Genomic DNA, 519,100 nt, shown 5'->3' on the forward strand with positions numbered 1-519,100 from the left:
TAAGCTTATAGGTTTACTGATCATATAAGCTAGTATTATTTCTACTTAAGGTATAATATTACAAAAAATTACTTTGGGTTTAACAAAATTGAGTAATTATTCTAACAAACTGTATTTCAACAGTAATTATATTTTCTGGTAAGTAAGTTTGAAGAGAATTTCCAAGATCTTTAGATAATTTGAAACCTTCGACTGTTACTAAATTGAGATAATTAATGGGCGTTCATTAAGTATCCAGATAGAAGATTCAGTAGGTATCTAGGTAGAATTTCAAAGACAGAAATACTAAAACATTAGTCATAAAGAATAATTGTAAGTTCATATTTTTTTGCCTCATATTAATATGGTGCCAAGAGACTATACATATTTGTGTTAATAAATGTGTTCATTTTTGCCATTTTGAGAAATTATACTACAAGAAAGTATTTTTGTTAAAGAAAAAAGAGAGTATAGCTTTGTCTTAAAGTAAAATGACTGTTACAGAATGAGGAGGAGGGAAGTTTAAGAAAAAAAATTTTAATGTATAAACTTGTAAAAAGGTCAAGAAAAGGGAATTTGTATTCGTCAATGCATATTTTCAAAAAAAGTTTGTGTTTTCTTTTTTTCTTTTTAATATACTGGTCTTTTTAAGAGGTTCTAAAAGTTTTATTTTTTTTTTCTGAATAATCTGCCTGAAAAATGAAAACTGTTTCTTCTCAGAATAAGTTTTTATGTTTTAATCTTGATTTTATCATGTCCTTGACTTTTTAAGATAACCAATACTCTCACTTTTGAAATAACTAATATATTTAACAATTATATTACCACCTATATTTACTTTTAAAATATTACCTTGTCACTTTAAATAAAAGTCAAGTATTGTTTCTCACTGAACTGTGATCCTACATTAATCAAATCTCCTGACAATTTTGATATTTCCCCTTTTCTTTCTTTCTTTTTATCTTTTTTTTTTTTTTTTTTTTTTTTTTGCAGTTGCAAGATTTAATAGAGTGAAAACAGAGCTCCCATACAAAGGGAGGGGACCCAAAGTGGGTTGCCATTGCCAGCTCGAATGCCTGGGTTTATACCCCGATCATTGTCCCTCCCGCTGTGCTCAGGCATTAGATGATTGGCTATTTCTTTACCTCCTGTTTTTGCCTATTCCCTTTTCAGAACTAAATCTTAAATGATAGATTTTGCCCCTCAAACTGCCATTGAGACAAAGAAGATAGAGGGTGATATGATAGTATGTGGAGGACATTTTTTTTTGAGACGGAGTCTGGCTCTGTTGCCTGGGCTGGAGTGCAGTGGCACAATCTCAGCTCACTGCAAGCTCCGCCTCCTGGGTTCACTGCATTCTCCCGCCTCAGCCTCCCAAGTAGCTGGGACTACAGGTGCCCGCCACCATGCCAGGCTAATTTTTTTGTATTTTTAGTAGAGACGAGGTTTCACCGTGTTAGCCAGGATGGTCTCAATCTCCTGACCTCGTGACCCGCCCACCTCGGCCTCCCAAAGTGCTGAGATTACAGGCGTGAGCCACCAAACCCGGCCTGTGGAGGACATATTTTTAAGGACAGAGTTTAGAAGAGTCATTCAGCCTTGCTACCTGCACCCTACACTGTAATACATGGCAGCCTGCTTGGTTTTAACAACAGGTAAAAGAAACATTGCCTTGTGCTCTCAAGCAGTTCTCCACCCTAAATTATAAGATCCCATTAAAGTATAGGTTTTACTCATGAAAAAGATGCTCTGTTGTATTTGAAAGATTTAAAATATTTATCTCCATCTGCATGAACATGCCCCCTCTTTTTTTCCCCTTTGTGAACTTTTAAGGTGCTCATCCAGGAATAAGTGGGATGCTAGAGTGATTTTTCTCTCCATAACTCTGCCCGACTCAGTCCTTATCTTTCTTCAGTCTCTATTTAATCTTTATTTTATTAGATCTTGCCCAATCACTCTACACAAAATGGCAATCCCTCCTTCTATGTGACTTTCCTCCCACCACCACATATGTACCCAATGCTTATCTCCTAATCCTTTCTTATTTCCCTGGTACTTACTGCCAGCTTACATGTTATGTATTTATTTGTTTTATGTTTATTCTGAAACTTTTCTCACTGGAACATAAGCTCTTTGAGAGGAGGGACATTTGTATATTTGAGTCCCTGCTATGTACCCAGCTTGTAGAACAGAAACTGGCAAATTATAGGCACTTAGTAAATACTGGTTGAATCAATTAAAGATTAACTCCCCATTAGAGGATACTACACTTAGGACTATATGAGAATATATGAAACACACCTCTTGCCTTCAGAAAAGAAGTGGAACAACGAAACCATTAAAGTTCAGAATTTAGAGGGCTGAAATCTGGAGAGGTAAGGAAATGGGTCATAGATGTACCCGTGCATGGATGGAAGGACTTTGAGGATATGACAAAATAAGAGGGGAATGGTAGGAAATAATGTAGCAGATTTAAGAAATGATGTAATCATAGTGCAATAGAAGGTCTGGCTATTTATTTATTTATTTATTGAATATTCACTGCATAATCACCACTGTGCTAAGCTTAGAAATGATGAAGTCTACCCTTGATTTCACAGACTAGTGGGAGAAACAGACAAGAAAATAGATGTTAACGCTTTAGCGATAAGTGCTATAATAGATTATAAAAATGCATAAATATTGCTATTATAACACCTTATAACTGAATTCCCTCTGGGGAAGAACTTGACCTAGGGGAGTTGTGTTGATATGCTGCTTAGGATAATGCATGATGCGTTTGAGTTGCATTCATATTGTTTTATGTATCAACAGTTAATTCCTTTTTACTGCTGAGTAGTATTCCATTGTGTGGATGTACCATAGTTTCCTTATCCACTAACCACTAGATTTGGGTTGCTTCTACTTTTTAACAATTATTAATAAAGCCACCATCAGTATCTGAATGTGAGTTGTTATGTGAACATAAATTTGGATTTCTCTTGAGTAAATATTAATATGTTAACATAAGTTTATGTTTAACTATGTGAAATGCTGCCAAACTGTTTCCCATCTTCAGAGAATAAATTTCTGGTTTTTGGTTTTATTTCTCAGCCACCCTTATATGGTTTGGCTGTGTCTCCACCCAAATCTCATCTTGATTTGTAGCTCCCATAATTGCCACATGTTGTGGGAGGAACCCAGTAGGAGATAATTGAATCATGGAGGCGGTTCCCCCATACTGTTCTCGTGGTAGTGAATAAGTCTCATGAAATCTGACGTTTTATAAGGTGTTTTCCCTTTTGCTTGGCTCTCATTCTCTCTTGCCTGCTACGAGGTATGACATGCCTTTTGCCTTCTGCCACGATTGTGAGGCCTCCCCAGTCACGTGGAACTGTGAGTCCATTAAACCTCGTTTTCTTTATAAATTTCACAGTCTCAAGTATGTCTTTATCAGCAGCATGAAAACGAACTAATACACACCCAGTTTGTGGCAATTTGTGATGGCAGTCTTAGGAAACTAATCCACCTAATAATGATATTAAACACTTTTACATATGCTTGCAATCTGAGTATCTTCTTTGGTGAAATGTCTCTATAGTTCTGCTTTTTTGTGTTTTCAAATAACTTGGATTGCTTGTTATTATTGGATTTTAAAATTCTGTATAGTTTCAGACACAAATTCTTTATCAGCTATATAATTTTAAAACCTTGTCTTCCAGTCTGTGACTTGTCTTTTTACTTTTTCAATGGTATTTTTCACCGATTATGTTTAAATTTGAATATAATTTAATTATCTTATTTTTTTCTTTTTTGAACAGCGATTTTGGTGACTTATCTAAGAATATGTTGGGCAATCTAAAAATCATACAGATTTTCTCTTTTGTTTTCTTACAGAAGTTTTGTGGTTTTAGGTTTTACAGTGAAAGGTGTTATACGTGTTGAGTTAGTATTTTGAAAGGTCTGAAGTATGAGTTGAGGTTAATTTTTTTTTCTTGCTTAGAGTCATCCAGTTTTTCTAGCATCATTTGTTGAAAAGATTATCTTTTTTCTTTGAATTATTTTAGCACCTTTGTCAAAAATCAGTTGTGTATATATATATGAATATACTCCATTTTTCTACATATCAATCCTTCCACAAAAAACACAATTATGATTACTGTAGCTTTATATATAATAAGTTTGAAGTCACTTAAAGCGAGTCTTATAGCATTATTCCTCATTTTCAGAATGGTTTGACTATTCTATTTCCTTTGACATCTAAGTATATTTTATAATTAGCTTGTTGATTTCTATTTAAAAATCCTGCTAGAATTTTGTTCAAAATTGCATTAAATCTATAAATCAACAAAGGGAGAACTGATATCTTAGTAATGAACATAGTATATCTTTCTAATTATTTCAGTCTTAGCCCTTTCGTTAGTGCTTTGTCATTTTCAGTATAACTTCCTAACTGCGATTTTAAGCAAAATGATGTATAACAACTCTTTTTTTTCTCATCAACATCATAATGAAACATTGAAGAAAACAATGTTATTTCAGAACCTGCTGTACATTGTTTTATTTAAAGTCACTTTCACCAAGAACCTATTGACAATGTTAAGTGAGGACTTACTGTAAACAAGTTTTGCACTTAATTTTAAAGCTTTATACCTATTTCATGTTGTTTATACATTTTTAATGTTGTTTGGTGCTATGATAAAAAAACACTACTTTTAAATATTGATTTCTATTTATTTAATGCTAGTATATAGGAAGACAATTGATTTTGGTATAATTTTGTTCCACAATCACAAAAGCTTACTTACTAGTTCTAAGATAAGTTTTTTAGGGTCTTTGAGATTTTCTACACAGATAATCATATCATCTACAAAAGAAGTATTTTTATTCCTTCATTTTTTCACCCGTATGCCTTTGATTTATTTTCCTTGTTTTATTGCAATCACTAGTATTCCAGTATTATGTTGAATAGGAGTGACAGGAGCTGCCACCCTTGCCCTGTTCCTGATCTTTGTAGAATGAATTCAGTTCTCACTATGTGTATAGTTTTATAGATAACCTTTATTACATTAAAGATGTTATTTTCTTTTGCTAATTTTCTGAGAATTATCATTTCTTATATATTTTTAATATAATTTTTCTGCACTTAGTATTTACTCATCTATTGTCTTTTTGCTTATATTTTATGGTATTACTTTTTTTTCTTAGTGGTTGCACCAGAGACTACAATGTATACAGCTCCCCCTTTTACTGTATGTATGTAGAGGTAACATTTTACTACACCAATAAAATTTAGAAATCTTACTACAAGTATTTAGGTTCCTCCTTTATCTTGTAGTTGCCATACATACACATACAAACTTGACTTCACTGGACGCTGCAATAATTTTTGCTTTCAATAGTCATATGTATTTTATAGAATTCAGGGGAGAAATTTGTCTTTTATATTAACCCAGATAGTCACTATTTTTCATGCTCTTTCTTCATTTCCAAACTTTGAAGTTTCTGTTTAGTGTAATTTCCCATCAGCCTGGAAAACTTCCTTCAGCATTTCTTTTAGAGCAGATTTGCTGGTGACAAATTCTCTGTTTCCTTTCATCTGTGAATGTTTCTATTTCATCTTCTTTCATGAAGGACATTTTCAATGTATATAGAAGTTTTTGTTGATAGCTTTTTTCTCTTAGCATTTTAAATTTGTTGTTTCACTGTCTTATGGCCTACATGGTTTCTGACAAGAAATAGAAAGTGATTTACATTTTGTTCCCCCTATGTAATATGTTAGTTTTCTCCATTTGCTTTCAAGATGTTTTCTTTATCTTTGGTTTTCATCAGTTACATTGATATGTGTCTGGATGGTCTTTTAGTTTTTAATTTATTTGGGGATGGGGAGTTCAGGGTTGTTGAATCTGTAAGTGTATAATTTTTCAGATTTAAACATTTATTTTAGTCTATCTTTAAGTCCACTGACGTTTTCCTCTGTCATCTTCATTCTGCTATTGAGCTCTTTTAGTGAAAAATTTATTTCAGATATTTCATTTTTTCGTTCTAATTTTTTTTTTTTTTTTTTTGAGACGGAGTCTCACTCTGTTGCCAGGCTGGAGTGCAGTGACACGATCTCGGCTCACTGCAACCTCTACCTCCCAGGTTCAAGGGATTCTTCTGCCTCAACCTCTTAAGTAGCTGGGATTAAAGGTACATGCCACCACATCCAGCTAATTTTTTGTATTTTTAGTAGAGACGGGGTTTCACCATGTTGGTCTGGCTGGTCGTTAACTCCTGACCTCAGGTGGTCCACCTGCCTGGACCTCCCAAACTGCTGGGATTACAGGCATGAGCCACTGCTCCCGGCCCTACCTGGTTATTTTTTTATAGTTTCTATTTCTTTGCTGAAAACTGTTATCTTTCCATTTATTTCAATTGTGTTTATCTTTATATTACAGAGTATAGCTATAGTAGCTGGTTAAAGTTTTGGTCTAATAATTTCTATTTCTCTACTGAAAATGGTTATCTTTCCATTTATTTCAATTGTGTTTATCTTTATATTATAGAGTATAGCTATAGTAGCTGCCATAAGTTTTTGTCTAATAATTTCAACATCTGGGTCATCTCACAGGTGTCATCTGTTAGTCTTTTCTCTAGATAACCTATAAAATTTTTTCTGGTTCTTTGTATATTGAATCACTGTTAATTGAAAATATGTTATGCTGCATGGATACTAGGTCCTGTTAAAATCCTCTGGAGAATGTAGATTTCTGTTGTTGTTTTGGCTGGCAATCAACACAGTTTGGTTCAAATTTTAACTTCTATATTCCTTCTCTACATGATATTTCTAATGTCAGATTAGTTTTCAAAATCGTTTCTATGCTAGTCTGTGTCTGTCTTACACAAAAAGCTTAGTGTTAAGGCCAGGACTTTTGCAGGTCCATATACAGCCTTATGGGTTCCCATTATACAGATGTCTTCTCTCTGATATTTATCCTCATCCTTCAGGTTTTAGGGATTTCTTGGGGGGAGGGGGTCTCTGTAGCCAAAAACAAGGGATTCTTTCCGTTTTAATGCTCTTTCCACTATTGCCAAAATTCAACTGTGGCCTCTCAAGGGAAAATGAATAAATAAATAAAGCAATGGGGCCTCATGCCTTTTCAGGGCATGTCTTCAGTTTTTGACTCCCCTCCCTAGTCTGCCTGTTTTTGTTGAATGTTTAATAAGTTGCTCTTGAAAAAATTTTGTCTAGGATTATGGGCTGTAATCACCAGGAGAGAATATCTGTAGGGGCTTGCACTATCTTAGCCAGAAAGTTTATATTCCATTTTTTTTAACATATTTGTTTTTATTTCTGTTTAGGGAATAACTAAGTCCACTTTGGAAAAAAGAATACTAAGTGCTCACGAAGGGACCTTGTGAATGATCATGTGCAAAGGTAAGTTGGCACGGCTGACAGGCCCACCTGAGATCCCTGGATTTCTGTTTAGTAGGTTACAGAAAGCTATAGAAGTATTTTCATTGAAATGCCTCAGTGTGGTGGCAGCCCTCAAAATGGTCTTGCTCCTGCCTTTTTTTTTCTTTTTTTAAAAACCATTCTGAAATAGAAGTGAAATAATTTCAAGCTTGCTTCCATATTCTTGTCCTGGCACCAGTCTTATTTCCCCAGAAGGCGTTTCTATTACTGAAAGTGGCATTCAGGCACTGACGACCACACATTTCCTTATTATGCATTGCATAACACAAGAAAAAAGACCAATAAAATTACTGGTCCTACTTATTGTAAGCCAACAGCATTTGGGGCAGCGCTGACTTTATGCTACATGGTTATATCTCTCAGGTAATATGGCCAGAGATTAATTGATGAAGCATTACGTAATGATATCTATGTGTAACAATAAATGTAGTAAGTATTTGGATAAAATGCAAAGCCTTTACACTTTCTCTATTACTTAACTGACTTTTTAGAACAATCTATTGTTAATATAGGTACTTCTGATAAATAACTGTAATATCAGACATTTAATTGGCACCTATTCTAGATGCCTGCCTTAGGCTGTGGTTGCCAGAAATAGACTATGAGACAAAATTTGTATGAAGAAGGTTCACTGAGGAGTGCTCTTAATCAACACCCATGAGGAGTGATAGTAATAGGATTGGCCAGAGGGAGAAGCTGAACAGCAATGTGATTGCTACCAAAGCCCCAGCAATCCCTCAGGGAATTCTGGAGCTAAGATGGCCTTTCAGAGATGTCCCAGATTGAGGCAAGGAGTGGGCTTTTGTACTCTCTTCCAAACTAGTGAGTGGAAGGAGATTGTCCAAAGGGACTAAGTGTAACCTAGAACAAGGGGGTTTTCTTTGGCAGAGGAATTCCCCAAGAGGAATTCAGCTGTGCACTTTTGAAGCCAACATTTCAGACATCTAGGGAAATAGGCATCTGTGTATTAGTCAGTTTTCTGTTTCTTATAGCAGGATACCTGAAATTGGGTAATTTATTTAAAAAAAAGTAATTTGTTTCTTATAGTTACGGATGCTGAAAAGCCAAAGGTCAAAAGGCTGCATCTGTTAAGAGCCTTCTTGCTGGTGGAAACTTTGAAGAGTCCCAAGATGGCACAGGTAATCACATAGAGAGGAGGCTGAGTATGCTAGCTCAGGTCTCCTCCTATTTTAATAAAACCACCAACTCCACTCCAATGATAACCCATTAGCCCATTAATTCATTAATGTATTAATCAATGAATGGAATAATCTATCCATGAAAGTAGAGCCTTCATGATCTAATCACATCTTAGTGGCCCCATGCTCGGTCAGTACTGCCACATTGGGGTTTAAATTTCAATATAAGCCAGGCACAGGGGCTCATGCCTGTAATCCCAGCACTTAGGGAGGCCAAGGTGGGTGGATCGCTTGAGTCCAGGAGTTTGAGACCAACCTGGGCGACATGGAAAAACCCTGTCTCTACAAAAAAATACAAAAATTAGCTGAGCGTAGTTGTGCGTGCCTGTGGTCCCAGCTACTCGAGAGGCTGAGGTGGAAGGATCACTTGAGCCCGGGAGGTGGAGGTTACAATGAGCCAAGATCGCACCACTGCACTCCAACCTGGGCAACAGAGTGAGACCTGTCTCAAAAGCAAACAAATAAAAACAACAACAACAACAAAATTCAGCATGAGTTTTAAAGGGGACAAACATTCAAACCACAGCAATACCTTATCCTGAATAAGGATCTGAAGGGTATACCACAGCATTTATGATAGTGCCTTAAATCAACGTGTCTTCTCACCTGTAAAAAGGAGATAATTATCCAAGTCAGCCTCATAAAGGGTAATTTTTTTTTATTTTGGGATATGTATATATTTAGATATATATTATATATATTATATATGTTATATATATACATATTATATATGTTGTATATATTCTAAACATATTATCTCACATAAAAATGAACTCTCAATAAGTGTGAGATATTTTTCTTATTTTTTTCATATAGTAAGCCTATGTATGGATATTTATAATTGAGAAGTTTCGTTTTAATGTCTTCTGGGAAACTGAGGTAAGGCAAAGTTAATGCCTTGCCTATTAAGATCCAGGCAAGAAGACTGTCCGTATTTCTCCCTATGTCCTTGCTGTTATTCTTTCGTACTGCAGTTCTTTATATCAAATGCTGTGGGATTTCAACTCAAATCAAATCACCCAGACCTTCAAATGTTGTTTCTTTATTTATATTTGTTTGTGTGCTTAATTATTATTTGTTTGTTTCCCCTACAAGTTGGCTTTTTGCCTCCACCAAGATCGGTTTGTATATTTCCTATTTTCTAGGAGGGTGAAAAGAAAAGAGACTGCATGTTCTGACATGTCCTGTTAAATTAAAAAGAGAGTGAGCTTAAAATAGAAGAAATTTTAACACATGCAGATATCCACGTGGTGAAGAGACAATTCTATTGTATTTTTCAAACATTAAAAACAGAGAGAGAGAGAGAGACAGAGAAAGAGAGAGGGGGAAAGGAAAATAAAATTAGTCCATATTGGAATGAGCACAACTGGGGCCTTGGCAAAGCTAACACAGACATCCCTGCCAGTGTACGACAGAGCACAAAGGGTTTGTTTTTGCTGATCATCACGAATCACTGAGACCTCTAAATATGTTCTTTGAAATAAGAATGAGTAATACTGCAATTTTTCTTTCACAAGTGAGTCAATACAATCTGACACATACCATTAAGTTGAAATTCTGGAGGTATTTTTATTTCTATTAGATGAAAGTTGGCATGTATATATTTTTGTTTCATCATTTTTGGGTTAGATGATGATTTGGCCTGTTTTTGTGTGTTTGTATATGTGGGTTTCTGTATATGTGTGTCTGTATATTTCTGTGTGATTCTAGGGGAAAGTCGAACAGAAAAATTTACAGCTGCTTGTACCATTTCATCTGACAGAGGAGACTGGGGTTTCTTCTATTTCCCAACTCACTTCCAACAGGCCTCTACTACCACAATTGTCACAGCAACAATATTTTCTGTATAACAAAAAGATTTCCCAGTTCACCTATTTCAAGAAAGTGATTTCTAGGCTAACAAAAAATGAGTACGATCTCTTGGCTAGCTGCAACAGAATCATGGAGAAGTAAAATTTAACAATAAGCATAATCTAGAAAAGACACTTTTACCTAGACTCGGCTTCACTGATACACAAAATCTGTTCTACCTTGCTTTATCATTCCTTTCACCTAAGGAACAGTGAATATGTGGACATCCATTGTTTCTGCATGTTCCAAATAGATCCTCTTTCTTCTGAAACAACACTCTGCTATCCCTTTGGTGAGCCACCCCTCCCTCATCTCAGTCCTTCAGCTACTAACTTTAACCATAGTTCTAGTGGGGACACAGAATCAGGCTTAGCAAAAAAAAGTATATTCTTTTACTTCAAAGCCTAAGTCATCCAATGATAACCTCAGGCCTTTTGCTAGAATTTTGGGGAACATGAAGCCCTCTTTCTACCTGGTGAGCAGCATTTATGGGATAGTTGCCAGTTGCTGATAGTAATCTTACTGTCTTAGTAACAAAAGAGCCTGCCTGGAATTGGAATTGGGATAGAGGGAAGCAGAGATGAAGACAGACCAAATCTTATGACATTGCTTGGGTACCTGGACTCATTCAACCACACCTAAAGAAAATTCTGTCCCCATACATTTTGGTTTTGTGAGCTAATCGACTTCATTTAAGGCAAAGTAAAGGTTTTTTGTTCTGTTTTGTTTTAATGCAAAATAGAAAAGTTCCTGATAAAATCAGGTTATATTTGTATATTTGATCCATATATTCATTACTCATCCAAAAATACTTACAGTTTGAGGGAATTTTACTTTCATAGTACTTCTGGGCGTTCTCTGTTCTCTCACTAACTTAATCTGACTGGTGATTTTGAAAGGAGAACAGGGCTGTGTATTCTCTCTCTCTCTTCTTTTTCTTTAATGACTGTTTCATAATTTATTTAATTAACTTTGAATTGTGAGACATTAATGGTAAACAATTTTCTTACAACTAGAGATAATATTAGGATGTCAACCTTGTGCATTAATCTTTGTGCATCAAACCCAATTTCCCTAGTATATCTAGGAGAATTCTTCTAGGTATTCTAGAAGAATTGGCGGGTCAAAGGGTGAAAATACTTTTAAGCCTACTTTCCAGCTTTATTAAGGTATAGCCGGAAAATACAAATAGAATTTATTAAAGTCATACAACAATGGGATGTTTTGATATAAGTATATGTGGTGAAATGATTACACAATCAAGCCAACTAACACATCCATCATCTCACTTAGTTGCTATTGTTTTGTGTGTGTGAGAACACTTGAGATCTACTGTTTTAGCAAATGGAAAATGCACAATATATTATTACTAACTATAGTTTCCATTCTGAACATTAGGTCTCCAGAACTTATTTATCTTGTAACTGCAACTTTGAATCCTTTGACTAACATCTTCCCTAGTTCCCCACCCACAACCCTTGGTAAACACTATTCCACTAACTATTACTATGACTTCAACTATTTTATATAAATGAGATCATGCTATATTTGTCTTTCTGTGTCTAGTTTATTTTACTTAACATGATGCCCTTCAGTTTCTTCCACATTGTCACAACTGGCAGGATTTCCTTCTTTTTTAAAGATTTAATAATATTCATATATATATTATATATGAATGATATATAATATATAATATTATGAATGATAGTAATATTCATATATATATCATATATATCATATATATGATATATATATATCATATATATGATATATATATATCATATATATATATCATATATATATATCTAACACACACACACCCCTCATTTCCTTTATTCACTCACCTGTCAACAGACACTTGGGTTGTTTCCATATCTTGGCTACTGTGAATAGCTCTCCTTCTCTCAGAGAGTCAATAATCTTTCTCTGGGCCATACAGAAAGCTTATCACGAAAGTCCTTCTTCTCCCATGGTGAAGCTGCAATTTTTCAGTGTTGTTTTTGACTGAAAGACAGCATAAGGCTGTCTATTCTGAGATTTAGGGACACCCACTTGCCTAACCATATAAACTTCATACTCTAATATACACATTATCAGGGTGAAGGTCGCATTTTGCATTATACCTATCTGGCTTCATGTATAATTCTAAGTGAACTCAGAACCCAAGCAGGCACGGGAAGTGTTATCTATTGCTCCCCCCAAAAAATTCCTACCAAATTCCAACAAGATGATATGTATAGAAAACACTTAGATGAGCAAAGCCATTGCATTATTCAGGAATACTAAAGAACCTACTCCATTTGGAATACAATATACAAGTGGGCATGTGGAGGATTGAGGGTATATAGTCAGAGATCAAATTATAAAGGGCCTTCTATGAAATGTCAAGAAGGATGAAACTCCATTGTATGTGTAATGTTGAGCCACTGAAGAATTTTAAATGAGTGTTAGACATTTTCCAAAGAATAGTCTGGCATGAGTTTGAAAAATGAAATGAAGGGTGAAGAAGAGAGGACAGAGAATACAGTATAGTGAGCTGGTGTCCTTACCTACATAACTGTCACAAAGACAAGAAGTTCACCACCACAGACACAGCACTTAGCTCATGCCCGAAACCCAATTAGCCTCAATGTGAGTATGTGTGTATGTGTTATCAGGAAAGAATGAATCATCAGATTAAAAAAAATGAGATGAAAAAAAGTGTAGGAAGGGAAAAGCATGGCATTAGATCTGGACCTAAACCTCCTAAGCCTGAGTTCTGGATTTCATATTTGCTAGTTCATGAGGTATAGTCTAAGTAATAGGCATTGGCTAGATTTCATAAGGACAAACTATTCAGATAATATTTATTGAGATCATTCAATATGCCAGATTCATTTCTGGGTGCTAGATCTAGTTTTAGGATCTAGGCCACTGACTTAAATCATTTAATGAACAAAGAAAAGAGGGAACATAGTCATGATGATGCTGGAATGATCAGAAAGGGGCTATGGAAAATGGCATCATAAAAGTTTAGGGATAAAAAGTTTCAAGAAGGAGAAGTGGTTAAGAGTATCAAATATTACAAAAAGATGAATAATTTAATAAGTAAAAATTGATCTTTGGATAGGTCAAGAAGTCAATGAGGCTCTAAGTTAGAACAGCAGAATAATTTTTTGAAAGGTCAGGGCATAAACAAATAGAAAAACATCTCATGCTCATGGATTGGAAGAATCAATATCATTAAAATGACCATTTTTTTCTTTCTTTTTTTTTTTTTTCGAGATGAGGTCTCGCTCTATCGCCCAGGCTGGAGTGCAGTGGTGCGATCTTGGCTCACTGCAAACTCCGCCTTCCAGGTTCATGCCATTCTAAAATGACCATATTGCCCAAAGAAATCTACAGATTCAATGCAATTTCTGTCAAATTACCAATGTCATTTTTCAAAGAATTAAAAAAAAATCCTAAAGCTCATTTTGTGGACCCAAACCAAAACCAAAAATGTCCATTCAGCCAAAGCACTCCTAAGTAAAAAAACAAATCCTGAAACATCATGTTTCCTGACTTCAAATTATATTGTAAGGCTGTGGAAATTAAAACAGCATGGTAGTAGTACAAAAGTAGACACATAGATCAATGGGGAACAGTATAGAGAACCCAGAAATAAAGCCACATACCCACAACCAACTGATCTTTGATAAAGTTGACAAAAATAAACAATGGGGGGAAGGTCACCCTATTCAATAACTGGTGCTAGGAAAACTGGCTAATCATATGCAGAAGAATAAAGCTGGACCCCTACTTCTCACCATATAAAAAAATTAACTCGATGAATTAAAGATCTATACTTAAAACATGACACTATAAAAACCCTAGAAGAAAAGCTAGGAAAAACTCCTCTGACATAGCTTAGGTAAAGAATTTATGGCAAAGACCCCAGAAGCAAATGCAACAATAACAAAAATAGAAAAATGGAATTTAATTAAACTAAAAATCCTATCATGGCAAAAGAAATAATCAACAGAATAATCAGGCAACCCATAGAATGGAAAAAAGTATTTGCAAATTATGCCACCAACAAAGAATAATATCCATAATCTACAAGGAACTCAACAAGAAAATAAAAATGAAGAAGCCCATGACAAACTGGGGAAAAGGCATGAACAAATATTTCTTAAAAGGAGGAAAAAAAAGCAGCCAACAAACATGAAAAAATGCTCAGCATCACTAATCATCAGATAACAGCAAATTAACACTACATGGGGATGTCATCTTTCACTAGTCAGAACGGCTATTATTAAAAAGTCAAAAAAAAAGATGTCAGTGCGTATTCAAAAAGAACACTTATACATTATTGATGGGAATGTAGATAAGTACAACCTCTATGTAAAACAGTATGGAGATTTCTCAAAGAGCTAAAAATAAAACTACCATTCGACCCACCAATCCTACTGCTCGGTATCTACAGCAAAGAAAAATAAATCATTATATTAAAAAAGACATATGTGCTCATATTTTTATTGCAGCACTATTCAGCAAAGTTATGGAACCAATCTAAAAGTCCACCAATAGTTCATTGGTATATATACACCGTGGAATACTATTTAGCCATAAAAGGAAAGAAACATGTCAGTTGCAATAATATGAATGAGGCTGAAGGCCATTATCCTAAATGAACTAACTCAGAAGCAGAAAATCAAAGATGGCATGTTCTCACTTATAAATGGGAGCTAAATAATGGGTACATACGTACATAAAGATGGAGATAATAGGCTCTGGCGACTCCAAAAGGGGAGAGGTTTGGAAAGGGCCAAGGTTTGAAAAATTACCTATTGGATACACGGTTCAATATTTGAGTGATGGATACATGTTAGAAGCCCAATCCCCACCATTATGCAATATACCCATGTAAGAAACATGAACGTGTACCCCCCAAATCTAAAATAAAAATAAAAGTGAAATCTGGGGCCGAGCGCGGTGGCTTACACCTGTAATGCCAGCACTTTGGGACTCCGAGGCAGGCGGATCATGAGGTCAGGGGATCGAGACCATCCTGGCTAACACGGTGAAACCCCGTCTCTACTAAAAATACAGAAAAAAATCATCCGGGTGTGGTGGCGGGCGCCTGTAGTCCCAGCTACTCAGGAGGCTGAGGCAGAAGAATGGCTTGAACCTGGGAGGCGGAGCTTGCAGTTAGCCGAGATCTCGCCACTGCACTCCAGCCTGGGCGACAGAGCGAGACTCCATCTCACAAAAAAAAAAAAAAAAAAAGTGAAATCTGTCAGCAGAACATGGATGATGGTACAATGAAAGCTTATTAGGAAAAAAGACTAAAAAGAAAGCGTATTTCTTACAAGCCTTAAAAAGGCAAAAGAAGAAAAGGATCCAAGCCAAGCACAGGTGTAGCCAGGTCAGGTAAAACTGCATAACCATTTAAGTGTTAGAAAGTTGTCCACAAACATGTACAAGCAACATACACATGGGCTGCATTAAAAAAAAAAAAAAAGGGACAGAATTATCTTTGGTGCAGTGGCTCATGCTTATAATTCCAGCACTTTGGGAGGCCAAGGCAGGTGGATTACTTGAGGTCAGGAGTTTGAGGTCTGCCTGGCCAACATGGTCAAAGACGTGTCTACTAAAAATACAAAAATTAGCTGGGTGTGGTGGTGTGCACCTGTAGTCCCACCTACTCAGGAGGCTGAGGTGGGTGAATCACTTGAGCCCAGGAGGTGGAGGTTGCAGTGAGCTGAGATTGCGCTACTGCACTCCAGCCTGAGCCGCCGAGTGAGACCCTGTCTCACAAAATAGAAAATTTAGAAAGTGGTTAAGAAATTCTGAGACCAGATGGAGTGATAATCTCTGTGCCTAATTTTCCTCATCTGTAAAACAGGATACAAATACCTCACAGGTGATTGTGAAGGCTGAGGTGATGAATATGAAGCACTCACAACAGTGCCTGGATAAATATTCTATAAGTGTTAGCTGTTATTATCTTTGAGATAATTTGAAATAATGCCCATGCACTCTCCTGAGCATTCACAAGCCTGAATAATTTTCATCTTCAGAGTAATCTGCCATATTATTTACATTTTATTTGCCCATTTTGTATGTTACAAAAGATAGCAAGCATAAATCTTATATAAATGAAGGTGCTATGACATACCACTCATTTAGTTTTTGAGAATATAATTACATCTAAAAATGAAAGTGATTATGTATTTTTTTAATTCTCCACATTTAAGGCAATTTCAAATTCTAAAGCAAAAGGGCAGAATTATATAATAAGCCAAAATGTACGTAATTAATATAGTAGCTTTTATGCTGTACCCCACGCACTATAGATGCTAACTATAAAACCTATAATTTTCCCATTCTACATTTCATAAATTCAAGGAAAGACAGATTGTAGGGATAGAATGCAAAGTGAGTTCTGATATCAGTCTAATTAACGTGTGTTGTTATTTGAAGAAATAAAAAATACATAAACTAAATTATCTTAAATGATTTTTGTTGGCTGTATATTCTAGCTAGCAAACCTCATCTCTGCAACTAAGTAGCTCAGTGACTTTGAACAAATTACATGACCTTTCCGGGTTTAAAAAGAAATTTGAGACATTATTGGGCCATCGACCCATCATATATTCTTCAAGATGCTGTATAAAAGTGTGCCTGGGTATGGTCTCAAACATATCTCATTGTATAGCATATGAAATGAAAACAAAACAAAACAAAAAGAAAACCTCTAAAATGAGGTGCTTATAGCAGTCCACAGACAACTCCAGCCACATTCCATCTGAAGATCAGAGACAAATCATACCAGGTGGCATCTGCTTCCGTTAAACTACACATGTAGCTTGGTAAGTGCTTATTATTGGCAGATTTTACTAATATTAATCCCAGATTTGCAATATGAAAAGCCTCTGACACCTCCTGTGTCTTTTGAAAGCTGGTTTCTTCTTAATGTTATGTTTACTGACAGCATAGTTTATACATAATGAGTCTCAAGAGATTTTTTTCTTAACATTTAACTGAGTCTCCCATCTTTGGCAGTACTTGTAGACACCTATGGATGCAGCACCATGTAAATGTATACAACTACTCAGTAACCCTGGTAAAACCATAGAAATGCAGTGCCTGTCCTTAGGAGGATCTCTATAAATTCATGCTAAAAAATGAGTAAATCTTAATGTGGCATGATATACGGACTAGGAAGCTCACGGATTTGAAGCTATTCTAACCTCAGATTAAATAACAGTTCTAAATAACTCTAAGTAGGTTGTTTTGAGAAAATTGCTCCCACTCTCTGAGTTGTTTCCTCACCTATAACATGGGGATGTTAACATACACTTTTGAATTTGTTTTGTGGATAAGGGATAATATGTTTCTATGGATGCAGATATGAATGTACATGTTTTACTCATACCCTGTGTTAGCCAAGATTCTTGATTCTAACTTTCAAAAAACAATTCTAGTTAGTTTAAACAAAGAGAGGATAGACTTAGAATTCAGGGGTTTGAAGCTAGGTTTTATATAAAGACAGATACCAGGAATAAATGTCAAGACTACCTGTGATCTCTTCCTCTTTCTCTGCACCTGCTTCATAATCCACTTTCTTTTTCTAGAGATTCAGAGTTCTGGGGTTTGCATATGACTCTTCCGATCACTTCCAAAGAATTACTAGCAGTCTCTGAGTCTTACATTCATTTCCAAATTTATGGGAGAGGAAACCCTCAAAGTCCCAGGTTTAGTAAGATATCCATCCTGGTCTAACTTGCAGTGACCAGAGGACAGGCTCACTATCACAAAAGTAAATATTGGGGGAATTATAAATCAGGCAGGAATGAACTTTCCAGATGGGAAATCACTGTGAACCGGGAAGACACTCTGTAAATTGTTAATCAATCTCTAAGTTTTTCTCCACAGAGCATTCAAGACAGAAGTAAGATATGTAAAGATATGACATAATGCCTAGCAAATGGCAAGCATTAGATAAGAGGCCACAACTATTATACAAGTAAAATCTAAAGATAACTTTCATCTATGTCATCATTGAACCAGCTTTTATTGAGGGCCATATTACAATGTAGACATTGGGCTTTTCCTGGAAATAGTGAAGTTACTCTGGTCTCAGCCACTAGGAAGTTTTCTGTTACATGGAAGAGAGTGACTATATCTTTTTCATCTCTCCTGAACTCCCCCAAACACTGTCCTTTATGAAAGGATTTCTCTCTTCAAGATATGATAATTTTTCTATGTTTTGGAACTCAAAAGAGACAGTCTTCCTATGCAATTTTCACAGTAAATTAACTCCATCATTCCAGACAGGTAAGCATACCAATTGGTAGCAGTTCTCATGCTCATGAATCTTTTGGTAAAAAATATCTCAAATGGCTTTCAATGTGAGCATTAGTGTTGAGGGTCCACATCACACAACTGGGAAAATAAATCAAAAAGAGAATCAAATGTAGTTCTTACTGACAAGACAAGTGACTGGGCTGGATGGTATCACATTCCCTTCTCTACATAATAGGAATTCCCTATGATAAATCACAAAGTACTTGAAAATTATCGTATAATAAGGATGATACATCCATTAACCATAAAGCATAAAACAAACTGCCAGGCTGGGTGTGGTGGCTCATGTCTGTAATTCTGGCACTTTGAAAGGCTGAGACAGGTGGATTGCTTGAACCCAGGAGTTTGAGACCAGGCTGGGCAGCATGACAAAAACCTCATCTCTTAAAAAAAAAAAAAAAAAAAATTAGCCAGACATGGTGCTGCATGCCTATAGTTTCAGCTACATGGGAGGCTGAGGCAGGAGGATCACCTGAGCCTTGGAGGATGAGGCTGGGGTGAGCCATGACCATGCTAGTGCACTCCAGCCTGGGCAATAGAATGAGACCCTGTCTCAAAAACAAAACACAACAAAAACTGCCTGCGTCATGTTGTCCAATTGTCATCGATAAAATACAAATACTCGAGATGAAGGAAACTTTACTGGTTTTAAAACACAGTAAGTATGGTTTCCTGGCCTGGTTTTAGTATCTTCTACATATATGACCTGTGTGAGCCTCTTTGTAGGCTTGTAGGTGGTAGCTTATACTCAAGTTTTCTTATGACAAGAGAAAATTTTGAATTTTAAATTTTCAATTACACCTTTCAATTCTAAGTCAGATATTGTACTACACTGGCTATAGAATCAGTTTGAGGGTGTCAAGCTCTATTTATTACTTTTTTTAAAAAGTTATATATTAATATATATGGCAGATAATTTAGAAAACACAGAGCTATAAATGTAATGTAAAAAAAAAATAAATTCTACCTGCTAGCTTCTCCCAAATCTAATATTATCATTTTGTGTTTTAGTCTTTAGAGTTTTTGTTTAAAAAAAAAGAAAATCTGTATGCATTTATAATTTCCTTTGAACAATTAGGGCTCATATGGTGTATGAAACTTTTATATCCATTATTTATAACCTGAGCATGTAGAGTATGCATGTCATATTTATTGTCACACATCGTCTTTTATATGCCTTAACTATAGTTGAGAAAATTATTGTACCATGAGCCCTGCCATCTCAAGGTAAAAGCAGTCTCAATTTTCCAGCCTCTTTAACAGTTAGGACATGGCCTAGGTGATGCAGACTTCATCAATAATATATGCCAGCTGCTTCAGTGTTCAATTTGGAAATGGATGACATAAAGAAAGAAACCTCATGTGGAATCTTTTTCTTGGTATAGCCTAGCCAAGAAGCATAGAGCTTTCAGGAATATCAGTGGTATTAGCTTCATGGTAGGGTCCACTCTCAAAATCTAAGGAAGAACCTTCTGGTCTCGTGCTTGGGAATGTTGCGATTGTGCCTGCACTAATGATAAAGTATGGATTGGGCATTTTTCTGCATGATGTTAAATCATAATTATCTGACTGTTTTAGGGATTATCTGAGCAGATAACCTTTAGTGAATTTCCTTTCTACATACAATACCTGGAAAGATTTCTGTGTTTTGTAACTAAAACTTAGGATGACACAACTATATTCCTTTGCCAATAAATTTTCATTAAAAATGTCACTTGAGAGGCAGAAAAAAAAATGCCATCATACACATATTGCAATATACATTTAACTGCCCTTTCATTATTTTATTTTTAAAATACATTTAACTCTGTGATCTTCCCGTAGTGTATTTTGGTTAGTGATGTCAATTAAAATATACTCAGCAGCCTCTGGTTATCTGCAGTTTCACTTTTCATGGTTTTAGTTACCCATGGCCAATCATGGTGTGAAAACAATAAATGAAAAAAACAGGCAGAAATAAACAATTCATAAGTTTTAAATTGCATACCTTTCTGAGTAGTGTGATGAAACCTGGCACCATCCTGCTCCATCCCTCCTGGGGTGGGAATCATCCTTTTGTTCAGCTGTATCCACATTGTATCTGCTACATTAGTCACTTAGTAGCCACCTAGGTTATCAGAAAAAACAGTGTCTACCAATTTCAGTGCTATCTGCGGTTTCACTGGGGACCTTGGAACCTATCCCCAAGGATAAAAGGAGACTACTATGTTTCCTCCCAAATATTTAAATAATTATGCCAATCACAGTCATTAAATAGTGCTTCTTCCTCCTGAATTTATATCATATTCATTAGAGGCTAGCATTTGTTTATCAGCCTAATATCTGATTTTATTATTCTGCCTATAGCTTTTGGAATCAGTACAAAACTTTTAAGCATTGTGCCCTTTTAATACATTTTAATATTTGGTGAAGGAAATGCTCCATAATTCTCCCTTGTCCAAACCTCATAGGCTATTTGCACAGCCTTATTCTTATGCCTAGTAATGTGTTTTAATGACTAAGCAGGTTTCTTTCTGTAAAAGCATTTAATCTTTTGTGAGTGGGGTAATCTAGGAACCATATAAATTCTAGACATTAATAACTCAGGATTAGTCGGAAAATGATCATTTGAATTATGACCCTTCAACACTGAAGACATCTGCATTACACAATCTAAGATGTAAATGGAAAACCTGCAACTGATATCACAAATGCTTTTTTCCTTTCATCTTAAGTTATTTGTTCCTCTTTTTTCTTCCTGCCAACTGGGCTTCCCCTCCAAAGTCCCTTTCATTCCAATTTGGCTAATCCTTTCCAACTGCAGGAAGCGCAGAGATGTGTAAGACCTCCCCCAGCAAGTTGATCTCTGCTGACTGCAGCCTGCCAGGTCCCAGCAAGCTGTCTTCTGGCTCCTTTGTATTTGCCAACGCAAACTTCTGTGGGTTTTTTTGTTGTTGTTGTTGCATTCTAACAGGAATGCTTTTGCTATGCCATGGAATCTCTGGCAGATAACTTCAAATATTGTCTCTTTGAAAGCTTAGCAAACTGATGCTCAATTCAACTGTATCTGAAAACCAAAATGAGCGCCATTATTTTGAATTGTTTATCTTGAAAAATTATGCTTTTATTTATTTTTTGAAGGTTAGAGAAAAAGAGCAAAAATCCAATACAATCTCTAAAATAAATAGGACCTTTATCTCTAGGCTTTTTCTGTAATCAAATGTTCTCACATGCCGGTTCTATTTTAAACTTCTAATTAATTAGCTCAGGAATTATAATAACCTCAGATTTTAGTCTCTGCAATAATATGTGGCCCTGTTTAATTATTTACTTAGTATTTAAAATATTAAGAGTTGTTACTGGAAGAAGACTATTGAATAAACTAGTAGAATGAAATCTCTATTTCAAAAGCAAATTGTTTAAAGAAAATCTTAAAAACTTCTGACAATTCCCATCTCATACAAAATATTACAATTGTTTCTTTCTCATTGGGAATTAGAAAAACGGTAAACTGTGATGTCCACTGAAAAATAAAATAAAAACAATATATGATTTAGTTTATACATCCACTTGAATTTCTTACAGAAGCCAGAAGAGGGCAGAAGATGCTGCATATAGGACCATATTTGCATTAAAAAAAGTTTCTTTGAATTAAGATCCAAAATTCCATTTCAGAAAAAAAGGAAAACATGTTAGATATGGCTAGTTTTAAGAGATCATGGCTGAATCAGAATGGGGCACATTACACAATGTGGCAAGTGTGTTTTATACCCACTTCAGCCAACTCACCTCAACTCTTTTTTTCTGAACCCAACTGTTTAATAAAAACAGTAAGAATCAACATGTATTCAGTCATTATATCTGCTACTTTATATTACTATTCTTTGTTTAAATCTACACAGTTGAGGTTCTATTATTGCTCCCATTTTGCAGATGGAGAAACTTAAGTCAGGAGACATTAAGTCACGGACAGTGTTAACACAGCTGTAAATCACAGCACTTGGTTTTAAATTTAAGCATATGGACTCCAAAGACTACATTCTTATCTATTGCAATACTTCTTGCAGAATAATGATCATATGATCTTTGCAATGCTATCAGGTAAAATGACCTACTTTTTAGGGCTTCAGTCTTAAATCCTAGAAACAAATTGATCCTTTTTGTCTTTACTGTCTGGCATGAATATTTTAAGAACTGTATTTAAAAGCAAGGACAAACCCAATTTAAAGTTAACCCTGAACACAGAGCCTGCTATGAGTAACTGTGAAGTTTGTGGTTTCACTCCTTTTTCTATCTCGTCTGCAGTGCTGTGCTCCCCCCTTGCAGCTCCTATTCTTAGCAGCAGCGTGGAGTGTCCTCCTGCTGGCTCCCCATTTCCTTGTATTAGAATGACGTTCAGTTAACTGCCAGCCTGCCTGGACCTGATAAATTAATTTTCAGCTTTTAATGTCATTCTTGTCTGGCATATTTGCATTTGAAGAAAGACCAATCCCTTGACATTTACAGGCAAACTATTTTATCAGATGGCAGGATTTTAGTTGGAGTGGTGAGGATGGAAGAGGGTGACAGGCATTATACAATGATGTGTTGGGTGATGGCAATATAAGGCAATGAGGATACTCCCAAAGACAAAGACAGAGGTAGAGAGAGAGAATAAGAGAGAAAAGAAGAGACAGAGAGAGACAGGAACTTGTGTGGTCTCATCAACAATATATACACGGAAAGTCGAAAGCAATAAAATGGGTTATTGAATTCCTTTCATTTTTAATTATGTCTTTTAGTTATTTTACCGTAACTGTTCTATGCCATTGCATATTGTTTTTGTTTATCTTAATTATGAAGTGAAGGTGGGGTGGAGGAAAAAATGAAAGGCTGAAAGGGAAGATGAGGAGATGAGAGAGAGAATGGGGGTGAGTGGGAAGAGAAGAAATGAATAAGAGAAGGAGGAGAAGAAGAGGAAGAGGAGAAGGGGAAGCACAAAAGAGAAAACAGTCCTTTGGAATCATAGAATAGAACAACTTAGATTGAAATGTGAGCTCAAATGTTTGGGTTTTCTCATCTCTCTCCCTTTTTTTTTTTTTTTTTTGAGACAGAGTCTCTCTCTGTTGCTCAGGCTAGAGTGCAGTGGCGTGATCTCGGCTCACTGTAACCTCTGCCTCCTGGGTTCGAGAAATTCTCTTGCCTCAGCCTCCCAAGTAGCTGGGATTACAAGCAACCTCCACCATAGCCAGCTAATTTTTTTGTATTTTTAGTAGAGACACAGTTTCACCATGTTGGCCAGGCTGGTTTCAAACTCCTGACCTCAAATGATCCTCCTGCCTCAACCTCCCAAAGTGGAGGATTACAGGTGTGAGTCACTACTCCCAGCCTGGGTTTTCTAATCTCTAAACTGGGACTTGTAATCTACTTACCCTCCAGAGTGACTGAAAGTATTATACGAGAAAAAACTATACAAGAATATCACACACACACGCACGCACACACACACTTAGAATAACTCCTGGCACACAGTAAGCACTTGATGAATGCTAGTGATTATTATTATTATTATATTATAGCTCCTATAACCCTTAATAATAGTCAAAACTCTATATAAATCTATTTCCCCTTGCACCACAAAAGAAAAACCAAGTCATTTTGCAGAACTGTAAATGTACCAAATTAAATGCCCAGGCATAGGAATTAGGGTAAGCAATATCTCGCTACAAAATTGGCACTCAATATCTCTCAGCACATAATCCTTACCATCAAAGGAATGAGCTACCTAAAATAAGCACATTAGTCAGCTACCAGAGACAAGCAATGTTAATATCTACAGCAAGCTACAAATTATCTAACAACCACAACACATGTTTTAGAGGAAAATATCAGAGTAAAGAAAATCAGACTTTAATGGTGCAAGGCTCAAGCTCCAGTTAGTTTTCACTGACTACTCAGGAGAAGGCTGAACTCAGATAGCTCTGGGAAAGGAACTGGGAAGTGGGGAGAAGTATTTTCTCTTTCCTGTTAGCGGCAGAACATATCTAAGAACCGGCCCCAAAGTATTTTACCAGCGAGGAATCCATACAGTGCTGAGGCAACCTCAATTCTTGCCTCCTCAGAAGAAAGAATTTGGCTGAGGGGCAGAAGGAGAGACTAAGGCAAGTTTTAGAACAGGAGTGAAAGTTTAATGAAAAGCTTTAAAGCAGGAACAAAAAAAGAGGCAAGTACACTTGGAAAAGGGCCAAGTAGGCGACTTGAAAGAGAAGTGTGCATTTGGACCTTTTGACTTGGGATCTTACACGTTGGCTTACTTCTGGGGTCTTGACATTCCTTCTGCCTTGATTCTTGCGTTGGGGTGGCTGTCTGCATGCATAGTGGCCTGCTGGCACATGGGAGGTGACCATGTGCAATGTGTTACTGGAGTTGTCCGCATGCTCGCTTTAGGCGTTCTTCCCTTTCCGGTCAAACGTCCCTAGGAGGTGACATACCTGTTGAACTCCACCATTTTGCCTCTCAGTGTGCATGCGTGAGCCCGCTCACCCAGTTCCTGAGGTCTTATCGGGAAGCTGCTGATTGCCAGTTTCAGGTGTTTCCATCTGTTGGGAGACTGCCTTTCCCTGGCACCAGCTGCAACCAATTATTATTTTAGAGAGACAGTTTGACAACTGCCTGACCATCACTTGATAGCCGCCTGACTTTCCTGGTGGGGGGTTGCGGGGAGCTCTCTCCTGCCCTGCTCATGCCTGACTACTTACTATAACAGTCCTATTTATATTTGTATATAAAGTGACATATCGAAATGTATTTAATAAATTAATAAGTTTAATACATTTTGAGTATGGTAGTTTTTCGGGTTTCACACCCATCTTAATAAAAATTTAAAATATAAGCCAATATTTTTCAGAAACAAACAACCAACAATACTGTCCTGATCATCACTACCGACTCATCTCCTTAACCAGTGTAAAGGATTTATTAGAAAAATTTATGGTTTTAGAGATTTGAATCAGGGAGAAAACACTTTGAAATTATATTTTCTAATATTTTCATTTTGAGCACAAAGAAACCTGGTTAAATGACTAACCAAACTTATTCCTACCATTAGTTAATTTTTCCCATTAATCATAGTTTTATTGCACTGCTTGCCAGCTCTGTTCACAGTGCCCATGGCCTGGTGTATGTCTTAGTCTCCTCTTGCTTGAATACTGTAGAACAGTTCTATCTTAACTCCCTGTAACCCATTTTTTCTTTTTAACTCCCTGTAACCCACTTTTCTTTCTGGTGTCCACCCATGAGTTCAAATGGTTTTCCTTAAGTACATATCTAATCTTGAACCTCTGACTGGTAGAAACACTTGAATGACTCCCCCAAAATACTCAACATATAGTCAATATTATTTAACATGACACTTAAGGCCATATGCATTGCATATTCTGTTAACGTCTTCCTCACAACCACTCTTCTATCCCCTGTCCTTCAGCCTCCCTGAGCTACAGGCAGTTCCCCAACAAGCCAGACCTCTTTCTCCTGAGCCTGGCATTACCTGTCATTACCTGGCATTTTGCTCTTTCTGCCTAGGTATCTCCTATGCTCTTAGCATGAGTTTATATTTCCAAAGTTAAGAAGTCAGCTCCTATTCACTCTTTTGACTGGCTTAGGGTTCTTCTGTTGTGTTCCCATGTATTTTTGTTAATATGTAGTATTGATTACATCTGAGTGTAAAAGCCTCTGATTTTTCTTTTTTCCTCTGGATTTTCAGCTCACTGAAGGTAGAAACTGCATCTTATTCAGCAATATAGTCCCAATTCCTAGAACAAAGCCTGGCACAGAGTGAAAGTTCATTAACATTTTTAATCAGATGCCAATCTTCTAACTCCTAGGCCTGAGATATTCTGGTATTTCGTCATATCACCCTAGTACTTCATTACCTACTATTTGCTTCATGTGAATTAGTCATAGCTCATCAATTGCACGGTAAGCAACTTGAGGGAAGAGATAGTGTTTTACTTATCTTTTTTTTTATCTCCTTCAGGGCCAAGTCTATAATAGACAGCTTGCAATTGTTAAAGAAATTTATTTATTGATGTACTTATCTTTTACCCAAGAAAAACTCTCTTTATACATAGATTCTTAGGAAGAATGGAATATGAGAGAGAGACAAAGTGCACACCCTGCTCCTGCTCTGGTTTAAATGAGATATGCGAATTTCCATCCATCTCCCCCACCATCCCCCAACCCCCTTACCCACACACGTACACAATTGAGCTTGGGGAAGCTCAAAAGAGCTTGTGAAGAACACAATTCTAAAGTTGTGTTCTTCAAACTGTGGGTCACAGTCCCATTAGAGAAGAGTAGTATTAATTTATTGAGTCACAACTTGCACTTAGAAAATTCAAAAGAGTATTGAGTTTTATATATGTAGTAAAGACAGTATTGCTGAGGCAAATCATTCTTCAATTGTTATCCAACAATACATGAGCATTTACTTATTGTGCTTCCCAGTCATAAAAATGTTTGAAATCCACTAATTTAAAGTGCTCCTTAAAGTCTAGGTTAAAATGTCTGGTGTAGTACAGTTGTTCCAAACATTGGCTCATATCAGGAAGAACTGACTGATGAAAATACAGAGTCCCAGATCCTATTGCAGCAGATTCTCATTCATTAGGCTGAGGTTAGGCCCAGGCATGTCTATTTTCATTGAGCTTCCTAGGTCATCGTGAAGCACATGCACATTTAAAAACCACTGGGATAGAGGAAAGGGCACATATAGAACTGGAGTGCTAGAGCCGGAAGGAGTTTGAAATTGTCACCCTCCCCGATGTTTGAATATAAACCCTCTGTTTGGAAATCCTCCTAAGACAAGGCAAAAAATCCATTCTTTTTGTTGTTGTTTCCTTTGCTGTGCAGAAGCTCAAAATATTTACATTTTTTAAGGTATCGTTCTAAATGGAATGGTTATTACCCACTGACTAGTTCCCTCTTATTCTGGGATATCAAATCCTTGTTTGCTTTTTTTGTTGTTGTTGTTGGTCATTTTATTTTATTTTAGATTTGAGAGTGTACATGTGCAGGTTTGTTAACATGGATCTACTGTGTAATGGTGAGATCAAACATGTATTTTCATGTTTTAAATTGCTGTGCTGTGTAACCTTTTGGAAGACCCTTGAATTTTTTACCACAAGTCTTATCCTAGGTCCCCTTCTCCTCTCACATTTTTTTCCGCTTTATTAACATATAATTGACTAATAAAATTGTGTATATTTAAGTGTACAATGCAATGATTTGATATACATATACATTGTAAAATGATTACCACAATCAAACTAATTAGCATATCCATCATTCCATGTGACTACTTTTTTTAAACGAGAAAACGTAAGATCGACTCTGTTAACAAATTGCAAGTATACGATACAGTTTTAATATTATAGTCACCATGCTATACATTAGACCCTCAGAATTTATTCATCTTGTAATTGAAAGCTTGTATGTTTTGACCAATATCTCTCAACTTCCCCACCCCCAACCCTTTCTGACCCCATTCTACTCTACGTTTCAATAAGTATTACTCTTTAAAAGTTTTTTTTAAAGTTAAGTTTTCACATATAAGAGACACCATACAGTATTTGTCTTTCTATTTCTGGCTTATTTTGCTTAGATGAGGGCCTCCACATTCATCAATGTTACTGCAAGTGCCAGGATTTCCTTCTTCTTTCTTCCTTCTTCCTTCTTCCTTCTTTCTTCTTCTTCCTTTTTTTTTTTTTTTCCTGATGGAGTTTCACTCTTGTTGCCCAGGCTGGAGTGCAATGGCACGATCTCGGCTCACCACACCTCTGCCTCCTGGGTTCAAGCAATTCTCCTGCCTCGTCCTCCCGAGTAGCTGGGATTACAGGCGCCCGCCACCACACCCGGCTAATTTTGTGTTTTTAGTAGAGATGGAGTTTCACCATGTTAGCCAGGCTGGTCTCAAACTCCTGACCTCAGGTGATCTACCCACCTTGGCCTCCTAAAGTGCTGGGATTATAGGCGTGAGCCACCGTGCCTGGCCTTCTTTTTTTAAAAAATAGCTGAATAATATTCATCTCTTTCTGTGTGTGTGTGTGTGTGTGTGTTGTGTGTATGTATCTCACATTTTCTTTACACAGTCATCTGCTCACAGGCACTCGGGTTGTTTCCATATCTTAGTTATTTTGAATATGACAATGCATTTATTCTAAGGCAGTCCTTCCTGTTTCTGTGTAGCTTCCACCCTTTCTCTTGATTCCTGTTACCTAAGAGGGAAAATTTAATTTTCCTTCCAGTAACAGCTTTTTATTTATTGCATAACCAGCCTTGATTTTCTCATCTCTCAAGGCAATTGAAAGAGATTCACAGAAGATCATGTTCAAATATATATGCTTATACATTGTAAAATGTAAACTATAATGTTGCGAACAGTTTATTTATAGTAGGAGCTGAGTAAATGTTTTTTCCACTAGCTGAGAGCTGATAACCACTTTTCTTTCTCTCATTCCAGGCTAAGTATTCCCCTCCTTTTCCTTTCAAAATCAACTACTGGATTAAGCTCCATAAAGCAGGGACCTAGTTTTGTTTACCACATAGCAGTGGGGCTTAACATAGTGCCTGCCATTAAGTAACTATCTGTAGAATGAATGAATCCAAAAGTCAGAAACAGATTCCTCTAAATGTGTTATATGTAAATGAACTATGTGTATCTCTGAAGACCCTTTTCTTAGTCTCTTAGCTCAGTACTCAATCCTTTAGTGTAGAACTTCAATTATTTTGCTCAATTGGTGCTCATATCTCAGAGGAGATAATTGTATGATGGATAGAGCTCTAAACAAGATTTTCACCAGCCCCCAACTTTCCAGCAATCTTTAATGGCACTTGCAGCAAAAAGGGCATAAAAAGCCTCTCTCATTCACAGTGATCTCAGCAGCTCTTAAATAAACTAAGTGGCCCAGCCGAATACTGAGAAAAGCAAAAGGCATTTTTGTGCACACACTTTTCCCAATCACTGGCAAAACTGGATGTAACAACCTGAATTTATTGCTTACTTCCCTAAAAGATGTTTTTGTGTGTTTTGTTTTATTTTGTAAACATGCTCCTTAGACAGTGGATTGGGAGAATTTTCAATTATATGTATTTTTATAGATTATCTTCTAAACCTATTAAAATGTTACAGGAGTAATTCTGCTGAAAAGTTTTAAGTGATTTCTAGTCCATTATTTTGACTGCAATGCAATAGTGAGTAAACACCAAGACAAAACATCATGCTTTTGATTTTAGCTGCTTTTCAAGCAATTGATCTCTTTGATTATATTGGTCAAAGACCTGGCTTTTAGGCTGAATCTTGGGCATTTTTCTCTGAGTTACTCTAACACAAAGTTCTCTTTATCTATGGAGTGTGATAATTCAAACCTCACTCCTGGCACAAATAGACACACAAAAATATAGAAACAACAGCAAAAATAGTCAACGTCCTGATGACTAAGAGGGTTACTCCCTCAAAGAAAATTAGAAAGTTATTTTGCATTAAAAAGTTGGGAAGATTTAGAAAAAAACAAAACAAAAAGTTGGGGAGTCATGTCACATCATGTCTCCCCAATTTGTTCACATTTAAACAGCAGAAGCTAATGCATTTCTGTTCTCCAACTGTTATTTTACCCCACTTTGCCAACTTTGCTTTTAATTTGTTGATTCATTCGTGTTTATCTGATAATGGCTTTCAAGGGCTTTCTTTCAATTAAAACATTGGATAAAGGGAATAGGACAAGAAAATTAACTGATCACCTAACATAATGCAAAGTGGTAGATGCTTTATTGTTGATAAATAAATCATTTAGCTCTCATAACATCTCTACCACATATTATTATGCAAACTATTTAATAACTTTAGCTAAGAGAATATAAGCAACATTTTCAAGATTCAACAGCTACTAATTCACATAGTTTGAGAATCATGCCAGCAAACAAAGCCAGTGTTAAATGTGCATGTGTGTATATGCACTCATGCATGTACATGCTACATAATAGAGCATACATCTGAGTTATTGTGCTGCTAGCTGAAGACTGCTCTTTGCTTTCTACCAAATTTTCTTTGAAATATCTAAATTAGGTAGAGGACTGCCTATGAAATTTAATAGGATCCTGTAAAAAATTAAAATACAGGGCCATTTATTTTAAAAAATTATTAAGACAGTGAGATCAGAGAATTAAACGAAGTGCCAAGCCATGTGTGACTGAACAGGTCACAAATCCAAAGACAAACCTCCTTGCATAACCAGTTTGGTGTAAGGCACTGAAATAATAGAAGAGTATAGAGATTCGACTTGATGTATTAATTTGCTCTATTATGCTAGAAAACTATACCCAAATTTCAGGAGCATAAAACAACAGTCACTCCTTACTCCTTGGTCAATGTCAGCAGTGACTTGCCTAAGCTTGCATTCAAGCCTGTTCTTTGGTCTTCCATTTTGAAACCAAGCCTGAAAGAGCAGCAGGTACCTGGTGCATAGTGTTCTCATGGCCATGACAAAGTAGAACTCAAACAACACGAGTGCATTTAAAACACTATTAAATCACATCTGTACACATTTAATGGCTGATATGGTTTGTCTGTGTCCCCACCCAAATCTCACCTTGAATTATGGCTCCTATAATTCCCACATGTCATGGGAGGGACCTGGTGAGAGTTAATTGAATCATGGGGGCGGGTCCTTCCCATACTGTTCTCCTGATGGTGAACAAGTCTCATCAGATCTGATGGTTTTATAAAGGGGAATTTTCCTGCACAAGTTTTCTTACCTGCTGCCACATAAGATGTGACTTTGCTCCTCCTTCGCCTTCTGCCATGACTGTGAGGCCTCCCCAGACATGTGGAACTGTGAGTCAATTAAACCTCTTTCCTTTCCTTAATTACCCTGTCTTGGGTATGTCTCATTAGCAGTGTGAGAACAGACTAATACAATGGCCAAGCAAAATAACATGTCCAAGCTCAAGGTTGTTGGGGTGAGGATGAGAATCCCAATTCTATGGAAGAGGAAAAGGGAAATATTTGCTGAATCATAATATGGTCTACCACAAGTGAGATGTTGCTCTATTGAAAAACTGATTATTAAACAATCAAATCAGTGTTTGGAAAAAGTTTGATTCTTTGCTTGAAATTCCTGGCTTGCCACATGCTAAAAACATCAAACTGGATTTCTGGCCTATTCTAAGGATAGTAAAGAGACAGGGACCAGGAGAGAGAAAAAAATAGCTTTCAAAGGGGAAGTGCAACCCAAGAAAGATAATCTGTTTCCCCTCTCCAAAGCTAAGAAATGGAGGAGACCTTTAGGAGACAAATAAGTAAAGTGAGATAAATCTTACGGAAAGAAAGACTAATATTTTATTGACCAATATAATGTCCATGTTTGTGAACATACCCAGACATGTCTGCAACAGGGAGAAGAGCACGAGAAAGGCATAGTAAAGATGAGAGTTTTAAAGAAGGAAACTACTTTTTCACCACTTGGCATGACAAGTTACCTAGATCTCCAGCTAGCTAGAGTTTGCACTGCACTACTCCTACCCACAACGAAGGGGCATCTTTTGGATTAGAAGACTGAAACAAGAGGTTTGAAGAATCACCAATTGGATTCAAGGATGAGGAGAATTAGAGAAGAAGAAGCTGATCAGTCAGATATTTTATGCCAAGGGACTGAGTAGGGAGACATCACCAGGGAGTTATGCAAAAGAGCCAACAAATAAACCCTCATGTAGGAGTGAGTAGTTGCGTATTGCCTGTGCAAAGGCAAAGCTAGCCAGTTAGTGAGTGTGGTATCAACAGACCTCAAAGTACAAACAATAGCCACAGAAGTGAACATCAATTACTACTGAGAAAGGAGGAGACAGTTTACCTTCCATTAGGTAATTCTATTTTTCTCCTCACCTTCCCTCTTATTTTTTACACTACATGGGTAACACAAAAAGGAGGATGAACTTATAGAAGGTAGGAAAATAAATGAGATTTACATAGCCTTTCTCCATCCCAAACCCTTGGCTAGAACCACAGGTCCAATCTACAGCTGGGTAAATAGAGGAGCTTCAGGTAACATTGGAGAAAAAAATGTTACATTGGACTTCACAGTCTCCTAAACAGTGACCCAAATAAACTGTTCTTTGTAAGTTACCCATCCGCAGCCAGGTGCGATGGCTCACGCCTGTAATCTCAGCACTTTGGAAGGCCGAGGCAGGTGGATGACCTTTTGGATTCATTCAATCAGCAGTCATGGTAGTTGAAATGAGTCAGTTTTAATAACCATATGTGCCTGTAATGTTATGATATTGGGAAAAGATTTGTCATTAAGAGGCACACCGTGCAACAAGAAAAAGAATTTGACAGAGCCGTTAGTGGCAGCTCTGCATTTTTTCCTTTACAAAATCTAACAAGTTATGAGATCAAATAAAACAAAAGCAGTTTCAGAGGTCAAAATCAGTGTTTTGCATATCAAATATAGATGACTGAAAATTACAAGGTCTTTTTCCTTAGAAGAGCACTGAAGAGAAGAATAAGAGGAGAAGGAGGAGGAAGGAATTGGAAATTATTGAGTGTGTAGTATTCCCGCTGTAATAGTATGCAATTTATCATGGAATACAATGATTTCAATTCTTGAAGTAGAAGGTAACAAGCTTGTATAGGATAAGAGGAATAAGAGAGGATTAAGAGAGGGATGAGGTTTGGAGTAGACAGTTCTCTACTATAATCTGAGATAGTTCAAGACATGATTGGCTATTAGGTAGATCAATATTAAAATATTCACAAATATTAAAATGTTCACAAACAGTTGTTTTATATACATTTGAAGTGGATTCAATCGTATCTCTGAAAAAGTGTCACTCTCACTTTTACATCTATTACAATATGTTATCTCTAGAGTTAAAGAGAAAGGACTGGTAGTGTTACACCTTGCTTGCCAAGGAGTCCTAGGGACCCTCGCGGGAGTGGGCCACTCAGGTAAACACCATCCATCATGGATTTCTCCACAGGAGAGAGTTGAGAACTGCTGCCATAGGTAACCAGCCTCTCACTCTACCACACCCCACACCAGGGCTTGGTCAGTCTGCAATACATAACATTTAGGAACGTTAGACCGCAGAGTGGGAATGGATTAGTGTAGGCTTCCTACAGAAGGCATTTTCCTCCAGTTACTTAGATAGTTCTAGTCAATGGCTTCTCAAACAAGATTGCGACTAATTTGTAAAAGTCAGATATGCAATAATACTATATAACAAATCACCCCAAATCTCAGTGACTCATGATAACAAGCATTTTATTCACTCTTTCAAAAAACTGCAAGTTGATTGAGATGTTTTTGCTTCAGTCTGCAGGTGAGTTTGTGCAGAGTGAGACTCTATCATAAAGTACAGTGGTTTGATAAGTAATAGGGAGTCTGCCCTGTGGTACGTGATTGAGAGGAAAACTTAGGATAACTTGGCATAGAAGAACTAATGAATTGGAAGCTGCATGGGTAAAATGAGGCTTGTACAATGCTTATTTATAGAGTTGAGATAAACTATATTCATTTAAAATCATAAATAGATTTCGTTTGTCAGCAGAATAAGAAAACAGCCATCCATGAAATATCAAGCACTTAGTTTCTCATTCAATTATTGATTCTGTCATGAAATATTGTACATGTATGTAGCCCAACACATATTGACTATAGAGAGGCCATGTAATATAGGGAAAAAATTGATATTGATGCTGAATGTAAAATTATTATGTGATACTGTATATGAATGTTATAGTAATTACATAAGTATTATATGATTGCATTCCTAATTATGGTCACAGAGATGCAAAAAAATATGAACAGTGAAGTAGGGTAGACCATGCATTGAAGTTGGGTTTAAGCCTTTTTATTTCTGTAACTTGGGGAAAGATATTTAACCGAACTGAATCTCCCATCCTATATAATCATTGTTAAAATATTTGGGAGGCAAAGGAAAAAGAAAACCTTGTTTTATTCCCTATCCCAAGCTTAAGACTGAAAGATAAAAAATGTAATTTGGAAGGTAAAGATGAACATTTTGTAGTGACAAAGTGGACTGGAGGAGGCAGCTTAAATAAGATGCTATAATTGACTTGTTAACATTTCACCCTGAATGAGACAAATTTGTCTGCCCAGTCATGTACAACAACTTTAGGACTCCCCTAATATCAGTCACTGCTCCTCTGGCGATTCTCCTGAGACCATTAATAGACAGCAATTTTCACCCCACCTGCCATTAGAAAGCTCAGAAATATTTCAGAACAGCATATTACTTAACTCTAAGTCTCTGCTTGCACCCTAGGCTGAAAATTAACACTTGGTTCTATTTCCCATCTCAAAACATGCAGTTAGGTTGTCCAATACATCTCTGATCAGAGGTTAGGTGATGACTTTAAGTGATAGCATAAATGAATTCAAGTAATACAATTTCAGCAAACTAAAAATTTCCGTTAAATTGAATATAACCTTCTTCCCCTTATCAAACTTCTAGGGAAGATTTCTTAAAAATACAAAAAGCTATGTGGTAAGATCCAAGTAAATTCAACCCCACATGTCACATTATCCTTCCCAGTTTCTATTTTTTATTTCTATCTTTCACACTCACTCAAATTTCTTGATAGAAGGATGGTTCTTCCAGGGTGGTAACCTAGGCTTTTTTACTGCGTGGGTTCAAATCCCTTAAAACCTCTAAAATGAAGTGAATTAGATTCCAAGTCTCTTATGCAATTTAAATTTTTTAACTTGCCAATAAAAAAATTAAAGATATTAGAAGGTGGCAAATGTAGTACATAGTATTATAAGAAGATATTATATAAGGTTGCCAGAGAAACACTAGACATCCAGTTAAATTTGAATTTGAAGTACAGGACACCGAGATAAATATCAATGTTTAATATAAATATATCTTATGCAATATTTGATACAGATATATAATAAAAATATTCATTATTTATCTGAAATTCAAATTTAACTGAGTGTTGCATATTTTTGTTTGCAAAATCTGGCAACTCTACCTGTGTCCCTTCACTCATATTCCCCAAATGTCAGTATTTTACCATACTTGATTTATCATTATTTTCCCTTTACTATGGTTTGAATAAGTCCCCTAAAAGTTCATATGTTGGAAACTTATATCCCCAGTGCAACAGTATTGGGAGGTGGGACCTAAAAGAGGTGATTGAGTCACAAGGGCTCTGCCCTCATGAATGGATTAATGTCATTATCAAGGGAGAGAGTTAGTTATCTAGAGAGTGGGTTATTATAAAGCAAAGCTAGCTCCTAGTGCTTCTGTCTGTCACAAACACATGCTTCTTCTTTTTGTCTTCCACCATGGGATGGCACCAGCCAGATTCAAGAACTATGCACTTGGACTCCACAGTCTCCTAAACAGTGAGCCAAATAAACTGTTCTTTGTAAATTACCCATTCCCAGCCAGGTGCGGTGGCTCACACCTGTAATCTCAGCACTTTGGAAGGCCAAGGCAGGTGGATGACCTGAGGTCAGGAGGAGACCAGACTGGCCAACATGGCGAAATGCTGTCTCTACTGAAAGTACAAACAATTAGCTGGGCATGGTGGCGGGCACCTGTAATCCCAGCTACTCGGAAAGCTGAGGCAGGAGAATTGCTTGAACCCAGAAGGCAGAGGTTGCAGTGAGCTGAGACTGTGCCATTGCACTCCAGCCTGGGCAACAAGAGCAAAACTCTGCCTCAAAAAAAAAAAAAAAAATACCCATTTTGTGGTATTCTGTAATAGCAACAAAAAGGGTATGAAGATACTGTCTCAGAAAAATAAAAAATGAGTATAAGTAAATGTAATGTAAACATTAAGTAAACACAATGTCTCTTTACCTTGTATAAAAAAGACATTCTCTTACATAACCATAGTATAATTTTCACAATCAGGAAATTCATATTGATACAATCATATTATTTAATCTATGGCCCCTTTTTAGGCTTCCTCACCAAAATACTTTTTCCCAGATTAGATTCAGGGTCACATATTTTGTTGAGATGCCAAGTTTCTTTTTGTCCCCTTCAGCCTGGCAGTGTCTCACATTTCCTTTGGCTTTCATGACCTTAGCAGTTTTAAAGATTATGGGCTGAATGGTATTCCATTGTGTATATGTACCACATTTTCTTTATCTAGTCTATCATTGATAGGCATTTAGGTGAATGTCATGTCTTTGCTATTGTGATTAGAGCTGCAGTGGATGTAAGTGGCATGTATCCTTATGGTAGAATGATTTACATTTGTTTGGGTATATACCCAATAATGAGATTGCTGGGTCAAATGGTAATTCTGTTTTACATTCAGATATGGCCACACTGCTTTCCACAGTCACGGAACTAATTTACATTCTTGCCAGCAGCATGTCAGTGTTCCTTTTTCTCCACAATCTCACCAGCATCTGTTATTTTTTGACTTTTTAATAGTAGCCATTCTGATTGGTGTTTGATGGTATCTCATTGTGGTTTTGATTTGCATTTCTCTACTGATCAGTGATGTTGAGCTTTTTTTCATGATTGTTGGCTACATATATGTGTTCTTTTGAAAAGTGTCTGTTTGTCCACTTTCTTATGGGGTTGTTTGTTTTTTCTTGTAAACTTGTATAAATTCCATATAGATGCTTCATATTAGACCCATATACACAATGGAATACTGTGCAATCATAAAAAAGAATGAGACCATGTCCTTTGCAGGGACATAGATGGAGCTGGAGGCCACCATCCTTAACAAACTAATACAGGAACAGATAACCTATACTGCATGTTTTCACTTATAAGTAGGAGCCGAAGGATGGGAACACATGGACATATAGAGGGGAACAATGCACACTGGGGCCTTTAAGAGGGCAGAGGTTGGGAGGAGGGAGAGAATCAGGAAATATAATTAATGGGTACTAGGCTCACTACCTGGGTGATGAAATAATCTGTACAAAAGCCTTCATGACACAAGTTTACCTATGTAACAAACCTGCACTTGCATCGCTGAACTTAAAAAAAAAAAAAGATTATGGGCCAGTGATTTAGTAAACTCCTCCCCGATTTAGGTTTGCCTGATGTTTCCACATGGTTATATTAAAATTACACATTTTTGGCAAGAATCCTACAAAAATGATGTTCTATCTTTCTCAGTGCATCATATCGGGATACCTCACTTTTTAATAATAATGGGAATGATAATAGAAAACACAAGTTTATCACAGCACCAGAATGATCTCTATCATATTTAGAAACATAAACAAATACTCATCCCCTAGTAAAGCTCTCCAAGGACAATGATATTGTCATGACCCAAACATTTATATAATCTAAACTCACTTGCCAAAGATCAAGCAGAGATTCCATTCCACCTGAGGCAAGTTGGGTAGATGAAGTGAACCTTGGTTTCTCTAGGGTGCTGGTCAGCCTATGGCATTTATTCCTGACATGTGAATTTAAACTTAGTTTGTAGAAACTTCTATTCAAGAGATTAATTGGGCCAGGCATGGTGGGTCATACTTGTAATTGCAGCATTTGGGGAGGCAGAGGTGGGAAGATCACTGGAGCCCAGGAGTTTGAGGCTGCAAAGAGCCATGATTGGGCCACTGCACTCCAGTCCGGGTGACAGAGAATAGATCTTATCTCAAAAAATAAATAAACAAAAATTTTTAAAAATTGAATACAGCATGAGCAAGTAAAATGATTAATTACAGTTTTACATGAGCTCTATAACAAAACACACACACACAAAATAGCCGTCTACCTATACACAGTGTTCACTATTTCCTTACTCATTTAAAGACATTCACAATTGCCTGATCTTCTTTGAGTTGCCTTTCTTTCTTGTCCAGGACATTCCAGATTCTGTATTTCCTTTTTTCTGGAAGCCTGAGTTTTTGACACCAAATTAGAACAGAGTATGGGCTATACCTGCTGACATAGTCTCCACTATTGCTTGTAAGCAGGCATTTTTAGTCTGGTGCTAAAGTGTTACTGCCACTATCTCCTGCTAAGGCATTGCCTCAGCTTATAAAGCCTCCCTCCCAGGAAAGTTTCCACTTTATTCTCACATTAGAGCTTCCTAAAGGATCACCCTCAACAGATTCTGTTGATGCTTCTAATATTTATACCCCTGGTGACATCATGAAAGTGAATACCTTTGTCATGTTTTATTTTTTAGTACCTTGACCTTCTTCAACTTTTAAATGTCCTGGCCCTGAATAACTTATGCTGCATCAATGGTTGCTGGGACATGTCCAATATTTGTCCACAGTAGTGGGATATGGGTATGTTCTAGTGGTTTTTTTTTTCCCTCTGGTAGTCTTCTGTCATTTTCTATAACTTCAGTGAAGATTCTCACATTCTATCCTTCCTTCTTCTTTCTCTCCCACATACAGAGCTGGTAGTGATGGCTGGATTTGAGGGTCTTTCTTCCTTCTTGATTTTGTTTTGCTTTCTGGCCCTCATTTTAAAATTATTTGTATTTGTTAGTAACTGATTTCTTTAGCTTTAACTTGTGTCCTGTTTTATCCTCTTTTTTTTTTTTGAGGGTAGGGGAGAGAGTTTCACTCTGTTGCCCGGGCTAGAGTGCAGTGGCACAATCTCAGCTCACTGCAACTTCTGCCTCCCAGGTTCAAGCAATTCTCATGCCTCAGCCTCCTGAGTAGCTGGGATTACAGGCATGCACAACTACTCCCAGCTAATTTTTGTATTTTAGTAGAGATGGGGTTTCACCATGTTGGCCAGGCTGGTTTTGAACTCCTGGCCTCAATCCACCCACCTCAGACTCACAAAGTGCTGGGATTACAGTCGTGAGCCACCATGCCCTGCTATCTTATCCTCTATTTTGAAGAGATGAGATATTGATAATTTGAGGTCTGCCAAAAGAATTTACTGTTTTTAAAAAAATGACTCCAAATTCAAATTTCTGAGTAGGAAAAACTCAGATAGGAAATCATTCTCCTTGGATGAAAACAACGTCAAATAACCTAGATTTAACATGGCCAGTTCCTGTCCAGTCTGGCTCTCATTTAGTATATCTCATTCTTCGGCATTTCTATAGAGTTCCAACTCCATAAATTTCTTAAACTTATTTCTTCAGTATGCAAAAATATCTTCATTTTTTCTTCTGATAACTATATCAACTTGGTTGTCACCTATAGAACCTGAAATCACCTATAATGATCATCTTGTTATTTCACTCTCAAATCCCACCATTTTCTTCCTTTTTTTTTTTTTTTTTTCTGAGACAGAGTCTCGCTGTGTCACCCATGCTGGAGTGGTGGCACAGTCTCGGCTCACTGCAACCTCTGCCTCCCAGGTTCAAGTGATTCTCCTGACTCAGCCTCCTGAGTAGCTGGAATTACAGGTGCGTGCCATCACACCTGGCTAATTTTTGTGTTTTTAATAGAGATGGGGTTTTGCCATTTTGGCCATGCTGGTTTTGAACTCCTGACCTCAGGTAATCCGCCTGCCTCGGCCTCCCAAAATGGTGGGATTACAGGCATGAGCCACCATGCCCGGCCCCTTTTTCTCAATTCCTTTTAACTATTCTTCAAAGAATGGTTACAATGGCTGCTATTGTAGCTTCTATCTACAACTTTGAGAGGATCCCTCTGAATGTTTTATCTAGAACTTCTTGGGGAGCCATTTCTGTCTCTCATTGAGATATTGTCCCTCTTGAGCTGTTAGATTTAGTTTGATCATATCCATCCTTTCTTATCTAATGACAACTATGGCCACACTTTTTCTAGTCTTCCTTTTAAAAGCAATTCAATCTAGGTGCATCTCTTTGCCCTTTCAAATGTGTCTAGTCTGGCCTCCAAGATCTAATATGCTGTGTATATCTCTATTTAGTCTACTTGTTAATATTTCTCCTAATGAAATAAGTCTTTATTTCAGCTTAATTACATCACATGTTTTTGTTTTTGTCTTATTATCCAATTGTTTTGATTTTGGTGCTTAGAGTGACATTTAGATGTCTTTCCTTGGTGATCTAGTTTCTTCTTAATTTCCTGAGCAAAACCAAGTTTTCAAGAGACCTTTCCAATGACAGGCCTTTCCAACCTTTATTAGTTGATTAGACATTGGATTTGGAATAAAAATATAGCTGCTTTTTAGGTTCAAACCGAAAACTCCAGTAGCCTGTCTAGGACTCTGATATTTTAGCTCATATTCAAAGACCATTCAATTAAACTCTTTGGAGCCAATTTGAAACTATTTGGTGAGGACTTAATCCTTGATTTATGACAAACCTCAGGAATCAAAGAGCTTAGCCCCGCTCCAGTTCTTTTCATTGGCTCTAAGTGCTATACAAAATAGAAAGAAACAGCACTTGTGACATGGGATCTAGATTTGCCTACCATGCCTGGCAGGAACAACACACTGGTGCTTTGTGGAAGCCAGCTCCCTTTTTTAGTATCTTATTCCAGCCTGCAGACACAGCCACCACAACAAATATTGTTCAGTCTTTCTTCATACTAAGAGGCCAAACCAGGAGATCTATACATTAAAATTCTGCCAGTCTGAAATTGTTTTGACAAATAGTGAAAGTCTTGCTCATCTCCTCATTCCAATCTTGAACTTCAGTTGCTAAGATAAAACCTGTTCCTGTGCAAGTCCATTAGTGTAACCTACAGCAGCTTGTTCTTCAATGCTTTGCTGCTTCTCACTAAGGACCGGGAAGCCTAGTTTCCCAATAAAACTATCTCTGCATCTGTAAAAACTGGACACAATTAGCAGCTGTTAGTTCTCACAGTGGGTGGTCTTGTACCATCTATGCCTAAGGCCTAAAACTAAAACCACCAATGTAGGTCATATCTGTCATCTTGAAAAATCTGTGCTGTGTTGCTACCAAAATGCCAGTTTCTCGAGGCTGCAGACTAAGGTCCAAGTTGGTGAGTTTTCATTTCTTTCCTCCTGAATTGGGATTGATTGAGAGTTAGGACAGCTAGAACGATGCTAAAATGTGAAAAATGCCAGCTGTATGACTGTTAAAGCTGAATAGAGGTATGCTTAGATATGTAGACACAGTGAACTTTCTCATGCTTCACCCTAAAGTTTTGAGCCTAACCTACTTGTCCTTAGCACCAGAGGATAGCCTCCTGCTTTTCTAAAAGGCAGATCCCACGGAAGTGCGTTGACTTCCAAGATGAACACCTTCTCAGAAGAAAAGCAGATACAAAGGGAAGAGCCAGAGGAGGCTAAACGAAGCTTGCTTAGTTCTTGCTCCAAATTCACCGATCAGATAAGTTGCATCTTCTTTAGGGAAGAACTGGGGAGTAGGAGGAAGTAAAGAGGGGCCAGGAATATTCTCACAATGTTCTCTCCTATGGCATGTATCTCTCACATGTATAGAAACCAGTCTTTAGGAAATACAACTTTTTTCCTCCAACAAACATCTCTTAATATTGTGACAGTAAAATGAAAAATATTAGCAGGGAATAATTTTTCCCCTTGTAACTCCCCTTCCCAATTTTGGGCCTGTTTTCAAGGTAAGTAAAGTAAAACCACCAGTTTCTGCACTTATTCTTCCCCTCCTGAAGATTAGTCAGACTCCTGGTTGCTGAGTGTTTAGGAACAAACTGGATTTAAAGCTAAGCTTCAAGAATTGGCTGGGATTCTTCCTTTCTCTACCTTTGTCTGACTGTTCTACATTCTCATTCTCCTCTCCTCCATGGAATGGGCTCTTAGTTTGAAGTGAGTTCCATTTTGTTGGAGTGTAATTGTAGGTACCGTTGGCTGCATCTAAATCACATTCTTCAACACTTGACTGGCCATGAAGGTGGTATTTTCATCTTCATCTGTGATTTCCATGCATCAGTCTCTCAATTGCTGCTGAAGGTGAGGAAAAGAGGGGTTATAGTTTATCGGAACCCTTAAGCCTCAACAATAATAGAAAGAAAATATGTAGCATTGCTTGGCACAGGGCAGGCAATTAATACATCTGAGTTATCTCACATTTTAAGGTGAAACATCTACTATACAGATTCACAGGCCACTTTTTCTTCTAGAGCCCCCTAACATATGATTTAAAGATTACTCAATTCTATGAAAATCAAGGAATTTTCTACTTCTGTTGTATTTAATTTCTTCAGGCTAAAATAACACATAAATTATCTTCTGACAAACTCCTTGAGTGTTCTTTTTCATAGCTCTCTGTACATCTACATAATCTGGGCCTGACTGATGATAAGCTTGGTGTCAATTCTCACCTCTCCAAACAGGCCTTGATGAAAGAGAATGAAGAATAACTGGACAGTATGGGTGCACTTAATTTCTGTGAGTCCAAAGGCAATTAATGGAACCATGGACACACCAAACAAGGGGGATGTTTGTTATAAAATGGGTCAAATTTGTTTTCTATTATGAGTCTGCATTGTGTAAGCTGGGGCTGTTGTTACTTCTGTATTCTTTTTAGAAAGCTCCTCTTGTTCCTGCTGTGATGAAACAGGAATGTCTGTTTTTTTTTTCCTGAAAACAGATGGCCTTTCAGCCAAGAGATATAACACAATGTACATCTCAATTGCTGTTTTCCCAATATGCAGCCTCCATCCTTCCCTGGACAATCCCAGACCATTCTTTAATAACACCCTTCATGTATAAGATGAGTCATTGTATGGAAACTCTGCTTCTGAATACGGCTGAACAAGAGGAAATAGCTCTAAATTATGCCAAATCTATGCAGGTTAGACATTAATAAGAACTCTCAAATAATAAAATGCTTATGGAACATGGATAAATGTTATAACAGTATAGGACTATCCGGGTTACTTTCAGAAGTGAATTGGAGAAAATTTTAGAAGTGAATTGAAGAAAATTTTAGAAATGAATTGAAGAAAATACAGAAGAAAATAACTGTATAGAAGAGTGTTAGTCCTGAACGGGGCAACTATCTGGCCTACGTGTCTCCATCCCCCAGTTCCCTAATCATGATAGACTTCACTAATTGATCTTGGAACTTCCGCTTTGCTCAGGCATGGCGACAGGATTACTCTCAATGTGTACTTCAATCAGACATTACCAATACATCAGAGTAGGCACATGAGATGAAAACTTTGTGCCTGCAGAGAGGTCTCTGAAGACTCAGATATGGACACTGGCATTTAGTATTTTATTAACAAATATGCTTTCCTTTGATATAATAAAGCACAGTTACAAAACTCCATTGTCCTTTTAGTATAATGCATTTTAAGAAAGCTGAACTATTAATAATAAAGTTTTTAAAGATGTTAAACCCTAGGATCTCTGGACTAATGTAGTTACACATTATACCCTGGTTGGGGAAAGGGAAGAAGAAGAAAAGAAACAGGAGCAAAAATTAAAAATAAAAATAAAAACCTTCAGCAGATGGAAAAAGAATTTCTATATAATGCATAAAATATTCTCACCTGCTGCCCTTTTAAATATTTAGTAGAAAGGAGGTGCAACCCCTTTTGAAAGGGATTTTAGAGAAAAATGCAAAGAAACAGATGAGAGGTGATTTCAATTAGACATATACTAATCATTGATTATCATGACTAAGAATAAGTATAAACTTAATAAAACTTAACAGAGAGAATGCAAAATTCACTGACATAATTTTAGGAGATATCCCAGTTTAAATTGGCACTACTCTAGAGAGAATACTGGAATGGGTACATTGACTTTCTAGTTTTATTCTCTTCCAAAGTAATCACAAACTAAACAGGATTCATGGCATCATATAGCCAAACAATAGTTGCTTGCAAGTTAGCTCACTTCTTTCATCCCTGACAAGTTCTAAGATTATAAGCCACTGGAATACAGAGATCCTAGTTAAAGTAATCAGAAAACATAAATCTAAAGATTTTCATACATGGAACACACGGGTCAAGGAGGCATGAAACAAAGTGGCCAGCCTTCGTGTTATTATTGTCCCATAGCTTCAAAGCTGAAACACCTGTGAAAAAAATGGTGAATGAAGAAAAATATTGATGTGCAATTTTTTGCATAGATTAGTGAAACAGACCTAAAGACTGACCACATTTAAGGTACATAAACCATTGTATTACATTCCCACACATTTTGTCCTATGTTTTAGTTTCTATTACAAAAACCTGTATTCATGCTTACACATGCATGTAGCTCTCCGTAGTTTTCTAATAGTATCACATATTGTAAGTCCCATGAGTTTTGAGTCACGAAAACATGGTTTGGAGGCCAATTTTGTCATGTTTTTGGTGTGTGATTTTTGGAAAATTAACTAAGTTTTATGTATCTTACTCAGAAGTTTTTTATGACAATTATATTCCACACTCTTATGAAAATGCTTAGTGGATAATTAAGTAGTGATTTAAGAAAATTATTTCCACTGCTGTATAGTAAAAAAAAAAATTAAAAATCCAGATCAAGTAAATTGACTCAATTTCATTGGTAGTTTTTATTTAATTTTTTTAATACAGTTACCAAATCAGTGAGTGGCTGTCCATAACTCAAAGTTTCAGCTGGTGACAGCCACTGGCAGTTAAGAGCATCTCTACAAAAAGAAAAAAAAAAAAAAAAAGACACTGTGATGACTTTCAGATTGACCTTGGGTAAGGCAATAAGGAATTTATTTGCCAGTACCTGTTAATGGTATTAGCAGTACATCACAGTGAATGAGAGCAGAGATTAGGAAGCTAGAGAGCCTGAGTTCAAATCTGAGCTCTCCCACTTACTAGATATGCAACTTTGAACGATTTACTTAACTGCTCTGTGAAATAAATTTCTTATATGCAAAATGGAAGAAATTATAAATTTCTGCCTTTTAGGGATGTTCTGAGGAATAAATAATTTAATGAATGAAAGTCCTCAGGGCTTGTCTGACATGAAGTTAACACCATGTTAGCTTCTAATATTATGTCTACCTAGTTGGTTTATCTGAGCATATAAAATTCATTCAGGGTAAATACAGTCCCTTCCTTACCATAAAATGTGCTGTACAATTCCCTGGCAATGGATGTACTCAGTAGATTATGACAAGTAGAAGGTTAAGTTCCCTGTTATTTATTTTCATATAAATAGGAATATCTGTATTCGAGGCAGACATAACACTTTTTCTTCTCCAAAGAAAAGGCCAAATTTCTGTGTTTTGATAGAAAAAGAAGAGAAAGAGATTGAAATTCTGGCAAATGAACCTGGAATGTAAATCCTTATCTCTCACTTAATTACATTATTCATAGGTATGTAGATGTGATCTTGCTTTCCTATTGCCTGACCACACAGTCTCAGCCTCTCAGTCTCTTTCTGACTCTTCCCACAGTCATGAATAGCATATTTTGTTGCAGCTGCACCCATATAAAAGGAATTTCATCCTGATTAGATATTGAACAATAAGGTGGTCAGACCTACATGCCAGTGACAGAGGACTGAGTCAGTAGAAAATCTCAGCAACAAGGAATTGTCCCCAGAAGCCTCTCCATTCCAAAAACTGACAGAGACATTTGTAAACCTGCCCAAAGATTATAAGTTGAGAACCCAAAGAAATTACTGTAATTTGAATATATAAATATCATTAATATATAACAATGATTTATATCATTAAGAAATTCAGGAAGCTAAGTTTGTTATAAATAATACTGGGTTTCTGAGACCTGCTTTTGCCATGAGACAGAAAAAATTGAGCTCACTGCTCATTGGTCAAACAAGCATAAAATAAATTACTGAAACCTGAGGATTTCAGGTGTTAGGTTATGCAAAATGAGGACTTGTGACTAAGCACAATTGTGTTTTCCCTCCCCAAAGTGCTTGGCAATCCTGACCTATAAATCTCTCTAATAGCCCCTGGAGGGAGATTGTGGCATTATCCCATTTTATGGGTCAGGACTCTATAAAATGCAGGCCTGTGAATCTGCCCAAGGCTAGAGAAAAATTTGTTTTAGAGTTTTTCATAAGGCTTAAGCGGTTGTGCTGAAGTAGAAAGAAAGGTGGACTTGGAGCCTGTTTATGTTACAAACTTGGTTAAATCTCTTAATTCAGTTTTAGCCCCAGTTTCTTCAACTGATACATAGTTTGTGTATTTTAATCCTGTCTCCAAGGGAATGCTTCACCATTGAGAACAGAGGAGCCATAAGATTGATTGACCATGTCTAAAATTGCAGCTAGTTTTGCTCCTGATAATTTAAATTATTCCACATTCTCGACTTCATAGTCATACCTTTCATCTCCCTTACCAACTACTCTTGTTCATGCCTGGGCTATCAGTCTATTAACTCATTGCTGTCCTGCCTGCAAACTTTCAGTGGCTCACAAAACCAATTTTTACATTCATTGAACCAGGACTTTTATGTTCTCTACTGTGTGGCATAAAAAGATTATAACAGCAACATGCACATTGATTGATTGATTCATTCATTTTTTCAAGCAATAATTATTTCTTCATGTTCCAGCCACTTTCTGGGCACTGGAGATTCAACAGCGAACAAAGCAGACAAAATTCCCTGCCCTCGTGGAGCTATGTCCTGGTTGGGGCAGACAAATGGTATATAAAATGAATAAAATATATAGCAGGGTAGACAGTAAAATGATTAAGGAGAAATGTAAAAACAAATAGAAAAGAGATATATGAGGTCATGTAAAGATTGTTAATATTTTAGACAAGTTAGCCACAGGTGACCTCAAGAAGCAGGTAGCATTTTAGCAAAGACCTAAGGTAAGGTAAATAGGTTGCTATTTTGTATCATGAACTTAAAATACCAAACAACCCTGTGAAGTCAGTATTATTTTCCTATTTTACAGTTAAGGAAACTGAGTCTAGTAAAGTCTAAGGTTGCCAGACTTATCACATAATAGTATAGGATTCCTAGGTAAATTTGAATTTATAGATTATATCCCATTCAACATTTGGGACATTTATACTAAGTTTTAAAAAAAAGTGTTTATCTGAAATTCAAATTCAACTGGGAGTCACTTCTTTTACCTGGCAAGCTTAGTTAAGTCTAGTGTTAACTTAGTCTAGCTCAACTAATACAAGTTAAGCCTAATTTATATAGCTCATCACTTATGAGGCTACTAAATTAACTTGGTGTTAACTCTAAAGCCTACACACACGTCCATGCTCTCACAAAGCTGATGATTAATCAAGGAAACACATTTATCATGAAAAGACAAATTGTCCTATAAGGAGATGTTCATTGCAGATTTGGAAGCTATATGACCACAGTGCACTGTGTGTGTTTTGAGGAGTGGGGTAGAAGGGAAAGATCTTGAGGATGCTATTGAGAATACACATGGCAAAGACCAAATGCACAGAGGTGTAGATGACAAGTGTTTCCATGTATTCAGACATAGGGAGCATAGAGAGGTGCAGTTTGAGCAGACACTTAAAAGGCAGAATAGGCTCAATTTGTAGTCTTCAAATACCCTGATAAAAGCATGGAATTGCACCCTGAGGACAAGTTATAATCACTTAGGTCTTTGAGCAGATAAATTTTCTATTTTTAAGAAATCTTTGAAATAGTATGATAACTGAATCACCTTTATTAAAAATAGATTGAGCAGCTACTACCAAACATTTTTTTTAGTGTCAGATTCCTTTCTGTAAGATAATGAAATCACTCTACCTTTCTCTTGGGGATTTTATTATTATTATGATTTTAATAAAGTGCCATGACCTTCTTTTAAATACCCAGTATTCTCCATTGCATTTACAAAAACAAAGTTTCATATAATGAAGTCCTCAAATGGCTTCATTTCTAAAAAATCACAGAAATGAAGCAATGGTCTTGGATTATTAAACACATGTGTCACCAGAGGTGTTACTCCATGTCTTTCCTTAATGCCATGAAAAATAAAATGGAAAATGAACTGGAAGATTTTACAGGGTCTTTCTATCTTTCCCAATCAAGAAAAAGTAACAAATATTCAAAATAGACTTAAGCAAAACAAGGAACATTCTTTTTTTCAGTAGGAACATTTTGAAATTCATATTAAATTTGTAAGACTCTCACTAAAGTACTAAATTGAAAAGAAGCTCTAACTTCCCAGGTGCTTCATTTGTGGGGATACCTCCATTTATGAGAATTGTACTCATGTTCTGTTGGAAGTGAATAGAGATTGATTCATGTTATCACTTTCAGAAATGCCAAGTTGAATATTCCAGAAAATAAGAGTTTAAGAACTCCCAAGTAGATAGACTCACATTTTGAGTTGGTGTCTGACATAGCTATGAAATCAAAGGATCTAGATTCCAGTTCATGTGAGGATTTGATGTGCAAATATATGCATTTTCTATTTTAAACAAACAGTCTAATTTAAAAATGGGCAAAAGACCATGAAGAGACATTTCATGAGGAGAATGTACAGATGCCAAATAAGCACACAAGAAGACATTCAACAGCATTAACCATGAGAAGAATGTAAATAAAAACCACAATGAGATATCAATTCATACCTTTAAGAATGGCTGAAAAACAAAACAAAATAAACCTGACAATACAAAATTCTGGCAAGGATGTGGATAAACTATATCAGTCATACATTGTTGGCAGAAACGTAAAATGGTACCGCCTCTCTGGAACACTGATGAACGGTTTCCTTAAAAACAAATCAAACAACTACCTTAAAACTCAACAATTGCACTCCTGGGCATTATCCCAGAGATACAAACAATTATGTTCACACAATAATTATGCTGGGTGCTCACAGCAGTTTTTTCTTCTTTATTTTAAGTTGAGGGGTACAAGTGCAGGTTTCTTATATAGGTAAATTGTATGTCGTGAGGGTTTAGCGTGCAGATTATTTCATCACTCATGTAAAAAGCATAGTACCTGATAGGCAGATTTTCAATCCTCATCATCTTCCCAACCTCCACCCTCTAGTAGGCCCCAGTCTGTTTCTCCCTTCTTTGTGTCCCTATGCAGTTGATGTTTAGCTCCCACTTACAAATAAGAAGATGCACTATTTGGTTTTCTGTTCTGGTGTTAGTTTGCTTAGGGTAATGGCCTTCAGCTCCATCCATGTTGCTGCAAAGAACGTGATCATGTTCATTTTAATGAACTGCATAGTGTTCCATGGTGTCTACGTACCACACATTTTTTTAATACCATGGCTGCATAGTATTCCATGGTGTCTATGTAGCACATTTTTAAAAAATCCAGTCTACTATTGGTAGAAATGTAGGTTGATTCCATATCTTTGCTATTGCAGATAGTGCTGCGATGAACATATGTGTGCGCATGTCTTTATGGGAGAATGATTTATATTCCTTTGGGTATATAGCCAATAATGAGATTGCTGGATCGATTGGTAATTCTGTTTTGAGTTATTTCAGAAATTGCCAAACTGCTTTCCACATGGCTGAACTAATTTGCACTCCCACCAGCAGTGTATAAGTATTCCCTTTTCTCTGTAATCTTGTCAGCATCTGTTTTTTTTTTTTTTTTTTTTTTTTTTGAGACGGAGTCTCACTGTCGCCCAGGCTGGAGTGCAGTGGCGAGATCTCCACTCACTGCAGGCTCCGCCCCCCGGGTTCATGCCATTCTCCACCTCAGCCTCCCCAGCAGCTGGGACTACAAGCACCTGCCACCACCCCCGGCTAATTTTTTGTATTTTTAGTAGAGATGGGGTTTCACCGTGTTAGCCAGGATGGTCTCGATCTCCTGACCTCATGATCCACCCACCTCGGCCTCCCAAAATGCTGGGATTACAGGCGTGAGCCACCACACCCAGCCAGCATCTGTTATTTTTAACTTTTTAATAATAACCATTCTGACTGGTGTGAGTTGGTACTCCATTGTGCTTTTAATTTGCATTTCTCTAATGGTTACTGATATTGAGCGTTTTTTCATATGCTTGTTGGCAAATATTTTCTTCCATTCTGCAGGTTGTCTGATCACTCTGTTGATAGTTTCTTTTTTTACAGCAGTTTTATACATAAATAGCCAAAAACTAGAAAAAGCTCAGATGTTTTTCAATGGTTAAAACATGGAGTGGCTGAACAAACTGTGAATGGTCATGGTTAAACAAATTGTAGTATATGCATACCATGGAATACTACTCTGAAAGAAAAAGGAACAAACTATTGACATACCCAACAATTTAGATGAATCTCCAGATAATTATTGAATGAAAAAAGTCAATCCCAAAAGTTTATCTGCTGCAAAATTCCATTTAAATATTGTTCTTTTAAGTGACAAAATTACAAAAATTGAGAACAGATTGGTTCTAACATTAGCGTTTCATGACTAATGCTTAAGAAGTTCATCTAATTCAAAAGAACTTCTCCCTTTTAATCATTTTTTGCTTATTTTAAAAGTCAATAAGTTAGCGTCACCATCTCTTCTGTGGTAAGACAGAAGAGGTAGCGTGAGTGGAGTACAAATGTATGGGACTCAATGTCCAGGGGTATTGCTGCTTAGTTCACCTCCCATGTGACACTGGGCAAGACATTTAAAATTGCTGACTATCAGTATTCTCACTAAAAATGCTGAAAAATAATATGATTCAAAAGATCCGTTCTCATCCCAATATTTTATGACTCCATGAAAAAACAGATTTCTTAATAATCTTTTTCTTATATTCTCTGCAGTCAATCATTTTTCAACAAGATGTCTTTGCCAAACTCAGAGGTATAAATGTATATGAGTCTCTGTCAAATCCTCATTTCATTTACAATTTATCTTCATATATTAGCATGATCAAAAGCTTGCATGAGATTTTGTTCATTTAATTTTCTTTAAAAAAATTTCTACCATCTTTTTTACTCTTTTTTAAACTAATCTCTAAATTAGAATTTAAAGAGAGAGAGACTGTAGAAGAGATGCTGTTTCCATTGTTAGAAATTATATTAGGGTTCCCTCAATTTGGCTCACTTTTCACTTTGAAAGTCTTGCACAAGCAACCTGGAACATTTTTCTTCACTTCCATCCACACCATGCCAATCTAAAAAACAAAAACAAAAAAAACCAAATGCTCTTTATTTATTGCAGCTGCATTATGCTATTTGCAACATGACAACCTATTTAAAAGAAATAGAACTCGCGCCCTGTGTAGGAGTATTTTGTTTTTACCTTTAAAAGGCTTGTAGTCAGGCTGTCAGTAAAAGAAAATCCAATCTCATTTTCATCTAGTATGCACTGCAGAAACATTACTCCGATATGAACCAGAGCTTGAAAATGGAGAAGCAATTGTTGTTGCTAATCAGAAACAAATATCACACAGAGACAATTGCTTTTTTTCCTGCACAAACAATATGCTTGCCGATTAAATTCATTAAATTCAGGCACACTATTGACACAATCTGATCAGAAGCTCTAAGCCACAGATGCTCAGAAATGCTGACTTGTGTCACAAAAGAAAATAGTTACTATCTACTTCCCTCTGAAGCAAGAGGAAGATGTAAAATGAAAGCAGCAGCTATTTACAAAGCACACTGTAATTGCCAGCATTTATTGAACACTTATTATGTGCCAAGCACTGTGATAAGTGTTTGACTTATTTTATTTCCTTTTTCCCCCTCAAAACAAAGATGTGTATCTGTTATGTCAATTTCTTTGATGGCATTCAATAACATATACAAGCTCATACTATGACTAAATAACATACTATAAATAAATAACTGCGTTGGATGTCAAAGACTATATCACCTCTCTAAGTACATGTGGCTTAGGACAAAACTGAGAATAGCCAGCTCATCTATTCTTTCAATCATCTATTTTTTCCTATAGATATTTGTTGAGCACCTATTATGTTCGATACATCATTTCAGAATATTGGGATAGATTACTGAAAAAAAGAAATAATAATAATTTCTGCCATTTTGGTGCCTGCATTATAGAGAAGGGAGATAAAGATGAAGTAATCCATATGCATATTTAAGTTTTAATAGTAAGATATATACCATGTTAGAAAATTACAAGCGATATGGGAGGAAAAAGCAGAGCAAGAGAATTGGTATATGAGGGTACATGTGTGTGGTGGGTGGAGGCTGAACATAATTCTACATTGAGTAAACAGAAGAAGCCCCACAGTAATGAAAACATTTAAGCAAATATTGGAAGAAGGCAAGGGAATTTGATAAGTGGAAAATTGGAGGAAGAGTGCTTAAAAGAAGGAGAGCAGCTCATACGAAGACAATAAGCCAGGGGGATGTTTTGTATGTCTGAACAATGGTGAAGAGCCAGATATATTTGGAGGAAAATGGATGGAGGGAATAAATAGTTGAGCTTGGAAAAGTAACAACTTTGTAGGCTAATGGAAGGCATTTGTGTTGTCCTTTGCATGAGATAGAAGGCACTGGAAGGATTGGAGCAAAGAAATACTATACTATTTACTAACTTATTTTTAGACAGACCCCCTCTGGCTGCTATACTGAGAATACAGTGTAAAGGACCAAAGTGGAAATATTATTTTCAGAGACCTGTTGGAAGGCTCACATGGAGTAACAAGAAGTGTTAAAAATTCTGGATATATTGTAAAGGTAGATAATCTCCAATGAGACCAGATGTAGAGTTTGAGAGCAGATAAGTAAAATCCAAGAGCATCCAAGATTTTTGGTATCAGAAACTAGAAGGAAAGAACATTTATAACTGAGTTGGTGGGGTCTGCAGATAGAGTTTAATTTGGGAGGAAGATCAGAAGTTGGACATGTTAACTTTGAGATGTTCTCTATGCATCCACTTGGTGATGTTGAACAGGCCGTCGTATCTACCAGCCTGTAGTTGAGAATCTCAGTGTGTTTTGGAGGTGTAACTCTGGTAGACTGGCAAATAGCGTGGAGATCAGATGAGATTATCAAGGGAATGAGTATAGACTGAGAACACAACAGGATTAAAGACTGATCTCTGGGGTAGATAACTGTAAGAGTCCAGGAAAAGCAGGAAGAACCAACAAAGGAAGATTAGGAAGGAGTGACAAGTGAGACAAGAAAAGCCAAGAACATAAGGTTCTGAAAGACAAATGAGTAGAGTGTTTCAAGAAGGAAGTAGGGACTACGATTTTTCAAATGCTACTGTACTTAAACAGGATGAAGATTGAGAAGGGCCCATTGCCTTTACCGCATAGCAACTTTCCAACACTTTCATTGAAAGTGATGGAAACCTGAGTTAGTAGGTTTAAAAGAAAATGAGAAGAGAGGTATCAGCAGCAGACAAAATGGACTTTTCTTTAAGGATATGAGCTGCAAAGAGAAGAGAGGAAATGGTACATAAGCTGAGGGGTGGGGGGAAATGGCATAATATTTTTCTTTCTTCAAAAGGGAAAAAATAGTGTGTTTGATTATGGATGGGAATGGTGCCAGTAGAAAGGAAAACAATGCCTTACACATGAGAGAGGGAAGATAATTGTTTGATTTTTTTTCTTTTCTTTCTTTTTTTTTCTTTTTTTTTTTTTTTTTAGTAGGCAAGAAGAGATAGAATTCAGTGCACAAATAGAGAGATTGGTTTTTTGTTGTTGTTGTTTTGAAACAGAGTCTCGCTCTGTCACCCAAGCTGGAGTGCGGTGGCGCAATCTCGGCTCACTGCAACCTCCACCTCCCAGATTCAAGCAATTCTCCTGCCTCAGCCTTCTGAGTAGCTGGGATTACAGGCACGCACCACCATGCCCAGCTAATTTTTGTATTTTTAGTAGAGACAGGGTTTCATCATATTGGCCAGGCTAGTCTCAAACTCCTGACCTCGTGATCCACCCGCCTCAGCTTTCCAAAGTGCTGGGATTACAGGTGTGAGCCACCGCGCCCGGCCGAGAGATTGGTTTTTACTTAGCAGTGTAGATAGCTCGACTAGAGTAACAAAATTTTTATTTTGGTTGACTCCATAGGTGTGGCTGATGTGAGTGGAAACCATTCTCTGACTGCATCATTTTTCTCAGTGAAGTGAGAAACAAGGTCATCAGCAGAGTGTTGAGGTAGAAGAATGAAAGAGTGAATTGGTTAACAATTTATAGCATGATTTGGGCCTGCATTTTTGTTTGTCATCATCAATTTATATGGAACCTGCCAGTAAGATCAAGAGTTTTTGTTGCAGGTAGTAAACTGCATGGCCAGAGACACTGGGTAGGTGGGGAGTTGAATTTAACCAAGGTATGTTTTGTGAAAGAATATTAATAAATGAGAGAGAGGCAAGGGAATTGAAGAGGAATGCAAGAAGAAGGTAATTATAATGATTGACTGTTGAATTTAAGCTGGATAAGACAGTGAGAGCAAACCAGAGATTTAAGGGCCATGAAAAACTGTCACGATAGAAGAATGGATGTCCAGTAGGGTCTACTGTTTATTGAAATCACAGTAATAAAGTGATTGATCTGGAAAAAGAAAGGTAATCACTGTAATGTGAGCATGGTTCATATACAGTTGAAATTAATGAAGGATTGAATTTAAATTAGGTTGTGAATTAAAATGGCATAGACACCCAGATCATTAGAGGAGAGGAGCTCGAGGAATTGAGGCCAAGAAGGACTGGAAAGATTATTTTCATATACATCAAAATTGCCAAGAATTAAGAGTAGAGTTGTGATAGAGAAAGAAACATTGAATCAATAACCAATATCATTTATATATCAAGAGAAGTAACTCAAAGATTGATAAGCAAGAATACTAGTGAGGAGTGGTAAGTGGATGACATAAAATGGTGATATGAGATTTCAAGCTAGGGCTTTTACAGGAAAGCTCTGGAAGCTTATGTGGAAAGAAGGAAGATAGCTGCTCTTCCTCCAGGACTGGTGGTTGAGGAGTTGTGGGGTAAAAAAATAGCCACACTGAAGAGGATGACAGGGGAAAGATGAAGAAAATGCTCAGATAACAATCTGAGAATATAGGCAATTCTGCTGCTGATAGAGTGTTAATTCCGGAGGACACACTGAAAAAGTTTCAAAAACTGGATATCCAAGGATGATAGGGAATGTGTGAAGTTTATGGAGATTTAAATGTGGGAGAAAAAGGGCAATGTAAGAAATTGGTACTTCTTACTAGTTATTCTGAGAGCCCAGAACTCCCTTTGCCTCATCACACAGTGGGGTCATGTGTTTATGATGAGTTAACTGGGTTAGGTATTCTAATTTTAATGTGCATCTACCTTTTACACATTCTTCCCAGTTCTAACAAGTCTAAGATTTGGGGGGTATTGAAGTCCCTGTTTTTTTCTCATCTTGAATCAAGGTGAGAGGTAAGAGAGTCTAGAGATTGAAAGTTCTCCCTCCAGAAATAGGAGGGTATCTACAGATGTCTATGTGCGCAAAAAGAACGTTTGTGTGTGTGGTGTGTGGTGTTTGATGTGTGTGTGTGTGGTACGTGGTGTACGTGTGGGGTGTGTGTGTGTGTGTGTGTGGTATGTGACATGTGGTCTGTGTGTGGTGCGTATGTGGTGCATGTGTGGTGTATGTGGTGCGTGTGATATGTGTAGTGTGTGCGTGTGATATGTGTAGTGTGTGCATGTGGTGTGTGTAGTGTGTGTGGCATGTGTGTGCAGTATATGGTGTGTATGTGTAAATATATGTGTGATGTGTGTGGTATGTATGCATTTTGTGTGTGTGGTGTGTGTATTTGTAATCTGTATATGTTGTGGGTGTGTGTGTGTGTGTGTGTGTGTGTGTGTGTGTGTGTGTGTATGTGAATTCATGGAGAATAGAAAGCTAGAAAATGTATTCTCGCAAAACTATATTCTATTTCCGAAGTGATGAAGAGTTGAGTGAATGGAAAGACTCTCTTAATGAGACTACAAGCTTATGGTTTTTAGCCTGTAGCCAAATATAGCTGATAACGATGAATCTCCTCTCCACCCCTACTCCTGCCTTCTCTACTTCACAGATTCTCTTGTGAGACATAGACTGCAGACAGCAGTGGTTTATGTTCCTGTAAATCCCTGTCTTACTCTTTCTCTTCACTCAGAAAGTGTGTGAGAATGGCCTTCCAGCATGGCTAGTATTTCTTTTCTCTCTGCAAGAACTCTGCCACTTACTAAATCATTAGTCATTCTGGATATTGAAATACTGAAATTTCTAATTCCATATTTTTATATGTTATAAACTATAATCCCAGACATTTGCTCCCTTTGTATGCCCCTTATTAATAAATAGATTTAATTAAACCCACTGTCGAGCTTTCTGACAAGAACACCAAAGGATTTTCTCCAATATTCCCATTCACTTTCCAATTAAACTACACTTTCACTCTTTCATACTCCTTTTGGGCTCTTCGTTCCTTTCCATCCCTCAGCTATTACTACAATAACTTACAATATCTTTTCATCCTCTCCTGTAACTTGAATTTGCCATATTGCAACCTCAATGAGTGGAGCTGAAGTCTCTGAATTCTCTTGGCTTAGGAAACAAATCCTCTTCTGGAAGCATATGATAATGCATAAGGCAATACTAATGCTTCTAAAAAGTTGGCCTTTTGAAGGACTGCAGCCAATGGTTGGTACTTAAAATTAACAGTATCAGTGCAATAAAGAAAGTGTTCTTCTTGAAGGCCCAACATATGGATACAAAACCCACTTCTTTGAGTTAAAAACAGATAGCAGGATGTAAGAAGCATTGCAAAAACTATAACATGTCACATAAAAGTTAACTTATCTTTGCTTTCCGAGTCAGAAACTGTATATAGGGAATCAACCCACTTGCCTCCCACAATTTCTTCCCAGCTGCCACTACTGAAGCTATTCTTGTCCTCTCTGCATTGTACCCCCTGCTACTTCCTGTGTTACTCACCCAGGTAAGCAGGAGACCTGGAGCTCTTCCCAGGCTGGTTGTCAAGGAACCTTGCTTGACATACAAGTGTGTATGTTGGCATGTCTGTAGATGTCTGAAGGTCATGGAACAAAATAGAACTCCCAGTTTTGAATGAAAGAAGGCCCAGCACATAAGGCTCAGTTTGAAGTATAAATGTGTCCAAGACAAACAATTGGATTCAAAGTGCAGGGCTGACCCTACAGAATAGCCCTGATGACACAAACAGGTTCAGCAGGCAGACAATGAAATGATTCCCAGATGCAGTTGGATACAGGATTATAAATACACTCAAATTGAAGGCAGGAGGGATGCTAAGTTTGTTCAGTCAGGAAGGAGAAACCCACACCATTTTAAGTCCAGTTATACAAGAACTGCTGATCTAACCAGATGTGTCCCAGACACTGCACATCTTAAAGGATACTTGTCACAGGCGTGGAATACCAGATCTTTTGGATGGCTGGGAAGAAAATTAAAAAAAAAAACTGCCTTCCTATCCCTAAGAGAGAAACAAAATGATCTTTTCCCATCATTTGGAATAATGTGAAAACTGACTTAAAAGGTTTTTCTTTTAAACATTGCCACTCGTGTGATATAAATACATATGGTGTTTCATGGCACAGTGAAAATGAGGAATGGTGTTGGAGAGGATGCTCGTTTTCTGAAATGCATTCTGCACAAAGCTTTCAATCATGTGGCAAAGGAGAATTGCTGGTGGCTTCCTAAGCAGGACTCGTGGTGGGGCTCTTTGTGCCACTGATCTCCTTGTGCCATCTCTTCTCCTGTGGTTGAGTGAAACCCAGAGAAACTGACAGGGGCAGGAGCAGCTAATAGGGTTGAGTTAATGGGTTATCCTCCTCTAGCCCAGGTGTATGACATGTAAGTGTACCAAGATCAAAGATATTTTTAGATGCTTTATTTCCTCAGTCCAGGCAAGGCTTAGGGCAGCCAGATGCTGGGGACAACCCCATCTAGTTTTCTCAACGTGCCTGACAAATATTGCCATCTTTTGTGTGTGCTATGGCATGAAGAAAGGTGTGTCACATAGAGCTAATCACCAAGAGGGATTCAGGAATGCCTCCTAGTGATTCATTCAGAAGAATGAATCATTCATTCATTCTGCATTCATTCAGAAAGAATAAATTTCAGCATCTATTAGCAGGCAGCATGACAGGGTAGAAAGAATGTAGAATCTATAACAATGTTAATCTGGGTTTACAGCCAGATTCTACTAGCTAAGGGAAGTTTAATTTACCTATCACCCCTCCCCCCGAGTTCTGTTTTCTCATCTGTAAAATGGAGACAGGAACTTCCTTTCTGGGAAGCTTAGGATAGGGTGAAAAGTTAATTGCTTTGCTCCTGGTGCATAATAATGGCTCCCTGACGCCTAGCTCATTGACCTTGGCCAATGTGAATACTATTTCCTCACTTAAAAGCTGAAAGACATGTGATAAAAGGACTCTGAACTCAAAGTTTCTCACATTAAGATAAATAGTTTTAATCATGCCTGTGCCTTTCCTTAGTGTCAAACATTGCTTACTTCTATTTAAATAGTATTCAGTTTCTAGATCACAAGTAAATCAGCTCCTTCCTTCCTATACATGCCTCACTTCCATCCTCAGCCTCCAGTGAATTCTTCCTTCCCCTGTAACCCACTTGCTTAAGTACATTTTGTTTCTGTTTCCATGTTGCTCTGTATTAGAGTCACATGCCTGTCTTTATTAGGGGATTCAACCAGGTTTATTAAGTGGCCGTTTCTGATTAATCTTTGTACTACTGCTCCTCTTCCACCTTATTGTATGCATAATGATAATCATCTGTACTTAATATTAAAACTTATAACTTTCCAGAAAATGTTCTAAGTGATTTACTTAAAAGATATTATTTAATTCTCACAATGACTCAAAAAGATGAGTACTATTATGGATCATCCCAATATTACAAATGGGGAAATTGAGGCTGTTGGATTGCCCAGGCCATATAGCTAAGGAGTTGTGAAGTCAGCATTTGAGTGTAGGCAGTCTGCGTCCAGAAGTCAACCTCTTAACCATTATGCTGACGATACGACGTGTTGATTCAGAACACAGGCCACCTCTTCCCCTCTCTGTTAGACTGCAGCTGAGACTGAATAGACAAAATGACAGCACAGAAACACAGTGCGCTGCAGAGAATGTGTCTTTCAGAACTTAGTTCATCTGCAGAGGTATTTAAACGGAACCGCCATGTTCCCTCCCACACACACAGCTAGAGGATTTGAGTCGTCCTTTAGCAGTAGCAGCATGAGGCTCTGGGTAAACTGCCTCATGCAGCACTAATTTAGATGGCAGTTTTCAACCTGAATGTACATTGCACCACAAATCAAGGTACTGTCTGTGCTGGAAGACAAATGATGTCAAACATCTGTCGAAAAACACGTCTACAGGTTATAACAAGCCAAGCTTACAAACAAGCACAGGCACAGACACCCCAATTATCTTAGTTGTGGGAGCCTTATGGGTCTCAACTGAGTCCTTTCTGATAGCAAGGAAGTCCTTCAAGACACCAGCCAAGACATCATCCAGGCAAGGCGAGTGGGAGGCTTAGAGAAGGAAGGGCCAAACAGGAAGGGTCAGAAAGTGACCTTTATTGAGTTCCGGGGAACATATACTGTGCCAGGTAATTTATATGTGTCATTCTCTCTCTATCTCTCTCACATATATATGTTATCCATATATGTTATTCTGTGTGTTATCCATATAGGAGTTAACCAACTTGCCAAAATTAAGGTGGGCAGAACCAGAAAAAGATTCAGACTCAAGTTCTCCCTGATTCTATAACTTGTTCTCACCCTACTTTACTCCAATTTCAAACCAATTTCAAGCCAGAAAGGCTTGCTATGTTTTCATTCCTTCACTGGAAGAAAATAGCTTGTGTACCTAACATGTGCCAAGCACTATTCCAGGAACTGGGAAGCCAACAGAACATAAAATGTACCTCGTTCTTACCTTCGTGGGGGAGATGGAAAACAAAACAAACGAATATCAATGGGCAATAGATCTCGTGGTGGTGACTGCCATGAAAAAAAAAAAAAAAGCAATGTCTAGTGCATAGAGGGTGATAAGGCTTATTATTTTCAGTAAGGTAGTCACGGAAGGTCCCTGGTTGATGGAGTAGCCTCAGCAGACTGTGAGAGGATTCATGGCTATATATGAGCCATACTCATATGGGCATAAGAACATTTTATGAGACAGGCGCAGTGGCTCACGCCTGTAATCCCAGCACTTTGGGAGGCCAAGGCGTGCAGATCACCTGAGGTCAGGAGTTCCAGAGCAGCCTGGCCAACGTGGTAAAACTCTGTCTCTACTAAAAATGCAAAAATTATCCAGGTGTGGCAGCGGGCACCTGTAATCCCAGCTACCCAGGAGGCTTAGGCAGAACTGCTGGAACCCAGGAGGCAGAGGCTGCAGCGAGCTGAGATCGCACCACAACACACCAGCCTGGGTGACAGAGCAAGAATCCATGTCAAAAAAAAAAAAAAAAAAAAAAAAGAACATTTTAAAGCGGCAGCACATGCAAAGACCCTAAGATGCAGTGTATCTCAAATGTTTGAGTTTCTCGAAAGAGCAAAGTGGCTGTGGAATCTGAAGTATAGTGAAAGAGGGAGAAATAGTAAAAATGAGAACAATGAACCATCTGAAGATCAAATAAACTAAGGCCTTATACACCATGTTAAGGGATTTGGAAATTACTTTGCGTGTAATGGGAGGCTGCTGGTTTTAAGCATAGACATGATATAGTATGACTTCCGTGTACTGTTGCTATGTAGACAATAAATTGTGGAAGATCAATGATGGAAACAGAGATACCAATTAAGAGACATCTGCAATAATCTAGGTAAGATTGTGGTAGAAGGGACCAGGGTTGTTGCAGTGAAGGCAATAAGAAGTGCTTAAATCCAGGATATAGTTAAAGATAGAGTATGAAGAATTTATGAACAGATTGTATATGTGGTGTAAGAAGAAGAGAAGAGTTAAGATGACTTCAATTTTTCTGTTTGGGCAACTAGAAGAAAAATATCCCCATCACTAGAAGGAGAACACTGAAAGAGTAACAGTCCTGTCATGGGGGCATGGGGACTAATCAAGAGCTCAGTTACGTTTGAGATGACTGTTATACTTCTGAATCATGTTGGACATAATAGACTAGAGTTTGGACTGGGGATACAACAGATCTGAACACAGACAAATTCAGTTACATGCCCTTTTCATCTGTCTCTAGCCTTCTTTTTCTTCTCAATACGTCTTATATCAGGACTACTGACTTTTATACATCTCTAATTATATTAGGTTCCTTTGAGGGCTGTGAAAGAAATGTGACACTTGTTTTTTTTTTTTGTTTAAGAAAGAACCTTTCTTAAAAATCAAGTGAAGTAGCTCCTTGCTGCATCTACTGCGAGAATAAAGACATTCTCAGCAGACTGTCGACATTCCAGAAAATGTCAACATCACTCTGAAGGGACAAACAAATATTGTGAAGCGCCCCAGAGAGACCCTGCAGAGGAACTTCAACCACATCAGTGTAGATCTCAGTCTCCTTGGAAAGACAAAGAAGAGGCTCTGGGTTGGCAAACAGTGGGGAAATACAAAGGAACTGACTATTGTTTGAACTCTTTGTAGTCATTAATAGAACATGAGCAAGGGGGTTGCACTGGGCTTCCACTGCAACATGAGGTCCATGTGTGCTCACTTCTCCATCAATGTCATTACCCATTACAAAGGGGATCTGGTTGAATTAGAAATTTATTGGGTGAAAAATACATCTGCAGAGGCCAGGTGCTGCTTGTTCAGTATCTCAATCCCAGAAAGATGAGTTAATCCTTGAAGTAAATGACATTGGACTTGTTTCAAATTCAGCTACTTTGATTGAGAAAGCTGTAACAGTTAAAAACAAGAATATCAGAAACTTTTTGGATACTATCTATGTCTCTGAAAAAGGAATAGTTCAGCAGTCTGATGAATAAGACCTAAGAGTTGTCCAGCTTCAGAAACAAGATGCCAGGTGATTTCTAAGACCTATTTGCAATATTTTAATGATGGAAAAAAAAAAAAACACTCTATTGATTTAAGATGTTTTCTTAAAAAAAAAAACTCAAGCAAAGTGAAGATTATTTTTCAATCATACAAAAAGATATAGAAATACCAAACACACTAATTTCATCAAAGAGATTAGAATGACATTGTGTTAATTAGAGGAGATATAAAAAGTGCTATGAAGAAAAAAGAGTGGGGTTTCTGTAAGAAAAGAGAAATACTGCTACAGAAGATGGATAACAGTTCACATTGAACACTGCCTCAAAATTCACTCAGCCTGAAAGATGTCCAGTAGTTTGACATGCTTTGCAGTGCTATTATGATATTACACTTCTGCTAAAAGAGTCGAACATTCTATCAATGGCTTTAAGTGGCACAAAAAGTAATGGTAACCAAATTTGATACCTCTCTAAAGGGAAGAAAAGTGGCTTTTCCAAGCCCTGAAGAAATGATAGATACACAAGGAAATCTGGGGGTATGATTTGGTTACGTGCTCAGACATATCTGAGGCATCAGAGTTAGGGACAAGCAAGGCCTTATTTGAGCAAGGGAGGAGGGAAGAAAGAGGGGTGGGAAAAGTGAGAGAGAGAGGTTGAGAATGATAATTTGTGTTATGGGTAATTTTTAAAAAATAGGAAAGAAGGAAGAAAAGAAGGAGATAGAAAACATATTCCAAGATGAAGAGTTTCTAGGAATTGTTGTTTAACCTGGAGAAGGAAAAGCATGGGAATATATTTAAGAGATGGACTTCCATACAGAAGAAAGTTGAGACTTCTTTATAGCTTCAGAGGGTAGAAATCACAATTTGGCTAAGTCCGGACTAAAGGCAACTTTGTGCCTTAGGTATGTCATCTGTAAAATGGAAATAATAAAAGCATTTCCTTCAAAACAGTATGAGGATTAGCTAAAATAAATTTGATGAAATAAGTGAATGGATAAGGCTGGGAAAATTAGCCCTAGGCTGGATCCTAGCATGGAGAAAGCATAGAAGGCTGTCCTACTTGTTCCAGGGTCACGCTGGTACTGAAGGTGGTCAATCTGCTAGTTAAAACATGTAGCATAGCAAAAGTGGATACTTCCAACGGATTTGTCCATTCAGAACAGGATCCAAGTCAACAGCTAAGAAGTATATGGGAGGGTAGATATGGGAAACAACATTCAATCTGGAGAAGATTAAAGAACAAACTCAGAGAGGTGTCAGGATCTTATCTCAGTAAACTAGAGTTGAGATTGGGCTCTAGTCCCAGCTACAGAAACCAAACTGGAAACCTAGCCACTTTAGTCCAACAGAGAGTAGTAGTCAGGGCAAACTTACTTGCCATATTGGCTTCCAGAAACTTTTCAGATTTTATCTTCATATGATACTTAGTCTCCTTGGGTTCTTGCAGCCCTGACTAAATTGACAACTGGATCCAGGTAACAGTAGATACATAGCAAAGGCTACATGTGATTAGGACTGAACTGGGAGGGAGACATTGGGGAGATCTGCCTCATTGCTGGGAATTTATTTATTTTTTAACAATAAGAATGAACAGAGAAAATTGCTGGGGAGGTACTGAGCACCCTTTACCTGGAAATTTGAAACAGATATTGAAAGGCCACCTACTGGCAAGGCAATTGTGAACATTCATCTATCGTGAAGGGATCTAGTAGACTTATAACAACATTCCTCCTAACTGTATACAGTGGTTTGAATGACAGACACAAAAAATGTCAGTTCTTCTTCCCTGGAACATGTGGCTGTTGTGTTACCTTATCTAGTAATTTTTTTTTTGTAGCTGTAAATAATTAAGCTAAAAGATCATGAGATGAGGAGATTATCCTGGATTTTCTGAGTTGGTCTTAAATTTTATCATGTGTATTCCTTTAAAAAGAAGGTAGAGAGCTGGGAACAGTGGCTCACACTTGTAATTCCAGGACTTTGGGAGGCTGAGGTGGGCAGATCACCTGAGGTCAGGAGTTCGAAACCAGCCTGGCCAACATGGGGAAACCACATCTCTAGTAAAAATACAAAAATTAGCAAGGTGTGGTGGTAGGCACCTATAATCCCAGCTACTCAGGAGGCTGAGGCAGGAGAAGCCCTTGAACCCGGGAGGCAGAAGTTGCAGTGAACCGAGATCATACCACTGCACTCCAGCCTGGGCGACAAAGTGAGACTCTGTCTCTAAATAAATAAATAAAAGGCAGAGGAATCTTACAGACAGAAGAAGAGAGAAAGAGAGAGAGAAGTGTAATGTAAAGATGAAGTACAGAGATGCAGCCACAAGTCAGAAAATGCCAATAGTCATCAGAACCTGGAAGAAGCAAAAACTATATTCTCTTCTAGAGCCTCCAAAGGGAGTGCATCCCTGACTATCCCATGATTTTGGATTTCTGGCCTCAAGAACAGTGAGGAAATACATTTCTGTTGTTTTAAGCTACCTAGTTTGTGGTTATTTGTCACAGCAACCACAGGAAACTAATAAACTCAGAGTCCAGAATTCCAAAGGACACTATAGGTATGGATTATCTAACTGAAGATGGAGTTACAGCAATCAAATCCCACTCACTCTTTCCTATTTTCTGCATTTCCTTATATATATTATCTTAATTAAAATTGTCCTTTAGTCTAATTGCCAGTAGATGTTACAAAAGGAAATAAATTTAACAGAATGGAAAACCCAAGGAGTTGGTAATTATGTAATCAGGGAGATTGCAGGAGGTAGTTAAACCACATTGCTGTCTCAATTTCCTCTCCAAATATATGGTGCCTATGGAAAGAAAGTTATCCTTAGGCAACTATTCATCAGACTCCTACAATTATTTAAGTAAGTCAGTCAAGGCTCTAAAACATTGCAGAATTATAAATTAAATATCCCAAAAAGAAACTGGAAGGACAGGACAGGTTCAGGTACCTCAAACATGTATTAATGTATTCACTCTTGCAATAAATATTATTGAGCTCCCTATTATCTGAGAGACAAATTTTGGTATAAAGAATATAACTATAAAAACATAGAAAGTTTCTTGCTTCATGAAACATTATACTATGCTGTGGGGGAAAGGTAAAATATGTGTAAATTTAGAAGTAAATAAGATAATATAAGACAGTATAAAGTGATACAGAAAATACAACAGGCTATGGGACAGAGAATGTCTGCTATAGGGTACAGTGGGTGGTTGGGTGGTGGGAGAAATATTTGAGTTGAGACCTAAACAATTAGAAAAATTTAGCCACATGTTGATCAAATGATAAAAGTTATAGGTAGTAAGAGTAGTAGATCCGTAATTGGAAAAACAACAGGAACCTCTAAATGGTTTTTACCAAGATGAGGCATGGTCACATGTGAATATTTAAATAATGACTCTAGCTACAGGGACATAATAAGGGGAAGGAGGAAGAATAATGACTAGAGAGCCAAATGAAGCATCATGGGGACTTGGACTCTGGAGGTGATGGGAGAAGAGAACTTCATTGCTCAATTCTCCCCGCATCTATTTTCTCAGTTATTCCTCACCCATCCCTGGGAGGGTATAGACAACATTTAGATACAGACCCATCACCAATTCCACTATTACTTTATGAAGAAGAAAAGACGCTGGGTAAATGGATTCAAGTGGCAATGGAATTAACTGCTGCCATTAAGTACCATTGTGCTGACTGTCTTGGAATTTTAAATTCTGTGTTTTATACTCTGCTAGACTGCACTGGTGGTCTTCTAAATATTGTGTATGTGCTTTCAAATAGACTTGAAATTGTTATTACAATTGTTTTTATTTGTTAGAGACCAGAAAATATTTGGATATGCGATGCCTGTGGTGTCATCTTTGGAGCCAGGTCCCAACAAATATTCACTAAACTTTTCAAAATCCACAAAAAAGTTATCAGAAGCTACTGAGTTTTTACAGCTTGTATTCAAAGTTAACAGATAAGCAGTTGGTAAGAGAAATCTCTGTTGAAAAATGCAAAATAGTACAAGAATCAGAATGTCTGAACTTGGGCTTACCCCTACCTAACTGTATGGACTTTAAAATGGCATTAAAGCTTTCTAATTGTCCATTTCCTCATCTCTAAAAGGAAAATAATGGGCTAACACCTCTAAAGTTATCTCTACCTCTAAAATTTTATGAAAATATTATTCATTTTTAACAAACTCAGAGCTTCTCTTTTCCCTTTTTAATGCACATTCTGTATCTCACCTATTCATGCCGTTTTTCTATTTTCATTATAAGGGACTATTACTTTTTGAACGGCTTCACTGAAATGAACAAATAGAGTCAATTCAAATCACAAAGTTAGCTTCTTTAACATTTTCCTCTCTACAGTAAATCGAATGTATGGTTTCTATGTACTAGTCACATTTCCCTCTTCATACTTAGAAACACTTTTCTGTTTTGTGGCTTTTCAAGCATTTTAAAAACCACTGATTCAAAATGGGACTGTCTGGCTTGTCTTATATTTCCAAGAATATACAGTTATTCTAGAAGGCTTTGATTTCTGGAGAATATTTACAGTAAAGATATAAAGACTGATGTCTCTTATAAAGATTTATTTCAGATTACTTTCCACTTGGGAATAATAGTATAATTCTCTTAGAAAAATATTCCATCCTTTAATATAATTTTGCTCTTTTTTTCCCTTGCTCTAAAGATAGTGAATTAATTGCTATGCATATTAAAGAATAATGGTAGAATACTGAAGTCAAAGTAAAAGCACATAATCTTATTTTATTACCTACCCCATTTGTGTATTTGGGCAGGTCTTTCACATTTTGAAGACTTGGTTTATTTGCCTGTCAACTGGAAAGAATGGAAAAAATAGTAATAACAGACTTTTTTTTTTTAGTTCTTATTACAATATAGGTATTGTGCCAAGCACATTACATATACCATTCCATTTACTCTTCATAATACTGCTATATAGATATCGTCTTTTAAAAGTTGAAGCATCTGAAATTTAGAGAAGATAAGCTCAAGGTCATATAGCTAGTAAGGGACAGAGCAGAGATTCTGAAACTTTACATGGCTGTTAGACTGAGAAACCCATATTTTAATGTCTCTATACTATAAAAATACTGATTTCTATCCTCCTGGAGTAGAAACACCATGCTAATGTATAAGAAATTGCTTTATGGTGGGTGTGGTGGCTTACTCCTGTAATCCCAGGACTTTGGGAGGCTGAACGGGAGGATCATTTGAGCTCAAGACTTTGAGATCAACATGAGCAGCATAGTGAAACCCTGCCTCTATAAATAAGAAAAAAAAAATGCCAGGAGCAGTGGTGCATGTCTGTGGTCCCAGCTACATGCGAGGCTGAGCTGGGAGGATCACTTGAGCCTAGAAGGTCAAGGATGCAGTGAGGCATGATTGTGCTGCTGCACTCCAGCCTGGGCAACAAAGCAAGATCGCATCTTGAAAAAAAAAGAAAGAAAAATTGCTTTAAAAACTACTATGCTATATTCAGGTATGAAGGATGGAAATGAAAAAGATAATAAAAATGGTGATACTGTTGAGAATGTCAAGCTCAGAATTAACTTTAGAGGAAAAAATAGTAAATTTACAGAATTTAGGAAGCTCATCAATTTATAGTAATACGTGCTGCCCCCATCTGGTGTGCTATATAGCTGCCCTATCTCTTTGCTCCTCTCCCCTTACCTTAATTAAAATATTCCCATCTTAATACCTGCTTGCTAGTCTGTTCCAAGATGGACAAATAGGAACAGCTCTGGTCTGCAGCTCTCAGTGTGATTAATGCAGAAGACAGCTGATTTCTGCAACTGAGGTACCTGGTTCATCTCATTGTGACTGGTTGGACAGTGGGTGCAGCCCATAGAGGGCAAGCTGAAGCAGGGCAGGGTGTTGCCTCAACCGGGAAGCACACAGGGTCAGGGGATTTCCCTTTCCTAGCCAAGGGAAGCTGTGCCAGGCTGTACCAGGAAAAATGGGATACTCCCACCCAAATACTGCACTTTTCCCATGGTCTTAGCAACCAGCAGACCAGGAGATTCTCTCCCATGCCTGGGTCAGTGGGTCCCACATGCACGGAGCCTACCTCACTGCTAGCGCAGCAGTCTGACATCAACCTGAGAGGTTGCAGCCTGGTGGGGGGAGGGGTATCCACCATTGCTGAGGCTTGAGTAGGTAAACAAAGCAGCCAGGAAGCTTGAACTGGGCAGAGCCAACCACAGCACAGCAAGGCCTACTGCCTCTATAGACTCCACCTCTGTGGTAGGGCATAGCTGAACAAAAGGCAGCAGAAACTCCTGCAAAGTTAAAAGTCTCTGTTTGACAGCTCTGAAGAGAGCAGTAGCTCCATTTGAGCCCTGAGAACTGACAGACTGCCTCCTCAAGTGGGTCCCTGACCCACATGTAGCCTAACTGGGAGACACCTCCCAGTAAGGGCCAACAGACACCTCATACAGGAAAGCGCCCCTCTGGGACAAAGCTTCCCTAGGACGGATCAGGCAGCAATATTTGCTGTTCTGCAATATTTGTTGTTTTGCAGCCTCCACTGGTGATACCCAGGCAAACGAGGTCTGGAGTGGACCTCCAGCAAACTCCAATAGACCTGCAGCTTAGGGACCTGGCTGTTAGAAGCAAAACTAACAAACAGAAAGGAATAGCACCAACATGAAAAAAAGGACACCTACACCAAAACCCCATCTGTAGGTCACCAACCTCAAAGACCAAAGGTAGATAAAACCACAAAGATGGGGAGATACCAGAGCAGAAAAGCTGAAAATTCTAAACACCAGAGTGCCTCTTCTCCTGCAAAGGATCACAGCTCCTCACCAGCAATAGAACAAAGCTGGATGGAGAATAACTTTGACGAGTTGACAGAAGTAGGCTTCAGAAGGTCGGTAATAACAAACTTTTCTGAGGTAAAGGAGCATCTTCTAACCCATCACAAGGAAGGTAAAAACCTTGAAAAAAGGTTAGATCAATGGCTAACTAGAATAAACAGTGTAGAGAAGACGTTAAATGACCTGATGGAGCTGAAAACCATGGCACAAGAATTTCGTGATGCATGCACAAGCTTCAATAAACAATTCGATCAAGTGGAAGAAAGGATATCAGTGATTGAATATAAAATTAATGAAATAAAGTGAGAACACAAGGTTAGAGAAAAAAGAGTGAAAAGAAATGAACAAAGCCTCCAAGAAATATGGGACTATGTGAAAAGACCAAATCTACATTTGATTGGTGTACCTGAAAGTGACAGGGAAAATGGAACCAAGTTGGAAAACACTCTTCAGGATATTATCCAGGAGAACTTCCCCAACCTAGCAAGGCAGGCCAATATTCAAATTCAGGAAATACAGAGAACACCACAAAGATAATGCTCGAGAAGAGTAACCCCAAGACACATAATTGTCAGATTCACCAAGGTTGGAACGAAGGAAAAAAATGTTAAGGGCAGCCAGAGAGAAAGGTTGGGTTACCCACAAAGGGAAACCCATCAGACTAACAGTAGATCTCTCAGCAGAAACCCTACAAGCCAAAAGAGAGTGGGGGCCAATATTCAACATTCTTAAAGGAAAGAATTTTCAACTCAGAATTTCATATCCAGCCAAACTAAGCTTCATAAGTGAAGGAGAAATAAAATCCTTTACAGACAAGCAAATGCTGAGAGATTTTGTCATCACCAGGCCTGCCTTATAAGAGCTCCTGAAGGAAGCACTAAATATGGAAAGGAATAACCGGTACCAGCCACTGCAAAAACATGCCAAATTTTAAAGACCATTGATGCTATGAAGAAACTGCATCAATTAACGAGCAAAATAACCAGCTAACATTGTAATGACAGGATGAAATTCAGACATAACAATATTAACCTTAAAGGTAAAGGGGATAAATGCCCAAATTAAAAGATATAGACTGGCAAATTGGATAGAGGCAAATTGGATAGAGACATTTCAAGCAGTGTGTATAGGGAAAGACCCATCAATGTGCTGTATTCAGGAGACCCATCTCATGTGCAGAGACATATATAGGCTCAAAATAAAAGGATGGAGGAAGATTTACCAAGCAAATGGAAAGCAAACAAACAAACAAACAAAAAAAGCAGGGGCTGCAATCCTAGTCTCTGATAAAACAGACTTTAAACCACCAAAGATCAAAAGAGACAAAGAAGGTCATTACATAATGGTAAAGGGATCAATTCCACAAGAAGATCTAACTATTCTAAATATATATGAACCCAATACAGGAGCACCCAGATTCATAAAGGAAGTCCTGAGAGACCTACAAAGAGACTTAGACTCTCATACAATAAAAATGGGAGACTTTAACACCCCACTGTCAATATTATACAGATTAATGAGACAGAAGGTTAACAAAGATATCCAGGACTTGAACTCAGCTCTGCACCAAGCAGACCTAATAGACATCTACAGAACTCTCCACCCCAAATCAACAGAATATACATTTTTCTCAGCACCATATCACACTTATTCTAAAATTGACCACATAATGGGAAGTAAAGCACTCCTCAGCAAATGGAAAAGGACAGAAATCACAACAAACTGTCTCTCAGACCACAGTGCAATCAAATTAGAACTCAGGGTTAAGAAACTCCCTCAAAACCACACAACTACCTGGAAACAGAACAACCTGCTCCTGAATGACTACTGGGTAAATAACAAAATGAAGGCAGAAATAAAGATGTTCTTTGAAAGCAATGAGAACAAAGACATGATGTACCAGAATCTCTGGGACACATTTAAAGCAGTGTGTAGAGGGAAATTTATAGCACTAAATACCCACAAGAGAAAGCAGAAAAGATCTAAAATTGACATCCTAACATCACAATTAAAAGAACTAGAGAAGCAAGAGCAAACACGTTCAAAAGCTAGCAGAAGGCAAGAAATAACTTGATCAGAGCAGAACTGAAGGAGATACAAACACAAAGATCCCTTCAAAAAATCAATGAATCTAGAAGCTGGTTTTATGGAAAGATTAACAAAATTGATAGACCTCTATCAAGACTAATAATGACAAGAAAGAAGAATAAAATAGACGCAATAAAAAATGATAAAGGGGATATCACCACCGATCCCACAGAAATACAAACTACCATCAGAGAATACTATAAACACCTCTATGCAAATAAACTAGAAAATCTAGAAGAAATGGATAAATACCTCAACACATACACCCTCCCAAGACTAAATCAGGAAGAAGACTGAATCTCTGAATAGACCAATAACAGGCTCCGAAATTGAGGCAATAATTAATAGCCTACCAACAAAAAAAGTCCGGGACCAGGTGGATTCACAGCTGAATTCTACCAGAGGTACAAAGAGGAGCTGGTTGCATTCCTTCCGAAATTATTCCAATCAATAGAAAAAGAGGGAATCCCCCCTAACTCATTTTATGAGGCCAGCATAAAATGAGTTATCATCCTGATACCAAAGCCTGGCAGAGACACAACAAAACAAGAGAATTTTAGACCAATATCCCTGATGAACATTGATGTGAAAATCCTCAATAAAATGCTGGCAAAACAAATCCAGCACCACATCAAAAAGCTTATCTACCACAATCAAGTCAGCTTCACCCCTGGGATGCAAGGCTGGTTCGACATACACAAATTACTAAATGTAACCCATCACATAAACAGAACCATGGACAAAAAACATATGATTATTTCAATAGATGCAGAAAAGGCCTTCAACAAAATTCAACAGCCCTTCATGCTAAAAAGTCTCAATAAACTGAGTATTGTTGGAACGTATCTCAAAATAATAAGAGCTATTTATGACAAACTCACAGCCAAGATCATACTGAATGGGCAAAAACTGGAAGCATTCCCTTGGAAAACTGGCAGAAGACAAGGATGCCCTCTCTCACCACTCCTATTCAAGAAAGTGTTTGAAGTTCTGGCTTGGGCAATCAGGCAAGAGGAAGAAATAAAAGATATTTAATTAGGAAAAGAGGAAGTCAAATTGTCCCTCTTTGCAGATGACATGATTGTATATTTAGGAAACCTCATCATCTCAGCCCAAAATCTCCCTAAGCTGATAAGCAACTTCACCAAAGTCTCAGGATACAAAAACATTGTGCAAAAATCACAAGCATCCCCATACACCAATAACAGACAATCAGAGGGCCAAATCATGAGTGAACTACCATTCACGATTGCTACAAAGAGAATAAAATACCTAGGAATCCAACTTACAAAGGATATGAAGGTCCTTTTCAAGGAGAACTACAAACCACTGCTCAACAAAATAAAAGAGGACACAAACAAATGGAAGAACATTCCATGCTCATAGACAGGAAGAATCAATATTGTGGAAATGGCCATACTGCCCAAGGTAATTTACAGATTCAATGCCATCCCCATCAAGCTACCAATGACTTTCTTCACAGAATTGGAAAAAAACTATTTCAAACTTCATATGGCACCAAAAAAGAGCCTGCATTGTCAAGACAATCCTAAGCAAAAAGAACAAAGCTGGAGGCATCACGTTACATGACTTCAGACTATACTACAAGGCTACAGTAACCAAAACAGCATGGTACTGGTACCAAAACAGATATATAGACCAATGAAACAGAACAGAAGCCTCAGAAGTAACACCACACATCTATAACCATCTGATCTTTAACAAACTGAGAAAAACAAGAAATGGGGAAAGGATTCCTTATTTAATAAATGGTGCTGGGAAAACTGGCTAGGCATATGTAGAAAGCCGAAACTGGATCCCTTCCTTACACCTTATACAAAAATTAACTTAGGATGGATTAAAGACTTAAATGTTAGACCTAAAACCAGAAAAACCCTGGAAGAAAACCTAGGCAGTACCATTCAGGATATAGGTGTGGGCAAGGACTTCATGACTAAAACACAAAAAGCAATGGCAACAAAAGCCAAAATAGACAAATGGGATCTAATTAAACTACAGAGCTTCTGCAGGGCAAAAGAAACTACCATCAGAGTGAACAGGCAGCCTATAGAATGGGAGAAAATCTTTGTAATCTAACCATCTGACAAAGGGCTAATATCCAGAATCTACAAAGAACTTAAACAAATTTACAAGAAAAAACAAACAACCCCATCAAAAAGTGAGCAAAGGATATGAACAGACACTTCTCAAAAAAAGACATTTATGCCATCAACAGACAAATGAAAAAAATGCTCATTATCACTGGTCATCAGAGAAATGCAAATCAAAACCACAATGAGATACCATCTCACACCAGTTAGAATGGCGATAATTAAAAAGTCAGGAAACAACAGATGCTGGAGAGGATGTGGAGAAACAAGAATGCTTTTACACTGTTGGTGGGAGTGTAAATTAGTTCAACAATTGTTGAAGACAGTGTGGTGATTCCTCAAGGATCTAGAACTAGAAGTACCATTTGACCCAGAGATCCCATTACTGGATATATACCCAAAAGATTATAAATCATGCTACTATAAAGATACATGTACATATATGTTTATTGTGGCACTATTCACAATATCAAAGACTTGGAACCAACCCAAATGTCCATCAATGATAGACTGGATAAAGAAAATTTGGCTCATATACACCATGGAATACTATACAGCCATAAAAAGGATGAGTTCTGGTCCTTTGCAGGGACACGGATGAAGATGGTAACTGTCATTCTCAGCAAACTATCACAAGGACAGAAAACCAAACACTGCATGTTCTCACTCATAGGTGGGAATTGAACAATGAGAACATTTGGACACGGCGGGGAACATCACACACTGCGGCCTGTTAGAGGGAGGGATAGCATTAGGAGAACTACCTAGTGTAAATGTCGAGTTGATGGATGCAGCAAACCAACATGGCACATGTATACCTATGTAATAAACCTGCATGTTGTGCACATGTATCCAAGAACTTAAAGTATAATAAAAAAAAAAAGAAGAAAGAAAAAGCAAAGACCTGCTTGCTCCAGAAGTGAACAATAATAAATTATGTTAAGATAGTGCTTAATGCCTGATGATGTGTTAATGTGTTTACTTGGGCATGTTAGTTGACTCTTTAATAAGCAAATAGAAGAAATTATTGTAAAGATAGAGTGAGGACCTTCTAAAAAAGTCATGGAGTAAATTCTACTGGGAAACTCAAAATGTTTCAGTAACAGGAATTGTTCTTCAATCTCTTTCAGGCATTGACAACAGAGTTTACACACTCTAACTATAAATTCTATTCTTGCCTTGTTCAACTTAACATCAGAGTCTTGGAAGAGAAGAGTCAACTGATAAAACTAAGGTTACTGCCCAACCTCTTGAAAGCACTGATTGAAGAAAACACCTATGGGGTAGAAGAAGCCTCCGTGATATCTGTTGACTTTTGTAATGGTACCATGAAGTATCTTGATTCATCAAAAAGTAAAGATAAAATTTTCTTAAAGTTAAACTGGTTTCAGCATATAAAATTAAATGCAGGCCAACCAAAATTCACAAATGCTCATTAAATGTATTGTTACTACTCATTTGGTCTTTAAATTAAAATTATAGTTGTAGAAACATAATGCTTTGTCATAATATAGGACTCAAAGTGTGACAGTAGAAACTAGATAAGTCACTCATTTCCTAATAACTTCCTTGTAGGGGTTTTTGACCAGGGTCTCCAAAGCCTAGACAAAAAATGCACGAGATGTATATGTTATTGAACCCACAATTATATCCAAATATTTCAGTGTGTGTTCACATGTGAAAATTTTGTTCTCATCATAGTTCATGTGATTTACTAGATGTCCAAAAGAATCTGACATAATCCACCTCTGAAAGTATAAAATTGTATGTATTACAAAAAATATTCAATTAATGATGATTTCTTCCCTCAAGATGTTCATGGTTTCAGTCTCTTCAAGGAAATAGCCACATATAGGAAAACTTCCATAAAGTATAAGAAAATAGATTTTAAAACTCAATTATATAGAAGAAAAGCTTTCTACTTGTGAATGGAAAAATGTAACTTATATTAAACCAGTATCCTTATCTATAGCAATAAAATAATTGAACAAAATATGAAAATCATCTGTCTGAATACAGTGAACAGACAACAACATGAACAAGAAGGACTCATTGGAGAAGGGCCATCAGAGATAAACTTATCCCCCTGAAATTGCTTTTACCCAGGAGACATTTAATAATTTCGGCTATAGGAAGAGGGCCAAAAAATATAGGAGTTAGAACTCAAAAGGCCTTTGCTGATAGGGACAGAAATGGTAGAGCTTTGGCAGACATTAGAGACCTGATTTCCATGGTTAATTATCTTCTCAGTATATTTGCTGAAGTCTAGTTTTGTTTGAAGAGCAGGGGACTGATATGATTTGGCTGTATCCCCACCCAAATCTCATTTTGAATTGTACTCCCATGATTCCCCTGTGTTGTGGGAGGGACCCAGTGGGAGATCATTTGAATCATGGAATAGGTTTTCCCCATACTCTTCTCATGGTAGTGAATAAGTCTCATGAGATCTGATGGGTTTATCAGAGGTTTCCGCTTTTGCATCTTCCTCATTTTTCTCTTGCCACTGCCATGTAAGAAGTGCCTTTCATCTCCCACCATGATTCTAAGGCCTCCCCGGCCATGTGGAACTGTAAGTTCAATTAAACCTCCTTTTCTTCCCAGTGTCAGGTATGTCTTTATCAGCAGCATGAAAATGGACTAATACAGTAAATTGGTACTGGGAGTGGGATGTTGCTGAAAAGATACCTGAAAATGTGAAGCAACTTTGGAACTGGGTAACAGGCAGAGGTTGGAATAGTTTGGAGGGCTCAGAAGTAGACAGGAAAATGTGGGAAAGTTTGGAACCTCCTAGAGATTTGTTGAATGGATTTGACAAAAATGCTGATAGTGACACAAACAATAAGGTCCAGGCTGAGATGGTCTCAGATAGAGATGAGGAACTTGTTGGAAACTGGAGCAAAGGCAACTCTTATTATGTTTTAGCAAAGAGACTTGTGGCATTTTGCCCCTGCCATAGAGATTTATGGAACTTTGAACTTGAGGGAGATGATTTAGGGTAAAGAGACTGGTGGCATTTTGCCCCTGTCCTAGAGATTTGTGGAACTTTGAACTTGAGAGAGATGATGTAGGATATCTGGAGGAAGAAATTTCTAAGCAGAAAAGCATTCAAGAGATGACTTGGGTGCTGTTAAAAGCATTCCATTTTAAAAGAGAAACAGAGCATAAAAGTTGGGAAAATTTGCTGCCTGACCATTCAGTAGAAAAGAAAACCCATTTTTTGAGGAGAAATTCAAGCTAGCTGTAGAAATTTGCATAAGTAATGAGGAGTCAAATGTTAATCCCCAAGACAATAGGGAAAATGTCTCTAGGGCATGTCAGAGGTTTTCAGGGCAGCCCCTCCCATCACAGGCCTGGAGGCCCAGGAGAAAATAATTTCATGGGCTGGGCCAAGGGTCCCTGTGGTGTGTGCAGCCTAGGGACTTGGTGCCCTGTATCCCAGTTTCTCCAGCCATGACTAAAAGGGGCCAAGGTACAGATCAACCTGTGACTTCAGAAGGTGAAAGCCCCAAGCCTTGGCAGCTTCCTTGAGGTGTTGAGCCTGAAGTTGCACAGAAGTCAAGAATTGGAGTTTGGGAACCTCCACCTAGATTTCAGAAGATGTATGGAAATGCCTGGATGCCCAGGCAAAAGTTTGCTGCAGGGGTGGGGCCCTCATGAAGAATCTCTGCTAAGGCAGTGCAGAAGAGAAATGTGGGGTAGGAACAGCCACACTGAGTCCCTACTAGGGCATTGCCTCATGGAGCTGTGAGAAGAGGCCCACTGTTCTGCAGACCCCAGAATGATAGATCCAATGACAGCTTGCACTGTGCATCTGGAAAAGCTGCAGACACTCAATGCCAGCCTGTGAAAGCAGCCAGGATTGAGGGGCTATCTATACCCTGCCAAGCCACAGGGGCTGAGCTGATGAAGACCATGGGAACCCACCTCTTGCATCAGCATGACCTGGATGTGAGACCTGGAGTCAAAGGAAATCATTTTGGAGCTTGAAGATTTAACTGCCCCACTGGATTTCAGACTTGCATGGGCCCTATAACCCCTTTGTTTTGGCCAATTTCTCCCATTTGGAATGGCTGTATTTACCAAATACCCGTACCCCCATTGTATCTGGGAAGTAACTAGCTTAGTTTTGATTTTACAGGCTCATAGGCAGAAGGGACTTGACTTGTCTCAGATGAGACTTTGGACTGTGGGCTTTTGGGTTAATGCTGAAATGAGTTAAGACTCTGGGGGAATGTTGGGAAGGCATGATTTGTTTTGAAATGTGAGGACATGAGATTTGCAGGGGCCAGGGGTGAAATAATATGGTTTGGTTGTGTCCCTACCTAAATCTTATCTTGAATTGTACTCCCATAATTCCTACATGTTGTGGGAGGAACCAGTGGGAGATAATTTAATCCTCCACTGGGTTCCTCCCACTGGATAATTTAATCCAGTGGGAGGTTTCCCTCATACTGTTCTTGTGGTATTGAATAAGTCTTACAAGATCTGATGTTTTCATGGGGATTTCCACTTTTGCATCTTTCTCATTTTTCTCCTGCTGCCACCATGTAAGAAGTGGCTTTCACCTCCAGCTATGATTCTGAGTCCTCCCCAACCATGTGAAACTGTAAGTCCACTTAAACCTCTTTTTCTTCCCAGTCTCAGGTATGTCTTTATCAGCAGCATGAAAACAGACTAATACAGGGATCACAACTTAAACAAAACTCAGCTGAAAAGCAGAACAGAAAGATTGGCTTGTTGGCCAGGCGTGGTGGCTCACGCCTGTAATCCCAGCACTTTGGGAGGCTGAGGCGGGTGGATCACAAGGTCAGGAGATTGAGACCATCCTGTGAATAGCGAAATCCTGTCTCTACTAAAAATACAAAAAAAAATTAGCTGGGCGTGGTGGCGGGTGCCTGCATTCCCAGCTGCTTGGGAGGCTGAGGCGGGAGAATGGTGTGAATCCGGGAGGCGGAGCTTGCAATGAGCCGAGATTGCACCACTACACTCCAGCCTGGGTCACAGAGCGAGAATCCATCTCAAAAAAAAAAAAAAAAAAAAAAGAAAGATTGGCTTGTCATGTGGCAAAAGACTGGACCCCACAGTACACAAAAGACTCTTAGTAAAAAATTTAGAAAGAAAAGAGCAAAACTAAAGAGGATTCAGTCTTACCAGGGCTTCAGTCTGGCTTTGACTCAGCACCACCCACAAATTGGTTACTATGATTATTCTTCACCCTGTCTGCCTAGTGCAGAAACGAGTGAATCCACTCTTAAGAAAGGTAAGATCATCAATAACCTTTACGTTTTTAAACTAGCATTTGGGATTCCATTTAAAAAAATATGACACACACCAATAGAAAAAAAAAAAGACTATAAAAGTAGACTTATAGGTGATCAAGATATTGGAGTTAACGGACAATGACTTTGAAATAATATGTTTAAATCAATCAAGAAAAAGATGAAGAAAATAGACAGCAATAAATAATTCCACAAGACAACTGGAATCCTTAAAAGATAATCAAATCAAAAATCTAGAACTGATGAATAATATCTAAAATTTTTAATTCATTGGACGCTTTAATACAAGGTTAGATTAATTAGTTCCAGAATAAGTAAATTGGAAGACATGTTTTATTATATAATCCAAACTGAAACTATACCGTAGAATAAGAATACAGACACATGGAACTCAAAGAATACCCCTACTATCTATGTAATTGGACTCCCGGGAGAAGGGTACAGTAAAATGGGTCAGAAGCACTATTTGAAGAGATAATGGCCAATAGTTTTCCAAAACTATGACATGTATCAATGTACAAGTTTAAGAATCTTTGAAAATTCCAACATGAATAAATACAAAGACAACAAACAAAAAACAAAAATGAAACAATACCAAACCATACGCTCATCATAAGAAGACCACTAAAAATCAAAGGCAAAGAGTAAATCTTAAAATCTTCCAGAAAAGAAAAAAAGTATTACCATCAAAGGAGCAAGTGTGAGACTGTGATTTGACTTTTCAGTAGAGATGATTAAAGCCTAAGAAAATGCATACAAAAAACCACCATTACACTTAATAACATGAATAAATATCAAAGGTATTTTCCTAAGAGGAGAAAAGCCAGAGGACAAAGACTATGTATTTTATGATTCCATTTACGTGAAATGCAAAAAAAAAAAAAGGCAATTAGATTGACAAAAAGCAGATCAGTCGTCACAAAGAATTAGAGGCAGGAAGGGAGGATTTATAACAACAAAAAAATAGGGGACTGATAGGAATCTTTTATAACATGAATGTGATGGTGGTTATATGATGGCTGACACTTGTCAAAATATGTCTCATTGCAAACCTACCACTGGTAAATTTTTATTGTATATAAATTATATCTCAATAAGGCTTATTAAGTATTAACTAGGTAAAATATTCGGTGCAACAATCACACAGAAATGGAGATGGGTTATAGATGAAGTTAAAAGTTACCAAAATTTTAATATTATCAACAGTGTTAAATGTAATCATTTGCATTGGATTATACTAAGTCAAGATAAATCAGGGATTCATGTTATAAGCCATATGGTTAACTACCTAAGTTATAGCAAATAATTTATATGTATTAAGTTGTAATCATTGAATGGAATAATAATTTTTGTATTCTAAAGTATGCAAGTATGATAAAGAACATAAAAACAGGTGGACAAATAAAAGAAAAATAGAATGATAGTAGATAAAACAGTCAGTTCAGGTTCTCTAAGAAGCAGCTGCCAAGAGAGAATTAAATGGCAAGAAATTTACCAGGAGAAACACACCTGAAAAAGAAACTAGGGTGGGGGAGAGCGGTTGGAGAATTTGAGAGCACCATCAGATCATGGGGCAAGTCTGATCTCTAGTGAAGAAGAGAAGAAAGGAAGTAAGAGAATCTGTGAGAAAGCATCTTAGACTGAAAATTTGTCAAAGTCATTGAGGCATGCTCAAGTCAAGTCACATGCCAGAGGAGTCCCACATCTCCCAGGAGTGAGCCTGACTTAACCACACTCTGTTGCTCCCTGGGAAAAGCTCATGGTAGGTTTTCCTCTATGCATATATGTTGACTTCAGAGCGCAAAAGCTTTGCCCCTGGTCAGTTACACTCCTTGTAGCTTACTACAAGGAGTACCTAGAGGCACATTCTCATGGCTACCATATAAATTCAACTAAAACAGGCAATAAATTAAATGTAAATTTATTAAGTGCTCCAATTTAAAGGCTAAGATTGTCAGACTTAATAAAAATTGGTGAGGACTGTGAAATGCAAATAATGAGTCTTTAAATATAAGTACATATAAAGATTGAATGCAACAATAAGGAAAAGTAGATACTATTCATAGTATAAAGCTGGTATAGCACTATTAAGCAAAATAGAAATAAAGCAAGAAACATTTTGAATTCTTAAGTACTTGAATAGAATAAATAAAATTGCCATCATTTCAAGATAACATGACCAAATAAGTAGAAATCCTGAAATAATCAACAGCCGCACAATTAGCATTAATTTTTGATTATAAGATTATTTGAGAACAGGTCTATTTAAAACACCGAATTTATCTTTTGATATGATTTAGCTGTGTCTCCACCCAATTCTCATCTTGAATTATAGTTCCCATAATCCTCACGTGTAGTAGGAGGAACCTGGTGGAAGGTAATTGAATCACGAGGGTGACTACCCTCATGCTGTTCTTGTGATAGTAAATTCTCATGAGATCTGATGGTTTTCTAAGGGGCTTTCCCCACCTTCTCTCATTATTTTCTCTCTTGTCACCTTGTGAACAAGGACATGTTTTCTTCCTTTTCTGTCACGATTGTAAGTTTCCTGAGGCCTCCCTAGCCCTGTGGAACTGTGAGTCAATTAAACCTCTTTCCTTTATAAATTACAAGTCTTTGGTATGTCCTTAGAGCAGCATGTGAATGGACTAATACATATTTTAAATAAGTAATATAACAGTTGAAAATAAGATTTTATTAAAATGTTATGTATAACAGTTTTACATTATTAAGAAAAAACTGGAGAAAACATAGCTGAAGGCTAAATTATATACAGCCTAGAGTATAATACAGATTTGATAAAATATTATGAATGTATTCATAATAGGTAGAAAAAGTATGAAACTATATTTTTATAAATTAGTAATACAAAAATTGAAAATGATATTTTATAAAAATGTCATTTCTATAACATAACAAAATTATCAAAAAGGGATAAAACTAAAGAAGTCTATATAATAGTTTTATACTGAAAACTATGATAACTCCCAAGAGACATTAAAGAATATATAAATTAAGCATAACATGTTTATGCATTGGAAGACTCATATATGGTAACTATATCAACTTTCTTAAAACCATTTGATAAATTTAATGTTAACCCATTTAAAATTCCAGAGGTTGTATGTATATGTTGGGGAGGACATGATTATTGATACAAGGATTCTAAAATTTATATTGAGGATCAAGAATAGCAAAGGCAATATTGATAAAGAGTAAAACTAGAGGACCTACATACTATGTAACAAGACATTCAGATCTATAGTTATGAAGACAATGTGATATTGGTATAAGCATTAAAAATTATAATTTTGGAATAGAGAAGAGAACTCAGAAACAGATTCACAGTCACCTGTTTTTATTTTATTTTTAATATACATAACACTGTAGTGCGCTGGATGAAGGATAGTCTTGCATATTCATGCTGTTGGGTCAATTGACTATCCATATGAAAAAAATAAATACATTTAGACCCTTATTTTATGCCAAACAGTAAATCAGTTCCACTTGGATTTAAGATCTAAATACAAAACATAAAACTACAAAGCTTTTAGAATAAATTATAGGACAATAGTTTCATGAACTTGGGATGGGCAGAATTCCAAAACAGGGCATAAAAAGCAGTAGCAACTGAAGAATAAGGAAGAATAAAATAGACTGCATCAAAATTAAGAACTTCTGCTAATAAAAAGATAAAATGGATAAAATTGTGTTATTGCTTCAAATTCTTTATTCATCATATGACTTTTCACTTCTCATTAATGCCAAAATATATTTTTTGGTCCCACTGATGCTGAGATTGGACTCTGACTTTCTTTGGCTTATTGAGTGTTGTCAGAACTGATAGCATGTGGATTTGGATTCTAGGATTAAGGCATATCACATGTTTCTCTTACTCTATTACATTTCTATTTGTGTCATAAGAACATGACTCAGCTGTCCCACTGGTACAGAAAACTTATAGACACGTACAGTGCACCTGATGCCAATGTGCATCTTGGGAGCAAGCCCAGTAAAACACTGCTTAGACTCTTGAACTTCCAGTTGACTCACAGACATATAAGTAAAAATAAGTCATTATTGTTATAAGTGACTGATATTTGGGGTGGTTCATTATGCAATATAGTTACATCAATATTTAGCTGATACAGAATGATGTACCTAGAAGTATAATATAGCTGTAAAAAAATGACAGTTAACTTTGGGTTCAGGAGAAAGGTTTTAAGGAAACTACTGCATGAGTCTGGGAAAATGGTAAGGAAACTGACAGGAAGTAAGACAAAATGGAAATCCATGTTATATAAAGGAAAAACCATTTGTAGCTCTTGTCTGTGATAACTTAGAAACTTAGTTCACCTAAAGGATGTTTGGCCTTTTGTAAAGAGGAGTCTCCACAGAAAGTAAAAAAAAAAGAAAGAAAAAAAATGAGCTACATTTTGCCAGCTATGACAAAGTGCTCCGAGAAAGAGGTGAGCTCAGAGAACAATTGGTTGCTTATAAATAGAATTGGGAGGATCCATAGAGAGTCAAAACTTTCTGGAAGTTGCTCAGGTGAAAAATAACTTTTTTTGTTTGGTCGTCTTCCGTCTCCACAGACAACAAAACTCTGTGAAATTAACATTTATCCTAGATGGAAAATATAAGGCATGCTTCTTAGGATACAGCATGGAAACATAAACCAGGACAAGGCCATAGCCCTCACATTCTTTATTAAGACCTCTCAGAGAATCAAGGGAGCCACCAGTAGATCGCTTTTGCTAAAAAGATAAAGAGAAGCCTGAAATGCCTAACATACCCATAAACAAGTCTCAACTGAAGACTTGTTTCTTAATTGTGAATGTGTTTTTGTTGTGTAAAGTTGCAAACAAAACCCCCCAACATTGAAAAGAATTATATCAGCAAAAGCATCCCTAGTTTGGACTGTGAAGACTAAAACTATTCAGGTTTAACATCTTTTGACTCCTACATTTCTGTAGCCATGTAACAGCCTGAGAAACCATATCAATCTCCAACAATAAAATATTTTATAATGCTTCTTTGCAAATGAACAACAAAAATAGTGGGGGTGGGTAAAGTATCTCCCAGAGGTTGATCCAAGAGTTATAGAGACAAATGGACTTGGGAGCCACCTCAGTGAGCAGATTCAGAGTCAAGGAACGTTTCATAGCCAAAGAACAGCCAGACTCAATATTTGTTCACTGAGATTCCAGAATTTATAAAAAACAGTGATTGTTATAAATCTCCTATTTATCTATCTTTTTTTTTTTTTGAGATGAAGTGTCACTCTGTTGCCCAAGTGGGAGTGTAGCAGTGTGATCTCGGCTCATTGCAACCTCCACCTCTTGGGTTCAAGTGATTCTCCTGCCTCAGCCTCCCGAGTAGCTGGGACTACAGGCACGCACCACCATGCCTGGCTAATTTTTGTGTTTTTTGTAGAGACAGGGTTTCACTATGTTGGCCAGCTCGTCTTGAACTCCTGATTTCATGATCCACCCACCTCGGCCTCCCAAAGGATAGGGATTATAGGCATGAGCCACCTTGCCCAGCCTCATCTCTCTTTTAAATGTAATTGTTTATTGTGATCATTTTGTCCCTGTGTTAGGTATATAAGAGTAGACTTTTTTTCCCCAAAAGATTCAGGGGGAGAAAAATACTGACCTGTTATAAGGCATAGAATTCTAGCCTTTGCGCTTAATAAAAGGATTAGACAGGAATTTAGAATGTCTTGGGGTGTAAAGGCATTCTGTGTATGGAAGGAATATAAATAAGTGTTATCAAGAGAGGAAACTATGCTATAGTGCATTGTTATTCCCAATGTTTCTCTGTATTCACATTTGTTACATGATTTTGCAGCTCTTTCCACTAAAGATGTGGCACTTACTGATTTTGGGGCTTGACTATGTGATTTGATTTGTACAATGAAATATGAACAAAAGTGATAGTATGACCACTCTCAACCACACCCTGAAGAGACAATGTATGGTTCCACTCATCCCTTTTGCATTTCTTCCAATGCCATAAGAAGTAAAGGCCCTAGATAGCCCACTGATTCCATAAGGATGAGAAATATGTACAACAGACCTGTATTCAACCAACCTTCAGCACGGGAAACTCAAAACAGCTATTGTGAATGTAAATTGATTGAATCACTTTTAAGTGGCAATATCCACTAAAACTCACCTTATGTATACCTAGCATTTCTATTTCCTGGTCTAGACTCCAAAGAAATATGTATGTGTGTATGTATTTATATGTGTATTTACATATACACAAATGCATGCAGGGTCATTGATGAATTTCATAATAATAATGCTGAGCAAAAAAAGGCAGACAAGGCCAGGTGCGGTGGCTCACGCCTGTAATCCCAGCACTTTGGGAGGCCGAGGAGGGTGGATCACGAGGTCAGGAGATCGAGACCATCCTGGCTAACACGGTGAAACCCCGTCTCTACTAAATATACAAAAAATTAGCCGGGCATAGTGGGGGGCGCCCATATTCCCAGCTACTTGGGAGGCTGAGGCAAGAGAATGGCATGAACCCAGGGGGTGGAGCTCGCAGTGAGCCGAGATCACGCTACTGCACTCCAGCCTGGGCAACAGAGCGAGACTCCGCCTAAAAAAAAAAAAAAAAAAAAAAAAAAGAAGGCAGACACAGGGCAATTAGTAGTATTTTATTCCAAAAAACTCAAAAGAGACAAAATTAAGCCAAGCTAATAAGAATCATTGTAGTGGTTACTCCTGAGGAGGAGTAACAATCAGAAGAAATAAGGAACTGTTGGTTTGGTGCTACTGGACTCTTCCTTGATACGATTCCTGATTTCTGTGTGTGCTGAATTTGTGAAACTTTACAAAGCTGTAGGTTCATGATTTATATATTTTATGTATGTATACTATTAATAGGCAAAATGCACATTAAAAGTATTGTGGGAAAATTAATAGTGGAGGACATTTTATTACTCTTTTATATGCTACCTCCCCTTTTTTTGCAACAAGATATATTACCTTATAATTAAAAAAATTAGTAAGACTAATACATTTTTAGTCTTTTAGGTAAAGCAAAGAAACTGATTCAAACACACATAGATTACATTATTTTGAGCTTTGCAAATAATAAGATATATGTCTAATGTGGAAGTGATGAACAATGAAAGCAAAAGATAACTTTTCAGAAAGAGGGGCTATGTCAGGAAAGACAGAAGGATTGCAAAATATGCATTGCATTAAATTTGAAGTGGTTTGTTATGGCTAGTAGCTCTGGTGATGCACAGGCTAGGACATACCAGGCACCTAGAAAAATTTATGAATAAGTTGATTAATAATAGGCAGGAGATACACATTAAAAAATCACTTAACTCAATTTAGACATTTTATTTTCTCAATCAGACGATGGGGTTTCCCTGCAGCTTTTAAACCTGATTACAACTTTGCTTCAGAAATCTACCTATTCCTGCCTGTGGGAAGAACTGTAGAATAGAGAGATCAGAGTCACACAAACCAGTTAGAAATATTGTTGTAAATTTCCCAGGCAAGAAATGATCAAAGACTAAATTTGGATTACAGGAGATAACATTTTATAATAATTCTTTTAGTAATACTCCTAAAACTATGGTATGTAATCATCTGGCTATCTCCACCTCTTTTTCACAGGAGTAAACTTTGCTAATAATTCATTAAAAAATAAAAACAAAAAATAAAGTTCCTCATTACTTATACAAAGTCAATATGGTGTTTTGCAGTGACCAGGTAGACTCAAAGCATTCCTATGGAGACATAAACAATCCTCTTCAATTTCCGCCATTCCGTGTCAGTAGAATTCACTCTATCATGGAATGCATGTCCTACCACTGTGAATGCAGGCCAGAAGAGCCTGTGGATATGATCCACACCAACAAATCCTAGTCCTATTCTGCTTATAGAGTATCCCTTTGAAACACTTCATTCTTATATACTTTCTTTAATACTTTTTGTTTTGTTTTGTTTTTGGAGACAGGGTCTCACTCTGTTGCCCAGATGAGTGCAGTGGTGCAATCATGGTTCACTGTAGCCTGGGCTAAAGAGATCCACCCGCCTCAGCCCCCTAAGTAGCTGAGACTACAGGTGCACGCCACCATGCCTGGCTAATTTTTTTTATTTCTTGTAGAGATGGGGTTTCACCATTTTGCCCAGGCTGGTCTCCAACTCCTGAGCACAGGCAATTTGCCCACCTCAGCCTTCCAAGAGTGCCTGGAGGAAACACTTGATTATTTAAAAAGGAAAGAAGACTATAACATATTCCCTCAGAGAATACAGCTTAAAGTCTTCCCTGTATTTCACTTATATCCTTTCTATAGTACATGAACATTTATGAAAAAATTAATATCACCTCTTTACCTCTCTTATGGTGTAAGGCAGGTTGATAAATTCATTTGAGTGTATAGAAGAGTTAGCTTTTTCTTTTTGTCTACCAGCATAAACATTGTTTTTAACCTCTACTTTCTTGGAATTTGACATGACAATGTTCATAGAAAATAAAAATAAAAGATGTGTTTAAAAATACTCATAAATATATGTAAACAAATATCACTCAGTTATATGGGGCAGGTGAGCTATATATTTAGTTGGTTTAATATTTAGCTAATTAGAAATGCTGTTATTAAAACCTACAGCTGGTGGAATAGACATAATTGCTGGGGATCTGCCAAGGAGTTTTCAGGCCACTGATGAGCTGCATAAGCATTAGAGTTCAAATATGCTTTCTGAAATTTGAAGTACTTTTCCATTGTCCAAAAACAGATCAAAGTAATTGTTAGGATGGTGACATATGTCAGAAATTTTCAAGATATTCAATGCATAATGAATACGTATTGAATGCCCAAAAGCATAGTGAGACCAGGAAAGAGTGTTTTATAGGAAAATACTGAGGGCCGAAATGGAATATGACATGCTTACTTTCTGACTTTGTAGTTGATACTGTGGTTGCAAGGGTATTTCATGGTAATGCATCCTAGAAAAGATGAAAGGCATATACAAGGACTTATCAACCACCAGTTTATTCAAGTAGATACATGAGCTTTTAAAGACTGTGAAAGAAAGAAAGAAATCCAGAAACAAGACACATAACACGAATATTCCAAAGGGTCAGATGAGATAAAACAAATTTTTGTCAGTTATTTGAGTAGTGAAGAGTGTGACAAGTGAATATGAAGATTGTGAAAGAAGAAAGGGATATCTACCTCATTAGATTTGTATGTTAGGTCTACAGCATTTTCCTTCTAGAAGTAAACCACAAAGTTAGGTATAGGAGCCACCGGCAATCATTACTCAGTTGCTTAAAATGCATGTTTCCAGAGTTTGCTCAAAAGTAGATACTCTGGAGTTCCACTGAGAGCTGATGTTATTAACAACGTTCTATATGATTTATTTTACATATTTTATGTTAGCTTGGTAAGAACTACCAATCTCATGTTAAGACATGAGACCTACTCCCTTATATTTTTAATTGTATGATACATTATTATTAACTATAGATGCAATGTTGTACAGCAGATCTCTGGAGCTTATTCATCTTGTTTTACTGAAACTTCATTCCTGCTGATGAACAACTCCTCCTTTCCTGCTCCTCCCAGCCCATGGTAACCACCATTTCACTCTTCGATTCTATGAATTTGACTATTTAGAGATTTCATATAAGTGGAATAACGTAGTGTTTCTCTTTCTGTGACTGGTTTGCTTCATTGAGCATAATGTCCTCAAGGTTCATCTATGGTGTAATGCCTTGTAGAATTTCCTTCTTTTTTAAGGCTAAATACTATTTTATTGGATGTATATACTATATTCATCTTTGAAAGGCCATTTAGAGTATTTCCACATCTTGGCTATTGTAAATAGTGCTACAATTAACATACAAGTGCTAAAATCTGTTTGAGATCTTGATATTATTTTGGATAAAATGCCTAGCAGTTGTATTGCTAGATCATATGATAGCTGTATTTTTTACTTTTTGAGAAACCTCTATACCCTCACTATCTACCTAAGTAATTTCTTCTTAACTCCTATATCAGTACTTCTTATAGGTCTGTTCACATTATATTTCTGCATTATTTAGGCTTAGAAGTTTCTAGAAATGTATACATTTATTCCAGGTTATTCAGTTTTTTGACATATAATTGTTCATGGTACTGTCTTGTAGTCCTTTTTATTTATGTGACATCAGTCATAATGTCTCTTCTTTCATTTTAGATGTTATTTATTTGTGTCTTCTACCGTTTTTTCTTAGTCTAGCTAAGGCTTTGTACGTTTTGTTTATCTTTTCAAAACTCAACTTTTGGTTTCATTGATCTTTTTCTATTATTTTTATATTCTCTATTTTATTTATTTCTGGTCTAATTTTTGTTGTTTACTTCTTTCTGTTAACTATGGGCTACTTTGTTCTTCTTTTTCTATTTCCATGAGATGGAAATTTAGGTTGTCTATTTGAGATATTTTTAACATGAGTATTTTTACAATCTCCCCATTTATTACTCCTTTAAATGCAGCCCATAATTTTTTATGCATGTTTTTATTTTCATTTGTTTCAAAATAATATTTATTTTTTTAAAAAATTGGGTTTTTTGATGCTTGAATGGTTGTTCAAGATTGTTGTTTAATTTCCATTTATGTTTGAATTTTCCAGTTTTTCTTATGGTATTTATTCCTTCTAATTTTATTCCATTGTGGTAAGAAAATATATTTGGTATGATTTCAGTCTTCTTAAAGTTTTAAACCCTTGTTTTGTGACTTAACATGTGATCTATCCTTGAGAAAGGTGCACGTGCACTTGAGAAGAATGTGTCTTTTGCTGCTGTTGGTTAGAATGTTTTGTGTATGTCTGTTAGATCAATTTGATCTATAGTATTATTCAAGTCCTCTGTTTCCTTATTTGTCTTCTGTCTGAATGTTCTGTCCATCATTGAAAGTGGGGGATTGAGTCTTTTACTATTACTGTATTGCTGTCCATTTCTCCATTCAGATCAGTAAATGTTTGCTTTATGTATCTAGGAGATCTGTAAGGGAGTGCACATATACTTATTATACCTTCCTGATAGATTAACCCATTTATCAATGTTTAATGTTCTTCTTTGTCATCCGTGACAAGTCTTGACTTAAAATCTGTTTTGTTGGATATAGGTATAACCACTCATGGTCCCTTTTGGTTACCAAAAGGTAAACAAAATGTTACCCATAGGTAACAATATGTTACCAAAAGGTAACATATTGAAGACATTCAATATGTCTTTTCCCATCCCTTCACATTCAGTCTATGTGTGTCCTTAAATCTAAAGTGAATTTCTTGTAGACAGCATATTGTTAGGTCATAGTTTTTTAATCCATTCACCCCCCTATGTAATTGCATTGGGAAATTCAATTGGTTTATGTTTACAATAATTATTGACAGGGAAGGATTTATTATTTACATATTGTTAGTTGTTTTCTATTAGTGTTATTTTTTTCTTTGAAATTTCTTTCACCTTACTTTTCTCTAACTTCTTTAGCTTTTCTTCTTTCTTACCTTTAGGGCTTACATAAAAATATTTTATAACAGTATGCTCTAAGCATATAACAAGTTACATCACTTGCAAAAACTTTTTACACTTTAACTTTCCCTCTCACATGCATTTTATGTTAATGTCACAACTTACATATATTAATATTGCATATCTTTTAATATTTCTTTAGTTATAATTACTTTTAATGCTGGAATGGAAAGTTATTTACCCACTATTATGGTAATACAGTATTCTGTATTTGTTTATATATTTTCCTTTACCAATGAGTTTCATACTTTCTTAAGCTGTGAGATTGCTGGTCAGCATTCTTTCATTTTAACCTAATCCCTTCAGCACTTCTTGTAAAGCAGGTTCCTTGGTAATGAACTCCCTTAGCATTTGTTTGTCTGAGAAAAAGCTTCTCTCTCCTTTGTTAAATATATATATATATGTGTGTAATCCAGGTATAGTATTTTTAGTTAATAGTTTTTTTTTTCTTTCAGCACTTTAAATATATCACCTCATACCTTTCTTGCCTGAAATAAAAATTTCTGGTGAAAAATCTGCTGATAGCTTTATGGCAAGAAGAAGGGAGCATGGAAGTGTCCCTTATATCTGAACAGTCACTTTTTTCTTGCTGCTTTCAAAATTTTCTGTTTGTCACTGACTTTTGACATTTTGATTATAATGTGTCTCAGTGTAGATTTATTTTATTTGATGTCCTTTGGGTTTTTGGATCTGAACATCTATTTTCTTCCTCAAATTTGGGAAGTCTTCAGCCATTATTTATTTATTTATTTATTTGTTCATTTATTTATTTATTTTTCTTGAGATAGAGTCTTGCTCTGTCACCCAAGCTTCAGTGCAGTGGTGAGATCTGGGCTCACTGCAAACTCTGCCTCCTAGGCTCAGATGATTCTCCTGCTTCAACCTCCCAAGTAGCTGGGATTACAGGCAACCGCCGCCACACCCAGCTAGTTTTCATATTTTTAGTAGAGACAGGGTTTTACCATGTTGGCCAGGCTGGTCTTGAACTTGTGCCCTCAGGTGATCCGCCCACCTCAGTCTCCCAAAGTGCTGGGATTACAGGCGTGAGCCACCACTCCCGGCCTCAACCACTATTTCTCTGAATATGCTTTTGAGTTTTTTCTCTCTTCTCCTTCTGGGCCTTTCATAATACATATAATGGTCTGCTTGATGATGTCTCATAATTTTATTGAGATTTCTTTACTCTTATTCATTCTTTTTTCCTTATTCTCCTCTGGCTAAATTATTTCCAGTGATCTGTTTTTGAGTTCATTAATTCTTTCTTATGTATGATGTAGTCTGCTGAACTCCTCTACTAATTTTTCTTAGTTGAACTATTTTGTTCTTCATCTTCATAGTTTCGTTTTGGTACTTCTTAATATTTTCTGTGTATTTCTTGAAACTGTCACTTTGTCCATTCATTGTTCTCTTGACATCCTTATGACAATTATTTCTGTGAACATTCTTATGATAATTATTTCTGATTTTCTATTAGGTAAACTATACAATTCCATTTTAATAGAGTAAATTTCTGAAAATTTTTTGATTTCTTTATTTGGAAAATATTTGGCTCATTATTCTTCTTTCTTTTTTCTTTCTCTTTTTTGAGTCCCTGTGTTGGTGTCTGTACATTAGACAAAGCAAAACCTCCCCTAATCATGACAGACTGGACTTATACAGCAGAAGATCACCACCCTCAGCCTGAACAGATGTTCTGACATTCTTTACTATCTCTTTTCCTCCTCAGGGAGCTGAAGGCAGCTGTGGTTTTCGTTAATTCGCTCTGTGCTGAGCCAGGGTGGGAGTCATATAGCATCTACGTTCAAGTCATTGTCTTCATTCTCTCCTGGGCAGATGGTGCTAGATCTATGTGACTTTTAAGACTGGTGAGACACATGTTAATTTTGGGAGAAGCCCTAGGGAAAGTGGTGTGCTAGACTCATGGATCAACTTTTTCCATCCCCAGGAGGAAGTTCAGATCTGGGATTTTTTTATCCTTTTGCTCTGTGCTGAGCAAGGTAGAGAAAGCAATGACATTTGCCAGTCCAAACTGCTGCCTCCATTCTACCCTGAATAGCTAGACTGTGCTAGATCATCAGAATTTCAAGGCTGAAAGGACAAAAGCCAGTCCTCTAAGGAACCTCCTCAGAGAGATGGACTTGCAAATCAACCCATTCCCTTTTCTGGGTAAAGGTAGGAGCTAGGGAGTCTCTTTCTGATCATATGGCACTGCACCAGTGTCAAGGTCTCTGGTGAAAAGTTGTCCTCAATCTTCCTATTGGCTTCAATGAGTCTGCTTTTGCACCCCCCAGGAAGCAGGAGACTTTCAATTAGTTGCTGATTACTCCAAAGCTAATCTGTCCATGAATTGTTGTAAAATCATTGTGTTTGTTGAGGAAATGAAGGTCCAGTACTTCCCATTCCACTATGCTGTTGACGTGTCTCTGCTATCTCATGTTTTTGAACAAAAAACTTTAATAACCTCTATCGTAGATAGTCGTCAAAGTCAATCAAAGAAACGTCTTGGCAGGGTGTTCTGGATCACATCTGCAATCCTAGCACTTTGGGAGGCCAAGGAAAGAGTATGCTTGAGGCCAGGAGTCCAATACCAGCCTGGGCAACATAGTGAGACCTCATCTGTACAAAAATAAAAAATAATAAAAAATGAGAAAAGTCCTATGGGACTTTCGTCCTTGACACATTCTGTTTAAAATATTCTGTAATAAATTAAAAACTACATAAACAATATTTCAAATGATACTACCCTTTGATGAAGAAGACCAAATCAAGACTTCAAATTTTTGAACAACCTATCCAAGATAGCAAATGCAGTATAAATGCTTATAAACATCATGCATTTTCACTTTATAACTATTTGAAAACTTCAAAATAAGGAAGAGACTATTGGCTGAGGTAATAGTTATCTATATTAAGACTTCCTTTTTGTAGTGATGGTCCTGCATTCAACATATCTTGTGATGAGGATTATGAAAATCAATAGGTAGAACTTGGGTGAACTTATTGGCCTCATGAAATTAATGTGCCTCTTGATAGCACAGCAATGTGATATCCCCAGCTTGTCACAAAGCAGAAAAGTTTTATCCAGGACTTATTAGAGCCATAGAAATCTCTTTTACGTGCAACATTTAAAAATCACCTCCAAATTTCAGCCCCAATTAAAGTCACCGATTGTGTGTGTGTGTGTGTGTGTGTGTGTGCGTGTGCTGGTGGAGTGGAGGGGTAAGGAAGGGGAACCTGTAAATTATGAGTACAAAACTAGAATTTGCTTGTAATTCTAAGATGTTGGTTCTCAGATTTTTTTTCTATTCTCCTTCAAGCTGCATTATTTTTTAATTTCAACATCTGCTTATATGTCTTGTGGGATTTGGTACAGCTGTTAAGGTTTGGATCCTTGCTCATATCCTACATCGATAGACTAGATGAACAGCAAAATTATGTAGACAGCGACTCTGGGAAAGTCAAAGTCTTTGTAAGGCAAAACTGGAGTTCGAGTCACAGATCTGCTCCTTAGACGAGGAATGACAAAGGGGTGGAACACTACTTTGACTGCGCATTTCTGCTTCTGAGGAAAATCCAAAAGTAAACCATCCAATTTGAATAGATTAGTCTCCTTTTAAAACTTCTTTAAAACTTAAGTTTATCCTGTGAAATGGTTGCAAAATCAAGAAGCCTGATAGTTTTCTCTTTGGAGAAATTGAATCGCAGGAACTCTAGTGATTAGGACACAGGTATGGGGGTGCAGTAGGAAGAATCTATATCAAAAGCAGATATTAAAATTCTATTTATGTAATTGGAAGATCACCAAGCTCCTTCTTCTATTCAACTCATATTTCAGAAGAATGGCACCTAAAGTGATCATTTCTGAGGTCTGAGTGTCAGGATTTTATTTAGAAAAAATAATCATCCCACGAAAAAAGGCTCAAAATTAGATACGCAACAAGTAATCATACCCTGAAGCCAAACCCCTCAACTTCTATTTATTTATATTATTTGTATAAATGTAAAGTGTATAAGTGCAGTTTTGTTACTTAGCTATACCGCATAGTGAAGTTTGGGCTTTTAGGGTAACCTTTACTCGAATAAGGTACATATACCTATGAAGTAATTTATCATCCCTCTCTCCTTTCCCATCCTCCTACTTTTCTAAGTCTCCAGTGTTCATTATTACACACTCTATGTCCATGTGTAAACATTATTTAGCATCCACTTATAAGTTATAACGTGGTATTTGACTTTGTGTTTTTGAGCTGTTTCACTTAAAATAATGGCCTTCAGCTCACTTCATGTTGCTACAAAAGACATCATTTCATTTTTTATGGCCGAATCATATACTACTGTGTGTGTGTACACACACACACACACACACACACACACACACATTATGCCATATGTTTTTCATAGAGATTATACTAATTTACATGCCAACCAGTAGGGTATTCGTATTCCCTTTCCTCTGCATCCTGGCCACCATCTTTTGATTTTTTTTTTACTTTTTAATAACAGCCATTCTTACTTGCGTAAGATGGTATCCCATTGTGGTTTTAATTTACATTTATCTGAATGATTAGTGATGATGAGTATTTTTTCATATGTTTGTTCACTATTTATATGTCTTCTTTTAAAACATGTCTATTCATGTCCTTTGCCCACTTTTTAAAGGGGTTATTTGTTTTTGTTGTTGCTGTTGTTTGAGTTTCTTATAAATTCTGGATATCAGTTCCCTGTCAGATGTATAGTTTGCAAATATTTTTCCCATTCTGTCAGTTATCTGTTCATTCTGATTATTTATTTTGCTGTGCAGAAATTTTTAGTTTAATTAAGTCCCACTTGTTTATTTTTGTTTTTCTTGCTTGTGGTTTTGAAGCCTTAGTCATGAACTATTTGCCTAAACCAATGTCCTGAAAAGTTTTCCCTAGGTTTTCTTCTAGTACTTTTATAGTTTCAGGTCTTATATTTAAGTCTTTGATCCATCTTGAGTTGATTTTTGTATATGGTGAGAGATAGTGGTCCAGTTCCATTCTTTTGTATATGGCAATCCAATTTTCCCAGCACCATCTATTGAAAAAAGTGTCCTTTCCCTTGTGTATGTTTTGTCAACTTTGTCATAGATCAGTTGGTTGTAAATATGTGGCTTTATTTCTTGGCCTTCTATACTGTTCTGTTGATCTATGTGTCTATATTTATACCAGTACCATGCTCTTTGGGTTAGTATAGCATTGTAGTATAATCTGGGGTTAGGTAATGTGATGTCACCCACTTTGTTCTTTTTGCTTAGGATTTTGTTGGCTATTTGGGCTCTTTTTTGTTCCATTTGAAATTTAGAATTGTTTATTATAATTGTATAAAAATAATTTTAATATTTTGATAAAGATTGCATTGAATCTGAAGATTGCTTTGAGCAGTGTGAATATTGTAATAATATTGATTATTCTGACCCATGAGTGTGAAGTGATTTTCCACTTGTTTGTGTCATTTATAATTTGTTTTATACATTTAAAGTATAAATAGCATTTTAAAAACAGTCAGTGACAGATCATCTGACATTTGAGGAGAAACATCTACCATCAAAACAAAGACCTAAACAAACAGAATAAAAACAATTAGAGGAAACAAAAATTATGAAGCTGGAGAGGGGAACAAATTCAGAAAAATTATTTGTACATCTCAGAAATATGAGATGTCATTGCTCCCATATAAACCAGAATAGGACACAATATACCTCTGTACAGCATTCAGAGAATACAAATAAGCCACTGAAAATCTAACATTTTAAAGTTTGCCTTTAAAAAATATTTTGTAGAGGTATTGAAAAGACATATCCCAATAAGTAAACAAAGAATAAGTAGATGAAAATAAAATATTTAAGAATGCGAAATTTAGATGATTAGTCTATTATCTTAATAATAAACTTTTCAGAAGGAAAAAGCAGGTTTTAGCTGTCTCTTGTTTTCTAGGACAGTCATACTTTCCATGTTAAAAGAAAGTATGTTACTTTTTTTTTTTACATGTTTTGTTTGTCCTTGTTGGCTTTTTTCGTGCAACTCAAGGCCTGTTATGTACAGCTTCATCATGAAATATGAGAATGCAGCTGATAAAAAGTATATTCTAAAAGCTTCTAGGAAAAAAATGTGACAAGCAAAATAATTAAAATCAGAATAGCACCGTACTTTTGGAGAGCAACATTGAAAACCATAAAACAATGGTGTTATTGAAATTCTGAAGAAAAATATTTCCAGCCTAGAACTCTATTCAACAATATCCCATTAAAGTATCAAAGTAGAATAAAAATACAGGTCCTTTAAAAATTGCCTCACTTGCTTTCTTTCTCAGGAAGCATCTTGAATTTTGAGAGTAAATCAAGAAAGAAGAAGACACTGATTCAAGAAGAGGCCACCTAACATAACAGGTGAATCCCAGGACCATGAGGAATGGGCCCCAGGAAGACAGTTCAATAGTGCTAGGGAGCACCTATTCCACTTTCAAGCAGGACAGTGGTAGGTTCAAAATGTTAGGACTCCAGGGAAAAATATAAAACTTTTATATTACTGCTGTCAGTGGTGTGCTGAAGCCAGTTGCTATGGACTGAATTTTTGTCCCAACAAAACTCACATGTTGAAACTCTAATCCCCAATGTAACCATATTTGGATATAAGGGATATAAACAGACAATTAACATTAGATTAGGTCATAAGGGTGGGGCCTGATCTGATAGGATTAGTGTCCTTATCAAAGGAGAAATGAGACCGATTGCTCTTTCTTTCCCCACATTCAGAGGAAAAGCCGTGAGAGGATGCAATGAGACGCCAGCCCATCTGAGAGCTAAGAAGAGAGCCCTCACTAGAAATTAAACCCTGCCAGACTTTGACCTGAGACTTTTTAAAACTTCAGAATTGTCAGAAATAAATTTCTGTTGTTTAAGCCACTCAATCTACAGTATTTTGTTATGGAAACCTGAGCAACGTAAGATACTAGTTCATACTGATTCTTGAGAGTCAATGGTTAAATATTTAAGGCTTTTGCCATCCCCTTTTAAAATACTAATAACTTGAAATTTGCCATGGCAAGAGTATCTACACTATGTAAATTAACAAGCATTACAATCACTGCTACTCCCTTGCCCTCAAAGAGCCAGATTATAAGCATATCACTATTTTGTGATTATATTTACTTTTCTGTCTGACAGTTTGTAGATGAATTAGTTATATATGAAATAAAAGCAAGCAAAGTAAAAATAAGGAAGCTCTGAACTCCTAAAAAACCCAAAATATTGCATAAGAAAGATATATATTCCTATAATAATATTCATCCTGCTATGAATAATATTTGCATGATTATAAGAAGTTAAAACTGAAACACTGATTTAAGTAAAATAATGATTTATATGCAGTGGAGACAGAATGAATGTTATCTATGTAAATGTATCTCTGAAGGGTCTATATAAGAAAGTATAATACTGTAGTTATCACTCTCATTTTATGATTAATATGTATACAGAAAGAAACAGGATTATTATTGTGACAACATGGAAAATCACATAAGCTACAAAATTATTACTTTTTTTGAACCTATTAATGAGCTGAGGATGCAGGACAATTAGCTCAAACTTTTTTTTTTTTTCCTTTGAGATGGAGTCTCGTTCTGTCGCTCAGGCTGGAGTGCAGTGGTGAGATCTTGGGTCACTGCAACCTCCAGCTCCCAGGTTCAAGCAATTCTCTGCCTAAGCCTCCTGAATAGCTGGGATTACAGGTGCCCACCACCACGACTGGCTAATTTTTGTATTTTTTAGTAGAGACGGGGTTTCACCACCTTGGCCAGGCTGGTCTTGAACTCCTGACCTCGTGATCCAACTGCCTCAGACTCCCAAAGTGCTGGGATTACAAGTGTGAGCCACCGCACCCAGCCAGCTCAAACTTTAAGAACAGATAGGGACCTCAAAGGTGAGACAAAATATGAGTGCTGGCTTTCTGTGCCAGAGCTCTGTGAATGATACAAGCTGTTTTTTTGTTGTTGTTGTTTTTTGTTTTTTAAATTGGAATAACAGAAGGAGAAGAGACAGATAATTGGAAAGATAAAATATCCAAAAAGCGATCAAGAATTTTCTAAAAATAATGAACTAAGTCAAACTGCAAATCTGAAAAACTCAGAGAACCTAAAGCAATGTAACTATCACATACATACACACACGCACACGCACATGTGCACACATACACAAGCACAGTCCTAAACACTTCATAGGCAAACTGGGTACAGTGAAAGATAAATAGAAAAATCATGAAAGAAGCTAGAAACAAAACACATTCTATGGAGAGAACAAAAATAAGTGTTACAGCAGATTTTGCCAGAAACTTTGTAAGAAAGAAGATAAAAATTGGCATTTTTAAGGTGCTGAAAGATAAAATTTGTCAACCCAAATTTTATATCCACTGAAAATGTACTTGTAAAATGAAAGAAGAGACTTATTCAGACTAACAAATTCTAAAATAATTTATTATCAACACATCTATATTAAAAAATATAAAAGAAGGTTATTCAGTCTGATATCAGGCAGAAACACAATTCTACACACACATGCTTACACAAAAACTATTTATGGAAATGGTTAAAATTTAGATAAATATGTGTGTTTTCTTCTCATTTTAGTTGCCCTAAAAATAATTGGTTTTCTAAAGTAAAAAAAAAAAAAATTAACAATGTATTTGAATTTATAGACTATGCAAAGTTATATACATGAGAAGAGTATCATATTGGATGAGAGGAAGAACTTGGGAATATATTGTTATAAAGCTCTTGTATAACACATGAAGCAGTATAAAATTATTTGAAGGCAGCTATTTTTAACACCAATATAATTTACAGTAACTTCAAAAATGAAATACTTAAATATACATCGAACAGAACATGTACTGAATCTGATGATGAAAACGACAAAACACTCAAAAAGAATTCAAAGATCTAAATAAATTGAAAGCTATACTAAGATTAATTGGAAGACTTACTGTAGCATAGATTTCTATTCCCCACTAATCTGTCTACAGGCTTTTAGGAATTCCAAACAAAATATCCGCAGAAATTTTTTTCATTGAAATCAAGCCGGTTCTAAAATTCATATGGAAAGGAAAGGAAGTTAAATAACCAAACAAAGTGGAAAAGAAAAACAAAGCTTAACAACTAACATTATCTTATTTCAAAATTTGCTATAAAGCTGCAGTAATCAAGACAGTATGGTATTGGTGAAAGATCACTACCATAGGTCAGTGGAACGGAATAGAATGTTCAGAAACAGATCCAAACATACGTAGTCCACTGATTTAAATCAAAATTATAAAAGCAAATCATTGGTGGAAAGAGAATTTTTTCAAAAAATAGTGCTGGAAGAATTGGACATCCATACATACAAAAATAAATCTTAACCAGATCTCAACCCATCTCATGAACCTAAAGATAATACCTAAAAACTGCATACTAATAATATAGACCTATAATCTGAAACTGAAAGCTATAAACCTAAAACCACAACAACAAAAAACTTAAACACAAAAGAAATCTGTGTGATTTTGGAATAAGTAAGGAGTTCTTATATATAACGCCAAGGTCATGATCTATAATAAAAAAGATAGATTTCATAAAAATTTAAAACTTTTCTTCTAAAGGTACATCGAGAAAATAAAAAAGCAGGCCACAGAATTGAACAGAAACTTCACCAACAATAATATATGGATATGAAATAAGCTCAGTGTCACTAGCTATTACTGAAATAAAAGTTAAAACTTCAGGGAGATACCACTACACGCCTATTAGAAGAGAGTGAAGGGAAACTAATAATACTAAGTGCCGGGAAAATTAGAAGCTTTGAGGAGAGTGTAGGGTTAAGGAATCTGCTGTGTTATCTCACCAGGAGGTCCCTCATGTGTGCTTCTGAAATTTCAGTTCTCTGTGTTCCCTGCCTCCCTGTAGGAAGCTCCATTAAATTCCTAGCAGTGCACCTTGCTTATAAGTCTGTTCTTTTTCTTTGCTACCACATGCACGGTTAGTTGACGTTTTGCAGTCATCGAGCCCCTGCTTTCCTTTCCCTCTCCCTTTGCTTCCCGGCCCAGATGTTTGTTTTGCTGATGTCTTCCTCCAGAATTTTTTAGCACATTCCTCCATTATAAAAAATAGGTGCATTCTGCACCTGCCAGAATCAGTCATTGTTCAATTTTGTCTACTTTCACTTCCCTGAGATGAACAATCCTACCCCAGAGACACTCTGTTATTTGACTAATATCTAACCCAAACCTGGACTCAATCTATCATGGTCCTTTCTATGTTCTCTAAAGTATGCCTCATATTGGCTGTGCCTTTCATTAACATCCCAATTCTTTAAATTTCTGGAGCACTTTCCTCAGGGCACAATCAGGCAATTCCACTATCTTCACCTAAAAACAACAACAACAGCAAAAAAAAAAACAAAAAACAAATGGTAGCTGAGTTTCTCAGAAGTTATTTGAGTACTTTATGCCCATCTCAGTAGCCATCTTGCATCCTATTTTTAATACAGTTTTCCGAATCATGTTTTCACATTGCTATCTGAATCTATGAGAGGTGTTTTCCCAGTGATCCTTACTACAGGATCTCTAAATATGACTTTAAAAAGAGAAGTTGCAATAATTTTTTGGCTCTTGTCTGTCTCTGGGAGAATCATCACAGAGTCCTGTGAAGTGAAGTGGTGCTTCTTTTCCCTGTTATTTTGTTTTCACCTGTTTCAGATCTACTATCAGATGAGATCTAGAAGTGCATTTTTCTCATCTCTTTTTGAAAAAGATTTAAAAGTAGAGGTTTCTTTATCTATTTAAATCTGTCCATCTAGAATCTTAAGATAGAATTCTCCTCTCTTTTTATATGTCTAATCTTGCCACTAAATTTCTCACCCATAGCCTAAAGAAAATTATCTCCTCAGCTGTATTTTTTTGCAGTCTTTTGCACTTTTCCAGCTCTGATAATAAAACAAATAATGAAAACTTTTTTTAAACATTATAATGTCTTCCTGACATGGTGAGTGAACTCAGTTTCTAGAGACAGTGATAACTATAGGACACTTTAGGAGCCTTCTTAGCCTTTAAGCTTATAGTATTTTATAGTTTTTGTTTCTTCAGACTCAACCCAAGAAAATGCTGTATCATCTTAATAACAATTTGCAAAAAGTACTCCAAATCTTTTATCAACAAAATTTACCTACCTTCTATGGATGAAACCAAAATTTAAGTATGAGAACTCTAAAGTTGTTATCAGAGCATTTATGTTCAAATCGAGCTTGTGAATGGCTTGAGCCCATGGCAAGCCACATGAATTCAAGGTTAATTATTCCAAAGTTTACTTCCAAGTCAGTGGTGACAACTCAAAATAACAATAACTCTGAACAGAATTTTGGACAGACTATGTCTGAAAGAAACAATTTTCTGCAGAACTTGTTATGGCTGACAAACACCGTAAGAAGAGCCAAAGGTATGTAAATGAGAAGAATCTCCTGTAAATTCATGCCCTAGCAATTCCTGCTCAGAAGAGGCTGTGCGTGTTTAACAAGATGAAGTAGTAGCTTTCCGGTTGCTGCCATGACTGTGAAAGGCCCTTCCGTCCTGTTCATTTGCTGAATCTGTAGAGCTGGTTTGTGTTTATTAAATCTCCTCCTACGACTGCCAAGACCAAAGCACCTCCTCCCTTTTGCTGAGAAGACCAACGGGACTTTTGCCACAGCCTGAGCGACTTCATACAAGGCCTGACCTCCTTTGTTTAAGTTTCTTTCTCTGTAGAAACAGCTAAAGCAGTCTCCCCTATATCTGTGGTTTCACTTTCTGAGGTTTTAGTGACCTGAGTCAAACCACAGTTCAAAAATATTAAATGAAAAATATCTAGAAATAAACAATTCATAAGTTTTAAATCGGGCACTCTTCTGAGTAACATGATGAAATCTCACCCTTTCTCACTTTGTCCCGCCTGAGACATGAATCATCCTTTTGTGCAGTGTATTTACACTGCCTAAGCTACCCGCCCGTTAGTGATTTAGTAGCCATCTGGGTTATTAGATTGACTGTCATGGTATTGAGGTACTTGAGTTCAAGTAACTCTTATTTTACTTAATAATGGCCCCAAAGTACAAGAGTAGCAATGCTGGCATATTGTTATAATTGTTCTATTTTACCATAGTTATTGTTATTAATCCCTCATTATGCCTAATTCATAAACTTTATCACAGGTGTGTAAGTATAGGAAAAATCGTAGTGTACATAGGGTTCAGCACTACCTGTCATTTCAGGCATCTACTGGGTGTCTTGGAATATATCCTCCATGAGTAAGGGGGGACTACTGTATTTACTTTTGGAATAAGCCACTGAATGTTAAATTTATAATGTTCAAACACATAGTGAACTTAATCCTTAAAACCTCTCTGTCATGCCCCAGATAAAAAGCTTGCCTTGAGTACCTTTACCAATCTCAAAAGTTACAACCCTTTCCATGCAGTAAAGGCCATGGAGGGTGTCTAACAAGAGTTAAGCCAACCTTAGTGGAAGTCTGAAAGTCATAGGAAAAAGTTGGATTTGAGATAAAATTTGAACACAGTCAACAAGGTTTGATAATAGATAGACGATAAGATATGATATAAAGAAGAGTTATGAGAATATCTCCAAGTTTTGGGCTTGAACAATTAGGTGAATGCTGCTTATTGAGGGAAGATCAGGTTTGATCAGACTAGGGGTAATGGAGAGTTCAATTTTGGATATATTAAATTTAAATGTCTAGTAAGTAGGAACCTCAAAGTGAATTATGATGTTGTGTATCTATTAGTCATTAGCATCATCAGTGAGATTACTGTGACACGTTAAGACATGTAAATAAACGAGTTCATACAGGTTAGGCAGGGAATGTAGCTACAGACAAGGTCTACTACGCATCCCTAGGTCAGTGTTTTTCAGCTATTGATGTGTACACCAATCAATTGGAGAGCTTGTTAAAATGGAGAGTCTGATTCTGTAGGTCCAGTGGTGAGCCTGAGATTCTGGCATTTCTATCAAGTTTCCTGGTGATACTGGTCCACAAACCATACTTCATATTCAATTATCTTTGGCATTCAAATATTCATAGGTAGGGCAGAAGAGAAACAGCCAATAAAGCAAACTGAGATGGAAAGGGAATGAGATTAGAGGAAAACCTTTAAGTGTCGATATAATGAGTTATCTTAATAGATCTAAATATTGAACCACTCTTGAATTCCTAGGGTAAATCCGGCTTTGTCATAGCATATATAATTATTTTGTTGATTCTATTTGCTAAATTTTAAAGAATAATTTTGGCATTTGAATTCACAAGGTAGAAAAATCAATAATTTCTTTTTGTTTCATCTTTGTCAGTTTTGACATTAACTTTATATTTAATTTTTTAAATTAATTATTTATATTAAATGTATAAAGCATTATTCCTTAATCTTTTTATATGTTCTAGAAGAGTTTAAGCTACCTTAAATTATTCTGTCTTTTAAAATTGGATACAATTTAGCTGAACCCATCTGTTTCCAGGGACTTTTTAATAGTAGAATCTTTTAAAGGTAAATTTTGGTAATTTTTTTTTTTTGAAAAACACAAATTCCTGTAGATGGTTTTCAAGAATATTGCCATAAACTTTCTTATAGTATTATCTTATAATCCTGTTACTATCTCCTCTGTGTGTGTGTGAGAGAGAGAAAGATTCATTTTCTTTATTATTCCTGACCTTATATATTTTGCTCTCAATAATGCCTTGTATTGGCATTTGGGCGTAATAATCAGTTTCTACAAAAAATATATATATATTTTAACTTTAGCTGTATAATTCCTACTTTTCATATCTGTTGGCTCATATTGTTGAATTTTATTATTTATCAAGATTGGTAGTAAGTTTCTTTTCAATTTCTAAAAAATCTTCCATCATGAGTAGGCTTATATACTTTCTACTCAGTACAATTTTTTGGTGAGATCTGTAAGTTTTGCTGTGTAGTATTTATGTTTTGCTTCCATTCTATTGAAATATTTTGAAATTTCTCTTTGTAAATATTCTTTAATTAAAGGAATTTCTAGGGACATAATTTTCAATTACAAACATACAGTTGAGTGAATTTTTAAAAACTCTACACTAATTGTTTTCATTACTTTTTTTTTTTTTTTTTTTTGAGAGGGAGTTTCGCTCTTGTTGCCTAGGCTGGAGTGCAATGGTGCAATCTCAGCTCACTGCAACCTCCGCCTCCCGGGTTCATGCAATTCTCCTGCCTCAGCCTCCCAAGCAGCTGAGATTACAGGCATGCGCCGCCATGCCCAGCTAATTTTGTTTCTGCAGTAGAGACCATGTTGGTCAGGCTGGTTGGTCTTGAACTCCCGACCTCAGGTGATCCACCGGCCTCGGCCTCCCAAAGTGGTGAGACTACTGGCGTGAGCCACTGTGCTCGGCTATTTTCATTTCTGTTGGATCATAATTAGAGAAGGGGGCTATAAAGACTCTACTGCTTTAGTGTTTTAAGCTTTACCCTGTGGCCTATAATGTATACAAGTTTTGTGGACATAAGAGAAAAAATGTTACATATCTGAGGGATGCATATTTAGGTAGACTGATTGAGTTATTCAGTTATCTGACTTGTTTTTTTCTATATGCATTTTCCTAATTCTTAAAGGAATATATTAAAAGCTCCCTTTTTTTCTATCAAGTTCTTCTTGCATTGTAATAGGTTTTGCTTCATATATTTAGCTACAATTTTATACCTCTACTTACCTATAACTGTAATGCAGAGCTGTCTGGTAGGACTTCCTGTGATGGAAGTATTCTATATCTGTGCTGTCCCATATGGTTACCACAATCACATGTGGCTATTGAACACTTGAAATGTGGTTGGTGCAACAAAATTTTAAATTTTATTTTTTTTAAATTTATCTCCATTTAAATTTATATAGCCATACATGACTAGTGGATATCTTATGAGACAGCATAGTTGTAATATCTTCTGTTTAAGCTTTTATTATTAAAAATTATTTCTGTTTGTCTTGTTCAAAGTTTGTGTTAGTTTCCTTTGATTGCTATGGCACATTACCATGAAATGGGTGGCTAAACACAGCAAAGGTTTCTTTCTCACTCTTCTGGAGGCTAGAAGTCTAAAATCAAGGCATTGGCAGGACCATGCTTCCGCTGAAGGCTCTAGAGAAACATTTTTCCCTGAGCCTTCCAGCTTCCGGTGGTTGCCCGCCACCATTGCATCCCTAGGATTGTAGCTGCATCACTCCCGTTTCTGCCTCTGTGTTCACATGGTCCTCTTCCCTGTGTCTCTGTCCAAATCTCCTGCTCCCTTCTCTTATAAGAATACCAATCCTTAGATTTAGAGTCCACCTTAATCTAGTATGACCCCACCCTAATTTGATTACATTTGCAAAAACCCTATTTCCAAATAATGCTACTTTCATAGGTACTGGGATTAGGACTTAAATTCATCTTTTTAAGGGACACGGCACCATCCACTACAGGGTTTTAAAATAAAAAATCCTTCTTCTCCTGAATGTTACCAATCCCAATTTCCTTTAGTTTTCATTTGACTGGTATTTGTTAGCTCATTTTTTTATTTTCAGTCACACTTATTTTTAAATTTGGTTTACCATAAATATAATACAACCTAAAAAATCTGATGGTCTTTGTCTTTTTCAAAGAACTCAGTATGTTCACATTCAATGTTATTAATGAAATATTCATTTATTCATTCTGTCTAATTTTCCATATAATATTATTTTACCTTGCTGTTCACTATTCATTTTTTAGATTTCTTGGTTTAATAAAGTTTCTTTTCATTTCATATTGTCTATATTTTTAAAGAACAGATGTTCTATTTTATTTTTCAATTCATTGTTACCTTCCCTTTTCAAACTTATATTTCTCTATTATTTATTTTAAATGAGTCCAAGTACTTCTTCCATGAAGAAATATTTTTTATATCCTCATATACGCACACATGTTGGCCATGGGAATGCACCTTGCAGATGTCTAACTACAGGTAGTCGAATTGATGTAGGGCTCTACTTGTTGTGTTCTGAAATCTATCAATGTGTTTGGCTAAGACAATGCTCATTGTAGATTGCTCCCAGTCAGTGGCTTAACTTAGCAGAGGTGCTACAGCCTGTTTCTGGAAAACAGGAGACTCCTCTGATGTCTGACTTTGGCTCAAAGACTCCTCGGAGGACTTGCCACACCTTCCTTGGATTGCATGGCTGGTTAGATTGCCCCCACCCCAACTCGTTTCCCTTTCTCCCTCACTTAGGAATCACTTGTGCATGAAGGTCTGATGTCTCTCTCCATCTTCCCTGATTTCTCTTCATTTTCCTTCACAAGTGTTTTTTTTTTTTTTAATAAAATCCTTGCATGTTCAATCTTATCTTGGCATCTCTTTCTTGGAGGACCCTCCCTAACACACTACAACAGTACAGTAACCAGAAAATTTTTAAATTATTTCAACTCTCCCCAATCGCCTCTGAGTTTTATTGAAATAGTTTAATACTTGTATTAGTAGACTGTTACAGATTCTCCCTTGCCGGATAGTCATGAGTTCTGATATGGATTTATATTATACATTCCCAGACAATGTATTAGTATTCCTCGACATTTAACTATTAACTGTGCCCCAAACTTACAACTTACTCTCATTTTTATCTTCCTTCACCTATCTTTTTATTTTTATTTTTATTTTTTTATTTTGAGTCTCACTCTTTAGCCCAGGCTGGAGTGCCGTGGCGCGATCTCAGCTCACTGGTGCAACCTCTGTCTCCCAGGTTCAAGCTATTCTCCTGCCTCAGCCTCCCAAGTAGCTGGGACTATAGGTGTCTGCCCCTCACCTATCTTGAAGTCTCTGTTCTGATTTGTTTCAGGCCTCGTAAGAGTCTCTATAAGTTAGGATCCTTGAATGTAAATAGTAAAACATATTCTTAATTAAAACAAACAAAAAATAAGGATATTAACCCATTTATGGCTGAGGTTGCATTTTTTTTGAATTTTTGCAAAGAGACCTTGGCGATGACCTTGAGCAGTAGGATATAAATAACTCCCACATGCTTAGTGTTCCCATAATGGAACAATAGGCATAACTCAGCCACTGTGCCTGGCTATTTTCATTTCTGTTGGATCATAATTAGAGAACGGGCCTATAAAGACTCTACTGCTTTAATGTTTTAAGCTTTACCCTGTGGCCTATAATGTATGCAAGTTTTGTTGACATAAGAGAAAAAATGTTACATATCGGAGGGATGTCCAGAAAATCAGACTTGAAGGACACATACCAGATTCCGTGCCTACATGAACCCATGAGACTGCTCCAGAAAAGCCTCTCATGTTGCCATAGTGGAGCACAAGAACCATAGATCAGGTACCTGTCACAGCCACATCCGAAAACTGGCTACCTCTTCATCTTCCCTGCTGTGCGAACTCCATGCAACACCTCCTTTTTACAAGTCATTCTCTACAGAACCCAAGTGCTCTAGAACACATGGTTGGTGAAACATAGTTTATTTGCTTTGCCTGGGCCGCAAAAGATCCTGACAAATCAAATGACATTTTCCAAACAGAAATAATGTTCATAAACCGATGGACAACTACAACATATGGACATCAACACTTCAGAGTTCTTTCTCGATATTTTTACCACACAGGGAACATTGATGGTAACTAGGGATTTTTGTGCAACCACAATATGTGTGTTTGTTTTTTCTTCTTGACAGTTGAATTATTCATCAGCAGGGCAAAGTATTATTGGGTAGATGTCCCTTTCTCTCAAAATGACATAGATATTATGTTACAGCTTTTAGCTTCCAGATGAGAAGAATGACATTCACTTGATTGCTTCCACCTTTAGGGATAAGTTATTCTTTGTCCCTAAAAGCTTGCAAGAGTTTTTCTTTATGCCTATAGTTCAGAAATGTATGAAGCTCTGATTAGATGGGTCTTTTTCTTTTTTAATCACCAACTCAAATTGCAATGTGAACTCTTTTATTCTAATGAATCAGATTTAATGTTCTTTTAACTTAGGGTAATTTTAACAATTTGATAGTAATTCAAGCTTAGAGTAATTTTTATGTATTTCAAAACTGCCTCTTTTCATCTCCCTTTCTGGGACCTCTACCCTTTTGGGTGTCCTTGAATTTGCAAGCTTGGTCCGCTGGGTCTCCTAGAGCTCTCCTGTCAGCCTCTTACATTTTCATTCATTATTTGTATGTCTTTATACAATAATTTTGCTTTCTATGTTAAGATATTTCTTTTATTTTATCTTCCAGGCCATGAATGTATTATTAGAAATCATAGTTTTTGCACGGCATATAAACATCACTATACCTTTTGTTGATCTGCTTATCTCTCTTTCTTGTTCAGTGTTCTATTTAACTTTCTATTTATTTAACTCTTCTGCTTTGGCAGAAATATCATCATCGCTCATCAGTAGTAAGTCTGGTTATTGTCATGTCTTGAGGTAGTGGTTTCCCAGTGATTGGATGGCTGGTGTTGTGGGAACAGACTATTAAAACTCCCTTTTTGAGTGGCATAGAAGAAGGCTCCCAAGTTCCCACTCTTTTGGAATCTCATGTATAGGAAAGATGGCTCATCCATGTAACATGAGTCTTGAGGGCCAGGGAAGGCCTCGTAAAATTACCCTAAGGTAGTATCAAAGTTAGCTTTTTCAGTGATTGTCTGCTGATGTCTATGACAATAATTTTCTCAAAATTTCTCACTTTATTATTTTTGTCCTAGGTTTCTCTGATTTTTGCCTCTCATAAGCTAGGAAGCACCCCAGTGGATCATAATAGGGGATTTTCATGGATACCACAGCTTCTATGATTTCGCTGAGTCCCCACCCAAATCTCATCTTGAATTGTAGTTCCCCAAATTCCCACATGTTGTGGGAGGAACCAGGTGGGGATAATTGAATCATGTGAGCACTTTTCCCCATCCTGTTCTAGTGATAGTGAATTCGTTTTCATGAGATCTGATGGTTTTATAAGGGGCTTCCTCCTTCACTGGGCATTCATTCTTCTCTCTCCTGCCACCATGTGAAGACAGACATGTTTGTTTCCCCTTCCACAATGATTGTAAGTTTCCTGAAGCCTCTCCAGCCATGCTGAATTGTGAGTCAATTAAACATCTTTTCTTTGTAAATTATCCAGTCTTGGGTATGTCTTTATTAGCATCGTGAGAACAGACTAATACAGTCACTGATTTCATAAGCCAATAGTTGATGCTATGTTAAAGCAACATTTCTCAAATGGCCCTAAGAGAATTAGGTTGGAAAAAATAGGGTTGTATGGGACTCTACTGTACAGTACAGGACAGTTAGCCTCACGGGACTTTGGGCATTACGTGTCAATAGCACTCACCACTTGTTGTAAAATGTAAAATGCCTCCTCCATTTTCCAAATGCTTTTGGAGGGAGTTGCTGAGTAGCAACTGTGGCTGAGAAACTCCAATTAAAAACAAATAAATAGATAATTTTAAAAATCTTATCATGAGGTGCCAAATGGTAAAATAGCTGACCAAGTTGGTATAAACCACCACAGAGAGGAAACACTGCATAAAATATTACCATTAAAAAAATAATAGGGTGTCTCAAAATAAATAGAAGGGAATCTGCCCCCGATGAAGAAGTAAGCATGCACATCATTGTTATAGCTGCTGCAATTGATACCAGGCAAAAAAGGGCCCCTGGATTTATGATCATAGTTTGCTAAATTCCTTATAGGCAGAGAAACTGTGGCTTGCATAGTGAAATCAAAAAATTATCCTTGAAACACAGGATGATCAGAGGGTTGCCATGTGCATAGCTGTAAAATTTCACACAATTGTCAAGAGAAGTTTTCCAAAAAGATTTTTATTTGCTGAGGTTTCTGAATAAGCAAAATAAAATTATTCAAGAGAGTAAACACCATAATTGTTACATATCTGAAGCTGTGGTGGCTCTGCTCCAGGTTATAAGATAGATTTAGGTATTTTCTCCATACATCTCTCATATGAGGACCCAAGCTGAAAGAGGAATGGTTACTTGAGACATATTCTTCTCATGGCAGAGGGCAGAAGAACAAGAGTTTACATATATTTAAAGTTTTTGCTCAAATGTGCCCTCATGTCTCAGCATATTTAATTGCCTGTGGCAAATCACATGGTCGAGCCCAATGTATTAGGCTGGTTCAAAAGTAATCATGGTTTTTGCCATCGAAAGTAATGGCTATTAAAATAATTTTGCCATTACTTTCAATGGCAAAAATCACAATAGATGAGGCAGGAAATCCATGCTTCTCACAGCTGAGGGTAAGGGGGAGGGAATATTTGTTGGTGAGTAATACATGCTACCATACCCAACAATGCTCACAAACAACTTAAATGCCACAGAAGACAGAGCTTTACAGGCTTCAAGAGATAAAGCTGGCTGGGCGTGGTGGGTGATGCCTGTAATCCCAGCACTTTGGGAGGCTGAGGCGGGCAGATAACCTGAGGTCCATAGTTCGAGACCAGCCTGACCAACATGGCAAAACCCCATCTCTACTAACAATACAAAATTCGCCAGGTGTGGTGATGCACACCTGTAATCCTAGCTACTCGGGAGGCTGAGGCAGGAGAATCGCTTGAACCTTGGAGGCAGAGGTTGCCATGAGCCAAGATGGTGCCATTGCACTCCAGCCTAGGCAACAAGAGCAAAACTCTGTCTGAAAAAAAAAATAAAGCAATTAACCTAGAGCAGCCAGGATTCTCATGTCTTATGATCTGATGATGTGGCTTGACTACTCACCTATAACCCCAGGTTGAACCTTATGCTCCCTGCCCAACAAGCTTCTAGAGACAATTGAGTCCTTCTAATCTGCACTTAGGGTAAAGGGGAACTTCTTGTTCTGGAATTTCCCCTAATCCATATGAGTCTGTTCGTATTCACCGAGTTTTGATGGAGTGGGATGATAAATGATTTGTGGAAGGTTTACATTCTGACCTCAGCTATGGACTAGAAAATACTGATTTCAAACTCAGAGCTCAAGAACAACCCTATTATTTTACCATTACCATAGCTCCTCCTGAAACAATGAACACAATTTATTCAATAGGTGGACTAACAGTGAGAAAACCAAGAGAAAGAAAATATTAAGAGGAAAAATTCATTGACTTAAGAGTTCACAAATAATTTGTGTATATATTTACTATGTATATCTCTTTGTAACAAAGGAGCATCAAACTTTCTTTCAGCCCAGAAATGCACTACTTTCTAACTGCTACTGCAACAAAGTACCACAACCTTAACGAAGGTGGCTTACACAACAGAAATGTGTTCTTTCACAGCTCTGGAGGCTGGAAGTCTAAAACCAAGGTGTTGGTAAAGTTGGTTCTTTCTTGAGGCTATGAGAAAAGTCTGCTTTATACTATTTTCTCCCAGATTCTGCTGGTTTGCTGGCAATCTTTGGTTTTCTGTGACTTATGATGCATTACCCTGAACTCTGCCTCTATCTTCACATGGTCGTCTACCTGTGTGTTTGCTTCTGTTTCCAAAATTCTCATTTTTTAAAAAACATAGTTGTATTGGATTAGAGCCCACTATAATGATTAACTTGATCACCTGCAAGCCTCTATTTCCAAATCATGTCACATTCACAGGCCCTGGGTGTTAGGACCTCAACAACTTTTGTGGGGACAGAAATCAACACATAACAATTTTTTTTTCAAAAGGCATTTTACTCAGAAACTCAGCATATCAAAGAGATAAAATAGAGCAGATCTGGTTAAGTGAAGGTAATGGGGCAAAGCTCAGAGGATCCTGGCTTCGACTCACCTCCTAAAAAACTCACTGAAATGTTCCTGAGATACCTGCATCCTCTTCAGAGCATAGTTTTAAAATGACTATTCATACTTTATTCCATTGCAGGGTAACTATAGCTAATAACAATATATTGTATATTTCAAAATAGCTGGTAGAATTTTGAATGTTATCACAACAACATGATAAATGTTTAAAGTATGCTAATTACCCTGATTTAATTGTTATATAATGTATACATGCATGGAAACATCACACTGTATTCCTTAAATATGTATAATTATTATGTGTGAATTATAAATAAAATACAACTAAAACTTAATCAAATAAAATGACTATTCCACAGCTTCATTTTTAAATACCTATGTAGTATATCCTCATATGGGAAAAACATAATTTATTTAATAATCTGATATTCATAGATATTTCCATTTTTAAACCTTTCCCTATTGCAAACAATATTGTGCTTAACACCCATGTAGCTAAGTTTTTGTGTACATATTTCGTAATTCCTTTAGCAATATTTTCTAAAAATGAAAATGTTTTTAAATACTTACATATTAGCACATTATGCTAAATTGCTTCCCCTCCAAAAACAGTTGTCCCAATTTATTTTCTTTTCAGCTTTATATGATATACTTTTAGGTTTCGCTGAACCTCATCACAGAGCATTGAGTTTCAAGGGAGGGTTGCTACTATAGACTGAATGTGTCATACCAAAATTAACATGCTGAAATTCTAACCTGCAGTATGATGATATTAGAATGTAGGACCTTCTGGATGTTGTGTTATGAGAATGGAGCCCTCAGGAACGGGAATAGTGTCCTTATGAAAAAGAGGCACCAGAAAGGTAACCCCACTCCTGAGAACACAGGGAGAACACACGGAGAAGATGGTCATCTATGAAGCAGGCTTTCCAGGGACAATCAATCTGTCAGCATCTTGACCTTGGACATCCCAGCCTCCAGAACTGTGAGAAATAAATGTTTGTTTTTTCAGTCACGCAGTCTATGATATTTTTGTCACACAGCCTGAATGAACAAAAAGGGTTAGTTTAGCTTAAATGATTTTTAACTGGAAGAAAATTACTGGCTCTGAAAGGAAGCTTAGAATACTCCTTCCCCAAGTCAGAGCTCATGCTCCCTGAAAGAAAGTAGAAATGAGGCACCGAAGTGAGCAAGATTAGTCAAGGAAACTTCTAACTATAGGGCCTATTTTTTCCACCTGAGGCATCATATAAATGTCCTAGTGCTGCCATATCAAATTACCACAAACTAGGTGGCCTTAAGAAAAATTAATTGCCTCACAACTCTGGAGGCCAGATGTCCAAAATCAGGGCATCTACAGACACATGCTCCCTCTGAGGATTGTAGGAAAATATCTTTCCTTGTGCCTTCCTAGCTTTTGCTTGTTGCCAGTAATCCTTGGCATTTTTTGGCTTGCAGTTGAATCACTGCAATCTCCGCCTTGGTCATCAAGTGACCTATTTCCCTCTGTCATCTGGGTTTTCAAATCTCAGTCTGTTTATAAGGACACCATTAATTAGATGTAGGATGACTCATTTTTAGCTTGATTACATCTGCAAATATCCTACTTCCAAATAAGGTCATATTCACAGATACCAGGGTTAGGACTTCAACATATCTTTCTGGGCAGGGGGCACAAATTATTCCACATCAGACACCAGCTGAATTCTGAGACAAAGGCGGGTGCCTAGGATTTAAGGTGTTCCAAAGAGAAGTGCGAGGGAACCCCTACGATGAACTTCACCTTCTTCAGTTTCACACAAGACGTAACTTCTTTGTGGTAACTGATGTCTCTCCAAATGACATCCTGGATTGGAACCATATTCTGGGAAATGGAGCCACCTGCCACTGCCACTCTGTGCATCATGAAGATAAACACATACCTTTTTGTTTAAATTCACCTAATCACAGAGATTAATTGTATCATGGGATATGACAGGACTCTGCAGTTTCCTCTGTGCAATTGCTGGGCTATTTCAGTTGTGTTAAGAGGCTCTGCCTAGAGAGAAAGGTGGCATGTGCTCATTAAGATAAGTGCCACATTTAATAACAGACTCAGAAACACAGATTTAAGTACATTCTGTGCAGGAGCAAATCATATTTCCTGCATCTTTCAATGCAAATATAGATCCTAAATGAGAGTCAAGATAATACTGTTAGAGTAAACCATCCCCAAATTCTTCATTTCATTAATCCTATATCTTTCTTTCCTGCATACAAGTTTGGTGTTGCCTACAGTTGATAAAGAGAAGTCAAATAATTCCAGCATTTTTATTTATCAACAAGCATTTATTGAACAATAGCTATGTGCCAGTCCTCATTCCAGATGCTTGGGATACAGAAGAGAACGGACACAAACAAACAGAAAACAGCAAACAAAGTTTCCAGCCTATGTGATGCTTACACTCTACTTGTCTTTGCTGAGTAGTCTTTTATTTTTCTGTTTCTGCTATCAATTTTGGATATTGCCCACCAGTGGTTAATTGACTTTTTACCTGCAATCAAAATGCATAATGGTTACAATGTTTTATAGTGTGAGAATCATTTAATATCTTTTTGTTTCTGTGTGTGAATCTCAAAAGTTACATGGCTTCTAACAAAAATAAAATGGCTAATGGAAATAAAAAACACCTTTGTCTTTTTCTACTATTCTCCAAGACACAATGAAATGCTCTCTTTCTCAAGTGTAGCTTTAAAAACATCTCTCCCAACTATTTCAGCAACTCCCTATTTAAAGTATCAACAGTAGTGAAAATATTTATAATGTTGGAGTTTCATTTCTACACATTTTTTACTTTTCCAGTCAGAAAGAAAGAAAAAGACTGAGACAGACTACTGTGTATCTATTACAGTGTGACATTTGATTTAATATTTTATTTTACCCTATTTTACCATTATTCTGAACCCCATTTCTCTAGCATCAATTGTAAACTCTGTAAAGTCAAGAAAATATGTCATCAGCTATTTCTGTATCCTCCACTGAAAGAACAGCCTCAAACATTCAGTAGATACTCAATAAATACTGAAACAGGAGAGTTCCCCAGCTTGCCTCTCAGGGTGTGTGACAGAGATACGGCTCTCTGTTCAGCTGCAGTGAGCTCAAACCCCTTATGGGAGGGGGAGCATGCTGACGAGCAGGTGCAGAAGCTGGTGAGTGCTTTGGGCTCTGGCTCCATGGTAGTGCCTAGAGGTGAGTGCCTGTGACCCCAGTGTTACAAAGCCCTTTTAGCTCTGCCATCCTCAGATGGCTGAAGTGTTAACCAGCTCAATGACTCCTCTGCCTTTCTGCAAGGGCAGTGGGCCAATGTGATAGCTTTCTGTGTCCTGAGCTCTTGTCCAGTGTCCTAGAAGAATCAGGTCATATATAGACTTGAAGGATGGATGCAGGGGTTTTATTGAGTGGTGGAGGTGGCTCTCAGTGGGATGGATGAGGAGCTGGAAGGGGGATGGAGTGGGAAGGTGATCTTTCCCTGGAGTTCATCTGTCCAGTGGCCAAACTCCTCTCCAACCTCCCCCCAGCTGAACTCCTCTTGGTGTTCAGATGTTCCTTCTCTTCTTTCTCTGCCATGCTGTTCTGCTGTTTGTCTTGTTGTCTCCTCATCTCCTCATTTCCTCATCTCCTTCTCTGCTCATCTGCCTCTGGATCCTGGGTTTTGAGGTTTATATGGGTACGAACCCCAAATGGGGAGCCAAAAAACAACTTTTGGAGCATGAAAACAGGAATGTCTGTCTTCATTTAGGGCCACAGGTATCCAGGCTTGAAGATGGGGCCTTTGCCAAAGAACATCCATCTTCTACCCAGTATTTCCCTGTCTCCTGTCCATATCAATACTTTTGGGAAATATTTTCTATTTTTATATTCTTACAATTCTATAATTATAATTATGCATATTTTATCAAATGCAATTATGCAGTTTTTGTAATGAACCCAAAACTATGAATTTGAAATATCTACTGCTATAGTTTGAATGTTTGTGTCCTCTTCAAAAATCATGTTGAAACTTAAACCCCAATGTAATAGTATTAAAAGGTGGGACCTTTATGTGATGATTAAGTCACAAAGGTGGAGCCCTCCTGGATAGGATTAGCAATGTTATAAAATGGCTGGAGGAAACTAGCTAGGCCCTTTTTGCTGTTTTACTTTCTGCCATGTGAAGACACAATGTTCATCCCTCCTGCACGAGACAGTGACAAGATTCCATTCTGGAAGCAGAAAACAGCCATCAGCAGACACCAAATCTACTGGCAACTTGATCCTGAATTGCCCAGCCTGAAGAACTGGGAGAAAGAAACTTCTATTCTTTATAAGTTACCCATTCTCAGGTACTTTGTTATAGAAGCACAAATGGACTAAGGCACTTACCAAACATTCTCTTCTCTTTCCATGTAAAACACACAATATTATGACTTTTTATAAGGTAATGAAGTATCACAGAATTTTAGGCCTTTAAGGAAATTTCCAGTAGCCAAATTTTAACCCCACTCCATTACATTAAATGTTTCCATCTCCTGCTACAAACTTCTATATGAACTGTCCCTGCCATCATACTTACATCACAAGTTGCTCTAATTGTTAAATGTATTTTTCTTAAGCAAAATCAAAATTCTCCTCCATATAACTAATACTGATGAGCCTTTGTCAGGCATGGTAAGTAGTTTCACCTCATGTGGTCAATAGACTTTAAGGTGGTTCCTATAATCCCTCCTTTCTGGTATTTACTCCCTTGTAATCCCCTTCCTTTAGGCATGTTGTGACCTATGACTTGCTTCTAACCAATAGAATATGGCAAAAGTGACAAATACATGTTATTATGTGTATGTTATTACATTACATAAGATTGGTACCACATCTTGCATGGAGAGTCTCTTTCCTTTGCTGCCTTTGAGTAAAGAAGCTGCCAATGAAACAGGAAATTTCCCTGATGCTCCTCTCTGGATGTGTGACAGGGATGTGGCTCATCTGTATGGCCCCCATGCCTGCTCAAACTTCTTATGAGAGGGGACACATGAAGACAGGCAGGTGCAGGAGCTGGGGCAAGTGCCCCTGGGCTCTGATCCCATGGCAGCTTCCAGGGCTGGGAAGCTGCAACTCCCAAAGCCCAAGTGGGCATGTTTCACAGTTTGCAATTTTAGCCTTGCTGTCCACAGGTGACTTAAGTGTTAACCAGCCCAGTGCCCTCTTGGTACCCAGGTCCTTCTCTGACATCCAGGAAGAATTAGGTTCCACATGGACTTGAGGATGATGAATGCATGGGTTTTATTTCATGGTAAAGCTGGCTCTCAGCAGGATGGATGGGGAGCTGGGAAGAGGATGGAGTGGGAAGATGATCTTCCCCTGGAGTTCAGCCGTCCAGTGGCCAATCACCTCTCTAACTATCCCCAGCCAAATTCCTCTTGGCGTTCAAATGCTCCTTCTCTTCTCTCCTTCTCTGCCACACTGTTCTGCCTTTCTTCTGCTCTTCTCTTCATCTCCTTGTTTGCTTCTGGAACCTGGGGTCTGGTATTTATATGGGTACAGAATAGAGGGGCAGAGTGCACCAAAAGGCAACTTTCGGGCATGAAAACAGGAATGCCTGTTTCCATTTAGTGCAGCAGGTTTCCAGGCTTGAGGGTGGGGCCTTTGCCAGGGAACCTCGCTCTTCCACCCAGTATTTTCCTGTATCCTGTTCATATCACCACATTGGAGGCCCCACATGGCAGAGAACTGAGAACTGGCCTTCAATCATCATCAAGAAGTTGAGGACCTCAGTCCAACAATCCATAAGAAACAGATTGCTGCCAACAACTACATGACCTTGGAAGCAAATTTTTCACCAGTGGAACCTCTGCTGAGAATCCAGCCCCAGCCAACATCTGGATTGAAGCCTTGTGAGAGCCTGAAGAAGATACAGCTGAGTTGTGTTCAGGCTCCTGAGCCACAGAAGCTGTGTGATAATATATGTGTTGCCATAAGTCACTAAGTTTGTGGTATTAATAATATGGTTACACACCAATAAATAACTAATATACCTCATATGCCAACTCTGAGCATTTACTTAGATGTCCTGGATTACTCAGATTAAGAAAGATTCTGCAGCCACATTTGAACTTTAAGAATAAGTGCCATAAGTAGTGATGTTTGCAGTGAGTCTGGTTATGAGAAGCAGTTGGTTATGAGAAGCAGTACACCTGACATTAATAATTCATCCTACCCTAATATACACTTTGAGACCAGAAAGAACAAGTGAAATTTGTTTCCACACATCAATTCATGTACTCAAGATCAATGCTGTAGGAAAAAAGTTGTAAAGTGCCTGAGGAGGAAAGGTACCTGGGTGACACAGGCTATGTGTAAGTGTTTATCCATATATTGTATGAGGGGTTGTGACTGGAGTAAACTGTTCCAGTCTGAAGGGTACAAATCTTAGTCTAAAGTACTCAGATGTTCCCAGGCTAAAGAAAATAGTGTCTATGTAAGATACACATCCAGTGTTCCCAGGTATAATAATTTTTCAATAGAAGCTGAATATTTCAATTTTATGTGAAATTTTTCACATTTTAAACATTGGCTCATTTGTAAAGGTACAACTACTGTATTTTTTTTTTTTTTTTGAGATAGAGTCTTGCTCTGTTGCCCAGGCTGGAGTGCACTGGTGCCATCTCGGCTCACTACAATTTCTGCCTCCCCAGTTCAAGTGATTCTCATGCCTCAGCCTCCCAAGTAGCTGAGACTACAAGCATGCGCCACCAGGCCTGGCTAATGTTTTTTTTTTTTTCGTATTTTTAGTATAGACGGGGTTTCGCCATGATAGCCAAGCTGGTCACAAACTTCTGGGCTCAAGCAATCTGCCCACCTCAGCCTCCCAAAGTGCTGGGATTACAGACATGAGCCACCGCACCTGGCCTATATTGATTTTTTTTTTTTTTTACTATGTTAGTTGTACTGCTGTGAAGCCACAAGCTTTCAGATATGCCTTTCTCTGCAGAGTTCAGTTTGTCCCATTATGTAATATTGAAGTTATCAATGTCAATTTACTTCTAACTATCTGAAAGGCAATTATGATATAATCACCCATCAATTTAATTTTTCTCCAAGCTTACATAATTAGATGATAGAATGACTATCTAAGGATGAAATGCATGGAATACATAACATTGAGTTAATGACCTTGAAGGCAACACTCTGCCCTCAGTCTTGTGCACACACTTGCAAATCAATGGGAGTTGTTTGTGAGTGTACACAGTTGGTCCAAAGAGTTGCTGAAACAGAAATCATGATATGTACATGGTAGTATATAATCCGTATCAAAGTCCTGCTTTTTCATCAATGGTCGTCAAAATCATTGAGTTTAATGACGTTGTCTGAACAACTCTAAGTAATTGCATCTTCAATCTACCGACAATATTGGTGGATCACAAACTCTGGTATAAACTGTAAGGACCCATAAGCAAAGAACGCATGTTCTTGCACCCAGAAAACTTATAATATAGTGCAGACAATGAATATAAGACATATATCCACTAATATGTTACTGATTTCTCATGCAGGTTAACTCCAAAATAATTTTAGCTGAAAACAACTTCATTCTTTCTCTCATTGTTCCTACGCATTGGTACTGTAGGCTAGTTACTTTTGTCCTCACCATTGAAATATGTGAGCAGTCCCAAATCTTTTCTGGTGTTGAGCTAATAAATAAATTGCACCTTTTCATTGTCATATACACTGGAAATGTATAAATGCCTAATACTGGTAGATCTACTTTTGACCCATCTCCTTTACAAGTTCTTAATGGATGTTATATCACATCACTGTTGAATATGGAAGGACTTGGTACTTACCGTTTTATTGACCTTGTGTCTGCTAAAACCACAGAAAAGGTTGGATTTGGCATCCTATTACTAGTGCAACTGAGGCAAATATAAAGACATACAAAGCTTTGAGGTGAAAATGTATTTTAACTTAGAAGAGGGACTCTATCTCAAATCAACTAGAAAAATAATGAAAGTACACTCTAGAGAGCACTTAGAGTGTACCTTGCATCTATTAATTTTCACAATAATCCTATGAAAATTTAAAACAGAATTTAAAATACCTGAGTAGGATTGGCTATGTTCAAATCCTTGTGTATCACAACTACTGTCTTATCTTAGGAGAGTGTTCATACAGTTTCCTCATCTGTAAAATAGATCCCAACAGTAACAGCACTTGAGTGATTAATCTATGCCAGACACTATCCTGTATTTATGGGAATTGTTTTGTATAAGCTTTTAAGGAAAATACTGCCATTTTTGTTGGTAAGAAAACTTTGCTAAGGAGGAAAATGAAGAGTAAGGTGGATAAGTAAACAGTTGCCAAGATCTCACAGATATTTGAACCTCAGAAGTTTGTTTCTAAAGCCTAAGATGTTAAATATTTTAACATGTTTCTGACCTACTCTGGTTGTGATTAAAATGTAATAATTGTTATAAAGTGACAAGAACATGAAAGGTTCTCCATTAATAGTTGTATTTATAGAAAAATATGGAAAGGATGAAGAATTATTGTAAAGGAGAGGTGACTTCTGATTTATTTCCCATATTATCTTAATCCAAATTGTTTTCTCATTCTAGTACACTGTTGTCTCATCATTAAGATCTCTGTTTTGAGCATTGTATCTTTAGGGACCCCCATGAGTTGGATATTAATAGCCTAAGAAAAAAGCTATTCTTCCAGTTCCATCCACTGTCCCTCTTGGAATTAGAGAATAGCTCTCGGGATTAGAAGAGCCAATACCATGTGGTTGTTCTTAACAGCCATGCTATTTACACTCGATTTCTTTTGGTTTTAATGAGAGGAAACTCCTTTCCAATTTGAACAGCAATTCTCCATGGATCCTGCCTGCAGAGCATGACAGCTACACCTCACTCCAATTACAAATGGAAAGCTAGTTGTCAGTGAAATTTCAGAGAGCTCGCAAGGTTATATTGACATTGAAATTTAAGTTGCTCCTTGGTCTTCCCCCAGACACATGGTCCTTTGGGGAATGCAGAGGTTATGGGTGAGAGGTTATTCTTTTCTGTGTTGTGTCTTATCTGTGATACCAGCACCAATACATGCTGGTCAGACCATAGCCAATGCCTGTGTTCTTTCTTGATAAATTGTAAAATCCTACTTTTCTAAACAAAAAGCTGGTATTTCTCATACAAGCAACATAGCTTGACTAGAAAAGAAAAGTAGAAGGAAAAGTGTAAACATATTATCGTGTGACATGTTCTACAGGTAACAAGAGATTTCTTATGTATACGCTATATGACAAATAAGTTAAAAGTAGAAATTTAAAATGGCAAGATGATTCAAGACGTTCAAACATTGTAACATTACTTGGAATTATGATTGCAAAAAGAGGTATGAAGATATTACCAACGTAAATTCAAAACGTAAAACAATTTTATGGCTGTAGACATTTTAATTGAGGCGATTTAAATACTGGCTGCCTTAAAAATTGGAACAATAGGGATACAATTCCAAAGTATGGTCTCTTTAAGTTACACACATACATCCACACACACTCATGTTTAATGTACAGAAGCTGAGGCAGCTGTGGTGTTGTGGGATAAATCACTGAACTCAGAATTAAAAGACCTTAGTTTGAGAATTATATTTATCCCTTATTATTAGCACTTAGACAAATCATAGAACTATATGTTCCTTGTTTTACAACAAATAGAGACTATAATGTCTACTTTGTTCTCCTTAGAAGTATTTGAGAGGCACTTGGTTAATTGCAATGGCAGTTTCTATATCTTTGCCTCAGAAAATGAGATTATGTCCTTCTGCCCTAAAAGACAGAAGAGGTCAGATATTCATTATAAATTAGGATATTTACTTTTATGAAAAATGTTGAAAAGATAACATTGTATCACATGGGCTTTAAAATGTTATGTAGTCAGAGCAGGTATCCATTAAAATTTCAATAATGGCTGACACTTATGTAGCCCTCATTACCTCACAGTGTTCTCAGATTATTTAATCGGCACCAAAATCCTAGAATGTAGCTTAGCATTATTATTTTCCTTTTTCAGGTTAAGGAAATCAAGTCATGAAAAGATAAAATACTTTGCCCAATATCTTACATAAGACCAGTCATTATATCTTCTTTAGAGTCTCAACTTTTTTTTTTTTTTGCAAACTGTGTATAATAACAGTCCTACATTTTAAGGACTATTTAGTGGCACCTAAATTGTGTGGCACATGTTAAAATTTAATCAGTATTAATTCTTATGCTTATAAAATTAACCTGAGGCTAGATGAGAGGATCTACCAAGGTTTTGAGTTTGGCTGCAACAAACTCATATCTATAATAACAATGGCTTTTAGAAAGATTTTTTTCTCTCATAATAAGGAAACTAGAGACAACCAGTTCAGAATTTATATAAAGTGAGCAACCCAGGATTTTATTATCCTTTCAAAGGGGTCCCTGTCATCTTATGGTCACAAGATGCCTGCTAGGATTCCAGCAATCTAGTTCACATTCCAGGCTGGAGGAAGGGAAAGGGCAAAACTCTAGAGTATCACAGTTTAGATGACCCACTTTTAAGATTTCCCAGAAGTTCAGACCACTGACTATACTTCATTAGTCAAAATTTTGCTGCATGGCCAACATGTATGGTACTATGAATAAAGAGATGTAGAATGATTATTGGAGAAGCATTGAGCAGTTTTTGCCACTGAAGTTTGAAGAAACCAGTTTCAAAGAAAATTGCTAGTCGATACTTTTCTTTAATGTCAGTGGTGTGAATGTTACTCCGAATTTACAAGTTTCCTTAAAAATCAAAAGCAAAATTTATCAAGGACTTAGTTATGCATCTTTATAAGATGAAAACAATATCATTTAAAGTGCACCAATTATAATAAAATTACTAGACATGTTTTCAAAGATCATATATTAAATGAAAAGTCCTGGTCACTTCCAAGATGGCCAAATAGGTACAGCTCCAGTCTGCAGCTTCCAGCGAGATTGACACAGAAGACAGGTGATTTCTGCATTTCCAACTGAGCCTCCACTGGTGATACCCAGGCAAACAGGGTCTGGAGTGAACCTCCAGCAAACTCCAACAGACCTGCAGCTGAGGGATCTGTTAGAGGGAAAACTAACAAACAGAAAGGAATAGCATCAACATCAACAAAAAGGACATCCACACCAAAACCCCATCTGTAGGTCACCAACATCAAAGACCAAAAGTAGATAAAACCACAAAGATGGGGAGAAACCAGAGCAGAAAAGCTGAAAATTCCAAAAACCAGAGCACCTTTTCTCCTCCAAAGGATTGCAGCTCCTCACCAGCAACAGAAAAAAACTGGATGGAGAATGACTTTGACGAGTTGACAGAAGTAGGCTTCAGAGGGTCGGTAATAACAAACTTCTCCAAGCTAAAGGAGCGTGCTCTAACCCATCACGAGGAAGCTAAAAACCTTGAAAAATGGTTAGACGAGTGGCTAACTAGAATAAACAGTGTAGAGAAGACCTTAAATGACCTGATGGAGCTGAAAACCACAGCACGAGAACTTCATGACGCATGCACAAGTTTCAATAGCCAATTTGATTGACTGGAAGAAAGGGTATCAGTGATTGAAGATAAAATTAATGAAATAAAGCAAGAAGACAAGATTAGAGAAAAAAGAATAAAAAGAAATGAACAAAGCCTCCAAGAAATATGGGACTATGTGAAAAGAACAAATCTACATTTGATTGGTGTACCTGAAAGTGATGGGAAGAATGGAACCAAGTTAGAAAACACTCTTCAGGATATTATCCAGGAGAACTTCCCCAACGTAGCAAGGCAGGCCAACATTCAAATTCAGGAAACACAGAGAACGCCACAAAGATACTCCTTGAGAAGAGCAACTCCAAGACATGTAATTGTCAGATTCACCAAGGCTGGAATGAAGAAAAAAAATGTTAAGGGCAGTCAGAGAGAAAGGTTGGGTTACACACAAAGGGAAGCCTACCAGACTAACAGCAGATCTCTCGGCAGAAACCCTACAAGTCAGAAGAGAGTGGAGGCCAATATTCAACATTCCTGAAGAAAAGAATTTTCAACCCAGAATTTCATACCCAGCCAAACTAAGCATCATAAGTGAAGGAGAAATACAATCCTTTACAAACAAGCAAATGCTGAGAAATTTTGTCACCACCAGGCCTGCCTTACAAGAGCTCCTGAAGGAAGCACTAAACATGGAAAGGAACAACCAGTACCAGCTACTGCAAAAACATGCCAAATGGGAAAGACCATTGATGCTATGAAGAAACTGCATCAATTAACAGGAAAAATAACCAGCTAACATCATAATGACAGGATCAAATTCACATATAACAATATTAACCTTAAATATAATGGGCTAAATGCCCCAAGTAAAAGACACAGGCTGGGAAATTTGATAGAGTCAAGACCCATCAGTGTGCTGTATTCAGGAGACCCATCTCATGTGCAGAGACACATATAGCCTTAAAATAAAGAGATGGAGGAAGATCTACCAAGCAAATGGAAAGAAAAAAAAGCAGGGGTTGCAATCCTAGTCTCTGATAAAACAGATTTTAAACCAACAAATATTAAAAGAGATAAAGAAGGCCATTACATAATGGTAAAGGGATCAATTCAACAAGAAGAGCTAACTATCCTAAAGATATATACACCCAATACAGGAGCACCCAGATTCATAAAGCCAGACCTTAGAGACCTACAGAGAGTTAGACTTCTACACAATAAAAATGGGAGACTTTAACACCCCACTGTCAACATTAGACAGATCAATGAGACAGAAGGTTAACAAGGATATCCAGGACTTGAACTCAGCTCTGCACCAAGCTGACCTAATAGACATCTACAGAACTCTCCACCCCAAATCAATGGAATATACATTCTTCTCAGCACCACATCACACTTATTCTAAAATTGACCACATAATTGAAAGTAAAGCACTCCTCAGCAAACGTAAAAAAAAAAAAAAGAAACCACAACAAACTGTCTCTCAGACCACAGTGCAATCAAATTAGAACTCAGGATTAAGAAACTCACTCAAAACTGCATAACTACATGGAAACTGAACAACCTGCTTCTGAATGACTACTCAGCACATAATGAAACGAAGGCAGAAATAAAGATATTCTTTGAAACCAATAAGAACAAAGACACAACATACCAGAATCTCTGGGACACATTTAAAGCAGTGTGTAGAGGGAAATTTATAGCACTAAGTGCCCACAAGAGAAAGCAGAAAAGAACTAAAATTGACACCCTAACATCACAATTAAAATAATTAGAGAAGGAAGAGCAAACAAATTCAAAAGCTAGCAGAAGGCAAGAAATAACTAAGATCAGAGCAGAACTGAAGGAGATAGAGACACAAAAACCTTTCAAAAAATCAAGGAATCCAGAAGCTGGTTTTTTGAATAGATCAACAAAATAGATGGACCACTAGCAAGACTAATAAAGAAGAAAAGAGAGAAGAATCAAATAGATGCAATAAAAAATAATAAATGGGATATCACCGCTGATTCCACAGAAATACAAACCACCATCAGAGAATACTATAAACACCTCTACACATATAAACTAGAAAATCTAGAAGAAATGGATAAATTCTTGGACACATACACCCTCCCAAGACCAAACCAGGAAGAAGTTGAATCTTTGAATAGACAAATAACAGGTTCTGAAATTGAGGCAATAATTAATAGTCTTCCAACCAAAAAAAGTCCAGGACCAAATGGATTCACAGCTGAATTCTACCAGAGGTACAAAGACGAGCTGGTACCATTCCTTCTGAAACTATTCCAATCAATAGAAAAAGAGGGATTCCTCCCTAACTCATTTTATGAGGCCAGCATCATCCTGATACCAAAGCCTGGCAGAGACACAACAACAACAAAAAAAGAATTTTAGACCAGTATCCCTGATGAACATCAATGCAAAAATCCTCAATATAAAACTGACAAACTGAATCCAGCAGCACATCAAAAAGCTTATCTACCATGATCAAGTCAGTTTCATCCCTGGAATGCAAGGCTGGTTCAACATACACAAATCAATAACTGTAATCCATAACATAAACAGAACCAATGACAAAAACCACATGATTATCTCAATAGACGCAGAAAAGGCCTTTCACAAACTCAACAGCCCCTAATTGTAAAAACTCTCAAGAAACTAGGAATTGATGGAATGTATCTCAAAATAATAAGAGCTATTTATGACAAACACACAGTCAAGATCATACTGAATGGGCAAAAACTGGAAGCATTCCCTTTGAAAACTGGCACATGACAAGGATGTCTTCTCTTACCATTCCTATTCAACATAGTGTTTGAAGTTCTGGCCAGGGCAATCAGGCAAGAGAAAGAAATAAAGCATATTCAGTTAGGAAAAGAGGAAGCCAAATTGTCCCCATTTGCAGATAACTTGATTGTATGTTTACAAAACCCCATAGTCTCAGCCCAAAATCTTCTTAAGCTGATAAGCAACTTCACCAAAGTCTCAGGATACAAAATCAATGTGCAAAAATCACAAGCATTCCTATACACCAATAACAGACAAACAGAGAGCCAAATCATGAGTGAACTCCCATTCACAAATGCTACAAAGAGAATAAAATACCTAGGAATCCAACTTAAAAGGGATATGAAGGACCTCTTCAAGGAGAACTACAAACCACTGCTCAACGAAATAAAAGAGGACAGAAACAAATGGAAGAATGTTCCATGCTCATGGATAGGAATAATCAATATTGTGAAAATGGCCATACTGCCCAAAGTAATTTATAGATTCAATGTTATTCCCATCAAGCTACCAAAGACTTTCTTCACAGAATTGGAAAAAACTACTTTAAAGTTCATATGGAACCAAAAAAGAGCCTGCATTGTCAAGACAATCCTAAGCAAAAAGAACAAAGCTGGAGGCATCACACTACATGACTTCAAACTATACTACAAGGCTATAGTAACCAAAACAGCATGGCACTTGTACCAAAACGGATATATATATATATATATATATATATATATATATATATATACCAATGGAACAGAAAAGAGGCCTCAGAAATAACACCACACATCTACAACCATCTGATCTTTGACAAACCTGACAAAAACAAGAAATGGGGAAATGATTCCTTATTTAATAAATGGTGCTGGGAAAACTGGCTAGGCATATGTAGAAAGCCGAAACTGGATCCCTTCCTTACACCTTATACAAAAATTAACTTAGGAAGGATTAAAGACTTAAATGTTAGACCTAAAACCAGAAAAACCCTGAAAGAAAACCTAGGCAATACCTTTCAGGACATAGGCATGGGCAAAGACTTCATGACTAAAACACCAAAAGCAATGGCAACAAAAGCCAAAATAGACAAATGGGATCTATTTAAACTAAACAACTTCTGCACAGCAATAGAAACTATCGAACAGGCAACCTACAGAATGGGAGAAAATTTTTACAGTCTATTCATCTGACAAAGGGCTAATATCCAGAAAATACAAAGAATTTAAACAAATTTACAAGAAAAAAAACAACCCCATCAAAAAGTGGGCAAAGGATATGAACAGACACTTCTCAAAAAAAGACATTTATGCAGCCAACAGACACATGAAAAATTGCTCATCATCACTGGTCATCAGAGAAATGCAAATCAAAACCACAATGAGATACCATCTCATACCAGTTAAAATGGCAATCATTAAAAAGTCAGGAAACAACAGATGCTGGAGAGGATGTGGAGAAATACGAATGCTTTTATACTGTTGGAGGGAGTGTAAATTAGCTCAACCATTGTGGAAGACAGTGTGGCAATTCCTCAAGGATCTAGAACTAGAAATACCATTTGACCCAGAGATCCCATTACTGGGTATATACCCAAAGGATTATAAATCATGCTACTATAAAGACACATGCACACATATGTTTATTGCAGCACTATTCACAATAGCAAAGACTTGGAACCAACCCAAATGTCCATCAATGATAGACTAGATTAAGAAAATGTGGCACATATACACCATGGAATACTATGCAGCCATAAGAAAGGATGAGTTCGGCTGGGCATGGTGGCTCACGCCTGTAATCCCAGCACTATGGGAGGCTGAGGTGGGAGGATCACGAGGTCAGGAGACCAAGACCATCCTGGCTAACATGGTGAAACCCCGTCTCTACTAAAAATACAAAAAGTAGTCAGGCGTGGTCGTGGGCACCTGTAGTCCCAGCTACTCGGGAGGCTGAGGCAGGAGAATGGCATGAACCTGGGAGGTGGAGCTTGCAGTGAGCCCAGATCATGCCACTGCACTCTAGCCTGGGCAACAGAGCGAGACTCTGTCTCAAAAAAAAGGATGAGTTCACGTCCTTTGCATGGACATGGATGAAGCTGGAAACCATCATTCTGAGCAAACTATCAGAAGGACAGAAAACCAAACACGGCATGTTCTCACTCATAGGTGGGAATTGAACAATGAGAACACATGGACACAGGGCAGGGAACATCATACGCTGGGGCCTGTCAGAGGGTGGAGGGATGGGGGTTTGGGGGAGGGATAGCATTGGGAGAAATGCCTAGTGCAAATGACAAGTTGATAGGTCCAGCAAACCAACATGACACATGTATACCTATGTAACAAACCTGCATGTTCTGCACATGCACCCTATAACTTAAAGCATAATAATAGCAAAAAAAAGACAAGTCCAGATTTTTCAAGTACACAACTTTTTGACATGGTTTCAAAGGTAAGCAGCCTAGTGTACCAAGTGTGAAGACAGATATGTAAACAGATTAACATGAGATTGAAAGCCATTAGAATAGGAGTCAGTGTATTTTGCATCTGTCTAGCCTTTGAGTTTAGAAAAGATTTTATGACTGCTTCAGGTTCCTAGGGGTGTTGTAACAAAGTGCTACATAAAACTGTGTGGATTAAATCAATAGAAATTTATTCTCTCATGCTTCTGGAGGCTAGAAATATGAAATCAAGGTATCTTAAGAGAAATGCAGGTTCTGGGTGGCCAGATCTCAATATTTTTCTAAAAGTATCCTGAAATATTGTTGTTTTTAAAATATACATGTATAATTTTGAATTCTAGAACTGTGGCAGGTAATTAGAAATTCCTTCTTTTTTAATAATTATTGGGCAGATTAATCCTGTATAGCCCAAGTAAAGATCATGTGGGCTCGATTCAACTTATAATTTTTAAATATACATTTACATGTACACACAAACATATACTTCTGGAAAAAACATCACAACTCTAAATTATAAACCCAGGCACATGCATGCCAAGGAGACAATGACATTCTGTCTTTAAGGAATCCTGCAGCATTTATATTTTTCTGAGTACTGCATAACAAGGCCATTTCTTGCTGAAGGAATATTTTTATTATCTACCTTGCATGTTGACTTGCTTATAAGTGCCTTGTTGTTAGATGTTTGCTTAAGATTTTTCTTTTATGACTGTAGCTTGACACTAAAGTGTGTTACATGGATCAGCCTGGATGTTGTTAAAGTCACTCTGAGGGGCTTTTTTCAGACTTTCTATATTTCGTTGATAAAACATTGCTATTGCTAAAGCCTCTGGGATTGAGTATAAGACCAAAGTCTTAAACAACTGTTTCGTTCATATTCAACCAAGCTCTGTATTCCGTGCAGGGTCTCATTAATGAAATATGTTTGTTTGAACATTAGTAAACATGAATTTTTGTGGTACAAATTGTCATTAAGTTCTTGGAATAAAATTCTCTAGATTTCTTGGCAAAATATTTGGTCCTGTTTTCATTTCCTTGAGGGAAAAACACATGAAACTTTATAAACTATGGTACCCTCCTTATACTAGTGCCAGGTGTTAAAAAGATAAAACATTCAACTCTGTAATTCACCAACAATTTTTTTTGAATGATTAATCTGTGCTCAGTTTTGTGCTACAATCTGTGACATCATTCATGTTGTCAACTCTGAAGCCTTGAACCCTTAAGAAAGAAAAGGTTGAAAAATTTCCTTAAGTGGATAATATATACCAAAAGGGTCTCTTCCTAACTCCTATCACAAACATCATGATGAACACACTAATACTAATACTATAACTCAAGATATCCATAATTATAAATCCTGGAGTTTCTACCCATACACCAATGAATAGCAATAGTCTCCATTAACCATACTGGCCTAAAGGTGTGTGTGTCAATTCAAACTCCATTGTGTCTAAATATATATATTCAAGTAGATACCATAAAAGCATTTTAAAGAAGAAACAAGTATAATAGGAGTTTATTGTAACACGTTTAAGGAATGAAATAATTGTCCAGATTTCAGAAGCAATGTTGGGATTGGGATACTAGTAGAAGATATTATGGTAAGGAAGCTAGGAAACCTCAGATTCTTGCCTAAGGTTGTCTTGCTTCTCTGCCTCACAACGTCCTCAAAGAACATAAAACACAAGAAATTACAGCAAATAAATGTCAATTCATAAGTTGTCTTTAAGCTTGACAAATCAATGAAAATCTGCAGTGAGCCAGATTAGACCAAATTAATGAGTACAGGAGCTAAGTGCAATTTAGAATCTAGGCACACATCACATGCCAGATCCAGCAGGAAAAGAGACAGAAACAGAAATCCACTGCCATGTGCTGAAACTTTGCAGCCCAGTGATCTCACTCTCTTACAAACGCAGCCCAGCAAATGTTCTGGAATCTCTCCAATCAAAATCATTGTTCTTCCTCTAGAGGACAAGAGAAGATGGGAGCATATAAAGGAGGTCTTGAAGGCACACCTTTCTTTAGATATGAATGCCACTTCATGGACTCTAAAATATAAGGCAAATGTACTACATATATATTTACATATGCATACATATAAATATATATGTAAATATATTTATTTTATAATTATATATCAATGGCCACACATTTTGTGAGACAGTCCTAATATTATGTAAGCATATTTTTTAACAAGAATGAACCATAAAATGTGTAATTTACTGTGATTTTATATTTATAGCCTTTTTAAAAAAATCAAATGTATAAATTGGAAAATTATGTCTCTTATTAGAACACATGAACAGATTTAATAAAATGTGTTCCCCAGGTATATAAATAATAATTTCAACACTATGCTGACATTGTAGGAACAGGAGTATATACAAAAAGCAACAGCCCAGATGAAGGAGGGATTAATTCTATGGGAGACACAAAGAAGCAAATCCCAGAAAGTTCACTCAAAAGACACTAACTATTTGGAAGGATAAATTGTAATTCAGAAGATAGATGGTGAGAGAAAGGCATTCCCGTTAGAGGAAACAAAATGCTCAAAGGCTTAAAAAGGTAAAAGAGTAGGCTATGTTTGTATGAGAGCAAATAGTTGATATCTGTACATTATGTCTCGATAAATGTGGAGAAAGTGATTTATATAGTCCTGTAAGAGAATAAGCATAAAGCTCTCTAGCACCTTCTCAAAAGCCTATTTATTATAGAATCTCTGTTCTGTACTTTGATTTACTTCTCCTAATATTCCAAAATCATTTTTTCAAGTGAAAATCTAATGTTACTGTCTTGATTAGTAACCTGCATTGTCTACGGAGAATATTCTTACAGGAAACTAGTGATGGCTAATAACCATCAGGAGGGTGTCCTGTGGGTGACCAGCACCTGCAGCTTGCCATACTGAAAAGGAAGCATGTTAGGAAATTAATTACTGGAGAGTAGGGAGTGGCCAAGAGACCTTGATGCATGAAATAGACAGAGCCAAGTTTAGATTCTTTGGTACAGTGGGAATCGCTCATCATTCATGCAGTTTATTTCATCAGAATTTGTCTAGCACAGCTTGGTCATGCAAACATTGAACACTGGGAGAACCAAACAAGCAAAATAGATTAAGACAGCTATGTTCATTACAATTCAGAATAAGTGTAAAGTCATCCCAGAACATTTTACAATATGTACCTTCTCCAGGCACAAGATTAAAACAAACACTTGCTTAGTCTCAACATTAAACTTAAGTCAGAGGATTTTTTGGATTGACTTTAGCAGACTTTATAGTAGTAACCAGATTGTTATTCTAAAACCTTCCAATACTCATCCAGTGCCACAGAATTTTACAGTTGATTTTGTTGCTGTTGCACTGGGACATAATCTTTTTTTTTTGGCTTTTATTATTTTTCAATTGAATTTTTACTTGAATGTTCCCAAAGTCAGAAAGCAAATTGGATTATACAGTAAAAATTATCATGTCCATCCATATCTCCTCCTCATATGCTTTTATTTCTTGTGTATAGTTCCAGATACATTTTATGGAAATACGAACAGCTAAAACTATACAATCTTTTCCTCTTTTTATACAAATAGTGGTATATAAAACACACTATATAACACTTTTATGTTTAACCAGTTTTAAGTGATTTAGAATGTCTCAAAATGTTTGCCTTTACAAATAATGTTGCAATAAATAACTTTGTTACATGTAATTTTGAGCTTATGCAAGTATAGCTCTAGAATAAAATTAGGAAGTCTAATTGTAGAATTAAAATACATGAACAATTATAAATCCAGTAAATATTGCCAGAGTACCCCCTTTTTATTTATTTCAAAAATTTACACTCTCACTAGCAGCGAATGAGAGTGTCTTCAATACTTTGGGTCTCCAAATCCCACAGATAAAATTGGTGAGGTTTTCATTCTCTTCCTGAATGTGTTTCTCAACTTGAAGATAAATGAAAACTCTTCCATGTCCCCAATAAAAACAAAAACATACAACTTCAATAACAAAAGGAAGAATGATTCTTCCTTTTGTTAGGAAAAAAGATATAAAAGAAAGACATAAATAAAGTGGATTCCAGCAGAATTTTATTTCAGTTACAAATCCAGAAGATAATATTTGTTAAGTGTTTTGTTTTGTGAAAATTCTGCTGATGACTAATGTTACCAAAGGTGAAAGTGAGGATGACAAAAATCGATTAATATAGCCAGAAATTCCTTATGTTATGTTTTTTGCATGCCACAACCACAAATGGTTTTCTTTGAGTCACATTTGGTTTCATCTATTTATCCAAAATGTTGAAATATCCACATATTAAAGAGCTACAAAATGAATGTATGTGGCAAGACTTCTTGCATCTAGCAATGGTAAAACAAAAGACTCTTTCTGATTTTGAGAATCCACTTATTATGATCCAAGTAACAATTAGGCAGGAAAAAATTCACAGTGAAATAATTAAGAACAATTATCACATTATTGAGTTTCTAGAGGTATTTCAGTTTCAGCTAATTGATTCCAAACCAGCTGTGAATAAAACGGATGTGCTTGTAACCAACTAAACATTTCCAGTGCTTCCAAGAAGCTAACTCTAGTAGTCTAAAATATCACTTTAGGAATGTACAAAAATAAGAAGAAAGGTAAATTATGAGAGGTTGTTTTGTTGTTGTTGTTGTTTGGTGTTTTTGTTGTTGTTGTAGATGAAGAGGGTAATTCTGACCAGTAATATGCACAATTATCACCTAAGGGCTTGGTTAAAATGGAAATTCTGATTCAGTAATTCTGCAGTGAGGCCTGAAATTCTGCCTTTTAAGGAAACTGCAGGGTGATGTCAATGCTACTGGCTCATGAACCACATACAGGTATAGAGACGAGAAATATGAACCAAGTTGGTAACACTTTAATCCCTATATCAGACATTGAGTGTATTATGGTGTTATAACCTCTTGCTGCATGCATGAAGTTCATGGATAATAAGTTCAACTATAATCTATGCTATTTTCATAAGAAGAACAGAAAAATAAAACAACTTTAACACCTCTCCCTATTATTAGAAAAGCATCAGAGAGAAAATTCACAGCATCTTCCTGTGAAAAGAATAATACTTGTTAGTGATTATATTAGTTTGGTGAGGCTGCCATAAGAAAGTATTATGTTGGTGCAAAAGGAATTGTGTTTTTTGCCATTACTTTTAATAGACTGGGTTGTTAAACAACAGAAGTTTTCCTATAGTTCTGGGCTAGAAGTTCAAAATCAAGTTCTCAGCAGCTTTAATTTTTTCTGAGGCCTTTGAAAAAATAATTTTCTAGGCCTCTCTTTATGGTTTATAGATGCTGTTTTCTTTTGTTGTCTCTTCACATCATCTTTTTTCTATGTATATGTCTGTGTCCAAATTTCACCTTTTTATAAGGACATCAGTCATGTTGATTACTTCTGTAAAGGCCCTATCTCCAAATATGGTCACATTTTCAAGTATTGGGGTTTAGGACTTTAACTTATGAATTTTATTTATTTTATTTTATTTTATTTTTTGAGATGGAGTATTGCTCTGTCGCCCAGGCTGGAGTGCAGTGGCACAATCTCGGCTCACTGCAAGCTCTGCCTTCCGGGTTCACGCCATTCTCCTGCCTCAGCCTCCCGAGTTGCTGGGACTACAGGCGACCACCACCATGCCCAGATAATTGTTGTATTTTTAGTAGAGATGGGGTTTCACCATGTTGGGCAGGCTGGTCTTGAACTCCTGACCTCAGGTGATCCACCCACCTCGGCCTCCCAAAGTGCTGGGATTACAGGCGTGAGCCAATGTGCCCAGCCTAACTTTTGAAATTTGAGGTGAACACAGTTTTGCCTGTAACAGAATTTCCCCCAATTCTGTTTCATTCTGCCCAAATCTCTTACCTGTAAAATGGGAAAAGTATGCTATGGAAACAATGAAATAATTACATTCAGCAGGCATAAACGGCAGAAGAAGGCATCACTCACTCTTCCAGCTGATAAATTACAAGGGTATATATTAATTATATAGAGTAAATGTTGAAATTATCTTCCATTTAGTGGCTAGAAAGATAGTCAGGGACAAATTAAGTACATGAAACTACAAACATCTAGACCTACTTTTGCATCAAACTTCTATTACTCACTAGGTCTGTGACTTTTCACTCATTGTATGAATTCCTTAAGACATGTTCTTATCTGTGAAATGGGATTAAGTAGTTTCTGATAGGTATTTATTATCTTGTGTGATAGATTGTATTATTGTGCTCAATTGTATTAGGGTCTAGTCAGGACAAAAAACACATCAGTAATTTGAACATGAAAATTTTGGTATATCTAACCATAAACTGACATAAGGTGGTTAAATTGAAAAAAAAAAAAAAAACGATAAAAGAGGACTGTAAAGGGCACACACATAGCAAATGCAGGGAGCAGCTGCCACCAAAATGAGAGAGAACAAGGAAGTGACAAACTGCTTAGAAGACTGTCCCCTCAAGGGTGAGATTCAAATGCTTTGGAGAAGGTGTATCTACCTTACCACAGGAGTATGCATCCTGTTGGTCTGATTTGAAGCTTGTATGCAGAGAAACTTGCTGGGGGGTAAGACTGCAGCTAGCCAGTGGACCTCTGATGTGACTGCTACCATGCCTCCTATAGAATGAGCTTCTGACTGCTACCTTGTGGGGTGTGGGGAGCGGGGAGGGATAGCATTAGGAGATATACCTAATGTAAACGATGAGTTAATGGGTGCAGCACACCAACATGGCACATGTATGCATATGTAACAAACCTGCACATTGTGCACATGTACCCTATAACTTAAAGTATAATAAATAAATACATAAATAAATAAAATTTAAAACAGAAACATAAATAAAATAAAATTTAAAAATAAAAATAAAAAAACCCTCACTGGAACCATGATATGCTTGCCAGATAAAGCACAAGACATTCAGCTACACATGAATTAACCAATGAATAATTTTTAGTATGTCTCATACAATATTTGGGGTATATAGTATAACAAAATTATTAATTATTTATCCAAAGTTCAAATTTAACTGGGAATCCTTTATTTTGTTTGCTAAATCCTGCAACTTTAATCAGGAAGGAAAACCTTTGCTCCTGCTCTGGCTTTGCAGTGTCCCTCCAGCACCCTCTATTGACTAAAATTGAGCTGACTAAAGAGAAATGTTTACATGGTCCAGCTCCAGTATCACACGCCAAGGCAATAAAAAGAAGATTTGGGGCTGGGTCAATACATCAATGATTCCCCTCCTCCAACCTTTCCTGTTAGAAAAGTATAACTCACTTCCTCCTTAACAGGTGATTTGCTGTATCCACTCCACCACAGAATAATGAACATTCTCACTCCATTGATTTTGAGTTTGGCCATCTGATATGCATTGATTAATGGTATATGAGCAGATGTAATGTGTGCATCATTAAAGCAAAAGCTTTAAGAAGACTTGTGAATTTCCACAAGTTATTATTGTTTCCTTCTGTCAGGAAAATAGTATATCCCAAATAATAGCTATTTCTTCAGTTTAGATTCCAAAATGAGAAAACTCTTGGGGAAGAGATTTCACAGCTCACTCACAACTGCTAGCAAGTTATGCAAAAGAAAAGAAACGTTTGCTCTGGTAAGCAACTGAGATTTTTCCTGTTTTAAAAACTGCAACAAACTAATACACTTAACATATATAAAGCACTGGTTATAGTTCTTAGCATATCACTTAACTTTGAATTAGATAAACAACATGGCATATAAAAAGTAACATGCATTTTGAAAGAAGAAAGATTTGCATTCTAAATAAAGCTTTATTATATATTAATGTTAATGTAATAATACATCATAAAGAGAGCAGATAACGCAGAAAAAAAGAGAGAGAGCAGATAACCATGGAAGGATAGCAGGCTAGATAATAACACAATCAGATTATTGTAGAAAAATTACTCAAGTTCAGCAAACTTTTTCTCTGAATAGTCAAATAGTAAATATTTTAGGCTTTGTAGGACATATGGTGTCTGTTGCAATGACTAAACTTTGTCTCAGCAGTGCTAAAAGAACCACAGACAATATGGAATGAATAAGGGTGGCTGTGTTCCAATAATTATTTTTTTTCAAAAACAGGAGATGGGCTAACCACAGGTCATAGTTTGCCAGCTACTTTTCTGAAAAAACTATTCCACTCTTACCCCTTGACGTGTAGTTCCCTACTGAAATCCAGAGTAATCTATTTAAAATATAAAACAAATCAAATTTTATTCTGCTTAATAACCTCCTGGGTCTTTCCAACATACTTAGAACAAAATCAAGACCTTGTATCATGACCCCTAAGACCGAATAAATTCTGAGACCTGTTTAATTTTCCTAAGCCATTTTGAATGTTGCTCTCTCTGCAATAAATGACTTATGGTTTCTTGTTCTAGTCATCATTGTGGATGCCATTCTTGGTAGGCCCTGACTGTACTCACACAATTGCAACTTGTCAATTTCCTTCATGCTTCCTAGTGTGCCCCATACCTCCTGTCCTGGGCTTCTTTACTGATGCTGCCATGTGGGAAAACAAGACTCTCACTTGCTGCCAAAACATGCACATTCCAGGTGTGCAGGGGAGTAATATGTTGTGGTTTAAACACTTGATCAATGGGCAATGGTAGCTGGTGGGTAAATTTTCTCACTTCTTCTTGAGACAGTTTATATGATTTCTCAGAGAATTCCTAAAGAGCAAGCCAACAGTCACTCTTACCTGATAAGAGTTAGCTTGATAACATATCCTCATATTGGCTCTAGTGCCTATTAGGTTTCACCCTCCTTGTGCCTACTTCTGCTCTCCGGGTTTTTACTTTACAATAGTGGCACACAATCTTCACAGGGCAGGAGCATCACCATCGTGGACAAGCACCTCATTCTAAAGTTCACCTTAATCAAAAACTGCCTAAATCCAAAGGGCATGAGCCTAATGGCTAAGGTCAGCATAACAATAAACCAGAAATAACATCTTCAACCAGAAACATTCCAAACTCCTCCCTGACCAGAGACATGCTAGCCTCAAGATAATGTCCTTTGCTGGAAAGATGTCAGCCCCAAGATACCTTCCCCTCTGCCCAGAGACATTCCAACCCCATCATAAAACTTCTCCTCCACACAGAAACATTCCAAGCTTGTAATAAGCCTCCTTACCCTGAAACCAATATATACTCCTAGTCTGTAAGAGAAAGCACTCCTGACCAAAAAATATCAGCCAGAAGCCCCTCTCAGGTTTTTAATCTAAAATAAACCTGTCTTTGACTGTCAAGCCACGTTTCGTGTTTCTTTCCTTTTTCTTAACTCTTACAAACGTTTGTCTAGGGCCTGGCATTTGGGAGCACAGACTGAGGTACTACATCTCACTCTTGCTTCTCTAGCCACACCACCCTTTTGTTTTTACTGGAACTTGGAAGCTTGTTCTTATCCTAGGGCCTTTGCACTTACTGTTCTGTCTGCACCCAGGTCTTTGCATGGATGGCTATTTTATGTCATTCAGACCTCAGCTCAAATATCCTCACCTCAGAAAAGCATCCCCTGGTTAAATCCAGACAAATGAAATCTAAACAAACACTCTGCTATTCTATATATATTACCAGGTTTAATTATTTTCATAGCTCTTAGTACTATAAAAATTCTGATTGCTGCATTTAGTTGTTTTGTTATTCTCTCTCTTGCCACTGCCTTTGGTGAACCCCCAGGAGATTGTAAGCTCCATATGAAAGGAACTGTTGTCCACTATGCTTCCTGATGCACCCCTACATCTAGAAGAGTATCTAGACCTAAGAGGCACAGGGTACACATTGTTTAATGTTAATGAATAAATGGGAATTCAAACTAGGGAAGAGGCTGTGATTTGAAAACCTAGTTAACTAGAAGCCACTCTTATTAGTCAGCTGTATAACACATCCTCATGTTGGCTCAATCAGCTTCAGGGAATCATAATCAAAGGAAGAATGTAAAACAGGCAGAAAATTAAGTTAATCTTTGGAAAACAGAATGATTGTTTCTGAGATGGGCACAGGTACAGCTAGATCTACACTGAGTTCCCAAAATGGCCAGATAATATTTGGAATCCTAAAAGAGAGAGAGTTTTTTTTAAAAAGCTTTTAAGGAAATTGGGTCATCAATTGGAGTACCTAATTGGTAATCTGCATGATAAGAACCAATTGTGTTAGCCAATTGTGTTAACCCATTTGTACTGCAGTGAAAATGTGAATACAAGGAGAAAAAGTAGCTACATATGTAAAGTATTAAATCTTTCTGAATCAATTAAATGCATCCTGGTTCACATCTGGACATACTGGATAACTGGTTGTGAAATAAATCCAAGCATCTGATCACTTTCAGAGAAACACTTTTAAGAACTTATACTTTGTAAGTTCATATCCCTCTCACTTTGATGAGGGCTGAGTTATGTTCAGGTATCCACCATGACTTTGAGAAATGAAATTCTAGGAAAATGAGGATAATTAATTGCAACCCAAAGTGGCATAAGGGACTTTTCTTCCAAATCTGCTCCTGGGACCCATGTTTTATCTTAGGTTTAAATGATAGAGGATGATATAGAATGCAGATTGCCTATAACTTTTTTAATTTAACAAAATAAAAATCCAACAAAAATCAAAATCTTTTCATGTTGCCTCATTTTAGAATAGTTTACATTCTAACACTGGAAAATTGTCAGAGAGTCTGCCCCATTATCAATGAGATCATGTCTTTATCCTTTGATTCCTTATGTTCATCAAATTATACTGTTTTATCACATAATTGGCTTTAAGTTTAACATTGTGCCTGATACACAGCAGTCACTCAGTCCATGCTTCTAAAATCAAGAAGTCCTTATGCAGCTTTCGATTTGGTGCACCGTTGCTACTGTCTTAGGCTGTGCTTATTGCTACAACAAAGTTTTATAGACTGAGTAGCTTCTAAAGAACAGAAATTTATTTCTCACAGTTCTAGAGGTAGAAAGCCTAAGATTAAGGCACTGACAGATTTAATGTCTGACGAGGGCTCTATTTCTTTTTTTTTTTTTTTGAGATGGAGTCTTGCTCTGTCACCCAGGCTGGAGTGCAGTGGCATGATCTCGGCTCATTGCAACCTCTGCCTCCTTAGTTCAAGGGATTATCCTGCCTGAGCCTCCTGAGTAGTTGGGATTACAGGTGAGCACCACCACGCCTGGCTAATTTTTGTATTTTTAGTAGAGATGGGGTCTCACCATGTTGGTCAGACTGGTCTGGAACACCTGACCTCATGATCCGCCCACCTTGGCATCACAAAGTGCTGGGAATACAGGCATAAACCACTGTGCCTGGCCAGCTCTATTTCTTACAAATGACATCTTCTTGCTTTGTCCTCACATGGCAAAACAACAAACAAGCTCATTAAAATGGAACCCTTATGCTGTAATCACCTCCCAAAGACTCCATCTCTTAACACTATCACCTCAGGTGTTAGGTTTCAGCATATCAATTTTGAAGGAACACAAACATTAAAACCATAGTAGCCACCAAGGGACAGGTTGCGGATTGCCATTTTAATCCCCTCCCATAATATCATCTTTCTGTATCAAGATGCTATTCAAACTTCTTTTCAAAAACACACAATTTCCTATAGCAAGAAAGAAGCATATAATCATTTGTGCACCAAAACATAAGCTTCTTGACTTCAGATGGAACTGTGACTTTTAAATGCCCTGAGATGCTGAGATGCTCTCTTTACTGTATGCTATGGCTTCAAGTCCATTTTTCTCAAAGAAAATACCAACTTGTCCCAAATTAAAACTCAGTTTTCTTAGTTGAGCTACGTACAAGATGTGAATTCACTGGAGAAATCCTGGAAACTTCCTTTTCTTAGAACAAACAATTTTTTCTCCCTTCTCTCCCAACTTTTTCTGACATCATTTTACTAGAAAGAAATGAAAGTCCTTTTAACTTATGTAGGTAGCATCCATAGCCTATAACGGAAAGACCGTTGAGGTCTCAAAAAGAGAAATTACTTCTCAGCTGAGAGTTTCACTTCTAGTGGCACGGAGGGTAGGAAAAACTTAAAACAAGAATTAAAGAGAAGCCTTTTTTTTTTTATATTTGGCCCTAATGTGAGTAAAAGACTCAAAAGGCCTAGAAAGAAAGGAAAATAAATAATTCTTAAAGCTCTCTAAGAACTCAACCAACTCTACCTGAGAAGGGAAAAAAGTGATTCAGATCTAAAGCTCTTGAATGCAATTTGCTTGTGCTAAAAGCAAGAGCCTTTGACATCTTCATACTAGAAATGGAAGAAAATGCTTTTGGAAAATATGGAAATCATTCCTGGGTGTCACACTCTTTCTTCTCTAAGAAACTCACATTAACCCTTGAAGCAGAGCCTTCACTTTAGTTACTGTCTTGATCATCCTACCCTTAGCTAGTTAAATATTGCCGCCAACCTTTTTTTTTTTATTGTTAAAACTCTGTTTAATTGTGGAAATCTGATGGGTTATCCCAGTCATTGAGATCAGTAGAAGAGTTTAATCAATTTCTAAATAATAAATCAACTTTTCATGCCCTTTATAATCTCAATGTAACACATTGCAATTCATAGCCATTACACTACATTTATCTTTAATGTATAATAAATGGTACATTGGTATTGACTGAACAAGCGATTAAATATTCCATCAGTGGCAGAACACAGAAATATTTTTTAATTATTAATAAGCCACCAGCTTTGCTTGTCAGGTACAATCATCTTTTTGTTGGAACAACTTATTTTCATTTTTATTATCATAGACAAGTGCAATCAAACGCCATTTCAAACCACTTCTGGTCAATCTCCAGCATAGGACCGATAACTTCTAGTTTCCCTTCTTAACAGCTATGAAGGGCAATAGATTTGGCAAAAAAAAAAAAAAAAAAAAAAAAAAAAAAAAAAAAAAAAAAAACAACAACCAATAAATATGAAAGAGATGTGGAGTTCATGTAAAAATTCAAGAAAGAGAATTATAAAAAAATTTTATTAGATTTTCTCATACTGATTTCAAAGGATAGGTATAATAAAGTATTTGTGAAATTTTATGAAATATTACATACATAAAATTGTCAAGACTTTATAGACTCATCATATGTACAAAAGAGTTTACCCTTATCAAAAGAAAAAGAGAAAGAGAGAAATTAAAACTGTGTACAGAACATGGTGACAAGATTCTAAATGAACTAAGAGGGGAGTAAATATTTAAAAAATTGGAGTTTGATTAAAGTAACCCATGGACTACAATTTGAATGTGTGTCCCCTCCCAGATGCACATTGAAGCTTCATCCTGATTGTGGTAGTATAAAGAGGTGAGCCTTTTAGATAAATGATTACATGCCTTATGAATGGGCTGGAGGGAGCTAGCTTAAGCCCCTTTTCCACTTCTGATTCTGCCAACCATGTGAGGACACAGTGTTCATTCCCTCAGGAGGACACAGAAACAGGACATCATCTCAAAGGCAAAGAGAGCAGCCTTCACCAGACACCAAACCTGGTGGTCCTTGACTTTAAATTTCCCAGCCTTCAGAGCTGTAAGAAACAAATTTCTATTATGTATAAATTACCCAGTCTGTAGTACTTGTTATACCAGCACAAATGGACTAAGACACAAACCAAAGAGCATGAGGACATTAATTTCCTAAGGTAATTTTCACAGAGTTCAGATACAACCGTGAGGTGGGAAGTTATGAACACATTTATCTGACACATATTTATTAAATTTCATTAGACTTTTAAGGTCTTAGACGTTTGAAACTGCTTGCTAAAACTTTATGATCTATAAGAACAAAGCAGACATAGGCCCTGCCCTCAAAGTTTTACAGTGCTTTGGAAAGAAAAAAAAAGGCACGTAAATATCATCTAAATTATGAAATATATCATTGTGTGAAATTAGCATGTTACATTTATATTTGCTTCTCTGGCATCCAACACAATTCCTGGTACAGTTAGAAAAATGTAAATTAATTTATTCAAGACAAATTTATTGAATATCTATTATATGTTTCATCAAAATACTAGATATGCAAAGATAAATAAAACATTGTCCTTCATCAGCCCACAGTTTAATAGAAGAATGAGATAGTAAACATTTGTTGAGTTGAATTTGACAAATTTATGATCATTGCACTTCAGGAAATCTCAACCTGAAAAATTCTAAAATGAAAAAATATCAAAAGTCATGGGAGACTGTAGAGAAACGGTATAATGACTAGATATCCACACATCATCCATTAATCATCATGGGGTTTGACTCCAAGTAACATAAAACCTGACAGAGCTTTAGAAATACGGATTTCTTTCTTTTTTCTTCATCTTAAAAAAAAAATGGAGGTCAATAGTTTCAGGTGAAGGTTCATTGACTCAACACGATTGGAGCCTCCAGTGGCATGTCTGTAATTTTCTTGGCCTTTCCCTTATGATTGAAAATGATTGAAGCAGCTCTACATCTCATCTTCACACTACACTCAAGGCAGGAAACCAGAGCTGGTTCAAAATACAAAAATTCACTTCCCTCTTCTCACTTTCTTTGAGCAAAAGCCTCTCCCAGTACCCCTCCCCCGCAGACCCCATATCCCATCAGACTGCTATTATGTCTCATTGCTCAGAATTAGGCTACATGACTGCCTTTAAACCAGTAGCCCAGCCCACCTCTTCTGCAAAAAAGAATACCAGGCTACTGTTTTAGGAAAGAAGACAGAAGAGAGATTTTTTAAGGATGTGAAACAAATAGTGCTGGCCACAGATCCTTAGCAAAAGGAAAAGGAACTAGGCATAGAAACAAATGAGATGGTACATATCTGATAAAAAATCAACTTGAAAATGGCAGGTATAAATGACAAGGAAGGCGTACATTAAAATAGATAAGTGGTCCCTACCTGAAGGCATCTGCAATATGACAGGGTCAGTGTTTGAAGGGCATTTTCTACCCTATTAATACGGAAAGAGAGAAAGAAAGAATAGAACAATTTATCACTATGGCAGAAGGTACACTTTAAATCAACTGGCATTTATTGAGCACTTATTACTTGTAAAGCTTTTTGCTAGTCAATGGGGACCATTCAGAAATCTGTCTTTCTCTTGTATTTTGGCCCCTTTGCTGCTCTTGATTTCCAAAAACCCATTCAATATATATAGGAAAGAATGTATCTGAGTTTTGAGACATTATTTAAAAGTGGCTAAATAGTCCCTGAATAAATTTTTTTTTAAAAACTGAGAAGGCAGGTGATATGGTTCAGCTGTGTCCCTGCCCAAATCTCATCTTGAATTGAAGCTCCCATAATCCCCACATGTTGTGGGAGGGACACTCTGGGAGGTAACTGAATCATGGGTGTAGTTTTCCCTATACTGTTCTTGTGGTAGTGAATAGGTCTCACGAGATCTGATGGTTTAATAAGGGAGCGGGTTAAAGAAGGCAGTCCCCTTTCAACTGGCTCTCATTCTCTCCTTTTGCTCGCCGCTATGTAAGAAGTCCCTTTCCTCTTCCTTCATCTTCCGCTATGATTGTGAGGCCTCCCCAGCTGTGTGGAACTGTGAGTTCATTAAACCTCTTTCCTTTATATATTGCCCAGTCTCAGGTATGTCTTTATCAGCAGCATGAAAATGGACTAATACAGCAGGTTTCTGAATTGTCATAGCGTAATCAAAGCTTCCCAGCTGGACGTCCAGCATACCGGTGCAAGGAGGAGGCAAACAGTGTATCTACTTGGGGCAGCCAAGCAGGGTCAAGGGTTAGTTACTGCCTGAAGTCGCTTCTGTTTACCCCCATGTGCCTTATGCATATTATCACTTACAATACTCTGCAATTGGAAAAGAGTTGGATAATCCTGCTATAAATGACAGTTTGATATTGGACCATGGAAAACTTCTAAATGAATTATTAATTCCATAGTTTGCATACAACTGCGAAATAGAGAAATGATTATTTGGGGTCAGCATGCATTCACCAGGACACCTACTCCCAAACAAATATTGTTTTCCTTTTGTTGAAACACTGAAATGGGTGGATACTCAAAATGGATTCTCTAATAATGCCATAGAAGTTAAGAAGAGACAGTGCTCTCTAAATCTTCACATAGCACATTAACATAAATTAACCAAGCCAACTCAAGAAATTGCACTGATTTTTAAAATTAACGAACAGTTTCTGATTACCAAAATATCATGGTCACTCCCAAGATTTCATAATACAAACATTGTGTTCAGGGCTTTTCTATGAAACAAAAAGATTCCACAATGTCCTCTTCCCCAAGCATCTTCACAGAAGAAGTGGCATTTGAGTGGAGTCATAAGGAAGAAATGAAATTTTCTTATGTGTATCTGGGAGAACAATTCAAGTTGTACTACTCTTGTCAATCATTGTGTTTGTCGTCCATAGAAAGGAGGTGCATTCAAACACAGAAAGAACGCACCAAGTGACAATGAGAGAGCACAGTGGTGGGTACAGAGAACAGAAGAGAAGTAGAGGCTTTTCCATTTTACAAAAAGTTGAACTAAATCTGTACAATTAACTTCCTTTTTTCATAAGATAGCCAAAGTCGGCTGTTACTTCTCATAAGAGAAAGAGCCTACCTGAATCATACTGTAGCAGAAGAGTGTAGTAAGGCTAAGAGAGAAGAGGAAGTGTCATGTTTATTGGGAAAAGAGCACAGCTCAGCCTGACCAGTTGATTGGAGTACAGTATTTCTGGTATACATGGGTCACACTCACACACACATATTCATAATACTTTGTTAGGTTTTGTTCCTAATTTAATTAGGCAAGTATACATAATCTTTGGAAGCAAAGAGACTGACATGGTTTGGCTCTGTGTGCCTACTCAAATCTCATGTCAAATTGTAATTACCAATGTAGGGGGAGGGGACTGGTGGGAGGTGATTGCATCATGGGGACAGATTTTTCCCTTGCAGTTCTCATGATAGTGAGTGAGACCTGGTTGTTTAAAAGTGTATAGCTTTCTCTTCTCTCTTACTCTACCATATGAAGTAAACGCTTGCTTCCCCTTCACCCTTCTGCCATGATTGTAAGTTTCCTGAGGGCTCCCCAACCATGCTTTCTGTACAGCCTGTGAAACTGAGTCAATTAAACCTCTTTTCGTCATATATTACGTAGTCTCAGGTATGCCTTTATAGTAGTGCAAGAATGGAGTAATACAAAGACTATAGAGGCAGGGTAAAAGCAGATGAAGCAAGTTATCTCAGAAAAGATTTCCTTATTCCCCAAAGTGAGAGGTGACAGCATGCTGGCGGCCCTCACAGCCCTGGCTCGCTCTCCGTGCCTCCTCGCCCTGGGCGCCCATTCTGGCCGTGCTTGAGGAGCCCTTCACCCTGCCGCTGCACCATGGGAGCCCTTCTCTGGGCTGGCTGAGGCCGGAGCCAGCTGCCTCGGCTTGCGAGGAGGTGTGGAGGGAGAGGCACGGGCAGGAACCGGGGATGCGTGTGGCGCTTGTGGGCCAGCGCCAGTTCCTGGTGGGTGTGGGCTCTGCGGCCCCGCATTCAGAGCGGCTGGCCCGCCTGCAAGCCCCGGGCAGTGAGGGGCTTAGCATCTGGGCCAGCAGCTGTTGTGCTTGATTTCTCGCCAGGCCTTAGCTGCCTCCCCGTGGGGCAGGGCTCGGGACCTGCAGCCCGCCATGCCTGAGCCTCCCCCCAAACCCACCATGGGCTCCCACGCAGCCCAAGCCTCCCGGACCCGAGCGCCACTCCCTGCCCCATGGCTCCCAGTCTCATCCACCGCCCAAGAGCTGAGAAGTGCAGGCCCACGGCGTGGGACTGGCAGGCAGCTGCACCTGCAGCCCCAGTGCGGAATCCACTGGGTGAAGCCAGCTGGGCTCCTGAGTCTAGTGGGGACTTGGAGAACCTTTATGTCTAGCTAAGGGATTGTAAATACACCATTCAGCACTCTGTATCTAGCTCAAGGTTTGTAAACACACCAATCAGCACCCTGTGTCTAGCTCAGGGTTTGTGGATGCACCAATCGGCACTCTGTATCTAGCTAATCTGGTGCGGACTTGGGAGAATCTCTGTGTCTAGCTAAGGGATTATGAATACACCAATGGGCACTCTGTATCTAGCTCAAGGTTTGTAAATGCACCAATCAGCACTCTGTGTCTAGCTCAGGGTTTGTAAATACACCAATCCACACTCTGTATCTAGCTAATCTAGTGGGGACCTGTAAAACTTTTGTGTCTAGGTCAGGGATTGTAAATGTACCAATCAGCACCCTGTCAAAATGGACCAATCAGCTCCGTGTAAAACAGACCACTCGGCTCTCTCTAAATTGGACCAATCAGCAGGATGTGGGTGGGGCCAGATAAGAGAATAAAAGCACGCTGCCCGAGCCAGCAGTGGCAACCGGCTTGGGTCTCCTTCCACACTGTGGAAGATTTGTTCTTTCACTCTTTGCAATAAATCTTGCTGCTGTTCCCTCTTTGAGTCCGCACTGCTTTTATGAGCTGTAGCACTCACCGTGAAGGTCTGCAGCTTCACTCCTGAGACAGCGAGACCATGAACCCACTAGAAGGAAGAAACTCCAAACATATCTGAACATCAGAAGGAACAAACTCTGACATGCCGCCTTTAAGAACTGTAACACTCACCACGAGGGTCCGTGGCTTCATTCTTGAAGTCAGTGAGACCAAGAGCCCACCAATTCTAGACACAAAAGTTTCCCCAAAATACATGTAGCTATGAGTTATACTGTCCAGGAAATGTAAGATCTTCCCTCTCTTAGATTGTTCAGTACTTACTGTGACCCTGTCCTATACTTAGGGATAATATTGTTCTGGAAAAGAAGTAGTGTTTGAGAGCAGTGTCTGTACTAGCTTTTACAACCTGTATGACTAATACATGTGTTTCTTAACCTACACATGCCTTAGTTTCTTCAACCACAAAATAGATAAAACAGGATTATATCTGTCCTGCTCCTTTGAAAAACAGAAACAAACAACTGATTTTGTTTTGTTCTCTATTTTTCATTTCAGTCCTGACTTCCTTGTTTTCATATTTACAAACACCTGAGACTGGGTAATTTATAAAGGGAAGAGGTTTAATGGACTCACAGTTCCACGTGGCTGGGGAGGCCTCAGGAAACTTACAATTATGGTGAAAGGCAAGGGGGAAGCAAGGACCTTCCTCACATGGTGGCAGGAGAGAGAAGTACAAGCAGGGAAATGCCAGGTGCTTATAAAACCATGAGATCTCATGAGACCTCACTAACTATTATGACAACAGCATGAGGGAAACTGCCCCCATGATCCAATCACCTCCAACCGTGTCCCTCCCTCAACATGTTGGGATTATGAGGATTACAATTCAAGATGAGGTTTGGGTGGGAACCCAGCCATACCATATCATTCTACCCCTGGCCCCTCCCAAATCTAATGACCTCACATTTCAAAATGCAGTCACACCTTGCCAACAGTCCTCCTAAGTCTTAACTCATTCCAGCATTAACCCAAAAGCCCACAGTCCAAAGTCTCATCTTAGGCAAGGCAAGTCCTTTCCACCTAGGAGCCTGTAAAATCAAAAGTAAGTTAGTTACTTCCAAGATACAATGAGGGTACAGGCATTGTATAAATGCTCCCATTCCAAAGGGGGAGAAATTGGACAAAACAAAGGGCTACAGGCCCCATACAGGTCTGAAATCCAGCAGGGCTGTCATTACATCTTAAAGTTCCAAAATAATCCCCTTTGACTCCATGTCTCACATGCAGGGCATGCTGATGCAAAGGGTGGTCTCCCACAGCCTTGGGCAGCTCTGCCCCTGTGGCTTTGCAGGGTACTGCCTACCATCCTGGCTGCCTTCATGGCTGGCATTGAGTGTCTGTGGCTTTTCCAGGCACACTCTGTAAGCTGTCAGTGGGTCTATCCTTCTGGGGTCTGAAATATGGTGGCCCTCTTCTCACGGCTCCTCAAGGCACTGCCCCAGTGGGGACTCTGTGTAGGGACTCCAACCCCACATTTCCCTTCTGCACTGCCCTAGCAGAGGTTCTCCATGAGGACTCTGCCCCTGCAGCACACCTGTGCCTGGACATCCAGGCATTTCCATACATTCTCTGAAATCTAGGCAGAGGTTCCCAAACCTCAATTCTTCTGTGCACCTCAGGACCAACACCACATGGCAGCTTCCATGGGTTGGGTTTTGCACCTTCTGGAACAATGGCCTAAGCTGTATCTTTGCCCCTTTTAGCTACACCTGGAGCAACTAGGATGCAGGGCACCAATCTTGAGGCTGTGCACAGCAGGGGGTCCCTGGACCTGGCCTGTAAAACCATTTTTTCCTCCTAGACCGCCAGGCCTCTGATGAGAGTGGCTGCCACCAAGATCTCTGACATGCCTCGGAGATATTTTCCCCATTGTCTTGGTGTTTAACATTTGGCTCCTCACTATTTATGCAAATTTCTACATCAGGCTTGAATTTCTCCCCAGAAAATGGGTTTTTCTTTTCTATTGCATCATTGGGCTGCAAAATTTCCAAACTCTTATGCTCTGCTTCCCTTTTAAACATAAGTTACAATTTCAGATTATCTCTCTCAAGTTCAAAGTTCCACAGATCTCTAGGGCAGGGGCAAAATGCCACCAGTCTCTTTTCTAAAGCATACCAAGAATGGCCTTTGCTCCTGTTCCCAATAAATTCCTCATCTCTGTCTAAGACCACCTCAGCTAGGACTTTATTGTCCACATCACTATCAGCATTTTGGTCAAAACCATTCAACAAGTCTCCAGGAAGTTCGTAGGCTTAGATGCACATCTTTCTATCTTCTTCTGAACCCTCCACACTGTTTCATCTTCTGTTACCCAGTTCCAAAATTGTGTCCACATTTTTGGGTATCTTTGTGGAAATATCCCACTCTCTCTGGTACCAATTTACTGTGTTAGTTCATTTTCACAACTGCTATAAAGAAATACCCAAGACCAAGTAATTTATAAAGAAAAGAGGTTTAATTGGCTTAACAGTTCCACATGGCTAGGGAGACCTCAGGAGACTTATAATTATAACGTAAGGTGAAGGGGAAGCAAGGACCTTCTTCACATGGCTGCAGGGAAGAGAAGTGCAAGCAGGGGACATGCTAGACGCTTATAAACCATCAGATCTCATGAGAACTCACTCACTATCATGAGAACAGCATGGAAGAAACTGCCCACATGATCCTATCACCTCCCACCATCTCTCTCCCTTAACATAGGGATTATGGAGATTACAACTCAAGATGAGATTTGAGTGGGGACGTAGCCAAACCATATAATTCCCCTTCAGTTAAAAAGGCACTTTCACAAATTTTGCCACATTGTCATTTATAATTATTCCACCATAAGGGTATTGTTTCCAATATATGGATCAGGAATACACAAGTCAGATAAATACTTCACCAGTGTACAAACATTACAAATCACCATATCTTATAAATATTCCAATTCACATTCAGTAAGTCTGAGGCCAGATCTGAGAATTTACATTTCTAACATCCTCCCAGATACACTGAGGCTGCTGGCCTAGAGACTACACTTTGGATTTAGTATTAACATTAAAAAGAGGGTCTACAAATTACTCTCAGGTATTCTGATAGTATATTCCATTTTTCCTCACAGCAAATCACTATTCAGTTCACGTGCTTATACCTACCATAACGTTTTATTGAAGTAATAATTTTGTACCACTATCTTCTGAGATGCTATTTTGTACTTATTATAAGTATTATTAGGTATAAAACACAAATAGAACATTTATCTTACATAACAGTGGCATGTGTGATTATAATGCATGAATGTAATATATACAGAGAGTGAGATATAATTCTTAGGTTCCTTTTTTATAGACAAAATGATATTTGATTTAAAGGTCATTGTCAGGTAGGCATGAGATTTAGGGATGCCACTATCTCTTCTCCTAATATTTCCACCTGGTTTTGAGGCTCAGATTTGACCTATGCTTAGAGTGCAGAAAGTTGTGTCATTAAAATGCAGTTATAGTCTCAAAAGTGCCACTCTCCTATTTGTTCCAAACTGTAGTTTAGTGCTACAGTTGCTGACTTTACCTACAAAAATACATTGTTCTCCTGCTAGCACTGCAAATTCTAATGAGCAATGGACTGGTAACACCAAATTCCATTGTGAATTAGAATTGTCAGCACAGTTCTGATGGCTGAATCTCTGCAACTTTGCGAAAGGTACTCATTGCTTCACTGTGAAGTAGAGAACTGTGTAGTTTAGGAAGACTGATTTTTGGATTGCAAATTCAGCTCATTAAGGGTAGATGGATGCTTCTGATTCAGTGTACATAAAGTCAATGTCATCATTTTTATTTGTACTTTTTGAAACCGGAAAATGCATCTTAAAACATATTTTAAAAAGTCATCAGTCACAATCTTTGATTATCACAATTTAGTGTACATAATTTCATGTATCCTTTTTATGTATCATTAATTTAACTGTTGCCAGATAAAAAAATTAGATAATGTTCTCATACTCCATTTCTTGGTTCAAAAATGATACAAAATGATAGCAAAGTGTTGTACACTGTCTCGAGCATGACATAATAGAAATAACTAAATATTGATTTTAACACAGCAGGTTTTACCAATATTCAATTATTCTAAAATTTGATCAATTTCAAGGCAATCAAAACAATGCCACAGTGATTTGCTGATCTTTATTTTAATTTTCAGTTATAAATTTTTAAAAAAATTTAGACCTCAAATTTATTCTATATTTGCAACTTGCTGCCCATTGCTACAGAGTGCATTATAACAATGAAGTGATACTAAATTTTCCTAATTTTAACTTGATATCATGCTCCCACATTGTGTATCACATAGATATCCCACATGGTATATCACCATGCCTTTCAAATCCTTTCAAAAATGTCATGAACTTTTGTTTCACCTCTATCTGGAATGCCCTTTTCTGCCAGCTATATTTTCCTTATTATTTTTTACTAATTTTTTAATCTTGACATAATTGTAGATTCACATGTGGCTGTATGAAATAGTACAGAGAGATCTCATGTACCTTTCACCAAGTTCTCCCAATCTTGCAAAACATCTTTCAAAGCTATAATACAATACCACAACCAAAATCACGACATTGATAGAGCCAAGATATGGAAAATATCCATCGCCAAAAGGATCTTTTATGCTTCTTTTTACAGCCACGACCACTTTCCTCCTCTCTTCCACCTTAAAGCCTAGGAATTATTCATATGTTCTTCATTTTGACAATTTTGTCATTTCAAGAATGTTATGTATAAATTGTATCATGCAGTGTGTAATCTTTGAGAATTTGCTTTATTTTCATTCAAAATAGCTCTGTGGAGACATATAAGTTGTCATATGTATCAATGCCTTGTTCTGTATATTATTGAGTAGTATGCTTGATGTTTATTACTACAGATTGTTTATCTTTTCACCAGTTTAAAGGTGTATGGGCTGTTTTCAGCTTGGAATTATTGTGAATAACACTTCTATGAGGCCAGGCGTGGTGGCTCATGCCTGTAATTCCAGCACTTTGGGAGGCCAAGGTGGGCAGATCACCTGAGGTCAGGGGTTCAAGACTAGCCTGGCCAACAGGTGAAACCCCATCTCTGCAAAAATCCAAAAATTACCCAGGCATGATGGCAGGTGCCTGTAATTCTAGCTACTCAGGAGGGAGGCTGAGGCAGGAGAATGGCTTGAACCTGGGAGGTGGAGGTTGCAGTGAGCCGAGTTCGCGCCATTGAACTCCAGCCTGGGCAACAGAGCAAGACTCCGTAAAAACAAAAAACAAAAAACAAAAAACACTGCTATGAACATTTCCATGTAAGTTTTTATGTGGATGCAAGTTTTTGTGTCTCTGAAATATATGCCCAGGAGTCTAATTGTTGGATGATATAACAGTTGCATGGTTAGTTTTTTCAAAGCAAATGAAAAGTTGCTTTACATAGAACCTGTAACATTCTGTGTTCCTATCAACAACCCAACAGCTTCTCTGCATCCACACTAGCATTTGATGTTGTCACTATGGTTTTTAGTTTTATTTTTGTTTTTTAAGGACAGGTCCTCACTTTGTTGTACAAGCTGGACTTGAACTGAGCTCAAACCATACTCCCTAGTAGCTGGGAATACAGGCATGGGCCATTATGCATGACTACTGCCACTATTTTTTTCATTTTAACCATTCTGATAAACATGCAATAATATCTATTATAACTTTAGTTTAAATTTCCCTAATGGCTAATGATGTTGAACATCTTTTTATTTATTTTATGCCATCTCTATGTCCTTTGTTGAACTACTGAAATATATATCTGTGTCTTTGCTCATTTTCTGATTAAGTTGTTTAAATTTTTCTTTTCTATTTTTGAGATTTGAGAGTTCTTTATATATTGTATATACTAGCCTTTTGGGTTTTTGTTGTTGTTGTTGTTGTTTGTAGAGACAGGTTTTCATCATGTTGCCCAGGCTGATCTCGAACTCCTAGGCTCAAGCAATCTGCCCACCTCAGCCTCCCAAAGTGCGGGGTTACAGGAGTGAGCCACTGTGCCCAGCCTATACACTAGCCTTTTGTTAGATATTCCATTTGCCAATATTTTCTCTGAGGTTATAGTTTTTCTTTTCGTCCTGTTACTGGAGTTTTTCAGAAAGCAGAGGTTATTTATTTATTTCTTTATGAGACAGAGTTTCCGTCTTGTTGCCCAGGCTGGAGTGCAATGGCTCAATCTCAGCTCACCGCAACCTCCTCTTCCCGGGTTCAAATGGTTCTCCTGCCTCAGTCTCCTGAGTAGCTGGGATTACAGGTTCCCACCACCACACCCAGCTAATTTTTGTATTTTTAATAGAGACGGGGGTTTTGCCGTGTTGGCCAGGCTGGTCTCTAACTCGTGACCTCATGATCCACCCGCCTAGGCCTCCCAAAGTGCTGGGATTACAGGCATGAGCCACCGTGCTCTGCCATAAATGCTTTTCTTTTATGGGTCATGCTTTTGGTAGAAAGTCTTTTTGCCTAGACCTAAACACAAAACATTTTCTCAAAATTATTTTTTAAGAACTTCACATTTAAGCTCATATTTCATTTTTACTGTATTTCTCAGGCATGATATTTCAGTCAAGGTTGTGTGTGTGTGTGTGTGTGTGTGTGTGTGTTTTGTCAATTGGCTATGGATATCCAGTTGTTCTCACATAATTAGTTGAAAAGGCTATCATTTCTCCATTGAATTGGATTTGCACCTTTGTAAAAAAATCAGCTGGGCATATTTGTGTGGATTGATTTCTGGGTTTTCTATTCAGTTCTATTGAACTATGTGTATCTCTCCACAGTCTTGATTTCTCTAATTGTACAATAAACACTGAAGTAAGGTAGACTGATTCCCCCTGCTTATTTCTTCATTTTTCAAAATTGTCCTCATTATTCTAGTTCTTTTGTCTTTCCATGTAAATTTTATAACAATATTGTCTATAACTGCAAGATATCTTGTTATAACAATATTGTCTATAAGTGCAAGATATCTTGTTATAACAATATTGTCTATAAGTGCAAGAATTTTGACAGGATTGTGTTAAAACTGAATATCAATTTGGGGAGAATTCACATATTTACTTTGTTGTGTCTACCAACCAATGAACATGGTATGTCTCTCTTTTCATTTAGATCTTGATTTCTTTCATCAACATTTTAGCATAAAAATTCTTTTTAATTCTTTACAGCTAAGAATTCCATTTTTTCACCAACTATAAATAGTATGTTTTCTTTTTTAAATTTGAGTTTCCCCATGTTTATTGCTGGTATATGGAAATACTTTTTTTTTGTAAATTTATGTTGCGTCCTTTGATAATGATGAACTCCTATTTTATCTCATATCTAAAAGTTTTGTTGTAGATTTCTTGGTGTTTTCTACACCAATAGAGAGTCATTTCATCTGTAAATGGAGACAGTTTTATTTTTTCCTTTGTTATTTCTATGCTTTTCACTTCCTTTTCTTACTTTCTTGTACTTAAAGAACTTCCAGCCCAATACTGAATAACAGTGATAAGAGCAGACATCCTTGCCTGGTGACTGACCTTAGGGGGAAATAATTCATTATTATACCATTAAATATAATGTGAACTATGCACTTTTTATAAGTGCTCTTTATCACATAATAAAAGTTTTCCTCTATTACTGTATTCCTAAACTTTTCATTATTAAAAATTATTGAATTTTCTCAAATACACTTCTGTACTAAATGACATGCTTGTGAGATTTTCCCTTTTTTAGCTTGCTATTATGATGGATTATAATAATCAATTTTTGGATATTAAACCAGTCTTGAATTGCTGTAATAAACTTTGCTTGATCATGGTGTATAATTCTTTTTATACATTGATAAATTCATTTACTATTGTTTAGTTAAATATTTTCACATTTTTATTTATAAAAATATTGAGCTACAGTTTTATCTTTTTCTGTGATGTCTTTGTCTGCATCTGGCATCAGGGTAATAATACCTTTATAAAATAAGTTAGAAAGTATTCTCTTCTTTCATATTTTGTGGAAAATATTGCGTACACTTCATTTCAATTCTTTAAATATTTTGAACAATTATTTGGTGAAACATTCAGGGTCTAGATATTTCTTTTGTGACAGTTTTTCAATTACAAACACAATTTTCTCAATAGTTGTAGGGCTATTCCGATGATCTATCTTGTAACATGCAGTTTTAATAGTTTATGCATTTCAAGAAATTGGTCCATTTTGTACAATTCACCTTTTTTGTGTGTAGAGTTGTAGAGTTGTTCATGGAATTTTTTTTAATAATCTTTCTCTTAATAGTTGATTTTATTTATATAAATTATAGAACAGATAAAACTACTATGGTGAGGCCGGGCACGGTGGCTCAGGCCTGTAATCCCAGAACCTTGGGAGGCCAAAGCGGGCAAGGTCAGGAGATCGAGACCACCCTGGCTAACATGGTGAAACCCTGTCTCTACTAAAAATACAAAAAAATTAGCCGGGTGTGGTGGCAGGCGCCTGTAGTCCCAGCTACTCGGGAGGCCGAGGCAGGAGAATGGCGTGAACTTGGGAGGCGGAGCTTGCAGTGAGCTGAGATCGCGCCACTGCACTCCAGTCTGGGTGACAGTGCGAGACTCTGTCTCAAAAAAAAAAAGAAAAAGAAAAAGAAAAAACTGCTATGGTAACAGAAATCATAACAACATTTTCCTGGGAGAAAAGATGATCTATGAAGGGATACAAGGGAAATTCTTGGGGTTTTGTAAATGTTTATATTTTGATTACGGAGTTGTTAGCACAGATATACACATTATGAAAACGCTGAACTGCAGCCTTAAAATGTGTGCATTTTCTTATAAGTAAAAGATTCCTCAATAAATTATTTAGAAAATAAAGCTGTTAGAAATGTATATATGAGTCATCTTTCACATGTACATTTTTACTGTAAATTGACAATTTATGAATGTAGAAATGTATGGGGTACAAAATTATTTATAATTTATATTTTTGATTTATGAATACAATGTGCAATAATTAAATCAAACTCATTAACATAGCTATCACCTCACATACTTAACAGGTTTTGTTGTGAATATTTTTGAAATTTACTTTCCTAGCAATTTTGAAATGTATCATATGCTATTATTAATTACATTCAAGATGCTGTACAATGTGACTCAAAAAATAAAAATATATTCCTACAACCTAATGGACATTTTGTATCCTTTGACCATCGTGTCTGTACTCTCTTCACCTCTGGCCTCCATAACAACCATTCTGCCCTCTGCAACTATGAGACTGATTGTTTTAGATTCCACATGTAAATGAGAACATGCGATAGCTATCCTTCTGTGCCTGATTTATTTCACTTACTATAACTTTCTCTAATTCCATCCATGTTGTCACAAATGGAAGAATGTCCTTCCTTTCTTAAGGCTGAATAGTATTTCATTCTGTGTATGACTGAATTTTCTTTTTTCTTTTATTTTTTACATTAAGTAGTTTTAATTTCAAGTAGCCTACTGAACTATGTTAACTGCTTATATAATTGGGATAAACTGTGTAAGTGTATTTTTTTAACTTTTGTTTTAAGTTCAGGGTATATGTGTAGGTTTGTTATATAGGTAAATTGCATGTCAAAAGGGTTTTATGTACAGATTATTTCATCACCCAGGTAATAAGAATACTAACTAATAAATATTTTTCTGGAATATTTTCCACCTCTCACCCTCCACCTTCCAATAGGCCCCAGCGTATGCTGTGTCCCTGTGTTCTCATCATTTAGCTCTCATTTATAAGTGAGAACATACGATGTTTAGTTTTCTGTTCCTGCATTAGTTTATTAGGATAATGACCTTAAGCTCTATCCATGTTGCTGCAAAGGACATGATCTCATGTCTTTTTATGGCTATGTAATATTTCATGGTGTCTATGTACCACATTTTCTTTATCCAGTCTACCATTGGTGGGCATTTAGGTTGATTCCATGTCTTTGCTATTGTGAAAAATGCTGCAGTGAACATAAGTGGCATGTATCGTTATGGTAGAATGATATAGCCAATAATGAGATTGCTTGGTCAAATGGTAATTCTGTTTTATGTTGAAATATTGCCATGCTGCTTTTCACAATGGTGAAAAAATGTACATTTCTGCCAGCAGTGTATAAGCATTCCCTTTTCTCCACAACTTCACTAGCATGTGTTATTTTTTGACTTTTTAACAATAGCTATTCTGACTGGTGTTAGAGGTATCTAATTATGGTTTTCATTTACATTTCTCTAATGACTACTGATGTTGAGCATCTTTTTTTCATATACTTGTTAGTCACATGCCTGTCTTCTTTTAAAAGGTGTCCATTCATGTATTTTGCCCCCTTTCTATGGGGTTGTTTTCTTTCTTGTAAATTTGTTTAAACTCTTTATAGATTCTGGACATTAGACCTTTGTCAGATGCATAGTTTGCAAATATTTTCTCCCATTTTGTAGGCTGTCTGTTTACTCCATTGTTAGTTTCTTTTGCTGTGCAGAAGCTCTTTAATTAGGTCCCATTTATCAATTTTTGCTTCTGTTGCAATTGTTTTTGGCTTCTTTGTCTTGATATTTTTGCCAGGGTCCATTTCCAGAATGATATTGCCTAGGTTATCTCCCAGAATTTTTACACTTTCAAGTTTTACATTTAAGTCTTTAATCCCTCTTAAGTAGATTTTTGTACATGGTGTAAGAAAGGGGTCCAGTTTTAATAGTGTGAATATGGTTAGCCACTTATCCCAGCACCATTTAGTGAATAGGGAATCCTTTCCCCATTGCTTGTTTTGTTGACTTTGTTGGAGATCAGATAGTTGTAAGTGTGTTACCTTATTCTAGTCTCTATTCTGTGCCATTGGTCAATGTGTTTGTCTTTGTGCCAGTACATTGCTGTTTGAGTCATTGAAGCCTTGTAGTATAGTTTGAAGTTGAATACTCTGGCACCTTCAGCTTTGTTCTGTTTGCCTAGAATTGCCTTGGCTATTCAGACTCTTTTTTGATTCCATAAGAGTTGTAGAATTGTTATTTCTAATTGTGTAAAGAATGTCATTGGTAGATTGACAGGAATAGCACTTAATCTGTAGATTGCTTTGGGAAGTGTGGCCATTTTAACAGTATCATTCTTCTTATCCATGAGCATGGAATGCTTTTCTGTTTGTGTCATCTCTGATTTCCTTGAGTAGTGCCTTGTAATTATGATTGTAGAGGTCTTCCACCTTTCTAGTTAGCTCTATTTATAGGTATTTTATTCTTTTCGTGACTATTGTGAATGGGACTGTGTTCTTCATTTGGTTTTCAGCTTGGACATTGTTGGTGTGTAGAAATGATATTAATTTTTGTACATTGATTTTGTAGCCTGAAACATTAATGTTTTTCAGATCTAGGAGCTCTTGGGCAGAGACTATGGTGTTTTCTAGGTATAGAATCATATCATCTGCAAATAGAGATAGTTTAGCTTCCTCTCTTCCTATTTGGATGACTTTTATTTCTTTCTCTTGACTGATTGCTCTAGCCAGGACTTTCATTACTACGTGAAATATTAGTGCTAAGAGCAGGCATCCTTATATGGTTTCGGTTGTCAAGGGAAATGCTTCCAGCTTTTTCCCATTTAGTATGATACTGGCTGTGAGTCTGTCACAGATGATTCTTATTACTTTGAGGCATACTCCTTCAGTGCCTAGTTTGTTGAGGGTTTTAACCTGAAGGGGTTTTGAATTTTATTTAAAGTCCTTCTTGCATCTATTGAGGTGCTCATGTGTTTTTCGTTTTTAGTTCTGTTTATGTGATAAATCACATTTGTTGATTTGCATATGTTGAACCAAACTTGCATCCCAAGGATAACTTCTACTTGATCATGGTGGATTAGCTTTTTGATGTGCTGCTGGATTCCGTTTGCTAGTATTTTGTTGAGGATTTTCACATCTATGTGCATCAGGGATACTGGCCTGAAATTTTCTTTTTTTGTTATATCTTTGCCAGGTTTTAGTATCAGGATGATGCTGGACTAATAGAATGAGTTAGGGAGGAGTATCTCCATCTCAATGTTTTGGAATAGTTTCAGGAGGAATAATACTAGCTCTTCTTTGCTTGTCTAGTATAATTCAGCTGTGAATCTGTTAGCTCATTGACTTTTTTGGTTAATAGGCTATTTATTACTGATTCAATTTTGATACTCATAATCAGCCTGTTCAGGGATTTAATTTCTTTTGGTTTCAATCTTGACAGGTTGTATGTTTACAGGAATTTATCAATTTCCTCTAGGTTTACTAGGCTGTGTGCATAAAGGTGTTCATAATAGTCACTGAGGGTTGTTTTTTATTTCTATGTGGTTGGCAGGAATGTCCTTGTTGTCATTTCTAATTGTGCTTATTTGGACCTTCTTTACTTTTTTACTTTTTTTATTAGTGTAGCTAATGGTCTGTCAATCTTATTTCTTCTTTCAAAAACTACCAAATGCGTTGATCTTTTCTATGGCTTCTTGCATCTCAATTTCCATCAGTTCAACTCTGGTTTTGGTTATTTCTTGTCTTTTGCTATCATTAGGATGCATTTTCTTTTGTTTCTCTAGTTACTGTATGTATTAGTCCGTTTTCATGCTGCTGATAAAGACATACACAAGACTGGGTAATTTATAAAGAAAAAAGGTTTCATGGACTCAAAGTTCCATGTGACTGGGGAGGTCTCACAATCATGGAAGAAGGAAAAAGGCACGACTTACATGGGGGCAAACAAGAGACAACTTGTGCAGGGAATCTTGCCTTTATAAAACTGTCAGATCTCACGAGACTTATTCACTATCTTGAGAACAGCACATGAAGGACCTGTGCCCATGATTCAATTACCTCCCACCAGGTCCCTCCAATGACACATGGGAATTGTGGGAGCAACAATTCAAAAGATGAGATTTGGGGACACAGCCAGACCATATCATTCTGTCCCTGACCCCTCCCAAATCTCATGTCCTCATATTTAAAAACCAATTATGCCTTCCAAACAGTCCCCCAAAGTCTTAACTCTTTTTAGCATTAACTCAAAAGTCCACAGTCCAATGTCTCATCTGAGACAAGGCAAGTCCCTTTTGCCTGTGAGCCTGTAAAATGAAAAGCAAGTTAGTTAATTCCTAGATACAGTGGGGATACAGGGATTGGATAAATACAGCCATTCTAAATGGGAGAAATTGGCCAAAGCAAAGGGCTACAGGCCCCATGCAAGTCCAAAATCCAGTGGGGCAGTCAAATCTTAAAGCTCCAAAATGATCTTTTTTGACTCCATGTCTCACATCCAAGTCATGCTGATGCATGAGGTGGGTCCACCCCTGTGGCTTTGCCAGGTACAACCTCCTTCCCAGCAGCTTTCACGAGCTGGCATTGAGGGTCTACAGCTTTTCCAGGTGCATGGTGCAGCCTGTCATTGAATCTATAATTCTGGGTCTGGAAGATGGTGGCCTTCTATTCACAGCTCCACTAGGAAGTGCCCCAGTGGGGACTCTGGGTTTGGACTTCAACCCCATATTTTCCGTCATGCACCGCCCTATCAGAGTTTCACCACGACGGCCCTGCCCCTGCAGCAAACTTCTGCCTGAACATCCAGGCATTCTCATACATCTTCTGAAATCTAGGTGGAGGTTCCCAAACCTCAATTCTTATCTTCTATGCAGCCACAGGACCAACACCACATGGGAGCTACCAAGGACTGGGGCTTTCACCCTCCAAAGCCACGGCCCAAGCTGTACCTTGGCCCATTTTAGCTGCAACTGGAGAGGCTGGGATGCAGGTAACCTCGACCGGTCCCAGGGTCCCCCTACTCTATGCACCATGTCCTGAAGCTACATAGAGTAGGGGGGCCCTGGACCTGGCCCAGGATACCAATTTTTTTCTTTTAGGCCTCCAGGCCTGTGATGGGAAGGGCTGTTGTGAAGGCCTTTGACATGCCCTAGAGACATTTTCTGCATTGTTTTGATGCTTTAAAATTTGGCTCGTTACTTAAGCAAATTTCTGCAGCTGGCTTGAATTTGTCCTGAGAAAATGGTTTGTTTTTTTTCTTTCTCATTGTCAGGCTGCAAATTTTCTGAACTTTTATGCTCTGCTTCCCTTATAAACCTGAATGCCTTTAACAGCACCCACGTCACCTCTTAAATGCTTTGTTGCTTAGAAATTTCTTCCACCAGATACACTAAATCATCTCTGTCAAGTTCAAAGTTCCACAAATCTCTAGGGCAGGGACAAAATACTACCAGTCTTTTTGCTGACACATAGCAGGAGTCACCTTTTACTCCAGTTCCCAACAATTTCCTCATCTCCATCTGAGGCCACCTCACCCTGGTTTTCATTGTCCATATCATTATTAGGATTTTGGTCAAAGCCATTCAACAAGTCTCTAGGAAGTTCCAAACTGTCCAACATTTTTCTCTCTTCTTCTGAGCCCTCCAAACTTTTCCAACCTCTGACTGATACCCTGTTCCAAAGTTTCTTCCACATTTTTCAGGTATTTTTTACAGCAGCACCCCACTCTACCAGTACCAATCTTACTGTATTTATTTATTTTCATGCTACCGATAAAGATACACCCAAGACTGGGTAATTTATAAAGAAAAAGAGGTTTAATGGATCATAGATTCACTGAAACCATCTCAGCAAAATTCTGACCAAGACAGTGAAAGAGATCCAACTTAAACAACTCCATCTTGCCACTAACCTCCAAGCTGTCCTTGTTTATTCCTGGGCATAGGCTAAACTAACTTTGGGAGGAACTTAGTTTATAGTTTAAAACAGAGACAGTGAAAGTCCTTTTCCAAAACAAACCTCCTTCTTTCCTGGGGACTAGACTACTAACATTAGCCACAAGATTAGGAATTATGGCTTTGAAGTCACACTGCTGAAGGCTACAAGATTCTGACCCTCCCTAAACTGATCCTAAAATCAGTGCTTGAGATATTTTGCAGACACTGCACTTGATGGATCAACCGGCACCCCTCAGATTGAGAAACTGGCCAATCTGATCTTGTGACCTTCCCACCCAGGAACTGACTCAGTGCAAGAAGACAGTGACATTGGATGATTTCATCTCCAACCCAACCAGTTAGCATTCCCTGACTCACTGCCCCTCATCCTGAATACTTGGGAGACATATTTGAGTAATAATAAAACTTTGGTGTCCTGCACAGCTGGCTCTGGGTGAATTACTCTTCCTCTAATGCAATTCCCCTGTCTAGAGAAATGGGCTCTAAGCAGCAGGTAAAGTGAACCCACTGGGCAGTTAAACCACATGGCTGGGGAGGTCTTGCAATCATGGTGGAAGGAAAAAGGCACATATTACATGGAGGCAGACAAGAAAGAATTTGTGCAGGGAAACTCCCCTTTATAAAACCATCAGATCTTGTGAGACTTATTCACTATTATGAGAATAGCACATTAAAGACCCACCACCATGATTCAATTACCTCCCACCGTGTTGCTCCTGTGACACACTGGAATTGTGGGAGCTACAGTTCAAGATGAGATTTGGGTGGGGACACAGACAAACCATAGCACTCTAGCTGTGATGTTAGGTTGTTAATTTGAGACCTTTCCAATTTTTTGATGTGGGCATTTAGTGCTGTAAACTTTCCTCTTAACACTGCTTTTCTTGTTTTCCTGATATTTTGGTATGTTATATCATTGTTCTCATTAGTGTCAAGGAATTTATTGATTTCTGCCTTAATTTCATTGTTTACCATAAAGTCATGTAGGAGCAGGTTATTTAATTTCCATGTAATTATATGGTTTTGAGTGATTTCTTTTTTTTGTATTGATTTCTATTTTTATTGCACTATGGTTGGTGAGTGTGTTTGGTAGGATTTCAGTTTTTCTGAATTTGCTGAGGGCTATTTTATGGGTGATTGTCTGGATGATTTTAGATTATGTATCATGTGCAGATAAGAAGAATGTATATTCTATTGTTTTGATGTGAAGAGTTATATAGATGTCTATTAGGCCCATTTGGTCATGTGTCAAGTTGAGGTTCCAAATATCTTCAATAGTTGTATGTCTCAATGATCTGCCAGTGGGCTGTTAAAATCTCCCACTATTATTGTGTGTCTATCTTGGCCTTTCTGTAGGTCTCTAAGAACTTGCTTTATGAATCTGGGTGCTCTTATGTTGGGTACATATATATTTAGGTGTTATTTTTTAATTGAAGCCTTGCCATTATGTAATGCTGTTCTTTGTCTTTTTTGATCATTTTTGGTTTAAAGTGTTTTTTGTCTGAAGTTAGAATAGCAACTCTTGCTTTTTTCTATTTTCCATTTGCTTAGTAGATTTTTCTCCTTTGAGCTGATGGGTATCATTGTATACGAGAGGGGTCTCTTAAAGGCAGTATAGCATTGGCTCTTGTTTCTTTATCCATATTGATACTCTGTGCCTTTTAATTGGGACATTGAAGCAATTTACATTCAAGGTTAGTATTGATATGTGTGGATTTGATCCTGTCATTGTGTTGTTAGCTGGTTATTATGCAGATTTAATTGTGTAGTTGCTTTATATTTAATAACATCAATGGTCTATGTACTTAAGTATGTTTTTTCCGTGGCCAGTAAAAGTTGTTTCTTTCCATATTTGGCACTCTTCTAAGGACCTCTTGTAAGGAAGCTCTGGTGCTAATAAATTTCCTTAGCATTTGTTTATCTGAAAGGGATCTTATTTCTCCTTTACTTATGAAGCTTAGTTTGGCTGGATATAAATTTTTAAACTGGAATTTCTTTTCTTTGAGAATGCTGAATATAGGCCCCGATCTCTTGTGGGGTTTCTGCTGAAAATTCCATTGTTAGTCTGATGGTGTTCCCTCTGTAGGTGATCTGCTCCTTCTTTCTCGCTGCCTTTAACATTTTTTCTTTCTTTTTAAACTTGCAGAATCTGATGACTATGTGTCTTGGGGATGGCCATCTTGTATAGTGTCTTGCAGGGGTCCTCTACATTTCCTGAATTTGAATTCAGGCCTCTCTAGTGAGGTCGGGGGGAATTTTCATGGATTATATCTTTAAATATATTTTCCAAGTTGCCTGCTTTTCCTCCTTCTCTTTCAGGGACATCAATAAGTCATATATTTGGTCTCTTTATATAATTCCATATTTCTCACAGGTTTTATTAATTTTCCTTTATTGTTTCTTCTTCACTTTTTCTGCCTGAGTTATTCTGGAGAACCAATCTGCAAGCTCTGAGATTCGTTCTTTAGCTTGGTTGATTCTACTGTTAATATATGGGATTGTATTATGGAATTGTTGAAGTGTGTTTTTTAGCTTTATCATATTAATTTTGTTCTTTATTTGAAAAGCCATTTTGTCTTTTATCTCATTCATCATTTTAATGTGTTCCTTATATTCCTTGTATTGGGTTTTGACCTTCTTCTGGATGCAGATAATCTTTGTTTCTATCCATATTCTGAATTCAATTTCTATTATTTCAGTCAGTTCAGCCCAGTTAAGAACCATTGCTGGGAAACTACTGTAAGTGTCTGAAAGTAGGGAAACACTCTGGCTTGTTGAGTTGCCAGTGTTCTTGTGCTGGGTCTTTCTCATATGTGTGGGCTGAAGTTCCTTCAATCTTTGAAATTGCTGTCCTTTGTTTGTTTTGTTTGTTTGTTTTTGTTGTTGTTGTTTTGTTTTGCTTCTGTTTTGTTTGATGCCCTGAGGGTTTTCATTGTGGTATAACGTGGGTTCAGTTGACTCAGTTTATTTCTGGAAGATTTTAGGGGCCAATGCTCAACTCGGCCCTCCTGGTCTGGGAGGCCCCACTAACTCTGGGAGGCTGGTACCAGACACCCAGCTTTGTTTTCTAGCCCCATTAGGAACCTGCTGTACTGGAAGGGCTGAGTTGTTCCCAGTCTCTTGGCCACCACACTCTGATGGGTGCTTCCAGCCAAAGCACTCTATTGGGACAGTGGCAGCAGGATACATGCTTGCTCACATATTGCCAACAGCCATGACAGCACTGAAGGGTGCATGCACATTGGCCCTAAATGTATATCTGTCCACAAGGAGCAGAAAGACTGTCATAAGCCATGCCACCACTGCCACTGCTGCACCCATTGTATGCCAGGCCCCATCATAGCCATTTGTCCGCTGTTGCCTATTGCAGCTGCTATGTCTGCCAGTCCCTGCCACAGCCACCATGTGGGCCAGTAACCACCTCAGCCATCTGCAGATATTTCCCATCCTGTATTTTATTTATCCAATTATCTGTTGATGCACAAAACTTGGCTACTGTAAATAGTGCTGCAATGAACATGAGCATGTAGACATCTTTTTGAGAAACTGAGTTCAAGCGTTTTGGGTAAATTCCAGGAAGTGAGATTTCTGGGTCATATGGCAATTCTATTTTCAGTTTTTTGAGAAACTTCCTTAATATTTTCCATAATGGCTATACTAATTTTATTCCAACCAACTATATGCAATGTTACCTTTTCTCCATATCCTTGCCAACACTTTTCTTTCTATGTTTTGTCAATAGCCATTCTGGCAAGTATGAGATGATATTTCATTATGGTTTTAATTTGTATTTCCTTAAGGATTGTAAATGTTGAGCATTTTAAAAATATTTGCTGAACATTTGTATGTTTTATTTTGAGAAATATTTATTCAGGTCCCTTGCATATTTTTAAATATTTTTTTCTTTTTCATTCTTGTTTTGTTTTCTTGCTATTGAGTTATCTGAACTCTTTGCTATTGAATTGTTAATAGTTTAAATATTAACTTACTTTATGTATGACTTGCAAATATTTTTTCCCAATCCATAGGTTGTCTCTGCAAACAGTTAATAGTTTCTTTTACTGTGCATAGCTTTTCAGTTTGATGTAATCCTATTTGCCTATCTTTGCTTTTGTTGTGTGTACTTTTGGGGCCAAATTAAAAAAATATATGGACTACACTAATGTCATGTATTTTTTTCCCATATTTTCTTCTATTAGTTCTAGAATTTCTGGTCTTACTTTCAAGCTTTTAATCCCCTTTGAGTTAATATTTGTACATGGTGTTAAATAAAGAGCCAATTTCATTCTTCTGCTTCTGGAAGTTTAGTTTTTCAATCACCATTTATTGAAAAGACTCTCCTTTTCTCCTTGAAATTTGACTACATGTATAAATTTATTTCTGGGCTATTTTGTTCCATAGATTGAAGTGGTTTTTTATTTTTATTTTTCGCCAGTACAATGCTGTTTTAGTTACTATAGCTTTGTATTATAGTTTGAAATCAGGTAGTGTGATTCCTCCAGCTATGTTCTTTTTGTTCATAATTGTCTCAACTATTTGGGAATTTTTGTGGTTCAATATAAATTTTAGGATTTCTTTTTCTATTTCTATGAAAATAATATTAGAATTTTGATAAGGATTGGATTGAATCTGTAGATGCTTTGAGTAGAATAAATGTTTTAACAATATTAATTTTCTGATCCATGAACATGGGATATCTTTCTTTTTATTTATGTCTTCTTCAAATTCTTTTATCAAGATCTTATACTTTTTAGTGTACAGGTCTTTACCTCCTTGGTTAAACTTATTCCTAAGTGTTTAATTTTTTAAGTGTTGTAAACAGAATTGTTCTCTTCTCTTTCATGTATGAAAACATTGTTAATTATTGTGTGTTTATTTTGTACCCTACAAATTTACTGGGTTAGTTTATTAGATCTATCAGTTTTTTGGTGGCAGTTGTAGGATTTTTTGTGTATAAGATTATGTCACCAGCAAAAACTGAAAATTTCACTTTATCATTTTCTATTTGAATGCCTTTTATTTTATTTTCTTGCCTCATTATTCTGGCAAGAACTTCTATACTATGTTGAATAGAAGAAACAAGAGTGAGCATTCTTGTTTTGCTCCAGATCTTAAAGTAAAGGCTTTCGATTCTTCACTATTTAGTACATGTTAACTGTGTGATTATCTTACGTGAACATTACTGTGTTAAGGTAGAGTCTTTCTATATGTAATTTGATACAAACATAGATTTCTTTGATACATAATTTCTTCTGTACATAGATTTTTTTCTATACATAATTTGGTGAGAGTTTATATCCTGAAAATAAGTTAAATATTGTCAAATGCTCTTTCTGCATCTAATGAGATGATCATATTGCCTTTCTCCTTCATTCTGTTAATGTATTATAGTTGTGGGATCTGTGCTTACATATTCTGTTTCATCTTTGATATTGTACATTTATGTCTTTTCTGTATTTTTTGGTAATTCTTATTAGAATTTTTTTAAATTTTTTTATTCCTTTATTTATAGGTTTTTGGGGAACAGGTGGTGTTTGGTTACATGAATAAGTTCTTCAGTGGTGATTTCTAAGACCTTGGTGAACCTATCACCCAAGCAGTGTACACTGTACCCAATGTGTAGTATTTTATCTCTCATCAACTACTAGCCTTTTGCCCAAGTCCCCAAACAAAGTCCAATGTATAATTCTTATGCTTTTGCATCCTCATAGCTTAGCTCCCACATATGAATGAGAATATACAATGTTTGGTTTTCCATTCCTGAGTTACTTCACTTAGAATGATAGTTTCCAATTCCACCCAGGTTGCTGCAAGTGTCATTATTTTCATTATTTTATTTCTTTCTATGGCTGAGTAGTATTTCCATGATAGTAGTAGTAATATTTCACATTATCTTTATCCACTCATTAATTGATGGGCAATGGGACTGGTTCCATATTTTTGCAATTGCAAATTTTGCTGCTATAAACATGGTTGTTTAAGTATCTTTTTCATATAATGACTTCTTTTCCTCTGGGTAGATACCACGTAGTGGGATTGCTGGATCAAATGGGAGATCTACTTTTAGTTCTTCAAGTCTTTTTCATATAAAGACTTCTCTTTCTCTGGGTAGACACCAGGTAGCGGGATTGCTGGATCAAATGGTAGATCTACTATTATTTCTTTAAGGAATCTCCACAATGTTTCTCATAGTGGCTGCACTAGTTTACATTTCCACAAACAATGTAAAAGTGTTCTTTTTTAACTGTATCCATGCCCATATCTACTATATTTTTTTCAAGGTTTAATTGCCTTTTAATTGCCTTATCTCTTAATTCCATTTATATATGTGTGTGTGTGTGTGTATATGTGTGTGTGTGTGTGTGTGTGTATATATTTTATATACTTTAAGTTCTGGGATATATATATACTTTAAGTTCTGGGATACATGTGCAGAACCTGCAGGTTTGTTGCATAGATATACATGTGCCATGGTGGTTTGCTGTACCTATCAACTTGTCATCTACATTAGGTATTTCTCCTAATACTATCCCTCTGCTTGCCCCCCAACCTCCAACAGGCCCCAGTGTGTGATGTTCCCCTCCCTATGCCCATATGTTCCCATTTTTTAGTTCCCACTTATGAGTGACAACATGCGGTGTTTGGTTTTCTGGTCCTGTGTTAGTTTGCTGAGAATGATGGTTTCCAGCTTCATCCATGACCCTGCAAAGAACATGAACTCATTCTTTTTTATGGTTGCATAGTATTCCACTCTGTATATCTGCCACATTTTATTTATCCAGTCTAACATTGATGGGTATTTGGGTTGGTTCCAAGTCTTTGCTATTGTGAACAGTGCTGCAATAAACATATGTTTGCATGTAACATCATAATAGAATGATTTATAATCCTTTGGGTATATACCCAGTGATGGGGGGCTGCTGGGTTAAATGGTATTTTTACTTCTAGATCCTTGAGGAATTGCCACACTGTCTTCCACAATGGTTGAACTAATTTACACTCGCACCAACAGTGTAAAAGCATTCTTATTTCTCCACATCCTCTCCAGCATTTGTTGTTTCCTGACTTTTTAATGATTGCCATTCTAACTGGTGTGAGATGGCATTTCATTGTGGTTTTGATTTGCATTTTTCTAATGACCAGTGATGATTAGTGTTTTTTCATGTTTCTTGGCCACATAAACGTCTTCTTTTGAAGAGTGTCTGTTCATATCCTTCACCCACTTTTTGATGGAGTTGTTTTTTTCTTGTAAATTTGTTTAATTTTCTTGTAGATTCTGGATATTATCCCTTTGTCAGATGGATAGATTGCAAAAATTATCTCCCATTCTGTAGGTGGTCTTTTCATTCTGATGAAAGTTTCTTTTGCTGTGCAGAAGCTCTTTAGTTTAATTAGATCCCATTTGTCAATTATGGATTTTGTTGCAATTGCTTTTTAGTCATGAAGTCTTTGCCCATGCCCATGTCCTGAATGGTATTGCTTAGGTTTGCTTCTAGGGTTTTTATGGTTTTAGGTCTGATTTTAAATCTTTAATCCATCTTGAGTTAATTTTTGTATAAGGTATAAGGAAGGGGTCCAGTTTCAGTTTTCTGCATATGACTATCCAATTTTCCCAACACCATTTATTAAATATGGAATCTTTCACCATTGCTTGTTTTATAGTCAGGTTTGTCAAAGATCAGATGTTTGTAGATGTATGGTGTTATTTCTGAGGCCTCTGTTTTGCTCCATTGTTCTATATATCTGTTTTGGTAACAATACCATGCTGTTTTGGTTACTGTAGCCTTGTAGCATAGTTTGAAGTCAGGTAGTGTGATGTCTCCAGCTTTGTTCTTTTTGCTTAGGATTTTCTTGGTTATGTGGGCTCTTTTTTGGTTCCATATGAAATTTAGAGTAGTTTTTTCTAATTCAGTGAAGAATGTCAGCTGTAGCTTGATGGGAATAGCATTGAATCTATAAATTACTTTGGGCAGTATCAACATTTCCACGATATTGATTCTTCCTATCCATGAGCATTGAATGTTTTTCCTTTTGTTTGTGTCTTCTCATATTTCCTTGAGCAGTGATTTGTAGTTCTCCTTGAAGAGGTCCTTCACATCCCTTGTGAGTTGTATTCCTAAGTATATTATTCTCTTTGTAGCAATTCTGAATGGGAGTTTGCTCATGATTTGGCTCTCTGTTTGTCCGTCATTGGTGTGTATGAATTCTTGTGATTTTACACATTGATTTTGTATCCTGAGACTTTGCTGAAGTTGCTTATCAGCTTAAGGAGATTTGGGGCTTAGACAATAGAGTTTTCTAAATATACAATCATTTCATCTGCAAACAGAGATCATTTGACTTCCTCTCTTCCTATCTGAATACCTTTATTTCTTTTTCTTGCCAGATTGCCCTGGCCAGAACTTCCAACACTATGTTGAATAGGAGTGGTAAGAGAGGGCATCCTTGTCTTGTGCCGGTATTCAAAAGGAATGCTTCCAGCTTTTGCCCATTTGGTATGATATTGCCTGTGGATTTGTCATAAATAGCTCCTATTATTTTGAGATATGTTCCATCAATACCTAGTTTATTGAGTGTTTTTAGCTTGAAGGGGTGTTGAATTTTATTGAAGGCCTTTTCTCCATCTATTGAGATAATTATATGGTTTTGTCATTGGATCTGTTTATGTGATGGATTACATTTACTGATTTGCATATGTTAAACCAGCCTTGCATCCCAGAGATGAAGCCAACTTGATCATTGTGGATAAGCTTTTTAATGTGCTGCTGGATTCGGTTTGCCAGTATTTTATTGAGGATTTTTGCATCGATGTTCATCAGGAATATTGGCCTGAAATTTTCTTGTCTTGTTATGTCTCTGCTAGGTTTTGGTATCAGAATGATGCTGCCCCTATAAAATGAGTTAGGGAGGAGTCCTTTGTTTTCTATTGTTTGGAATAGTTTCAGAAGAAATGGTACCAGCTCCTCTTTGTACCTCCAGTAAAATTTGGCTGTGAATCCATATGGTTCTGGGTTTTTTTTGGTTAATAGGCTATTAATTACTATCTCAATTTCAGAACTTGTTATTGGTCTATTCAGCAATTTGACTTCTTCCTGGTTTAGTCTTGAGAGGGAGTATGTGTCCAGGAATTTATCCATTTCTTCCAGATTTTCTAGTTTATTTGCTTACAGGTGTTTATAGTATTATCTGATGGTAGTTTGTATTTCTGTGGGATCAGTGGTGATCTCCCCTTTACCATTTTTTATTGTGTGTATTTGATTCTTCTCTCTTCTTTATTAGTCTAGCTAGAGGTCTATTTATTTTGTTAATCTTTTTTAAAAACCATCTCCTGGATTCAATGATTTTTTGAAGGATTTTTCATGTCTCTATTTCCTTCAGTGCTTCTCTGATCTTAGTTATTTCTTGTCTTCTGCTAGCTTTTGAATTTGTTTGCTCTTGCTTCTCTAGTTCTTTTAATTATCATGTTAGGGTGTCGATTTTAGATCCTTCCCACTTTCTTCTGTGGGCATTTAGTGCTATAAATTTTTCTCTAAACACTGCTTTAGCTATATCCCTGAGATTCTTGTATGTTGTGTCTTTGTTCTCACTGGTTTCAAAGAACTTATTTATTTCTGCCTTAATTTTGTTGTTTATCCAGTAGTCATTCAGGAGCAGGTTGTTCAGTTCCATGTAGTTGTGCAGTTTTTAGTGCGTTTCTTAATCCTGAGTTCTAATTTGATTGCACTGTGGTCTGATTGTTATGATTTCTATTCTTTTGCATTTGCTGAGGTGTTTTACTTCCAATTATGTGGTCGATTTTAAAATAAGGGCTATGTGGTGCTGAGAAGAATGTATATTCTGTTGATTTTGGGTGGAGAGTTCTGTAGATATCTATTAGGTCTGCTTGGTCCAGAGTTGAGTTCAAGTCTTGAATATCCTTGTTAATTTTCTGTCTTGTTGATCTGTCTAATATTGACAGTTGAGTGTTAAAGCCTCCCACTATTATTGTGTGGGAATCTAAGTCTCTTTGTAGGTCCCTAAGAATTTGCTTTATGAATCTGGGTGCTCCAGTATTGGGTGCATATATATTTAGGTTAGTTAGCTCTTCCTGTTGAATTGATCCCTTTACCTTTACGTAATGCTCTTGTCTTTTTTGATCTTTGTTTGTTTGAAGTCTGTTTTATCAGAGACTAGAATTGCAAACCCTGCTTTTTTTTGCTCTCCATTTGCTTGGTAAATATTCCTCCATCATTTTATTTTGAGCCTTTCTGTGTCTCTGCACATGAGATGGGTCTCCTGAATACAGCACACCAATGGGTCTTGACTCTTTATCAAATTTGCCAGTCTGTGCCTTTTAATTGGGGTATTTAGCCTGTTTATATTTAAGGTTAACATTGTTATGTGTGAATTTGATCCTGTCATTATGATGCTAACTGGTTATTTTGCCCATTAGTTGATGCAGTTTCTTCACCGTGTCAACGGCCTTTACATCTTGGTTTATTTTTGCAGTGGCTGTACCAGTTTTTCCTTTCCATATTTAGTGCTTCCTTCAGGAGTTCTTGTAAGGCAGGCCTGGTGGTGACAAAATCCGTCAACATTTGTTTGTCTATAAAGGATTTTATTTCTCCTTCGCTTATGAAGCTTAGCTTGGATGGACATGAAATTCTGGGTTGAAAATTCTTATCTTTAAGAATGTCGAATATTGGCCCCTATTCTCTTCTAGCTTGTAAGCTTTCTGCAGAGAGATCCACTGTTAGTCTGATGGGCTTCCCTTTGTGGGTAACCCAATCTTTGTGGGTAACTCAATCTTTGTGGGTAACCCAATCTTTCTCTCTGGCTGCCCTTAACATTTTTTCCTTCATTTCTACCTTGGTGAATCTGACGATTATGTGTCTTGGTGTTGCTCTTCTTGAGGAATATCTTTGTGATGTTCTGTGTATTTCCTGAATTTGAATGTTGGCCTGTCTTGCTAGTTTGGGGAAGTTCTCCTGGATAATATCCTAAAGTGTGTTTTCCAACTTGGTTCCATTCTCCCTGTCACTTTCAGGTACACCAATCAAACATAGGTTTGGTCTTTTCACATAGTCCCATATCGCTTGGAGGCTTGTTTTTTCCTTTTCATTCTTTTTTCTCTAATCTTGTCTTCATGCTTTATTTCATTAAGTTAATCTTCAATCTCTGATATCCTTTCTTCTGTTTGATTTATTCAGCTATTGATATTTTTGTATGCTCCATGAAGTTCTCGTGCTGTGTTTCTCAGCTCTGTCAGGTCATTTATTTTCTTCTATAAACTGGTTATTCTAGTTAGCAATTCTTCTAACCTTTTTTCAAGGTTTGTAGTTTTCTTGCATTGGGTTAGAACATGCTTGTTTAGCTTGGAGGAGTCGGTTATTACCCACCTTCTGAAGCCTACTTCTGTCAATTTGTCAAACTCATTCTCTGTCCAGTATTGTTCTCTTGCTGGTGAGGAGTTGTGATCCCTTTAAGGAAAAGAGGCATTCTGGTTTAATTTTTACCCTTTCTCTATTGGTTTTTCCTCATCTTTGTGCATTTATCTACCTTTGATTTTTGCTGTTGGTGACCTTTGGATGGAGTTTTTGCATGGTCATCCTTTTTGTTGATGTTGTTGATGTTGATGCTATTGTTTTCTGTTTGTTAGTTTTCCTTCTAACAGTCAGGCTGCTCTTCTGCAGGTCTGCTGGAGTTTGCTGAGGGTGCACTCCAGACCCTGTTTGTCTGGGTATCACCAGCAGAGGCTCTAGAACAGCAAAGGTTGCTGCCCACTCCTTTCTCTGGAGGCTTCGTCTCAGAGGGGCACCTGCCAGATGCCAGACGGAGCTCTTCTGTATGAGGTATCTGTCGACCCCTGCTGGGAGGTGTCTCCCCATCAGGAGGCATGGGGGTCAGGGACCCACTTGAGGAGGCAGTCTGTCCCTTAGCAGAGCTCAAGCACTGTGCTGGGAGATCTGGTGCTCTCTTCAGAGCAGGCAGGCAGGAATGTTTAAGTCTGCTGAAGCTGCGCCCACAGCCTCCCCTCCCCGCAAGTACTCTGTCTCAGGGAGATGGGAGTTTTATTTATAATCCCCTAAGGATCCTGCCTTTTTTTCAGAAATACCCTGATGAGAGAAGAAATCTAGAGAGGAAGTCTGGCTACATTGGCTTTGCTGCACTGTGGTGGGCTCCACCCAGTCCAAACTTCCCAGTAGCCTTGTTTACACTGTGAGGGGAAAACCACCTACTCAGTAATGGTGGACACCCTTCCCCTCACCAAGCTTAAGCATCCTGGTTCGACTGCAGACCTGCTGTGCTGGCAGTGAGAATTTCAAGCCAGTGAATCTTAGCTTGCTGGGCTCCATGTGGGTAGGATCCGCTGAGCAAGACCACTTGGCTCCCTGGCTTCACCCCCCTTTGCAGGGCAGTGAATGGTTCTGTCTCACTGGTGTTCCAGGCACTTCTGGGATATGAAAAAATAACTCCTGTAGCTAGCTTTGTGTCTGCCCAAATGGCTGCCCAGTTTTGTGCTTGAAATCCAGGGTCCTTGTGGTGTAGGTATCTGAGGGAATCTCCTGGTCTGTGGGTTGCAAACACTGTGGGAAAGACATAGTATCTTGGCCAGATAGCATCGTCCCTCATGACTGGTCCCTCACAGCTTCCCTTGGCTAGAGGAGAGAGTTTCCTGACCCCTTGCACTTCCTGGGTTAGGTAACACCCCACCCTGCTTCTTCTCGCCCTCTGTGGGCTGCACCCATTGTCTAACTAGTCCCAATGAGATAAATTGGATACCTCAGTTGGAAATGAAGAAATCACCTGCCTTCTGTGTTGGTCTTGCAGAGCTGTTCCTATTTGGCCATCTTGCCTGGGCTTTTCATTTTTTGATTATGACCATTCTTGCAGAAGTGAGGTGGTATCACATTTCAGTTTTGATTTGTATTTCCCTGATAATTAGTGATGTTGAGCATTTTTCCATATGCTTGCTGGCCATTTGTACATCTTTTAATAATTGTCTATTCATGTCCTAAGCATACCTTTTGATGGGATTATTTGTTTTTTTCTTGCTTATTTGTTTGAATTTTTTGTAGATGGCATCCAAATCAGTAAAGATGAAGTCAAACTATCACTATTTGTTGAGATATGATCATATACCTAGAAAACCCTAAAGACTCATCTAAAAATCTCTTAGAACTGGTAAATTAATTCAGCACAGTTTCAGGATACAAAATTAATGTATGCAAATTAATAGCTCTGCTAAACACCAACAGCAACCAAGCTGAGTATCAAATCAAGAACTCAACCCCTTTCACAATAGTTGCAAGAAAAAAATAAAATACAAAAATTAGAAATATACCTAACCAAGAATGTGAAAGACCTCTACAAGTAAAACTACAAAACACTGCTGAAAAGAAATCATAGATGATACAAATGGTAACATATCCCTTGTACAGGGATGAGTAGAATCAATATTGTGAAAATAACCATACTGCCAAAAGCAGTCTACAAATTCAATGAAATTCTCATCAAAATACCACTATCATTCTTCGCAGAACTAGGAAAAAACAATCCTAAAATTCATATGGAGCCTAAAAAGTGCCTGAATAGCCAAAGCAAGACAAATCAAAAAAGAACAAATCTGGAGGCATCACATTACTCAACTTCAAACTATACTATAAGGCCATAGTCGCCAAAACAGCATGGTACTAGTATGAAAATAGGCACATAGACCAATGGAACAGAACCACAAACTCAGAAATAAAGCCAAATCATTACAGACAAATGATCTGTGACAAAGCAAACAAAAACACAAAGTGGGGGAAAGGACACCCTATTCAACAAATGGTGCTGGGATAATTGACAAGCCACATGGAGAGGAATGAAACTGGATTCCCATCTCGCACCTTATACAAAAATCAACTCAAGATGGATCAAAGACTTAAATCTAAGACCTGAAACCATAAAGATTCTAGAAGATAACATTGGAAAAACCCTTCCAGACATTGTCTTAGGAAAGACTTCATGACCAAGAATCCTATAGCAAATGTAACAAAAACAAATATAAATAGATGAGACTTAATTAAACTAAAAAGCTTCTGTACAGCAAAAGAAATAATAAGTAGAGTTAACAGACAACCCACAGAATGGGAGAAAATCAGAATCTATACATCTAACTTAGAGGTTTCTCAATTGAACTAAATTAAGAAAAACTAGCTCTTTGTATTACTTATTTTCTGTTTTTTTCAACTTCCTTGTTTTTGTGGCTGTTTTGTTTTTATTGTGGTAAGACATAAATAACCTAAAATTTATCATTTAACCATTTTTAAGTATACAGTTCATGGCACTAAGTGCATCAACATTATTGTGCAACCATCATCACATCCAACTTCAGAACTTTTTCATTTTACCGAAGTGAATCTTCATACCTAATAAAGAATATCATCTCATTCTTTCTCCCCTAGTAATATGGAAACTACCACATTACTTTCATTCTCTATAAATTTGATAACTCAAGGCAATTCATATAAATGGAATCATACAATATTTGTCCTTCTCTGACTGGCTTTTTTCACTTAACATAATGTCATCAAGATTCATCCACGTTGTAATATATGTTCAAATTTTCAACTTCTGAATTTATACTCTTTATTATTTTCTTCTTTCTTTCTGCTTGCCCTGTGTTTTTTCCCTCCTTCTTCTTCATCTAGATTCTCCAGATGGGAGCTTATTGATTTGAGCCATGTTTCCTCATTTTCTAATGTAAGCATTTAGTGCTGTATAATATAAGCACTTAGAGCTCTTAGAACTCAGAAGCTGTGCCTCCAAGTATTGATATGGTGTGTTTTCACTGTTGCTCATTTTAATTATTTTAAACATTTCCTTGGAGACTTTCTGCTTGATTTATAGATTATTTATAAGTGTGTTACTTAGCTTCTGAGTATTGGGAAATTATTCTGCTATTTTTCTGTTATTAATTTCAAGTTTAATTCTATTGCAATCATAGAATACTCCGTGTGATTTCATTTTTATTTTAATTTGTCAAGGGATATTTTATGGCCAAGGAAATTGTCTATATTGGTACACTTTTTATAGGTGCTTGAAGAGATTCTGTATTCCACTAATGCTGGGTGAGTTTTCTATAAGTGTTGATTAGATCCAGTGAGTTGATGAATTTTTTGTATCTTTAGTGTTTTTATTGCCTAGTTTTTCTAACAACTGTTAAGGGAGTAATAATGAAGCCTCCAAACATAATTATGGATTTGCCTATTTGTCTTCCAGGTTCTATCAATTTTGCTTCATATATTTTGCAGCTATGTTGTTTGGCACATATATATTTAAAATATGTCTTTTTTGGTAGATTGATTCCTTTATAATTATGTCATATTCTTATCTGTCTCTGGTAATTTTCTGTGCTTGAATAACTTCTTTATTCAACATTAATATGTCCACTTTTTTCTTTAAATTAATGTTTGCATGACATATCTTTTTCCAATTATTACATTTCAAATTTTCTATATTATATTTGATATGAATTTTTTGTAGACAACATATGATTGGGCTTAATTTTTTTAAATACAATCTACCCATTTTTTTCTTAATTACTATATTTAGACTGTTGGTATTTAATGTAATTATTGAAGTATTAGAGCTTAAGTCAGTCATTTGATTTTTTTATTGTTTCTCTGTTTCATTTATCTTGTCTTCCTGTGAACTACTTAAATATTTCTTAGAGTTCCATACTGGTTTTATATAGTATATTTTAGTATATCTCTTTGTTTAGCTTTATTAGTGGTTGTTTTCTATATGACACCATACCTACATAAATTATCATGAACTTCTGGTATTGCTGTTTTACAATTCAAGTGATGTATGAAAATCTTACCTCATTTTATATAGCTTTACCTTTAACATTTATAATATAATTATCTTAAATATTTTTTGTACAGACATTGAGAACCACAATAAAAAGTGTTTTTGTTTCAAGTGCCAAAAATAATTTTAAAAACTCAAGAGAAGAAAAATGTGCTTACTCATACTTTTATTCTTTCTGTTGTTCTCTTCCTATTTGATGTTCTAAGCTTCCTTTCTCTACCTTTTCCTTTGTTTCAAAAAATTTTTAGTCTTTCTTAAACAAAGGCTTTTGATGAAAATTCCCTTAGTTTTTTCTTCATCTGAGAATGTCTTGATTTCCTTTTTATTCCTGAATAATATTTTTGCTGAATGTGGAATTTGGATTAGTAGTTATTTTCTTTAGGCACTTAAAATATACTGTGTCACTTCTTTTTGGCCTCTATGATTTATAGTGAGAAACCCACTGCCATCCAAATTCTTTCCTTCTTTCTTCCTTCCTTCCTTCCTTCCTTCCTTTCTTTCTTTCTTTCTTTCTTTCTCTTTCTTTCTTTCTTTCTTTCTTTCTTTCTTTCTTTCTTTTCTTTCTTTCTTTCTCTTTCTTTCTTTCTTTCTCTCTTTCTTCTTTCTTTCTTTTTCTCTTTCTTTTCTTTTTCTTTTGTCTCTCTCTCTCTCTTTATTTCTTTCTCCTCTTTCCTTTTTTTCTTTCTGTGTAAGGTATTCCTTTTTTCCTGGTTCAAATTTTTTTCTTTGTTTTAGTGTTCCACATTTTGTCTATGTTGTTTTGGCATGGATTTATTTGTCGTTATCCACTATAAAGTATACTTCGGTTCTTAACTCCAGGTTTCTATTTTTGGTCTAATATTGGAAAGTTTCTAGTCATTATATCTTCAAGTATTTTTTCAGTCAACCCTCTTTCTCATCTTCTTCCAAAACTTCAGTGACATGAAGCTTAGATTATTTGTTATTATGCTACAGGTCCCTGAGGCTCTATTTCTCTTTTTTTCTGTTTATTTTTTGTCTTTTTTAAAAGGTGATTAATTTATATTGTTCTATCTTCAAGTTCATTGTTTATTTCCTTTATCCTTCTATTCTGCCTTTATCCTCATCCATACAGTTATTTACTGTGGTTATAATAATTTTCCACTTTAAAATTTCTATTTGATTCTTCTTTATATCTTGTTTTCTTTGTAGACACTTTCTATTTTCCCATGGTTGCAAACATTTTTTTGCTGCTCATTGTGCATTTTGTCATATTAACACGTTAAAAATACCCCCTTGTAAATTGGCCCTATGTTGTTTATTTTTTTTTACAACAGGCTTGGACCTGTTTGCTCAAAAGCCTACCAGGTCCTAACTTAAATTTTTACACATTCAATTGTTTTAAATGGCCCCCCAAAAATATTTTTAGTCATTTATAGCCTTCCAGCTTTGCATATCTCCTTGAAATTGCACTGGATTTTTTCTGACATTGCTCTGACAGAGGAAGAGTGGGTCATACTCAGGTGGAGACACAAACTAACTTTCCCCACTCAGAATTGGTTGACATCTAAGGAGTATTTCCATCTTATTGTGGGGTGGAGTTCAGAGTTCTGGCTCACCGGCAGATCTTTGCTTAGAGGAAGGGGCTTGGAAAAAGCATGAATGCAGTATTAGTACACTTGTAGCATTCACTGACCTCATGGAAGTGGCTTTATTACTGCTGGGCAGTGGTAAAGGCCCTGGCTGTCTGCCAGGCTTCCTTTGACACCACTACTCTTAGCAGGGTGAGGAGGGATAGAATGTCATGGCTTTCTACTCAACCTTCTCGGATACTATCTTGGTAGATGGGTTGGGACACATGTTACAACATGGTAAGTGTGGAACTCTTGGCTTCACTCTCAAGCTTTGCTTATGTGACTGGAAGGGAGACATATTGTTCTATGTGGCATTTCATTGGAATAGAGCACTTATTGTCTTAAAGACTTTGGTCTTATTAGCATGGTTTTTTGGGGCTTTGTTTTTGTAGGAACCTGTTAGTGTTTCTGGGTGCCAGCTTCTTCACCTTCAAGCTTGGGTTATATGAGAAAAAAAAAAAACAACCACCCGGTAAACTCATCATTGTGCCATTTCTTGAGGCCTGAGGGCTCTAGCTTGCCTTCTTATTTAAACTTTTTAGATTAGTTTAGATTATTATTATTGTTGTTGTTTTATGTATGATCACAATAGTCGGAGAAATATGGAGGAAGGCATTTAGTCCATCTCTTCATCTTCCCAGGTCAAAAGTGTCTATTTTCTTTTAAGATCAAAATATAAATACTTTACCGGTGAATTTTCCTAATTACTTTACTTCCCTTGACGATGATGCTCCTTTCTTTTTAGTTTCCCAGGCACTTTTACTGTAACTTTTTTCTTTCTTTTTATCACTGTCTCTACAAACTAGACATGTTAAATTATGAAACTCCTCAGGGCACATGCTTTGCCTTATTCCTTTCTATGTTCTTTCGTGCCTGGCTAAATAGTTTGAATTTGGTAGCCAATGGTTGTTTTGTTTCAATTAATGAATGTTTAAATTAATGAATGTATGGTATAGGCTCTCAAGATTATTTTAAGACTCAGGTCTCACCTTCTCCAGAGAGGTTTCTATGAAATCTCTAAACTGAGATAATCCCCTACAAAAGACTCTCACACTATCTTTTATGTCTCTCTATCATTGTTTCACTTTATCATCATTGAGTTTTACCCCTCTATCACACAGTAAGAACAATATTTTTGACTCTTCCATTTCTTATGGACACCATTGGTCATAGATTAAAAGTTGTGTGAAATAACCATGTTGGTTTTGACTTATGGTTCACAGGTATTTCTAGAACTTAGCGTAGTCATTGAGTACAGAGTAGATACCAATAAAATTTGTTGACTAAATGAATGAATTTTTAAAAATTAATAAAAAGATAATAGAAAGTCAACATATTGTGAATGATAGCATGTATCTGTTGCATATGCTACATGAACAAAATTTATCCAATTTTCCTTCTCACAAATGTCAAATTTTCCTCTCTAATTTCACAATTTTTGAATTACACATTTTTTCTAATTACATTAACATAAGTTTTGCTGCATAACTTTTTTCATGAACCATTTCAGCAGCTGAATAGTGAACTTGTTTGTGAGTTACCTATATAGATTTTTTCCAAATGCCTTCAATAATTTTATTGTGTATCTGGATTTGTTTATGAGATAGAAAGAAATGAAAAGAGAGAGCTTTTTCATGAGACAAGTGTCAGTAAACCAAATCTGAAGGTCTCTATGGAAGACTAATCTATATATTTCACTTTACTTACTAGTCTTCTAAATGGCCAACCTATTGTTATTCCCTTTATAACTCAATAATGCTTCATAAATGATTTCTTAATATTTTATCTCCAAGTCTGAAATGCATATCGAAAGCTCCAAACCCCACAATAATAAAATATTCTAGAAGAGTGATTTTAAGTGTTATAAGATTCCCATATGAACACACATCTACTAAATTTATAGTTAAATTATTTAACCTCTTTTTTTGCATGTTAGTTTTCTAAGTGTGGCTGAGAGTGAGGCAGGTAAAAATATCTGTGAGGCAAAAATATTTCTTCTTTACACAAAGCCCCATGGAGAGATAGTAAATGACAAAATGTTATAGAAGGAGAGCAAAAAGATTCTTTTGAAATCACAATGTCACAAAAAAAAGAAGCAGATTCTGTTCCCCTAACATAATCCATTGACAGTCATTCTATTATATGAAATTGAGGTTCGGCCTTGGTATTTGACATCTGCTCTGGAGGTTATATTTTAGAAGCTCTATCTTAAACATATGGGACAGGTGAAATATAGATGTTTTGATATTGCCATAGTCTTTATAACATACATATCCTACTAGGTTCCATGAAGTTGGAACATATGAATTGTATGTGAAAAAATAAAGATGGCATTTTCCAAAGAATCATTTATACCGATGTAACATTCTACACAATTTTAAAAAAACACAGTTTAGAAAAGAAGAAAAAATTCATCTGAAATTTGTATCTTATTAGAGCTGATTTGTGAAAGAATTAAAGAAGATTATTATTCAGCATTTAACTACTGGAAACTATGGGCACAGCTTGTATTAAATAATCAGGAAAATGCAATTAAATAGTAGCAATCTTTTCTCAGCCCAAGGTATCTTTGTTTTCAGCATGTCACAACCACATCTACTTATAAGTATTGATTAGTTACTAGCAGACCCTAAAGATTGTAACAAATATTCTTTATATGATTTATATTATAACATTGCCTTATCTATTGATAGGCGTCCATTTAAAGATAGCTATATGTTTCTGCAAATATTGTAATGAATACTGAGGGTTGCTTTAAAACACATGAATTGTATATTTACTACTTGAGAATGTAGTCTATATAAAGTCAGAAACAATTAGGTAAACACATATTTTCTTCAGCCTTTGCTACAGGTTTTGGCACTACACAGGGTATAAGCTCTTATCTAAGTCAAGAGACCTATTTTAATCATTAATGGAATCCCTGGCATTTCACTCAGTTCCAGACAAAAAGTTGGTGCTCAATGAAAGTGATTTGTTTAATTTAACCAAATTGACGAATACGGCTGTTTAAACTTGGCATGGGCCCACATGGCCATCTGTAGAATTAAATAATGTATGTGATGCAATGAAATATGTTTTCATTCAATCCATAGAGAATGCCCAGTTTATACTTTTTCTTTCTTGATTCTGAAGAAAATGATCTACCTTATTTGATAAATCATCACAGTGGTCAACAAACCTATTACTCTTTCATACTTTTGAGAATTTTCTTTAAGATTTGAAAAGGTAGGTATTTGTGTAATAAAGATTGATTTGTTTGAAAACTAGTACAATAACTCAGCCTGTATGATAAAATGTGTAGCTACTGCATAACTGATTCATTCAGGTACCACTCTATTTAATCATCATACTAAGCACACTACTAATTTCACGTCAAACAACTGGCATTTAACTAGAAAAAATATGCTTACATGCATTTAACTAGAAAATTATGCTTACGCATTTTTTTTTTTTTTTTTTTGGATTTTTTTTTTTAGTAGAGATGGGGTTTGACCATGTTGGCCAGGCTGGTCTCAAACTCCTGACCTCAGATGATTCACCCGCCTCAGCCTCTTAAAGTGCTGGGATTACAAGAATGAGCCATAGTGCCTGGCATGTTTTTTTGTTTGTTTGTTTGTTTTTCATTCAACAAATATTTATTGAATGCCCACTGAGGGTTAGTTACCAGAGCTGCAATGGTGAGTAAATAGGCCTATCTTTGTCCCCAAGAATCTTACAACACAGTCTCACCCTCCAGCATCTGGTTTCGTAGACTGGATGTGTCTGCCAGTAGGTGAATGGTGGTCGCAGGAGACAACCTGGGGAACGCGATCCTGCTGAACACGGACCACAAAGGGGTGCGTTCTCCCAGGTCCTGCCTTTCCCATCCTCACTCCCATCTCGGTTTTGTGTCCCCACAGGAACCAAGCTCTTCTCTGCAGCTTTGGAATCTCAGAATGCACAAAAGAAAAGTGATGCAAGTGGCCCCGAACCCATGCTGTGATTGGTTCCTGGCCACAGCCTCCGTAGATCAAACAGTGAAAATCTGGGACCTCTGCCAGGTTAGAGGGAAAGCCAGCTTGCTCTACTCGCTACCGCACAGGCATGCTGTCAACGCAGGTGTAATATGCCAGATCTCATCTCTCCTGCAGTCCCTGCCTATCTGACTACTGCTGCGGTTTTCCCTCAGCGTGGAAGCCACTATGTCAAACCTTTACCCCTGATAGCGCCTGCCAAGCTGATGTCTGGTAACTTTTCTGGCTCTGGCTGTCCCCATCAGCTGCTGAGTTTCCAGAATGTTTTTGTTTTGTTTTGTTTTTGAGACGGAGTCATACTCTGTCGCCTAGGCTGGAGTGCAGTGCACGATCTTGGCTCACTGCAACCTCCCACTCCCGGGTTCAAGCAGTTCTCCTGCCTCAGCCTCCTGTGTAGATGGGATTACATGCCCGCACCACCACGCCCGGCTTTTTATTTTTTATTTTTTTTAAGATGGAGTTTCACTGTGTTGGCCAGGCTGGTCTTGAACTCCTGACCTCAAGTGATCCGCCGGCCTCAGCCTCCCAAAGTGCTGGGATTACACGTGTGAGCCACCGTACCCAGCCCAGAATTTTTTGTTGTTCTCAACTAAGATTCACCTCTTCCCTTCGGCTCCCATCTAGAGAGGAGTGGGAGGGAGGGCACCCCCTGCAGGAGAAGGGCTGCAAGGCCAGGACAATTGCGGGCTTGTGGTTCCTTCGGCTCAGGGGTTTTTCACATGTTCCTCATTCATGATAAAACATTCAAAAAAACATTTTTTTCTCGGTTATTATTTACTCTTCTAAGTTAAATCATATGCTCTTTTAAATTATATGAAAAACCCTATTTTCTGTTTTTTTAATTACCTAGGGTCTATTGTCTAAGTCAGCTTCCTTTTGGCTCCTAAATGATTAGACAATCACGGCTAAGCATGACACATAAATCTCTAATGTAGAAACCATTCTTGTAGTCAAATTACTTCAACATACTTTGACCTGCAAGAAAATGTCACAGAAAGACCACCATCCACACTGTTTCTTCACAGTCATTATTTTAGATTTAGTGTTGTAAATAAAAGATACCCTTAATTTCCTAAGGCATAGTTTATCTGTGACCCAAAAGGAATCACTGAGGGCTTCATATTAAGTCTGGCCGTAATAGAATCTGTCAGGCTCCACCATAAAAATCTATGTAGTAACTAGTTCTTAGCATTGCAAAGGACTCTACTCTGCAAAAGAAAACGGAGAACAGACTGATCTAACAATGTCTGTTCAATGAGATTCTTTCTTACCAAACCTTCCAATATTCATCCTCTTTGTTCAGAAACTGAGCACCTCAATTCGACATGAATAAAAAGAACATGAGCTTCTCTTTCACACAGAAGGACCAGTTCACTTTGACAATCTGAGTTTAACCACCAGTAGAAGACTCCTATTTGGAAATGCAGGTGGCTTCGCATTCAAATCTAGAACTAAGTTTCATCCTCCAAGTTGCACTTATGTCTAATTTAGGCAAGACATCTATTTCTGGAAAATACCTAATAAAGGAGCACAGGTGTCCTTCACTTTAAACTCTTGGGAAGACTCCATCAAAATATAACCACCAAGTATAATTATTCCACCAAAGTATAACCATGTATTTTGCCTAAGTTCTTAAGAAATTACAGGAAATCCAGCTGAGATTTTTGTCCATAGTTGTGTAGCATTAACTTCTCAGCTCCTCCTCTCTAAACTGATCTAGGTTAGGCTCCAGCTAAATGTGGCAGACAAGAGCTTAAGTCTTAGAAACAGTGTGTGATTTATGTTTCTAAAAATATAGAGAATATTTCGTTATGTGAATTTATATGAGAGAAGCATTGGATTCTGCACCGAGTCCTGGCCCTATTACTGGGTACTGAGAGACTCCCCTGTTTAAGTGGGGATGACAATTCATTACTTTGACTTGTATTTTAAAAGAGAACAGGAAAAATAGGGGGGATTAGCTCTGACATGTGTACCTGTAAATTATTTGCAAAATCTGAAATATTTTACATAATTTACTATCAAAACACAGTCTGTTCTTTTTGTGTGGTGACAGGATAACAGTCGGCAATTATCATTTTTATTTCTGCACATTAGAAGCAATGATTTTTGCTTATTTTTTTCCTTGCTGTTGTTGTTTTGGTTGTTTATTAACAATGTAATATATTTTTATTGTAGAAGTTTAGAAAGTATAAAAACACAAAAGGAATATTGGAGGGAAAAATCTCACTCCATTATCACACCACACAAGGTAATCTACTATTTGGTGTATTTCCTTTTAGTCTATTTCACCGTGCCTATGTTCTACAAATTGAGTTCAAATTGCATGCAAATTTTTTGTACTGCTATTTTTAAACTTAATATTATATTTTAGGATTTCCCATGTTATTAAAACTCTTTATAAACATCATTTTGTGCACCTAATTTTTCTAACACCAATGTGTATTAGTGTTCTAATATTCTGAATAAACAGTTTCACATGAATTATTTTAACTAAAATACCAGTAAGTTTTATATTTAAATTACATAATGAAAATACAAATATATCAAATAATATAAAATGTATGGAATATGCATTATTTGTGAGGTTTTTTAATTGATATGAAAGAGCAAAGGTAAAAAGGGCTACAATTCAGAGATTTTCAAACTGAGAGGATTTTTATTTCTCTTCAGCAGTCCTAAACTCATTTGAAACACTGTTAAAATGTATCATATAAAATAATTTATTTTTACTCTTATGAGTTCTCAGTAGAAAGGCTGAAAAGTCAAGGACTCTCTGAAAAGTAATAAAGACACTTTATTTGTGAAATGACTTTCATTCCAGTGTAGTACTTTATTTTGCTCATTTTATCAGGGAATTATTAGACATTCTGCAATTTACTTGACTCTGCCTGGTTCGTTTCTCCAAATGGAATGGTCTATCCATAAAGAAGAAACAGTTATTTCTCAATGATTTCTACTTAGTACCAAGGCATGAGTAGGATCCAGCTTCTCTAGGAGTTCTGTGGTTTTTCATGAATAGGACCTGCTATTCTACTGTAATCATGCTAGGAATCTCTGAAATTGAAACAAGGATCACCAGAAATGAAAAAATATATACTATTAAGAATCTGTTATTACCATCCCAGAAACCCTCATTTGTGGTATTTCATTTGTTCATGTGTCTGTTGCAGAGAAGATAGGAATTGTCGTTTTTTGAGTTTGCAATGAAGCATGGTAGAGACAGCAATGTTGACATGTAGGTGACATGTGTTTACATATCATGTGCAAACTGAATGACTACATTCAAATGAAACAAAATAAACAGAAAGAAGGGGAAAACAGCAGGCTTAGGTGTCAGGGACTCAGAGTAGAGAGTATCTGAAGAGGATCCAGGTAGATAGAAAGACAGTCCAAAGGAATTTCTGGAAATTTAGGGTAAATTAATCATGGTAGGTTTGTTGAATTTCTCAAATTTTTGGTGTGAAACACAAGGAGCTATTAAAGGGGTTAACAAGAACAGACCACAAACAATCCTCACATTATCCCTATCTTTACTCCTAGACTAAATCTTGACTAAGGTCATCAAAAGTCAGTGGAGGCATCTAGAAAGGAAGACATATAATGGTGTTAGAAGAAACAACAACAAAAGAGTAAGGAAGAGACGTGATCCCTAAGTGTGGCAGAAATCTGAACATATCTGTATAAAATAGAATTTGGGGCATGTTAAAGAAATTTGACGTAGTACACATAAGAGAATAACACTTTAATTGGGTTGCTTCCAACAAGATATTTTACAACTCTACTGGTGCATCACACAAGTGCATCATGACTATTTAGCACACAAACTACTATCTATAGAAGACAGAGCAATAATGGATGGGAAGCATTTCACTCCAGTAACGATGAATCAGCGAAGTGATCTTGCAAATTGGAACAGTTTTACCTTTCATAGATCCATTTGTCTTCCCCATGTTGGAAATAATATTGTGAATAGAATTTAAAAGGCAAAGTGGGGATATTACAGTCTCAACTCCCCCCCAACTGTGTCATCACTTTTTTCCATAGCAAAACACATGATGCCTTATTTTTTTTATTTATTTTATTTTATTTTATTTTATTTTATTTTATTTTATTTTATTTTATTTTATTTTATTTATTTTATTGAGACGGAGTCTCGCTCTGCCTCCCAGGCTGGAGTGCAGTGGCGCGATCTCGGCTCACTGAAAGCTCCACCTGCCGAGTTCACGCCATTTTCCTGCCTCAGCCTTCCGAGTAGCTGGGACTATAGGCACCCGCCACCACACCTGGCTAATTTTTTTTTGTATTTTTAGTAGAGACAGGGTTTCACTGTGTTAGCCAGGATGGTCTCGATCTCCTGACCTCGTGATCCTCCTGCCTCGGCCTCCCAAAGTGCTGGGATTACAGGCGTGAGCCGCCACGTCCAGCCACATTATGTCCTTTTAAGCCCTTCTAGTACTGCTTATCATTGTATATGACGGGACAGAAAAGCCTACAGGTCAATTTTATGGTGGCAGAAGATGATACTTAAAATTAAAGCAGACATTGATCCAGACCATTGATCAGCCACTTTGCAACTTTAATGCATGCTCTGTTGCTTAACTATCCTACATCTCAGTTTTAAAATCAGTATTATTCATAAAACATAGAAAGAGTGAAGGTTTGTCTTTAAAGTTGTTATTGAAGTACAATATTCATAAGTAAAAGTGAACATATTCAATTGCATAATTCAGCAAATATTTACAAACTGAAAACATCTATATAACTGGCACCCAGATCAAAAAACAGATCATTACCATCATTCCAGAAGCATCCCTTTCAATCACTCCCTACTCTAAAGGAAACAGGTTTCTCAAAAGAAAAAAATCAGTTTTTACTGTAATCAAACATTATATAAATGGAATTAGGCAATATGTACTACTTTTTATTTGGCTTCTGTTATTCAAAGTTTATCAAATTTTTTCATATTGCAATTGTGAAGGATTTAGTAAACAAATGTTTCTGACAGTGGCCCGGACAGTGCTAAAATAGAATAAACAAATAATTTAATATTTATTGCTGTTGCTTTAGGTATTAAATAATAACAAGTAATAACAATTAATTTTTGTTTAAGTAGTAGTACCAATAGCTCAAGAGTAACCCATGAAAAATATCATTGTACTGAGGACAGTCCTGTCAACATATTATAATTTCTAATCAATGTGCTCTAAAAGTACAAGTCACCCTTTACAAAGTGATTTTGAGCATGATGACTATGTGTCCTCACACAGGTAAATGGAAGTGGTGCAGCTTTCTTTTTTTTTTTTTGAGATGGAATCTTGCTCTGTCACCCAGGCTGGAGTGCAGTGGCATTATCTCAGCTCTCCTCCTGAGTTCAAGCGATTCTCCTGCCTCAGCCTCCCAAGCAGCTGGAATTACAGGCATCCACCATGAGCCACTGCTCCCGGCCTGGTGCAGCTTTTATATCCAAGCGTGGGCTTAATCTACACCACAAGAACCCTGACATTTAAAGATATAGTACACATTTATCACAATTGTCACTTGCCATTAATTTACATTCCCTTTATGCATCTGTTCAAAAAATAATTAGGATTTTATGCTGCAGTAAATATGCTTGTTCATCCATTAGTGCAAAGCAAAAGATTAATTGCATTACAATGGGAATCGGGACTACAACACTCCGAGCCACAATGATAACAGTGACAGCTGGGCTGCCCACACCGTACTTTGCTCTGATAAGCTTCAAAAACAAGTGTAGATGGGAAAATAATTAAATCACTGACAAGGCAGCACCAGCCTTATTTTCCCTCTTCTTGAGTTCAATTTGCAATCATAAAAAAAAAAGGTTCTTATTGCAAATTAGAAAAGGGCCCTTTCCCCCCCATCTTCAAATGCCCTAGTTTAATATTAGTATAAGCTATATTGCTATAGATCTTGTCTTTAACTCCTCCTATTTATCTCAGCAAGCTAAAGAAGAGAACTAGGCTGGATCTGATCTAGTCTCTTTGGTATCTTCTGAGAACCCAGCAGAGCTGGCTCCATGGTCTTGTGACCAGTGCAGTCACACAGGGCTCGGTGCTTGGTTTTAATGCACTGTTGTCACTATCTTGAAATACTTACTAGCTTTTCTTTTTTAAAGCAAGGGGCCTCACATTTTCATTTTACTCTGGGCCTCATAAATTATGTACCCAGTCTTACCAATAAATGTAGAAAGTAGTAATATAATAATCTCTTTCTCAATCTGTCTCACACTCTCTGTCTCTCTCCATAGATATCTATATTTATACCTGTAGATCTCTATATTTCTCTGTGTATGTTTCTATATCTATGAAGATATATAGATGAGAGTGTTGTGAGATATATGTCAGTGAATACATCCATATACTCATTGCTTCTTCTCCGCAAGAGGAAACAAAAACAAACAACAAACACAGCAAACAACCTCTTTTTTTTCTTCTCATTTTCTCTGGTCAAAAAAAGACGGTGTTATTGAGTGGAAATGGAATATCTGTATTTTGAGGAAATTTTTGTGTCTGAGAAGAAAGAGATACGTTATACTTGTACTCCAGTCATCTCCTGACTATGGATACTTCTCTATGGTTCATAATACACCAATCATTGTTTTAGTACCAATGGGAATTGACAATGCTGTTAACCTTGGGCAATAGTTTATATCACTCAAGGAAACATCTGTGCAATAATTTCCATAATGATCTAGCCTTCAATCACCACAATCCCCCCACACCCCCAAGGTAAAAAAAAAAAAATGGTTTCAGAATTGCTCAACTCAAAACCTCATTATTTGAGGCCTAATCAAGATGACAACAGACAGAGAAGTATCCCCAGCTCTGACAGTCCCACAACAAGCAGTAACAAACAGTTGGCAATGATTGTAACCAAAATGTATGGATAATCATCTTTGATGAATCATTTATCATGAAAGCTTCTCTTATGGCAGTGACTTCTTGAGAGCCTCTAAAAACCTGGCCCTTCAGGGAATTGGCTGGTGACATAATGTATCTGTTGCTCAGGTAGAAACTGGTTAGAGCTTGTCCTTCTACATCACTTTTAAATCTTATTTTTTAAGGCCCTTGGATTTCTTAAATGTTATTAATCTTTTTTTTTTTTAAGTTGGAGAACAAGAGAGAGACTTTGTTATTGGTAGTGGTAGAAAGCCTCAAAAATAGGTCAGGCACCGCAACAGAAAAAGACAGCCTGCTTACAGGGAAGGGAATTGCAAATTAACTGTTACAGACATGGGTACGTTTTAGCCCCGGCAGCAGCTGCTGAATAATTAGGGCCGAAAGGCCTTTATAAAGGTTATAAGTCTTGCTACTGTGACTAACTAAATCTGTTTGAGTAATTTTCCTTTTGCTATTGCAATTATGGGGTTTTAACTCACTAGGTAGCTGATTTTGTGGCATGTACATATTCGATGTATTGAGGAAAATGAGCTTCCAGGGCTCCCCTCTGGACAGCATTAGAGCAATGATCATAAATCCTCACTAAAGGGAAACTAGTTCTCAGACAAAGCAGTTTTGGGGGTGGGAGTGAAGTGAACAGTGGGAGGAAGTGGACAAACATTTTATAGGCAATAGTTCTGCAAAACTAGATTCTAATACACAATACTACAATATGATAATGGGACATAATGTAATATAATACCATATAATGGAATGTGTTATATTTTGATATTATGTAATATACGCTTCATATTTTTGTTATTACAGATTAGCTTTCACACTAGACTTTGCTAGATAATGTTGATACTATTTAGACATACTTTTTTAAGTAACACTTTACAACCTGTCTCCTCTCAAAATTGTGAAATCTTGACCCCATGTCTTTCACTTTTTCTTATGGAAACTTGTGCACTGACACTTAGTCTTACTTGCCTTATTGTCCAGTTTGTCTCCTCTTATCCTGATATAATATCTAGTATTAAAATGAGATAGAGGAAGAAGGAAGAGCAAGATGGCTAAATAGAAACCTCCAGTGATCGTTCCCTCACAGGAACACTAAACTCAACAACTATCCATGTAAGCACCAAAAAATTAAATGAGCAAACACAGTTCCTGGCTTTAGCATAATAAAAAGAAATGAAGCATTGCAGAGGGGAGAAAAGTCTGCCACTGCCTGCACTACATCTCTTTCAATCCCAGACAACACAGCATGGGGAGATAATCTGTGTGCTTTGGGGACTGAGACAAGATGAGTGCGGAACTTTGCATTGGAATTCAGTGCTACCTTGTCACAGTGAAGCAAAACACCAGGCAGAACTATGCTGGTGCCCATGGAGGAGGCATTTAGACCACCCCCAGGTCAGAGGAAAATTTCTCATCCCAGTGGGAGAAGTCCAAGTTCCTGCCAGCTTCACCACTGGCTGACTAAAGTGGCCTAAGGCCACAAATAAAGTTGACTATCAGTCAAGCTACAATGACTACAGTCCTTGGGTAAGCCCCAGTGCTTCATTGGTCTTAGAGGTAGTGGACTCAGGGCACAACCCAGAGGGATACAAGCTGCAGCAGCCCCATTGGTGCCTGTATCATCCCTCCTTAAACTCCAGGCAGTGAAGCTCCAGGAGACACCCCTTCTGCTCAGGAGAAGGAGAGAGAAGAGTGCAGAAAATGTTGTCTTGCACCTTGAGTATCAGCTCAGCCACAGTAAAATAAAGCACTGAGCAGATTCCTAAAGCCCCAGTTCCAGGCCTTTGCTCCTGGATAGCATTTCTAGACCCACCCCCAGGGCCAGGAGAGAATTCACTTCCCTGGTGGGACAGACCCAGTCCCAGCAGAATTCACCATCTGCTGACTAAAGTAGCCTAGGGCCTTGAATAAATATCAGCAACAACCTGGCAATAGTGGCTGCAGGCATTTGGCAAGTCCCAGTACTGTGCTGGTCTGAGAGGTTGTGAGCTCCAGGTATGACCTACTGCAGTGCCAGCTGTGATGGCCACAGGAGTCCCCATATTACCTCTCCTCCAGAAGAGAGACTGCTACTCCGGAGAAAGTGAGGGAAGAGAATGAGAGACTTCATTTGGGAATGCAGGGAAATCTCCCTTATCTTCCCGAAATCCACCAAGGCTGTGTATCTAGGAGTCTGCAAGAATCTCGGCATTACTGAGCTTAGGGAACCCATCAGTACTGAAATGCTACAGTGACCACAGGCTTAGGTCACAACCCTCAATCCCCTTTGAATTTTTCAAAAGCTCTCTCTGGAAAGATGGTTACAAACAAGTACAGACTTAGTGAGATCAGCATAAATGCCTCACTCTTCAATGCCCAGACATCAATGAACAGCAATGTCCACGAGCATCAAGAACTTCCAGGAAAACATGACTTCACCAACAGACTAAATAAGACGCTGTGATGAATCCTGGAGTGGTGGATACATGTGACCTCTCAGGAAATTAAAAATAGCTGTCTCAAGGAAGCTCAATGAACTTCAAGATAACAGAAAACAAATTCAGAATTACAGCAGAAAAATTTAACAAACAAGATTAAAATAATTTTAAAAATCAAGCACAAATTCTGGAACTGAGAAGTTGACAAACTAAAATATGCATCAGAGTCTCTCAACAGCAGAATAGGTCAAGCAAAAGAAAAAATCAACAAGCTCAAAATCAACCTACATGAAAATACACAATCTAAGGAGAAAAGAGAAAAAAAGAAAAAAAAATGCCCAAAAGATTTAGAAAATAGCCTCAAAAGGAAAAATCAAAACATTATTGACCTTTAAAAGGATGTAGAGAAAGAGATGGGGATAGAAAGTTTTTTCTAAGAAGTAATAGTAGAGAACGTTCAAACCTTGAGAAAGGTTTGAATGAGAGGTTTGAATGTTCAAACCTTGAGAAAAGATATGAATATAGAGGTATAAGAAAGTCAACAAACACAAAGCAGATTCAATTCAAACAAGACTATTTCAAGGCATACGATTATCAAACTCTCAAAAGTCAAGGACAAAGGAAGGATCTCAAGAGCTTGTTCTTTCCATAAATCTTTCAAAAGAAAGGATCTCAAGAGCTTGTTCCATAAACCTTTCAAACCTTTCTGTGTATATATATACCCATTTACTTTGTCCTGTCCTTAACGGGAAGATACAATGACAGAGCTTAAACAACTCAATTCACATCTATATATAGAAAATAAGATACATTTTACCAGTATATATTTGACATAATTTCAAAATGCATTTGACACTTAGATAACAGGAAAAAATTTGTTATAAAATATGGTTTGAATGTGGCCAAAGAAGGTATTCTATCTACAGCTGAGCATACAATGAGTCCAGGAATTAGTACTGCATTGGCACTTATCTCACCCAAGGGTCATTGGTTAAGTCACTGGTTAATAAAACTGTATTTGCATTTCTGTAGATGTTATAGTCCATCTCAAAAATGGAATAAATTCTTAAAGAAATATAAATTCTTCTTTATTTACTTATTTATATTCTTCTTTATTACAGACATGAAAAAGCACTTTTCATAACTAATATTCTCAGATATAGATACTTAAATAGTAGTGTGGAATTCATAAATGCATTAATAATTTTCCCTAACAAACAAAATACAGTCTTAATAATTGTTGTCAGTGCACAAGGGCTGCTTACACAGTGCTTTTTCAGTTGGAGAGGCTTAAAGTACTTTATGTTGATTAATTAATTGGCTTGTTGGTAAGAGACCTGGCCCAGGATTGTATTAAGTTCTGAAGAATTACAGGCAGGTTGTGATGGAAATGGGAGACTTAAGGAGTCAAAAAATAGAATCAATGTCAGTGACAATTTATCACTGCAAATTTATCAGTCTTCTCCATTGTGAGCTAATATAAAAGGATAATAATAATAATCATTAATGTAGTCCAGTAATATTTATGAAATCTTCTATAAATTGTGCATTTAGTCTAAAATTACTTTAATTCTGAAATAGTGCACATGCTATGCAAATGCAGATTCAAGATAAATTCTCTGGTCCTTGTTCTCTCCAACATACTCTCTGAAAATAAAATCACTCAGTTCTTCCTATATAGAATTTCAGAAGCCAACCATTATGGTGAGTCAAAATAAAAATCCATATGATGAAGATAAGTTCTCCTGACCATTGAGAGCTTACATGAGTATAATCTCTCAGGAGCTCAGAGACAAGGTGAAAACAAGGGATTGGCCTTAGATTATAACATTAAACAAGATCTAGCACAGAAATCTGACTGTCATAAATTGATTTAATATAGTTGCTATCTCGGCATCCATTTTTATGTATAGCATAAGTTATCTGAAACCCAGCGATACCCCATCACCTTTGGCCTAGTTAAAATTTCCCCTTCTTGTGTGGTTGTTTGCAATATAGCCTGTTTATTCTTCATTTTACCGACCCAAAACTCAACACATTTTAGAGCTGCTGAATAAGAATAAAACTTAACTTAATGGTTAATACGAGACTTATGTTTTCTGTAAACTATCCAATCCACAATCCCCGGGGGAAGGCAAAGAGATCACTTCCATAGACCTCTAGGTTTCTCTCTCTCTTTCTCTCTGTCTCCCTCTCTCCCTCTTCACCTACCCACTGGTTGAGCTTCGTTCTACCTCAGGACTTTCTGTGAGCCCTTGTGGGCACCCTTCTTCTCTCACGGATCAGGATCAATGAGTAATAAAATGATTTTGTTATTTTATGTGTTTCATTGTTCTGCCTTCTCTGTGTCTCTCCTGAATGACACAGACACACCCAACCCTGACTCTCCTCCCGGTCAGGTCTCTCCTAGAGAGTAGATATTTTGGTAATAATAAACTGAACACAGGTCAGACAAGAGTCACAAGAGTGTCTTCTAGTATAAACAAATTTCCTGTGAGAGCAACACCTGGTTACAAGTTGGATACTTAGGTGTTAGGCTCCCTGCCAGTATAAAGAAATATAGTATGAAAGGCACATTGTAAACATCCATGGCCCATCCCCTGGAGCCCCATCAGGAGAGGACTAAAATTTATAGCCACTCTCCGAAGAGAGACCTTAAGATCAAGTTAGAGAAAATCACAACACTGACCTTTACAGGTGGAATTGACTGTGATTAAACCAATTTGGCTTAAAGAATTTAGTTCAGGGCAGAGGCAAATAAAATACTTGTATTAGGTAGCTCTTCATCTAATTGCTAGTTGATCAAATGTAGGATTGAGTTCATGCCTTCACTCTTGCAGCAGTTCCAAAAGAATGGAAAGGCAATATGGAATATTAGAGAAGAGTTTAAATGCTAGTGACAAACAAACATGGATGCTGACTACTTATCAGTTGATTGACTTGAACAAGTTATTTTATGTGTTTGAAATGCCAATAAAATTAACTCTAAAAATGAGGATAATAATAATACCTATTTCAAATGGCTCTTGTCAGGATGAAGAAAATATACATAACATTTTTTGCGTAGTATTTAATACAAAATGATATTCCACAATGCCAATTACTATTATTATTATTATTATTCTAAAAAGAAAATATCTGTGGTACATAATCACACTGATTCTAACGCTTTGTTATTTGGGGCAGAATATTTTTAGCATAATATTTGTTTCCTAAAAATGATGATGTGAAATGAGTAAGCCAAAAGTATAAGACCAATTTTTGACATCCATCGTCTATTTTTTCCAGCTAAAACACATGGACACGTATGGATGCATTGTTGTCTAGTTCTTTGTGAAACTTTCCCTGATAACTCTATTCAACTCTGATTTCTCACTTTGCTGACTTCCCATAGTGCTAATTGTAAAGAATATGTTAGCACAATGTATTTATCTCTTCACCATAGTTTCTCCTCCAGTCTCATGAGCATATTGCCTTATTAACACATCTGGTAAATTTCTGGAAGTCAGGGATAATGCCTTATGTTTTCCATAGGTCTTTCATGCCCCATAACTATCATATTCTGGAAACATTCTAAGCTACATTAAATCTGAATTCTTTTACACTTCTCCTGTACTACTGATTTGGGTACTGTCCCCAGTTGCATTTCAACTCTGTTCTTTAAAACTACAGTTTCTATAATAGTATACAGTTCTTTAATAATGTCCTAATCAATACTACTTCAGAGTAATGCTTATTATATGCTTGTTTCTAAATTCCAGAGTCATCAAATGTTTTCTTTTTACATTTTAAAAATTGCTAAGCTCTCATTACTTTTCAATATTCGTGAGTATTCAGTTTATGGTCCATTTTGATATCTGGGTTTTAGTTTATCACAACACAGTCATTCCATAAAGTTTCCTTCTTTTCTCATTTGGCGATGTTATGAGTATTATTCAAGAAATATCCTTCAAATTTTTTTCAAGATTCATCACACTTTAAAAATAATCAATGTTTCAAATCTGTATTTCTTAACCCATAAGCCTCAAATTAACAGATTAGTTAGGTGACCATGCTATTATTTTGAAAACCAGAGGTTCAGTTCACAAGACACATATGTCTGGGCAGCATTTAGGTGTCTTAAATCTTAATTTCTAAATTATTTTTATTTCAAAGAAATAAAATGTTTACTGATTTGGGCAATATATAGAAGTAAATAAACATACATAAATAAAATCATCTGAAATCTTCTATCTAGAAATATTCACTATGTACTCTGTTTTAAATTTTTCTTATTTTAAACAAATTTTTGACTACAGAAAAGTTGCAAGATTAGTTCAGAAGTTTTTACATGTCCCTCAGACAGCTTCCTCTAATTATGGCACTTTGTATAATCACAGTACCAGGGATCAGAGCCAGAGAATTGGTATCTCTAATAGCAATTCAGTAAGCTAAATAATAGCTTCTATAACCAACAGCCCCAAATGTCCAGGACTGGAGTGATAACTAACAGATTTCCTAATTTTTTGTTTCTACTTCTAACTTAAGGCCAATCGAAGAAAGCCAAATATACACCGTTACATAGGATGTCCCACTTCTGGTTAGCCTATGCCAGCTAACCATATGGTATAGCCTATGCCAGCTATACCATAACCAAATTATGGCAGCTTCCCCATGCCAGCAGCCACCAATCAGAGAACACCTAAAGTCTTCTCTTTGTGTTCCACTGTAAAGCTTTCTCACTCTTGCGCCTGCCTTGCAGTTGCTGATTAAATGCAAGTAACAGTGGCTTCCTCTCTTGCTCTCGCAAGGTCCAAATAAATAGCCTTTGCTTTTTTCATTTGACTGATCTTGTTTAATTTCCACATATTTTTTTCTGCAGGAGTAAACATATCTTCAACTTTTGACTTCCATGGTAATAGAGTACCCTTAAGACCATTTATATATATATATATATGCATATGTATACAAACACACATTATATAATGGTATGTGCGTTTGTGTGTGCATGCATGCTTGTGTAAACATTATATATTCAGGCTTTTTCATTAAGATCTCATCATGTTTGGATGATAAATACATATTTTTTGCAAATAGTTAATGGTTTGTATTCCCCGAGGGCTCAGTCCAAAACTCTCTTCTATTTCTTTCTCTATCTTTTTTTTCCTTCATCACTACTCCTCTGAAGATGACTCTTGAGTTTATATTTTTTGCCCAGGTCTTTCAGGAGAGCTTCAGACCTTATATCCTACTACCTCTTGAGTTGCATAAAGGCACCACAACTCAATACGGGTTAGTGATCTTCTTCTACAAACCCGATACCCTTTCAGTGTTTCCAAAGTTGATGAATGGCACCATGATTCACCTAGCTGAGAAAGCTAGATCCCTAGGTATCATCACTGACACCTTCTCCTTTCCTTATTCGCCATATCACATCCGCATCCATTTATCTAGCCCTGTCCATTTTATCTTCTAAATATCTATCAGTATTCTGAGAGTAAGGACCCACTTTTCTGTTTCATTGCCATTTCCATCCAGGTCTGTCATCTTTTACCTAGCATTCTGCAATAGCATCTGTTTTAGTTTCCTAAGGCTACGATAATAAACTGTCAAAAACTGGGTAGCTTAAAACCACAGAAATTGGTCTCAGGTCTGGAGGCTAGAAGTGGGAAATCTGTGTGTTGGCAGGGCAATGCTCTCTCTGATGGCTGTAGGGGAGAACTCTTCCTTGCCTGTCTCCTAGTTCCTCATGTTTGGTGGCAATCTTTGGCATTCCTCAGCTGGTATATGCATCTCTTCAATCACAAGGCTGTCTTCTCCCTGTTTGTCTTCAAGTTATCTTCCTTCTAAACATGTATATATCTGTGTCCAAATTTCCCTCTTTTATATGGAAACTCATGAAATTGATTTAGAGCCCACCCTAAAGACTGACATCATCTTACCTTGATTATCTCCGTAAAGACTTACTCTCCATGTAAGGTCACATTCTAAAGTGCAAATTCTGGAGGTTAAGATTTCAACATATCTTTCTTGGGGGTACAATTCAACCTTTAATAGAGTCTAGGCTGGGTGTGATAGCCCACACCTATAATTCTGGTATTTTGTGAGGCTGAGATAGGCAGATTGCTTGATCCCAGGAGTTTGCAACCATCCTGGACAACATGGCAAAACCCTGTCTTTACTAAAAATACAAAAAATTAGCCAGGCATGGTGGTACATACCTGTGGTCCCAGCTATATTAGAGGCTGAGATGGGAGGATCACTTGAACCCAGGGGGTCAAGGCTGCAGTGAGCTGTGGCTGCACCAGTGCAGTTCAGCCTGGGCAACAGAATGAGACCCTCTCTCAATAAATAAATAAATAATCTAAACCCCTCTTAATTTTCTCTACATGCCCAATAATCTATTTCTGTTCATAAATAAGAGTAGACTTTTCAAAATATAACCTTATCATTTATTTCCTCCTTAAAATTCTTTCATGCTGTTCTACTAGTCTTAGAATAAAAGCAACATTCCTTTAATATGACCCACAAGGGTCTTAGTCTGGTTTAGCATACCTGCCATACCACGCCCCAGTCCTTCACAGGTTTGTGTTTAGACCAAAACATTATATATATATATATATATATATATATATATATATATATATATATATACACACATACACATATATATATGTATATACATATATATGTGTATATATATATATACATACACATATATATATGTATATACATATATATGTATATATATATATACACACACACACACAAGCATTATATAAACAAACATTATATATATAAACAAATATTATATATAAATATATAATTTTTTTTTTTGCTTGTTGTGCTTCCTCTTGCCCAGGGCTGTTTTACAATTTCTCCTGTTTAGAATGTTCCTTCATCCTCCTTTTAACTAGTGTGTGTGTGTGTGTGTGTGTGTGTGTGTGTGCGCGTGTGTATTCTTAGGATTTTTTTAAGAAAATCCTTCTCCAGCCCTATATTACTCTGTATGTCTTCATTCCAGAACTGTAATTCCGTTATCTATGTAAAAATGTAATTAATATCTGTCCCTTCAAGTGGACTCTGAGCTTTACCAAGCGCAAGAAAACACAGTTGGCCTTTTCACCATTCTATCTCCAGTCTCTAGTAAAATGACTGCCACATCATGGGTGCTCAAAATAGTTTTTTGACTTGAAGAATAAATGATTGGATAAATGAATCAGATGTATGTAATTTAGAGCAGTTTTTTTAAACTCTCAATGTTAAAAGGCTAGTTGTTTTCTTAATCATTTGTGAAATTAAAGAAAATTAAACCCAAATTGCTATAGAAGTCTTAAATGCCTTTACCTTCTATGCTTATGTCATCATGAACCAACAGTCAACAGTTTGCTGACTGATGCCAGCCCATAGACCGTGCTTTAAATAGCACCGATCTTCATGTCTTCCCTAATTTAGTGATTCTGTCATCCTAAGAAATATGAAACTAAATTGATCTCTTTGCAGGATAAGGAATTTTTATATTCTATTTAAAAATAAAAATACATGCATAGTAAAGCATTGCCATTTAACTTACTTATTTGCTCAGAACACTGCAACCTGAACACGGCATTTTTCAACCAGAGTTCACTGCTAGATTTTTATCCTCTTTTCATTTTCCACTCCCTCCATGGCCTTCTTAAGGGGGAGTACCTGAACCATAAAGTAAGCCCAGAGTAGCTATCTGCCACTTTGATCAACTCAACCTGTTAATATTTTTCGGGATCAGGTACCATGAGTTACAGTGGTTATGCAGGTGGGCACTTCCCATCTGAAAGTGGTAGTAATGAATTATTCATCTACCAGCTTGTCAAACTGCAGATTGCTAACCTACAAGTAACTGCAAGAGTCTTATTTCTTCCAGGAAAGGTGAAAAATCTAACTGAATACATAGATTAACTTCTTTAGAGGGGGAAAACATTATCAGTCAATACTCCAAATTACTAATAATAACTATAAAATACAACAGTTTGAGTCTTAGAATTCTAGATCTTAAGAATAGTCATATATCTATTCCTAAGATTTAGAAGCAGACATATATATATAGCTATTCTAATGAAAGCAAAACCAGGTTTAAATATATATAATATTTATTTAAATGTATATTATGTTTAAATATATATATTTATTTAAATGTATATTGTTTAAATATATATATTTATTTAAATATATATTATAGTTAAATATATAATATATAAATATATAATATATAACAAATATATAATATTTTATATGTTAATATATAATATATAAATATATAATATATAACAAATATATAATATTTTATATGTTAATATATAATATATAACAAATATATAATATATTTTATATGTTAATATATAATATATAACAAATATATAATAAATTTATATATGTTAATATTACATATAATATATAACAAATATATATTTACATATGTTAATTTTATATATATTTAAACTTGGCTTTTATTAGAAATATATTAATATTTAATATATATTGAATATTATATAATATACAATTATTAATATTATATACTATATAATCATTAATTATTATATATAATATATAATTAATAATTATATAATATATAATATTAATAATTATATATTATATTAATATATAATATTAATATAATATATAATGTATATTTAAATATGTATTATATTTAAATATGTATTATATTTAAATATATAATATAATATATAAATTATATATAATATATATTTATATGTTAATATTATATATATATTTAAATCTGGCTTTGCTTTTATTAGGGTTTTTCTGAAACCAAAGACAGATCATCAGTAGTTGGATAGGTACTTTGTTTGTCACCTAGAGTCCTGGTGAAGTTTCTGGTAGAATTTTTTTTCCTCCTTAGGGAGACTGCTTATTTGGAAATATAAAGAATAAACTGTCTGGCACAAAATTACTTTTGCAGCAAGTGGCAAGTGGTGCATACCCTAAGACATTTATGGTGATAGCTATTAGCTAAACTTCCAAATTCAAAGAAAATAAAAGGAAAAATTCTATGTCTACAGCTATTTTTAAATCTTGAAATAAATCAAGATATCTGCTCAGAAGATGTAGATATCAACCAATCATTGACTTCACCAATAAATATTCCATGATTCTTGAGCTATGAAATCTATTGGATGAGAGGTGATAGATTAGCCAGGGATAGAAAGGACAGAGATTACCTATTCTGTCATAGACTACCAAAGAGGAACTCCATGCTCTGGAGGACTCTTCTCTGGTCCTCTTCTACTCACATCCCACCCCATGAGACAAAGGGTCTGTAGTCCAATGGGTTATGTCTTCCAGGAACCCATGTCCCTTCTTCTTGAGCATTCTTCAGGTACTTGGTACATATGAAATTTTCTGCCCTTGCAGCCTATACTGACTTGGAGGTTCTTCATTGGCCTTTTCAAGAGATTTAACTCATAAAAAGGCAGAACACATCACAAGTATGTAAACTCATAAGCTCAATGGGTGGCCAAGAGATAACTGTGTGTCTGCAGAGCTTAAATATACAGGCTAGGGTACCTACACACATGTACATGAGGCCTCTGAAGGTGCAGGATGGGTGCATATAAAGGAGGAGGGAGAGGCAAGCCAACGTGGCTCCATTTTCTAGCATGCAACTCCAAGAGATACAATAATCATATATTCATATCTGGTCTGCTAGGTCATTTGTAATGATGCATTTGCCCATGTAGGAGAATGGAAAAAATTTAAAATAGTTTATTTAATAGAATGATTTCAGTTTCAAGATATCTAGGCATATGCTATATGTGTCTCCATTTTCTCCTGTCCTGTTGCACCTATGTTAGGGAAGATCTGCAGAAGGCACACTCAAAAGGAATAAGTAAACAGAGTTTAATGCAGGAATATTTACGAAGGTGTTAAAAAGGTTAAGAAAAATCCGGCCAGGTGTGGTGGCTTACGCCTGTAATCCCAGCACTTTAGGAGGCCAAGGCAGGAGGATCACGAGGTCAGGAGATTGAGACCATCCTGGCTAACACAGTGAAACCCCGTCTCTACCAAAAATACAATAAGAAATTAGCCTGGCATGGTGGCGGGCGCCTGTAGTCCCAGCTACTCGGGAGGCCGAGGCAGGAGAATGGCGTGAACCAGGGAGGCGGAGCTTGCAGTAAGCCAAGATCGCGCCACTGCACTCCAGCCTGGGCAACTGTGCGAGACTCTGTCTTATAAATAAATAAATAAATAAATAAATAAATAAATAAATAAATAAATAAAAAAAAAATAAAAAGGTTAAGAAAAATCCATGGCTGGCAACAGCAGGAAGTGACTACCATTACCAGGCCTGAGGACAATGGTAGGGGGAACTTGTGATTAGAACCCAGAAATAAATTAGCTAAGAAGAAGGCTTCTCTACAGAAGTTGGGACCCTTAATAAGAGCCATACAATCACTGTGAACCCACAGCCTGGTGGAGAGACAGCTAAATGAATACCATAAACCTCTAACTTATTTGGCACTCTGTCTTCTGCTGGTATCTTCTATGTGTTCAACCTAATCATAAGCCAGAAGAAAAGAGGAACTGATTGGTACAGTCTATAGAGTTCAGCCTCTCAGCTTAAAATGCAGAATGGTGAAGGGTAGAGAGGAGGAGAGGTAAATGGAGATTATCCAGCATGGAATGGCATCAAACAATGTCCAGATTCAAATTCTTTCTTTTAATAACTGTGGGGCTTGAGGAAACTATTAATTCAAAGTCTCCATGTCCTCATTTGTAAAATGGGTCTCTTATAATGCTTACATTATGGGGATGTAAAAAGGAAATAACATTTGTAAACAATTTACCATGGTATTAGTCAACTGGTAGATGGTTCATAAACATTAGCTTATATTAGGTGGTTATGGAATTTCACAAGGTGAAGTCACTATTCACAGATCTTCCAATCATAAATGCTAACAATTATTTATTCATTAAGATAACATTTGTTTAGTGCCTAGTATGTTTCAGCCACTGTACTGGGCTATAGGGTACAGAAATTTAAAATAAAAATAAAAATAAAAATCCTTGTTTCCTCAGAGTAAATAAGAAAAGGCCCTGCGTTAATGTAGTTTTTAAATTGACTTGGAGTAAAAAACAAATAAATAGGCATTTTCTATACAGAAACTAAGCACAAGTGATATAGTATCTAAAGATTTTGGAATCAGAGTTTTTAGATTTAAATCTCAGATTTTCTGCTTACTATATATATATATATATTTTTTTTTTTACTTTGGGCAATTTTCCAGTTACACCAGAGATCAGCAGCTTAAAGCAGTCATTTTATTACATTCACATATTCCATGGTCATGGATTTAGGAAAAAAACATAATGATAACATATTTCTACTGCTTGTAACTGCAACTAAGAGGATTCAAAACTCTCAAGATGACTATGGCTGAGGGCTGGAATGATCAAATGATCAGGAGGTATTCTTATTCACATATCTAGCAGTAGACACTGCCTGGGGCCCGGGCTGGGGCTGTTGGCCAGACATTAGCTATACCCAGTCTCTGTTATCGGGGCTTCCTAAGAGCATGGCAGCCTCAGACCTTTTAGCTGGCTCAAGAGTCCAAAAATGAGTGCTTAAAGAGAACCAGTGGGGAGCCACTGATACAGTTCCCAGTCTAGCTTTGGAAGTCACAGAGTATCTCTTCTATAGTGACAAATCCATCCAGATTCAGGGATAAGAAACATAGAACCTATCTTTCAGTAGAGGAAGTGTTATAGTCACATTATAAGAGTGCACACGTAAGATAAGAAACATTGTTGCAGCTTTCTTTTGGTAAATACAACCGTACTTGACCTCTCTATAACTGTTTTTCTCATCTATAATATGGAGACTCTATAATATGGAGATTCTCCGTAACTGTTTTCTCATCATTGAGACTCTATAATACGGAGATTCTCCGTAACTGTTTTCTCATCTATACAGAGGTTCATCTAGAATATGGAGATTCTTTTAGCCTATTATTGAATATAATATTCAATAAGAATATTAAATAGGATAACATATATGCTTGAAATTGTGTCTGATATGTAAATATTTAATAAAGGTTCGGTAATATTTTAAAGAACCAGATACCATTAGAAAAACATAAGTAAGATCACTAAGCTTGTGTTAAGGGATCCATCAGGCAATATATCAAAGTTTAGATGTAAAGGATAGGTATGAATTACCCAAGTGAAACACAAAGAAAAAGGAATTTGTTTCTCATTAACCAAAAGCTGAGATGATATAACACAGAGGCTCAACAAAACAATAACTTTAAAAACCATGCTTATTTCTCAATTTTAACTGAATATGAATGCCTAGGTCAGCAACATTTCATTGACAATTATGGCCCTGACCTCCTTTCAAGTCTACTGCTCATCTTCCTAATGCATAGGTGTTGTCTGATGTTACTGCCAAAGTTGGTCACATAATATTTGGGTTCCAAATAGTGCAGGATGTGAGCAAAAGGTGAAAAAACATACTCAATGTATTTAGACCCAGGTCTAGAAGCAACACACATTGCTTCTGCACACCTTCCCCTGGGAAAGAACTAGGCCATGTGACTTTACCTAATTGCAAAGATAGTGGGAAATATAATCTGGCTTGGCAGCCATATACCCAATAAGAAGAGTAAAATCGATATAGATGGAGATGAATTATGGTTTTGTTACAATAGCTGGAAATTTGATTCATCCATATTTCTTAACATGGCACAGGAGAGCACGTCTGGGCAGGATGTGCTTGCAAAACAAGGGAATAAAGGAAGTGTTTATTTATTGTGCATATTTTTTCATACTTTTTATGTACATAGCAAGAAACATTAACTAATATTGATATGTCAGAAATGGTGGCCGTATTTTAAAATCCAGTTGTATTTTTAAAAACTTCTGGACTCTAATTCTAACATTTGGAAATATAGTAACTGATATTATATATAAAATATACAACCATTCTCTAAGAAGTGACTTCCCAGAAAGATGACTTTATTTCAGCAAATAATATCCCAATTTGGTTTCAGTTATTACATATAAATAAGTTAATATACTTCAGTTATCCTGAAATTTTTTTTTACCGGTAACTAACACTTGTGAGCATCTGCAAACTTATGTATGAAGCTGTCAAAATGACTCAATGACAACTATTGAAATGTAATAATAATTTTATAACCAGTAGCTGAAAAAAAGAACTGAGATTAGCTTATAGTTGTATAAGTGATAAGTATTTGGAAAGAGAATAGACTTAATGGATTTGGAAGTTAAGAAAGGCATCTAACGGCCAGGTGCAGTGGCTCACGCCTACGATCCCAGCACTTTGGGAGGTCAAGGCAGGTAGATCATTTGAGGTGAGGAGTTCGAGACTAGCCTGGCCAAGATGGTGAAACTCCATCTCTACTAAAAATGCAAAAATTAGCCAGGCGGCAGTGGCACATGCCTGTAATCCCAGCTACTCGGGAGGCTAAGGCAGGAGGATCGCTTGAACTCAGGAGGCTGGAGGTTGTGGTGAGCTGAGATCGCACCACTGTACTCCAGTCTGGGCAACAGAGTGAGACCCTGTCTCAAAAGGAAAGAACAAAGAAAAAAGAAAAAAGTCATCTAAGTGGAGCACTGAAGCTTTGTGCAAGTTACAGAGGCACAAGTTCTAGGAGCAAATACATCTGAGTTTCTGAACTCCCCCTCTGCCAGTTACTAGCTGTGTCACTCTGAGAAGGTCATCTAACTTCTTTTTTTGTTTGTTTGTTTTTTTTGAGATGGAGTCTCGCTCTGTCGCCCAGGCTGGAGTGCAATGGCACGATCTCGGCTCACTGCAGGCTCTGCCCGCCAGGTTCATGCCATTCTCCTGCCTCAGCCTCATCTAACTTCTATGAACCCATTTTTTCCTTTAAATTTATAGTATCTACCTTACATTAAATAGAAATATTATAACTATAATGTCAATTTATATACACATAAAATGAGTAATCAAGTATCAAGTCACAACATGTGCTTCCTTGTGAAAATCTCTCTCCATCAGAGCAACTTTCTCCATCTGCAACCCAAGAGAAACTCTGCAAAGCACATCACAATACATCAGGAGCCAAAGGCTGAGGATTTCATCCTTGCATTGAGAAAATATGTCAATATAGGAAGAGAATACTGCACAGAAATACAAAATCTAGTGAATATTATTTATGAGAAAGTGATCATCTAAAATAAGATGATGTACCAAAAAAATTGAAAACCAATAATTTTCCATTTTAGGAAATCCAGTATGATACAAACTCAGTAACATCTTGAAGCACATTTATATAAATTCTTTGGAATAATAAATAATAAACCTGCTAAAAGAATAAGTATGTCTTTTATTTCTCCTTTTAGAATGAATTCACCTTTTTAGATATGAAGGTAGGAAAAGAAATAATTCACTTTCAAACAAATACAGAATGGTATTCAAAATCTGTCCTAGAAAACGTGTCAATAATCCTAGAGGATAAGCAGAATGCTCTAATTCGAGACAGCAGGAAAGAAAAGGAATGTGAAATTTAGCAGTAAGGTGTGATGAATCCAAATGTTAGCTTGTGTTGTAAAAAAATACATTCTTCAGTATTTAGTAAGTTTATCACGCTTTGGTGTTAAATTACAGTACATGAAGCTTTATGAGATGAATATTCACCTTTTTTAACATCTCCAATTTTTTCTAGGCCAATGTAGTAGTGAACATAATAAATATTTTGCTCAGGTAATTTCTCTATGTTACAGCAATTACATCAAATTTCATAAACACTTATTATGTGAGTGTTATATGAAAAGCATAAGGCTAAGGCCATGCATGGTGGCTCACGCCTGTAATCCCAACACTTTGGGAGGCTGAGGCAGGTGTTTCACCTGAGGTCATGAGTTCAAGGCTAGCCTGGCCAACCCGGTGAAACCCCATCTCTACTAAAAATACAAAAATTAGCTGGGTGTGGTGGTGAGTGCCTATAATCCCAGCTACTTGGGAGGCTGAGGCCGGAAAATTGCTTGAACCCAGGAAGAGTTTGCAGTGAGCCAAGATCATGGCACTCCAGCCTGGGTGACAGAGTGAGACTCCGTCTCAAAAAAAAAAAAAAAAAAAAAAAAAAAAAGCACAAGGCTAGAGGAAACTGAAGGGATACATAAGCAAATAAATTACGATGCCTTACAGATTAAGGGAGGTGGACCACTGACATATGTTGAGACATTCTTATAATGTTGATGTCACTTTTATTTTAAAACAAAACAAAAATTGAAATCAGACAATATTTTTACACAATGACATTTGTTTTAAAATAAGAATTTTGAGAGAAAATATGTTTGATTACATTAAAGAAGGACATTTTAATTTCATGGTAAGTGGTACTGAAGCAGGGTTCTTTGGCAGAGAGAGTACTTAATCCCAGCCTTGAGAAATGTATAGGAATTCAAGAGGTAGAGTTTGTACAACTAGCGGAGAAGGAACACCACAAATAAAGGCATAAAGAAAGTGGATCTTCATGTAAAAATAAGTGGTCCTTTGTGCTTATAGTAGAGTATATGTACTAGAATAACAAATAAGAAATAATTTTTATGAAAACAATACCTGAAAAGGGAGAGTTTTAAGAATAAGAACTTTAGGCCAGGGGTGGTGGCTCATGCTTATAATCCCAGCACTTTGGGAGGCCGAGGTGTGCAGATCACCTGAGGTTAGGAGTTCGAGACCAGCCTGGCCAACATGGTGAAACCCTGTCTCTACTAAAAGTACAAAAATTAGTCAGGCATCATGGTGGGAACCTGCAATCCCAGGTACTTAGGAGACTGAGGCAGGAGAATTGCTTGAACCCAGGAAGCGGAGGTTTCAGTGAGCCAAGATCTCACCACCATTGCACTCCAGCTTGGGCAACAGAGTGAGACTCCATCTCAAAAAAAAAAAAGAAAAAAAGAAAAAGAACTTTATTGATATATAATTCAATACCACACAATATTCACATCTGAAATGCACAATTCAATGTTTTTAACTATATTCACAAAGTTGTGCAATCATTACCACAGTCAATTTTAGAACACTTTCATGACTCTGAAAAGAAACCTTGGACTGATTAGCAATTGCTACCCATTTATTGACAGTGCAGAAAAGGGAGTTTGGTCTATTCTGTGAAGGACCTTAGATCTTTATTCACTAGGTTATCAGTGCAAAAATGTCAGTGTGTTTTAGTACTAGGGTAACATGATCACCTGTGTGTTTGTGGAAAATTATTCTAGTAGCAGTGTGTAGTACGGAAAAAAAGCATTTGAATAAGAGGAATCTATTTTCACTGTCTTTTCCATGTTCTCCAAATATGCTCTAATTCTATCTAACCAAAACATCTTTACACTGCTCTATGGATTACATTCCACAGAAATTTCTTCCTTTGTAGTATTTTAAGCAAACCAGTAAATATTTACTAAGTACCATTTGCTTACAACTGAGCTACTCTCTTTTCCCTTGGTTCAATTTGATTTTCCTTAGACTTCACTTTAGAGCACAGTAATTATCATTTATATATTTCTCAAAGCTATCTGAAAATTAATATGGTGAGCTATTATCTTTATTTTTAAGTAAGAACACTCACAATCAGAAACATCAGTGCACCAGCCTGGCCAACGTGGTGAAACCGTTTCTACTAAAAATACAAAAATTAGCCAGGCGTGGTGGTGGATGCCTGTAATCCCAGCTACTCGGGAGGCTGGGACAGGAGAATCACTTGAACCTGGGAGGCAGAGGTTGCAGTGAGCCTAGAACGTGCCATTGCACTCCAGCCTGGGTGACAAGAGCAAAACTCCATCTCGAAATAAATAAATAAATTAAAGAAACATCAGTGCTTTCTTATAAGGCACACATCTACCAAATGTCAGAAACATGACTGGGTGACTGGTCTCATGTCTTTAGGGTCAGACCTTTTTCCATCATATAACACAGCTACCTCCTCAGCTGTTGGCCATGATCTGCTGTTAACTTTTAGTCATGAAATTGACAACTTCTTCCTCTACCCAGAAGTATGTAGAATCTAAGCAGTTTGGGAGGGGTTAGGATACAACATGGTTATACTGATCTTCAGATTTGTTTAAAAATGTTTTAGAAATCTAATTGTAGAATTAGAAATGGCTTAGGAAATGGATTTTGTTTTTTAAAATATTTAAGAGTATAGAATTATCCTAGAATGAATTTGACAAGAAAAGTGCATGAGCAATAAACCTAAACATAAGACAATTTAAACCTTTTGTTAATACTAATTAGTGAGTAGATAATACACAGAAGGCACGTTTGTAGACTATAGACAATCCAGTCATGTTTGGTAGATGTGTGTCTTATGAGAAAGCACTGATATTTCTGACTGTGAGTTTTCTTACTTTAAAAATAAAGATAATAATCCCACTAGATTAACTTTCAGATAACTTGGAGCAATATGTAAAATGATCATTGCTATGCTCTAAAGTTCTAAGGAAAATCAAATTGAACCAAGGGAAAAGAGAGTAGACCAGTTGTCTCAAAGCAGAAATTCCTAAACTGACTGTTCTTAATAATAACTTTTAAGTAATAATCAATTCTGTTATGCATACGGCCACTAAGTAATAAAATTTTGCAGGTTATTAAGGCCATATTAATGTACCATTTGAGAGCAATTCCGTGAGGTAGAAAGCTAAGAGAGGTACAAAGATTTGCCTAAGGCATTGGAGTCCAGGTCTTCTGACTGCAAATGACAATGGCATTTGAAAGGGCTAAAACCCAGAATGCACCATTCCTAGTTCTGGCTTTCCAAAGGAAGTCCTCTTCATTGATGAAGGTTTAGACAAAGTTCTATTCCCAATGTAAGTGCTTGACACTGGGTGGGCCCTGACCTATCACAAGCTTAAAAACCCAGGAGAGTATTTTCTAATGAGCCATATCAAGTGTAATTTAAGCGAAATGAAGACAAATTATTCTTCCCTACTCAAGCCCACACCTTAACATCGGCTTCCCAAGTGTACCAATTACATTCATTTTTATTTATTATTCTTATTATTATTTTTTTTTTTTGCTACAGGGTCTTGCTCTGCCACCCAGGCTGCAATGCAGTGGCACATTCACAGCTCACTGCAACCTCTGCTTCCTGGGCTCAAGTGCTCCCCAACTTCATCATCCCAAGTAGCTGGGACTACAAGCATGTGCCACCATGCCCAACTGGGATTTTTCTTTTTTAAAAAAAGTTGTGTGGCTGGGTGCGGTGGCTCACACCTGTAATTCCAGCACTTTGGAGGCTGAGACAGGTAAATCACCTGAGGTCAGGAGTTCACGACCAGCCTGGCCAACACAGTGAAACTCCATCTCTACTAAAAATAAAAATATAAGCCAGGCATGGTGGCGCTCCTCTATAGTCCCAGCTACTCGGGAGGCTGAGACAGAAGAATCGCTTGAACCTGGGAGGCAAAGGCTGCAGTGAGCTGAGATCGCACCACTACACTCCAGCATGGGTGACACAGCGAAACTCTGTCTCAAAAAAAGTTTTGTAGAGATGGGCTTGCTATGTTGCCCAGGATGGTCTCAAACTCCTAGGCTTAAGTGATCCTCCTGCCTTGGCTTCCCAAAGTGTAGAGATTACACGTGTGAGCCACTGCACATTCAATTATATTCTAAGTTTCTAGCACCCACAATGAATCATTGTTTTATCTATAGTAATTGTTTTTCTAACTTGCTGACTTGCATGAGGTGCCTTGGAATGCTGAGGCTTAATTTCTCCTTTTCTTGGGCATTGTTTGAGGAATATGTGGAGACGGGGAGAACTTTGAATTTTGTATGACTTCTTTCACTCCTTGATACTTCTTTATTTTAGTGCCACTCATTAAAAAGTCAGGAAACAACAGGTGCTAGAGAGGATGTGGAGAAATAGGAACACTATTACACTGTTGGTGGGACTGTAAACTAGTTCAACCATTGTGGAAGTCGGTGTGGCAATTCCTCAGGGATCTAGAACTAGAAATACCATTTGACCCAGCCATCCCATTACTGGGTATATACCCAAAGGATTATAAATCATGCTGCTATAAAGACACATGCACACGTATGTTTATTGTGGCACTATTCACAATAGCAAAGACTTGGAACCAACCCAAATATCCAACAATGACAGACTGGATTAAGAAAATGTGGCACATATACACCATGGAATACTATGCAGCCATAAAAAAGGATGAGTTCATGTCCTTTGTAGGGACATGGATGAAGCTGGAAACCATCATTCTCAGCAAACTATCTCAAGGACAAAAAACCAAACACTGCATGTTCTCACTCATAGGTGGGAAATGAACAATGAGAACATGTGGACACAGGAAGGGGAACATCACACACCGGGGACTGTTGTGGGGTGGGGGGAGTGGGGAGGGATAGCATTAGGAGATATACCTAATGCTAAATGACGAGTTAATGGGTGCAGCACACCAACATGGCACATGTATACATATGTAACAAACCTGCACATTGTGCACATGTATCCTAAAACTTAAAGTATAATAATAATAAAAAAAATTATAATAAAAGAAAAAAAAAACTTTAACAGGCATAGACCACGGTGTTTCATCAACCATTTTCCAATCTATTTATTGTCAAACATAAAAGCCTATCTAAAGAAAGAGGCCCAGGGTAGATACATGGGATCAAAACACAGAGGAAGTTCTGGGCTTTGGAGCTCTTGGAACTCTGGAATGAGACAATGCCCTACAAACAGGATATTCAAGTGATTCAGAAATTAGCATCCATGCTGTATAATGCAGCTTCTTTCTTTTGCCATTAAAAGGAGGATGGCGAGGATGAATTTCCCCAGGTACACCCCTAACATCCCTAACATCAGCAAGAGTACAAATGGAGAATAGTTTGACATTTATCTAAATATTTAAAAGATATAAATCAAGCTGCTAAAAAAAAATCTATTCCTGACTTTTGTAATGACATGGAAGGTCAGGTTTGACTTTAGAATTCTAAGACACCTCAGAGTCCCATGCCAGACTTGGCTGTATGAGGAGGGTTGGTCTGGGTCCAGTAACCTTTTTTTTTTTTTTTTTTTCCTGCTATATTTTACTCTGTGGCATTTAGGGGCCTCACTTGCTTTGGGGGCTACCTCAGCCCAGAGTCCCCAACCCCATGTATGTCTCCTCACCTAAACATCCTTACTTGAGGTCTAGAGGTCAGTACATCACCAGAGAAGCCCACAGATCCCTCCTTGAAAGCCCTCTCAGAGTCAACGAAGGCAGGGAATTCTTGCATTCCGAGTCTCTGCAGCACGATCCAGAAGAGGACATGTGTTAAGTGTGGGCATATTTCTGGAGCCTCAGAGAATTCTTGCCTAATGGGAAAGAATATGGCTAAAGAAGAGTCATAGCAGATCCTCTAAAGAACAAGATACAGACCGGGCGTGGTGGCTCAGGCCTGTAATCCCAGCACTTTGGGAGGCTGAGGCGGGCAGATCACGAGGTCAGGAGATCGAGACCATCCTGGCTAACACTGTGAAACCCCATCTCTACTAAAAATACAAAAAAAAAAAAAAATAGCCAGGTGTGGTGGTGGGCACCTGTAGTCCCAGCTACTCAGGAGGCTGAGGCAGGAGAATGGCATGAACACGGGAGGCAGAGGTTGAAGTAAGCCGAGATCACGCCACTGCACTCCAGCCTGGGTGACAGAGACAGACTACATCTCAAAAAAAAAAAAAATGGATATAAGCCTACCTCCTTTTGCAAAGGTCTAAGAGAGGTACCATTCCCCTTCCATGCACCCTCCAAGCAAGCACACAAGAAAAAATTATCAGCTTCTCACCTTGACATGTCATCATGTAATACAGAGATGGAAGATGTCACCATGGCCTTAAATGAGCTCAATCAGCCAGAATTGATGTATGTAGGGACATGGAATTCCTATCAAATTTAATAGCTTTATCAAAGGCATAGAATAGTGTGTGGAGGGAAGTTAACTCCTAAATTATCAAAAAGTGAAGAAATAACAAATAATACCTAACAAAAAAAGGGACAGCGATGCAGAGAAGTTAAGTAACTTGACAAACCTCACACAATTATTAACCTGGAAGAGATTCAGTCCCACAACTTTCCATCTTCAAAACCCCATGTTCTTTCTACTTCCTGGTAACCATCTTCTGAGAAATGAAGTTTCTATCACAGATATTTGCTTGCATCCTTTTCTCCTTTATTTTCCTGTAAAACTATTTTACAGGGCCTCTTTTTAACACAGTCTGGTCCCAGATGCACTCTTCACTCCCTATTATACTACTTCCTTTCACAAATAGCCAGGATGACTTATTTAATTTCGTCCATTTTCATGTTTGTCACAATTTGTTGGTGCCTGTTCTCTACTTGTTATCCTCTAAACCCACTGTCTTTACCAAGTACTAGCTTTCCAGATTTCTGATCCATCTGTGAAGCCCAGCAGGGAATACTGCTTATCTGGGAATTTCCTAAGAACGGAGAATCTTGCACGTGAATACCCAACTGTAACCCCTCTGCACGCCTCCCTTAGCTCATTGCCCTTTCTTTAAAAAAGTTCTTCCTTGCAAGTTTCACACTAGGTGATTATGAAGAGAATTAAGTGATGTGAATTTCTTAATCAATTTCATGCTGAGAAGATCAGCAAGTTACAACAGAAAGAAAATTTTAAGGAAATTAATACCCTGTCTAGTTCGAACCTTTCTCTGTATCCATCAGGCAGGCCTGGATACTCAATGTTGTCAGCAAAAACAAAAAATAATCAATGAATAAATAAAAACATTCATTCTCAGTTAAGACATCTTTTCAAATACTAGTTACCAGAGGTTGTGTGTGGAATTATAGTAGTATTTACAACCACTCTAGAATGCTATGTCTTTAGAAAGGTATAATAAAATAGATCCAGTTTATAATACACTACTACATTCCAAGTGTTTTATACTTATAATTCCTAATCTTTGTGAATTCATTATCTCCTCATCTAAGACATAAAAATAGCAGAGACTGATAGCTAGAGACAATTCCCCAAAATCACACAACTGATGAGAGTTAGAGCTGAGATTTGGAAACATGAATCCAGCTTGGTACTAGGAAATCCTGTTCTTCCAAGGTAAGCTAAGGATAAATATTACCAGGAATTTAGCAGGAACTAATCCTCTTAAAACCTAGAGGCCCACAATTTGCCCCACTCCTGCAATAGTCCCAGCTTATCATTTTTCTATGGACCAGAAGTTTTAGTAGTTTCTGGGGTGATTGCCTGACATGGTAGAAACGCTGGTGTTCTTTAAATGAGATGGACCTAGGTCAGAATTTTAGTACTTTTTAAAATTACTTGTGAGACCTTAGATCATGTCAGTAACATTACCTGAATCTCAGTTTACTTTTTTGGGAAATGTATGTTACAGATTTGCATTCCATTCCACAATGTAAGTGAGGCAAAAAGGCAACTTTTTTTCTTAAATTTAGCTAAATTTCTATTTTTAGCTCTCATTCTGGAAAGGAGGTAGAGATATATTTTTATTCAATTGGATGCCCCACCACCCACTCCTCTTATTATGGTATTTGAGAAAGCTTACAAAGATGTCAGTGGTGAAAAATAAAAGGGAGTAATTCTAAATATCCATCTAGATCAGGTAAGCCCAGTTTTCTTTAGTGTTATCTTTAGACTTTGGTACACAAAAGTTACCGTAGCACAGTCTGTGGGTCTGATGACTCTTTTAGTTCATTATTGCCAACATGGGGCACATGAGACTTCTCCTGATTCCGAAGAGTCCCAGGCCAAGGGAACCCTGGTGACACTATGGTCTCATCTACCTGGTAAAGCAATTGCCATTTCTCCTGTAGGAATTTGCCCTACCACTGGGCTCTAACCAGTGTACAGCCCAGCTATGGACATTCTCAGCATATTTATGTCCCAAAGAGCTCATTTTTAAAAACTCTCCTCTATATTTCAAAATTATATTCAGTAATTATCAATGAAATGGCATAAATAATAATAGTGGTTAAAAAAGAAAAGCAATGAAAATTGTCTTCTATTAAACTTTGTGTATATAATTACGCCCAGTAAAAAATAACTAATAAAAATGGCAATACAAAAAAAGTAGATTTATGCTTTTTGATTACATTAATTTATGGGGGGAAGTGGAAAAATATTTAAACAATTAGTACCCTATTGCTGTGATAACACTATTATAATTTAATCATAATTAAAATAAAAAGATGGAAATTTTAAATATAAAGAATCTTACCCAAATTCAATAAAATATTTATGTTACAAATGAAAACATATACTTACCAAACAAAAATATTGTTAGTTATACTTCAGGCTCCATTTTACTATTTTAAATGTTAAAGCACAAGTAAAAAATGTCATTAATCATACGTTACGGCAGAAGTAAAGTAATTCAAGTCTTGTTTTCAGGATTTTACAATCATTGTGCTATCATTGTTGATTTTGAATATTCTTTTTAAAGGTAGTGTGTGAAATCATCAACTGATGCAAAAAAGAACAAGGATAGCTCTCAATATTTAAAGTTACCCTAGGAATGACTTTTCTTGTAACTGAGTTTGTGGGTTAGGGATTGTATTAGTTTTCTAGGGTGGCTGGATGAAATTAATTGACGGCTTAAGACAGTAGAGATTAATTCGTTTACAGTTCTGAAGGCCAGAAGTTTGAATCGAGGTGTTGGGAGCCCCACATTTCCTCCACCCACTCTAGGGAAGATCCTTTTCTTCACTCTTCCAGCTTCTGGTGGTTGTCAGCATTCCTGGGCTTGTACAGCTGCCTCACTGCAATCTCTGCCTCTGTCTTTATATAATCTCCATTTATCTATGTGTCCCTCTCCAGTGTGTCTCTTCTAAGAACACTTTTCATTGAATGTAGGGTCCTCCGCCCCCAGTAATCCAGGACAGTCTCATCTCAAGATCCTTTATGATTTCTACAGCGATCCATTTAGAAATAACGGTAACATTTACAGGTTTGGGGGATTAGGACATGGACATATCTTTTTGGAAGCTACCATTAACTCACTACAGAGACCAATGGAATAACTAGGAGGTCACTGAAAAACTGCTATGTTGAATACAATATATGTTAAAAGATAAATTTTCAAACGTACGTGCTAATTGTTAGTTTATGTATATATTATTAAAATTCAACATTAACTACAGCAGTTATTTAAAACTTAAGACTAAGAAAATATTCTTATCTGGGAGAATCATTTTATCATCAACATTATTTAGAATAACCTGCAAATGATGATTTAAAAAAGAAGCAGACTTCTAGTTGGTTTTATTGCTGTTGTTCAATTCATGTCAGACATTATACTCCTTTGTTGCCTGTGCCCAGGGTAGATCCAGCCCCTCTTTTCCTTCAATTGCCTTTGCTACCTCACTGCTGGCACAGGACTCTATGTTTCAATTCTATGAATGTATTTGATGGTTCACCGTTTTCTGGGACTTGGCCTAGAGAGTGGGCACAGGGCCCCTTCCTCTAAGGCTTACCCGCATCTCTGCTCTCATGTTTTCTCTGAATCTAATTTTTCTCTACCATTCTAGAGAGTCCTTTCTAATATGAAGGACAGAGAGTAATGAGTAGATAGGAGTACATGACACACAACCTCATACTGTTTTCTCCCCAAGTTTTTCCTACATGCCAACAGTTAGATTCCCTTAAGAGCCTAAATGTTTCAAGCCATATGGTCTAAGAAAAGACTCTTTTTTTTTTTCCTGCTTTATATTACACATCTCTTCCCTAATGCATACCACATTTTGGGAATACTGCTATAGAAACTAAAAATCTTTATCTAAGGCTCTTTTGGGTTAGTTACTATATTTCTCTCCTAGCAAAAGCAGAGACATTCCCTTCTGGCTCACTTATTTCCCAAGTGCATCACTTGAAAAAAGGCTTAAGGATTTGTTGTTGTTGTTGTTCTTAAGTTTCAGAATCTCCTTAGTTCAGTTAACCTGAGCAAACTATGGATAATGTCTAGGTTTCAGTTAGCTTTTCATATCTATTTTTATTACCGTGTAAGAGGCAAGGCGTTATGATATATAGGTAGTGTTGTCTCTTCCCCAAACCAAGAACATTAAATTTCATTGTGTCTCCCAAGTATTACCCCCACCCATCAGCATTCTAGCTGTGTTTTCATAATGTGATTGTTACACCAACATGATGTGTGCCCTACCCTATTCCAAAATTAAAAGATCTCTTTAAGAAGGCAGGTTTTAAAAAAATTCTGATAGATTTCTCAAGAAACATCTGTGAATTCTTAAAAAGTGGGTTATTAAATTTTCTAATTTCCCCATGTTTCATTATTCATTCACCTCAAAGAGAACTAGATAAGGCCTAAATGAAAATTCTGTTTCTACCACTGAGGTTCAGTTCATCTTTCACAGTTTTATTTCTTATATTTTTGACACAGTTGCAATTTCCCTCTCTCTATACTGAAATTTATTATAAAGTTTTTCTATTGTCTTGGATATTGCATTTGCAAAATGTATTCGTGACAACTTTCAAGATTCTTTTATCTTAAGTATGTTTTAAGGCAAGATCTCATTGTGCTTTATAAGAGAATAGAAAAATGAGTTTGCCAAATGGTGACCTTCTGATTAAATTTTTTTTTTTATTTTTTTATTTTTATTTTTATTTTTTTATTATACTTTAAGTTTTAGGGTACATGTGCACATTGTGCAGGTTAGTTACATATGTATACATGTGCCATGCTGGTGCGCTGCACCCACTAACTCGTCATCTAGCATTAGGTATATCTCCCAATGCTATCCCTCCCCCCTCCCCCCACCCCACCATAGTCCCCAGAGTGTGATATTCCCCTTCCTGTGTCCATGTGATCTCATTGTTCAATTCCCACCTATGAGTGAGAATATGCGGTGTTTGGTTTTTTGTTCTTGCGATAGTTTACTGAGAATGATGATTTCCAATTTCATCCATGTCCCTACAAAGGACATGAACTCATCATTTTTTATGGCTGCATAGTATTCCGTGGTGTATATGTGCCACATTTTCTTAATCCAGTCTATCATTGTTGGACATTTGGGTTGGTTCCAAGTCTTTGCTATTGTGAATAATGCCACAATAAACATACGTGTGCATGTGTAAGAAAACCTAGGCATTACCATTCAGGACATAGGCATGGGCAAGGACTTCATGTCCAAAACACCAAAAGCAATGGCAACAAAAGCCAAAATTGACAAATGGGATCTAATTAAACTAAAGAGCTTCTGCACAGCAAAAGAAACTACCATCAGAGTGAACAGGCAACCTACAAAATGGGAGAAAATTTTCGCAACCTACTCATCTGACAAAGGGCTAATATCCAGAATCTACAATGAACTCAAACAAATTTACAAGAAAAAAACAAACAACCCCATCAAAAAGTGGGCGAAGGACATGAACAGACACTTCTCAAAAGAAGACATTTATGCAGCCAAAAAACACATGAAAAAATGCTCAGCATCACTGGCCATCAGAGAAATGCAAATCAAAACCACAATGAGATACCATCTCACACCAGTTAGAATGGCAATCATTAAAAAGTCAGGAAACAACAGGTGCTGGAGAGGATGTGGAGAAACAGGAACACTTTTACACTGTTGGTGGGACTGTAAACTAGTTCAACCATTGTGGAAGTCAGTGTGGCGATTCCTCAGGGATCTAGAACTAGAAATACCATTTGACCCAGCCATCCCATTACTGGGTATATACCCAAATGACTATAAAATTTTTTAAAACACAGTTTTGGGGCCGGACGCAGTGGCTCATGCCTGTAATCCCAGCACCTTGGGAGGTCTAGGCAGGTGGATCACCTGAGGTCGAGAGTTTGAGAACAGCCTGACCAACATGGAGAAACCCCGACTCCTCTAAAAACACAAAATTAGCCAGGTGTAGTGGCACATGCCTGTAATCCCAGCTACTTTGGAGGCTGACACAGAGAATTGCTTGAACCCAGAAGACAGGTTGCGCCAAGGTCACGCCATTGCACTCCAGCCTGGGCAACAAAAGCGAAACTCTGTCTCAAAAAAAAAAAAAAAAAAGGGAAAACATGCCCATTAGCATTTCCTCCTAATAAAGACCATTCATAACACTTCAGAATCCTGCAATAAGCAAGAAAAATTATCTGGAAATTAATGCACTGCATTCACCTGCATTTAGAAGAATAGAGAAAACAGGGAAAATTTGTACAGTTCTTATTTTATGTGAGCTGTTAATATATATTTTTCTCTTAATCTTCACAGTAATCCTAAGATACGTGTATAAATATCACTCAATGTGCAGAAGAGAGTCTGACTAGGTCAATTCCTCCTCTAATATACTGTCCTTGGTAATGTTTTTCACAAATGAGACTGTTCACTTATTTGATGATTCTTTGATTTCTGCCTCCCCTATCTTAGTCTATAAGCTTAGTGAGGGCAGGAGTTATATATGCTTCTTGCTTGTTTGTTTGCTTGGTTCCACCAAGTATGCCCAGTGCCCATTACGAAAACTCCAATACATTATAGGTTCTTAATAAATATATGTTGAATAAACAAAATGGCGTAATGCCTTAGTATTAGAAAATGACAGTGCTGAGGCTGGGACCTCTGTCTCTGATGAGAAAGCTTGCAACAATAATTATTCTATGGTTTTCTTGCCCATATGCTTATAATAATTGCTTTATTTATGCAAGGTGGGTTTCTAGTGTTGTCAAAGGCTGGGAACCGTGGCTCAGCCTATAATCCCAGAGCTTCGGGAGGCAGAGGTGAGAGGATCACTTGAGGCCAGGAGTTTGGGATAGTACTGTCAAAGGACATGATAATACGTGTATAGTCTGATCTCTGGGCCACTAGACAGTCACTTAATGATTACATTTTCTACCAGTCCCATTAATTTTACCATTAATCATGTAGCATGTTTCAAAGCTCACCTGCTTTATCTACAGTTTTTCATTATTATTCATTTGTCTGATTTGGGGTCACAATATTGAAACCTCGGAAACCTTAAAAGAGACCTGTTTTAGCAATAATGCATATGCATATTTTTCCCTGGCATCTACAAATGGAGTAACTGTGGTAACAGAAGCCTTCTAAATTTGACAGCATAAAATATATATATATATAGCTATTTAAATATTTCATCGAGATGACTACAGTGGTTAAAAGGGCACCCCCATTTACTGAGGTCAAATGGCACAGGAGCTTCATAAATTCTTTCTTGTTGATCAATTCATATTAAAGGCCCTTGGATCTAACCACATCTCAGTTTGCACACACACATAATTCTTCCTGCATAAAGTTTTGATGGCACTCTAAACATTTCTGGAATTAAATTTTGTGTATCATTTGTGGTCACATTATCATCTTTCTCCTAGTTGTCTTTCCAGGTTTATACACGAGCTTCTAAGTATAAGGATCCTGCCATCAAAGACCAATGACGAAATGAGTAAAAGAATGGTTATTTGCCAAGTTTATTTTCTGCCACCTTAACTCTTAACTTGTAACAGGTCAAAAGTATAAAAAAATAAGTCAAACACTAGATTAGTTTAAAATATATTTTGAAATTATATTTCAAGGAAATTAGCGTATGTAAAATAAAGTCCACATCTGGTATGGAATACAGGTAGTGGTAGAGCAGAGCTGCTGGAAGAAAGATGGGCAATGCTGCAATCCCATCCACACCCATTCTATGGAAAATGTAAAAATCCAGTAACACTGATATTCACCTTAAATAGCACTCTTTCCCGAATACTTGAAATGTTTCAAATTGATGTATTGATCATATTTCCACATCTTTCAATAGTCATTAGCAATGTACAGAATGATGCAATTTTAGAGCTATCTTTATTTTGGGTCCATTTGAATGAGATGTGATTTACATTTTTCACTATGAACTACAGTGAACACCATTTATTTAGTATTATTGTTATTATTATTTAGGACAGAGTTTCACTCTTTTGCCCAAGCTGGAATGCAGTGGTATGATCTCAGCTCACTGCAACTTCTGCCACTCAAGTTCAAGTGATTCTCATGCCTCAGCCTCCCAAGAGCTGGGATTACAGGCATGTGCCAACACACTCACCTAATTTTTGTATTTTCAGTAGAGATGGTAAAAATGTTGGCCAGGCTGGTCTCAAACTCCTGGCTTCAAGTGATCCAACTGACTTGGCCTCCCAAAATGCTAGGATTACAGGCTTGAGCAACCATGCCCAGACAACACAATTTAATTAACCATTTTCAGAGGTTTAAATCTGTAATGAAGATAGGGTTCAGTTTTAGACTACCATTCTTCAGGGTCAAAGCTTAGGGAAAGAAGATAATTTTATTTATAATCATTGCTAGGCTGACTTTGCTTATCATTTCTCATAGCTGCACGTATAGGTGAGAATGGGCCAGGTTATGCTGTGTTAATATCACCAAATATCATTGACTTAAAACAACAGTGGTTTATACCTCACTTATATTGCGTGTCAATCTCTGACTGGCTGGGCACTCACGCTGCTCATTGTCATTACATTTCATTCTCAGGGAAAAACCACTGTCTGGAAATCAAAAGTTGTCATAAAGAAAAGAGAAAGTTCTGGAGAGTCTTTGCATGAACAATTAAATTATTCTAATGGAAGTGACGCACATTTCTTCTGCTCATTACTCTTTGGCCAGGACTGTCACTTGCCCCAGCCAAACAAGGGATTCTAAGAAATATAATCCTATCTGGTGACTGGGAAGTAATGGGGTATAAAAGATTAATGCACAGCAGTAATTACTACTATATTGCATGAGGCTTTATAGCTTCAAGAGGAAGGAAGTATAAAGAGATGAGAAAACTTCAAATGGGGGCTCCTCCAGTGGAATACAGTTTGGCAATGCAGAGCTTATTTCAGTCAGCCTTATTGTTAGGTTTTTATTATTATACACTCCTTTGTTTTTGTTTGTTTCTCCTTCTTATTATCTATAATTCCTGGTGATAGTCTACTACATTTTATCTTAGAATGTGTTACAGGCTCCATTTGTGATAGGGTAGAGCTGATGTTTTTTTTTCTTCCTTTTATTTGCTATGTAGGTTGTAGGAAACTTCTTTGGTTGCCATCTTTTCTATTGCCTCTAAAATTTGGGGTTTGGGAGACACCTTTGACTCATAGCAAAATATCTTGTGCCTAAAAATTAAAAGAACATGAATTTAAAAGATTATCTCATGCTGAATAACATGAATTTAAAAGATTATCTCCCACTGAATAGTCCTCCCTGTGATTGTGATTGCCTGACAGGTCCTTCTTGCCTGCTGCACAGACAAAACTAACTCATGGAGATGGTGGTATTATAGTAAAGAAACGGTTAAATTAACAGAAAGCTAGTGGAGCAGAAGTACAGGAGTTTACTACTCAAATCAGCCTCACCAAGAATTCACCATGAACTAGAGTTTCTATGAATAATTTGGCAAGAAGGGGCTAGGGAATGGGTGCTTCTGATTGGAGATAAAAATCATAGAGCTGTCGAGAATGGTCCTTGTGCACAAAGTAGCCTATGGGTGGGGGCCACAGGACTAGTTGAGTAATGAGTCACCGGCCTGGGTGGAGACAGTCAGTCACCAGAATGCAAAAGGCTGAAAAACATTTCAAAAGACCAATCGTAGATTCTACAATAGTGATGTTATCTATAGGAGCAATTGAGGAAATCACAAACATTTTGACCTATGGCCACATGACTCCTGAGTTGTAAGGGATTATAGAAAATCAATGGCTAGTTATTCTTTAACTGTGCCTACATCTTAGAAGAATTCAGGCCTGTATTAGTCTGTTTTCACACTGCTAATACATACGTACCCAAGGCTAGGTAATTTATAAAGAAAAAGAGGTTTGATGGACTCATAGTTCCACATGGCTAGGGAGGCCTCACAATCATGGTAGAAAATTAAGAAAGAGCAAAGGGACATCTTACATGTTGGCAGCCAGGAGAAAGTTTATGTAGGGGAACTCCTCTTCATAAGACCATCAGATCTCGTGAGACTTATTCTCTATCATGAGAAGGGCATGGGAAAGACCTGCCCCCATGATTCAATTACCTACCACCAGGTCCGTCCCATGACATGTGGAAATTATGGGAGCTACAATTTGAGATGAGATTTGGGTGGGGACACAGCCAAACCATATCAAGGCCCTTGACATAATCCTAATGTTGTGTTTTTTTATTAGTTTTACAAAGGTGATTTCAGTCCCCAAACTAAAAGGAAGTCAATTTTAGGGAGAGATTATTATTATCCTTGCTTCAAAGTTAAACAATAAACTAAATTACTCCCATGGTTAACTTGGCCCACACCCAGAAATGAGCAAGGATAGCCAGCTTGTGGGGATAGAAGCAATATGGAGTCAGCCATGCTAGATTTCTTTCACTGTTATATTTTTTTGCAAAAGTGGTTTCATAATTGGATAATATTCTTGATAACATACTATAGTAATGGAGAGATAGATTTTACCATCTCTTGAGATGACATAAATCTTTGTAGGAGAGAAACTGCTTTTATTAGAAAAGAAATCCACCAATATAAATTGGAAAACGTATGTATTACAAAGGTCATATTGCCTCTCTCTATAGTATCAGTCAAAAGTACAAGATTACAGCATTTTCTGATATTCTGCAAGAAAGAGGAAGAATAGTATTTGTTCTGCATAAACTACTGGGTCATCACAAACAGTTTAGGTTACTAAGGAAATGTGGCATCAACGATGAGAAAACAGAAAAAAAAGAGGAGGGGTAATAAAAATAGGATAAAAATAGAAGGGAAAAGAAAATCAATAGAAGAAAATGCAGCAGGTTAAATGCATTTCTTTCTTCTCATATCTATATTGGCACTGAATAAAAGGCATTTATTCAATAGATCCCCCAGTGCCTACCAATGTTTGGGCAGAGAGATGTCATTGCATTCAAGGCTCTTCATCATAGATCATTGAAATCAAGATCCTCTGTGTAGTAAAGATTGACTTTGCCCAGAGAATTGTTTGGCCCTTCCTTAAGGCTCCTAAAAGATCATCTCTAAACCCTAGATATGTCCTGCCTGATAAGAGTGTCTTTGTTTACCTAAAAGCCTTGGGTCACACTAGATAGTCTAATGCTACAACATGATTTATGTGGGGAGGCCTTGGGCCATGCTTGTCAGCTCAACATCTGCAGATGCTGGAGGCTAAGGGTAGTCATGTCAGAAGTCAATTTTGTCAATGTGACCAAGCCCCCGTTAAAAATTCTAGATATCAACGCTTGAGTTGGTTGTACTCAGTGCTCCATATGTATCATCACACATTATTGCTGGGCAAAGTAAGCACTATCTGCACAATTCCACAGGGAGAAGACAATTGGAAGCTCCATTCTCAGAACTCTCCAGGACCCTGCCCTATGTTCTTCTATCTTTATCTGATTTTAATCTGTATCCTTTTGCTGTACTGAGCTATAACTGAGTATAACAGCTTTCAATGAGTTGTAAGAGTTCATTTAACAAATTATCAAACTTGAAGGTGATTTTTAGGAACCCTAAACTTGTAATTGGTGTCAGAAGTAAAGGGGTTCTTGGGAACCACAGAACTTTTCATTAGTGTCAGAAGTCATGGTTGTGGGGACTCTTAAACTTGTACCACCATGTCCAATCATAGGCCATTCTACTGAAGTCCTTCCATTGTATGGTTCTGGATTATTTAGGCTCTTTGAGACAGAAGAACAAGTAATGAGGGCCATTTAATCACTGAGGCTTGACAATGAGGATATATTGGAAGTAATATGTGACAGAAAGTGTTGACTTCATGAAAGGGCAGCCTTCATAGACAACCAGAATATGCTTTTGTGAACAATGCAATTGATTATTTTAACAAGACATTTCTTTTCTCTTATTGATAATAAGAAGTTCTTCAATCCTTCATTACAATACCATTTAATCATTTTGGAACTAACTCCTCTCCACATCTATTTCTACTCCATCAACTAAGTTGCCTGTATTCTCTCTACTGCATAAGTTTATGCTTGTTCCTGGATCTGATAAATCACAACTGCTCCTCTCATACCTGCTATCTTCCCTCTGTGTGTCTTTTGACTTTTACCTATGCCCCTGAATTCTGCTATGCTCTGTATGTCAGGCACACAAAACCCTCTGAGATAAAATCTAGTTGAGCAAATTTCTGCCACTTTGGACTATTCACACTGAGAGAGCTCCTTATGCCAAGCCATCTCAAAGGCCAGTGGGTGACCTTTTCAATTACCTAATGCAAATATAATGCAAGCCACATATGTAATTTTTAAAACTTAGTAGACACATTTCTTTAAAAGGGAGAAAAAACAGATATAATATTATATCTAAATTACATCTAAAACATTATCATTTCAACATGTGGCACTAACTACTTTTCCATTACTGAGTAGATACATGTGGCTGGTGGCTACCATATCAGAGAGTTCAGATTTTGACAGTTGAGATCCATGTAGAATAGTGGTGAACCTCATACTTCAAAACCCAGTTATTGAAAAGAAATACAGGATAATAATTATTATAGAAGATTCGGGAGACTACTTACACTTACTTATCATTAAATTTTAGCCATATTACTTATTAGCAGTGTAGCCTTGTAAGAAATACCTTATACTTCTGTTAATTTTCTCATATATAAAATAAGACCTGGGGCCAAATGCAGTGGCTCACGCCTGTAATCCCAGCACTTTGGGAGGCCGAGGTGGGCGGATTACCTGAGGCCAGGAGTTCAAGACTAGCCTGGCCAACATGGTGAAACCCCATCTCTACTAAAAAATACAAAAATTAGCCAGGCGTGGTGGTAGGCACCTGTAATCCCAACTACTCAGGAGGCTGAGGAAAGAGAATCGCTTGACGTGGGGGATGGAGGTTGCAGTGAACTGAGATCACACCATCGTACTCCAGCCTGGGTGACAAGAGTGAGACTCCATCTCAAAATAATAATAATAATAAAATAAAAATAATAAAATAAAATAAGACCTATATGATATCTTTCTTATTGAGTTATGGTATCTCTCATGCTCTTGGCAGGAAGTAAATTTCACACTCAAAAAAAGTTAATAAAGTGCCTATTTACAGAAGATGTATTCAAGGTTAATGGCAGCAATAAAGAATAGTCAAGTACCCAGAGACTAAAGATAGCGACAAGTCTTCATTTACCACTGCATTGTCCATTTTGGCTTTAAAGGGATGTTGCTACCAGAGTTGGGTTGAAAGCTTGAATGTTTGGAAAAGGGGTCACATCACAAGAATTGACTCAGCCACTGCCAGAAATTTTGATAGTGAGGTCAGGAGGGAGCAGGATACACATAGGTAAGCTTACATGTCTGAACCCTTCTTTCATTCTCCCATCTCCTATGAGTGTTTCTCATCAATAAAACCCGACCAAATGTCAGGTAAAGGGATGAAATCTGGAGAAATCAATCATGTGGGCAACAGAACAAGGTAGAGAATGAATCTGGGGTAGAAGGAGGCCAAATGACAATAACCAACACAGGTTATTATGACAGTTAAGTGAAAAGAAAATCTGTGTACAGCATTTAGTATAGCACCTGGCATATAGCATATACTCAATATATGTTAGCTATTATTGTTAATTAAATTACATTAAGTCTACAGTTATCTTTGGATCAATCAGCTCTTATCATGGTGGTGAGGCTGTGAGTGGGTTAGACACTTAGAGGTTGATAGCCTCTTGACTGATATGAGCTCCAATCTCTATAATACAGCAATATTTCCTATCAGATACTACATATTCAGCCAAACCAAACCTAATGTTCTGCAAAGTTCTCTAATTAAATAATTTTTCTTGGAAGCAGTCCGATTTAAGGAAAATCAATTTATTGAAAGCCTATTCCATTTGCCAAAAGATCATTTGTCAATGACAATTTGCCAAATCCACCAAAGATACTGATTTCCCTAAAGGCTTACTTCTTCATTGCTTCTATTTATAATGTTTATGGGAATTTTTATTTAATGGTTTGGCAGATTCTAGGAGGACTGCAGAGAGTCAGAACTCCACATTCAGAAATCTCTGCCCTTCTGCTTCTCTTACCTCCATACTTCAGTTTTCTTTCTGTCCTTTATCTTCTTTTTCTCAGCTCCTTAGTGTCCCCCACCCTCTCTGGGTTTTCAATTCCTTGATATTCCTATAAACCAAGAAGTTTCCCTTCTCCATTCACCTCGCTGCCTCAAGACTGACCCAAAGGGATGGCATTGATGGCCTCTCTTGATTTCTGTCTTTCAGAAGAGTTAGGCCAATGGGAAATACCAACACGAAAATGAAAGAAAGGAGGATCAAAAGGTTGAAATATTTTTTTCCAATGTAGTAGCTATGACTGGCCCCATCCACAAATGAAAAGCCATGGCTCCTGTTGGGTGACTTTCCACACAGCTTTTCATCTACACGTTCCAAACACTTCTTCCTCTCCTTACTCTTGAAAAAATAGGGTTAGCTTTCTGCTCTGGAATAGTCGTTCTGTGGTATTGCACTATTCTGAGTGGTTTTCCTATATTCTATTGACAACATTAAAATAATATCCTTTTACACACCTTTTGAATTATCTTAATTTGAAACTGCTACCTTTTTTTCTCTCTACTTCACTCTGCCCTTCAGTGTCCCAAGGCCTCTGGCTTCTCTGCTCTGTATTTTTCACCCTTTTTAAAGAGCAGTGACTGAGAGATGCCTGTGAGCTTAGCTTCCTCTCTCTGTTCCAGTTTCCTTTTTTTGAAAGAGAAGAAAATGGGGTGGAAAGAAAGGCTGAGGGGTACAAAGGAAGAGACTACATGTAGAGAGATAAAGATAGGGGAGGGACAGAAGAAAGAATAAAGGGCAAATAAATAAAGAGATGGTCAGACTGAGAGGTACAGAGGAATCATGAGAAAAGCAGGAGAGCCTGAGAGCCTTGCACCCGTGGAATTCTAATAGTCACAGTCATCATGCATCCATCCATTGTGAATGACTAGAAACTCAAGACTTAGCTTTAATAATTGGGTGAAAATCACGTTTCAAGTTGATTTTTGACCAGCTGGTAAATTTTACTTCTCATATTTGCTTATTTTTTTCTTGCTTTTCCTTTTGAAAATACTACTCATTAAAATCCAAAGATTTCACTTATGTTTTTCCACTGTTTTGAAACCATCCATGACTTTCCCAACAAGAGGTATATTATTCTGATGTGGAACTTTCCAGAGTATGTATCTTAGTGCTGTGAAAGCAAAAATTGCACTGGAAAAAATTAAACAGGAAGAAAGAATATAATTGAAAACCAGTACAATAGAGGGGGGAAACCTGAATGTAGTCTAAACTCTGCTCAAAGAAAGGGCAGGTGAGTTTTTAAGATCTGAGATATTGTTTGGTGAGGGGGTCCTTAAATCACAGGTAACCTGTGTTTGTTAATTGGCCTTACCCAAAGAAAAAGTAAACTTTCTTCTATCTTCATGACAGGAGGTAATTTTACAACTTGGAGCAAAGTACCCACCTAAGTTAAGCTCCTACCCTTCCACAGACATTGGGAGATTGGGGTTGTATTTTCCTTAATGATTACATTTCAAAAGGTGGCTCCCAGGTCCTTGAGAAAGATAATTTTGGTTTGTAAAACTAGCAAAAACACTTTTTTTTTTGAGACAGTCTCACTCTGTCACCAGGCTGGAGTACAGTGGCGTGGTCTCAGCTCACTGCAATCTCTGTCTCCTGGGCTCAAGCAATTCTCCTGCCTCAGCCTCCTGAGTAGCTGGGACTACAAGCACGCGCCACCAAGCCCAGCTAATTTTTGTATTTTTAGAGACGGGTTTTCACCATGTTGGCCAGGATGGTTCCAGAGGGATTAGTGAAAAGCTTGGCTATGTGTACTATATATATAAAATATTATTCACTGCACCTGGCTGCAAAAACACTTTTTAAAGATTTACATCATAAAGAGGCAGAAAATGAATTTAGAGTTACAAGTTTTCTAAAGTAAATGCTCTAATAAAAGGGAGAGAGGAGATCTCGGTGTTTAGGCCATCTGGATTCTGCAAGGACCAGAATGAGGGCAAGTTCAGAGACCTAGAGTGAAAAAGAAGTCTGGCTAAAGTTTAGTCAAGCTGAGAGAAATGATGAAGACTTCTGGGTCTGTGCCCTATCTCCTTTAAGGACATGTACCTGTCTGTCGTATTTCTTGTATTGCATTGTGAGCTTCATGAGCGCCTGGAATGTGCCTTGCCTCTGTTTGTACCTCTTGAATGGAGTGATGCAATTAAAAGTGAGCAATAGAACATGAATTAAATCAAAGTTAAGTACTAGGCAGTGCTAACTGCGTGTGTGTGCATGTGTGTGTGTTTAGGTTTATGTGTGAATTCATTCAATTACTGTCCCTTTCAAGGGTGCTCATTTGCCCTCCATAGCAGGCAGTATTACAGATGGAATTCTAATAATCCTGGGAAGATCTCACTCTAATCTTCTGACCCCAAGACGTGCTGACAAGCCACATTCATTCCCCACTTTGCAGACACTTCTATGGAAGTAGATGCCATTTGCTCACAGAAAGGGTCTGTTAAAAGAGGCAGTAAAGCAAGGCATTCTGCAAGGAAATACCAAGAGCATATTTCGGTTAGGAGACAGACCTTCCAGAGTCTTTTCCAGTGTCAGCTGTAGAAATAAAGACTGATGCAGAGAAAGGTGTGGCAGAATGGGGACAGCGTGCTGAGCCTACAGAGAGATCTCTTTGAAACTGCTCCATTGCTGTGACCAATTACTTATCTAAAGGAATACTGGGCAAATAGCTCCTGTATTGCTTATTCCCTCAAATTTATACCCCAAAGATATCAAGTGTAAATTATTTGTCCCTAAAATACTAAAGCCAGGATTGGCAGAGCCTTTGAAACCTCTGTATCACAAATTCAGGAACAAACAAAAAATGAACTAAACTCCAAAATAAAGTTCAAGGAGTCTTAAGTCCTCCTAAGACTGAAAGTGCTTCTGCTCCAGCTGTGATTATTAAAGTCTTTTCTTACTACAAATAAGAAAACAGCAAGCGCGCAATAGAAAGTCAATCACTCTAGAGGGTCTTGCAAATATGTTGGTCATTTGAAAGGATAAATAACCTCCAACAGCAACCGAGATTCAATGCAGAGGTAATCTCATTTGAAGCAGTCTCATCTCCAAAATGGTAATATATTGAGTTGCTTTGCTTGGAAATACAGCCAAGAAGCACTTGCTCAACATTTTATTCATATAGTACACATAGCCAAGCTTTTCACTAATCCCTCTGGAACTTTTTGTTTAGAGTGAATGCAAATGCAGGAGACCCTTGCTTCCAACAAGACAATCAAATAACATTTTCAAGAGAAACAAACGCTAACCTTTCTTTCTATTTGATTTCATCCTTTCTCTTCTTTTCTTTGAAATGATCCATTTGGTGAAAGTATGTTTTTATATATTGTATTTCCAGAATAAATCAAGTGATATAAATTATGTATGGGTTGAAATGTGTCCCCCAAGAAGTTGTGTTGAAATCCTAAGCTCCGTACCTGTGAATGTGACCTTATTTGGACACAGGTTCTTTGCTGATGTAATCTGGCTAAAATTAGGTCATATTTAATTAGGGCTGATCCTAATCTAATGTGATTGGTGTCCCTATAAGAAGAGAAAACAGATACACAGGGAAAGAAACACCATGTGAAGACCCAAACAGACACAGACAGAGAGAAGATGTGTAGATAGAGGCAGATATTGAAGTTGTGCTGCCACAAATCAAGGAACTCCTGGGGCTATTGGAAGCTGGAAGAGGCAGGAAAAAATCCTTCCCTGGAGGCTTCAGAGGGAGCATGGCCTTGACACACCTATATTTTGGAAATCTAACCTTTCGAACCGTGAGATGATAATTTACATGATTTTAAGCCATCCCGTTTGGTGTACTTTGTTATGGCAGTCCCAGTGAACTAATATAAATGGTTAGTTGCCTTTCAGAAAAAGAAGCCAGAAAATACCACAATATTTCCCACTCTGAATATAAATTACTGCTTTTCAGGACCTAAAATTTTCTCCTGGCCTTTGTCAGTGGGCACTACCTGATGAAAAGAAGGAATCTGACTAATCTCTGTTCAAATTCCAGCTCTTCTCCTTTTTGGCTGAATTATCTCAGGCTAGCAATTTAACCTCTATAACCTTGACTCCTCTCAGTAAAAATTGACATAATAATAGCTATGGCACAGTGTGGATTTGTTTGTTTGTTTTAGGATTAAAGGAGATAGCATACATAAAACACCTGATGTATTAAACTTTCCTTTAATCTAGGTCCTTTCCTTTTCTCCTTTTTCTTCCTGGGCACATACCTTCACCCAAACCAGCCATCAACTAATCCCTCCTGAGGTTCATCTGATAATAGCTCCACATTTTATATATCCCGGAGACATCTGTAATTTAACAGACAACACTTAAAGGCAAAAAAAGCCCTTGAGGCCAAAGCAATGAATTCTAATAGAAAACTTCAGGGTTTTTGATAGGCAGTGGGGTCGTTACTTTTTGAGCTGGAGAACTTTGCAGAAGGTATTCAGAACACACCTAAGAAGCCTCAGTCTTACTTGTATGACTATCCCTGCTACGTAATCATTTCTGTTAAGAAAGTTCATTATTTTGGGTGTCTAATCTATTGCTTTTTTAATGTATTCATTAATAATCAATTATTTATTCAATCTCTCATTCAATTTATTAAGTACACATTCCATATAACACATTAAGGAAGTTATAAAAGTCAACCTAGCAAAGCTACTGCTTGGTTCCACGGAGCTTGTATTCTAGTAGGGGAGAGGAGACATTCATGTAAATAAATGAATCGTGTAATTTAGGAAGTTCTGATACCCAAAATTGAGATTTTTTTTTTTTTGAGGAGATTTTCCTAAATCATCATTTAATCTCAATCTTTTCCTATCTCTCTTTACTTTTTTTCCTCTCTTTTCCTCTGCCCTCTCTCTCATCTTTTTCCCCTTTGCTTCTCTTTTTACAGTTCCTCCCTCCAGTTCTTCATTTGTTACATGTTTATGAGAGTAAGAGCTGATGTGCCTGTAATAAAGCCTTTTTTTTTTTTTTTTTTTTTTTTTTGAGATGCTGTCTCGCTGTGTTCCCCAGACTGGAGTACAGTGGCACAATCTTGGCTCACTGCAACCTCCACTTCCCGGTTCAAGCGATTCTCTTGCCTCAGCCTCCCTAGGAGCTGGGACTACAGGTGTATGCCACCACACCCAGCTAATTCTTTTTTGTGTTTTTAGTAGAGACGGGGTTTCACCATGTTAGCTAGGATGGTCTTGACCTCCTGACCTCGTGATCCACCTGCCTTGGCCTCCCAAAGTGCTGGGATTATAGGCATGAGCCACCGATTTTTATGTGTGTGTATAAATATGTGTGTGTATAAATATGTGTGCGTATAAATATGTGTGCTCCTCAGCTGGAAATATTTTGGGGGTGACTACAGAACAGTGATTTTTCTCTAACAACTACTGTGTTCTCTCCTGTTTTTTTTTTTGGAAGTAGTGTAGCTGTGGTATTGAGTCTAGCCAAAGACTTCTGAAACAATGGCCCAGAAAGAGGCTTATTTTCAGTTTCCAACAAGATCAATATCAAACATCCTGGGCTAGATGAATAATGATTTATAGAATTATATTTAAATTATGTACATTTAATTAATAAGCCCATTATATAGTTTTTCTTGCAGTATTTCCCAGTCTGATATTTATCTTTATGCCACATTTTTTAAACCAAAACTTTAAAATCCAGCATCTATTATTTAGCTGTGATAATCTGTAATTGAGACCTGCTTTCTGTCATGTGAGTCTAAAATGTTTATACTATTACCTCGTCTATGTTTACTCACTGAACATTATCCTTAGTATTTTTTCTACATTAAGAAACATTTATTTATTCATTCCACACTTACATCTCTTTTTAGGAAACATATGAAGAGTTTTCTTCCATTCTCTATTTCTTCTAGCTCATGAAGCATACTTTTGACAAATTGATCCTTTTTAAAGAGCTTTTTGTTTGTTTGTTTAGATGATTGCTGGATTTAGAACCAATAGGCCTGAGTTTATACTTTGCCCCTATTCTTAAATACTTGTTTGATCCTTCATCAGTTAAAAAAATAACAACTTATAATAAGTGATATTTATTGAGCATTTATGTACTAGATACAGTGATAAAACTCAAGAAGAATTAAATCACTAATTCCTAACGCAATGAGAAATATATTTTTTGATTTCTAATGTGGACTCTCACAGGCCTTGTAAGAAATAATAGCTTTGAAAGTCAATGGAATTGATTTTCATGAGGCAGGTAGTTCTGAAAAAAGAGAAGTCTATTGAAAAACAGAAAAGAAAGCCCATAAGAAATAAGATATAGAGTATATGCCTTCACAATAAGTGAAAAAAGAAAATAAACAATTATACCCTAAGTGACTGAAATGAGAATCAATTATTCTGGAAAGAGATAGGAGACTGAAATACCAATGGGCATGATCTTGGACACCTAGGACATGAGAGTAGATCTTGGGGTTTAAGGGGACTGCACAAATATATATATGCACACACACATACATACATATATACACACACACATACATACATATATATACACACATACATACATATATATACACACACATACACACACATGCATACATATATACACATATATACACATACATACACACATAAATACACACATATACACACATACATGAATATATATACACACATATACACATACAGATATATGCACATACAGATATACACACATACATATATACACACACATATACATGCATATATACACATATATACACAAACATACATATATACACACATGCATACACACATATACACACACATATAAACATATATACATACATATATACATAGTATATACACACATATATAATACATATAATAAAATACACATATATCTGGTTAGTGCAAAAGTAATTGTGGTTTTTGCCATTAAAAGCAACCTATAAGCCCTTGCTTCAAGATATCCCAGCTTTCCGGAGCAAACGGGCATATATTTTCCATGTATTGATTTATGTCTTTGCCTGTTACTTCTGCTTCCCTGAAAGGTATGAAACCAAACTGTAATCTAACCACCTCAGGTGCATTTCCTTAGGACTCTTGGAGACTTTGTCTTTTCTGGCTGTGGTGACTCATATTGGCTCAGAATAAATCCCTTTAAAATATCTGATTGTGTTTTGTTTTTCCATTAACATTGCCATGGTCAGAAATTTGCATGGTTGTTAATCAATGGTTATAATTTTAGCCACACATGTGCCGTACTAGCTTTTTAGCATGCAGCTGTCTTCATTCTGTAGCTGCCTGCAAGACATCCATGAGTTTTTCAGTACAAGTGACACCCATTCTTGCTCTAAGTCTCTGATGATTCCCTTCCAAACTGATCCATAGAAACATGCCCCATTTAACAGCACAGAACACTTATTAACACCTCCAAATAGTCTGGGTGCAGTGGCTCATGCCTATAATTCCAGCATTTTGGGAGGCTGAGGCATGAGGAATACTTGAGTCCAGGAGTTTAAGACCAGCCTGGGCAACACAGCAAACAGAGCAAGGCCCTGTCTCAAAAAAAAAAAAAAAAAAAGTTTTTTTAATTAGCAGGGTATAGTGGCACACACCTGTAGTCCTAGCTGCTCGGAAGGCTGAGGTGGGAAGATGAATTGATCCCAGGAGTTTGAGGCTGCAGTGAGCCATGATTGTGCCAGTGCACTCTAGCCTGAGTGACAGAGACCCCATCATTAAAAAATAAAAATAAAAAAATAAAAAATCTCCAAATATACCTGAAACAGCCAAGATGCCACAGAAGAGAAGACTTTAAAATCTGTAATTGAAACAGACTAAGCCTAAGTGAAAACTTACCACTGAAAACCAACCCTTGGTTTACATAGGGACATCACCTGGAACATGTTCACTTCTAGATGATCTGGGTATAGTTTCAGATGTCTTGTGAGTACAGTAGCATACCTAGAATAAAGAATAAATGGGTCAGGCGTGGTGGCTCATACCTGTAATCCCAGAATGTTGGGAGGCTGAGGTGGGTAGATCACGAGGTCAGGAGTTCAAGACCATCCTGGCCAAGATGGTGAAACCCTGTCTCTTCTAAAAATACAAAAATTAGCCGGGCATGGTGGCAGGCGCCTGTAATCCCAGCTACTCGGAAGGCTGAGGCAGAGAACTGCTTAAACAGGAGGCGGAGGTTGCAGTGAGCCAAGATTGTACCACTGTACCCCATCCTGGGTGACAGAGTGAGACTCTGTCTCAAAATAAAAAATAAAAAATAAATAAGTACATAAATTATAAATAAATCTCCCACACTCTTCATCTTTCAAGATGGGTACTATAGTGCCAAAAATGGTGCTTTGGAATAGAGATTATCCATCCAAAGCAGTTTAGTGATAAAGATAAGACTTAATGCTGAGTAACGTAATTTTCTTGATGGCCTCTAAATTCACTGAGGGTATATTAGAGAGGTTCTCCTATCCCGTTTTGAAGAGGGAATAATATCAATGGGGATTTTATTTTCCAAAGATGACTGCAACAATATATTTCCTCCTACATCTAACATGGTGTGCACAGTGTGATTTTGCAATGCTGTCTCAATCACCCCCTAGGGTTAATCTGGGATTTCTACCTACTGGTTATGGAGATGTCTGAACATACAACACGTAACACTGGACACATGAAATCAATAGCAATTTATTAGACACATGAACTCACAGCCTGGGGAAGGAGGATACCACATGCCATGCGCTGCCAAATGGGGGTTGCCCTTGGGAACAGAGTGAAAAATGAGGGGCTTTGAAAGGCAGTCTTTGTAGTACCAAGAAGATGATGTGATCTCAGTTCCTTCAGGAGGATGTGATTCGCTTGTTTAAATAATTCTGCAGGCTAGTGGGCAACTGAAACACTTTGCTCAGCAGAAACTGCCTAGTCTTCTTGATAAGGAGGGTTGTTTGGTTTGAAGACCTTATGCGTGGAAGCAGAGTACTGAGAGAAACTTGTAATTACTCTATTCAAGGATTTCTGAATTTCACCAGATACCAAGACATTTCAGAAAACAAAGGTTATTTATTTTTTTCTACACTATTTCTGACATCAGATGTATACTGCTTTTTTTCCAACACTGACCAATTCTCCGACACCAGGAGAGTGTCCTATAATTCAATTTAATTTTGATACTCTCTACCTAGAGTTATCATCAGATCCCACAAATTAAGGGCTCAGTCTCGCAAGACTCCTGTAATTTCAGATTCCAATTACAAGTTCACATCTTCGCTATGCTATTTCTGACCGACTGGCATTAAATTGGGGGTTCCAACAACCCTCCCTCAGGTTCGATAATTTACTACAATTGCTCATAGAACTCAGGGAAACACTTTATTCATGTCTACCAGTTTATTAGAAAGAATACAATAAAAAATACACATAAATAGCCAGATGAAGGGATACATAGGGCAAGGTCTGGAGGTGTCCTGAGCCCAGGAACCTCTCTGTTGAGTTAGGGTAGGAGTGACTCTCCTCTCTCCCCTTCACATGAATGTATTCACCAACCTGGAAGCTCATCAAGGCTCATTGTTTACACATTTCTTTATAGAGCTTAATCTTCAACTCCTCTCCCTACATTCTTCTCTAAAGTTATGTGGGTAGAACTTAATGTTCCAACGCTTTGATTTCTTGGTGTTTCTGGTGACCACCCCCATCCTGATGCTATCTGGGGACCCCATCTTAAGGCAATTCACTAGCATAAAATAAAGTGTCATTAAGTAGGCCACCATATGAATAACAAAAGACATTCCTATCATTCAGGAAATTCCTAGAGTTTCAAGAACTCTGTACCACAAACCAGCAACAAAGACCAAATATATTTATTATGCTACAGTTCCACATCAGCTTGGGACTTAATTTTAAGCCTTACCTCACACATGCATCCAAAATCAGGTGATGTGTAATTCCCTCTCCTTGTGACCAAAAGAATGTGGTAAAAGTGATGCCGTGTTGTTTCTAAGAAGACAGGTCATAATGCTTCTTAGAATGCAGCTTCTCTGGACTATCTCGTAACCCATCTGTGAAGCAGGGAGAAGTCCAAGCTTCCTCATGAAGAGGATCACATCAAGGTAGCCAATTGATAGTTTCTGGATTTTCTCCTTGTAAGAACCATCTACTCAAATGGAAGCAAAAGGGGAGGGAATGGGAGAAAAAAAACCATAAAACTAAGCATATAAACAAAGGAGACTCTTTTAGCTCAGAAGAGATGACATTATCTTTTAATTGACAACTTTAAATTCTTGACATTATCTGAGGAGAGAACTCTAATTAGAAGACAGCAGCAAGAGAACATAAGGAGATTTACTTTTATTGAACATCTGATTTATGCTGATGAAAATATACTTGCTGCACATACTCCCTCAGTCTCATTTATCTCCTAATATTCACCTCATCCTTTAATTTATTCATTTACTTAACAAAGAGTTAACACATGCTTATCTTGTGGCTGCAACATAGTAACCTGGAGATTGTCAGTGGGGCCTGGGACAAAGGGACCAGAGGTAGGAAACCCTTAAGGAGTTCACAGTTGACACTGCCAAAAAGACATGAGTACAATGTCTTGTCGTAAGTTCTCTTAGGTATATGGTATCAATGGAAAGAGTCAAACTCTGCAAAATATTTGAAGAGATTTAGGCTGGGCGTGGTGGCTGACACCTGTAATCTCAGCATTTTAGGAGGCCGAGGCGGAAGGATCACGAGGTCAAGAGATCGAGACCATCCTGGCCAACATACTGAAACCCTGTCTCTACTAAAAATACAAAAATTAGCTGGGTTTGGTGGCACAGATCTGTAGTCCCAGCTACTCGGGAGGCTGAGGCAGGAGGATCACTTGAACCCGGGAGGTGGAGCTTGCAGTGAGCTGAGATTGCACCACTGCCTGGGCGACAGAACGAGACTCAGTCTCCATAAAAAGAAAAAAGAAGAGATTTATTATGAGCCAAATATGAGTGACCAGCCTTAAAAGATTCCTAGAATACATGCCCAAGGTGGTCAGACTACAGCTTGGTTTTATAAATTTTAGGGAGACATAAGACATCAATCAATACATGTAAAATGTAAAATGTACACCAGTTCAGTCTGGAAAGGAAGGACAACTCTAAGTGAGGGGTGTTTCCAGTTCACGGAGAGATTCAAAGATTTTGACTGGTAATTGGTTGAAAGAGGTAAGTTATTGTCTAAAGATGTAGAATCAATAGAGGGGAATGTTTGGGTTAAGATAAGGAGTTGCAGAGACCAAGATTCCCATTATGCAGAGGAAGCCTCCAGGTAGCAGGCTTCAGAGAAAATAGATTGTCAATGTTTCGTATCAGAGTTGACTCTCCTGGATCAGGGAAAAGAAAGCAATGAACTAATGGGGATTCTCTATAGAATGTAGATTTTTCTCACAAGAGACAGCTTTGCCAGGCCATTTCAATATATGTCAGAAAAATATAATTTGGGGTAAAATACTTCAATTTCTTTCAGGGCCTGCTATCTGGCATTTGATGCTATGCTAGAGTCAGGCTAGAATTTGGTGTTTTATTGCTTCAAAGAGTCTACTTTATCAGTCTTCACATCTATTTCAGTGTTAATGCTGGTCATCTGTGCCTGAATTCCAAAAGACAGGAGAGTATAATGAGGCATGTCCGACTCCCCTTTTCCATCATGGCCTTGTTACTGGTGATAGGTATCTGAGTTACCCCAAGTTACCAGTGGTGAATCTGCATGGGTCCACAGCAACTTCTTGCCTCCTCAGAAGAAAGACTTTGACGGAGGGGCATAAAGCAGAAAATGAGACCGAGGCAAGTTTCAGAGCAGGAGTGGAAGTTTATTTAAAAAGGATTTAAGGCCGGGCACAGTGGCTCACGCCTGTAATCCCAGCACTTTGGGAGGCCGAGGCGGATGGATCACCTGAGGTCTGGAGTTTGAGACCAGCCTGACCAACATGGAGAAACCCCATCTCTATTGAAAACACAAAATTAGCCGGGCATGGTGGCACATACTTGTAATCCCAGCTACTCAGGAGGCTGAGGCAGGAAAATTGCTTGAACCCGGGAGGCGGAGGTTGTGGTGAGCCGAGATTGCGCCATTGCACTCTAGCCTGGGCAACAAAAGCCAAACTCCATCTCAAAAAAAAAAAAAAAAAAAAAAAAAAGGCTTTAGAACAGGAAAGAAAGGAAAGCTTACTTGGAAGACATCCAAGAGGGCGCCTGAAGGACAAAGAGAACGTTTAACCTTGATCCCAGAGCTTTATAGGTTTGCCTAGTTCCCATGATTCTACCCCTAGGGTGGGTTTCCTGCATGCCCAGTGCCCTTCTTACCCTTGGGAACTGATCACTGCACACTGTATTTAGAAAGTTGCACTCATGCCCATCCGAGGCTTTCTTCTCTTTTTCCAGCGGACTGTACCAGGAAGGTCATATCTCACCATTTTGTCTCTTAGTGCGCATGCCCAGGAAGCTTTTTCTCCCTGGCATCTGCTTTCAATTAACACTTTAATGTTAATAGCTGTGGATCATCAGGAAATGGCCTCTGCCTGGCCCTGGGTGGGCTGCCAAATTTTCATTTTTAGAGAGGCAGTCTGATAATTGTCAAACCATCACCTGACATTTCTAGCAGGTGGAGAAAGAGCCCTCTCCTGCCCCACTCATCCCTATCTAACTACCTGTAACAGCCTGAACTAGTTTTCAGGTTGTGAAAGGAAAACACATCTTGGGACCCCCAAATCACTAAGCCAAAGGGTAAAGTCAAGCTGGGAACTGCAACAGGCAAACCTGCCTTTCATTTTATTCCTAAATAAAAGAGCTACAAAGATTTTTTTTAAAGCCACATGCTTCCCTCAAAATTTGCCCACAAGGAAATTCCTTATGGACAAAGGACAGACAGACCTCAAAGTCATCCCTCTTCCCACCTGAGACAGATATCTGATTGCTTCTTTTGCCCTATTGTTATACTAAACCAGACCAAGGCATAAATGACTATTCCTTTACCTTTCACTCAAATGTAAATTGTGTATTTAGTTAAAGGCTAACCAGAGACTCAAAAATAAAAAATGCAAGTTTGTCTCTTATCTACCTATGGCTTGAAAGCCCCCTCCCGAATTTGAACTTGTCCTGCCCTCTCAAACCAAACCAAGGTATATCATTCACATATTGATTGATGTCTCATGTCTCCCTAAAATGTATAAAATCAAGCTGCACCCCAACCACCTTTGGCATCAGGACGTCCTGAGACTGTGTCTCTGGTGCATCCTTAAACTTGGCAAGATAAACCTTATAAATTGATTGAGTTTCAGATACTTTTAGGTTCACACGGTTAACTTTGGAATGCCGTTGGTTGAAAGCAGGGGTCTATTCAGACGACTGTTGGGGGGAGAGCTTAGAAACTTAAAAGTATAATAAATAAAATAAAATAAATAAAATAATAAAAAAATAAAAATAAATAAAAATAAAGTTTAACTATTGAATACCCCCCCCCCAAAAAAAAAAGAAATGTTATTTTTGATTTACAGTAGCACAGTGGTAGAACCAGAGAGAGGTCCTGAAGTCAGTATTGGAGAGCAAGAAAAGGGAAACATAAGCATTAAAGCAGTTTATTTTTTTCTTCCCAATACTGCCATTAATAAACTAGAAAGCACTACATAAATGTAAAGTGAAATAGCATTATTAAGGGATCATTCCCCTATTCCTTCATGAATCACCACTACCTACGTACTGTCAACTGAAGAATGATGAGGTTCATAAATTTGGAAAAAAGAGCTTTATTTTTCTTTCTTTCTTTATTTTTTCGAGACGAAGTCTCACTCTGTCACCCAGGCTGCAGTGCAGTGGCACGATCTCGGCTCACTACAACCTCCACCTCCCAGGTTTAAGCGATTCTCCTGCCTCACCCTCCTGAGTAGCTGGGATTACAGGTACACACCACCACCCCTGGTTAGTTTTTGTATTTTTAGTAGTAACGGGGTTTCACCATATTGGTCAGGCTGGTCTCGAACTCCTGACCTTGTGATCCACCCGACTCGGCCTCCCAAAGTGCTGGGATTACAGGTGTGAACCACCCACCACACTTGGCAGAGGGCTTTATTTTTCATAAAGGATTTCAGCCTGCATATTGGCCATTCTGACAAGCCTTATCCCCCTGTGATAGTTAATACTGAGTGTCAACTTGATTAGATTGAAGTATGCAAGGTATTATTCCTGTATGTTTCTGTAAGGGTGTTACCAAAAAAGATTAACATTTGAGTCAGGTGTTGTTAGAGAGGCAGACCCACCTTCAATCTGGATGAGCACCATCTAATCAGCTATCAGCACGGCCAGACTAAAAGCAGGCATAAGAAGGTAAAAGTAAGGTAGAAGACTGGCTAAGTCTTCTGACCTCCATCTTTCTCTCATGCTGGATGCTTCCTGCCTTCAAACAAAGGACTCCAAATTCTTCAGTCTTTGGACTTTTGGACTTACACCAGTGGTTTGCTAGGGGCTCTTGGGCCTTCAGCCACAGATTGAAGGCTGCATTGTCAGCATCCCTACTTTTGAGGTTTTGGGACTCTGTCCTCCTTGCTCCTCAGCTTGCGAAAGGTCTATTGTGGGACTTCACCTTGTGATGGTGTGAGTCAATTCCCTGTAATAAACTCCCTTTCATATACACATCTATCCTATTAGTCCTGTTCCTCTAGAGAACCCTGACAAATACAGCCCCCTCACTGGACTCCTGTACAAAATCTGTGGTAGCACCAGCATTATCTGAGGATAAAGGTTTGGGCCCTCGGACATCAAAAGGTGAAACAGAGGACAGGAAAACCCTTACTGTGCATTCTCCAAAGACTGGCCAGGAACAGTGGGTAGTCCCTGGTCTCTTATCAACCATAAAATAGGGGAAGCATCAGGCTGTTGGTTAATATCAGATGAAGTCTTTTGAAAGGGCTGGTTTCTGGTAAGCCCTTAGGGAAGAAAGCCTAGTGGTAATGAGTGAGAAGGGTATAGGGAACTCCTGTTTAGTCATGGCTGAAAACTCAGCTTTCAAGGTTACTCTATGGTCCCCTTGGCCAAGAGATTGTCTTTTCAGTCAGTTGGGGGGCTTAGAATTTTCTTTTTGGCTTACAGTGTTAAAGTCTAAACTTTCCAGATTGCCTTTACTTTACCTCTTTACCTGTTCATCTCTCATTATGCCTGAAGCAGAACTGACTTTTATACAGTCAGAAAAAAAGTACCGTGTCAACCTTTCAATCTATCAAGCTCAACGTCACCATTCCACTCTATCAAGATGTGTTTCCTCACCCTCATATTCAAGAAACAAATTCTGCATTTGAAAGAGCACATAGTTAGGGAAAAAGAGGTTGGTATTTTTTAGAGTTTGCTTTGCCATGCATTTGCTATACTCACCCTGTCTAGTTCAGCACACGCTTACCTCAAAATGGACTTTTTGTACAAGGCGGTTCTTATGGTTCTTTCTGCTTTATAATGCTACGAACTTATGAGATATTTTTAGTGAAAATATGCAATATAATTGGAAGAAGAGAAAGCACCTACATATTTCAGTTGTCAGGCTCTGTCTATAGAAACATTTTTTAAATTTCTCTGAATATAATTTTTATTTCTTTTAATTTAGGGTTTCTAATATCAATCATAATATTTACATAAATCTTGGTTGCCAATAATAATAGAAACCTGCTTAACATAGGGAGAAAGGTAATTTATTGGAGGCATCACAGACAGTTTATTAAGTGAAGAACTGTCAGTAATAAAGGAAAGCTCCCCAGTTGTCAGGGTACTGCAATGATGGTCACACCACCATGGGAAGAAGATTGTCAGTACTGGGAGCTACCACCAGCCAAGACGCCACAGCCACCATGGATGCTGACGCATCTTTGCTGCTATTACTGAATGCTACTCATGTTTCCTTATACTACTGGCTCCACTTCAAAGTGGCAGTAAGAAATAGCCAATTTGCCAAGCCTAGCTCATGCGCCTACAGCGTTACTACAGAGCATGAGGAAAGAAAATATTTGAACTTGCGTATTTTTTAGTGGTAGGCTATGTTGTTATAAAGTCTCTCATATGGAGAGCACGCAAAATATGTCAACTTTGCACTATAATGTTAAAAGAATACACAATTCCAGAAGTCATCTGTGATATGTCATGCCAGGCACATAGTAGGTACACAGTTTTTGGCTTCTATATTTAGGAATGGAGCTCCATGGGCTGGTTACCCCATAACTGGGGTGTTAAAGTACCTGAGTTCACCAAGGATGCTAAAAAGATCGAAAGCATGCAGTGTCTCTTGATTCATAAGAAGCAAAGAAAGCCAACTGCCTGCACTCAGCAAGGACCAGAGAGAGTTGTGGCTCACTATCTGCAAAAGCTGCAGTTTTTGATATTCCAATCCCCAGTGGGGAATCTGCCAGGTAATCCCCTTCTCTCCAAAGCCTCTCAGCAGAATCCATGTCAGAGACACTGAGCAGCTGTGGGTCTGAGCTCGCTGGGAAGTGAGGTGAAAGCTCTGCTTAATTGTTCTTGGTAATTGCCACCTCTAGGGAGCTGGCCTAAAGAAGTTGTTCATTTCCTCCTCTGTTAATACTCTATTTACATCCTTATACAATGCTTAATGTAAAAGAGATTTCACTCTTCTGGTTGATAGTGATAACTATTGTTGCCCCTCTAAAGTAGAATCTACAATTTTTTTTAGTATATTTGTGAAACACTTTGATATACATTATCACCTTTCCACCTCATCACATCAGTTGAGAAAAAGAATGCTTGACTGGAAGAAGTAATTAGCACAAGGCTAATCAAAGTGGCAGATCAAGAATTGAAACACAAGAGTGTGTGGCCCTATAGTTCCAGTCATTTTCATTACTGCACCTCTTTCTAAACCTGCCACAGTGCAGAGCATGTGGCAGTGATGCAGTAGTGTCTCTAGACACACAGAGTAAAAGAGGAATTCAGAGATAGGGCATTTCTTGAATAGATGAGTAAAGGTAGGAGAGAGAAGTCCCTGGAGATTACTGTATATAACTTTTTCATAAAGTTATCTAAGTACAGGGACCATGATATGGTTTGGTTCCATGTCCCCATGCAAATCTCATCTTGAATGGCACTCCCATAATTCCCATATGTTGTGGGAAGGACCCTGTGGGAGATAATTGAATGATGGGGCCGGTATCCCTCATCCCATTCTCATGGTAATGAATAAGTCTCATGAGATCTGATGGTTTTATTTTTTTTAATTTTATTTATTTGTTTATTTATTATACTTTAAGTTCTAGGGTACATGTGCACAACGTGCAGGTTTGATACATAGCTATACATATGCCATGTTGGTTTGCTGCACCCATCAATTCATCATTTACATTAGGTATTTCTCCTGATGCTATCCCTCTCCCAGCCCCCCACTCCCTGACAGACCTCGGTGTGTGATGTTCCCTGCCCGGTGTCCAAATGTTCTCATTGTTCAGCTCCCACCTATGAGTGAGAACATGCAGGGTTTGGTTTTCTGTCTTTATGATTGTTTGCTAAGAATGATGGTTTCCAGCTTCATCCATGTCCCTGCGAAGGACATGAACTCATCCTTTTTTATGGCTGCATAGTATTCCGTGGTGTATATGTGCCACATTTTCTTAATCCAGTCTATCATTGATGGACATTTGGGTTGGGTCCAAGTCTTTGCTATTGTGAATAGTGCCGCAATAAACATACATGAGCATGTGTCTTTAAAGTAGCATGATTTATAATCCTTTGGGTATATACCCAGTAATGGGATGGCTGGGTCAAATGGTATTTCTAGTTCTAGATCCTTGAAAAATCACCACACTGTCTCTACAATGGTTGAACTAATTTACACTCCCACTAACAGTGTAAAAGTGTTCCTATTTCTCCACATGTTCTTTAGCATCTGTTGTTTCCTGACTTTTTAATGATCACCATTCTAACTGGCATGAGATGGTATCTCATTGTGGTTTTGATTTGCCTCTGATGACCAGTGATGATGAGCATTTTTTCATGTGTCTCTTGGCTGTATAAATGTCTTCTTTTGAGAAGTGTCTGTTCATATCCTTTGCCCACTTTTTGATGGGGTGTTTGATTTCTTCTTGTAAATTTGAGTTCTTTGTAGATTCTGGATATTAGCCCTTTGTCAGATGGGTAGGTTGCAAAAATTTTCTCCCATTCTGTAGGTTGCCTGTTAACTCTGATGGTAGTTTCTTTTGCTGTGCAGAAGCTCTTTAGTTTAATTAGATCCCATTTGTCTATTTTGGCTTTTGTTGCCATTGCTTTTGGTGTTTTAGTCATGAAGTCCTTGCCCATGACTATATCATGAATGGTATTGCTTAGGTTTTCTTCTAGGGTTTTTATGGTTTTAGATCTAACATTTAAGTCTTTAATCCATCTTGAATTAATTTTTGTATAAGATGTAAGGAAGGGATCCAGTTTCAGCTTTCTACATATGGCTAGCCAGTTTTCCCAGCACCATTTATTAAATAGGGAATCCTTTACCCATTTCTTGTTTTTGACAGGTTTGTCAAAGATCAGATGGTTGTAGATGTGTGGTGTTATTTCTGAGGCCTGTGTTCTGTTCCATTGGTATATCTATATCTATATCTATATCTCTATATCTATATATAGCTATATAGATATATAGATATAGATATCTGTTTTGGTACCAGTACCCTGCTGTTTTGGGTACCATAGCCTTGTAGTATAGTTTGAAGTCTGGTAGCATGCTGCCTCCAGCTTTGTTCTTTTTGCTTAGGATTGTCTTGGCAATGTGAGTTCTTTTTTGGTTCCATATGAACTTTAAACTAGTTTTTTTTCCAATTCTGTGAAGAAAGTCATTTGTATCTTGATAGGGATGGCATTGAATCTATAAATTACCTTGTGCATTATGGCCATTTTCACCATATTGACTCTTCCTATCCATGAGCATGGAATGTTCTCACATTTGTTTGTGTCCTCATTTAATTCATTGAGCAGCAGTTTGTAGTTCTTGAAGAGGTCCTTCACATCCATTGTAAGTTGGATTCCTAGGTATTTTATTCACTTTGTAGCAATCGTGAATGGGAGGTCACTTATGATTTGGCTCTCTGTATGTCTGTTATTGATGTATAGAAATGCTTGTGATTTTTGCACATTGATTTTGTATCCTGAGACTTTGCTGAAGTTGCTTATCAGCTTAAGGAGATTTTGGGCCGAGACGATGGGGTTTTTTAAATATACAGTCATGTCATCTGCAAACAGGAACAATTTGATCTCCTCTTTTCCTAACTGAATACCCTTTATTTCTTTCTCTTGCCTGATTGCCCTGGCCAGAACTTCCAACACTATGTTGAATAGGAGTCACAGTGAGAGAGGGCATCCTTGTCGTGTGCCAGTTTTCAAAGGAAATGCTTCCAGTTTTTGCCCATTCAGTATGATATTGGCTGTGGGTTTGTCAAAAATAGCTCTTATTATTTTGAGATACGTTTCATGAATACCTGGTTTATTGAGAGTTTTTAGTGTGAAGGGATGTTAAATTTTGTCGAAGGCCTTTTCTGCATCTATTGAGATAATCAAGTGGTTTTTGTCATTGGTTCTGTTTATGTGATGGATTACATTTATTGATTTGCATATGTTGAACCAGCCTTGCATCCTAGGGATGAAGCCGACCTGATCTTGGTGGATAAGCTTTTTGATGTGCTGCTGGATACAGTTTTCCAGTATTTTATTGAGGATTTTCACATCCATGTTCATCAGGAATATTGGTTTAAAATTCTCTTTTTTTGTTGTGTCTCTGCCAGGCTTTGGTATCAGGATAATCCTGGCCTCATAAAATGAGTTACGGAGGATTCCTTCTTTTTCTATTGGTTACAATAGTTTCAGAAGGAATGGTACCAGTTCCTCTTTGTACCTGTGGTAGAATTTGGCTGCGAATCATCTGGTCCTGGTCTTTTTTTGGTTGGTAGATTATTACTTATTGCCTCAATTTCAGAGCCTGTTATTGTTCTATTCAGAGATTCAACTTCTTCCTGGTTTAGTCTTGGGAGGGTGTATGTGTCTAGTAATTTATCCATTTCTTCTAGATTTTCTAGTTTATTTGTATAGAGGTGTTTATAGCATTCTCTGATGGTAGTTCGTATTTCTGTGGGATCAGTGGCGATATCCCCTTTATCATTTTTTATTGTGTCTATTTGATTCTTCTCTCTTTTCTTCTTTATTTGTCTTGCTAGAAGTCTATCAATTTTGTTGATCATCTCAAAAAACAAGCTCCTGGATTCATTAATTTTTTGAAGGGTTTTTTGTGTCTCTAACTCCTTCAGTTCTGCTCTGATCTTTGTTATTTCTTACTTTCTGCTAGCTTTTGAATGTATTTGCTCTTGCTTCATCTAGTTCTTTTAATTGTGATGTTAAGGTGTCAATTTTAGATCTTTCCTGCTTTCTCTTGTGGGCATTTAGTACTATAAATTTCCCTCTACACACTGCTTTAAATGTGTCCCAGAGATTCTGGTACATCATGTCTTTGTTCTCATTGCTTTCAAAGAACATCTTTATTTCTGCCTTCATTTCGTTATTTACCCAGTAGTCATTCAGGAGCAGGTTGTTTAGTTTCCATGTTGTTGTGTGGTTTTGAGTGAGTTTCTTAATCCTGAGTTCTAATTTGATTGTACTGTGGTCTGAGAGACAGTTTATTGTGATTTCTGTTGTTTTACATTTGCTGAGGAGTGCTTTACTTCTAATTATGTGGTCAATTTTAGAATAAGTGTGATGTGGTGCTGAGAAGAATGTATATTCTATTGATTTGGGGTGGAGAGTTCTGTAGATGTCTATTAGGTCTGCTTGGTGCAGAGCTGAGTTCAAGTCCTGGATATCCTTGTTAACCTTCTGTCTCATTGATCTGTCTAATGTTGACAGTGGGGTGTTAAGTCTCCCATTATTACTGTGTGGGAGTCTAAGTCACTTTGTAGGTCTCTGAGGACTTGCTTTATCAATCTGGGTGCTCCTGTTTTGGGTGCATATATATTTAGGATAGTTAGCTCTTCTTGTTGAATTGATCCCTTTACCATTATGTAATGACCTTCTTTGTCTCTTTTGATCTTTGTTGGTTTAAAGTCTGTTTTATCAGAGACTAGGATTGCAACCCCTGCTTTTTTTTTTTTTTCCATTTGCTTGGTAGATCTTCCTCCATCCCTTTATTTTGAGCCTATGTTTGTCTCTGCACATGAGATGGGTCTCCTGTATACAGCACACTGATGGATCTTGACTCCTTATCCAATTTGCTAGTCTACATCTTTTAATTGGGGTCATTTAGCCCATTGACATTTAAGTTTAATACTGTTATGTGTGAATTTGATCCTGTCATTATGATGTTAGCTGGTTATTTTGCCCGTTAATTAATGCAGTTTCTTCATAAGATCAATGGTCTTTACAATTTGGCATGTTTTTGCAGTGGCTGGTACCAGTTGTTTCTTTCCATGTTTAGTGCTTCCTTCAGGAGCTCTTGTAAGGCAGGCCTGGTGGTGACAAAGTCTCTCGGCATTTGCTTGTCTGTAAAGAATTTTCTTTCTCCTTCACTTATGAAGCTTAGTTTGGCTGGATGTGAAATTCTGGGTTGAAAATTATTTTTTTAAGAATGGTGAATATTGGCCCCTACTGTCTTCTGGCCTGTAGAGTTTCTGTGGAGAGATCCACTGTTAGTCTGATGGGCTTCCCCTTGTGGGTAACCCGACCTTTCTCTCTGGCTGCTCTTAATATTTTTTCCTTCATTTCAACCTTGTTGAAGCTGATAATTATGTGTCTTGAAGTTGCTCTTCTCAAGGAGTATCTTTGTGGTGTTCTTTGTATTTCCTAATTTGAGTGTTGGCCTACCTTGCTAGGTTGGGGAAGTTCTCCTGGATAATATCCTGAAGTGTGTTTTCCAACTTTGTTCCATTCTCCCAATCACTTTCAGGTACACCTATCAAACATAGATTTGGTCTTTTCACATAGTCCCATATTTCTTGGAGGCTTTGTTTGTTTCTTTTTACTCTTTTTTCTCTAACCTTGTCTTCTCACTTTATTTCATTAATTTGATCTTCAATCACTGCTACCCTTTCTTATACTTGATCAAATCAGCTATTGAAGCTTGTGCATGTATCATGTACTTCCCATGCCATGGTTTTCACATCCATCAGGTCATTTAAGGTCTTCTCTACACTGTTTATTCTAGTTAGCCATTTGTCTAACCTTTTTCAAAGTTTTTAGCTTCCTTTTGATGGCTTAAAACATGCTCCTTTAGCTCGGAAAAGTCTGTTATTACCTACCTTCTGAAGCCTACTTCCGTCAACTCATCAAAGTCATTCTCCATCCAGCTTTGTTCCATTGTGGGCAAGGGGCTGCAATCCTTTGGAGGAGAAGAGAGCTCTGGTGTTTAGAATTTTCAGCTTTTCTGCTCTGGTTTCTCCCCATCTCTGTGGTTTTATCTACCTTTGGTCTTTGATGTTGGTGACCTACAGATGGAGTTTTGTTGTAGATGTCCTTTTTGTTGAGGTCCACTGCAGACCCTGTTTTCCTGGGTATCACCAGTGGAGGCTGCAGAACAACAAATATTGCTGCGTGATCCTTCTGTGTCCAGAATTGGTGGGTTCTTGGTCTCACTGACTTCAAGAATGAAGCCGCGGACTCTCGCGGTGAGTGTTACAGTTCTTAAAGGTGGCATGTCCAGAGTTTGTTCCTTCTGATGTTTGGATGTGTTTGGAGTTTCTTCTTTATGGTGGGTTTGTGGTCTTGCTGGCTCAGGAGTGAAGCTGCAAACCTTTGCGGTGAGTGTTATAGCTCTTAAGGTGTTGCGTCTGGGGTCATTCATTCCTCCCAGTGGGTTTGTGGTCTCGCTGGCTTCAGGAGTGAAGCTGCAAACCTTCGCAGTCACTGTTACAGCTCATAAAGGCAGTGTGGACCCAAAGAGTGAGCAGTAGTAAGATTTATTGCAAAGAGCGAAAGAACAAAGCTTCCACAGTGTGGAAGGGGACCTGAGCAAGTTGCCACTGCTGGCTCAGGCAGCCTGCTTTTATTCTCTTATCTGTCCCCACCCACATCCTGCTGATTGGTCCATTTTACAGAGAGCCGATTGGTCTGTTTTACAGAGAGCTGATTGGTCCATTTTGACAGGGCGCTGATTGGTGCATTTACAATCCTGAGCTAGACACAAAAGTTCTCCATGTCCCCACTAGATTAGCTAGATACAGAGTGTCAATTGGTGTATTTACAAACCCTGAGCTAGACACAGAATGCTGATCGGTGCATTTACAAACCTTAAGCTAGATACAGAGTGCTGATTGGTGCATTCACAGTCCCTTAACTAGACATAAAGATTCTCCAAGTCCCCACCAGATTAGCTAGATACAGAGTGCTGATTGGTGCATCCACAAACCCTGAGCTAGACACAGGGTGCTGATTAGTGTGTTCACAAACCTTGAGCTAGACACAGAGTGCTGATTGGTGCACACACAATCCCTTAGCTAGGCACAAAGGTTCTCCATGTCCCCACTAGACTCAGGAGCCCAGCTGGACTCACCCATTGGATCTTGCACCAGGGCTGCAGGTGGAGCTGCCTGCCAGTCCCGCGCAGTGTGCCCACATTCCTCAGCCCTTGGGCGGTCGATGGGACTGGGTGCCATGGAGCAGAGGATGGTGCTCATTGGGGAGGCTCAGGCTGCACAGGAGCCCATAGCTTTGGGGATGGGGAGACTCAGGCATGGGGAGCTGCAGGTCCCGAGCCCTGCCCCACAGGGAGGCAGCTAAGGCCCAGCGAGAAATCAAGTGCAGTGCCCTGCTGGGGGACCTGGCGCACCCTCTGCAGCTGCTGGCCTGGGTGCTAAGCCCCTCACTGCCTGGGGCCAGCAGGGCCAGCTGGCCACTCCAAGTGTGGGGCCCGCCAAGCCCACACCCACCCGGAACTCTAGCTGGCCAGCAAGTGCAGTACACAGCCCTGGTTCCCACCCATGCCTCTCCCTCCACACCTCCCTGCAAGCCGAGGGAGCTGGCTCTGACCTTGGCCAGCCCAGAGAAGGGCTCCCACAGTGCAGCAGCAGGCTGAAGGGCTCCTCAAGCACGGCCAGAGTGGACACTGAGGCCGAGGAGGCACCGAGAGTGAGCGAGGGCTGCAAGGGCTGCCAGCACACTGTCACCTCTCACTTCCTCCAGAAGCTTTGTCCCTAAGGGGCACCCACCTATATGAAGTGTCTGTTGGCCACTACTGGGAGGTACCTCCCAGTTAGGCTACATGGGGGTCAGGGACCCACTTGAGGAGGCAGTCTGTCTGTTCTCAGAGCTCAAACGCCATGCTGGGAGAATCACTGCTCTCTCTAGAGCTGTCAGACAGGGCCGTTTAAGTCTGCAGAAGTTTTCTGCTGCCTTTTGTTCAGCTATGCCCTGCCCACAGAGGTGGAGTCTATCGAGGCAGTAAGCCTTGCTAAGCTGCAGTGGGCTCTGCCAGTTTGAGCTTCGTGGCAGCTTTATTTATGTACTCGAGCCTCAGCAATGGTGGGCACCCCTCCCCAAGCTGGGCTGCCACCTCACAGTTCCATCTCAGACTGCTGCGCTAGCAGTGAGCAAGGCTCCATGGGCATGGGACCTGCCAAGCCAGGCACAGGAGAGAATCTCCTTGTCTGCCAGTTCCTAAGACCTTGGGAAAAGCACAGTATTTGAGTGGAAGTGTCCCGCTTTTCCAGGTACGGCCTGTCATGGCTTCCCTTGGCTAAGAAAGAAAAATCCCCCGACCCCTTGCACTTCCTGGGTTAGGCAATGCCCTGCCATGCTTCTGCTCACCCTCCGTGGGCTGTACCCACTGCCCAACCAGTCCCAGTGAGATGAACCACATACCTCAGTTGGAAATGCAGAAATCACCTGTCTTCTGCGACGATCACACTGGGAGCTGCAGACCAGAGCTGTTCCTGTTTGGCCATCTTGGAACATACCTCCTGATGGTTTTATTAAGGGGGTTTCCACTTTCACTGCTGCTTCATTCCCTCTTGCTGCTGCCATGTAAGAAGATCCTTTCTCTTCCACCATGATTGTGAGGCCTCCCTAGCCACACGAAACTGTAAGTCCATTAAATCTATTTTTTTTCCCAGTTTTGGGTATGTCTATCAGCAGCATAAAAATGGACTAAAAAAGGCCATCTTTAAAAACATTAGTAATACTCTGAGATTAATATAGTGTGCACAACACAATGTGCATGATTTTTGCTGTAGAGTTTCATTCTGTTTTTGCTCGTGTTGCTTTTCATTACTTTTTTTACATAATTTTTTATATTATTTTCAAATGACTTCTAATAATTGTACATATATATGGAATAGAGTGATATTTCTATACATGTGTACACTAATGATCAAATTAGGGTAATTAGCATATCTATCATTTAAATATTTATCACTTCTTTGTGTTGTGAACACTCAAAATCCTCTTTTAACTTTTTGCAAATATACACTAGGCCGGCTGCGGTGGCTCACACCTGTAATCCCAGCACTTTGGGAGGCCGAGGTGGGTAGATCACGAGGTCAGGAGTTCGAGACCAGCCTGGCCAACATGGAGAAACCCCATCACTACTAAAAATACAAAAATTAGCTGGGCATGATGATGAGCACCTGTAATCCCAGCTACTTGGAAGGTTGAGGCAGGAGAACCACTTGAAACCGGAAGGTGGAGGTTGCAGTGAGCTGAGATTTTGCCACCACACTCCAGCCTGGGCAACAAGAGTGAAACTGTCTCAAAAAAAGAAAATATACACTAAATTATTATTGAATATAATCATCGTACAGCACTACAAGACACTAAGATTTATTCCTCCCACTGAGCTGTAACTTTGTATCTATTAAAAAGCATCTTTCTATGTTTTTTTCCCCCTGAATTTACCAGCCTCGAATAACCACAATTCTTCATTCTACTTCTGTAAGTTCACCTTTTTTTTTTTCTCAGCTCCCACATAGGAGTGAGAACATGTGGTATTTATCTTACTGAGCCAGATGTACTTCACTTAACATAATGTCCTCCAGGCTCATTATGTTGCTGTAAATGACAGAATTTCATTGTTTTTTTTTTTAAATGGCTGAATACTATTCCATTGTGCATATTGTGAACCCTGAAAATCTGAGTCAGGTCTCGGTTAATTTAGAAAGTATTTTGCCAAGATTGAGGACCTGCACCTGTGACACAGCCTCAGGAGGTCCTGATGACATGTGCCCAATGTGGTAGGGGCACAGCTTGGTTTTAAACATTTTAGGAAGACATAAGACATCAATCAATATGTGTAAGATGTACATTGGTTCAGTTGGAAAGGTGAGACAACTCAAGATGAAGGCGGGATGCCTCTAAGTTGGAAGGGGCTTTCCAGGTCATAGGGAGACATACGGTTTCATTCTTTTGAGTTTCTGATTAGCCTCTCCAAATGAGGCAATCAGATATGCATTTATCTCAGTAAGGAGAAGGGTAACTTTGAACAGGAGACATGTTTGCCTTAAGCAATTCCCAGCTTGACTACTCTCTTTAGCTTAGTGATTTCGGGGCCCCAAGATTTATTTTCCTTTCATGATACATACCACATTTTCTTCGTCTGTTCATCTGTTGATTAATATTTAGGTTGATTCTTAATCTTGGCTATTGTGTATAGTGCTGTGATAAACGTGGCGGTGCAGGTATCCCTTTAATATAGTGATTTCCTTTCTTTGAATGAATACCCAGTGGCAGGATCGCTGGATACTATGGTAGTTTTATTTTTAGTGTTCTGTGAGACCTCCACACTGTTTTCCAAAGTAGCTGCACTAATTTACATTCCCAACTACAGTGTATAAAAGTTTCCTTTCCTTCACATCCTCACCAGTGCTTGCTTTTTTTTTTTTTTTGTATTTTTGATGACAGCCCTTCTAACTGGAGTAAGATGACATGTCACTATGGTTTTGATTTGCATTTTTCTGATGATTACAGATGTTGAACATTTTTTGATAGACATATTGGCCATTTATGTCTCCCTTTGAGAAATCCTATGTCCATTTTCAGTCAAATTATTTGTTTTTTTGCTGATGAGTTATTTGAGTTCCTCATATATTCTGGATATTAGTCACTTATTGGATAAATAGTATGCAAATATTTTCTCCCATTTTACAGGTTGTTTCTCCACTTTGTTGGTTGTTTCTTTTGCTGTGCAGAAGCTTTTTCATTTACTATTAATCCCACTTGTCTATTTTTGTTTTTGTTGTCTAAGCTTTTGAAGTCTTACCTATAAAATTTTTCCTAGACCAATGTCCTGAAGTGTTTCGCCTATGTTTTATTCTAGTAGTTTTATAGTTTGGGGTCTCACATTTAAGTCATTAATCCCCTTTGATTTGATTTTTTCTAAATGGCAAATGATAGGGGTCTAGCTGTATTTTTGTGCATATGAATATCCAGTTTTCAGAGCACCATTTATTGAAGATGGTGTCCTTTCTTTAATATATGCTCTTTTGCTGAAAACCAGTTGGCTATAAATATGTAGATTTATTTCTGGATATTCTGTTCTGTTCCATTTATCTATGTGTCTGTGTTTATAGCAATGCCATGCTGTTTTTTGTCTACAGTTTTGTAGAATATTTTGAAGTCAGGCAATGTGAAGCATCCGATAAGGAGATCTATATGCATAGAATCTGGAATCTGAGACCTAACTTGGCTTCTTGGATCTGCCACTTCTCTGATTTCTCAAGAACTTGAAGCTTCAAGTGTCTCCTGTAAAACCCATATTTTGTGTTCACGTGGTTAGTACTTATCATAACAGGTACCAATTCTATGGTGCCTCATGCTCTCTGAATTTCAAGTATTTCATTACTAATTCCCTTTTTAACTGCAAAACACAAGGAAGACTAACTTGCATTCCAGACAGTATGGGGTGGCTAATTTCTTTCTGATTTTGACCCTAAGTTCTATCAACACCAAAGCATCGTAGGTGCCTTAGAAAGAAGGAAGAAAGATCTTGAGGAATTCACTTTTCCCTACATTGTCTGAATAAGAGTCAAACCGCAAGATTGTCAGTATTCATTGCTTTTTGCATAAGACTGAGAAGTTGCCCTCATGTTTATTTGATTTTAACTTCCAAAGCTAAGTGGTGCTTCTGTAAGGATATAAGAATGGGGTCATGGAGAATTCCAGGATAAAGCAAACTCTACTAAAGAATGGTTGGGTTTTATGCATTTCAAGGGCCTTAATTTTGCTAGACTGAATATCATTTTCAAGTCTTTTACTTCAAAGACTGTGAGGCCCTTCTATTAGTTGAAATTCTGGAAAATTACTTCATGAAAATTTAGAGTACTTTGATAAGCTGATATAGCCTGTTTCCTAGAATCTCACAAAAGTCAAGACCTCAGTTATGCATTTATTTCCTTTATTCTGGTTCTTAAACTCAAGCTACTCATTGCCTAAGGTCAATGGAAAAGTTAGTAAATATAGGAAAAGGACAATAATAGAGATGAATACATCTTGATATGACAAGAAGAATTAACAAAGCTCATGTTTTGATGATTTCAAGCTACTGACTTGGAGTTCAGCCTGTTTTTGCTATAATCTAGTTCAGGGAACAGTGATCTATCATTTCACATTCTTTTTAAACTAGGAAACTTCACACTTTACAGTAGAGAGTGAGTGGGACCTTGAAGGGTGAGTATTATGTCTATTTGTTAGTAAGAAATGAGGGAGTTTTCTAGTCAAAAGAAACAGCTTAGGGGTATAAAAATATACATGATGAACCATCACCAAATAATTGGGAATAGGGCCACTAGCATCAAATGATATAAAATGCACACAGCTATATTCATAACTCAACTCACAAATGATTTGCCTTAGTTATAATGTGTGTCATATCTAAACCTAAAACATAATAAAATACACGGTACACTTACTTAACCTTTCATTAGTGCACTTGTATTTTTTTTTACCTAGTCTATTGATCAAAAAATTTGACATATCTGTGGTGTTATGGTTGGGTGATTAATTATGACCCTGAGGAACTGACAGTCTAATAATCACACTTGTGCTGTGCCATTTGCAGCATGAGTGCTGCAGAATCCTAGGTAGGAAAGTAGTGACATACCAAGGGCTATTATGTGCAATAACGAAAGGCAGTAGGGTCGTAGGCCAGCCTTATCTGCATTACTTTGGATCTTGTTAGATTTCAAATTCTTGGATCTGACTCAAGACCTACTAAATCAGAAACTCTAGAAGTGGGACCCAGCAGTCTGTTTTAACAAGTTCTCCACATAATTTCAATATATGTTTATGTTTGAAAAATTTTATTCTGGTGATAGGGAATACAGACTTCCTCAATTCAGATAATAGCTATGCTATTAACACCTGAGTGACATTAGGCATCTATATAATGATATAATCTATATAACGAGGATAACATTAATATCTGCCTTAGAGGCTTATTATGGGAATCAAGTGAATCAGCATTTCCTGGTCCCTACTAAGTATCATATTAACACTAGTTCTTGCCTCTAGGGGAAGAAATGGCATGATCCTTTAGTTCTGCCACGGCCTCTCTTTTAGATATCTTGAAAGTCTTGCTTTTGTACTGTTTGGCTATTTTCAGTTATACAATGAAAACAACAAATTGTCACCACTTTCCTTTAACATTTGAAATAGATTCTCCAATAAGGAGTTGCTTTTTCTGTCCTTAATTGAAAGAAAAATATCCCTTACTTTCTGATACTGAAAAATATACTCATTAAATCTGATCTACTCTTACCACAAGCCTCAAGACGCATCTTTCCAGAGTGAATTACAAGAGCCACAGGCAGCAACTATTGCTTTCCAAGCAGCTCAATAATCCATCATTCCACCTTTCCTTATTCCACTGCAACTCACCTGGATGCACAGAAATTTCCTCCCAAATTTATTGAAACATTAAAAATTCAGGCTCCAAGCTAAAATCCTTGTCTTCATTTTGTTTAATATTTTGAAGAGTCTAACTCTTTGGTATTGATTATCTGAGCAGGCAATCAAAATGCTTAATCAATAACAGTCACTCATGTGTGACCTGTAGTTCTTCCAGAGCACTAGGTAGTTAAACCCTTTTGACCTTCTCTTTTAATTAATTCTAACCTTTATTAAGAAGAACCTTTCTAGCCTGCAAGCTGCAAAATTGCAACTTTCAAGAAGGAAGTTTACCCTCTTTTTGTCTTCCTGAAATCAGAGTGAAGCCAAAGGCACAGGAAGCACAGCTGGAATGGGGACATAGGAACGCGGGGGCTCCCATGAGTTGACCGGACAACTGAGAGATGGCAACCTAGACCTGGGGGTAAGTCACTGTCTAATGTGCTCTACCTCTGCTACTTGGCTCAGGGCAGATTACAGGAATGACTAGTTGGTATTGCTTCTGACTTCATTGCTTTTACCCAGAAGCAAATGTCACTGAAACAGGAAAAAATAATTTGGGTTCCCATAAGGAGCACCTGTAATTCTACATAGTGTGCACAATTAGAAGTCAAGAAAACTTACTGCCAATAATGAGAATGTATAATTTTTGCCAAGTTGCTTCTTCCACATGAACCTCAGTTTCTTCATCACTCCAATGAAAGGCTCTTTTAGGACAGTCTCTTGGGCCCTCCTTTATTTCTGATTTTCTGTAGTTACTTCATCTCTGGGAATCAATTCTCTCACAGCAGAAGTAAATAACAGGGCAAGGTTTGCATAGATCTGGGTACTCTGGAAAAATGCCAATTTCATTCCCTTATGAATTTTTTCTCAGCACATTACAGATGTTGCACACAGATGACCATATTGACTGCTCTAGTCAATAAAGATATATTCAGGTTTAAAGGGCTGAAAATTCATCATTACCTATGTTAAATTATTTCATTTGGAGTATTTTCATATAAGTTAGAAGATCAAAATAAAAAATAGCATGGAAGGCATAGCATGTAACTCTATGTACCACCTAAAATAGATAATAGTATTTTGTGAAATTTGCTTTGTCTATTTTTTAAGCAAAAAAGCGTATACATTACAAATGAAGTTGAATTTACTTTCCAGTTCCATCTCAGCAAACTGCATCCCCATCCCCAAGCAACTATGTTCATAAATTCAATGTGTGTTATTCTAGCCCATTTAAAAATATTTTAGATACATGAATATAGCAATGGGTTGATTGAAAGATGAATAGATTGATGAATGCATAAAGATTCCTGATAGGTAAATAAATAGACAAATCCATTTATATAGATTTGTATATAGTATTATCTTTAAATTTACATATATATGATAGGTAAATAGACAAACCTATTTATGTAGATTTGTGTCTAGTATTATCTTTAAATTCACATATACATTATATTATGTCTCATTCTTTAAATTACCTATTTTTCTCAACATTTATGTTTTTGAGTCCACCTATGACTCAAAAGAAGTCTAGTTCATTCCTTTTAATTGATATGAAGTATTGAATTATACAAATATATCACATTTTATTTTTCCATTCTCCCAGTACTTAGCCACTTGGCCATTTTTAGTATATCACTATTAACACAAAGCTGCCCCAAATATCCTGAGACAGAAATATTGTATGTGTTAGAAAATTTCTACACTATGTAATCAAGTACAATTGCCATTCATAGAGTTTACAAATTACCAGTTTAATTAAGTTTTGTGATTATGTGGGAGGCTTAGGCAGGAGAATAGCTTGAACCCAAGAAGAGGTTGCAGTGAGCTGAGATGCCAATCCAGCCTGGGCGAAAGACCGAGACTCTATCTCAAAACAAAAATGAAAACAAAAAATACATTCTACTGTCAACTTTTGTTTTTGCTTAGCTAATGGATATAAAATAATGGGTCATTTTGTATATTTCATTTATGTTTGTCTTATGTTTATAATTCCTAGACTAGTGAAGTTGAACAATTTTTCATATGTTTAATGAATGCTATATTTTGAGTGTGTCTGTGTTAGTTTGTTCTCACATTGCTATAAATAAATACCTGAGACTGGGTAATTTATAAATAAAAGAGATTTAATTGGCTCATAGTTCTGCAGTCTATACAAGAAGCATGATGCTGGCATCCACTTGGCTTCTGGGGAGGCCTCAGGAAACTTACAGTCATGATGGAGGATGAAAGGGCAGCAGGCACATCACACGGCCAGAGCAGGAGCAAGAGAGAGAAAGGTAGGGGTTGCTACACATTTTTAAATGAGCAGGTCTCACAATAACACATTATCATTAGGAGAGTACCAAGAGGGATGCTGCTAAACCATTCATGAGAAATCTGCCCCCAGAATCCAATCATTTCTCACCAGGCCCCACTTCCAACACTGGGGATTACATTTCAATATGAGATTTGGGTGGAGACACACATTCAAACTATATCAGTGCCCCTGAAATTTCATGTTAAAATTTAATCCCCAGTTCAATAGTATTAAGAATTTGGTACTCTAGGAGGTGATTAGATCATGAGAGCTTCCACCTTCATAAATAGATCAGTGCTCCTTCTAATAGGGTTCCAGGGAACTAGCTTGCCCTTTTTTGCCCCTCCATCCCTCTCACCATGTGTGGAAACTGCAAGAAGTTTTCCTCACCAGACACCAATTCTTCTGGTGCTGTGATATTGGCCTTCCAAGACTCCAGGAATTTGAGAAAATTAATTTCTGTTCTTTATACATTACCCAGCCTCAGGTATTTTGTTGTAGCAGTACAATCAAACTAAAATAACATTTCAGCATTCTTCTCTATGAATAGTCTTTTCATAACCCTTGCATTTTTTATTCAAGTGATTTTATTTAATAATTATATATATATATGACTATTTACTTGTTACGAGGTATTCATATTCAAAAAGTTAATCCCTGTTAAATTATTTTAGAAAGAGCTACTGTTTTGTTCTCTATTAGTCCATTTTCACATTGCTATAAACTACCTGAGACTGGGTAATTTATGAAAAAAACAGGGTTTGATGACTCACAGTTCTGCAGGCTTAAAAGGAAGCCTCAGGAAACTTACAATCATGACAGAAGGTGAAGGGGAAGCAAGAATCTTCTCATGATGGCAGGAGAGAGAGAGAGTGAAGGGAAAGGTACCACACACTTTTAACACTTTTAAATAACCAGATCTCATGAGAACTCTATAACAAGACAGGACTAGGGGGATGGTGCTAAACCATTAGAAACAAACTCCATGATCTGCTTACCTCCCACCAGGCTCCACCTCCAACACTAGGTATTACAACTCAACATGAAACTTGGGTGAGGACAGAGACCCAAACTATATTATTCCACCCCTGACCCCTCCCAAGTCTCATGTCCTTCTCACATTTCAAAATCAATCATGCCTTCCCAACAGTCTCCTAAAGTCTTAACTCATTCCAGCATTAACATAAAAGTCCAAGTCCAAAGTCTCATCTGAGACAAGATAAATCCCTTCTGCCTATGAGCCTGTAAAATAAAAAATAAGTTAGTTGGTTCCAAGATATCATGAGGGTACAGGCATTGGGTAAATGCTCCAATTCCAAATGGGAGAAATTGGCCAAAACAAAGGGGATAGAGGCCCCACAGAAATCCAAAATCCAGCAGGGAAGTTATTATATTTTAAAGCTGCAAAATACTCTCCTTTGACTCCATCTCTCAAATCCAGGATGTACTGATGCAAAAGATGGGCTTCCAAGCATTGAGGAGCTCCACTCCTTTGGCTCTGCAGGTTACAGCCCCCATAGCTGCTTTCACTGGCTAGCATTGAGTACTTGCAGATTTTCAAGGTGCATGATGCAAGCTGTCAGTGGACCTACCATTCTGTGGTCTGGAGGATGTTGGCCCTCTTCTCACAGCTTCACTAGGCAGTGCCCCAAGAGGGACTCTGTGTGGGAGCTCCAACTCCACATTTTCCCTCTATGCTGTCCTAGTAGGGATTCTCCATGAGAGCTCTGCCTCTGCAGCAGACTTCTCCGGGATCATCCAGGCATTTCCATACATCTTCTGAAATCTTGGTGGAGGCTCCCAAGCCTCAACTTTTGCCCTCTGTGCACCTGCAGGCTTAACAACATGTGGAAGCCATCAAGGCTTCTTATGGCTTGCACCCTCTGGAGCAGAAGCCTGAGACATTTCTGGGGCCCTTTTAGCCACAGCTGAAGCTGGAATAGCTGGGATGCAGGGCATCATGTCCCCAGGCTGCACATAGCAGCGGGGCCCTGGACCTGGTCCACGAAATCATTTTTCCCTCCTATGCCTCCAGGCCTGTGATTGGAGAGGCTGTCATGCAGGTCTCTGAAATGTTCCGGAGGTATTTTTTTCCATTGTCTTGGCTATTAACATTTGACTGCTTTTTACTTTTGCAAATTTCTGCAGTCAGCTTGAATTCTCTAAAAGAAAATGGGTTTCTCTTTCCTCCCACATGGCCAGGCTGCAAATTTTCTAAACTCTTATCCTCTGTGTCACTTTTAAATATAACTTCTAGTTTCTGATTATCTTTTTACTTATAAATATGAGCATTCACTCTTAGAAGCAGTCAGGCCACATCTTTAACACTTTGCTCCTTATACATTTCTTCTGCCAGATACCCTAAATTATCTCTCTCAAGTTCAAAGTTTCACAGATTTCTAGAGCAGGAGCACAATGCTGCCAGTCTCTTTGCTAAAGCATAGAAAGAATGACCTTTACTCTAGTTCCCAATAAGTTTCTCATCTCTATTTGAGACCTCCTCAACCTGGACATTACTGTTCATATCACTATTAGCATTTTGGTCACAACCATTCAACAAGTTTCCAGGAAGTTCCAAACTTTCCCTCATTTTCCTGTCTTCTTCTGATTCCTCCAAACTGTTCCAACCTCTGCTCATTACCCAGTTCCAAAGTTGCTTCCACATTTTCAGGTATCTTTGTAGCAATGCCCCACTTCTCTAGTACAAATTTTTTGTACTAGAGAAGTTACATTCTCACAATGTTATAAATACATACCTGAGACTGGGTAATTTATAGAGGACAGGGGATTAATTGACTCACAGTTTTGAGGGCTGTACAAGCATCTACTTTTGAGGAGGTCTCAGGAAACTTACAATGATGGTGGAAGGGGAAGGAGAAGCAGCCATGCTTTCTACATGGCTGACAAGAGAGAGGGAAGGGGAATGTGCCACACACTTTACAGCAATCAGATCTTGTCAGAAATCTATCACAAGACAGCACTAGAGGGATCATGCTAAACTATTAGAAACTGACCACATGATCCAATCACCTCCCACCAGGCCCCTCCTCCAACACTGGGATTACAATTCAACATGAGATTTGAGTGGGGACACAGAGCCAAACCATATCAAATATAAAGGGTTTGGTACTATCTGTGCACAGTTTCAGACATCCACTGGAGGTCTTGGGAAGTATTTTCTCACAAAGGAGTAGGCTTTTGTACATATTTTTCTCAAACGCATTTGGGAAATTTCCCAGGATAGACCATATGTTAATCCAAAAGTCAAATCACAATAGATTAAATAAGACAGAAATTATATAAAATATTGTTTTCAACCATAGCAGGATGAAGTTAAAAAATCAATAACAAAAGTAAAGTGGAAAATGTACAAATTTACAGAGATTAAACAACACACTCTTAGACATCCAATGGATCAATAAGAAATCAAAAGAGAAAGTGGAATATACTTGAGATGAAAGAAAATGAAAACATAACGTACAAAAGCATATCACACATAAAAAAGCAGTGCTAGTGGGGAATTTTTAGCTATAAATGCTTATATTATGAAAAAGAAAGACCTTGATTTTACTTAACCTAATTTTTACAACTTAAGAAACTAGAAAAAGAAGAGCATACTAAATCCATGCTTGCAGTAGAAAGGATATCATATGTATTAGAGCAGACATAAATGAAATAGAGGCTAGAAAACAATAAAGAAAATCAAGAAAATCAAAAGATTTTTTAAAAAGTCAAAATTTACAAATATTTAGCTAGATGAACTAAGAAGAGAGAAGATTCAAATTACTAAAATCAGAAATGAAAGTGGAAGCATTACTAGTCTACTAATTCTAAGACAAAATAACATTGATTATTAGAGTACTATAAACAATTCTGTGTCCCCAAAATGGATAACCTAGATGAAATTTAAAAAATTCTAGATTTATAAAACCTACCATCAGTAAATTATGAAGAGATAGAAAATCTAAATAAATCTATAACCAGTAAGGAAATTAAATCAGTAATCAAAAATCTCCACACATACAAAATTACCCCGAACCTAATGGCTTCACTAGTGAATTCTACCAAACATTTAAATAAGGACTAATGCTAATCCTCAATCTTTTTCAGAATATTAGAAGGTAAAACTTTCAAAGTCATTTTATGAGACCAGAATTACTTTGATAACCAAAGTCAGTCAAAGGCAGTATAAGAAAATAAAACTACAGACTTTACATTTTATGAACATTAATGCAAAAATCTTCAACAAATACTATCAAACTAAATTCAACAACATGTTATGAGGATTATAGATCATATTATCAGAAATATACATTCTGGAGTGCAAGGATGGTTCAACATATAAAAATTAATCTATGTAATCACCACATTAACAGAACAAAGGGGAGAAAATCACATCATGACTTCAGTTGGTGCAGATAAAACATTTGTTGAAATGCAACACTGTTTTATAGTCTCTGATAAAACAGACTTTAAACCAACAAAGGTCAAAAGAAACAAAGAAGGCCATTATATAATGGTAAAGAGATCAGTTCAACAAGAAGAGCTAACTATCCTAAATATATATACACCCAATGCAGGAGCACCCAGATACATAAAGCAAGTCCTTAGAGACCTACAAAGAGATTTAGACTCCCACACAATAATAATGGGAGACTTTAACACCCCACTGTCAACATTAGACAGATCAATGAGACAGAAAGTTAACAAGGATATCCAGGAATAGAACTCAGTTCTACACCAGGCGGACCTAATAGACATCTACAGAACTCTCCACCCCAAATCAACAGAATATACATTCTTCTCAGCACCACACCGCACTTATTCCAAAATTGACCACATAGGTGGAAGTACAGCACTCCTCAGCAAATGCAAAAGAGCAGAAATTATAACAAACTGTCTCTCAGACCACAGTGAAATCAAACTAGAACTTAGGATTAAGAAACTCACTCAAAACCACTCCACTACAGGGAAACTGAACGACCTACTCCTGAATGACTACTGGGTACATAACAAAATGAAGGCAGAAATAAAGATGTTCTTTGAAACCAGTGAGAACAAAGACACAACATATCAGAATCTCTGGGACACATTCAAAGCAGTGTGTAGAGGGAAATTTATAGCACTAAATGCCCACAAGAGAAAGCAGGAAAGATCTAAAATTGACACCGTAACATCACAATCAAAAGAACTAGAGAAGCAAGAGCAAACACATTCAAAAGCTAGCAGAAGGCAAGAAATAACTAAGATCAGAGCAGAACTGAAGGAAATAGAGACACAAAAAACCCTTCAAAAAGTCAATGAATCCAGGAGCTGGTTTTTGGAAAAGATCAACAAAATTGATAGACCTCTAGCAAGACTAATAAAGAAGAAAAGAGAGAAGAATCAAGTAGATGCAATAAAAAATGATAAAGGGGATATCACCACCGATCCCACAGAAATACAAACTACCATGAGAGAATACTATAAACACCTCTATGCAAATAAACTAGAAAATCTAGAAGAAATGGATAAATTCCTTGACACATACACTCTCCCAAGACTAAACCAGGAAGAATTTGAATCCCTGCATAGACCAATAACAGGCTCTGAAATTGAGGCAATAATTAATAGCTTACCAACCAAAAAAAGTCCAGGACCAGATGATTCACAGCTGAATTCTACCAGAGGTACAAGGAGGAGCTGGTACCATTCCTTCTGAAACTATTCCAATCAATAGAAAAAAGAGGGAATCCTCCCTAACTCATTTTATGAGGCCAGGATCATCCTGATACCAAAGCCTGGCAGAGACAGAACAAAAAAAGATAATTTTAGACCAATATCCCTGATGAACATCGATGCCAAAATCCTCAATAAAATACTGGCAAACCTAATCCAATGGCACATCAAAAAGCTTATCCACCATGATCAAGTGGGCTTCTTCCCTGGGATGCAAGGCTGGTTCAACATGCACAAATCAATAAATGTAAACCAGCTAATAAACAGAACCAACAACAAAAACCACATGATTATCTCAATAGATGCAGAAAAGGCCTTTGACAAAATTCAACAATGCTTCATGCTAAAAACTCTCAATAAATTAGGTATTGATGGGATGTATTTCAAAATAATAAGAGCTATCTATGACAAACCCACAGCCAATATCATACTGAATGGCAAAAACTGGAAGCATTCCCTTTGAAAACTGGCACAAGACAGGGATGCCCTCTCTCACCACTCCTATTCAACATAGTGTTGGAAGTTCTGGCCAGGGCAATTAGGCAGGAGAAGGAAATAAAGGGTATTCAATTAGGAAAAGAGGAAGTCAAATTGTCCCTGTTTGCAGATGACATGATTGTATATCTAGAAAAGCCCATCGTCTCAGCCCAAAATCTCCTGAAGCTGATAAGCAACTTCAGCAAAGTCTCAGGATACAAAATCAATGTGCAAAAATCACAGGCATTCTTATACACCAATAACAGACAGAGTCAAATTATGAGTGAACTCCCATTCACAATTGCTTCAAAGAGAATGAAATACCTAGGAATCCAACTTACAAGGGATGTGAAGGACCTCTTCAAGGAGAACTACAAACCACTGCTCAATGAAATAAAGGAGGATACAAGCAAATAGAAGAACATTCCATGCTCATGGGTAGGAAGAATCAATATCGTGAAAATGGCCACACTGCTCAAGGTAATTTATAGATTCAATGCCATCCCCATCAAGCTACCAATGACTTTATTCACAGAATTGGAAAAAACTACTTTAAAGTTCATATGGAACCAAAAAAGAGCCCACATTTCCAAGTCAATCCTAAGCCAAAAGAACAAAGCTGGAGGCATCAGGCTACCTGACTTCAAACTATACTACAAGGCTACAGTAACGGAAAGAGCATGGTACTGGTACCAAAACAGAGATATAGACCAATGGAACAGAACAGAATCCTCAGAAATAATGCCACATATCTACAACCATCTCATCTTTTACAAACCTGACAAAAACAAGCAATGGGGAAACGTTTCCCTATTTAATAAATGGTGCTGGGAAAACTGGCTAGCCATGTAGAAAGCTGAAAATGGATCCCTTCCTTACACCTTATACAAAAATTAATTCAAGATGCATTAAAGACTTACATGTTAGACCTAAAACCATAAAAACCCTAGAAGAAAACCTAGGCAATACCATTCAGAACAGAGGCATGGGCAAGGACTTCATGTCTAAAACACCAAAAGCAATGGCAACAAAAGCCAAAATTGACAAATGGGATCTAATTAAACTAAAGAGCTTCTGCACAGGAAAAGAAACTACCATCAGCATGAATAGGCAACCTACAAAATGGGAGAAAATTTTTGCAATCTACTCATCTGATAAAGGGCTAATATCCAGAATCTACAAGGAACTCAAAGAAATTTACAAGAAAAAAACAAACAACTCCATCAACAAGTGGGCAAAGGATATGAACAGACACCTCTCAAAAGAAGACATTTATGCAGCCAAAAGACACAAGAAAAAATGCTCATCATCACTGGTCATCAGAGAAATACAAATCAAAACCACAATGGGATACCATCTCACATCAGTTAGAATGGTGATCATTAAAAAGTCAGGAAACAACAGGTGCTAGAGAGGATGTGGAGAAATAGGAATACTTTTACACTGTTGGTGGGACCGTAAACTAATTCAACCATTGTGGAAGTCAGTGTGGCGATTCCTCAGGGATTTAGAACCAGAAATACCATTTGACCCAGCCATCCCATTTCTGGCTATATATCCAAAGGATTATAAATCATGCTGCTATAAAGACACATGCACACATATGTTTATTGTGGCACTATTCACAATAGCAAAAACTTGGAACCAAGCCAAATGTCCAACAATGATAGACTGGATTAAGAAAATGTGGCACATATACACCATGGAATACTATGCAGCCATAAAAAAGGATTAGTTCATGTCCTTTGTAGGGATGTGGATGAAGCTGGAAACCATCATTCTCAGCAAACTATCACAAGGACCAAAAACCAAACACCTCATGTTCTCACTCATAGGTGGGAATTGAACAATGAGAACACATGGACACAGGGTGGGGAACATCACACACCGGGGCCTGTTGTGGGGTGGGGGGAGGGGGAGGGATAGCATTAGGAGATATACCTAATGTTAAATGACGAGTTAATGGGTGCAGCACACCAATATGGCACATGTATACATATGTAACTAACCTGCACGTTGTGCACATGTACCCTAAAACTTAAAGTACAATAATAATAAAAAAGAAAGAAACCAAGACACATCCAATAAAAAAAATAAAAAATAAAAAATAAAATAAAAGCACTCAACAAACTGGAAATACACGCAAACTACATTATCTTAATAAAAACCATATATAAAAAAGCCCACAGCAAACATTTTACTTGATGGATAAAGACCTTTTTTCTAAAATCAGAAACAAGGCCAGGATTCCCACTTTCGCCATTTATAATCCACATTGTTCTGGAAGTTCTAACCAAAGCAATTAGGAAAAAAAATTGAAATGTAAGTAACTATTTAAGCAGCATCCAAATTGAGAAGGAAGAAAGAAAATGATGTCTGTTTGTAGATTATATAATTTTATATGTAGAGAATCCTTAAAATTCTACAAAAATTTTACAACTATTAAAGAAAATAATTTGGCAAAGTATTATAATACACTATATAGAATGAACAATCTGAAAAGAAATTGTGAAAAAATCTCATTTACCATATCATAATAAGTATAAAATACTTATATCCTTTTATATTAAATGTCCAAGAAAGACAAATCAATAGAGATAGAAAGTAGATTAAGGGTGCCTAAGGCTGGGAGATGGGTTGAATTGAAATACGAATGACTGCTAAAGGATACGGAGTTTTTTTTTTTTTTTTGAGAGACAGAAATGTTATAAAAGTGCATCATGGTGGCCAATGTAAAACCCTGCAATTATAGTAAAAACTTGAATTATATATATCAAGTAAGTGAATTGCATTGCCTGTTTGTTATATCTCAGTATAGCTGTTTTTTTAAAAAAGAATAAGATATTTAGGAATTAAGGTGATAAAAGCCTTATAAGTTCAAACTATAAAAAATGCTAAAAAAATTTAAAAAGCCATAAGTAAATGAAAATGTATCCTGCATTTATGAATTGGAAGACAATATTATAAAGGTGTCAACAAGACACACAGTAATTTACAGATTTACTGCAAGCTGTATCAATTCCAATGACCTTTTTTTTTCTTTTTTTACAAAAATAGAAAAGGCCATCTAAAATTTATATGGAATCTCAAGGAACGCTGAATAGCAACAACAATATTGAATGAAAATAAACCTGGAGGACTCAAAATTCCTTATTTCAAAACTCACTACAAATATACAGTAATTAAAATACTGTGCTACTGGCATAAAGACAGACATATAGAGCAATGGAATAGAATAAAAACCCAGAAATAAACCACCACTCATATGAACAAATGATTTTTAACAAGAATGCCAAGACCATTTAATGAGAAAATAACAGTTTTTCAACAAATGATGCTGGGAAAGCTGGATGTTCGCATGCAAAACAAAACAAACAAAAAAATGAAGTTGAATCCTTACCTAACACCATATGCAAAACAAAATGAATCAAAGTTCAAAACATAAGACATAAGCCTATAAAACTCTTAGAAGAAAATCTAGGTCAAAGTCTTTCCAACACTGGATTTGGCAGTAATGTCTTGTATGTGACATCAAAAGCACAAGCAACAAGAAAAAAAATGTAGAGAAATGTGGACTTCATAAAAATTGAAAAACGTGCACCAAAAAAACACTATCAACAAAGTGAAAAGGTAACCCATAAATTGGACAAAAATTGCAAATCGTGTATCTGGTAAGTTACGGAAATCAAGAATATATAGAGATCTTCTAAAACCCAATAACAAAATCCAATTCAAATATGAGCAAAATATTTGAATGGACATTTCTCTAAAGATATGCAGATGATCCATAAGAAAATTGAAAGATGTTCAACCTCATGATCATTATATAAATACAAATCAAAACGACAATAAAATATCAACACACCCATTAGAATAGTTATTATCAAAAATTAAAAAAACAGAAAATGAGTGTTGGCAAGGATGTTGTAAAAAACTTTGAAAACTTGTGCACTGGAAATAAAAATAATACAGCTGCTATGGAAAACAGTATGCTGCCTAAAAAAATAAAAATAAAATTGCCACACAATCCAGCAATTCCATTTTTGTGTATATACCGAAAAGTATTACCAACAGGCTCTCAAAGAGATATTTGCACACCCACATTCATAGCACCAATATTCATTACAGCTAAAATGTAAAGCAACCCAAGTATCCATTCGTAGAATGGATAAGGCAAATGTGGTATATACATACAACAAGAAATTATTCAGCCTTAAGAAGGAAGGAAATTCCGACACATTCTATAACTATGATGAATCTTGGAAACATTATTGGTAAGTGAAATAAATCAGGAACAAAAAGACCAATCCTGCATGATTGCATTTATATAAAGTAGAATAGTCAACGTCACAGAGATAAAGTAGAATATTGGTTACCAGGAGCTGTTGGGACAGGGAAATTGGAAGTTACAGTTTAATGGACACAGTTTTAGTTTTGCAAGAAGAAAGGGTTATGGAGATTGATGTTAGTGATTGCTGAACAATGTCATGTATATTTAAAACCACTGAACTCTGTACTTGAAAATGGTGAAGATGGTAAATTTTATGTTGTGTGTATTTTATCAGTATAAAAGTAATACATTTTTTAAAATTTATTTTTTTAGTATAATTCTAAATTTTGGAAAGCATACATTCAGGGGGCTCTTACTTTAAATTGTAATCATTTATTTTCGGTTCTAGAAATGAACGGAATTGAGACCTATTTTTTTCTATATAAATATTATGAAAAATAGAAAACAATCATTAAGACATTATTTAGCAAGATTTCACATGCAAAACTATTTGTTGGAGGCAGTTCTCTGAATGTAAAGAGAATAGCAATGGAAGCAGAGTTGAAAAAAGATATAAACTATTTTTGTTTTTGTTTGTTTGTTTGTTTTGAGATGGAGTGTTGCTCTTGTTGCCCAGGCTGGAGTGTAATGGCATGATCTCGGCTCACCACAAACTCCGCCTCCCAGATTCAAGCAATTCTCCTGCCTCAGCCTCCCGAGTAGCTGGAATTACAGGCATGCACCATCATGCCCAGCTAATTTTGTATTTTTGTTAGAGACAGGGTTTCTCAATGTAGAGGCGGGTTTTGAACTCCTGACCTCAGGTGATCCTCCCACCTCGGCCTCCCAAAGTGCTGGGATTACAGGTGTGAGCCACCGTGCCTGGCCAATATAAACTATTTTTAATCACATTATTTGACTCACTGCCTCAAGCCTCTTTACAGTTCTTATTGCAATCAGATTGATAAAACTCTATATTTCCTTATTTTATATAACAAATTTGATTTGCATTTTCTATTATTGACATGAAAAAGAATCCTAACTATGATAAACAATATGTATGTTTTGCCTTATTCTGATATCTGAATATGCGGGCTCGGTGGCTCATGCCTGTAATCCCAGCACTTTGAGAGGCTGAGGCATGTGGATCACCTGAGGTCAGGAGTTCAAGACCAGCCTGACCAAGATGGAGACACCCCGTTTCTACTAAAAGTACAAAATTAGCCGCGTGTGGTGGTGCATGCCTGTAATCCCAGCTACTTGGGAGGCTGAGACAAGAGAATTGCTCGAACCCGGGAGGTGGAGGTCGCAGTGAGCTGAGATTGCACCATTGCACTCCAGCCTGGGCAACAAGAGTGAAACTGTCTCAAAAAAAAGAAAAGAATAAAAAAGAAAGAGAATAGTTTCACAAGTTGCCTAAACTATAACCATTAGAATTGTTTTTCATTCCAGCTTTTCGTAGTCACCAAATCCTACAGCATCTGCCTCTTCAATGTCTATTTTCTTAATCTCCAGAGTTTCAACCAACCACCACCTTCCTTATTTCGGTTTTCATCATGTGATCGTGATTCATTTTAGTTTTTAAATATTTTTAATTATTTATCACATATATAATTTTTAATTTTTAATTTCGATGGGTTTTTGAGGAACAGGTGGTGCTTGGTTACATGAATAAGTTCTTTAGTGGTGATTTCTGAGATTTTGGTGAACCCATCACCCAAGCAGTGTATGCTGCACCCAATGTGTAGTCTTTTATCCCTCACCTCCCTTAGAGTCCCCAAAGTCCATTGTATCATTCTTATGCCTTTGCATCCTCATAGCGTAGCTCTCAATTATGACTGAGAACATACAATGTTTGGTTTTCCACTTCTGAGTTACTTCACTTAGAATAATAGTCTCCAATTCCATCCAGGTTGCTGCAAATGCCATTGTTTCATTTCTTTATATTGCTGAGTAATATTAGTCCTTTGTCAATATAGATTGTGAAGATTTTCTCCCACTCTGTGGGTTGTCTGTTAACTCTGCTGATTACTTCTTTTGCTGTGCAGAAGCTTTTTAGTTTAATTAAGTCCCATCTATTTATCTTTGTTTTTGTGGCATTTGCTTTTGGCTTCTTGGTTATGACGTATTTGCCTAAAGCAATGTCTAGAAGGGTTTTTCCAATGTTATCTTCTAGAATTTTTACAGTTTCAGGTCTTAGATTTATGTCTTTCATCCATCTTGAGTTGATTTTTGCATAAGGTGAGAGATGAAAATCGTTTCATTCTTCCACATGTGGTTTGCCAATTATCCTAGCACTGTTTGTTGAAATAAGGTGTCGTTTCCCCACTTTATGGTTTTATTTACTTTGTTCAAGATCAGTTGGCTGTAAGTATTTGGCTTTATTTCTGGGTTCTCTATTTTGTTCCATTGGTCTTTGTGCCTATTTTTATCCAAGTACCATGCTGGTTTGGTGATTGTGATTATGGCCTTATACTATAGTTTGAAGTCAGGTAAAGTGATGCCTCCAGATTTGTTCTTTTTGCTTAGTCTTTTTTTTTTTTTTGGCTGTGCGGGCTCTTTTTTGGTTCCATATGAATTTTAGAATTATTTTCTTCTAGTTCTGTGAAGAATGATGGTGAAATTTTGATGGGAATTGCATGGACTCTGTAGATTGCTTTTGGCACTATGATTATTTTCACAATATTGATTTCTACCCATCCATGAGCATAGGATGTGTTTCTATTTGTTTGTGTCATCTGTGATTTCTTTCATCAGTGTTTTGTAGTTTTCCTTGTAGAGGTCTTTCACCTCTTTTGTTAGGTATATTCCTAAGTTGTTTTTTTTTTTTTTTTTCAGCTATTGTAAATGGGGTTGAATTTTTAATTTTATTCTCAGCTTGATCACTGTTGGTGCTTGGCTGAGCTACTGATTTGTGTACATTAATTTTTTTATCCTAAAATTTTGCTGAATTATTTACCAATTCTAGGAGACTTTTGAATGGGTCTTTAGGGCTTTCTAGGTATATGATCGTATCATCTGCAAATTGCAACAGTTTTACTTCCTCTTTACTGATTTGGATGCCCTTTATTTCTTTCCCTTGTCTGATTACTCTTGCTAGGACTTCCAATACTATGTTGAATAGAAGTGATGAAAGTGGGCATTCTTGTCTCGTTCTAGTGCTCAGGGGGAATGCTTTCAACTTTTACTTGTCCAGTATAATGTTGGATGTGAGCTTGTCATAGATGGCTTTTATTATCTTATATGTCTCCTCCATGCCAATTTTATTGAGGGTTTTAATAATAAAGGTATGCTGGATTGTGTCAAATGCTTGTTTCTGCATCTATAAAGATGACCATGTGATGATTGTTCTATTTATGTGGTATTTATTCTCTTTATGTGATGTGTATCACATTTATTGACTTGCAAATGTTAAACCATCCCTGCATCCCTGGAATAAAACCCACTTGATCATGGTGGATTATGTTTTTGATATGCTATTGGATTTTGGTTAGCTAGTATTTTGTTGAGGATTCTTGCATCTACGTTCATCAAGGTCTGTAGTTTTCTTTTTTGTTATGTCCTTCCCTGGTTTTGGTATTAGGGTGATACTGGCCACATAGAATGATTTAGGGAGGATTCCTTCTTTCTTTATCCTGTGCAATAGTGTCAATAGGATTGGTATCTATTCTTTGAATGTCTGATAAAATTCAACTGTATATCCTTCTGGTCCTAGACTTTTTGTTGGCAATTTTTTATTTACTGTTTAAATCTCACTGCTTATTATTGGTCTGTCCAGAGTTTCCAAATCTTCCTGGTTTAATCTAGGAGGGTTGTATATTTCCAGGAATTTATCCATCTCCTCTAAGTTTTCTAGTTTATGCATGTAAAGGTGTTCATGGTAGCCTTGAATAATCTTTTATATTTCTGTAGTACCAGTAGTAATATCTCCTGTTTCATTTTTAATTGAGCTTTTTTTGATCTTCTCTCTTTTCTTGGTTAATCTTGCTAATGGTTGATCAATTTTATTTGTCTTTTCAAAGATCCATCTTTTTGTTTCATTTATCTTTAGTATTTTTTTTGTTTCAATTTCATTTAGTTCTGCTCTGATCTTTGTTATTTCTTTTCTTCTTCTGGGTTTGGGTTTGGATTGTTCTTGTTTCTCCAGTTCCATGAGGCATGACCCTAGATTGCCTATATGTGCTCTTTCAGACTTTTTGATTTAGACATTTTAGGCTATGAACTTTTCCTCCTAGTACTGCTTTTGCTGTGTCTCACAGGTTTTGATAAGTTGTGTCACTATTATCATTAAGTTCAAATAATTTTTAAATTTCCTTGAAATTTAAATTCCAACGAAGTTCCAATGAAATCTTGATATCATTGTTGATCCAACCATTACTTAGAAGCAGGTTATTTAATTTTCATATATTTGCATAGTTTTGAGGGTTCCTTTTGGAGTTGATTTTCAATTTTATTTTACTGTGGTCTAAGAGATTACTTGATATAACCCTGATTTTCTTAAATTTACTGAAACTTGTTTTGTGCCCAATCTTGGAGAATGTACCATGTGCTGATAAACACAATGTATATTCTGCAGTTGTTGGGTAGAATGTTCTGTAAATATCTGTTAAGTCCATTTGTTCTAGGATATAGTTTAAATCCATTGTTTCTTTGTTGACTTTCTGTCTTGATGACCTGTCTAGTGCTGCCAGGGGAGTATTGAAATCCCCCACTCTTATTATGTTGCTGTCCATCTCATTTCTTAGATTTAGTAGTAACTGTTTCAAAAATATGGGAGCTCAGTGTTAGATACGTATTTATTTAGGATTTCTTAGGATTTTTAGGATTCTGATATTTTCCTAATAGACTAGAACTTTTATTGTTATATAATATCACTCTTTGTCTTTTTTAACTTTCATTGCTTTAAAGTTCATTTTGTCTGTTATAAGAATAGTGACTCCTGCTTGCCTTTGGTGTCCATTTTCATGGAATATGTTTTTCTACTCCTTTTCCTTAAGTTTATGTGAGTCCTCATGTGTTAGGTTAGTCTCCTGAAGACAGCAGAAATTTAGTTGGTGAATTATTATACATTCTGCCATTCTGTATCTTTTAAGTGGAGCATTAAGGCCGTTTACATTCAACCTTAGCATTGAGATGTGAGGTACTATTCTATTCATTGTGCTATTTGTTGCCTGAATATCTTTTTTTCATTGTGTTATTGTTATATTGGTCCTGTGAGGTTTATGGTTTAAGGAGGTTTTATTTTGGTGTATTCTGAGGATTTGTTTCAAGACTTAGAGTTTCTTTTAGGAGTTCCTGTAGTGCTGACCAGGTAGTGGTAAATTATCTCAGCATTTGTTTGTCTGTAAAAAACTGAATCTTTCCTTCATTTATAAAACTTACTTTCACTGGATACAAAACTCTTGACTGATAATTGTTTTTTTTAAGGAGGCTAAAAATAGGACCCCAATTCCTTCCAGCTTGTAGGGTTTCTGCTGAGAAATCTGCTGTTATGCTGATAGGTTTTCATTTATAAGTTACCTGATGCTTTTGCTTCACAGCTCTTAAGAATCTTTCTGGCCAGGTGCGGTGGCTCATGCCTGTAATCTCAGCACTTTGGGAGGCCGAGGCAAGCAGATCATGAGGTCAGGAGTTTGAGACCAGCCTGACCAATATGGAGAAACCCTGTCTCTACCAAAAATACAAAGTTAGCCAGATGTGGTGGTGCATGCCTGTAGTCCCAGCTACTCAGGAGGCTGAGGCAGGAGAATCACTTGAACCTAGGAGGTGGAAGTTGCAGTGAGCCAAGATCACACCACTGCATTCCAGCCTGGGCAACACGAGTGAAACTCCATCCCAAAAAAATTTTTAAAAAATGTTAAAAAAGAATCTTTCCTTCATCTTGCTTTTAGATAACCTGATGACTATGTGCCTAGGTGATTATCTTTTTGTGATGCGGTTCCCAGATGTTCTTTGAGCTTCTTATATTTGAATTTGTAGTTCTCTAGCAAGGCCGGGGAAGTTTTTCTCAATTATTCTTTCAAATAAATTTTCCAGACTTTTCTTTGTCTTGGATGGATTGGGTTAATTTGAAAGCCTTGTCTTTGAGCTCTGAAGTTTTTCTTCTTTTTGTTTGATTCTATTGCTGAGATTTTCAGTGCATTTTTCAGTTCTCTAAGTGTGTCCTTTCTCAAAATCACAATTTCTAGAAGTTGTGATTGTTTTTTATTTATGCTATTTCACTGAAGATTTTTTCTCTCATATCTTCATATCCTGTATCATGTTTTTGATTTATTTTCTTTCTTTTTCTTTTTTTATTTTTTTTAAGATGGAGTCTCTCTCTATCACCCAGGCTGGAGTGCAATGGCATGATCTTGGCTCACTGCAGCCTCTGCCTCCTGGGTTCAAGTGATTCTTCTGCCTCAGCCTCCTGAATAGCTGGGACTACAGGCGTGCACCCCTACACCCAGCTAATTTTTCTATTTTTGGTAGAGATGGGGTTTCACCATGTTGGCCAGAATGGTCTCAATCTCTTGAGCTCGTGATCTGCCTGCCTTGGCCTCCCAAAGTGCTAGGATTACAGGCGTGAGCCACCGCCACCATGCCCGGCTTAGTTTTGATTTCTTTAAGTTGAACTTCATTTTTCTCTGGTGCCTCCTTGATTTGCTTAATCATTAAGCTTCTGAATTCTTTTCCTGGCAATTCAGAGATTTCATCTTGGTTTGGATTCATTGCTGGTAATCTGGTGTGATCTTCTGGGGATGTTAAAAGAAACTTGTTTTGTCATATTACCAGAATTGTTTTTTAGTTCCTTCTCATTTGGGTAGACTATGTCAAAGGGAAGATCTAGGACTCAAGGGCTGCTGTTCAGATTGTTTTGTCCCATGGGATGCTCCCTTGGTGTGGTGCTCTCCCACTTCCCATAGGAATGGGGCTTCCTGAGAGCCAAATTGCAGTGATTGTTTTTACCCTTCTGGGTCTAGCCACCCAGCAGAGCTACCAGGCTCTGGGCTGGTACTGGGGAGTATCTGCAAAGAGTCCTGTGATGCGATCTGTCTTCAGGTCTTTCAGCCTTGGATATTAGCATCTGCTCTGGTGAACACACGAGGGACATGAGGTGGACTCTATGTTAGAGTCCTTTATTGTATTTTTGTTTAGTGTTGATTGGTGTGCAGCCAGGACAAGTGCTTTCCAGAGTGCATCAGCTGTGGTACTATAGGGAGAAAGCAAACTTGCCCTAGGGTGGGCTGGTTAAGTATTCAGCTTTCTCAGGAGGTGGGCAGGGCCATGGAGCTCTCAAGAGATTGTGTCCTTTGTCTTTCGCTTCCAGGGCCAGTAGAGAAAGGCCACCAGGTGGGGGCAGGGTTAGGTGTGTCTGAGCTTAGACTCTCCTTGGGTGGGGCTTGCTGAAGCTGCTGTGGGGAATGCGGGTGTGGTTCTCAAGCCAATGGAGTTATATTCCAAGGGGGATTATGGCGGCCTCTGCTGTGTCATACAGGTCACCAGGGAAATGGGGGAAAGCCCTCAGTCACAGGCCCCACCCCACCCCCTGCAGCTCACAGTCCTAAAGGCCAATCTCATTCCCACTGTACCCCACAAACAGCACTGAGTCTATTTCCAGGCAGCTGTTGACCAGGGCTGAGAACTTGCCCCAAACCACCAGCCTCCCCTCTGAGAAAGCAAGCCAACTCACAGTTTTTTTGGCATCTCAGAAAGCCTGCAGCAATGACCAGTTTCTTCAAAGGGTCTGTGGATTCTCTCAGCTTTCCTGTTATGTTGTGGTGGTAGTTCTTGGAGCAAGAGTTTATCATGTGAGTTTCCACATGCTGCTCTGTCTGTCCCAGTGGGAGCTGCAAGCTAGTCCTACCTTCTATCCTCCCTCATTCATTTTATTAAATAGTAACATCTCTCAATCGTCATCACCTTTAAATTACTCTGAAGCAAATTTGTTATGTTATATGTCAGTTTAAAAGTTCTTTAACTGTTTTCCATTTTCTTCCAGAAGAAGTACAACATTCTTAATATGTTTCTGAAGACTTTCATGTTCTTAGCCCCTACATGATTTTCCAGGATAATTTTTCAATATGCTCCATCCTTTCCATCTTGCCTCCATTAGCCATACACAGTCTCTATCCAAGTGCCACAAGTTACTTTCCATATCTCAGCCATTTCTGAGGTATAAATACTTTTGTGAGTAACTTCTCCCCTTCCTTGAATATATTTTTCTATGTTCATCTGAAAACTTTGAAGGCTCAGTGAAATATTATTCAATGGTCAAAGTCTTTTTAAAAATTCTGAATAGTTAAAATCTCATCTGAAATTTTATATTACTTTTTACTTATTATTAGAGCCTCATTTACTCCTATTAAATATTTGTCTGTTTCCTTCAATAAGGGATCTGAACCTTAGGAGACCATGTATTAATTATCAGTATATTACCCCATCTTACACCATGACACAGTAGATACTCAATGGCTACTTGAAGAAAGGAAGTTTAAATAATTGAATACCCTTTAAGGAATTATTTATATCTTATTAAAATTTACACATTTTGAAATGTGTATTTTTTCTTTTAAAATATTTTCTACTGTGCTTCTGTATGCTGAATAGCATCCTTAAAAACAATGCTTCCTGGAATTATATAGCCTAAATAATTTCCATAGTCCTCAAATACTCATTCATGCTTTGCTGTAGTACCTTTCTTATGAATAACCAAAGGACCAAAACCATACTGAGATTCTCTATTAATGTAGGTTAGTAATTTTTTAAAAAGTGTACTGTTGTGTATTGTGTATTTACTAACATACTACATAGTAGAATTTATAATAATTAAAAATTAATCCATTAAAATAAATGGTGTAATCAGGGTTGTGCCATTGTTGCTTCTATATAATTTATTTTCATTTACTGGTCAATTAAAAATATGGCAATTATCCATGAAAGTATTTGTTTTCTTTTTTTTTTCTTCTTTTTAATTATACTTTAAGTTTTAGGGTACATGTGCACAACATGCAAGTTTGTTACATATGTATACATGTGCCATGTTGGTGTGCTGCACCCATTAACTCCTCATTTAACATTAGGTATATCTCCTAAGGCTATCCCTCCCCCCTCCCCCCACCCACAACAGACCCCGGTGTCTGATGTTCCCCACCCTGTGTCCATGTGTTCTCATTGTTCAATTCCCACCTATGAGTGAGAACATGCAGTGTTTGGTTTTTTGTCTTTGCGATAGTTTGCTGAGAATGATGGTTTCCAGCTTCATCCATGTCCCTACAAAGGACATGAACTCATCATTTTTTATGGCTACATAGTATTCCATGGTATATATGTGCCACATTTTCTCAATCCAGTCTATCATTGTTGGGCATTTGGGTTGGTTCCAAGTCTTTGCTATTGTTAATAGTGCCACAATAAACATACATGTGCATGTGTCTTTATAGCAGCATGATTTATAATCCTTTGGGTATATACCCAGTAATGGGATTGCTGGGTCAAATGGTGTTTCTAGTTCTAGATCCCTGAGGAATCGCCACACTGACTTCCACAATGGTTGAACTGATTTACAGTCCCACCAACAGTGTAAAAGTGTTCCTATTTCTCCACATCCTCTCTAGCACCTGTTGTTTCCTGACTTTTTAATGATCGCCATTCTAACTGATGTGAGATGGTATCTCATTGTGGTTTTGATTTGTATTTCTCTGATGGCCAGTGATGAGCATTGTTTCATGTGTCTTTTGGCTGCATAAATGTCTTCTTTTGAGAAGTATCTGTTCATATCCTTTGCCCACTTGTTGATGAGGTTGTTTGTTTTTTTCTTGTAAATTAGTTTGAGTTCATTGTAGATTCTGGATATTAGCCCTTTGACAGATGAACAGATTGCAAAAATTTTCTCCCATTCTGTAGGTTGCCTGTTCACTCTGATGGTAGTTTCTTTTGCTGTGCAGAAGCTCTTTAGTTTAATTAGATCCCATTTGTCAATTTTGGCTTTTGTTGCCATTGCTTTTGGTGTTTTAGACATGAAGACCTTGCCCATGCCTATGTCCTGAATGGTATTGCCTAGGTTTTCTTCTAGGGTTTTTATGGTTTTAGGTCTAACATTTAAGTCTTTAATCCATCTTGAATTAATTTTTGTATAAGGTGTAAGGAAGGGATCCAGTTTCAGCTTTCTACATATGGCTAGCCAGTTTTCCCAGCACCATTTATTAAATAGGGAATCGTTTCCCCATTGGTTGTTTTTGTCAGTTTTGTCAAAGATCAAATAGTTGTAGATATGTGGCATTATTTCTGAGGGCTCTGTTCTGTTCCATTGGTCTATATCTCTGTGGCTGCTGTAACAAATTACTACATAGTGGCTTAAAAACAATACAAATTTATTATATTACAGTTCTAGAAGTAAGAAATCCAAAATGGGTTCCACCAAACTTACATTAACGTATTGGTAGGAATGTTTTCTTGCTGGAGGCTATAGGAGAGAATCCACTTATTTGCCTTTTCCAGGCTCTAAAGGTCACCCACATTTCTTGGCTCATTGTCCTTTTCATTTATTTTCAAAGCCAGCAACATCTGACCAAGTCCTTCTCACACCATGATGCTCTGGTTTGTCGCCTGCCTCCCTCTCTAAGGACAACTGATTAGCAAACTTAATTCCACTGCAACCTTAATTCTCTTTGCCAGATTAACTATAATTGATTCTAGGATGTAGACACCTTTAAGGGTGATGTTATTCTTCATACTGTAATGGAAATATGCAGGAGCAGCCTAGTTTTAGCCAGCCTGAAATCATGACAAGTTTCCCTAAATAATCTTCCCAGAAGGACTGAGTTCTAACAAATGAATTAGGCATTGCCTAAATGGTCAGATTGCATATATCAAGACTGTGTTTACATAATGAAGGGTTTTACAGTTCTCTTTCCTCTCTTCCAACCTCCCTGTTTTTCTTTATTTCTTCTTTCTAAAATGTTTACTAAATGTGTACTGTATGTTAGGCCCTGGAATAGGTATTACAAATAAAATGACAAAGACAACAAAATTCCCATGATTGGGGAGCCACAGTGTTACAGTGTTTTTTATATATATATAAAATTTTTTTGTATATAAATTTTATATATTATATTTTATATATATTCATATATATAATACACACACATATGTAATTTGATTGTCTTTGGGTATATATATACGAAAACTATGTTGTTCCTGCATATTTTTATTGTGTTAGGAAGAATAATGTCCTCCTCCAAAAGATCTCCCCATCCTAGAACCTGTTACAATTAGTTTGCCTGGCAAACGGAGTTAAGATTGCAAATAGAATTAAGATAATTAGTCAAATAATTATAATGTAAAAATGGTAAGGCAGGTTTACTAAAACCTGTGTTATAAAATATTTGTCCCAGAAATTGCTTTATATAAGGAGTCCAAGTCAAATATATTGAGAAGTGTTCTACTTTATAATACTCCCTGTGCCTTATCCAACTTACATTCTATCCCTGGGAGGATCACAAGGCACATTAGTATATTACAAATTCTCAGTCAAATATATTGAGAAGTGTTCTACTTTATAATTCTCCCTGTGCCTTATCCAACTTACATTCTATCCCTGGGAGGATCACAAGGCACATTAGTATATTACAAATTCTCAGTCAAATATATTGAGAAGTGTTCTACTTTATAATTCTCCCTGTGCCTTATCCAACTTACATTCTATCCCTGGGAGGATCACAAGGCACATTAGTATATTACAAATTCTCAGGATTTCTGCAATAGGGAAATCTGTTTATTAGGTAAGTCCTTTCCAAATTTATATATTTTGTTTCATTTTCTGTAATGGGCCTATTCATTTCCTCAACAAATCTGTAAACATACTATAAAAACACTCCTCTAAAAGAATGAAGACAAGAAAATAATTTACTTTACTTGGTGATTTTGAGAGGTTGAGACAGTCTAGGCCGGGCGTGGTGGCTCACACTTCTAATTACAGCACTTTGGGAGGCCGAGGCAGGCAAATCACTTGAGGTCAGGAGTTCGAGACCAGCCTGGCCAACATGGCGAAACCCTGTCTCTACTAAAAAGAAAAAATTTACCTAGACATGGCAGCATGAGCCTGTAATCCCATCTACTCAGGAGGCTGAGGTGGGAGAATTGCTTGAACCCAGGAGGCGGAGGTTGCAGTGAGCTGAGATTGTACCACTACACTCCAGCCTGGGTGACAGAGCAAGATTCCATCTCAATTAAAAAATAATAATTAATTAAAAATAAATTAATTAATTAAAAAGCCTGACTGAAAATTGAGATATTTAAGCTTCACTTATGCCACAGCAGGTGATCTTCAAAGAAGAGCCCTACAAACCTCCTATCACATCACCACCACCACTTAAATATGTAGGCTGCTCCCCAGATGTTCTTCATATAAATAGGAGAGCTTATTTTCCCTCCCTGTAAATCTAAATTGGACTTGTAGCTCTTCTTGACCAATAGTATGCAGCAGAAGTAACGTTTGGGGGCTTCCAAGTCTTAAAAAGTCAAGCAGCTTGCACTTCTTCCCATTGAAGTCTAGCTGCCATTCTATGAGAAAACCAAGCCACATGGAGTAGAACAAAGATGTCCTTGTGAATGGCTCCAGTTAAACACCCATTTGACAGTGACAACTTAAGTCATGGATGTATAACCCAAGTCAACTTCTTCCTGGTAGTCCCCAGCTCTCCGTGCTACTCTGGCTGACACTATATTAAGCAGAGGTGGGAGATGCTTCTACCAAGTGTTGATAAATTGCAAATTCATGAGCAAATAATATGGTTTTTGAAAGTCACTAAATTTTGGAATAGTTTGTTACATATCAATAGATAATTGAAATATATGCCTTGAAAGAGAAAAAGAAATTTGGCTAGTAGTCTTAATACAAAAAACACCACACACAAAGGAAGGTGTATAAATGACTATGGCTTGTTCCAGAAACAAATGGCTCAATGTGACTGAAATATTGGGTGAAGGGAGGGGAGTACTGCCTTTAGGGCTTTCGAGATAAATAGGGTACAAATAATAATAGGTTTTGGACTAGCATAAGGCTTTAATTAAACTATTCTAAATATATTCTGTTGTGTCATTTTTGTCTTCCATAGGTTTCCCTTTCTTCTCCTAGTAAAAATCTTCTATTTGTCTTCTGGGAAACTACTCCTTTGTCACTTTCAATCTACATGTCTTGGGTGGAGCAAACATATATGAACAGATATATTAAAAAACAAAAAAATGTACACTCATGAGAGGTCCATACTTGATTAATCAGATCAGTATATAACTGGCCATAGTTTGGCTATAAAATAAATCTATGTATGACTCAAATTGGATAAATCTGGGTTAATCCTAGAAATTTTGCTTAGATTACCAAGGATGCTAAACTGGGAAAAAGTGATTTTGGAATTACAGGAAAGTGCATGACTAAGAAATGAGCCAACAGAAAACATTAGGGCTGAAAAATAGAAAGAAATATAATTCTATGGAATCTTACATTCAGCTCTAATCTGTTTAGTTATGTTGGCCAATAATTAACTTTTTAAAAAAAATTTAGCTGGCTTGAGTTGGGTTTCTGTCACTTACAACCAAAAGGCTCTTGATTAATAAAGGGGAACATTATTAGATATAGAAATAATATAATTGGTTATGCTCTAGAAAGATGACTCTGGTTTTCCTAAGAAGGCAAAGGCAGAACAAGGGTAAAAATTGCAGCAAATAAATAATGAGGACTTTCCGAAATACAATGTGAAAGTGAGTTACTTGCTTCTTAATCTTTTCCTTGTGGTGACAAAATATAGTAGAAAAAAGAATGAGACAACAAAATTGTCAATGATTGTAGGTATATAATAATTCATATTTTAATAAGTTAATCATTCAAGAAATATTAATCTCTACCTATGTTTGACCATGGGTTCTCAATCTTGCTCCTTTTTGACTCAAATTTCTGAGGTTATTCTTGACTATTGGCGTTAAAAAAAATCACCAGAAAATTTTTTGTGCAGCTAGGATTGCACCTTGATAAGCATAAAAATTATACAATAAGCTTCTTTAAAATATTGATTTACTAGCCACTACCTAGACATTCTTTTCAACTAAAAAAATTTAATTATTATGAGTACATATTGTATATATTTATGGGTTACATGTGATGTTCAAACATTCTTAGTAAGATTATAGTAAAGTGGAGAATCGGTATTCTCCAAGAAAAATCATATGAAAACTTTGACCTACAAGGTTAGCACTTTCCAGTTCTTGACTCACTTTTGAGCAGAGATATTAGCAAATCATCAATTTAAGATCTATCACCTTAAGAGGATCTTTTTCTGTTTCTCTGGATGCAGCAGCAGGAAAGTAGAATAAGTCACGGGAGTTTTTGTGTCCACTAAACTGCCCTGATCTTAAATGGTCTACTTTTTGCAACAAGGCACAGGCTTATTTCTTTCACCACTTCCCAGACCTTTTAACAGTTCTTATACCAACCAGAATAGAAGCCCTCCTTTCAATTAATTAACTGGATGTTGGCAACTTATTTTGTTTGTGTTAAGAACTCCCACACTGACAGACTGCCTACTTTAAAAAAAGAAAAATAAATCACAAGATGACCAGTGTGACTAAAGCAGAATCAAAGAATTAGAAAATAAAGAGATTAAGTCAAAGAATCAGTTTAGGTTCAAATTGCATGAGGACCCATAGGTCGTAACAAGAACTTTGACTTTACTCTGAGAGCAATGAAACATCATTGGAGGACTTTCCCCACAAATGTGACTTATTCATATCTTTAATATGATGATTCTAGATGCTCAGTTTAGAACAGGATAAATTGAGCAAAGAATAGAGGCACAGAGACCAGTCAGAAACTAATTACAGTAATTTAGGCAAGACATGATAGTGTGTTTTTTCAAACTGATAGCAAGAAATTGCTAAATTGGTCAGATTCGAGAAATAATTTAAGAACAGGGTCAACAGAATTTGCTAACTGCATGAAGATATGTTAGAGGAGAGTCAAATATGACCCCAGAGTTTAAGGACTATGTAGGTAAAATAATTATTTTGTAATTGAAGTAGAAAAGACTGAAAGAGGAAGAGGTTTGGAATTGAAAGATCACATGTGCATTTTTAAGTCTGAGACTGCTGTTAGAAACACAATTAAAAATACTGAATTTTAAGTTAGATATTTTTTCTTATTGACCCAAATTTCAGGGTCAGTTCTGGGCAGAGAGTTTAAAACCTGGAATGATAAGGATATAGATATTATTTAAAGGCAAGGCATTAAATGAGATCACAATGGGAAGGAGTATAAATGGAACTTAAGAAAAGATTAAAGACTGAGTCCCCAGAAAATCTTACATTAAGGGAGAGTTTTCAGAGCTATTGCTTGACTAGAGTAGCTTTAATAAAGAATAAGGAAATAGCGATAATGAGTAAAAAACTCTTCTTCAGACTTTTCTGTAGAGGAAAGTAGAAAGAGGACATGTAATTGTAACATAAATTGGGGTAGAGTTATTTTTAATTGAGAAAATATACTTTTTCACGTGGTATAGGAGACAAATATTGATGTTGATATTGATCGATATTGTTTCCTCAGAGATGGAAAACAAATGAGGTAAACCCTACTCATGTCTCAGCTTATTATAGTACTATCTTGATTTTTTTTTTTTTTTTTTTTTGCCAAATTGCAGGGAGGGGAAATCCAGTAAAAAGCAGATGGATTCTATGAGTTGAGGAGATAAAGAGTCCAGAGAGACAAAAGGAGGAGTGGGGAGGCTATAGTTCACAGGACACAATCCCAGGGAAGAGAGAGCTCTGTGAAGAGAGAATTCTAGATTTTGAGGGGCACTTCTCAAATATTTAGCAGAGTGCTAATTGGCACATGAATTTAAGAAACTACCTGACAATGGAGAAAGAACCTCTTTGAGGGTTAGTGGTAGTAGTTTAAAGTGCACATAAATGGCTGGTGGTTGTGCCTGTTCCCACTAGAGGAAAAAAAAAAGCCTCATGATTAGTGGAGCATTCAGTAGAGCACTAAGAAGGTTCTTGCCCTCATAATGGGGGATAATGAGCCTTAGAACAATATTGCTATAGTTTAACCTATCAAATATAAAAAGATCAAATGGTTTCCAAGCCATTTAACCATGTCCCAGAACAAAATGCAAGAATATTTATAGGAATACAAAAAATTTCAGCACTCAACAAGCTAGAATTCAAAAATGTCCAGAAATGTATTAAAGATTGCTAGTTAAGAGCAGGAAAATACAAACTATAATAAGGATAAGAACTGACTAATCAAAAGGGACCCAGTAATGATGCAGATATTAGAATTAGCAGACATGGATAGTAAATAGTTAATACATCTGAGTTTCAGATTTCTGAAAAGTTAAATAGAACCATGGAAGATTTTTAAAAGAATCAAATAGAAATTCTAGAGATAAAAATAGTGATATCTGAAGTGAAATAACACCGAATAGTGTTAATGGCAAATTAAACTTTGCAAAAGATTAGTAAACTTGAAGACATGGCAAAGAAACCCATTCAAAATTAAACACAGAGAAAAAAAAACAAGCCCAAAATTGAGAAGACCATCAGTAAGCTGTTGAAAAACTTTAAGCAATATGTAATTGGAAACCCCCCACCAATAAAGAAGAGCAATAGTGATACAACAAACATTTGAAGAAATAATGTCCAAAGTTTTTAATTTTGATGAAACCTCTAACCAAAAAATTCAAGAAAATTAACATAACAGAAAACATGATTAAAAGTACTCAGAAACACATCATAATCAGATTACTTACAACCAGTGATAAAGGGAATATCTTAAAATAATAAGCCAGAGCACAAAAGACAGAGAAGCAAAGATAATGATGAGAACAGACTTATCACCAAGAACCTTGCAAGTGAAAAGACAGTGGAGCAACATTGTTTTAGTCCATTTTGTGTTGCTGTAAAAGATTACCTGAGGCTGGGTCATTCATAAAGAAAATATGTTTATTTAGCTCACAGTTCTGCAGCTGTACAAGAAGCATGGCATCAGCATCTGCTTCTGGTGAGGGCTTTAGGCTGCTTCCACTCATGGCGGAAGGCAAAGGGAATCTGGTCTGTGATGACATGGTGAGAGAGGAAGCAAAAAAGAGGGGGAAGATGCCAGGCTCTTTTTAATAGCCAGCTCTCAGGGAACTCTCAGTGGAAGTAACATACCTGGGAACCAACAAATTGAGAACTCAATTGCTACTGCAGGAATAGCACCAAGTCATTTATAAAGGATCCGTCTCCATGATCCAAACACCTTCCATTAGGCCACACCTTCAGCAATAGGGAGGTTTGGAGGGCCAAATATCCAAACTATAGCATCCCACCCTTGTACCCTAAACCTCACGTCTTTGTCACACTATAAAATACAACAATTTCTTCCCAAAAATCTCCCAAAAGTCTTAACTTTTTCCAGCACCAACCCCAAAGTCCTAAGTCCAAAGTCTCATCTGAAACTCAAGACAAGTTTCTTCCGGCTATAAGCCTGTAAAATGAAAAACAAGTTATTAACTTGAAAGATACAATGGTGGAAGAAACATCGGGTAAACATTCCCATTCCAAAATGGAGGCATGACAAAAGAAAGGGGTAACAGGTCCATACATGTCTAAAACACAATGGAGCAGTCATTAAATCCTTAAGCTGTAAAATAATTGCTTTTGACTCCATATCCCATATTGGTGGAAAGAATGGGCCTCCAAAAACTTGGGCAGCCCTGTCCCATGGCTTTCCTGGGTGCAGCCCACATGGCTATTTCCATGGGTTAGAATTCAATGCCTACAGCTTTTCAGATTGAATGCTGCTGTTTGCTCTACAATTCTGGTGTCTGGAGGGCAGCAGCCTCCTTTCCACAGAATTTTTTTTTTGCATGAAGTGGTATAATATCACTTGAATGTAGACTAGGATAAAGATGTGTACCATAAATCTTAACCATCAACTTTAAAAAACAACAGTAATGACAAGAGTTATTATAATAGGTCAACAAACAAGATGAAATGAAATCATAGAACAGTGAAAAAGAGTAATAAAGATAAGTTGAGGCAAATAGAAAACAAATAGAAGATGATACACACAACTAATCATATCAATTGCATTACATGTACATAATCTCAGCACTCCAATAAAAAAGACAAAGATTATCAGATAGGATATAAAAGCAAAGATTAAGTATTTGGTGCTTATAAGCAACATTCTTTAAATAAAAACATAAATATATTAAAGTACTTTATTTGGGTTGGAAAATATGAACCATGTTAACACTAGTTAAAGAAAGATTAATTTTTCTATATCCACACTAGAAAAAGTGGATTTCAAAGAGAAATATAATAAAGTATCACCCTTTCAAATAAAAACCTGAAGACTAGATGTGAGCTTTATATATTTCAGCAAATAATTGAGTAATTTATCTCTGAAAATAAAGTTATCTTATAAATATCATTATCTAACTGACATAAGTTGCAAAAAAAAAAAAAGAAAATGCAAAGGATGTATGTGTCAAGAATAATAGTACAGTTACAAAGAAAGACACCAAGTTAATTCCCTGATAAATATTTGCTTGTGGTATATAAATCATAATACAGAAGGATAAAAATGATTCAGCATAATTCATATTTTCTTTCTTCAGTACATTAGGTCCCATGAACTTAAACATACAAGCTTATGGGATTGTCAAAAAATCAAAAGATTATCTTTCCCTTTGTAGTACAAGAAATGAATTTCAATGGGAACCAGAAGATACTAGACATAGATGGAACACTTGCAATATTTATGCCAAAACATTGTCTAAAAGCATAACCAAATTATTTCTGAAGATTATTACTGAAGGTTTACCCAATAATATCCTTATACTTTGATACTCTCACACATGAAAGATCTCCACACTGGCATATCATTTCCGCTTTGGTTTTATAAGCTAAATCTTTTTATTCATTGAAACACTTATTTGAGAATTAGGTCAAGAGACACAGTTCTTGCAAAATCTTACTATTATGGCTATAGGCATTCTGGTATACACCCCATCTTTTTTTAAAAAAAATGCTTAAGATCTTAAACTATGAATATGTAACTTTTTTTGCTTCTCTCTGTGGGTTACATTTTGGTATCACTCTATGTATTTTCAAAAGAATCTTCTTGCATCTTCCTGCAGTTTATAATGGAATACTACAAGTCTCACACTTGGTGAAAACACATTTAGAGAAATTAAATAATTTCTACAATGTAAAACAGTCAGTATTTGACAGAGCTGAAATGAAAACTTATTTATTTACTCAACAAAACTTTATTGAATGGCTAGTACATTCCCATCACTGTTCTTGATTTTCAGGCTACATCAATAAATAAAATGAAAAAAGAGGAAAATAAATCCTGCCCTTTGAAATGTAGATCTGTCTAATGGGGAATCACATGATACTATTACTGTCTCGTATAGCTTCTTCATCAAAGAAAGGTGAAGTTTTCAATTTATTTCCTTGAACATGGTGTTCAATGATGTATTTGATATTTCTGTGAAAATGCTGCTAGAATTTTGATAGGGATTACATTGAATCTATAGATCATTTTGGGCAGTTCTTAGTCATTTTGTGTTGCTATAAAGAAATATGTGAGGCTGAGTAATTTACAATGAAAAGAGGCTTATGTCGTTCACAGATTTGCAGGCTGTACAAGAAGCATGGCACTAGCATCTGCTTCTGGTGAGTTCCTAAGACTCCTTCCAGTCAGGGCAGATGGAGAAGGACAGCCAATATATGCAGGGATCACATGGCAAAAAAAGAAGCAGTGGACGGGGAGATACCAGCCTTTTTTAATGTTTTTATTTTAACAACCAGCTTTCACAGGAACTAATAGAGCAAAATCTCACTCATTACCACAAGGATGGCACCAAGCCATTAACTAGGATTCCACCCCCACTACTCAAACACCTCCCGTTAGGCCCTATCTCCCATATTGGGGATCAAATTTCAACGTGAGGTTTGGGGGAAAATATCTCCAAACTGTAGCAGGGAGTATGGGCATTTTTAATAATAATAAGTCTTCTAATTCATGAACACAGGAGATATTTCCATTAATTTGTATATTCTCCAATTTATTTTATCAATGTCATAGTTCTCAGAGTACAAATCTTTTACCTCCTTGGGTAAATTTATTCTTAAAATTTGTATGGAACCAAAAAGACCCAAAATAGCCAAGGCATTCTTGAGGAAGAATAAAGATGGAAGCATCACACATTTCAATTTCAAACTCTATTGTAAAGCCATAGTAATCAAATCAGTATGGTACTGTCATATAAACAGACACATAAACAAATGGAACAAAACAGAGAGTTCAGAAATACAGCCATGTGTATGGAGCCACGAATATTTGAGAAGGGTACCAAGAATACAAACTAAGGAAAGTAAATTTTTTTTCAATAAATGATATTGGAAAAACTGGATGTCCATGTATTAAAAAACCAAGGGGATTGGGTTCCTGTTTTACATCACTCCCCCCAAAATTATTCAAAATGGATTCAAGACTTAATTACATGACCTGAAATTTTTAAAACTCCTAAAAATGAGAAAAAAACTCTTTGACATTGATCCTGACAATGACTTTTGGATATAACATCAAAAGCACAGACAACATAAAAATAAATAAATTGGATTATATCAAACTAAAAAGCTTCTGCTCTGCAAAGGAAACAATTAACAAAATGAAAAGGCAACCCGTAACATGAGAAAAAACATTTGGAAGCCGTGTATTTGATAATGTGTTAATATCTGAAATACATAAGAAAATTATACAACACTGTAGCAAACAAACACACACAAAAACAATAAATATTCAGATTACAAAATGATCAAAGGACTCATATAAAGAAAACATACAAATGGGCAACAGGTATATAGAAATGTTTCTAATATCACTAATTATCAGGAAAATGCAAATTAAAATCACAATGAGATGTCACTTCACACTTAAGAGGATGAACATTATCAAAAAGATAAGAGATAACAAGTGTTGGAGAGGATGTGGAGGAAAGAAAACTTCTGTACACTGCTGGTGGGAATGTAAATTGGTACATTTGGAAAACAATTTAGAGTTGTGGAAAACATTATAAAGGCTCCTGAAAAAATTATAAAGATCTACAATAAAGCCCAGCAATCGTAGTTCTGGGTATATCTTCAAAGGCAATGTAATCAGTATCTCAAAGAAATATCCACACTCCCATGTTCATTGCAGCATTATTCACAATAGCCAAAAAAATGGAAACAATTTATGTGTCTGCTGCTGAATGAGAGGATAAACAGAATGTGGTGTGTGTATACAATGAAATATTATTCAGCCTTAAACAAGAAAGAAATCCTTCCATTTGCAAGAATATGCATAAACATGGCAGGCATTTATGCTAAGTGAAGTAAGCCAGTTGGAGAAAAGCTAACACTGTATGATCTCGCGTACATGTAAAATCTTAAAATGTCAAACTCAGAAAGCAGAACTGTGGTTGCCAAGGGATAGGGAGTGGGGAAAACTGTGAGATGTTGGTAAAAGGGTATAGACTTTCAGTGATGTGTAGAATATATTCCATGGATCTAATGCATAGTGACTATAATTAATAATACTGTATTGTATACTTAAGTACTCTTCCTCCATTAAGGAGTACAATGTGATTATTTGATATTGGTATATATTGTGAAATGAACACAACAATCAAGTTAGCCCATCTATCACCTCATGCAGTTACAATTTTATTAGTCAATTACACCTCAATAAAGCTGTATTGGGGAAAAGAAAGATTGTACTTGATGTTGATAGCGACAGGAGACAGGCAAATTCCTAGGCAGACAGGGACAGGTCCCCAGTGAAACTCCACCTTCAAGCCAAGGGCTGTCTAAAGCCTGAAAATTGAGCTACCAGTCCGGGATAGAATCCACAGACTGGGCCAGGTGCAGTGGCTCATGCCTGTAATCCCAGCACTTTGGGAGGCTGAGGCAGGTGGGTCACTTGAGGTCAGGAGTTCAAGACCAGCCTGGCCAAATTGGCAAAACCCCTTCTTTACTAAAAAATACAAAAATTAGCTGGGCATGGTAGTGGGCGCCTGTAATCCCAGGTACTTGGGAGGCTGAGGCAGGATAATTGTTTGAACCTGGGAGGCAGAGGTTGCAGTGAGCTGAGATTGTGCCATTGTACTCCAGCCTGGGCATCAGAGCAAGACTCTATCTAAAAAAAAAAAGGAACCCACAGAGTGGAGTGAGGTCTTCCATCCTATCTTACTCTCTCTTGATTGGTTCTTTCTGAATGATGCCTTTTAACCAATCAAATGGCACCTATTCCAAGTCCACCCATAAACCAATCAGCATGCATTCCCCAATTCTAAGCCCATAAAAATTGCGGACTCACAGATGGCTACCCATGTTCATGTCCCTTCTCGCTGTTGAGAGCTTTTCTTTCACTCAATAAATTCTAATCTGCCTTACCTTCTCTCTGGTGTCTGCATACCTTATGCCTCTCAGTTGCAGGACAAGAACCTGGAACTTGCCAAACGTTCAAAGCAAAAGAGCTGTAATGCTTCTGCTTGCCAAACTATGGGAGTACAAAAGCCACAACAATATGTTACTCAAGCAAAAACACTCTGAATTAACAATTATGAATAATATTTTAAGAAAGTCTACTGGGGTAGTGAAATGGCATGTAGACACAGGATTGCCTGATCTGCCAGCATGGAGATCACCTGTATGACCTGGTATACACTGCCGAGACTGGCTCAGTCGGGGAGACCCTAACCCAGCGGCGCTAGAGGAATTAAAGACACACACACAGAAATATAGAGGTGTGAAGTGGGAAATCAGGGGTCTCACAGCCTTCAGAACTGAGAGCCCTGAACAGAGATTTACCCACGTATTTATTAACAGCAAGCCAGTCATTAGCATTGTTTCTATAGATATTAAATTAACTAAAAGAATCCCTTATGGGAAACTAAGGGATGGGCCGAATTAAAGGAATAGGTTGGGCTAGTTAACTGCAGCAGGAGTATGTCCTTAAGGCACAGATCGCTCATGCTATTGTTTGTGGCTTAAGAATGCCTTTAAGCGGTTTTCCACCCTGGGAGGGCCAGGTGTTCCTTGCCCTCATTCCAGTAAACCCACAACCTTCCAGCGTGGGCTTTATGGCCATCATGAACATGTCACAGTGCTGCAGAGATTTTGTTTATGGCCAGTTTTGGGGCCAGTTTATGGCCAGATTTTGGGGGGCTTGTTCCCAACAATACACTTACGTTCATCATCATTCCTGGGAAATAAACTCCTGATATTCTTCCACTAAGTAAATTAGTAATTTTTATTTTTTTCCTCAATAATAACTTTTGAATGATAATTCCTACATCTGTAGTAAAATGTGGCATCCCTTGAAGAAATGGATAGACAAACTACAATGAGGAGAAGGAGCTCAGGAAAGGGGTGTTGATTGCACAGCAAAAACAATCAACCTGTGTATTAGGTAAATCTCTTTTGAGTAAAACCCTCAGAAATCCCATCTGATCTATCTCAGAAACAAAGAAAAAACATGTGAGGTAAGTCTGTCCTCAGGTGCTCTTGCAATGTCAGTTACTTATTGTTCTCCATGTCCTCAATTGGATATCTTCTCTCTGGCTTTCTTCTACATAAAGTGTTCTCTATACAGCACTCTCTATTTTATGGGAAATGTGACCACTTGGAACGCTAGCTTTATGCAGTAGTTATAGCTCTTACTCTCAGAGGGAGTGGATGCTAACAGTCAAATTATAAAAAGGAGAGGCCAGGCATGGTGGCTAATGCCTGTAATCCCAGCACTTTGAGAGGCTGACATAGGCAGATTGCCTGAGGTCAGGAGTTCAAGAACAGCCTGGCCAACATGGTGAAACCCTGTCTCTACTGACAATACAAAAATTAGCCAGGTGTGGTGGCAGGCACCTGTAATCCTAGCTACTCAGGAGGCTGAGGCAGGAGAATTTCTTGAACCTGGGAGCCTGGGAGGTGGAGGTTGCAGTGAGCCAAGATCGCAGCATTGCACTCCAGCTTGGGTGACAAGAATGAGACTTTGTCTCAAAAAAAAAGGAGAACTTCAAATGAATAGAATTATGTATTTCATATTAACTTTAATATTTATGTTTAATTTTGAGTCTAAAATCTTAAACATATTATAAAATTAAGCAGTTTTTGAAGAGTTTTTTTCTTAATTTTAGTTCTGTTTGCTTCTGTTATTCTTACTATTTATTTAGCACTGGGTTATAGAGGCAGTGATACTTATTCATTTTTCCTATGTGTCAGAAACTACGATAAGCATTTACCTGCATTAATTACATTGCATTGACATGAAAGCCCTATAAGAAAAGTTCTATTATTAAAAACATTTAAAAAGTTAAGTCAGTCAATGTGTAAATGACTGTGCAAATGTTTGTAGCTGATAACCAGCTGTTTTTTAGAGCACAGGTCTATGCAACACCTACCCCAAATTCAGAGGAAGCTGAGAGGCCAAAGAAAGAAGCTGAGAAATCCAGTTTCCAGAAATAAGTGTTTAATAGGGACTTATTAACAGAACGCTTGTCTGTGTCTTGGATGGCAGCGAGACAAGATGGTGAATCTTGTCTAGGGCTTATATGCCACAGGAAATGTGGTTCAGAAGGGATGTGTAGGATGTTATCCTACTGAAATAGGATAACATCAAGGTTGCTTGACCTGAGGGCATGTTTGATAGTAAGTACCTGCTGTTAGATAAAAAACAATAGGTTAATAGGAAACCTTAAGGACTTCCTGGAACTGGGGCTAGTCAGAAACCAACATGGCAAATTAGCATCCAAGATGGAGTTGCTTTAGCCTCCACATCAGCTAAGATGTGAACCTGGAAACTGAGCTTCTCTCAGGCACTATGCTATCTTTCTGTCTGTTAATATAGTAGGGAAAAATTAGACAACATTACAATGCTTATTCAAAATTCTATACATATGACTTTATTCTTACTGAAGACTGTACTTTTTAAAATGGCATGGTATAATAAAAGATCCCAAAGACTAACAGTGACACATGAATTCAAACTTCAACTCCACCACTCTCTAGCTGCAAAAATTTAGGTACTCAGCTCAACTTCTGTATACATGAGTTTCATAAAACATAAAAATGGAATAATATCTACATCAGAATATTTCATGAGGATTAAGTGAAATAGCCAATTGCTTAGATAGTAGGGAGATTATACAGTAGTGAGGAAACAACATGAATTTTACACAAATATAATTTTACAGGTAAAATGTAAAACTTGCTTGTTTAAAGTTATTAGCAAGCTTCTGAAACAGGAAAGAAATTCTCACATTCCTCTGGAATGTAAAATGGTATAACCACTTTGGAAAACTGTTTGCTGATATTATAAAAACACAAATATATACCTATCACATGGCCCACAGAGTCTACTATGTATTTACCTAAAAGAAATGCTTTGTTTACAGGAGCCCCAAATTGGAAACAACCTAAATTTCTATTAACAATTGAATTGATAAACAATGTTATATCTATAGAAGAGAGGAAATGTAAGGCAATTAGCTATTGATAAACACAATAACATAAATGAATCTCAAAATCATTATACTGAGTGAAAGGAGCCACATATGTAGCAAATACACAATAATTTCTAGTGACAAGAAGCAGATCAGTTTTGCCTGCAACTAAAAGCTGAGGGAGGAATGAACCATAAAGAAATATGGGGATCCTTAGAAGGTGAAGGAAATTTTATGTGTCTTGAGTGTGGTTATGGTTTTATGGGTATATACATCTGTCAACTTTAGCAAACTGTACACTTTAAATGGAAGCAGTTTATTGTGTAAATTATATCACAATAAAGTTAATTTTAAAGATGAAGAAACATTTAATGTGCATGGATTGAAGGACTCAGTATTTTAAAGACATAAATTCTCTCCAAATTTATCTGTAGATTAAAATGCCTTTCAAATAAAATAACCAGATTTGTGTGTATGTATATGTGTGCAATACACGTGTGTGTGTGTGAAAAGACTCTGAATCTAAAAGTTATACAGAAATTTATGCAAAGGACACAGAATAACTAAGGCAATACTGAATAATGAAGTTAGAGGACTATCATATAAATGTCCACTTTACATAATGCTATAGTAAGAATTAAAATAGTGTGGTGTTGACATACAGATAAGCACATTGACCAATGTAACTGTGGAGAAAATCTAGAACTGGACTCACTTAGATGTCAGTGATCTCTTTATTTTTTGCAGGAAACACTGCAATTCAGTGGGGAAAAATGGTATTTTCAATAAATGGTGTAAGTTTTAATAAATATTCACATAGAAAAATAATAAATCTTATCTTGTTCCTTATACAATATATTAGAATCAACTGTCTGGGCACAGTGGCTCATGCCTGTAATCCCAGCACTTTGGGAGGCTGAGGCAGGCAGGTCACCTGAGGTCAGGAGTTCAAGACCAGCCTGGTGAACATGGTGAAACGCTGTCTCTAATAAAAATACAAAAATTAGCTGGGTGTAGTGGTGAACACCTGTAATCCCAGCTACTTGGGAAGCTGAGGCAGGAGAATCACTTGAACCTGGGAACCAAAGGTTGCAGTGACCCGAGATTATGCCATTGCACTTTAGCCTGTGTGACAAGAGCAAAACTCCTTCTCAAAAAAAAAAAAAAAAAAAAAAAAAAAAAAAAAAAAACTATAGGTGATTTGTAGATCTAAATGTGGAAAAAACAATAAAACTTTTAGAAAAAAATATAAAAATACTCTTACTATTTTAAGGTAGCCAAAGTTTTTTTAATAAGAACAGAAAATATTCACTTAAAAAGAAAACTTGATAAAGAGGTGTATACTAAATTTAAAATGAATTCAAAGACATAATTAAGAGTGTCACTATTGGGGGAACCCACCCCAAATATTTCAACATAAGTTATTTCTCTTTTCCATAAGTGTCGGCCAACTGAGAAATAAAGAGAGACAGTACAAAGAGAAGAATTTTACAGCTGGGCCGCTGGGGGTGACATCACATATCGGTAGGACCGTGATGCCCACCTGAGTCTCAGACCAGCAAGTTTTTATTAAGTGTTTCAAAAGGGGAGGGGGTGTAAGAACAGGGAGTAGGTACAAAGATCACATGCTTCAAAGGGCAAAAAGTAGAACTACTAATAAGGGTCTAACAAAGATCACATGCTTCTGAGAGAACAGGACAAAGGGCAAAAGCAGAACTACTGGTAAGGTCTATGTTCAGCGGTGCACATATTGTCTTGATAAACATCTTAAACAACAGAAAACAGGGTCTGAGAGCAGAGAACCGGTCTGACCACAAATTTACCAGGGCGGAGTTTTTCCCCACCCTAATAAGCCTGAAGGTACTGCAGGAGACCAGGGCGTATCTCAGTCCTTATCTCAACTGCATAAGACAGACATTCCCAGAGCAGCCATTTATAGACCTCCCCCCAGGAATGCATTCCTTCCCCCGGGTATTAATATTAATACTCCTTGCTAGGAAAAGAACTTAGTGAAATCTTCCCTACTTGCACGTCCATTTATAGGCTCTCTGTAAGAAGAAAAATATGGCTCTTTTTGTCCGACCCCACAGGCAGTCAGACCTTAAGGTTGTCTTCCCTTGTTCTCTAAAAATCGCTGTTAATCTGTTCTTTTTCAAGGTGCACTGATTTCATATTGTTCAAACACACGTTTTACAATCAATTTGTAAGTTAACACAATTATCACAGTGGTCCTGAGGTGACGTACATCCTCAGCTTATGAAGGTAACTGGATTAAGAGATTAAAGTAAAGACAGGCATAAGAAATTATAAAAGTATTATTTGGGAACTGATAAATGTCCATGAAATCTTCACAATTTATGTTCCTCTGCCATGGCTCCAGCCAGTCCCTCCATTCGGGGTCCCTGACTTCCCTCAACATGTCACAAGCAAGCTAATATGGGAGAAAATATTTCTAATGTATATATCTGTTAAAAGAACAATATTAAGGATGTATAAATAATTTTATACCTAAATGTGAAAATGACAAATCAATAGGAAAAAATGGACAACATTCTTGCACAGATATTTAATTTTAAAAAATATCCAAATGTCCAGTAAACTTAGGAAAATATGTTTAACATTATATGCCATCATGGAAATGCAAACTAAAACTCCCAGAAAGACTAAAATGAATAAATAAGTTTGACAATTCCAAATGTTAGTAAGCATCTTCATACTTTTCTGGTGAGAGTATAAATTGAGACAGCCACTTTAGGAAACTCTTTGGCAGTATATACTAAAACTGAATTAGCTCATAATTTAGGGCACAGTAATTCCATTCCCTGGTGTATATCTAAAAGAATTCCATACTTACATTCACCAAAATATTATACAAGTATGTTCATAGGAGCATTATTTGTAATAGACTGCAAATGGAAACAACCATAAATAATGGAAAGGATTATAATGAAATGGAATTCAGTAATGAAAGTAAATAAACTGCAATTACATGCGGCAACATGGGTGGATTTCAAAAACAATATGTTGAGCAAAAGAAGTCAGGATACAAACATAGTACATAATACATAATTCCATTCACATAAAATTGAAGACCAGGAAACATTATTTAAATGTGCTGAAGTGAGAGTAATAGTTGCCTTTGTGTGTCTTGGTAACAGGGATGGGGAGTGAGGGTGACTTCTGGGATGAAGATGATGCTCTACTTTTTTTCAAAATTCATAATCAATTTTAAATTTATATGCCAACAATAAGCGTCTAAAAATAAAAAATTTAAAAGATATTACAATAGCATCAAAATATTAATATTGCTTAATTCAGGCAATATTAATATTTCTTGTTACATGAGTGTGATCCTTTTTGGAAATCCATTGTACTGCACATCCAAGATATGTACCCTTTTATTTATGCATGCTATACTTCAATAAAAAGGAAAAAAGATGAAAATAACACACATACCCGAAAAATCCCATTTATTTAAAAAATTACTTTCAGTTTCACAAATGTTTTATTCATTGCTAGAAATTTATTCATTGCTTGAAATTATCTGTGTAATTTAGGAGAACTCAGAGGAAAAAACCTCAGACTATTTTATATTTGAATATTTAGCATAATTAAGTCAAGACACTGGGAAAAGTGAAGAAAATCAAAGGAAGAATGAATAGAAGTAGATACTGCATATAATGAGGAAACATTTCAGCCCCCAAGGTCTTAAAAAAATTGTTTAGAAATAAATTATCACAATAGAGAGTGATAATAACATAAGTTTCTATCTTGGAAAAAAATAAATGGGGATTAACAAATAAGTGTCAATTTTTATTTTTGTGTTCATGAATATATATAAATGTGTGATGTTAAACATGCCGCACACACAAACTTATGCCCCTCATACTTCCTAAAATGAATGTAGAGTCCTGAAATGTTGGTGTGTGAGTATTGAGTCATTTCTGCAGTGGTTAAAATTTTCTAAACAACATAGTTCAACTCCAACTTTGATGCCCTCATTAGTAATTTGAACATTTTAAGGCTATTTGGAAACAAGCCCTGGCTGAAAGCAATGGCTGATATTATTGACCTGCAAGTTCAAAGAAAGAAAAAACCCAATAATCATTCAGGGACTTACATTCTCTAGGACATACACCAATCACAACAAATGGCCTAGATCTCTTCAGAGAAGAAATAGAGAACTATTTTTTTATACATTTGCAGTAGCTTTTCAGGATCCTTTTTCATAATTAGACTCAGCTTCTCTTTGAATCAATAGGCTCTAGAGCTCAGGGCTATGGCGAGTTATTTTTCATTCAGTGGCTGACAAGAGTTCTCAATTTTTTCTTTCTCTTTTTCTTTTTCTTTCTTTTTTCCTTCCTTCCTTCCCTCTTTCTCCTTCCTTCCCCTCTCTCTCTCCCTCCCTTCCTCCCTTCTCTCTCTCCCTTTCTTTTTCTTTCTTTCTCTTTCTTTCTTCTCTTTCTTCTCTCTCTTTCTTTTCTTTCTTTCTTCTCTGTCTCTCCATCCCACCCTCTCTCTCCTCTCTTTCTTTTTATTATACAAATCAATGCCATGGTTGAGTTAACAATACATTCTGTTCATAGGAACTTTATTATCTATTAGCCATCATCCTAGATTCCTGCAGGTAAAGACAACCCTATTTTCCCTCTAGCCTCCATGTCAATTCAGTGTTGTCAATTGTAGTCTGCCATTCTGAGATTTTCTTCATCTCTATAATATTAGAAACACCAATTTCACTGTGGCATCTCTCACTATGAACCCCAGCCTTCAGAAACTAGGCAACTGCAAGCTTTTCCAACATGCTGATGCACAACTGCATTTCTTAAAATCTTACTAAAGGTACTATCTGTTAGGTCTACACTAAAAGTGTGGTTCTCATATCAGTAGCACAATCTCAAGTCCTACTCCAGATATATTGAATAAGAATTTGCATTTTAACAAAATCTCCAGGTACTTTGGGTGCACATTTAGGACTAAGCTCTGATTTTTTTTTTTTTTTCTTGTCTTGCCCAAATTCTTATCTAAGTGGTCTGGGGAGTCATGCCCTACAAAACATAAATTCTCATCAGATGGGTTTTTTTTAAGCCTATATATCACGACTTACCTTCCAATCTGACTCTGGCATAACATCATCTCACAAAGAAGAAAGTCAAAATATTTTACCCCAAAGCATGTTTCTTTTCCTTATTTTGAAATGGCCCTGCAAAGTCATCCTTTGTGGGGGAAAATTTGCAGCTGTAAAGAATCTCTATTAAGCTTGCTAGATCTTTTTCTTACAGGCTCTCCCAATCCTGAGGAGAGTAACTAAGAGTCTAGCACTTTTTGAAGGTCTGAATAGGAAATATTTGTCATCTATTGTCTCTAAGGCAAGCCTCTATAAGTCTTCACAAGAACTATTCTGAGCAAACTATCACAAGGACAGAAAACCAAACACTGCATGTTCTCACTCATAAGTGGGAATTGAACAATGAGAACACTTGGACACAGGGCGGGGAACATCACACACCAGGACCTGTCGTGGGGTGGGGGGAGTGGGGTGGGATAGCATTAGGAGATATACCTAATGTAAATGAGGAGTTAATGGGTGCAGCACACCAACACGGCATATGTATACATATATAACAAACCTGCACGTTGTGCACATGTACCCTAGAACTTAAAGTATAATACAAATAAATAAATAAATAAATAAAATAAAATAAAATAAAATTTTAAAAAAAGAACCCTGGTCTCCAAAATCTTTTGTCTTAACCAGAACATTTGCTTTCTATTGATCCCTGGTCTTTAGACAAACTCAAACAATTGTCAACCAGAAAATATTTAAATTTACCTGTATCCTGGAAGCCCCACACCCCCACTCCCCCAACCTTTAACTTGTCCCACCTTTCTGGACCAAACCAATGTATTTCTTAAACATATTTGCTTGATGTCTCATGCTGCACCCTGACCACCTTGGGCACGTGTTCTCAGGACCTCCTGAGGTCTGTGTCATGGGCCAGGGTCATTCATATTTGGCTCAGAATAAATCTCTTAAAATATTTTACAGAGTTTAACTCTTTTTGTTGACAACATTAAAGTTGTAGAGCCATTATTGTAAGCATTCCCTGAGAAACATGTTCAAGTGGTAGTAGTTTTTTTTTTTTTTTTGAGACAGAGTCTCGCTCTGTTGCCCAGGCTGTAGTGAAGTGGCATGATCTCTGCTCACTGCAACCTCCACCTCCTGGGTTCACACCATTCTCCTGCCTCAGCCTCCCGTAGCTGGGACTACAGGCGCCTGCCACCACGCCCAGCTAATTTTTTTGTATTTATAGTAGAGACGGGGTTTCACCATGTTAGCCAGAATGGTCTCCATCTTCTGACCTTGTGATCCGCCCACCACAGCCTCCCAAAGTGCCGCAAGTGATAGGTTCTTAAGTCTTATTTAATAAATCTTTTCTAACAGCCCACCTCTTTGACCTTCTGGTCCCTTCATCTCTCCTCTTCAAAAGAAGTTTGAAGCCTCCACTTCTTTAACTGAAAACCATTTTCTTATTCCAATTTTAAAAGGCTTTCTCAATGTTAAAGGAAAATAAAAACTCAGGACCCCAATTCACTATGCCGAAAGGAAAAAAAATAAGCTGAAATCTGTCATGCAAGAAACTGCCTTTTCTTTTGTTCCTAAGCAGAGAGTACAAATAAAGATTAAATATCTCCACAGGTAGCTACTTTAAGTTCACCTTATCTTATGTAAAATGCTGATTTACTGAGCATAAGTGACAATCCCTCTATTCACTCCTTTTCTCTTGCAACTCGCAGATTACCATACTCTCCCTCTTTTCCCATCAGCCCACTTTCTTTCTTTAAATATTGAAGTTCTCAAAATCATTTTTGGAGAGAAGCCACAGACTTTAGACTGTTTCTGTGACTCTGTGTTCTTTTCTTCTGGGCATGCCCTTAACCTTGGCAAAATAAACTTCTATAAAATTTATTGAGACCTGCCTCAATAAACAAACACCAACAAACATTGGAAGCAGCTCCACCTGTCCTCAATGCAACACTGAATCCTAAATCATAACTGAGTGTCCTCATATCAAAAAGCACTCCTGTATTCATGCCCCAGCCTCAACAGTATAACATCCTCCACACCTTACCTTGGTTTACAGTGGTGATAGGTCCCACAGCTCCTTTAGTAGGAGGCTATTACTTCCTGGAGCAAAGTTCACATTTCTCTGCTTAGGTTGCATTGAAACTAATTCTGTTTTTACTTTTTTCTGGAGACAATAATATTGGAATGAAACTTGTGGAAAACCATTATTTTGGGAGACATCAACTCCAGATGTTGAATTGCCGCATAAAATACAGTGTACCCAGTTAAATTTAAAATTTAGATAAACAACACCCCCATTTTTTATTTTACTATAAATATGCCCCAAAATGCATGGGGGATACTCATATAAAAAAAGTGTATCTTTAATGTCTGAATTTCAATTTATTTGAACATTTTTTAAAAAATCTCAATAACTTTTTTGTTTTAGAATGGTTTTATATTTAGAGAATTTATATTTACAGAAAAATTGCAAAGATAGTATGGAGATTGTCCATATACTCTATACACAGTTTTGCTCGTTATCATCATCAAATGTTAGTATGCTACATTGGTTATAATTAATAAACCAATATGGATACATTGTTAACTGAAGTCCATACTTCATTGAGATTTTATTCACTTGTCCAGTTTTTATTTATTTATTTATTTATTTTATTATTATTATTATTTTTTGAGATGGAGTCTCGCTCTGTCGCCCAGGCTGGAGTGCAGTGGCACGATCTCGGCTCACAGCAAGCTCCACCTCTGGGGTTCATGCCATTCTCCTGCCTCAGCCTCCCTATTTATTTATTTTTCGAGATGGAGTTTTGCTCTGATGTCCAGGCTGGAGTGCAGTGGTGCCATCTTGGCTCACTGCAACCTCCGCCTCCTGGGTTCAAGCAATTCTCCTGCCTCAGCCTCCTGAGTAGCTTGAATTACAGGTGTGCACCACCACGCCGGGCTAATTTTTGTATTTTTAGTAGAGACGGGGTTTCACCATATGGATCAAGCTGGTCTCCAACCCCTGACCTCATGATTTGCCCTCCTCAGCCTTCCAAAGTGCTGGGATTACAGGCATGAGCCACCGCACCTGGCCACTCATTCAGTTTTTGACTAATATCTTCTTTCTCTTCCAGCCTACCATCTAGGATACTACATTATATTTGCTTCTCAGGTCTCCTTAGGCCCCTTTTGGCTGTGAGAGTTTTTCAGACTTTACTGGTTTTAGGTTACCCTCAGAGTTTTAAGAAATACTGGTTAGATATTTTGTAGGTTATTTCTTAACTGGTATTTGTCTGATGCTTTTATCATGATTACACTAAGGTGATGTGTTTTGGGGAGGAAATCCACAAATTTAAAGTGCCATTTTCATGACATCTATCAAAGGCATATATAGTATTAATATGACTCAACTTTGAAACTTATTTTTTTGAGATTTTGTATTTGGGGGTTACTGTGTCTTGAAAATACAAAAATTGGACACTTAGATCTCATGCCATTATACCAGGAAACATTTTCTTCATCTCCATTTGTCCCAAGACCTTACATTTAGTAAATGCACATGGTATGTTTAGGGAATGGATCATCGATGCTCTATTTCTTAATCAGACTATAAAAATATCATATCTGAGAATATATTGTTTATACAGCTAATATTCATTAATATTTAATCTGATGGAAACACCCAAAGGATAAATTTTTCTATTAACTTTCTATCCATAAATTTATTTAAATGTTTGACAAATTATCTTTCTTTCTTTCTTTTTAATAACCAAGAAATAAAGAAGGAAATGATGGCTCTGGGTACCAGCTGGCAGGTTTTCCACATAGTATAAAGCAGTAAATACCTATAAAAACATAGTTATTGAGACATCTGTAGTCAGCTCCGCAAAGAGAGTTAAATCCACGTTGTTCAGGTTGCAGTTATGAGAGTAAGCAGCCTAAGAATGGCTCCAGGGGAATTGGGAAATTTCTGAATCAGGGGATATATCTGAATGCTAATATTGACACTCCCTCTTATTATTTTTCTATATAGATGAGTTCATTGTTTTATATAGATGAGTTTGTTAGACTCTTTATCAGTCTAGCAAATATTTATTTTCCTGATATATCTTTTTGAGTATTTGTCCTAGAGCACAAAGTTCATAACTCTTGCAGCATCTGCTACAATATTTTATCTATTTTGCCAGTCATTTAGAAAATTATGATACTTTTTACCCTGTGGGCCTTTGTTATTACCTGAGCTTGTCACAATTTTTTAGAGGCTTTCAAAATTTTCTTTATTCCTTTGTGATCCCTAACTTTCTGCTTGTTGACATCATTAAACACTCTGCCCAGTATTGAATTTGGTAAGGAAACAAACTGAAAATAATACAAACAATATCTGTTGAAACACTACTATGTGCTAGGCATAACGGTGAGCTCTGAGATAACAAAAATAAATAGCACACAATCTCAGGATCCAGGGTACTCACATCAAATCATAGGGTTGGAACTGCATATAGTGGTATATACAAAGCACTATGCAAAAATATAAGACAAATGAATTATTGTGGGCAGGAATGGAGAAGTACCAAAGATGTGTTCACATAGAAAAATAAAAGAATAAGGCCGGGCGCGGTGGCACAAGCCTGTAATCCCAGCACTTTGGGAGGCTGAGGCGGGTGGATCATTAGGTCAGGAGTTCAAGACCAGCCTGACCAATATGGTGAAACCCCGTCTCTACAAAAAATACAAAAATTAGCCGGGCGCGGTGGCAGGTGCCTGTAATCTCAGCTCCTCGGGAGGCTGAGGCAGGAGAATTGCTTGAACCTGGGCAGCAGAGGTTGCAGTGAGCCGAGATTGTGCCACTGCACTCAAGCCTGGGTGACAGAGTGAGCCTCTGTCTTAAAAAAAAAAAAAGAAAAAGAAAAATAGAAGAATAAGTAAAATGTTATGTAGTGGGGAAGAAAGCAAGGATAGTCTGGAAAGAGAGATTAAACAATAAGTTTTACAAAAATATGAAAGAAGAGCATGATGTACCTCAGGAATTATAAGTAGTTTAATGAGATTGAAACACAATGTATACAGAGAGAGAGGTAAAGATAAAGCTAGAAAGATAACATCTGGTTGGATCACAAAAAGCCTGGGGCATCATTCTAAATGTTGTGAACTTTATTTTAAGCATGAGTGTGCTAAGATTAAATCTCAGCTTTTTGAAAGCTTCATGGGTAGCTATATGGAGAAGAAAGAAATAAAAGTTAAATGACCTGCCCTGAGATAGATGAAAATCTATTTAGAAGGCAAGACTTATGAAAACAGGGTAAGGCATAATTCAAAATGGAGTATGGTCAAGTGGAAAATCCGAGTCTAGAAAATATACGATTCACAACTACTGAAGTCGCTTTAATCCATTTTCCTTACTCCAGCTAGGGCTCTCTTGTAAGGAATAAATCCAACCACTTCAATCTCTGCATTCCGTGGCCCCTGAAATCTTTCAATAATTTTCTAATGCTTATAGAAAGACAAAATCAAACTTTTTCTGCAAGTCTTAGAAAGCTTTACCCTGTAGTTATAAGCAAACTTCCTCTCTCTTTCAGCATTTTAGTCACACTGGCTTTTAAAGGCCCCCATGTAGCAATATTTACCTTTACTATAAGGCCTTTGCATAGGCTGTTCCATATGTCAAAATACCCTTCCTGTCCTAGCCCTTCTTTCTTCTTGATAATTCCAAGTATTTAACCTGAAACGATACTTTTGGGAAAACTTTCATCAGCCTCCCTAATTTTTGCAAATCTTCATCCTTCAGTTTCATAATATACTATATAGTTCTTCTTCACAGTGTCAGTTGCAATTTGACATTATTGGTAGTGATTTGCTGTTTGCCTCTCACTAGACTGTAGGCTTCATGATAGCAGGATCCATATTTGTTGATGATCACTGTTCACTGTTGTATAATGAGCACCTAACACAATCCCTCATGTACAGTCAATATAAAGCAAACATTCTAAAATAAATGTTCTTAACATACCTTATCTCTGTATTTTTTCTTTGGTAGTAAACACTGCACACTTCAACTCCCTTTTTATCCTGAAATTTAGCCCCCAGGGATGGCTTAAACTCTCCTATGCCTATGAAATATTGTGTTTGTTGCCCAAGTTTAGAGACATGAGGAAGAGTTTCCTAAAAAATTATATCTTGTAAATCAGTTAATTATTTTTGTTTGGATTGTGGTGATTCTGTAATTGTAGATTAATTGGTTCCATCTGCTCTGTGATTTTCCAATTAATAGGTAATAACTTTCAAAAGTCAGTTCATTTCTGACATGTGTAGGAATGTATTTAAGATGGTAATTTTTCCCCCTATTGGTCTCTGTTGCTACTTTTTAAAAAAAAAAAAAAATCCTTTTCAAGTCTTGAGGCAAATAGCACTTTTTTTTTTTCCTGTTAGTTGAGGCCTTTCCAGGACAAGTCTTTCTGAACAAGGTCATAAACTTTTTTCTTTGCCATTGGTGTTCTAGGTTCATTTATTATTTGCTGCTGTTCCCAGTACTGATTAACGACAGTAATTTTTAAGGCTAGAGGTGTTTTATTATTTTTTTAATTTAAAAATTGACTGACTGTTTGATTAAGTTTTCTCCAGCTGAGTTTTCATATTAATAGAGATTCCTGGCTGCAGAATGCCTGCTGTAAGTGGATGGGGAGTGGGAAATAAAGGGAGGAGAGATTTCAAAATTATTTAAGCATAAATATTCAAGTCTATCTCTTCCTACAAGAAAGCTGACCTTAAATGTTCTATTACCTAATTGTAGATCTTTATGAAACCCTTGAAGTTTTAGAATACTCTATTACCTTTTTCTCTTGAGATACTGTGATAAAATAAAGAATAGATATCTATATTTTTTTTCCTGGCATACTACTTCTAAAGTATTTGGAATCTCCAGTGATGAGTCTTTTAGTGTGCTAATGAGATGACTGGTGGCTGGGAGCTCCTGGCGAACCTCAGAATGGGGGCTGGCTGCCAGGGGAACCAATCAGGTGATTAGAGGATTACAACTCTTGTCCCACCACTGACCTCCTGAGACTGAGAGGACCTGAAGGTTGAGTTGATCACCAATGACCAATGATATTTAATCATACCTAGTAATGAAGCCTCCAGACAAACACAAAAGATGGGTTTCAGAGAGCATCCAGCTTGGCAAACACATAGTACTGAGAGAGTGGCATGTCTGGGGAGGGTACGGAATCTCTGCACCCTTCCCCCATACTTTGCCCTATACATCTCTACTGTATGGCTGTTTCTGAGTTGTACCCTTCGTAATAAACCAGGAATCTAGTAAGTAAACTGTAATTCTGAGTTCTGTGAGCCATTCTAACAAATGACTCATACTGAGGAGGATGTAAAACTCTGATTTATACCTGGTTTGTCAGAAGCACAGGTGGTGACCTGGACTTATGACTCATGTCTGAAGTGGGAGTGGAGGACAGTATTGTAAAGTCCTTAACCTGTGAGATCTGCACTAACTCCAGGTGGATAGTGTCAGAATTGAATTGAATTATAGGACAGCCAGCTTGTGTCCCCAGAGAATTGGAGAATTGCTTGCTGTGGGAAAAAACCCCTTACATCTGGTGTCAGAAACAAAGTATTCTGGAAGCATCAGATGTAAGCATGGTAGAGAGAAAAGGGTTGGTTTTTCATTATACCTCTTTATCATCATAAATATCATCATCAAGGTTAAATAATTTTTAAAACGTTCCAAGTATTAATTTATATAAATTTGCTAAACAGTGGCAAAATGTGGGCTATACGGAAACTAGTCAAGTAGATAAAAACTTTCACTTGGACCAGTGTTTTCTTTGGAAAATGAAAATAATATACTATAAAGAATGAGAACACATACTATCAAATGATACTAATTTATTCATTTGCTTATTCATCCAACAACTACTTTTAACATTTACTATGTACCAGAAACCATTCTAGGTGATTGGGGTACCTCAGCGAATAAATCCGTCATAGATATCTGAGCCCTTATTAAGCTTACATTTTAGTGCAGGTAAGATTTTTACAAAGTACATAAAGTAAATGAGTAAATTAAAGACATTCACTTCAGGACATAATGGAGTTAACAAGGACTGGATTTATCTTCCTGCTAAAAACAATTAGAAAATCAGATCAAATATATAAAACAAGGGTTTTCAGACAATGGAAAGCAGGCAGCACAAAACTTGATACCTGAGAGAACATTAACAAACAAGGTTAGCCCTGTGATTGCACAAACTTACTGTATAGAAGCAGTTTCCAGGCCACAAGGCAGAGGGGAAGAATGCAAATAAAGCCCACATGTTTTGTTGCATTGAGAAATCAGAGTAGAGAGTATACAGAGGACAACATTGCTAGAATTTATGGATCAGAGCAGTGGAGGAAAGAGTAAAAATGTGACATACAAGATGGCATCACTCTGGTTGAGAGCTCTAAAATGGAATTGGAAAGCCATTCTAAAAAGGACTACCTGCAAAGCCTGCAACGTTGCAAAAAAACCAAACAAAACAAACAAAAAAACACAGGAAATTGCCTTGAACTTTTGAACTGGGCCAAGCCACTACAACCACAACAACCCAGAAAACAGCTGAATTTCACCAGCACTGCAACTCCTGAACAGAAATAACCCATGAAATATGCACACATATACAAAGCCAGCTGCCTTCAACAATGATAATTCTTTCAAAGCAACTTGTGTAATCACTTTTAGCTTCCTTTTCAAAACCCCCTACTGCTCTCCATCTCTTTGGAACACAATTTAGCATGTAGTCAAATCTGTGTCTTACAAATTGCAATACTTAAGACCCCAATAAACACCTTGACTTACTGCTTTACGGTTTGGTCTTTTGCCTTTTCTTGGTTGACACTACATGGTGTTCAAATAGAGCAGGATAAAAAGTCATTCCCCTTCTCTGTGTTCCAGTGCAGCTGCAAATTTGAGCACAGAACCTGCAAGAACCTCTTGTGTTCCATTGCCTCCCAGATGCCCTAGACTTGTTGGTGAGTCCTCTTATTTCCCCCACCTCCCACCTTTGTTGAGATCAGGCCTTTATTGAGGGTCCTTTGTTGCCAGTTATCAACAAAGTGATTTTTCCCCTTTGGGGGAGTACTCATGGGGACTTTACTTCAAAGGGTATAGGTGGTGAGTCAGCCTCTTCTGGAACCTCTGCTGGTTTCATGCACAAAAATTATAGTACTTCATCTTGTAAATTTCTTTCTCAATGGACCAACATCACTAGAAGTGATCTGTAATTACAGTGACGAACTGGGATCTTTTGATTTCCCAAAACTTGCTCTCCTTCCTGGACAATTTGAGCAGCTAAATGGAAAGATTAAACAGCCTGAAAGGAACTTCTACTTTAATTTGTTATCTTGAGGTAGATAAAAGACTCTAAGAATCTGAACTAGAAACTATAAGAGATATCGATGCCAAATTAAAAATTGGGAGAAAAAATCAGAAGCTTCTAAAAATGAAAGAAATCTTGAGTCAAGTATGCCTTTATCTATTTTTCCTTATCCTGTTGTGTCCGGAATTGGTGGGTTCTTGGTCTCACTGACTTCAAGAATGAAGCCACGGACCCTTGCCGTGAGTGTTACAGCTCTTAAGGTGGCGCATCTGGAGTTTGTTCCTTCTGATGTTCAGATGTGTTTGGAGTTTCTTCCTTCTGGCGGGTTCGTGGTTTCGCTGGCTCAGGAGTGAAGCAGCAGACCTTCGAGGTGAGTGTTACAGCTCTTAAGGCAGCGCGTCTAGAGTTGTTCGCTCCTCCCTGTGGGCTCGTGGTCTTGCTGGCTTCAGGAGTGAAGCTGCAGATCTTCGCAGTGAGTGTTACAGCTCATAAAAGCAGTGTGGACCCAAAGAGTGAGCAGTAGCAAGATTTATTGCAAAGAGCGAAAGAACAAAGCTTCCACAGTACAGAAGGGGACCCGAGCAGGTTGCCACTGCTGGTTCCCGCAGCCTGCTTTTATTCTCTTATTTGGCCCCACCCACATCCTGCTGATTGGTAGAGCCCAGTGGTCTGTTTTGACAGGGTGCTGATTGGTGCGTTTACAATCCCTGAGCTAGATATAAACGTTCTCCATGTCCCCATCAGATTAGTTAGATACAGAGTATGGACACATAATGTTCTCGAAGGCCACACCAGAGCAGCTAGATACAGAGTGTCGATTGGTGCATTCACAAACCTTGAGCTAAACACAGGGTGCTGATTGGTGTGTTTACAAACCTTGAGCTAGATACAGAGTGCTGATTGGTGTATTTACAATCCCTGAGCTAGACATAAAGGTTCTCCAAGGCCCCACCAGAGCAGCTAGATACAGAGTGTCGATTGGTGCACTCACAAACCCTGAGCTAGACACAGGGTGCTGATTGGTGTGTTTACAATCCCTGAGCTAGACATAAAGACTCTCCACGTCCCCACCAGACTCAGGAGCCCAGCTGGGTTCACCCAGTGGATCCCACACTGGGCCGCAAGTGGAGCTGCCTGCCAGTCCTGCGCCATGCGCTCACACTCCTCAGCCCTTGGGCGGTCGATGGGACTGGGCGCCCTGGAGCAGGGGGCGGTGCTCGTTCGGGATGCTTGGGCCGCACAGGAGCCCATGGAGGGGGTGGGAGGCTCGGGCATGGCGGGCTGGCAGGTCCCGAGCCCTACCCCACGGAAAGGCAGCTCAGGCCCGGTGAGAAATCGAGTGCAGCACCAGTGGGCCGGCACTGCTGGGGGACGCAGTACACCCTCTGCAGCCACTGGCCTGGGTGCTAAGCCCCTCAGTGCCCAGGGCCGGCAGGGCCGGCCAGCTGCTCCGAGTGTGGGGCCTGCCAAGCCCACGCCCACCTGGAGCCCCAGCTGGCCCGCAAGCAGGGCGCACAGCCCGGGTTCCTGCTTGCGCCTCTCCCTCCACACCTCCCTGCAAGCTGAGGGAGCCGGCTCTGGCCTTGGCCAGCCCAGAAAGGGGCTCCCACAGTGCAGCGGTGGGCTGAAGGGCTCCTCAAGTGCCGCCAAAGTGGGAGCCCAGGCAGAGGAGTCACCGAGAGCAAGTGAGGGCTCTGAGGACTGCCAGCACGCTGTCACCTCTCACTGTGTCACCTGCCCCTCCTAGCTATACCCATCCCATACCACTGACACTCTTTGCACCCTCTTGCTAATATGGTAAAAACTTATTGTAAACCTGGAAAATTATTTCCCAGACTCAATGAAGAGGCTTATTGAATTGAGTTACTATTAGAATATGTACGCCATTGGGAATTCCAGTTATCGGTGGCCAAAAGACAGATGTTTTAAATTTGAATGACTCCTATATTTTCTTGATCTCTCATTTTAAACAATTGCCTTATGTGTATTTATGGGAGCATCAAATAATTTTTAAAAAGACACATAATAGCGTCGTGACTAGATTTAGAAATTATCTCAATAAAATAAAAGAGCAGACTGACCTAAAAGCAAGTTAAAATTCCTTCTATGCTCAAACTACCTCCCTTGATTCCCTGTGGAATTTGCAAAATAAGACACACCACCCTGTGGTCTAGTAGCTGGGATTTGCACTTTCACTGCCATGGCTCAGGTTTGATTCCTGGTCAGGGAAGTAGTCTCGGCAGATATAAGTCCTTTAACTCTGGAAAAGAAAAATTGAGTAAAGCATTGTTCAGATATTTGTGTGACTCTTGACTTTTTGGGATATCTATTTGTTATTGATTATTTCCCTTCCTTTTTATTTTCTGTCTTATCAACTGTCTCTTTTAGTCTTTCATCTGCAGGGCATATGGATGGGCATGGTCAGCGTTTGTGTGGAGAAGGTCAGCTGAGAAGCTAAGATTCTAGAGAACATGTCCAGACAAGACAAAAATGTGCATTGTATCCCAGTTGTAGCTAGCAAAACTTTCGTTTCTTTGAAGTGTCTTTGAGTGCTTCCGGATCTTGAGAGGATCCTTTGCACCTCTTTGAAGATGCTTGTGCATTCTTGGTTAAGGTATAACCTTAGTTAAGGCATAACCTTAGTTAAGGCTTTTGTTTTGATGAGTCACTTGGAAGATACATTTGGTAAAAAGTTCAAAAGTCAGGAATATTGGATGTTTCTCCTGGCTAAAATCTGATAATAAGAGATTTGGAAAAACATTTATAAGAAGTCAGCTATGGTTAGAAGTCAGCTTAATGAAAAGATGATATTCAGGATATATATATATCTTTCTGTTTTTTTTTCTTCTGTGTCCTGTTTCTGAATTTTTTTTAAATCAACTACAACCACTTTTTAATTATATATTTGATCCTTTTGTTTGCTTTTTCTTTTTCTGTTGGCATAATTTTTGCTGACAAAAGTGTAAAATTCATTGGCCTTTCTGGGAAGCTTAAAATCTCTAAATTAGCTCCTCTAAGACTTGTTCTTTCATTTCCTTCCACTCCTCTTTTCTCTTTTCCACTTTCAATTCAACATAAAGAGACTTAAAAGAGATGTCTAGTGACTCTGAGACTTCTTGAGGAACATGAAGAAAGGTACCACAAATCTCCTTTTTAGGGTTTTGTTTTCCTCCTGGAGCTCCCAAAACCATGGGAAGGTTTTTCTTAGGTCTAAACCTCTGCTTTCATTTGCATTGAATGGCCTAATATTTTTGGCTTTGGGAGGTACCTGGTATTGATACAGAATGGGGGCAAGGAAGTACTGGGAGGAGAAGGGCAGATCTTTGTCTAGGGCTCCACCCCAAGGGTTATGCCCATGGGCCTAGGTGAGGACAGGCACTCCTGTCTTTGCACCCAAATGTTGCGTTTCCCAAGACCACCCTGGCCTGTCGTGCACCCATCTTGTGCCTATACAAATTCTGAGATCCTAATGGGCAGATGCACAAGTGGCTGGACATTGAGAGGAACACATCAGTGGATGAAGACACAAGCAGCTGGACGGTGAGAAGACATCAAGCGGAGCACACAGGCAAAAAAGCACATGACAGATGCTGACATGCTAGCAGGCCATCCACCAGGGGAAGGAGGTGGGGTTTGTCCAGGGCAGTCAGAGGAGCCTGAGCAGCCTGACTCCAGGGTAAAACCATCTCCCTTCTGGCTCCCCCATCTGCTGAGAGCTACTTCCACTCAATAAAGCCTTGCACTTATTCTCCAAACCCATGTGTGATCTGATTCTTCTAGTACACCAAGGCAAAAACCTTGGGGTACAGAAAGCCCTCTGTCCTTGATATAAGGCAGGGGTCCAATTGACTAACACAAGCTGCCTATGGACAGCTAAACTAAAAGAGCACTCTGTAACACATGCCCACTGAGGCTTCAGCTGTAAACGTTCACCCTAGACACTACTGTGGGGTTGGAGCCCCACAGCCTGCCCATCTGTATGCTCCCCTAGAGGTTTGAACAGTGGGGTGCTGAAGAAGTGAGCCACATCTCCATTGCATGCCCTGCAAGGGTGAAAAGGGAACTTTTCCTGTTTCAACTGGGGGCTTGTCCAGGATTGTGGAAAGTGAATGTGAGTGAATGTAAAACTGTCAGGTCTGCCTCTTTTCCAAAACTCTGCCGCTTTTCTCTCTTTCCTCCGAGAAAGAGGCTCTGTTTCCCTTCACAGAGTTTTTAAAAACCCTGCCCTAACCAGGCCAGTCAAAACTCTCTGATTTTGCCTCTTTTCCTCCCTCACACAGTTTAAAATGGCTCTTATCTCTTTCTTTATGTTAAGAGTTTTGCTACAGGCTGTGGCAATAAAATAAGCATTTGGCTCAGCTGCCAAAGGTGTAAGTCAGACAAATTTTTCCTAGAGGTTCCATGTATGCCTTCACCTGGACAGCCACAGGCACACATAGTTTAGAGTACCTCCTCTTACCCTTTACTCTCCCAGCTCTGGCACCTGGGCATGCCCACAGCAGGCAAAGGCCAAGTCCAATGGCCATGAGTGGCCAATGGATGGGCACTTCTTGCCTGCCACTCCAACAGAAGATTTCTCCCCTGGCAGAGGAATTCAACCCAGTTTGAACTGGGGGGAAGGGTTAGAGGAACCCACAAGCATTAAGTGAGGGTTTCTTCCCCCAAGATCTTTCCATTTTGCCCCTTAAACGGTTTTTCTCTTTTTTTAATTCTTTTCTAAGTGAGAGGGCTCCCCACTTCCAGCTCTGTTTCTGATCAGTAAGTTAGCAGAGGAAGAGGAACAACCCCTGCTGGCTGAGAAATGTAAATTTAGCAGGGCACATTTGAGACACTCTAAACAGATAAAAACAGCCTCTAAAATATATTTTCAGTCCCAAACTTGATTCCAAGCTTCAGACTGAAGTTGTAGAAAGAAAAAAACAGGTTGGAGGTATCCAAAGTCAGGCAACAGGCACAATGTAAGTGGGCAAGGCCAATTCTTGCTGACTCAACCCCACCCCACAGAAGGAGCCCATAGTTCATGGCATAAACAGGCCCAGGGAACTCAAGATTTGCTGACAGCAGGGAGAAATGAAGGCATAGGTGAGGGTGGTTAATTTCTATTCTCCAGGTTTTCCCTGCTTCATGGGTACATACCTCATTAGTACCTATGTCTGGCACCTGCCAAGGTCACTGGGGCTCAGGGATAAGGGGTGGAAAGTGAAGACAGGATGCTTGCTTTCTCTCTCCATCACACGCTGAATGTTAGCTGAAAGAAGGAAGGGAATGAGGGACACCTCAATTCCCTGTCTTTCAGAATGGGAAACCAGTTCTCTTCATCACCCCCAGCTTAAACTTAAATAGGGTAGATCCTGAACCATTGGAACTGCTTTGACTCTCAGAATCTGGAGGATTCTGAACAAGGGCTTGGCCAAATTTTGTTTTACAGGGAGGACTGGCTTGATCTCAGGAAGGAACCATTCATTTGATACCATCCAGCAGTTGGAACTTTTATGTAGATGTGAGGACACATGGTCTGAGGCCTCACATGTGCAGACTTTCTATACCTTGTAAGGCAATCGCGACCTTTGCCGACAATGTGGGATTGATCCAGCCCTCCTGTTTGCCATCTCAGGGAAGGCTGTAAGGGGCAAGCCCAGGGGATTAAAGATTCATGTCCGAGAGGCACCCCCAGCAGAGGAGCCAGCTCCCTCAAGCCCTGTTCCTCCAGGTCCCCCTTGAGCTTCCTATCCAGCTTCAGACTGTCACTTTCCCCATCCTAGAAATACTCGCCTTAAGACCCAGTCTCATTATTTCCCCTCCAGGGAGTGACCTTACTGGACCAGTAAGGTCCAGGTCCCCTTCTCCCTACAGGACTTAAAGCAAATTAAGGGGGATCATGGCAAATTCTCAGATGACCCTGATAGAGATATCAATGCTTTCTAGAATTTCACTAAAATATTTGAACTCTCCTTGAGAGACGTTATGTTACTTTTGAATCAGACCCTGCTGGTCACTGAGAAACATGCTGCTTTGAAAGCAGCAGAGAGATTTGGGGATGAGCTTTGTGTCACATAGAGTGTCAGGGGAGGGGATGAATATTATCGAACTGGAAAAGAAGCAGTACCAGTGCATGACCCTAAATGGGATCCCAGTGACAAGATGGAAGACTGGAAGAGGAGACACTTCCAGGCATGCATAATGGAGGGCTTACATGGGACTAAGACAAAGCCTCTCGGTTATAATAAGTTGTCTATGATCGACCAGGGATTTGATGAAAACCCCACTGCCTTCCTGGAGAGGCTAAGAGAGGCCTGGGTAAAGCACACCTCTCTATCTCCTGATTCAGTCAAGGGACAACTAATCCTAAAGGATAAATTTATTAATCAGGCAGCTCCTGACATCAGGAGGGAGTTGCAGAAATGTGTTCTGAACCAGACAATACACTAGAGGACCTCCTGAAACTGGCCACCTCTGTCTTTTATAATAGAGACAGGGAGGCCCAGGAAAAAGAGAGGAAATACAGGAAAAAACCAGAAACTTTAATGGCCACCAGGCAAGCCCACAAACCCCAGGATTCCCAGGGTGCACCTGTTAACTGCTAAAGATATGGCAAGAACAGTTATCTCTCTTCTAAAGTTTAACTGCTCCCATACAAGGTTTAATTTCTTTCAGCAGGGTGGAACAGCTCAGAATACAATGTTGTTGTTAGTATATTTTACTTCTTGTCACTGTAATCTATGGCACTAATTTTTTCCTTATATAATACACATGTTTAACCCATGCATACTTAACTTTATAACATTTATTTATTTTTTCTCATGCCTAGAAGCCATGAAACTCTAAATGGTCGGGCAACTAGAGCCTCGGGCAATGGCTCCCCTTTGCTGGGAACCCTTAGATACACCCCTGGGACGAATCTGACTGCTGTTATCCCCCAAAACAATGCCCCCTGTCAGAAGGAAGCAGGTAAAACTGGTCATCTTCCATATTCTAACAGCAGTTAGACATACCTCTTCAGAGCAGGGAAATGTTATGGGAGAAGGAGACCTGGACCTTATTGGGCCCAAATTCATTGGGCATTTGTTGAAGGGGTAAGAATGAGACTGCAGCATGTTTAAGGTGAGTATTTCTAGGAGTGGGCAAGTGAGAGGCTGAAGCTGGATAGGAAGATGGGGGTGATCCTGGAGGAGCAGGACTTAAGGGAGCTTGCTCCAAGCCCAATACCTCCCCCCTGGCCCAGGTGTGCCTCCTGGCCATGCTGGAAAGGATTAGATCCTCTGATGATTGTCTTAATAGCTGTGTCCTCTCTCCAGGACTCTTCACTCGATACATAACAATTAAAATTGCTTACTTCCTAGGTTTTTCACTGGAAATTAAGGTGATGTTTAAGGCTGTAGTGAATATATGTAATGAAAACTACTAGATATAAGAGAAAAAATTTTGCACACAAAGTTTGAAAGAAAAGTAAGATGTGTTTTTCATTAGGATGGTTATAAAACAAATAAGAATGTTATTTTTGTTAAAGGAAAATTATTTTGTCTAGTTTACAGATTATTGAAAGATTGTTTTAAAGTGAAGGAATAAAAAATGAATGATAGATAAAACTGAATGGATATAGAAAGGAAATAAAAAATTCTAAGAAGTTAGGAAAGGTTATAAAAATTTTATCACATGTGGTAAAAAAGTGACTGAGATTGCATGAATTTGTTTATAAGACTTTGTTAAAATTACATTTAGTATTAATAACACCATGATGCAAAGGTATAATGTGATTTTTTTAAGTAAAAATTTTGTACAGTATTAATATGAAATAGTAAAATACTTGTTCATCTTTGGAGTAAACTTCAAAAATAAATGAGGAGAGTTTTCCTGTTTTGTTTTGTTTTTTGTTTTTTTTTTAAAACAAGGTCTTGCTTTATTGCCCGGGTTAGAGTGCAGTGGTATGATCATGGCTCATTGCAGCCTCAACCCAAACCTTTGGGCTCAAGCAATCCTCCTGCCTCAGCCTTCTCAGTATTTGGGTCTACACCACACCTGGCTATTTTATTTTATTTTTTTTGTAGAGATGGGGTTTTGCCACGTTACCCAGGTTGGTCTCAAACTACTGGGCTCAAGTAATCCTCCTGCCTTGGCCTCCCACATTGTTGAGGTTACCAGCATGAGTCACCACACCTAGTCTTTCATACTACCTTAATTAGGTCATCTGATTTTTGAGAAAACCAAAGTTACTCTCTATCAAAGAGTGAAGTTTTTAGTTTTGTCTGTTTTGCCTTTAAAAATCTTTTATCAATTTGGCTGAATGAATTACTATTATTTTATAGTGACCCTATTTTACTATCAAATTTAAAGTACTGATATTTGATAAACTTTCCCCAAATCAAATTTTTTTTTTTTTTCTGAGACAGGATCCTGTTCTTTCCCCCAGGCTAGAGTACAGTGGCACAACCTTAGCTCACTGCAGCCTTAAACTGCTGGGCTCAAGTGATCCTCCCACCTCAGCCTCCCAAGTAGCTGGGACTACAGGCACACACCACCATAACTGGCCAATTTTTTAAAAAAACAATTTTTTGTAGAGAGCAAGTCTTGGTTCTCACTTTGTGGCCCAGGCTGTTCTTGAATTCCTGGTTTCCAGTGATTCTCCTACCTCGGTATCCCAAAGTGCTGAGATTACATGTGTAAGCCACATCCAGCCTCAAATTTCAAATTCTAAATTAAGTCTTTCTGACCTCAAACTAATGTTGGACATTTCAAAAAGAGCCCATGGAACCCTAAGAGAAGCATATTAGGCTTACCTGAGATGTTAACATCATTCAAGAATCATTGTTAAATAAGAAATGGTTTAATGAAATCCTTCATCACTCAGCTATTAACTCCATTTTTCTCTCCACAGCCACCAACTCAGTCTTTAGTGTGTGAAATTTCTAGGGAAGTTTCAGATAGGGGAATGCTGGGGAATAGAAAATGATTCCCCAAAATATGGCTCTTGGGCATGCAAGTGCTTTTGAAAATTAAAAGGCCTCAGAAATAAGCCTCAGAATCAAGGTCTGTCTAACCTTGTTTTGTTCCTCCCTCTACATGGCAGGGAGAGACTCCCTTTGGAATTTCCTAATCTGACCAAGAAACCTTCTTACTAAAAGAAACACAATTGCCTTCTATCCCCTTCCAGAAATCTCATTATTTCAGAAAAGAAAAGAGTGGAACCATATCCAGGTGAAATTTTTAACAAGATAATATCTGCCTCTGGGGCTCATTAAAATTCCAAAGTAATTTATTTACAAGTTAATTTATGTCTCCCTGGTCCCTTCATTCTCCCTAATTGTCTATATGTCCCATCTCCTCTATCTCTTATAAAAAAAAAAAAACTTATATAAGCTTCTGTGCCCCATTAGGGGTTGGGAGTAATTACTCTATGTTCTGTCCCCATGCACATTAATAAAATTTGTAAGCCTTTTCTCTTATTAATTTGGCTTTTGGCAGTTGATTTTTAGCAACTCTTCAGACAGCAAAGGGAAGTTTTCCTTTTGCTCCTACAGTTTTGGTGCATCAGGATATCAAAGCTGACCTGCTTATCTGGAAGCTACAGTCAAGGGAATCCAGGATCTGACAAGCTGGCAGAGAAATTTTTATTATACCCTCTGAACTTACTGTTGCTGCTAGCCCATCCAGGATATTAAAATAATAATGTCACAATGTTTAGACATGGTTAATTAAATACATGCTTCTCCTGGTGTATAGTTTATCATCATAGAATACTACAGGCCTCCTACTTAGAGTGGCTCCCTTGTCATTCATGTTTGGCCAATCTCTGAAGTCTTGGAAGTACGTTAACTTCCAACAGTCTCTCTCATGGGGCACAACACTAGCATTTCAAAGGGCAATCAATTACAAATCTGTGCCAATCAAATGATAATTGATTAGTGATACTTCCTCATGTCAGACCTTGATCAAAAGGGAAATGTGGAATGTGATATACAACATGGTTTCACTCTGGTTCAGAGCTCTAAAGTGGAGTCAGGAAGCCATTCTAAGGAGGACTACCTGGCCATCCTGCAATAATGCAAAAACCCTATAGACTGTTTTAAACTTTTGAACTGGACCAAACTGCTCCAACCACAACATCCCAGGAAGCAGCTGAGCTTCACCAGCTCTGCAACTCTTGAACAGCAGCAACCAATGAACTATGGATTCGTGTACTAAGCCAGGCACCTAAAACAATGGTAATTCCTTCAAAATAACTTCTGTTATCACCCTCATCTTTTTAAAAAAACTGGCCAATTTTTTAAAAAACAATTTTTTTGTAGAGAGCAAGTCTTGGCTCTCACTTTGTGGCCCAGGCTGTTCTTGAATTCCTGGTTTCCAGTGATTCTCCTACCTCGGTATCCCAAAGTGCTGAGATTACATGTGTAAGCCACATCCAGCCTCAAATTTCAAATTCTAAATTAAGTCTTTCTGACCTCAAACTAATGTTGGACATTTCAAAAAGAGCCCATTGTCTCCAGGACAATGATAGACTTCCCAAAATAAGGAGCCAGTAATTTTTTTATATTACCAACACAATGCTAGTTTTAACTTTCTTCCAAATCTTATAGATTCCCCCTAAATTTCACCACTTCCTGACAGTGATGAATGGGGTGACAATCCTCATAAGAACATGGCCATCCTTGTCAGCTTGGACTTACACCTATAATGAGGGCATATGTTGTTGCACTATCCAAGGGCAAAAAGGCCTTATTGGAACACAATGTCTTCATTATAGAGGGAGCTCACAAAAGTGCCCATAAAATCTGCTTCAAGACCTTGTTAGCTTGCACGAAACACATATACTGCTCACACAGGTAAAAATCTCTTCACCTACTTAAGAAGTTGCAAGAAGTTTAAGCAGTCCAACAATTTATATAAATATTCAAAGACTATCTGCAGAGCAGCAATCTTCCTGACTCTTTGTTCTTAGTCTGCACTCTTGAGACAATGCTGATGCCAATTGTAGGATTGAAACATAACTTCTTTTTCTAGACAGTTAAGAGCATTGAGTTTGAAGCTTCTGGCTGCACAATAGCTTTTGCATTTTCAAAGAACAAATAAGTGGAGAACTATAGCCCTGTGCTGTTACATTTCTAAGCAGGTGTGTTGAGGTATAGGGTTAGAATCCTTGAAACAAAGTTTTGTTAGATTTGGGTGATGCAATTAGAAACTAGTCTGTAATTGATTTGTCCAAAGTAGCATGTGAAAATTTTTTTTTAAAGTACAAAAAATGCCTTTAAAAGTTTTATACAATTCTGTAAATGTTTAAATAACATTTTGATGTCTTCTAAGGGGAATATCATATATATTTTGTGTAAACAGCAGTAACTATGTGCCTATCTAAAAGAAAGATTTTTGAGGATGAAATATTTGTCTGCCAAAACATATGAAAGCATGTAATGAAGATAGTCCTAAGTATTAGAAAATATTATATTTTTATTTTGCATGATTTGTAGCACCTACACTGTGCTTTGGTGGTGCTGAAACTGCATCCAGAGTGAGCATTCTCTTGGATTGCTAGGCAGATGTATTTTTAAAAATAATATTCCTGAATAAAAAATGAGCTCTACTGGGCCAGGCCTGGTGGCTCATGCCTGTAATCCCAGCACTTTGGGAGGCCAAGGCAGGCAGATCACGTGAGGTCAGGAGTTCAAGACTAGCCTGGTCAATATGGTAAAACCCTGTCTGTACTAAAAATACAAAAATTAGCCGGGCGTGGTGGCAGGTGCCTTTAGTCCCAACTACTCAGGAGGCTGGGGCAAGAGAATTGCTTGAACCCAGGAAGCAGAGGTTGCAGTGAGCCGAGATTGCACCACTGCACTCCAGCCTCGGCGACAGAGTGAGACTCTGTCTCAAAAAAACAAGCAAACAGACAAAAAAAAGCTCTACTGGGTTATTATAAAGCTATTTGTTATAAAACTTTGTCTAAAGGTAGAGTAATTAAGATAATGTGATATTGGGCAAATAAAAGATAAGTAGGCCAACCGAATAGAAGAGAGAAACCAGAAACAATAAGCACATGTGGATATTTAAATTTTGACAAAAAGGGGACTGTAGAACCATGGAGGAGATGAATGTCTCATCTCAATAAGTGGTGCATTGACCTTTAGATATCTACATGGAAAAGAAAGAATGAAACTTGATTCCCCCACCTCCCAACAATACCTCAAAATATAAGTTAGTTGGATTGTAGATATATATGTACACATCACCTCTGTCATCTAAGCAAAATGACCAGTTATCCAAATAGGCAGAAAAGTTTGATCTGTAATCATAAAAAAAATTAATAGAAACAGACCTAGATGCAATAAAGATGATGAACTTTCCAGAAAAGTATGTTAAGCTGGCTATTAAAATGTGCTGTATATGTTAAGGAAGAAAGATTACATCATGAAATTGATTTGGAAAGAAATAGAAGGTGTAAGACAGGAGTCACATGAAATTGAAAAATAAATACATAAAATGAAAAAATATATTGATTGAGATTAATGGCCAATTGGACACTGCAGAATTAAAAAATGAATGAATTTGAAGACACAGCAATAGAAACTATTCAAAATGAAGTACAGACAAAAATAAAAGACTAAAAACATTTTTACTAAAATGTAATGCTATAAACTTTTAGAAAATAATACAGACCATATGGTTTGAGAGTAGGAAAAGAGGTCTTGCTGACATCAAAGAATTGTTTGAGTTGAAGTAACAGAAACTAAGTATCAGTGGAAAGAGGGGAGGTGTAGTCAGAGAATGGGATGCATACAATTGAGGTTATGAAGGGGCTACATAATGACAAGCTCTAGTTTATGACCACAGAAGGAAATGGTTGAGATAGGATAGGGGATTAATGGAGAAGTATGAAAGGACATGAGAGGTGCAGAGTTATATGGCTTCCTTATGGTTTCATAGTGAATTAATAATTGACAGAACTAGACTTCAAACCCAATTTTTGCTTACTTTGAAGTCATGCTACTTTCAAAGGAAAAATTCTTACTTCTTATGAAAGTGTAAATATGGCACAATAATTAAACCTGATAATTTCATGGACCCAAAGTAGAAGTTTTAAATCTGGATTAAAGGAATATGTTAGAATCAAAACTTTCAGTGTTATTTTTCTCCAGAGAACTCAGCTAACAAACTGATGTTCTGTGCTCAGGTGTGAGCAGCCACTATGCATGCACCTTGTCACCTATGACTGCCACAGTATCACTTAGCAAATTGTGGATTTATTTAGCTAATAAGAATTGCATTGCATATTCACTACATGTTCTTACGGTGCACTTTTGGAAATTTGCATTTACCTCTCAGGTTGACCATACAAGTAGCCTTTCTAAGGGCCTCTGCAAAAAAAAATGTACATTCCAAGTGGATAAAAATCTGACTCTGGATTTGAAAGGAAAGAGGAGGAATACAAAATGAGGATATTCTAGAAAGAAAGATACATAAGCATTTTTCTTTCAATAGGGTCATAAATCACAATTTAAGTATAAAATTAGATTGTTTAACACAACTCTCAATATTGTTTGTGGACAGCAGTTTATTCATTTTTCAAACAGTTAATGTTGTTTAAAAGTTATTATATTTCACAGATATATTGTTTTTTAACATTAAACTTTGCATGTTGAGGTAATTGTAGATTTATATACCGTTTTAAAATAGAATATAAAAAAGACCCTGTGGGCCGGGCGCGGTGGCTCACGCCTGTAATCCCAGCACTTTGGGAGGCCGAGGCGGGTGGATCATGAGGTCAGGAGATCGAGACCATCCTGGCTAACAAGGTGAAACCCCGTCTCTACTAAAAATACAAAAAATTAGCCGGGCGCGGTGGCGGGCGCCTGTAGTCCCAGCTACTCGGGAGGCTGAGGCAGGGAGAATGGTGTGAACCCGGGAAGCGGAGCTTGCAGTGAGCCGAGATTGCGCCACTGCAGTCCGCAGTCCGGCCTGGGCGACAGAGCGAGACTCCGTCTCAAAAAAAAAAAAAAAAAAAAAAAAAAAAAGATCCTGTGAACACTTTTTCCAATTTCTTCTAAAAGTAACTTCTTGCAAAATTGTATCAAAATATAACAACCAGGATATTGACACTGATAAAACTCACCCATCTTAATCAGAATTCTCCAATTTTACTTACACTAATTTGTGTGTAATGTGTGTACATTTAATTCTGTGCAAGTTTATCACCTGACAGTTTCTTCTATCCACCACCACAGTCAAGATACAGAACAGTCCCATCACTACAAAGATCCCTCATCTTGCCCTTTTATAAACCCACCCACATTTGTTTTCTCCTTCCCTGTCCTTAACCCTGATAGCCACGAATCTGATCTCAATCTCTGTAATTTCGTCTTTTCAAGAATGTTATCAAATGGAGTTTTTTTAGCATGTAAACCGTGTGATTGGCTTTTTTCACTCAGACTAACTTTCTAGAGATTCTTTCAAGTGGATGAGTGTAGTCAATAGTTTATTTTTATTATTGAGTAGTGTTTCATGGTATAGATATACTAGTTTGTTTAACTGTTTAACCCAACTGAAGGGCACCTGGCTTGTTTCCAGTTTGTAGCTGTGATAAATAAAGCTGTTACCAACATTTGTGTACAGGTGTTTGTGTGAACATAAATTCTAATTTCTCTAAGACAAATGTCCAAATGTGCAAATGCCATGTCAGATGGTAATTACATGTTGAGTTTTATAAGAGATTAACAAACTGCTTTCTAGAGAGGTATATTGCTTTTATTTGATCACTTACTAAGAGTCAGATGCATAATTTATTAATTCATGTATACATTCCTTCCACAAATATTTACTGATTGCTTACTATAGTCACACATCACTGTTCAAGAACTGCCGATAGAGTAATGAACAAGACATCTTCCGTAATTTGTTCTAGTGTAGGAAGAAAAAAACAAAACATGTAATGTTAGATGATTAAGAACCTGACAGAATTAAGGTCATTTTAGCTAAGGCAGTCAGGGAAGGCTTCTCAGAGGTGGTGATATATAAGCTGACATATGCCTAATGAGATGAAAGAAACCCTGCACATATCTGGGAATAGATGGTTCCGAGAGGAAGGGTTGGCAAGTGTCAAGGCTCTGGGCCATAAATGAGATTGGCAAGTTTGTGGAAGAGAAAGGAAAGAAGTGTGGCCAGAGACCTCCTACTGAAAGAGAGGGAGGAATAGGGAAAAAGATGGGAGAGGCAGACATGTCTCTCATTATACAGTCTTTGCCGGTCTAAAGAAGATGTTGAGATGTTAATCAGTTTGTCAGTTGAAATGGTTAGGTGCTTTTCCATCAAGGAGGGATAGGATTTAATTGATAAATGTTTATTTCATGACTTGTGGAAAATAGACAATGTGGAGTGTACAATGAGGGTTCAGCAGGAAAATATAAGCCACTTTATGTCACATGAGTCCACTGAGGTGGGGCCCAAACCCACCAGTGAGTCTAGTCACATTTAGCGAGAGGGAGACTACTGAAAGTCAGGATCCAAATCCCAGCCAATGCCTCCATTTTTTGATAGAAGTTTGGAAAGGCAGCATTCCTAGATCTAATTTGGCTTAATGAGACAATTATGGTCTTTAAAGTTAAACATAATTAGTTTAAATCTTGACTTCCATTCACTAGTAGCCTCAGTTAACTTATTTAATCTTTCTGAATTCTGATTTCCTCATTTATAAATAAAAGAATAAGCCTCATGAAATTGTGTACAGTTAGATAAAACAATGGAATAACTATTTGCCACCAGAGTCTTGGCTTATGGCTCACATTTACCACAACAAAAATACACTAGAGGCTCAGAAAGCTTTTCCTGGCATTTCTTAGCAGCAGATCTCCTCCCCAAATAACTAAGATTTTGTATTAGCTACAGATTTAAAAAGTGACAACTAACAAACCAAAACGTTCACATTTATGTAGAGGCCAGCATTTGACCTCAAATTTATATCAACAAACTACTCCACCAAACGAATGAACATTCAAAAAAGTGTGAATATCTTTGTGATTTAAAATGTTTTGTGGTTTCCAGCAAAGGTAGAAACCACTGCTAATTGCACAATGCAATTACTATGATCAATGATAATTCACTATAAATTAAGTTTGATTATTGTTGTTTATCTATAAACAACGTATGCAAAGGGGCTTACTATTTGAAAACATCTCTATGGTCTTGGCAGAATAGGAATTAGGAACAGGTTTCAAGATGAATAGAAACACTCTGCTGTGCTGATTCACATAAGAATAATAGAAAACCTATAGAAAGAAAAACTGCTCCAGCACTTAGGTTGAAGAGACATGATTTAAAGTGTTTTTACTTCCTTAATACACTTTGTATATTTCCATGAACAAAGAAATGCATTAAAATTGGAGACGTTCTTTTTTTTATTTTTATTTTTTTTTAGACAGTCTCACTCTGTCACCCAGGCTGGAGTGCAGCAGCTCTGTTACCAGCTCACTGTAAACCTCCGTGGAGATGTTCTTTTAAGGAAGTCAGAAAAGTTTTGAGTTGTTTCTGTAGTTTTCTCATATTTTTCTCAAGCATCCTTGCCTGCCTAGAATGCCAAAACAAATGGTCACCTCTTTAAACAAGCAAACAATTTTGATTCCCTGATAGAATTAATGTTATATTGGGGTAACCTCTCTGCTTAATTCAAGTTAGCAATGTGACTAAAACTGTGTGATACTACACAAACATGAATTGAGGTAATTATCTATAAAAGCATTCAGAAAGCCAAGTGGTCCCTTTGTACCTTTTGGGAGGATTGAGGATCTCCCAAGACAACTAATGTATTCAGGGAGTAGCTGAAGCTTATGATTTTTAATTCCAGTTTTTTCTAATCAGATTGTTTTTCCCAGTTCATACCTTATCCTTGGTGTCAAATCTCAAAAATTAGAGAAAAGGGAACGAGCAATCATCATCTCTCCAATACTTTGTACCATCAGGAAGCCAACAAATATGGAATTATGACTAAAGTTTTTCTAAAACCACAGAAGCCATTAATATGTATACACGTCATCAGGTTAAAAATCTAGATTGTCAGAATTCCAGGACTTAAAGAGTCCATTAGGAAAAAGGAACTCGGGACTCACTGAAGACTATTCAACTGCCACTGTAAAAATGACTAGTTTGGCTCACACCTATAATCTCAGCACTTTGAGAGACTGGAGCCTGGTGGATCACTTGAACTCAGGAGTTCAAGACCAGCCTGGCAACATAATGAGACCCGTTTCTACTAAAAACACAAAAAAATAGCCTGGCATGGTGGTGCGCACCTGTGGTTCCAGCGACTTAGGAGGCTGAGGTGGGAGAATCACTTGAGCCCAAGCGGTGAAGGTTGGAGTGAGCTGAGATTGCACCGCTGACCTCCGGCATCGGTGACAGAGCAAGACCTTATCTCAAAAAACAAACAAACAAGCAAACAGCAACAACAACAAAAAAAACAAAAACAAAGTGACTATTCCATTTAGGATCTTTTCCAGTCTTCATTTTTTTACATTTTGCATAGAAAGGTTCTGTCGGCTGGGCGCAGCAGCTCAGGTCTGTAATCTCAGCACTTTGAGAGGCCGAGGCGGGTGGATCACGAGGTCAGGAGTTCAAGACCAGCCTGACCAAGATGGAGACACAAATTAGCTGGGCTCTGTGGCGGCCGCCTGTAATCCCAGCTACTCAGGAGGCTGAGGAAGGAGAATTGCTTGAACCACGCAGGAGACGGAGGTTTTAGTGAGCCAAGATGGTGCCACTGCACTCCAGCCTGGGCGACAGAGTGAGATTTCATCTCAAAAATAAAAACAAAACAAAAATAAAAAAAGATTCTGTCAAAATTATAGCCTAAATTTCATCACTTGCTTAACTGGTTCATGGTTCTTTTTAGTTTTTCTTCTAAAATTCTTCTCCTAAAAAATCAATGAATGTTTTTGTGGTAATGACTTTAAGTCAGGTTGCATACAAAGTCATTATTTTCAGCATTTGTCTCCATAAGTTAGAAAAGACCCATTTGAAAATCGCTTGTACTTCTAGTTAGGAAGTGCTAACTACAACCAAATTGCTTAACCAGAAAAAAATCAGTAAATTATTTGTGAAGCTTTTAATATAAATAATATAAATAATATTTCATATAATATAAATAATTATATAATATAACATAAATAATATTTTGTTTATTAACGTTTGCTGCCAAAAGTGTCATCTAGAAAGGGTCATCTATAACCTCTTTTTTACTTTCCTTTTTTTTTTTTTTTTTTTGAGACAGAGTCTTGCTGTGTTGCCCAGGCTGGAGTGTAGTGGCGCAATCTGGGCTCATTGCAACCTCTGCCTCCTGGGTTCAAGTGATTCTCCTGTCTCAGCCTCCCCAGTAGCTGGGATTACAGGTGCACACCACCATGCCTGGCTAATTTTTTTGTATTTTTAGTAGAGATGGGGTTTCATCATGTTAGCCAGGCTGGTCTCGAACTCCTGACCTCAGGTAATCCACCTGCCTTGGCCTCCCAAAGTGCTGGGATTACAGGTGTTAGCCACCACTCCTGGTCTTTCTTTTTTTAGTTAAAAATTTGACAGCCTTTAGAAATATGAAGACATGTCAAAATTAATTTTAGTAACTCATAGAGCTGTAAAAGAGTAGTGATAAGGGAAAATTTTAATACATATCATATCCAGATAAAATTAGGATGGATAAAACAGTAACTAAATTGATTAAATCATAGTAAAGCTTAATAAAATAGAAGAATATTTTTTATATATCGAAAGAATAATTTAAAAAAAAACAAAATAAATTACACAAAAAGATGGGTATATTTCATTAAAATATATACACACAATTAAAATTTAACTATAAAAAGTGATATAAAAGAATTCATATAAGTTCAAGCAGTTCAAGATGTTTACAAATATACTTTTAGGCCAGGTGCAGTGGCTCATGCCTGTAATCCCAGCACGTTAGGAGGCTGAGGTGGGTGCATAACCTGAGGACAGCAGTTCCAGACCAGCCTGGCCAAAATGGTGAAACCCCGTCTCTACTAAAAATACAAAAAAATTAGCCAGGCATGGTGGTTGGTGCCTGTAATCCCAGCTACTCGGGAGGCTGAGGCAGGAGAATCGCTTGAACCTGGGGTCGGAGGTTGCAGTGAGCTGAGATTGCGCCACTGCACACTCCAGCCTGGGTGACAACAGAGAAACTCTGTCTCAAAAAAAAAAAAAAAAAAGAAAGAAAGAAAGAAAGAAAGCAAAAAGAAATATACTTTTAACAATTAACAATGTCTGTGGAAGTAAAACCATATTGCCCCTTTACTTTTTAAACCATATATTTGTATATTTTACTTTTTTATAATATGTCATTTTATCATTATAAAACAAAAGATAATACACAAAATGTAATTTGATATCTAAAAAAGGAAGAATATTTTAAATAGGCCCACATCTTAAAGTTGTGATTATCTTTCTTTAGTGAAATAATATTGCTGCTGAACATTTCTCGATCTCTTAAAAGCCCCAGGTTTGCTTTGGGGTTTGAGTGATGACTAGAAAAGACTCATGTTTTATCTGCCATTTCCTCTTCTTTAATGGCAGTAGAAGATGGCTTAGACGCTTTGGAGAGAATTGTTATATAAATGGTGATTATTTGAAGACAAGCAAAATTCGACATCAACTGTAAAATTATACACTCTTAAAAGCATTAAACTCATGCTTTTATACCAAGTTTACTGAAAACATTTATATGAAATGTTAAAAACTAACACTTTAAAACCAGGGAATTTACTTTTAATCCCCTCTCTGGAGTAGTCTTCATACTTGATATCTTAAGGAGTCTATGAAAAGTACTTTTTATCCGCATTTGAATATTAATGAAGGCAAATGGCATTTTGGAAAAGAAAAAAATATTTCTTATACTAACTATCTCTACCCTAGTATCACTTTTCTCTACAAGTGTGAGTTTATAAGTGTTTTAATTAAGACCATATGCTTTTACAGTTTGTGGTTGTAATTTTAATTAAAAATACATACGTTTAAGACTTCTGTAAAACAATCAGCCATTTATTTGCAAGTAAACCACTGAGTTTAATACAATTTAAGTAACTCTTTAAAGAAGCATCTACTATAAAATGGAATCTCTAGGAGATCCTATGGAATAGAGGTAGTTAAGGTAGAGTCTCTGATTTCATGGATTTAATAACCATCTAGGTATCCAGGCAACTGCTACAGAGATTTCTTCAATTCCATCTTTTGTGATCTAATCTACCATATTGTTAGAAGTACATTCTCCTGTGTCACTTTGGAAGCTTCAGTTTTATCTACGCATCATAGATTTGAGGAACTGAATGGACACTTATTACCATTAATAGCAACAAAATGACAATACTTACAGGAACAGAAACTGCTGAAGAATTTAAGATGTATAAATTATCTCATCCTAGGAATAACATGTCAAAGGTATGGCACATGTCTCCATTTTAGTGAAGAGACAACTAAGGTATAGATACTTTAAGGAAGAAATAGTGGAGCAAGGACTTGAGCCGAGGTCTGATTCCAAAGATCTAATATAGCACCTCATTGAATTTCTTGGCAAGACTGATTATACTACATGGTTGAAAAGGCCAATTTTTTATTTAATCATAATTTGTTCAAATCCCAAAGTGTCCTTTAATATCTGTATGACTGTGAACAAATCATTTGATCTTTCTGAGCCATGTTTCTTCCTCTATAAAAAAAAGCATAATAATATCTAGTTAAAGGAGGCTGTGAGAATTAGAAAATATATGTAAAATGTTTAGCACAGTGCCTAGACAAATTTAAACACTAAATACATGGAAGTAGTAATTATTTTAAAAATAACCTTATCTAAATTAAGTTACAGAAGAGGCAATATAGTTGCCCAAGTTTGAGTAGTGTCAGAACTGGAACTTGAGTGTCTTGAATATCAGAAGCAGCACATCTCTCAAGGAAATTATAATTTTATGAATGGATTGTTCTATTTAAGGTGACTGCCACTCGCATTGGTAAGAGTGATGTTATTTACTTAGTTTATTGTTGCAAATGCTAATCTCTTCCAAAAACACTCTCACAGACATACCAGAAATATTGTTTTACCAGCTATCTGGGCATCCCTTAGCCCTGTCAAACTGACATATACCATTAACCATCATAATATCCAACATATGTGTTTGAATGTTTAACTACTTATTTGCTCTCTTCAAGCTCATATATTAAAATCCTGACCCCGAGTACTTCAGAATGTGACTGAATATGGAGACAGGGCTTTTAAAGAGGCAATTAAGGTAAAATGAGATAATACGGCAGACCCCACTCAATATGATTGATACTTATAAGAAGAAAGATTATGACACACACAGAGATTGAGAGGGGACACTGTGAAGATACAGGGAGATGGCAGCTGTCTGCAGGCCCAGGAGAAAGGCCTCAGAAGAAACCAAACCTGCTGACACCTTGATTTTGAACTCTAGTCTCCAGAACTGTAAAAAAATAAATTTCTGTCATCTAACCCACCCAGGCTGTGGTATTTTGTTGTGGCAACCTTAGCAAACTAATACAGGAGCTACTGTGTATTACTTTACTATATCTTCAGATAGTTCCAGAGAACCCAGAAAACTGGATTTTTAGGTAAAAACTTCTGATTTTTAAATCTCAGAAGCTAAATCAAATTTATTTAAAACAATTGCAAGATAAAACTCTCTATGTAAAATAGAACAGGGTTAATTTATGTTGTGCATATGGGGGTCCTAGCACATAATGATTATTTAACAAATGTTAGTATGTCTTGGCTTCTCAGGCAATAGTAAAATTTTGTAGCAGTTTTGAAAATACAGTCACTTATCTTGGAAAACTTCTCTGGAGTCTTAGGAATATAAACCATTTAGACTGACTTTGCTATCTTCCATTTCTGTCCTTTCAATTTAGAGCTGACATAAAAAACACTCAAGAGAACTGAGTCTGGAAAATGTGAGAAGAAAGTTAATTTTGGCAAATTTCTGAGAAATGAAAAGACGTATCAACAAGAAATTTCATTTCTAAGAGGTACAGCAATCTTGTTTCCTATTGATGAGCACTATCATGGAGACCATGGCAAGACTGGGTTGTTGTGTCTTTTATTGGAGATCTCAGTGAACATGTCAGAAAGACAGAAAGTTACAAAGGCAGACTCCCAGTTGTCAGTTTGCCAAAACTCAGACAAACTACGAGAAGAGTCACTGAGAGATTCTCATTTTCTTCTAAAAGTAAAGTATGGATTTAGAAGGTGATGTAGGAAAAGCACAAAAGACGACACAGGAATCTCAGGACAAGCTTAGTCGAAGGTCTTTTTGCCTTTGGAAAAAAACAAAATGAAACAAAAGAGGGTAGCAACTAAAAGAGTAATTCAACATCAGAATCTCTCTTTATTACCACCATGCTGTATTCATTAAGGCTGAGTTTCCCTCCTGGCTTGGGTTCACCATTGCCATGGACAAGGGAAAAAGTTATATTTCCTGTTGCAGTGGAATATTTTTATAGTGTGACCCTAAAAGTTTTTAACTGCAATTCCAAATTAAAAAATATATATTTATTTTTACTTTACTATTCAACACACACATATACATTGTCAATCAAAATAACAGACAAAGAGAGGCTGTCTAAAAATAAGATGCCTATTTGGGAATAGAGCACTGCAAAAGAAATATACATGCTGTAGTAAACTACATGCATATTCAGGGAAGTAAAGAAAGACAAAAGGTTTTACAGAAAAAAATGAGAAAAATTACCTAATCATTTTGAAAAACTTCTCCACTGCTCCAAAGATTAAAACAAAGGTGACACCAGTCCAAGTTTGGCCATGCAGCTGCTGAGTGGATGTCCTTGCAGAAATATTTTTTGTATAAGGTTGTGACAGACTTTGTGCAAGGTTGTGGTTTCATTATAAAGTACACAAGCATGAGAACCTTCTCTTTATAGCCTTCCCCAGCTCTATGTGTCAGACTTTTCTTAAAATTAGTGGCTCCATTTGGATTCTGATGACTTTCACATTTCCCCCTTTTGATCAAGATCTTTCTCTGAAAGTATCACTGATAAATTACACTATAGTTAAGACTTGTTGTCCCTTGACACCAGAATGTACCTGTCCCAGTTGCTGGTCTCATTCTACATTGGGGAGAATGATGAGCAAGTAGCAGTCAGTGTCAACATTCTTTTAGCCATATTTGAGCAACAACAGAGGTTTAAAAGGAGGGGCTCTCATGCTAAGTCCACTCAGAGTTCATTAGAAAGTTCAATTTTGTCTGTTCCATGGTCTTTTGGTACCAGCTTAAAGTGTAGGGTCAATATTATCTTGTTAGAAGTTGCACTTCTGCAAAAATTTAATTAGTAACAGATATAAAGTTTAAACAAGGAAAATACAAAGTAATATTAATAGTAATGTGACAATTCCAGTTTAGGTAATGGTTTTGAGCCATAAACCTTGACTTAAAGATCACCAATTGCATGAATCAAATAAGCATAGGGAATTAGATGAAGGATTTTGTAAGCATGTAGCTTGTTTGCTTATTTTGTATATATGAGGGTCAACTTTTCCCAGAGAAATTTATCTAGATGGGCATGTAGTACTAGCAATAGCACATATATATTTTTTTAATTCAACCAATGGGTACTGAAGGATTTATTAGGCTACCTTCTGTTAAGTTACCAGCAGAAGCTATTGATTATGAAATTTCAATTAATCATTATCTTGTCAAGTACAAAAGGTAGCAAGTGGGGTAAGATTCTTACTATGATCAGGAGTCCTGTTTCTGTGTCTTGAGAAAAGCTTTTTACACTATGAAAACATTAACTTCTCCTAGTTTGTAGTTTGAGTGTTTCTGGTCATGACCAGGCAGCTTAGTGAACATTTTATGTGGTCCATACATCAGATACAGGGTTTGTCTCTTGAAATTCATCTAGTTTCAACTTCTATATTGCTTTTTATAGGAACAGAGTAGCTTTTTTTTTGTTTGAGTTACAGAGTTGTAGCCAAATATTGGAGAAAATTAGGAAAATTCAGAAACTGATTCAGTCAGAGAGAATAAGAACATAAAAACAATACACAGGTGTATTGCAGTTTTTCTTTGGAAATATAACTTTTTCTTTCCACATTGATCTTATAGGAATCTCAGATTTAAAACTTCTTGAAGCCCGGCAAGGTGGCTTACGCCTGTAACCCCAGCACTTTGGGCGGCCAAGGTGGGCGGATCACGAGGTCAAGAGATTGAGGCCATCCTGGCCAACATGGTGCAAATCTGTCTCTACTAAAAATACAAAAATTAGCTGAGTGTGGTTGCATGCCTATAGTCCCAGCTACTCCGGAGGCTGAGGCAGGAGAATCCATTGAACCCAGGAGGCGGAGGTCACAGTAAGCTGAGATCGCGCCACTGAAATCCAGCCTGGTGAGAGAGCAAGACTCTGTCTCAAAATAAATAAATAAATAAATAAATAAATAAATAAATAAATAAACAAAAAAAAAAAACCTTTTAAGGCTAGGAACCCAAGAACCCAAACTAAGGCATACCTTAGATTTTTCTTAGCATCTAAAGGTTCTTGAGGCTGCCAGGAAGTGACACTTTTTACTTACTGTAAGGCTGCAAACTCCTAAAGCTGGACATTCTATGCACATTTTAAATGATGGCATTTTAGTCAAAGCCTTGGTAATATTTAATATAATCAATGTTTCTACTTGTATTCTGCATACAAAGACAGAGTAGATTTTTATTAAACTTATGTAAATAAAAAATAAGAATATGCACAAACAGCTTCCAAATTTTGGATAAATCAAGTAGGGAGGAAAAGCAAATTTCTCCACTATTGTTCACAAAAGTATACTTTACCAGATTGTTTAAAACTATAGATAGCTTATAAAGCAAAATTTTCTTCAATCGTGAAAAGGAAACATTTAAGTAAATAACTAGCAATGTTTTAATTAAAAGTCATAAGACATTATCTTTGTCAACTACTTCATTTCATGTAATTAATTCATTTTTGCTTTAACTTGGTTAGCAGTTATATGAATGTATCCGTTTTTTACAATGAGAGTTCTGAAAATTTTTATTTTGTCCATTTATTTTAAAGTTATCAGAAATCTGTGTTTAAGAGTACTAGTTAGAAAAAAGCAATTTTGGAATAGAGCTGATTGGAAATGCTTTTAGAGAACTCAAGACAATAACTGTGCATGGTGAAAGCTTGAAATAGCTTATGGTTAAAATCGGATGAAAGTTTTCAATTGACAAAGAAATTTACTAAATTTACTACATGTAGTATTTTAAGGTAACCAGATTCATGACTGACAGTGTCACATCAGGACCATCAGATTTAATAAATTCTATATAATCTTTAGAACATTAACATTAATGACTTACCCATACAAACAGAACTGTAGAAAAGATTTAGCATAATTAAAATTATGATTGATAATATAGTAGACTTATGAATTTGTATAATTTTTAAAACATATTTAACAGCTATATACCCATAAATGTAACTGAAAGAGTTTATAGTATCACTTGTCATTTGACAATATCTCCCGCATAATTTAGCAAATAAGTCGAATCATTTAGCATTACCACAAGAGAAGAGATACACTCTTTGACACATTAGAGGCACTTAACCAGAAAATTCCAAAGTTAATTTTAGCCCCAAAAGATTTAATTTAGGATTTTGATTCTAGAGAAACCTGCCAAAGATTTCAAAAGATTCAAAACACTTGATCAAAACAAAATCACCTTTTGATAGAGCTGGAGGTCATTATTCTAAGTGAAGTAACACTAGAGTGGAAAACCAAACATTGTGTGTTCACACTTATATGTAGGGGCTAAGCTATGAGTACGCAAAGGCATACAGAGTGATATAATGGACATCAGCCGCTCAGAAGAGGAAGGGCAGGAGGGTGGCTAGATATAGAAAACAAACCATTAAGTGCAATGTACACTAGTTTGGTGATGGGTACACTAGAATCTCAGAACTCACCACTATATTATTCATCCATGTAACAAAATACTACTCATACCCCCAAACTATTAAAACAAAATTAAAACAACAACAAAAAGGAAAAAAAAATGTAAAGAAACCCCAAAATTATAGGTTGTGTAAAATAATATTTATTTACCAGAGTTATAGTCAAAATACTTCAAAAAGCAAAACAAAAAGTTATATGGATATAAAAACATTAAACCTTTAAAAGCTCAGTTTTCCTAACTAATAAAAAACCTAATGAAGACAATATAGAAAATTATCTTGATAAAACACTAAATTTTTTTTTTAGGTCAGTTACCAAAAAGATAAAGAGGTGAAGAAAAACCTTCTGCAGCATGATTTCTTATTCTTATGAGATGCCTTCTTAAATTTCCTGGAAGTCAAACCTAATGAAAATGGTACTTGAATTTAATCAGATACAAGAAAAATGTGTACAGAATTGTGACTGTACACCATGTTATAGAGAAATACAGACAAGGAAAATATTACATTGAGCATGGAGTACATGACCTTTAGTAACAGCATGGGAAATTTCCTGGTTACATGAAACTATTCAGACATATCAAGAAAAGCCACGAATATAGAATCAAGTTATACTGGAGAAAAGCATTCCATTTCTAGGCCTTTAAGATAAACATTTCATTATCTGACCACAACAAAAGTTGGCACCAGAGAAAAATAGTTACAGGAGCTGATGAAAAGGTTGAAGAAGAGAGTTAGCACCCCAACCAAGCAAAAAGATACATGATTTCAAGAGAAGAAAAAGAAGACAATAATGTATAATTTGCAAATTACATGCAGTAAAGTAGAACAAAAGTTGAATTTCTGAGATACATGTGAGAAATTTCAAAAAGAAACATTTCCAAATTAAAAATTAATACCTCGTGCAATATAACTAAAAGTAAATCAATGCTTTAAGGAAACCTTGTTCTAACATTAGGTACCCATTTTTTTTTAGTTTGGTATGAATGTGTTTTTAATATAAAAAATCTATCATTAGAAAGACTACTATAAATAATCACCTTTTAATTCTAGCCAACTTGATCACACACATAACTCCTTTCATAAGTTTCTTTTTCATGAATCTTATTATGACTTACACAGACCATATATGGCATGCTTGGATTTCTCTTTTGTCCTATAGTTTCTCTTTCTTAAATAATCTGTTATTTTACTTTAGGAGAAACAGTTACCATACAGGATTCTTTTTTATACAAAATTTTTCTCTTCATTTTAGCCTTTCTTATCAAAAATACATTTTCATATCTGTAACTTTCCCCACATCTCTCTCTCCTACGTTTGGTTTCTTTCTCTGTTGCTTCTATTTCCTTCCTAAATTTATATTTTAAAGCAACCTTCAAATAACTTCTGAATAAGAACAAATTATACTTTTTTCAATAAATATCACATTTTTATACCTTAGTCATAATTTTTAAAAATTAAAAACATATCTTATCTTTTGGCACACTTTATACAATTATATATTTATATATAGTTATATAAAAATTATATATATAAATTAGAATTTTTAACTCTTATTAAGTTTAAAATTTAGTGAAGACCTAGGAGGCAAGAAATATTGAATTGTCTGTAACATGTCAATATTTTATAGACAAGAAGCATTTTATAATTTTAGAAACATACTTCCCTGTAACATAATTTGTTTTAATCTTATTTGGAAATAATCCAGCATTTAATGAATATCTATTATTTAATGTAACTTTAAGATTTCAAATTACATGAAACATTTATTTATAAATGTTTATCTCATTTACATTTACCTAACTTATTTACTTTTAACAGTATTAGACAAAGATGTTAATCATTTTACTTTCCTGGTTAACTATTTTTATAGCCTGTGAATATTAGCTGTTCACCTAAGTAAAAATTTTTACTTGATAACCCAGAAGATACAGCTATTTTCACTAAACTAATAATGTTAAATAGGTCTTACTTATCAAAAAATTACACAAAGATCATTCTATTTTAGGCTAGATGTATAGTTTTATAATCTTTGTCTCAAACCCTGACACCTTAAATATATAGCAGAGACACATATAAAGCTGTCTGAACAGTAAATCCAGGTAAAAATACATGCTGAGAATTCTGAAGACCTTTTTTAAAATTTTACCAATAATTTTAAAACCAGCTTATTTATTAACAATTTACTGGAGTCATGCAAACTAAAGGCATTTAGGTTAATTACTATATATTTTATCTTGTATATGAACATTCTTTTATCCTTACAATATTTTTGAACAACTATACCAGCTTTGACCATGTGGACATACCATATAACATAATACATGAACATATACATATGTAAACCCATCTAAACATACATACACACACAAATAAAGACCTTATAGCTTTCACTTTTGAATTTTAGTCATAAGACAGTAAAACAAAACAAAACAAACAAAAACTCACTAGTTTATAACAGACACTTAGATCCAAATTATATTTCTGACAAAATTGAGACCTGTTTACATAGCTAAACTTTATTTGTCTTTACAGGTAATCTAATAAAGCCTGTAGATTAAAATTTTGGGTAAAGGTATTTCCATGGTAGTTTCATTTATTTAAGTAAAAAAAAAATTCTTTTACCCTTTTTTGTAAATCAATTTAAAATAAGTTTAGGGTTAAATTTTTAAAATTTATGTTTAGCTAGGACTGGCTGAATTGTATAAGAAAAACAAAACCTCTAAGAAGACTTACATTTATAACAAATCTGTCTTTTGTTGGCTGGTCTAGTTTGCTTGATTACCAAATGCACCTAGGTGAGAATTTTAGCAGTTTTTTTTTTTTTTTCGCCTTTTCCTTTTAGCTTTTTATGGCAGAAAAAGTTAAAGTTTTTTGCTAGACAGAGATGTATTATTGTGCTAAGCTCAAGATTTTGACCAGAGAGCCTAACATTTATAAACAATTATCTAGTATTTTTTAGATTATTAATTTTTAAATTAAGCATTCCATCATTGTATACAATTGTTAGACAAATATGAATTTATATTTCTAAAAGGTGTCTAGGCTGTTGGTTACCACAGAGAGGTTGTGATTTCTAAGGCCATTAATTTGAAGGACTTTTAAGATTTTTTTCCTTTTTAATCTTGGCTGGAATTCCATAAACAGTGAGTTTTTTTCTCAACACTAGTAGAAAAGTCAGCAGATTCAAAGTAGACAGAAAAAGAGAGAGAGAGACAGAGAGAGAGAAACAGAAAAATTAGAAGACACCATATGTTTCCCCTACAGCTGCAGGTTTTTTAAATAATGACCATCTCCGAATGGTCATTGATAATATGAACAGTTCTGAATTATCCTTGATGTAGTTTGTCTATCAGTTTAAAAATACGCACAAGTATAGGCCATAATATGTAGCTGACTGGAGTTCAAGAAAATTTGGCATGCCTTAAGTTTAAGAATTTCATTTCATTTCTTATTAATCCCTTGGGAACAAAGAAAATCCTATAAATCCTGTCAGAAAATGTCAGAATTTAAGACCAGTGTTTTAGATGATAGCAACTACCCTAGTGGCTTTTATTTCAGCCATTCTGAATTCCCTTCCAGAATGTTTATTTTTGCTCTTAAAATATTTGTAGATAAAAGCAAGGGAATGCAGTCAACCCAAATAAAAATAAACTAAGATGAATGTGTTCAAAACAGTTTAACCCAGGCATGCAAATGAAACAAAATATTGAACTAGGCATGCAAAGCAGAGAAGACATATCTCACAGATAGAATGTAAATTCTGTATTAAAAAAGAATATTTAATCTAGAAAGACACTTCTTATCTTTATACTAAAAAGGACTTACTACCAGAAAAGATGAAAAGACTTTTATCATCCCAGGAGGTATATATAGTCCTTTATTAAGATGGCCTTTTCCAAACCAGAAACCAAGTAAAGTCAAAAAATCTCTACCAATAGGAGGGAGAATTGATCTGAGTTAAGACTCACCAGGGCAAAAAAAAGCACGCTGTGAAAGTGGAGGGCTCAAGTGTGTACTACACACCAGTTCTGAGAATTGCTAATTCCTTCAGATAGTGAACTGAAGATCCTATTTCTGACATCATATATATCAACCTGAATAACAAACAGAAACACTCTCTAATAGAAAACAATGTCTATTTGGAAATACGGCATTGCAAAGGGACTACACATGCCATGGTAAACTATGTATATTCGGGGAGGCAGAAAAGGCAAAGGTTTTTAAAGGAAAAACATAAGGAGAATAATGTAGTTGTTTTAAAATAATTATTCTTGGCTACAGGGATAATTAATAACAAGGATGGTGCTAGTCTGAAATTGGACAGGCCATTTCTAGGCAGATGTTCTTATAGAAGTATTTTTGTGTAAGGTTGTGATGGCCTTTATGAAAGGTTATGGTCTTTGTAGTGTTTTTTGTTATCAGACATTCAAGGATGTAAACTCTCTCCTCATGGCCTTTCCTGATTCTAGTTTTTAGGACTTTGTTAAGATTAGTGACTCTTTTTGACTCTGATCATTTTTCACAACTTGTATACTACTAAAACCAATGTTTTATGAAACATTTCATGAAACGTTACAATATATGTAATATCCCATAGTATTTTCTATTCTTTTTCATTTTTCAAAAATACTGGTCATAGTCACCAAATTGATTTTAGGGCACTTTGAATGGGTTGTAACCCACAATTTAAAAATGTAAGACATTGAAAAACTGCTTTTAAAATTTTGGGTATTGAAAGGACCTAAGAACAGTAAATAGTCTGATAATTCAGTTTCAGACTGAGTTAGTTGGAATTTTTATCGTACATTTTGATGTTTGAAATGAAGATTTTAAAGGTGGAACAGCTTTGGATCATAAGGCCTAGTGTACATTTATTGAAATAGTAGCTAAACAGTCTGATAACTCAGTTTACTCTGTGCATACCCATAGAAGATACTCTCATATCAGTATAATAGATGAACTAAATGTTAAGATTCATTGATTAATTATATGTTGAACTAATGTTAATAGTTAATAGTTAACGTAATAGATGAACTAAATGTTAAGATTCATTGATTAATTTATTCAATGAACATTTGTTGAGAGCATACCACATTCCTGACACTGTTCTAGATTGTTGTTCATTATGTATGTAGAAGTCATGTACAAAGATGTAATGTACATTATGTACATTAATGTACAACAGCCTAGAACAGTGTCAGAAATGCACATTAAATTACATATGAATAAATCTTTATGTTATGGAACTTATTTGTTGTAAAGAAATGAATAATAATAAATAAGCCTATAATATAATGAAAAGTCATGTAAGTAATATGAATAAAAATCCAGCCACATGAGACAATGGAAAATGACTGATATGGTTTGTCTGTGTCCCCAACCAAATCTCATCTTGAATTGTAGCTCCCATAATTCCCATGTGTCATGTGAGGGACTCAGTGGGAGGTAATTGAATCATGGAGGTGGGTCTTTCCTATGCTGTTCTTGTGATCGTGAATAAGTCTCATGAGATCTGATGGTTTCATAAAGGGGAGCTCCCCTGGACATACCCTCTTGCCTGCCATCATGTAAGACATGACTTTGCTTCTCATTCGCTTTCCACCATGATTGTGAGGCCTCCCCAGCCATGTGGAACTGTGAGTCAATTAAACCCCTTTCCTTTATAAATTACCCAGTCTCAGCTATGTCTTTATTAGCAGTGTGAGAACAGGCTAATACGATGACTAATAGAGACATTTGATTTTAGATAGGGTTGTCACAGAAGAGTCAGGGATAAGGAAAAGGGATATATGAAGATCAGTCTAGTAAAGAATGTTGAGGCAAGAGGAACAACAATGAAAAACTTTGATGCAATAATAAGTGTGGTGTATTTTAATACCAAGAAGAAGGCCAAATGTCTAAATGGGTAAGAGAAGATATTGGAGACATACATAGGAGCCAGACGATATAGCACCTTTTAAACAGTATGAATGGTTATTGCAGGATTTTGAGGAGAAGTGTGGCATAAACTATTATAAATTTTACAAAATTCATGCTGGCTGCTTTGAGGATGATTGAGTGAAGTGGGCAAACATGAAGGCCAGTGAGGCCACTTCAGAAGACTTCACACGGGTATTAGTGATAGATACAAGTGGCTTTTATTATGGTGGAAAATGCTTCAGGATATATTTTGAAGATAAATCTGGCAGGTGTTTCAGATTGTCTGGAATAGGGGTATAATAAGAAAATGAGAAAAGTTAAAAATGGCAGTAAGTTTCTTGGGTCAAGTAGTTGAGTACACAGTGATGCCTATCACTAAAATAAGGAAGACAGGGAGTGAGAAAAAGTTGTAGTGAACAATGAAGAGCTCTGCCTTGGAAATGATATAGTTGAGAGGCAGATTACAATTGCAAGGGGCTGGTGAGTGGGAAGGCGTATATATAAGCTTGAAACATGGGAGATGTATACAGCTAGAACTATATGTTCAGCAGGTAGATGATATTTAAAAGCATACAATTAGATAAGTTCATCTCAGGGACTAGTGAAGATAAAGGAGAGATGAGTTCCAAGACTGGATCCTGGAACTGCTCCAGCATTTATTAATAAGGAAAATGAAGTGAGGCTAGCTAAAAATACTGAGAAGGAGGTGTGCATGATGCAGAAAAAAAGCCAGAATTCTGCGTTCCAGAAGTCAAGTGAAGGAAATGTTTCAAGAAGGACATTTATTTTGTAAAATGCTGTTGAGAAGTCAACAAGGACTAAGATTTGGCATTTGAGTTTGGCAAGATGGTGGTCGCTTGTAACAAGGGTAATTTCAGTGAAGTTGTGTGGAGTAAAGCCTGAAGAGAGTGGATTCAAGAGAAAAGGTGAGATGAAAAGAAGAAAATCAGTGCAGTCTATACTTTTGAGAAGTTTTGCTATAACATGGAGCAGAGAAATCATCAGATATTTGCGATGCTTCATGAAACAATGGGTGTAGGCATTTTGTTTTGTTTTATTTTTTGATGGAACATATTACAGTAGATTTTCATTCTGATGGACATAATTCAGTAGAATAAGATAAACTGATGACAAACAAAGATATTAAATTTCAGAACCATGTTGTTACATTGATGACAATGTAAGAATCAGTGTGCAAATGTAAGACTTATTCTTAGGAATGTAGGGTTCATTGATTGTAACAGGAAGGAAGATAAATGCTTTGGTACAGATGAAGGATTATTGATAGATTTGGTGGTGGGCAAATTAGATAAGTTCACTTATAATTGCTTCTATTTTCTCAGCAAAATAAGACATAAGACTATCAGTCAACAGTCAGTAGAAAGTGAGAGGGTGAATTGGCTAGTAGATGAGTTCTCATCTGTAGCTTGTGGTAAAAAATTCAAAAACTAAAGAGCATGGCTATCAGTTTCCTCCAATTATGTTTAGTAATAGGAAAAGCATAGGTGAAGAGTTAGATTTTGACAGAGAAATACAATCAAAGTGGGGAAGGAGAAGGCAGATGAAAGAGGTAAAGTATGGGAGTTAAAACTGTGCATAAGGGAGTGGTTTTCATTATTAAGGTAAACTGGGGAATGAGAGAGTGGAAGACCTGATGGAGTTTATGGCAAATAAAATAAATAGTAAGATCAATTAATTGGACTAAAGATGAGAGTGATTAATTGCCAGAGTGTGGGGGGCATAATAAATTAGTTGGAATCTTTATCATACATTTTGATATTTAAAACTAAGATTTTAAAGGTGGTACAGCTACAGATCATAATAAAGTCTAGTGTACATTTATTGAAACAATAGCTAAAGAAGTGTAAGGAAAAATAGAGTTTGAGTTGAGACAATCAAGAACTGAGATACTAAACTGCTGAGTAAATCATATCTGTAAATGTTCAAATCATCAAGGACACAGTGACTCAGTACTAAAACCTCGAATAGTTAAAGAACATTTGAGAGGTCTGTATGTGACTCCATATAAAAGGATGGCTAGATGGTATAATCTGAGGGAATGTACTTCAGAAGAGCTGTATTTCTCTCTAGAAGGAGAAGGAGAAGCTTTCTCAATATAGAAATATGATTTAAGGATACCTACCCCAAACCTAGGCCCCATGGTAAATAGGGTTTGGTAACATTATCTTCATCATCCTCATCATCCTCCTTATCATCATCATTATCATAATCATCTTCAATACTATTACCATTAGTGTTAGTAGTAGTATTGGTACTGGTGATAATACACACACACATACACATCTCAGATTTATCATATGTTGAATAAGGGTCTTCAAAATCTCTTTTAGGACAAAATATGCTATGTTTTCGTGAATCCATGATTCGACCTGAAGAAGAAGGAAAGAACTGGACATCCAGATGAGTACATTGATATCGAAGAAAAAAAGAGGTCCTTTCTTTATTCCATTCCCCTTCATGTCTCTACCTAGGACAGTATCTGAAAGTAGTAGACAATCAGTAGTACTTTTGGAAGAAAGGACAAAATACAGAAAGTCAGGACCGAAAGAGGAAAGGTTGCAGGTTAGGGGCTCAAGCCTGCTGTCATGTTTTTTTGCCACAGCTCTAGTACACATATCCTGATTACACTGAAGAAGGATTAGGCTCAGATCAGAGTGGGACACTTCCATATCAGGCAGTCTTCATATAGAGAAGGAAATTAAATTCTCTTGTCCTTAGAAAGCCCAAAGTTCCATAGCAGCTGTGTTTATATTTTTCTAGTTCCCTAAGGAAGCAGGCAGTAGAAGGGAAATGTGCTTCTGACTTAGAGTGGTATGCAACTTTTTAATTTAGCCAGCACCACTCTCAAAGTTTCACCTGCTTCTGAGAAAGTTATCTCAGGCATATATTTTCAGAAAGCTTTTTCTTTTTGGTGCAAGCTTTTGCATTCTAGGGGGAACTGCTACTCCATTCCACTCAGCTTTGCACTGCAACACATTCTCAAGCAGTTTCTGTCTCAGAGTATCCCACAGGCACAGCTTCATCATAATGGCACTTAGCATCTCCATAGTACTTATTATCTTGGAGGCACTCTACAAACATTAGCTAATTAGTCCTTGTGGAAAAAAAGGTCTTGTGGAAAAAAACATGCCTATTCATATTCTAGGAGTGGCCAACTGAAATGAAGAGGTAATATCAATAGATCTGTTTACAAGGCCACAGAGAGAAAAGAGTGGCATTTAGGACTTGTCAAAATATGGTCCCCAAGGTAATGCTAAATATAACTACAAATCTTGTCACCATTTGAAGATTATTACTAATCTTATTCCTTTAATTTTTTGGTGAAAATGATTGCATTTAAAGAAACAGCATATGAGTTAATATTAATAAGGAAAAATAACTGATTTGATAGCAATAGGTGAATAACTCTACAGGCATAGATATTTAGGGGTGAGACTTATTAATCTGTGCTAATAATTTGTCAAATTTAAATTATCTCTTTCACTGAACACCAAAAATAAAATAACTCCTGGCCGTGCCATTTTATGATATTCTATTTAGACAACATCTTTTATAGACTTATGTTTTCCATTGTTCTCACCATGCCTACATCTAAAACTGTCTATTGAGTACTCAATATATACTAGGTGTTCTGTAAGACACTGATTGTAGAGTGGTTTGTAAGATAAGAAAGGTCCTTGTATTTAATATGTTTTCTGTCTAATGAAGAAGACAGGGAGCTAAATGCACAATTACCATGAGACTTATGATTCTCTCAGAATAGTAGGACACCATGGACATGATTAAGGGTGGGTCAAAGGCAAGGAAAAAATCCTAGATGAAGGAATATTTAAGGGCGATCTAATGTATGCATAGAAATTAGGCAGATAAAGAGGTGAAAGGGTGAGTTTGGTCTATATTTCATTATAGTAATAAAATCTAACTACTGACATGTATATTGTTTAATAATGTATACTATGTTTTCAAATTTATTATTGAATAGGAGATGCCTAACCCTCCTCAGAGAAAGCCAGGCATGGAATTACTGTCACCATGTAAGACCTGAGGAAGAAGAAACCCCAAAAGTTAAAGTAGGCAAGACTTGATAGCTGAAAAGTATCATAGCTGGAGCTCCAGCTCAGGAATTAAATCCTATTCACCATGATAATTAGAAAAAAAATCAGATGGAGAAATTAGCTTTCTCATTTTTAGCCCTGATTTAATCATAAAGTTCTTTCTCTAGATTTGTCTAGAGGTACATTTCATGGCCTGTTCCTCCCAAATGTCCAACTTCATTTGCTACCTAAAATTAAAGTAGGCCCTCTTTTTTCTTCTGAAAGACATTGTACTCCCAACAAAAATGGGAAATTTTCTTCATAAACAAGTAACACTCTAACACACTGGAAATAAAATCCCCTAAGAAGATATATTAGACCTCTTCATCAATACAGCCAGGTAACCTGTTTTCTTAGCTTTGAAATCACATAGTAGCAGCAGAAGGTGTTAAGAATGAAAAAGCACTTATTTAAAACACAAATATTCATGATAGTAGCAGCAGTGTATAACGGAACTGACCAGGGAAATTGGTTTTTGAATAATTGTATTTATTGTATTTTCCTTCACTGGTAGTAATAAATATCTCTCTGGAAGAAACATACAAGCAGTCCTGGATGTTGAACATTTCCATAAATTAGCAGTGTCCCCATGGAGGGGCTCAGTTTTTCTGCACCCCTCCATTGCAGTGACATAGTTTGGGGCTAGATAATAGAGAGTTAACTGGAGCTCCAGTTTGTGCCTCATTCAGCTACCTTGTACTATGCTGCCATATTTTGAATCAAAGTCCCAACTTCCAGCTCTGATACGGAAATTGGTATTTCCAATAATCTCTATAGATCACAGCTCTATAATTTCAGACATGGTGATTGATGTGTTCATGGTTTCATACCCACACCAAGCGTGTTTTGCACATTATTCAATAGCATTTGTTCAGCAATTATTTTAGCTTCTCCTCTTGCCAGCTTTATGCTTAACAAAGACAATAGAAATACAATAAAGAAGACAGGCATATTCTCATATCCTGAATATGAGATCAGACCAATATTAATCCAACAATCATTCATATAAATGTGGAATTCTATGAAGACTTCCATAGAATAAAGAAAAATAATGCTAGAAGAACATAGAATAGGTGAGCCTCGCCTAGTCTAGGGGAATAAGAAAGTCTCTTCTAAGTGGCTGGGTGTGGTGGCTCATGCCTGTAATCCCAGTACTTTGGGAGGCCTAGGTGGGTGTATCACAAGGTCAGGAGATCGAGACCATCCTGGCTAACACGGTGAAACCCCATCTCCACTAAAAATACAAAAAATTAGCCAGGCATGGTGACAGGTGCCTGTAGTCCCAGCTACTTGAGAGGCTGAGGCAGGAGAATGGCTTGAACCTGGGAGGTGGAGCTTGCAGTGAGTGGAGATCACGCCACTGAACTCCAGCCTGGGCAACAGAGCGAGAATCTGTCTCAAAAAATAAATAAATAAATAAATAAATAAATAAATAAATAAATAAATAATAAAAAAGGAACTCTCTTCTAAGAAAGTAACTTTTAGGCTAAGATGTAAAAGATAGTAGACATTATCAATCAAGAAGCAAGAGAAAGAGCATCCCAGGCAGATAAGATTCAGAATTCAGCATGATGCATTTTTAAAGCTAGTGGTATCTCATTGTGGGTGGAAAACAGGAAAGTGCTTTTTGACTAGAGGTTGAGGAATTGGGCCAGACTCAACAGAGTCTTGAGGACTTTTTCAGGCTTTGGATAAAAAAAGTGACAGGAATCCATTCAGGTATTTCAAAGAGTAGAAGTAGATGTGTTGAGGTAAAATGTGATCACTATTGTAATCAAAAGGACCAATCTAGTTTTTCTTTGGATTCGCCATTGGAAAAAGCAAAAATATTTGTAGTTCACTGGGCCAGAGGCTATTGCAAGAATCTGTGGAAGATATGACAGAAGTGGGTCACAAAGAGATGGTAGCAGAGATAGAAGTTAACACATTAAAGAGTTATTGAATATAAGAGGGACTGGAGATGTACATTAAAGAGTTACTGAACATAAGTGGGCTATATTTTGGGAATGACTTAGGGAGAATTAAGTGTAAAGGATGGCTCTTAGGTTTCTGTTTTTTTCAAGCTTATATAAGGTGGAAACACTGAGGAAGCTGATTTAGAGAACCAAGAGGATTATGCTTGGAGTGGAGGAACCATCACAATTTGTTCTTTTGTTATATTAGGTACAAGTAGTTTTTCAAATACCAAGGAGAAAGAACTGTTGAGTAGGTAGCAGAGTTTACTGATTCAGAGCTAGAAATACAGATCAGGATTATAGACATATATTTGATAGTTATTTGCATAGACTTCTCATTGGACTGAAGCCCTAGGAACAGAAGACATTACTTAAGTGATGATATTGCTATGACTACACATGGTCTTGCCCTTGTGTAGTGAACAGAGCAAGTTTGGGGATAGCATGTGAAAATCTCAGCTTTGGACAAAAGGTTTATCTGTCTGGGGACACAACATTGATATAGCCGATAAATTGGGCTAAAAAGGTAGGTTAGGGAATGTATTAGTTTCTAGGGCTGCTGTAACAAATTAGCATATATTAAGTGGCTTAACAGAACAGAAACGTATTCTTTCACAGTTTTGGAAGCTAGGAGTCTGAAATCAAGGTGTCATTGGGTTGGCTCTTTCTGGAGGTTCTTGAGGAGAGGCTGTTTTACATCATTCTTCTAGCTTCTAGTCTCTACTGCCAATCGTTGACATCCCTTGTTTTGTAGACACATCACTCCAGTCTTTACCTCCATCTTCACATTGCCCCATTGACTTCTTCTCTACATCTGTGTGTCTTCTTCTTTTTAAAGACACAAGTCACTAGATTTAGAGGCCACCCTAAGTCCAGGATGATTTTTTTTTGAGGTTCTTAATTACATCTGCAAATACTTTATTTCCAGATGAAGTGGGATTTCCCTGACCCCTTTGCAGGACTTACAACAGGGGTGCTTCATTTACTCAGCCCCCTGCTCTCAACTCCTCACAGAAAGGAGTGCACAAGCGAACAAGTGTGGGAACTGGAGTGAATGAACACTGGAACCGGCCAGCCCCTTCGGTGCTGGCAGGACCAAACTCCACTCACTTGGACCCATTGTGTTCTACCCCTTACAGGAGGGAGCACACAGGTGAGCAGGTGCAGGAACCAGCCGGACAATTTGCCGCCAGCAGGAATGAACTCCAAGCAGGCCCCACTGCAGTATCCAGGTCGGGGTGCCTGTGACTTCTGAAGCCACAGAGGGTGTGTTACAGTGCTTTTTAGCTTAAGTATTAACAGCTCAGTGAGCCCTTTGCCTTTCTGCATGAGGTGGTTGCCCTGAGTCAGCAAGAGCAGAGAGTCAGTGCGACAGCCTTTCATATCCACATTTGTGGCTCCCAAGCTCTTGTCTGGCATCTGGGAAAAAAAGGCTGCAAGAATAAATTGAAGGACGGTAAATGTGGGGGATTTTATTGCTGGTGAAAGTGGCTGTCAGTGGGAAGGGAAACTGGAAAGGGGACTGGGTGGGTAGACGATCTTTCCCCGAAGTCTGGCCATCTCCAGCTGGATTCTTCTCCAAAGTTACGCTGTCAAGCTGTCCTTCTGATGTCAAGCTACTTCTCTCTGATGTCCAGCTGTAGTCCCAATTAGCAGCTGAGTTGGGTTTTTATAGGCACAGGATGGGGCAGGGTGGGGCCATGGGTGGTTTAGGAAAAGGCAACATTCGAGCCAGAAAACAGGGATAGAAGTTCTCACTTTGAGCCACAGTTTCAGGCTTTTTGGCTTGAGGGTGGGGTTTTGCCAGGCACCTGCCCTTTTCTGCCTTGAATTTCTCTGCCCCCTGTCCCTATTACAAATAAAGTCATATTCTCAGGTGCTCAGGTACTTAGACATATCTTTTTGGGAGAAACAATTTAGCCAAATACAGTGAAATAGCAACACATGGATGACAAGGCATGCAGAAGGTGAGATTACATAGGGAGAAGGTGTAGATTTCTCAGGGACAGAGTGAAGAATGGAACTTTGAGGGGAAACAAAATATTTAAGAAGACTGAGGAAAAGTGATTATGATACTATGATGTCTCAAAAATCAAAAGAATGGAGTACTTCAGTAAGAAAAAGACAGTAATGACAAATACAGCAGAAGGTTAAAAAGCATCTACTGAAATTGTCAATAAAATGGTAGTTGATGACTTTACATTAAAAAATTTCAGTGGAGTGATATAAAATCTTTACCAGATCCACAATGTAGACAATGTTCTCTAAAATTTCAGAGACCAGCATAAATATGTGAATTTGGTTAGAATTACAAGCAATAAATGTTGAAGCAAACATTTGAATTCACATCTGTCTCCCTAACTCGTAGCGGTGTTATATAACAGAAAATGCAGCTGTTGAGTCAGCTACTTCTAGCTGTGTGATATTGGATATATCAACGAATTTCCTTGAACCTCAGGTTTTACATCTGAAGAAGCAGATTAATGGTCATATCTGCTCCCCAGGATGATTGTAAGGAAGAACACAGAAAATTGAAGTTAAAAGTGCATTGGAGTCAGGCACAGTGGTACATGTCTGTAGACCCAGCTACTCAGGAGGCTGAGGTGGTGGGATCCCTTGAGCCAAGGAATTCAAGTTCAGGCTAGGCAACATAGCAAGACTTCCTCTTTAAAACAAAAGTGCATTAGAAATTTCAGTTGGCTGTAAAAATGCATATTATCATTCTTCCCATAAAAGTTGATATCAATAAGGAGATTATATTTAGAGATAAAATGTTTTAGCATGTAGTAGTATTGGCAGCAGTATTTATAAGTGGGCCCACATGTAACATGGAATTGCTTCCCTGTTTGTATTGTATTGGTTACCGGTAGCCCTTCTTTTTACACAATTTTAGAAAGACAAATCTATGTAAATTTGATAAGAATATATCAAATTTCTTAACATATAAATAACATATAAATTTCTTAACATATAAATATATGTTAAGGTTACGTAGTTTTGTAAGTACAGTTGTTGGAACCTGGCTGAAAAATGTACTTGATGTTTTTCTTGTCAAATGTCTTTTTGTCATTACAGTACAGTGACACAAATGAGAATGATTCATACAGGAAATAAGAACTAGGAAACAGAATTGAAGTTGTTGGTGGCATCTTTTAAAGAAGTGGCCCAGGAGGAAAGGGACTAAATATATGCTATGACTAAATAGAATCCACAGGAACTAGGAAATAGAATTCAAGTTGTTAGTGACATCTTTTGAAGAAGTAGCCTAGGGAAAAAAGTGATTAAATATATTGGATATATTTTCAGAGTAACTATAAGGGAAAGAAAGGAAAACAGTGAAATTCCATATTTACCACTGTATATGAAGATGTTCATGATTATATAGATTAAAAAATAAAATACATGAGTACTTAAAATTATAATAATATACCAAGGAAATACTATTTGTATTTTTGTAGTAATTAAAACCAGGAAGTAATGGATTTTCATTTTATATTTTAATCAATCTACTTATTAAGACAATAATTACATGTACAATATGAGTTCTGGTTAACTGAGAAAGGGAAGATCACAAAATGGCAAAATCTTTGCCACACAGAATAATATTGCTCATGAGAAGAGATTTAGATAGTAAAAAATAGTGTCCTAAGGTAGTAGGATTTTGGGTATTTTCTAATTTTCTTTTAAATAGTTGCTAGGTTGCTAGGCTTTTATATGTTTTTGAATAAAATAAGAAATGTATGTTTGAAATTAGATCTTAAGAAATTAATTTAACCAGCACATTACATTGTGTTTCTTTCTTCAGCACTCTCCCACTCCCTTTCAAATTTTCCTTGTTTGTTACAACCAACTCCATAATCTTTTTATTCTCTCAGGAATAACCTTAACTTCTTTTAATATAGAAAACTGATGCCAACAGATTGGTATTATCCCAACTTTCTGCCACCAAATCAACACCTAATCATACCTTTACCAATCTCTTCTTCCTACTAGATAAAGAAGGAATTTACCTGCAGTCTCAGAAACCCAACCTAAGCATGCTCAAAGTAGAATGTATTGGCTTATTTTATCTGAATATCTGAAAATTGAGCTGAATTTCAGCACAGGCCTATCCAACAATATCATCGGAGCTCTGTCTCCTATCTTGGTTCTACTTTATTGGCCTCATTCTCACACAGATTCCCTCAGTTATATTTGTGTATATGTGCTACGTTCTTTTTTTTTTTAATCATATTCTCAAATGAGAACTTAATTCTGTGAGAGTACAAGGACTACAGATTCACAGCTGGGAACTATGCACAAATGTAAATAGGCTGATATTGAAAAAATTAAGAAGTTTCACAGATATCTAGGTGAGTATACTGCTTCTCATTCAACAGTCAGTGTGAGTGCTGCAGCTTTAAATCATGTTATAAACTCTAGAAAACCAACAACCTGGAACATTTTTTATAAACTCTGGGGAAAACTATCATGGTTTTCCCGATTTGTTGAAATGGGCTTCTTGATTTGTCAAGTTTAGAAATTCAGGGATATCACTTCTTTTCTTTTTCCCACTCTTCCTTCTTTCTTTCTACTTCCTTCCCTTATTAATGCATATTTATCTAATGTATTCCTTTTAATAGTTGCATATTTTATATAATAAATTATTATATATACTTTTGCCACTCTTTCTGCATAATCTCAATTTATTTTTGTTGCCATAAAAATACTGAAATGAATTTCTTTATATATAAAACCTGATGTACTTATTTCTGTGGATTAAATTTCCCAAATGAAGTCTGCTGGAAATATTGTTTGAGCAAGGCAACATTCTCTCACAAAGACCTTTTATAGCTTCAGTACCCAGTCTTACTAAAGTTGTGAAGCTTCTTCTCACCAAAACACTATTTCTTAAACTCCAAATAATTTTATTTCCATGATGATTCAGAAAATTGATTTTTCAGAGATGATGGGATGGATTCATTACAATGGTTTAGCAAAAGTTTTAAACTGGTTCTTTGCTCATTGTTGGGCAACAGACAGTAGCTCCCTTTCTTTTGACATTCTGCTTCTGATTCTTGTCAATTTCTCACTTTGGATACATTTTTTAAAGGAATACCTTTTTATAATTTAATGTCTTTCTCAGGATAAATTGTTTAAAGAAATTATCATTGCATTATTTACCCATTTCACGTGAGAATGCCTCGTACTCTTACATCAGAAAATTTTGCTCTCATATAATTTTCAGAGGTCTGCCTGGCCTCTTAGTTTCATGCCTGTTCCTGATGCATCCATCGGTTTTGAATACTTTATTTTTCTCTCACACTATTAATGATGACAATCATCATTTGGAACATTTAATGTGCTTTATCTCATTTTATCTTCTGACAACAGTCATCTGAGGCTTGTAGTCTTACAATTCCTATTTTAAATATATAGAGATTAACATAATTGAATAATTTGCTGATGGCCAGAGTTAGTAAATTGCAGAGCCTGGAGTGAACTCAGAAAATATAGACTAGAGTCTGTACAGTTGATTTTTAAGATTTACTGCTTGAAACAATGTTGACTTCCAGTAGTTACCTGAAATTGGTATCGTTAAGTCAGGTTTGAGAAAGTCATATACTCTTGCTATGGAGAAGAGCAACAGGGGCCTCTGAACTCATAACAGCAATCCAAGTTCTCTTGATGAATTGGTGTTGAGATAGATTTGGGGGGAGATAATTTATTAGGTTCCAACATCTAACAGTTTGTTAAATATATAGTCACTGGCTCCTCTTTTAGTGCTACCATAAATAGAACTTTATATTACTCTGGATTGACAGCTACCAAAAGACCTCATTTATACTTTTAAGAGGCAACCCACAGCTATATAAACCCAAGAGGAATCATAGAAGGGTGAGCAGCTGCCAAACAAACCCTCCCCAGAAGGAAGTCGACATTATTTGTTTTCCAGTGTTTTGGTCTTGAACTATCTGGATTGCCTTACCGTGGTCCTGATAGAACAAATGCCCTTGCATGTAGATTAAGGACTTATTTCTGTTTATTGAAAATTCCAACCCCTTTGGGCTTTGTTCTAATCCTTGATTTCCAAACTGGAAGCTTCTCTTGACATTTTAGCTTTAGTCAGTTTGTCCTATTTGGCTTTACAGATGCTATATGGTCAATCATTTCTATCTACTACAACAACAACCTAATTCTAGGAGATCATTATGGGAAGACTGTGGATCTGAACTATTGGGTCCCCTTAGTCTCTTATTCGATCCGGATTTAGGGATATAATTACTCCAAGAAAGTCACATTGTACCACTATCTGGCCACCATTTGGGGATCATGGCAATCCCCAACTGTGGTGGAAGCCGTGGAGGGCAAAAGAAAAACATGTATATTTATTTTCAGAGTTCCATCATGTCAGATATCCCTATGGTTCACAGGCTTCAAAATTTGCTGAAAATTTAAAAGATAATATTATTGCATACACTCGGTAGAAGTGAAATTCACATTTTTATTCAATACACTTTAGATATGAAATAGCTAAAATCAGAATTATGTATATAAATCCACAGGTCTGTAACTAGTGGATTAATAAACATTAGCTCTTACATCCAGGAAATAAACAATAGAATAGGTATGAGAGGAATAGGTGGCATTCAGGCCCAAAGATACTGCTGGACGCTAGAGGTACCCAACTACAGTATTGCATAGGAAAGGGTATTTTCTGAATAATGTAGAGGAAAGACAATACCTCTGATTGGTTTAATAGTTTGGATTAACATGCTGTGTGATGTCAAAATTATTTAACATTTCTTAGCCTATTTCCTTATAGATAAAAGAGAGTTAATGTCATCTACCTCATATAAATTTTGTAAATATGTAAATAAAGGCTCACAAATAGTTGCTACTATTTGTCGTTTATATATTCCAGATTCTGTGGTAAGGATTTAAAAGGTTATATTTCATTTAACACTCAGGAAAACTCTGTGATGTAAATTTGGTCATTACAATCATCTTGAAGATGAGAAAACTGAAGTTCAGAAAAGCTAAAAAGGCATTCCTAAGTTCTCATGGCTGGTAAAGGGTAGAACCAGAATTTGATTAGCTTCAATACTTTTAACCATGAAACTTATTCAGCATAAAGACGCACCAGGATAAAGTAATTGCGATTTTTGCTATTACTTTCAATGGCAAAAGTAATATGCCATTACTTTCAATGGCAAAAACTGCTCTTTTGTACAAACCTATAAATGGTATATAGGTCATGCCAAAAAGTATATTCCGTTATCAGATTCTATGAAATAAATAGTATTAAGAAAAAATAATGAAGAAATTAGATTCTCCCAAACTGGCTGTCCATGTCTTGGTGGTCCAGCATCGTTTACCTGGCCACAGGAAAGAATGTCAAAGAGAAATTAAAAACCCATTCATTATTTGTCTAATGAAAGTGTATCCAGGAAATAAGCCACAGTAAACTGATATTATTTAACATGTAAACAATGAACAATAACAAAGAGATTTAGTTGTCTGAAAAGGAATTCTCACAGTGAGAATTCCTGTGAAAATCATGTAAGATCCACAGAAAACCAAGAAATATGAATGAAAATGTCATATTTTGAAACAAAACAACAGGATATTCAAAGCCAGTCCTTGTGGTTTTTTTGTTTGTTTGTGACAGAGTCTCACTCTGTTGCCCAGGCCAGAGTGCAGTGGTGTGATCTCCATTCACTGCAACCTCCAACTCCCAAGTTCAAGCAATTCTCTTGCCTCAGCCTCCCGAGTAGCTGGGACTACAGGCATGTGCCACCATGCCCAGATAATTTTTGTATTTTTAGTAGAGACAGGGTTTCACCATGTTGGCCAGGATGGTCTCCATCTTTTGACCTCATGATCTGCCTGCCTTGGCCTCCCAAAGTGCTGGGAGCCACAGGCATGAGCCACCGCTCCTGGTCCAGTCCTTGTTTTTTGATGACATCTTAAGTCTTTACATCTTGGAGATTATCTGGAGAATCCTCTTGGCAAAACCAAGTACAGAGTTGTCATTTCTGAATGTGTTACTCAATTTTCTAAATTGCGATATATTCACTTTTCTCAAAGACTAACAGAAAATGAAATGAGGATTGTGAAAAAACCATCTCCAGCAGGTTCCAATGACCCCTTTGGACAAGAGTTCTCTGTAAAAGAAGGGAAAGACTAGTTTCTTTATTCCCATCTTGTATTAATACTGCAGTGGGGAGGCACAGTTAAGAACACCCAGTATCACAATAATTAAATACTCAAGCCAAATATGTCAGACTTTATTTCCACTGAAGAGAAGGTACACTGGTACATGGAGCAGAAAAGGTGTTTTGTTTTGGAGGCAAATGTTCAAATCAGCAGGTATGTTTCACCTTTTCTAATTCACAGTTTATAAAGATAACCTCTCCAGAATTATCTCCAATCAATACTCTTATTTACTGCCTCCTTTTGATTCTGATCATGAGTTTGAGAGACAACATCTATATTGTATTGTGAAACACATTCAATCTCTTTACCCACCCTCCAGGTCTCTTACGATGAAAAAGGTAATACCATCAAATATGGCATTGTAATCTCTTCTGGCCAGTCTATATTAAAATGGGTTCTTATTTTTCACTCATATCACACTACTTATATTTTAATTGTTAACTTCTCTAATATTGGAAAACATGACACATGTTCTTTTATGACTAATTTTTTATTAGTCATAATGAACCTGATAGAGTCATTGAAATCATCACATCCCTGCTCCCATATCACTTAAGTATATTTATCTCTATTCATGACTGGAAAAAAATATCTTCCTAACTTTGTCGCTATCAGACAACTCTCTGCTGAAGCTGTCAAGCCCTATTAAAATAATAGTCCTTTTATGCTGTAATCACCTCACACAAGATGGATAATCCTTCACCTTATATTTCTTTCTGTATTCAGTAACGGCGAGGGTGTTTAGACGCATTTTTAAAACAAAAGGCCAAAGGGAGCAAACTAAATGAATCTAAACAGAAAGGAAATATAGAATATAAAAATATTTTAATATCACTCAGATGAAAAGGAACCAAAATCATCAGTGAGCAGTTAACAGGTTGTTACTAAGTATTTGTGGTGTGCAGAGCATTGTACCATGTCATATGCAATCCTGTGGTAAATGTACTTATTTATGTATCCTACTGAACTACTCATTACAAGAACCATGCTGCTCATAGTGTGGTCAGCACATTGGGCCAGTCTCTGAGGAAACAGTTATGGAAATTGAGAGTTAGCATTATAAAACTTTTATATGAAATTAGGAAAATTTTATGACAGTTGAAATTAAAAAATGTTAATTTTTTTCTTTTCAGACCTAAAAAACATTAATTAATTTTTCTTTTCAAACCCTGAATGTAGCATTTCAAAAATAACTTTAAAACTATATTTTATACTTATTTTTGTATCTTTTTCTAGTAATTTATATATTTTATTAACTATTGGTCTAAGACAGAATGGGAAGAAAACTGGTTCCCACCGCAGATAGTGCAGAGGCACTGCCATGAGTATGGAATATTTCTTGGCCAGCTCTGTATTTCCTCATTGCATCCTGAAGTATAATAGAATCTACTTTGGGCAACCTATTACGTTCCTTTCATGGTTGATATATTCTATGTGTTATATAAATTTCACTATGTGTGTGTGTGTGTGTGTGTGTGTATATGTGTGTGTGTGTGTATATATATATATATATATATATATATATATATATATAAATACTATATATTCCAAGACAAAAAGCCAGCAAGATGACTAGAAAACCATGTTCCACCCATATTTATGTCTTGTTATTTCAATATCTTCACCTCTGCTAGTTAAATGAGCTCTGCTAATCAGCAATGTGGGCACCATCTGGTTAGAAATGCAGAATCTCAGGCCTACAGAATCAGAAGCAGCATTTTAACAAGATCCCTAGGTGATTTGTATGCACATTGAAGTTTGAGGTACCTTGGCTCAGACTAATGTGGAAGCTCCTAAAATGTCAAAAACATCATAGCTTCTAAGACTGTCACTAACATTAAAAACTTTGGTGCAACATGAAGCATATTTCATTAGTCAGGGCTTCAGCTCATTAAAAAAAATGCCAGTGTACACCTAAATCCCTGAGTTCAATTCATTTTGATTTTAAACTTATTCTCAGCATTCTTTTGCTACTTACATGGTGGAACTCCTTGAACAGAATAACAGACCATAGTGCCTGCCTGGAATTCAGACTGGAAAAGATTGAAATGTAAGTCACCCTGGGCTCTTTTAATTTAATATAGTCAAATTCAGTTATCCCATATTAACCCCAATCTAAGGTACATGGAGAACCTGGCCAGAAAATCTCTCTGGTCAACCTTCCTATCATATAGTGAAGAGAACCAGGACAGGGATTAAAAACCAGTGGAAAAAGCATTTGCTTGAGGAGCCCATAGCTTCAAATGTAAGTTGCAAAATATTCTAAATGAAAGAAGGGCCTGTTCTTTAATTGATTCATGCAGGAGTTGTTTCGTCTCCAAAATTACTATGAATTCTTAAGAAATCTTGCTAAATATTTTCCTATCAACCACTTCACTGTCTTGTCTGGCAACATCTATTGCTGGTCATCTCTTCTTCACTAAATCTATTCTTCGGATATGTTTCAAGTTGTTGCAATTTCCACATCTCTCAAAGAGGCAATGCAACACAGAGGAAAAATATATGGCCAGCTCTAGATACAGACAAACTTAGGTTAAAATTTCAGCTTTGCCACTTACAAACTGTGTTTCCTTGAGCAATTTGGGTAACCTTTATGAACCTCTGTGACTACGTGAATATCAAATTTACTGGGTTACGAGAATGGCAACAAACAACATAAGATGTTTGGTAAATGGTAGTTGTCACCATTATGCAATTACTGCATATGTATATAAATATGCTGTGTAATTGTGTGTGTATAAATTACATATGTGTATATGTGTTTGTGTGTGTGTGTGTGTGTGTGTGTATGCTTTGTTGACCACGATAAGCTTTGAACTCCATGAATTCTTTATCTCTAAATTTCCATTGACTTGCATAGTGCTTAAAATGATTGCTGAATGGAAATAGTATAAATGAAATAATGAATGAATGAATGAATGAAAAAATAGATAAACATTAATTGAACTAAATTGATAGAATACAATGCTGTCACCATTCTTGATTAGTCCCAAAGGCTATATATTCTGCCATGTGTTATTATCCTTATAGTTGTACTTGACCATAATGCATTTTTCACAGTTCCAGTTTCAATGTCAGCTTCTCCCCTTTGGGAAGGCTTTCTTGACTAAGTCAGTGTGCTTTTTTCTCCTCTTCTAGATCTGTGTAGTTCATATATCTGAAACACTGACTTCATCTCACTCATGAGAATTCAACAGTTATGCTAAAGATTGTGTTATGGGAGCTCCTAGAGGTAGGTGCGTTGCACCTTCTTGAAAATGAACTGCAATGCAAACAGATTTGCTTTGGGGACTTGGAATTGATATTCTTGACTTAGGTATGTCTGCCATCTTAGGAAACAGTAACACTCTCCTGAGAGTAAAATATCCTAAGATCATTACAGCCCAGTTCCTGTAGGTTATTTTAAACACTGACTCACAAGCTCAGAAAAATTTTGGCAAGATAGATTGGAATGAGAGTCAGAGTTTGTGTAGGATGTGGCTGTTTGAAAATCGGGAAGCTCATGTAAGACCTAAACATAGGGCAAAAAGGAAAAAAAAAAATAACCCACACATATAAATCCTGAAGGGATGAGGGAGTAGGATGGGGTGTTGAAGAAAGTATTGGCAAGAATGAAGAAAGTTTTTTTTTGTAAACAGATTCTTAGGAATGAGAGACACATACTGACTAAGCAAGCAGTAAAAAGGGGGTGATACACAAACAGCAAATGTGTGAAGAGAAAATAACTTGTAATGGGGGGAAATAATTGAATAAGGTCTTTTCTTTGCCACTGAAGCAGGTAGCTGTGCACATATTTTTAGAGAATTATACTTTATCTGACCCAGATAATTATACTTTATCTGGTCTTACACATTCCTTGTCATTATTTTCAAATATTAGTGAATGAAATATTTAAGCACTATCTGTAATTTATCTTTCTTGTCTCAATTTTTATTCTTCACCACATACTCTTCATCTCTGTGCCCTGGTACTATACCAATTTCAAATAATTGCCTTTCTTCAACTGACCACACCCTTTCATTTCCCTTGATACTGAAAGATAATTAAATGAGAAAATTTACATTTATTCCTTAATACAGCGCAAAGATCAGCAAACTTTTACTGTAAAGTGCTAGATAATAAATATTTTGTCTGTAATAAAGGACATATGGTCTCTGTTACAACTCTAACTGCTATTGTAGTGTGAAAACAGTCATAGACAATACACATACAATTGATTATAGCTGTGCTGCAATAAAGCCTGTTTACAAAAGCAGGCAGCAAACAGGCTGGATTTGGCACCAGATGGTAGTTTATTGACCCCTGCTATAGTGCCTGACACATTGTAAGTGCTCAATGAATATGAACTCTTTATCATCTACTGCTTTCCTCCTTTTGGAATGAGATTCTCCCTTCCATGTTTTCTCACTCTCTGGGAAACTCCTACTTATCTTTCTCATGTGAATCCATTTATCTGCATCTCCAGGCAGATTTTCCATGACAATTTTTGTTATAACCCAAAACTAAATCCCATTTTTGGCTGTTTTCAATGTACCAGGTACAAAACTCATTGCTTTAAAAACATCTTCATGCACTTTTTGAAATCCCCATGTGCTTGTTATGATCGTGTCCATTCTCACCGATAAGAAAATTATTGTGTAAGCTGGGCACGGTGGCTCAAGCCTGTAATCCCAGCACTTTGGGAGGCTGATGCTGGCGAATCAGAAGGTCAGGAGATCGAGACCATCCTGGCTAACATGGTGAAACCCCGTCTCTACTAAAAATAAAAAAAATTAGCCGGGCATGGTGGTGGGCGCCTGTAGTCCCAGCTACTTGGGAGGCTGAGGCAGGAGAATGGCGTGAACCCGGGAGGCGGAGCTTGCAGTGAGCTGAGATCGCACCACTGCACTCCAGCCTGGGTGACAGAGAGAGACTCCATCTCAAAAAAAAAAAAAAAAAAAAGTTCCACAAAACTAAAAAAAAAAAAAAACGAAAACTTGTGTAAAACGCTTAAATAATATACCCAAAATGACACAACTTGTAAATACTTTTTCCTCTGTGTACTTGCTGAAAATACAATGCATGCATTCAGTGATTACATTGCTTTTTAATTTGATGCAATCCCATTTGTCTATTTTTACTTTTGTTGTCTGTGCTTTTGGATTTATGTCCAAAATAATCATTGCCCAGAACAATGTCATGGAGCTTTCCCCCTATGTTTTCTTCTAGTTGGTTTCCAGTTTCAAATCTTACATAGAAGTCTTTAATTCATTTTAAGTATATTTTCATATGTGGTATAACATAAGATTCTAATTTTATTATTTATCATATGGATATCCAGTTGTCCAACATCATCCATGGAAGAGACTGTCCTTTCTCCACTGTGTATTCTCGGTACCTTTGTCAAAAATCAATGAACTGTAAAAATGTGGGTTTATTTCTGAGCTTTCCATGCCATTGGTCTATGTGTCTGTTTTGATGCCAATACCATGCTGTTTTGATTACTATAGCTTTGTATTAAATTTGGAAGTCAGGTAGTGTGATACTTCCAGTTCTGTTCTTTCTGTTCAAGACTGGTTATCTGGGTTCTTTTGTGGTTCTACATAAATTTTAAAATTATTTTTTCTCTTTCTATGAAAGATGTCATTGTTAGTCTGATAGGGGTTACGTTGAACCTATAGATTGCTTTGATTAGTATAAACATTTTAACACATTAATTCTTATAATCACTAAACATGGAATGAATGACTATGTCTTCAATTTATTTTGTCTATTTTTTATGGTTGTTAATGTACAGGTCTGGTATGCCTTTGGTTAAATTTATCCTAAGTATTGTAGTTTTTGTAGCTATTGTAAATAGGATTGTTTTATTCATTTATTTATTTTTCTAGAAATGAAATCAGTACATCCAAGAGATATCTGCACACCCGTTGATATTTATAACAGCCAAAATATGGAATCAACCTAAGTGTCCTTCAGTGGATGAATGAAAAAAGATAATATGGAATACTATTCAGCCTCAAAAAGAAAGAAATACTGTCATTAGTTATGACATGGATAAACCTGGAGGACATTATGTTAAGTGAATAAAGACTAGGCACAGAGAGACAAATTCTGCATGATTCCACTTATAACTGTTGAACTCATAGAAGTAGATGGTAGAATAGAAGTTACCGGGATCTAGGGATTGGGGAAAGGTATTGGAACGATATTGGTCTAGGTATACAAAATTTCAGGTACATAAAAGGAATAAGTTCAAGAGCTCTATTGTACAACATGGTTACTATACTAAATAACAATATATTGTATGTATTCTTGAAAATTGCTGACAGATTTTAAGTGTTCTTACCAAAAAAAAAGCAACTACACGAAGTAATGAATATGATAATTAGCTCAATTTAGTCATTTCAATATATATACGTATTTCAAAATATGTTGTGCACAAAATAGATGTACAATTTTATGTGTCAATTAAGATAAATAAATAAATGCCTTTAAAAAGGAAGGAAAAATATAGAAGAAAAATTTCCAGAAATTATAAAAGTCACATTTCTTCTTATTGACAAAGCATAAAAAACTTAAAGTAATTAAAATGAAAACAATCCACAAGAGATTTATTGCAGTACAATTTCAAAACCCAAAAACAAAGAGAATATTTCAGATACAATGAGAAAAATCTTATTATAAATAAATCAAAACAATTATACCAGTGCAGATTCATCAAGTGAAGAACTTAAAATTTAATGTAAAATAACATTTTCCAGTTGCTGAGAGAAAATAATTCTTAATCTAGAATTGTATTTCCTAACCAAAATATGACTGGAGAATGGAGCAAAAAAATTACCCCAGATATTAGGTATATGACTGTATAAAACTATAGCAATACAGTCTAATTTAGGAGTAAAAATTATTATAAAATACCTGAAATCTTGACCAAATATAATAAAAATAAAGGTAATAAGAAGATTGAAGTTTAGATGTTCATCATATTACTTTGAAGTAGAGTAACAAAATGTAATAAATTTAGACTTCGTTAAATTAAATGACCAGGCTCACATTCATATAATCAAATAAATTTTTAAAATAATAAACACAAATAAGTGTGTGTAACTTTTAAATTTGTAGAATGAGAAGAAAAATTAATTGTAAATCTCAATTCAATATAAAGCAAAAGGCAGGAATAAAGAAAAATGAAAAGCAGAACAAATAAACAAAATAAAATGACTATAAATAAATCAAAATTATCAGTAATTACAATAAGTATAATCAGATATGGTATTATATATATTTTATGTATTAATAATATTATTTAAAAGAGTTCATCAGATTAGATTTTTAAAGTCTAGCTATATGCCTATTATAGCCACGCTTTAGCATAAAGAGAAAGGAGTATTTAAATTAAACAAAATGGAAAAAAGGCCACAGGCAATTAATATGAAGTGTTTATACTGATATGAGAAAAAGTAAACTTTAAGGTAAAAAATAATATTGTTTGAACTAAAGAGGTTCAAATTGAAATTTAAAATTTGACTATCATAAGCAGGTACTGATTTAGGAAACAAGTATATAAGGCAAATAACCTACCAAAATTGCAAGACAATATATAAATCTTTTATCAACTTCAGAAAATTTAACATTTTTCTTTGAATAATTGATGAACCTTGTAGGAATGTAGTAGCTAATCTCAAAGACATATACTGAGCCCTGTACATAACAGTTTAAGAATATTTTTTCTTCTTAAGCAAAAATTCAAATTGCTTCCAAGCAATTTTTATTCTACAGTCAATGTCCTCTGAACATAATGTAATTATGATTGGATATCATTGTCAGAAACATAACTAAAGATAAGACATAAGCTAGAAATTAAGTCATATATTGTTAATAATATATAGTTAACAATGAGATTATAATGGAAATTAAATAAACAATAAAATAATTTATTCATTGCAAATTTTTGAGGAACTGCTAAAACTGAATTCATAGTCCTTTCACAGTAATGCTTATGTTTGAAAAAGCCAAAATTATTGAGGTATGAATGTAACAGCAGAAGCTAGAAAAGGAAAACAAGCAACCAAAATAAAATAGAAAAAAAGCATGGTAGATACAAAAATAAAGATACAAAAGAAGGTAATAATAAATTTATTGATGATTATTTGAAGCTGATAAAAATAGACAAATCTTTGTTAACCATGATCAAGAGAAAAACAGATAATGCATATAAATAATAATACATGAAAAAGGGACAAAATTGCAGAAACTGCTGTGATTTTTTTTAACTCACAAAGGACTATGCTAACATTTTTGCCAGTAAATTTGGAAACTTGGATGACATCTACAATAGCTAAGAAAAAAGAAACATCAAACTTATTTTTAAAGAGGCTTATGTGAGCCTATGAAGCTCTTAAATGTGAGACCTCAAACTATAAGAATTCTAGAAGAAAACCTAAGAAATACTATTATAGACATCAACCTTGGGAAAGAATTTCTGACTAAGCTCTCAAAAGCAATTGCAACAAAAACAAAAATTGACAACGGGGTCCTAATTAAACCAAAGAGCTTTGGTGAAGCAAAATAAACTATCAGCAGATTAAACAGACAGCATTTATAAAGATAAAGGAATATTTAAATTAAGGAGTGAGAGAAAATATTCACTAACTACACATCTGACAAAGGTTTAATATCCAGAATCTATAAGGAAGTTAAACAACTTAACAAGCAAAAACCAAATAACTCCGTTTAAAAATGGGCAAAAAACATGAACAGACACTTATCAAAAGAAGACTTACAAGCAACCAACAAATATATGAAAAAATGTTTTACATTACTAATTATGAGGAAAATGCAAATCAAAACCACCATGAGAGACCCTCTTACAATAGTCAGAATGGCTATTATTAAAATGTCAACAAACAGCAGATGCTGGTGAGGCTGTGGAGAAAAGGCAATGCTTATACACTGTTGGTGGGAATATAAATTCATTCGGCCTTTGTGAAAAGCAGTTTGGAGATGTTTCAAAGAATTTAGAACTACTGATACAACAGAGGCAGGAGGCAGAGAAACTCTAGGCAGACGGTGGCAGGTCCCTGACGAAGTCCCACCTTCAAGTCGAAAAGCCTGAAACCTGTGACCCAAAGTGAGAACTTATATCCCTGTTTTCCCACTCGACTGTTGCCTTTTTCTAAACTGCCTATGGACCACCCGAACGCCCGTCCTGTTCCTATAAAGACCCTTGGACTCAACTGGAGAGGAGCTGAGAAGTGGCTGGTCATCGGAGAGAAGCGACTTGACTTCAGAGGGATAGTTTGATGGCTTGACTTCAGAGAAGAGTCCCGCCGGAGACCACCAGACTTGAGGGGAAGATAACCTGCCCTTCCATGCCCTTTCCATTTTCCCTACTCGCTAAGAGCCACTTTCATTGTCCAGTAAAATCCTCCACATTCACCATCCTTCAATTCGTTCATGCAACATAATTTTTCCTGGGCACTAGACAAGAGCTTGGGAGCCATGAGTGTGGATACCCCAAAAAAGGCTATCATACTGGCCCTTTGCCCTCGATGGCAGAGGGCAGCTGCACCACATGACAAGGCAAAGGGCCCACTGAACTGTTAACACTTAAGCCATCCACGGATGGCCGAGCTAAAAGAGCACTGTAACATGCCCTTTGAGGTTTGGGGGTCTCAGGCACCCCAAGCTGGATGCTGCCATGGGCCGGCATGGAGTTTGCTCCTGCCGCTGCCTAAAAGTAGCCAGCTGGATCCTGTGCTAGTTCATCTACTTGCTCCCTCCCACAAGGGGTTGAGTGTGGCAAACCGAGTAAATGGAGTTTGTTCCTCCCAGAGCCTTAAAGTGCTCGCTCCAGTTCCTGCAGTCTTTCGCTCACATGCTCCCTCCTGCGAGGGTTAGACAGGGGCAGGCTGAGTAAATGAGGCGCCCTTGTCGTGAGTCCCATGAAGCAGTCAAGAAAATATCATGCTTCACTACTGTTTGACCCAGCAATCCAATTACTAGGCATATATTCAAAAATAAATAAATCATCTTAACAAAAAGATACATGCACTCCCATGTTCCTTGCAGCCCTATTTACCACAGCAAAGACATGAATCAACCTGGTTGACCCTCGAGTGTGGATTAAATAAAGAACATGTGGTACATATATGCCATGGAATTCTATGCAGCCATAAAAAAGAACAAAATCATTTATTTTGCAGCAACACACATACAACTGGAGGCCATTATCCTAGGCAAATGAATGCAGGAACAGAAAACCAAATATTGCATATTCTCACTTATAAGTGGGAGCTAACCACTGGGTACTCATGCACATAAAGATGGCAATGATAGAAACTGGGGACTATTAGAGGGGGTGGGGAAGGAAGGGAACAAGGTTTTCAAAGGTATTAGGTACTATGCTCAATACCTGGGTGATGGAATCATTCGTACACCAAACTTCAGCATCATGCAATATACTCAGTTAACAAATCTGTACATGTACTCCCTAAATCTAAAAGAAAATTTTAATTAAAAAGTATGTAAAGCTTATAAATTTAAAATACGTTTAATCAGTGGGAGAAAAAATAAACTATTGCAACAACGATTTCATATTATTTCAGTGCTGGGTTTTAGCAAACATTTGATAAAAATATATTTTCAATTTTATATAAAGATTTCCAAAGAATAAAAAAGAAGGAATATTGTCAAAATTACTTCATAATACTACAATAATCTTAATTGTAATGTAAGACAATAATAACATGATAAAAAATATAGACCAACAACATCCACTAAAAATTGACATGAAATCTTCTCTTTTTTTTTCTTTCTTTCTTTTTTTTTTTTTTTTTTTGAGATGGAATCTCACTCTGTCACGAGGCTGGAATGCAGTGGCATGATCTCGGCTCACTGCAACCTCTGCCTCCCAGGTTCAAGTGATTCTCCTGCCTCAGCCTCCCCAGTAGCCAGAAATACAAGCACACGCCACCACGCCCAGCTAGTTTTTGTATTTTTAGAGACAAAATTTCACCATGTTTGCCAGGAAGGTCTTGATCTCTTGACCTCGTGATCCGCCCGCCTGGCCTCCCAAAGGGCTGGGATTACAGGCGTGAGCCACTGCACCCAGCCAACGTGAAACCTTAAATATAATATTGCCCAGCAAAATTCAGCTATGGAATGAAATTATATCAATATCTATGTGTGTGTGTGTGTGTGTGTGTGTGTGTGTGTGTGTACAAATTTTGGCTTTTAACTAGAAATTGTATAATGTCATTCACCAAAGTATCAGTTTAAAAGAGACAAAAATATTTAGTCATGTCAATAGATTCAGAAAAATGATTAATACCCATTTATAATTTAAATTAAAATAATTCTTAATAAACAAATAGTGCAAGAGAACATTTTTAACTTCATAAATGGAAATTTCCCAATATCTCCACAAATATAATATTGATAGATAAAAATTTTAAAGCATTACCTTTAGATCCTGGAATCAGATAAGGATATTGTTATCACTATCTCTAGTCAACATTGTGCTAAGAGTTCTATCCAGGGTTATAAACATAAAAGTTCTAAGAATTGAAAATTGAAGGAATAAACTGTCATTCCACTCAGACATATGATAACCTACTTACAAGAAAATATTCATAAATACAATCATATATGTGATTAAGCTTTGCACTACAATTGCTTAATATGAAAACAATATTCAAAAACAATGATGGCTAAGGTGTGGAGATGCAGTTCTGTTACGTTCTGTTACGGCACCGTGAGCCCACTACTGCCCAACCCTCTCACTAACTACAGCTAAAAATCATGGACAAAATAAAAAAAAATTAAAACAATAACAACAACAACTACCTAGGACTAGGAAAATAAGTACAAGCAGATGGACTGTGAGGGAAATTTAGAACTCAAAGAAGTAATCCACATAAATTAAAATTTCCTACTCATTTTTTCTCTCCTGGCTTTGCCCTCAATGTGAATCCCAGTCCAAAGTAACACAGTGTCCTGGCATTCTAACTGTCTGATAAAAGACTCAAGTTTCTGATTAGAAGAATGAGAAAAAATGCGACCTCTGCAGGCAGAACCCTTTTTTAACTGCTGAGCTGCACATGGGACAGAACCCAACCTGTGTAACAATGGCTTAGATAACTGAACTGAGATTTGAACTATCATCCAGAGTGCGAGAAATGATTTGCTGTCTAAACCTAACCAGGCTGAGAAACAAAAACTTCTACGTTGTACAGAGGCATATGACAAGACCCCAGATCTACACAGCATAATCTTCACAATATCCAGGGCATGATCCAAAATTATTAATCATTCAGAGAACTAGGGATCTGATTTTCTAAAGCTAAGACCATCAAAGAATACCAACCCCCCAAAAATTTAGATAGAGAAACTATCAGACGATGACTTTAAACAACTATTGTAACTATGCTTCATGACATAAAAGAAAACCTAATTTTTAAACGAATGAAAAACTATCTAAATAGTCCTTTATTTATTTTTAAAATGAAGTTATTATCAAACCCTTTTCTCCCAAAACACTAGCCTCATATAATTTTAGCTAGTGAGCTCTATCAAGCACTCAGAGAAGAAATTACATTTTTTCAAAGCATGACAAAGACATATAAAAATTATAAATCCATATTCTTCACAAATTTAGATGGAAAAAATAATTTAAAATGTTAACATTTAATCCAATAATATATAGGACAATACATCATAAACAATTAAGGTTTATGAAAGGTTAGTTCAACATTAAAAATTAGTTCTGTAATGTAGCCTATCAATGGAATAAAGAAGAAACAATTATCATTTCAATAAGTGCATAAAAATTATTTGCAAAAGTTCAACAATTATCATGATTTTAAAAACGCAGCAAACCAGGAATTCCTCAAACCGACAAAAATCACCTGGAAAAAAAACTACAGTCAACACTATACTTAATGATAAACAACTGAAATGTTTGCCTTTGAGATTGGAAATAAGGTGAGAATTCCTGATTTTATCATTTAAATAAATAATCAGATTGAAAAGAAATAAGCAAAACTGTTTCTATAAAATAAGATAATCTAATTGTTTACATAGAAAATCTCAAGGAATCTATAAAACAATTATTAGAACTAATAAGCAAATTTAGGAAGTTCATAAGATGAAAAGTTAATAAACAAAAAGTAATTGTATTCACACACACACACACACACACACACACACACACACACATATGGACAACAGAACACTGAAAAACTTTTTAAAAAACATATAAAATACCTAAGAATAAATCTACCAAAAATGTCTAAGATTTCTACACTTAAAATTATAAAAGTTCACTGAGATAAAGAAGATCTAACTAAATAAAATGACTTAACATGGGTATGGATTGAAAGACCCAACAAAATTCCAATTACAATTCCATCAATTCCATCAGGAGTTTTTATAGAAATTGGCAAACTGGCCTGGCGCGGTGACTCACGCCTGTAACCCCAGCACTTTGGGAGCCCAAGGCGGGTGGATCACGAGGTCAGGAAATCGAGACCATCCTGGCTGACATGGTGAAACCCCGTCTCTACTAAAAATAAAAAAAAAAAAAATTGCTGGGCGTGGTGGCGGTTGCCTGTAGTCCCAGCTACTCGGGAGGCTGAGGCAGGAAAATGGCGTGAACCCAGGAGGCGGAGCTTGCAGTGAGCCGAGATCGTGCCACTGCACTCCAGCCTGGGCGACAGAGCGAGACTCCGCCTCAAAAAATAAAATAAAATAAAATAAAATAAAATAAAATAAAATAAAAAAATAAATAAATAGAAATTGGCAAAGTGATTCTAAATTTTATGTAAAAATGTAGAGTTCAGAATAAATAAACCAACTTTAAGAGGAACAAAGTTGGAGCACTTACTGTACCTGGAGTCAAGTTTTACTCTTAAAAGCTATAGTAATCAAGACATTTGGTATTCATACAAATACACATATAGATCAATGTTACAGAAAAGAGAAAGAAGAAATAAACCCATACATACTAATTTAACTAATTTTCAACAAAGATGTCAAGGCAATTGAATGGGGAAATATGTATTTTTCTGTTTTAGAGTCCCTTTTGAAGCTCTGTATTCTCTCCAGGTTTTTGCTAACCTTCAGCATGATTTTGAGAAGTATTTTTAACCATCTCCTCTATTATTGGAGCCTACATCTTTGCATTTACTATTAATAATTCCTCCCTACTTTTGGTGAAGTATGTATATTTTTAGGAGGAGTGTTTTATATATATATACGTATATATACTGTGTGTGTATATACACACACACACACACAAACACACATATACCCATATATTTGTTATATGGGTTTCTTTCTTGAAAGTTTAAATATCTCTAATTGTCCATCAAGCAAATTGTGGTATATCCACGTGATATATTATATGGTATATTCATATGACATCAACTATGCAGAAACAAAAATGATTGAAACTGAATAACATGAATGAATCTTAGATATTGTTGTGAAAAAAATGTGATAACAAAACATTCTATCTCTATTAAGTTCAAAACCAGGAAAACCTAATTTATCCTGATCAGAAATTTTATCAGTGATTCTCTGTGTCAGAGGTGGCATGGAAATGATCAGCTGCAGAGGGATGAAAGAGCACTTTCCAGGGGACAAAAATTCTCTACATCTTGACTAGGGTGCTGGCTACACAACTGTCTGCATTTTTAAAAGGCATTGACCTACATATTCAACCTGCTTAAATTTCATTATATGCAGATTATATCTCAATATAGTTGATTAAAAATTGTTTCAAAATGTTTCATTCTGGTATACAGATGTACACTTTTCTGGTTCTGTCCTACATACACACGTACATACAGACACACACATCTACACACACACATATATATATACATATATATTGTAAACTAAAAATCCTAAGTCATTGCTGACTCAGTGGACCCCTTATGGCCAAGGGGACCCCCAAAAAACCTTAAAAACCTAGTTCCCAGCCATATGGGATGACAGGTCAGTTGGGATTCATTATAACCCCTCCCTTTTATGGTTTAGGGACAACTGACCAAAATTAATGTTAAAATAAAGATCATAAAACCAACAGAACCTGCTCTTTTTTGCAATAAGATACAAAATTATAAACCAGACATTTTGGCAATAAGATACCAAATTATAACAGGCAAGAATTTAAGTCACACATTCTCTACACTTACAGAATAAACCATGTTCTAATTGCCACAAGGTCTTTCTTATTCTCTAGCAGCTAAACAAACACTGGCCTTGAGATAAGCAACATTAAAACAATTTGCAGCTCCATCAGATGTTCACTAACTGACCGCCAGTCCCTGCTCCACCAGCCACTAACACAGCTTTTATTGGACAAAAGACTGATTACAGTAACTTCCTACAGATAAACAGGACGCCAACCAAGGACTGGTTCTGGCCATTTTACAGAGATTGTGCACTTGCATGCCTTTGTGGCCTAAAACGATGTTGTGACATATAGGGTGATATGTTTTGGCTCTGTGTCCCCACCCAAATCTCCTCTCAAATTGTAATCCCACACTTTGAGGGAGGGACCTGGTTGAAGGTGACTGGATCATGGGGTCAGTTTCCCCCATGCTGTTCTGGTGATATTGAGGGAGTTCTCATGAGATTTGATGGTTTTAAAAGTGGCAGTTTTCCCTGTGATCTCTCTCTCCTGCCTCCACGTATAATGGCCTCGCTTCTCCTTTGCCTTCTGCCATGATTGCAAGTTTCTTGAAGCCTCCTCAGCCATGTGAAACTGTGAGTCAATTAAACCCCTTTTGTTTAGAAATTACCCAGTCTCAGGTAGTATATTTGTAGCAGTGTGAAAACAGACTAATACATAGGGCCTAATTGTAATACATTTAAATGTTAAGTCTACACCTGAAAGTAAACATGGGTTGTATGTTACATGCATGTTTTTTCAATATGCATGTGTCAGGACCACCTTTATGAATATTCATAGCTCCTCCTGTAACCTGTTGAGTATGTATGTTTAGCCAACCTGTTCAGCATAAAATTCCTATTCCAACCTTTTCTTCTTCAAAGTAACTGTTTCTGATCTTGGCTAGAGGCTGTTCCCCAGCCTGCAGGATGGCCACCTTGTAGACTGTAATCCTTCAGGAGAAATAAAGTTTCTCTCTCCTTTACAAATTTGTAGATCTTGATATTTTAAGTTGTTTTTTTTTTTCTTGTTTTCTATTGAGATGGCATCCCTCTGTGTCGCTCAGGCTGGAGTGCAGGGCACAATCATGTCTCACTGGAGCCTCAACCTCCCAGGCCCAAGCCATCCTCCCACCTCAGCCTCCTGAATAGCTAGGACTACAGGCATGTGCAACCACACTGAGCTAATTTTTTAAACTTATTATACAGATAGGGTCTCACTATGTTGCCCTGGCCTGTCTCAAATTCCTGAGCTCAAGTGATCTTCCCTGCTCAGCTTCCCAAAGTGCTGAGATTATGGACACACCCCTACACCTATCTGATCTGATTTTTAAAAATTAACGATATATAGTTATATAACTTTTTCTGCATATACATATATATGTAGAAAAGAACTAGAAAAAGTATATCTGTGCAGTAGAATGAAATTAATAATAATATGCACTTATTTTAGTGTGTACAATTTGATGTTTGTGTGTGTATGTATATATATGCACACACACACACACACACACACACACATATATATGTACACATAAAACTATGGCTACCAATCTAAATAATAATCATTTCTACTTCACCATGGTAGTAACATCATTAGTCTGTCCTAAATGTCTGTCTTTGTTTCTTTTTTGACCTGCACTGGTTTACTTCAAGGATATCTGAAACTACTTTTTCTCCTTTCCCCCTACACATGGACAGCAAATCCTATGCTCACTGGCTCTACCTTCTGCTTTGCTTGTTTCAGAGCTAGTCCATCAGGCTCTAAATTTTTAAACGTGTAAGTTTCAGAATCACAGAAATCTTAGAAGATATTGAACAGCTAAAGCTTTGAAGCAACGAGACTTTAGATCCTCTCTCCTCATTCCTATTTTCCTCATCATATCAACCTTTTTAAGAAGCAGAAGAATGATGAAAGAGATGGGGCCAACACTCTCAGAGGTGGGTTGTGGCAAAGCGTAATGTAGAATTTAGATTCTATATCTCTCAGCCCCTCTGCTCATTCCACCTCATCTGGCTTCAATCCCAGCTTCTTGTTCTTGTTTTATTTCCCTTCTGCTGTTTCTTTCTTTGAGTTGCATTTCTGGTGCCAGGTGAGAAAAACAGCTGAGCACTGTGGAGGCGGAAGATACAGAGAGCTCCATTGCAGCCACAGTGATGGATGGCATCGATAGAGAAAATCCCACAAAAGAGCTTGACTTTTCTCATGAATCTGCAGTTTCTTCCGAAAAAGTGAAATTTTATCAAATGGTAAAGTAAGACAACTGTTTCCTCCAGCAGTGACTTCTATATAGGTCAAAATGACACTGAATCGGACCTGAGACAAATTCCTCATAGAATAGGTCTTAGTTAAATTCTGATTTCAGTTTTTTAGTCTTTAGAATAGAGATTAGTTATGTATGATTAGTACTTTTAAAAGTTGTCTACATCTCAATATCTGGGAGGATGTGAAAAGATCATTGATTCACTTGTCAGCAATTATTTACTGCCTATTATGTGCTAGGCACATTGCTGGGCTCTAACATTGTTAATATGTGGGCCACAGAGCACTATAGCTAAATTCTGGTGTATGCGCCTCCGAGTTCTGGGAAATATTTCTTATTGGATTGACATTTCTTAAGAGGAAAATGGCACACAATTATTAACTATCATTAAGTATTGTTGCTAAAGCCAATATCTGAACATCTGCAAGATGAACATCTGCAAGATGACTGGCACGTGACAAGGACATCAGTGATGCTTCATGGTTTCTGGGTAATGTCTCAGAGGACTTATAGATGATCATATCTAGAGATCGCTTATCAACTTAGTGGAAATATTGACAGAAGCATGATGAAAAATATTGCATATATTTCTTAAAATGAAGTTATGTAGAAACAACAGTGAACTCTAAATGATAAACAGTAACTCTAGTTTTTACATGTTGACATTTCAAAAGCAACCTATTTGTTTAAACTTGTCTCATTTGAGCCTTCTAGCACATTTAACTCAAGTTGAAAATATCCTAACAGCCAAAGAAACATTAATCAAGAGGGCTAATTTATCTTGTGGACAAGTCTGACCCTGCTATTTGATGTACTAACAATTCTCTATAAGGATAGTTGCTACACAATATCCATTATGGCAGAAACCTGGCTACCAGAACCAATTTGCTCATTTGAATAAGATTTCAGAGCCTGAAATCATCTCGCCTGACCTATACTTTTTTTTAATTACACAGTTGAGACCCAGAAAAGTTATCTGTAGACTTCAGCCTTTGCAAAAAAATGGAAGGTGTGTATTTTCTAAGAAGGTGGTTGGGTTAGCAAACACACACCATAGATACAAATTGAGTTCTTGCTTTTTGTGCTTTCCTTCTTTCTCTTTCTTTTCTCTTCCTCTATCTCCATCTCTCTCTCCTTGTGTCCTTCTCCTCTCCTTTCTTTCCATCATAGCTTGTACCTTGTTTCAAAAATAACTTTTTGGCTTATATTTCAGTAGAACAGTATGAAAATGGTATCAGGACAACAAAATATATAAATGCAAAACACTACAGTTTGTGTCACCTAGGGTAGTTACAAATGTTACTAGAAAGAGATTTTCTATCATTTATGGCTATTATTTAAGATTGCATTTTGACATTTTTTTCAAATGCTAACAGCTTGCAAACCATTACTGTGTCAATAATATAAGCTGAATTTTAAAACACAGAAAAGAAAAAAAGGGGGCATTCACTGAGTTCTTTGGATCTCCCTTTAAAGCAAAAATAGACAAGAAATAAAGCAAGGCAGAAACTTCCTACAAATTTATAAGCAATTGGGGTCAGACTTTTATTAATGATACATAAGTGAGGTATTTCAGAATATTTTTATAAAACAGAGAAAACAAATTTTGAGACATGAATTCAAAAGCCTCCTGAAAAAATAAAACCAGATTATTTTGGTTTAGCTATCCACTCCTCTGCTAATACACACTACCAGCCCTACGCTGTATCTTTTCCTTCCTTCCTTCCTTCCTTCCTTCCTTCCTTCTTTCCTTCCTTCCTTCCTTCCTTCTTTCCTTTCATTCCTCCTCTCTCAATTTCTTGCTGTCACTCTTATTCTCCTTATAGTAGGAGATTTTAAGCTTTGTATCATTCTGTACTTCATACAGAAGCTGAGCATTATATAAATCTGTGAAATGCAGTTGATAAATATCAGCAAGATCCTTAGAGGTAACAAGATGGAATCAGTTCATCCCAAACACTTCAATGTCCAGCTTCTCAGGAAAATAATTGGGTTCTGACTTTGCAAATGAGCACCATCCCTAGTTATAATTGACTACTTCTTCCTAGCATAGATAAGCAGTCCAAGAATTTGAGATGATGCTCAGCATATGAGTGTTTCTTTGCCTATAGCACTAGGAAAGAAATTATAAGGCTTGGAAGTTATGACCCTTAATTTATAGACCCAGGCACCAAGTTAAGAGGTCAGCCACCTTGGAGTTATTAAAATCAAATATATCATTAAGGCAATCTCATACTCTTCCAACAGGTAACTTTAGTTGGCCCTGGAGAAAGAGAGAAGGTGGGAAAGAGAAAATGGAAAAGCAAAAGGAAGGAATATTAGCAAAGATAGCATAGGGGCACAGCACAAATTGAAATTAAAATTCCCAATTAATGCACAGGCATGATGTTAGAGTATATATGAAAGAGATAAATTGGATTATACATACTCTCACTGAAATTTAACACCCTCAATCAGAAGTACCTCTTCTTACCCCTTTGACATTTTCTACATTTCATAGTTTGCTATTCTCTTGGTTTTTCCACTTCATTATAATGTTTGAGGCATCTTTTTTGTTTAAAAAAAGAGAAAAGTATCTTTGAACTTCACCTTGAGCTTTTCATAGGAAAAATAAGAGAGAACTCAATGGATATGCTAAATAAGCACTGCTGGAGTGAGCAGCTTAAGGCTGTGCCCCCAAACTTCAACTGCATAAGCCTTTCTTCAGATAAATCACAAATTAATGCAGTTCTTTCTCAAGTGGATAAGCTTATGTCTATATTTTAATGTTATATATATTTTCTTTACCTTTATGAATTCGTTCTCTTTTTTAAAACAGAATAGAGTTTTTAATTCATTAACTTGATAAACTTTTAAAAATCATTTCTGAGTCTGGATCCCCGATGAGCTAATTCTCAATGCAAACATGCTTTTCCTAAACCCTTTTATTGAAGATTCAGGAATGTCTATGCAAGTGACACACTTTAGGGAGAGACAAGTCTCAGTTGCAAGCCTTGCCTTTTATTAATTATTTGAATTTAGATATGTTATTTAACTTTGTTAGGTACATTTTGTTCTCATCTATAATATGTAGTATTAAATCAGCTCACCTCATGGTGTTGCTATAAAGACTAACAAGGCAGCACCTCCGCATAGCAGTCATTAAAACCATAACCAGGCTTTCTAACCAGCTAACTTGTTGCACACATTTGATTCTAGTGCAATAATCTCAAATGGAGGTCCTCAGAGATAGCCTGATGGGAGTTGGATTCATAGATCTCAGAAGGGTGAGATGGATTCTTCTGCTAGGATCTGCTAGAGAAATTGCTACCATGCAGCCCAAGGCTTACCTATTTTATAAAACAAGAAACTATTAGGCAAACATTAGCACTTCAAGCTTTTCTAATATGTCAGAGAAGGAGACAAGTTTTTACTTCTTGACTTTAAGTGACCTACCCCATTTTTCCATCTCCATATCACATTCCTCAGAGTCTCAGTCTCTGTGTTATGTTGGCTTCTTTGCCTGGAAATTAATAAAAAAGAACATATCATTAAACTCAGCCTTCAAACTCCTTGATCTGTCTTCCTTTACTCAACAAACATTAGCTACCTACCACCCATCTGTACTCTGTAGAATTGAATAGTCTGTATAAGTTGTGTTTGGGCTTTATGACATACAATGTATTTAGGGAAAAACTGTCTTTTAATAGGACCCTTCTTTGGATGGAGTCCTAGTGTCAGTGAAGATTCAGTCCATGTTAGTACCCCAAGTAGGCTAGTAGTCTGGTACCCTTTAAACTTATATTCCATTAATACTTTAACATTTATTTATAGGAAAAGATACACGGTGTGTGGAGTATGAGGAGAGGTTAGCAAAGAAAGACCATTATTTATGGCTTTCAGGCTTTCTTTTATTATGCTGAGAAACTCAGCTCAGGTTCCAAAAGTTCAAACTCACTACAAATCATAAACGTGGAGCTGGTCATACCTAGTCTCCTCAGAAGAAAGTTTTAACAGTCCTTGTTCTCTGAATGTAATTTGGGTTGTCACTAACATCCTCCCAAAATAAGAAGCTTATCAAAATAGTCCTTCTAATCATTTAAGAGTATTCTTGAGAGGTCAATTTTGTTACATTTCCAGTATTTATTTGTGTGTGTCTCTATAAGAGATCTGCCATGTTTTAAAGTAAAATATATTGCCATCAAATGTTTTTGACTGTTTGACTAGTTGATCACTCTTATTAGCTGTGTTTGTAATATTATTAAGACATTAGTTGCTTTTTGCAATAATACAAAATTAAGAGCTGCCAACATTTCCTTGCTCAGTACCTAAGCCCTTAGATCCTCACAGCAATCAGAAATGAATTAGGAGAAGTGTTTTAGTTACTCTTGTAATTCAAGGCCTTTACATTCAATCAGAAAGCCTTACACAGTCACCCTGTTGGCCAATTCAGAATATTTTGAGAACAGTTCTCCATTCTTTTACTCCTATCAGAATCTCCCATTTTGCACCTTCCAATATTACAAAACTTTAAGATACAACACAGTTAAGGGGAGGCATGCAGTGTCCCATTTTACTATGGGTGTTAAAGTCTGAAGGATTGAAAGTCAGAATCAAGAATCACATTTGAAACATGGCCAGTTAAGAGGCTTGGGGTTTTCATGCACAACGCTTGCAAGAAGAACAAAAGACTACTTCAAAATGATTCGTAAGTTCAACACAGGATCTGTCAATAGAAATACTAGATGATCGCCTAACCCCATGAAGAAAAAGGGACAGGAAATTGGCAGCTGGCTCTATGAAATCTGCCTTCCTTTTGTAAGCCTTGAGGAAATCTTAGGAAGTGTTCAGAAGTTATGAGCTAGGTCAAAAGCAGTATAAACACTGTATTGGCTTTCAAGCACTTGTTCTAGGGTAGTCCACTCAAAGATGAGAAAACTAGAAAGAGTAATGATGTAATGAACATATTCTAAAACAAAAAAGAACATTTGCAGAGCAGAGATGTATTAAAACAATGTACTATATAAAATAGAAAATTATTTTAAATAAATATGCACCTACATGTGTTATTAATAAAACAACAAACAGTCTCGGTTTGGTTTTAAGTGAGCCTAATTAAATTGCACTCTTCTTTTCTTTCTTCATCTAGAAACAATTGAGAAGCAGACACAGAAGTCAAACTTTTTCAATAAGCTAAATTGGAAGAAAGGGCTTAGCACACGGTGTTTCCTAATCTTTCCTGCCAACCATTTATTTAAGCTCAGATCTTGGGAAGCCCATCTAAGGGCTTCCAAAGAGAAAATGCTACTTATCAAGAATCATGCCTTTCCTGTTGCAGAGTAGAAGTAAACAAAATCAAGAAATCTCCAATGCTCACACAATTTTAACAGGTTTGGCCAATACAACAGAGACGTGAAAACCAACAGATGTCCCCCACCAATCCAGGTAACTCATTCCTCCTCCATGGGAAGAAAAAAAGAATGGAGACAAGGTGGGGAAAGGAGTGAAATGGTATCAAGGAGAGCAGAGGAATAAGCATTCCATTATAATTGTCTTTTTTAACCAATTTGGAGAAGAAGGTTGCTATAGTTTGGATATTTGACCCTCCAAACCTCATGTTCAAAGTTGACCTACAGTGTGGGAGGTGGAGCCTAATGAGAGGTGTTTGGGTCAGCAGGTAAATCCCTCATGAACATCTTTGTGTCATTCTTGCAGGAATGAGTGAATTCTTGCTCTATCAGGACCTGTGAGACTTCCCTCAAGAGCTGGTTGTTAAAAAGAGCCTAGGACCTCTTCCCTCTCTTGCTTCCTCTCTTGCCTTGTGATCTTCACATCCTGACTCTCCTTCACCTTCCACTCTGAGTGGAAGTTTCCTGAGGCTCTCGCAAGAAGCAGATATCGGCACCATGCTTCTTTTACAGTCTTCATAGTCCTGAGAACAAGTAAGCCTCCTTTCTTTTTAAATGACCTAGCCATAGCTATTTCTTTATAGCAACTCAAATGGGCTAAAACAGAGGTCAATGGACTATCAGAATGTTCTTCCACCATTTTCATGAGATGGCTACCCCAAACCTGACCAGGGACAATTTTGGGTGTCCTCCTGGGGACTACTGGTAGGCAGAATGCATTTTGCCTCCAGGAAACTATAGAATGGGTTATTCAGTATGTATTAACTAAATTACCCACAATTCTACACTAAACTCAAAGATGAACAGTTACACAGAGTTTACTTCTTATCCCAAATTAGTTCTAGCCACATTCATCTTAAATGCTCTTAGAGGTTCTGTATAAGATTAATTGATAAAATAAGATCTTATTATAAAATTTCACACAACACAGAGATGCCCCAAAATACTAATTAAATCCTTTCATCAAATAAAATTACCAGGGATAAGCATATTCAGAGCTTTAAATCCCTTTGCCGTTGTAAATTCATGTCCAAAGGAAAATTATCTATCAGGTTTTTGTGAGTTAAAGTACAAAAGTAATTCAACATTCTTAAGTCATTGAAATGAATGAAAGTCTTTGCCATTTTAAAATTTCTTGTTTGATTGTATCCTAGCTAGATGGCTTCCTCATCCCTGAAACAAGTTGAAGTTTGGCTGTGGTCTGTCTCATCACTGTCTTCCACTGGAATAGACATATGTGTTAGTTGGCCAGGGATGTCATAAAATAATTCAACACACTGGTGGCTTAAGCAAAAATTATACTTTTTTCTCATAATTTTAAAGGCTAGAATTCCATGGTCAAATTGTTGGCAGGTTTGGTTTCTTCTGAGGCTTTTCTCTTTCTCACCGTGTCCTCACATGGTCATCCCTCTGTCTCTGCACTTGTCCTTTGTGTGTTCAAATTTCTTCTTTCTGTAAAGGGTCAGCCATATTGGATTAGGGTCCACTCTAAAGACCTCATTTTAACTTAATAACCTCTTAAAACCTTATCTACAAGTTCATACATGCTCAGGTACTGGGTGTCATAACTTCAACATATCAATTTTAGGGGAACACATTTTATGCCCGCAGGAGTGTCATCTGTCAAGATTCTGGAAATTTAAATAATTCTATGCCAACTCTGATGGATTCAAAGTGATCTGAAGACAGACAAAATGGATGCCCCAACTCCCAGAAAATTAAAAAAAAAAAAGCAAGGAAACACCTATAGCAGTTGATTCAGGATGTGTTTTATTTTATTCTTGAAATTAAGGATTTACTATTGCCGAGGTCCGTTGAAGGGACTCAGTGGTGGCTGACGGAAAGAGGCAGGCAGAGAAACCCTTCCTTGTATTAGGTTTTCTAAAATGCCAGTCAACTTAAGTCTCCCTGGAGACTATGGCCTTGAGGTTATTTTCAACAGGGAGAAATCTCCTATAAGTAGTTTATTGCCATTTGTTTGCCATTTGTCTAGGGGAAAATTCCAATTATATATAGTATCTCTTCATGCAGAGTGACCTTCAAGAGAATTATACTTTATTAGCCCTTAACATTCGCAAAAGTGGCAGCTACTTTTTGAGCTACTGTTTATTCTCATTCAGAATATTAAAAATCTCTTGACTTCCACTTTCTCTTTGGTCCCCATATTTCTGGCACCTCCATGGTAAATTGAGGGAGCCTCTACCTGGCAGAAGCGTCTGCAGATTCTTTTGTGAGTGCACATTTTATACCTGTGCCAGCAGTTTGTGCCTCTTGCTATAATCAGTTAAGCCTAAGAAAGCTGTTTGCTAGGGAGTTTCCAAACTGCTGTTGTTGCCTTGGAAGCTAGAGTCCTCCGGAGGACCGACATTTCTGCTTATGCTTCTCAGTTGTATCTCTCCAGCTTTTGAATGTTTCAAACAGTGAACAGCATTTGCTTTTTGCTACAACTTTTTCTTAAGTAGTGGCACATGCCTCTAGTATTCTGCTTTCTTCTTCTATCAGTCTGCACTTTCCGAAAGTTTACCCACTTGACTTTCAAAGAGTTGACCCGTTTATTTGGTTTCTTTTTATCTTTATTTTATATCTGGCTAGAGCTCTTTGCTAGATGTGAGTGTCTTTTTTTTTATTATTACTTTTCCTTTGCTCTCTATCGCCAATTTTGTTTTTCTTTAGATTTATTTTTCAGTAAGCTCTAGTAAAATTTCACAATAAGTGTTATGAAACTAGTAAGTTCTCAGTCTGTCAAAAACACCTATAATTCCCCATATTGAATTGAATCATCCTGTCTGATGAGTAGTCTCCTGTCTGATAGCAAATAACCTAGATTTAGTGTCAGACAAAACGTTCTATAAGTATTAAAGGAGGGAGATGAGTTTGTTAACAAAACAAAATCAAGCTGATCACATATTTCTCCAGTTCACAAAGTGAATGGAGGATGTGCACATGCTTTCAAAAGACGTAGGGTTCAACTCAGAGTCTACATTGAGCAGAAGTTCATTTGTTAAGACATTCTCACTTATTCAAGAGCCCAGTAACTTTGCTGCCCATATGGACCTCAGAAAACATTGATTCAAAGAGCTACTTAAGTCAACCTAAAGAAGATAAAGTAAAACACTGAGTTGAGTAGTAAAACACCAGAAGAGTGCGATGGGTACTATAGCAGGTAAATATATATGATTTAGGGACATACAAAACCCAAAATTTTTTTGCAGGAAAGCATGCCAAATGAAAATAAAATAAAGCAAAACATAACTTTGACATTTTCTAGGGGTTTAACTCCAAAATATATGAGATTTCAGGATATGGTGGTAAGAGGTGATAATAATATATTAACAATCAAAATGTTCATATATAATAAGGAAGCACCACAGTCATTGGATTATTCCCTAGTTTTACAAAAAGGCTAAACTATGATTAGATTAGATTTTAAAAGTAAATATAATTACCAGTAAAGTGTTCAAACAGCACATAAAACTAAAAAAACAAGGAAAATAATCAACCTATGAAGTCGATCTTGAAAAATAAATATGTTTTCTGTATGTTCTAGCATTCTGTAATGTGTATGTGTTAATTTTAAAGGCAGTGGAAAAAAGTTATAAAAATGTGAGTGGATAATTACAATAGGTATAATTCATAGATAAGCTAAAAAGAAAATAAAAACTATATATAGTTTTCTTATGGAAACCACTTTAAACTTCTTGCTTCCAGGCAAGTGTTGGTGCAGGATAACTTTAGAGGCTGCCAGTGTAACTAACCTTCTGCTGATCACTCCATTCAAGCTGCTCAAATAGTCCTTCCAAGGTCACAGGCCAGCGACAGCAGGGATGACTAACAAAAACCTGAAATGCATAGTATGCAAGAAGGAGTGTTGTAAGAACTGTGTAGGTGAGATAATTCTGCTGAACTCCAAATGCTCCAATTAGACAAGGGGATTTCATGTATTTTGGCGGAATTCTCAGTCTTCAGGTGATATTGAAATGGAGGCTGTAAGGTTTAGGTTTTAATAATACAGGTTTCAAAACCAGGCAGCAACACATACTAGCCATGTAAACTTGAGCTATTTAATTTGCCTGGTTGTTGCTTAGTCCTTCTTTGAAAATTAAAATTCTGTTCTCTGGAAATAGTGATTTAGGTTGTTGTAATTCTGAGTGGATTAAATGAGATAATACACAGAAAGGTTTAGAGGTAAAGATACATAATGAATAGAGTTAGTGGTTAGCAAAGTGACTTCAGAGGCACATTTTGTGGATTTTTATCTCAGTTCCATCACTTTGTTAAGCAACCGAATCTTTCTGTGCTTCAGCTTCCCCATCTGCAATATAGCAATAGTAGTAGTACAACTATGGAGAGTTATTTTGAAGCTAAATGAGTTTATACATAGTAAGGCTTAGAAGAATGCCTGACATTTGATGAGCTTTTAATAAAAATGTCAGAAATCTTTTTGTCACTATTTTATAGATAAGAAAACTGAGGCACAGAGGAGTTAAGTAGTTTGCCTAACTAGTCACTAACAAGTTAAAAGAGCTTACTTTCAAACCCAGGCATTCAGGCTTTGCAGTTTGCATTCCTAACCACTGCATGGAGTTCATTCAATACATAGTGGGTTTTTATTGTTATTAGTTAAGTTAAAGGTGACATATTAGGCTGATCTCAAAACATGTTCCACGAACTAGTAAGGAGAGGGTAAAGGCATGCTTATTTCTTATATAATAAACAATTCTCCAATTTATATATATATTACCATATTTAATTCTTCATCTCTATCATGCATGTAGTATGATTTCCCATAAGGAAATTGAGCCTGAGGGAAGACATGCCTTAATTATGGATGGAATAACATTAGAATTCAAATCTGCCTAACCTCAAAGCCTGAGTCTTGTGATTATACAATACTGCTTCCAATATCTTGATATTTGCTCTAATAATGTTCAGTGTGTCCCTGGGACAGTTACCATACTCAGAATCTAGGTTTGCCCTAGAAAATGAACATTCCCGTTGCCTTGGTTTTCCTGCAAGTCTTAATCTCTGAGAAAGCCAAAATAGATAATCAAGAGATAATATAAAGTGAAGTGAACAGAACTTCATTAACCTTATCTGCACAAAAGAACGTTTTCTAATGTGAAAATGAAAGAATCAAGATGGAGTCACTAATGTTAAGAAAACTTTGACAAATAGAGCCAGGGAACGCCATGAAGAGAAGGTTCTCACACTTGTATGCCTGATAATAAAACAAATTCTACAAAAATCACAACCTTGAACAAAGGTTTGATTTGTAACCTTGCACAAACTTACTTAAAACAATACTTATGCATGGAAATCTTCTCAACAATTGCCTGTCCAGCCTCAAGCTGTAATTGATTTACGTAGCTACGGATAATTACTACAATTATGCACTTCTCATTTTTTTTCCTTCAAAAACCTTTGCCTTCCTTTACCTCCCTGACTATGCACATAGTTGATAATGGCATACATATCCCCATTGCAATACTCTATTCCCAAATAAACATCTTTTCCTCTAGAGAGTCTCTCTCTGTTTGTTATTCAGATTGACACTAGGAAATCTATCACGGGCTCGTGATAAAAGTAATACAATAATTCTCATCTTCAAAGAACTTTGATATTGCTAAGATGTTCTACTTGGCAGAAAACATTGATATCCCCTCCATTTTTTTTTTTCTAGAATCTAAATCCTAGGATTCCTTGACATTCTGTTACTGAGAGTCTGCAGTCTCAAGACTTTAAGGATAATAGTTCCAAAGGAATGTTATCTGTACGTTTTTTCTGAGTAAACACTTCCATTTCAAGCAAAACATTTGGGATTCTATTTGTTGGCTGTTTCTCCAGCTTCCATTTCCCTCCCCCTTTTTTTTTCTGCCATCAGCGCTTTTAATTTCCTTTTGGTAAATTACTTTTCTACCATTGTGTTACAGCCTTGCTATTTGGTGGAAATGACCTCACTCTTAGCATCAGGGGTGTGGCTGATTGGCTTAACCTAATCTATGCCCCACCCCTTCTGGCATTTATTCCTTCTAGCCACAATAATTGGCTCAGGAATTGATACATGATCCAATTGGGGCTAATGAAAGAGACTGAATCCAAAAACATAAGCAGAAGCCTGCTTGGGTCCTCCTCTCTCATTGCTTGGAGTCATACTGGTGAGTATAGGATAAATTCTGGAGCCTGGAATATGAAAACTGACTGTCAACACATGGTAGAGTTGTCACTGAGCTGCTGCCTCCAGCTTCAGTAGGGACCAGTTCTATCTCTAAACTGTTTCAGTTTTGTGATGCAATAAATTCCACTTACTGCTGCTGTGGTTTAGATTGTATTTCTGTTACTTAGAGTTGTAGAGAGTCCTAAGCAATAGCATGTTTCATCAGGGAAAACCCTACCAGATCCAGTAACCCCTAAAATCCTAATGGTTCTTATGGAAAAGTAAATCAAACACACAAATTAGAAATGCAATGTCTTCTCTCACAGTGTAAGAAGCACATTTAGTGATTTTCAAAAGTCCTCTTAGTTTCTGCAGCAAATGTTTAATGGACTTTTTAATCTACTTCTTATTGTAACATAGCCATATGTAGCTCCAGGGTAGACTGCCTCACACGTCAGGTATTATGTTACCAACATCATGTTACAGGGGAATACTGTGTGACTTCTTTTCTTGTATTAGAGAGTCTACTCAAAATACTGGCCTTATGATGATTCCATTGTGAATCCATGGCATCATATTGCTATTCTGATCTAGTGGTGTAATAACAGGGTAAAATAGTGCCACATAGAAAGGGTAAGCTCCAAGCATGGAGTGTGTGGTAGCCAATATGACACTACACTAAACTTGGAAAAACTATTGGATTTAGGCCTGTGTGAGTTGCTAAAGAAAGAGACAAATATTCTGAATATTATTGGATGCAGTAAAAATTATTATGCTTTTGAATTTGATTTTCAACTTTTAGAAAAGTGTGAAAGCTCATATTTGAGTAGTATCTACTATATATGCACACATTACATAGGAGGATTCTATATGTAATTGTATATTTATATAGATGAATATATATCTCTCTTTGTCTCTTGCTATATGTGTGTGTGCACGTTTGTGTGTGTGTGTATGGTGTGTAAGAATACATATATATTTATGTATATATACACATACACATCATATATGTATATATGTAGGCCTTGTAACTTTTCCTTATTGATATACCTTTTTCTTTCTAAAATATGAACAAAACAGAACAAAACAAAACAAAACAAAACAAAAAAACACCAAACACTGAAACTGAGATCCTGAGTGGTGTGAGGCCATTCAGAACTCCTCAATCCACCCCTCATAGCAATGGTAATGGTGTAGTCAGGGATCCAGGAAATTTTAGTCTAGTATGTGAAGAAAACTCTGAATCTCAAGATATCAGTAAAATAAATATGCTCTTATACACTTGAATATTGCTGAAAAACATGGTTAAATTTAATGGTTTGTTAGAAATAAAGCAGTCAAGGCCTGAGAAATGAAAGTTTATGGCTGAGCACAGGCAGTCCATGGTTCTCAACGGGCCAGGCAATCAATGCGCTTTCTCAAATCACATGCTTCCCTTCTCCTTTTGGCACCCAAGGACAGTATTGCTGCCATGGCTGCCCTTGGGACTAGGAAAATAGCTATTTGCAACTCCGAAGAAAGAAGATCATTGATTCCAGTTGACACTGACAAATGGAAATTATGCTGTTTGCTATATATTTGAAAGAGATCTGGCTTTGGAACCAGAGACACTGGAATTAAATCCTGCACAGGTATCTTAGCTGCTTAGCTTTGGGCGAGTTATTTAACTTTCAAATGCCTACATTTTCACATTTGTTAAATGCATATAATAAAATTTGGTAGGAGGATTACATATAACATGAATGAAACCACTTAGTATGCTTATTGAAGGGTATGAGGATCACTTAGTGGGTGAGTCCATGGTTTAGTTGTACAATGCTTAAGGCTACTGGGCCCTCTGCAGATTCCTAGCACAAGGAAGCTATTAATTCAAGTGAAAAGAAGAAACTAATAAAAACAATTTTTTACAAAATGTGGTGGATGGGCTGACTGGAGTATTGTCCAGCTAGACCTAAAAATATGAAATTATACTTCAAAACAGTATGAATTTCCTCTCATTCTTTAATTAGAACTGTTTTCCAATTCATATCTAAGCACTTTGATATTTTTTTCAGCTTAAACATTTTTTTTTTCTGTCCTAGCTAGAAGAATGTTTCAAAGAGGCATAGGGCTTATTTAGTGTAGTACAAAACATTGTGGAAGAAATCCGAGAGCAGGAAGTCAGAAAATATTTGTTCCAAAGCTGCCTTTATCAGTTCTAAATACTTCAGTTTCCTCATCTAGGCAATAAAATGATTTTTCAGTCCCAGCCAGGTATAAGGTCCTATGTTACCCCAGGTCACCCCATAAAATGCTAGCTTCATTCACTTCTATTTAACAAGAAGGACTTTTTGAAGAATCATTTTAGCTTCATTATTCAAAAAGAACAAACTAGTATCTGCACATGTCATCAATGAAGGGTTGTTTCTAGTCTTTGCCATAATTCACACTGTTACTTCCAAAATGTAATCACTATTAATTATAATCCTGACTCAAAATAGTAATAACAGCTAACTTTCTTGAGCACTTTTTTCTTGCACCAGAAACTGTTCTTATCAATTTACATATATTAACCAGTTCAAACTTCACAAGTCTAATCGGATAGGTTTTATTATTATAATTGTCCTCACTTTAAAGGTGACACATGTACATGGGCAAAGAGAAGTAAAGTCAGTTGTTCATATTTTCTTCTCTAGTAAATATTGGAGCTGGAACTGGAACCCAGACCGTCTATTTCCTGAGCCTAGACATTTATTGACTACACAACACAGCAAAATGTAATTGTTGCTCCACCATTTTACCCATGTGCCCTTTTTGCAATACTAAGTAGATTCGCACAATATGTTATAAGTGAAATATAAAATTACATAATGCAGATTGTGTCTCCCTCTCAATACTTTTTTGCAACAAAATGATCAATATTAGGGGCAGTAGGGATATGTGAGTCTACATTATAATAGGACTATTAAACAGGAAAATTATAAAATTGATAAAAATAAGCATTGTGATTTTAATAAAGTTTTTAAAAAAATAATGGGAATTATGAAACTAACCAAACACCGGAGTACAGAAAGTTCGAGACAATAAAAATATAGGAACTAAAAAATAAATATTAAAATACAAAGAATTAAATGTGTCATGTACATGTTTTAGCTGAATCAAAGAGTAAACACAAAACCATTTCCAAAGCACAAAATAATTTTCAGTTTTGCCAATTGTTGAATTTTTAAATCCTGTGCAATTTATTCTACTAATTGTTTTGAAAGTAAAATATGAAGTATTGATATATATTTTTTCATATTTGCAAAAAAGCTAACTGCCTTCCTGGAGGGAATGGAATTGGGTTATTCCTCATCTTTCCTTTATGTTTTAAATATATTCTCTCTTTTGTCGCCAACTTTGGACTGAATTATTCTGTTCTTTTATCCAGTATGTCAAATTCTCATTCTCTTACAGAGGAACAAATAAGCTAAACTAATTAATTTCCTGTAATGAAAAGGAGTGTGTTTTCTGACTCTTTTTACACATCAACTATTCACTTAACGTTTGCCACGTCTACAAAAAGGGAATGACAACAAGAATAGCCATAGGGTAATAAAAGTCTACTTATACAAACAAACAAACAAACAAAATAAAAACAGCTAAAAAATTAAAAAGCAAAAGAATAAATTTTTAGATTATTCTTTTCTTTCTGCCTTTGCACGTTTTTTAATTTTTCAAAGTAGAAGGAAAGAGAGAAGAGCAAAAAAGGGAAAGTGTTGTATAGTTATGAGAGAAAATGGGCAGGGAATATTTTTCCTAAATTATTTCTACTTCTCACTTATGTTCTCCATTCTCGGCTTTTGTTTTTTCTCCCCAGGCACCTGGTCTCTGTTGGAGAGGCAACTCAATGACTCCCAGGAATCCAATGCCACATGCTAGTTTTATAATTAGAGTCCACATTATAATTACCCTCACGTATATAATCAGTTCCTGAACATCTTCAATCACTCAAGCTCTATCTTTGAGTGATAAGGCAGGAATAAGTTTTGTCTTGCTTTTTTTTTTGTTGTTTTTTTTTTGAGACGGAGTCTCGCTCCGTCTCCCAGGCTGGTTTGCAGTGGCGAGCTCTTGGCTAACTGCAAGCTCCGCTTCCCGGGTTCATGCCATGCTCCTGCCTCAGCCTCCATTTCATAAGACAGACAGTGGATGTATATTTATTGTTTTGCAAAATCAGATGCTATTTCACTATAACACAATTAGTAATTCATAAACAAATATTACTGAGTATCTTATGTGACTACAAAATATGGCAGAGCCTTGCTACCCAAGGCACACTGGGTATAATATATTTCCTGATGATGTACTACCGAAATTCAAATTTTGCCTGAATAAAGTAACATTGCAAATGAAAAAGCATGTCACATATGCACATTTTTGCTTGATTAATGATTTATACTTCTTAAGAAAACTGAAAGACCACAGTAATAAAGTATCAAAAATATGAGGAGTATTTATGTAGTGAACCCAATTTATGTAAGTATGGGTCTGCCCTGCATATGTGCACTTTTGGTATAATTAGGCAGAATTCTTGAAGTTCCACAAGTGAATCTGAGCATTGGGGATGCTATTTTTAGCACAAATCTGCTAACTGACTGATTATAACCAGACTTCATTAAGAATCATATTTCACAAGAGAGGAAATGTTATCAACACATTATAATTTAGATTCAGATAAAACTCCCTGCATCAATTATCAGCACAAATATCTTCCCAAACCACTTTTTTGTATGCAAACAAATGAAATTCCTGAGAGTAAATGATTCCCAATGTCATTCACATTATTAGGATGATGTTCATCTTACACAAACTTTGAAATGGACTCAATATTTAAGTTAGATGAGAATACTGCATTACTGGTCCTTGAAACGATATTACAGAGTGGGTCAGAATGTGGCAGCAAGATTAAACTATGTGCATTCAAATCTCTGTTCAATATCTTTTCCTTTGTATAAACTTAATCTCTCTCATCTATAAAAGGATTATGATAAAGACATTTCATACCCCCTAAGATGTGGGAAAATTAAATAATATATGGATACATGGAAATGCATTCTATGAGAATATATGGAAAGTGTTTGAAACAGAAGTAAGCCTTCAATACAGTTTTATCTATTATTAACTATATTTTTTCCACTCAACTAGGTGAAAGAAAAGACCTGAAAATGAATTAGGGAGTAGAAGGTGAGAGGTAAAAGTTTGGAGATAAAAAGCATAAGTATATTTTCTGAAGGTCAAAATATCTTTCTTTAATCATTGGGCAGACTTTGGTTTATTGATATCTTAGGATCTTGAAAAAACACTTTCTAAGACAGCAAGATGAAAAACCCCTGGCTGGCAAGAACAGACGGGTGGTGTCAGGAGTGAAAAAGGGAGAACAGGAGGGCATTTTCACTGATGCGACAAGTTTGTTTGCAACATAAGGTATTTAACTTTAGGCTCATATTTTAAGCTCTATTTTATACATTTATTTAACAGGCTAGCAGATTGTAGCGCAAATTCACCTTTTGTGCTTTCTTTCATATAATGAGCTTTCCAAACCATATTATAATGTCATCTACTAAAAGTGCTTTTTCCCTTTCAAATGTAGATTTCAAGATAAATGGGAACTTTTGCCACAGATGTTAACATCATAAATGAGAAAGAAGAAAACATATTTTTCTCTGTTTTCTCTTGAGTACGGTAAAAAATAAATTTAAAATGGCTTGCCTAAGGACCACATCAATAAACAATATTGCCAGGCAGCCTGGATTTAAAGCCCTTCCTAGCTGTGTGATCTTGATCAAACTATTTAATCTTTCTAGACTAGTTTTCTACCTGGATAGTGGGGATTATAATAGTCCTAGCTTACAGAATCTTTGGAAATTTTAAATGATTTCATATAGAGAAAAATTTTATAAAGCAATTTTAAATATAACTACCCATGATTTTTGGCCATTCTATTATTATCAGTAATTGATTTCTGCTGGAATAAGTCTTATCGAATTGTTTCTTATAAAGGATCTTACAAATGTACTTAATATTCCAAATATAACTAAGGAAAGACCAGACACACACATTTGTAAAGATGGCTATCCATTCCATTTAACACTCCAGGGAATCTACACTATGGTCAGGATAGCCACACTATTTTAAAAATAATAAAATATATCAGCTACCCCTCTTTGAAACAGTGGTGTTCATACCTCTAATTGTGAATATGATTGGGCACTTTTATGAGTAACATTCCATAAGCTTGTCTTGTGTCTCACCATCTTGACCTTAATTAAAGTCAAGTCTTCTGCTACTGGGCAAACCCAGGTGTCCTGAATGCCTTCACAAGTACAGAAATAGACAGAATGATTTATGTAGCTGTCTTGCTGGAAAACTACCAAACTATGTTAATAATAAAGATGCTCACTTGGAAAAACTCAATATTTGCCCCAATCGATGTAAACCCTTACTTGTAAGGCTTGAAGTAACTGGAATGCTGGTAGGATAGAAGATATGGAAGCTAACTTGCACTGAAAAGCGTTTTTTCTGGGATCCCCTTAGGTGCTTCACCTGTTCAGCCCCATATGACATGGCTTTAGCACCTGTAAATTAGTTTAGCTTATCGGCACCTCAACAAGTTAAGACGATGACTGAATCATGAGTCAGGATGCCTGGGGCAGAAGTGTCCAGGGTCTCTCTCACACTTGAAAATATAATACAATAAAAATCATTTGGTACCTCATAGGCCCTTAAGTTTATATTTTTATGTTTTATTCCTCTGCATCTGAGGAAAGAAACATCTTTTGTGATAAGAAAACTGAGTTTATATAACATGATCTATTTTATATTTTCTGAAACTAGAAACACCATTTAGCTATGATATATTCTAAATAGGATATATCCGAAGTAAGGAGTACTAAATGGTGTTCTTTCTTTCTCTTTTTTTTTTTTTTTTTGACAGAGTCTCACTCTGTCGCCCAGGCTGGAGTGCAGTGGTGCGATCTAGGCTCACTGCAACCTCCGCCTCCAGGGTTCACACCATTCTCCTGCCTCAGCCTCCCGAGTACCTGGGACTACAGGTGCTGCGACCATGCCTGGCTAATTTTTTGTATTTTTTGTAGAGATGGGGTTTCACTGTGTTAGCCAGGATGGTCTCAATCTCCTGACCTCGTGACCCACCCTCCTTGGCCTCCCAAAGTGCTGGGACTACAGGCGTGAGCCACTGTGTTCTTAATCCACGTGCCCATGGTTCAGGAAAGCATGGGCTCCAACAATTTAGCAGACAAAGTTTTCTATTCAAGTGTCTTCCTTTTAGACATGACATTGTTTTGCATAGATAAAACTTTCTCTGCCTCACCTTCTAAACTAGAAGTTCCTGGAAGCCAAAACAAGGTTTGGTTGTTTGTTTTTTTTCCTGTTCCCCAGTTTTTAGCATAGGACCTTAATTTCAACAATTAATTTGTAAAACAATTAATAAATCAATTGACAAAATGATTTACAAAGTTCTGAAATCTCTCTTCTGTACAATCCTGCTTAGATGATATGATCTGTTAGTAGTATTTCTTAAGGATTGGATAATACAACTTTCCAACTAAAATCTTCCAGAACAATCCAGATTTTAAATATACTATATTGTTGCCACATGGACTGTCAGTTTCTGGTTTGAGAAATACAAACATAGTGGATACACTTCATATAACGGGCAAGGAAAACTCTGTAACCTCAAAACCCCTCAACCATCCTTTAAGCAACATGACCTGAAAGGAAGAGTATGGCCTTTGGGATCCAAGTGACCTAGGTTTAAATGCACATTCTGCTCTTTACTGGAGGTTTTTCCAGGATTTTTTTTACGTGTTTCTTACTGGCTTTGGAAAACACTGTTCCATCAAACACCTACATGGAAACCAAATATAATAACAGAAAAAGACAGAACGTTTCTCCTTGGAGCAGAGTGAAGGGCCAGCTCCCAGTTCACTTGGTTATCCCTCTCTACCATGCCCAACTCAACACTCCAAATCCCACTGGGCTCAGGAAGGCAGAGCTCTGTGAAACAAAGTTGGGAAACCCTAATGTCTTTCAGAATCAGATGACACTTACCTGAATCAAGTTTGTTTATCCTGAAAAGATTTTACAACCACAACACTAATTTGGACTTTAATTTTCAGGTGATTTCTTACTCTTAGAACCTTTTTTTTTTTTTTTTTTTGGTAGGGGAGGACAGGTTTGTGAATAGTTTATCAAGTCCTGGGCTCTAACATTTTCTTTAAACTCTGTTTGCAAATTGAGCAGTATCTTCTTTAGCTTACTTCTCTTCCTTCCTATAATCTAACATACAGAGCTGGAAAAATTCAAGAGGAAGGGAGTTAGACTCCAGCTTTTGATGTAAAAAGGACCATCAGTGCAAGAGATGGGTAGAATTGATGGGGGTGGAGGGGCATCTTTTTAAGCAATCTTCCACGGCTAGGCCTAAGACCAACATAGGCAACAGTTTTACCAATGGCTCATTATCACACAACACGGGTTGCCATTTTTGCACACTCAAATAGCAGTTTGGAATTTGTCAAGCCTTCACTGACTGTTTCCTTACCAGCTTCGTTTTGCCACCCAGTGACAAATACCATGTACTTCGATGAAGTGCAACGTACTTTAAAGGCAATGCAATATACTTTAATCTTTCGTTACCATACAATTCAAGTTTTGGCATTGACTTCTGTATTAATTATCTATTGCTAATATGAAAAGCCACCCCAACAAGAAAAAGTAAAACAATAACCTGGGTCACCCGTTTGGACTAGATTCAGTCAGGTCTTTTTTATTCTGTTTTCAGAAACCTGAAGAAAATTAATGAGACAATTTTGACATTGTAATTGTTCATGGACTCAGTTGTGTCTGGATGATCCACAATGATCACATCCATTTGCATAGCCTTTGTTAGGGTTCAGCTAGGGCTTCTCTGTTCTGTTTTCTCCATTTCTATCTAGCTAAGTCAGGCTCATTCTCATCTTGGTTTTGGTGTTCCCACTATAAACGAAAGAGGTTAAGCCCCAGTGTGCAAACACCTTTTGAGTCTCTGCCTACGTATAATTTGCTAATATCACATTGGCCAAAATGCCACATGACTAAGCGTACATTCACTGGTTGGAGAAGTGAATTCATTTTTTTGATGGGTAGGGTGCTACAATCAAATTGCAAAGGTGTGTACGTGCAAGGATGGAAAGAATTATTGCATTTCTCTGTAAAAGCAACTTCCCATGGATATATTATAATCAATTATAAGTTGTTTTTAATAATTTATTTTTGTCCTAATAATCAAATAATGAAGCTTAAGAAAATCTTTTAAAAATGAGCAACAGCAGAATCAAAATTGTTCCTGAAATTGTTCATCACCCACTTGAATTTAGATATACTTTCTTAGAGGTGAGAAAGGAATGTGGAATTATATTTAGTGTCTTGAGATTTATTCATTATCTTGCTTTCCTTGGCTGTAGGCCAAAATATCCTTGGAATTATATTGACAACTCACAATTTCCTAGGAGACTGGAGAATCTGGCTTTAAAATTTGCAGAAACAGATGAAAATTTGAAGCAAAAACCACAAAAGTAGTCTATTAGTAGGTATAGTCTGATCTCCACTGAGATATTAATATAATGAAATCTCAAACATTCTGAGTATTTTTGCACTTCTAGTTCAGTTTTAATTTTCACAGAACAATCATCTAAATTAGTCTACCTTTGATATCAGTTTAATCCTTACCTAAATGAGGCCAGACGAGCGCATACCGTCTTCATATGCATTTGTCTTGTGGGGAGGAAGTGGAAGCTGGCAGCTGGCAGGCAGCAAAGGCACATTTACTCCGTATTGGAGTTCATCATGCCCAGGGTAGAGCTATCTGACACGTCCGTTGCAAGGGGTCAAAGCAAAGTTTGAGAATTATTTATTTTCATGATCAAAAAGTCTATGATAAATAAATCAATTTCAGGGAATACAAAACCTTCCTCACTTTCCTTTAGGGTCAATGTTGAGGACTTTAGGCCTTAGGCATAGAAGATGTAGGAATAGACTGAGCAAAAGACCTGAGAACATTTTCTTTAATGTATATCCCAGCGGATTTCCATCCTAGTGGATGCTTGTCACTCAAAAAGGGGAATGAGGAAAAGTGGCACAGGATCTGATGAATTAACACATTGTATCTCCAAGGCTAGACCCTGCACGCCAATATTAACTGCCCTCTCAGCAAACTCTGCAGGGCTGGGGTCATAACTCTACCCCTAGCTGTGGCTGTCTGTTGTGCATGGTAGTTTGGAATCTGATGACTCAAAGCCACCATCCCAGGCAGCAGCCATCTGTCTTTGGAGTTCTCTCTTCTTTTAATGTTCCATTAACCTCTCACAGCTGGCCTTCCTATGCAAGATCATCAGTTCAGCTAATCTTTCACTGATCCCTCCCCTTTATGCAGGAGGTTCATCATTAATGCATTCTCCCTCTGCTCCCTGCTTCCTCTCCGCCTACCAGTGCTCTCTATTAGTGCAAGCTGTGCCGGGGGCAATTCATCCCACTGTCTGCTCAGCACCAGCTTTGTTGGGATTCAGCACCTTTGGGCCCTAAGGCAATGTATGTCCAGGCCCATTAGACACCGGGTTAGAAGCAATGTGAGGACATCTCCTTGTGTAGGAACATGAACTCTCAGAAAATTGAGCCTCCGTTTCCTCGTTTGGCCTGCTAGTATGCTCCTATTCACTTGATGTCCCCTCCCATAACTACGACTCAACTTAATTACAATAATAAAAATAGCAGTAACAATAGTTACTATATAATAATAATGCTGTGATATCATAATAACAATAGTCAACTTCATAGACAGAGTGCTAATGACCTGGATCTGTGCCAGATGCTACATGCTCCGATTAAATTCTTACAGCATCTTTCTGAGTTAGCTAATTTTGATGAGGGAGGATGTACCAGGTCACAGAAAGTTTAATGAAGCTGCCCAAGGCCATCCAACCAGTAAGGAAAAAGCCTGTGCTTGATCTTTTCTTCCCTATTTTCTTTAAAACTTGAGCTTTTAACCATTATACTTAATAAAAAAAAGATAGCTACCGGTTATGTTGCCTGGGGTTTTACCTGTATCAACATTTCAAAATTAAATGTAGTTTAGTATTTAAATAATTAGCAAGATTGATATAAATTAGTTTGGTACATTGAAATATACTGTACATTAAGTTGGTACAAATTTTTAAAATAAAATATGAAAAGAATGTTAAAAATAATTTCCAAGTATGATCTGTTAGATAACCAAGAATGCCTTCCTCTTGTCTTCTACTTTTAAGGGGAATATAAGTAGAAAGGTTTAAGAAGCACTTATGTAAGTAACAGTCCGCCACTAGAGTGTTTTTCAGACACAGAAATGACATGGCTATACTCACATTCAAAGAAGTTCTCTGGATAGCTTGGCTCCAGCTTAAACTGTGCTACCTCGTCTCTTACTCTCTGTCCCAGCCAAACTGCCCTTTCAGATGCTCTTCAATATTTTACCAACCGTATTCTCTTTACTGACTGTTCTCTGGCCCTTGAAGGCTCTTCACACCACCTGTTCTTCTAGATAATTGATAGTCACCTTTTAGAGTTCAGTTCAAATTACTACCTCAGGCATCCTTACCTAATAGACCACATCCTATATCATCAACTCTGATAACCCTGTGAGTCTCTCCTCGGTGCATATTACAGTTCCCATTTTATATTTGTTTTATGACTATGTGATTAATAATTATTTTCATCAGTTTCAATAGACTAGGAGTGTAATTTGTAAAAAGACTGGGACCATGCCTGTTTACCTGTTCCTACATTCATTCACAGTACTTGGCCTATATGGATACTCAATAGTTGTTTAATAAAAGAAGGAAAGAAAGAAAGGATAAAGAATGATGGAAGGAAAGAGGCATATTAAATGCTGAAATTACCCATTATTATCAACCTGGCATATGCAGGAGGTCAGCCCAGATAATTTTCACCCATGCTGGGGCTCCCCATGTTTCTCTGTTTGAGGCCATTCTTTGAACATGGACATGTTTGCCCTCCACATTGTGCAGTTTACAAGGAATAAGAATTATAGCCAAAGGAGGGACCCTCCATTTATAGAATTTCAAGTCTGTAAAGGAATATCCCCTTTTCTTTACCACTTAGTGGATGACTCCTAGTGGAAAGAGCTCATCATCCACAGTAGAAACATTCCAATCAGTGGACTTTCTCTTGGCTTTCCTGGACACCCACTTTCACTTCTCTACTGCTAGATCACCATTAAATAGACTACTTACACTCAAATTTCTTTCTCATGGTTTACTTTTGGGGAACCCGAAGTAAGACAGGAAGAAAGGAGATAATATGTTAAGGTAGAAGGAGGAAAGAAAAAGAAGTAGGAAGTAAAAAAGGAAAGAAATGAGAAGGAAGAAAGGAGAGGAAACAAGAAGGTGGGAGGAAGAAAAGAAAAGTTAGACATATAGTTGGAAAAACGGAAAAAAGGGAGGAAATAAAGGAAGGATGAGAAATAAGAAAAGAAGGACAGTGAAAACAAGGTAAAAATAATGAAAGAAAGACTAAAAATGAAAAAAATAAAAGAAACAGAGAAGTGGAAGAATGGGGAAAAGAAAGAAGAGAGGGAAGGAGGAAAAGAAGAATGAAAGAAAATATAAATAAAAAGAAAAAGAAGAAAGAGGGAAAAAGCAGGGGGAATACATAAGCCAAAAGAAAGAATGAAAGGAGAACAAATAAATAAGTAGGAAGAGACTGGGGAGAAGCAGAAAAAAAAAAAAAACAAGGCAGAACTTTAGGTTAAAACAAAATAGAAAAACGGAGACTTATTTTGAGCAGAAAAAAACATGGACTTAGAGAAGCTGATGGCAGGGAGACAAAGAGGTTGTTGGAAGAACATTTTCCTACACATACTAAAATTGTACTTTTTCTCTATAATGCAAACGAGCATTTCCTCCTGTCTGGTTAAGATGCCCAGCTCAGTGCCAAAGAGCATATCCTGGATGACAGCAAGACAGTTTTGTTTCTGTCTCAAAGGACTGATTTACCTGCCCCCCATGTTCATGCCAAGTTTTCCTTTGGCATGTATATGCCTGGGGTTCCATGGCTGTTCCCCCAAAACAACGACCTTAACAAATATCGGTTGGGGCAGCTGCAAAGCAGCAGCAGGTTAAATATTCTCAACCTTGAGTATTTCAGTGCATTTTAGGACTCAGAGGACAGGTGTAAGATAGGTTCACTGTGCCAGGGAGAATACACAAGTCAGAACCAAAGTTACCAAAGCAGGACAAATGCCCATCATCAGTAGGATGTTTCACTGTGGTTTAATACTTTCCTATTTATGAGTGTGAAGTATTTTATTCTGTCACAACATAGTTATTTACAGCCCAGCCTTTGGGAAAATTTTAAAGTTTGTGTTCTTTTCAGCCATCTTCATTTTAAGTATTTTTTTCTTTCCCTTAGATATAAGGAATTGAATTAACCTCAAAGTCAGAAATGAAAATCAAGAGCTTACAATTTAGTTTGTTCTGCCACCAAGTGATGTGGCCATAGAAACCACTTCATTCCTCTGTGTCTTTCTCCAGAACAGTTCAGATCAACTCAACAATATTCCAAGTGGGCTTTGCAGAGCATCTTCTGGACTAAGTAGAAGGAGAAGGAGAAGGAGCCAGACCTTCCCTGTGGCCATGCTTTCTCTAAAACAGCCCTGATGACTTACTTTTTCAGGTTGAGGTCTGAGTAAGCCTCCATATTATGTAATAATAATTATATTATTATGTAATAATATAAAATAATGATATCAATTATCTTTACAGTCCTTTTCATGCCTAAAATTCAAACTCCATAAACAAGCAAACAAACCAAGACAAATATCCCTTAATAAGAATTTAAGTTAAAAATAGCATTTTCTTTAAATGGAAATGACAGAATTATTAAAAAGCTAACTGTAAGTATATATTAAGTTATAGAGACATTATAGCCACACCTGACAAGTGTGTTTCTGTGGGTCTAATTATTCTTACAATTCTTTAACTTCCCCAGCAGACCGAAAGGCTCCTACTGAGCTTTCTGAGAGCCCTGAAAAAGTATGTCTTTAAAAGGGTAGCTTAAGGGATGTGTCACCTTCCCATCCCTGTGCTCTTATCAAAATGTCAGAGGAGCACATGCAGAGACGATGTATTTCCCCTTCCACCTGCATTTAGCCTCTGTGGACTAGATGGGTATCACAAAGGCTGAAAGAAAGAGGAAAATATATTAAAATGTTTTTTTTACCTTAAGTTTCCTCTGTGGTTTGTCCAGGCCAGGAGAGAAGTCAAAGACACTTCTCTCCAGGGTTGGCAATTTCCAAGAGATCCAGCCATGTACAGAGTAGCAGTGGGGTCAAGGAAGAGGCAGCTTCTTCAGGACTCTCAAGCTCCAGCAGGATTCTTGATCCATCTACCAAAGAAGCAGGGAGGGGTGAAAGGTGTTGAGGAGATGAAATGCCAGGGTGAGAGGCAGTTCCTTGCTTAGTGGGTAGCTCCCATTTAGAGTAAGAAAGGGTCCCTGGACAGGTACAGCAATTATATGAAAATGGAAATGTTCTGTATATTTATGAACTCCATCATATACTTCCTTATTTTTATGACCCTGAGGGATGGAGGACTGTCTTTTGTTTGTTCTAGGGTTTACAGTCAGGGCTCTCACACCAGGTTTCAATTCACAGCTGCAGGTAAGACACTGTTCTGGGGCTCCCAGAATCCCTCAGATCTTCCAAGAGAGATGAAAACCTCCATCCCCAAAAAGAGAAAACTCTCTATTTTCAAGTGGACTGTTCCTATCAAGAGAATTCTATGAAATGTTAATTTTTTTAAACTTATAATATTGATTCTTTTCTGTATAAAGAAAATGAGAAGCAGCACAGTAAAACAATGATAGATTAAAAACATTTTGAACCTCAGTTCTATTTTTTTACTAGTTGGGTGACCATGGACAAATCATATCTTCTAAGTCTGTTTTTTAATCTGAAAAATATGAACAATAAAACTCATGTCATCAAGTTGTACGCTTGTAAAAAATCTCCTAGCATGTTGCCTAGTACATAGTTCATCTAGTTTTTTTAATTGAAAAAGTTCAAAACACTTTGTAGAACTAATCAGTTAAAGATTTTTTCTAACAATGATTTATTTAAATTATTATTGAGTCTTCATTTTCATTATAATCATAGCTTCTATATACTACCAGAATATAATTATAAACATTATAAAATATTTGAATGCCAAGGTAAATTTGTTATGTAATAGGAAACCACCAAAGGCATTTGAGCTTGAGATTCATTAATTTCTTGCATACATACCTATTACATGCTTAGGTGTCATGCACTCATGTGTCGGGCACTGTTCCAGAAGTTGGCAACAAATGGGTTTAGTAGACAAAAGTTATAAAGTTTACATTCTTGTGAGGATAAATGAGGAGAGATGTTCTATCAAAAATGATCATCTGAGAGCAGAGTTCAGGAATTTAATAGAGTGAAAAGAAGATTGAGTGAATGAAGAGAGAGATACAAAGGTGATGGGAAGGCAAGGGGGAAGATTGATTTGGAGGGAGAGTAGAGAGTTCTGTTTTAAAATGTTGCCAAGGCATCTAGTTACATGTCTCCTGAACACATCATAAATGGTAGACTGTGGTTTGGGAGAGACTTCAAAATCTGAGTTTAATTTGCACTAGAATAATTCTGAAGTTTAAAAAAGTATGAAAGTGTAGAGTAGGAAGAGAAAAGACGAAATAAATAAAATAAAAATAATCTCATAAACAATGAGATTTTTCACCCTTAAACAATGAAGAAGGTAGGTGAGCTTACCCAGAAGCAGTCCTGGGAAAATCAGCGTGTTGAGAACTTCCACACTGAAATCTGCTTAAATGTCCAATACACACTTCTGTTGTCTTATCAAGGGGAAAACATGTCATAATCCATGACAAGAATTGGAAATTTCTCTGAATGTGCCCTGAAGCAAACAGAGTTATTTACTCAGCCAAAGTAGTTCAATAACCTTATTGCTTAGAAAATGATTGTTTCTTCTCTGTGGAAATAATTTTACTTTCTTGAAAGAAGCCCAAGGAACTGACGTAGTTTCTCTCAGAAAAGATTAAGAAAGTTCTGGGCTGATGACATGAGAGTTAGTGACTCACCTTGGGAAGTGCCGCACATCAAATTGAGTTGTCAATCTGCAAATAAACATTATTCATGTATTCCATTTTAAATTGAGTCACCAGATATGCTGTTGCTTTTGTAATGAAGAAATGTAACAGGAATAATGAAACCTATGCATTACTAAAATACCAAATATGAAACTATAACAATAATATCAAAATAACAGATATTTACTACAAACAAAATATCAAATGTGGAAGTATAATTCAAGAATAACTAAAGAAATTTAAGGCAATTGCTGAATGCGTGCAGCTTTCAGTCTGGTTTAGGAATATATATGTATAGTACATAGTAGATGCCATGTATTTTTAGCTATTATGATAACACTATTAATGAATTAACACATCCATGAGATCCATGACTGCCTTTAATGCCTAAACCACATATAATATAAATGCCCTGCTCCCAGAGTGTGTCTCAGAAAATGACAATTGTGACTACCTCTTAGTGCCCCAACAGGTTTCTTATTAAACGAATATGTCACTTCTCCTAAATTCTACTTAATTGTTAAGAAGGTAAAACAATGACATGATATTTGATATTCTCTTTCCACCATTTATGAAAATGTTTTAATTCTCTTCCTTCTGTGGGCTTCCAAAAGCAAAAGTAATTTATACAAAATATCTAGTCATTTATCCAAAATGAATTGGTTGTGATGGAATCTGACACACATAATAAAGAAGGGATTCCAGCTTATACCCCTTGTATTGCTAGAAAATTGGGTTTGTCCGATACTGTATTCTTTCTTTGTCAATAATGCATAGACATCAAGGCTGGACCAACTGATCTTTAGCTCATAGTTGTGAGCTGTTGGATAGCGGTACTGGACTAGACTTTGCAAATTTGAAATACAGGCCCAAACCCAGGGTATGTGTCTATTCCAGGAAAGATGAATCACTGACCCATAAATGGTAGAAAGAGTGGCTTAAGGAATGATGCCATGTAAAGGGCTCAGTGGTGAATTCTCTTTCTGGTATGGTAGGTATGATATTTAGAAGCAGAGGTGGTTACATTCACTTTGATCAGAGGGAGTCCATGCTGTTGAGATCATGGATGGTTTCCATCCCTGGCCTTATATTTACTCCATTTGTGTGTCTATTATACCAGGACTGGGATGAACAATGACAATGATTGGCTGCAGTCAACTTGCTGAGTCATTCTGACTTCTTAGTTATTTAAACCTTCTCTTATGGTAGATGATCTCTAGTGGCTATAAATATGCAATACAAAGATAGTCACACCGGAGCCTCAGTTCCATAGTTTATTCACATAATTTTTCCCAGACTTCCTTGTCCCTGATCTTCCAAACTTTCTCCTTTCAGATGACTAACCAATCAGCCAAGGCATTTGCCACTGTCCATGAGGCTATATTTATTCTGACTTTTGGCCACTTATTCTTCCATTTAAAGTAGATAAAGAAGTACACTGCAGGAAGCTCTGGCCATTGGGAGAATTTAAAAATCTCTGTTGCTCTTCATCTCTGCTGTGTAAGTAGGGCTGTGTTATGATCTAAATGTATCCACCTCCTGCCCCCCAATTTATATGTTAAAACTTAATCTTCACTAAAATAGTATGATATTAAGAAGTGGGACATTTAGGAGGTGATTAGGTAATAAGGAGTTCTCTATTGTGAAAAGGATTAAAACCCTTACAAAGATGCTTCACACAGTATTTGGCCCTTTTTGCCCTTCCACCTTCCACCATGTGAGGACATAGTGTTCACCCCTTTTGCCACGTGAGGACGCAAGAAGGCCCTCAGCAGATAATGGATACTGAATTCCAGTCTTTTGATTTTGAACTTTCCAGCCTCCAGAACTGTAATAAATAAATTTTGGTTCTTTATAAATTACTCACTCTCATACATTTTGTTATAGCAGCACAAATAGATTAGAAAGACAAAAATTGGTACAGGGAGTGGGTGTTACTACAGTAAATATATGAAAATGTGTAAATGGCTTTTAAATTCGATAATGGGTAGAGGCTGGGACAATTTTGAAGTGTATAGTAGAAAATTCCTAGGTTGCCAGGAATGAAGCATTAAGGGTAATTATGTTGAGGGCTCAGAAGAAGAAAAGAGCTATAGAGAGAACGTCCTTCTTCTTAGAGATTATCTAAGTGTTCATAATCAGAATTCTGGCAGGAATATGGACAGAAGAGGCAATTCTGATAAGGTCTCAGACCGAAATTAGGATTATCTTATTGGAAACTGAAAGAAAATCCATCCTTGCTACAAAGTGGCAAAGAACTTGGCCAAATTGTGTTTGTGTCCTATTACTATGTAGAGGGCAGAATTTAAGAGCAATGAGCTAGTATATTTGGTGAAAGAAATCTCCAAGCAAAGTGTTCAGGCTGCTCCATGTCTTCTCTTGACTGCTTATGGTAAAACATGAGAAGAAAGAAATGAATTAAAGACAGAATTTATAATGAAAAGTGGAGCGGAACTTAAAGATTTACAAAATTATCAGCCTGATCAGGTTGTGAAGACTAAAAAGGCTTGTTTAGAAGAGAATATCAAGACTGTGGTCAAGAAAATGTTTGGTAAGGAGATCAGTACGGATAGAAGATAACCAGATGCTATTTATTCTTCCACGCTTATGAATCATAGCAGTCTTTCCAGGTGTGGAATACGCTGCTTCCAGATACCAAAGATGCTACCAGACAGATATGTTTTATTCTTATTGGTAAGGGTAAGAAAAGAAATTTCCCTTTGTTTTGCATAAAATTTCCTGGTATGTTCTAGGCAAGCATAACTTCAAAGATTCCTAAATTGTCATAGGCTCTATCACCCACTTTCTGAATCTAATGTGTGTTACCTAGAACCCTGGCATACTTGCACATTTTACTCGTATGTCATTGACGTTATATTGTTGATATACGAGTCAATATAAGGTTTTGTAGAATAAGATAGTCAAAATCCTTTTTTTTTACTGTAATATGAGAGAGAGTAAGAATGCTAAGCATAACCTGGGCAAGAATAGATATGTAATCTCTTGTCCATCTTATGTGATTATAAACAATTTATTTTTTCCCTTCTTACTAGGGATAAAAAAGAAAGTGTTTACTAGATAAATGGGTGCATACATCTGAGTCCATGTTAGCCTGCTCTTATACACCTACCATATTCATCAAAGCAGCTGCAATAAGAGGTGCTACTTGGTTGAGTTTTGGGTAGTCTACTTTAATTCTCTGAGATGCATCTGATTTTTGATAGGGAATAAGCAGTGAATTAAATGCAAACTACCACATTTATCTTCTAGGTCTGCCAGAGTTTACAAATCTCTGATATTTCTTTTGGGATGTGATATTGTTTCTAATTTACTATCTTGGTTGGGGATAAAAAATGGCAAATTTAGAGGTTTTTACTTCATTTTCCTACTCTTTCCAATAGTTCTTGCCCCATAGATCAGGATGTAATGTGAAAGTTGTGTGAATTATCAAGAATGTCCATTTCCATTATACCTTTGGAAACTAGGAAATAACCACTGGTTGAGTTTGTGAACCTAGTGGGCCACTATGAGCTAGATATGGACAAACATTCCACTGATTACCTGACCTTTATATGATTCCACTCTAATAACAGTGGCTAAATGACTAACTTAGCATTTTTCCTGGTTCCATGAGTCTTTTAATTCACCTTTCTACATGTTCTACATCTTTTACACCTTCCACGATCCTGTCATTTCTCCTTCCCTTGGCATGGGGGATCTCTGTCTAAGCTTACAAGAGCCATCTTTTTTGTTTGTTTGTTTGTTTGTTTGAGACGGAGTCTCTCTCTGTCGCCCAGGCTGGAGTGCAGTGGCGCGATCTCAGCTCACTGCAAGCTTCGCCTCCCGGATTCATGCCATTCTCCTGCCTCAGCCTCCCGAGTAGCTGGGACTACAGGCGCCCACCACCAGGCCTGGCTAATTTTTTGTATTTTTAGTAGAGACTGGGTTTCACTGTGTTAGCCAGGATGGTCTCGATCTCCTGACCTCGTGATCTGCTCGCCTCGGCCTCCCAAAATGCTGGGATTACAGGTGTGAGCCACCGCGCCCGGCCTATAAGAGCCATCTTAATAGAATAAAAGCACAGTTTTTTTTTTTTTTAAATCTCGCGTCAGAGATTTAAAATCTGGTGTCACAGTAGAGTGTTCTCCTATCAATAAACTTATCCGTATCCAGCTTTCTACCCAGTACCTGCCTTTTTTCCCTTTGATCCTGTGTCATAAAGATATGGTATTATGTTTGCTCTGCTGGTTCCTGCTAGCATGTGTACTCTGGGTCCTGCAGCTTCTTCTGGGCATAATCCATTTTATCCTTCAGGAAGCCCAGGACTTCCATACCTAGGTTATCTTGTTTTATATCTTGATCCCAGGTATATATTTGGCATCTAAGAAATAAGGCAGGCATAGATCCTGAGCAGGCATATATCATCTTACAAGGCAAAAGCCTCTACCTGTTCTCCAAACAGTAGGAGGGGTGGTGAGAGAAAAAAAGTGGGACATTTTTGCATGCCCAGATGCTTCAGGGAAATCTTAGGTTTCTAGAATTTTTAGTGTATTGACCCAGAATCCCCCACTCCACATCTCTGTGTCCTACTCTTTCCTAACTAGGGTATTGAGCTTGGCACAGTGGACTTGCTGGGACTGAGAATTCATCTTTCTTTGCTGTTCTTTTGATTCAGTCCTCATCTTAATCTTTGCTTTTCTGACCTCAGGATGGAAGAGATAAAAACCTTTTTTATAAGTTGCGTAGTAGGTACTCTCATTTTCACACTTAACCTTAAATTGCTAGCATATTAACCTGAACCTTTCCTTGTGGTTTTCTAATGCATCAATGTGACTGAACAGTAGTCATCTGATTTCAGATACATGAGGACCTCAAACAACTCTACAGGAAAAAATATAATAAGCTGATTTAAAAGTGGGCAAAAGATTTGAATAGACATTTGTCAGAAGAAGACATACAAATGACAAAGAGAAATATGAAAAGGTGCTCAACATCATTGATCATCAGAGAAATGCAAATCAAAACCACGATGTGATATCATCTCATCCCAGTTCAAATGGCTTTTAACCCAGACAGGCAATAACAAATGCTGGAGAGGATGTGTAGAAAAGGGAAGCCTTGTATACTGTTGGTGGGAATGTAAATTAGTACAACCACTATGGAGAATAGCTCGGGGGTTCCTCAAAAAACTAGAAATACAGCTACCATATTATCTAGCAATCCTACTGCTGGGAATATACTCAAAAGAAATGAAGTCAGTATATCAAAGAGTTATCCGTGCTCCCATGTTTATTGCAGCACTGTTCACAATAGACAAGATTTGAAAGCAACCTGCATCCATCAACAGATGAATGGATAAATAAAATATGGTATTTATACACAATGGAGTACGATTTAACCATAAAAAGAATGAGATCCTGTCATTTGCAACAACATGGATGGAACTGAAGTTCATTATGGTGTGTGAAATAAGCAGGCACAGAAAGACAAACATCACATGTTCTCATTTATTTCTGGGATCTAAAAATCAAAACAATTGAACTCATGGAGATAGAGAGTAGAATGATGGTTACCAGAGTCTGGGAAGGGTAGTGGGGAAGTGGGGAAAGGTAGATAAGGTTAATGGGTACAAAAAATGATAGAAAGAATGAATAAGACCTAGTATTTGATAGCACAACAGGGTTAAAATAATTGTTAAATAGTTAAAATAATTGTACATTCAAAAATAACTAAAAGAGTATACTTAGATTATTTTTAACAAAAACAGTAAATGCTTGAGGGAACGGATACCCCATTTTCCACGCTGTGATTATTATGCATTACATGCCTTTACCAAACCATCTCATGTACCCAATAAATATAGATACCTACTATGTACTCATAAAAAATTATAATAATGTCATCTGATTCCATTGTCCTTGATATTACAACTTCCCTGAGTCATTGCATGGCTAGGGCATTCCCATCCAAGGTAATTCATTCTAGTTCATCACCAGTAAAAGTTTTTATAATTGCACCAATAGAGCATCCCAGGGTCAATCAGCTTTCCACTTACCACAGCAGATGGTAGAGCTCCAGAATTCTACTTTGGGGTTTGCTTATACTATGATCATTCCGGGCACTAACACCATTAAGTGAGATTCACTAGGAAACATTCAAATGGAAAACTGTGTGTAGAAATTGTATTAGAAAGTAGCCTCTATATTCTACCTTGGGGTTTGCTTATTCTATGATCACTCCAGGCACCAACTCCATTAAGTGAGATTCACTAGAAAACATTCAAATGGAAAACTGTGTGTAGAAAGTGTATTAGAAAGTGGCCTCTATAACACCTATGAAGAAAGGAACAATGCAAGATTGGTCAGAAGGAGAAATTGAAATATAATGAAGTAATGATTAACTAACAATGATGATGAAATGATAATATAATGAAATAGTATTGAGCTATAATGAAGATATTAGCTGTTCCCATGTAGAGTTCAGAAGCTGAGAAGGCCCTTTAGATTTGTCCCACATCAAGGTAGTGTGCCTTTGGCTCCCCACAGTGACATGGTTAATGGGCTGCCTCGTTGGTAGGCATTAGCTTTGATAGGGCAGCTTCTTTTGTCTGAAAACATCTTTCTGGGTGTTTTCAAATCTATGAGCTGTCAGCAGGCAATATTCATCTACGTACCTACTATATGGTTATTTATACCATTAATAGATGAGGCTTAAGAAGCCTTAGGAAATCTAACTTTTCAAATGTTTTGTACCTAGAACATGGTAGCAATGAAATTTAAAAACATATTTTCTCTCCTTAAAGATTAGACCCCTACCTAGACTGGCATTGCCTCCTTTTCTCTCAAATGGTAAGATTTTTCCCCCTCTTATATAGTGAATCTTTTATGGTAAGGTACTGGTTTCCCCCAATATTCTCAAATTCTTGATGTCCTGAACCACTTTTTATGTCTGTATAATACATGCTCCTACTTTAGGAGAGCACCAAGGTAACAATCCAAGCCTTCCAGAAGTTGCAGCAAAAGTTATTTGATCATCATTATTCCTCCAATTAGCTCATGTATCATATTTAATAGTATTGCATACTTGTCTGTACCTACCTTTCTAGAAAGGGTTTCTGCTTTCTCATAGAAGTGTAGGTATGGCCAGGTAAGCAATACCTATTTCATCATTCTGTATGTAACTGGTAAATCAAGTAATGGCTCTTTTAAGTTCTAGTACTTTATTTACCTTGACCATCCTATATCGGTTTAGGACTATAGCTGGGGGTTCAAATCAAAATTCTGACACTATCCATCCATATAGCATTGAGAAAATTCTGTAAAATATCTAATCCCCAGTTCACCTGTTTATGAAATGGAACCTACCTATGTAATGATGTTAATCTAAGAATAAGAGAAGATAATGCATGTGAAATTCCCTCATAACAATAAAGATTATATAAATGAAAAATTTTTACCACAAATACTAAAAGTGCCTCATACTCTATGCAGGGAGGTTTCTGGAATCTTCTTTAATGATTCTTGTCTATCTATACCAATTGCTTACCATTTTGTTGTATATTTATTTTTCACAAGCCTATATTTTATGCCTTCACCTATATGGTAAGTAACTTAAGGGCTGGGCTTTGTCAAGTTTATATTCCCCTGTATTTCTGTCTGGATGCAGTCACAGTGCAGTATTCACGGTAGATACTCAATAAAAATCTTTAGTTCTTTAGAGCTGTCCTACTTACTTTTAGGAACCATGTCTATTTGGGGCTTTTATTAATTTTTGCTAATATGGAAAGTATCATCATTTCTATCTTCTTTCAAATCGTGCTTCATCTGATCTTGTTTTGGTCTGTTAAATGCTCTTAGTCTTTATATTTTTTGTGTGTGGAATTGTCACGTATTTCTTCCTAATGGTTTTCATTTGATTGAACTCTGATCCTCAACGGAACAGAGTAGGGGAGAAGAAAAAATTAAGAAAAGCTTGAGATAAGAGGTTATAAGTCTCAAGTAATATTGACTGAGAAGGAACAGAGAGATTTTTCTTTGCCTTTCAAAATTGACTCAAATTTACTTTTGATGTCATTTTCAGCAGGAAATTGATTAGAAACTCAGCATTCTCGAGAGATCATCTACTTCTTTTCATCCTTTGTGCTTTTCAAAGAAATGCAATAGGTGGGTGGAACTTGCTAAACCTGAAGGGCTTTCTTGAGTGGGAGTATGAGCCTAGTAAAGAAGGTTCTGCATTCCTGAAACTATCTAGTGCCTAAAAGATTGTATCTTTTTGAATGGAGTGTATTTAATCTTGAGACTTAAAAGTGCTGAAAAAGAGCCACTTCCTAAATACACTGCCACAGCATGAGCATGGCCCAACCAAATGTACATGTGATCTAAGGTGAATGAAGTGAAACTTAGGAAAAGATTTACAAGAAAAAAAATTATACTTGAAGCAATACGTCTAGGTCAGCTGAAATGGCATTTGGGTTTGCACCAGATGGTCTCTAAAATGGACAGCAGTTCTCATTCTTTTCCCTACCACTCTCATTTTCCCAAAATATACTTTTATTTATGGAAAATTTAGGAGGAAGCATAACACAGTAACTCAAAGGAGACAAGCATTCCTAAGCAAGACAACACTAATAACTACACTCGAGCATCATTCTTCCCAGAAACTGAAGTCACTTCCTTCGGATGTTTGTCGCCATTGTCATTGAAAATTTGTTCTAAGACATTCATGCAGCCAAAAAACACATGAAAAAATGCTTTTCATCACTGGCCATCAGAGAAATGCCAATCAAAACCACAATGAGATACCATCTCACACCAGTTAGAATGGCAATCATTAAAAAGTCAGGAAACAACAGGTGCTGGAGAGGATGTGGAGAAATAGGAACACTTTTACACTGTTGGTGGGACTGTAAACTAGTTCAAGCATTGTGGAAGTCAGTGTGGCGATTCCTCAGGGATCTAGAACTAGAAATACCATTAGACCCAGCCATCCCATTACTGGGTATATACCCAAAGGACTATAAATCATGCTGCTATAAAGACACATGCACACGTATGTTTATTGCGGCATTATTCACAATAGCAAAGACTTGGAACCAACCCAAATGTCCAACAATGATAGACTGGATTAAGAAAATGTGGCACATATACACCATGGAATACTATGCAGCCATAAAAAATAATGAGTTCATGTCCTTTGTAGGGACATGGATGAAATTGGAAATCATCATTCTCAGTAAAATATCACAAGAACAAAAAACCAAACACCGCATGTTCTCACTCATAGGTGGGAATTGAACAATGAGAACACATGGACACAGGAAGGGGAACATCACACTCTGGGGACTGTTGTGGGGTTTGGGGATGGGGGAGGGATATCATTGGGAGATATACCTAATGCTAGATGACGAGTTACCGGGTGCAGCGCACAAGCATGGCACATGTATACATATGTAACTAAGCTGCACATTGTGCACATGTACCCTAAAACTTAAAGTATAATAAATAAATAAATAAATAAATAAATAAATAAATAAATAAATGTTAAAAAAAAAAAGAAAATTTGTTTTATGACCTCGGAGCAACACATCCAGAACAGAATCAGACAATATAGATATACTTATGTAGTTAAAAATAAATGATTCAAATTTGCCTCTTTTTAAAATAGAGATTGTGACATTCAGTTATCCTTTTACCTAGCTGTTGCCAAACAGATTGAAGCAAATATTGATGAAGAACCTAAACGTAGATTGATGTAGTAAAAATGGCACTTGTGTCTGCTAGTCAGGTGACCTCATTCTAGTCCTAGACTGGCATTAATTAGTATGGTATATATTCTAGTATCAACTTTAGCTTAGACACTTCCCTTCCCTCCCATACATAAAATAATAGAGTTTATAAAATAATGAGTGGGAACTAGAGGTCTTTATGAGACCTTTAAAATTTCTCTGGGTAGTGAACTCCTTTGAGAATATGATGAATTTTCTAAAACTATATGAGTGAACAAAATTTTGCTTTTAAATATAAGAGCTGATGTGCCTGTGCCCTGAAAAAAAGTGAAACAGAGAATGCCTCCCTTGAGCCCAATCTAGTTAAGAATACAAAACATGTACAATTGAAATGACTTGAGAAGTATGTAAAGCTGCAGTCAGGCAATGTAAATGTATAAAGAAACAATGGCAAAGAAGACAGTGCATCTCTATTATTCTAAAGCACTGACATATATATATATATATATATACACATACACACACACACTCATATATAATGAATACATGTGTATAATTATGAGTGTGTATATATGTGTGTATATATATATATACACAAGTACATATGTTATACACATAAATACACATAATGTGCATTTATATACTTACACTGTGCAGAAAAAAATTATGTGAGTTGTGTGATTTAGCCGTTAGGCTACCACTCTATAATCTTTGAAAAAGAACCTAGGTATGAGGTAATTAATGCTCGTTGAGACAGGGCCTGACTAATACTCACTGGAGTTAGAAAGTAGGTTGAGAAACAACATTATGGTGCAGAGGTAACAAAACCAGGTTTTCTGAGCCTTTATTAGAACATGTCATTGCAGTTGAGATTTGCCCATATTTTATTGTGTATTCTCAAATATTACTTCAAAGGGCATTGATATTAATATATATGATTTCTAAAAGTGCTTTAATTTTTGAAGGAGTGGCCAGCTTTTCCAAATATGTCCTGTGGGGAACATACCTGCTTTCCAGTACGTGTGAACCTGCTGCTTCCGTTGTGGTGGCTGGCATCTGTGCCTCTTATTCTCTTTGTCACTGTAGTTCAATAATGCTTTGGCTCCACAATGGGACTTTTAATGCGTTTTATGGATTCTGTTGGGTTTGACAAACAGAGAGAGAAAGATAGGTTTTCAACAACAACAACAAAAAAAACCTGCAAAGGAAGCTCCAATCACTCCAAGTGGCAGCAGATAGTCATTAAGTATGGCAAGAAATGCATTTTTATATTATATTTAGGAAATTTGTGAATGCTGATGAGGATCTTCTATGTTTTATCTCCTGGGCAATGTCATTGCATTACCACGAATGTCACATCTCTCTCTCTCTCTCTCTCTCTATATATATATATATATATATATATAAAATATTCTTTATATATACATATATACATATAATCTTCTATATCTTCTTTTCTCTCTTGTTAGAATAGCGGGTTTATAGATTCTTTATTCTGACTGGAATCATTTAGAGAATGATCTGTGGTTTGCAATGAGTGTTAATCTCTGCCTACTTGGTCCAAGGTTATCTTGAATATAATGCACTGGTTAATAGTTAGCACTGGAATAAGATGATGGATTTTCATACACCTCTGCCACTCTTTATCCAGGTACATCATCATGGGAAGTTGAGTTTTCTCATCTATAATTCTTTAAATCTGAGCTTCCTCATCTACAAAACAGACATAATAATAGTAGCTCCCTTAATAGGTTTTTGGGACAATCAAATATGATAATCAAATAAAAGTGCTTAACATAGTACATGGCATATTGTAAGATCTAAATAATGTTATCCATTTTTATTATGTAGGTTTAGTTCATCTTATTTTGGAATTGGCTTTAACTTCAACTGTTATGCTATATATATCAGCATGTAAAAGCACGCAGAACCTTCTTAGAGTAGCAATTCTAAGTCTGTGCTCTGTTACTGTGTGTCAATAGTATTGCCTTTCTATATGAGATACCTATGTATCAATATAAACTAATAAGTAGAGGCCCAGAGTCAAAAGTCTAACTTTGACAAATGTTGGTCTTCATCAAGTGTAAAATGGAATTTTATTTGCTCTTGGCTACAAAAAACCCTAAGCATCACAGAAACATTCACATAACCAGAAGAAATACATACATGTGTGCACATAGAAATATACACGTGAGTGCATGCAAACATACACATACCCACACATATATACACAAAAGCATGCCTACACATTTCAGGTATAGCATGGTAGAGAAAAATAAATGATGGCTCTCCATTTCTTCACTTAGTATTGAGTCTCCTTCAGTCCTTCCTTGTGAATGTACTTTCTCATTGTCTTTCCTCCCTTCTCTTCCATGTCCCCCACCCCTCACCCCAGCCATGACCTTGATACAGGCTTCAATATTATTTAAAAAAATTAACTTGGGATAGTGAAATAGTTATTCTGGGTAGCAGGTTAGTTTTGTGGAATTTTTTTTTTTTTTTGAGACGGAGTCTCGAAGTGTCACCCAGGCTGGAGTGTAGTGGTGTGATCTCGGCTCACTGCAACCTCTGCCTCCTGGGTTCAAGTGATTCTTCTGCCTCAGCCTCCCGAGTAGCTGGGACTACAGGCGCATGCTGCCTCCCCTGAGTAACTTTTTGTGTTTTAGTAGAGACGGGGTTTCACCATGTTGGCAAGGCTAGTCGTGAACTCCTGAGCTCAGGCAATCCGCCCACCTTGGACTCCCAAAGTGTTTAGGCGTGGGCCACTGTGCCGGCCAGAACTTTTATATAATTGCTTTTTGTGACTTTTCATTTTTATTATTGAGTAGGTTGTTTCTTTTAATTTCTTTCCATTATTTTCTTCACCCCACCTAGTTTTGTGCAGTATGGCAAAAAGAAGACCATGAATTTTCCCAGAAGAAAGTAGCTTTTGGTTTTCTAATCAAACAAGTTGACGTGTGATGGAGTTCAATTTCACTGTTAGTAAGAGATGCCCAACCTACTTAGAAATTAATATCAGGATGAGATCTCTGCCAGTGGAGGATAGAGTGACTGTATTTAGTTTGAGCACCTGGAAGCCTCCATTTTTCAAGAGCACGTAATACAAGGACACGAATATATCTGTGTTATCTACGTTTAACAACTCATAAAGGCTGAAGAAACATAAAAGCATAAAACCTGATTGCTGAAAGTGGCTTAAGAAATGGTAATCTGTAAGGTTTTACCCGGGTTTCACTCATGGGCTCTGTCTGCTAGTAAGTGGTCTACATTAATTGTGTGTATGTGTATGTGGGATGGGGTGAAAGGGAGATGTACCATGCAGACTCATAGTGAAGTTGTTCAGAAAAATGTCTATTCGAGGTTAGCTGTTTGTTTGCTTGTTGGTTGATTTGCTTGTTTTCGTTGTCCTCAATTGGATAAAGGCTATATGCTGTGAGCATCTCTTTTTTGATAGATTTTTATTATTTCTTTAAGTATTTTATCTGAATGTTATTTTAATTTTCACAATGCATGCTTCAATTTTACTTATATCATCCAGAGCTATGCTTTAGGCACATGCTATGCAGTGAATCTCCTCTATATCTAGTTCGTTCATAAAAAAACACATTTTAGGTAAAAGAAGGACTTAGAGGAAGCCTATATTTTGGAAATTAAGTTCCACATGTAAATGGATTATCTGCACTGATTCCTTATTATACTCTGCAACTTACAAAAAGTTAAAGACTACTGGCCTAATTCATGTGGGATTTTTGACACTAGTACTGCCCCTGTTACACCCCTACCCCTGGTTTTTAGCAGGATATCTTATGATACTCTAAAGAGAATATAGTTTGGAATTTGATGTCTGGGAAAAAAATCTTCCCATGAGTGAAAATTAAGTACAATCATAGATTTGAATTAGAAGTCAAACTACACAATTGCAAAGAATAAAGGGTTAATAGAAAAAGGTGCCCAATAGTTGACTAAATCATATGAAAAATCATTGATAGATATTATTTTGAAGAAAACTTCTCCCATCATAACTGAAGCCAACCTCTCTGTATATCCTCAGGAAGGGTCAGCCTCGACAAGATTGAGAAGTCCATGAGGAAAGATATATTATCTCTTTTTGTTTTGTTCTTCTCTGTTTTATTTTAACTTTCTCTCTTTCTCCCCAAGGCATAGAATACAATAAGATCTAAATAAATACATTTCAACATCACTGCAATAATACTAATTTCTTAGTTATTAGAGATTTCAACCTCCAAATGAACAATTCTTTCAAAGTCTTAGCCTCTCATTTTCTTGACCTCTTCTCGTCCAGCATTCTTGCATTTTCCTCAGTTCAAACACTCATTCCATTGTTATTTCCAATGACTGCTCATCTGCAATATCCCAATGTCAAGTATTCCACTGAATCTCATCTGAATCTTTCTAATACATTGTTCTAATATTATAACTTCATTATGTGTTTTTACTTGTTGGAGTCTGCACTCTATTGTTCATCTGATGTTTGAACTGTTTCTCCTCCAAGTTCACATCCCTTCATGCATAGCTGTAGATTCTATCCTTCCTCTAAACCATTGACTATCATACTCTCACTTCCTTTCCCTCTTCTTCCTTTGAGCACTTAGCTGACAAAACCCCAACTCTGGTTATATCAAATTCTCTGCTTGCTTTGTTTACACATTTGCTCAGATGTATGTGAGTGGAGAAAAACAACACGGCTGACTGATCTCACTTTAAATTAGTGGCCACCAACACTAAGTGCATTTTTAGTGCTGCTTAACAATCCTACTACATGCTCTATTTCACCCACTCTTCCACTTTCTCAATGACCACTTCCCACCTTTGACTCTCTGCTCAATCCCACCTCTATCTTCATTTTCTGCTGATGATCGTGTTCACTCTCTCACTAGAAAATAAACACAATTACGTGAAAATGGCTGTGTATTCCCACGGTCTAATTGTTTACTATATTTGCGCCTGCATTCTAATTCTGTGCTGTCCTTCTTTTTACCATAGAGGAACTATCATTTCTGGCCTCTTAAAGAATATGCTTTCAGCAATTCTCCACTCTATCCTACATTATCAACATCTCCTGATAATTTCATAAAGTATATCATTTCTCTAGTAATATAAATATGCTTTATATTTCCAATATGGAAAATAATAAAACAAATACAATAAAAGCCTTATTGAACTTCACATATCTCTCCAACTACTGCCTTTCTTCTTTCCTCCTTTTTAAAGCAAACCTCATTAAAACAGCTTGTTACATTTGCTTTTTCTATTTTTCTCGTCTCTTTTACAACCACTTCAATCAGACTGTATCTCTACCACTCCAATGAAACATCGCTTGTCAAGATCGCCAATGGTCTCTACTTGGCTAAATGCAATGGCTCATTTTTAATTGTATTACTTGCCCATCAGCAGTATTTGACACAGTTGATTATTCTCTCCTTGAACTTGTGTGTGTGTGTGTGTGTGTGTGTGTGTGTGTGTGTTTGTTTTCTTGTTGCTGTTTGCTTCTGGGACATTCTTTGCTCCTGTTTTTCCTCTTAGTTATATTTGGCCAATAACACCACACTCTTCCTTGTCCCAAGGTGATAATACCATAGGGTGTATACAGGCTGTAGACTCTCATTTTATTCTGCCCTAGCCTTCTCCCCTGAACTCTAGATACAGAAATATAACCAATAACTTAGCATTTCTACTGGAGTGTCTAATAACAGTGAGACTAACAATATTTTCTACAAAATCAATAATTGTTTGCATTTAGTGCTTACTGTGTCCTAGGCAATTTATATGTGTGCGTGTGTGTGTATGTATTTTATATGTATCTGTGTAAATATATGTATCTGTGTAAATATATGTATATATATTCACTCTATGTATTCACTTTGTGTATATATATTTATTGTATCTTTCAACAACTCTATGAGATAATATTCTATCAGCAGTTACTGTAAGTATCAATATATCAACATGGTTTATAACAACCAACATTTATTTCCTGCTCATGTTAAATGTTGATAGTTGTAGGTTAGCTATGTCCGTAATATGGGAAAACACTGTAAGTCACTTGGAAAGGATAGTGTATCACATTTCTATTGTTGCCATAATAAATTACCACAAACTTAATTACTTAAGCAATACAAATTTACTATTAACAATGTTGAGTTTTACCTGAACCCTGTACTCCTGGAACACAGTGAAGGCTAATCAAGGCTAATCCCTCCTTCTTCTTTGGTGCCTTTGCCTCTTTGGTTTACTGCAAAGAGCCACCCTTTTCATAGACTAAGACTTAGGAATGCCATTATTGTTTATCTATGACAAGGCCAGACATACACCCTCCGAATTTCCATTCTTTACCTCAATGATTAGGTGAACTGTTCCCACTAATAAATTAGAACTTTTAAGGACTCTTTTGACTAAAATGGGTCTACTTAGATAATCCAGGACAATCTCCCTGTTTTAAAGTCAGATCATTAGCAACATTAATTCCATCTACAACTTTCATGTTCCTTTTGCCATATAATGCCATATATATTCACAGGTTCTGGGAATTAAAAGATGGACAACTTTGAGGACCATTATTTTGCTACTATAAGTGATATAGATGATAGTATCCACTCCCTTGCCATACTCTTTATGAGAATATATTTCCACGTTCCATTATCAGCCTGGGCATGTGACTTGCTTGGCAAATGAAATGTGAGAAAATATACGAGGCAGAAAAGAAGAGAACAAAATAGAGAAACAGTGTGACCCGCAGCCACTGAAAACTAATGTAAGAAGGAAATAAATGCTGCTCCACTGAGATTTTGGGAATGTTTATAGAAAACATTGATGAATACAGGTCCAGGAAGGGAGTGACTTTTGAGTAATAATAATGCAATCTGAAAGTCTCTCTTTTTAACTACAAATATACCATTGTCAACACAAAATATCTAAAACCCCTCTTATCCAGCTTCCAAGATGACTCTCAATAATTCTCACTTCATGCTATTCATTCACTCATGTAGTACTGCCCAGCACAAATAAATAGGCTGATCTGTATAACCAATTAATAAGTTGCAGTAATGATGATGTGTGACTTCTGACCCTGGGTCATAAAAATCATTACAGATTTTTCCTTTTGTGGAACTTGCTCTAGAGGAAGCCATCTGTCATGCCATAAAGATACTCAAGAACCTCAGTGTGAAGTCCATGTGTGAGAATGAAGGCCTCCTGCCAACAGTCAATACCAATTTACTAGTCATGCAATTTCAACATCTTGGAAGTGGATTCTCCAGCTACAGCCAAGTGTTGAGAAGAAGGCAGCATTTTCAATTCAAAAAGTTTACTTTTTATATCCTATTACACCACAGTGAATGGACCCAAATCAATGGAAGACAGGTTGGGCAGCACAATAAATGCATGGTGAAAATAGCAAGGAATGCACCTCGACTTGAAGGCAGCCTGCTGAGCCATTATGCACAGCATCCCACTCATTCTGAAGATCATCGATCTTAAACCAGCCCATGCTAGAGATCTGCAGGTGATGATGACGGAAAACTCCAGGCTCAATAGTGACTTCAGGGATGAGGAGCTTGCAAGCCTTTGAGTAAAGGAACTTCTGGGTGTGAAGGATTATGTGTCCTATAATGGATATGACTTAGAACATGAAACAACAGAATATTCAACACACTTGAAGAAAAACCCCCAAGAGCTTTCCGTATAAAAAAAAAATTAACAGGGAAAGAGTGATCTTAAAAGGGATAAGAGTGAAACCAACTTGTTAGTTTCTCCCAGAATCAATGTTCACTATGATTTAGCATTTTTTAAAAGTTTAAAGTATATATTAAATATACTGAATAAATGAATACATGAGGGTCTTCACTTTCTGTTTGTCATGCATTAAACATTTTTCTTGAATATAAAAAAGGAAAGGAAGGGAGGAAATGAATCCTAGCGAGAAAAAGGAAGGAAAACGGTGAAAATTTCATTCTACTAAATTAGCTATCGCCCTCTTCCTCTTAATCTATCAAAGAGAACAGCTTCTATATCTGTTTAGCTTCAGCACAGAGCTCTCCTTGCTCTTCCTCAGTGGAGCTTGCATCTTCAGATCAGCAATTCATCCTATTAAGTAATATTTCCATTAAATATTTCATCAGAAAGTTGGTTGCTTTTCTCATTTGTCTTGTCCATATTCAATTACAGTGGTTATTATTATTTTATGTGAAGATGCTTGTAACTTTTCAATCTGCCTTGAATTTTTCCTCCTGTAAAGCTAAAATATTTTATGGGATTTCCATAGACACTACTGACAGTAGGGATTGAAATTCTGTCCCTTTATTCTCTTTCCCATTTTTGAGGTCTGGATCATTTTCACCTATATCGACAGGAGTTGTTAGAAAAGGAGGTGCCAGAGATGGCTGGTGATAATGTTTTTATTCCTATTTGCCAATCTGACATGAAATGAAGCATTCAAAAACTGAATTAAATTGTCAAACTTCCCACATACACATTGACCAGCTGAAATATTAAAAATTTATTGTTTATTAGGAAAACAATCTGTAGAAAACAGAGTAAATTAAAAACACATCGACCTTAGTGTATTACTTGAGTTTTCCTCATGAGTTTATAAAAATACTACTCATAATAAATACTGTGGAAAATCTAATAAATCTTAGTAAATTATATAGTCAAATGCCTATTTTTTCATGTGAAAAAGGTGAAGTAATTTTTGTCCAATATGACACAATTAGATCAAGAGTATAAATTATTTATATAACTGGTTTTCCTTATATGTATTCTTTCATTCTATAATGCTTTTAAAAAGATGATCAATTCAACTTTTCACATACATTTTTCTTCATAAGCATATTTCTTTTGATCTTGTTACTGGATCTTACTTGTTACATATGTTGACAAGGTTTGTTTTTTGGTGTTCTTGTTGTAGATGTCCCTCCATTTTAACTGCATAATTTCCTCTCATCTCATTAAATATTAGTGAGCACTATTTATAGACAAGGCACTAAGCATTATCACTTCCATGGTGAGCAAATGAAAGGGAACTCTAAAGAAGCAAATTTTCACAATGTGTCATAACAATGATGGTTTATGGTTTTTTTTATAAATTAGCATAGATTATTTTTTAATATCCTCAACAAGTTTGGAGCTTACAAATTGATATAGAAAGTCATGGCCACATCTATGAACATTGGGTATCTGTAACTGTGGTATCATGAGGAATGTCTCTTATAGTACCTAGTGTAAACCCTTGAGTACTGATATAGCCTGTAAGCCATAGAAAAGGTTTTGACTTTCTTAAGAAGCATTTTTTCCTCTCCTGTAGGGGTGCCTTGACCACTGAACTTAAGGTGCATCTTTCAGACAAAGTAGGGTGACATTGGGGAACCACATTCACTCTTATCCTTAACTTATGTATTTCCTTTGCACTGTTTTTTACTTTGCAGTAAACTAAAGTCAAAGCACAATTGAACTGATTCCAAATTATCATTCTTATTGACTTTGAAATATAGATTAGATTTCATGATCTAGCCAACACATCAGAATCTTTACTTTTTCTTTCACAATGTGTAGAAAATGGAATCAATTTTTATTCTAGCATATGAATTCTTCTCACATTCAATGATATTTCACATGGAATATTGTTTTTTTTTCAATGTGAGGCATTGCAAGTTTAGATACCTAAGAGGTTAGGGTGCTGCACGTATTCAGCATACAAATGACCGGAGTCAGAATTGTAAGGAAGGCTGAGGCAGCTACCAGTGTCTTACAACCATAAGAAAGAACAGGAGTGAGAGGGAGATCAGTATATAGCAATCTCAAAGAGGAATAAAGGAAGGCCTAGCAAACATCCCTAGAGAAATACATAAAATATAATACCCTCAAACATAAGTCTAGTGAGCATTCAACCTCAAGGCTTGCTTCAGTGTCATCCCAAGGCCTAGAAAATGCTTTGGAGAGGCACACCAATCTGGAGGCCAATACACGTTGGCATTTTTATGTTTTGGTTACTAATGAAATCTGTCCAGGCTAATAGGAAAGGCCAAAACAAACACTCCAGACAGCTTTTTAAAATCAAGATTAGTTGTCCTGCTAAATACAGAGGAAAAAATAAATTAGAGCTTATTTCCCCTGAATTGTTAAGCTTCTAAAAAGAAATGGATGGGGACAGAAATAACTCAGCAGGGGTTGTTTATTTTTATAATGCTCGTGAGAAAAACAAAATGGAAGGGAGAACACAGAGAGTGGATGTAAGCAATAGGACTTTGAATTTCTATCAGGGTCTATGTTTTATAACTATTTATTTACAGGCAGCCTGGGTGGGATCATAGCAGAATACAGCCTCAGATGGAATATAAATTACAACAAGATTTAATTTCTTCCTTCCTCAAGAGTGTGAAGTTTTGTTTTGGAAAATTAGAAATTGCAGGATTCCCATTAACTAGACCTGCAGCTACTATTGGTTTACATTCTAAAAAGTTTCTTTCTACAAACATTTGGAAACTATAGTATTTACTCTGTGCCAGGCACTGTGCTAGGTACACACCTTTAGTACTTCACTAAACAGAGGTGAATAAACACATTGTTTGGAGAATATTCCCTATTTCACATTGTGTCTTCTGGCACAATATTCAGAAAGTTGCTATAACAAACATTTTCTGAAATGGAAGTAGCCTTTCTTATGTCAGGCTCTATGTTGGGCACATTTGATTTGTAACATTAACTAATGACAAAACTCCTATTTGGGTACCATTGTCTTGTTTCATACATGAGGAAAAAGAATCTGAAAGAGGTTAGCACCGAAAGTGGTCACACTGATAGGTTAAAAAAGTTTATACTGAGATCCATATCTATCTGGCTCCAAAGTCTGTGACCTTTTCTACCACATCATATTGTCTTTGATTAAATTGTGGATATAGTCTATAGAGAGAAAAGAACTTTTTTCCTTCTGAAAAATGAGCCTTAGCTTGGTGCAACTGACAAATAAACAGTTATCACATAATCTCAGTGGATTTCAATTTCCCAGAAAAAGAGCACACGAACCCATCTTATTACTAATCCAGAGAGTTAGAAGATGATTCTGGGTGTGTGTACATGGAAGTAATAGCAGCATGCAGACCTTTAAAGCATGATAACTTAAAAGAGTCAACAAATAATGGTTGAGATCAGTTCTCTGTGGAAGTAGCCTCCACTCCACTCCACTAAGCAATAAATGTATTGCTGGGCTTAGACACCAAACATATGCCAGTTAGATGACAGCACTTATGAGAATTTGAATGTATACCATTAACAAATCTAAAACCACACTACAGACAATTAGTATGACTTACTATGAAAAAGAAAAAATGTATCTAGAAAGCTGAACACAACAGCAAAAATGTTTTGAAAGATAATAGGGCTGTTTGTAATATTCTAATTCTCATTTTTAAAGGTGTGAAATATGTTTGAAATGTCCTGTGCTCTGAAGTCAGGCATGATCATCTTTCTTTCTTTAGCCAATGGAATATGAGAGGAAGCTTTGTCTTTCATTTCCAAGGCCAAGCAGTTAAGAGTTAGTGCACAATTTGCCTTCCCTCCTTTTCCCTGGAGCAATAACTGGTGAGATTCCTGATGTGAAGGCTCTCATCAGGCTGAAACCCTGAGCCAGCACAGGTACTAGCTCAACACGGACATGTGGTATGTGTGAGAAATAAACCTGTGTGGCTTTAAGCTACTAAAAATTGAAGATGTTTTGGACCACAGTGTAAATAGCTCATCCTGAAAAATGAACAAATGAATAAAAACAGCTCAGTCTGACACTATGTAGAACAGAGAGTCCCCTGAGTGAGGCCATTTCAGATCCAACTTAGGAATAGAAAAAAAAAACATCAGTAATCATCTTGGTGCCATGAGCCATTGATACTGCCTAATTAACTTCTCTTTTTCTGATCACAAAAATACCTTCCAATTAGACCCTTTCTTAGCATGCAGCCTATAGAAAAATGGTACACTAATAGGCTGATAGGAAACATTTGTTCTGCCTGCCAATTATAAACCTTTATCTTTATTGTTAAACTGATTTCTTGGAATTCTAAATTATTTATCAGATATCTATTAATTTAGTTAATGTAGTTTAGTTGAGAGACTGACCACATGAGTGTAGGTCCATTGAATAAAATGGGTAGGGAGACCACACAACCGCTAGAAAGAGAGAGAGATTGATTGCCTAGTAGTTTCTAACAAGATCCTTGTTCTAAATTCTGCTCTCATGAGATGACCAAACACCTTCTAGTCCTTCTGAATTTGATGAAGCAAAATATGTTCATGAAGCTATGTATATACTTCTAATCAATTCTCTTCAGATATTTATTTCTGGCCAAAAAGACAGGTGGGGGAAAGCAAAAGCAGGAAGCAGGCTGTTTCTGCTTTCCTATTGGATTTCCAGATTGCTTCATGTGCTTGGATATTTTGTTGAACAAATAACCTCCTCCATCAAATTGACAGGTCTTTTTGGTTAACTTGTCTCCATAATAAACGTTCCATCACCTACATCTATTTTTATTAAATAAGGTGTGGTGAGGAAGGAGAAATGGTTTTATACAGTCAGTGGGCACTTCTGTTTCCAGCAGCTATTGTATTTTTAATTCATATTTTTGTATCAGGTTAGAATAATATGTATTTGATGATTAATGTCAGGCTTGTAATAAGATTATTTTCTATTGTCATCAAATCTTTTTGGAATTCTGGGACAGGTTATACCAGTTGAGAGTCACAAGTATTTGACGGCACCTGATTTATAAATTATTCTGTTCCTTCAGCTTGATCGATTTCTGGACATAAATAACAAAGAAAATGCCAGAATAATAATTCATCCATTCTTTTTGGTCATAACTTGTGTTTCAGAAACATTGTTTATTTTGCTTGGGTTCTGACTGGACTTATAATTTATCTGGCCCCCTGCGTGAAATGCTATTTGCTTTCCCTCTTCCGGGTTATCATCCCAAGAAAGGGACAGTAAGAATCATATATTTATGTGACTAAAACCAAAACTCTATACACTACGATCACCAATTCTGAACTGCATTTGCTAGAAGGAAGCCAGCAGACAATCTTGAAAAACGAAATAGCATTAGTTAAACCCATTTTTCTCTTGAATTAATTTGAAAATTCTCAGCCTGCTATTCAAGACCTTTCATTTGTTCATTGATTGCTTCCCTCCCTCCCTCCCTTCCATTGCTGCTTCCTTCCTAGCTCATTCCCTCCTTCCCTCTCCCTCTCTTTCTTTCTCTTTCTTTCTTTCTTTCTTAAACATGTATTAGTGTCTAGAAAACACTTCTTAAGCTCAACTGTACTATTTATTTTACTCTCTAATCATATTTCATTCTTTTCAGACTCTGTGCCCTTGCTCACATTATTTTTTCTACCCATAATATGCTCTTTATTTCATTTTCTGTGAAAATCCTAAGCTGCTCCTATTCTGAAGCCATTTGATATATTTATTCTTCCACTAAGTCTTTAACAAACAATTCTATGTGCACCTCTTTGCTTGTACCTCTCTCCTATGGCATTTAAAACTGTCTTCATTATTTTAGAATTTTTGTATGCTCACCTTTTTATCCTTACCTGAATGCCTTGTATAAAATGTACATTAAAAATAAACTAAAACTAAAAAATAATAAGGAAGAATTACTACAGGAAAGTCATGGCAATAGGAGGCAAACATACTAGGGTTTGAGACTTATCATCTGTAATTTACTGGCTTTAAATTCTGAAGACTCCTTTGCATCTCAATTTCCTTTTTTATAAATATACAGCTTTTCTTTTTATATTTTTTCATTGGAACATATTCAACTTCCAAATTTCTGACTGTAATACATATCTTCTGTTAAATGATTTAACATAAAATAAGTCAGATTGAGCTAGGAGGTAGGACTTTATGTTGGAGCAGATTGAAGTTTGATACAAGGAAGAGGTGAAAGCACCTCTCCCTAAGACACGCCCACCAGTGCCATGTCAGTTTACCATTGCCACGGCAATGTCCACAAGTTATCATCTCTTTCCATGGCAATGGCCCAGAAGTTACCACCCTTTTTCTAGAAAATTCTGAATAACTGTTCTTTAATTTGCATGTAATTAGAAATAGGTATAAATATGACTGCAGAACTGCCCCTGAGCTGCTACTCTCAAAACACGGCCTATGAGGTTGCTCTACTCTGCAGGAGTTGTGCCACCTCAAGAAAGCTGTTTTCTTCTACCTTCGACTCACTCTTGAATTCTTTCCTGAGTGGAGCCAAGAATCTCCTGGATAAACCTCATTGTGGGGCTTACCTGCTCTGCATCAAGTGGCACCTAATGTGGGGGCAGAAGAGATAACACAACAGTGTGAGAGACAGTGAGAGAGGTGGTGGTTGGCAGATGGCAAGGCAACAGCAAGAGACAACCACGGATGTGCAGAGCAGCAACAAGTGGAGAGAAAATGAAGCAGTCAGTGATTGAGGCTGCAAGAGCTGCATCACTGAGGCTGTAACACCAAAGAATTGTTAACACTGCAAGTGCTAAGAGTAGACAAAGGGTCTCAGAGTCATCATCTTTCCTAGCAGGCAGTGGAGTTGGGTGAATGGACAAGCAGCCATAGTGATGCTGCCTTGTGTGGGACCTGATGCTCTGACCAGCAGGCTGGTGGGTTGCCAGACCTCATGCTGGCCTCTCCCACCACAGCACCTGAGCCCACCCATGTTGGGAGAACCTGAAGACACTTTCACCTGAGTCCCATGTGGAAGACCAGTCAGTGCCATTTTGTCTTTTGTGGATGTGTGTGGGTTCCCTCTTCTTCCCCCTCCCCTGATAATATTGGATGAGCTAGGGAATGAAAGCCTTCGTCTAAGTGGTCAGTTAAAAGTTCCCCATTGTTTGAGTTCCCCAAAACACGTCCTTGTCATCCCTTTCCATGATCCTTTTAATCACTTTTATTGCTCTGCCAGCCATCTTTTTTAGTTCTAAAATATATTTTTTGTTGGCAGTTTCGTTGCTTTGACTTTCTGTTAACTATATTTGGGCAATTGTATAAGGCAGGACACTTGATTGTGAGAGGTCCCCCATTGTGTTGATTCTGCATTGGTTGGCTCCCAGATACTCTAGGGTTTGCAGCTTTTGATGTGGGGACCCTCATTGGCTGATACTCGGGTAGTCTGGGTTTTTGGCATTTGGTATTTTTGGCCACCCCTTGTCACCAGATGCTCTGGGGTTTTCAGCCCTGACATTCCCTCTAGGATTGTGGAGTAGAGGCCCAGCCTAGGGTTATCTTGGTCTTGCCTTTTCTTGTTTTCTGCCCTGAAATTATCATTTTCTATAATAATATTTTTATTTCTTATTGTAACTTTATATATAATTTTCCTTCTACACTTTACTTAATAAAAAATACTTCTTTGGTAGTATTTCATTCACTGGTAAACACTTATATTCCATTCTCATGATGCGTTGTTAACTACACTTACACCTTCTGTTCAGGAAGTGAGAATTTAAAAGGGAAAAGTAGCAAAGGCCCACTTGCTTTCCCTCTCAGTAGATTTACAAAAACTTCTGCGTCCAGTAGAAATTCTTGTCAGAAACGGAGATAATGACAAGCATTCCAGTAGACTCTCCACTAGGGTGTCTTTTAGGCTATTGGAGCAAATTCAAATTCAATTTAAAGAAAAAGAAACTCATTTTCTACTGCAACACCTCTTGAGTTCAATACAAATTTTAAAATGAGCATATCTGACTTAGCCATGTTTCTTTACATTATAATGCTATTTTACAATGAGGCATTGTTTTCTGTAAAAAAGAAGGAAAATGGGAAAAGATCTATGTTCAGACTTTTGTGGCCCTTTACTGGATCATCTTACTTCCAGGCACAAGAAAGCCATGCCTAAGAAATCCTCTCATAGTTGCTCCTCCTGGAAGGCCTATGACCTCCTCAGAGTCTCCTCATTCCTCCAATTCCAAGGGGAGTGTCCCACTACTTCTCTAAAGAAGGATTCCATTCCAAAGTCATCAGGTAACCCTGCACCTTATTTAACAAGCCCCAGCCTATACCCCCCACTGTCCAATAAATTAAATTCAACCAGTACCTGCAGGAGTGAGGCCTCATATCAGCCCTTAAAATAAAACCTGTGTTCATTGTAGGGAGGTAGTTGGTGAAAATGAAGTAATACTCAGGTTACATGTTCCATTTTATATACATGATTTAGTTTTATACAAGGGAAATTTTGCCAGCTTTCAGAGGATCTGGAAAAGCTTACAGAGAAGTTTAAGTTCACTACTTTCTTTAATTTGTCATAACTAGCAAGTATTGTCATCAGCTTGCTATGCTATGGAAAAAAACAAAGCAGAAGAAAAAGTGAGCAATTATGCCAATCAATTATGACAAGGTTAGAGAAATAATTCACATAAACAACAAAACTCTCACTCCATTTCAGGGTTGCTTGATTAAGACACTCAGGAAATATGCTAATACAGATCTGGACCCCTTGGAAGGGCAAGCTCTCCTGGGTATACATTTTATTACTCAATCTGCCCCTGACATCAGGAGGAAGCTATGAAAACAGCAGTAGAACCTCAAACTCTCATGAGCCAACTCTTAAACATGGCCTTTGGGGTTCACAACTACAGGGACAAGGCAGAAGAAGAGGCAAAAAAAAAAAAAAGAAAAAAAAAGAAATAGCCAAAAAAGTACAATTATTAACAATTTATTTAGTTCCTCACCACCTCAAAATTACCCATCCTGAGAAAGTGTTGTGAGATCAACATCTAGAATGTCCAGACAAGAGCCCCAGTTTGCCAGACCATGGGCCAGAATTAGGGCCACTGGCAATGAGAACATCTAAGCCATCCCTGGTGAAAGAGGAAAAGCTTCGCCATCAATATTAGAGATAAACTCTTTCCACTAGCCCTAATGAGCTACCTTACTCAAATAAGTTTATTGGGGATCTCAGGCCCATGACCTGATAGACAGCTTGCCACAGTGGCACACAAGTGTCTACCTGAATATCTTTCTTTGGTGTCTTCACTGCTGTGTGAGCTCTCCAGTCACTCAGGGACTCTGAGTTTTCCCCTTGAGCAATGCCATTCACCCACTTTCTTTTGTATTTAATGTTATAGGATCCCCTTCCTGCCTCTTCCTGTCTTCTGTACCTTTCAGGGTAAACAAAATTTGGCCAGGTATACAGGTCACAATTTCATAAATAACTTGAATTTAGTTGTTTGGTCACTTTGTTTGATTTTTTTTTAATGTATATACAGGTATTGCAGTGTGTGTTGTGTCTTGCTTGATATCAGTTTAGCTTATAAATAAAAAATGCTGATAAATCAAAGAAATGACTAGTCTAAATTTGTTAGTTAAAAAAAATGCTGTGGGCTGGGCATAATGGTTCACACCTGTAATCCCAGCACTTTGAGAGGCCAAGGCAGGTGGATCACCTGAGGTCAGGAGTTCGAGACCAGCCTGACCAACATGGAGAAACCCCGTCTCTACTAAAAATACAAAATTAGTGGGGCGTGGTGGCACATGCCTGTAATCACAGCTATTAGGGAGGCTGAGGCAGGAGAATCACTTGAACCTGGGAGGCAGAGGTTGTGGTGAGCCGAGATCATGCCATTTCACTCCAGCACGGGCAACAAGAGCGAAACTCTGTCAAACAAACAAACAAACAAACAAACAAACAAAAAAATGCTGTGTCTTCTAAAAGTTAACTTTAAGATTAGCCACTGGCATTTGTAGCTTTTGAATGGTTAAAATGGCTTTGAACAGTGAGCTTTTCGCTTAGTTACAAATCTTAAAATTATAAAGTTATCTTCACCTGCAGAATGCCAATGTCTGGTTGGCAGTTCAGAATTTATTTCTTCCTAGGTTTATAAAAAAAGGAAGTGCTAAATAAACATATTATGTATTGGGAAAATAATAATTTCTGTCTAATTCAGAAATTATTAAAAGAGAGGTTCAAAATATAATGGAACCAATGAGTAGAACAAAAGAGATGTAAAGAATGTTACAGAGAGAAAATATATTTTTTGGCAAGGAAGAGTATAAAAAAGAGTAATATTGTATAAAAAATAATCTTATATGGTAAGTTTTTGTCCTAAAAAAAAAAATAGTTGGTTATTTAGGAAAGAGATAATGTAAAACAAGTCATAAAGTCCAAGCATGTTGTAGATGATCTGTGTGGGTTATAATAAGATTCATGAAGGGAAATATATGAAATAAATTTCCGTGATTAAATTTTAGCTGTAATTAAAAGAAAATTATTTATAATAGACTTCCTAAAAATATTCTACCTGTTAAAACCAAATTTTCTTAAGATATTAATTTGCAAAATTACCAGAAATTTTGCTTTACAATCCTGTAACCTATTTCTTTTAAAAGCTTCTCAGATTCATGTAACTCTCTCCTTTAGCTTTTTGTCAGCTCCCATGACTTTTTCTCTTCCTGTTCTGACTACCATTATGGCCAGATGCTAAAGTGTTTTTACTTAAAACTCTGTGGGAGCAGTGTTTTCTCTCAATATAGCCTGATTCTATACTCTGGTCTCTTATTGACATATAATCTTATTTCTGGCTTTTAGTTTTTGACTCATATTGCTTAAAAATAATTTAAGGGCTAATGAGTATCTGCCCATATCCATTCCTGTCTGGCCTAGAATGTTTAATTAAATATAAGTCTTTTGACACTAAGTCCCTTGGACAAAGGAAATCCCCCAAATCCCTGAAAAGCTAACTCAAGCCATTACAAAAATCATGGGGTTAGATACACCTATGACTCCTTTAAAATTTAGGCTAGGTTCACAAAGCCCTTCAAAAATACAAAAATAAAGTATTGCCTTCTCCTAGAAGACTTAATCTTTGTAAAAACTTTAAAGAAAGATTCCCCAAAGATCAATTACAACCAAAATGAAAGAGCCCTTATTTGCTATTATTAAGTACCCCCACTTCTGTTAATCTTCAGGAAATCACTAGTTGGGTACCCCTGTCCAGGATTAAACCTGTTTTTTATGAGTTGCAGTCACAAAAGGAGGACACCATGGTCCGCATCTATGAACCTTTGGAAAACTTCTGATATTTATTTTAAAAAATCAACACTCAGCCAAAAGTGGTAATGTGATGGTGTGGATAGTAATAGAAACATCAATTTTTCTCTTCTTCTTGATTATAATGCTTCTTTTCTATCAAATTTGCCAACCACCTCCTCCTGGGAAACACCTTTTTTTTTTTCCTTGTGGGATGTAGAGGCCACTCTAAAGCCCATCTGGACACTGTGCTGCCACTGTTCATCTTGTTTTCTCTCCCAATTACCCTGATCCAGTGTGGGAGGAAACAAAATTCTATAGTAAATATTTCAAAAGTTATAGCACTAGGAAATCATTTTTATGGTCACTAGATTAGTCATTAATATCCCCAGGACAGAGAGCTTTACCTCCTGGCTTATCTAGAAATTTTCATGGCCATCTCCCCAGACCTCTTAACTAGCAATCCCAAAGTACCCAAACCCCTACTTTTTAAGTGGAACTCTCCCTTACCTAATGGATTCCATGCAACTCCCCATCCCTGCTACTATTACCTGGAGCTGGGAAGTTGTGTATCTATATCTCCAGTGCACTCATGATTCTATCTTTTGCACCCACTTTTGTGTTAATGACAAAAAGGCAGAAGTTTCCCTGTGATGCTCTGATCCATCTCTAGTTGACAAGTTCCCAGGGCCACAGAGAGGTAAATGGGATTCTACTTGTAATCAAGGACACCATATATAATGGCTTCTCCAAAAACAAAACATACAGGGGAAAAACGACTGCCTAATCTGGGAAGGTGGGAGTACTGCTCCTTTTTAGAAAACAAAGATTGTTTGGCCACCACCATTTGAGAAGAATATTTCTATAGTTCCAACTTGACACAAAAGGGTAGACATTATACCCTGTAGGTCCTCTATTTGTGCTCCAACTGGGCTCATTTTTATTTGTGGCTGTGAGTGGGAAAAACACACTCCATAACCATTCCCAACTCCCCAGGGAGCTAACTGTTATTTTAGGAGTAGTTTTCCCTTGTATATCAAAAATGAGGAACACGGGTGAATGCATACTGGCCACCCTTGCCCCCTAAGGGGTCACAGTGTAAAACCCAGAAGGGTCCAGCAACACCAGAATTAAGTGAGTAATAGGATTAACTCTGGTGGGAATTGGGGCAGCAACAACACTAGTGGCACTCTGGGGTAGCTTTTTCCAACATGAGTCAACACTAAAGAACTTGACTCAAACCCTGGAATCCTTAGCCACCAACACAGGTGGGCACTAAAGGGAATTAAATAATCTTTAGACTCTTTGGGAAATGTAGTTCTCAATAACAGACTAGTGTTGAATTATTTACTAGCTAAACAAGATGGAGTCTGTGCAGTTATTAATACAACCTTCTGCACATATGTTAACAACTTCAGGCAGGTTGAGGTTAACACTTAAAGATTTTGTTTTTGCTCAAATAATCCCATAGTGAAACTGGGAGGGGGTGTGTATTTTAACATTCAATAAAAATTCAGTGGAAAATTGAAATAAAATTTTCTTTGTTTCATTTTTGTATTATTCCCAAAGACTGGATCCTATGGAATTATGTCCTTCTGTGGAATCCACTGGCTATACTTCTGTCTTTAAAATTGTTTCTGACAAAAAAGGCTTTGTGTAGCAATTTTTTTGAGATATAACACATTTGAATATATATGCATTGAATCTTTATATTTAATTAATAATTAGTGCAGATGTAGAATCTGGGTTCAAAATCTTTTACTTTCAATGTTTTAAAATATTAATTCATCATCAGAAATATCACTGTTAGGTGTCCACTGTCATTCTGATTTTTATTCTTTTAGATGTGATCTCTCTCTGGGGACTGTTAATAAATGTATTTTCATTTTGATGTCTTTAAATTTTACTAAAATATGTCTGGGTGAGGAATTTTTCTTATCTATACTATTTAACTTCTGATGAACATTTTTAGTTTGGGGCCTTTCATTTTTCCTTATTTCTATAAAATATATAATCATTACTTCTTCAATATTTTTCTTTTTGTCATATGTGTGTGAATTGCACATGTATTTATAAATTCACACATACATATATGTGCATATTACATATACATTTAAGTGTATGTACATGTACAAATGTACATATACACATAGATACATACATATTTATATATGTATTTTTTTCTCCTTTTCTGAAAATCTTATCATTCAGAAATGGCAACTTCTATTTGTATTTTCTGGGTTTCTTAATTTTTCCCATGCCCTGCCATTTCATTTTTACATCCTGTTATCTTTTGGGACAGTTCTCATTTGTACCTTTAAATTCACTAATTCATTCACCACTGTAACCACTCTGCTCTTCATTCCATTTTTGTGTTTTTCATTTTAACTATTATATTTATTTATTTAGCTGTTTATTTTTAATAGGCTTTACTTTTTAGAACAATTTTAGAGTCATATAAAAATTGAGAGAGAAGATAGATTTCCCATATACCTTTTTCCCCAACATAGACATAGCCTCCTCCAATAAGAAAATCCCACAGCAGACTGATGCATTTATTACATTAATGAAACTACGTCAATATATCATTATCACCCAAAGTCTGTAGCTTACATTAAGGTTCACTTTGGTATAGTACACTCTATGGGTTTGGACAAATGCATAACGACATGCATCCACCATTATACTGTCATACTGAGGAGACTTTACTGTCATAAAAATCTTCTGTGTTCTACCTATTCATCGCTCCCTCTCCACTAAGTCCTGGTAACCACTGATTTTTTTTTTTTTTTTTTTTTTACCAGTCTCTGTAGTTTTTCCTTTTCCAGAATGCCATATAATTGAAATAATATAGCATGTAGCATTTTGCAATTAGTTTGTTTTTTAGTTAGTAGTATGCACTCAAGATTCCTCCCTGTCTTTTTATAAACTGATACTCGTTTTTTTAGCAATAAATTATATTTCATTGTCTTCATGTACCACAGTTTCCTTAACCATTCACATACTGAAAGACGTCTTAGTTGCTTTTAAGTTTTGGCAATCATGAATAAAGCTGCTATAAACATCTGTATGCATGGTTTTGTGTAGACATAGGTTTTCAGCTGCTTTGGGTAAATATCAAAGAGCATGATTTCTGGATATTATGGTAAAAGTAGCTTTAGATTTATAGGAAACTGCAAAACTGTCTTTCAAAGTGGCTGTACAATTTTGCATTTCCACCATCAATGAATGAGAGTTTCTGTTTCTCCACATCTTGACAATACTTTCTGTTGTCAGTGTTTTGCATTTTAACAATTTTAATAGTTCTGTAGTGGTATCTTATTGTTTTAATTTGCAATTCTTCAACTACATGAGGTAGGGCATCTTTTCATATGTTTACTTGCAATCAATGTAGGGTCTTTGGTGAGGTCATTTACTAATTTTTAAAAAAATCAGGTTGTTCATTTTGTTATTGTTTAGTTTTATGACATTTTTGTATATTTTAACAGTCCTTTATCAGATATTCTTTGCAAATATTTTCTCCAAGTCTGTGTCTTGTCTTCTCATTCTCTTGACACTGTCTTTTGCAAAGCAGAAATTTTAAATTTTAATGAAGTCCAGCCTATCCATTTTTCTTTCACAAATCATATCTTTGTTATGATATCTGAAAGTCACCACCATACCCCAAGTCACCCAGAGATAATGGTCTGTAGTTTTCTTTACTTGCAATGCCTTTATCTGGTTTTAGTATTAGGGTAATGCTGGTCTCCTAGAACAACTTAGAAAGTATTCTCTCCAGTTCTGTCCTCTGAAAGAGAAAGTAGAGAATTGGTCCAGTTTATTTAAATGTATGGTAGAATTCACCAGTAAACCCACTGAGCATCATTTTTTCTGTTTGAGAAGGTGATTAATTATTGACTAAGTTTATTTAATAGATATAGGCCAATTCAAAATGCTTATTTCTTCTTCTGTGAGTTTTGGAACGTTGTGTATTTCAAGGAAAGGGTTTGTTTTATCTAGGTAATCAATTTTGTGGGCGTAGAATTGTTCATAATATTCCTTTATTATTTTTTAATATTCATGGGATCTGCAGTGATGTCTCATCTTTCACTTTTGATGTATAGTTTTTTCATCTTGTTTCTCTTTCTCTCTTTAATTAGCCTGACTAGAGGATTATTGATTTTACTGACCTTTTAAAGAAACAGCTTTAGATTTTATTGATTTTTTTCTTTTGATTTTCCATTGCAAATTTCCTTGATTTCAGTTCTAATTATTATTACATTTTTTCTGCTTACTTTGGACTCAATTTGCTGTACTTTTTCAAGCTTCCTAATTGATTTTAGATCTTTCAATTTTTTTCTAATATGTTATTCAATACTGCAAATTTTTCTCTAATCACTATTTTGATTGAAGCCCACACATTTGAATGAGTGGTATTTTAATTTTTATGAAGTTCAAAATATTATTTCATTTCCCTGAAGATTTATTTGACCTATATGTTATTTCAATGTATATTGTTTAATCTCAATTTTTTTTATTTTGTGGCTATCTTTCTATTATTGATTTCTAGTGAAATTCCATCATGATCTGCCAGCAGATGTTGTATGATGTCTGATTTTTAAAAATATGTTAAGGTGTGTTCTACGGCTCAGAATGATGGTTTGATTTGAGCTTGTAAAAAATGTGTAGTCTCCTGCTATCAAATGAATTCATGTATAGATGTCAATTATATCTAATAGATTGACAGGGCTGCTGAGCACTTAGTGATTTTCTGCCTGCTAAATTTGTTCATATCTGATAAAGGAGTTTGAATTTTCCAACAATAAAAGTGGATTCATATATTTCTCTGCAATGTTCCATGCATTTTTTTCTCATAAATTTTGACACTGTTGTTAAGTGCACACACATTAAAAATTATTATGTCTTCTTAAATAATCGAGTCTTTTACTGTTACACAATTTTCCTCTTTATTCTTTTGTGTGTGTGTGTGTACTTTAAATTCTGGGATACAAGTGCAGAATGTGCAGGTTTGTCACATACATATACCTGTGCCATGGTGGTTTGCTGCAACTATCAACCCATCATCAAGGTTTTAAGCCCCACGTGCATTAGCTATTTGTCCTAACGTTCTCCCTCCCCTCTCCCGTCACCCCTCAACTGGCTCTTGTTTGTTCCCCTCCCTGTGTCCATGTTTTCCCACTGTTTAACACCCACTTATGAATGAGAACATGAATTGTTTGGTTTTCTGTTCCTGTGTTAGTTTGCTGAGGATGATGGCTTCCAGCTTCATCCATGTCCCTGAATATGACATGATCACATTCCTTTTTATGGCTGCATAGTATTTCATGGTGTATATATACCACATTTTCTTTATTCAGTCTGTTGTTGATGGGCATTTGGGTTGGTTCCATGCCTTTGCTATTGTAAATAGTGCTGCAATAAATATATGTGTGCATGTATCTTTATAGTAGAATGATTTATATTCCTTTGAGTATATACCTGGTAATGAGATTGCTGGGCCAAATGGTATTTCTAGACCCCTGAGGGATCACCACACTGTCTTCTACAATGGTTGAACTAATTTACATTCCCACCAAGAGTGTAAAAGCTTTTGTATTTCTCTACAGCCTCACCAGCATCTATTGTTTCTTGACTTTTTAATAATTGCCATTCTGACTGGCATGAGATGGTGTCTCACTGTGGTTTTGATTTGCATTTCTCTAATGATCAGTGACGCTGAGCTTTTCTTCATATGTTTGTTGGTCATATAAATGTCTTCTTTTGAAAAGTGTCTGTTCATATCTTTTGTCCACTTTTTGATGGTATGGTTTGTTTTTTTCTTGTAAATTTGTTTAAGTTCCTCATAGATTCTGGATATTAGATCTTTGTCAGATGAGTAGATTGCAAAAATTTTCTCCCATTCTGTAGGTTGCCTGCTTACTCTGACGATAGTTTCTTTTTCTCTGCAGAAGCTCTTTAATTTAATTAGATCTCATTTGTCGATTTTGGCTTTTGTTGAAATTGCTTTTGGCATTTCCATCATGAAGTCTTTGCCCATGCCTACGTCCTGAATAGTATTGCATAGGTTTTCTTCTAGGGTTTTTATGGTTTGGGTTTTACATTTAAGTCTTTAATCCATCTTGAGTTAACTTTTGTATAAAGTGTAAGACAAGAGTCCAGTTTCAGTTTTCTGAGTATGGCTAGCCAGTTTTCCTAGCACCATTTAATAAATAGGGAATCCTTTCCCCATTGCTTGTTTTTGTCCAGTTTGTTGAAGATCAAATGGTTGTAGATGGGGGGTGTTATTTCTGAGGTCTCTGTCCTGTTCCATTGATCCATATGTGTGTTTTGGTACCAGTACCATGCTGTTTTGGTTACTGTAGCCTTGTAGTATAGTTTGACATCAGGTAGTGTGATGCCTCCAGCTTTGTTCTTTTTTGCTTAGGATTTTCTTGGCTATACGGGCTCTTTTTTGGTTCCATATGAAATTTAAAGTAGTTTTTTTCTAATTATGTGAAGAATGTCAATGGTAATTTAATGAGAGTAGCATTGAATCTATAAATTACTTTGGGCATTATGGCCATTTTCATGATATTGCTTCTTCCTATTCATGAAGATGGAATGTTTTTCCATTTGTTTGCGTTGTCTCTTATTTCCTTGAGCAGTGGTTTGTAGTTCTCCTTGAAGAGGTCCTTTACATCCCTTGTTAGCTGTATTCGTAGGTATTTTATTCTCTTTGTAGCAATTATGAATGTAAATTCATTCATGATTTGGCTCTCTGATTGTGTATTGTTGGTGTACAGGAATGCTTGTGATTTTTGCACATTGATTTTGTGTCCTGAGACTTTGCTGAAGTTGCTTATCATCTTAAGGAGTTTTGGGGCTGACAGCATGGAATTTTCTTAATACAGAATCATGTCATTTGCAAACAGAGACAATTTGACATCCTCTTTTCCTATTTGAATACCATTTATTTCTTTCTCTTGCCTGACTTCCCTGGCCAGAACTTCCAATACTATGTTGAATAGGAGTGGTGAAAGAGGGTATCCTGTCTTGTACTAGTTTTCAAGGGAATGCTTCCAGCTTTTGTCCTTTCAGTATACTGGCTGAGGGTTTGTCATAAATAGCTCTTACTATTTTGAGATATGTTCCATCAATACCTAGTTTATTGAGAGGCTTTAACATTAAGGTATGTTGAATTTTATCAAAGGCCTTATTTGCATCTATTGAGAGGATCACGTGGTTTTTGTCATTGGTTCTCTTTATGTGATGGATTACGTTTATTGATTTGTGTATGTTGAACCATCCTTGCATCTCAAGGATGAAGCTGACATGATCATGGTGGATAAGCTTTTTGATGTTCTGCTGGATTTGGTTTGCCAGTATTTTACTGGGGATTTTTGCATCAATGTTCATCAGGGATATTGGTCTGAAGATTTCTTTTTTTGTTGTGTCTCTGCTAGATTTTGGTACCAGGATGACACTGGCCTCATAAAATGAGTTAGGGAGGAGTCCCTCATTTTCAATTGCTTGGAATAGTTTTAGAAGGAATGGTACCAGCTCCTCTTTGTACTTCTGGTAGAGTTCATCTGATCTCTGTGAGTTCATCTGATCCTGGGCTTTTTTTTGGTTGGTAGGCTATTAATTTCTGTCTCAATTTCAGAACCTGTTATTGGTTTATTCAGGTATTTGACTTCTTCTTGGTTTAGTCTTGGGAAGGTGTATGTGTCCAGGAACTTATACATTTCTTCTAGATTTTCTAGTTTATTTGCACAGAGGTGTTTATAGTATTTTCTGATGGTAGTTTGTATTTCTGTGGAGTCAGTGGTGATATCCCCTTTATCATTTTATTGTGTCTATTTTATTCTTTTTTATTTTCTTATTTATTCGTCTAACTAGTGGTCTATTTTGTTAATTTTTTCAAATAACCCGCTCCTGTTTCATTGATTTGTTGAAGGCTTTTTGAGTCTCTATCTCCTTCAGTCCTGCTCTGATCTTAGTTATTTCTTGTCTTCTGCTAGCTTTTGTATTTGCTTGCTCTTGCTTCTCTAGCTCTTTTAATAGTGCTGTTGGGGTGTCAATTTCAGATCTTTCTGCTTTCTGATGTCAGTATTTAGTGCTATAAATTACCCTCTTATCACTGCTTTAGCTATGTCCCAGAGATTCTGGTATGTTGTCTCGTTATTCTCATTGGTTTCAAAGAACTTCTTGATTTCTGCCTTAATTTCATTATTTACCCAGGAGTCGTTCAGGAACAGATTGTTCAATTTATGTGTAGTTGTGTGGCTTTCAGTGAGTTACTTAATCCTGAGTTTTAATTTGATTGCACTGTGGTCTGAGAGACTGTTTGTGATGATTTCAGTTCTCTTGCATTTGCTGAGGAATATTTTACTTCCAATTATGTAGTCAATTTTAGAATAAGTGCCATGTGGCACTGAGAAGAATGTATATTCTGTTCATTTGGAGTAGAGAGTTCTGTAGATGTCCATTAGGTCCATTTGATCCAAAGCTGAGTTCAAGTCCTGAATATCCTTGTTAATTTTCTGTCTTGTTGATCTGTCTAATATTGACAGTGGTGTGTTAAAGTCTCCCACTGTTATTGTGAGGGAGTCTAAGTCTCTTTGTAGGTCTTCAAGAACTTGTTTTATGAACCTGTGTACTCCATATTGGGTGCATATATATTTAGAATAGTTAGTTCTTCTTGTTGAATTGATCTCTTTACCACTATGTAATGCCCTTTTTTGTCTTTTTTATCTTTCTTGGTTTAAAGTCTGTTTTGTCAGAGACTAGGATTTCAACCCCTGCTTTTTTTTTTTCTTTCCATTTGCTTGGTAAATTTTCTTCCATTTCTTTATTTTGAGCCTATGTGTGTCTTTGCACATGAGATAAGTCTGCTGATTTTGGCACTCCAATGGGTCTTGACTCATTATCCAACTTGCCAGTCTGTGTCTTTTAATTGGGACATTTAGCCCATTTACATTTAAGGTTAATATTGTTATGTGTGAATTTGATCCTGTCATCATGATGCTATCTAGTTATTTTTCACAGTAGTTGATGCAGTTTCTTCATAGTGTTATTTGTCTTTATATTTTCGTGTGTTTTTGCATTTGCTGGTACCAGTTTTTCTTTCCATATTTAGTGCTTCCTTCAGGAACTCTTGCAAGGCAGGCCTGGTTGTGACTAAATCCCTCAGCATTTGCTTGTCTACAAAGCATTTTATTTCTCCTTCACTTGTAAAGCTTAGTTTGGCTGGATATGAAATTCTGGGTTGAAAATTATTTTATTTAAGAATGTTAAATATTGGCCCCCACTCTCTTCTGGCTTGTAGGGTTTTTACTGAGAGGTCCATTGTTAGCCTGATGGCTTTCCCTATGTAGATGACCTGGCCTTTTTCTCTGGTTGCCTTTAACATTTTTTCCTTCATTTCAATTTTGGAGAATCTGACAATTACGTGTCTTGGGGTTGATCTTCTCATGGAGTATCTTAGTGGCGGTTTCTGTATTTCCTGAATTTGAATGTTGGCCTGTCTTGTGAGATTGAGAAAGTTTGCCTGGATAATATCCTGAAGTGTGTTTTCCAATGTGGTTCTATTCTCCCTGTCCCTTTCAGATACTCCAATCAATCATATGCTCATTCTTTTTACATAGTCTTATATTTCTCAGAAGTTTTGTTGGTTCTTTTTCATTATATTTTCTCTAATCTTGTCTGTATGCATTATTTCAGTAAGATGGTCTTCAAACTCTGATATTTTTTCTTCCACTGATTGATTTGGTTTCTGATACTTGTGTGGGCTTCACGAGGTTCTTGTGCTGTGGTTTTCAGCTCTAACAGGTCATTTATGTTCCTCTCTAAACTGGTTATTCTAGTTAGCAACTCCTCTAACCTTTTATCGAGGTTCTTAGCTTCTTTGCATTGGGTTAGAACATCCTTTTCTAGCTCAGTGGAGTTTATTATTACCCACCTTCTGAAGCCTACTTCTGTCAACTCACCCATCTTGTTCTCCTGCAGTTCTGTGTCCTTGTTGGAAAGGCTTTGCAATCATTTGGAGGGGAAGAGTCACTCTGGCCTTTTGGGTCTTCAGGATTTTTTCATTATTTCTCATCTTGATGAGTTTGTCTAGTATTGATCTTTATAGCTGCTGACTCTTGGATGGGGCTTTTGTGGGGACGTTTTCTTGTTGATGCTGTTGTTGTTGCTTTCTGTTTGTTCATTTTTCTTGCAATGGTCAGGTACCTCTTCTGTAGGGCTGCTGAGGAGGTTTGCTGGGGCTTCAGTTCAGGCCCTATTCATCTGGTTCACTCCCACACTTGGAGGTGGCACTCAAGGAGGCTGGGGAACAGCAAAGATGGGTGCCTGCTCCTTCCTCTGGGATCTCTGACCTCATGGGGCACTGACCTGAAGCCAGTAGGAACGCTCTTGTGTTGGATGTCTGACAACCCCTGTTAGAGGTCTCACCCAGTTGGGTGGCATGGGGAGCATGACTTGTTTAACAAAGCACTTTGACTGTCCCTTGGTGGAGGAGGTGTGCTTCGCTGGGGGGAAACTCACTCGTCTGGGCTGCCCAGATTCCTCAGAGCTAGCAGGAGGAAAGAATAGGTCTGCTGATCCATGGAGACTGTGGTCACCCCTCCCCCTAAGGGCTCAGGCCCAGGGAGGTTAGAGTTATGTCCCTGAGACCCTGGCTGGAGTTGTTGGAGTTCCTGTAGCGAGGGCCTCCCACCTCACAGTGAGGAGAAGGGATGGGTCTGGTCAGGGCTGAAGAGACACTCTGTCCATAGTCTGCCAGAGCTGGTGTGTTGGGCTATGATGGATACCTCTTGGGACCAAGCCACCCAGCTTCCCTGGCTTCAGCAGGGGAAAAGTGTGGCCTGGACCTAGAGAGATGGTGCTGCCCCTCCCCAACCCTGGTAGCTTGGTGTGTTAGGCAGCTATCAGTCCCAGTGTTGACTGTCGCCCCTCCCCCAAGGAGCTCAAAGGGCTTAGACAGCAGGCAGCCACAGCTGTGGTACTAGCCGCCCCTCCACCCAGGAGCTCAGTAGGCTTAAGAAGATTCTAACCGAGTGGTTGTGGAGAATCTGCGCAGCTCCATGGTTGGGACCCTAGGCTCTGGTGACATAGGCTTAGTAGTGGGATCTTCCAATCCATGGGTTGCACAGTTCTGTGGAAAAAGCACGTTTTCCCAAGGCTAGATAGCATGCTTACTCACTGCCTGCCTTGGCTGAGGGATGGGGACTCCCCTGCCCTGTGTGGCTCTCAGGTGGGCCACCGTACCACACTGCTCTTCCTTCCTCTCCATGGGTCACACTAGCTGCCTAGTCAGTTCTGATGACAGAACCTGGATCCCTCGTTTGCCAGTGCAGGATTTGCACACTGTTATGGTTCTTTGCTGTGGGAACCTCCAGTTGTCACTGCTTTGAATCGGCCATCTTGGCCCTGCCCCCCCTTTATTCTTGAAAACTTTCCTTGCTCTGAAGTTTATGCTGTTTGAAATTAATATAGATACTCTTGCTTTCTTTTCACTGGTGTTCGCATGCTATATCTTTCTTCAACATTTTTTACATACTCTATATGGGTCTTTATATTTAAAGTGGATTTCTTGTTGACAACATATAGTTGGGTCTTATTTGATCTACTCTGACAATCTCTGTCTTTTAATTAGTGTATTTAGATTACTGATGTTTAACGGATTATTGATATAATGAATTAAAATTTGTCATATTTGTTTTCTATTTGTTGTCCTTGCTCTTTGTTCCTATTTTTCTACTCTTCCTTTTTTGTTTGTTTTTTTATTTTAATTGAGCATTTTATATGATTCAATTTTTTCTTTCTTCTTAGTATGTCAGTTATAATTTTCTTCTTTTTAAATTGTTGCCCTGGAATTTGCAATATACATTTACAACTAATCTAAGTCTTCTTTCAAATAATACTAAAATGCTTTGCAAGTAGTAAAAGTCCTTTATAATAAAAAAAATCTTAATTCTTCTCTCTTGTTCCTTGTTTTGTTGCTGCCATTTATTTCACTATTACATAAGCATGCCTAAGTGTATGTATATATACTTAGGTATGCAAATGTGTGCAAATACACACATACACTTAGGTATGCTTATGCAATTATACATATATACACAAACTATATATATGTATAATTTATTTTACTGTTGCTATTATTATTTTGAACAAACTATTACCTGTCAGATCAATTAAGAATAAAAAGTTTTTCTTTTACCTTCACTTATTCCTTCTGTTATGTTTTTCCTTTATTAATGTATATTCAAATTTCAAACCTAAATCATTTTTCTTCTTCTAAAGAACTTTTAACATTTCTTGCAATGCAAGTCTACCAGCAACAAATTCTGTTTATTTTTGTCTGAGAAACTCTTTATTTCTCATTCACTTTTGAAGGATAATCTCACAAGGTATACAATTCTAAGTTGGTGGCTTTTTCTTCTATATTTTAAGTATTTCATTCCATTCTCTTCCTGGATGCTTGGTTTCTGAAGAGAGGTTAAATGTAATTCATATATTTGCTCCCATATAGGTAAGATGATTTTTTCTCTAGCTTCTTTGGAATTTTTTTTTAATCTTTGGTTTTTAACAGTTTGAATACAATATGCCTAGATATAGGTTTAGGAGGCATTTACCCTGCTTAGAATTCTCCGAGCTTCCTGTTACTATAGTTTAATATCTGACATTAATTTGGAGGATATTCTCAGTCATTATTGTTTTAAATATTTATTTAGCTCCTTCCTCTCTTCTCCTTTTGGTACAGCAATTTACAGGTGAGTCCCATGGTTTTTGGATATTCTACTCCTTTTAATTTTTGCAGTTTTTTATTCTCTTTTAATTTCTGTTTTGGAGGTTTCTATTGTCATACCCTGAAGCTCACAGATTCTTTCTCAGTTCTGTTCAGTTTACTGATAAGCCCATCAAATACATTTTTCTTTTTTGTTACAGTGTTTTTATTTCTAGCATTTAAAAAATATTCTTAGGATTTCCATCTCTCTGCTTACATTGTCCCCCTGTACTTGCATGCTGTATTCTTTATCCATTGGCATCCTTAGTATATTAATTATTGTTGTTTTGAACTCCTGGTCTGATAATTCCAACATCCCTGCCATATCTGAGTCTGAATCTGAAGCCTGTTGAATCTTTTCAAGCTGTGTTGTTTTGTTTTGTTTTGACTTTGAGTATGCTTTGCAATGTTTTCATGATGGCTGGACATAATAGACTGGATACAAATAACAGTGGTAAATAGGCCTTTAATAATGTGATGGTAAGTTGTAGCAAGGGAAGTGTCTCAGTCCTTCCTCACTTTAGGAGGGACAGGACAGCTAAAGTGGGCTGGAATTGGGAATTGCCCTTCTACCACGTCAGTTAGGTTCTGGTAAAACCCCAGTAGTTTAGACTCTAGTGAAATAGTTTCTCCTGACAACAGGCTTTGTGACAAAGAATAGAACGCTCTGGTGTATATCAAAATGGGGAGTTTCCCCTCCCTTCACTCCTGCCTGCAGAATCTGTAAGGGGATTTTTCCAGGCCTTCACTGTGGGAAGTGAGCAGAGCTCCTAAAGGTAAAACTCACAAAAGCATGAACTGCACCCCTTCCCACACCCCCAACAATGGGCATCTCTGAAGACTTTAACTCTCAGACTGTCCACACTGAGTCTCCAGTAACTGGTCAGTTACAGTTTAGCTTTTCCTACCCTGGTACTAGTTCTCAGAGAGTTTTCTGCTCCTGGTTTCTGCTCTGTTAATTTCTGTATTTCTGTGTTCATCTACCAGTCTCTTAAATTTTGGGGGCAATGATGTCCTGTGAACTCACTTCTCTGAAGGATATATGAAGAACTTCCTTCTTCAGTTTATTCAGCTTGTTCAGTTTATTCTTCAGTTATTCTTCAGTTTGTTCAGCTTTTTACTTATTGTTGATTCAATGACAATTTCTAAGCTCCTTATATACCAAACTGGAAAATGAAAGTCCTTACTTTAATTTTAAAATAAAATTAAATTTACAGAAATGTTCCAAAAATAGTATATGGAGCTCCCATATACCCCATATCCAGTTTCCAGTATTACTAACATCTTACATTAGTATGGTCCATTTGTCATAATTAATGAACAGAAATTGACATATTATTGTTAAATAAAGTCTACACTATTTAGGTTCCCTTAGTTTTTACCTACTATTATTTTTCTGCTACAGGATCCTACATAGGACACCACACTGTTTAATCATCATGCCTCCTTAGAGCCCTGTTGTCTGTGACAACTTCTACACTTTCTTCTCTTAATTCTATGTCTGGGGGTACATTTGCATGTTTCTTACATGGGTATATTTTGTAATGGTGGGGACTGGTGTGCTTCTAGTGTGCCTACAACCCAAATATTGAATGTTGTACCCAACAGGTAAGTTTCCAACCTTTAGTCCTCTCCCATCCTTTCCCTTTCTGGAGACCCAGTGTCTATTATTTCCATCTTTATGTCCATATGTATTCATTGTTTAGCACCCTCTTATAAGTGAGAACATGCAATATTTGGTTTTCTGATCCTGAGTTCATTTACTTAAGGTAGTGGACTCCAGTTCCATTCATGTGGCTGCAAAGGACATAATTTCTTTCTTTTTTATGACTGCATAACAACTACTGTAATTTTTATGACTAATTTTTCAATCGTCCTGTCTCATTTCATTAACATTTTCCCCTATGTCATTGCAAATATTTTCAGGATTAGTTTAAATTGTTGATCCCCATTTTAAAATTTATGTAATAAACATTGTTCTGTTTGATATTTTCTTTCTAATGGTTGCATTTCCTAAGCATCTGGTTATTTTGGCTGAGAGTGCCTGTCCCCCAGGGGGTATCAGAAAAATCTGATTGTTATTAGGTTTAGGGAGGAGTCAAAGCCCAGGCCCTCTTTGTTTGTGCTCTTCCTGTGAATTTCAGGAGACAAGAGACAATGTGCCTCAGAACTGCTGGCAACCACCTTCTTTGCTTCATTTCCACCAGGCATAATCCTATGATCATGGATTCTCCTTTAAACCCTTTGAACAAGCCAGCAAAGGGAAAAAAGCATTCTCTTTAGATGGTAATCCCCCATGGCTAAGGGTTTGAAGGGAGAAGGGAAGGATGACTGAATGTTAGAGGGGGTGGGGCAGTTCACAGTTGTTTGCAGCAGGTTGTGCTGTGCTACGCACTACTAACACTTGATAGCCTGAGCAAGTGCTGCTGACACTGACTCCCTGGGGATTACAGAAGGCAGGAATCTTCCCAAGCCTAGAGGTAAATTGGAAGGAAAAAACCTTTTCCATACCTGTCTGCTCTGGCATTTCACCGCAGTGCTGCAGGTTGCCACCTGCCACACATCAGTTTACAGAAGTGTTTGGTGTTTTCCTGGGTTTTTCATAAAACCTTTAGATCTGTACATTCTTCCCTCATCTGCAGTTTCTCCACAGTTGACTTAGAGGAAGGAATCCACAGTACATGTCAGTTCTCCATATTTTCAGGAAGCAACCAAAGCTTAGGAGGTGTAGGGTCCTGAAGCTAGTGAGAAATAGAGGTAGGATACAGACTCATTCTTGAGGACTCCAAAGCCTGTACACTTTCCACTTTCTCACCTCTGAGACTTATATGCCCATGGGTTCAAATACAACACAGATCCCCAGAACACCAGAACTGCTATCAAACCAATAAAATCATGTGGGTGAACTGTATATCTGAAATGAGACTTTGATGGACAACTCTCTTGACAGGGGACATATTACATTTAACAATTTAAGAATAGGGAGGAATAATTGTTCCAGACCTCCTTTGTGACTTTTCATTCATTCATTCAATATAAATTTACTAAGGAGCCACTGTTTACAGCCTCTGATCTACACATTGAGTATGAAGTAATGAGGAAAAAGAAACCCAAACAGATTACACACTTTTATTGACAAGTGTTCTACATCTTGGTATGGGTTAGTCAGAAATATAGTTCTCACATGTAAAACAAAACAAAAAACTCACCCATTGAAATTTTGTAGTCCCTAGTCCAGTATATCCATGAGTCTTATAGACCTATGTACTCACACATAATGCAATCCAACCTAATTAAATGCCACACCATGGTTGGAACCCACTGGTGACAAACTGATAAGTAGGCCAGGATGCTCTTAAGTACCCACAGGACTCTTTTTTTTTCTGTTCTTCTCTCTGCTGTTCCTATCAAGAGCTGATTTATGATATTTTCTTACTCCTATCTACAAAAAATTATGCTACAAAATTGTCATTAAGTCAAGACGTCATATCTTATCCAAGTTTGATTAATTTCTCAAAATCTTATGTGAAAGAAACAGATATCTAACTTCGAATATTAGAAATATATTTGGGGTAGAATGAAGTCAGAGTTCCTTGGCTGTCCACAGAAGTCATGTATATCATAGGCCAGCTACCAAGTTTGCCTTGGAAACAAAAGGAAGTAGATACAAACAAACATTTTAAAAAGTGGTCCACACTTTTTTTTCTCTATGATCTAATAAACTATTGATTAAAAGCACAAACTGCTTGTAAACAGAAGCCAGCAGATAAGAAAATAAAATTACTTCAAAGGATGGATTCTAGGATTATGTGCTTAAAATATTTCTCTTTGTGTAGCTTATCAGGCAACCAAAAAATTAAAAGTGATTTTCATTGAAAGTAGACTGACATTTTCTGGTGGTTACACTTCATGCAGCACTCTAGAAAAACTGATAAAACCAATTACTGGGCAGCTATTCATGAGATGATCAGCATAATCAAATAACATAGTCTAGGATTAATTGGCTGTTCCTAAAAGAACATGGAGCTTGGCATATGGAAAAGGAGGAGCTAATAGGGTCAGGACTGGCTTTTATGGGTCACTTTTAGAAAGTGGTTATTATTTACATGACACACATATATGTGTGTTCATTTGAGAGGCTATCAAAATGCCCTCACTGGCACAGTGAAGGGCAAACAGAGGAAAAGGAAAAGGAGGAGGAGGAACCTCCATCTTTAAATCCAATATAATAGTTTCCATATGTGGTAAGCACCGGTTAATGCTTATTATAAGAGCAAAATAAAATAAGGAGACATAAAAGAATTCTTAATTGAGGAAAAGAGTAAAAATGGGGGACAAAAATGGATGCTTGTTATGATCTGTCAAAGAGCCCTTAACCAGGGGCTCAGAAATTATATCATTTCTACATGAATGTGTACCCCACATTATCAGAGAATCTCCTTTCCAGTATAATATCCAAGAGTCTTTAAGGGAAAGACAACGAAATTGTCTTAAATTTTATCTAACCAGTTATATTGGTAGTTCTCAACTGATGCTGATTGTGCCTTCCTCCCTCTCCCCACAATGATTTGTCAATATCTGGAGATATTATTGGTTTTCACAACCAGAAAGGTGCTATTGGCATTGGGAGGATAAAGGCCAGGATGCTGCTGAATACCCTGAAGCACACTAGGCAGCTTTCCTCCACCAACAATTATCTGGTAAAAAATGCTAAGCCACCACAAGCATGGTGGCTCAAGCCTGTAATCCCAGTACTTTGGGAATCTGACGGAGACCGATTATGAGGTCAGGAGATCGAGACCATCCTGGCTAACACAGCGAAACCTCATCTCTACTAAAAATACAAAAAGTTAGCTGGACTTGGTGGCACACGCCTGTAGTCCCAGCTACTCAGGAGGCTGAGGCAGGAGAATCACTTGAACCCAGGAAGCAGAGGTTCCAGTGAGCTGAGATCGCACCACTGCACTCCAACAAGGGCGACAGAGTGAGACTTCGTCTCAAAAAAAAAAAAAATCCTAATGATGCTGACACTGTGAATCCATGTGACATATGATAGTGGAAGAAAAGAGCTGCGTGTGAAATATAGGTCACTGTTTCATTTAATTTAATGACATCGTATAAAAGTCTCAAATTTTTATTAATGGGTATTAGAAATGTCAGGATATAGAATCAAACTAAGTGTCTTTGAACAAATGAGTGGATAAAGAAAATGTGATACACACACACACACACACACACACACATACATATACACAGTGGAATACTATTCAGCTTTAAAAAAATTCTATCATTTGTCACAACGTGGATGAAAAACCTGGAAGATATTATGCTATGTGAAATAAGCCAGACGGAGAAAGGTATTTAAATACTGCATTATCTCACTTATATATGAAATCTTAAAACTTTGAACTCATAGAATCAGAGTAGAATGGTTGTTACCAGAGTTATAGGGTGGGAAGGAGGATTTTGAGACATGTTGTTAAAGAATGCAACATTCTAGGTAGACAAAAAGAATAAGTTCAGGAGATCTATTGTAAAACATTGTGACTATAGTCATTAACAATGTATTGTATAATTGAAAATTAATAAAAGAGTAGATTTTAAATGTTCTTGCCACAAAAAAATTTAAGTGTCTGAGGTAGGGAATAAATTACTTAGCTTGATTTAGCCATTCCACAATGTATACATATATCAAAACATCATGTTGTATACCATAAATATACACAATTTTTATTTGTCAATTTAAATACATGCATGCATACATATATACATAAAACATAAAATAATAAAAATAAAATAAGACAACATCTCTCAGGGCCAGATCTAACACTAAAAAGTCAGATTTTGTACTCTTTTAACTCCAAAAAGTAATTCATAATAATGATAATAGTACTACATTCTTAGCAAAGCAAAATAAAACTAATCCTTTTTATCTAATTATAGACGGTGCAATGAATAAGTCACACTTATCATTGAGTTATTTGTTCTGCTTCCTTAATAACTGAATATTTTAATACCACAACAATTAGGGCACAGCATTGTTGGAGGAAGTTAAACAAACTTATTCATGTAGCTTTCTTCTTTTCTACAAGTTAAGTGATGGTCTTTCATTAAGACTATCAGTTCAGAACTGAAGGGGTCCGTAGACTCTTTGACTCAGTTTTCATTAACTTATCCTTTCAAAATATGTACTGACCTACTACATACGAAGAGTTTTGCTAGCCACCAGAGCTTTGATAAGGGGCCAAATACCATTTCTTCTCTCTCAAAACTTATATGTAAGTGTATGGCTGGGGTGTGTTGCCTGCAGGGGAGTTGGGGGGGTGGTGCTCACAGACAAGTAAACATAAAATTATAGTAGAAAGTATTGTGGTAAGAAGAATAATCTTTACTCCACCAAAAGAAGTTTACGTTCCAATTTCTGGATCCTAGTAACACGTTACCTTACATGGCAAAGGGAAATTAAGGCGGGAGACAGAATTAAGATTGTTAACTTCTGACTTTACAATAGGAATTGGATTGTCCAGATGGGTACAGATGTAATCAGAAGAACGTTTAAAAGTAGAAGAAAGATACAGAAGAGGCGTTAAGACAAGAAGAAGAGAAACTGAAAATGACATGATGTGAGAAGGACTTGGCCTGATGTTGATGGCTTTTAAGGTGGTGGAAGGAGGGCATGAGTCAAGCAATGCAGTCAGCCTCTACGTGCTGGAAAGGGAAGGCTCTTCTAGAGCCTCCAGAAAGAATGCACCCCTGTTGACACCTTGATTTCAGCTCAATCAGACCTATGCCACAATTTTGATCTCCAGAGCTGTAAGACAATTAGTATCTAGTGTTTTAAGCTAATATGTGTGTAGTAATTTGTTATGGTAGCAAGATGAAACTAATACAAATGTTAAATGCACTGAATGAGAAATAATGAGATGCATTTGAGCAAGAACATGGTGTGATGTGTGTTGAGTGTGAGGGGAGGCACCAGTCAGGGAAATCTTTCCAGATTAATTAAATTCTAAGCTGGATTCTGAAGGACACAAAACTGTTGATCACACAAAGAACCCTGGAATAGCATTCCAGGTGAAATGAATAGAATAAAGTCCTGGCGATAAACAAGAGTGTGCTTCTTGTGAGCTATATTAAGTTTCTCAGGTTAGACAGGAAAGATAGAGCAGCAGAGATCAATAAAAGTCAGATGATTGAGCTCTGCAGAACAATTTGCTTAGTCTAGATTTGATTCTAAAAGCAATTGTTAGTTAACAAAGACCTTTAAATAGAGGAATGGCATGACTGAATTTGAGGGGAAAAATTCTCTAGTTGCTGCATGAAGAATGGGTGGGAGCAAGACAAAAGTGGAAGCAGGGAGAACAGTTTGGAGGCATTTGCAGCCATCCCTGGGTAAATGGTCATTCACTCAGAGCCAGAGCAATGGAGGTGGATAGAGGTGAATGAGTTAAGAAAGGTAGAATCAATAAAGATTGGTTAAAACAAATAAACAAACAACTAGATGGTGGTGGTGATGAAGAGAGGAGAGGCAAGAATGAAACCTAGGTATCTAGTTTAGACAACTGGATTGATGGGAAGCCCTTCTCTAGAACACAAAATATGGGCAGTGGGGGTTTCCTTCACAAAATTAATTGGTTTCAAACAGGCTTATACTACAGGACTTGAGGAACATCTGAGTGGACTAGAATGCCAGAAAAGTGATTTGCAGGCTTCCACGGATCTGTAGTTTCTTATATATATTCCTGGGGGACTTTTTGCTAGTGACTGAATTCTAGGTGGTCGAGGGGAGGTTAGAGTATGGAAGATTTACCATGCTTGACAGTATGTTCCTTTTAATGTTGAAATTGGCCTTAATGTAATCAGCCAGTAGTTGTTAATAAATATAATATAGAAACAAATAAGCAAACAAAATTTATCTTCTAAAACGTTTATTTTCTGAGTCAAAAGCTTCTTTAAAAATAGTGAGCTGCAGTATTCATTATGTGAATTTCTGATCCTGTACCCAAATGCATAAATGGTGTCATGATTTAAGTCTTGTATAAAAAGGAGGTGTAGGGGAGACAGAGAGTGAGAGATTGAGAGAAAGAAAGTTATTTTTCTAAAAGACAACTGAATAGAAAAAAACTATTTTTTCTGGAAGATAGTCAAATAAAATATACCTTGTAATGACTTTTAATAGTCTAGGTTCTGGTGCAATCAATATACGTTTCCAAGTTGTTAGAGATTTGCAAATATTATTCACCTGCGGTTGGATTTATAAGCAACAAAGCATTTATACACGAATTTATTTCAGAATACCAGCAGATCATAGTGAGCCACAGAACCATTTACAGCCCCTTGTCTTCTCCAAGGTATGGGTTGCAGATGTTTTTTTCATTGTTGGTAATATGTATTCATAAATATACATGTGTGTGCAGAGACTTAAAAATATGGAAGCTGTTTTATTATTCAAAATATATGCACTATGCCTCTAACCATTGTCTCTGCCCAACATCACTCTTTTCACTCCTGCTTTTTTTAAAATTTTTTTCCACCTCTATGTAATGAATTTACTTGCATTCTTTTCCCACCTGATCTTGTCCATATTGAGCTGAGGACTTTTTTTTTGTTTGTTTTGTTTTGTGTGTGTGTGCTTTTTTTTTTTTTTTTTTTGAGAAGGAGATTTTCACTCTTGTTGCCCAGGCTGGAGTGCAATGGTGCAATCTTGGCTCACTGCAACCTCTGCCATCCAGGTTCAAGCGATTCTCCTGCCTCAGCCACCCAAGTAGCTGGGATTACAGGCATGTGCCACCACGCCCAGCTAATTTTGTATTTTTAGTAGAGACGGGGTTTCTCCATGTTGATCAGGCTGGTCTTGAACTCCCAATCTCAGGTGATACACCCGCCTTGGCCTCCCAAAATGCTGGGATTACAGGCATGAGCCACCACGCCCAGCCAAGCTGAGAACTTTTTAATCACTATGGATCTTGATCTTGCTCATTTTCCTTTTTCCACCTAGATTTATATTCTGACATGGCATTATTTTTTTCAAACTTCAGCTGGGAGAGTGAGAAGAATAGGCTTACGCTGAAATGCACTTTCCTTCACTTACTAGCTATGCAACACTGGCAAGTTATACAACTTCTCTAAATCTTAGTTTCTTCACTGTAAAATGGGGTAATATATATCACATAAGTTTATCTATAGATTGATAATATGCCCTTCTTTGTCTTACAAAAATTAAAGCAAAGAATTAATGCCTCTCTTCCCTTCTATTCTCGATCCCTCAATTATTTTGCTCCTGAGAATATAGCTAAATATGGAAATGGGTCCAGTATACCAAATAATGTTGCAGTGGTTGTGTTCCACAATGATAACCACGACACAAATATATAAGAAGGTATATAAGGAGAAGAGTAAACGGTTTTACTTAATATCTTTACTTCTTTTCTTTTTGGTGGAGTTTCACTCTTGTTGCCCAGCCTAGAGTATAATGGCACAATCTCGACTCACTGCAACCTCCACTTCCCAGGTTCAAGGATTCTCCTGCCTCAGTCTTCTGAGTAGCCAGGATTATAGGCGCCCGCCACCATGCCCAGCTAGTTTATTGTATCTGTAGTAGACAGACGGGGTTTCACCATGTTGGTCAGGCTGGTCTCGAACTCCTGACCTTAGGCAATCCACCCACCTCGGCCTTCCAAAGTGCTGGGATGCATGAGCCACCGCGCCCAGCCTTACCTTTTTATATAATTCCATACCAATTCAAGAAACTACTACTTCCAGGAAAAAATCTTTTGATTACCCTGATGCTGTTAGAAGCCAAAGCAAAAAATGATACATGAAGAAATTTAAAGTAGTTGTTACCTGAAATGACTTCAACTTCCCCACATAACCTTTATGTGGGTGTTATTGTCTCTAGGATATACGCACCTGATATGGGCTTTTAGAACCAGTGACAAGAATCAGATTTTTCTCATCAAATGTCATTAGCTTGCATTCTATTCTGGGCTGAACTAAAAACTTGGTGTGAGAAATTAGTTAATGTAGCATGTTCTCTGAGCTTCCTTTCATGCCTAAAAATAAGAACCTTACATATGTGATGAGTAGCTTCCATATAAGACTCAATCACTTTTCACATACACTTTTACTATAAAGGAACCATTTGTAAATATGTTAGGATTTGCTGTCAGTACAATCTTTGTGACACCTATTCAGCTCTGCTGTTATGTCATGAAAACAACCATAGATAAAATGTAAACAAATAAGCATGGTTTTGTTCAAATAAAATTCAATTTACAAAAAAGACAGACAACTGAATTTGGCCCATAGGCCATAATTTGCTGACCCTTGCTCTGAATTACATGGGATTAATTTCTATGGCCTGATATTATTGCCTTTCAACAGGTCAAGATAAATATGCAATATCAAAATGTCAAGATCAAAAAGTAACATGGCCAGTGAGATAAAGGTAATTAAGAACAAGAGAAAGACAGACACAGAAATTCCAACTCCAGTTGCAAAGTGAATATATCTATATGCTAAGCATCATGCTGAGTAGGCACTGGGGTACCTCTCAGATTATTTGCAGTGAAGATCAATTCTTTTTTCAATCCATCATGGATTGAAAAATACAAAGTCATGCATTTGGATGGCTATAACAGGTTTTTAGAAAATTTTTGTATATTTAATTTTATTGTTTGCATTTATCTCGGTGTGAACCAGTAGCAAACAGATAAGGACCACATTCTAAGGAGTGCTGGTTAGGGATTCCTAAGAAGGCAAGTTTTTGCCTGGATGTTTCTGCCTTAACATCTTTATTACATTTGTTCACAGAATTATCTGTTACATTCCTCGGAAATAAGTACACAATTTATTCTCATATTGAAGATCTTCCATAATCTGGGTTCAGCCATATCGTTTTGGCAGTGTCCTCCTCTGCACTCACATAGGATGACTTCCTGTACCCAAACACACCTTCTGTTTCCCTGCACTTTGCCATTGCTCATATGATTTCCTAGTTCTGTACTGTCAATAAATCCATCTTTAATATCTTTCAAAACTCCTTCATGAAGTTATGTCTTATTTCTGCTGGATGCAATCTGCTCCTCCATGGAACATTCATAAAGCAGTGCACACTTTGTCTGTGATTAGACTTGTTTTAATCACATCACAATACTCCCTGTACCTTTCTTATTTAGAGACCAGAGAGAGAGAGAGATTTTGGAACTTGAGCTGCCTCTCATATAGATAGATAGAGAGAGAGAGAGAGAGATACACACCCACATACATGTATATATGTGGGACAATATCCAGAGTACCGAACACAGTGTGTCATTTATAAAATGGAGGCTTTTCACAAATTAGCCCATAAGTGAATATACTGAACCTACATCTTAAATATTCTGTCTTAGAGATCTCCTTTAAGTGCTTCAATAGTTCAGTCCTTTGCACCTTCATTTTTTTCTCTCTTTCACTTAGGGCAAAGGTGCTTATCAGCAAGAGAGGTTGAGTACATAAAACCACAGGACACAGCAATCTGTGGTATCAAAAGCAAACCATATAAGATGCATAACTCACTTACAGAATTTGTATGATGGAGGCTGGAGAATGAAAATGCAATTTATAGCTCATTTATACTATTCTGAATTTCACTGTAAAACACAAATTTTGTGGGCAGAACGAAGCCAGCCACGATTAGCATTTAGCCCAGCCACAGCCCATGACAATTGTTTGTTTCTGCTGTGATCTGTAAGACTTTGCTTTAGAATGAAAACTTAATTGGATATACTGAAGGAAAGAGCTGCCATTGGTGAGTAAAATTTTATAATCTCCATCCAAGTTACACACTTGCAAAATTATGAAACAGAGTAGATATTTACCCTGCAAATGAATACAAGTCTGAATGATAAAAGCTGACAGAATTAAGCTACGTTAGTAACACACAGGGAAAAAATTGCAAAAGATTCACTCAGGTATTTTATTACTATTATTACATTTGAAACAAATTATGAGTTTTATGGCCATACTGCATTTTATTGGTTTGCCTCTATATTTAATACAGTTGTAAATGAGCAAAATTCTGATGAATGTTTTCTTGGTGTATGCTTCAAACTTACTTCATCCATATAAAACTTCCTTTCAGATGAGACTGTTTATTGTAAAATTAAGGGACTGAGAATGTGCCTTACCTCTCATGGCCTGATCCCTTACTTCCACAATATTAAGGAAGAGAGCCAAGGAAATGTAGATATTCTACAAGATGGGCTTCTTGGCTAACCATGCCTACAGGTTCTAGAGAAACTTTCCACCACAGTCTCTGGAAGGAGCAGATCTACATATTCTATCTTGTCCCCATTTACCTCACCAGGGATAGAAAACATTGATTGCCAACAACTAACATGAGCTTTTATTTTGAATATTTTAACTAAAATAAAATGAGGCTATCTAAGTGTGGGAAGCCAAACAAAGGGTCTGGCTAAATAGAGGCCAGAGACAGTGTGATAGCTTCCTTTCTGTGTCAACTTAGTTAGAATATGTACTCATCCAAACATGAATCTAGGTGTTGCTGTAATGACATTTTGTAGCTGTGATTAAGGTGCAAAATCAGTTGACTTTAGGTAAGAGAGAATATTGTATATAATCTGGGGAGGTACAATTTAATCAGTTGAAAGGCTATAAGAGCAGAACCAAGGCTTACCTGAGAAAGACGAAATTCTACCTGTGGACAGAAGCTTCAGCCCCGACCTGAGAACTTCAGCCTGCCCTTCCTAAGGACCTGCTTTACAGATTTTGGACTTGCCTAGTCAGCCCCCACAATCACATAAGACAATTCCTTTCAATAAATCTCTTAATATGTACCTCCTACTGGCTCTGTTCCTCTGGTTGAATGCTGACTGACACAGACAGTGTTCCAGTAAAACGAAAGACCAGGCAAGACTGAATCACAGTAAATGGAGCAGAAACCTTGTAGGCAGAGGAAACCGGTATCAGAGAAGTGGCAATTCACAGTCTTGTCGTCCTAGAAAAAACAAGACAGTCACGTTCTTAAACCCTCAGTTTTAGTGCCTATGAGTCTCAGTCCTACTTTATCCCCACCAGATCTTAAGGGTCTCCTTGAATTCTCCATTAACCTGAATGTGTTTGTTATAACCAAATGACCTTGACAAGAGCCAACTATCATGTATCTGGCACATTCTAGAAGAGGGAAAAAAATCTACATTTTTAAAAAACTTCTTTATCTTTCTACTAACTCAACAAAAATTATCAATTATCCATAACTTGGAAGATACACTGTTATAGGTATATTGAAACCACCAATATGTATCTTTCATACAGAGTCTGCTTTCAAGAGGTTTATAAGCTGATAATGAAAATGTCTGTTCATAAATATAACTAATTCACAACTAAAAGTGATCTATGGAGCAGACAAGGCCTAGAGCCAGTAAAACAGAAGTTCAGAAGTGGCTGAGAGGATTAAGGAAGGCCCCATAGAGAACAGGCCATGTAGTTCCTGTCCATGCCTAACGTTTGCAGGCCTGGGGCAAGAATACAAGGCGACATTTTCACCACAACATGGAAAGCCAGAATTTAATTCAGAATGATTGACTCCTTCCTACACCTGATTATACCCTGCCGCATGTGGACACCCCGCCTTCCTATCAAGCTCCATCCATGCTTTCTGTAAACAGCAGGCTCCTGGTCACTCCTTGAGTCCAGATGAACACATCAGCAATGGAGTCCTCTGAGGATAACAGACTCAGGAAAGAGGCCCTTGAAGCAGCGGGTTTAGGGCAGTTTGAAGTATGACTTAAGAGAATATTTCTCTTTGGCCCAATTGACTCCTCCCTTACCCCTTAAAAAAAGTGGCTCCCTAAAATTTAGGTTTAAATCAAAGGTTCTACTTTCTGAATGTAAGTGTTGAACTTTCTGAGACTGTTATTTTACATCCTCCAACAACTATTAAGTACTTTATATATATTGTGAAAAAAAGAGTAAAACATCTGATTTGTTCAACCCCTGTATATCTAGTTTTGTAATTGCTCAGTGACTATTTGTTTCATTCTAACCCACAGTTAAATGTGTATAGGATCTATTCAGGTGGTGATAGGGGTCAAAGAAGGGAGTAATAAATGATAAGGAGACTTAAGCAACAAAACAAAGGAATAAGAAATGGTTCAGAATTGTAAGATAGAAAGCTTCACAAGGAGGAGCAATGGGCAATAACTGTAAAAAGTAAGTGGAGGTGATACTATGGAGGGCTTAGAAATAATTTAAATCTCCACATCCTATTTTTCTAAAATAAAGGGAGGAAAGAAGGAAACAAGGAAGAGAAGGAGGAAGATGGCTTTCACCTTGTTCCTACACAATGGTGTTTGGCAAAGACACTTTTTAAAGTTTGCTTTGTGTGTCTGATTACATTTTGTACTCGGAAAGTAATTAAACCATTGTTGGGACAGAGAAAAATGTGATCATACATTTCTGTGTGCAACATTGGAGCACTTTGTCTCTTTTCCACAATAGTCTTCGTTTAACATTTATATATACTCTCACAAAAACTCAAGAATAAGGGATAATAAATGGAAGGTTCTTCTAACCTCCTGGGTAGCCACAAAGTGGACAGTGTCCATTAATTGCTCTTCAGATGTTTAAGCTAAGTCAAGGCTGTGCCACTGTGCATTTGAGTAGACTTCAGGATTCAGAATCACTTCTCTGACCTCAGTGCTCTGGGTATGCACATGAGCTTGTGTGCATGTGAGTGCAAAGCTGTGTTTTCTCAGAGAGATTTTAAGCTGGTGATACATGTCGAGCTGAGAAACAAAAATTCACACTCATGTTAATGTTACCCATTTACTCAAAAGTGCTGCGACAAAATATTTTGGGCTGCTCTGCTGTCTCTGGCCAGAGATAAAGTGCGTTTAAGGAAGAATATTCACTATTTCATTAAAAAATATTTTACCTCAAAATCCAGGCAGCAAAGAGTGCATATACTTAACACACAAATGGATCTTGTTTATGTGAGGGGTAGTCAATTTTCCACAAGTGAGGTGCAGAGAGTTTGCAAACAGATTGTAATCAAACAGATCATAATCGAACAAACACTATTTTTAAACAGCTTTACTATAGTCTATATACAATGAAAACATCACATTTAATACACACATTTTGATAAGTTTGACATATGCATATACTCATAATAATATCACCACATTCAAGGTAATAAATATATCCTTTGCTTTCGAAAGTTTCCTTGTGTCCCTTTGATAAAGCTGGTCCCCTAAGATGGGGTCTTTCCCTGTTCAGTGTCACAGAGCCAATACATGAAACCAAAAGTGAGTGTCAAGCAGTACAGGCTTTGTTTGATGGCCATAGAATTGAGAGGTGGAAGCATGGCCTACAAATCAACTTCAACGGGTGAGGGGTGAGGGAATTAAAATATAGGCTTTCTTTAATAAAGGGGTTGGACATTAAAGTGAGGGGAGGAATACTCATGCTTTTTCTGGCAATGGGAGGTGAGCTTTCTGGAAACAGAGTACTGCTTTCCTTTTTGTTCTTTAATGACTTCTTCTGGTCATTGTCATGGTGATTATCAACACTATGGCAATGGTGGGAGAGTCATTTAGCATGAAAATGAGATTATATGAAGCCTGAGGTCTTTTTGAAGTCATTTGGTTGGCTTTCTTGGTTCTTACCAGTCTCAGCTGGTCTGGTTACTAAGGGAACTTTTTATCACCAGTGCCCTGGTTTTTAAAAATAAGCAGAGTTAGGACAGGATAGAAATTCAGCTATGGCATGTTGGCATTATACCAGGTAACTCCTTTATGTTTGCTTTATTTGTTTTATCCTTGGTTTTGTTTTGGTTTTGTGGTGAGAACATTTAACATGAGATCTGTCCTCTTAAAATTTTTTAAGTGCACAATACCATAATGTAAGCACTATGATGTATAGCAAATATCAAGAACTTTTTTATCTTGCAAAGTTGAAACATTATACCCATTGAGCAACATCTCTACTCTGAACCTCTGGCAACCACCATTCTATTCTCTGCTTCTATGAATCTGACTATTTTAGATACTTCATGTAACTGGAATCATCTAGTATTTGTCCACCTGTAGCCTGCTCATTTCACTTAAAATTATGTCCTCCAGCTGTATACATGTTGTTGCAAATGGTGAGATTTCTTCCTTTTTGAGGGCTGAGTAGTATTCCATTGTATGTATATAACACATTTTCTTTACTATTTATCTGTTGATGCACATTTTGTTTGTTTCCATATCGTGGCTACTCTGAATAATGCTGCAATGGATGTAAGAGTACATTTATCTCTTCAAGGTCATGAATCAATCCTTTTGGGTGAATATCCAAAAGTGGGCTTGCTGGATCATATGGTGGTTCTATTTTTAATTTTTTGAAGAACCTCCATAATGACTGCACCATTTTACGTTCCCACCAACAGTGTAGAAGGGTTCCAATTTCTCTGATATTCAAGGACATATATTTTTATTAAACTAATAACCATCCTAACAGGTAAATGCATGCTATTGTATAAGGCTGAATATAATGAAGTTAATAATTAGAGTAAAAATGATAGCTATACTTTGTTGAGCAGTTACTATACGCAAGAAGTTGTGCTAAGCATTTTACAAGCCTATAATATTGAATTCTATGAACAATCTTATGCAGAAGGTCCTAGTATTCTAATTTTCTAAATGAGGAAATTGGGACTTATAAAGGTGTAATAACTTGCCCAAGGTCCTGGGGCAAGTAAGTGGGGGATTTAAAATAAAAACAAAGCATGACAGTATGGCCTTTTTCCAGAGGTCCAGCTCTTAAACATTGCTATTTTATTCTATTACATGCAGTCCCATGAGTAAAAAGTTCATGGCCTGAGTAGAAACGAGCCCAACCTGGGAGGAAGAAGACTTAGGTTCTAGTCGCAACACTTTCCAACTAATATTTGAGTCACTTCGGTCACTTTCAGCTCCTGTTCTCCCATCTGCAGTGGGCGATAAAGATAAGAAAAGAATCTTGGTTTGTTTCTTTGATTTTCTTCAAGGCAGGTTGGCTCACTTTTTTCAGGAAATCTCAATTTTTTAAGTCTATGTTACTGTGATACATGGAATATCCGTATTCAGAATGTGATATTCTTACCAGGTATCAGCTACTTATAAAAAAAATCAAAAATAAAGTGATGAAAAATAATATTGATCTATGATTGATTACTTTAAGGATAATCTATAAATCTTTTATTTATTTCAAATATTTTTCATAGATAAAATCAGGCTATGAGACAAGTTTAAATTTAAGCATGTTTTTCACCTTGTAGAATTATAATATGCCTTAGCTTTCATTTAGAAATAGTCATACAACTTTTTAGAATACAATTATACATAGGTTATAGGAATTTTGTTGAAAATATTCACTTCATCACTAAAGTTCTAGTTTGAGTAGCCAATGGACAAATTTGTCTTTGACCTTAACTCACAAAAAAGCTTTGCTGTTGCTAAGCAACCAATGCATGTTGATCATATAGGTGAGGAATTCATAAACTTCAGCCCTCAGGACCAAATGATACACAGCCATGCCCATTTGCTTATTTTCTATAGCTGTTTTCACTCTACAAAAATAGGACTGAGCAGTTGTGACAGAATGGCCCACAAAGCTGAAAATTTCTACCTCTTAGCCTTTTATGAAAAATGTTTGCTCTTCTGCTTTGGGCATCCCAAAAGATGATGCTTCTCACCCTTTGTCTTTAGATGGTCATGTTGCTAACTTTGGCTAACTAAACATGAACAGATATTATGGGTACACGTAGGAGCCAGTCACTGATTCTGATTCTCCATTTTCTTGGTTTTTTTTTTTTTTTTTTGATGGAGTCTCACTCTGTCGCCCAGGCTGGAGTGCAGTGGCGCGATCTCGGCTCACTGCAAGCTCCGCTTCCTGGGTTCACACCATTCTCCTGCCTCAGCCTCCCAAGTAACTGGGACTACAGGTGTCTGCCACCACGCCCGGCTAATTTCTTTGTATTTTTAGTAGAGACGGGGTTTCAGTGTGTTAGCCAGGATGGACACGATCTCCTGACCTTGTAATCCACCTGCCTTGGCCTCCCAAAGTGCTGGGATTTCAGGCGTGAGCCACCGTGCCTGGATGATTCTCCATTTTCCCTGTCTTTGACATGTCACAGGACTTTCCAGATAGAGGAGACTTCATCATCCCAGCTCATTGAATGTGGGCCACCCAGAAGCTACCACCCTAACTACCTCACATGGTCATGGAGTCTGGGTGTGAAATGAACCTTTGGCATTTTTACCCACTGAGACGTGGTGGATGCCATCCAGCCTGGGCTAACTGATGCATGTAGCAAATTTTCCCAAATTAATTTTGCAGTAAGGCAGATTTTAAATAATGATACGAATAGACTTTTGGGGGTCTTCAATATTTTGAGGATCATGTCTCCCTTTGAAAATTTAATCAAAGCTAAAACTTTCTCCAAAGAGGAAATAATATATATATATACACATATATATATATATATATATGTATGTGTGTGTGTGTGTGTGTGTGTGTATGTGTGTGTGTGTGTGTGTCTACATACAAAACTATACAAACAATTCCAGGAGGTTTTAGACTTTTTTATGCCAATGTATAGGTCCTAGGGTATGAACTAGCATTGTGGAAAGAGCCTTGGGTTTGGAGTTCAAATAAACAAAGATGGTTTCAAATCCTGATTCTGCCACTAACATTGCTTGTCTAACTTATGTAAAATGTAGGCTTTGATTCCTTTCTCTGTAAAAGGTGATATTAATATCTACCTTGCTTTGAAACTGGGAAGTACAAAGGTAATGGTGTGCAATTGTCTATCACAGTGTTTAACATAGTATGTGGTCAATATATGCTTGTTCCCTACATCCTGTAATAATAGTGACAGCAATACAGTGAGATGATCTCAGGTTAAACCAAATCCAAGCTGGCATAAGGATAATGAGATAAAAATGTTCTCATTTGTGAAATAATGGTTTAGATCTGATGAAGTATATTATTCTTCTTGGCTCTACAATTCTTACTATCATTAGACAAAGGCCCCTTTAAAAGCAGATAGGTATTATTGGAATAACTCAATAAAGCAGCTTTGCCTCATTGATTTTAGACTTGGAAGTTCAGCTACTGCAGAAATGTATTTTCTATAGTATATGTGTATGTAGTCTTAGATTTAAAATAGAAGGTTGAACTCAAAGCTTTACCCTTTGAGAAATTTTAATATCATGTCATCATGTAAAACAAAGCTTTCATGGCAAAATCCATTGGAAAAGCATAATGTGTGAGTTTTAGGGTCCCTGCCTATCTTTAGATAGATAGATAGACAGATAGATACAGATACACACACGCACACACACACACACACACACATATATATATAGAGAGAAAGACAGAGAGAGAGATTTCAGAAGTTATTAAAATAATCATATAATCATAGATGGTTGGACATGGACAATACCTGTTTATCTAGCCTTCAACATTGTTAAACTACAGGTGAGAAAAACAAAGTCTAGCAATATTAAGTGATTTAACCAGAGAGAGTAACCTATGAATAAAAAGTGAGGTTAGAAACAGGACCTTAAAATTGAAGCATCCTATTGCTCTTTTGAAATGCCCCTCCATTATAATATATTAAATTATCAGACCAAGATAGTTCAGTATAATCCATATTCCAAGAGACTGTTGGAAGCATCTACTAGAAACCCACTAGGTTTCATTAAACACAAATGGCAAGGAAATTTTAGAGACGTTATAGACAATATGCTGCTCCCATACTGCCTCCTTTCTTACTGATTCCTGAGCCCAGAATGTAAAAGCAGGCTGGATGTTCTTATACAGATGCCTTCTTTCTGAAGACCATCATTTTGCCTGGTACAGGAGCTCTTAGTGAGACATTAGGAAAGACATACCTGATTTTTAAGATCACGTAGGACCGTGTACTTATTATTAGCTTACCATCACTTTAGAAACCTGTTCAGTGTGACCAATGCTTACATTTATGCAAACAGAGAGAGAGAGAGAGAGACAGCATGTGTGTGTTGGAGAGAGAGACAGAGCAGGGAGAGAAAAAGAGACAGAGAATGAAAAGACAAAGAGAAAAATCCAAGCCCAGGAGAACTTGTACTGAAAAATCTGAGAATTTTCACCCTGATGATCATAACTGCCATATCACCTTAACCTCTTTTGTTGATAATTGATAAGTAATAATATTAATAATTTAGCACTGACATAAACACATTATATGTACTATTTCTTTTAATTTCTAAAACACTTTTGAAATTTTTAGTTATGCATGTATTTAATTATTGTGAATATTTGGTTTTATAAATATTGTTAAGGTGGCCAGACAATATGGTACATGAGATGAAAAATGTTTCCCTTTTATTTCCACCAATGGTATCCTCAACATATTTCACAGAAACTGGCCAAACAATAAATATTGGTGTTTAATAAATACTTATGAAATAAATTTAATAATCTCTCCTATAAAGTAGATATTGTGATTATTTCTATTTTGGGGATGAAGGAATGGAATCTTAAAGAGTGTCTTAATCTTTTATACTTCAAGTCTTTATGATAACACTTTTCTCTGAGTTCTTCCTGTTCTGAATGTCTACATAGTAAATGAAATTAATGCTCACAGTTATTGCTTAGTGGAGACATCATTGCTTTCTTTCTACGGAATTTTACTTAGAAAGAGAGAGCTTTTCATGTTCCAAAACATCTTTACAATGAGAACTACGGAATGTTGTTCAAAGAAATCAGAGATTACACAAAGAAATGGAAAAACATTGCATGTTCATTAAGAGAAACAATCAGTATTGCTAAAATGACCATACTGGCCAAAGCAATTTATAGATTCAATGCTATTCCTATCAAACTACCAATGACATTCTTCATAGAACTAGAAAACAACTATTTTAAAAATCATATGGAACAAAAAAGGAGCCCAAATCTCCAAGGCAGTCATAAGAAAAAAGAACAATACCTGACTTCAAACTATACTACAAGGCTGCAGTAACCAAAACAGCATGGTACTGGTACAAAAACAGACACATAGACCAATGGAACAAAATAGAGAGCCCAGAAATAAGGCCACACACCTACAACCATCTGATATTTGACAAAGCTGACAAAAACAAGCAATGGGAAAAGGATTCCCTATTCAATAAATGGTACTGGGATAACTGGCTAGTCATATGCAGAAGATTAAAACTAGACCCCTTCTTTATACCATATACAAAAATCAACTCTAGAAAAATTAAAGCCTTAAATATAAAACCTAACACTAAAAATCCTAGAAGATAATCTAGGCAATACCCTTAAACTATAAAGAATTTCTGCATAGCAAGAGAAACAATCAACAGAGTAAATATACAACCTACAGAATGGTAGAAAACATTTACAAACTATGCATCTGACAAAGGTCTAATATTCAGACTCTGTAAGGAACTTAAATTTTCAAGCAAAAAAACAACCCCATTAAAAAGTGGGCAAAGGACATAAACAGAAACTTTTTAAAAGAAACATAATGTGCAGCCAACAAGCATGTGAAAAAAAGCTCAACAGCATTGATTGAGAGTAATGCAAATGAAAACCACAATGGGATACCATCTCTCACCAATCAGAATGGCTATTGCTATTATTAAAAAGTTAAAAAAAAAAGACAGATGCTGGTTGAGGTTGTAGAGACAAGGGAACACTTATACACTGTTGGTGGGAGGATAAATTAATTCAACCATCATGGAAAGCAGTGTGGCGATTCCTCAAAGACTGAAAAACAGAACTACCATTTGAACCAGCAATCCCACTACTGGGTATACACCCAGAGGAATATATATCATTCTATTATAAAGACATGCACACTTAACGTTAATTGCAGCACTATTCACAATTGCAAAAACATGGAAACAACCCAAATGACCATCAATGGTAGACAGGATAAAGAAAATGGGGTACGTATACACCATGTATTACTATGCGGTCATAAAAAGAATGAGATCATGTCTTTTGCAGGAACATGCATGAAGCTAGAAACCATTATCTTTGGCAAGCTATAATAATGCGCGAATACAAAACCAAGTACCACATGTTCTCACTTATAAGTGGGAGCTAAATGATGAGAACACATGGACACATGGAGGGGAACAACAGACACTGGGGGTCCATCTGAGAGTGAAGGGTCGGCGGGGGGAGAGAGATGATCAGGAAAAATAACTATGCTACTAGGATTAACACCTGGGTGACAAAGTAATCTGGACAACAAAACTCTGTGACACACGTTTACCTATGTAACAATCCTGCACATGTACCCCAGAACTTAAAATGAAAAATTTAAAAGCGAGACACCCACTATGCCATTTCTATGCCTCTTTACTCTCTACAATATCCATGTCACTCTTGAATGCATGGAATTCTTTTAAAGGGTGATATTTTCCCACCAAATAAATGCTCCAAGTGGCCATTTCCGCTCTGGGTTCCAATGCCACTCAGTTCCACTCCCACTCCCATGACACCATCCTAAAACAGTGACACTCTTTTTGCCTTTCTCATATCAGGGAGTAATTTCATTCTCCCCACTTGTGTCTAAAACATTTTGTCTATATCCTGAATCCTCTCCTCTCTCTGCTACTTGGCTTTTAAAAATCAAATGCGGCCGGGCACGGTGGCTCACGCCTGTAATCCCAGCACTTTGGGAGGCCGAGATGGGCGGATCACGAGGTCAGGAGATCGAGACCATCCTGGCTGACATGGTGAAACCCCATCTCTACTAAAAATACAAAAAAATTAGCCGGCGTGGTGGCGGGCGCCTGTAGTCCCAGCTACTCCGGAGGCTGAGGCAGGAGAATGGCATGAACATGGGAGGTGGAGCTTGCAGTGAGCCAAGATCGCACCACTCCTGCCTGGGCAACAGAGTGAGACTCCATCTCAAAAAAAAAAAAAATCAAATGCAAATTGTTATGCTTTCAAGCACTGCAGCCACCTTGACTGAGGAAAAAACTACAGGAGGTAGTCTCCGCTGGAATAGAGGTTAAGGAAAGAGAAATTCAGGAAGAGAAAAACAAACAAACATGAGTTGCTATCTCAAAACATTATGCTATTGTCATTGTCATTATCATTATACTCATCCTCCTCATTACAATTGTTAATACTGACTTGATCACTGGAGTCCCTGTTAACACAATTCCAGAATCCTCAGTCCAGAGCAGGTATTTTAGAAATACTACCAATTCGTTACAGCACAAATTGCACGATTTTGGAACTCAGATGTGAGATCAAGTCCCTACCCCAATACTCACTATTCTTGAATACTTATCCTTGGGTATCTAAGCTATGTGTGAGTTTCTTCATCTGTAAAATGGGGTTTATCAGTTTTGTGATAGAAAGAAAATCATACATGTAAAGCACTTAACACAATATTAATGATTATTTAATAAAGGTTGAATAGCTTTTTGTTAGAAAGGAAAAAATTGCTCCCATTTTCCTGCAATCTTCTAATTTCTAAGAGTTCCCTCTGCAGGAAGGCTCTGGTTCCCGAAGCTGGAATGTCTTCTTCATCTGGTTATTTGTTGTTCATACTTCTTTAAAGCAGCTGCAGACAATGCCCTATTGCCTTATGTAGAATAATCTGCCTCTTGCTGGAAACCTTGGTTAGTATATGACACACACTCCAGGGTCAGTAATTAATTATAAAAACAGCAAAACTCAGGAAACCCACTGGCAAGAGGTGCCCCAGCAAAACGGTAATTTGTACGCCACTGCTGGGGAAATGCGGACAGTAAGCCCAACAGACACTTCCTTTCCCTTTGGCTTAGAGCACTTGGCATTCACTTATGAGGCCGTTGGGTTCAATTAGACCTCTGCCTAACAAGCTGTCAGTCACCATCAAGGCACCTCCCAGAGACATGTCAGAGCAGCCTCCTTCTGTCACTTCAATCTTGTTCTGGAAACCTGTGAGCAGGATTTCAAGGAGTTGACTTGGTGCATATTGCATAACCCTCTGCTTTCCTCCCTTTCTTCCCACCACTGTTTTTCCAGAGGCTTCTGCCATTGCAGGCTGGGCATGCAGGAGAGCTAAGCGGTGCCAGGATTACCAGTCCTGGGGGAGTGCCCATCTAGGTGAACCTTGACAGGGACAATGTTCTGGTAGGATGCAGCAGCAGCCTGATCAGAGTAAGCAGCCCCAGGCCATGGCTTTCCTAAGGATTTGTATTAACCCAGCAACTATGAAAAAAAGGAGTGGGCACTAATTGTGAAGAGCAAATAAAAGTCCTGACAAGTGTTTCATGGGCAATAGCCTAGCTGCTAAGAGATTGCCTGTACTCTCACCACTATTTAAAGCAGCTGCACTTACTTTTTTTCTCATCAGACACACCTGACAGATGACATTTGCATGTATGGCACTCATTTGCAATTTCCCGAATTAGCTCAAACACCACTTCTTCTCCAACCACTCAAGAAAATGTATCTGAATGTAAATGAGGGAAAGAGAGGTTATTATAGAGATAACCTTGAATCTGCTTTCTTTAAAACAATGCAGGATATTCACAAACTTTCCCATTCTGGTTATTAGCTGTAACAAATTATTTGGATCTACCTCACAGTAGATCAAGGCATACTATTGTGTCATGATGTGGTAGCTGAGAACTTGGTTGGGTTTTTAATGTTGCAAGGCAAGTAAACAGGTTCTTCTTCTTTATCTCCAATTCGGTATACTGCTGCCGAGTGAGGATCATGCAGTGGGAATCATGCTGGGGATGCCTATGCCCCCAAGCTTATCAGACACCACCATAACTCTGTGATAGGCAGAACTATTCTTCTATGGAAGTACCTATTCATTTGGACCCAAATACCTAATTTTGTATCCGATTTATTTAATTCCTTGTCTTTAAACAAATTGTTTACCTTGAACTTACGACACTCAGTTTTCTCATCTGGAGAAGAGAGATATGCTTAGTTCAGACTTGGTATGGATATTAAGTCATAATTGCTAACTATATGCCAGGCACTAGATTAAGAATTCTATGTGAATTATCTTACTGTTGTCTATATGTCTGTTTTCTTTATACAGATGAGGTAATGGAGGCTTAAAGGCTTTATAAAAATGTGTGTGAGCCTGGATCCAAACCCATGCAACCTTACCCTAGAGTGATATGCTGAGTGAATTTACTATACTATCTCTATTTGTTTCAGTGAACAGTTGTTGGTTAGTCGCTAAAATTTAGCAGTAGTTTGTACTAATGGTAAGAGGATTTCAAGAAATAATTGAGCAAAAAAACTGGAGGTACTTCTTATAAAATCATGCATAAATGCACATAAATTATTATTGCATTTTATGTACTAATTAAGGAATTATAGAATTTCAGTATTGGAAAAATCTTTGGGAAACTTGTATTTCGGTGATTTAAAACTGGCACGTCAGTAAGGTTCACTTTTAGCTTTTAAAGAATGCTAAATTTTTAGAGTATTGTCTACCAAAATTGAACGCATTAAGTGGAACTCACTTATCTAATTTTTAAAAATTATTTGTGTATATATATATATATTTATATACATTCATATAGTAACTCATAATGTCTAAGTTTTAACTAAGTACATATAAGTGTCTTTCAAGCTGATCAATAGGAGACCAAGGTTTTCTTTAATTCTTTTTCTTTAAGTCTCAACTTAAACAAATTGTTTCAAAAAGGTTTTGTCTGACTTTTAAGCTAGGTTTGTCCTCCTGTTATGCTGTATTTTATTTATTTTAACTCTTATCACCCATGACTCTTCTTTTTTTATCTATTTGTACTCAGTGTTAGATGCAAGTGCCTTAAGAGTGGGGCTGTGTATAAATTGTATTCCAAGGAATCTATGTAATCCAATGGCATTTGTAAAAGCCAAAAGGACTTCCTTTTGGGAACATCTGTCCATTTCCTCCTTCTTTCTCACTTCATTTAAAAATATAGTAACAATAAGTTCTCCAAGATCAAGATGGAATAAACAAAGGCATCATTGTACCTTCCATGGTTTGAAGACGTTATTCTCACCACCAAATTATTGTATATCCCACTCTTCTAAACTTGGATTTATCCAAGACTAGTTCAAACATCATCTCGTTTCTTACTCTCCCAGACAGACTTAGAATCTCTTCCTGGTCTCCACAACTCTTTAATGCCTCTTTCAAACCTAGTCCTGAGGGCTGCGGAAGTCATCATGCTTTTTGAACCATAGCAAACAGAGAGGGATGGATCACCTCTGTCTTTCTTTTTTATTTTTATTTTTTCCAATCTGCTTTCCCAGTCCATCAGTAACTCTTTTTGGAGGGCAAATGGGAGTTGCAATGTGGAATGCTGTGTAGAACTGGAGTTACGGCTTTTGAGAAGAGGAACTGAGAATCTATGTTTAACTTCTCTCTGTCTTCAATCTCAACTAAAAAGGTAGACATTGCTGCTACAACATAAGGTCTTACAGCCTCAGAAATACTAAGGTGGCTCAAAATCACTGCATTCAGCTATCTTTTCTGGTAAGCTTATATGGAAAAACTCTTTCAGGAAAGGGGAAGAGAACTAGAAAAGCACTATAGCTATACATATACTTTTGATCATAGAATGACTCACACACTCTTCAGGAATGGACTTCCTGACTGAAGGTGCAAAGCCAGGCGAAAGGTGCATGCAGTGGAAAGGGACAATTGAACTCTTGGGAAACATAGTATGTCATGGATTAAGCCCTTATTCTATGACAGATATGTGGATCGATAATACTTACACATGTCACAGTTCAGGGAAGTAGGAATTGTTGTTTCTTCTTTGACAGATGAGAAAATAATAACAACAATGATAGCAACAAAACAGTGAACATGTACTGAGCACTTTTTGAGACTCTTTTCTAACTGGGTCCTATGTATTAAGTTTCCATACATGGACTAATTTACTTACCACAGTAACTAGTGAGATAGGTGCTATTGTTGCCTGAATTTTATAAATGAGGAAACCACAAGGTTAAACTACAAAGTCACACAATTGGTAAGAAGAACTGGAATTTGAACTCAATACTCCACTTGTAGAATCCATGTTTGGGAAACTGAGCCTCAGAGATGTTGTACAATATGCACAAAATTATCTTTCTTGTCTTGATTTCTGGGTCCAGAGTCTAGATATGTTTAACTATAGTCTTATTCATTTTGTTATTGGTGTTTGTTTTGTTGAGGAGACACTCGTCATCCTAGTGAAACAGAAAAGGTTCCCTTGTCCCCCTCACAGGGCATGTGATGGGGTGTCGCTCGCTTCTTCAGCACCCTGCTGCTCAAATCTCTAGGGGAGCATACAGACAGGCAAGGCTGTGGGGCTTCGATGCCATGGCAGTGTCTAGGGGTGCATGTTTACAACTGACGTCCCAGTGGGCAGGTGTTACAGGGTGCTCTTTTAGTTTGCCGTCTATAGGCAGCTTGTGTTAACCAGCTCAATTAGACACCCTTCCTTATTAGGAGGACAGAGGGATTTCTGTATTCCAGGGTTTCTTGCCTTGGTGTACCAGAAGAATCAGATCACACGTGGGCTTGGAGAATGAGTGCAAGGTTTTATTGAGTGGAAGTAGCTCTCAACAGATGAGGCAGCCAGAAGGGAGATGGTTTTCCCCTGGAGTCCGGCCACCCAGCGGCCATTCCTCTTCAACTGCTCTGCCAAACTCTGCGTCGTTCAGCCAGCTGATGGCCTGCTGGCCTGCGGGTGCCTGTCGGCATGCTCTTCAGTTAATGTGTTCCTCATGACGTCCAGCCGCTTCTGTGTATGCCTGCTAGGGTCTCGGGTTTCTAAAGGCACAACATGGGGGCGTGGCAGGCCAGGGTGGTCTTGGAAAATGTAACATTTGGGCGGTAAGGCAGGAGTGCCTGTCCTCACCTAGGTCCATGGGGGTGCAGACCTAGCCCGGGACCAGACCCTCTCTACCCAGCATTCCCCTGTCCCCGCTTCTGTATCATTTAAAGGGACCACGCTCTTTCCTTCCCAGCACTCCCGTATCGCTAGCTATTATTCGAAGAAAACATGTGCGGCCAGAAAGAGAAATGAAATTAAACAGTTTTAATTTATATTATTTAAGAGCAAAATTGGCCTGAACTGCCAGGATAACAAACTGAAGTTCACATTTTCCTTAGAACCCTCTATAACCTTAATTATGCGTTTCCTCTCACTCTTTGATCAAAGGCCATAATCAGGAACAAGCTAAAATGTAGTTGTCCCATGCTTCCCAGAGTTCTGTCTCAGCACACTCAAAGCCTCCATTTCTTCTGCGTTCAAGGAACCCACGTTAAATAAAGTTTATTTTACATGCTGCCCATTCTCATTGCCTGCTGTTCCCAAGTAAGTTTCTTATGATAGAAATAAGCCCACTGGATTAACAGGAGAGCAGCTTCAGGGACCCTGACATTTCATCAAGGAATGACAATTTTTCGGTTTTGCTTTTGGAGTGCTATTTTCCCATAGACAAAAATAAACAGAAGAAAGAGGTGCTTTCCTGAAAGATGCCAGATGAGCACTTTCATTTCCAGCCCTTTGTTTAGACAAGACAAATCCGATTCAGCTTACTTTTGTTGAGTGACACTAAGTTGCCTTTTGGAAACTTTTGCAGTCTTAATTATCTGCAATCAAATAATGCCACCTTTTCAGAAACACTGGCCAGAGGACACACAAACGTGTGATCAACACTCACATGGGGACCATTCAGATTCCTTTGTAGGAGTCCCTTGCCATTCTTCCTTAGAGGAAAATGCTTGAATACTCTGAATGCAAAAGATAGCTCAGAGTTTGCCATATTTCCTCTTATAATGGTGATTACATTCCACTTCGTTGTTGTGTTTACCTAAGCTTAAAAATGTGCTAAATGAATTAAAATCATCTGAGATACTTACCATCCAAATGACTTGGAGTCCTGTAAGTCAAATCCAATATGATTAATCAATTAATTATTAGTAAAGACTCTTTGTGGGTAGATGGGTTTTTAATTTTTTTTTCTCTAGCTTTCAAGGACATTAAGTAACTTACATCAGGTTCTAATTGAAATGTTAGCCAGTTGATCATACAGGTAAAACAGGTTAATTATCAGATAGTAGCTGAATAACTACCTAGCAATTGCCATCTTAGATTAGTTATAATTATTTTGGCCCTCTTCACCAAAACACAGATTGTCCTTGATAATTACTTACAGATTCACTGAGCATTATTAAGAGGGGGACTGTTAAAGGTTGAAAACAAATGGTAATTATAGTCTAAAATCAAAAGAAATAAAATAAGGTCCACATAGCTCTCCTCAAATTTAGTGAGGTCTTTGCTTGGACATATTGCATTTTGTTATATTTTACATAGCATGTGGGAAAATACTGAAAGCCAATAGGACCTTGAGTTGATTATTTACATTCAGTGGTTCCTCTGAGAAAGAATAAGGAGGAAAGAAAGAAAAGCAGAGAAGGACAGATGTAGGACAGAGTAGAAAAAAGGGGGGCAGGGAAGAAGAGAGATGATAAGTACTGATCGCAGGAAAGTTGGTAATATGGAATTCAAAGGATAGAAGAAAGTGTTATTAAAAAATAGTAAAAAAGACAAAATAGTCTAGTAGGCTGAATGTTCACATCCTAATCCCTGGAGCCTATGAATGTTGTCTTATGGCTGAAAAGGACTTTGCAGAAATGATTATGTTAAGGATCTTGAGATGGGGAGAATATCCTTGAGTAACTGGGTGGACCCGAAATGCAATCCCATGTATCTTTATGAGTGAGAGGCAGATAGAGATTTGACACAGACAGAGGAGGGAGGGGTGTTGTAATCATGGAGGCAGAGATGAGAATAATGTATCCACAAGCCAAGGAAGGCCATCATTCTAGAGGCTCTGAGGAAGCACAGCCCTATCTAAGCTTTGATTTTGTCTTAGTGATATTAATTCTGGCCTTTTGGCCTGGGGAACTCTAAGGGAATGAATTTGCGGTGTTGTACACCATTAAGTATGTGGTAATTTGTTACAGCCACCATGAAATGCTAACATAGTCATTTAGCCATTCACAATTTTAATTTATTGCCTATTTTTGCCAGGGGCTGCTCTGAACACCAGGAAAAGAGAGAGAAGGGGGCTAAGTGAGGAGAAAAATGAGCAAAACAACAATAAGATTATTTCAGATAGCAATAGGTTCTATGAAATATATGAACAGAGAAATCAGAAATAACACGAGAGGGGGGAAGGGGCATGAGGTTGGGTCAGTGAAGGCTTTCCTAAGAGGGGGTTATTTGAGCCAATTATGTGAGGATATAGTATTTACTAACTTTTTTGAAATCATCACCACTTTTTAGTCTCAAAATAACCTTTGAAGATGAGAGTTATCCACATTGGAATAAGAAATAAGTCTTAGAGGACCAAAATATCTGACCAAAGATTACAGTGTTGTGAGTGGTAAAACTGGGGTTCAAGTTCAGGTTGGTCTATGCTAAAACTTAAACTCTTTGCAGGTGAGGTGCAGATAGAACAAACCATTGCACAGCATGGATTAAACTGCCACAGAAAGTTTTTTCAATTATTTCTAGTGAAGATATTGCGTTTTCTATTTAGACTGACATTATTTGACACATCATGTTGCCCAGGTCATAATGCATGAAGTGCTTGAGGTCATCAACAGCCATCAGTTTAGACAGGAGGCTTCAAGATTTTAAGAGCAAAACCTGCTCCTCCTGGATAAATGAGATTTCAATTTGACTTTTACCACCCCAAAGATTCACCTTCTTTCCCCTCAGTTTGACTCAGCTAAGAGAGTCAAAGAATCTCCCCTAAAAATCTCCCTGACATGTAAGTGAAACTATCATATGCAGATGAATGTGGCAGGCAGGTCAATGCCCTAGAGTGAACAGAGAAAAATGAGTTCTGCTGAAGGCCTGAGGAATCCTAATTTAATATTTACGGCCTTTGGCTTGATTGGGCTATGGCAAAAGAGAAGATTCTGCTCTGTTGTGTCAGTTTTCAGACCCCAGGGAATGACTGGCTGCCAGGCGAAGACCTGACTGACTTGTAACCAGCAGGCAACAGCCACAGCACAGCGCTCACACAGTGATTGTTTAATGGTAGAGCCAAGCTGGCTACAGAGACTCCTGGGGGAAGCCTACAAGCCTGTCAGTGCTTGTCAGTGTCGCTGTGACAACTAAATGCTCAGGAAGGAGCTGCAGAAAAGAAGAGTAGTAGATAACAAGGCCACCTTGAGAAGTCCTATGCTTTGAGCACCTAGGAAATACCACAAAGGAAGCGGGATGATGTGCTTCGCATTCCCAGCATTTCCCCTAAGAATATGTTTCTATACCGCATATGAAACATGTACACCTCCCAAAAAGTCCTGCCATAGTTATGGAAAGGTTTTAGAAAATGAGATTTTTATTATAGACTATGTTCCTTTTAGAAAAGTAAAAACAGGCCGGTCATGGTGACTCACGCTGGTAATCCCAGCTCTTTGGGAGGCTGAAGTGGCGGATCACGAGGTTGAATTTGAGAGCAGCCCAGCCAATATGGTGAAACCCCATCTCTACTAAAAATACAAAACTTAGCCGGGCGTGGTGGTGCACATCTATACTCCCAGCTACTCTGGAGGTTGAGGCAGAAGAATCGCTTGAACCTGGGAGGCGGAGGTTACAGTGACCAGAGATCGCACCACTGCACTCCAGCCTGGGTGACAGAGGGAGACTACAAGAAAAGTAAAAACAGTAACAATAGCAATGGCAAAACAATAGCTAGCATTCATTTTATAATTCCATGTGCCAGGCTCTGTTCTAAGGGCTTTAGGCATATGAACTCATTTAATTCTCATAACAGTCCCATGCAGTTGATAGTACCCTTATCTCATTCCATATATCAGCAGAATGAGAATGTGGCACACAGCTAAAAGAAAGGTGTCATTAACCTCAAAGGATTTAGCCAGGGATGAAGCCAGAGTGCATGATTACCTACACTGAGATGGAAAGTAGTTTTCAAGAAAGACTATGTGCATCAAGGCAAACTACCTGAATTGGAATCCTAGTTCAACAATATATTAGTTGGATAACCTTGAGAAAAAAAGTCTAATCTTTTTAAGACTCCATATTCTTATTCGTAATCATTGAGATAAGAATACTTTCTTTGCATAATTGTTGGGAAGGGCAATGAAATACCATAAGTAAAGCACTTAGAACAATTTGTGATAGATGGAAGGTTCTCCACAAATGATCGTTAAAGCATTTAATCAGAGGTGCCTAGGCAGAGTCGTTATCTAAGGCCAAACTTCTCTCAGTTTTGGTTTGCTTATTTCTTCTTTTTTTCTTTTTCTTTCCTGAGACAGAGTTTTGCTCTTGTTGCCCGGGCTGGAGTGCAATGGCGCCATCTCTGCTCTTTGCAACCTCCTCCTCCCGGATTCAAGCAATTATCCTGCCTCAGCTTCCCCAATAGCTGGGATTACAGGTGCACACCACCATGCCTGGCTAATTTTAATATTTTTAGTAGAGACGGGGTTTCACCATGTTGGCCGGGCTTGTCTCGAACTCCTGACCTCAGTTGATCAAACCTGCCTCCGTCTCCCAAAGTGCTGGTATTACAGGCGTGAGCCACCACGCCCAGCCTGCTCATTTCTAAAATGGAGGCATTAAAGCTTTCATTATAGACTCTGTAAAATAATTATACTTGATCATTTGTTTTTAAGCAATTTGTAAAAATACTAGGCCCTGATGATATGCTGGATAGCCTCCATGGTATTATTCTATTGTCTTTAAAATGGGAATAAAAAGTACTTGGTTGTGAGACTGGGGTTGTGGAGACTGGATGAGTAACATGGAGCAGAACTAGCACAGTGCCAGGTACATATTCTCTGCTGAATTTATGTCAGTTCTCATTTTACAATAATTGTGATTACTGAAGAATTGATGCCTAGCATGCATAGCTTAATCTCCATGAGATTTCTTTCTTTATTGTTGGTTTTTTTTTTCTTTTCCCAAAGAAGTATATAAGTGCACTAGCCATCAGTGAAACTACTGCCTTGTTAAAGATCTTCTTGCAACTGGACGTCAGTAAGGCAATATTTGGCAAAGCTTTAGCTATCTGGTCAATTTTCTCAGAGGGAAAAAGGAATGAGGCAGTCCATGGAGGACATTATTATGCAAGATTGTTAAACCTGCTCATCTTCTGACTTCTAGGAAGGAGCATGACAAGTCACAGCTGAAGAAAAAGATGCGTAGGGAGCAGGTGCTTATTTTTGTAAATAATTCATGGACCATCCCACTGCACAGCAGCTAATTTGAGGTAGTTGGGAGAAGATTACTTTGGATTGTTAAAAAAATACAAAAACACTCTCTTTCAGTTGACTGAGTCTGAAAAAATCTAGGTCATCCTGATATTCAGTTGAAAAAAGACATCCACCGTTAGTATACTTGCTACTTGCTGGGTTGATAATCCCCAGATGCAGTTTTAGAAAAATCAATAATCACATATAATAGTCTTTGGTAGCCCAACCTGCTCTTCAAAACCAGCTAATGAGCTGAGTGCCTGTGATGTGGATAAAGTTAGAAACAACTCATTACTGGGAGAGATCATGTTGAGAAGTCTTGGCCACTGGCTTTTTATGACAGCAGCTCCAGGGAATCTCTAAGCTTGCTGAAATGCTACATAATATATGAATCCATCAGTCCCCATCAAGGACTAATTAAACCAAGGAAGAACAAAATACCTGTGAACAAAAAGATGTCTTTTCATAAAACCAGGACCTCAGTTCTTCTACCTGAAGTGGCAACTCTGACTTTCCAAATACCATATTTGAGTAGGACTTGTGATGCAGCATAGCACAATTAAAGGAGATGTTATCTGTTGGCTGGTTGAAATGTAATAGTAAATGCAATAAAACTCCAATAGCATCCTTCTGTTTCAGTTCCCATATCCACATATCCATTTTAAAGAGGAATAAACCAGAGAGTTACAGGAGTTACTGGCCCAAATTCACACAGTTTGTGAATAACAGAGTGAAGACATGAATGAATAGGATCCCCATAATCAAAGCCCTGATGTTCTTTCCACTAGAGCAAATTTGCTAAATCCTTAGCGATCACTTCAGTCATATAGCTTATTTTACACATGTTCAGACACTGGCTCAAAGGATTTAAATGACTTCCCTAAGTTCCACAGGTTGTTAGAAAAGGGTTTCTTATAGACCTCAGACAATTGGTATTTTACAGGGTGGCCTCCACCAGTCTTCTTTGGAGACAGTTCTCCTTTCATTATTTGTACCAAACCACCTCCAACATACCAAGATTCCTTCTAAGACCATGAGTCATGTCAGATTCAGACATTTCACTATTCATGGGAACTAACAAAACTAATTCTAAGCTGGTGAGAGTACAACATAAATATTATGAACATTTCTAGCTACTACTTGATAAAATAAATTGGAGTGTGCCCAGGAGACTGCCAAGAATGGTGAGGGTGACTCAGAGAGTGACAACATGAGGACCAAGTTGAATGAATTAGGAAAAACCTCATTCTGGAGCAGACTTTTCAGAAACTGAGAAAGGAATTAATAGTGGTCTTTTCAAAGAAGGATTAAATATCATCCTTCATGTCTCTAATTTTTAGGAATCCATGAAGCAAGAACGTTTCAGAAAGATAAATTTGAACTCATTATAAGGAAAAATGTTCTAATGTCAGGATCATCTATACATACCTCAAGAGTAAGCAGAGAGGTACAGGAAATAAACCACTGAACCCAGAGAGAGGGATCAGCCACTAATGATTATGCAGCCATAAGCTGGTCATTTATCCTCTCTTGGCCTTGGTTTTCTTCTTTTGCAAAAGTGTGGTGTTGGAAAAGCTCTTTAGGGTCACTTCCTGGTCTAAAATTTTAATCATAAATATAATAATTAAGGTGTTTGCACAAAGGGCAGATTATGACATGTCAGAAGTATTATAGGGGATTTAACCATCAAATGCACCATGGAATTAAAATTAATTTAAGTTTTTTTATAACTCTGGAATTAAGTTGATATAACCCAAACCGAAACTAGATCCGTAACCCCTACTTTAATGAGATATTAACTAAAGCATAATTGACCATTTCATATTTATCATCTAAATCTTAACAGTTAAAATGTTTAATGAGAAAGGGGAAGGAAGAGGAAGAGAGCAGAAAGAATGGGAAATTTTGCTTTCTTTGAGCAGAATATTAGATGCAATTATATTCATGTGTTAATACGCTCTATTATTCTTGAGGCAGAGTCAATTAAGATAATGTGTGACACACAACATGTGACTTGGTAAGTAAAGACATAAAGAACAATTACAATTATATCAAACTGTTCTAGTGATGACATAATGAAAATCCTGCCGGGCATAGTCACCACAGTTTGTATCAATAAAATCCCAGCATGGGACACTGGATTCTACCACCAAAAATTCTGCAATTTCTGCATCTGGAACTTTCATATAGAGACCAGTTCTGCTGCTCTTTGTCTCTTACAGTGATTCTGTGTATTCTGATCTCTTTTGCCTTGCCAATTCTGATGTAAAGTCCAGGGAAGATATGTCTGACTGTGGGAATTAGATATACTCTTGTTTCTATTTGCCAGGGAGGCTGATAAAATAAGTCTCTGGCATTTTCAGTTTCTAAAATGAAGGAAAAGTTGTACTTCACAACAGTGGGCCTTAACTAAAAAGAGGAAGAGGGAAGTTTTGTAATATGGCTGAGTAGAAGAAGCTATTATGCATTGTTTTCATGGAGAGAAGAAAGATTGGCGAATAAACACTGGTCTTCAACTGAAACATCCAGATGGACACATTGAGGTTCATCAAGGAAACAACTGGACCCACGGAGAATGGACAGGGGTAAGACGGGATGGCTGCCCACCTGGGAGTGGCACAGAGCCAGGGGAGGCACCCTCACGCTGGGAAATGGTGAGAGTCCCTGGGGATCCATACTTCTGCCATGGACCTTTGCAACCCTGGCTCAGCAGACCCCCTGTGAGCCTCCCCACCGGGGCCTCTAGACTGACACAGAGAGCTACGTGGAGTCTGGGTACAGCTGCCGCTCAGGCATACATGGAGTCCTGGGAGCCTTGGATCCTTGGGCATCCCTGCATTAGCAACTGCAGCTCTGGCAATGGGGGAGGTCAAGCTCCTTCACAAGATCCCAGGAAAGGGTCTGAATCCAGGAGACAGAGCTGCAATAAAATGCAGGCCTCACCTGCACTGCATCTCACAGGACAAGGCCCATTGGCTTGGGGTGCTAGCGTGGCCACACTAGCCCTGTCTGGGCTCTGGGGCTGGTAGCCGGTCTGCACTTCCCTAGCAGGTAGTAGGTTTGCAGCTCCCAGAAGGAGCGGCAGGCCACAATTTTGCTATTTTGCAGCTCTAGCTCCTGTTGCCCTCAGGCTCTGGAGAGAGTGTGGTGATTAGGGAGTTGGGAGGATCTCCAGTACAAAGCTGTGGCCTCAAGGAAAAACAGCCAGACTATTTTCCACATGAGTCCCTGTTCCTGATTCTCCTCACTGGGTGGGGCCTCCCAACCTGGGACTTCACCACAGCTTCTGTGCCCCCATCTGAACACTTAGAGGCAGATCTGCATTTCTCCAAGGAGGAAAAACCAGAGGCAGCCCACAGCCCCTCCACCATTGCAGCTGCAGCAGTACCACCCTAAGCACCCTCAGACTGTGGAAGGAACAAAGAGCCTGGTCACTACACCTCCAGCACACCACAGTCATCATATGGTAAGGAGCCCAGTCTCTCTTTCCTTTGAGCTCTCCACTCCCCACTCTTTACCAGGCAGGGCCCCCTGGCTCAGGACCACAGAACAGCTGCCTGGTCCTCAGCTGAGCATACCTACTGGTAGTGGCTCTGTGTTTCTCTGGGGAGGGGCGCTCTCAGAGCAACTGAGAGCCCCTATGTCACTGCTGTCCTTGTTCTGGGGAAAAAACAAAGAGGCTGAGGGTTTCACCCTTGCTTTCAGCACACCACAGTCACCATACAGAGAAGAGCCCAGTCTTTCCTCCCTGTGAGCCCTAATGAAGCGGAGCCCCCAGCTCAGGCCAGCAGTACAACCATCCTCCCCACTGGCTGAACATTCCTAGTAGCAGCAGCCCCACATTTCTCTGAGCTACTATTCCCAGAGACAATCAAGAGCTCCTCTGCCACTGCCACTGCAGTGGTACTGCTCTTGCCACCCTCTGAATGAATAAGGAACACAGACCCTGAGTGCTTTAGCCTGACCTCCAGCAAGCTGCAGTTGCCCTGAGGAGAGGAGGCTAGTCTATCTCCTCCATGACCACCTAACCCTTCCTGCTCTCTACAAGGCAGGGCTCCCCCAGCTTGAGCCCACAGCACAGCTGCCCCACCCCAGGCAGATTGCACTGATTGATAGCAGCTCTGCATCTCTCTAGGGTGGAGTCCCAAGTGACAAGTGAAAGGCCCTCTGCCACAACCATTCCCAAGGTACCTTACTGTGCTGCTTCCAAGCTGCGGAAGGAATATAAAGCCTGAGCTCACCCCAGAGCTGTGGTGTGCAGCCTGAGAGTGCCAAGCTGATATCTGCAGCCAACACTCAAGTGGGAGAAGAGCCCACACTTTGAGACAACTGAGAAAAAGCACAGATGCAATTGTGAGGACATATAGAGGAGGCACGCGCCTGAGCAAGAGCCTACATAGGGGATATTATTCTATTATTCTTAAGTGCCATCTACTGGATTACAGCCTAAACTTCAACATCAAAAATACTTTGCTAATATAGCCCCCTGTGAAACCAAAGACAATAATTCAGCTGCAAATAAAGACCTTGAAGAAAGTCTTGGCCCTCTGAAAACATCCAGAAGTCTACTGACTTTCTTCAAATTACACTGCAGTTAAAGGAACATCAGCCAATACAGATGAGAAAGAATCAGTACAAGAACTTTGGCAACTCAAAAGGCCAGAGTGTCTTCTTTATTCCAAATGAATACACTAGTCTCCCAGCTTGGGTTCTTAACAAAGCTGAAATGAACGAAATGACAGAAATAGAATTCAGGATATGGATAGGTAAAAAAAGTCATCAAGATTCAGAACAAAGCTGAAACCTGATTCAAGGAATCTAAGAGTTACAATAAGACAATACTAGAGCTGATAGACAAAATGGCCATTATAAGAAAGAACCAAACTGATCTGAGAGAGTTGAAAAATAATCTACAAGAATTGCATAATGCAATTGCAATATTAACAGCAGACTAGAACAAACTGAGGAAAAACATATCAGAGCCTGGGACTGGTCCTCCAAACTAATTCAATCAGACAAAACTAAAGAAAGATGAATAAATAAGAATGAACAAAACCTCCAAGAAATATGGGATTATGTAAAGGCACCAAATTTATGACTCACTGACATCCCTGAAAGAGATGGGGAGAAAGCAAGCAACTTGGGAAACATATTTCAGGATATTGTTCATGAAAACTTCCCTAAGCTTGCTAGAGAGGCCAACATTCAAATTCTGGAAATGTAGAGAATCCCTATGAGATACTAAACAAGAAGAGAATCCCCAACACACATAATCATCAGCTTCTCCAAGGTTGAACTGACAGAAAAAATTGTTAAAGGCAGTTAGAGAAAAGAGGCAGGATACCTACAAAGGGAACCCCATTAGGAGAACAGCCAGAAGAAATCATGGGATACAGTCAGCGTTCTTAAGGAAAAGAACTTCCAACAAAGAATTTCATATCCAGCCAAACTAAGATTCATAAGTGAAGGAAAAATAAGATCCTTTTTAGAAAAGCAAATGCTCTGAGAACTCATTACAACCAGACCTATCTTACACAAGGTTCTGAAAAGAGTACTAAATATGGAAAGAAAAGACCTTTACCAGCCACTACAAAAACATAATTAAGTACACAGACCATTGACTCTTGAAAGAAACAACACAAACAAGTCTGCATAATAACCAGCTAAGACCATGATGACAGGATCAAATCCACACATACTGATATGAACCTTAGGTGGTGTTATGAGGCAAGCTTATAGCACTAAACTCCCACATAAAAAGGTTACAAAGATTTAAAATTAACATCCTAACTTCAGAAGTAGAGGAACTGGAGAAACAAAAGCAAACCAACTCTATAGCTAGCAGAAGACAAGAAATAACCAAAATCAGAACTGAACTGAAGGAAATTGAGATGCCAAAAAACATACAAACATCAATGATTCCAGGACTTGGTTCTTTGAAAAAAGTAATAAAATATATAGAGCACTAGCTAGACTAATAAAGAAAACAAGAGGGAAGATCCAAAACCAGCATCAGAAATGACAAAGGGGAAGTTACCAATGACCCCACAGAAAAAAAACAAAAACAAACAAAAAACCCTTAAAAAACACTATGAACACCTCTATACACAAGAACTAGAAAATCTAGAAGAAATGGTTAAACTCCTCGATACAAACAACCTCCCAAGACTGATCCAGGCATAAACTGAATTGCCAAAAAGAACAATAATGAATTCCAAAATTGAATCACTATCAGAAAGCCTACAACCAAAAACAAAAAAAAAAAATCCCCGGACCAGATATATATACATATCTATATCTATCTATCTATCTATCTATATATATATATATATACACACACACACACACATATATATATACATATATATATATGTATGTATATATATATACAACCGCATTCTGCCACATGTATCAAGAAGAGTTGGTACCATCCCTACTGAAATGATTCCAAAAAATCATGGCAGGGGAACACCTCCTTGAATTATTCTGTGAGGCTAGCCTCATCCTGATACCAAAACCTGGCATCAATACAACAAAAAAAGGGTAATACAACTTCAGGTCAATATCCTTGATGAGAATAGATGCAAAACTCCGCAACAAAATGCTAGCAAAATAAATCCAGCAGCACATGAAAAAGCTAATCCACCAAAATCAAGTAGGGTTTATCCTTAGGATGCAAGGTTGGTTCAATATACATAAATCAAAAAATGTGATCCACCATGTAAACAAAATAAAAAGCAAAAACAACAGATCATTTCAAGAGATGTAGAAAAGGCTTTCAATAAACTTCAACATCCTTTTGTGTTAAAGACTCTCAACAAACTACGCATTGAAGGAAAATTCTTCAAAATAATAAGAGCCATCTATGACAAACCCACAGCCAACATCATACTGAATGGGCAAAAGCTGTAAGCATTCCCCTTGAAAACCAAAACAAGATAAGGATGCCCTCTCTCACCACTCCTATTCAATATAGTATTAGAAAGTCCTGGCCAGAACAATCAGGCAAGAGAAAGAAATACAAGGCATCAGGCTGGGCACGGTGACTCATGCCTGTAATACCAGTGCTTTGGGAGGCCAAGATGGGCAGATCACTTGAGGTCAGGATTTTGAGACCAGCCTGGCCAACATGGCGAAACTCTGTCTCTACTAAAAATATAAAACTTAGCCGGGTGTGGTGGTACGTGTCTGTAGTCCCGAGCTACTCGGGAGGCTGGGGCAGGAGAATTGCTTGTACCTGGGAGGCGCAGTTTGCACGCCACTGCACTCTAGCCTGGGTGAAAGAGCAAGACTCCACTCAAAAACAAAAACAAAAAGAAATACAAGGCATCCTAACAGGAAGAAAGTCAAACTATCCCTGTTTGCAGATGATACGAATACATACCTAGAAAACCCCATAGTCTCTGCCCAAAAGTTCCTTGATTTGATAAACAACTTCAGCAAAGTTTCAAGAACTTTGCTTGGTTTAATAAACAACTTCAGCAAAGTTTCAAGAACTTCAGGAACAGATAACCAAATACCACATGTTCTCACTTATAGGTCAAAACTGAATAATGAAAACACATGGACACAAAGAGGGGAACAACAGACACCCTGGGCATACTTCAGGGTGGAGGGTGGGAAGAGGCAGAGAAACAAAAAACTACACATCAGATACTATGTCTATTACCTGGGCAATGAAACAACCTGTACCCCAAACCCCCATTGATCCGCAGTTTACCTACATAACAAACCTGCATAGGTACTCCTGAACTTAAAATAAAAGTTGGAAATTGAAAGAGGAATCGGATGTTAAACAACCAAAAAATGATGAATATGCATTGCAGCCAAAGAAAGTGAAAGTTTTAAGAAAAATGAAATGGTCAGTAGTGTCAAGTGTTGCAGAGGCCAAATGTGCAAGAACTGAGTTGATGCTTTTGAATTGTGCTAATAGAAAGTTATTAAAACCTTTTTTTTTTTTTTTTTTTTTTTTTTGAGACGGAGTCTCGCTCTGTCCCCCAGGCTGGAGTGCAGTGGCGCGATCTCGGCTCACTGCAACCTCTGCCTCCCGGGTTCATGCTATTCTCCTGCCTCAGCCTCCAGAGTAACTGGGACTACAGGCACTCCCCCACCATGCCTGGCTAATTTTTTTATGTTTTTAATAGAGACGGGGTTTCACCATGTTAGCCAGGATGGTCTGGGTCTCCTGACCTCGTGATCCGCCCACCTGGGCCTCCCAAAATGCTGGGATTACAGGTGTGAGACACCTTATTAAAACCTTTTATGAAGGTTGTTTCTGCAGAGTATTGGGATCAGAAGCTAGATGTTATGGGTAAGAAGTGGATGCAACCAGAGGAAGTATCATAAGTAGTAAATACATATTCTCCCTATTAATGAAATTCTAGAATGGTCAGATAAAAAATTTCATTTTCATCAACTCATAGGCCATTGGTGCTATTTCTCAGAGGTGATTACTATGCTCAGACTCTCTTGTGGGAAGAATCATTAATGGTGATGGACCTCAAATGCCTTAAATATTAGTAATTCATGCCACTGTATTGTACACTGATCAACTATACTTTGTGAGTTCTTATTTGATTCTAGTTGTATCTTCAAATTTGTAGCTTTCAGACCTCTCAATAATAGCTCATTCTCTCTGTAATAATATAAAACAAGAAAGAGGATTGCATGTCACGTAATTATAATTGGGAACTGCACGGAACATGGAACTGGCTACCCTTTTCTAAACCAGTATCATATGCTTCAAAATTTTTATTTCCTTTATTTTATGAGATAAGGTCTTACTCTGTCACCCAGGTTGGAGTGCAGTGGTGTAATCATAGCTTACTGTAATCTTTAATTCCTGGGCTCAAACAATCCTCCCATCTCAGTCTCCCAAGTAGCTAGGACTACAGGCTGCACCACCAAGTCTGGCTGTTTTTAAAATTTTTGTAGAGATGGGATCTCTGTGTTGTCCAAGATGGTCTTCAGCTCTTGGCCTCAAGTGATCCACCCAGTTCAGCCTCCCAAAGCTCTGTCATTTCATCTTTCAACTGACAAGTAAAAATTGTATATGTTTATGGTGTTGATCAAAACATGATGTTTATGTACATTTTGTGTAATGGCTAAATCAAGCTAATAAACATATGTATTACTTCATATACTTATTTTTGTGTGTGTGCATGGAAAGGACACTTAAAATCCACTCTCTTGGCAATTGTCAAGTATACAATATATTGTTATTAACTATAGTCACCATGGTGTACAATGGATCTCTTGACATTTTTTCTCCTAACTGAAATTTTGTATCCTTTGATCAACATTTCCCCAATTCCCCTATTCCTCAGTCTGTGGTATCCACCATTCTACTCTCTGATTCTGAATAATTTTGACTTTTGTAGATTCCACATTTAAGTGAGATTATTATTCATTTGTCTTTCTGTACCTGGTTTATTTCACATACCATAATGTCTTTTAGGTTCAACCACATTGTTGCAAATGACAGACGCTCTTTTTCCACCTCTTCTACCACTAATACCATCTCTGCATACCTTAGCATCATGAAGTAGTTTCAGAATGTTTGTTTACGTGTTCTCTTTCTATTTCTTTCATTCTTTAAGTAAACTGTTTTCTTATTTTCTTTCCACTTCTTCAGTTAAGACATTGAAGTTTACTCTCAATAGTTGTTCCGATATTATTCCCTTTGCTTCTTACTCTAGAACCAGAGGTGAGACGTGCCCATTTCCCTGCCTGTGCCAGTAATCTCCCTGAGATGATGGAATTCTGGGTTTCTCCCATGAGAAGGTTAGGCAAACTCTTGGGAAGGTATGCAATATCCAGTGTCTATGTTATTGTGTTCATTCATTCATTTTTTCATTTATTCGACAAATGTTTTCAGAGCAACTAGTTTTTTATCAAGCACCATTTTATTCTTCATTACTATTCCATTCTTGTACTTTTCATGATATATGTAACAGGTGCTCAATAAATGTTTGCTGAAGAAATAAGTACGTAAATAAATAAATGTAGGTCGAGGAGACATGTACAACACAAAGACTGTATATAAACAGACACTTTGGAAAAATAATCTAGGACTTTGGATTTGGTGGCACAATTACATAAAATTATTTGGTTTCATCAAATATCACCACCAAAAACATTATTTAACAGGTAGGTTAATGCATTAATGATACAGACTCATTTTTGCATGCTTCACATTGATGCCATCAGTAGGGATGAAATGCAGTCTTGAGGCAGCTGCCGAAATTCTAACAAAATTGTAGATGTCAGAAAGTGAAATGTCTGATGTCAAACAAAAAAAGGAAGTGTCTGTCAGAGCATTCTGATGAGGGTTGAATGTCTGCTACTGGCAATAATAATTATTTCAGCAGAGTCTCAAAGGTCAGAGTTCCAGGAGGAGAAACGTCACTAGGGAAGTAAAACTTATTTAATGACAAAGAATTAATATTGGCAAGTTATCAGAATGCCAGGGATTTATTACAAGAGAAAGAGCCAAAGATGCAGAGTTATAAAATAAAACCAGTGAAACAGGAAATACAAAGCAGTAGAGCCTTGCTGTGCATAATAACATTTTCTTTTGTAGCTACAGCATAGAGTGACTTCTTAGTTAACTGCTACATTTAAATTTGCATCTCAAATTATGATAGAGAATTCTGCAGCAAAGCAAGAAATTGGAATTAAAAAGTTCAGATAAGTTTAATACTAAAATACCCACATGGTGATAACTGTCAGTGTTACAGATGGAATATGAAAAGCTGATGAATGAATGGAAATAATACAAATTTGGGGTTTTTAGATTGTTTTCAACCTATCTCTTCCCTTTGTGATGAGATTTGAAGCAAGGGTTGTCTATGTTGAAACACCCAAATAAAAACCTTTACAATTTCCATTGCTTTGTCATTGAAAAGTAAAAATTAAAATTTCAAATCTATGTTCATTTTTAACATATTTCTAAAGCAATTGAGATGAATAATTTAGAGCCTGAGTTTTGGAGAGATCTGTGCTTTGAGACCTTGATTCATCCCTTACCAGTAATTTGCTCTTCATGTCTGTAAGACTTAGTTTCCTCATACGTAAAAAGAGATAATTGTAGGTACTCCTACTCAGGTTTGTTGGATGGCTAAATGAGACTGTGCATTTAAGGCACTTATGTCATGCTTTGACACACTGTTATTAGTTATACTGACAAACAGTGGTCATGTTGTAATAATGTTTATGCTAATCATCATTACTGTTAGTCTTTAGGTGAAATTGAATGTAAAAGCTTGGCTCTTATGCTGTCTTGCGCTTTTGAAAGTTGTTTAGTCATCCTTTGCCTAAATTTCTTTACCAGCATAATAATAAATAGGGTTTATATGAAGTTTAAATACTTATTAATAAAAGACAGTAGGCTAATAGGTTATCCATATGGAGAAAATGATACTTGACCTACACAGCAAAGCATATACAGATAGTAACCACTCTGTAAGTATTTGCTACTTTCATGATGAAGAACAATAGCATTTCCTTCCAAACACTTATTCCCTATAACTATCTCTTGATATCCCTTAAAGCCTTTTACTTCTAATCTTCTTCAATCCACCATCCTCTTTTCCTTAGAGAATTACAGTAGCCTTTAACTAGTCTTCCTATATTTATGTTTTAATATGAAATAAAAAATTAAGTTATGAACTGGCACACACACACAGAAAATATGCAAATGTATACCATGCCATATCATCATAAATACAATACTTACACAGCCAACACTCAGTTTAAGAAATCAAGCATTGCCAAAATTCCTTTTTATTATTATTATTATTATTATTATTATTATACTTTAGGTTTTGAGGTACACATGCACAACGTGCAGGTTTGTTGCATATGTATACATGTGCCATGTTGTTGTGCTGCATCCATTAACTCATCATTTACATTAGGTATTCCTCCTAATGCCATCTCTCCCCCCTCTCCCCACCCCATGACAGGCCCCAATAACAGACAAATAGAGACAGCCAAATCATGAGTGAACTCCCATTCACAATTGCTTCAAAGAGAATAAAATACCTAGGAATCCAATTTACAAGGGATGTGAAGGACCTCTTCAAGGAGAACTACAAACCACTGCTCAAGGAAATAAAAGAGGATACAAACAAATGGAAGAACATTCCATGCTCATGGATAGGAAGAATCAATATCATGAAAATGGCCACACTGCCCAAGGTAAATTATAGATTCAATGCCATCCCCATCAAGCTACCAATGACTTTCTTCACAGAATTGGAAAAAACTACTTTAAAATTCATATGGAACCAAAAAAGAGCCTACATTGCCAAGACAATCCTAAGCCAAAAGAACAAAGCTGGAGGCATCACGCTACCTGACTTCAAACTATACTACAAGGCTACAGTAACCAAAACAGCATAGTACTGGTACCAAAACAGAGATATAGACCAATGGAACAGAACAGAGTCCTCAGAAATAATACCATACATCTACAATTATCTGATCTTTGACAAACTTGACAAAAACAAGAAATGGGGAAAGGATTCCCTATTTAATAAATGGTACTGGGAAAACTGAAAAAGCTAAAACTGCATCCCTTCTTTACACCTTATACAAAAATTAATTCAAGATGGATTAAAGACTTAAATATTAGATCTAAAACCATAAAAACCCTAGAAGAAAACCTAGGCAATATCATTCAGAACATAGGCATGGGCAAGGACTTCATGACTAAAACACCAAAAGCAATGACAACAAAAGCCAAAATAGACAATGGGATCTAACTAAACTAAAGAGGTTCTGCACAGCAAAAGAAACTACCATCAGAGTGAACAGTCAACCTACAGAATGGGAGAAAATTTTTGCAATCTACTCATCTGACAAAGGGCTAATATCCAGAATCTACAAAGAACTTACACAAATTTACAAGAAAAAAATCAAACAACCCCATCAAAAAGTGGGCAAAGCATTGCCAACATTTCATAGCTACATCCTCCTAAGCCTCTCCCCAATCACAGCTCCTTGATATCCTGCTAACCATCATTACTTTACTGACATGTAATGTAATCAACCTCTTGCTTTGTTTCATTATTTTAGCACATGTGTGTATATCCTTTAAGACCATAGGTTAGTTCTTCATCTTTGAACTCTATATTAAATACATTATTCAATAGGAATTATTTCATGTTTGGATTTTTTTCTCAACATTATGTTTGTGAAATCCATCTATATTGTCATGTAAGGCATAGTTTATTCACTTTAGTTACTGTCTAAAACTCAATTTTATGAACATACCACAGTGTACTTATCCGTTAAATTTTTGATGAACATTTGGATTAGTTCTAGTTTAGGGCTACTATAAAAGATGCTAAAATAATGTTTGAACTTATCCTTTGGAGCCCACATGCTAAGTAACTTTTTTTTTTTTGGTAATATACATTGATAAGGAGTTGCAGGTTATACATAATATGGAATGTACTAGATAATACCAAACTCTTTACAAAATATTTGTACTAATTTATAGTTCCCTCAGTAATATATGAGAATTTCCATTCTATTTAAATCGTTTTCAATACCTGGTGTTATAAGACTTTCAAAAAATTAGCTATCCTCATGGATATAAACTGGTATTTTGTTATGATTTTAATTTGCATTTTCTTTATGACTAATATGATTGAGGGGATTTATGTATTTGGAACACTTTGAAAATGCTTTTTTGATAAAAGCCTGTTTAAGGAAATTGACCATGATTCTACTAAATTTTCTTGCTTTTTATTAGTGCTTAGTAGGTTTGAGCATCACACAAAGTTACAAGGCTTTGGATGCTTAAAGTGTTGCAAATACTTCTCTGTAGTTTGAGTTTTTACTGTCTTAATGGTGACTTTTGCTGATGAACATACTTATATGTAAACTAAATTAATTTATCAACCTTTTTCTTTATGATTAATGCTTTCTGTTTCCTAACAGAAAAATTTCCCTACCCTAACTTCATTATAATGTCTCTATTATAATTTCTTTACAGTTTTGTCTTTGACTTTAGTTCTATAATCTACTTAGAATTGTGTTTGTAAATGGTGTATGGTTGTACTTCATTATTTTCCATAGCACCATTTATTGAAAAGGCCATATTATCCCTATTGTTTTGCACTGCAAATTTCATAAGTTTATTATATATGAAATTTCCTTATGCAGTTGGTTATTTTGGAGGATTTTCTATTCTGTGCCATTTGCTTATTTATCTAGCCTTACACTAATATCATGATTTTATAAACTGTAACTTTATAGTAAATCTTAATATTTGGTAAAGCAAATAATCCCAATATGATCAACTTCTTTACAAATGTCTTAGCTATTATGGATGTTTTGAAGTTCCATATATATGAGTTTACTGTGCGCTATGAGAATTACTATAAACTTGGTGGCTTAAAGCGATACCCACATATATTTTCTTATAGCTCTGGAGCCAGAAGTCCAAAATCATTCGTGTTGAGCCAAAATCTACCTTTCTGAAGGCTCATATTTCCTCCAGAGGCTCTAGGAAAGAAACAGTTACTTGCTTTTTCCAACATCTGAAGTTGCATTTCCTGCATTCAAACAGAGCGGCAACATCATTTCAGTCTACCTCTAAGATCACATTGTCTTCTTGTCTTCACTGTAAAATCTCCCCCAACTCCCATTTGTAAGGATAATTGTGATTAGATTTAGACTCAGCTAAATAATCCAAGCTATTTTCCCCACTTCAAAATCCTTAATTTGGCCGGGCGCTGTGGCTCACGCCTGTAATCCCAGCACTTTGGGAGGCCGAGGCGGGCGGATCACGAGGTCAGGAGATCGAGACCATACTGGCTAACAGTGAAACCCCGTCTCTACTAAAAATACAAAAAATTAGCCGGGCATGGTGGCGGGCACCTGTAGTCCCAGCTACTCGGGAGGCTGAGGCAAGAGAATGGCGTGAACCCCGGGAGGCGGAGCCTGCAGTGAGCCGAGATTGCACCACTGCACTCCAGACTGGGCGACAGCGAGACTCCATCTCAAAAAAAAAAAAATGCTTAATTGGATTGTTTCTGCAGAAAATGTTTTTCCATATAAGGTAACATTTACAGGTTCCAGGGGATTAGGACCACGATATCTTTGGGCACCGTTATTCAGCCTATTATACCACATATCAGATCATAATCATTCTCCTTTCTTTCTTTTTCATTGACATACTATTTTTTTGTTTTACGTTTCAATTATAGATATGTGTATATATATAACAAAGAATGTATATATAGGTATATACATAGTTTTTTCAATGTATATATACATATATAAACATATATATATACATGTATGTGTACATATTACATTTCATAATTTAATTTTTTGGTGTGTGTGTATATATATTATATATAATATATGTATATATAATATATATTATATATCATATATGTATATATAATATATATTATATATATATAACAAAGAATTGTAACCAGAACGTATTAAAAGTTACTACAGCACAACAATAAGACAAACACATCAATATAAATTTTTGTATGGATTCTTTTTTTTGTATAGTATCATACTTCTTCTACCTGAAAAAGTTTTTGAACATTTTTGTTGTTCAAATCTACTGAAAATAAATTGGTTTATATTGGTCAAAACACACTTTCTATATTTTGAAAGATGTTTTACTGAGTACATAATTCTGGATTGATGGTTTTATTTTTCTCGAACTTTTAAGATGATACTACATTATGTTTTAATTTATGTATCTTCTGAGGAAAAGTTTTTTTGTAATACTTATCTTTATTCCTCAGTATGTAATGTGACTTTTTTCTTTGGATTTTTTTTCCTCAAGATTATCTTACTTATCTTGATTTCCAGTATTTTAAATGTAATGTGTTTAGATGTATTTACTTTTAGTTCTTGCTATTTTTCTCTGCTTCTGTTTTTCTGAGCTTTTTGGATGATGGTATAATGTCTTTTACAATTTTTGGAAATGTATCTGTTATTATCTCTTTAATTCTTTTTTCTTCCATATACCCTCTCTTCTTCTGAAATTCTAATGACAAATGTTATATTATTTGCTATTGTCTCACAATTTTGAATGAACTCTCCTTTTCTTCTCTACCCTTTTCTCTTTGTGTTTCAATTTTGGTAAGTGCTATTGACATTTCAAGTTAACCAGTTATTTTCTCACCCTCATCAAGTTTACTAATTCGCTCACTATAGTTATCAAGCACTATTTATATTGAGAATTCAAGGTTGGCTCAGCATTTGGAACTGAATTAGTATGGTTTGTCATACCAATGGACTAAGGAGTAAATAAAACACCATGTTCTTAATAGATTCAAAAACTCCTTTTGCAAGAGAAAATATCAATCCATATTAGCACCCTAAGAATAAAAGAGAACTCCTTAACCTGAAGTGAGCATCTTCTTAAGAAACTTCAGTTAACTTCATACCTATTGGTGAAAGCTGAATGTTTTCCCCTTATTATTGGGAACAAAACAAGATGTTTGTTCTCACCACCTTTATTCAATATTATGCAGGAGGTCCCAGCTAGTCAAAGAGGAAAGAAAAAATATAAAGCCTATAGATTGAAAAGAGGAAAATAAAATAGTCTGTATTTGCAGATCACAAAATTATCTACATAGTAAATCCCAAGGACTTTACAAAAAAAGTTACTTGTCTAACAAAGTTGCAAGAGTACAAGGCTAATAAACACCTACAATTGTATTCTTATAGAGTAAACTGAATTAAAAATACCAATTAAAATAACAGTAAAGAAAACCTAAAAATATTAGGGAAAAATGTACAAAATCTGTGCAAAATTTTATTACTGAAAACTGCAAAACACCAATGAAATAAATAAAAATTAATCAATGGAAAGCTGTACTGACTTGAACGATTCAATCTAGTTTAGATGTTAGCACTTTCTGAACTGATCTGCATATTAATTACACTCCAAATAAAATATTACAACAGAATTTGTTTGTAGAAACTGACAATGTTATTCTAACTTTCATAGGAGAAGACATAGAATCAAGAATTGCCTAAATAATTTTTAAAAAGAACAAAGTTGGAGGACTACCTGATTTAAGACTTACCACAAAAAGAAAACCCAATAGTAGTCAAGATAATGTGTCATTGGTGAAAGTTTAGACTCATTGACCAATAAAACCGAATAAATAACCCAGAAAATACATGTATATACATCCATACATGTATTCATTACTAAATGGCTGGATATTCATTTGATTTTGATAAAGGCACAGAGGCCATTTAATGAAAGAAAGGTAACCTTTCCAACTGGTGGTGGTGTAACAATGAGCTCCAAATATGTATATCCTATCTCATACCATTTAAAAAAGAACTCAAAATGGGTCATAGAAGCAAATACAAAAGTTAAAACTGTAAAATTTCTGGAACAATGCATAACAAAGTTTGTACAATTGAATTGGGAAACTATCAGATAGGACATCAAAAGCATGATTAATGAAAAAAAACTAAAGTGAACTTTATTGAAATTGAAATCTGCTGGGAAAATACTTTAGCAAATGAAAAGGAATGCCACAGACTAGGAGGAAATATTTGCAAAGCACATATATGATAAAAACCTTATATCCTGGAAATATAAAAAAACTCTTTATGTAAACCCAAATATAACCTTAAAACTCAGCAAAAAGCAAATGACCTATTATAAAATGTGAAAAAATGTGAATACTTTATCAAAACAAGATGTTTAGAAGGCAAATATGAACATTGAAAAGATGCTTAACATCACTAGTCATTAGAAAAATGCAAATTAAAAACCACATCAGATACAAATACACATATACTATAATTGATGAATACTTGCAAAATGACATACCAGAAGGAGCAACTGTGACTCTTACACACTGCGATGAACATGTTAACTGGTATAGCTACTTTGAAAAATAATTTTGGAGTGTTTAATAAAGTTGAACATACCCAACAACAACAGAAATCTCACTTCTAAATATTTACCCCAAGACAAGTCAAAATGTATATTCACAGAATCACCTGTATATGAATGTTATAATGACATTATATATGATTTTTAAAATGAACTATCTCAAATATTCTTCTACGGGTAAGTGGATAAACGTGGTTTGTTGTAACAGCAAAGGTTGCAGTCTAGGCATTTGAAGTAGAACATCACACCCAGATGGTACAAGCCTGTGGCCAGAAAAGAACTTAGAGGCAACTCTTCTGTCTAGCAGATGTGGCTGCCCACTTTTCCACTACTTCCTTTAAATGGACAATTCAGACATTACCCACAAACTTATTCCCCAAAAAATACACACAGTGAGTTTCCTCTCTCTCTTCCTCTCTCTACTTGACTATTCATTCCTGTTTTTGTGACCTGAAGACAGAAGATTGTTCTCACAAATTAGCCTTATTTTCTATTGTGACGATGTATTGATGTGATCTTTCCATCTGAAGAACCAAAGGATGGCTGAGGCTGGATTTTCTCCACGACGCCTGGAGGACACAAGTGCAGGCTCTCAGCACCAGAGCGGTGGCCAGACAGTCATGAATTGGACAGACAAAAAAAGGATGCCATGAAGAGCACACTTAAACACTCATGCCCAGCTGCCCTTCATTTCATGTTAGGGCAGGGTTTCTAGCTGCTCTGGGACTGGGTTCCCAATTTAGCTGGGGGATCTTGAGGCTTATTATACATACAATGGAATATTACGCAATAATAAAAAGGAATGAATTACCGATACATACTCAACACCATGGGTGGATCTAAAGTGTATTATGCCAAATGAAAGAAGCCAGAATCAAAAGGTTTCATATCATACCATTTCATTCATATGACATTCTGAAAAGGCAAATTATAGGTTCAGAAAACAGATGACTTGCTTCTAGGTTCTGTGCGTAGAAAAAGCACTTGATATAAAAGTCATGAAGGAATTATTTGGGGAGAGGAAACTGTTACATATTTTCATATAGTGATGGTTATTTCATGAATATATTGTTTTTCAAAACTTATAGAATTATATATTTTAATAATAAATTATTTCTTATTAAAACATACATAATTTATAACAACATCTAAATACATGGAATTCTGATAAGTTTAAAATAAAACGTAAAAACATACAGACTTAAAGTTAGAACATATTGCTGAGAGGAATTAAAGATGACCTATAGTAAAAAGAGACATGCATTCATATTCATGGATTTTAAGATTCAATATTATTAAAATATTGATGCTTCTCAAATTGCTCTGTATATTTAATTCAATAACGATCAATACTATTGTAATTAAAAAAACAAGTATATTCTAAGTTCATTCAAAAGTTTATATAGAAATGCAAAAGGACCTGGAATAGATGAAAATTTCAAAATTGGCTAACTTATACTACTTGAATTTATAATAGTTACAATAGTACAGTTTAGCATAAAGGTAGCTGTAAAGATAAATGATGTTAAATAGAGTTCCAAAATATACATTCATTTGGTCAAATTTTTGACAAATATGCCCATGTAAACTCAATGGTAAAGTATTGTCTTGTTAACAAATGGTGTTTAAAACAATATTTATCTAGAAAAAAGTATTCACAACCTTTGCTTCATAATATTAACAAAAATTAAGCCAAGATGGAAACAAATCTTAGTGTAAATTAGATAACTACAAAATTGCTTAAAGAAAATGTAGGAAAAAAGTGTGAGTGTCCTTGAGGTAAGCAACAATGTCTTAGATAAGGTAAAAGTAGTACAGCTAATGAGAAAATATTGGTAAATTGGGCTTTATGAAAATCTGTTGTTCTTCAAAATACAACTTTATGAAACTAAAAGGCATTTTATAGACTGGAGAGAAAATATTTTTAATCCATTTATCTAACAGTGAGTTTTATTCAAAATATTTAAAGAACTCCTACCACTATAGTAAGATGACAAAACTGAATTAAAATGAAAAAAAGCACAAAATAAGAAATACAGAAGACCAGTTAACACATGTAAAAATGCTAACCCTCATTAGTCATTAGATAAATCCGTGTTAAACTCACAATTAGAAACAGCATATACTTCCACTGAAATGGCTAAAATTGAAAAAGAAGGACAATACCAATTGTTGGGAAGGATGTTGAACAACTGGAGGAATTATCAGTAGTAGCTAGTAGGAAAGAAAATAATTCATATACTAACCCACAATCCAGTAATTCCACTCTCAGATATATGAGAAATAAAAACATATGCTCACAAAACAAATTGTATCCAAATTCTTATAGAATTTTTATCCATAATAGATCTAAACTAGAAAGAAAGCCTAATGTCTACCAAGAGATGAATAAATACATTATAATATACCATGTAATAATATTTATAAATTTTTTAAAAAACGGATACATGTGGCAACATGAGTGCTACTCAAAAAATTTATTCTGAGAAGGACAATACAAAAGATTACATACAGCATAATTCCACACATGAAATTCTAGAACAGTCAAAACTAGTCTATAGTGGTGGAAAGAAGACAATTGGTCATCTTAGGCCAGGATGTAGCGGATAGACTACAAAGATTATAAGAAAAGTGTGGGAGGGTGATAGAAATATTCTGTATATTGTTTTTGGTGGTGGCTACAGTGTCTCAGCACTTGAGCTTCACATTGGCATCTCTTTGTCTTAGTCATTTGGTACTTCCCATTGTTTAGATATGCTTTACTTACTCTCCTCAGGAGGGCCTTCTGTTTGTCTGCCTGGAATTCTCTTGATCACCTCCCTCACCCTGCCTTTGGTTGGTTACCTCTTACTCTTCAATTTACTATTTCAGATCAAGTACACTTCTAGAAAGTCTTTCATGTCCCCTTGGATTGGGTCGACTACCTGTATTTTACACTTTTTTTTTTTATTTTACAACCAACAATATTTAATATTTCCACATTGAAGAATAGATGTGATAATTAAATCTTTTATAAGGCTTTAAAAAGACATGAAACATAAACCTAATTATACATAAAAGAAAATAATTTTAAACAAGAGCTTATTGTGATGACATTACTCATAACTTTTACCTTTAAAACCTTTTCTTGGGTAGCTATTCAAAAGTAAAGACCGCAAATTTTGTTGCTCAGATTTCTTATGTTTTGTTTATTTAAGCTCTTTAGTTATTGACCAGATGTGTCATTAATTCATTTGGAGCATTACTATTATCAGTAAAATTTGATTTTTTTTTCCCTCAGTCATAGGTAAATCAGCTCCGCCTGGAATTTCTTTTTTTTTTAATTTATTATTATTTTACTTTAAGTTTTAGGGTACATGTGCACAATGTACAGGTTAGTTACATATGTATACATGTGCCATGCTGGTGCGCTGCACCCACTAACTCTTCATCTAGCATTAGGTATATCTCCCAATGCTATCCCTCTCCCCTCCCCCCACCCCACAACAGTCCCCAGAGTGTGATGTTCCCCTTCCTGTGTCCATGTGTTCTCATTGTTCAATTCCCACCTATGAGTGAGAATATGCGGTATTTGGTTTTTTGTTCTTGCGATAGTTTACTGAGAATGATGATTTCCAATTTCATCCATGTCCCCACAAAGGACGTGAACTCAATCATTTTTTATGGCTGCATAGTATTCCATGGTGTATATGTGCCACATTTTAGAAAGTCTTTCATGTCCCCTTGGATTGGGTCGACTACCTGTATTTTACACTTTCATAGGACCATACAATAAAAGTGCGAATCCTACGAAGTCAGTGGGTTGACATTAAAAAAGAAACATCACACTCTACTAGGCTTTGAATCACTGAACTGGACGGTGTCCCCAAAGTCCTTTTAGTTCTAAAATGCTACGACTGCATGCGTACATTGAATTACTCATACTTGATTTTGGTGAGAGATCTACAAGGCAAGAAACCAAATTTCAAAAGAATTACTACAACTCCTTAATATATCTACACTAATGCAAGTATCATATGCAATATTTATTTGTTTCTTCTTGTCATCATTCTTATGTTTCAGAGCAATAATGTCATCTGGAACCTGTGAAGTGTTTGTGCTAGTGATTTTGTATCAAAGGGAACCAACACAATTGAATTAAGGTTAAAAATTCCTTTTTCCTCAGGTTATTTTCTTAAAGTAATAAAATAGTCTTGGTTTGGAGCTTGCTATTATATGTACCCAACAAATATTTGCTGTCCCGAAATATTGAAGATGTTAATACACTAATTATATCTTTCATTTTCCCTATTTATAAAATAGGAAAATATTACCTATACTATTAGCAGTATATTACCTATATTGTTACTTATGTTACTAAAATATTGTCTACTATTATTAGAAAAATGTTAATTACCTGACACAAAAGCATTCAATAAACTGTGATTATGAAAGAATCCAGCAGTAGAGAAAAAAGGTATATATATATATTTTTTGTTTATGGAAGCCTGTTCCCATCTGCTATCCAATCATTAGGTGCCAGGCACTTTAATCAGTGTGCTTCAGGCTGCCCTGCCTGACCAGGTGCCTGATTATTTAAAATGGAGACACCTGCCGGGTACAGTGGCTCACGCCTCTAATCCCAGCACTTTGGGAGGCCAAGGCGGTTGGATCACCTTAGGTCAGGAGTTCAAGACCAGCCTGACTAACGTGGTGAAACCCCATCTCTACTAATAATACAAAAATTCGTCAGGCATGGTGGCATGGGCCTGTAATGTCAGCTACTCGGGAGGCTGAGGCAGGAGAATTGCTTGAACCCAGAAGGCAGAGGTTGCGGTGAGCCAAGATTGTGCCATTGCACTCCAGCCTGGTCAACAAGAGCAAAAAACTCCATCTCAAAATATATGTATATAATATTATATATATATACATTTATATATATAAATATATACATTTATATATAAATATATACATTTATATATACATATATACATATATATAAATATATATATTTATACATAAATATATATATGTATATATAATGGAGACACCTACCTTTGTAGGAGTCAGAGGTTGTCACAGCTGGGGGACTGCAGAATAGGCCTAGGCAAAACTAAATAGTTACTACGTTGGGGCTAGAACTCAGCCAGGTTAATACTGTATTAATTATGGTTTTTTAAATGATTAAAAGAATTTTGTTTGTGTTTCTGTTTCTCATTTCACAAATAGACTTACAACCATTGTACATTTATGATCTAACCATATCTCAAGTCATTTTCATTTTAGGATGAAAAGTCCAGAATTATTTACATTTCCTCCTGGGTCAGTGAAATTTTGAAAGTCCATTACAAAATGTCAAACTTTGGAATGATTATTTCATTTAAAAATGATTTTTATTTATTACCATTAACAAATGTTCTTTTCGTTACACAACTTATACTGGTTCAGTTTTGAGTGATGCCTTTTTTACAATCAGCTCTCAATCTATAAACTATAAATAATAAATGGAGAAGATCAGGTTTTCTTCTCCAAACAAAAGAGAACAAAATTATGCATTCATTCTACTTTAACCTGAAAAAGAAATTAAGGTAAGGATTGAAGTAAAAATGCTAACTTGAGACTGATTTATTCAGGGGAAGATTGGAGGATTTTAGAGTGGAGGGAGGGAGAAAGAGACAGAGAAAAACAAAGAGGCAGAAACAGAGAAGGTACTTTTATTTCATGAGTGGGAATGATAAACTCCATCTTTTAGTGGCATTCTATCTATTAAATTTTTTACAGTGCATGCACCCTGTATTGATTAGTGAATCATCAGCCCCTACTTTTAGATCCACCTGAAATTCTTGCATTTTATTAATATATTATAGTCATTTGTCATCTGTGAATTCTTGTAAACCCATTCCTCAGGAGAAATTGGCAAGTAACCTCTATAGGTATATTATAAGATCATCCTACCCAGGCAGAACAAATACCCTAACAGGTGGTTTTAGCTTCCCTACTAACTTTGTTTTTTTGTATACTGATGCCTAATGTAAAATAACAATGTTAGATTTGGCTGCAATTTTGGAACTTTAAAAGCAAACCTAAGCATTTCACTTTTCCAGATAAGATGGACAGTGATAATTACTATAATCAATACATCAAAATGATTGCTAAGCATTAAAAAAAGTCACTGATCTGGAAGTGTTAGAGAAAATAACTTTCTAAAGTGTGTGAACTGATCCAAAAGAATAAACTACTTACAAGCAGAAATAATTCAAACCTTCATCATTCTTAGCTAACCAAACTGAACTTCTGATAGCAGGCTTAAACATCAACAATTCATGTATTTTCCCCCAAACCACTTTGTTTTATACATTTCTAACACAGAAATAAATTGAAAGTGTAGCAAACTACATACTCACACTCTCTATTTAACAATTGCTAAGATCTTCTCTCTGTCTCTCTGTGTATGTATGTCTTTCTCTTTTTCTCTCTTTTTATACACACATATTTTTGAAAACATATAATTATCATGACACTTCATGCTTAATAACTTCTAATTCCTAACAGTAAGGAAATTTTATTACATAATCACAAAAATGGTACCATCATTAAGAAGGCGCCCAAGCACTTGTTGATCTCTAGTTGATATCATCAAATCTCTAGTTGATACCTAGATTTTTGCCAATTGTCCAGCAAGTGTTTTCCATGGTCTACTTTCTTATTTTCATTGTTTTAACCCAGGAAAATAACAAAAAAGTTCACACTTTATGTTTTGACCATTTTGTCCCTTTCATTTCCTTAGACTAGCTTTCCATCACCCCTTCCTTTTTCAAGAGTCCACGCCAGCTGAAATAAAGAATGTCTAACATTCAGGGCTGCTCTGACTCTTTTCTTAGGATTGCATGTATTTTGCCTTTCTCTCTCTCTCTCTCTCTCTGTATATATATATTTAGGTCTAAGGACTAGACGAGTTTTGAGATAAATATGTTTGGGGAGAGTACTTGCCTCACAAGTGATATTAGAAAACTTACATGAAAGTACAACAGGAGACAAATATTGTTACAAGATGTTGATTTTTAATCCCAAGCTGTTAATATTTATCAGTTGGTCCAGGGGTACATTGATTAGTATTGTATTGTTGCTTAACAATATTGCCACAAATTTAGTAGATTTAAACAGCACTCACTTATTATCTTCCATTTCCTCTGGATCAAGAGTCCAAGCATGGTTAGCTTGGTCCTCATCTTCAGAATTTCACATGGAGAAATCAAGACAGGCTATGGTCTCATCTGAAAGTCAGTTGGGAAAGGAGCCACTTTCAAGCCCATGTGGTTATTTGCAGCATTGAGCTTCTTTTGGGCTTCCAGATTTACGGCCTCAGTGCCTTGGCCTAGTTACTGGACACAGCTCTCAATTACTTACCAAGCCACATGGCCTTTAATAGGTCTGTTCAAACCACGGCAACTGTGGCCTCAAAGCCAGCAAGGGAAAGAGTTGCTCGTACAACAGATATTACAATGTCATATAACCTAGTAAAATACAGGTAATAGTGTACATCCTGTTACTTTTGCCACATTCTGCTTGTTAAGAAGCAAGCTAATAGTTCTGTCCACACTCAAGGGGAGATTGTGCAAGGACATGAGCACCAAGAAGCAAGGATCATGGGAGTCACCTTAGAATCTGCCCACCACAAGGTAACACTAATCCTTCTCCTATGTAAAGATAAATTTCCATGGTGCTTTGACACCATGTGAATAATTTAATAATTTAAAAAATCATTAATATTGAATTAAGGCTAAATTTGAATTGGAAATGTTTGTGAGTCCAGATTTTTGTAGATATATTATGTAAAGTAGAATTTCGTAGAAATATTATCTATATAGATGCTCCTCAACTTACAATGGGGTTATGGCCTCATAAACATGCATTTAATACCCTTGTTAGATATGAGTGCTAAATTTCTCTTCAAAGAATCAATATGTCAGTATGTTAAATTCTTTGCCTTCTAGTTTTAAACTTCCTTGTAAATCAACCTTTTTCGATTACCTGCTCCACCCTAACTCATTCCAATCACCTGCTCCACCCTGACTCATTCTCCATCCTGACTCATTCTCCACCCTGACTCATTCCAATTACCTGCTCATTCTGCACCCTGACTCATTCCAATTTCCTGCTCTGCCATAACCATTTTTCCCACCAAATCACTCACCCTGTCACTCTCTTTAAATTAGACAATTGGAATTAGTTTAGCCTATGCTGGCTAACCCTAGACGATAGGGGAATGGCACAGCAGCAGGGGCCACATGTGTCAGGGATAAGAACCCGTTCCCCTCCCTTGTCCAAGTGTGCACTCACCATTGCTCCATCTGTAAGGGTGCACCCTTCTATAGAAGTACATTGCCTTGCTGAGAATTAAAAAGAAAATTTTATATTTGAGTGCTATTTCTTTTGCAGCACTGAAACTTTATTTATAACACACTTAACCTACTGAATATCATAATTTAGCCTAGCCTACCTTAAATGTGCCCAGAACACTTACATGAGTGCATAATTAGGCAACATCATCTAACACAAAGCCTATTTTATGATAAAGTGTTGACTGTCTTATGTAATTTATTAAATACTGTAGTGAAAGTTAAAAACAGAATGGTTGTATAGGTACTCAAAATACAGTTTCTACTGAATATGTATTGCTTTAGCACCACCACAAATTCAGTGATCATTGGTTTGTGGTGTGTGTATCTGTGTATTTGCAATCTGATCTACCAGATATTCCCTATTCAAACTTTAAAGAGCTTTTTAAAATATCTTTTGGGCCAAGCATGATGGCTCACACCTATAATCCCAGCACACTGGGAGGCCTAGGCGGGTGGATCACGGGTTCATCAGGAGTTCGAGACCAGCCTGGCCAACATGGTGAAACCCTGTCTCTACTAAAAATACAAAAAGTAGCCGGGCATAGTGGTGTGTGTGCCTGTAGTCCCAGCTATTTGGGAGGCTGAGGCAGGAGAATCACTTGAACCCAGGATGCAGAGGTTGCAGTGAGCCAAGATTGTGCCACTGCACTCTAGCCTGGAAACAGAACAAGACTCCATCTCAAAAAAAAAAAAAAAAAAAAAAAAACTTTTGTTATTTTATGTTTTGTATTCTTTCCACTGTTCTTAATGGTATAAAAATATTAAATTATTTTCTCAATTTTACGACATACATAAAAAACTCAAATTACAAAATAAAAGTTGCAACTGGCAATAATCCTAGTAAGTAAAATCTAAATTCTTTTCAGACTCTTTTTTTTTTTGCCCTTACGAAATATCTTATTAAGGATATATAGTCAGAGTCGTGTTTCACAGGTTCTGAAATGATTGCTGCCCTTATGTATTTATGTTGTCATTGTATGTTTATATGTTGCTATTTGGATTCAATATTAAGGCTTACTATATTTTCTTTAAAATTTTATTTTTATGTTTTGATTATGTGAAATATTTACTTGTTTCAAAGGTCAACAGTACTTTAAATTCCAAATAATTCTAGTCTCAGCTCCTTCCTATCCATTTTACTCACACCCATCCCTATATAAGCTGTTTTCATTTATTACTTTATTGTTTATTAGGCCAAAATAGATATATGCATATATTTTCTATTTTTATTTTCTGTCTTTTCATACATAAAAGTCACATATTATTATATTGCTCTGAAGCTTTTTTATTTCTTTTTTTACTTTATAATATATCATGAGATTATCTCCATATACTTCATAGAGATTTTCCTTAGTGTTTGAAAGTTGTGCAGTATTGCATTGTGAGGATACCATAGTTTATTTAAAGGACAGTTTAGTCTTGCTCATGAAACCTTGTCCTTTGGAGTGGTGCTGAACTAGATAACTTCTGTGTATGTCATTTCCTACTTGGGTAGGTGTATATTCAGGTGACAACATAGGTTGAAGTCCTCAGGAAATACGAGATAAAGCTTCACGTGCAAAAAGTTTACTAATGATTGTTCTCATTAGTAAACTTTAGTAAATATTAGTAAGTAAAAATTAGTAAAATTTAGTAAAATTAGTAAATGATTTCCTCATTCATGAGGAAAAAGAAAGAAAGCAGGATTGAACAAAGGGACATGTCAGGTTCTGATGCAGTATTACAGGAAGGCTGTAACCAATGCTCTGGAGCTAGGATGGCCCTTCAGAGTTGTCACAAGTTAAGGTGAGGACTCCAGGCCTTCACACCACTGTAGCAATCAGTAATTACATACAAGATGTACTGCAAAGGAGGACTTTGGGGCTAGTCAACCTTCTTCATCTGAAAACCACAAGTTTTTAGCGGCAATCTAATCAGCAGTTGGGTGACTATATCAATCCTAAAAGAGAGATTGATATAGCACAGTACAGAATATATGATAGTTTACCCTTTATGTCAGTTTAATATATTTGCATCATATCAAAAGTTCTGGTGGGCTTCTTTTGCTAGAAAAAATGCAAGATAGTGGTAGATTCGTAGGATGAACTGCAGTCCCACTGCTGTAACTGGTGTTGCAGCCACAGCTAATTATGACCTTCGTCTATTACTATCCACTCTAAAAACCCCTTCCCTTTACTTAGCCCCTCTACTGATCCTGGTGGCTCACCTTGTGGTGTGGACAAGATCCTCATTCCTGAGTAGTCTGTACCCCTGGTTCCCATGTTATTTTGCAGCATCAGCCATTAAACTTATCCTTGTATCATCAACATTAGGCAAGGGAGAACTAAGACATATCCAAGTTGATAACTTGAATTTCAAACATATTGGTCCCTCTCTCCATAACGGGACAACAGCTCTTCCCCCTTGTAAAGATCTGGGTGAATTACACCTACCAGGATTGTGAATTGTATTCCACCCAGGTGATCCCTTGGCAGAAGAAGCCCATGGCACTTGAGTAAGTCTTAGACTAAAGTTCAGTGGATATCTTGATGGACACATTTCCCTTTTGAAAATCATATCTTCTAACCACAAAGAACACAAAGTTGAGGGGTGTGGACCGCACATTTATCAAGTAGATCACTGAAAATAATGGAAAGCACAGACCTTCTTGGCTCTACCTACTGCTTTCCAGACCTATATATTTTACCCATTGGAGACACAATGTCATCTAGTGGATGTTCATATAAGGTGTGTGTGGTGTCCTAGAAGATGATGCCCCATCTTCACAGGGTATTGTCTGCAAGTTGGTGCCTCAGCTGTGTCTTCAACAGCTTGGTTCTATTGCTCTATTAGGCCAGCAGTTTCTGGGTGGTGTGATATATATATATAAAAGAACAAGTGGATTCCATAAGCATATCTATAATTTAACGCTGCCCTTGCTATAAAGTGGGTCCCTTGGTTCTATGTGACATTACACTGGAGCTTGTGTTGATACATAAAACATTCCATATGCCTTAGATAGTGGCTCTGGCTGAGATTTTGAAGGCAGGAAAGGAAAACATGTGGGCTGATTCCAGTCTTGCCAAAATGTGGTATGACTGACTCCCAAACCCGTGTTCTTAGCCTCTATACCATTCTGTCTTTATTTTTTCACAGTTCAAATATAAGCAGAAGATCTAAGAATATACTGAAACAAATGAGATAGAGTTGAGACCGTGAGTAATATACAGCAAAATAAGGATCTCACTCCAATTCTAAATAAAAAGGGGGAAGTAGGAAGACATCAGCGCTCAAGTCATTCCTACACACTCCTATGACTAAGCACACGTAAGGTTGCTTGAGTGCTCAGCATGTGCCAGTCACTATTCCAGGTACTGGACTTTGGTTAACTCTTTTAACTTGCTCATATCATGGGAGGTATCATGGCTATCCAACTTTGTTACTGAAGACACTGAAGCACAGAGAAATTAAGTCACTTAACCAATTCATTTATTTATTGTAGCTACTTAGAGGTAAATTTTGAGTCCTAACCAGTGTGGCTTGGCTTAAGGGCGTCTACACTTAAACGATATGCTACATTGATTTTGGAAATAGGAGAAGAGGAAAATGAAGATCCAGCATGGCTTTTATAAGAGCTGCCATAACCATTCAACACAACACCCTGACTGTCCACCAATCAATAATACACACCTCTAGTGCCAGCCTATAGCAGAGAAGAAAAAGGGAGGATGCATTTCTAGCCATGTGGCATGGTCGTCAGACTTGCATTTGAGTCTTGTTTCAGTCAGTTTCTGACTGGGAAACCACAGGCACTCAGAAATTTTGGCTTCAGTTTCCAATAAAGTAAGACTAAGTGGTTTCTCAGGCTGCTTGGCCATTTTCACAGTCAAGAAATAACTATCATTTTGAATTCTGTTGGACTACGTGGAATTTGGGAGAGGGGGCTCATATTTCCCCACATAAATGGAACCTCAGCTTTCCACCTGAGAATGTCTTTAGCATCACAATTTATCTGGAAAAAACATTGAGGTGAATCTTTTCACCTTAAGCTCTAGTGGCATTTATTTGAGTGAAAGGTACAAACTTACTCTAGAAGCTAGTATCTAGTGACAGAGGGGCAGACAGCTTGGGTCACAAGAAGGGACATTCCTCACTTCAAAGTAGCAAACCAAGTGCTATGCTGTGTGACAGGAAGGTGAATTCTAAAAGAGGCCCTGAAAAATTGGCAAATCTATTAGCATAGAGTTGGCTATTCTGACTACAAATCAATGACTCATTTTGCCACTGCCCTGACAGTTGCTGAGTTGTTTCCTTAAGACAACTCTTTAATGAGAAAAAGATACTGCAGATATCTGCATCATTTCACATAAAGACAACAAACACAGTATAACCTAGGTTACCTCTCTCCATCAATACATTGAAGCAAACAAGCCATCCTTGCACAAATAGCCACCTCTCTTTTCTTCCAGAACACAGATAATTTCTTATTGCTTAAGATTACCCAAAGTTAGTTATTATGCTTCCAGCATTCTGAACCTCAAAGCTGACACAGCACATATGTCAATTAAATTCACAGACACATACATCAGCCAAAAAAGGGAAAAAAATAAAGCAATGCATATATTAATACATTTAATCATTCTATCACAAAAAGAAGGGATGATACTTCTCTAGACACCATATTATGCACTGGAAGCACAAAAGTGAATGAAAAATTTCCTTCCCCTGAGGATGCTCACAATCTCACAGGAAACAGAAAGACACATCTGCAAACACAGTAGCATGTGGAAAGTATCCTGATAAATGCGAACACAGTGTGCTCTCAGAGCACAGGAAGGACATCCTAATCCTTCAGAGCAAACAGAGAAAGGTCCTTGAATACAGGGCCACAAGCGGAACTTTGGAAGGTAAAGAGGTTTAAGTGAAGGGGCTGAAGGTCATCTCAGGAAGAGAAAGAAGCTTATGGGAAGGCCTGAAGGTCTACAGAGAAGGGTTCTGTGTGAAGTAGGAGGTCAGGCTGTATAACAATTCAGAGCTCTCAACTTTTAAGATTTCATTATCCAGTGTTTTGGTTTTTCTTTTTCTTTTCTTTTGGAAATGTGCTTAATGTTAAAACAAACAGATATATAAAAAGTAGTTACAGAAAAACAAGCATGGAAACAAAAACAAATGAATTTGCTCTTAAATCAGGCATACAACTCTCACTGCTGACTGCTTTCCTTTTAGTGCCTTTACTAATCATTCCTTCCCATCTCAGGACAAGTGTCCTTAGACGTAGGTCAAAGGGTACAGTATTGACATTGTTTAGGATAAGTCTAAAGGTCTGATGTGCAGCACTGGGTCTATGATTAATGGTATTGTATTGAATACTGGAAATTTTCTAAGAGAGTAGATTTTAGCTGTCCTTCCCCCCCATCCCACCCTCCAAAAAAGAAAAAGAAAAAGTAGCTATGTGAGATGAAGAATATGTTAATTTATTCAACTGTGGTAATCATTTCACTATATATGTATGTCAAAACATCATGTTGTATACCTAAAATATATACAATTTAAAAAAGAAAGAAATCTGTGTGAGACTTTTCATGAGAAAACAATAAATAAAGGGAAACAAAGAGAATATATTTAACAAATATTTATGCAACAGTTGGTTATTACATACAGTTATAGAAGTACAAACATGAAATAATGTATACTGGTTAAATGAATCACAACACATTCATACTATTTAATAGCATACAGCTTTTAAAAAGGAGTGTAATTTGTATATATTTTAATGGAAGAGGATATATGATAAATGAGTGAATAAAATTATTTATAGAAAAATGTATGTATAGTAGGATATCATTTTTGTTAAAAATGAAAAACAATTGTATAGCTGTGTGTGTGTGTGTGGGTATAAGTTGATTTAGACATGAGTAAAAACATGACAACCAATTGTTAATGATTGTTGCTACTGTTGGAGAGATAGGAAGGAAGAGGTTCTAGGGATCTTACTTTAGAAAAATTTATACACTTCACTTATTTTTACAAAACTCTTTTTAAAACATTTAAGTATAAAAAATATTGTCTTATGCATATTTATATAGTATAACATATACTTGTGTGTTTATTTGTAAAACATACCTGTATGTAGACAAGTGTTATCTCTATCATCTTTCATCTATCTATTTATGTGTTCAATGTTTAAAAATCTTTTAATTTTCAATCCACTTTTTTTTTTTTTTTGCCTGGGCCTGAACTTGGCTTATTTTTTCCCTAGGCCATGTGCTGATTTTCATGACCATCATATCTCATTGATTTTCCAGCTGTATGTTTGTTTCTTTATTTGTTTAGAGACAGTGTCTTACTCTGTCACCCAGGCTGGAATGCAGTGGTATGATCTCTGCTCACTGCAATCTCCACTTCCAAAGTTCAAGTGATGCTCCTGCCTCAGCATCCTGAGTAGCTGGGACTGCAGGTGTGAGCCACTACATCCAGCTAATTTTTTTGTGTTTTTAGTAGAGATGGGGTTTCGCCATGTTGGCCGTGCTGGTCTTGAACTCCTGGACTCAGGTGATCTGCCCGCCTTGGCCTCCCAAAGTGTGGAGATTACAGGCGTGAACCACCGCGCTCAGCCACCAGCTGGTTTTTATGTGACATGTAAGCACAAGGGTCAACAATTTTATAAACAACTGACCATACAGTCAGCCATGCTCCTGAATCCACCAGTACTGGCACACTTCCACAGATTGACCCAGCTAATTCAATGCAACAGTTAGTAAATTCATCAAAACAGTTCTTCAGTTTACTTCTCTTTTACAAGAATTTGAAACATGGTACAGAAAAAAAAATATTGTCTCTCAGTTAGCATTGGGTCTTTGCTTGACCACAGCCAGGCCATGGGCAAGGTGCTTTCCTTTCCTAAACCTGAGTTACACAATGCAGGTAATAAACAAAAGAGACAATGTATGTCAAGTTGCTTTATGAAAATGCAAGTTATATGCTAAGATATTTTATTATTTTTTGTACTCTATTTTATTATTTATATGAATATACAAGGAACTCTTGGAGGGTAAGGTTATGACTCATACCCCTGGGAAGCACCCCCTGCCATTTATTCAACAAATGTTTATTAAACATCAACTGTGTTCCAGGTACTGATTTTGATGCTGAGAAAATAATGGTATTACACCATTAAAGAGACACTTACCCTAATAAAGATTACCACGTAGTGTAAGGACACACACCAAAACAAAATAAATAATTAAAATATGTAGCATTGTCTTGCATTAATTCCAAAATTCTTATCGCACAATCAATCACATTTTGTGGTTTAATAGGTGCTTTCAGCGTTTTTTTTTCTTTTCTTCTAATGTTACACACACAATTGTTGCATCTCGTAATCACTGATGTCCTAGATTTGATGTTTTCTAGAGTACTTTGAGGGTTAAAACAGAAAAGAAATCAAAGGAGATGTTAGACTTACAGGGTTTCATAAGTCTGTGGGGTCGAACTTCAAACAGAAGTCTGCATGAGCCTGAGCCACAGTTTTCTTCAATGCTGTTCTCTGCCATTTTCAGGAAACCTTGAGTAAGATGGTCCCTGCCATAGCTTCCCTGGATGCCTCAGAGTCTTCTGAGTGGTCATTATTCATAAAAAAAGAACTAAAACCTAATTAATTTTTCAAAACACTTGGATTTTTATTGTTACACTTTTTTTTGAAAGCAGACCTACAAGAAGCTAAGATATCAGACATATATTTTAAATCACAATGATTTCTACCATTTATTAACTCGTGAGATAGTTTGTCTTAAATGCATTATCTCTAATTCTCACTACCATTCAAGGTGTATGTTATCATATCCATTTTACAGATGAAGAAATCCAAAATCTGCAGAAGACAGATGAGGACAACTACAACATGACATATTTGAGCCTCTGGAGCTATTTTCTCATTACCATACTATGATCACTATGAACCTTGACAGTTTTCCTGATATTGAGTCGCTTCCTGCATCATCAAGGAAACTATAATCTTATCTAGGGCCTTTAGTATGCTGGTCATAGCAAATTCAGCCAACTATGCTTACCAAAGCAAGGAATAAGCTCTTGAATTGTCGAAAGACTGGGAACAGGCTTTTTTTTTTTTTTCTCTTTATAAAAGGGAAAGGTGGAGTTGTTCAATTCTTCAGTACTTTATTAATTAAAAATCCTAATAAAAGAATAGGCAAATTAGTCAAAATTTCACAGTACAACAAAAGAACAAGGTTTTGGAGTGGATAAATGTAGATTCTAACTCCACCCCCTTACTTTTCATAAGGTACTCACCTCTCAGAACCTATCTCATCTGTTAATAAGAAAGAAGGCTGCCTGCCTTCTGTGAGAACCAAGTAAAAACATGTATAAAGACACCTAACCTGGTCTCTAAGAGACAGCTAATACTATTAAGGCAATCCTAGTGAGAAAAGGTTGTACAATGTAAAAGCTGTAGCAGGCAATGTAATGCTCCCCAAAGATATCCACATCCTAATCTCCGGAATCTGTGATGTGTGACATTACAAGGCAAAGGGGAATTAAAGTTGCAGATGGAGTTAAGGTTCTCATAAGCTGACTAAAACAGACAGATTATACTGGGTTATATATGTGGACCAGTGTAATCACAAGGATCTTTAAAAGAGGAAGAGGGAATAAAATGTAAAAACCAGAGAGATGGAAACAGAAGAGGGACTCAGCCTGATGTTACTGGCTTTGAAGATAGAGGAAGAAGGCATGAGCCTAGAAAAGTGAGCGGCCTCTGGAAGCTGTAAAGAGAGAGCGGATTCTCTAGTAGAGCCTTGAGAAGGAACACAACCCTGAAAATGCCTTGACCATAACCCCGGTGAGACCACTGCCAGATTCTCACCCCCAGAATTGTAAGACAATACATTTGTATTGTTTCAGCTACTAAGTTTGCAGTAACTAAATTTATAATAGCAGCAATAGGAAACTCATACAAAAGCTAAGAGCCAGAAAATCTGGGTTCCACCTCTTGTTCTTCCCCTGTCTAGTTCTGTTATTTTGGAGAAATTTTTAAGCACTCCATGTCTCATTTGCCTCATCTGTGAAATGGAAATGATAATGCTAGCTACCTCATAGTATGAGGGACTAAAAGAGTTACCATATGTTTTAATAATTTAGAGTAGTGTTTGGCTATGGCAATTATTTAGTAAGTATTAGCTATAAGGGCTTTCTTAGAGGACAACAATAATGGTCTCAGCGACTTGGTTTCTCATCCTTTAAATGCTATAAAGTCTTACACATCTATATTTCTATGCCATTTATTGCGTAAACTTGGAGAATGGTTAATGGAGCACAGAATTTACACCCAGGGAGGAAAATCAAGATCATGCTAGCAGGGAGAACAGAGGCAAAGAAAAAGAGGGCCCTCAGCTTTGATAATGAAAAAAAAAAAGAAAAAGAAAAAAGAAAGGAAGGAAGGAAGGAAGGAAGGAAGGAAGGAAGAAAGAAAGAAAAGAAAGAAAGAAAGAAAGAAAGAAAGAAAGAAAGAAAGAAAGAAAGAAAGAAAGAAAGAAAAGAAAAAGGCAGGCAAGTATGTAAAGAATTGATAACAATGGCAGACTCATTGCCGTTTTAAACCTAACATTTTATCACTCTTGCCTTTAAAGAACAACCCCGTTGCTTTCAATCATGGGTGTGGAGAATGCACATAACTATTTGGCATTTCAAAGAAATAAAATTTAAAAGAGCCGCTAAAGTTATCCATCCCTCTTTTCTAAACTTGAAACATCAAAAATAGATGTCCCTGGCATGATAACACACTGAAGTCATTTTGAAAGAGAATTAGAATTTCCATTCCTCATTTTCCTTTCTCCCCAGTAAGGTTCCAAGCAGATGGGAATATCAATTTAGTTACTTGACATTTAGAAGCATAAATGACTTAAGAGCTTTATGATCCCCTCTCATTGAAGCATATTTGATAACATCTGCCCAACATCTTACATTCATATCAGAGCCAACTATGATTTAACAAGAAGAGAATGGCTAGAATCCAGCACCCCAGGGTTCCATCTCTGGTTCTGATACTCACATAAGCAGCAGTAGGTACCTAATGATAACTAAAGCTTATTTTAGGGGCAGTTTATTTGTTTTTATCCTTGCTGAAATGCTATTATTAATACTAACTGAAAAGTTAGATAAATGGGATAGGTAATATTCTTTCAAAGAGAAAATAATACTGGTCATGGGAAAGTTTTTATTCAAAGCTTTAGGGGAAAGAAAATCTGTTCTACTTTAGATTGTATTAGAGATACTGCAAAAATATTGAATACTATGGCTAAGGATCTCATTCTTAAAGAATAAAAATTTCTGTTTTGTTTTTTTTTTGAAAACATGTTACTGTCTTTACTAGAAATTCAAATTCTTTTTTATAATAAATCACAGTACTTCATTTATATTGTTACCTCCTCACTAATTATCAGACTGAAGCCTGGAACATAAAAATATATATAGTCTAATCTTTCCATTTTATAGTGTCCTTTTAAAGGAAAGAAGAAGAATGTCATTCCTGAGACATTTATGAAGACTTATTGGGCAACCTCCAAAAGATAAGAGCCATAAAAAAATTAAGTAACATTAATCAAAATCACTTGAACAAATAGGGAGCAGGCATCTCCAGACCTAGTATTCACATCTCAGAGAAATATAAATCTCTCTTGAAACTTTGTATTTGGATATTGGCTAGGGAACAGCTTTAATTCCTTCAGAATTGTCCTCTCTTGGTATTACCTGTGAGTCCATGTGTGCCATGTCCTGAGAAACTATGCAAAGAGTTAGGACTGAATAAACATTTGCTGAACAGATTAATTCATTTATTGTTTACAGTGCTTTCTATTATATTGTTCTGGCTTGTAAGATTAAAGAATTTTCTTGTATATATCATCACATTGGAATTTAGTTTATGGAGTCATTTTGTTACATAAATATAATGAGACATGAAATTCTGAAACTTCAAGGAAACTTAAAGGTCGACTGATCTAATACCCTAATTTTCCAATGTGTAGAATGAAAATAACATTTCAGGGACCTCAACAAGTCCTCTAGTCATCTAGTCAAAAGTTTGACAAAACACTTCATGAGACATGGTAATTCATTTTATGCCATGGACTCAAATTTAATATCAATGGTTTCATTCAGAAAATAGCTTTATGTTACATTTTAGTTGTTTAAAGATATGCATTTTTTTCTAAAATGTAACTCTTGAGATACTGATAACTATCTAATTGTCTTTAATATAAAAATGCATTTACATGAATGAAAAATACAAATATATATGTGCATACACAGATGGTTTCTGATTTTCTGACATATTGAATTTAATTTAAAATTTTAAAATTATATATTTACTTGGGGTTTTCTTATCCAATGTCTCTAGAATCCAAACTCCATAAACAGGGATCAAATGTATTTATTACCAAGTTCATTGCTTAGCACCTAGTAGATAATCAATTACTAATTGATTCTAAAAATGAATTAAAGAAGACGCAATGACAATTTGGATATTTTATTAAGATGGTCATGCCTTCTGTGATATCCAAGTATAAATCAGAAGGCCAAACCTCTTTGTTTTGTGATCGGGAAGAAGGTCAGGACTGGGGCAGGAGGGATGGCCTTGTGATGTATTGGTAAGTTAAAATGACGTAAAGACTCAGGACCAAAACATACCACAACAACTTTTTTGTTCCAATTTCAATCTGTCTCCTATCCTGGTTTAATATAATTTTGTTGACTTTTCAAAGCAACCCTCTGACAAAGACTTTCCAATAATCACTTGATGTTTTACGATCTAGCATCTGTTCTCTCTCCTTGTTGTAATGATGCAATGTGTTAGGTGTCGCTTTCATCTCACCACTGGATATAGTTTGGAAGAACAGTCAAGCATAGGACACTGCTCATCCACAACTAAAATATGGGAAGATAGCCTAAGTTTGGACAGTTGTGTTATCTTTCTCTGAAATTTAACAACAGCAACCAAAAGGCTGAAAATGTTTGGAGTGAATTCATAGCAATGGTAGCAGTCAAAGACGATGGCCAGTAATTTTTTTCAATTTGGATGACCAGAGATTCTCTGGTTCCCTAGCCTCCTTTATGTCTATTCCCATATCCTTCTGGTAACTCCATTCCTTCTTATGTCAGATTTAGTCAGTTTCTACTGCATGCAATTAAGCAATTTTAATTAACACAGACCTTAGTGTTTGTGTAATGTGAAGGTAAGGTCTTCTGAATCCCCACATCTGGATTTGTATATTTATTCTGTCACTGACCATATGATATTCAGGACATTCCTTGACCTACCTAAGCTCCAGTTTTCCCATGAACATAAGATAACTTTTAAAATTAACTTAAATTAAATGGTGCCTAGGCAGTATTAGGCATGCAGTAAGTATAGGAGATCTTTGAATAACATCCTTTCAGTCAATGTCATTTCGTTGTAACATAGATGACAGAAAAAAAAATGGCTACCAACAGGGGCCACTCTCTGTGTAAAGCCTGGTGGTTCCCTCCATGTCTCCATGGATTTTCTCTGGGTGCTCTGGTTTCCTCCCACATCCCCAAAACGTGCACGTTAATTGTGTCTAAATGGTTCCAGTCCAAGTGAGTGTGGGTGTGTGTGCTTGCACTCTGCAAAGAAATGGGGTCTTGTCCAAGGCTGGTTTCTACCTTGCATCCTGAGCTGCTGGGATAGGTTCTGGACATCCATGATTTTTAACTGGAATAAGTAGGTAAATAATATCTCACTTGTTTTTATTAATTGTTTTAAATGTATATATAGTTCACATGTATTTCCATGTTTAATATTGTAAGTGTTTTCATCTGTATTTAGAAGTATGGTGATGTTTTTATGATGAGAAATATGCCACAGGAACTTAATTCTTCTTTATATCAATTAGCCTATGGTAAAATTATTTTCATTATATGTCATTTTGCTTAAAGTTACAGTTTACAAGAACCCATTGATGACTTTAAGTAAATACTCACTGTACTCGATTGATGGTAGAAGGCTAATATGAATATCAAGAGTAAAATTACTCTTTATGTAGGTATTATAATCCAGGAAGAATTACAGTTAACAATGACATTTCTCCAAGTGTTTCTTGTAAGAGCCTTTCCAAGAGGTGCTAATCAGGCATTGATACAGCATTCTTTAATTTTGAGATGTACAGATTTTAAAAAACGTTTTCTAAACTCGGACTCACCTGAAAGTCAATGTTTTCATTTAGTGAGTTAGTGTTCCTTTGTCCCTTTTTATTTCTCCCCTTAAGGTCATTAAGTTGGTGATGCACCTTACAAGCAATAGGACCCTAAACTAAAAAGTATGGTAACTGACAGGAGTGTGAGGTAAATTACTCACACACAAAACATGGTGTGTAGGACCCCACCCACACTCTTTCAGCCTAGCTACTCTCATCCAACCATAATGGAGAAAGCAATTCTAGTAATCTTACCTCCACATTTGAGTTGACCTTTCACTTGTCTTAAATAGAAACACAATTCTTTTTGCGTTCATCAGGGATTCTCTGTGTTCAAGCTTCTGTTTTTGTAGACTATTGTAGTTCAAGTTTATTTTAAGTTGGGATAACAGATAGTTGCTAATTAAAGTACATTCTTACTGACCTATGGTTTTGCTTCACATTTACTGCCTCTACAATCATGATCTTAGAGGGAATAAGGAAAAAATGCACTCTCCTGCTGGGGCTGACTTCTGCTCAATGTTACATAAGCTATGTTAGCACTCACTGTTGGACATTGATTTTTTCTTTGGGAGAACAAAGGTGCATGTGTATATCTTGCCATAGGCCAACTTGCCTCAGTTTACCCACTTATTGAATGAACTACATAGTTGCTATTATGTATAAGGAATAAGTATGCTTGATTAATATTTAGGAGGCCAAAAGATCCAGAGACAAGCAATAAAGAGTCAAAGTGCATTGTTTTGTTGCTGTTTTTTTATTAATATTGACTGAGAGGTATTGAGCCAACCAAGCACACAATGTTGTATTGATTTTCAAAGTGAGCACTTAACTGAGGCATCAACATTAAATCTAAACATAATCCTTTTGTGGGGGAATAAAGCATGATCTTTGTCTTCTAGCCAGGTTTCTTTGATGCAGGTTTATTTGAAGCATGAAGACCTTGGTCCAATGACTCTTTGAAGTTGCTCAATTCCAGTGTTCAAAGAGAGGATACTACAATGTCAACAACTGGCCTGTAAATCTTAAGAATTGATTTGAGGCACGTTATGATTCTGAAGTATGAGGAAGAAAGAAGAAGGATGGAATAATTTAAATGGTAGTGGTTTTAGAGTTATACAGATGTGGATTCCAAACCTTGACCTACCACTTACCTTAAGCAAGTTACTTGACAATTCTGAAACTGTTTCCTCAACTGTAAAATTGAGATCATGTGCATGTAAATTAAACACATGATTGTTTGTTGGAGTGCAATAAATGTTGGTTCTCTTTTTTCTCTGTTCTAAAAATGAGCTAGAAGCTATTAGCTATGGGAGGAAATACTTTCTATAGATCACAAGTGCAGAGGGAACATATAAGGACTGTTTAGGTTCAATGAAACATGAAATGGAAGAATATACTAGTACTTATGCAATCTGGAAAACTATAAACTCCATTCAAATACACTCTTCTTTTTTCATCAACTAAAAAGTCATACCAGTGTAATGAGGTCACGTTGTTTTTTTAGAAATAGTTTTTCAGTACCAGTGACTGTGGGTCATTGCCATCTATGAGCATTTGTCCCCAAATGCAGCACATGTAGCAATAGCAAGTTAGAGGTAGAAGGCTCTGCATGGAGTAGGTAAGAGTAGACATTGAACATTCCAAAATATAAAATATCAGGAATTGATAAAGGAATTATCATGCTATTTCAGAAAGAAGACAGAGAAGACCTTTCTGGAATCAGCCCTTTGAAGAGACTAGAGGAAAGTGAAGAAGATAGCTGTGCGGGTATCTCAGAGATTACATTCCCTCCAAAGAGAAGAGTGAATGCAGCTAGAGCAGAACTGTGTAAAAACCAGGAAGGAACAGTGTGACTGGGGCATGGTAGACAGGGTAGAAGGGTTAGAGATGACAGCTGAGACATGGTGGCAGTAAACAAGGTAAATATTATTCTAACTTCAGTGGCAGTCAATGGAGGTTTTGAGTGGTGGAGAGATGTAATCTGACAACACTAGGAGTTAGTTGTGGTTGGTGTTTTGGAACAGAAGAGTGAACAGTGTTTTCTGTATCAGTCCATTCTTGCATTGCTTTAAAGAATTACCTAAGACTGGGTAATTTATTACTCTAAAGAACTATCTAAGACTGGGTAATTTATTTTTAAAAAGAGGTTTAGTTGGCTCATGGTTCCACAGGCTGTACAGGAAGCATGGCTGGGGAGGTCTCAGGAAACTTAAAATCATGGTGAAAGGTGAAGGAGAAGCAAAGTCCTACAGGGCTGGAGCAGGAGGGAGAGAGCAAAGGGGGGATGCTACACACTTCTATTTATTTTATTTATTTATCATTATTATGATTTTTTAGACAGAGTCTTGCTCTGTCACCCAGGCTGCAGTGCAGTGGCATGATCTCTGCTCACTGCAACCTCTACATTCCAGGTTCAAGCAATTCTCTTGCCTCAGCCTCCCAAGTGGCTGGGATTACAAGTGTGTGACATCATGCCCACTTAATTTTGTATTTTCAGTAGACATGGGGTTTCACCACATTGGCGAGGCTGCTCTCGATCTCCTGACCTCAAGTGATCTGTCCGCCTCGGCCTCCCAAAGTGCTGGGATTACAGGTGTGAGCCACTGTGCCCAGCCCTACATACTTTTAAACAACCAGATCTCATGAGAACTCACAAGAATAGCAAGGAGAAACTCCATCCTCATGAACTAATCACCTCCCACCAGGTCTCTCCTCCAACATTGGGGATTACAATTCAACATGAGATTCAGGCGAGGACACAAATCCAAACTATATCAGTAGCAGAACTGGGACTGCCTTCATGCCCTCTGCCCACTCTACAGCAATAGTGGGAATTATGCCTTTACTGGAAACATCTGTACCTAGAAGGGAAAATAGGCAGAAGGGGAATGATACCATAGGAAGTAGTAGTCACTGTTTTATTCTATAAAAAATATAAATATGTTTAAGGAGTAATTAAAAATACTGTGACATCTAAGTGTTTATGACACCTTGGACTAAAGTT

At 37.0% G+C, this 519,100-nt stretch overlaps 3 long non-coding RNA genes and 1 pseudogene across 7 annotated transcripts, besides 9 other annotated features; 2 read left to right on the forward strand and 2 right to left on the reverse strand.

Moving 5' to 3' along the window:
• Positions 21,360 to 21,923: an enhancer, noted in NCBI's record as "OCT4-NANOG hESC enhancer chr11:41519459-41520022 (GRCh37/hg19 assembly coordinates)". NCBI's record gives its function as "activates a minimal SCP1, AML or CMV promoter by ChIP-STARR-seq in naive H9 embryonic stem cells {active_cell/tissue: H9 hESC(naive)}" and the evidence as "EXISTENCE:reporter gene assay evidence [ECO:0000049][PMID:30033119]".
• Positions 59,576 to 62,437, forward strand: RPL9P23 (ribosomal protein L9 pseudogene 23; annotated as a pseudogene).
• On the reverse strand, positions 112,797 to 237,987 carry LINC02741 (long intergenic non-protein coding RNA 2741). Of its 2 annotated transcripts, none has more exons than XR_001748196.2 (4): positions 237,856 to 237,987; positions 235,800 to 235,904; positions 114,557 to 114,647; positions 112,797 to 113,096 (listed from the first exon to the last, which is right to left on the reverse strand). It is a non-coding gene; the product is annotated as a long intergenic non-protein coding RNA 2741 (long non-coding RNA). The 2 variants fall into 2 exon arrangements; XR_931218.3 differs by lacking the exons at positions 112,797 to 113,096; positions 114,557 to 114,647 and adding exons at positions 141,889 to 142,452; positions 143,799 to 143,850 and having other exon boundaries at positions 237,856 to 237,983.
• Positions 125,089 to 125,234: a silencer, noted in NCBI's record as "fragment chr11:41623188-41623333 (GRCh37/hg19 assembly coordinates)". NCBI's record gives its function as "represses an EF-1alpha promoter that drives an FKBP-Casp9 reporter gene in an ReSE screen in K562 erythroleukemia cells {active_cell/tissue: K562}" and the evidence as "EXISTENCE:reporter gene assay evidence [ECO:0000049][PMID:32094911]".
• Positions 237,253 to 237,995: an enhancer, noted in NCBI's record as "OCT4-NANOG hESC enhancer chr11:41735352-41736094 (GRCh37/hg19 assembly coordinates)". NCBI's record gives its function as "activates a minimal SCP1, AML or CMV promoter by ChIP-STARR-seq in naive H9 embryonic stem cells {active_cell/tissue: H9 hESC(naive)}" and the evidence as "EXISTENCE:reporter gene assay evidence [ECO:0000049][PMID:30033119]".
• LINC01499 (long intergenic non-protein coding RNA 1499) lies at positions 238,019 to 359,893 on the forward strand. Its single transcript, NR_120584.1, has 6 exons — positions 238,019 to 238,054; positions 258,123 to 258,227; positions 344,744 to 344,844; positions 349,602 to 349,728; positions 358,622 to 358,711; positions 359,800 to 359,893. It is a non-coding gene; the product is annotated as a long intergenic non-protein coding RNA 1499 (long non-coding RNA).
• Positions 277,323 to 278,522: an enhancer, noted in NCBI's record as "CDK7 strongly-dependent group 2 enhancer chr11:41775422-41776621 (GRCh37/hg19 assembly coordinates)". NCBI's record gives its function as "activates an origin of replication core promoter dependent on BRD2, BRD4, P300/CBP, MED14 and CDK7 cofactors, with strong dependence on CDK7, by STARR-seq in HCT116 cells {active_cell/tissue: HCT116}" and the evidence as "EXISTENCE:reporter gene assay evidence [ECO:0000049][PMID:35650434]".
• Positions 311,235 to 311,922: an enhancer, noted in NCBI's record as "H3K27ac-H3K4me1 hESC enhancer chr11:41809334-41810021 (GRCh37/hg19 assembly coordinates)". NCBI's record gives its function as "activates a minimal SCP1, AML or CMV promoter by ChIP-STARR-seq in naive and primed H9 embryonic stem cells {active_cell/tissue: H9 hESC(naive and primed)}" and the evidence as "EXISTENCE:reporter gene assay evidence [ECO:0000049][PMID:30033119]".
• Positions 311,923 to 312,609: an enhancer, noted in NCBI's record as "H3K27ac-H3K4me1 hESC enhancer chr11:41810022-41810708 (GRCh37/hg19 assembly coordinates)". NCBI's record gives its function as "activates a minimal SCP1, AML or CMV promoter by ChIP-STARR-seq in naive H9 embryonic stem cells {active_cell/tissue: H9 hESC(naive)}" and the evidence as "EXISTENCE:reporter gene assay evidence [ECO:0000049][PMID:30033119]".
• Positions 359,894 to 377,068: 17,175 nt separating the features above from the next.
• Positions 377,069 to 399,233, reverse strand: LOC105376639 (uncharacterized). Of its 4 annotated transcripts, none has more exons than XR_931213.4 (7): positions 399,157 to 399,233; positions 397,040 to 397,211; positions 395,370 to 395,505; positions 383,227 to 383,310; positions 380,859 to 380,923; positions 377,520 to 377,586; positions 377,069 to 377,413 (listed from the first exon to the last, which is right to left on the reverse strand). It is a non-coding gene; the product is annotated as an uncharacterized LOC105376639 (long non-coding RNA). The 4 variants fall into 4 exon arrangements; XR_931214.3 differs by having other exon boundaries at positions 377,273 to 377,413; positions 395,370 to 395,501; XR_931215.3 differs by lacking the exon at positions 397,040 to 397,211 and having other exon boundaries at positions 377,273 to 377,413.
• Positions 392,750 to 392,937: a silencer, noted in NCBI's record as "fragment chr11:41890849-41891036 (GRCh37/hg19 assembly coordinates)". NCBI's record gives its function as "represses an EF-1alpha promoter that drives an FKBP-Casp9 reporter gene in an ReSE screen in HepG2 liver carcinoma cells {active_cell/tissue: HepG2}" and the evidence as "EXISTENCE:reporter gene assay evidence [ECO:0000049][PMID:32094911]".
• Positions 471,082 to 471,582: an enhancer, noted in NCBI's record as "H3K4me1 hESC enhancer chr11:41969181-41969681 (GRCh37/hg19 assembly coordinates)". NCBI's record gives its function as "activates a minimal SCP1, AML or CMV promoter by ChIP-STARR-seq in primed H9 embryonic stem cells {active_cell/tissue: H9 hESC(primed)}" and the evidence as "EXISTENCE:reporter gene assay evidence [ECO:0000049][PMID:30033119]".
• Positions 501,783 to 502,982: an enhancer, noted in NCBI's record as "MED14-independent group 3 enhancer chr11:41999882-42001081 (GRCh37/hg19 assembly coordinates)". NCBI's record gives its function as "activates an origin of replication core promoter dependent on BRD2, BRD4, P300/CBP and CDK7 cofactors, and independent of MED14, by STARR-seq in HCT116 cells {active_cell/tissue: HCT116}" and the evidence as "EXISTENCE:reporter gene assay evidence [ECO:0000049][PMID:35650434]".

This window comes from Homo sapiens, chromosome 11, assembly GCF_000001405.40.
Source record: "Homo sapiens chromosome 11, GRCh38.p14 Primary Assembly".
NCBI lineage: Eukaryota > Metazoa > Chordata > Mammalia > Primates > Hominidae > Homo > Homo sapiens.